We start from the raw sequence: 574,529 nt of genomic DNA on the forward strand, positions 1-574,529 counted from the left end.
AGTGTTATCTGCAGTTGAGAAAGCGAACAGACAGGCACCTCGAGGGAGGCGCAGGACTCGGGTTCTGGCTCCGGGCCCGTGGTCTGCGCTGAAGCTGCTGCCCCGTCCCTGTGTGACCCTCAGCAAATTCCCTCACTTTTCTGGACCTCACCTGTCCCTCCAGCATCCCTGAGGACAAGCAAGCTGATGAGCCCAGTTACGGATACTGTGTAATGATGATGCTCACACTCCTTGAGCACTTCCCACGGGCCACGCTGTTTGATCTTTACACTTACTAAAGTTTTAATCCCTAAAGTCACCCTTTAAGACAGGTGTCTGGCCCGGCCGGGCGTGGCTCAGGGTTTGAGCGTCGACCTAGGATCCAGGCGATCGGGGTTCGATCCCCAGTCAGGGCACATGCCTGGTTGTGGGCTCGATCCCCCGTCGGGGGCGAGCAGGAGGCAGCCGATCAGTGACTCTCATCATTGATGTTTCTCTCCCTCTCCTTTCCTCTCTCTGAAATCAATAAAGATATATTTAAAAAAAAAAAAGACAGGTGTCTGTTTACAGATGAGCAAGCAGTAAAAGACATAATACATGTAATGATAATTATGCTTATTTTAATTCTTCAGTTTGTAAGTGTATATTTTTATCAACTGAAAAACATAACTGATTATAAAACGAAAATTGTGTGCCAAGCCATAATTTTAACATGTGGGGCGATTGGTGTTTCTGGGGCAAGGGGCTGTCCCATGGCCATGCCTGGCTCTCAGCAGGAGAGGCTGTGGCTAGGACAGTGGGGAGGACATTCAGGTACAGCCGAGACATAAGGACTGACCTAGTGGCTCAGCCCTGCCGCAGCCCATGGGAGACGAGGCCCACTGTGTCCAGAAATGGATCCAGTCACCCGGTGGGCCTTTCCTGGGGCACTAGCTCTTCACACGCTGTGGGCTAAACAGCTCTGTCCTCGGACACTGTCACAGCGGGCAGAGGGTCACCTCAGTGTGCCGGGGCCCTCTCAGTGGAGCAGAATTATTTTAGTTTCTAGATTTATTTGACTTAATATGGATTTAGGAGGAAGCACAGGTGCAGGAAAGGGACGTGTCATTAGTGAACATACAGGAGCGGAGCCAGGGATGGCGTGTGCCAGGCCTGAGTGTGGGGCTGCATGTGCCCCGGGATCTGGGGGGGTTGGCTGCAGATTCAAAACTGGGTGAGTGTGGGGGCTTGGGGTGAGTGGGGGGGGCTTGAGGCCAGCCCCTGGCTCTCACCCTAACTCTGCCACTACCAGAGGGATCTTGAGCCATGAGCTGAAGACAAGAAAAGCAAATTGTGAGACACATAAGTAACTTTAAGATTTCTAGTAGCTGTTAAAGAAACCGTAAAATTAATTTTAATAAGGCATTTTACTTAAGCTGATATACACAACATGTTATTTCAACATGCAATCAATATAACCAGTGCTGACGACCCAGCTGACACCCTTCTAATCGACGCGGAGTCTGTGAGATGCTGTGGCTTCCCCACGCGTGTGTGTTGAACAATGGCGGCCTCCAGGGCTTCCTGTCGTCAGCTGCACGGGAACTGGCCTGTCTGGGCGACACGGGGGAGGGTCGAAGGCGTAGCTCCAGTGAAATCAGTAAGTCGCGGGCTGGCCTGTCAGCGCGGGCGCCGGCAGTGACACCGTCTTGCATGTTCGGAAGTTGCTACAAGAGTAGATCTTGAAAGTTCTCATCACAAGAAAAAAACATTGTAAGCATGTGAGGTGACAGATGTTAACTGGAGGCTGTGGCGCTCATTCAGCCACGTGCACAAATACTGAATTGTTACGCTGTGCACCTGATGCTGACATGATGCTCTCTGTCGATTACCCCTCGCTGAAAAGGCGGCGCGGGGGGACAGACCGGCGTCTCCTGTGATTAAATGCGGGGATGGGTACCAAGTGCTCAGCACAGATTCAGAATTTGGAAAAGGAAACGCCTCCGAGAACGGCCTGCGGTTGCCGCGGCTGCTCAGAGAAGACCATCCCTGCAGGTGGGGCGCGGGAGGCGAAGCGCTGGAGCACTGACGGCGAGCTTTCCCCTGAGTGCTGCGCCAAACCTTTGCCGAAGAGCAAAGAAAAGTGCGACCTCAGAGACGCTTGTGTCAGAAAGACAGTCCGGCAAGACAGCCTCAGGGACAGACCCGCACAATCCCTGCAGTGACACAGCCGCGCTGGGGGGACACGAGGGAGCGGGAGGTCCGCTGACCCTGGGCTCTGGTTCCCACAGCGCCCGGGCTCTGTCATTGCCCCCACCGCCCCTTCCACACTGTTGGAAAAGATGGACACACAGAAGTGGAGAAGCTATTTCCAGGATGCAAACTACAACTTCCCTTGCACGTCAGCGGGAAAAACAGAGACGCCAACCTTAAAAGCTAAGGCACGCGGAGCACGCTCTCAGTAGAAGCAAGAAACACAGATTGTTCCTTTTGGGGCCCAGAGCCACCTTCTCCGTGGCCGACATCAAGTGCTCTCCACTTCTCCCGTTCGCTCCGATCTGTCACATTTATGGGCATCTGCAAACCTCTGGGGTTTGCTGTTCAGATTTTCCGAGCTGTCCGTGAACATTCTGCTGCTGTTCACCGGTCCTCACGTCACGTCCTGCCTGATGGAACCGCTTCCCGCCGTGGCTGAGCCTAACGGAGGCCCTGCGCGTTCCTTCCTGCCGCTACACCGCCGAGAACAATGTGGTTTCCTCTTTTACAAACCCGGTTTTCGCAGATGCTGCTTCTCACTGTCCGGATCACCTTCTGTAGCCCTTTCAGCAGCTGTGAGGTTCCTGTCCTCAGTGTGCGTTTCTCCTCAGGCTCCTGTGCCTCGTGTCCTCACGGGCACGTCCCCTCGGTGCACGCGGGCTCCTGCCCTCCACGGGAGCTGTTTAAACCTGGGAGCACGTCCACAACGGGGCCTGACTGGGCTCCCGGTGCTCCTGGCGGCCGCCTGGACGAGCTGGAGAGCAAGCGGGTGGAGAAGGAGCTCCCTCCACCTGCAGTGATGGTTCTGTCCCTTCAGGTCAACATACATCGCATTGAACAAAGAACTACGTACATACTGGCGCCGTGGTGTTTCCAACTTTGTACATTTTCTGCAGGAAAGACCATCCTGGGCCTCACCCAGGACCATATTCATAAAGTTACGTTTACCTCCCTGAAACCAAGGCTGGGCCAACACCAGCTCCATAACCTTGGCCTTTAGAGCAGGTTGCGCTTGACCTCTTGACCTCTTCCAAGGTGCTGCGGTGTCTGAAGATACCGTGCTATTTATGGTTTTAAGATTCTCCGCAGGAAAAAGGAAAGGCCTCAGAGGCACCACAACTCGGTGGATCTCCAGGAATCTCTGAGCAGAAATTTCAGTTTCAAAAGCTGTCATGCGGTAGGAGCCCTTTAATAGAACTCTTTGCTTATTTTACTGTTCACAGGGCAGTTTACTGACCGACCTCCCAGGCAGGCCCCTCGGCCCCTTCAGTGCAGGGGGCGTGTCAGTCACACTGCAGGACACAGGGCTGCCCGGGGCCGCCAGGCTTGCGGGTGTTTGCAGGGGCAGGGCGGGCTCCTGTGGCGTTGGAGCTGCTCCCTGGCTTGCCTGTGGCAGTGGAATCAACTCGGGTGATAACGCGTGTAGAGTAACACACACGCACACCCTCACACGCACACCCAGGCGAGCACAGCTGACGCGCCCTGTGGGCCGGCTGTGCCGGTGTCCTGGGGCGACACTGCCCTGCAGCTCGTACCTGTCACCCGGGGGCCTCCTCAGTGCGGGGGCCTGGCCTTCTTACTCCCTGTAGCTGCAGCTGCCTCCAATTTTCTCCATTAAACTTCAGTTTAATGCAAAATCATGTGGAGAATCCATAGTTTCATTATATCAATATAGGTTCCTCATATTTTAATTAGTATGTGTTTGTTACATGAATTGCTTGTATGGGTGGACACGGAAACATGCTGTATTGTGGAGTGAGAAGCACCCTGTAAAGTAGCAGGTAAAACACATCCCCCAGGTGTGCCGAGGGGCCCGGCCCACGCAGCCACGGGCACGGCCACGCCGGGCGCTCCGATTTTCACTTTGTACACCTCCGTAAACATTGTGTTGTTTGTCATGAACACGCATCGCCTTTGTAATTAACATTTTACAATAAAGATTACAGCTTAACACCTATTTAGAATATTGATAAAATTTTGTGAAATACAGACACATAAACGTGAGGGCCAAAAGCATCTGGGGTAACTTCAAGTGATAAGGTATCAGCGAGTCATCACCTAACGACCGGTGTGTCCTCAAAACTGGCCTCTCTACCCCCTGTGACTCTGAAGAAGCCAAAGGAACAGGAAAATGAAAACGTAATTCTTTTAAAACTTCCTACGTAAAAAAAGCCCATTTCTAGTGATTTTTTTCATTTCTGGTGACTTCTTTAAATCCTCAACAGTCGTCATCTGTTCGATGCCTGCTCTTCGCGAACACGTGCTGGGCTCTGGGGACAAGAGCAAGCATGGGGACAGTCCCTGGCTCCAGGCAGTTAGTGACACGGCCAGTGGGAGACAGAGACTGTGCATGGAAGACAGATGACTACGCAGCAAGGTCACCAGAGGGGCCTGGGCTGCTGCCGACAGTAGGTGCTAATGAGTGACCAGAGGGTGAGAAATCCAATGACACTCTTGTTAGAAGCAGAAAGAAATGTGGGCATTCGGATTTATGTCAAGAAAAGTCTACATTTAATATAAATTGGATCAAGAGCTGTGTAAGCTAGAATATCAACATTTCAGGCTATTGATTTGTTTTGTGTAGCTGGAATTCCTGTCCTTTTATTTTATTATTTTTTTAAATTTTTAAATGGATTTTTTAGAGAGAGAGGAAGGGAGAGGGGGAGAGAGAAACACTGATCAGCTGCCTCCCGCCAGGGATCAAGCCTGACACCTGGCATGCGCCCTGATGGAAACTGACCTGGTGACCTCCTGGTGTGCAGGACAACACTCAACCACTGTGCCACACAGCCGGTCTGGAATTCCTGCCTGTCCTCTCAGCTGACTAGTTTTAAGATGGTCTTGAATTGCCCTGGCTTGGTTGTCTGGAACTTCGTCCCAATATGCTAAGGTTGGGGGTGTGATCCCTGGTCAGGGCACATAAAGAAGCAACCAACAGGTGCATAAATAAGTGGAACAACAAATTGATGTTTCTCCCCCCCGCCCCCAAAATCAAGTTTTTAAAAAAGAGATTGTTTTTGGCCTTAAGTATATTGTTTTACGATGTTTATTTGGGAATGGCCTGACTCTCTTTAGAGATCTGTCACCCTCTCTATTCCATCTGGAAGCCGTGGAGGCCCTTTTAACCTTAGTTTGGGTCTAGCGTGGAAAGCAGGCCTAGGGTCTTTAGAGGACAAATCCCACCTAAAACATTAATTATACGTGTAACACTCTTGTGAATGAGTCTTTGGCTTCTTTTCCAGTTACACGTGGAGGGTAGAGGGGAGAAAACAACTGTAGGCTAGTTACAAACACTGGCAGGTGGTGTGCTGAGGGTAATGATTCTGGACATTTGTGTACTGTGGGCTGTGGCCAGGTACCGTGGGCCGTGGCCACGTGGGCTGTGCGCTGTCCCACAGATTCGATCCCCTGGAATGAGCCCTTGACAGAGACCAGAGGGGTCAAGTGAAGGCACATTAGACCTGTAGCATCCATCGAGGAAGCTGACGCCATGGTCTAGTCTGGTTACAAATGGAAACATTCATTTCATGCCTGATTCGCGGTCTTCAGTTCATGTGACAAACAGAAAAGCAGGTAGAGGGGAAAGACAAGATGTTTAGTGAGAATCAGATAACACCTGCGATTCCTAATGAAGCCCCGTAGAGTAAATTCAGAGACGGTGCTCACCAAGGGCTCTGAGGACGGCGCTTGCTGGCCCTGGGACGGGTCGGGTCTCGTGGGCTCCGGGCCTCGCTGTCCTTGCCCGAAGCCAGCACAGCGCGGTGCTTCCGGGCACGGGACGCCGCGGCGAGGACCGTGCCTGCCGCCTGCACGCCACAGACGAGGGTGTGATTCTCACCTGGGCGCTTCAGTTTAAGGAAAAATGATCCCTGACATTGTTTTGAACTCACTGAGCCCTCAGACACACACACAACCTGTGAGGGTCAGAGAGGTAGCCTTTGAGAGGTTACAGATTACAGAGACAAAATCCAAAGTCCAAGTCATTTTGCGACACCCGAATATACACGTTAGTGTTTGGACCTGCACAGTATCGAGCACTGTGGCCACGGTGGCACCAGCCTCCCTACAAATGGGAGACAGGAACCAGCTGGAGACTCTGACAGGCGCAGGGCCATGGTTTTTGAAGCCTGACTGAAGTGCTTCCAATATGTTCATTAACAGAGGATGGTGGATATACTATTTGGGGTTTTATGTGCCTAAGACAATATGAAACATATACATTTATGTGAGAATTTCTATTACTGTATAAGAAGTTATAATATTTTTTAAGAAGGAAAGCATACACCTTTGAGAAGTGTTGACTGTTTTCTGAGAAGTGTAAGTTGCTTGGTGGCCCGTCTTCGCTTCACCTTTGGTACAAATGATACAAGCAGACGGGCCGTTGGTGGGACCTCCAGGCAGCCGGCTCCCTGTGCGACAGATAAAGACTCACTATTGCTTCCAGCTGCCTTCTTTAAACCACAGCTTTACGGAGCACGTGTTCAATGTGAGGAGCTATGCTAGGCCCTGGGGATGCAGAAAAATAAAACCCAGTGATAAACCCTGAGAGCTCATTGTCGGGTGGGGAGGTAGGTGTGAAGCAGACAAACTGCAGGCGGGCAGTTGCTCAACTAGAATCGCGGGCATTGTTTTTGGGGCACAGGGAACAAAATCTGGGCCTCTCTGAGGGAGTCAGGAAAGGCTTCCTCAGATGTTGGTCAGGTGAAAGGTGCGCGATCTGGGCCGGTGGAAGCCGCGTGTGAGGCCACAGGCCACAGGCCACAGTCACAGGCCACCTGGCGTCCAGGGACAAGGGAGCGGCAGGAACAAAGGGCAGGACACAGCTCCAGAGGCGGTTGTGGGGAAGGTTGGGGGGCACAAAGGACGCAACCCCGCTGACGAGTGACTTGAAACCGTTTTATCATGAAAACCACTGTACCTAAAATATTAGCCTAAAGTGTCATTTGAATGGGCAAATAGCACTCTATTACACAAGCCTGGTTGTCGTTGTTTACTTGTTGATGTTTTTATTATTATCAAAAGTGCTGCAATGAAAAATCTTTGCTCACGTTTGTGATTATTTTCCAAGTCAAAAATTATATACATTTTAAAGGCCTTTTGTCCAGGTGACAAAATACCCTTTGGAGAGTTTGTACCCATTTATATCTCCATCAACAATGCCTGCACTCTTTCTGAAGCTTTGGGGGATTCTCATTCTTAAAATCTCTTCTCTGCCAGTTTACAAGTGAAAATAGTACTTGTCATTTGAATTTGCATTTCTTTTATTTCTAAGGAGACCAACACTTTTCCTCTGCTCACTGGAAATCACTGGTCTTCTGTGAGTTGCCTGAAGCCTCTGCAGGTCAGGTCTGCCCCTGGAGCATTGACTCCCGCTGCCCGGAGACGCTGCAGGAATGCTTCCTGTGTGGGCCACTTAGCTTCTACATGTGTTCTCTTTACACACACAAATATAAACACACACACACAGGTCGATAATACATTTTCATACCCATATTATAATAGTGAGTTTTCATATAACGACGTTTTATAATTTTATGTAGAACAATCTATTGGCCTTTTTCTCTTTTATTCTTTTATAGCCATCAGTCCTAAGAACATCTTCCTCAACACAAAAAGTATATTAATACTAAGAAGGGCTTTCACTTCAGAGCAAAGGGGTGTAGACTTTATCCTGAGGGCCATGGGAAGCCGTCCTGGCCATTGCCAGGAGCCGGTGTTCTCCACGAAGGAGCCCTGGCTGTTGTGCAGGATGCTCCAGGACGGAAACAGCTCAGCAGGGTCACTAAGGAACTGCAGCTCTGCAAGCCTCTGAAAGCGAGGATGCGAGAAAGAAGCGGCATCGCTGCTGCCGCAGGAGCAGTGCCAGGGCCTGACCGCCAGTCCCGGGTGTGTGACTTCCCATCAGCAGTGAGGATGGACCAGGATGTGAGAGCTTGTGTAATGGGTGGGTAGATGGGACGGACGGGAGACAGGGATGTGTGGTGTTTGACCATCTCACAGTCCCGGGCCTGAGTAGCCTTCGCTCAGCCCAGTGTGGCCGACCCACTCGCCTCTCCACGGCCGTGACCAGTGATGCCAGGATTTGTGAAAGGGAAACGGGGTATCGTGAGACTTAGAAGATTAGTTATACGTCTATCTGCCCATATCAGTGTCAGTATCTACCTCTGTCTACCTGTTACTTACCTCTCTGCCTACTTAAACCCTGAGTGTTATTTATTCCTATGTTCATTTTTGTTAATTTGAATCAAGTACTCACAGGCCCTGGAGATGGATGGAGGGAGTCAGCGGTTCCAGTTTCTTATAGACACAGAGCAGCACGGATTGGCAGCCTCTCACTCAATTTGCCTCCCTAAGGGCACTGACTCTCAAATAAAGGGTTTTTTACACCCGCTTTTATCTCCGTTTTGAGGTAGATATTATTATGGAAATAAACTGTGATGCATGCATTATTGGTGTTTACAGGCTTACGTGCATGACCTCAGTTAATAGTCACAAAGACCCTGTAAAGTAGCTACTGTGATTATTTCCATTCCACAGATAAGGAAAGGAAAGTGTAGAAGGTTGTTTCCTGGGCTCTTAAGGTCGTCACTGACGTCACCACCCTGACCACCATGTGACACTGCCACAGTAAAAACTATCCCATTACACAGTTTCCAAGTAAGGTCACATGCATTGGGGTACAAGGCTCAACATATGAACTTTGGGGACACAATTCTCCCCATAACACAGAATGCTCAGGGGGGCCTCACTGATAAGGCAATGCACATGAGGCCTGAGGAAGTGAGGGAGTGACCCCGGCAGCGATGGGGGAGCGGTGGCCCAGGGGCAAAGGACCTGAGAGGAGAACCGAACTACTCAGGAAACAGAAACAAGGCCACGTGGCCCTGGGAGTGGACATGAGGTTAGACAGTGGTGGGCAGGGGTGGAGGGCGGATAACTGGACTTCATGTTCTGTGGGAAGGCCCCTCCTCTACCTGGGAGCAGAGGGCGGCAGACTGTTAGAGACTCTCCTGTGACGCAGGTGGGAGGTGGCAGTGGCCTGGACCAAAGGGCAGTAATCAAGACAGCCAAGTGGCTGGATTCTGTACAAAAGTAGAGCCAACAGGATTTCTCTTAGATCAAATGTGGGTCATGAGAACAAGCAATGATTCAGAATATCCCTGAGGATTTGACCAGAGCACCTAAAAGGTGGGCAACAGGATGTCCGCGCGGGTAACTTGGGGGGTGGGAGAGAGATAAAAAGAGCTCAGCGTTGCAGAGGTAAAGCGGGAACCTCCTCACCATCCACGCGGGTGTGCAGGCCGCTGGGAAAGACTGGGAAGGCTGTGCATTTGGGACTATATGTCAAATATAGATTCCATAGGGTGTCCCAAAAAATGAATACACACTTTGAATGATTATAAAGTCAGTGTTTATTAACATACAGCTCATTTTCAACATTTAAAAGAATCTGCAGAAGTGAATTATTTTTTTTCGTTTTTATTTTTTTAAATATATCTTTATTGATTTCAGAGAGAGGAAAAGAGAGGGAGAGAGAGAGATAGAAACATCAATGATGAGAGAGTCATTGACCGAGCCCGCAACCGGGGCCTGTGCCCTGACTGGGAATTGAACCCTGATCGCCTGGATCCCAGGTGGATGCTCAACCGCTGAGCCACGCCCGGGGCTGCAGGAGTGAATTCTCTCTGTCCACACCTGTTTGCACACTGATGACCGCTCAGGTCCAGGCCCTGCTGATACCGAAGGGATGGGATCGCAAACACCAAGAATCATTTCGTTGGGTATTTGTGCGCCCACAATTCCTCAATTGTTGCCCATTTTATATTGTAAACTTTATCTTTTATGTGTCCCCGTAAAAAAGTCTAGTGGATAGAGTTTCTTTGTTCAAAGATTAGTCTGGCTTCATTATTTTAAATCAGTTAATCCTGTAAAGGAGTGAAAATGAAGTGAGCTATCAGCTGTCACAGCGTGTCTACATGTTTGGGGTCGGTGGGGGAAACCAGGAGCGGGGCGCGCAGAGCACGGGGCTGAGGCCTGACGCCCGCGGAGGGGACCCGCGGCGAGCGAGCCCCTAGGACAGGGAGGTTGACCCAGAAGAGGGGACAGTCCTCCGGGGGCCACCGTCTTGCGGGTAAAAAACAAAAGTAACTCCCCCCTGAACGGGGCACGGGGCCAGCGCAGGGGGACCTGAGGGTCCACGGGGCCAGCGCAGGGGGACCTCGGCGTCCACGGGGCCAGCGCGGGGGGACCTCAGGGTCCACGGGGCCAGCGCAGGGGGACCTGAGGGTCCACGGGGCCAACGCAGGGGGACCTCGGCGTCCACGGGGCCAGCGCAGGGGGACCTCGGCGTCCACGGGGCCAGCGCAGGGGGACCTCGGCGTCCACGGGGCCAGCGCAGGGGGACCTGAGGGTCCACGGGGCCAGCGCAGGGGGACCTCGGCGTCCACGGGGCCAGCGCGGGGGGACCTGAGGGTCCACGGGGCCAGCGCGGGGGGACCTGAGGGTCCACGGGGCCAGCGCAGGGGGACCTCGGCGTCCACGGGGCCAGCGCGGGGGGACCTCAGGGTCCACGGGGCCAGCGCAGGGGGACCTCAGGGTCCACGGGGCCAGCGCAGGGGGACCTCGGCGTCCCGCGGCCCCGGCTCCCTGTGCCATCCGCGCGCGGGGTCCCAGGCCGCGCTCTGCCCTCGCCGCGCCCCGGGGGACAGAGGGCAGCGGACGGGCAGCCCCCGCCCCGAGTGGCGCAGGTGCCCGGGTCGCCCGCCCCGTGCCCCTGACGAGCGCGGTCAGGGCCCAGGGCCGCCCCCGGCGAGCGCGAGGCTGGTGCGCGGGCCCGGCCCCCCCGGCGGGCGCGTCCGGGCGGCACCGACAGCAGCGAGGTCCCGGCACTGTCGCGTCCCGGCCGCGCGCCCGCAGGGTCCCGCCGAGGCTCGGGCCGCAGGGAGGCGGCGGGCGGGGCCTGAGCCCGGACCCAGACCCGGACCCGGACCCGGACCCCGACCCCGGACCCGGACCCCGGACCCGGGACCCGGACCCGGACCCGGACCCGGACCCGGACCAGGCGCAGCGGCGCAGGCGGAGGAGCCCGCGCCCGGGAGCCCCGGGGCCGCAGGACGATGGCGTCGCCCCCCGGCCCGGCCCCCGGGGGCGCGGCCCGCAGCCCGCCGAGCCCCCCGCGGACGCGTCAGGTGGGTTCCGCCCGGAGCCCGCGGGGTGGGGGCGCGCGGGGCGGGCGGCAGGGCTCCGGGCGCGGGCTCCCAGCCGGGGTCGCGCAGGCTCGCGCTCGCAGCGCTGCACACGGACGCGCGGACACGCGGACACACGGACACACGCCCGCGCGGACACGCGGACACGCGCGCCCTCCGCCCCCGGCGCCCCCGGTGCGCGCCCGGCTCCGGGCCCGGGGCGGCTGTTCCGCGGGCAGGGGCCGGGGCCGGGGCCGGGGCGGGAGGCGCCCGCGGGCACAGGGGCCGGGCCGCGTCGCGCCCTTTGTTCTGCGCGGTGGGAGCGGGTCCGCCCGCCGCCCGCGCCCCGCTGCGGGACCAGCCCCGCGGCCCGGGTGCGAGGCCCGGCGGCGCCCGGCAGGTCCCGGTCCCGCGGCGGGTGGAGCGCGGGGCGCCGCGGCCGGCGGACACCTGCGGGGGCTTCGCCACATTCGGGGTTCAGTGCGTACCAGCGGCGGCGTCTTTTGCTTATGTGCATTTTTAATTCAGACCAAAAATTAACGTGCACTTTCTTTTAATGGCGCTCTGTGTCCCGAAGAGATTGCTTAGGGCGCTCAGCCGTCAGGACCCGGGCCTGCCTCAGGACGGCTGCGCTCGGAGCCGCTTCCCCCGCGCGTCCCCCAAAGCCGACGGGGCGGGCACCACTGGCTCTGTACTGGGGCGTCTATGTAGCTAAGAATGAAAGTGAAATTATTGCTATTTTCAATATAAGAGGAATCACATCCTATGCAAAAAATCATTTTTATATCTCATCTGCTAAGTATTTATGTACATATGTATGCATGTTTCTATACGTACAAACACTGAAGGAGTAAAGGTGGGATTTAAATAGAGTATGTGCACTAAAAATAGCTGTGACACCTCCCTCTATATTTGTATACTTCCATTGATCTAAAGTAGCATGTGCAGAAACAGTTACTAGAAAATATTTGCAAGGAAGGTCACCCCTGTTGTGCAGAGTGGATGCTATTTAAAGGCCCCCATAAATAGAAGCTGCCGTCCACTGTGGCCTGTCCTCTGGGGCCTCACCAGTGCGACCTCCCGGAGCCCCGTCAGCGGTGGAGCGCGGCTGGCCCAGGGTGCCTGGCATTATTGGTCAGGCCGGTCACCTGGTTTGTCCAGGTGGGTGGACCACGAGCACTGACGACCTCAGAGCAGAAGCACCGCTTGCCTGTGGGTGATTTTGAGCAACTTAGAAGTAAAAAGGGGGAGGGAATAAGAGCGTTTTCCTATAAAGTGTCAAATATTTAGGCCCCAGTCACAGCACGTATTTTAAAAATATCACTGTTTCCCAGACATATCTCTTGTTTTTTAATACTTTTTCAAATCAATTCTGAATTCAATCAGAATTGAATTAAAATCTGAATTGTTTTTCTCTTTGTAAACCACGGTCAAGAGAAAAAGTATAATTGAAAAAGCACAGGGGTCCAAAGGAGCGAAATATTTTAATTAAAGACATTACTTGGATTTTAACAACAGATATACTTATTGGTCATAATTTTAATTATATATGGAAATTTAGAAATAAAAATATTAAGAAAGGCTTTTGGTGACCATAAATATAATTAATCGGTAATTAGTATATTTGACTGCTGGCTGTCATGAAAATACGCCATGTGAAGGCTCATTTACTCAGCGTTTACTCAGCATAAAGCTCTGTCTCATGCTGTAAAGGAGCCAAGAGGACAAAAGTCCTACCTGTGACCGGTGTAGGGTCTTTTTAATGAAGACAGTATTAAAGCACTTAAAGTGTGAATTGTTTATAGGCTTCTTTCTGCATTGTTTTAAAAAATATTTATTTCTTAGCTTTTTGTTTTGATTTTTCCCATAGTAACCCTGAAAGTAATACCTAAGTTTGCACAGACCACTGCATGATTGAATTTGTGTTTGCAACTGTTTGATATATTTCTGATATAGTTGACATAGTTTAATTATTAGATTAAATATAGTCTAATATAGTATTAGAATACATATCTCAAACTATATATATTATTTTTACAACTAGATCTTTTGGACGGAGATTTTTATTTTTTAAATAATTGGTTGATCAAATTTGTCTGATTTTTATTTTTATTTATTTATTTTAAAATATTTTTATTGATTTCAGAGAGAGGAAGGGGGAGAGAGAGAGAAACATCGATGAGAGAGTTAATGGTGGGCTGCCTCCTGTACGCCCCCTTCTGGGGATCTGGGAGCATGGGGGTCTCCTGGATGCTCTACTGGTGAGCCTCTCCCGCTGGGTGTGGACAAAGATTTTTTTTAAGCTTTTGGAAGATGCTGATATGATAGAGTAGAATGCAAACATAATCCAGGGCCTTTACATGGTGTGGTTGAAATCTAGGTTTCCAAAGGTGAGAAGGTCAAGGAAAAACAAATTTCAACTCATTCTGTCATGTTCAAGGAGAGAAAATCTTATCAATATAATCTGTCTTCTCAGGCTCCTAAGATACTAGATACTTAATTCTCCCCCCCCTTTTTCAGAAAAGGCTTATTTCTTTGTTTTATAAAAAAGATGAGTAAGGTACAGAAGTTTTATTATATTTGTAAACATCTAAGTCAAACTAGTCATTAAGCTAGAAAGACAAAATTTCAGGGCTTCAGCCTGAGTTTATTCATCTTCTGACTTTGTGAAAAAAAAAAAAAAAGTCTAAGAAATGGTAGTTCTGCAACTAATTTTTTAAAAAAATATATCTTTATTGATTTCAGAGAGAGGAAAGGAGAGGGAGAGAGAGAGACAGAAACATCAATGATGAGAGAGTCATTGATTGAGCCCACAGCCCGGGCATGTTCCCTGACCAGGAATCGAACCCTGATCGCCTGGATCCTAGGTTGACACTCAACCACTGAGCCACGCCCAGCTGGGCTGCAACTAATTTTTAAATATTTTGTCTGCATATATTATGTATGATTCCTATGGCCATTGCCAGAGAATTTAAATCAATTAATTAAATGAGTATTTATTGAGATCTTGACACTGAGTTTGCTAACACAGGCCTTACAGTCTTTCTGACGAGCTCTGAGAGGAGCTTTCTGATTGTTTTGAGAACTGGAGAGGTACCAGACATCCTGTATAATTGGTGCCAGTAAAATTTAGTCTTTTTCTTGTTTCATGACCCATCCTTTCTCAAGATCTGTGGGTATTGGTGTCATTTCATTTATGGTAGCAAACCAGTGTTCCCTTTGTTTGTGGTAGAAATTGACAGACCTCCCACCTGGTGGTAATGACATAATTCACAATGAGCCAGCTGCTCTGAGCCAGACACAATCTCCACAGCACTCCTAGGAAGGAGGTACCGTCATTCCCATTTTCCAGGTGAGAAGCATGGGCTTAGAGAAAGGAAGTTACATACTCAAGGTCATAGCTAGTAAGTTACAACTCAGGGATTTAAAACTCAGTCCTAATGATGCCATTTATTGTCTTTCTCTTCTGATTTGAGACACTGTAACTATTGAGGGAGCCCCTCCTAGCACTCTTGGTACTTGGGGCTATCTTGGGACCATTCTTATGGTATTCTCTTTTGGGTTACCTTGAAGCTAACTGTAGGATTTAGAGCAGATTGAAGTAATTTTCATTACTTTAATTCATCAAATGAGAATAATTTGAATTCCATTTTCTTCCTTTTTTTATAATAAATATATATACTTATTTTTTAATTAAATTTATTGGGGTGACATTGGTTAACAAGATTATATAGGTTTCAAGTGTACATTTCTATGATACATCACCTGTATATTGTATTGTGTGCCCACCACCCAAAGTCTAGTCTTCCATCACCATATGTTTGACCCCCTTTACCCTTTACTGCCCGCCCCCCTCAAATTCCATTTTCAGTTGTGAATTCTCTAAGAGAACATCTCTCCTGCGTCGTGGTTGCTGAGAGGAGAGGCTCAAGCCCCCGCTGGCTTTGCTTCCTCTGAGAGCTCCTGGGTTAGTCCTGCTGCTCCCACATGGCCCTGAGAAAAGGAATTGTGAGAATGAGTTGGGTTCATGGAGAGTCCTCTTGAATAGGTTCACTTGTTCCAGTGTTTCAGTTTCTCCTAATATTAAGTCCATTTTTCGTTTATATCTGTCCAGTTATACTTTGAATTTTCATGTTATGTGAAGTATTTCAATTGCAAAAGAGGGTAATTCCCTTTGGACATGAAGGGATGGAGGAGAAGGCAATAGGTGGATGTAGTGATGCGCGCATAATTGGTTTTTAATTAACATTCAGTAAATTCACTTTATACAGTGTGGAGTTTGACAAATACTGTGTACCTGCCACCACAGTCTAGGGACAGAACCGCCCTCTCCCGAAACGTCCGGCGCTCAGGCTGCTGGAGCCGGGAGGCTCCTCTGGCCCCTGGCCCCTGAGCTGCTCGTCCCTACATTTTTGCTTGTTCCCTGCGGTCATGTAAATGGAATCACCCAGAATACAACCTTCTGAAGTTGACTTTTTTTCACTCGTGTAACGCCCTTGCTATCCTCCTAACTTCCTGCGAGCCAGCATTTCGTTCCTACTTACCGTGAGCCGTGTCCATTGTTGGGGACCATGCTTAGCCCGTCAGCCGAAGGCCACTTGGGTTGATCCCAGGTTGGGGCAACTGTGAGTAAAGTTGCTGTTGAACATTGTGTACAGGGCTTGTGTGAGTTTGGGTTTCCGTTTGTCCTGGGTGTGTACCTAGGACTTAGGATTGTGGGCACAGGGTGGGCGTGCGCCGCACTTTGTAAGAAGGGGTCCCCCTTTCACTCCTCAGCCTCCGTGCCTGCATTTGGTGCTCTCGGCGTCTTGTCTGCCTGCGTTAGCTGTCTCATAGGTGTGCAGTGGCTTCTCCTGTGGCTTTGATTTGTATTTCTCTAATAAATGACATTGACACACTTTTTGTGGGTTTATTTGCCATCCTTACACTTTCTTTGTTGAAGTGTCCGAGTATCTCGGCCATCTTTCAATTTGGATTGTTGGTTTTCTCATTGTTGAGTTTAGAGAGTTAGTTATATATTCTGGATACAAATTCTTTGTTAGAGAAGTGATTTGAAAACATTTTCTCTTAGTCCATTTCTTGTCTTTTCATTCTCTTTACAGTGTATTACTCAGAGCAAAGGTTTTCAATTTTGATGAGGTCTAGTTATCAGTTTTTTCTGCTACAGGATGTGCTTTTATTGTACTTAACTCTTTCCCTAGTCCAAAGTCAGAAAGAGTTCCCCATGTTTTCCTTTAAAAATTTTCTAGTTTTGACAATTTACATTGGGGCCTGTCCTCCGCTTTGAGTTGGTTTCTGGGGTGTGCACACCACTTGTTGAAAACACTGCACTTTACCTACTACATTGCGTTTGCATCTTTATATAAAAATCAGCTGCTATATTGGCATGAGTTCATTGCTGGACTCTTTCCTCTGGAGTTAGATATTTGGAGCTTTTCCGATTTTAGAAAAGTATGTGTCACGTAATTTTTAAGACAATCTTAATGATAACCCTGGACAGTGAGGCTCAGTTGGTTGGAGCATCATCTGGGGACCTAAACGTCTCTGGCCCGATTCCCTGTCCGGGCATGTCCACAGGTTGCAGGTTTGATCCCTGGCCAGGGTGGATACAGGACACAACTGATTGGTGCTTCTCTCTCACATCAATGCTTCTCTCTCTCCCTCTCCCTCTAAAAATCAATTAAAAAAAACATTAAAGTTTTTTTTTCTTTTCTTTATTGTTGAGAGTATTACAGGTGTCCCATTTTTCCCCCCCAATAGACCCCTCCACTTGCCTCCCACCCCCTCCCCAGGCGCCTTCACCCCGTTATTAACTGTGTCCATGGGTTATGCATATATGCATATAACTTCTTTGGTTAATCTCTTCCCACCCTCCACCCCCCTTCCCTCTTTCCTCTGAAATATGATCGTCTGTTGCATGCGTCAATGTCTCTGGATCTATTTAGTTTGTCAGATTCTTTTGTTCATTAGCTGCTTCTTAAAGAAGACCCTTCAGCATTTCCTGTAGTGCTGGTCTGGTGGTGATGAACTCCTTTAGCTTTTTCTTCTCTGTGAAGCTCTTTATCTGACCTTCAGTTCTAAATGATAGCTTTGCTGGGTAAAGCAATCTTGGTTGTAGTTCCATGTTTTTCATCACTTTGAATATTTCCTGCCACTCCCTTCTGGCCTGCAAGGTTTCTGTTGAGAAATCAGCTGAGAGTCGTAAGAGTGCTCCCTTGTAGGTAACTAATTGCTTTTCTCTTGCTGCTTTTAAGATTCTCTCTTTGTCTTTAACCTTTGGCATTTTAATTATGATATGTTTTGCTGTGGGCCTCTTTGGGTTCTTATTGTTTGGGACCCTCTGTGCTTCCTGGACTTGTAAGTCTATTTCTTTCCCCAGGTAGGGGAAGTTTTCTGTCATTACTTTTTCAAATGGATTTTCAACTTCTTGGTCTCCTTCTTCCCCTTCTGGCACCCCAATAATACGAATGTTGGGCCTCTTGAAGTTGACCCAGAGGCTCCTTACACTATCTTCATATTTCTGGATTCTTTTTTCTTTTTGCTCTTCTGGTTGGGTGCTTTTTGTTTCCTCATGTTCCAAATTGCTGATTGGATTCTCAGTGTCCTCTACTCTACTGTTGATTCCCTGTAAATTATTCTTCATTTCAGTTCGTGTAGCCTTGATTTCAAATTGGTACTTTATTATGTTATTGATTTTCTCAGTTAGTTCCCTAATAGTCTGCTTAAACATCCTTATAAACAAAATTCTGAACTCTGTATCTGTTAGCTTGCTTGGATCTATTTCATTGAGTTCCTCCTCTAGAGATTTCTTCTGTTCTTTCCTTTGTGACATGTTTCTTTGCCTCCACATTTTGGCTGCTTCCAGGTGTTTGTTTCTATGTATTAGGTAGGGCTGCTATGTCTCCTGGAATTTGTAGAGTGGCTTTGTGGAGTAGGTGTCCTGTAGGGCCCAGTGGCTCAGCCTCCTCAGTCCCCTGAGCTGGGCCTTCTAGGTGCTCCCGTGTGTGGGCTGTGTGGACTGTCCTGTTGTAGTTGAGCCTTGGTTGCTGTCAGTGTCACTGGGAGGAATTGACCCCCAGGCCAATCAGCTGTGAGGACCAGTTGCAACTACAGTCAAAGAGCTGCTGTGCTGGAGACACCCCTATGGAGCAGGATTTACTTCAGTGGAGCTTTGGTGTTCACCAAGTGCGCCCCTTGAGTGTGTCACTCGTGGATGTGGTAGGGTTGTAATCCAGCCTGGTCGAGCCTGACCACCAGGCGCACTGTCTCTGGGGCCTCCCGGGAGGTGCAAAGTCAGCCTGTGCCAGTGCCTTGCCCAGGGCCACCCATCAGGGCCAACTGTATTTGGCTGCTACTTGTGCTGGGCTTGGAGGTGCCCAGGAGAGGCCAAGCTATGAACCAGTGCAGGCTGCCGGTAGTTCCAGGCCTGGGGCCGCTTATCAGGCCGTATGGGGCAGCTGCTGCTTGTTTGAGAGATTTTAGGAAAGTCCTGAGCATGAGGCTCGAGAGGCCACTTGCACAGAAAAGCCCCTGGAAATGGCCTGGATGAGCTGCAGGTGGGGAGGGGCGGGGCCTCCGGGAATCACGGGGCGGGGCCAAAGGTGTGAGTCAGGTGCTGGCGATTCAAATATGCGCCTGCCTGCCGGCTCTATGAGGCGAAGACTCGCCTAAGGAACAGTGGCCTCCGCCAGCCCTTCTGCCTGGGAGGAAGCCACCCTCCGCCTCTCGCCCGGATCTCAGGCAGGTCAGTTCCTCCCCGAGTGTCCCGGGTCCTTTCAGGCTGCTCCCGGCGCTGGGCTCAGAGGGAGCGTCCGAGTGAGTCCGTGCCGGGCCCTTTAGAGGAGCTGCTGGGGCTCCCGCAGCCTCCGCGACCCTCAGGGACAGTCCCCGCTGGTTTCACAGCCCGGAGTTGTGGGGACGTCTCTTCTTGGCCCTGGAGCCCTGGGCTGGGGGCCTGATGTGGGGCTGGGACCCCTCACTCCTCCAGGAAACCTCCACCGCGGAGATTCCCTCCTGGGTTTAACCCGCGGCACCGGGTGTGGGCCCGCTGCCGTGTCTCCACGATTCAGCCCCGATCCGCCCGCGTCTCCGCCTCCTCCCGGTCTCGGTGCTGCTTCAGCTCCCTGGTTGTGGGGCTTCTGTTCAGCCAGGTTCAGGAGGCTCTGAGTGACGGTGGTTCTGTATTTTAGTTGTGATTTTGATGTGGTTGCGGGAGGCGGCGGGTGCAGCTGTTACCTACCCGCCAGCTTGTTTCTTTCCAACAAAGCTAAGTTTATTAGATCTACTGCAATGAGGGAGAACATCACCCTGATAGTCTTAGTGGCGTCTCAGAAAAGGAAATTAGGGCAGGGTATCCATGTGGTTTCAGGGCCTAGGCTGCGTCACCTAAAGACAGTCTTGATAGTAATGTGCCCATTCCCGAATTTCCAATTTAACATCACGTGGAGGTGCAGGCAAGCCCTCACGCCAGGGAGGGAATTCGTCTATGAAAGTGGAGTGCGCAGGATAAAACCAGGAAAACACACGGAGAAAAGACAGGCTTCTGCACCACATCGCGCCCTGCTCCGCGGACAAAGAGTGACGAGCGGCTCTAAGGAAAGTCCCTCGTCAGCTGTGCGGCGTCTGGGTGGTGAGGTTCCCGCCCCTCACCGCGGGCTCCTGAGGAGGCGCGTTTCCTGCTCCGTGCAGTTCCCGGGGAGCATGCAGACACCAGGGAGCTAGTTGTCGTTTCCGGTGACACAGACAGCCCTGGGTTCGACAGTCTGTGGATCTCGCTTCTATTGCAAGGACGTGTCATGTAGTTTCAGGAGCGATCGTGGACACAAACACCTCAAGCAGCAGCTTCCAGCCGTAGCATGTGCTTTGCCTGGCAGCCTGCGTTTGAGTGGGTGTGGACATTGGAGGTCAGCTGCGGCCACTGCGGGCTGGAGGTGACCCTGGGGCTGGGGCTGGAGTCGGCTGAGGTTTGCTCAGCTCCAGGGTGGGTGCCCAGGGCGGCTGGACCATTCTGCAGGTGGACACATCCTCCTCACAGCACAGTGACTCGTCTAAGAGTTCAGGCAGGGATCCAGGCATCTCTGTGACTCACCTTGGAAATCACATAGATCACCTTTGCAGACTCTGTGGTTAGGGCAGTCCCGGAGGTTCACCCCAATTTGAGTGGGCAGGGGACATGGACTCCATTGCCTGTGGAGGGGTGAGCATCAGCTTCACAGCGTGAAATCAGCACATACTGGTCGCCTTGGAAGCCTTTGAAAATACCCCCCTCCCCCCAAGAGTGAGGACTGAATGAGCACTGAGCAAACTGGGACAGTCAACATGTTTTGTCATTGGGTCAGGAGGTAACATGGATGTGACAGGAATTAGTTAAATAAGCGTTTCACAGGAAATATTTTTCCATTTAAATCTTCGTAAACCACTGCATGCAAACACTGATTTTTCTTTTTGCCCGACTTTCAGATGCTCGGGAGCCTGGACACGGGTTCTGCCCTTGCAGTTTGGAGGCTGTGACAGGGCAGGAGGCCGTGGGCCTCACTGGCCACCCCTATGCCCCCGAATGAGGGTGCACGGGGCCCGCGCTCTGTCCTCAGAACCGAGCTCTGAGCAGGCAGGACCCAGAGTTTCCTCTCCTGCCTGCCTGCCTGCCGGCCTGGCTGTCCTACAGGGGTCAGACTGAGGCCAGTGTGTCCCTGCCAGGGACGTGGGTTTGTGGAGGCTGCATGTCCACCTGTCTTGTGCAAAGCCTTCTTCAGTCACGTACCAGCAGTGTGACGGTGGGCGGGCTCCTTACCCTGCCTGTGCCTCGTTCCTTCAGTATGAAATGGGGATCGTGCAGTAGCCACCGCACATAGTTGTGTAAGTATTAAATAATGCAACGTGGGGGTTGGGGTGCTGAGCCCCACTCAGTTGGAAGCCCATGTATAACTTTTGACTCACCAAGACTTAGCTACAGCCATGCCGGTATCCGGGGATCAGTTCCAGGGTGCGCTCCCTGCCCCTGTGAACACCAGAGTCCGTGAAGCTCCTGTCCCTGTATAACAGGTGGGACAGGGCCTGCAGTTGGCCCTGCGCCCACGGACTCCACCCACAGAGGGAAAACAGTGCAGGTGTTGACTGAAAAACTTCGCAGACGGTGCGGTTCCTCCTGGTGGTCAAGGTCGGCCTATAACGACACAAGGCATCTGGCTCGTGCCTGCACTTGGTAAATGCCAAGTCACCTCAGCTGCTGCCACAGGGTGGGTGAGAACGGACACCAGCCTCGCCTCGGCCCCTAGCTCGTTGCTTAGAGCGTGGTCCCAACACGCCAGGCTTCAGGGCGTGCCGCTCGGGGCGGTCTGGCAGAATGTGGTTCTACAGGAGCGGGACCATGGCTGGAGGAAGTGAGAGTAGGTTTAGTGGAGCAGTTGAAATCTGAGGCAGCTACGGCAGAGTGGGTTTAATTCTGACAGGGAGAGATTGGACTAAAGGTCTCCTGACCCGAGGCAGCCGCAGGAAGAGACACGGAGACGGGAGGGTCCTGGTGAGGAGGCAGATGGTTGGAGGTCAGTCTTGACGGGCCAGGAGTGAGCAGTGGCAGATAACTGGTCTCATGCTGTGCTAGGAGACCCATGCTGGCTCTGGGTCTTCCTCCCGCCTGTCCCCAGGTAAACCTGCCTTCAGCACAAAATCATCATCACCCATCGCGGATAGGCCGTGTTTTCACAAGCTTAACGAAAGTCTGAATAAAAGTAACTTTAGGCAACATTGCTATTTTCATCAATTTTGTAACATAAAATATAAGAAAAATGGCACGTTCGCTCTGCACAAATAACTTTGTTCCATGCCCCTTAGGGTTTCTGTGTCTTCCCATCAGCTTGCTGCCCAGAAGTGCTCTCTGAATAGAAAGAAGTTCTGGGGCTGTCGCTGCATATAGGGATTTTAGTTGAAGGAATAATTTATTATGAAGGCTGAACAATTAAAGATTTAAGATCATAGCTCTTGCTAGGATCTTTTTGTGCAAATGCAACGCAGAACAAAATGAATACGGGGATGGAGATTGCTGCCCTGGCTCATCTGAGCACCAGAGTGCTGACTAACATCCAGGTGTTAGACCAGGTATCATTTTTTTGTTGTTAATACTCACCTGAGGATATTTTTTCCATTGATTTTTAGGGGGGGGGAGAAACACTGATTGGTTGCCACCCGCATGTGACTCCACCGGGGCCAGGGACCAAACCCGCAGCCCTTCGGCGTGCAGGCCGACGCTCTAACTACTGAGCCCCGCCGGGCAGGGCCAGCAGGTATCTTTCTATAACAAGCTTGGAAGAAGTTTTGTAATTCAGGACTCTACGAAGGTACTAAGGGGTTCATAGGGAGTAATGCAGCTCAGTGCAGGGTGAGAATTATGCATTTAGAGATACTGCCCCTGGGACCTATCTCTGCCCTGAATGACGCTGTCCTGCGGCCTGGGTGGGAGGTTCTGCCTTGCCTTCCTCCCGGCCGCACCCGCACCCTGTCCCGAATCGTCTCCCCGTCTTTCCCCAGGTCCGCGCCTCGGTCCAGGACTTCCGTGTTCTAAGACATTACCATTATCTGTGTGTGAGTCTTATGCTAATGTGATTTAATTCGAAAATCATTCATTTAAACTAATTTTAAAATTAATTTAAATGTTATTTACTGTAAGAAGTTTTTTCATTTCATTTCCAAGCTTCCACCATCACAGCCCCGCTGCCCTGGTGAGGCCTCTGCAGTTTGCGTCCCGTCTCGCGGGTGGGTTTAGCTACAGGCGACAGGAGGGAGACTTTACGGTTCAGCTTCCTGGGTCATTCTTGATTAGATTCAGGCTGAGGACAGACCCTTTGGGCAGAGTACAGACTGCTGACACTTCCTGCGTCACCAGTGACGGTGACTGTGACGGTGGGAGCTCTGGGGATGCCCAGGTTGGGGGAAGGGAGCCCAGGAGGAAGCCAGAGGAGCTGTCCTGCGGCTGGGGCTGGGGTCTCACTGCTGAACTAGGTTAGAGGAGCTGTGAGACTGGTATGCGGATGTCTTCGCTTTTTGTGAAATTAAATAGTCTTTGTTTTACCTGAGCAGCTCTGAAAACAGTTTTGTTCTTCTCACTGTTTTATTTCGCATGGACTGGAGTGGTACCAGCTCTCCTCAGATCTCCCTCCCCATCTATACTCAGACATTTGTCACAACGCATCTGTTACAATGGATGGGAGCTTGCCAGCCTCTGGCATTAAAAGCCGGGCTCCCGGAAACACAGTATTTCAAATCCATTAACCTCTGTTCAGCTCTGTGGTAATGCGTGTGGAAGGATTCCGTGAACTGATTTAAATTGGGTTTGGCCTTTTTTCTGACTGTCCTACAGGATGGGCTTAAAAAACTCTCAGAAATCCTCCCACAGGCTCTGTGAACACTGAGTTTCTCTTTCTTGTGGGTCTTTGCTGTAATATCCTGACGTCATTTTCCTCCAGCTCATTTATGATCAGGCAGGCTCAGTTAACCCTTTCTGGACCTGGGTGCAGCTGGCTCAACTAGTTCCCTGCCCACTTCATGGGGATCACAACCGCCGGGGGAGCTTGGCTGTGTGGTACTGGAATCGTGTGACCTGCAAGTGTAAGAGGAGCAGGTATGTTCAACATAAGCTAGATGGGCTATTTGCTTCCATAATGCTAGTTTATAAAGAAAAATATCTGTAAATTTGCACAATTGAGCTAAAACGAATATCCAACGAATCAGTATATTTAGTGCTATTACCTGCCCAAGACAGTTACCAAGTACTTGTACAGCATTGTTGGAAGTGCTCATACAGTTTATTTAAACACCCATGAATAAATATTTACTTTTAGAAAACATGCATTTATGAATAGAGGAGCTAACATGTAGCAGGGCTGTGACTAAATCAGACTTCGAATGGGTGAGGCCTGTGTGCGGACTCAGAAGAGCCCCGCCTCCTGTGAAGCTCAGACTGACGAGTGAGAGCCGGGCGTGAGCCTCAGTGCCCTGTGCAGCACCCCTTCAGTGGGAATGCACCTCCACTGAGAAACCTTTTCTCACCAATTCCTGCTTTTTTTCTTCCTGTTTTAGAGGAAGAATTGCTCTGACCCTGATCACATCTCCCTGTGGCTCCTCTAGGACTTAATTTTGTCCAATTGTTTTCCTTTTCACCATTTTTTTGGTCTTCATTGTTATGGAGACAGCAGGCGGAGCCTGCGCGTGAGCTAAAGCAGCCCAGCTGCTGGCGAGAGAAATGAGCAAACAGGCCCGAAGCCACTAGTTCTGGTGATCTTTCCCTCCCTGTGGGAGCCCTGCCCCGTGGATGGTTGGGCGACGTTCATGATCGGCCGTCACAGTGACGCCCACCCCTGAGCCAGGCTCTGTGTCCAGTCCTTTACCTTTAGCTCTCCAGCTGTTCCTTGTGGTAGGTACAGGAATGATCCCAAAGACACAGAGACAGAGGCTTAGCCGCTTCTCAAGGTCACACACAAGTGAACGGCAGAGTAAGGGATTCGTATCCATACGCGTGAGGCAGTGGAGCCCGAGTCCTGAAACAGAGCATGTGCCCCCGGTCCTCCCGCCGGGTGACGGCCTGGAGATACAGGTAGAAACACTCTGGAGCAGCACAATGGGAGGGCAAGCCGGGAGGGTGGGCATGGTGACTCTGACCATGGACTTCCATCCAGAGACACAGGAGCTGGTGCCCGGGGGATGAGTAGGCAGCCTGGTTAAGACGAGGGATGTCCAGGCGCGTGGGAGGTAGGCGGGGGCATGGGAGGGGGGGCAGGTGCGGTGAGGCGTTCCTAGCCCCTGTGAACCGGGAGCAGAGCCCTGGGGGGACATCGCAGGAGAGGAGCCGGGAGTGAGGCTGGAGTCAGGTCATAGAAAGCCTCATTTATTCCCGCAAGCCCTGGCGCTTCCTCCTGGTGCTTCCTGGCCGTGTTTTATCCTCATGACTCCCTCTTGCTGCTCCCGTCATTCAGACACAAGGGTCTCTGGGGTCTGCTCCCCACCTCCGAGCTTCTTCCTTTACCTCCCAGACCCTCGTCGCCCCTGCACCTCTTACACGCGCACTGGTCTTTCTGCCTCGCTGTCCAGACTCACTCAACACTTTGCCCTGACTCCTGTAGGCCCGGCCCTGTCCTGCAGGCCCTCACCCTTTACCATCTGAAAGCGTCTTACCACTGGCTCCGCAGCCCATAAACAGTCTCACGTGTGCGGACTATACAGAGGGGAAAATAGGCTCTGGTTTTATAAAGTACCTTTTTAAATATGTTTTTTTACTGATTTCAGAGAGAGGAAGGGAGAGGGAGAGGGAGATAGGAACACCAACGATGAGAGAGAGTCATTGACTGGCTGCTTCCTGCACACCGCCTACTGGGGATCAAGCCTGCAACCTGGGCATGTGCGCTGATCGGGAATCAAACCCATGACCTCCTGGTTCATAGGTCGATGGTGAACCACTGAGCCACGCTGGCCAGGCTATAATGTGCTTTTAATAGTTAAAGTTTCAAAGCTCTTTCTTGTGATGGATATCTCAGCCCTTGTTGTCTCAGGACTGTGCTGGCAAATGGGAAGGTTATAATCCAAAAGGAACGTAAGTGTGGCTGTGATCACTAGAGATGGATGAGGGATGTAACAGGTCCGTGAGTCAAAGTTTGCCTGCTTATTGTTTTTCTGAGAAGTGCTGTGAGATTATCTCAGTATTTAGGACCCTTACCCCACCCTCACCCTACCAGCACCCATGGGCTCGTTTCACTCTTTCTGCAGAAAAAGTAGAATCCTGAGTCCTTAAGTTCCAGAGGCCAGGTATCCCAGGCTCTGAAGGTAGGGACCTGTCGGGCGGTGGGGCGAGAGGCCTGGAGGGGGGTGAGGCGCCGGGAGGGCAGGACCAGGGGGGCCCTCTGTGCTCCTTAGACCCGGGTTTCCCTGTGACCAAGATAACACTCCTTTCTCATCCCGGCTTGGAGAGGCCCTGTGCTTCCAGTTTGGGTTGTGGGAGACATGAAAAGTAGGGGAAATGATGCTAAATATCTTTTCCAAGGGGAAAGTTAGGAAGAAATTGTGAATCCTGAAATGAAAGAGTCAGGATTGTTGTGGCCAACTGGCAGCTCACAGCAGGCGCTGGGACAAGGCATTGACACCCTGAGAAAAGACGGGAAAAGCGAGTTGTGCCTGGCTCAGTGGTTGGACATCGGCCCTTGCACCAGGAGGTCCGGGTTGGATTTGATTCCTGGTCAGGCACATGTCTGGGTTGCAGGCTTAGTCACCCATAGGCAGCCGATCGATGTTTCTCTCTCATCGTTGATGTTTCTATCTCTCTCTCTCTCTAAAATCAATAAAAACATATTTATGAAAATGTGATCTCATAAAGGTTTTGTTTCATTACAGATTTTGTCTTATTAAGTTGTAGGTCCAGAGCCCTGGCCCTACAGACATGTTGTCTGAGTGATTTCTAACCAGCTACCACCATGTGTGCCCAAGGAGAGGCAGCCCAGCAAACACGGCAGCACAGATGCCTTTATCTTGTGTTCACTCATCCTTGCTGTGGCCCTCAGAGCGTGTGCTTGGACCGCCTAACGGTCTCCTTTCTCTTTCTCTGTCTCTCTCCACATGATGAACTTGTGGTCCGGAACCACAGTCTTTAATGGAACTCTAGTAAAACGCACACACATGCACCCACCCCGCTGAGGCTGTTTCAAGTGACCGAGTCTTAAAGACACCTGTTGACCTAGCAAGGAGGCGGCAGGTGGTTAGTCCCAGGGCTGCTGGCCCCGCGGCTCAGTGACTGGAGCTTCTGTGGTCCTTCTGCTTTGCTCTCTTCAGGTGTTAGCTGTCATTCCTCTTGGTCACAAGGTGGCTGCCGTGGTCGTCACCATCACGTCTTCACGGGATGTTGTCCAAAGCAGAAGCAGGGGTAGGGGGAGGTGGCAGGGGGAGGCCAGGTCTTTCTTGGTCACACCTCTTCTTTATCAGGGAAGAAAACCTTTCCTATCTTGCAAAAGCCTCCTTTTGTTTCGTTGTTAGAACTGGATCATGTGCCCCAGAGAAACCCCTGGGGATGAAGACCCGCATTCCAGGTGCTGAGCTTGGTGGATGCAGGAAGTGGTGTGAGGACAGGGAAGGTGAGGGCAGCCAGCCGCGCCCGCCGCGCCTTCAAGCCGCGGCTCGCTTCCAGATCTCATGAACCGGGGATGCATTTACTGGACACTTGCCACTGTTGGGGTGAAAGACTGACTCTTACATTCACTGTACCCAGCTCAGCGCAAGGAGAGCAGTTTATTGTGTGGAGGCGTCTCTGCGCGGCTCCGTAGAGACTTGGCGGTTAGTGTTTCCAGGATCAAAGGCATTATCACCCGAGAGCATTTAGGACCCAGCAGCAAAGGCCACCGTTTAGATCACAGGAACAAACATGTGTCCTCGACAGTTGCTGAGAATGTGTTTGAAAGAATTTATTCCTCAGTTGATGTGACGTGTACGTTACGTTACTGAAATTACGTCTGCGTTTAAATGTTAGCATGTCATTGGTGGAGACAAGGGTCTGAATTTTACACTCAAACTTCTAAGGGAATCTGTTCTAGACTGTCTATGTAATAATTCCTACAATAACTGTCCTCTTTTCAAGTCGAATACATAATTATGCTAGGCTCAAAGAAATCTTTAAGATATAGTCTCATTAGCTCATCCAGCGGTATTTATGGGACGCCTTGTCCACGGCAGGCAGTGTGGCGGGACTTGGGAACGTAACCGACCCAAGGAGGTCCTTGCTGTCTCGGAGCCTGCATTCTGCAGGTGGGGAGGGAGGAGACGGGCGCAGAGATAAATGGTACAGTGCGCCTCAGCTCATGCCCCCAGGATCGCTGCCGCTAAAAGCAGAAATAACAGGTGTGGTGCACGTGGAGACACTGGAGCCTTGTGCACAGCTGGCGGGAATATCGAATGTGTCAGTGGCTGTGGAAGACAGTCTGGTGGTTCCTTCAAAATTGAAAACAGAGTTACCATAGGATCCAGCAATTCCACGCAAAAGAGCTGAGAGCAGGAACCTGACCAGGCCTCCGTACACCCGTGCTCAGAGGTGCATCCCAGCCCAGAGGCGGACGCGACCGCAGTGCCCATCCCAGGATGATGAACATCTGCACACACGATGGAATCTTGTTCAGCCTTAAAGTGGAAGGAAACCCTGACACCTGCTACACCGAGGACCCCGGAGGGCCCCAGACACCATGCACTGAGGGGACCGGGGGAGTGAGTGCCGAAGGGGTGGAGAGACTCAGTTTGGGAAGATGAGTCCTGGAGATGTTCACAGCCATGTGAATGTACTAAGCTACTGAACTATACACTTAAAATGGAGTATGTGTGTTTCACCACAATTTGGAAATATAAACGAGTGATCAGGGCTACGAAGAGGATAAGGCAGAGCAGCTGTGGGGGCCATGGCGGGTGTGGCTCGCAGACTCACACCCCTTCAGGCGGCCAGGGGGGCCTCCCTGGTGAGTGGCAGCCAAGCAGAGGCCCGGAGTCAGGGACGCAGGAGCCGGCCCAGGGAAGAGCACTGTCGGCAGGTACGGAGGCTGATGCCTGAGTCCCGGGACCGGGAGGTAGCCTGCAGAGCTCAGGGGCGTGGGTGGGCAGCTTGCATTTCTGGGGAAGCGCTGGGTGTGTAGAATCATCCCGGTGTGGATAAGCCGGGTAGTGCTTTCTCTGGGATGGCAGGCACAGTGAGTTGTTTGAAAGCAGGTGGTCGCACTCACCCAAGTCCTACATGGGTTCACTCTCTGACCTGCCGCAGGTGACAGGCGGGCATCTGTGTTGACGCAGGCAGCCCCTAAGCTGGGCTCAGTGTGACTCTTCCCCCCTCCCACCCTGTTTCGCCATTCTCCTAAAGGAATATTTTCCCCAAGATTTCAAGTCACAGAATTAATAGTGTTTGTAGCCTCAGAGTCAGAAATTAAGCTTATTTTAAGAACTCCATCACTGTAAAAGTAAACTAAAGGTACAGAAACCAAAGCATAGGCCTTCTTGATTTCAGAATCATGGGTGATTTACTGGGAAGTATATACTAAGAAGAGTTTTCTGAGTGTTTATAAATATCCAGCTGTAGCTCACTGGACGTGGTGTATGATGTTCAGTGACACGCACATGGGTCGGCATTCAGTCGCTGTAGTATGCAGTACAGAGAGTTGTCATGAAAATACTGTTCTATGAGTTGTCTAACCCAGGCTTTTTCATCGCCCTGGAACCCCCCCCTTCTAATCATGGCATAATGTGTGCGAGGAGGGAGAGCAGGTTCATGTTACATTAATCACTAGAAGGAGACCCTTTGAAGTTATAAATTCTCCCTGAGCCACAGTTTCTTCCCTTGAAAATAACATCTACCCGGGTGGCTGCTGTGGGGATTGAGATGCTCTAAGTAAAGCAGGTGGGATACTCTCAGCTAACTGCTGTGAAACTGAACACTATGCATCGTTAATAATGCTGCTCGAACCACAGGCCTTCCTGCATCCACAGTGGTCCGCTCTGCCTAGGAGGTGTGTTTGGGGGGGGCGGGGGGCGTTTGCTGACCAGCAGGGCAGAAATGTGGGAATCTGTCTTGAAGCTGCGTTTGCAGAGCCAACAGATGGGCTGTATGTTCATGGGGGTGGGGGGAGAAGGGCACCCGTAGGCACCACCATTAACTTGTTATCCTGAAAATATAGTGTATTTGAACATTCCAAAATCAGAGAAAATGCTGTTGTATTTATTATATTTGTATGTATAGTGTGGGGGCTGAAAATATGAATACTTTCCCTCCCACCTTCTCAGTTCTTCTGGCTGGGCCAATAACCAAATTAACAAGACAGATCGACAGGAGAAAGTCAGAGTAGGGGATTCACAGATGTGATGAATCCGTGAAAATTCCAGAGGCTTGAGGCACAGCCGACACCCTTCCACAAACGACAAAGGAGGGAAGCGGGGTGAGGTCCCAGGAGTGAGAACGGGCGATTCACAGGTGGTCGAGGAGCGGAAAGGGCCCCACCGCAGGGGTCCCCCGAGAATCCCGGGCGGCTCAGAAATCCTCCTGTTGACCAAGCTTAATTCAAATGAGGCGAAGGCTGCACCCTGAGGCCTCCTTCCTGAAGCAGGTTCCTCTGTCGGAGTCTCGGGCAGGAAAGGGGGGGGTCGAAGGTTCTGAGTCGTTTGTTTCTTAATAACCAGCTTGAAACCAATATTGTGAAAGAGCAGCTTCAGGGCTGCAGGATTTTGGTTTCTTCAATAGTAACCTCTACATATTTTATATTACCTGGTGCTCCCACCTGCCAGTGTTACCAGAAAGGGGACCTGGCCCTGAGCAGGTCTACCTAGGGTCGGCCAGTAGGGTGTGGGTTCTTGACTTCATGCAGGAAAAATTTCACAGCACAAGTCCAGGTGTCTATGAGGGAACATTTATTAAAGTTGAGGTCATAAAACATAAGGGCTTAGTGTCGAAGTAACAGGAGAGCCTAAGCTGGTGGCCCCAGCTCTCGGGAAGTCAGAGAAAAGGAGGCCTGGGAACAGGCTTAGGTGACTAGCCTGCAACCAGCTGCCTCTGCCCATTGCTGCCCTGGTTGCAAGACTAGTGGGGTCCCTTAGAGTTCAGGAGATGCCTGCCTGTGGGGGTAAACTGGAGGGGTGAAGAGGGGAAAGGGAATGATGAGGGCTGCTCCCCAGAGGGAGAGTGGGCACTGGGTCTTCTGTCTTGAGGCTTTTATATCACTCCTGGAGGCAGGAAGGCCCCAGGGGAGGGTTTCCACAGGATATTCATCAGTCTTCTCGGTGTGCCCCTCCAAGGCCATCGTCTTCACTGATTGGGGGTCCTTAGTCATCGAAGCTGGTCCTGGCCCCCATTTTCCCCCTTTTGTCCCCTCTCCCTGGCTCCCACCCCACCCCAAGCTGACTCAGGGCTGATGATCCCATTTAAAAAAACTTTTAAGTGTGTTTTTTTATTGACTTCAGAGAGGAAGGGAGAGGGGGAGAGAGAGAGAAACATCAGTGATGAGAGTCACTGATCGGCTGCCTCCTGCACGCCCCCGACTGGGGATGGAGCCCACAGCCCGGGCATGTGCCCTGACCGGGAATCGATCCCCGATCTCCTGGATCCTAGGTCGATGCTCAACGGCTGAGCCACACCAGTCGGTCACGATGATCCCATTTTGTTGGCAGCATCGAAGCGTCCTAGTGGGGCGGCGGTGGACACAGCCTCTTCTCAGAGCCGCCTCCTCCTAGGGGTGACCTTGCCCACGTCAGCCTCAGGGCTTGTCACAGCCTGTCTGACGGAGCCGCATTGTCCTCTTTCTCGCGGCTGCTCGGGCGTCGGGCAGTGACGATGGCAGAGTGGCCAGCCTGCTGCTCCGGGGCGCCCTCCCAGGAGACCGGGGCTGCACCGGGAGCCGTGGCAGGCGGTGGCCTGCGCATCTCGTTCCCGTGGCCAGGACGCCCTCCAGCCTTCTTTGCCTTCAAAGCCTTTGCTTTGGCTTCGGCTTTGGGAGGCACGGGGCTCCTTCTTTTCTTTTGGCACCGTCTTTGGAAAAAGGGTCAGCACAGAAAATGTTTTATTAAATGTGTTCACCGAGCTTGTGTTGAATGAGTACATCCTGATGTCCCGCTTGACCCACACGCACAGTTGCGAGCTCCGTGCTGGGCGTGCTGTGGAGACCAAGATGCACACGCAGGCAACACTTCTTATTCTTGTTTTTTTCCCTCCCAACAAGTTTTCACTTTCCTGGCTGGTTTAATGTAGATGATTGGGAGTCATTTGTACTAAATGTTTACATTTCAGAATAGAAATAAACTCCAGGTAGTACCAGAACTTTTCAGTTAAATTGTGACATTTTATAATCACCTACCTAATTCAATAACTTAAGCTGCTAAAATAACTTACTTAAGTTAATGTCATAGCTGCTACATTTATCTTAAAGAAATAAAAAATAGAACCATAAAATGTAAAAATAAAGTTCTGTAATTTCACAGCCAAGGATGCTGAGTCCAGAGAGTGGGGCCCATAAAGTGTGTGACCGTCACTTGTCACTCCCCCCGGTGAGGGCGGATTCCAGGCAGCCACCAGCCAGGAGTCGGTGAGGTTCCCTGTCCTTCTGCAGAGCCTTGGTAGAGTAGGATTGGTCCCACTCGTTGTCGCTACCTTGCAGTGACACTGATTGCAGATTGTCTCACTTGGCAGCAGCCCCAGAGGAACCCTCCAGAAGCCAGAGAGAGAGAGGAGGGAGGAGAGCCGAGAGAGGCAGATAGATGATAGATGATAGATAGATGATAGATAGATAGATAGATAGATAGATAGATAGATAGATAGATGATAGATAGATGATAGATGATAGATAGATAGATGATAGATAGATGATAGATGATAGATAGATAGATAGATAGATAGATGATAGATAGATAGATGATAGATAGATGATAGGTAGGTAGATAGATAGACAGATGATAGATAGATGATAGATAGATAGATAGATAGATAGATAGATAGATAGATAGATAGATAGATGATAGAGAGCTAGAGAGAGAGGTGGCCACTCTGGGCTCTGAAGATGCACCACCTGGGTTCACATCGGGCCATGAATCTTGCTCTCTGGGATGTGGACTGGTTACTTCGGGTCTGAAATTATGTACGTAGCAAACACTTTGAGACACCCAACTGCTTTGTATGGTCAAAGAAGACCTCTGCTAATGGAGGGGACAGGAATTCAGAGTTACCTTCTGCTGTCAAATGGCACCATTTTTACATCCAGACACCAGGAGACATGGACAGCTTCCCTGTGTCCAGATGTTCATTCCACATTTTTCACTGTTTATGTCCCCAAACACCTCATTGGGGCTTAATAAATATTGGTGAATGTATACATGAATATTTGTGTCTTCACACGTTTTAACTTCTTGTATCTAAAATATTTTGTTTGCAGTAAATAATTGTGGCAGATTTGTTGGATGGTAGATGCTTTTTAGGACAGTCTTCACCCTCCTAACTTCCTGGGGGCGCTCGTCTTCCAAACTGACTGGGTCCCTGCTAATCCTGGGGGATTCTTTCTAGCCCTAGAAAGCCCAGGTGTGTGTCAGGTTGGCTTTTGTCATTTGTGGTTTACTTCCTCCCATGACCTCCCAGTTTGCCTGAATTAGGAGCAGGTGCACACCTACCATTGATGCCCACGCAGGACTGGGGACACCAAGGTGCTTTGTCCTTGGCTTGTCAGGAGCGTGGTCAGAGTTAGGGCTGGGAGAGGAGCGTACAAAGCAACATTCTCATAGGAACAGAACACGTTAAAGTTTCGTCCTGGTCAGTGTTTCCCCCCAGGTGGGGTGATCAGAGGACACCTCTTAGCGTCCCCTCTGCTCCTACTGTCCTTGGAGTTGCCCTTGAGTCCATCCTTCACCCCCTGCCAAAGGGATCTCTGTGAAACTCAGATTTCATCCTGTTATTTCCTTGTCTGAAACTCTTCATTGCCTTTGGGATAAAGTCCAGATTCTGAACAAGGCTTCTAACCCCTGCCCTGCTGTCCCTCTGAATGGGCCACTGGGCCACACAGTTTTCCCTTCTCTTCCAAATCCCTTTGTTTGGATTCCAAGCCTTCCCGTCCTTGCAGCCAGGGGTCCGCTCCTCCGCAGAGTGGACCCTGTCCCTGCAGAGCCTTTGCTGAGTGTTGCAGGTTGGGGGGGCCAGGCCTTTGTCTAGCCTCTGGCTTTAAGGCTCTCCTTGCCACCACCGCTGACCTTCCAGCAGGGCTGTTTCATCATCTGTGACATCCTGAGGGCAGGGCCGGCTCATCCCTCCCAGGGCCTAGGCTGGTGCATGTCTCAGAGAAGGCTCAAGATAGGTTTTTCTCGGGAAAAATTCTTCTTAAGAAATAAAAATCTAGGTTGCACGCCATTTTTCCTAACTTGGCTGTTCTATTTTCCAAATTTTCACCCCCAACCTGCTCCTTTTAAATGTGGTTTGCTGCTAGCGTCCCTTACCCAGGCTCCGATGAGGGGAGGAAAGAGCAGGAAGAGCAGAAACAAATGGGCATCAGCGTCTGGCTGCTGGTTATCACACCTGACACCTCTGGTCCCTCTGCTCCCTCCTGTCCCCAGGGGCCCAGCTCTGCCTCCCTCTGGGGGAAGGGTGAGCTCCGTCCCCCCCTCTGTCCACCATCGGCTTTCTTCTCCCCAGAAGCACTGTTTCTAGAGCGTCTGGCCGCCCGCCCCGGGCCCTGCAGACAGACAGCTGCCGGGGCCTCCCAGGGGAGCTGGACGCCTTCTCGGGGCTGGGTCCACACAGCTGTGGAGGGACTTGTAGTTGGGTTTTGTTCTGCATATAAATTTATAGTTTAAACTTCTTTGTTTTTATTCTATTTGAATTTCATTATTCTTACTGTGAAACAGCTAGTTTAAAAATCTTTAAAATTAGCTGGGTTGAAAACACTTCTCAAAGCCTTGTTGTTACTTATTGATATAAATAGTGTGACACAGCAGCGTTCCAGGTACTGGGTGCGAAATACTCGGCCACTTCATTGAATAGGCAACTGTTTAGAGCACAGAATAAGCATTTAAATTAAATTGAGATAAATAGCACACGTGGGAGGGTCAGTCCTACGTCCTCATCGGACTTTGCACTGTGTGTGAATGTGAGTGTGTGAGAGTGAATGTGTGAGAGTGTGTGTGAGTGTGTACGTGTGTGTGTGTGTGTGACTGTGTGTGAGTGTGTGAGAGTGAATGTGTGAGAGTGTGTGTGAGAGTGTGTACGTGTGTGAGTGTGTGTGTGTGTGTGTGTGTACGTGTGTGTGTGAGTGTGTGTGTGTGTGTGTGTGAGTGTGAGTGTGTGTGAGTGTGTGTGAGTGTGTGTGAGAGTGTGTACGTGTGTGTGTGTGACTGTGTGTGAGTGTGTGTGTGTGTGAGTGTGTGAGTGTGTGTGAGAGTGTGTACGTGTGTGTGTGTGACTGTGTGTGAGTGTGTGTGTGAGTGTGTGAGTGTGTGTGAGAGTGTGTACGTGTGTGTGTGTGACTGTGTGTGTGAGAGTGTGTACGTGTGTGTGTGTGACTGTGTGTGAGTGTGTGTGTGTGAGTGTGTGAGTGTGTGTGAGAGTGTGTACGTGTGTGTGAGACTGTGTGTGAGAGTGTGTACGTGTGTGTGTGTGACTGTGTGTGTGTGTGTGTGTGTGAGAGTGTGTACGTGTGTGTGTGACTGTGTGTGAGTGTGTGTGAGTGTGAGAGTGTGTGTGTGAGTGTGAGTGGGCGTGGGTGGGCGTGCGTGTGGGTGCGGGTGCCGGCTGGTCAGAGACGTAGGTGAGGCTGCTGAGGGCCCTGTTTGCCGTGAGGCAGACTCGGGGCTCCGTCCTTTGCAGGGTGGTTGCTTGTGTGAATGGAGTGACACGACCAGATTTCCTGTTTTTTCTTCAAAGTAAAACTAAAGTTGTCAAAAAGTCCCCAAAACAAAATGCGAGATGATCCAAAGTTACAACAGTCCGTTACAGATCTGGGGGGTTTGGCCCTGATCCCACTTCCCCTGAGCAGGGAGACGCCGGATGCCAGGCAGCCCGTCAGCTCCGTGGCCGGCGCAGTGATGCTGGTGCGGGACCTGGTGCGGGCACGGGGGGGAGGGGGCAGTGGGCTCGAGTGTGGTTCACTTTGCTGCATTATCAGTTACACATTTATGTCAGTTCTACAGATTGAATTTTATTTAAAATTATGCATTTTCTGATTACAGCATAATATAGAGAGTCCCAAAAAAGGTACACACACTTTACAGCTAACTCACTTAATTTTGAAAATGAGCTGTATGTTAATAAACGCTGACTTTATAATCATTCAAAGTGTGTACATTTTTGGGGACACCCTGTACATACTCATGAAGCTTCACCATCGGAATGTATTAAAGGGAAATCGCGCCTCCGCAGGCTCTGCCCGTGGAGATGAGTCCTCCAGCTTTGCGCACGGCTGTCAGCCTCACACGCACGCTCTCTGCACCTTCCTTCTCTCACTGAGCATTTTGGATAAAAGCACAAACAGAGTTACTCACTGGCTCCAGAGAATTACATTTAATGGGCAGTTCTACTCTTTGGGGCATTTCCCTTGCCTCCGGTTTTTCGTGTTATCCACGGCATTTCCTCGGGGTGCAGCCCCAGGTGGGACGTCCGGTCAGACTGCACCTCGACCTGGAGTGTCGGCTGCGACTGTGCTCTGCCGCCGAGACGCGAAGCCAGCTCTGCGGGGCCGGCCAGTGCGGCTGCTGCAGACGCTTCGCGGCTCAAAGTGTTTCTCTCATTTTTTCTTTGCCGATCTGGTGGTCAGAATACATTTCAGTGGATTAACACGTGTTCCTTCACCTGTCGTCGGGTTAAGCATCCTTGGAGTTTACGAGCACGTCTCCCCTGCTCTGTGAGGCTGCTGGGCCCTGTCCTGCTGGGGCTCCTGCCCTCTGGTTGACGGGGGCGGGTACGTGTGTCACATGTGGTCGCCTCATTTCTCCCAGCTGGAGTGGGGTCTTTACCTTCCAGTTAGCGTATTTTTTTACTTTACTCATAAGTAAGTGGTCAAATTTATCAGTCTTTTCCTTCCTTCATTATTTTCCCGTAATTCTTAAAAAAATTACATATATTCACCTATCATACAGGTCAAAACACGCAGGCATCACCTATGAATTTATATATGAAAACTACAATACATTTTACTTTTTGCAATAGAGTGTAAATCCTGTCCACCTACCCACCATGACTCCTCACTTCAGCTGTTTAAAGGAGTCTGCAGATTTTTGTTAGTAACTGGCTGGGACATGGGGGGTTCTTAGGTAGGATTACATACATTTGGGGTGACAGTTAAGAGGCGAGCATGGCCAGCGTTTGCTGGTTAATAAAATGCATGAGGATTAAGAAAACTGAGAAATTATGTTACTCTTAAGAGTAGCCTTCTAAATGTATTTTAAAAACCTGTTGTGTTTGACTTTGGTTAAAACTGCTTTTTGGCTCTTACACGTGATACAAACAAAGGAGGGTCCCGGTGAATGTTACCTGAGTGGTGAAGGGCAGGGCAGCGGACGCCTGGCCCCCCACAGCTCCCCGACACGCACCTTTCGGATGAAGACCTGATTTTCTTTGTTGGAAAGAGGCCGTTGGCTCCTTACCTCACACGAGCTTCACTGATACATGAAATTGTTTCATCTGAAGATCAGTAAAATGGACAGGTGCCTAACATATTTACCCAAAGGAATTCATTCATTTGTATAACTGTAGGTAGGCTTGGATGACGGGTTTGAATTTCAGTCAGGCACGGCAGCGAAGGCCTGGTGCCCTTTACTGAAGCGATTCCCATGATCTGATGACAAAATTGGCATTTTATTTTTCTGCAAATACTTCGGATATCCAGTTGTAAGCAGTGACAGGTCTGTGACCGTGTTCACGTATTTATGGCCCCTAACGTGCATTTCAATGTGTGCATCATCACTGAGCACAGCAGATGCTCCCTGAAGAGAAGCAGACCTTGCAAAGTGGGATGGGGCTCCTGAGAGTGAGTGAGAATGGAGGTTACCAGCGTCCTGAGGTGACACATTCTGCACCCAGAACTGCGGGGGTTTTCAAAGTGAGAAATCCCTTTGTGTCTTTGAAACCAGGCAAATCAAAGGAATGTCATTTAATCCGGTTTACACCAGGCCCGTGAGTGGCACTAATTAGGAACAAACACATTAGCACCAAAAGGAAATGATAATTAGAAACGAAGTCTTAATCCAGGGACCCCAGGCTGGGGCCCCCAAAGACTGAGCCCTGGACTTTAAATGTAAAAATCACATTCTCGGGTGCAGAGCAGTAAACACGGCGCATTTGCATGTGAAACGGCGGCCGGGCGCGGGGAGGCCTTTTGTTGGGAAGGCGAAGGTGTGTGTTCTCTCCCCGGAACGCCGGGGGTGGGGTGCGGAGAAGCAGCGCCTTCTCGGAAGCTCTAAACTGGAGAGTGGATTTATTTCTCAAATGAGGAGCTATGTGTTAAGTGCTGGCAGTAAACAGATTGATTCTGCTCTGTGGTTTATGCCAGTGGTGGTTCGGAAATTTTTGGTTTTTACTCATTGGAATGCAGCTGGTAGAAGTGGGAGGTGGGGGGACAGGAGTAACAGCAGACCTGACAGAAGAGCCCGAGGAGAAATGCTAATTGTGAGGCAGGAGGGTTTCTGAGGACTGGTAAAGCTGATGCTATCAGGATAATCTGAGCACAGTGGGTTAAAAGCTCTGTTTCTGAGAGAGCCCCAAAATGCCACCCTATGTACATTCATGAATTTGTTTCCACTGATGAGAAGATTTGGCTGTGATCCCAGAACGTCCTGAGCGCTGCAGCAGCTTCGGGGTGTGGTAAAAGGCGTTCTCCGAGGATTCAGGACTCCCTGCCTCCGGAGAGCGTGGTGATTAATGTTGTCTGAGGTGGATGCTAAGAGTCCTTCTGGAGGCCGCCTTCTTCCTGGGCTCCTGCTCCAGCCTATAAGGGACCTGGGCCAAAATCCGGCTCTTAGTCAGCAGCGGAACACTACCATATTTGCCGGTTTCCAGAAACGTCCACCACGTAATAGCTGTTAGATAGAAGAACGGTCACTGTGGGTTTTATGGAGTGAATGCGCACAGTCAGAAATCAAATCTGAGGTCCCCAGTGCTGGGAGAGTGAACTCAGGCTCGGGAGACTGAGGCCGCTGGGGGACCTCAGCCTGGGAACGGGCCTGATGCAGGGCCCCCCTTAGGAGGGTGAGGGCCAGGCGTCCCAGTCCCTGAGCGCTAGGTCACCGTGCTAACTTCTTTCCTGAAATCTCCTTTTTCTCTAGTTGCTTTATCTTTCCTGAAGCCAACTGTAAGAGTGGGTTATCTTCAGGCACAGACAGTGGTTCCTGTTTGCTCTCCTCTGACTCTGTGGCCGTTGGGCCTGAAGCCTCCCAGGACGTGTGCAGGCTGAGCTCTGAGAACAATGAACGGGAGGTGGCCACATGCGTGTTGTAAGGTCTCTTGGAGCAGGGCAGCTGGGGTTACTGGGCTGGAGAATACTTTGAAACACACTCTGCTGCTTAAAGGCTTGGGCTGACTGGGAGCAAGTACTGCAGATAACCAACTTAGTAAATAGCAATTCAAAATAGAGACACTTCTTTGTAATAAAGGCATCACCCACATGATCTCATTTACATGTGGAATCTAAAAAGCAAAATAAATGAACAAGCAGAACAGGAACAGACACACAGATACAGAGAACAGAATGACAGTTGCCGGGGGGTGGGGGTTGGGGGTTGGGGGGGTGGGGGGAGGGGGTGGGGTGAAGGGATTGAGAAGTACAGACTGGGGGTTACAGAACAGGCGCGGGGATTACAGTGCAGCCCGGGGAATGCAGTCAGTAATATTGCAGTAACTATGTATGGTGCCAGGTGGGTACTGGAAATATTGGGGGATCACTTCGTAAGTTACATAAATGCCTAATCACTGGGTTGTGCACCTGCAACTAGTATAATACATGTCAACTGCAATTGAAAAATAAAAAACATTATTTAAAAAAATCCAGTACATAAATAAGGTGTGACCTTTAGTCGCTCTTGTGGGACCCTGCCTTCCCTGATGGGGTCACAAACACAGGAGCGGGGGAGGGTGGTCCTGAAGGCCACCATGTGCGGAGTCTGCTGTGATGTCATTGGTAACATGCAGGTGACGATGAAAGTTTCTGGTGGGAAAAGCTGTCTTGGGTGGCCTTGCAGTTAGGTATAGAAAAATCCATAAATATTAATGGGAAGCACTTGTTTATGAACCCAAATGACCTTTGGAACTTGGGAGAAAATGCTACATTCAGAAAATGTAGGGCAAAGCATGGGCTGTTTACTTTCAAGTTTTCCAGTCAGTTGTTCCCTGCCCTGCAGAGCTCCGGAGCTGGATGGTCTGCTGCTGGGCTGAAAACAGTGACCGCGGTATTTTCTGGGATTGCCCCATGGAGTTCCTGGGGCTGCTGGGCAACAAGGAAGCAAGTTTTTGACATTGAGATTTATCCCAGAATATGAAAGGGGTTCATTTCAGGATTATTCAACCATAGGCACCTCCTAGCCCTTTATTTTCTTCTATAATTTTTTAAAAAATATGTCTTTATTGATTTCAGGGAGAGGGAGGGAGAGTAGAAACATCAATGATGAGAGAGTCATTGATCGGCTGCCTCCTGCATGCCCCCGACTGGGGATGGAGCCCACAACCGGGGCATGTGCCCTGACCGGGAATCGAACTGCGATCTCCTGGATCCTAGGTCGATGCTCAACCACTGAGCCACGCCCGGCCGAGCTCTTCTATAATTTTTGACTTAGGAATTCAAAAAGATGCCCCAAACCGAACTTTTTCATTGCCTGGTGATCATGAGTGAGAACAACCCGAGCAGGTCAGTGGGAGTGAGCAGCTGCCGGGTCTGGGAGGAGAGCATGGGTGTGAGCAGGCTCTGCTTTCTCCGTGAGAACACTCCCCCTACCGGAGGTGGGTATTGAGGGTAAACCTCAGAGTAACGGGAGAGTAGTTAAGAAGGAGTGGGAGGAGCTGGTGATTGCGGAAACCTTCATGACCCCCCTCCCCCATTCCCATGTGTTTGTGACCCCATCAGGCAAGAGAGTGTGTGTGTGTGTGTGTGTGTGTGTGATGTTGCATTTATCCCTGGGCCTGGAGATTTCGCCAAAGCCCTTTTTGCTGCCTGCCTGCACCGCTCAGCAAACCTCGGCAGGTGAGCTCAACACCTGCTGGTGAGCACCCGAGGTGCTCTGAAGAGGGAAGGGCCTGGGGGAGGGTGGTGAGGGGTCAGGCTTGTTCAAGGTCACTGAAGACACGCTGGAGCCATGAAGGTGGTGGTGGAATACTGTTTCCACCAGGGCTGCTGCTGAGAAGGGTGGGGGAGAGACCGTGTGCGCACCCAGGGCCGTCTCCCTGTGCTGGTGCCACCTGGGGCCCCTGTGAGGGGAGAGCTCGCAGGGCACACAGCAGGCAGGTCTCCCAGGAGGGGGCGCGGGGGCCCAGAGGGTGAGGAGCAGGGTGACTCAGGGATCTAAGGAGGAGAGGGCCCAGGTAGAGCTCAGTGGATGGATGAATTAATGAGGGGTTCCTTTTCCCACTTGAATTTCTGTCACCTAAATAAATGTCAGTTCTTGGAAGTGGGGATCAGCACATGCCTAAGAAGTCTTGGCTTCAGGGGTCATGGACCCTCCGGCATAATTTAAGAATGGGAGCAGACCGGCAGAGCACACCCCAAACTGCCGTCCCCTGCCCGGTGTGCTGAGAGTGAGAGTGACTCAGTTTCTGCCTGGGCTGTGGCCCAGCCAAGCCCGGCCAGGACTGGCCCAGGACTCCCCCCCCCTTCGCCACCGGGTTCTGCGGTAGGGGCTGCGCCCTTGGGCCCCTGTCCCCGCACGTCCCACAGCTGTTCGGCTTCTCATTCTGCTGGGCCCCAGGCCTCCTGTCCTCCGACCTGATCCACAGTTTCCCTGACACTCGCGGCCCACAGCGGTAGCTTCCTTCTTTCAACTTCAGTAAAAAGTCTTGGAGTCACCGGGCTGGCAGCTCCTTCCCGTCGGACCTCAGCAGTTTCCTCTTCCCCTTGTCCTTTGGCCGCCGATGGTAAGGGCTGAGCCAGGACGGCCCTCCCGAGCCGCTCCAGCGCCGTCCGCTGAGCCATCGGATTCCAGGGAATTAAAGGCCGGTGTTCCTCCCCTTCCTCAGCGCCTGCTGGCATTTGGCACTCTAAGTGTGGCAGCTTGTCCCTGCACTGTATCTGTCATCTCGGGCACCTGGTCCGCGTGCTGCCCTTCCTGAGGGGGCAGGGGGGGCTGGTTTGGGAACCAGGAGCAGGTGTGTGGGCAGAGCTGAGGCCGACACTGGGGACCGGCGCTGGAGACGGGGGTTGGAGAGTGAGGCATCTTGTGCTCCCTGTCCATCCCTTGATCCGTCTATCACTGCAGCGCCTTCATCGGACCAATTCCAGGTGTTTACAAGTCTTTTCTTCCAGGACCAGCAGCTGCAGGATGGGCCTGAGGGTGCCCGGGGCCTCTGCCTGGCCTAGTAATCCATCTCCACTTAACACAGGGGCCTCGCCGAAGCCACAGCCCCTATGGGCCCGGTGCTCACACCTGACTTCCGAAGCCCTTTCCAGCCCTAACCGTCTGTGGTCAGAAGCAGAGGGAGCCTTCAGCTTGCAGCTGAGCGGGTCCATGTTATGTTTTGTTATTTGTGTGGGTTTTTGGCTGCATTATGTTAAACACTTTCAATTCGTTTCTGATGCTTAAAAGGCTTCATATAAAAGTATGAACTTCTAGTTTCTCTCAAAAAAACCTGGCACACTGACCCAGGTAGCCGTGGGCAGGAGCCAGTCTGGCTGCCACCTGCAGAGGTGACGGGGGAAAGCTCACCAGGTTCCGAGGATATTTCCGGTTAGTTTATGGCACGAATTAAAAGTCAGTTTAAAAATACTTAGTGGAAAAGAATAAAATTAAGCCATGAGTTAGATTTGCTACTTTTTTGACACTCTCACCTGTTCTTAGTAATTCAAAATTGACTTGTGGGGCAACTTGAAAATAGGCACTTCCTGTGCTGCTGCCCCTGGGCTTCGGCGCCCTCTGCTGGCAGGAATGACTGTGACGTCCTTTGAAGAGGCTCAGCGCTGCTCGGTGTAGCTGATTCTCAGCATAGGCAATGTTTCATAGGAGAAAATTTAGCTTGCAACTAATGAGAAGGAAGTACTAGTTAGAATTAGTATAAAGTAGCAACTCCTAGAAACATTTTGTTTGAATAGTCATTTGAGAACAATAATCAGTGGGTAAAATTCTCAAAAGGTATCAAGGGTGCAGTTTGGAGCCGAATGCCACGGGCTTTTTCTAGGAACCTGGGGGATCTCAGGAGCATACGAAGTGGAGTGATAATTTACATGGTTTCTCTTATCTGTAGATTTTAGATAATTTGGAAATACTGCCCCAGGAGGGGTCGTCTGCTGCTTTCAAGATATAAGGGCAGTGTAATTCTCTGTGATCCCAGAAATCAGATTATAGATGGACAAAGTATAAGATAACTGTGCCCATTTTTTTTCAGAAAACTCAAGGCAGAATCATCTGGTTGAAAACTTTAAAAGACCTTTGTCTAGTTCAGCGATTTTCTTTCTTTTTTAAAAAAATATGTCTTTATTGATTTCATAGAGAGGAAGGGAGAGAAGGAGAGAGAGAAATATCAATGATGAGAGTCATTGACCAGCTGCCTCCTGCATGGCCCCTACTGGGGATGCAGCCCGCAACCCTGGCATGTGCCCTGACCAGAAATTGGACCTCGATCTCCTGGTTCATAGGTCAATGCTCAACCTCTGAGCCACACCTGGCCAGGCTAGGTCAGCGATTTTCAGCCTTTTTCATCTTATGGCACACATAAACTAATTACTAAAATTCTGTGGTACACCCCCCAAAAATTGCAAAGTTGTTTCAATTAATTGCAGTTCAAACTACTAGAACATTTATTTATTTTTTAGTTTTTTAATTTTTATTTTTTGTGGGAGAGAGGAAGGGAGAGAGAGAGAGAGAAAGAGAGAGAGAAACATCAATTGGTTGCCTCCTGTCAGGGGACCAAACCTTCAACTTGGGCATGTGCCTTGACCAGAAATTGAACTGGCAGCCTTTCAGTGCATGAGACGGCGCTCAACCAACTGAGCCAGCAGGTTGAGGGCTGTATTATGTTTTTTGCAGATCTGACCCAAAACAGGTATAATTTTGATTCTACCGCACACAGATGTGGTTGGGTTGGCTGTTGTCATTTTAAAATTTGACCATCTAAGGGGAGAGGGGTCAGTGCCCTAAGTAGTCAGGCGTTGAATGTTCTTCTAAACATTCTTGCAGTGCAGCTGTTGAAAGTCGCTGCTCTAGTTGAACAACAGCCACCAGGGGAGGGAGGGCCTACAATGTTTAAAATGCCTGAATCATCCCCAGCCCTGCTGCCAGCGTGGGCCCTGTGCGAGGTTTGATATGATAGCACATAGGTTTCTTATTTTCTTCTCATTTACTCACATAATCATTTTAGTAAAAACACATGAACTACAGCTAAACTCTCATTCTCACTTTCACTTATTCCTTGGAATGTTTTTCCGCAGCAGGAATGAGAGACCTCCGACCTTCATACAAACTAGTGGCATGGGACCCACTTGGTGCAGGCGACAGCCAGCCACCCAGCTCCCCCACAGACGGTTGGGTGTTTCTGTCTTCGGCTGGGACAAGCTATGCGTCCTCAACTGTGTATGACACACTTGAATGAGTATGTTATAAGGATAGACTTCTACCAACATATAAACATATAAACAGCGGCAACATATAAACTTTTAAAATGGTGGATAAAAATGCCACATTAATCTTCTTTAGCTTCTAGAACTAGAACACATTGTCCTGGATTTTATTTGCTCTTCTCTGAAGACATTGCCGGTGGCTCCTGACCCTGAGACAGGCTGCATTTCATCTGCTCTTGCAGAAGACGATGGACGTGCACAGGTGCACAAAACAGATAATGCAGCCACGAGAAAAAGCATTTTAGCGTTTTGTTCCTTTAAACTTTCTTGCTGTTTATGCTTTGCTTTAAAAATCCTTACGAAGCAGACCCAGTAATCATGCATTTACATTTGGAACCATAAAGTCTTTAATATTTAAATTCAATTACAAGAAAAATCAATCTTATTTTGAGATATCCTGTAAAATTTTTATAATATTGACCAAAATACTGACTTGCCAGATTCATGCTTCACTGTGTGTAAAAAAATACAACATGAGGTGTGCAGGTAGATATACATCTTTTTTTTAAGCTTTATTTTTTTAGAACAGTTTTAGGTTCACAACAAAGTTGAGAGACAGGTACGGAGATTGCGAATGTCACCCACCAGAATAGTGCATTTGTTACAACTGACGAACCTATGTGGCCACGTCACAATCACGCAGAGCCCACAGTCTACCTTAGGGCTCACTCTTGGTGTTGCACATTCTGCGGGTTTGGACAAGTGTATGACACCTGTCCACCTCCACAGTGTCACACGCAGTAGCTTCACTGCTCTGAACGTCCCGTGCTCCTCCAGTTCATCCCCGCCCGCCTCATCCCTGCCAACCGCTGACCTTTTCTCACTGCCTCCGTAGCTTTCTCTTTTCCAGGGTGTCTTGTAATTGGAACCATGCAGTACGCAGCCTTTGTAGATCGGCTTCTATCATCTAGTGATGTGTATTTAACTTTTTTCCATGTCTTTTCATGGCTTGACAGCTCATTTCTTTTTAGCTCTGAATGATATTCCATTGTTTCAATCGACCGCAGTTTATTTATTCACTCACCTAGTGAAGGACATCTTGGTCGCCATCAATTTTGGCAATTATGAATACAGCTTATGCAAACATCTGTGTGCAGGTGTTTGTGGGGACGCAAGTTTTCAGCTCCTTTGGGTAAATCCCAAGGAGCACCAGCGCTGGATCGTATGAGGACATTTAGTTTTGTGGGAACCCACCGCGCTGTCTTCCCAGTGCGCCCCACTTTGCACCCCCCAGCAGTGAGGGGGATCCTGCTGCTCCATGTGCCCCGCACCGGGCGTCGCCGGTGTTCCAGCCTGTGGTCCTTCCGACAGGTGTGCGCTGGTAGCTCACTGTCTGCGTTTTCCTGATGGCCTGGGATGCGCAGCATCTCTCCATGGGCTTCTTTGCATCTGTGCATCTCCTTTGGTGAGGCATCTCTTCAGGTCTTTCGCCCATTTTTTAATCAGACTTTATCTTTTATTGCTGAGTGTTAAGAATTCTTTGTACGCTTTGGATGACAGTTCTTCGTCCGACTCTGCAAGTATTTTCTCTGAGCCCTGGGCTTTTCTCATTCCCTTGCCATTGCCTTGTAGAGCAGGAGTTTTCGGCGTCCGCCTTATTAATCTTTCTTTCCTGGATGTGCCTTTACGTTGTGTCTAAAAAGCCATCGCCAAACCCAAGGTCGTCTGTGTGTCCCTGTTACCTCCCAGCAGTCTCGCGGTGTTCGTTTCATGTTAGGTCCGATCTGTCCTGATAACCGGTGAGGGTGTGAGGTCTGGTCGGATTCGCTGTGTGTGTGGGTGCCCAGTGGTTCCAGCACCGCTGGTTGCAGAGACTCTTCGCTCCACTGTGTTGCCTTTGCTGCTTGGTCGGAGATCAGTCGCTGTGTGTGGGGGGGTCTGTTTCTGGGCTCTCTGTTCTGTACCACTGGTCTCTGTGCCAGTTTCTTTTTTTCTGATACACTTCACTGCAGCTTTCTAGTAAGTCTTGAGGTCTGGTGGCCTCAGGCTCCCAATTTTGTTTATCTCCTTCTATACTGTGGTGGCTGTTCTGGGCCTTTTGTCTCTCCATATAAACCTGAAATCAGTTTGTCGGTGTCCATAGAATAACTTGTTGGCCTTGGACTGCACTAAATCTCTGATCACATTAGGAAGAGCTGGCATCCTGACAGTATGCAGTCTTCTTGCCCGTGAACGTGGGATATTCCTCATTGGTTTAGTTCTCTGATTGTGTTCTTCAGAATTTTTCTGATATAGATCTTGTACGTATTTGGTTAGATTTATACCTAGTAATTTTTTGGGTGATAATGTAAATGGTACTGTGTTTTTAATTTCAAATTCCACTTGTTCACTGCTGGTATATAGGAAAGCAATTGACTTTTGTATGTTAGCCTTGCATCCTGCAACCTGGCCGTATTGCTTATCAGTTTCAGGATTGCTTTTGTTGATTCTTTTGGATTTTTTATATAGATGATCATGTCATCTGTGAACAAAGACGGTTTTATGTCTTTCTTCCCAATCTGTATACTTTGTATTTGTTTTTCTTGCCTTAGCGCCTTAGCAGGGACTTTCAGTAGGATGTTGAAAAGGAGTGGGGAGAGGAGACATCTTTTCTTGGTGGGAGATGTGTATCTTTTGTGTATGTGAAAAACAGAAAGGTTTAAGGAGCATCTCCTTATTATGGCGACTCCCTGCTAGAATTTTAAATGCCTTTGTCACCTGTGACGAAATAGGTATAAAATCAAACATTTGTATTTATGTCATTCAAGTCACATATATCTCTTGCAAATTAATTTATTTTGCTTTAGACTGATAGTTGCTCTTTTCAAGTTTTGCAAAATGTGCAATGGCAAAATTAAAGTAAGATTATACAAAAAGGAAATAAATATAGCCAGAATTCAGTTTTTCACACGAAAATCTTAATCTGTTCTAAAGTTAACTTCTGCTGCTCCCCAGGAGAAACCGTTTAGGGTAGGTGTGGGTATTGCTTATTCCCCAAATATATTGCATTAGGCTTCTCTTGGCTACAAGGAGGCCATCCACTCAGATACTCTTAAGAGAAAGGGCTTTTTGTAAATGCCTGTGACCGAGGCTTTGTGTTCTGCTGGTTTTCTGGTGGTGGCTCTGTTCTTTACTCCCTCCTGTACAATCCTCTCTGCACTGCAAATTCTGGAGGGAGAGAGTCCAACTGGACGAGTTTCCATTGCTCCAGCAGGCAGAAAGAATTCTTTGAATCCAGCCACTTTCTGGCTGAGGCTGTGGAGTTGCTGCCCTTGGGTCCATCTGATCAAGGTCCATTTCTGCATGAAGAATAGACCAGCACCCCTGTCATGGCGGGCAGCTGTGGATGAAGGGTGAGATTTTCTGTGTGACTCTGGGACTGTCATGTCCAGGATATGGCTAAGATATTTCCACCTCTCCACCTTTGCTGACACCCATTCTCTTATTCATAGGGCACTCCCTATGAATTTATGCTATTGATTCTGTCCAGCTGAAATACTGAGTTAAGCAAAGCCAGCCCCAAATATTGCAGCTTCTTGGCATAGTCCACCTAGGATCTCTCAGTGAAACGTTGCTGAGCACATACCCTGTGCTCACCAAGACATTTGTTATATATGAAATCATCCTGAGCAGAGTATAAATTCCCAGAGGGCAGAGGCCATGCTTAGTGTGTTTCTATTTTCCCCAACATGTTTCGGGTATGGACTCCATGTAGTAGATTACAATTTGCTGCATTTTGCGAATTAAAAAAAAAAAAATCACATTTATTTCTAAAGAAAGGGGAATATGTACCTACTTGCAATAAAATAGCCCCCTTAGTAAGAGGTCGTTGCACACAGAGGGTGCTCTGATGCAGTTATTGCACTTGGTGAGATGGTTCAGAGGGGCTCACAACAGAACCCCAAATCTTAGATGAGCTGAGGCCGGGGTCTCACAGATTATAGAAAATCCTTCAATGTTAGAAGACCAGGGAAGATACCAAAAGACAGAAGACAGGTGGGAGAAAGACACCCAGAATAGAGAGATCGAGTGGAGGTTTAGCTGAGGTGATGCCTGATGACCGAGGTGCCAGGGTCCCCCGGAGGACAGCAGTGGAGGCTGACGTCAGCAGGGAGACACCTGCCACGGAGACCACGGAGGTGGGGAGGGCCGAGAAAGGAAGGGCTCCTTTACAGGCTCATATTCATTGAATTTAGAGCTGTGTTTATTCTGAGCTAGGGAGGGGAGAAGGAATGAGGGCGAACCAGACAACAGTGGCCGGAGCCCTGCGAACCGCACGTCAGGTGCACCTGGTCTGGCGCCCAGGTCCTTCGGCCTCCAGCAGGCCTGCGCTCTGACCTGTGTGCTCGGCTCTGCAGCCCTCGGTACTGAAACACAGAGGTTGGGATGAGCTGGAGGAGTGAAGACGGGCGGGAAGGGCCGTGAACAGCGGAGCGGGCGTGGAGGTGAGTTCTCCCTGTGGTCCTGGAGGAGGCACCAGAGTCACCAGGCGACAGCAGCGGTTCCTGAGGAGCCCAGACACCCGAGGCCCAGGCTCTTTGTCCTCACGTGGTAGAGAGGCCCAGGGAGATGGGCCGTGGGCCTCAGGACACTTGGACGTAAGGAACTGATAAAATAGAAATACACTTTTACTTACAAGAGGGAATGAGTGGATTCCTGGTTCACAGTGACCTCGAGGTGAATAGAATAATGTCCTGGACGTGCGCTCACTTGCGTTCCTGACGCGTCAGGCGCTGGGCCAGGCGATCTTGGTTTCTGAGGCTGCTGACTGGGTTCCAGCAGGTTGAGGGCATATGGGGAGCTTTCCATTCAGCGTGGTGGGCTGGCACGGCTGCCTTCTTCTTGAGGGGCTCTAAGGGTGCACACAAGAAGCTTTTCCTCCAGAAGGTACTACAAATTAGGGCTAATTTAGCACAGGATAGTGTCCCTGTATTATTCGAATTTACAGAGTATTTGCAGAGACTTTCTAGCTGCCACGTTTTAAAGAGTCGAGAAGTTGTAGCATTTCTAAGAAAGACAGGGCCCAATGGATAGGGAAGAGTTGTTTAAAAATCTGGGACTCTTAATTTAATTATTTTTCAATTAAGAAAATGAGTTAAATTTATTCCATGTAGCTCTAAAAGGCAGACGTCGGCTTATTGGATGGAGGCTGCAGATAGCAGGTTTCTGCCTAAAATAAGAGCTTCCTAAGAGTTGTTTGAGAGGAACGGCCCCCCTTGTGAAGCAGGTGTGAGTCGCTCGGGCTGCCAGGGGGCTGCCAGGGGGCTGCCAGGGGGCTGCCACGCTGGGGCTTTAACAGCAGAAGTTTATTTCTCACGGGTCTGGAGGCTGGAAGTCCAGGATCAAGGTTCCAGCTGATTTAGTTTCTAGTGAGAGCTCCTCCTGGCCTGCGGATGGTGCCCGATCCGTCCTCAAGAGGTTTCTCTCAGTGCCCATGCGCCGGAGGGGAGGGGAGGGTGCAGCAGCGTTCTCTCTGTCTCTCTCTTTCTCTGTCTCTGTCTCTCTCTCTGTCTCTGTCTCTCTCCCTCTATCTCTCTGTCTCTCCCTCTCTGTCTCTGTCTGCCTCTGTCTCTGTCTCTCTCCCTCTCTGTCTCTCTGTCTCCGTGTCTCTGTCTCTCTCTGTCTCTGTCTCTCTCCCTCTATCTCTCTGTCTCCCCCTCTCTGTCTCTCTGTCTCGGTGTCTCTGTCTCTCCCTGTCTCTGTCTCTCTCTCTCTGTCTCTCTCTGTCTCTGTTTCTCTCTGTCTCTGTCTCTCTCTCCCCCTCTCTGTCTCTCTCTCCCCCTCTCTGTCTCTCTCTCTGTCTCTCTCTGTCTCTCCCGCTCTGTCTCTCTCTGTCTCTGTTTCTCTCTGTCTCTGTCTCTCTCTCCCCCTCTCTGTCTCTCTCTCCCCCTCTCTGTCTCTCTCTCCCCCTCTCTGTCTCTCTGTGTCTCTGTCTCTCTGTGTCTCTGTCTCTGTCCATGTCGTGCCCCCCCCCCATAGGGACACCAGTGATGTTGGATCGGGGCCCCACCCTTACGACCTCATTTAACTTTAGTGGCTTCCTTAGCAGCCCCCCGCAAATGCCGCTGTGCTGGGGTCAGGGCTCCGGCGCCTGCGTTTGGGGGCGAGACAGCCCCGAGAGCCGGGGGCGCCCCCGCGGGAAGGGGCGCTGCAGCCGGGGCTGTGCGGCGCCCGCGGGGAGGGGCGGCCCCGCCGCCTGGCCCCTGGCCCGAGGGAGCCGCGGGCGCGGGTGGAGCCCGCGGAAGGCGCCCGTCCGCGCAGGCCCGTGGGTGGCCCGTGGGCCCGCCCCGCCCCCGCCCCTCGGTGCGGCCGCGGGGCCGTGGTCGTGTCCCGCCCGCCGCCCGCCGCCCGCCGCCCCGACGCCCGTTTTCATGACATGAGCTCGCGATTCCTTTTCGTCCAGAAAGCGGTTATTTTAAAACAAAACCCCAACAACGGTTTCCTGTGAGAGCTGCCGTTTCATTGTTGCCCTAAAAGTACTGAAAACAGTAAGAACATCTTCAAGTTAATTTTTATATTTTTCGATGTAACACATTGAATTGTTTTGTCTGAGAAACTGAAACGAGCCCGGAGGCGCCGCGTGTCCTGGTGGCTCCTGTGGAAGGACCGTCGGGAGGCTCCGGGCTGAGGTCGCCCCGCGACCCGGCTCGACGGGAGCGCCGCGGTCCGACCCGACTCGGGCAGCCGCGGGCCTGGAGTCGCGGCCTCCGCCTGCCCGCGGGCCGCCCCAGCGCAGGGGCGGGGGGGGGGGGGCCGCGGGGGGGCAGCGGGAAGGGGGGCGGAGGGGGGGCAGCGGGGGGGCTGCGGGAGGGGGGGCCGCGGGAAGGGGGGCGGAGGGGGGGCAGCGGGGGGGGCAGCGGGGGGGCCGCGGGGGGGGCCGCGGGAGGGGGGCAGCGGGAAGGGGGGCGGAGGGGGGGGCCGCGGGAGGGGGGGCCGCGGGAGGGGGGGCGGAGGGGGGGCAGCGGGGGGGCTGCGGGAGGGGGGCAGCGGGAAGGGGGGCGGAGGGGGGGCAGCGGGGGGGGCAGCGGGGGGGCCGCGGGGGGGGCCGCGGGAGGGGGGCAGCGGGAAGGGGGGCGGAGGGGGGGGCCGCGGGAGGGGGGGCGGAGGGGGGGGCCGCGGGGGGGCAGCGGGAGAGGGGGCGGAGGGGGGGGCCGCGGGAGGGGGGGCCGCGGGAGGGGGGCGGAGGGGGGGCCGCGGGGGGGGCAGCGGGAGAGGGGGCGGAGGGGGGGGCCGCGGGGGGGCAGCGGGAGAGGGGGCGGAGGGGGGGGCCGCGGGAGGGGGGCGGAGGGGGGGGCCGCGGGAGGGGGGGCCGCGGGAGGGGGGCGGAGGGGGGGCCGCGGGGGGGGCGGCGGGCCCGGTGCCGAGAGGCGCACGCTGGCCCTCGAGGGGCCGGGTCCGGGTCCGACTCCGCCGGGCCGGTCCCCGGTGCGGGCTGGGTCCCCGGCGGGCACCCGCAGGCGTCTCTCGGCCGCCTCCCCGCTCCCTGAAATGACGGACGGAGCCGGCGCGGCCAGGGGAGGGCGCGGCCCCGCGGGGAGACCCGCAGGAAGAAACGCGTCGGAGGCGAGCCCAGGACCGGCGACTGGCGCGGCTGAGCGCGGGACGCGCAGGGCGGGCGGAGGCCCCGCGGCTCCTCCGGGGGCAGCAGGCGGGCCCGGGCGGCCCCGGCTCCTTAGGGGACCCACCCCTCCGGCCGCAGCGCCCGGCTCGGAGCTCACCCCAGAAACGCGGGGGAGCCGCGGCCGCGGGCTGTGCCCCACGGCCCCCGTGTGCATTTTGAAAGATAAACTTTATTAAATAAAGTAGCGATAAGACAGGAAGTTTTTAATCCTTATCGTTTACCCTGAACCCCCCGTTAAGAACTGTATCTTACACCACGCACGGAAGCTTCCGCAGGCCCGTTCAGGGTGTGGGCACGTGCGGCCGGACCACCGCGGGACCGCGCCGGGAACCCCCTGGAGGCGGTTTCGTTCGGTCCGGCTCCGCGGGCGAGGAAACGAGCTCGGGCCTAACTCAGACGTCGCGGACCGTCAGTCGCTGCGTAGTGAGCTCGTTGATAAGAACTTGATGCACTGAAAGTGTTTTGATAGATAAGTCTCCTGTCTGCAGGAGGGGCCAGGGCATTTGTTGGAAGATACTGAATTGATTAAATGATTAATAAAACAGACTAGTTATTTGTTTATTGCTTTGCCTATTTCTAGCTGACAAAGCAAAACCAACCCCATGACAGACTCCTGGAGATGCAATTTAAGTGTCATTAAGCCTACAAGGGGGTAGAGAATCCAAGCCTGAATTTTCACATAGTGATCTTCAGGCGTCAGGTTTAATTTCTTTCATCAACGTGAGTTGATGGCTCTGTTTGTCTGTTCTCGCCGAGGGAGGCGCTGAATGCAAAGGTGATGCTGTTGCCCGCAGTCCTTCCAGCCGGGAATCCATCTTAACTGCTTCCAGTAGAGGGTGGACTTGCTGCCAGGAGCCCTCTGCGCCTGCCACCGTCAGAGTGTGGGTATAGTTTTCCGATTTTGGGAGGAGACAGTGGCAGATGTGGGCTCTTCAGGCAACTGCGAGAGTGCTCACAGGAGCCGGGCTGCAGTCCGCATGGTGGCGTCTGACCCAGTCCTAGGACTGGCCAGCAGCACTACTTGGGAAATGCTAATTGTTCTGAGCTGAGGACAGCGTGTTTGTTCTGAGGATGAGATTAAAGGGGACATCAGTGCTGCGTCTGGTGCCTACTGTGTGGGCTTTGGTCCCCTTCCCGCCTCCCCACACATCCATCCTACCTCCTTGGGATTCCTTTGGAGACTAAGCTGCAGAATGCTCGCAGTGGGGATGGAAGTGCCCCCGTGGGGACATTACCTCCCAACAGAGTTGAGAGGAATGGAGGTCACCACTCTCCACTGCACCCCATTCCCAGCCCCACCTTGAACGGCAGACAGCTCAAATCCAATCCAGTCCGTTTCCCAGGAGCTGTGTCCTGGGAGGCTGCTCAGAGACTTGACATGATGACATCTAGTCCTGTTTCCAGAGGAGGAAACCGAGGCTGGCCCCAGCTGCTGATAGTGTCCGTGTGCTCAGGTTGGGACTAAAGTCAGGTAGAACATTCCAGTCGGAGTGTTTCGTGGGCGATGCTGGGACCATTCTGTTGTTTTGTGTCAGGAGCTGCACGGTTCCTGGTTCTTTTGCTTTTTATGAGACTGAGCCCCATCACTGGGTTAGTGGGTCTGTGAAAATTGCCACCTCATTCCCCATAAAGTTGCGATTTTCCCCCTTGAGACAAGTAAATATTCTGTGTTGGCAACGGCATAAATTACTGTCCAGTCTGCCAACCTGACTCCAGTGCACTTAGCAGCCCGTCTCTGCCTGCTGGGCGCAGACGGGTGTCCTCCAGCCCTGTCAGACCTTTGCCTTCGTTCATCATGAACTTCTGTCTGAGGAGCTGGAGCTAATTGTTGCTCTGAGATAGGGATCCATGTGGTAGAGAAAGAATACTTAAATCTCTCTTTACCAATTTTTTCTGTAAGGAATTGGTATAATAATGGGCATCTCAGTTAGTGGCAAATGTGCTTTTTGCTTCCTGTGTTGAGTGTCATTGGGGTTTTTAAGATCTGAGTGCGTCAGTCACTTTAGTGCTCTGCATGAAGCTGTGGCAGATGGCTTTTGCTGAGGAAGGTGACAGTGTGCTTGGGCCCACATGCCTCCTAATGTGATCTGTACGTGGCTCTGGCACTTCCCTTAGCACTCTCTCGGGACGTGTGCTTTTAGTGAAACCCAAGCCCCCTGAAGCAACCACGTTCCGGAAGTGTATTGGACCATGACACCGATGCAGAGAGATGACGAAGGAGCCCACTTGTCCGTCCCTTAGCCGTGCGAGTCCTGGCCACAGACTCCTGGGTGAGTGATAAGCCCCTGGGAGCTGTCAGCCTCCAGCTTTTGAGATGCCTGGTTGATGCCGAGGAGAGTGAACAGCGGCTGACCCCTGAGCCCTGCCCAGACTGACTTCTAGAGAATAAATGTGAGCAGGACAGATGCTTGGATGAAGCAGCCTTTGGGTCTCCCAGGTGCTTTGCCACAGCCACTGCTCTTCAGTACTTTCCTTGCTTTGGGCAGAAGGCCATGTCCTGGGCTCACTTCAGACCTGACTCAGCCTTTCCTCCCATGAGTCAGGTGCTTTCTAGTGGGGACAGTATTTACGGTTCAAAATGTGGGCGCTAGGAAAGCTTTCAGTGGAACAAATTACAATGGAAATATTACAAAAATTTGATGACAATAAAAACATTTCAATGTGTTTCTCCAAAGCAGAATTAAAGAGAAACTATGACAGTAAATAGAATAGACAATTAGACAAATACTAATAATCCAATAAAGATTAAACACCACACACGTGAACAAGCAGTTCTCAAAAGATGGAATACCAGTGAGCAGTCGATACTGAATCACGATCAGCTTCCCAATCGTGGAGAGAATGGGCTCCTTTCCTTTATCAGAGCTGACGTTTGTTAGAAGAAACAAGCTCCAGTGTGGCCCAGATGCAGGGGAACTGGGAGCCCGCACACAGCAGTGGACATGTCACTTGGTTTTTGGCTTTGTGCTAAACTATTGGACAATATGAATTAAGTTGTGGTATTAAGAAGTTTCAGCCAGTTCTACTAGTTAGGATGGGGCTTAAGATACTGTGACAAAGAAGTGTCTTAAAGAGCAAATTTATATTTCCCTCATGCACAGTCCAGAGCATATGGTTCGGGAGGGAAGAGCTGCTTGGTCTGTGGTTTTAGGGGCCCCTTCCTTCCACACTCCTGCGGTGTGGGTGTCACAGTGTGTGGGTCATGGGTGGGCCTGTGCTCAGCATGAGGGGAAAACAGTCAGAGTGAGCATCTTCTTTTAAGCAGAGAGGATCTGCTAACAGGGCCACACCCCGCTGCTCCATGGTGGGAGTGGCATCTGAGGACAGGCAGCCAGAAATCCAGCCCAAATACATCACCGAGGAAGCAGGCCCCTCGGTAGTTCCTTTCTGATCGGCTCACCAGTCCTATGGGATGTATCAGTTACAGAAAATGAGTGTTAATTGCTTGGAGAGCAGCAGCGCAGCGGGAGCGTACTGGTCAGCATGTCACTTCCGGGAGAGGAAGATGCTGGGGAAACAGCCACTTTGCAGATGGATGGTCTTGCAGGCTGCGCGCAGGAATGAAATGAGATGGGAAACCATGGAGGGTTTTAGGTCAAAGAGTGGCTCAGTGTTGTTGGGAGGACGGCGCACACAGGCCATGCACAGGAGACCCACGACGGCTCCATCTGCTCGAGGGCTTCAGCCGTCCCGGGAGCCTTCTGACTACACACCCTGTCCGGGCTGTGCAGGTTTCGGAAGCAGCGTGTCGTCTCTGAGGCCAAATTGCCCGCTGTCCTTCACCCGTGCAGGGGGACGGTGGCAGAAGGTTGGGGGGTTGGGACAGACACATTCCTGGGAAGTATTATTTTAAAATGTTCAAAGTTAATTATATTTATGAATTAAAGGTGAGCAAAATGCCAACAAACTCTAAACAAAGAGCCACTTTCAAGTAGAAATGGCATGTTCCCCTGTCCTTGTTTATCCATGCGCTCTCTCCGAGTAACCAGGCCTGTGAGCACTGCTGGTCTCTGTCCTTTTGCCTTTGTTTCTTACATTTAAAGTGGATGGTGCTATTTTCTTATGCATCTACTAAAGCTGTAATATCAGTATTTAAATAGTATGTGCATATCTTACTTGTCATGGAAACAGTGTAAAGTAGTAAGAATCTGTTAATCTATAGAATTGCTTACCTAATAGCCCATGTGTCATTTTACATGAAATTTCTGTCACCTGTTGTTTTGTAAGCCTGTGCTTACTGAGAAGGTGACCGGTTGCCTGTGACTGGCTTTCTGTACTCTGTTCCTTGGGAAAACTGATGTCCATTTGTCTTTGTTGGGAATGAGCCATATACAGGATCAAACTGAGCCAGTTCATTGATTCTCACTGCATATTGACACCCGGTATGTCTGAGTCACCATGCGTGACCCAACATGCTGGGTGGCCATGGGGTGGATAAGCTGGCCGGTGGGTCCTGGTCTGTACAAATATCTGACCTACAGTTGATGAAGAGTCACGGGAAGCAATGTGACAAGGGGGCGAAGTTGGAGAAGGGCTGTGTTTCTGGTCGCTGCTGCCGAGCTCGGCTATGGTTATGCTTCGTAAAAGCTTAGTAATTTTGATTGTTACCTTAAAGGTTACATCCAGTAACCACTCCTCATAATGAAGTTAGGATAGAACGTGGCTTTGTGATCAGTCTTCAGAGGCAGCATTAGACACAGAGCATATTGCGAGGAGCCTTGATAAAGCTTTTCCTTCCCCACTTGTCACGGAAATGGAATTAGAAGCCCTGTGCTAAATAAAAAAAAATCTTATTTGAAAATACGCAGACTATTCAAATGTTCACCCCTTTGTGCTCGGGGCCTCGTAGGTGATGAGTGAGTGGTTGCTGCCGAATGAAGGCAAGTGTGACATGCGCTGCCTTCCTGCCTTCTGTCTGTCTGCTGGGCTGTGTGGGTGTCACAGTGAGTCGCTGCGCATGGCCCTGAACTGTCCGTGAGCTGGAGCGCGGTGGCCAGCTCAAATGAAGTCCAGGCGAAACCCACGGTATTTGCTGACTTGAATGTGTGTGCACAGACCTGAGGATGGTCCAGGGGGCGGTGAGGGTGGTGCCTGCAGGTGACATCCCTCCCGCCGGGATGCAGGGCTCCCTCCTCACTGTCCCGAGCCCTGAGCCGCCGGGTCCTTCCCACAGCTGGCCAGTGCTGGCTGCAAACACCCAAGTGCTGTCCTTCCTTATTTTTTCTCTTCTTTTAGCAACACGAGGAATCAGACAAAAAAAAAATTTATGTGTGTGACAAAACAACTGTTCCTTCCTCTGCTACCTGCTTAAATCCAGGCAGAGGCTCCCCTGGAAGGAGGGCTCACTCTGTGAGCGGCAGGGCGGGCGGAGGGGCTGTCAGCCGGGTGCTGTGATGTCACCGTGGATCATGTGGTACGCTGTGGGCAGCGGGACTGGCCGCCGGGAGCACATGGATCGCAGTCTCAGGCTGTAATTGGAAAGTCGGCTGCTGGGCTGCTGTCTCAGGGACATCAGCCTGCGGGGAGCTAGGGGCTCTGTCCAGGCTCTGGGGCCCTCCTGCTGCGTGACTCAGGCTCGGGGTACACAGAGGCTGCTGCTCCCAGTAAGTGCTTCAGGGGGCCCTGTTCGGGGTTGAGGGGTGGGAGGGGGTGCAGCTGTGACCGGGGTCCTGGGAGCCCTTTGTAATCCCCGTCCCCGCATCTGGGTGGGGCAGCGCTGCTTCCCAGACGTCCCTGGGCTCCCAGGCAGTGCCCACGATGTCCCCCAGGCCTGATTTCAGATCCTTCTCACGTGATGTGTTTTTGTGGTTTGCGTTTCCTAGTTGTGTGATTTAGGGCAGATTTGCCAAATGTGGTTAAAGTGAATGATCTCAGACTCCAGACCCGGTGGAGTGTGTTTTCTGAATGGTCACAGGGAGGGGCAGGGAGGGGCAGGGTGGTGCCTCCCGCCAGACCCTGCTTCTGTTTCAGACACTGAGAAACAGTCCCTGCCGCCACCTCCCGCTGCCGTGGGTGCCTGGGTGGGAGAGGAGCAGGGCCACCCAGCCGTAAGGAGCACGCAGCTCGGGGTCGTTTCTGATAAACTGAGGCAGTCCAGCTGGCCAAACAGGCGCGGCCGTGGAAGGTGGCGGGATTCTCTCTAAGCCCGGCCCGTGCTCTTGTTGTGTTCTTGCTGCCGAGCATCAGGTCCCCGAGGCGTGTCGGGAGCGATTCTCTGCCATGTTTAGGTGTGGCCTCTGCAGAGCAGGAGCAAGTCCGGCCACACCCCGCTGCTCCCCCTGGGCTCCGCTGCTCATTCACTCTAAGCCCAACTTGGAGGTGGGGGGGCTGCGGAGGCAGGTGTGGGAGGTGACTTCTTCTGGGTGTTTCCTGTGAGCAGGGCAGAGCTCGGGGCCTCGAGGCAGATGGTCACACGCAATACAAAAAGCAAATATCAAACCGTTAAGCTGAGTCTTTGAGCCCCAGGAAAATAGTCTTTTGTTTGTAGGGATCACCCTGGTCTTTTCTGTGAGTCTCTGTAAGAACTGCAGGCTTTGGGGCCAGAGACTGATTCCGGACCTCTGGGCACGGAGGGGACTTTTGGGTGGGCAGGCGCCGGGCCTCTGCAGCACGACCTCGGGAACAGACACGGAGCCTTGGGCGGGCTCTGGCCTCACCCGCAGAGCGGGATCTGGGCTGTTGACTGGCCGAGTCGCCACTGAACAGCGTGAGCTTCAAGTGCACGCGTGGCTAGTGAGGCAGGGCCCCGGTGACCTGAACCACGGGCAGAGGCAGGTTCCACCTGCCCCTCCTCCCGGGACGCTGGGGGAAGCTGGCTCTGCGCTGCCAGGGCTGCCATCACCACTCGTCACTGTCAGCCGCCTCCCGGGAGCTGATGCCAGGACTGCAGGTGTCCTGGGCGACCAAAGCGGGCACAGGGGTGGTCAGGGTGCCCCCTCCCCCGCCTCCACCAGGGAGCCACACCCCTTTTTTGGGCATAAGCCAGACCTGTCTCCCTGAAGCCACGCCCATGCCTGGGTGCATTGATTCCTTGGCCATAAAAGCCAGGAGCCCTCATCTCCCTGCCAGCACCCAGTGCCTGCTTTTCGGGATACAGATGCCCATTGTGGGAGTTCAGAGTTCTTCAAAAATTAATGCACTGTGATGCAAAGAAATGGCAGAGTTGCTGTGCCGCCTCCCTCGCATAGCTCTCTCACCTGGGTCTGCTCCTGCCTGGCTACTTTCCAAGGCTGTGAGTGCCGCAGAGGCCGGCCACGCCCCAGCCACCTCTCCGGGAAGCCACTGCAGCCAGGGGTGCAGCTGGACAGACTGACAGCGCCTCCCTTCCTACAGATGGGAAAACGGGCGTGGCACAGGTGATGAGGCACAGAGTCAGGACCAGACCCCGACTCCCCTCAGCACACCTGCAATCACATACCCTACGGGAGAGCACGTTCCTACAAAATCGGTGTTTTCAATGCCAGGTTATTTTTATTTAGCTGTGGCATTAACAGGATAGTTAGATCGCCGCTGTGCCAGTTCCTAGGAACATCTTGGAATAGATTCTGAGTCCTTAATGAGGAAGTTAGGCCCCATCTACCTAGGGGAGCGCCTGGGTCGGTCCGATAGCCTCTCAAACGCCCTGTTAGTTTCCCATCCTGCCTGCAGGAGTGTGGACCTGGCCAGGGCAGGGATCAGACACACGGGAACATGTAGAGCTTCTCCCGCTTGGGTTTTTTCTGGGTCGCATTAATGTTCTTTCTTGAGGCAGGCCCTGTTCGTGGTGGCAAATTTAAAGCCATGTAAAAGATGTCTAATTTAAAATGAAGTTCCAGCTTAACTGACTCTTTGGATTACTGCTAGGCCCAAAAGAGGTTTTCCAAAGAATGTTTATAGATTGAATGATGGAATATACAGAGTGTGACATTGCCTACAGGAGGCCTGAGAGGTCACCAGCGCTGCGGCGAGATCCCACATGGAGCAGAGCCTCACCTGTGAATTAGTCACCTAACCTTGCTCAGGGCGGGATTCACGTTTTTGTCTGGGCTCGATGTAAACCGGAGTAAGTGTCGAGTGTGATTCATCTATGTCAGTGTTATTTATAAAGACAACAGACACATCCCTAGACTAGGTGTTCAGTCACATTTTTGGAAAACTCAGCAAGACAGAGGCCCTCTCATTCTACCCTGGATGTCAAGCAAGAGTAAGTAGCTGCTGGCCGGCTTTTCATTCTGGACCTTGCAGGACAGGGACACACTGGGACAAATCAGTTCTGGAAGCTGTGAGTGGTTTCAGCCGGAATAATGGAGCACTGTTCTCAGGAGCCTCTCTGTCCGGCTCAGACAGAAGTGGCTGCCTGTGTGACATTGCTAAATGGTGACATCTTCCAGGGACCCCGCAGCCAACTTCTTACTTTAAGCTCCAGGTTATGGAGGGGAAGGGAAATTAGGCCTGACTGCTAACAGTATGGAGACAGAGATCTGATAACCGCGTCACTGTTTTGAAAGAGATGTAACAAAGAGGAAAGGCAGAAATGCGTTCCCGGGGCCTCAGTGGTGGCGAGCTGCTGTCCTTGACCTGCACTCTTTAAATCTTGGGTCCCTTAAGGACTCCATTTAGACAGAAGCACAGCAAATATCTCCTGTTGTAAACGAATCAACAGATTTAAGTTAATGCCAATGTGTTCACAGCCAGAGCCAAAAGATTTTCAGGGTTATCACAGCGCAGTGGGCTCCTCGCCCTCCATCCTAATGTTTGCGGTAGCCCAGTCATGGGCCAGCCATTGCCCGCATTGCTGAGGTCGCTGAGGTCGCTGTTGACCTGCCGGTAAATCTGACATCACTCCCTGGGGTCAGTGGAAGTTGATTTTTCTGATCATGAAGGTGAACTTCTGCATTCTAGTCTGTTTTGATTCATGCTGATTTTTCAGAACAATCTTTTAGACCTAATTAACACCCAACTGCCTACACTGCTTAGACGGAGGGCGACCCTGTGAAGCTGTGTCTGTCTGTTGTCCTCCGGGCTCTGGGTTTGATGCAGGTATTCAGCGTAGTTTGTCCTTTGTCGTGACACTATCGTGCAGCACTACCGTGCAAATCCACTACACACAGCCTTTGAGCAGATTTGGTAGAAAAATAGTTCTCTGTATATCAGTTTAGAGAAAGACCATCCACTGTCCTTAGTTGGAAAGAAAATTCCATCATTCAAGACCCAGATTTTGTTGACGTTGTTAGTCTCTCATTCCTTAATCTTACCCATTTGATTTGCGCCTTTTGCAGCAGGTTAAACTGGTTTTTGAGGAAGTATCTCAAGTAATAATAGCAGCTGCTGCAAGCCTGGCTCTGCATTTAATCGCCGACATTTCAGGGTGGTCGGGTGAACTTGGCTGAAGCATGTGCCTGCCAGCTTGGGTTCCAGCCAGGTCTCTCTCAGTCCAAAGCTTGACCTCTTACAACTTATGCTGTGGAGTTGTGTACACACACAAAGGTTGTGACAAAGACCTTGTCCGTATACAACACACACCTTACCTGAGAGGCGGGGTGCAGGCTCACCGATGAGGAGAGAATGCCTTTATGGTGGATATTAAGTTGTGCTGTGGTTAGCAGACACGGGCAATGTTTGGGAGTAATACCTACCTGCTTCTTACTTCTGTGAGTATCTAGAAGATAGTCCGCATTGAAGTTCCTGATGAAAATGACACAGTTTAGTAACACTTTTTATCGTAGGGCCTTATTTATAAAAGCATACTTCTTTCAGCTTTACCCAGAACACGGTGGCTGTTTAGTCAAGTTAACTTGTGCATGGGGATGGAGGACTTCCTACAGGTGATCATGCTAGGGCCACTCACGCTCTAGTAAAAGTATTTCTCAGGACACTGGCGCTGAAAGCCTGTGTTTTCCTCCTGGCGTGCCCGTTCCGCCCCCTGACCTGTGTGGTCACTTGCTCACTTGCTCAGGCTTCTCCGGGCCTCTCGGGAGATGGCCGAGCCACCTTCGTCTCCCCAGGGGATGCTGCTTGTTCACAAAACTGCATCCACCCACCATGAGGCCCTGCTGTCTGAAGGTGCATGTGTTTGAAACTTCAAAGTAGGATTTCTTTGACATTGTGGAAAAACAACAAAAAAGTAGAAAACGAAATCTAAGTGACCCACACAGAGCTGCTTGCACCTTGGTTTTAGCAAAGCGATTTCTCAGATGCGTGGCTGAGCTGACGGAACATGTCGGGTCCTGCTGGTGACCCTGGACCAGCTCAAGTGCAAGAGGAAAGCGGGCTCCAGAAAGTCTCCGCGGTGAGAGCTCACGTGGTATTGTGGCATCAACCCTGCAACTTGCAACCTCCCCCTCGTTCCACATCCCCGGGTTGTATAGTAAAGGAGACACTGAGCCGTCCCTAGTGAAGGGCGAGGCTGAGTTAAAAAGCAGATTTTGCATCATTTTACAGTCACAGGACTATTGTGTTTTGCCCAGAAAGACTTGTTTTTCCATATTGTACATGCTATGCTTACCCAAACTTTACATATAGACATGTATTCTCTCTAGATATAAAGTTACTTGTAGAGTAACTGCAGCATTTAAACACCTCATCCTGATAGTGTGTGGTATTCAGTTTCAGATAAATTCTATAAGAACATTTGGCCCAGATGTTACTAAAAATAACTGTAGCTCTGAAAGTTCCCACAGGGAATGACATTCCGTGGATATCAGCCTTCATTTTCCACTGTGATTGTAAAGAAGAAATTTAGAAAAAATATTTAAAAAGGAGATGTTGAGGGGAGAGAGGAGACATCTGTAATAATGTCAACAATAAAAAGTAAACAAAAAAAATAATAAGATATGTTGGTGCTTTATAAACTCTCAATATGCTGCCTCAGTTAAGTCTAAATCGTTGCTGTAAACTAGAGACAACTATATACTTGTGCTTAGGCACCATTCTGTTTAAATTATTTAATATTTAATTTGGAAAAGAGGCAAGTCCCCCAAAGACAGCCCGGTGTGTGTTAGTTGGTCAGTGCTTGGTGGGCAGGCAGGTTGGAGGACAGGAAAGGGTGTGGGGTAGCTGACTGCGAGGCAGGCCTTCTGTGGACAGGGCCGTCCTGCTTGCAGTGGGAACCTCCAGAGACGTGCGCAGAGGCCTGGTGCTTCCGAAGAAGACAGAAACATGGAAGGCTTGACGGAGGGAGCCAAACACGAGATGGTAGGGAAGGGGAGATGGTGGTGGCCGAAGGGCAATCTTTTAGACCGCAGCACCCCTGGACCCCAGAACTGCAGAATACTGGACTGAGCAGATCACTGGAGGGTCCCAATTTTAGATCTATCAGGGCAGTTTTCCAGTATAAACCCCGTAGGGCACCAATGTTAGATTAACTTAAGCCTGAGTGACAATCACAGCTGGTTAGTTTTAGTGACACGCCCACCCAGGTGCTCTCCCCTTTCCTCTTTTAATTTCTGAATGATTTATGATTTTGAATATAGAATATACTGTCCCAAATTCAAAAGATAACTACACATAAATAAGTCTTCCTTCTTCCCTGGTGCCTGTAACTTGCTGAACATGAATCGTGGCATTTCGCACACACGGCTCTGTGCCCTTCACCTACTGCGTCTTGGGTATTTTCCACAGACTGAGCTGCCTCATTGTTTAAACAAATGCTTTACTCTCAAAAATCTCAAATATGCACAAAATTAGAATGTATAAGGAACCCCACGTATCTATTACCCAGCTTCATCCTACATACCCATGTTTTGATAATCTCACTGTACATTAGATAATATTAAGGAATTTCATTAACTTTGTTAGGTGTGATAGTGGCCCGCGGGCTACATGGAAAAATGTCCCCATCAGTGAGATGCTGATATATCTATGAGGGAAATGATATGCTGGCTCATGTTTGTGACTGACTTTAAAATGCACCAGAAGAGCCCTGGCCGGTGTGGCTCGGTTGGTTGGGTGTTGTCCCCGGTACCAAAAGGTTGATGGTTCGATTCTCAGTCAGGGCACATGCCCAGGTTGCCATCTCAGTCCTGGTGGGGGCTGTGCAGGAGGCAGTGGATCAATGATGTTTCTCTCTGTCTCTCCCTCTCCCTTCCTGTCTCTCTAAAAATCAATGAAAATATAAATAAATAAATAAATAAATAAATAAATAAATAAATAAAATACACCAGAAGAAAAAAGTGTGTGTGGGAGGAATAGTTTGGACCCAGGTTGGCAAAATGTTGAAGATGGACAAATGCAGATTGATTATCATATTTCTCTGCTATTGTGTATGTTGGAAAATTTCCATAACACACTTGTTAACCTGGTGTCATCTATAGCTCCCCCTTTTCTCTAGAGTATTTAAAATGAATTCTAGCTATCACGTGATTCCACCCATAAATATTTCAGGATGTATGCCTAAAACATAGCACTTTAAAGATCACTGCGGTGCCATGATCACATCTCAGAAAATTAACAATAATTCTCAGTATAATCCAAAGTCCAGTCTATTGTCCAGTTTCCCTGATTTTCTAAAAAATGTTTTTTTATAGTAATTGTGTTTGAATTAGGAGCCAAATAAGATCCACATATGGCATCAATTAAAATGCTTTTAAACTTTAATAATCCTCTTCCTTTAAAAAGAAGCCACTTATTTGTTGAAGGAACTAGGTTATTTGTCCTGTGAAGACCTGCTTTCTGGACGTGGCCGTCTCCTTCAGGGCCATCTCCCCGCTCCTCTGTCCCTTGGCTGAGGCTCCGTCAGATGCAGTGCTGCTCCTCTGCTGTGGGCCGCACCGCGGAAGCCCAGGGTGTCCTGTTTCTTTGAGTGGTTCTGAGATGAGCATCAGGCTTGGCTGGCGTCCGATCTGCTCATTGTAGTTTCCCATCAACATCTCGCCAATGCTTCCGGCGCAGGGAGCACTGGCCTCGGCCCACTGTTCCATTAAGGGCTGCACGGCGGTTTCCGGCTCTCCGTTCCTTTCGCACTTACCTGGACTCCATGAGAAGTGCTCTCCTTGGCTCTTAGATCGGCCTGAAGACAGTTGCTTTACTCTCTTTAAAGACCACATGCATTTCATCTACTGTAACATAACCAGTCCCATATTTATGGATGTTTAGAGTGTTTCTTTTGCTATTTTTTTGGTTTAAATATTTTTTTCTTACTGTATTTCCTCATATACTTATGTATTTGTAATGAATAGTAATGTGGAATTTTAAGAGAATTATATTTTAATAGAAATAGTTGGATTTAATAGTTGAATTTCTTTTACTCTCTGCATGTTGGTTTAGTGTAAACGTGAGTTAGTGAGAGGACGTGTGTTTTAACCCTGGACCACTGGCCAGCCCCACGACCTATGTCCTTCCTGAGCCTGCCTCCTCCATCGTGTGCTGGGGATGACAATGGTACCCGATTCCTCCACTGCCTGAGGATTAAGAAGAACGCCCGTGACAGCGCTTGCCGCATGCCTCTGCGGTGCGGGCTCAGCCAGGCCGTGGCTGGAGTTGGAGGGGTCAGTGAGCCGGCTCAAGCCCACGGGACGGGACGGGAGAGGTGCCCGGGAAATAGGCATCCTCTGCTCCCCTTTCCCCAGTCAGAGCAGTAATGGAGATCATTGCCTTTACTGGACCGTTTTCAGGAATGAAACAGAGAAAGGGGAGGCAGACCTGGCTGCCAGAGCCTCTCTGGGCGCGGACGCTCTGTCTGGGGTGAGCCGGTGCGGCCCCAGCTGCAGTGCTGGGCCCCAGCTCTGTCCCCCGCCTCAGTGCCACTGGGAAGTGCCTGCTCTTCACGTTCTCTGTCCAGAGAGGAATGGGTGGGACGCAAACGGTGCTGCGGCCCCAGCTGTGGAAACGGGCCCCGTCCCTGCCTGTCTCCTGCCGCGTCCTGCTTTCCAGTCCAGTTTCAGGATTAGAAAGTCATCCTGATGTAACTTAATCTGTTGCTTCCTGTGCTGTCCGAATTCAGTGTGGGAATTAAATAGAATCAGGACAAACCAGCGTTCCCATCCAACGCCAGTCCAGAATAAAGGCGTTGGCCTGAACATTGATGTGCAGAGTTATTTTTCTAGCGACTCCTGAGAAAGGCTGTTTTTCCTGCCTTTTGGTTTTTCTCTTTCCCACGTGTCTGGCGTCTCTGTGGCTCCTTAGCGCTACTTCTCCACCTTCCTCCTTCGCCCTGGATGTCAGGCTTCTAGCCCCTCCTCCCCTCTCTTCTGCCCCAATCCTGAACCTTTCAACTCCCAGAAGCACCGTCTACCTGCCCACAAAGTAAGGAGACGTTCTGCGCCTCTGCCCACGCGGCGAGGCGGAGCTGGTCTCAGCACGCCCGTCTCCTGCAGCGTGTTCGCTGGCCCCGGGTTTCCGTGCGGGGACGGCAGCGGCTACGTGCAGGGCCGGGAGGAGGGCACACACCTGGTCACCGTGGTGGCTCCGTGCGCAGCTCTCAGACAACAGCTGTCCTTAAAGAGGGCGGTGCTAAATATTTTGACATATGCAAATGACTTTTCTTTTTTCAAAAGAAGTATGTTTTTATTTTTAAAATATATCTTTATTGATTTCAGAGAGAGAAAGGGAGAGGGAGAGAGAGACAGAAACATCAACAATGAGAGTCATTGATCGGCTGCCTCCTGCACACCCCCCTGGGGATCAAGCCTGCACCCGGGCATGTGCCCTGACCGGGAATCAAACCCCGATCGCCTGGGTCCTAGGTCGATGCTCAACCCCTGAGCCACGCCCGGCCGGCTGAAGTGTGTTTTTATTGATCTCAGAGAGAGAGAGGGAGAGAGAGATAGAAACATCAGTGAGAGAGGAACATCAGTGGGCTGCCTCCTGCATGCCGCCTACTGGGGATTGAGCCTGCAACCCAGGCATGTGTCCTGACCGGGGATGGAACTGGCAGCCTTTCAACGCCCAGCCAACTGAGACAGCAGCTGGGGCTGAATGGCTTTTCTGAAGGGTTAAGGTGTGATTTGCTTCAGACGATGGTGTATCGATTGAGATTGGGGGCATCAGACACTCTCAGAATGGCAGTGCTGACCACATAGAAATATAAATAGAAGAAAAGACCGAGGATCGGGAAGCTGCCTACTTCTTCCATCTCCTTACGGGTAATCTCTGACAGGTTAGTTCCGAGTTCAGCGGCCCCTCTTCATCTGCGTACAGATTATTTTTTAATTGAAGGATGACTTTGAAAAGAATTATATGTAGCAGTAGAAATTTCATCTTGCACACTCTCTGTACCCAGGACTCCTTCTGAGGAAAACCTCTTGAAAATGCCTGTCTGAGGTCTTTTCCCGCTGGGTTTGTCGGCCTCTGTGCTGGAGCAGAGCTTGTTCCTTCCTGTGGAGAAGGCGTGCTTGTCTGCTGCCATCCCTCATTCATGCCAGTGACTCACTTGGCACTAGACTCTGGGTCTGGGCCGTGGTCCTGTCCTGAGAGCGGGGCCTGGCCGAGCAGGGGCAAGCAGGGTGTCCCAGCATGGGGCATGGCCTCTCCTGGGCCCTTCCTGGGTGCTGAGTCACAATCTTGGCCCAGGCCTAGGAGCCTGCGTTTTCAGGTGTGGCTCAGTTGGTTGAGCACTGTCCAGTGCACTGAGGGGTCAGCATTTCAATTTCTGGTCAGGGCACATGCCCAGTTTTTGGGCTTGATCCCCAGTGGGGGGCGTGCAGGAGAAAGCCAATCAATGTTTCTCTCTTATCAATGCTTCCCTTTCTCTCAAATCAATAAAAACATATTAAAATTATATATATGCCATTAAATCTTATGCATTTGTTGGGGGAGGACATTGATCTGGTGCTAAGCTCACTGGAAGCCTGTGAAGGAGGCAGTCGGTTACTGATTTTCAGTATTTGGAAAATTATGTCAGCTGCTCACGAGAAGTATAATTACTCCTTAAAGTAAGACAGGAGAGAACATCTCTTCACAGGATATCAGGTGTCACCGTGTGAAACGAAGACTAACTGTTCAGCTCGTCTTTACAACGCATCTCAGAGAGAGATTTCTTATGATGCCCAGCTGTATAGCGACCGCCCCCCACGGCACGACCTGAATAAGGGATGGGCCCGGCTGAGGCAGGTGCACAGTGGCCCATGAAACCCTGTTCTGCTAACAGATTGCAAAGGAGCCAGCAAACTTTTTTTGTGTGGAGTTTGTACTTAGCAATTAATGTGGGTATAACATTTCACTGGCAGGTAGAAGAGGGTGTGGGGTCTTGCAGAACCAATTGCCCAATTGTGAGGACCCAGAGATTGAGTCCATCCGTGCGGTCAGTCACCTGGAGATGGGCTCCATGCTGACAAGCGCCACTGACTTAGTGTTTTTGCCTTTCCTCTGTATATAACTGCAGAAGGCAGCAAATGGGACTAGGCATTAAATCAGAGAAGGTCAGTTGAACACAGACTGTCCTCCATCCCTAGGTTGCAATTCCAGTTTCCTTTCAGTAGAAAGAAATGGGCTCCTGTGAGAATTCACAAGTACCAACTACCCCAGAAAGTGATGACTTGTGAGGAAGGTGTGAGCACAGAAACCACTGGGCCAGGTGTGCAGCCGGGTGTCCAGGCTGGATGGCAGTGTTTCAGCTGTGGGGTGAGGTTGGCATGTCTTCTGGCAAATGAGCCCATGCTCACGGCCCCTCTTGTGCGCCTGTGTGGACTTGTGTTGCAGGAACTGGTACAGGCACCCCCAGTGCCAATCTGGAAATACCTATCAATGTGCCAAAATTTGCTGAACAGTTTACAAAAGTATGGATTCCGAAGAGTTTTTTTAAAAAAATGTTTTTATTGATTTTTAGAGAGGAAGGGAGAGGGAGAGAGAGGGAAACATGGATCAGTGAGAAACATCAATCGACTGCCTCCTGCACATCCCCTACTGGGGGTCGAGCCCACAAACTGGGCATGTACCCTGACCAGGAATCAAACTGGCAACATTTTGGTGCACGCAACGATGCTTAACCACTGAGCCACACCTGCCAGGGCCCCAAGCGTTATTTTTAAATCTTGGTGATTTTCTTGGGGTGTTGTCTTGACGTTGGAGGTGGTGAGTTTAGGACAGAATGAACCCTGACCTCCTCCGACCTCCCCTCCTGTGTTGCTGCTGACAGGTGCCCAGCCAGGCGAGGGGCCCATGAGCCCCAGGTGGCTTCCACTTCCTCTGAGTCACCGTGACTTGACTTCATGTCACACTTGGGGCTTCACATGAGAAGTTGTGGCCCTGACCCTGAAATCCGCCTCGTCTCCCTGCTCCCTACTCTGGAAGAGGCTCCACCACTGCTACCCCTCCTTCCTTCCTGTTAGCATCCAGCAGCCGCCCACCCCGGCTTCCTCGCTGACTTTGTTCTGGCAAAGTTACCGAAGTTGCTGCCTTTTCCCTTCAGCTCAGTGTCCCTCCGTCGGCTCTGTGTTTCTGGACCAGGTTTCCTGTCTGAAGTACCTGCCTTTCTTGCCCCCTCCACCCCCGTGTCCAGCTCAGAAAAGGGCTGGTCCTCAATTCTTGGAGGTTTTTGTCCATCACCGCCCTCTTCTTGGTTGCCTTCCCTTCCTTCCCTGCTCGTGCCCTTCTCCCGAGTTCCTCCTGTCTGCGGATGGCCCTGCACTCGCCTGAGGCGAAGCTGCTGTCGCATAGGGTCACGCGCTCGGTCCCCTTCTCTCTGCCTCCCCTCAGCTGTTGCCTTCACTGCACAACAGGGATGCCCCGGAGTCCGGGAACTTTCTGCCAGGGAGGGGAAGAAATTGTTCACGGTATTTCTGCTGAAGTTGCATGTGTGAGGGTGTTGTCACCTGGCCACATGCGGCATCAGGGCAGCTGGGGCATGAGAGGCCCTGTACTCCGTGAGCACCGAGTTCAGTGACCCTGCTGCTGGCTGGGATGAAGCGCTCATCTGAGCCTCCCGTTCCTCATCGGAAAAGTGGATTTAAGGAGAGAATTGACGTCAAGTACCCAGGGCATAGCAGAGCCTCAAGGAGTCAGCTCCTTCCCTCCCCTTGTCAGAAGTCACTTCTGTAGTTTTTTTGGCTCCCACAAGTAGTAGTAGTTTCCCCCAGTCTGCGTTTTTGTAGCCTGAGAGCTTTTATTATTATATTTACGTGTGTATGTGGTTGTCTCACTTGCTGGACTCGACCTGAGCTTCATGCAGGCAGCAGCCCTGACTCACCTGAGAGCCTCAGTGCCTGGCAAAGCAGATGCGAAATACATGCCTGTGAAGTCGAGTTGCACTGACATGAGTTGAAGTGAATTTTCAGCAGAAAACTACAGGTAAACCTGTTTCCTTTGGTCTGACCCACCCTCCCCTTGAGGAACGGAACACAGGTGATGCTGAGCGTGATGCTTGTAATAAAAGGAACTGTTCTCTTGTTCCAAATGTTAAGCAGCGGCTGGGGGCTGAGAGGAACCACAGCGCTGCATTTCCCCCGAGGGTCTGCACCGTCACGCTCAGTGAACCGCTCGAGGGATTTTCAGGGGCATCTGCACGGAGGCCGGAGTTAAAGTGGGGCGCATCCCAGAAAAGTGACGTGGGAGACAAATGGGTGTATTCAGGCGCTCACCCACTGTTTTTACAGAGGACGCATGGCACCAGGCGACGGGCAAGGGTGTCTGCCACAGGCTCAGGCTCAGCATCAATTCCCCTCGCGTCAAACAGCAAACACACTGCTCTTCCCATTTTTCTTTTTTAACACAGTAAGAACATACACCGTTAAGTTTCCCTCCGGAGCCCTTTATGCGCACGGTTTAGTAGTGTCAGCTGTGTTCCCAGCGTTGAGCGAAAAACCTCTAGGACTTTCTCATTTTGTGACAGGTTCTATTCCCACTGATGCTGATTCTCTTCCCCTTTCCCTCTGTCCTGGGCAACCACCTCCTTTCTTTCTCTGATTTTGACTAACTAGACACTTCCTGCGAGTGGAACCCCGTGTGTTTCACCCCAGCACCCGGCTTCTTTTGCTTAGCAGAATGTCCTGGAGGTTCATCCACGTTGCAGCGTGTGGCGGGGCCTGCGCACTATTCCATGGGGCACGGACACCTTCTTTGCCCGTCTGTGCACAGACGTGGTGCTATTTTCCATTCCTGGCTGTTGTGATGAGTGCCCCGGCGAACGTGGGCGCGCAGGTCTCTTTTTGAGATCCTGCTTTGAACTCTTTTTTGAAAATAACCGAAGTGGGGTTGCTGGATCCCATGATAACACTTTTCCACAGAGGCGGCCCAGTTTACATTCCCACCAACAGGGCCCAGAGTCCAGCTTCTCCTTCTCACCAACACCCAAGCTTCCTGTCCTTTGGAAGGTGGCCGCGCTGATGGGTGGTGTCTCCGTGGGTTTGATTTGCATTTTCTTAGTGACTAGTGATCTTGAGATCTTTTCATGTGCTTATTGGCCATTTGTATGTCTTCTTTGGAAAAATATCTATTCAGGTCCTTTCTTCATTTAACTTGGATTTTGTTGCTGTTGAGTTGTAGACGTTCCTTATGCATTTCGGGCGTTAGCCCCTTATCAGAAATAAGACTTTCACACGTGTCCTCCCATTCTGTTGGCACTTTTTCACCCTGTTGGTGGTTTCCTTTGATGTGCAGAAGTTTTAAAGTTTGACAAGTCCCCCTTGTCTATTTTTGGTTCTGTTGCTTCATATCCAACTTCTGCATTCATTTTAATATTACTAGTTTCTGTGCCACACAGGTTGGAAATCTTGAAATGATCTTCCTTTCTTCTCTTTGTCCCTAAGACCACTCAGTCCCATCTGTAGTTCTTGCATTCATTTATTCCTCCGTCGATCCACTCATTGGTTCATTGGTTCACTGGTTCATTGGTTCATTGGTTCATGTTCCCTCTCCAGGTGCACACCTGGCTCACCCCCTGGCCCCCCCCCCCCACTTGGACATCTTTACCCTCCCAGCTGGTCAGTGTGCTGCCTCTCATTGACCCATCTACAGATGCTCACGTCCAATGTAGATCTGTTCAGAGCACTTAGTTTCCCATTGCTATCCAGAAATGTCTAAATTTTTCTGGCTCTGGCTCTAACCTGCCTTTTAGCTTTATCTGTTGCTTATTCCCCCCCCCCCCCCCATGGACTTTGAGTTTACTCAAACAGGGCTAATTTCCTTTTCCTCACAGTGCCCCTGGCTTCCTGCCTGGCCTGTGTTGGCCTTTTTGCTCGGAGCACATTACGGTGCTTTCTGTAGTCCCCTTTGGTCATTCGTCTCTCTCTCTGTGTATTAACCGCTCTTTCTTCTCTGGCTCATTCTAGGGAGCTCAGCTTCAACTCTGACCTGTGTGCTGAAATTCCTCAAACCAGCTCCTGTGTGTGAGTTCTCACTGCCTGAAGGACATTAGGGAGGTTTTAGGGGACTGATAAATAGCACTCACCTCCACACCCAAGGCTGAACCAGCGACAGGACAGACCAGGAGTGAGATCAGACCACAGTACCATCTTCATTATGAATAAAGCTGAAACTGTGGCTTGTGTTTGTGAAAAATCGACTTCCTGATACTGAATCTAAAATAAGACAGCCCACATTGTGAACAGGTCAGGCAGAGCGGAATGTACTTCCTGCTGGAAGTCTCCACCCAAACCTGAAGAGAAAAGGCAGAAGAATTGTGACACCTGTCCAGCTGTGGCTCCCAGGTTCCCCGTCAGCCTCCTGCCAGGAGTGAGCGAGGGTGTGTGAGGCCATGGGGTTTTGCTGTGGACATCCGTCCCCACTGAGGGGACAACGTAGGCGGAGCAGCATTTCTCCATCCTTCTGATTTCTCCCACATTTCCTGTTAGCAGCTTCTGTAACTTCCTCCCACATTTCCTGTTAGCAGCTTCTGTAACTTCCTCCATGTTTCCTGTTAGGAGCTTCTGTAACTTCCTCCCTTGTTTCTTGTTAGGAATTTATGTAACTTCCTCCTTTGTTTCCTGTTAGGAATTTATGTAACTTCCTCCTTTGTTTCCTGTTAGGAATTTCTGTAACTTCCTCCCTTGTTTCCTGTTAGGAATTTACGTAACTTCCTCCCTTGTTTCCTGTTAAGAACTTCTGTAACTTCTCTCCTTTGTTTCCTTTTTTTTAAAAAAATATATCTTTATTGATTTCAGAGAGAAAGGGAGCGGGAGAGAGAGAGATAGAAACATCAATGATGAGAGAGTCATTGATCAGCTGCAGCCTGCAACCCGGGCATGTGCGCTGACCGGGAATCGAATCCTGATCGCCTGGATCCTAGGTTGACGCTCAATCTCTGAGCCACGCCTGGCTGGGCCCTCCTTTGTTTCCTATTAGATATTTATGTAACTTCCTCCCTTATTTCCTGTTAGGAATTTCTGTAACTTCCTCCCTTGTTTCCTGTTAGGAGCTTCTGTAACTTCCTCCCTTGTTTCCTATTAGGAATTTCTGTAACTTCCTCCTTTGTTTCCTATTAGGAATTTCTGTAACTTCCTCCCTTGTTTCCTGTTAGGAATTTCTGTAACTTCCTCCCTTGTTTCCTGTTAGGAATTTATGTAACTTCCTCCCTTGTTTCCTGTTAGGAGCTTCTGTAATTTCCTCCCGTTTCCTGTTAGGAACTTCTACACATAAATAGGGTTTTTACATGTATCCTTGTTAAAATCTGGTGTGTTAATTCTTCATTGGATCATGAGACCCTTGGGCAGATCTCAAGGGACAGGGTTGGAATGGATGCTGGCAGGGAGAAACAGCTCTCAGCGTCACACATGGCCTCAATCAAGGAGGCATCGGAAGAAATCAAGCAGGCATTTCGTGAAAAGATGTCATCATCTGGGCTCATTGATTTTAAAAGGAAACTCTTGGGTACATGTAATACTTAAAGTCATTGTGTGGACCCCTCTTCCGAAAGTAAGGGAACGATTTATTTATAATGACTTCGCCCTGTCCCTGCTGTGTTCATGGCAGGTTGAATGGATTTGGAACAACAGCTTGATGGAAAAGACAGCAAGCTCGCTGGTCAATTCTGCTAGACTTTTAGGTTCTGGAAACTCTCAAAAGAAGAAGCCTTTGTCCCACATCTTCACTTGAGTTTCAGTTATTAAAAATGTTTTCCTTTTAATATTAGAACAGCTATTACAAGTTAGCTCATCAGTTGCACCTTCCATCTTCGTGAGTGATTTGGACAGTTGGGAATGGGGAAATCGAGGAGAAATAGGGGGAGGTTTCTTAATTCACAGGACTTTGGGATTCAGGAGAAGGTGCCATTTCTAGGAATGGCCACAAGATAGTGTAGAAATAAATACCCTAAACCCTAGTTTCATTCATTCGTTCCTTCGTTCAGTAAACAAGCATTTAATAATCTGCACCTACCTGCTGGGAGTGGTGCTGGGGTCGGGAGATAAGAAGTGGTGGAGATCCACGTCTGTCCTCGAGTCCCGGAGGCCAGGGGAGGGCTGGGTGGGTAGGAACCTGGGGAGGACGGTGCTGTGGGGCTGTCAGAGCTCTATGGGTGGGCACCTCCACAGAGGAAATGACGCTTAAACAGGATCTTATCCGCTTGGATGGTGCTCACTGGAAGCCGATGGTGTAGACTTAGGACTGGAGGTGGGGGTTGGGAGGAGGGGAGAGACACGCGAGTGAGGGGCCCGACATATAAGAACCAGTCTGCGTGTTTGAGGCACTGTGGGCAGTTTTGCCGGATGGAGGTGTCTGCAGGAGGCGGCCGTGGGGAATTCCTTGGGCTCTGGGTGGCTGGCTGACGGGCATGTTAATTATTCTTTCCTCAGTTTCCTCACTTAAACGGGAACTGGATTAAGTAGGGTCAGACGTGTTCTCCCCACGAGTTACTGAGAATGATGGGATGCAGGGAAATGGACAGCAGAACATCCCCTTCTGTGCTAGGAATGGCTCCTGGAGGCTGTGGCCGAGTGTGGCATAGTCAGCTTCCTCATGGGACTCTTAGCAGGAGCCCCTCCTTCTGCATGCTGTGAAAACCAAACAAAGTGCCTGGCTCTGGGGCCACCTCCCCAGAAGGACCCCTGGTTTGTTACATTTCTAGTGGGAACCCAGCCTTCTGGGGCCACCTCAACAGCACCCCCCCAGCCCCCAGGTCACTGTAGCCATGCCAACATTTCCATTCCTGTTCTTTGTCATTCAGACCGCTGGGGACACTCAGCTGAGTCTGGCTGCTGGCCTGGGTAGCTCTGAGATGGTCTGCACAGGTGGACCTGTGCCTGGTCTTCTTTCCCCACAGGGGGCCTGTGCTTTAAGGACACAGATATTTTTGGAATGTAAATATCCAGGGACAGCAACCACACCTGTGCTGGCAGTGGCTGGTCGTTATCTAGTCCTTTGCTGCCCCAGGTGAATTAGCACATTCGCCTCACAGCCACCTGTGAGGTAAGTACAGGTGAGAAACCAGAGGGCTGAGTGCCTTATCCAGGGTCCCACATCTGGAGAGTGACAGAGCCAGAGTGCGGAGTCCATGACTGGAACCACCCTGTGGACTGCGTTCAGTGTGACGCAGATGATGAGTGATTTGCACCTGTGTGACTCTCCTTCCCTGCCTCCCCAGGCTCCTCCCCTTCCGCTGCCCTCCCTGAATACAGGGAATGAGCTCTGAGCTGCTGCAGCCCATCAGGAGCATGTGCGTGAGGAGCATGTGCGTGAGGAGCAGGTGTGTGAGTGCGGGTGTGTGAGTGCGGGTGTGTGTGCGGGTGTGTGTGCGGGTGTGTGAGTGCGGGTGTGAGTGCGGGTGTGTGTGTGCGGGTGTGTGTGTAGGTGTGTGAGTGTGGGTGTGTGAGTGCGGGTGTGTGAGTGCGGGTGTGTGAGGTGCGGGTGTGTGAGGTGCAGGTGTGAGTGCGGGTGTGTGAGTGCGGGTGTGTGTGCGGATGTGTGAGTGCGGGTGTGTGAGTGCGGGTGTGTGAGTGCGGGTGTGAGTGCGGGTGTGTGAGTGCAGGTGTGTGTGTAGGTGTGTGAGTGCGGGTGTGTGAGTGCGGGTGTGTGAGGTGCGGGTGTGTGAGGTGCAGGTGTGAGTGCGGGTGTGTGAGTGCGGGTGTGTGAGTGCGGGTGTGTGTGTGGGTGTGTGAGTGCGGGTGTGTGAGTGCGGGTGTGTGTGTGCGGGTGTGTGAGTGCGGGTGTGGGTGTGGGTGTGTGAGTGCGGGTGTGTGAGTGTGGGTGTGTGTGTGGGTGTGTGAGTGCGGGTGTGTGAGTGCGGGTGTGGGTGTGGGTGTGTGAGTGCGGGTGTGTGAGTGCGGGTGTGTGTGTGGGTGTGTGAGTGCGGGTGTGTGAGTGCGGGTGTGGGTGTGGGTGTGTGAGTGCGGGTGTGTGAGTGCGGGTGTGTGAGGTGCAGGTGTGAGTGCGGGTGTGTGAGTGCGGGTGTGTGAGTGCGGGTGTGTGTGTGGGTGTGTGAGTGCGGGTGTGTGAGTGCGGGTGTGGGTGTGTGAGTGCGGGTGTGTGAGTGCGGGTGTGTGTGTGGGTGTGTGAGTGCGGGTGTGTGAGTGCGGGTGTGTGAGTGCGGGTGTGTGTGTGGGTGTGTGAGTGCGGGTGTGTGAGTGCGGGTGTGTGTGCGGGTGTGTGAGTGCGGGTGTGTGAGTGCGGGTGTGAGTGCGGGTGTGTGAGTGCGGGTGTGTGTGTGGGTGTGTGAGTGCGGGTGTGTGAGTGCGGGTGTGTGTGTGCGGGTGTGTGAGTGCGGGTGTGTGTGTGGGTGTGTGAGTGCGGGTGTGTGAGTGCGGGTGTGAGTGCGGGTGTGTGAGTGCGGGTGTGTGAGTGCAGGTGTCCCACCCTGGCCCGTGGATGGCTGAAATGCCTGTCATCTGCACGTGCCCCAGCCTGGCCCGTCTGCCCTAACTCCGTCAGGGGCTGTCAGGGGCTATTCCGGCGGCTAGATCCCCTCTGTGCCCCATTGTCCTGCTGTCTCAGTGATGACAAGGTGCGGACGGTGCACGTGGCCTTTATAAGCTTCACTATAGAACAAGTCCTTCCTTCCCATCGACTCCTCTTTTCTTCCCCCAAGGAGATGAAGTCCTCACGGTAGGGTCAGCAACCTCCAGCAAGTAATTTTCAAAGAGGTTTAGAGAAGGGTCTGTGGCAGTTGCTTTGGGAAACCCCGGATTAATCGGTTACAGCAGGCCCTCCTTCAGCTTTCGCGCCTGCGCTAACCTAATTTGAGGGAGGCTCTTGGGTGGTAATGAACCAAGCCTGAGGCGGGAGGAGAGGGCCAGGGGTCCAGGCCCGGGTTTCCCTGGTGGAGGAACCGTTTCCTTAGAGGAGCTCAGCGCAGGCGCCGCGCAGGCTCTGGGACCAGCGTGCGTGAGGAAGCACAGGGCCTGAAACGCGTCTCATTCGCTAGTCACGTTTCCACGACGGCATCTACTTCGACCTATTTTGTTAATTTTTAGGTGTTTTTCAGACTTGGGAGTATTTATAGGTCTTTTGAAGAACAATCCCAGTGGGGGCGCAGCTCCCTGCCTGCCGCTGTGACCCTGTGTCTCTGCCGGCGTCCTGGAGCCATGACAGTGGAACCTGGACGTGGTGCCCGACCAGGTGTGTCACTGCCGATGCCCCTGTTCAGCTTCGAATTTCTGTTCCCGCTCCGAACAGAAGTCAGTCAGTAATACTTTGGAGCTTCACAGTTTTGGCTGTCGTTTGGACACATTTGATTTTCTTTCGACTGCCCCTCTCAAGCGTCCTGGGTGGAACCACAGCCTTGCATTACTTATTTTTGCTGAGTGGAATGTCCCCAAGTATACCTTTAATGGAATAATTTATCCCGACCCCATCCAGTGTGTACAGCTCTCAGGTGAGCTCTGCTCCTTACCAGGACTCTGTGCTCTGACTTCCTTCTAATTAATGTTTTGGACAAATGTATTATTAAAAAAAATTATTCTGACACTTGGTAAGGCAGACATAAAGAAGATTTATTCAGACTATCACAACAGAGCACAGTCAGGCTGAACTCCCGGTACAGAAAGGAGCTGGGAATTCACAGCCAGCGGCAGAGCAGGGGATCCTGGAGGGAGTTTGTCGAGGGTCAACAACCACCCCTGGAAAACGCAACGTAATCGCCCCCACCATGCAGATTGAAAACTGTGCACAGCTCTGCCTGTCCTGGGGTCTTTGGAAGTGACAGACGTGTGTCTGGCCAGGGACCAAGCAGGGACTTGGCTATGTTTTTCCTGGGCAGAGCGACAGAGAGAGCTCAGCGTGTCTCTTAGTTGCATTATGTCAAAGAATCGCAGTTTTACACGGGATAATTAAGGTCATTTGTTTAATATTTACACTAAAATACTGTGCCTTTGAACTCAGCACTCTCACTTTGTGCCTTGGGTCTGGGGAAGGGTCAGGAGCGGAGGGCCTGGGGACAGGCTGGTCTCGGGAATGAGTGGCTGCAGCTGGCCCCTCCTTGTCCAGGAAGGCTCCAGGCCTCAGGGGAGGGCAGCTGTCCGGCCTAAGCTGGCAGCCTCTCTGGTCTCTTATTTGCTGCCAGCTTCTAGGGCTGGAAGCCAGAGTTTTGTTCCGCCAACTGAGGCCTCTTCCGTAGGGTCTCCATGGAGGAGAGGGGTGCTTAGCTGTCAGCCCCCAGCGGCCATTCCCCTGGGCTCCTCTCACCTGGCCAGTTGCAGATCAGGTGGCTGAGAGGGCCCTGCTCCCACATACTGATTCATTTCCCCCAATTGATGACCTTTATTACTTGAAAATAATAACAAGGTGACATTTGAGTAGCTTACTGAAGTGTTGGCGTCCATGGTGTTTATTTGCTGCCTAAGGAACCCACGCACTGGCTGAGGGCCCTCACGGAACACGACGGCTCCATCAGGGCCCCAGCAGCTCTGACCCATCCTGTGGGGAGTCCCCTCGGGGGCTCACAGCAGTGTTTTGTCATGACGAGTCCTACCCTCAGAATGAAGCTCTGACCGCCTCCTTCCTATCTCTCAGCCACAGTCACTCGGTGTCATATTTGCCATTTAATGTGATCCAAGCTCTTAATAGAGGTTTTTTTTTTTCTTCCTTTATTTTGAACACTGAGAAATAATTGAGAGGGCTGGGGCTCTGGACCCACTTTACTGCTAACTGGAAGAGACACCGGAAGCCTGTGGCCTCAGACTAAGTATCTGGAAGAATGGAGAGGTAAAGAACGTGACTACTGCTGAGTTCTAACATTCTGTCCCCAAAGAGTTTAAAAATAGGCGACACTTGCTAAGTTAGGGCTTGCTTCAGGATGTGGGTCGGTGAGTGCCAGTGAGACTGAGAGTGGAAAGATGTCACAGTGACTGTTTTTGGCTGAAGTCTTGCTTCCTAGGGTTGAGTGATGGGCTATTGGCATGTAGGTCATGGGCCAAAGGGCATCAAAGGCTCTCTTCACTGTGAATCCCCTGGACTTCTCTGAGGGTGAACAAACTCCTCCGACTACACGTGTCTGAGCTGTACCTTCTTCGGGAAAAGCAGCGAGGAGTGGAGCTCTGAGATTTAACCAGGAGTGACTGTGGAAGCTCTTCTGGGAGGCCCAGGGCTGCCTCTGCCTCAGACCTGGGGACAGCAGGAGGAGCCCAGGAGGTCTCCCCAGATGTAAACCAATTAAGGAGAGGTCTTTGTGAATGGCTTTCCCCATCTGGATGGGAGCCACAGACTCAGAGAAAAAGACTCTTGTTTGATAAAGACCTGATTCGTGGGGCTACACCAGAACTCTTGGATTTATGTCTTCTTTTTTTTATTTAATTTTAATTTATCTTTATTGTTGAGAGTATTACAGGTATCCCATTTCCCCCCCCAATTGACCCCCTCCACTTCGCTCCCACCCCCTCCCCAGGCCTTCGCCCCGTTATTAACTGTCCATGGGTTATGCATATGTGCATATAACTTCTTTGGTTAATCTCTTCCCACCCTCCACCCCCCTTCCCTCTTTCCTCTGAAATATGATCGTCTGTTGCCTGCATCAATGTCTCTGGATCTATTTAGTTCATCAGATTCTTTTGTTCATTAGCTTCTTCTTAAAGAAGACCCTTCAACTTTTCCTGTAGTGCTGGTCTGGTGGTAATGAACTCCTTTAGCTTTTTCTTCTCTGTGAAGCTCTTTATCTGACCTTCAGTTCTAACTGATAGCTTTGCTGGGTAGAGCAATATTAGTTGTAGTTCCATGTTTTTCATCACTTTGAATATTTCTTGCCACTCCCTTGTGGCCTGCAAGGTTTCTGTTGAGAAATCAGCTGACAGTCTTATGGGTGCTCCCTTGTAGGTAACTAATTGCTTTTCTCTTGCTGCTTTTAAGATTCTCTCTTTGTCTTTAACCTTTGGCATTTTAATTATGATGTGTCTTGCTGTGGGCCTCTTTGGGTTCCTCTTGTTTGGGACCCTCTGTGCTTCCTGGACTTGTAAGTCTGTTTCTTTCCCCAGGTAGGGGAAGTTTTCTGTCATTACTTTTTCAAATGGATTTTCAACTTCTTGGTCTCCTTCTTCCCCTTCTGGCACCCCAATAATACGAATGTTGGGCCTCCTGAAGTTGTCCAGAGGCTCCTTATGCTATCTTCACATTTCTGGGTTCTTTTTTCTTTTTGCTCTTCTGGTTGGGTGTTTTTGTTTCCTCATGTTCCAAATTGCTGATTTGATTCTCAGTGTCCTCTACTGTTGATTCCCTGTAAATTATTCTTCATTTCAGTTCGTGTAGCCTTCATTTCAAATTGTACTTTATTATGTTATCGATTTTCTGAGTTAGTTTCCTAATAGTCTGCTTAAACATCCTTATAACCAAAATTCTGAATCTCTATCTGTTAGCTTGCTTGGATCTATTTCATTGAGTTCCTCCTCTAGAGATTTCTTCTGTTCTTTCCTTTGTGACATGTTTCTGTGCCTCCACGTTTTGGCTGCTTCCAGGTGTTTGTTTCTATGTATTAGGTAGAGCTTCTATGTCTCCTGGAATTTGTAGAGTGGCTTTGTGTAGTAGGTGTCCTGTAGGGTCCAGTGGCTCAGCCTCCCCAGTCACCTGAGCTGGGCCTTCTAGGTGCTCCCCTGTGTGGGCTGTGTGGACTGTCCTGTTGTAGTTGAGCCTTGGTTGCTGTCAGTGTCACTGGGAGGAATTGACCCCCAGGCCAATCAGCTGTGAGGACCAGCTGCAACTACAACCAGAGAGATGCTGTGCTGGAGACACCCCTATGGAGCAGGATTTACTTCAGTGGAGCTTTGGTGTTCACCAAGTGCGCCCCTTGAGTGTGTCACTCGTGGATGTGGTAGGGTTGTAATTCAGCATGGTCGAGCCTGACCACCAGATGCACTGTCTCTGGGGCCTCCCGGGAGGTGCAAAGTCAGCCTGTGCCAGTGCCTTGCCCAGGGCCACCCAGCATGAGCTATACAGCCAACCATAGCTGGCTGCTACTTGTGCTGGGCTTGGAGGTGCCCAGGAGAGGCCAAGCTATGAGCCAATGCAGGCTTCTGCTAGTGCCAGGCCTGGGGCCGCTTATCAAGCCATATGGGACAAGCTGCTGCTTGTTTGAGATATTTTAGGAAAGTCCTAAACATGAGGCTTGAGAGGCCACTTGCACAGAAAAGCCACTGGAAATGGCCTGGATGAGCTGCAGGTGGGGGGGGGGCAGGGCCTCTGGGAATCACAGGGCAGGGCCAAAGGTGTGAGTCAGGGGCTGGAGACTCAAATATGTCGCCTGCCTGCCGGCTGTGTTGGGGTAGGACTTGCCAAAGGAGCCATAGCCTCTGCCAGCCCTTCTGCCTGGGAGGAAGCCACCCCTCTACCTCTCGCCCCGATTCCAGGCAGGTTGGTTCCTCCCCGACTGTCCCAGGTCCTTTCCAGCTGCTGCCCGGCGCTGGGCTCAGAGGGAGTGTCCAAGTGAGTCTGTGCCGGGCCCTTTAAGAGGAGCTGCTGGGGTTCCTGCAGCCTCTGTGACCCTCAGGGACAGTCCCTGCTGGTTTCACAGCCCAGAGTTGTGGGGACGTCTCTTCCTGGCCCTGGAGCCCTGGCCTGGGGGCCTGCTGTGGGCCTGGGACCCCTGGCTCCTCCGGGAAACTTCCACCGCGGAGATTCCCTCCAGGTTTGCAGCCAAGGCACTGGGTGTGAGCCCGCGGCCTCAAGTCCCCGATTCAGCCCTGATCTGCCCATGTCTCCGCCCCTCCTACCGGTCTCGGTGCTGCTTCAGTTCCCTGGTTGTAGGGCTTCTGTTCAGCTGGATCTCAGGAGGTTCTGAGTGATGGTTGTTCTGTATTTTAGTTGTAATTTTGATGTGGTTGCAGGAGGCGGCGGGTACAGCTGTTGCCTACGCACCATCTTGTTTCTCTATTGGGTTTATGTCTTCTGTTGTTGTTGCTGTTAGCCTCACCCAAGGGTGTTCTTTCCATTGAGTTTTAGAGAAAGTGGAAGGGAAGGAGGGAGGAAAGGAGGAAGAGGGGGAGAGAGAGAAACATCCATGTGAGAGGCACATCAATTGTTTGCCTCCTGCATGTGCCCCAACCAGGGCCTGGGATCGAATCAGCAACCCAGGTCCATGCCCTGGACCAGGAATCTAACCCACAACCCTTTGGTGCTCGAGCCGATGCTCTAACCACTGAGCAACACCGGTCAGGGCTGGATTTATGTCTTATTAGGGAAAGGAAAGGTTGACACTGCAGATGGACTACTAGTTAGGTTGGAGTTTCTTGACACTGGGAACTTCTAACCCATTTCTGAGGGACAGGGCACTCCCTGAGGTTGTGTTTGATGGACTGGGACTTAGACTGAGACCCACCTGCACTTGGGTTGTTCTACTTTGAGGAGGTGTCAAAATCTCTTCTTTCCCACAGGTGTGGTTGTCACACACATCTCGCTTGCTTAACACATGGGCCCTGGAATAAATAATATGTGGGTTCTGAGTTCAGCTGGACGAAGTATCAGCTACATGTACATTAAACAGCTACTTGCTTTGGGGAGGTACTTGATTATGTACAAGGTTATTGAGGGCAGCAAGCAACATCGGATGATGACATTGTTAGTTACCCAAGGGACCCGATGGGGCCTCTCATCCTTACTTGGTGTGTGATGAGTTAAAACGTGGCTCTTTCAGGGTGGCAGCCTTTTATCATAAACATGATTTGAGAGAATGCTTCTTCATTAGGCATAGATAAGGAAACCAAAAGGTGGGAGAACGTGGGGGACTCGCAGCTGGGTGGGGACACATTAAGGAAGTGTCTTCTTATTTTTAGGGAGTATGGGGTACGGGGCACTGGGTTCGGGTCTTGGCCACTTACTGAGCAGTGGGGCAGCTCATTTGACCCTCAGCTCCAGTGTCTGCGTCTGAAATGGCGGAGATAATTGCACTCCGGGTAACAGAAATGTCTGCTGTGCTCAGCACAGCAACATTAGGGACACTGCCTCTGCCATCTGCATTAACTACCCAGCATGTGATTTAAAAATGGGAACAGAGAGCTGGAATATGGTGCTATTTGACATATTTAAGGAACAGCTTTCCACTGATGTAAATTATTTCATCGTTTTTTAGCATCCTAAAGAGAAATGGATAGTTTGTCCAGTTAGGACAGTGAGAGTGCTTTTTAAACACACCCTCTTCCCCTGGAGGCTGGCGCATCGCTGCTGGGGCGCCCAGCCAAAGCCATCAGGGCTCTGTCCTCGGGGTGCTACAGGGGAAATGTTTATACTCTTGGGTGAGTCTACACCCTTTGAGAAGGGTTATTTCTCTTCAAATTAGAGGGCAATAAAATTAATAATCAAGTACCCAATGTGAGGTCTTATAGCTCATGATTGTTTTTTTAGAGTTTATGTAAGATGTAATAAATTTAATAGCCTGGGATTTCTGCATTATCTCAAAGGTTATAAAATCTTGGTTTTTTTACTCATATAATTTTGGAGAAAACATCTAACTTTATAGTATGTTTATATTTTTTGATGTGGTGATAACTATAATTGTCAACTCAATTTTGCATATTATGAGGAAAATAATGAAATATTTATAAACAAAAGGTCAAAAATTAAATGATAAAATAACTAATAAAAGATAAAGACAGTACTGTGCTGGAGGGCAGAGCCTTCCATTTAGGGGAAGCTGTCTGCCTGTGGGGTCTGGGAAGAGCCTCTCGGGCAGTTTCCTTGTGATACCTTTGTCGGGTGTTGGTATCAAGGTGTCATGGGCCTCATAGAATGAGTTTGGAATTGTTCCCTCAGTCTTTTGTTTTATGGAAGAGTTTTTGAAGGATCGATGTGAATTCACCTTTAAACTTTTGGAAGAATTTACCAGCAAAGTCATCTGGTCCTGGGCTTTTCTTTGTTTGAAGTGTTTTGTTTTGTTTTAATCTTCACTGGAGGATATTTTTTCCATTGCTTTTCAGAGAGAGTGGAAGGGGGGGTGAGAGAGAGAGAGAGAGAGATCGATCGGTTGCCTCCTGCCCTCCCATGGATCAGCACTGGGGACAGAGCCTGCAACCGAGGTGCACGCCCTTGGCCAGAATTGAACCCGGGACCCTTCAGTCCTTGGGCCAACACTCTAACCACTGAGCCACACCAGGTGGGGCTGTGTGAAGTGTTTTGATCTCTAGTTCTGTCTCTTTAATTTTATACATTTATTTAGATTCTCCATTTCTCCTTGAGTCATTTTTGTAGTTTGTGACTTCCTAGGAATGTTTCCATTTCATCTAGGCTATAATACGTTGGCATACGATTGTTCTTAGTGTCCCCGTATATTCGTTTTCTGTTCCGTGTAATATTGGTGATGATGTTTCTTCTTTCATCCCTGAGTTTAGTAATTTGAGTCTTCTCTTTTTTTAAATCCATCTAATCAAAAGTTTATCAATTTGTTGATCTTTTCAAAGAACTTTTGGTTTTGCTGATTGTTTTCTATTCTCTCTTGTTTATTTATGCTGTATCTTTATTATTTCCTTCCTTCTATTTGCTTTGGGTTTAGTTTTTTCTAGTTTTTTTTTTTCTTTTCTAGTGTCTTAAGGTAAAAAGTCAGGGTATTGATTTGAAACCTTTTTGTTAACATAGGCATTCCCAGCTATAAGTTTCCCCTTCTGTCATTGCCTCCCATAAGTTTTGGTATGTTGTATTTTCATTTTAATTCATCTAAAAGTATTATCTAATTTCCCTTGTAATTTCTCCTTTGAGCCATTGATTATTAGAAGTGTTATTTAATTTCCACATATTTTTGAATTTCCAAACTTTTCTTCTCTTATTGTTTTTAATTTCATTCCGTCATGGTTGGAGAATATACTTTATATGACAATATTGAATATGGTAAATATTGACAGATATAACCTACATAAACAAAAGCTGTTTGGGGGCCTCAATAATTTCAGGAGTGTGAACAGGTCCTAAGACCCAAATGATCGATAACCACGGACCTGAAGGAATGGTGAGCTGTGACCCTGGACATAAACTCACTGGTGGCGAGTGATGAGCATGGCTGGGCGCTTTCCTGTCATCGGTGGGAAGCGGGGGGTTTCTAGCCTGGACGGGGAATTCCAATACCTGCTCCCCTGGCTGGATCAACGCCTTACACTTAGTAGGTCGACAACTATTTGTTGGATGCTAGTCTGCAGTGTAATTGAGAAACCGAGAGAGCAGAGTAGAAAAACTAGTTTGCTTTTAGAATTTTATCAATGAAGAAGGCCATTCTGAGAAATTATGTTTCAACTCTCTAATTACTTTGAATTTCTGCTTTTATTATTAAAGCAAATGTGAAATGTTCCCTGGATACTTGGGATTCTGTTTTTCTGTAGAACATTCAATGTCTTGCCAACAGTTAAGTGGTTTCCTGAGTGAGTATGTCAGTCTTTTGCCAATGCTGTTTTTCAGGTACTTTGAATAAAGAGAAAATCAATATGTAAACTGAGCACGAAGCGGCTTGAAGGCATTCACTGTGGTGCTCACACCGTGTCTCTTCTTTCTGACAGAGCAGCCTGCTTGGGGTATCTATGTGCTTTGAAATCTGCTCATTTCAATCATTATGATTTTGCATATATTGTGGTGGTATTTTGAGATTATGAAGCATATCAAGCAGAATTCCAACAGAAAACAGTTGGCATGCTCAAAACAGGATAAATTAGGGAGGTTTTATTTATGTTGAGACTATTTACAGAGGTACATGAAGAAAGGAAGGAAACCAGGGGACGGAAGAAATTTTAAAAGCGAGAAAAAGTCTTCGTGTGACGAAGGGCACAGGTGCAGGCCTTAGGGGAGGTGAGATGTCCCCCATCCTCCAACAAGCAGGGCAGGATTAGCAGAGATGTGGGGTGGACATGCTGAGCCAGATGGTAAGGGGAACCACAGGCCGGGTCTCAGAGCGGTCGCCACCGTCTCAGGACTGCCCAGGCCTGCTGTCTGGTTGAGGGGCGGCCCCTCATCCTCTAGCTGGGGCCCCTGTGAATCCCTCACAGGGGCTGGTGAAATGAAGGGGTCCTACTTGGTCCCTTTCACCTTCACTTGGACCCTAGACTGAGGGCAAGATGGGACAGTACAGTTTTTTCCTAGAAAATGGCTCCAACTGTTTGTTTCTTGTCACACAAGTTTATTATTAAAAGTTAGATGTACAGCCCTGGCTGGTGTGGTTCGGTGTTTAGAATGTCGGCCTGCACACTGAAGGGTCTCAGGTTCGATTCCCGATCAAGGGCATGTACCTGGGTTGTAGGTTTGATCCCCGGTCTAGTCGGGGTGAGTGCAGGAGGCAACCAATCGATGTGTTTCTCTCACATTGATGTTTCTCTCTCTCTCCCTCTCCCTCCCTCTAAAAAACAATCAATGGAAAAAATATCCTTGGGTGAGGGTTAATTAAAAATAAATTAGATGTACAGATGTACAGAAGTAAAAATTATAACTATGCTTAACATACTGAAATAACTACTTAATATTGTGGTATAAAGTGACTTCTCACCCTCCTTTATAAGATGAAATATACTAGACATTTCAAGTCTTACGTTACTTACAGGCTGTGCATGTATTAGGTTATCAAACACGTTCTATAGCAGTTTTAAATAATGGATTGTACTGCTGTCTAATAATGTTTGAATGTATCGGCTGCTGTGAACGAAGACTTTTTTCTCTCTAAGCTTTTGACCCTAGAATTGCTTTTATAGACCCATATTTAGGGGGAAATATATAGAAGTAATTTCCAGCAATGTTAGGGTCAAGATTGCCAGTTTACAAAGAAAGAAAATATTCAACTCTTTTTTAGTTGCTGAAATCTGCATTAGTAGTTTAAAATGTATTTTCCATCTCAAATTTCTGAACGATGTTTACTAATTCGGAATGGTTGGGAATCCGATCTGGGGACTGGAACGTGGCAGCTGGTTGGTGGTTCGGAAAAATAAGAATGTGGGTTTAAGACCAGAATCAAAGGATGCTACATCTACCTGAAACTTTGGGAAAACTCAGGTAGGGAAAATGAAATCATCCACGTTAGAGTTAAGCAAGAACCCCAGGCCTAATGCATCAATAATTGAAGAATACAAGACAGAACAGAGCACCCTGGGTACAGCTGAGTTCATCGCTTAATATAGGCAGACACTATTTTATACAGTTTTAGGAACCCCGAGAATATGAAAAATATTTCTAAATAAATTCGTGAAGATGACTGTTGTACGGAAGATGCAAACCTTTCTGAGCGTGTGACGGAGCCCAGTAGGAGCGTGGGGACGCCAGGCTGGGCTCGCCTGCACCGTCCTGCCCCGGGGAGCGTGTTCATGCGCAGACGGCTGCCTGGCCTGGAGTCATGTCTAGTCAGTCACGGTGTTCCTTCCTGCGTGTACTGTTATTATAATTATGCAATTTAATTAAACGCTACATGGGCAGATGAAACATTTGGAAAAGTTATTTCAGTGATGAATGGAAGGCTTTGGAAGGAGAGTCTGGGTGGGCCGGGAGACTGAAAGATTAGGGAGAAATCTTATGAAATCTTGAAGGATCTGCATTCAGATTGCCTTGCATTTGGCTTGACACTTGCCGCCTACTTAAAGTGCAGAATTGGAAACGCACCGTCCACTGGGGGGCACAAGGGTTATGCCAAGAAGAGGGCTTGGGACCCATGTGCCAGATGTGCTGTCGGACGAAGGGCCTGGGCCCCACTCAGTGAAACAGTGAACAGAGGTCCTTTCAGTTAAGTTAACATAAAATATTTACGTTCTTTACCCATCTTTTTAAACGATTGTCCCTTCTAATCGTTCAGTTTGCCAACCAGCACAGGCACCTGGTTGCTCTAGACAAGGAGTGATGGCGAGGGCGAGTGATGCTCTGAGAGTTTTTCAACAGAGGTGTGTTTTGGTTTTTTTGTGTATATATATGTATATATACATATATATACATATACATACACACACACACACACACACACACACACACACACACACACACATATATAATTGATTTCAGAGAGAGGAAGGGAGAGGGAGAGAGAGAGAGAAACATCAGTGATGGGAGAGTCACTGACCGGCTGCCTCCTGCGCGCCCCCCACTGGGGATCGGGCCTGCACCCCGGGCCTGTGCCCTGCCCGGGAATCGAATGGCGATCTCCTGGATCCCAGGTTGATGCTCAACCGCTGAGCCACACTGGCAGGGCTTCAACAGAGGCTTTAGAAAATGACTCAGCGAGGGTCCAACCACACTTGCTACCGTTTCATAAATCCCCTTGAGAAACTATGAAAATGTGACATACCCTTGTCAATGCTTTTGGTGAGTAATTATAGAAAAACTTGAAATTCTGATAAAAACCTTTGCAAAAAAGTGATAGACAACAATATAAATTTGTAACCTTTAAAATTGACTCCACAGTCTTATCACAAAAATGACACACGCTCGCCTGTTTTGATTTAAATTATTAAACGTGTTGGCCCTTGGGTGGTAGAATAACCCGACGTTTGGTTTTTTAGAGGAGGGTTGGTGACCTTTGAAGGGCCAGGTGGAAACTTTTCGCTTTATGGGTCCTGTGGTCACCACTGAGCTGCCTGGTGCTGCAAGCCCGAGACAGCACACGAGTGAGTGGTAGGGCTATGTTCCCACGCAACTCCACGGGCACTGGGCTTTGAATTTGATATAATTTTATAATAAAATTTTCAACCATTTGAAGCTATAAATACCACCTTTATGTCACTTTTGTAGCAACTCGTGGCAGGTAGGCTTGGTGCAGGTGTGTGTGCCGCCTTTCTCACGGCCTCCCTGCCAGTTCAAGGTTTCAGACTCACAGAACACACTGTGTGGGTTTGCTTACATATTTTTGGCTTATACTTTTTTCTTGCTTGGTCCATCTTCTGTTTTCTAACCCCCAGTCAGCTTAATCAGCTTGTCACCCCTCCTACCTTCCCCAGGCCCACGAGCCTCGGACTGCCCGCGCCTCCACCCCTCGCATGTGATTGGTGAGAATCAGCCCTTTGTTTCAGGTCCGTGAGCTCTGACTCTGGTTATAACTCCGTGGAGCAGGCACCGTGTGCAAACCCCTTTAGTTCCCGCGGCAGAGTACAGCACAGAGAAGGGCAGATACTTATTAGGTTGGCATGTTTGCTATCCAAATACAGTGTTTATTATTTCATTAAGTTTTATTTATTTTTTATTTTTATTTTTTAAAAATATATCTTTATTGATTTCAGAGAGAGGAAAGGAGAGGGAGAGAGAGAGATGGAAACATCAATGATGAGACAGTCATTGATTGAGCCCGCAACCCGGGCACGTGCCCTGACTGGGAATCGAACCCTGATCGCCTGGGTCCTAGGTTGACGCTCAACCGCTGAGCCACGCCCGGCCGGGCTCATTAAGTTTTGAAGCATTTTTATTTGGTCTGTAGTCTCGGCACCCTTTTCTCTTGTGTCTCCACTTGTTCCCACAGACCTCCTTCCCTGTCCACAGTCGGCCTGAAGTCTCCTCTCCACAAAACACAAGCAATGACCGCAGGAACTCCCGCTGACATTCTTATTCATCTACTCCTTTCTGAGCAAAGGGATTTGTTTTTTTCTTGAGATTATATTTTCTGGACATCTAAAGGGAAGGGTGGAGCCCAATGGAGCACATCTCGCTAGGCAGAGACCAGACGTGTGTCCTGGGCAGTGGGGTTCCCAAGACAGGGTCCTGGGGGAGAGCAGCCCCAGGAGTCTTCTCTGGGACTCACCGTGGGTCGTGGGCCAAAGGCGGACCTGCTCGCGTGTCGGGCGAGACTCCGGGAGGCCCGGAGGGGAGCGGATACAGAGCTACACGCTGGGAGATTCCACACTTCGGTCCAGCAGAAATACAGACCCATGTCAGACACCTCGAGTTCAGCTGAGATCCCAAAAGCCACCTTCCAGTAAGTGTGTGGACTGAGGGTGAGAGCTGAGTGAGAACAAATAGATTTTCCCCTAACAAGGAAGGCAGACCTGATCCCGCGCGGGCAAGGCGCCTGTGGGTAATCCCTCTGCCTTCCAGCAACGAGGCTCAACGCGCTTCTCGGAAGATGCCTGAGCCCGGCTTCTGCCGCCGCAGCCCCGCCCTCACCCGAAATCACTGGTCGTGCGAAGAGGCAGATGGGCCCACAGGAAAATGCAGTCAATAGAAAAAGTGCCCGAGACAACAGAGGTGCCGTCCTGGGAGGAGCCTGCCGCCTTCCCATTTTTGTTCATATGCCCAATCCTTCAAGGTGCTATTCCGACGGCAGGCGTCCTCTGGGGGCTTCCCGAGCTCTGCCAACTGGAAATGCTCTATTTCTCTTTTGTTTTCTCACTGGCTTGTGCCTCCACCATGATTCCTGGTTATGTTGTAGTTATCTCCATTCGTAGTTCACTTTCCTGGCTGAGGTCAGGGATTGTGTTTTCTTATCTACCTACCCAGCAAAGTCGCACAGTGAGCCCCCGTAATTATTTTGAGTATGTGAGTGAGGGGGTATGTGTCCTATATGTTTCCTGTGGTTTTAAAAACATTTACTTACCGAAAGCTTTGTATTTACTGAGTGCGTGTGTGTATGCGTGGGAGCCCTCCTCCGTGCCCAGTGGAGCAGAGTCTCCATGGAGGAGTCGCAGAGCAGCAGGGGTTGCCCCCCTCCCTTTGTATAAGTGGAAGAAGCGATTGCTTATTGCTTTTATTTCAGAATATTCAGCCTCAGTGTATTTGCTTATTTTTTCTGCTAGAATGTGAGCTCCTTGAGGATGGGCTTTGTTCTGTATCCCTAGTGTTTTCAGCAACTCAGTAAATACTTGTTAAATGTCTGGCGTTGACTGGTGCTTGGCCAGGCTTCGGTAAATGTGGTACACATTCACCATTTCATGATAATTTATTTTAAACCATTTGAGTGTGTCAAGAAAAGCCTTCGTTTTTGAATAATCTATCTCAGAAATTTTAGAGTTGTCATATAAGTCCTATTAACTAAAATCTATATTTTAACAAAAATTAAGGTTAGTCTTTTTCTTTCCTTGTTAATTTCTTTCAAGATGGTTTTAGCTGCAGATTTTATTGCTGTTTATACATATCATTGTGACAGCATTTCTACGTTCCCTTTGATAACAACATGTAAGTTAAGAAAATTAACAGGTGGAGAGCCGTGTAGCCTTACAGATGGTGGGCGTGGCTGCTGAATGTCGGACGTCACGTTCCCTCCTGACCGGCGCCCAGATCAGCTAGTCACGGGACATGATGGAAGTGGGCCCTGAGTGGCTCGCAGAGACAGAATACTTTTTTGTTGTTTTTTTTTTTTATATATCTTTATTGATTTCAGAGAGAGGAAAGGAGAGAGAGAGAGAGAGAGACAGAAACATCAATGATGAGAGAGTCATTGATCGGCTGCCGCCCGCAACCCCGGCATGTGCCCCGACCGGGAATCGAACCCTGATCGCCTGGATCCTAGGTCCACGCTCAACCACTGAGCCACGCCTGGCCAGGCAGAATATGTTATTTTGTTTAATTAATAAAACCTTTTTCAAACAAAAAGTATGAGGAAGATATTTTTTCATTCTGAAAAGAAGATTTTCATGTTGAAATATAACTAAGATAAATACTCAATATCAAAACATGTTTTTTGGAAGTTTTAGCAATGTAAACAGCTCTAAATTATTTTAATTTTGGTGTTTTCGTTCAACTCTACAGAAAGGGAGCCCTGTCTGTTTCTAAGCTCTCACCCTCGCTAACCAACACTCCCCCCCAAAGAAACACACTCCAGTGCTCCCAGAGCTCAGTCTAGCCTCTGTTGCCCCCGGGCACTGCCTCGGGCTTGGTCGGATTTGGGTCAGTCCATCTCCTACAACTGGATAACTGTTGAATGGTGAATCCTTTCAACATTTTGGTCCACGTTGAGTGGTGAATCCTTTCAAACAGGAAAAGCAGGTGTCAGCTGTTGTGGCACCAACACAGTGATGTCAGGACAGCAAACAAAGAAGAGGGCGAGTCAGCGAGCTGAGCACCGAGCAGGGTCACTGCTCAGGACGGGCCGGGGCGTAAACTCCGAGCTCCCTTTGGTCCTGTGACCGATGTAAATTCATCAACTGGCTGAGTTGAGGGTGTTATGAAACTATGAACTGCAGTTTCTAACTCCCCCATAAATGACGGGTTTCTCTTCTCCTTAAAAATCTCAATTTAGGAAGGGCTTATTAAGATGAAAAATGTCCCCAGTGCTTTTAGCTTGTTCAGTAGGAACTTTCACTCACTGTCCTTGCGTCTGTGAGGGCTGTTTCTCCTGAAGTTCGTCCCCAGGGATAAATATGAATTCACTCGACACTGTGCCTGCCGGGAGTCATCTCTTTTAGGGGCAGTGTTGGCCCCTTTGTCTCTGGGGTGCAGGACCAGGAGGCTGTTTGCACCATGGGGCGCGGCAGCCTGTCTCAGCTGGGTCTGTGCCCTCCACGGCCTAGGGGAGCCCCCGTTCTGCAGAGCTGAGCCCAGTACACAGCGGTGGACACTTCTCTCACCCTTATTTTAATATCCTACTTTAGATTTTTTGCTAACGTGTTATATTTCTTATATCTTTTTGTTCCCCATTTTTCGCTGGGTTCTTGATTTTTTTCTTCTTAAAAATAACAGATTATTTCTACTCTACAAAACACTATGAGAAACGAAAGCACAGCAGGGCCTTTATGCAGCCGCGGAGTGCGCCCCGTCCAGGGGGCCCTGTCCGACCCACCTGGGGAGGGGCTGGGCGCCGGCCCCGGGGCGGGGAACACTGCCTGAGGGGTTGGTTTAGGGAGGCCCGGTCGCCCCGACACTCGCGGGGCGCAGGCACCCTCGTCCTTCAGGCTCCGGGCGGCCGAGGCCTGTGGGGTGGTGATGTTTTCTTCGTGAAGCGCTGTTTTAAGTTTCTTCTTTTATCGCTTGTCAAGTGGCAGCGCCTCACCCTTAGCATCCGGCTCGCGGCTGTGAGGGTGCTGAGAGGACGGGAGCAGCGCCCAGATGGCCCAGGAGCCGCTGAGCCAGCTCGTGACGCAGTCCACGCGGACCCTCCATTCTTTCTCGCCTCCCACAGGACGCGCTCGGAGGGGGGCCGCGGGAGGAGGGGGGTCCGTCTGCCTGCCGCTCTGGGCTTTCTGTCCTCCGCCCTCGTGATGAGCCTTGTAAGGGGGCCCCTCGGCTTCTGAGGCCCCAGATTCTAGAATGAAGACTGGTATCCACCGCCCATGGTGGGACCACCTGCCATGACCGGGGCTCAGGTGTAGACAGCGTGGGGCCTGCTACAGTCCAGAGCATCACAGTGGCAGGAGCCAGCGGCGTGAGTCCTGGTTGGGTCTGTGATGCAGGTGCCTCCCAGAGGCCGGCTGGTCCCCCAAGAACTCGTCTTTGCTCACAGTGCAAAAGTCACGGACAGCACAAGAGAGGTGGTGTCCTGAAAAATAACAAAACATCTATTGTTCTGAGGCCTTCTCACCTTCCATGTGCACAGTTACTGTTCCAGGCTCTTTTCTAGGGATCGACGTGCTGCTGGCACAGCCCTGGGTGTTGACTGAGAGGGTGCCAGCCTGGTGGAGGCCACGTCGTAACCAGCAGCAGAGCCTGGTCTTGCATCGTGGCCTGTTGACTCCGAGCTCTTCATTTTCCTTCCCGTCCTCTCTCCCTGTGTCCCCACGAATATGCTAGGGAATTAGCTTATCTGGTTACAGTGAAGTTACTCAATTAATAGTCTGTGCTGGTCTAGTCCAGCCGTGTCCAGGTAATAATTTCTCTTTTATTGGAAACAGAAGCACACTTTTATTCTTCAAAGAAGCACACTTTTGAGAGTGAAAGGGACGCTATGAATTATTCTGGGGAAACAGGCCTCTACCAGAATTATCCCAAGCAAATTAGGATGTATCTGTCCCTAATTATGTAAAAGATAAAAAAAGAAAAGGGGACGCCCTTAGAGGTACATAGTGCACATAGCGGTCAGGGCTGAGTTCAAGCCCTGGTCTAGTATTGACCAGCCAAATGGCTTTTGTTAAAATGCCTGACCACCGTGCCTCAGTTTTCCCACATATTCAGCAGGAATAATAGTATTAGTACCTAGTTTATGGGGTCATTGTGTGTTTTAAATGCAGTCATATGTGGATAGCACTGAAACAGAGCAGTGCCTGGTCTGTGTTATCTGTTGTCACATCGAGAGAGGGGATGACTTCTGTAACAGGATGAGTGCCATCGGCTTGTCCAAAGGTAGTCCTGCCTTGTTGGTCCTTAGAGTGAAGGCCTGGGTGTTCGGGAAGCATTTACAGTGAGCTGTCGGTGCACATCTGTAGAATGAACGTGTGACTGCACCGTACAGAGGCCAAATGCATCAGGACCCACTGCTGCCACCAGGACGATTTGTGTCACGGAGACCTGCAGCCTGGGGACGGCTGGGTAGTGGTGACAGATGCGGGGGGTCAGAGTGGAGGCCCAGATGTGGACATGGGCTGGGGCAATTCTGGAAAGCTCCAGGCACTGAACCTTTTCTGGCACCCAGGTAGGAGGAAGGGGTGGAATGGAAGAGCACCCCCCACGAGTGTCATTTGCACAGAGGTTTTCTTGAGACTATAAGGAGAAGAGAAATAGTTGTGGCATGGCAGGGAAATCTGGCCCTTGAAATTAGACTGTCTTTATTAACCTAATTAAATCTGTTTCCTTAAGATAGTTTAACTGTGATCCTGTGAATGTGCCTAAGAACACGAACTTCAGTTTTGTAGATAAAAAATGAAGCAAGGCCTCTTTGTCTGGTCGTTGACTGGGATGTTGTTATGAACACGAAGGGAATGCACCTTGAATCATAACTGGCTGTAAAAAACCTCAGGAAACAATCATAATATTTACCTTTCAACAAATTCTGCGTTTTGCATGTATTCTCTGGCCCTTGGCCATTAGGCAGTTTTTTCTGTAAAAGATAAAATAACAATACATGAAGGAGGGACATTCAAAAGGGCTAAATGAAACATGAAAAGTTAATAACAGAATTTAAACCCGTTGTTACAAACGCATTGTCTGCAGAGCCGCTCGTTCGTAGTGTGGGGCTGCTTTTTCTCGTTCGCCACGAGGCCTTTTCTTTCCTGCTACAATTTCTTCCTGTCGCGTGGAGAAGACCAGTGTCCACCTGCGGAACCGGCCGTTACGCTCGGGAAGGCTGTGGCGAGTTGGTGGAGGTTGCGGGTGGTCTGGCTGCTCATGGAGTGCGGGCAGGGGTGGGTCACCTTCCAGTCCAGGGGCTGCTGGCGTCTCCCGCGCTGTGAGACCCGCCTCCTCGGACCAGCAGGGCGTCGTCGCTGTTCAGCGTGTGTGAGGCTGAGGGTTATACGCCGTGATACTAGGGGAGCTGCAAGGACTTTGTCAGCTGAGAAGGGAAACCATTGTCCACCTGTAGCAAAGCTGCCTGTGGTCAGTGAGCTGAGCAGCGACAGTGTTTGCGGCTAACATGTTGCAGTGAAGGTGGCGAGGGCGGTGTCCTCTGTTCTGTCAAGGTCGCACATCGGAGGGCATCTCCCCAGGGTGGGGTCACTCGGTGACATGGGCAAGACCCGTCTGACCCATGGCTGGGCAGGGCCCACAGTCCTGGCGATTCCTCATCTGAACGCTGTGATGGCCGATTCAGATCGTCCTCTTGACTACTAACCAGCATAGTCTTCTTTTTCAAAGTTTATTTTAGAGAGAGAGGGAGGGAGAAAGAGATAGAAACACTGATGAGAGAGAAATGTTGATCAGCTGCCTCCTGCATGCCCCTCACCAGGGACTGAGCCTGCAGCCCGGGCATGTGCCCTGGCCAGGAATCGGACTGTGACCTTGTGGTCCTTGGAGCCACACCCAACCAACTGAGCCACACCGGCTGGGCCAGCATATTCTACTTTACCTAAGGCTTTCGTTGAGCACCTACTATGTGCCAGGCACACTACAGGGCCAGTGGTTCAGACTTGCACACGGCACGAGCTCAGTCCCTGAGAAATTCAGTCCTGTGGGCAAAGAGGGCTCAGTCATGCATAAACGGAGGCACCTGCTGGGCTTTCCTCTCCCGAGACTGGAGTGACTCACTGGCATAGGCCTCTCCGCCCTTCCTTTCCTGGGCGTGCTCTAGGATGCCCCTAGGTTGCCTCAAAGTCAGATACATTTGAAGCACAGATGCTCAGAGGCCCCCAGCGCCCCTTAGCGTGGCATTCTCCCGTGTCCTCCGCTGTCCCTTGGCGGTTCCGGCGTGACGTCATGGGAGGGGGCTTAAGAGGGCAGCAGGTTATACCCCCGTCGTGGCTGTGGTTTCTCTGGGCCACATCAGTGAGACCTGCCATGGCTCGTGGGCAGGGTGAGGTTGCAGGACTGAGCTGCGGGGTCAGGGCCCGGCAGCTTTCTGAGGCTGCTCCCAAGGGCGGTGCTTGGACGCAAAGCGTTGGCACGCCAGCCGGGCCTCGGGGTGACTCAGGTACCGACTCCCCAAGCACGCTTCCTGATAAGACGTTACTGTGACCCGTGGAGCCCGAGGACTGCTGCCGTCACGCTCTGCTGGACTTGGCGAAAGCACAGAGCGTGCGACACAGGCTCTGCGGCCGGTGCCGCCGTGAGGACGTCAGTGCAGTGCTCACCAGGCGGTTCCCTTCCACAGCCCCGGGAGGACACGGGCCCCTACAGGGTGAGGCAAGGTCATCACTCAAAGCAGGGTTTGCAAGAGGGGTTTCTGCTCATGAGTGAAGATGGGTTATTTCCTACCAGTCTGAACGTTCTGGTGAAGATGGCCATCGACTTGCCCTGCGTGGCAGGAAGTCGTCACTGTCCACTGCTCGGGGAACTAAATATTTGTCAACTGCTGTGTGAGGTCACAGGACGCCAGAGCTGACAGGTCTGCGCAGGCCTGAGCTGCTCAGACAAGTGACACAATCCCCTCAAGAACCCAAAGCAGCACTTTTACTTCAAAAGTAGCCACGTTACATGGTTCAGCCACTTTGAAAACCTGCCTCACCCCCCCCCCCCCCAATGTGTCCTCAGACTTGAGAGCAACTTGCAAGGGTTCTGTGCTTAAAAAGCCAAGAACAGCCACGGCACAGGCCCCACACAGAGCCAGCTCTGTCCTCCAAGTGCCCGTGAATTCCAGTATCAAAGTGCGAAGAACAGTAACTTAAAGATAGTGCTCGGTTTGGCGGTAACTTTGGGGACAAGCTAGAACTGTCTGAATGGAGTATGTGTCGGAGTGAAAGCACTGGGCCTTCGTGTCACACTTTGGGGAGCTCAGCCTCTGCTTTGCTCCGATTGTATTGTCTGTGAGTCAAACTCTCGCGTCCCAGGGAGCCACCAGGTGCAGGCATCTGCCACTGCACTGCCTCTGTCCATCCGGGGACTGTGCCCAAACCAGCTGCAGGAGGAACTCAGCCCAGTCGCTTTGAAGGTCAGCCGGACGCTGGCCTCGGGGGAGAGCCCTGACTTAATCCTGCCTGGTGGCTGTGTCGGGAGCCTAGCAGTCTGTTCGCAGCCAGGGGCCACGAGCCATGACTGTGCAGTGCAGACTGGACACGTTCTGTCTCTTCCCCTGGCCCCTCTCAAGTGCGAATGCCATTCCCCCTCCCTCCCGCCTGTGAGCCCTTTGCTCGTCTGAGCAGCACAAGTTCTAAGGGGTCAGACCTGTGCACTGACAGGAAACTCGACCATTTCCACCAGAACAAAGTAGAGCCGGGAGGAGAGGGTTGAGAACAAGCGTAGAACTTCCCAGCTGCTGAGCCCCGTCTCTCCCACTAAGGAGATGGCCGTGAGGTCTGGGGCAGCACCCTGTGTCCCAGGCCAAGGAGGTGCGAGAGCTTTCGGCCAGCTCACGGCTGCACCTGTGAGTGCTGGGCTCACACCGCCTGTGTTGTGATGATTTTTGCTGTCACCAACCTGAGACCTATTAGGGCTTCTCTGTGCACTCAGCCTTGGAGCCACGGCCACGGCCACAGCCAAGGCCACGGCCCCAGCCCTGTGCTGCCCTCAGGGCAGCTCTTCTGAGTCAGCACCGACTTGGAGTCAGAGGAGAGCAGACCACTTACCTCCAGGTGAGGCCGTCCTGCGTCCTGAGCTCCTCCTGCACTGCGCACGCCCCCACGCTCTGACCTGCGTCTCCTTTCTCCCCTGGCCAAGGCTTCGCGCCCACCCACCCGGGCTGGGAAGTGCCTTCTCCTTCCTGAGCAAGGTGCTCCGACCCGGGCCGTGCTCCCGGGCGCGTGTTCTGTGCCCCCTTACACAGTTCCCTCCGATGGCCCACGCAGGAAAACCCTGATTCCTGAGTCCTTGGCATAGGTGATGGGATAAACCACAGGATGTTTTTTGCAGAATGGAGCAGAGGAGGCCCCTAGTGGAGGCAGCCAGTCATCATGGAGATAAGCTGGGAGCAGCCGGGCACTGCGCTGCCGGCCCGCGTCCCCGCCGCCTCCCTTTCCTTCTTGTCCTTGCTGCCAAGCGGGGATTCCAAATACTGAGCCTGGGCCTGCCCCCTGCAGCCTGCCCTTCTGCACATCTCGGGGGCTGAGGGCTGCCGTTCGCCTCCCATCCCGCCCCTGCCCCCTGCCCCTGCCCCTGCCCCCTGCCCCTGCCCCCTGCCCCCTGCCCCCTGCCTCTGCTCCCTGCCCCCTGCCCCCTGCCCCTGCCCCCTGCCCCCTGCCCCCTGCCCCTGCCCCCTGCCCCTGCCTCTGCTCCCTGCCCCCTGCCCCCTGCCCCTGCCTCTGCTCCCTGCCCCCTGCCCCTGCCCCCTGCCCCCTGCCCCCTGCCCCCTGCCCCTGCCCCCTGCCCCCTGCCCCCTGCCCCTGCCCCCTGCCCCTGCCCCCTGCCCCCTGCGGTCGACACCGGCGGCCGGCGCCCGGTTCACCCCGCCTGCCCCCCGCGTGTCGTGACGGGTGCCCAGGGTGGGGCAGCGGTGACGCAGCGGCACTCGGAGGGTGTCTGGAGGACATCCTGTGCGGGGCATAAAATAGTGTTTGTTTCACTGCCCACAGTTCATGAGGCCTTAAAAAATCTTCTATGAACCTTTTCAAATACGTAAAGTTTTGTACTTGCAGCAGCTTCAGGGACCGTTGCATTTTGCCAATTCCGTCTCGTCTGCCTCCTGCGCCCAGGTCAGGCCGCCGCACTGTAAACAAGTTTCCTTAGGCCTCTAACCCGTCAGCCTTCCCCCTCCCGGCCACCTCACGGCTGTGGAATAGGACTGGACACCCGGCGGCTGGCACAGGGCCCTGCGGGCGCCTCACCTGCCTCCTGCAGCGGACCTGCTCGGATGGGCCCCAGGGGCCTGCCTGTTGCCTGGGCTGCGGAGCCGGCTCATCTCCAGGTAGGGAGTGTGGTTTGTGAAAGAGGCGGTCAGTGCTGGTCTGCAGAAAGACGTATTTCTGCTTCCCTTTCTCCGCGTTCTACCCAAACATTTACTAGCACAGGCCTGGTAGTACGCGTCTGTGTGACGGGGCTTGGGGCTCCTCGTTTACTCGGCGGCTGTGGACTGGGCTCCTGCCCCTCGTTGGGACTGGTCCAGGCCCACAGGGCCGAAGGTTGAAACAGCAGCAGCTGCTGCCTCCTGGCTCCTCTGCAGGTGCTGGCCCTGGACTTGACCCAGACCTCAGACCGGAAAGGAAGTTGACCGTTAACTCCAGAGGCTTAGCGGATGTGGATTTGGCAGTTAGGAGCTCGGGTTCTAATTCTCAAGCCTCGAGGTGTTCCCATTTTTCTACCCTCTCCAACCACCCCGGCCAGCCTGCCCCCCTGCCAGCCCAGCCACCAGCCTGCCCCCCGCCAGCCCAGCCACCAGCCTGCCCCCCCGCCAGCCCAGCCACCAGCCTGCCCCCCGCCAGCCCAGCCACCAGCCTGCCCCCCCGCCAGCCCAGCCACCAGCCTGCCCCCCGCCAGCCCAGCCACCAGCCTGCCCCCCGCCAGCCCAGCCACCAGCCTGCCCCCCGCCAGCCCAGCCACCAGCCTGCCCCCCGCCAGCCCAGCCACCAGCCTGCCCCCCGCCAGCCCAGCCACCAGCCTGCCCCCCGCCAGCCCAGCCACCAGCCTGCCCCCCGCCAGCCCAGCCACCAGCCTGCCCCCCGCCAGCCAGCCTGCCTGGTGGAATCTCCCTAGAACTCCACTGTGATCCTGTCACTCCGACATTGGAGACCTACAGTGTGACTCATGTTTGGTCACTAACGGTCACACTCCGGAGCCTGACATTTAGCTACAGAGTCTGATCCCGACTGACACTTTCAGCCGTATCTTGTCAATGCTGCTCCAGGCAGACGGGCGCCTGGAGCTGCCCCGACGCCCTGCTCTGCGTCTTGGGCCTGTGTTAGCTCATCATAGTCTCCTTTGGGTGCTTCGCCCCCCCCCCCCCTTCCCTCCAGTTTCCTTTCCTTTCTGTCTTTGTCCTTAACTGCCTCAAAGCTAACCTCTTGCAGGTCACACTCGGCCGAGCCGGGCTGCGTGCTCCGCCCACCCTGCCTTCACTCATAAACCAGCTCTGTCTGAGACCCAGGCTCAGAGCAGCAAGCCCCGATCTGGTTTTCAGTCCAATCGCTTACTAGCAACATGGTTCTGAGCGAGTGCCTGTATTTCTTCGTCTCCCTCTCCTTGTCTCTAGAATGCAAATGCAGAATGATTTTCACGGGCTGTTTGGAAGAGTAATTGCGATGATGTATGAACTGGGTACTTGGAAGCACTCTAAGTGATAGTTGCTGTTATTACTAGTTATTTTGTGATAATTACGTCATCGGCGGGGGGAGGGCACGTGATGCTGGTGCACTGTTGGCCCCTGCGTGGTTCTGTGGAAGTCGTCTGCCCAGGCCTCAGCCCTGGGGCTCCCACGCAGCCATATGCGCACTCTCCCGTTGCCAGGTGCGGTTCTGGCGCTTGGCCGTGATGGCAGCCATGAGGCCTGAGTGGGAATGTACATCTGGGAAAGGGCTGGAACGGGAAAGCAGCGGTACCTGTTCCCCTTTGCAAGTAGTTGTAAAATTAGGCGAAAAACACGACTGACACGAGTGAGACCGTGTCTTCACATGGGGTCCCCCGCTGAGCTCAGGGAGGAGAGGGGCTGAGGGGCTGATGCTGACAGTGTTGTCTTTTCATATTGTATTTGTTGCAAATGATTTTCAGTGATTCTTTCGCCAACCTCGAAACAAAATACTCTGCCTGGATCCCAGGCCGGAGAGTCACACGGACTTGTGGGTCTGAAGGGGGATAGGACACTGTCACTAGGGGAGGGGTCACAGGCTCTGGGTTCAGGGGGCACGTGAAGAGTCTGGGTTTCCTGGAGATGAACACGCTTGCAGAGACCCAGGCGGCTGTCAGCTTCCAGAGGGAACGAGTCCGTGAGCTCGCAGCGCCCGAGCTAGGACTCGGCTGTGGGTGAGCTCACAGCGTGGAAGCTGGGACTGGACGACTGGCCCATGCCTCTGGCCGGCCCTTGAAATAGGCACTAAAATGAAAAGGAGCAGAGTGCAAACATTGTACGTATCATGCGGACACTTGGCTTCAGGCCAGGGGAGAGCAGCACTGATTTTCTGTCTCCTCCGCACCGTGGCGAGGGGCCACGTCGGGTCCCTGTCACCACGCCTCTGTGTGCAGCGGTGCCTGTCGTGTTAGCTGGACGAGGCTCTTGTGACCGTCTCATTCTTTTGACACCTGGAGCAATGTTCTTCTTTCAGTTTGATTGTCTTTCCCCTGGAAATGTCCTTGGGATGCTTGACACTGTACTTTCTGCAGGTCCAAGGCCCAGAGAAGGCTGTTGTCCACGGGCAAGAGCCTTACACTCACCTGCTGAGGGCTGTGGCTACATGCCCAGGCCTGGGGGAACCTGAAATAATCGCTGTGATCTAAGTGTCTGAATACCTGTTTATAAAGTGGGTGGCTCCTAGGAAGTTTATGTAAATGTGAACACTACATCTGCTGAAACTTTAATTGGTTAATCTAGACTCACAGTACATCAAATAAGGTAAGGGCGGTGAGGCCCTGGCCGGGTGGCTCCGTTGGTTAGCGTCGTCCCCATACGCCCAGGGTGTGTCAGGTTCGTTCCCGGCCGGGGCACATACAAGAAGCAAGACTTTGTCAAGAAAAAGTTGTCTAATCTCCTGAGATCAAATAAAATATAAATAACCCAGACCTTTTAAAGGAGGCAGGAAGATATAGAAAGGAAGGCTGACGTGGCAGGTCCTGGCTCTGGAGCTTACAAAGCTGGGGTCAGAGAAATTCCAGAAAATCCAGAGAACCTGTGAACTGTCCAAAGAGAGTAAACTGGGAGAGCAGGAGCCCACGGTGCTTCTGCACGTGAGACGTGGAAGCAGAACGAGGACCTGTCGACAGCTCGGGAGAAGCTGCTAAAGGGCCATGGCTGGCAAGCGGTGTGCTTGGGCCGCGTGAGAGACACGCTTTTCTGGGGCAAGAAAGGAGGCGTGAATAAGAGCTGAGCGATGTGACAGTTATTGGGATGTCAATTAAAAAAAATGTTTTTATTGATTTTAGAGAGAGGGGAGAGGAGAGGGAGAGAGAGGTAGAAACATTGATGAGAGAGAAGCATCGATCGGCTGCCTCCGGCACCCGCTGGGGATCCAGCCTGCAGCCCCGGCACTTGCCCTGACCGGGAATCGCACCGGCGACCCCAGTGCCCGGGATGACGCTCGACCCTGAGCCACGCCCGCCAGGCTGTCACTTTCTGTCTCGTCTGTCTGTAAACGGAATGAGGTCCTTGTGAGTCTGCTCAGACTTGAATGAACTGAACTCAACAAATGGATACTAGGCTTCAGTTGGGAAAGTTGTGGGCACGACTCTGAGGCTGCACACGGGCCGAAAAGGGCAGTGAAGAGGGACGCGTGCCACTGGCGGGGGCGCATGTAAGGCTGCAGAAGCTGGGGCGAGCCATGAGCAGAACCAGGAAGAGAGTGGAGGGGCACATGTATGTAACACATGCTTACATGATTGTTTATAAGCATTTGACAGTAATCTGAACAGCATTGAAAAGACAATGGCTAAGTAAGTTATGAAACAACAGCTCAGTGCACAGATTTGCAGACATTAAAATGCATGAACACTAGGGCAGTAAATAGAAATCTCTACTTATTTACAGTGATATTAAAATGCCCGGCCAGCATGGCTCAATGGTTGAGCACTGAGCTACTGAACAAAGAGGTCCCTGGCTCGATTCCTAGTCAGGGCACGTGCCTGGGTTCTGGGCTTGGTCCCCAGTACGGGGCGTGCAGGAGGCAGCCGATCAATGACTCACTCTCATCATTGATGTTTTTCTCTCTCTCCCTCTTCCTTCTTCTCTCTCTAAAATCAATAAAGACATTTTTTTTTAAAAAGAAGAGGTACAATATTTTGCATTTATAGTGTTATATTTGCTAACTTTAAAGGAGTCTCTATTCATATCCATGAAAGGTTTATATTTCCCTTTTTAAATGAGTACATATTTGTATTTATAGATTTAAAGGAGAAAGAACATGAATAAAAAATTCAGTGTTGAGTTCAGATAGTGGGATAGAGTGATTTTTGTTCTTCCTAAAATTCTTTTACTCTTTTTGTCAGGTTTTAACAATAAAAGTTTTAATATAGATTATAGATTATATAAACTTTCATTTAGAACATGACTGAAGCCTCAGCCCGTGTCTTGGCTAACGTTGTTAGACATAAACCAGAACCAATAAACACAGTGCTCAAGTGTGAACAGTGACCTTCGTCCTGTTTGCAATGACCTTGACCATCTCAACTCTGCTAAAGTTGCTTAAAGTTCCTCACGATTAGACATTTTTGTAATTTCTTCAATCTGTTCCTGTTATATATATATACTGCTTTCCTATCTTTTCAATTGCTCTATTTTGCCTACTTTTCTGAGCTCTTAAAATATTTAAATTCTTTTGTTTTACTCTTTTGTGTTTATAATAGTGACAATTTTCTTTTACGTAATTTATCAGTGCCTACTAATACCCCATTTTTAGTAGAAATGTGAAAACTGTTGCTAATGATAAGCTGAAATGATTTCAAACTTATATATCTTTTTTCTTCTTTCAGGTAAGTGGCTGGATGGGGACATGAAGAGCTGATATTTCAGATGACAACCATGTTGCAAAAGGTACTGTTGGCACTTTAATATCACTGTAAAGGAATCCTATGGAAAGACACCGAGGTGGGAATGTAACTAAGTACCGTTTTGGTAAAAACAGGTGTTGTGTGTGTGTATAAACAGACTTAAAGATATAACAGCTTTAAGAATAATTATGAGAAATATAATGTGTGATGGGGCTTTTCTGTCTGTAGTGTAGGAAACTACTTTCAGCATTATCTGGGAATGAAAGATAAATCAATTATCTTGTCAACATATTCACTGGTGGGCAGAGGGAGGTGGGAAGAAATTGGGGGCAGCAGACACAATGGACACGTTGTCATTGGGACACAGTCATCTTTTTCCCCTATGGTTTCTCTTATGGTTTATTTTCTGTGACCAAAACACCATCTCAGAACCATTCATAATACTGATTCCTGTAAACTTGTCAATAATGCAGTTGGATTCTGGATAATCAAATGGATTGTATCAGTGTGGAGAATTCTCCTGGCTCTACTTATATAAAAACTTATAAATAAGAGGAGGGAGGGAAGGAAATATCCTCCTTAGGGAAATAATAGACCATGGGACTCCCAGACCTAGATGTCAGTCACACACATGGTTTGTGGAAATCCAACTTTTTAAAAAACCATAAATCTTGTCTAGAAGGAATCTTTAAAATACCGTAGAAACCATCGTGTCTGGTGACAGGGAAACAATTGCGTTATGAACCGTTAGGTGAGCAGTGTGATGCCGTTAACCTCGGTGAGCTGGAGACCCGTGACCTTTGAGACGCCGCGAGTCACGCCCTGTGCTTGAACTGGAGGAGCGGTCACTCCAGTGAGCAGGAGACGTACCAGAGTATTGACAGAGGAGAAATCTGCTCGACTTGTTCATAAAATTACAATATTTAAAAAATGTCCTCGAGGATCTTCTGACCTCAGGGCAGGTGCCAGTGAAGAGGCTTAATTTGAAGAGAGGTTTGCAAAAGAGTTGGTGAAATCATTTGGCACCAAAAAGTTGATATTCCTCTTCTGATGATGGTCATTTATACTCTTCTGATGATGGTCAGTTAATTAGCATAAATGTTCACGCTGGCTATTCCTTTGAGTGTTAGGGAGACTTAGTTTTATTAATACTGATGCTGCACACACTGATCGATGCGGGCTGTTTCGGGCAGGGCAGATGCCATCGTGTCCTGTTGTGTTAACACATCACAACACAATGTGCTTCAGCGGAGGGACCCGCAAGGCGCCCAGCGCAGACCCACGGCCGCCGTCGGGAGAGGCGCCCTAGAACCTGAGCGGGAAGATCTGCGGCAGATGTGGGGACTGGCTGTCTCTCTGTCGTGCAGATGGCAGAGTAAAGGAGGCTGCTTCTGTCGGGACAGCCTTCGGACAAGAGCAGAGGGCAGGTCCAGGGCTGGGAAAGGAGAGTCAGGGACTGTCAGGGAGCAGGCTGAGGAAGAAAGAGGGGTGAGGAGATGACGTCAGCAAAGGGGTGTCCTAGGAAAATGCAGCCTGTGAATGAAAGTGGAGAGAACCAGGTAGGTGGATGTGGCTGTTGGGATTAGAGTCCTGGACACGTGTAGGGGCTGATGGACCAGTGCGGCAGGAGGAGAGACCGAGGGTCCGGGGCTGAGGAGGGAGGAGGCCATGGCTGGCCGAGGACACGCCTCAGGCCACTGAGGCAGACGGCAGGTGAGCGGGTGCAGGGCGGCTATGGACTTGGTGGGGACGTCGAGGTTCAGCACTGACTTCTAGTGTGTGGCCAAGTGGCTAGGACGGCGTGAGGCAAGGGTGGGATGGGGACAGAGTCGCCCCCGGACAGTGTCCGCAGTCCATTGGTATTGACGGCTGGGAATGGGCAGTGTCTTCAGCTTCCAATGTGCTGACAGCCTGGCCAACCACGGAGGTCACCGCCTGCCTGGCTGGGAGGATTACTGAAACCCAGTAAATAATCACCCTTCCCCTGGAGGGAACCAGACCCGCATTTGAGGACATTCATGGGCACGCCGTCTTTTCCCTTATTTTGCATGAACACATATTTCGTGTGTTTATAAGGGTACGATCTGTACGAATGTGACTTTTAGGTGAGAAATCAGAGATTCTGTGTTGATGGAAAGATATTGGCTACTTTCTCAGGTCCTCAGTGCTGGGGTGTCTCCTAATGACGGCATTATTTTTCTTTTAAATTTTTGTTAATTATTATTTTTAAAAAATTTATCTTTATTGTTGAGAGTATTACAGGTGTTCCATTACCTCCCCCCCAATTGACCCCCTCTGCTTCGTTCCCACCCCCTCCCCAAGCCTTCACCCCATCATTGCCTGTGTCCATGGGTTATGGATATATGCATATAACTTCTTTGGTTAATCTCTTCCCACCCTCCACCCCCCTTCCCTCTTCCCTCTGAAATATGACCGTCTGTTGCCTGCGTCAGTGTCTCTGGATCTATTTAGTTTGTCAGATTCTTTTGTTCATTAGCTTCTTCTTAAAGAAGACCCTTCAACATTTCCTGTAGTGCCGGTCTGGTTGTGATGAACTCCTTTAGCTTTTTCTTCTCTGTGAAGCTCTTTATCTGACCTTCAGTTCTAAATGATAGCTTTGCTGGGTAAAGCAATCTTGGTTGTAGTTCCATGTTTTTCATCACTTTGAATATTTCCTGCCACTCCCTTCTGGCCTGCAAGGTTTCTGTTGAGAAATCAGCTGAGAGTCGTAAGAGTGCTCCCTTGTAGGTAACTAATTGCTTTTCTCTTGCTGCTTTTAAGATTCTCTCTTTGTCTTTAACCTTTGGCATTTTAATTATGATATGTTTTGCTGTGGGCCTCTTTGGGTTCTTATTGTTTGGGACCCTCTGTGCTTCCTGGACTTGTAAGTCTATTTCTTTCCCCAGGTAGGGGAAGGTTTCTGTCATTACTTTTTCAAATGGATTTTCAACTTCTTGGTCTCCTTCTTCCCCTTCTGGCACCCCAATAATACGAATGTTGGGCCTCCTGAAGTTGTCCAGAGGCTCCTTATGCTATCTTCACATTTCTGGATTCTTTTTTCTTTTTGCTCTTCTGGTTGGGTGTTTTTGTTTCCTCATGTTCCAAATTGCTGATTGGATTCTCAGTGTCCTCTACTCTACTGTTGATTCCCTGTAAATTATTCTTCATTTCAGTTCGTGTAGCCTTGATTTCAAATAGGTACTTTATTATGTTATCGATTTTCTGAGTTAGTTTCCTAATAGTCTGCTTAAACATCCTTATAAGCAAAATTCTGAACTGTAGCTGTTAGCTTGCTTGGATCTATTTCATTGAGTTCCTCTTCTAGAGATTTCTTTTGTTCTTTCCTTTGTGACATGTTTCTGTGCCTCCACATTTTGGCTGCTTCCAGGTGTTTGTTTCTATGTATTAGGTAGAGCTGCTATGTGTCCTGGAATTTGTAGAGTGGCTTCGTGTAGTAGGTGTCCTGTAGGGCCCAGTGGCTCAGCCTCCCCAGTCACCTGAGCTGGGCCTTCTAGGTGCTCCCCTGTGTGGGCTGTGTGCTCTGACCTGTTGTAGTTGAGCCTTGGTTGCTGTTGGCGTCACTGGGAGGAACTGACCCCCCAGGCCAATCAGCTGTGAGGACCAGCTGCAACTACAGCCAGAGAGATGCTGTGCTGGAGACACCCCTATGGAGCAGGATTTACTTCAGTGGGGCTTTGGTGTTCACCACGTGTGCCCCTTGAGTGTCACTTGTGGATGTGGTAGGGTTGTAATCCAGCCTGGTCGAGCCTGACCACCAGATGCACTGTCTCTGGGGACTTCCGGGAGGTGCAAAGTCAGCCTGTGCCAGTGCCTTGCCCAGGGCCACCCAGCATGAGCTACACAGCAAACCGTCGTTGACTGCTACTTGTGCTGGGCTTTGCGTTGTCCAGGAGAGGCCAAGCTATGAGCCAATGCAGGCTGCCGGTAGTGCCAGGCCTGGGGCCACTTATCAAGCCATATGGGGCCTGCTGCTGCTTGTTTGAGAGACTTTAGGAAAATCCTAAACATGAGGCTCGAGAGGCCACTTGCACAGAAAAGCCCCTGGAAATGGCCTGGATGAGCTGCAGGTGGGGAGGGGCGGGGCCTCCAGGAATCATAGGGCGGGGGCCAAAGGTTCGAGTCAGGTGCTGGCGATTCAAATATGGGGCCTGCCTGCTGGCTGTGTGGGGAGGACTCACCAAAGGAGCCATGTCCTGCGCCAGCTCTTCTGCCTGGGACAAAGCGTCCCCTCCGCCTCCTGCCCTGATTCCAGGCAGGTTAGTTCCTCCCCGAGTGTCCCGGGTCCTTTCAGGCTGCTGCCCGGCTCTGGGCTCAGAGGGAGCGTCCGGGTGAGTCCCTGCCGGGCCTTTAAGAGGAGCTGCTGGGGCTCCCGCAGCCTCCGTGACCCTCAGGGACAGTCCCTGCTGGTTTCACAGCCCGGAGTTGTGGGGACGTCTCTTCCTGGCCCTGGAGCCCTGGGCTGGGGACCTGATGGGGGCTGGGACCCCTACTCCTCTGGGAAACCACCTCGGAGGTTTCCTCCCGGGTTTAACCCGCGGCACCGGGTGTGGGCCCCCAGTGAGTCTCTGCGGTTCAGCCCTGACCCTCCCGTGTCTGCGCCCCTCCTACCTCTGGGTGCTTCTTCACTTCCCTGGTTGTGGGGCTTCTGTGCAGCCGGATCTCAGGAGGCTCTGGGTGAGGGTGGTTCTATGTTTTAGTTGTGATTTTGATGTGGTTGCGGAGGCGGCGGGTGCAGGTGTTACCTACGCTCCATCTTGTTTCTCCATGACGGCATTTTAACGACAAAGCTTAGGAACAGTGTTTGACCTTGAAGAAGAAATTTTTTAATCCCGAAATCTGTCCCGTTTGCCACGACGGAGAGCGCGTGCTCGCCCCACTCGCGTGGGGGAGCGTGGCTGGCTCCTCCTCCCCGGGGAGCGTTGTTCGGCCGTCAGTTCGAATGAACATAGTGAACAGGCCCAGGACATGAAGCACTTCAGTTTGTTGGCTTTGAATTATGAGAACGATAGTATCCCATTTAACTAGAAACTCTAAATTTCTGATAGTATCCCATTTAACTAGAATCTCTAAATTTCTATTTCCCATTTTGATTTTTAAGAGTATTTACTTGAGGGCAGAGAGCTCTTTATAAGACTGAAGAGAACTTCGGTTCAGGAACTCACAAATGTTTTTTTAGCTGCAAAACCACTTTGAAAAATAAAATGTGGTGTAAACGAAGATGAAAAGACCTGTCTGGTGCCAGGGGCACTGGGGGTGGGGGTGGGGCTATTGCCCGCCTGCTCTGACACCTCTGCCCTCCTCACCCCACATCAGGTAGGTCCCCTGAGACGTCACCACTGAACCCCATGCGACATTGTCTGACAATTGCAATTCTAGTGATCACAACTGCACTGAATTTCATCAAAGCATAGAGTCATTAAGATGAAGTTTACTGGTTTTGAAGATAACATTTTCTCTGTAATAAAGCAGGCAGGTTGGTGTCTACTTTGTCCTGAAGGGTTGCTATCATGTTAGTGATAGTAGACACTAATCTGGCCAAAGCAGCTCCATACAGAGCGTTGCTCGGTGCGCTGCATGTCTGGGTTTGAGAAGCCAGGCTCTCCATGTCGTTAATGCTGCTGCTGGTCAGGAGGCCATGTGTGCCAGCAGGGCCCCTTGTCCTGTCCTCAGAAGGTGCAGATGTGGCCGCAGCAGAAAGATTTAGCTGCCTTGCCCTCCAGCAGCCACGGAAGTTATGGGCAGGTGAGCAAGGTGTGGCTCTTCCTTCAGGTATGACTGCTCAGGGCCGGAGGTATCCGCAGACATGGTATTGAATGTTTCCAAGAAAATAACAGACACTGTTAGAAACAAGAGTGTGCAGAAGGTGGATGCGGGTGGCTTACAGGAAAGCTGAGGGGGAGGGTGCAGAACTTGCTAAGAGGTTCACACCTGTAATCCGCAGGGAGCAGTGTTGAACACAGATGTGCCACACACAATATGGACTGTGTGCTCGAGTTATTTTTAATAGTCATAGCAACCCAGTGAGGCGGTATGATGACTTGATTTTATATCTGATGAAATGGAGGCTCAGAGAGGTTAAGTAGCTCATCCAACTTACACAGTAAATCCCAGCAAACGTGGTAGAGCCCAAGTCGAGGTCCAGATCATTTCATTTCATGACCATGGTGGCCCAGTGGGGCAGACCCAACAGCCAGCTGGCATTACAGGTAGTTGAAGTTACAAAATTCAAAACTTGTGGGTTCCAAGAAGCGGGCGGGTCTTTCAGGCGAGAGGGTGCCACCCGAGAAGTCACTGCCTCCAGTGCTCACTGAGAAAGAAGTGGCCGGAGGGTTCCCCAAGGGCCTGTGGCTTTTTCATGGCCTCACACAATCCTCCCCTAAATGCTATGCTGACTAGAGGACTATCTGCAGATGTTGGCCATGTGGGGCTTGTGCCACCAGGAACTTTTCAGGTGGAGGTTGGGTTGGGGAGTCTGGCGGGCTGAGGACTCCCCTTGAGGCCCACACATGGGGAGACCTCTGTCCTTTGATCCTGAGATTCATTTCCTGGGGGCGGGGAAGGAGCTGAGCTCTGGGTTCTGTCCCGACAGCGCCTGTTCTGGCCTCTGTCCCTGCGCATACACGGACCCGTATCGCTGGCACCTGGAATGTTGTTCTGATGACAGAGGGGTCTAGAGAATGATGAAACGGGTTGACTATGACATCATATGCCCCAGATAGAAAATTTAGTCTTGAGTTTTTTCAAGTTTTTTTTAAGGCTTGTCTAAATATCTGTGGCTACCAGGAGAAAATAGCTAAGACTAAACTTTTCAGATGTTAGGAAACAGAATATCCTTATTGACATGGTTATTGAGAATACGTATATTTTTGTTTGCCTGTGATGTCGATGTCAAAAATTTTTATACTTCTGAGAGCCAATTTCTTATCTTTTTGTATAAATCTAAAGTAATATTTGAGACATTTCCTACCGCAATGGAATTTTGACCCTTTATTCTGACCAATAATTATAACCTAATTTGCTTAAATTTAGATAACAAACTCCCAAGCTCTGTTTTCTGGAATATGTTTTCCTGGAAAACATACATAACTGGGAATAATGATATAAAATGCTAGATTAGATTTGTTCATCTTAATCCATTTAAGTGCTAAGAACCATCAAATAAAAACCAGAGCTTTCTAGTCTCTGCCGCAGCTAATTTAATGGGTGTATTGTCCTTATAAGACTATAATTGTGTCTTACATACAGTTCTTGTGACTGCAGAAAACAGTCTTCTTTAGTTTCATCTTATTTCCTGTTTTGTTTTGGGTTGAACCTCCTTACAATTGGCATAAAACCCCTTTTCTCCTCTCACTATAAAAAAAGAAAAATGAAAACAAACAAACAAAAAAGGACACACTCATGGACAGGGAAAACAGTGGCGACTGCTGGGGAGAGGGAGGGATGGAGGGCACTGGGCGATGCGGGGCGACGCACAGAGACCTGGGGTGCTGAGCACACAGTGCAGTGCACAGGCGATGTATGTGGAACTGTGCACCTGAAGCCTGTATAATTTTGTTAACCAGTGTCACCCTAATACATTTAATAAAAAACAAAAACAAAGTACCATTAGTTTTTCTGCAAGAAAAGAACAGAATTTTGGGAGAAAGTATTCGCCTGTGACGGGTATTCCTGCACCCTCAGCAGAGACCATGTGGAAGGACCCCAAGTCCAGTAAAGTGAACAGAACTCAATGAGCTGATTACTTACTTTTTTCAAAGAAAATACGCCTTCCTCTCCCACAACTCCACCATCTATTTTGCATGAGTTACTTGCAATTCTAACAATGATACTAATTCCTTATAGTTACTGAATTGGTCATGTAATGAGTCAGGGCACAACACTAGAGTTTGTGTTAATGATTGTCGTCAACCATATCCTGTAGTGTTTAAAATTTTGTGAACAAATAAACGATAGAGTGAGCATGTTCTTCTTGGGCAAGTTTTGCAAAATTGTAAGAATGACACCAATCCCATGTCCCAGTCCACATCATTGGAGGCAGAGCAATGAAGACTGCAGGGGGCCACCCCAGTCAGGAGCCTGACACTGGAAATACAGTCCTTCCAGCACCCATGGGCCCTCGGCCTCGTGCCTCGTCAGCTGGGGCTGCTCAGTGGTGCAGGGGAAACATGGTAAAACGCTTACAGCTTTAGAAGTACTCTGAGCTCCTCAGATAACAGAAGAATTGCAAGTCTTGCAGGAAGAGCCCATCGCAGAAACGCTTCCTCAGCGCCACAGGGACTGAGTGCTCCACGGTAAATAGGGTAGAAAGTTGGTTTCACTGCACATGCCAACCTAGTGTCTGCAGAGCATGTCGTGGCCGCCACCCCAGGGACAGAGAAACTTTGCAGAAGGGTAGAAAGGAACTTTCAACAGCCCAGCTTAGTTTTTTGACAAAAGCCCAATGCACTGGGAATTCTCCAGCAAACGGGTTGGACTTGGCAGAGCTGATGTGCACATCTCTACACAGTCAGGCAAACGGAGACTCCGGAGGAACTGATCACCTTCTGCCTTCTTTACCTTAGAAAGATGGTCATATTTGAAAGACAATTAACTGCTAAGAGATTTTAGAAGGAAGGCTTGAAAAATGTTGAAAGGAAAACCCGTATTTAGCATTTTTCAAAAAGTCTTTAATACCCTTTTATACTTCCAAAATAATTGATCATAATTAACAGCAGCCCAAGCCCCATGGCTTATCATTTGAAGACTTGTTTATAATTTACCATTTGCCTTTTAAGTAAAAAACAATCTATTTCACTATTTTTTGTTTTTCTTGCTACTTTTTGCTGTAGTTTCATCATTATGAAATCAATGCCATTGGCTTTCTAAGCATGTTCACATGAGACTAACCCTGTTTGACATCACAGGGAAACAAGCTACATGACGTCAGCACATATTAAATGCTCTGTATGTCAGTATTAACACATAGTCTATGTGTCATACTTGTTTGTAGGAAATGTATACAAATTGGTAATGACATGGTCTTTAAGAACAAATTATTATAGCAATTTCAAGTAATTTGACCAAGTGTTTTAAATTTAAAAATACATATTTTTAAGTATTCTATCAAAAAATTCAATCATACAGAACAGTAGAGAGAAATGACTTACTTGAAATGTAAATCCTTGACTTTCATATTTTGTAAAACTTTTCAGTTACGGTTGGGGCGTCACAAAGTGTCCGGTGGCTTAAAACAGACAAATTAAAAGAGAACATGCACTTTAAAAAAATCCTCACCCAAGGACATGCTTTGTTTTTTTCAATCAATTCTAGAGAGAGAGGAAGGGAGAGAGAAAGGGAGGGAGACAAACATCGATGTGAGAGAGAAACATCGATCGGTTGCCTCCTGGACTCACCCGCCTGGGGATCGAACCTGCACCTGGGCGTGTGCCCTGACCAGCAATCTAACCAGCGTGTCTGCGATGGTGCCCAACCTGAGCCACCCGGCCGGGGCTCCACTAATCTACTGATGGGCACTTGGGCTGCTCCCAGATCTTGGCTGTTGTAAATAACTTCAGTGAGCACAGGGGTGCATATATCTTTTTGAATTAGTGTTTTGGGTTTCTTTGGATAAATAGCCAGAGGTGGAATTGCTGGGTCATGAGGCAGCTCCGTTTTTAATTTTGGGGCCCCTCCACACTGTTTCCACAGCGGCTGCACCCGTCTGCTTTCCCGCCGGCAGGGCACCAGGCTCCTTCTCCCACGCCCTCGCCAGCACGCGCCACGTGTTGTTGCATTGATGGTGGACCTTCTGACAGGCGTGAGGCGACAGCTCACTGTGGTTTTCATTTGCATCTCTGATGATTAGCGACCTTGAGCATCTTTTCATATGCTCATTGGCCACCCGTGTGTCCTCTTTGGAGAAGTGTCTGTACGTGGCCTGGCCCTTCCGGAGGCCAGCCCCCGGCCAGGAGCCACTGCCGCTGCCCCGACGGAACGGAAAGCGCAGCTGCCACCCGGGAAATCCCAAGGACCGAGGAGCCGGAGCCAGAACAGGGGTCAAAGAGCAGTGTGTAGAGATGTGCTTCTCATGATCCCCAGCACTAAAGAGCACGCTGGACAGTGTCGCTGCGCTTGGGGGTACGGGAGATTGTAGCCGAGGTTGCTCGGCCTGGCGCGGCGGGATCGGGGCGGGAGCGAGGGGGCCGTGGAGAGCCCCTGGGAATCTCAGGAAGAGGGTCTTACGTTTTGTTCTCATTGACTTTCAGAGAGAGAAAGGGAGAGAGAGAGGGAGAGAAACACCCATGTGAGAGAGGGGCATCGCTCTGCCCTGCTGCCCCCTGCGGGGGGCAGGCCCGCAACCTGGGCATGAGGCCTGAGCGGTGTCCAGCGGCAGACCTTTGAGGTGCCTGGGAAGATGCCCAGCACTGAGCCACACTGGCCAGGGCAAAGGTTTTGGAGTTTGGTGCTGACCGAATGCTTTAATCAGTCGGGGCAGTTCAGTATCAGTGCTGTGTGTTAGTTGTGTTGGGTCCAAGCCTGTAGTTACGGACGACTCTCTCCAGCCGTGGTCACCGCCGCCACCCCCGGGTGCAGGAGCGGGCGGGCAGGGTTCACATGTTAGGTCACTGCCCCTTCTTCTGGTGTTTTAGGGGGTAAGTTGTTTTTAATGCTCCTTAAAAAAAGAAAAAAGTATTACATAATGCTACGGTTATCTTGCCAACTCCAACGAAAATAGTACTTGAATTTATTGTGAGACAGGCACAGATTTAAACACCGCAGATGCGTGCTTCCAAAATGGAGGTGTCGTTTCATCCATCCGCTTGCCCCAGGGCTGGACTTTGTCAGTTAACAGCACTAGAGCCGAAGTCAACCCCTCTTAGCACACAGGACTGGCTAGACATCAGAGAAATTAAATTAATTTAGACTCCAACATTTTAAATAAAGCTTAAGGGATGACACTGGGGAATTACCTAAAATTGCCTCTAATCTTGTTGCTTCTTTGCCTTTTCAAATAAAATGGGTAAAAGTGCTCCACCTGAAATGCTGACTTCAGCCTGTGGAGCTCCTTTGGGAACGAGGCTGATTGTTAAGCTAATTGCTGTTATGTTGTTTTAAATGACTAACTAGCCAACAGAATCCCAACAAATTGCAAGCTCAACTAACACATAAAGTTGGGGGGAAATAACATGAACTAGATATTTCTGAAAGAAAAAGGCTGCTTCTGCAAATGAGACTTAGACCTCAAGCAAATGAGCTCGCAATACTCTAACGTCAGAATATTTGTCAACACCCCAGAGGGCCAAGTGCTGAAATTTGAACAAAATGGGAACCAGAAATATGAACATTAAGCAACCTCATTGGTCAAGTTGTAAAAGCATCACCACTCTGGCTGTCGCTGAGCTCAGGTACTGGAGCGGAGAGGGAGGGAGAATTTGGAAAGCAATAGAATGAAATGCCCAAACTCTTGGAATTTGTCTCAAACCAAAAGGCAACGAGCTCCGGAATTCAGCACAGGTTTAAAAATAGGGACCTTCCAGTTGTGGAGTCCTCCAGTCACACCACGTCCTGGTGACCCCACGATGCTCCTGCACGTCCTGGTGTGAAAACAGGAGGGGGGATGGGAACGTGATTTTGAAATTAAAAGGCGAGTGTATGCTGACATTTTAAAGAAACGTCTCCAGGAAAGGTGAGTCGCTGTCCACGGGTGACCCTTGGTCTTGGAGGGCGCACATGTCTGACTGTGGAGGGCAGCCTCAGAGGCGACCCACTGGCAGCACAGTGGCCCCTGATGGGAAACAATAAAGATATTTAACAATAAGCAGATTGTTAAATAAACTTGGTACTTTCACGAAATGGAATGTTATGCAGCCATTTAAAAGTAGTTTTTATTTTTTTAAACTTTTATTTATTTTTTAAATTTTATTTTTGTTTAAAATATTACAGATGTCCCTTTTTCTCCCCAATGACCCGTTCCACCCCGTTCCTTCCCCCTCCCCGGTCCCCTTCCCCACCATTGCCGGTGTCCTTGGGTTGCACATATATGCATATAAATTCTTTGGTTACTCTCTCCCCCTCCACCCACCCGCCCGCCCTCCTCCCTCCCTCTGACATTCATCAGTCTCATCTATGCTTCCATGTCATTGGATCTATTCTGTTCATCAGTTTATTAAGTTCTTTAGATTCCACGTATAAGCGAGATCATGTGGTATTTGTCTTTCGCTGCCTGGCTTATTTCACTTAGCATAATACTCTCCAGGTCCCTCCCTGCTGTCCCAAAGGGTACGAGATCCTTCTTCTTCACAGCTGCGTAGTGTCCATGGTGTGAATGTCCCCCAGCTTTTTATCCGCTCACCTACTGATGGGCACTCGGGCTGTTTCCAGACCTTAGCTATTGTAAACTATGCTGCTATGAACATAGGGGCGCATATATTCTTTCTGATCAGTGTTTCAGGATTCTTAGGGTACATTCCTAGAAGTGGGATCACTGGCCCAAAAGACAATTACATTTTTAATTTTTTGAGGCCCCTCCACACTGTTTTCCACAGTGGCTGCCCCAGTCTGCATTCCCACCAGCAGTGCACCAGGGTCCCCTTCCCCACACCCTCGCCAGCACATGTCGTTTGTTGATTTGTTGATGGAGCCATTCTGACAGGTGTGAGGTGACACCTCATTGTGGGTTTAATTTGCATCTCTCTGATGATTAGTGACATGGAGCATTTTCTCATGAGTCTCTTGGCATCTGGATGGCCTCTTTGGAGAAGTGTCTATTCAGGTCCTTTGCCCATTTCTTAATTGGGTTGTTTGTCTTCCTCATGCTGAGGGCTATGAGTTCTTTGTACACTTTGGAAATTAGCCCCTTATCAGATGCATCCTCGGCAAATATGTTTTCCCAGACCGTGGGGTTCCTTTGTATTTTGAGGCTGTTTTCTTTTGCTGTGCAGAAGCTTTTTAGTTTGATGCAGTCCCATATGTTTATTTTTTCCTTTGTTTCTCTTGCCCTATGAGATGCATCAGTGAAAAGTCCACTATGTGGGATGTCTGTGACTTTACTGCCTATGTTTTCTTCCAGGATTTGTATGGTTTCGTGACTTACATTTAAGTCTTTTATCCATTTTGAGTTTATTTTTGTGCATGGAGAAAGTTGGTGGTCTAGTTTCATTCTTGTGCATGTATCTGTCCAATTTTCCCAGCACCACTTACTGAAGAGACTGTCCTTACTCCATTGGATGCTCTTGCCTCCTTTGTCAAATATTAACTGACCATAGTGGTGTGGGTCTATTTCTGGGGCCTCTGTTCTGTTCCATTGATCTATAAGCCTGTTGTTGTACCAATACCAGGCCGTTTTGATTACAGTGGCTTTGTAGTACAGTTTGAAGTCTGGTAATGTGATCCCTCCCACTCTGTTCTTTTTTCTCAAGGTGGCTGCTGCTATTCAGGGTCTTTTTTGGTTCCATAAAAATTTTCGAAATGTTTGTTCTAGGTCTGTGAAATATGCTGTTGGTATTTTAATAGGAATTACATTGATTTTATAAATTGCTTTGGGTAGTATGATATTACTACCCAAATATTAATTCTTCCAATCCATGAGCATGGTATATTCTTCCACTTGTTTAAATCTTCCTCTATTTCTTTTTTCAGTGTCCTATAGTTTTCTGAGTACAGGTCTTTTACATCCTTGGTTAAGTTTATTCCTAGGTATCTTATTTTGTTAGTTGCAATGGTAAATGGTATTGCTTTTTTCGTTTCTCTCTCTGAAAGTTCATTGTTGGTGTATAAGGATGCCATTGATTTCCGCATGTTGATTTTGTATCCAGCTACCTTGCCAAATTCGTTTATCAAATCTAGTAGTACTTTGGTGGAGTCTCTACGGTTTTCTATGTACAGTATCATGTCATCTGCAAATAATGACAGTTTTACTTCCTCCTTTCCAGTTTGGATGCCTTTTATGTTTTCTTCCTGTCTGATGGCTGTGTCGAGGACTTCCAGTACTATGTTGAATAAGAGGGTGAAAGTGGACATCCCTGTCTTGTTCCGGTTTTTAATGGAAATGGTTTTAGTTTTTGCCCATTGAGTATGATGTTGGCTGTAGGTCTATCCTATAGGGCCTTTATTATGTTGAGGTATGATCCCTCTATTCCCACTTTGCTGAGAGTTTTTATCAGAAATGGGTGCTGGATTTTGTCGAATGCTTTTTCTGCGTCTATTGATATGATCATATGATTTTTGTCCCTCATTTTGTTTATGTGATGAATCACATTTATTGATTTGCGGATGTTGTACCAGCCTTGCATCCCCGGAATAAATCCCACTTGGTTGTGGTGTATGATCTTTTTAATGTCTTGCTGGATCCGGTTTGCTAGTATTTTAGTGAGGATTTTAGCATCTATGTTCATCAGGGATATTGGCCTGTAATTCTCTTTCTTTGTAGCGTCTTTATCTGGTTTTGGGATTAGGGTGATGCTGGCCTCATAGAAAGAGTTTGGGAGTTTTCCGTCCTCTTGAATTTTCTGGAATAGTTTGAATAGAATAGGTGTTAATTCTTCTTTGAATGTTTGGTAAAACTTGCCTGTAAATCCATCTGGTCCAGGACTTTTGTTTGCTGGGAGTTTTTTGATTGCTGCTTCAATTTCATTAATTGTTATTGGCCTATTCAGGTTTTCTGCCTCTTTCTGATTCAGTTTTGGAAGGTTGTATGCTTCTAGGAATTTGTCCATTTCCCCCATGTTGTCCAGTTTGTTGGCATATAGTTGCTCATAATATTTTCTTACAATCCTTTGTATTTCTGTTGGGTCAGTTGTTATATCGCCTCTTTCATTTCTGATTTTATTTATTTGGGTCCTCTCTCTTTGTTTCTTAGTGAGTCTGGGTAAAGGTGCCTCAATCTTATTTACCTTTTCAAAGAACCAGTTCTTGGTTTTATTGATTTTTTCTATTTTTTTTTTTTAGTCTCTATGTCATTAATTTCTGCTCTGATTTTTATTATTTTCTTCCTTAAAAGTAGTTTTTAATAGCAATTTTAATGACATGAAAAATGCTTTCTTAATTTAAAAGTTTAGGATAAAGACATGTCCAATATGCTCTCAACTGTGTTATCCACATGCAGAGCAGCATGCAGTGGGGGCTTTATCCAGATACTTATCTTTTCTTCCTTCCTGTCGTTTCATTACAAATTCTTCTTACAGTGAACCTTTATTATCTTTATAATTAGAAACTACATTTTTTGAAGCTCACTGATTCCAAATGTTACTGCAAATTACAGTGGTGAAAACAGTCATTCTCTGGGATGTATATAGACATTTTCTGATTTTTTGATTCTCTTGATGGTCCATTTTGATTTAAAAAATCAAAAAAAGAAATTGCTATGTACACTTTTGGAAGTGCCAGAAAAAATTTGCCATAGCTTAGACTTATCCATGGTAACATGTTTATTAAATTTAAAAATAGCGATTACTAGCCCTGGCTGGTGTTGCGCAGTGGTTGCTCATGGTCCCCTGCACCCAGGTCACAGGTTCGTTTCCCAGTCAGAGCAGGTGCACACCTGGGGGAGTCAGGGGGGTGCAGGAGGTGGCCCATTGATGTCTCTTTCTCCCTTCCTCTCTTTCTAAAATCAATAAAAACATTAAAAAAAGATATCCCTTTTAAAAAGAATGATTATAATCTCATTTAAGAATAATAGAGAAAAGAATGATACATTGGACTTCAGACAAAAACAGTTGCTGTTTTTTAAAAAGAGCTTTTGAAGTAATTACAGTGGACAGGAAGGGCCTTTCACTTTCCTGAGCTGATGTGATTAGGAAATGTTTTAAATTGAAGGTAATATATTTCCATGCCATTAGAACTCATGAGAGAAAACAAACGCACTGTGATTCCTGAAATAAGGTGCAAATGATTAATGTAAACATAGTCCCCTAACTTTGGCCCATTCTGGTGCAAATAATTTTTTGAGAAGCAAGCTGAAAATGTAGTAGATCTGAGGGAGGCTGAGAGGCTGGAAATGGTGTCACTCGAGAGGGGCCCCAGACCAGGGGCCCCAGAGGAGGGAGGGTCTGTATGTGTTTGGGGGCGGGGGGACCTGGGCCTGTTCGCTGCTTTGAACATTTGCGGCATCGTGGAAACAGGATCCACGTGGCTCTGGAGTGCAAGGTCATGACCAGCTGACGGAGGACCTAGTGGAAGGTCTGGGTGCAGAATTTGGAAGAGGTTCTTAATGAGAATTTTCTTCAAATAGAGTTGAATTGTCTCTCACAGTAAGACGACTTCTGTGGTCGAAGTTTCGATTGAAGCCGGTGACCGACTCAGAGCCCAGCGGAGGTGACCCTGCCCATGGTGGGGTTAGACCCTCCTGAGCCCCGAGCACCGCCAGCTGCCCCGGGTCCACCGGTCCCTGTGGCTCCGTTTCTGCCAAGATTTCCTTTTACCCGGCACTTGGCGCTCGCCCGCCCTGCCCGCCCCTCATCTCCTTTCTCTCTACTTGGTCTGTAGCTGGCAACTCTGTTCTTTCAGCATTCAAGTCAGTTTGAGGTGTTAACTATTAGATTCCACTCCCCCGTTTCTCTCCGTGTCGATGAAGGTCACATGTGGCCCATCTCCTTCCCTCCATGTTTATAAATCATACTTATTTCTTCATGTCTGTCAAACACACAGCAACAGGTTAGGAGAACAGTGTCAACTGAATGTGCAGTAAATTGGGTGCTAGAGATACAGCCCCAGGCAAAGTTAGCAAAAGATCTTTGCTCGCATGTTTACAGTCCCGTGGAAGAAGAGATAAACTGCCCACGGGTCGGGTCCTTGTCGGACAGTAACGAGAGCGCTGGGGGAGACGCGGGACACCGCAGGGCACAGGGAGTGTGGGAGGGGCACTGCCTCATCAGAGGGCATTCGAATGGGATCTGAGGGGAGCAGGAACAAACCGTGTGGTTCTTGGAGCAAAGAACACTCACCGGCACGTAGGGACAGTGGGGGCTCTGTTCTGTTCCTGCTGGTTCCAGGGACTCCCCGGGGCCAAAAGCAAGGGAGCGAGGTAGACGCTGTGAGTGTGGGTGGGTGTGGGTGGGTGTGGGTGTGCGCCTGCGTGTCTGAGTGCGCGTGTCAGTGTGGTTTGCACTCGAGGGCATGCGTGTGTAGAGGGCACAGTTGTGCACTATAGCATCAGGCGCCGTGTCCGGTCTACAGCCTTGCTCCTGGTGACACACGGGATGGGACACCATTGAAGGTTTCTAGCTGGGAAGTGACATGATCCCAACTGCATTCTAACTGTTTTCTTTACTCAGGATTTACCGCTTTTGGAAGTGAAAACGTGGGGTCAGTAACTTCCCCAAAGTCTTTGACTTGATCAAGTTCACTCACACTTCAGAGTTTTGCATTTGTCTTGACGAGCTGAGGAGCGCGGAGCAGGGCTCCGAAGGCCTGGCCGGGGCAGGGTGCGTGGGACACCTCGCCTTCCAACACTCCCTTCAGGTGCAGGTGCCGGAGCACCAACCCCTGCGCAGACGGACTCCACGGCGTGGTCTCGGCTCTCCTCCGGCCCAGGTTTCTAGTGGCTTCAGGGAGGAGCTTGCCACTCCCTGCTGGGTGTGGGGTCGCTGTCTCTGTAAATGGGGGCACAGTAGCATCTACCTCACACTGCAGGTTTTAAAATCACAGATGAATTAGTACTTTATTTATTTATTTTTTTTAAAGGGAGGTGCATTTTTTAAAAAAATATATCTTTATTGATTTCAGAGAGAGGAAAGGAGAGGGAGAGAGAGAGAGAGAAACATCAGTGATGAGAGAGTCATTGATCCGCTGCAGCCCGCAACCCGGGCATGTGCCCTGACCGGGAATCGAACCCCGATCACCTGGATCCTAGGTCCACGCTCAACTGCTGAGCCACGCCCAGCCGGGCACAAATGAATTAGTACTTTAAAGCAGTTGGAACAATGCATGATACACAGTAAGCACTAATGAACAATTGTAAATACTATTTACTTACTAATTTCAAAGACTCATCTATTTTCCTTTAGCTAAAATATCTCGTTAGACCCACAGAGCTACGTGTGTCCAAAATAGCACCTTCCCAGACTCTCAATCATTAGATCCCCACAGGACCCCACTAGGTGAAGGGCCCCAAATCCTGCAGCCCTGAAGCTGCTCTTTCACGATATTGGTTTCAAGCTGGTTATTAAGAAACAAACGACTCAGAACCTTCGACCCCCCCCTTTCCTGCCCGAGACTCCGACAGAGGAACCTGCTTCAGGAAGGAGGCCTCAGGGTGCAGCCTTCGCCTCATTTGAATTAAGCTTGGTCAACAGGAGGATTTCTGAGCCGCCTGGGATTCTCGGGGGACCCCTGCGGTGGGGCCCTTTCCGCTCCTCGACCACCTGTGAATCGCCCGTTCTCACTCCTGGGACCTCACCCCGCTTCCCTCCTTTGTCCTTTGTGGAAGGGTGTCCGCTGTGCCTCAAGCCTCTGGAATTTTCACGGATTCATCACCTCTGTGAATCCCCTACTCTGACTTTCTCCTGTCGATCTGTCTTGTTAATTTGGTTATTGGCCCAGCCAGAAGAACTGAGAAGGTGGGAGGGAAAGTATTCATATTTTCAGCCCCCACAGAGGCTAAGTTACTCCTTACATTTTTCTATTGAGAAACCCAGGTTCGTGGCGATTGGGTGGGTGAGTGTCCCCGAGTGCCCGCCTGGGGGTGGGTGGACTGAGCGCGAAAGCCAGGCCGGGCGAGCACCCCCAGGCCCGTGCGGCGGCCCGGCCCGCGTCCCACTGCTCTCTGCGCTCCTCTCCCGCACCACTTCTGCTGTTCGTCTGTGGGGAGCCCCCATCTTCCCGCCTGTCGGGAGGACTGGGTAGCTCAGCCAGAGGGGGCGTCCCCGCAAACTCAGGCTCTTCTCTCGTCTCATTTGTTTGAATGTTTTTTTGTTTTCCTCAAAATGGCCTATTTTAAGCTTGTGTTTTGGTCACGGAAAAAACAAGTTAAAAACTTAAGCCGAAGGAAACCAAAAGAATACGTTCCCATGGAAACAGGGAGGTTACTTAATTTTGGTCAATGAGTCAGTGCCACCTAGTGGAGCTTTTCTAGATAGCTGAGCTACGAAAAATTAGAGGCAAGAAGGCACCGATGGAAATGCCGAAAAAACAGAACTGAACAGAAACAAAGAGAGGGGACACGTAAGACCAGGGGCTACTTACCGCCCCAGACACCAGGGTAACCCAGGGTTCCACCCCTCAGCGGAACATCTCACTGGATGGGGGCCCCACAGAGTTTCCGTTCTGTGCACTGCTCTGTATTAAACCCCTGCCCTTTATTAAGTGAACTAAGTGTTAAAATTGATTGTTTTTTAATTTATTTTTTATTATTTATTTATTTTAAAAAATTAAAAAAATATATCTTTATTGATTTCAGAGAGAGGAAGAGAGAGGGATAGAAACATCAATGATGAGAGTCATTGATGGGCAGCCTCCTGCACACCCCTGACTGGGGATCGAGCCCGCAACCCGGGCATGTGCCCTGACCGGGAATCGAACCCTGGTTGCCTGGATCCTAGGTCGATGCTCAACCGCTGAGCCACGCCCGGCCAGGCAAAGTTGATTGTTTTTTAAATGGAAAATATTATTTATGTATTTCCTTTGGCTGGAGGTCATATATGAAAACAGTGTTTTTTGCTCTATATAGTCCTGTGTCCTAGCTCCTATTGTAAAGTTACTTTGCTAATATTTGGTGGAAATTAAAACAAATGTTTTCTAAAACTAAAATAAACCTTTTGGAGCTATTTTCATGGCTAGTTTGTTAAATTTTCTTATAAATAGCAAGCTGGTGGGCATATTAGCCAAGTCAGATTCAGAAGAGACTGAATTTTAAAAATCACCAGGAAACAGTCCATTCTTTAAAATTTAAATTTTATTTTAAAATTGGATATTCATTAGAATGACTCATAATTCAAGAAGTACAAAAAGGCGCACTGCGAACATGGTCCCTCCCTCCGTCCGTCCTGCAGCCACCCAGCTCCCCGGCTGCCCTGTCCCGCTCCCCGCCCACACCCTTCCTGAGACTCCTTCACGCATGGAAGCGAGCGTGCCGGCCTGCAAGACTTCCCTGTTACTACAGGGAACAAAACATGATGCAGAACCTGGAGCGGCCTTAACCTTTATAATATGCTTTCAATAACTAACAGAAGCAGTGTTTTCCTGCGGAGAATTCCTTTTGGTATTTCCTGGGTGATGTTTAAATAGCACTTCTTAGCTTAGCTTTGTTAAGTTCTTGCTAGTTTTTGTAATAAATTTATGTTTGCATGTAAGTTATTCACACAGTCCTTAGCTTGCTGGTTGGCAAACAGTTCTCCAGGTTGCCAGGGTTCACAGAGCCATCTCATTTCCTTAGTCATCTGCTGGAATCATATTAGTGTCAAGAGAAATGCAATTATGGGTATTTCACCTCCTAAATGTCATTTGCCTGGCACCAGGCCAGCTTTTGCCTAACTTCTTTATTTTGCTATTAAGAAAATGATAGGGAGATGCCAGATGCATACTCACTGGACAAGTCATTCCCTAGTGGTCCCCTCAACCGAGCGCTGAGCTGGAGAAATCAGTTAATAATTATGCAGGAGGCGGTGTGGGATGAGTCCACCTGGGGAGACCTGAACAAAAGGAGGCAGTGACATTTAAAAATTTGGCTCCATCTGAACAGACACAGAGGATGCCTAATTGTTTTTAAAAATTACTGACACCAGATCACTTTGTGTTTGTTCATAAGGAGAAGTGCCGTCATTCGCATTCTCAGAGGCCCCGACGCCGGGCGCCCGCGGGTCAGAACCTCATTAACTCCTGCGCTGGGCTTCTCGGGAGGTGCGGGGCCGGGCAACTGCCCTCGGACTGCAGAACCTGCTACAGGCCGGCTCAGTGCCCACGTTTCACGTAAAGCAACCAGAGTGAAGGAATCTGTTGAATACTTTTTTTTTTTTTTTAAATATATCTTTATTGATTTCAGAGAGAGGAAAGGAGAGGGAGAGAGAGAGATAGAAACATCAATGATGAGAGAGTCATTGATTGAGCTCGCAACCTGGGCATGTGCCCTGACCGGGAATCGAACTCCAATCTCCTGGATCCCAGGTCGATGCTCAACCGCTGAGCCACACCTGGCCAGGCTCTGTTGAATACTTTTGAATATTTCTTTGGGATTTTTGTTTTTTAACCCTCACCTGAGGCTATATTTTCCATTGTTTTTCAGAGGGGGGGAGAAATGATTGCTGCCAAGCGTCCGCCCCAACCCAGGGACGTGCCTGGGCTGGAGTCACCCTCGGCCCCTGGCGTGCGGCCCACGCTCTAACCACTGGGACGCCTGCTCTTTGGCTTGTTTTTTAATGGAAAACAGCATTTTTAGCTCAGACAGCTGGAAGCGCACTGTTTTGTCCCGGAGGCTCTGCCTGTCTCATCCTCGCCGAGACCCTCGGGCTGTGGTAGAAACACCCCCCATGCTGCCCATAGATTTCAGCATTTTTAAGGTTTGGGCAAACGTCTAGTGAAAAATTGTCAGTGCAGTTTGGCTGCCTTGTCATGAAAGTTGCTAAGTGCACCCGTAAGACGTTTATAGTCCTCGTGTTGTGGAATGTCCTCGCGTCGCCTGGCGGAAGGGCGTCAGTGACGCGAGGGGCTGGGTGCGTTCCGTGCTGTGTGGAAAAGCTTCTTAAACAGGAACAGAGGAAACACACGGAAAAGAACACAGACTGCGTCCGCCTCGTTTGGTTAAAAAGAAAAAGTATATAATATATGTGCACAGGAAACAATGTGAAAAGACTGACAGAAGCTTCCCTGCACCTCACTTTCCTCATTTTAAAGGTGAGACGAGAGGGTCTGTGCCTTAGGGTGGTTAAGGAGATGAAATAAAATCATCCTATAAAATGCTGGACCGTGTCGGGCGAAACATTATTGCTGTTTCATTGCTGTTCCAGTGTTGTATAGATTATTGTTATATACATTTATTTTCTTTTGTTTCCTCGACTTTATTTTCCTAATTTCCTATAATCAACGTATTAACTTTATACTTGTTATTTAAAAAATATATTACCTACTTCTAGAATTTTTTAGTTTCCAAACTCTGCCGTCCAAACAGTAGAGTAGGTGGGACCCTGTCACGTCCCTCGGGGACACACAGCTGCGTGGTTCAGCGTCGGGGGCCCTCAGCTCCGGCGGGTGGGGCTGCGTTGGGCTCCGTGAGCCTGGCTCCCTTGTGTCTGCGCTTCTCCAGTGCCTGGCTGGTGCTCAAGAAATACTTGTTGGATGATGAATGGTCAGGAGGAGTCCATACAATTCGTAGTCACTTAGTACTTTGTGGTTTAGTTTTGTCTGTCGGGTCATATAATGATCTTACCCCCATTGTACAGATGAGAAAACTGACCCAGCTCACCTCAGGCGGGGACGTGGGAGGCCAGCATTGGAGCCAGGCGATCCCTTGAGTGTACCGCCTCCCATGAAAAAAACAAGGGAAAAGGGCCAGAGTAATACCCGCAGGGAGTTGCACCGACAATATGGCACATTTTTGAAGTATTTACTGGGATTTTAAGCACGGAGCGAGGGCAGACAGATGTCGCGTGTCTAGCACTCTGCGTCCATGGGCATGTGTGCAGGGCACATCTTTCCTTGTAACTTCCCACACAGACCATTTTTATCTATATCAACGTTCATTTTATATTTATTTGCTTACCTCTTATGTTCCCTTCTATTCACAAAATAAAAGTAAGAAGGTGATGTTCTCCATTAATTTCTCACATGCTATCAGTTTTGGGAGAGGGGAGTGTTTCAAAGTAACAGCAACCTAAAGAGACCAGGCTGGTGCCGGACGTGTCAGTGGCAGCCACTTGTGCGGCCTCAGTCCTTCTGTGGAGGGGTGGCCGAGGCTCCCCAGGGCGAGGGGGCTGGGGACGGGTGCAGGGAGGGGTGGGGCTTCGGCAGGCGCCTGACTGTTCTGGTCCCAGATGGTGGGTGCTGATCTCAGCTGGGAAACTCGGATGTGTCACGTCTGTGAGAATTCGCTTGTTGTAAATGGAAAGGCCCCTGCCCCCTACGTGCCAGGATGTGCAGCCTCAACTTACAATTTACTCTTAAACTGAGCAACTGCTGGAAAAAACCTGAGATGCTGGGGGACCAGGCTCCTGTCCCCCTTCCTGGGTGCCAAGGAGAAGAGCCCTTGGCAGGGCCTGATCGGATCTCGACCCCAGCCCTGGATTTGCCGTCCTGGCATCTGTCCCATCTTCACAATAAAGGCATTGGCCGTGGATGGTGGCTTTCAGCTCTGATCCTTCCGTTTTACTCTGTATCAAAGGGTGTGTGTCTGTGTGTCTGTGTGTGTCTGTGTGTCTGTGTCTGTGTGTGTCTGTGTGTCTGTGTCTGTGTGTACACCAGATGATAATGTCAGGATTGATGAGGTTTCACCAAAATAATAGTAAAACAGTCTATAATTTTTAATTTTCTACCTTGGTTTGCTGTAACAGTTGCGAGATGGAGTAGGGGTGGTGGAAAGAGGAGATTTACTGTGAGAGAACATAATTTAATTTATTTTCTGGCATCTTGGTAACAGTTTTTAGTTAGGGAGGCAGAGTTGGAGTCCAGTAACAAGCTTTATGGAGTCAAACCTGATTTGTGTGTCAGGTGTAATTCGGACAACTTTGGACCTTTTCTGTGAGATGCAGATGGGTTTTGGTCGCTCTGGGTGAGAGAAGCCTGAGGTGTAATTTGCAGAATTTTCAGTCCACTGAACTAAGATGTATATTTAGCAAGGACCAGAGAACACATGCCGGTGAGAGCCACCCACGTAGAAACCTCCCCTCTGGAGCGGCCTCTGGGCGTGGCGGCCTCATTGGCACGCCTCGCGCCAGCTGCCTCTCTGCTCGCCCACATCACCGCACACACAGGCAGTTTCATTTCAGGGTGATAAACTGAGGGAATGATTTTTGCAGTGGACAGACCTGCCAAACATAGTATTTTCTTTAACTAGGTAAGACATTCATTACTTGGAGTTTTTAAAAAATGCAAACATTTTACTTCTTTGTCGCAAGGACAGTGGGAAATTATTATTAATAATGAATGCATTTAATGAGTGTTCCATCCAGCACATAAAAGGTTCCCTTCTAAGAGTCCAGGGCCTGCCCCCACCCCCAAGTGCCGCAACGTCGGAACAGGGGTGTGCGTGGGGGGTGGGTAAGACCGCCTGCGATTTGATCCCGGCACAGACAGCTGATGGACCTTCGAGGGGAGCTTGTGATACAACAGGAAAAAATAAAGTTATAAGGAAGCGTCTGTAGTATAACCCTGTTTTGCAAAATGCCTGCAAGGATATTCACCAAGATATCAACATAATTAATTCCCGAGTCATTGTTTATATACCCTTGTTCATTTTCTAAACTTTTTACACTGAACATGGGCTATTTTTATAACTAGATTGTACAAGACACCTTTTTAAAGGTGATACTTTTCTAATATGATTTAATGAATTAAATAGGAAAACAAACGACGTAGTTTCTATGTAAGATGCTTTTCTTTGTGGCTTGTTTTTCTGTGATTCTCTCACTCCTGTTACTGCCACCTTGTGGGTGAGGATTAGTTTGCTCTTTTATTATTTCAGATTATAGCTTGTTTTCCCCCAAAGGTAGCTCTTTCCATTTAAGAGTTTAAAAAACCACCAGTGATATACTGGTAAATATTTAACAACTGGCTCTGCAAAAATTATACATTTATAAATTTCTGATAAATTTTACTTATATAAAGGGCGCATACAATTTAGGTAAAGGTAGCACAGTTTACAATAACAACAAAATGAGAAATACTCCTTATTCCGGTTATACACACCTAATTTATCACCTCAATCTGCTTTCATCGATTTCTGCTGAGCTCACGTGTCTGTAGCCAACCTGTGGGCGAGGCTGAGCCATGATTTGACACGTGGAAATTTATCCCATCTCACAGACTCTTTTCTCAGTTTTCATTCAGTCTTTCATATTTTTATTGAGTGTATTGGGGTGACATTAATAAAATTATATAGGTCTCAGTGTACAATTCTATAATACGTCATCTGTATATTGTATTGTGTGTTCACCACCCCAAATCAAGTGTCTTTTTAAAAATATATATTTTTCATGATTTTAGAGAGAGAGGAAGGGAGAGGGAGAGAGAGAAACGTCCATGTGAGAGGCTCCCTGGGGACGCTCACCCTAGTGTCCGGCACCTCGATTTCCCAGGAAGGGTCTTCATTTCCTGAGCACCGGGACTTGGGGATTGCCCTCTTTCCTCCGAACCTTCGGGTCCGCCCTCCAGCCTCCGACCCCTGGTGCTGCCGGCTCGGCCCCGGCTCTGTGCCGAACGCTCTGCTGCTTGTACAGGTTCAGGCTCTGCAGGTGAGGCTGACAGAGGCCAAGGGCGGGGGGGCGAACGGGCAGCAAGGCTGGAGCTGTCCACGAACTGGGGGGAAGGCCTGGGCTGGTGCGTGGCCCTGGAGGCCTTGGTGGCAGGATGTGCCCACAGTGAGTGTGGGGTGGGCGCCGCGGGTCGCCACAAACGTAACTCCCTCAATGAGACTTTTCCTAGGAGCAGGGCAGCCCAGAGTTGAGGCTATTTTATCTGAAATGTATATTTTTCATGTTTTTATTTTAACAATCCCATGGCCAGATGCAATTTTGAGTTTATAAAAGCCTAGGAAACAAGTGGAGGACACTTTATCCCCATTATAGGGGACACACTCTAGTGTAGAAAAGCAGCGTGACGCCCTCAAGGTGTAAGTGTAACGCAGAGTGCGGCGTGTTAATAAACAGACGCCACGTGTTTGCCTGGCAGGTTAGGTCCTGACCGCAGGGCTCCCGGTGGCTCCGGGGCCTGTGCCCCCGTCCCTGCGCTCACCTTGCTGCGTTTCTTTGTGTTGTTTTCGGTAAAGGGGCCAATTCGCGGGGCCCCTGCGCGGCCAGGGCTGCCCTCTTCCCAGCCTGGCTCCCGCGCGGCCGAATGAGCACGTCCCGGTTCCTGGTTTAGGAAATTCCTGGGCTGTTGCCAGAGCCGACGCGGTGCCGGTTCTGGCCACCACGAAACTGGCCGTAAACCGGGGGCGTGTCTTACGGGCCACTGTGTGCTGTTAGGGTTTCGGTCACTGTTGGCCTCTGGCTGGGTAGGTAGCAGAGAGGGAGAGCTGTTAGCCAGTCTGAGGAGGCCCACTGTGCGCCCCGCTGCCAGGGCAAGCGCCCCACTGACCTTGTCCCCGGATTCCGAGACGTAAGCATGACTCGCAACGTCGGTCAGCCTTCGACGGGTGGCGTCTGAAAGAACTCACATCACGACCTGGAAAGCGGCGGGAGACCCGCCTGCCGGGCTGGTCCTTCTGAGTCGGGTGCTTGTGAATGTTCGCAGACTCTCCGTCCGTCCGTCCGTGGGGAACCCCGGGGCGCCGCTCCCTGCTGTCATTTGTGGGAGCGCAAGGGCAGGCGCTAAATTGGAAAGGATACAGACCTAGGGAGAAAAAGTTTCCCTTGAAAGGGGACCCTGTCACTTCCCGAGTCCAACGCGAAGAGCTGAGGGACCGAACGCACGTCAAGGCCCGCGGCCCTCCTCCCTTCTGTTACTGTGCCTTGGAGACCATGGCCCAGGGGGACCGCGAGACGTGAGGGAGGGGAGAGGCGAGGCGAGAGCAGGGAGGGCCACAGCTGCCCACCCACGGGCCTCCTCCTGAGCCACCAGCGGCCACGTCACGTCAGGCAGGAGGGACAAGGGCCTCTACGGGGGCTGCCAACGCACTGGCCCGCTTCCCAAGCTCGTTTCCTCCTGGCAATGCGCATTTTCATAGAAACGTCCGTTTCCCCTCCGCCCTTAGCCCTGGCCTTCCCTCCACAGGAGTCAGGGAAGAAGGAGGGGCCCCCAGGGGTGGCCTTGGCCTGTTTGGGGGGGAAGCGCGGACAGGACAGAAAGGGGACCTGTCAGGGCAGCTCCACCACTTTCGTTCCCGGTGCCTTACCTGCGGTAAAAGTAATAAGGTGGGACGTGTAGTTGGAGGTGACACGGGCGAGGGCCTGGCGCGCCGTTCCCAGCCCTCGCGTCTCAGGCGTCACGTTGCCTTTCTTCACTTCGGACCCCTTCCTCACACGGAGAGGGTCAGCGTGGGTCCCTCGAGGTCCTGGAGGCCGACGCCGGTTCCTGGAGGGCTCCCTCTGGCTCGCGCACACGCTGGGCGTCCCGCTGCCGCGGCTCCCGGGCCGCGCCGGCCCGCGCCCGTCCTGCCTCACAGCTGCTTTTCCCCAGAGTGAATTCGAAGACATCGTTCCTTCAAATGAAATGATATTTTCACAGTTTTCAGATTGTCAAGTATAGTTGAGGTAAATATAAATAAAAGAAAAAACTTACTGGACCCTAAAAAACATTTCGAAAAACGTAACCCACAACTTTAACTGGTTTTCATTGTTTGGCGTATTTGATAACAGGAAAACAAGTTCCGTGGGAGTTTTTGTGCACCCCACGAGCTCCGGCGCCTTCCTTCATCGAGGACGCGGCCTGGGAATGGAAGTTTGGCACGAGCAGCCCTGGCGTCTACTGGCCGCTGTGAGCTGGCCGCGTCTGACACCCTCCCCTCCACGGGGGGCCGCGGTAGGGGCTTGTGGGCACTTACACCCGCTGTCGGGGTGAGAACTTGCGGAGCGTGAGGCGGGGTGACAGACGTACGGCCGGCCCTGCCCGGTGGCTCACAGGGTCGAGCGTCGCCCCAGGTACCAGAGCTTTGACCAGAGACCAAGTATAAGCTTTTCTTGGGCCACCCAAGTGGTGCGAACACTCTGCCGGAGAGGCAGAGCGGGGTGTCACAGCAGGGGCTTGCCGGAGGGGGGCCTGGTGGGCCGTCCCCCGGGAACGCTCTGCTCGGGCTGTGCGGACAAAGCTGCTCAAGTCTCCAGTTGTGTTTTCCTGAAAGCAGATGAGAACCAACAGATGAGAGGTGACCCTAGAGACCTGGTTCTTCTCATATTTTAAATGAGAAAACTGAGACACAAAGAGGTTATCAGTTAAAAATTCTCTCCTCAGAGTATAGCTAAAATTCACAGATAACTTTAATGGGACAATTTATGTCTTATTGATGAAAATGAAGTTTGTAGACACACACATGGGAAGCATGTGATCTTACTGATTCTTTGACTCAACATTCACCTGCCAAACTCCCTTCTCTTTGGGGTGGTTTACAGCCATTGATCCCGGGGAAAAGACAACGCCCGGTGCCCCGGGTGGGCAGCCGCCTGAGCAGCGTGTTCTCGTGGTGCTTTCATAAGGGTGTCTCTGGGTTATCAGGTGTTAAACCGTCTCTGGGTTATCAGAAAATACCCTGCAGCCTGGGGTGCAGTCTCATCAGCTCCCCTGTGCACGTTCTTTGGAGATCCTGGAAAAAGTATAGTTTTAAAGGAGGGGTAGGAGGTCAGGGAGCTTGATGGTCTAATGGTGGCAGATGGTGTATTAATAGTCTGCCTAGTTCTGCACTGCGGGAACAGTCAGTGCCTTTACAGCAGTGGATTATAAGGAAGCACACGTGCACATACATGAACACACACATGCACACACGTTCACACATGCACAGATGCAGTGAACACATGTGAACACACACGAGCACACATACACCATGAGCACACCCATGAGCACATAGGCTCCCATGAACACTTGCACACACACACATTCACACACATATGGACACACATATGAGCTCGCACACCCATGCACTTTTTTTTTACTTTGGTTAGTTCATGACAGTGTCGTTCCAAGTTGTAATTGAAAATGAACATTTAATTCCATGGCTCAGTAGTTAATGTTGAAATTGCAATATCTTAGCACATGGAATTAGTAGTTTTCTAGAATAACAGAGGTATTCAGGGAACTGTTGTTTGAGGCCCCGGGAAGGCTGACTTGGGCAGCACCCATTAGCTGAGACACATGTTTATACAGCGTCGGGCACGCTGTGAGTTTCTTTCTCCAAAGTCTTCCATAATCAGGGGTTAATAAATAATTGCCTCCTCAAGGTGAATTTGGTGTGCTGCCGGGGGCAGACTCACTCTTTGTCCTGCCCCCTGGTGGGTGCAGCGTCCCCCCACTTGCTGGGCCCACAGGGTACAATTCAGAGGAGCTTTTGCACCCAAGTGATTGATGGTCTTTAACATGTGACACTTTGTGCCATTTGCCCTTCAATCCATCTCAGCGACGTGAGGCATACATCACATTCATGTGCCGGCTCTTCCAAGATGACTGCTAGGGAGAACTGCCAGTGAGCGGGAAAGAAAGTGCCCAGCAGCCAGCCTGGAGGCAGCGCTGGGCGCCTGGTTGCACTGTGGCCGCTGCGTGTGTGAGACGGATTTCATGGCTCTGCCGTCCCCACGCTGTGTCAGGGCGGCGCATTCCTTCATCTCCACATTGCAGACTTTTGTCATTTCCCACCTTAATAATTGAAATGGCCTCCTGTTTTCCAGATTTCTCTATTTATAACCCGTCGATATCGGTAACGTCCAAACGTGTTGGCAGGTCACAGACTCTGGCGGCCCAGCCCTGTCCTCTCGGGCGCGTCCCCTGCAGGATGCGGCTCTGATGACTCTGGCGCTGCCCGGGGTCCTGGGCTCTCCCCCTGGCGCTGCCCGGGGTCCTCAGCTCTCCCCCTGGCGCTGCCCGGGGTCCTCAGCTCTCCCTCTGGCGCTGCCCCGGGTCCTCAGCTCTCCCCCTGGCGCTGCCCGGGGTCCTCAGCTCTCCCCCTGGCGCTGCCCTGGGTCCTCAGCTCTCCCCCTGGCGCTGCCCTGGGTCCTCAGCTCTCCCTCTGGCGCTGCCCCGGGTCCTCAGCTCTCCCCCTGGCGCTGCCCGGGGTCCTCAGCTCTCCCCCTGCTGCGCCTCTGCCCGGGGCCTTCGGCCTCGTTGTCTCATGGGAGGCGCCTCCTTACCCTTCAGGTGACACTCCTCCGCGTCGTCCCTGCGGCTCGTGCCCACGGCGAGCTTGTACAGGCTTTAATGGCAATCACCACATTACATTTTAGTGCTTTTAGTAGACTGAATGTTTTATTACTGGTGTTTGAACTATTTGAGTGGGAATCTTATCTTGTAATTTTTCGTACTTGGGAGTAAGTGAAATAAGAAATGTGTGAATTTTTATGAAAACATTTTATGTCCATCCCCAAGGTCTCAAAAGAAGACCTGAGCGAGTGGGAAGGCATGCCGTGCTTCCACATCGGAAAATTCAGTCCGTGCACATTTTCCTGAGTTAATCTAGGTGTTTAACATGACCCCAAAAATGACTGATTTTTCTTTCTTTTGAGCCAGACAAATTGAATCTAACATTCAAATGAAAATCGACCAAAACTGCTGGGTAGGCGAGTGGGGTGTGGGGACGAGCACAGCAGTTCCTTCCCCGGAGCCCCGCCGTGTGCGGCTTAATTCTCACCTCCCGGGGGTTTCGCCCTGGCAGGGTCACCCCGCCCCACGGCTTACTTGGCTTTCCCTCTTTATTCTGTGAGTGGAATTTTCTTTCGAATGAATTCTTTTAAATTTTATTTTTTAATTACAGTTTACATTTAATATTATTCTGGTTTCAGGTGAACAGCATAGTGGTCAGACAATCGTATACTTTACACAGTGGTCTCCCCAGTATTTCAACTACCCACCTGGCCCCAAACATGGCTATTACTATATTACCGACTGTCCTCCCGCCTCTGCGACTCCGGGACTGTCCTGCAGCCACCACGCTCGCTTCTCAGTCCCTTCGCCCAACACCCTCCCCCTCCCACCTGGCAACCATCCGCTTGTTCCTTGTGTCTGTGTGTCTATTTCAATTTTGTGTGTTCATTTATTTTGTACTTTAGATTTCACATATAAGTGACATCATATGATGTTATTTTAGCTTTAGTTAGGACTAGAGTTTTTAGGAAATTTGATTCTCACAACCAGAACGTCTGTGACCTCTGATTACAAGCCCCCTGCAGCCTACGTTCTGAAAATCACTTACAGAAACAAACTGGAATGGGTGTAAGGTTTCAGTGCGGTTCACACTTGTCATGAAGTTGGGATCCTGAAACGAGCCTTTGGTGTTTGGCGTTGTAATGTGAATGAAAAAGAAATGAGGTGTTTCTACTGCAGAGAAGTGCAGCGTAACACTATCCAAATAGTATTTGGAGAACATAGAGGGGAAATCATTGAACCAAATGGCCATTTTCCACTTTCTGTCACTAATGGGGTAGCTTTATTACCTTACATCCCTGGCCCTCCATTGCTGGAGTCAGCCCCGTCCTGCTGGCTGGGCCGAATGTGGCCTGTGGTGCTGGGTCCCAAATCCCGGCGGGGGAGCAGCCAGTGCAGCTGCCCCGGACCAGCCGCTCACGAGGGAAAGAGCGCAGGGCGCCCAGCGAACAAAGGCCCAACGCGCCGGAGCAGCTGCTGGTCCTCAGCTGCCTCCCGGGGCCAGGGGAAAGGGGGGAGTTCAGAGCAGCCTGTTTTCAATGACAATGCAGCACACCTGCCCGCAGGAGGGCAGGAGGGCAGGAGGGAGCCGGTCTCCCACGGCTGACACCCCAGCTTGCAGATGAAGGACAGCACTGTTCCGCTGGCTAGTGGGGCCTTGGTGGTGTGTTTGCTGTTTTGTTTTGTTTTGGAGCTGCTGCCGGAGGGAGTTAGCACCAGAAGGCAGCGAGATGGACGTGGAGTCGGGGTTTCTCGAAATCATGGCAAACCCGTGCTACTCTCGGTTTAAATGTTCTAGAAACCACAGGGCCCGAAAGTTTGAAACCATTTCAAATATCCATTAAGTATTTTTAAATTTTATGGGTTTCTTCATTCTCTGGATTCCTTCTTAGTAGAAGTGCCTCTAAATTTAAAGCCGTGGCCAAGTTGTTAGTCTGAAAGATACAGTAAGTATAAAACAGGATGCGCAAAAGTCTGCAAACACCACGAGGTCAGGGCAGCTCCCCTGAAACCTGCCTGGAGCATGAAGAGTGCTCTGTGTGCATGTGGCCCTGTGGCTCTAGGGAGGGCAGCTGGTTGGGGACACGGTGCACCTCACGCTTGGTGCTGGCACTCCAGTGGGTGCCGGTGTCTCGGAATGGTTTGGAGTCTTTAGCGTATGTCTGCTATGTGCCCTGTGCAGGTAACTCAGCACCTCAGGAACTCAGCACGATGCTTTAGCTCAGGGGAGGGGAACGTCTGGCCCACAGGCTGTATATGGCCTGAGAAATCATTTTGCCTGACCCTGCCGAGGCAACCGCACGCGGGACTAGAAATTCAATAAATTAGGAGCTTTTTTCATAGCTAATTTTCAAGTTGATAATTTTGTATGGCCTGCGAATGATGTTATAAATATCCAAATGGCCCCTGGCAGAAAAAGTTCCCCCACCTCTGCTTTAGCTTAATGAAGCGGGCATGTGCTTCTAATTACCATCCTGTCTTATGGACCCCAAGTATCGTTAGATTTAGTGTCTCCAAGGCCCATTCTTGGGAGAGATTACACACACACTCACACATATGCACGCACAGGCACATGCACACACACATGCACACACAGACGATGCTTGTGGTCCACTGTGGCAGCGCTTTGCTTTGGGAATTAGGGGAACAAATACCATAATCCACAGCGGTGAAGGGCAGCCATTGGCCGTGAGGGCCTCTGCCACTGCCGTTGACCTTTCCTTTGTATCTTGTCTGGTTTCTCACCTTGGCAGAGCCGCATGGATGGTCCTGACTTGAAGAGATTCTGGCAGCAGGAAGACTGTGTGCTTTTTGTAATAATGAGTGCTTTGAGAGAAGTGTTGGCATAATGTGAACAGTTTAATCACTGATACGTTAGACACTTAAAGTTGTTCTATTACAAAAGGCATATATTTTTCTCATAGAAAATTTCAAAAGTAAAGATGAGCCCCCAAAGGGCAAAACCATGCCTACTTACCCCAGACTGTTAATATTGGGTCTTTTTAAATCTTTACTGCACGTTTATTTACAAACACTCATTTGTTCGTTCGTTCATTCATTCATTCACTTTCATTCATTCAACAAGGATGCACCGAGCACAGGTGAGGTGCTGGGAGCAGTGTGGGCAGGAGATGGGGGCCACTAGTTGGGCAGGTGAAGGAGCGGAGGTCATGGTGGCCGAGGTCAGTGTGTGCAGGGAGTGACAGCGGGGGTGACAGGGTGTCCATGGGTGTCCTCTGCAGACGTGGGAGCTGGGGACCTGCGGGATGAGACGGGACCAGCATGTAAACGTCTGGGAGGAAGAACTCTAGAGGGAAGCCCAGGCTTTAACCTGCCCTTTCTCAATAAGTGTAATGTCCACAATTCTTTATATACAGGCCTCGTGGTGATCTTTTAGAATTCCAAATATTTTGACCTTTTGAAACACAACGCGTTAGACATGTATGAGGTCTGAGAGTAACCACGCTGCCTGAGGAAACAGGCTCACTTCCAATTAGTCTGAGTATCGAATGGGTTCCGGTCACTTCAGGTTTTTCTGCCAAATAAGCTACATACAAACTCTTGAGCTTTAGCACTTTTTAGGTTTCAACAGCACAGGTGCAGGGACGGTGGCGTGTGGTTGAGGGCACACTGCGTCATGACTGCTTGGTAAGTGCCACATCTCTGTACGTCTAGACTCTGTCCACTTGAGCTGCCCATTGTTTAGACTGACCACTGGGGTGGACGATCTGGTAGCCGTGTGTTTGTGCACATGGACGGTCACTTTCTTAGGGTGCATTGAATTGTTTTATAAGGGATGTGCAAACAATTCAATGGTTCAATGGAGGTTTTTAAAAAATGTAGATTTAAAAAATATATAGATTTGATATTTTAAAGTAATTTGACACACTTGGAGGCCTCTCAAAAGGGCAACCTAATTCTGTAGCTTAGCTGAGCATAAGTATTTGCATAATCTCATATCCATGGCTCAAATTTAATAACTTTTAAAGGCAATGATAACAGAAAGCTTTAGCTTGCTTCTGGTTGCTTTTCACTTTAATCCCATTTGCACTGGAAGTGCCTGAGGGGGGCGGCCGGATGGGGTGCTGCTGAGGCCGGGGAGGCGGGTGTGATTGGTGTCTTCCTCTTGCACATCGGACCAGAATGACTCAGGATCAGGGCTGATGCAAACAGGCCCTTTATTTAATTACAGAACCACGGTCATGTTGTAGCCGTGTGGTCTTCTGAGCCTTCACAGGTCTGGCCAGCATCTGACCTGCCCATTAGGGTCATCTGGGGTAGCAGTGGACCTTTGTCCCCAGACCTCCCCTGCTCAGCACTGGGCAGACCCCGCCCTTCCAAGCAGAGCCTCAGCGAACCCTGCAGTCAGCCCCGCCGGCCACGTGTGACCCCACAGCCATGCCGCTGGGCACCCTCGTAACTGCCCGGCCCTCCCAGCAGTGCCTGGGCGATGCCTGTTCAGATGGCAGCTTTAGAATCAAAGGCCAAGTTGTCGCAAACATGTAACTTCATCGTTATCTCCATCACTCAGCGTAAGCAATATATAACTTGTCCGAGAAATATGTAAGCTTTAGCCAGGACAGTACGACATTCTGCCATTGTTGACGTGTTCTCCAGGAGCCAAATGAAATCATCTTTAATTTCCAGCCGGGCAGAATCTGCTTCACATGTGCCTGCTGTATATGTGCAGGGCGCCCTCCAGACCCGGAGTGCATCATAACTCGCAGGCGCCTGCCACAGATGCCTATCGGTGAGATCTGTATATTTTAGAAATTGGAAGTCAACATTATTTTTCTTGGAATAAATGAAGGGACCCTGTGGGTGTGAGTTGTGGCTGGTTGCTAAGAATATCTAATCAGGTTGCTATAGCAACAGCATTGCTAGGACTTTAAAGTTTTCCAGCAATCAGCCAAATTCCTAAGTGAAGGCCGCTGTTTAATCCAGTGGCGTTCAGGGTGGTCCCAGCGAGCATAAGGTGGGTCCCCATCCTGTGGAAGGGGGAAGGGAACGGACTCCAAGAGCTACGCTCCAGTTATGATTAGTTCAGAGCGTGTGATCCGGCCCGTAACTCGGGCACCACCTAATTCAAGGCCAAGCCCTTCTGACTGGGTCACGGGCCCCAAAGTGGCCAGACGTCGGTCAGCACACTGATTATCCAAAAGGAAAGTATCATTTCATGTTTCTGTCGCATGAAGCAGGATGCCTGAGGATGCTAGAAAATTATATCAGTGTTTGCAGTTCTGTCTCCAAAATGAAAACTTTGTTTTTCCTAGTGATACCTATTAATTATACTTAATATGTAGTTCCTATCTGAAATGCAGACAGTTTAGGAAGCATAAAGCTGCTAATCTCCTAGAGCTGACTACTGCCAGCACCTGGTAAAAATCCTGAGTATCCACAGTTGCTAAATGAAGGGATAAGACCCGTGCGCATTTTTAAGGCAACTTACGTTGGGGTTTTAAACTTTAAAACTGCCTTCGTGTTTGCTCTGTTGTGGGTTTGTGCCCTTTCTTTGGAAGTGCACGGGAACAGAAACGGCCAGGCTTGTGGAAGTTGGGAGCCTCTGCTTACCAAGCCTCCGCTCCCTCTGTGCCGCGAGGCGCAGCGCGCCTGGGGTGAGGATTTTCCTGCCGCCGCCTTAAGGAACACAAAGCCGATGCTGTTCTTATTTTGGTCACTGAACCTTTGAGAGATTGTGTGGCTGTTTCATTTCAACTTTGTGATGTAGAATTTGGTTCAATTTAGGGGTTAAATAACTACACATTTTTGACAGGTTGAGCAGGGAGCCTGGAGAGCCTGGTTTCGGTGGCTGAGTGTGGGGTTGAACGAGGCCAGAGCTGTAACTTTCAGAAATGAAAATAAACAACATATCGTCAAGGGTTTCATAGAATGGCTAGTAGTCAATAAAGCCCGAGCTTCTTGTGGACCTAAGAGGTGATAATAATTGCCAACATTTTAAAAAAATGTCTTTATTGATTTCAGAGAGAGGAAGGGAGAGGGAGAGAGAGAGAAACATCAATGATGAGTCATTGATCGGCTGCCTCCTGCACGCCCCCTGCTGGGGATCGAGCCCACAGCCCTGCATGTGCCCTGACTGGGAATCGAACCACGATCTCCTAGATCATAGGTTGTCGCTTAACCACTGAGTCACGCCAGCCGGGCTGAGGATATGTTTTTATTGGTATTTATTTATTTACTTACTTTTCCGTTGCTTTTCAGAGAGAGTGGGAGGTGGGGGGAGAGAGAGAGAAACATCGATGTGAGAGGGACACATCAATTGGTTGCCTTCAGCACTGGAGATCCAGCTTGCCATCAAGGTGCACGCCCTTGGCTGGGATCGAACCCGGGACCCTTCAGTCTGTGGGCCGACGCTCTAACTCCTGAGCCAAATCAGCTAGGCCATGATTTTTAGAAAGAGAAGCAGCAGCAGCAGCAGGAGAAGCAGAGAGAGAGACATCGATCAGTTGCCCCCGTACATGCCCCCAGCTGAAGTGTGACCCTCAACCTTTCAGTGTGTGGACCATGCTCCCACCAACTGAGCCACCTGGCCAGGGCACCAACATTTTCTGAGAACAAGTATGTGCCGTTCATTGTTATAGGAGTTTCATTATTAGCTGACTTGAGGCTCCATTACGGATGGTAATGCCGTGAGAGTTTGATAGTTGTACCCATTCTGCAGATCAGGACACTGAGGCAGACAGATCTGAGCACCTTCCTAAGGCTGCATGGCTACTAAGCGTCAGAGCCCGAATTCACACCTGGGAGCCAACTCTGTGCCCGCTGCTCCTTCACAGGGGCAAGGGGGTGGCCTTCAGCATCCCCACTGTCCCATCGCTTCATCCCTAAGCAGCGGCATGCTTCTTCTGAACATTCTGTGGGCAGCCCCTTGTTTCTAATTTAAACCTGTCTCACAAGGCTTTGCAGCTAATTTTTCTCTTCAGAGAGAAAGCTCTCCAGGACTGACGCGCTCCTTTGAGGCTCGAGGAGGAGCCGAGCTGAGCTGTCGCTGCAGAAGTGAGAGCCACAGTCACGTTCTGGGCTTAGGAGGTGGGCTCTCCTCTCCAAGAAGTTCGCTGCAGCTGCACCTCTTCTAGAAACCCGTGTGACTGGGGTTCCAGTCAAGCCTTGGACTTGCGTCTCTCATTGGCAGGCAGATATTCGGGGGGCCCTTTAACGTGCTGGTTGGCTCAGGTCCTGAGAGTGGGTCAGAACTGTGGCTGGTGAAGGTGCCATCTGAGTGGTGTCTTCGACACACCTGCCCACTGGACACCCTGAGCCAGTGGCTCGTGCAGCAGGGGGTCCATCCCAACTGCTCAAAAGCTTTTCCTTCCCCATTATTCCAGTGTCAGGTGACCGTCAGACCTGATCCTCCGACACTGAAAAAAAAATCACTGTTCTGAGTACCTGGGGCCTTGCCTGTTGGAGCTCAGGGCTGCCTAGGGCTCCTCCCGTGACTCAGTGAGACACACAGGGGAATGGTGGAAACTGGGGGTGCTCATCCCAATCCTGCAGGTATTTCCCTTGAAAATAGCGAGATGAAATGGTTAGTGTGTTCAGTTCTCAGATGCCTGAGCTGTCAGTCTCAGAGTCTGCGTCCAGAAGCCCTGCATTCTGTGGCTCGAGGCAAGGGGCTGAAATTAATGATATAAAACACAGGCAACTTGACAGGAAATCACTTGACAAAGCCAGTCGTATTGACTTGGAGAGAATTTGAAATGCAGTCTGTCTTGGGGTAACACCACCCTTTTAGGGATATTAGTCATTGACCATCCATCAAAACACCAGCTTGCAATTAAAATGCATGGTGCTATAATAATTAAAATGCATGGTGCTATAATAATTAAAATGCATGGTGCTATAATTAAAATGCATGGTGCGATTTGGTAGCAAAATCTCAAAGGAACCACTGTGTGAAGAGTCAGTGTTACAGGAGTGGACATTCTCTCAGCAGAAGAGCCTATGTGAATGGAGATAAGTCAGAAACGTGGAGTATGGACATCGGGTCCGAAGGGCGCTTCCTCTGGGCCGACCGTGCTACGATGGTTTGGGGCCATAGCCAGGGCAGACCTGCAAGGAACGGGCCTGTCTTGCATCAGGATGGTGTCCCCTGCTGTCACCCGCAGAAGCGCGGGAGCCTGAGGTCTGGGGCTGTCTCTCCAGGTCGTCCCAGACACCTTGTTTTAGCCATCTACGGGCCACTGCGTTCTCTCAGACCTTCCTGAGAGGCTACTTTGTGGGTGCCACCACCCTTGGTACAGTGCTCATTTCCTTGGGATGTTAATGAACAGAGTCAATTGTTCATTCTTGCAAGGATATCAGTTTCCTGTGTTAATTCTACAGTTCCCTGTGATTACTTTTCTTTTCATCTAAGTTGACACATAAATCCAAGGTGAACATGAATCTCCTAAAACATTGGACTTCTCCCCAAATGAACCAAGTGAGGGAACTGTGCACCGTCCTTGTGCCTTGGGCACTTAGGATAGGATTTCAAGCTTTTTATTTGAGGCAGCAATTAAAGGTGTGTTCACACTTGCATTTAAAGCTATATGTGTCTGCAGATTCTGTATCTAAAAGAGCTAGATAGTAACCTACTGCCAGGAGGCTTAAAAACGTTTAAATATCTCAGTTAAAAACATTTTGTATTTCTCAACGATATTTAAAGTTCTTATCGCCGTTTGGCACTACACACAATGTGTGCAGTAGGTGCACAGAGCATGTTACTCCAACCACACCTGTACATTAAATTGTGGGCGTATATTTTGTGTCTAAAATTGGCCCTAGGAATATAACAGTTCTTCCAAGCAAAATGCTTTCAGTTAAATGTTGTTATTTGATTTTGTATAGCCTTTGATTTTTTGGACAGACTATAAATCAGGTAAAACAAAACAAAATATTCTAGTAAAAAAATTGTACTTGTGTTTGGTAGTTGAGTAAATACAACTATTTTTGCTCATGTTAGTATTTACCTTTTTTGGAAAGAATAAATTTAATATTAAAAATTAGAAGTTATGTTATTTATGAGCATGGATTAACAATCCTTTTAAGCATAAAAGTACCTTTTATGTACATGAAAAAACTGTAATGATATTCAACAAAATTTTGGTACTTCTGGGAATCTGGCTCTGGTCCTTTACTATGTTTTGGGGAGAAAGCTTCCATTTTTCTGTTTTCTAGAAGAGTTGGCGCACTAATTTAAAATCTGAAGTAGCCAAAATATTTTTTATGATCACAAAAATCCAGAGAAATTGTGACTGTGTCCGAAATACAACGAATGGAGCGTGTTTACGTTGTGGACTGTGTTTCTAAGCTCAGTGCCAACGAGGAGGTGCTCCCTGCCCTCTGACCACTGCAGGGCAGGAGCAGAGACAGGAGCCAGTTGCAGACGGGCTGTATTTACCGCTCTGAGGACACGGGTCCTGAGGGTCTGGGAGACCTGGCAACAGCTCAGGCTTTCAGTGGCTAGAGAGGCACCAGTTGTGCAGAACTTGTCTGTTTTAAATATTTGTCATTTTAAATATCTACATGCAAGCTATTTCCCATTTTCACTGTCCTGGATATTTCTTGTTTATAATTTTGTGATCCCCTGAGCCAGAGAAACCTTTCATGGTTGCTTATGAAGCAGTTTTAGTGATAAAATGTTCCTGGTCAATAGTCTCCTGAAAGACAAGAGAGGATTCTAACAAAACGTGGGGAGTCCTGCTGCAGTTCCTCGGGAGTCTGCGTCCAGCGCCAGGGAGCTGCTCTGGGGGAATGGAGAACATGGTTTCTTTCTCACTCCTTCTGCAGAGATTTCTCGTAAGGCAGGAGCTCTGGCCTTAGTTAATGAATGATCCTGGCGTGGAGCAGTCTTGGAGGGCAGCTGGCCTCCTGCCCAGGCGGGGCTGCTGCTGGATGGTTGGAGTGTGAGAGCACAGAGAGCAGGGCACTTTTCCCTCCTAAATCCAATGAAGAGCAGCTTTCCGCTCACAGGGAGCGCTCAGCGGCGCGGCCCCCGACGTGCGACGCTTTCCCCTGCACATTCCTGTCGCTCTGCTGGACCTCAGAGGGAGACAGCTCATCGCCCAGGACCAGGCCCCTTTGGTCATCCTCGGGGAGCCCCTTGGGACCTGGGGCAGCACCAGCGGGGAGCTTGGGCAGGCTGCAGGGAGCGCTGTGTGACTGCAGCGGAGGGGCCGTGAGCAGGCCCGGAGCTGCCGCCTTCCCGGCTGGGGCATCGGTCACTGCGCCTAACGTCTCACAGCCTCAGCTTGTATCAAGAGCATGAGCAACAACAGAGCCAATCTGAGGAGTAGTAACAGAGAAGACCCAAGTAAAGCCAATGTCTGACTCTTGGTAAACTGAATAAATTTTATTCCGAAGCATTTTTCCATAGGTTTGTTGTGCAGAAGTAACATTTATGGCATCAAATGATCTCCCTTTAAAAATGTACTGGGATAGCCCAGCCAGCGTGGCTCAGCGGCTGAGCCTCGACCTAGGATCCAGGCGATCGGGGTTCGATTCCCGGTCAGGGCACATGCCCGGGTTGCGGGCTCGATCCCCAGTCGGGGGCGTGCAGGAGGCAGCCGACCAATGACTCTCATCATTGATGTTTCTCTCTCTCTCTCTCTGAAATCAATAAAATATATTTAAAAACAAAACAAAATGTACTGGCATAGAAGTCAAAGCTGATCCTGGTCAGACGCCACCAAGTGCTTGCTGTATGGTTTAGAAGAGTCATTCAACTTCTCTAAATCCCATTTCCTTGTCTGGAAAGCGGAGGGAACGAGGCCTCCGCTGATCCCACACTGTCCACGCAGCTGCTGTGACGTTTCACAGGGGAGACGCCCTACAGACAGGAGCCTCACCCACAGAGAGACTCACTATGTGCAGGCGCTGCTCCCAGGCTGGAGATGCGCTGTGAACGAGGGGGCAGGACCCCGAGGCGGTGCCGGATGGGGGAGGGGAGCGCGTCTCTAACAGGCCCGTCCGTCCTGTGCCGAGCGACAAGCGCAGAGAGGAAAAGTGGGGAGAGAGCAGCGCAGCGCAGGGCGACTTGTCACCAGGGATGGTCTCAGAAAGTGGTGACATTTTGGGGCTAAAACCTAAAAGATTTGGGCAGTGACCCCGGGAGGAGAGGTCCCCGTGCTGCCGCTCTCGGGGAAATGAAGTAACGGCGTGGACTCGGTGAACGTGAGGACCAGGCCAAGTGGAAACTGCTGCCGCAGTTCAGAGGGAGGGGCCGCTGCGAGTCAGTATCAGCCTCGGGTTTTCCCTGCTGCTCCGCCTTTTGATTCTTCAAAGTGCATGTTGCAGCAATGCCCAGGTACGGGGCAGCCAGCGCCCGAGGCGGTGCCGTGGAGCCTGTCGCTCTCTGCCTGCGGCGGGACCCGCCCGGAGTCTCCGTGGCTCTGGAGGAAGCCTCAGAATAGCTCTGGGCGCATAATGGACTGTGCATGTTTCTAAAAACCACTTGGGAAACCAGAAACTAACCTCTTGCTGACAGTAATTCAAATGGTCACCTCTCTCAAAGTCAGAGACTTTTCTAGTCCAGTAACCATTGGGTCCCCCCAGTGATTCACCCCAACCGGACTCAACGCCTGCACTGAGAGCAGGTTCCCAGCAGCCTCCTGGGCCCTGGGACGCCCGGTGGCTGAGCCACACCCAGCGCTGGACCCAACAACCTCCCCTTTCCGTCCTCGTTTCTCTTCAGGCCACGTGGCCCTAAGCACGACTTCTTCCGTCACTTACCAAGGTCGGGAGTCTGCAGAACAAAGGAACATTAGGGAGAAATCAGATGCCTGCGGAGGTTTCCTTCCACTCAGGTGCGCCGGCTGTCGGCCGTGTTGGGACTCTGGCCCAGCGGGCGCTGCTGTCAGCGGGGGAACGCAACCCCCTCCCGATGCTCCCGCTTTGTTTCTTTGATTTCCTTAAATAACTTGAAGCACACAATATTCACGCCAGCTTTGTGGAGAAATAACACCCCAAATGCGTGGGGGACAGGGCGGGAGGCGTGTGGTGGGTGTTGGACTCCAGGGGTGGAGGCGGCACCCTCCCCACATGCCCCCCCATCTGCTCGGTCTAGTCTGTGTGACTTAAAAATGTCAGGAAGCATTATCTTGTGAAATGACTCTGCCTCTTTCTAAGGAGTTGACTTTCTGAACTGTGCCTGTCTTTCTAACTCAGGGACAGAGACGTTTACTGTCTACGCAGCCGCTCTGCTTCCCCCGGACGGCCGGGTCCCTCTCCCTGTAAATGCGTAGCAGGCAGTGGGAGCCCTGGCTTTTGAGCAGCGTGGGCTCTAAAGGGAAAGAAAGCCCCTCAGATCAGTCTGTTTTAAGAATTAACAGTCTTAAAATAGTAACAGCAGTGACTGAAGTGGTTCTTCGGCCACAACCACCGAGTCAGAGGCGCTGAGGCCAGTGCCCTTGGGCGCTTCCTCCACTGCCACCGCCCTCTTTCTACACCCGAGGCACTTCTAAAGGCCTCCCTGTCGGGGGCATGTTATATAGCCTCCGGAGTTCCGTGCTTGGGGCCCGGCACCGTGGCTTCGGCAAGGGCGTGCGTCTGTGTGACCTTTCCCCCCGGGGGGCGCGTGGGGCAGGTGGCCGTTTGTTCGGGTGGCGGTGGTGGCCGTGTGTGCCTGATGACACGTTGATCACAGACCAGCCTTTCAGCAAGTTCGGCACATTGCCCCCGGCCTTTAGGGAGCAAATGCATGCTTTACCAGGCTGCACACCAAGGCCGAAGAGAAAAGCACTGTTTCTATGAAAACCAGATCCTCTGCCCTACGTTGGGGTTTCCCACCCGTCCTGTGTCCACTTTCGGTTCCAGGACGGCAGCATTTCTCCCCTGAAGGGCTCCCGTCCCCCTTGCCTGCAGTGACTTGCCCGGGGCTTGTCCACCTGGCTGGGCACCCGTCCGTCCTGCAGGCCGACCAGGCTGCCAGGCCCTGACTGTGGGGCTTTGGAGCTAGCCATGAGAGAACTGAAAAACTAAAACTACCTGCGCCGCCTCCCATCTGTGCGGCTGGCGTGACCCACTTACCCTTGAGGGAGTTCGGGCGGCTCTGTGGGCGGGCGCGGGCCTATTTTTAGCAGAGACTTCGTATCACTTTTCCCTGATTGGGTGATGCCGCGGAGTCTGAAAAATGAGCCGAGTCCCCTCATCCTGCGTTTTGCATCCTGCCGGGTGCCGCGAGGCTGGGTTTGAAGAGGTTCTAGTCATCAGTAGGTGCAGCTGCAGGAAAGGGAAAGTCCTCCATCCAGAACTGGCATTCCTGTGAAAGGATTCAATTCAGGACTGAGGTTGAAGAGATCTGTACGTAGCTCGGGGGGTGTCTCATCTTCACACACCCTGGAAATGGGTGAGACAGAAACGGGTGAGTCAGGAAACGTGAGAGAACAGCCTGTTCAGGCTGCAGCCTTCACTTCTCATGGGTCCGTGCTTCAGCCATAGGCCCCTCTCACTCACCGCCCCCCCTAATCTCACCAGCAGGAGCCCCACCCTCAGTTCCCGAGCGAGCTGCTCCTTGGCCCTGGCCACGTCCTCTGCGGGCCGCTCTGCGCCGGGACCTCCCGCCCCAGCGTGCCGCTGGCCGAGCCCCTCGCCTTTCAGGCCCCTGAACAAAGGCCAGTCTCAGAGCTGCTGCGGGGCTGCATCCCAGGCAGCTCCTCCATCACTCGGCCACCCTGCCTCGCACCTCTGGCCACGTCCTGCCCTCGTGGGCTTAGCTGTCCTGTCGCTCCCACGACCACGCAGGCTCCGTGAGAGTAGGGTCCTGGCACCCAGTGGATGCTGACCAGGTAACTGGGGGAAGTCAATGACTTTCCTTCAGGAGAAGATGGTCTGAAAGCCAGCAGGGAAGGAGACAGGTGAAGGCTCTCTCTTCCTTCCTGGAGCTTAAAATGTTTGTTTTGTGTAAAGAGTGTCTCCTTAACAAAGAACAGATGTTCACGTTAGACTTAAAGAGACCAGGAAATGAGAACAGAAACAATAACAACAAAAGAGGTACATGTGAAGGAATTCTTTAATTCGTCAACACACGAAATCACATGTGCACACCCAGAGCGTCTCCTCTGCTGTGAGGCGGGTTAACATGGGCAAGTATGTTGATTATGTGCTTTAGTTTAAAATGACCAACCTGCTCCTAGCCATTCTCTCATATACGGGGTACAGCTTGCTGGCCAACTGCAGGATCTTAGATTCCTTTTCCCCACTAAAATATGTTAGTCAGTTTGCCACATAAAGAAAATGGTTTTAAAGAATGGAGAAATTTCCCTTGATCTACAAAAATTAGCAAATGAAACAGTAAAAAGAGGGGGAAAATCCATGACACTCAAGGACTCTCCCTCCTGATGTCCCTCCTGGCAAGTGGCTGTGGCCACATGTGGCCGAGACCCCGGGACAGACCCTGAGGGACCAGCTGTCTGTGTCTTGAGGGCTCCAATGACATCATCACATTTGAATACCCCCCCCCCAGCCTTGCAGAGAGCACAGTGCCCAGCAGTCCCACAGGCTGGGAGGCAGTTTAGGCACCTCAGCAGCAGGTCAGGTAGACATCTCCCGACACCCTCTGCATTTACAGTGAATCCAATCATGCTAATTTTTAGAAATTATAGTCCATGTTAGTGTTGTAGCTCTTGTTTTTGTCACACACAGCTAATTTATTACTCTCAAACTCTTTCATTTTATTCAAAGGCCAAATTCCTGAAAGTTGTCCTCTCCCCCTAATTCTTACCATTGTAATCCTTGTATAAAGTGCCCTGAGTATTTCTGTATTGTCTAATCTTTTTCTTTGCTCTTTTCTGCCCCTTCCCCAGTTTATCCTAAATTAATAGCCAGGATCAACCCTGAGATGCCACTCCAAGTACATTGCATTTTTAAAACAAGGCAGCGAGTGTAAAGCTACCTCCCTGACCCCCCATCACTCCTGACAGCAGGGACCCGGAGCCCCCTGGGGTTCTGTCCCGGTGGCACTCCCACTGTCCACACAGCTGTATCCTGACCGGCCCATCTCCAGGATTCTCCACTTGGTCCAAAAAAATGTAAATTTCTCTTTCCTCTGTGCCTTTATGGACAGTCTCCAAGCTCCTGCTGCATGATGTCTCTTCTATTAAAAACCTCGCTAAACATTGGTCTCCTTGACACTTTCTGAGGCTTCTCCTCAGTCCCGTGGACACTCCTGATCCATGGGCAGAGCCGCCTCGTGCACAGGCAAACAGAGTTGCGCCTTGCTCCTTGGGCTCTTGGGAATGGGGAGGGGGCTCCTGTTTCTTTTTCCCTGTGAAATCTGTAAATATAAATTGCAAAGGGGATCTAAGGGCTGGGGGAACAGGCCTCAGGGTGGAGGCATCAGGAATTACTATGTGGAAAAGCATCTGGGTGGTGTGACAATGGCCACGAGACTGTAAATACTGAGACGTGATGTGTAGGTAAACCTAAGTAGATTGTCTCACCTTTATAAAATTTATAAAACCTCCTAGTGTATAAAATCCAGGGTATAGACTAAAACAGGCACAGGCAGGTTGCGTGAAAGCCGACGCTGAGAGGGCTCGAGGAGACCTGCTTGGATTCTTGGTCGTTTTGCACTGGGACACTTGATGGGTGCAGAGTGAAAATGAATTTCTTAAGGAAACAACCTCAGGAGCACAAGTGCTGTGATAATGGCAGCTGCCCCTTGGCACCAGGTGTGAGGCGAGCCGACACCCTGCCCCACGGGGCCCCCTCCGGCTCAGCTCTGCTCCTGTGGCGGGTAGGAGTGGGAGCTGGGTAGTTTTCTAAAGAAACAAGAAGTCAGATTGTTAATACACATCTCCTTACTTTTCAAAGTGAGTCCCAGCAGAAACCAAATCAAACCGTGGGGCCCATCTGAAGACAGTGAGGCCCGTGGGCGGCTGGGGTGTGGCCTGAGGCAAAGGTGAGAAGCCTCTGGAGACGGGGCTTGGGGTGGACTTGCAGGATGTGGGAGCCACGGGAGAGGCCTGTCCATAAGGTGGGAAGAAGTGAAAGGAGCAGCCCAGGAGGCAGCAACCTGGTTTGGCTGAGCGGGGCTGTTGGAGACCTTGGAGGGTGGCCGCTGCGGAGGTTGGGATGCAGGCCAGACGGGGAGGGTAAGGGAGTCCGAGGAGAAAAGCTGGGAGCTCCAGGCAGCCACTTCCCACGCGCTCGCTGGGATACAAAGAGATCAGGGACCAGGGTGGCAGTGGGGGTCCGCTGGTTTCAGGGACCACGTGGTGGAGATGGGGAGCACCTGCACTTCCTTGTCACTGGTGCCTTGGAAAGTAAGTGATGCTTTTTTTGACCTGCATGTCTGGTGGCAGATGGGAACCCATCTGGCGTGTCGCTGAGACAAACTTTCTCCGTAGCCCTGGGTGGGATGGTCAGAAAGTCCCGAATCCTTTCAGAGGGCGTTCAGAGTGTAGTCGAGGCTGGGCGTCTGCGCGGACTCCTGAGTTGCAGAGGATACAGTCTGTCCTGTGTCTGAAAGTCCCTCCTGCGTGTGCTGCTGTCTCCAGACCCCTGGCCTTGGTTCCTTGGAGCTGGGTGCACTTCAGTACTACACGGGGCCAAGCTGAGCCCACAGTGTCCTGGGCTTATCTTTGATGACGGTGCCAAACCCGATTGACACGCGTTGACAGCAGCCTTTCTGCAGGTGGTGCCCATCTGGGTTGCAGGACCTGACGGAAGCAGTTCACGTCCCCACGTCCCCAGGTGTCTTACAGCCACTTTCCTTCATTGCTGCTGAGTGGAGGGCACACTTCCATTTCCACAAATTTTAAAATTCCTGTTAGCCTGTTGTTTGCTGAGAATTAAGTGTCAGTCCTCTGTTGGGAGGTATGTAGGAGATGTATAGAAATAGAAATCTTTGTCTTTTTGTTGAAATTCTCTAAAAAATAGAGCTCCTCTGGAGGAGGGGAGACTTTAGGTGAAATGCTTGATTTCTTCGGGTGCTGGCATAATTTTGTTTTTGTTAAAAAGAAAAAACGTGATGTTGAAAAAGTGCATTGCTGCAGCTAGCCCATTTATGACCGTCAAATTTCAGATTTACTTACGATGAAGGTACTTCTACTTGGGTAGAGCTGTTAGAATAGGTGACGCACAGTCCACACAGCGAGCACCCCCTGAGCACCCTCTGGGGCTAGTGTGGGGTGGGGGACGGGTCACAGTTTGCAAGTCCCCTTGTATCCAGCAGGATGGGGCCCATCAAGCAACTGCAGGCGTGTGGCCTGTGCCAGGTCGGGGAGAGCATGGTGCAGTCAGAGGGCGGGCAGCTGGCCCAACAGGACGGGCTGGCAGAGGGGCTCTGCACAGAGAAGTGTGGTGCCCTTTGTAATATAAATACAGGTTGGACTCAGCACAAGAAAGGAGGGAAAGACCAGGAGGAGAATCGGGTAGGAGCAGAATGTGAGCCAGCAACCTCCGTGCGGACCGAGGATTTTGTGAGTCCAGCCGGTGAAGGACTGAAAATGAAACTGGGGGTGTTAAAAGTAACCCAAGTGAGGGAGAGACAGAAAAGGGGACCATACAGGGCTGCGGGTTAGGAACTATGGTGCAAGGTGAGAATAAAGAAACAGAAGCCGAAGCGTGTCTCACAGACGCTTCTAAGCACAGGAAGGGGTTTCCTGCTAACGAGGGAGCCTGATCACCGGCGACGGCGGCCGGGGGCTGAGGGGGAGCTCAGAGACGTTACGGTGACGACGGGAGAAATGTCAGAGGACCTGGAGGACAGCGGGGTTGGCATCCAGAAAGCATGGCTGAGATGGCGCATTGCTCTTCCTTACGACTTGAGAGATCTACTTGCTTGAAAAATACTTAGCAGGTGACTTCCATTGTCTTGTCTGCCAGCTCTGTGACTATAATTTGAAGTTTGCCAAAAACTCTTTGAAATAAATTGTAAATTCTAGTATTTTTTAATATGTTTTTATTGATTTCAGAGAGAGGAAGGGAGCGGGAGAGAGAAACATCAATGATGAGAGAGAGTCATCGATGGGCTGCCGCCTGCACCCCCCTCCTGGGCACCGAGCCCGCAACCCAGGCATGTGCCCTGACAGGGAATCGAACTGTGACTGAGCCACACTGGCCAGGCAATTGTAAATTTTAATTAAAATAAATGAAAAGAAGAGCTATGTAACATTACTTTTCAGAGTCCTGTAGATGCGCTAGAAAAATTAATTTTATGGTTTACTAATTGGCTACAAATTTCTCTTTATTTCATCTTTTTGGGAGCTGTTTCTGTTTCTCTGAGCCATCCATTCATTTCGCATTGGGTTTATTTATGGGGAGAGAAGAAGCCTTGGGGACTGGGGGGCAGATGGGCCGGTTCTGCTTGTTAGTGGCAGATGCTCTGGCTTCAGAGTTCTTCCTGAGGGACGGGGCCACTAAGAGTGAGGCTCCCTCGACCATGGAAGTGGAATTGAAGAGACAGGTGTTACTTTGCCCCCCCAGTGTGCAGTCTGACCGGATGTCAGTGCCCCTCCATGACACCTCAACCGGCCAGTGGTCTGTTGTCCTCCATGTGGGGCAGCTGCAAGTGGGGTTCAGCAGGCGCTCGCTGGGAGGAGCCCCTCGCTAAGGGCTGGGAAATCCCATCTGACCCCCACCGTTCTTTGGTAAATGGAGAACACAGTTGAACAGCCGTGAAATTCCTCATATCAAGTGCAAGGCCGGGGAAACCGTGTAAGCCTCACGTGTGCGTTGTATTTTCTTTCCGAAGTGAGTACCGTGTGCTCGGCAGCTGTGTGCGGAGCCACAGGAGCAGCAGCCCTGTGGCAGAGCCGTGTCCATGCCTGCGCCCAGGGGAGAGGCCAGAAACCCCGAGCTTGGGAAGGACGCCCGGCCTCCCTCGGGAACGCGCCTCGCTTCCCTGGGAGTAGCAGTTGTGCTGCTTTCTGGCCACATCACTTGGAGGGAGAAAAGTGCAGACTTTCTTGAATTCACCCTTTTCTCTCTGGTTTTTCAGTGGTTTTCTGCACGTAGGAAACCTGTTGTTCCAGGGCTTTGTGTCTCCCAGACTTGTGGACACATACTTTGTGGAGAGTCAAGGGCAGGGGTTAGACGTGAGGGGTGTGCACCTGTGAGGAGGGAGCTTGAGGACCAGCGCCCATGTCCCCCACAGGGCGCCTTGGTCCTGCTCCCCTCTTGGAGCCTCAAGTCCCGCCCACAGGAGCTGGGAGGATGGGAAGGACAATTGCACCCGGCTTAGGTGCAGACTGAGGACAGCGACCTAGGCCAAGTCACCTGTGAGGTGACTCACTGGGGAACTGGACACCACTTTCCCAGTGGGCTGTGGAGGATTCCAGAACCTCATGTCATCCTTACTGTGTCGGGGACCTTTTCCTACTGCCAGCTTTTCTTCACTCCCACCTTCATTCACCCTGTTAGCCATTTTCCCAAAGATTCTGAGACCAGACAACAGTGGGTTCGGGCTGCCTGTCACCACTTGAGCCAGTTAAGCAGAGACGGGGCTGACTCGTATGTGAGCGTTTATTCCAATGTTGCCGCAATATGGGAGAGCAGGGGTCCATCCACATAAAACCTGCTCTGTCAGCTGCTTACATCCGCTGCTTATGTTGGGTAGAAGGACAAAGATTACATGGGGAAGTTGGAATGACAGGCCTGGGGAAGCAAAGGGCAGGTGCCTCCGGGACTCCATGGTTTCGGGAACGAGGCCGTTAATCTTTCCATGATGATGGGCAGTTCTCGGAAAAAGAGAATCGAACGCATTCCGGGGTAATTCCCATGTCCCGGGTGTACAACTTCCAGCCAGGTTAGAAAGTGCTTTTTCCAATTTTAACAGAACTATCACAATTAACCAAACATCATTAATATTTCTTATAACTCTAGCTAACAATCATAGTCAACAGAGCATGACCAACATCTCTGCCCCTAATGATTCCATGCTGAGAGTACAGATTCTTAAATTGCCCGATCTGGTGCTGTTAGTGTTGAGGCTGTGGAAATAGAGTCTAGGGACATTTGCGTGGCCCCAAACCTCCTACTTGCAGCGAGGAGGGCTGTGACATGGCTGTAGGCATTGCCCAAAGGTAGCTTCTTCTGTTTTCCAAAGTCAGGAACCAGTGAGAGACCTAAGAACTGGTTTGAGAGAAGGAAGGTGCTCTTTGACGATTAAGTGCACCTTCCTCGAGCTACACTATCCACAGAGCCACCTGCAGGGCAGTGGTCCTGGGCTGTGCTAGAATATTCATCCAAACACCTGTAGACACTCCTTTTCTGGAAACATCTCCTCTCGGCCAGGGAAACCTCTTCTACCCAGGAGAGCAGTGAGCTCCCGCAGAAGTGACTTAGGAGTGACTTTGGATGACAGTCATGTGGATGTTCGCTGCACCACAGAGTGGAGAGGCCTATACCCTCTGTGGAATCTCAGACACGTGCTCGTTAAATTAGGTGGCACTTGAAAAAATGAAATGGCCTTTTTCCTGTGTCTGGACTTAAGAAACATGCTAAGTTGGGACCCAAGGACCACCCTGTGGCCACCACTATGATAGATAATACCTCATCTTGTACGACCCGAGGTCACAATGGCTGAGAGTACCTGGTCACAGGCGATGGGACAGCCCTGGACATCATATCTGTAGTTAACTCTTTCATTTTAGAGATAAAGGCTCCAAGATCTGGGTGAAGAGACTTGCCCATTGTTATAATCCAGTTGGTGGCTGATCCAGCAGTGGATCCCTGTGTCCTGACTACTCACCCTATAGAGCGGATGGTGTGATGGGGAAAAGTGCTCTCTGGGGAATAGAATCTAAGAAACAAAACAAAACTCACGCCAAACGCTAACTTGGTGTTACTGTCACATGCCTTAGTTACATTTTTGGAGAAGACAGATTTCTTTCTCTGAGAATAGGCACTAACGACCTGAGGAAGAAGTCTGTGGATTTGATTCCAGCTTTGGTCCCATGGCAGTTGTCATCTTTACGACTGTCTTCTTGCAACTTTATTAGGAAGTGCAGCCGGCATGTGACTCTTAGGATAAAAAGCAGGTTAAATGGGCATTTTCCATGTGTTCTTGGGGTGTAGGTTCTGAGGCAGACAGCAGGGTAGGGATAGGGGAACTTCCCATTTTCCCCTACGTGAAAGACCTCCGGCAGCCACCTACACGGACTCTCCTGTGTTGCACACTGCTGCCCCTGGGACACCCGGCCAGCTGGCTTACAGGAAGAGCTTCCCTCAGGATCCTGAGGGGGAGTCTCAGCTTCTGGCTGGGCCTGCCTGGCAGCCAGGGCTTCAGACCTGGTAGGTAGACCGGGGCAGGGCCACCCCTTTCCTGCTCGCGCCAGTTCTCTGCAAGATGCTGCTGCGCCCAGCTAGCCAGATACCGGGCCAAGCCACCCGCTGGGACTCCCCTAAAGAGCTCAGGAGGAAGAGCCTCTGCCTCCGGCGGGAGACCAGTCTGAATGGTGGAACAGCAGTCCTTAAACACGGCGTAAATTTGAGGATGAATGTTCCCCAAGAGGGGAAGTCAGGTTCATTTTAACTGTCACAAATGCTCCTTAGGTGGGTCAGGAGGAGGGACTGGCTGTCCATCTGTGTTTTTATTTAGCTTATAACCTGATGGAGTTTTTCCAGTTAAACTGATAATTATTGAGCAGCTTGATTTACTTGTGATCTGTTGGATTGATCTGGGTGTAGGCACTGCCTGCTGTGTGCCCAGCACGACCGGGAAGAGAACCGTGATGAGAAAGAATGCGGAGGCCCTCGGGGCTGGCTTCACCATCCTAGGTCACAGCAAAGGCGGAGCCGAGAGCTTAGGAGAGGAGGACACCGTTCCTCGCCCTGGAGGGCAAGGTCCCGTCTCCGTCTCCGTATCTTTGAGTCTCTGGGTGGAGAACAGAACTGGCCTGTGCAGGTGCGCAGCAATGTTTTGATGAAAGCGGACTGACCATCCTTCTGGGCAACTGCAGAGCAAGGGAATTACCTGATCTTTCCCACCTAATGACTCCCTGTCTCCATTTCCCTGCTTAGGCTGCATTTTGGCATCTCCACTGGAGCATGAAATTCATTTTTTTCAGTGGAAGACATGCTTAAAATGGCAGTTTAGATACACCTGAAAACTGTGTGGGGGTCCACAGGTTTGTGGGATACCCGGGAGCTGATCGAGTCTGACTATGACATAGTTTCTAGGACCAAATATGCTAAAACTTGGGGACCAAACCCTTTTTCTAAGTTAGGGTCACATCTGCTTCTTTGTTTTTTTAAATGGGCTTTTCTACTCTTGTCACTTCTATGAGTCTGTGCAGGAAACAGCACCCAGTGCCTTTCACCTGGCTGAGCGACACTTATCACAGTGGTGGTGCTGAGGTCCTGCATTTACCCAGGGTTATTTTATTTTATTTTTTTTAAATATATTTTTATTGATTTCAGAGAGAGGAAGGGAGAGGGAGAGAGAGAAACATCAATGTTGAGAAAGTCATTGATCGGCTGACTCCTGCACTCCCCCCTCCCCCCCCAGGGATGGAGCCTGCAACCCGGGCATGTGCCCTGACTGGGAATCGAACCCCGGTCGCCTGGATCCTAGGCCGACGCTCAACCCCTGAGCCATGCTGGCCGGGCCCAAGAGTAATATTTCTTATCTGAAGACTTTTCACTGACTAGCCAAGATAGGACTTAATGTTCCTCCTCGGAGCTCTGGTAACTTTTCCTGAGCAAAAATGTGATCAGGTTGTATTTTGACTTTCTCTCTCCTTTATAGACTACCTCAAGTGGAAACACTTGGAGTCAGGAGCATGTAGATGAAGGACTGGAAAGAGAGAAGGGAAAGTGACTCCATTTTCAAGCCGAGTCGATTTTTTATTTCTGTTCAGACTGGAAGATAAACTTCTATAGCATTTGTACAAGTGCCAAATGGTTTTCAAGGCCTCAATAATAACTGTTAGCATCTCCATTTCCCCCCATTATTTCCTGGCTTCATTTGTTGACCTTGAGAAATGTTAGGTTCTGTAGGTTCATATGTTTTCCAATATCTTTGTTTTCTAGTGGAAAAAAAGGAAAGGAAATTGAAAATGGAGCCAGCTAATCACACTCTGCTTGCTCCTGAAGGACTTGGCCATTTAATCTGCTCGTTCGATTCTCTTTCACTCATTTTTCCCTTAAAATGTAGGTTCATTGATTCAGGGACTTGTAGCAGCATAAAAAAGGAAGTAGAACATTATCCGGGAGGGAAATAAGAGAGTGATCTCACACTCGGAGAGAAACAGAAAGGGAGGCCAGGTAGATGATTTGATTGGCCAGGAGCCGCGTTGTCAGTCAAGGCAGCTGGGAACCGAGACCCACATGCACTGATGTTCATCCATGGCTACTTATTGTGTGCCATATAGTTCTGGCAAAACCACAGGTGATGTGTGAAACCTTCCACATGTCCATAACTAAACTACTGTTAAAACTTATCGCAAGGCATGTATGCATGACAGCAGAGAATTTTTAGGAAATCCTGTTGAGTGTCCCCTTAAATTTAGACTATCACTAAGGGCAGGTTAGTATTTATCTCGGTGGAAGCATAACTTGTGCTTTTTGAAACTTTCTGTTGAAGAGATAATTTTCTGTGTGTTTCTTACATTTCTGTATATCTTGTAAGCAGAGCACTGACTATCTTTGTTCCAGACTGTTTTTCAAGGATGTTGGTGTAGTGAGCAGCCTTGGAAGGTAGAGGAGCAGAGATCAGGCATGCTTGCTATCCAGTGTAACAGAGATGATGGCTCTGTCTGGAGCAAAGTAGAGATATGCTTACTGACTGCTATAAAAGAGTCAGGCTCCCTAAGCTCAGGGTGCCTCTCTATATACAACCCTCAGAGTGTGCAGCATCCACCTGGACCATACATGTTAGGTCTGTGAGAACTGGGAGTAAGGGAAACTGACTCAAGCATGGGCCCCTGGGCCTCTTCCTGTGCTATCTTCTTCTCTGACCCAGTAGTCTTGTGTCTTCTGCTAGCATCCATGAAACTAGCAGGCTAACTAGTTAGTGTGCATGTTGTATCTCAGACCCATCACAGTTCTTGACACTTTGTAGATGGATAAGTTAATGTGCCGAAGAAAAAACTGATAATTGACTAAGCATAAAGGAAATTTGAAAGGCTGTGTATCAGTGTTAGTTAGATTCCTGTAGTTTTAGGTAGAGCAGCCTAAGATCAAGTGTGGCATTAATATCCTGGGGCTGCTGGCAGGATTGTGAACTAGCTCTTGCCCTCACCCACCACAACCTGCAGAGCATGGAATAGATTATTGTTGCTATAGAGTAAATGCTTTTATAAGTTGACAGGATGGAAAGTTATTGTTTGGATACTTATGCTGGATGAAAGGTCAAGCAGATAGTATGTAGTGATGTGTATGGACAGCCAATGGGGACCACAATGAATGGATTGACCACACTGGGTTCCTGAATTCTGCGTGGGACTTGATGCACTTCTGTGAGGAGCATGCTTCTCCCTACTTGAATTTGGAAATCTTCTTTCCAGGTCTGATTATCACCATATTATCAAGGCCAAGGCTCAGTTTCTTCTTCGTGGTTAAGCAGACTAAATAATTAGCAAAGACATTGTCTGTCTCACTTTTACTTCTAAGCTAGAAACACGAATGAGGCCTAAGTAGGAGGAACCATGAAAAATGCATGACAAGGGGAACCCGTCTGATACATAGGTTTTGTTAAGTGTCAGAACAGAGCACATCCAACATTTACTCAAATCGGCATGAAGACTGAGCAGCAGCAGTGTAGTTAATAAATTAATAATCTTGCTTCCGATTCCGGTATGTTTGGCCGTTTTCCTGGAACAGGGTTTGACGGTAACCATGAGTGTCTGCACACTGCACATCTCGTTTTAGACAGTAGCTCAAGTCAGTTCTAAGCTATAAAGTGCTTTGTTTCCTTGTTAAGCTTTTATCATTATTATTTCTTGTGAAGTAGAATTTAAGGTTGTTCTGAGGTCATATAGGTGTTATGTAGGATAGGATGGGTGGGGAAGGGAGACAGTGCAGAGGAAGCTGTGCTTCCAGCAGGAAAGACTGCCTGCAGGTGCAGCAGACTTACACCCTTGCTCAGGAAGCATGTCCATGAACTCACTCTCCGGAGTGGTGGAGAGGGCCTGCTAGTTAAGCATTCCGGATGTTAGCATTGCACCTTTTTGCATTAAACAATGGCACGCAGAAGCCTCCCTTCTAGCTAACAGAGCACGTGCACTGGGAAGTACCTGTTGGTAGCCCTCACAGTTCGCCTTCACACAGCACCACCCTCACCAGCGGTTCACCTGCTGGCTGTCTGGCCCATGACATTTTCCAGATGACTCTGCCCTGTGTGTTCTTCTGCATGTGCGTGACCTTTCCATCTGTCCTGTCAAAATCTGGAGTCTCTTTCTTTACACCTCGAATCTGGATGGGCCCTGTCACTGCTTTGCGCAATAAAATGCGGCAGCACCCTCAACAGCCTGGCACTTCCACTTCCTGCTTCCTGGACGCCACCTGTCATGGGAGAATGTAAGGACCTGCGACCAGCATCCAGTGAGAAGCCAGAACGCAGATGACGAGAAGCCACATGGATAGAGAGCGACCCTGAGCACCAGATGCATGAGGGGGTGCCAGGTGGACCCCAACCTTGGCCGCCTCCCCTGACACCCCATGAGTCCCCGTGAGCGATCAACTGAGCCCTTCTCAAATCCCTCACCCACAAGTCTGTGAGCAAAATAAAATTATTGTTTGAGGCCACGTAGTTTCTGAGGTGGTTTGTCGCAGCGTCAGTGTTTGGAATACCACCGTCTGCAGAGAAAGCACTGGCTGCGTGACCCTCTTCCTGATGTTTTTCTAAGTGGAACGGCTGGTGCTCAGTATTAACACTCCAGTCACAGGACAGGGGACCACAGACTGACCTCACTTGTCATCTGTTGTCTTTCTGATCACACCCATTTGTTTTAAGGTTCTTGTTTATCACTCTTGAGATGCTTTGGCAAAGAGTAACATGTGGAAAAACAAGCTTGTCTCCAAATGAATCCTCCTTTGGCCAGTCCTACTGTGATTCTCTGGCACAGCAAACCATGACCTACACCTGGGCCTTTGGGCAGCATTTAAAGAAATGGTTGTTTTGTCTCCCTCAGCATTTCCCTCCTGATGCCTGAGGCACTTCTGCCTGGTGGATAATGGATCCTGCTTTCTTTTCCTTTCGAGGGCCACTGAGCCATCTCGGACTTGTGTGTGCTGCGGGGGGTGGGCATCCTGACCCTATTGGAAGGTCCTGTCCTAATCGTCACTGGATTGGGGGTGAGAAAAGTTGGAATTTAATTCAAAGTGCTACTTTGTAGGTTCAGCTGTGGGTGAAGGGCACAGTCCAGTGGGCTCCAGTTTTCTTCCATGAGGAGCTGGAGGTGATGGTCTCCAAGTTACCTTCCAACGTCACGGTTCCCTGTGTTGACCATTGGTCAGTGGACAGATACTTTCTCTTCAGAGTTTAAAGAAAAGAAAAAGTCACCACTTATTTTCAAGTTGCTTTAACATTTAAATGTTTATTGCAGTATAGTCACATTTCACTGGGAAAGTATGTCTGTCAGGGACCCAGCTGCCTTGCTGTTCATTTGCATCTGCAGGATACCCAGTTATCACAACTGTTTCCAAGTCCTAATATCACCGGAGACCAAGCAAGCAGGTGACAGGTCCTGAAAAACAGACCTAGATGGGAGCACGCATGCGGCGAGCTCGCCTTGCTCTGGCATCTCTGTGGAGCTCCCTTTCGCCCTGAGACATTGCTGGCATGTGTGTGAGGTGAGCCTGCAGGTCATCGCCAAGCTGGTGTTCATGGTTAGGTGAGCGAGGTGTGGCCATGCATCCAGAGCTCCCTTTTCAGGCAGACCTGGCAACCCTGTCGTCTTTGTAAGCACCTCAGTAGACTGGCCACTGTCTGAGGTCCATGTTGGGGGACAGGTCCTGAGCACCCAGCGCAGGGCTGCACACCTCGTATTTCCAAGACAAGTGGGGTCCTTCTCCCAGCCACTCCAGAGGGTGTGGTGTTAGGAGACCCACAGCTGAAGGCTCTTGTTTCCAGTGGAAGTAGGTGAGGCTTGACATAGGATTTTTAAGGCCCCATGGGAAGGTCATCCCGGGGTCACTGCTGCCCAGAGAGGGGCATGAGCCCTGGGCCTGTCTTTCCTCTGCTCCCAAGTAGCCATGGGACTTTGGGAACAGTCTTGTCCTCTGGCCTTATTCTCTCGCTGGTGAAATGAAATGGGTTTCCAACGTTGCCCTTTGAGGCCTCTTCCAACACTGGCTTCTGTGGAGATGAGCCCCAGGCCTCCCTGTGGCCCTCTGCTTGCGTCCGCCTCCCGGGGCTGGTGAATGTGACAGTTGGTGGTGACAGCCCCATGAGCACTCATGAGCCCGCTCTCTGCTCCACCTGAGGTAGAGACAAGACTACGTTTCCCAGGAACGCGTGTCGGTGTGTTGTTTTCCCTCTGCGTCCACGTGCCCAAGTTTCCCTCTTCCTTTGAGGACACCGATGTCAGGACTGAGGCCATCCTAATCCAGGATGACCACCTCCTAGCACGAATTCACCTGCAAAGCCCTATTCCCGGGGAAGGCCACATGGACACACAGGTTCTGGGGGTTCGGGCTCAAACACAGCTCCACCCACAACAGTGGCCTCCTGGGCGGGGAAGAGAGAAACGGCGGCGGGCGGCTGCCGGTTGGCCTCGCTGCTCAACCTCCCCACAGGCGGCAGGGAGCACAGCCTCTGTGGGACCCCGACCTTGAGCTGTAGCCCTGTTCCCCTGAGAAACGTGCTTCAGCACCGGACAGCGCCGGCCAGCACTCACCTGGGGAGATGACCTCTCCCAAGACAGCTGCCTGCGCTTCAGGGGACTGTACCTACTCAAATAATGTCACAATTTAGCATGATGGACCCGGGAACATTATGCTGAGGGAAATAAACCAGTGAGAGAAAGACAAGGACCACATGCTCTCACTCATGTGGACTCTAATGAACAAAATAAGCTGATGAACCAAATGGATCCAGAGACATAGAAGCAGGGAGCAGACTGAGGGACCTCAGAGGGAAGGGGGGGAGATTATTCAAAGAACTAATACGCTTATAAGCTTAACCCATGGACACAGACACTGGTATGGGGAAGGCCTGGGGGGGGGGGGTGGATGCTGGGGGGAGGGGACCAGTGAGGGAGGAAAAGGGGACATCTGTAATACTTTCAACAATAAAGATATGTTTCTTAAAAAGTCGCCATTTAAAAAGGAGTGTCAGATTTAGTGATATTGCTCTAACGTATAATAAAACAGACTAGGTATCTATAAATCAGTATAATCACCTCTGAGACTCCATGCTGATAAAATATGCTTAACATGAGACCAGCAGGGATACCTTGGCTCCTGGCCACTGTCCTCTGCGGTGGCATCGCTCTGGGCACTGGCCACCCTTGCCGCGCTCATACGCCACCGTGTAGGAGGCGGCTGCTGTTCACGGATCCGACCATGACCAGAGAAGAGAACAGCGGCCTTGGAGTCAGACCCTACTAGCTGGTATCTCCTGGGCTGTGTCCTCTCGGGCGAGTCGCCCGCCTGCTTTTCACCTCAGTTCCTTCACCTGAACTGGAGCGGGTGCCACTTTCCTGCTGCATGGTTGTGAAAATCCCATAAAGCTGGGGGATAGTGGAGTGTCTGCCGTTTGCCGGCATTGTCTTAAGTGCCGGGAACCCCAGTGAGAACAGCTGGGACCTGTCCACCGGAGCCTCTGCGCTGCGAGGTGCTGTGCAGATGCGAGTCCTCCTGCCGTCCCGTCCACGCAGCTCCAGCTCCTCAGGTCGCTCTGAAAACCTTCTTGGAATCAGCACAGCTCTGAGATGTCAGGAAGTACACAAAATAAAGGGAAATCTAGGACATGGGAAATCTACCCAGTAGAAGTTTAACCACAAATACGAGTTCATGGTAAATATTGAAAATGTTTCTTGATTGCATTTACGCTAATCCTTGGGTCCCTGTCACATGCCCTGTGATGTGTTGGGCTCCCTGTGATGCGGACAAACCTGAGTCCTGTACCCTGGGCCTGGCGAGGGCGGACCATGCCCACCACAGCCACACCCCGAGGGGACCAAGCGCACCAGCTCCGGGCACAGCGGGCGCGCCTGCAGAGAGAGCCCATGTGCTCTGCGGTCAGGCGGACACTGCCGTCCAGCGCTGTAGTGGACATGGCGCTGCCAGCACTGTACAACAGGCCACCTCTGAGACTTCTGTTTCACAGGCACACACGCACACGTGCGCACACGCACACACGGCCGCTGGTCCGTCCAGGCCAGGCGGTGCCATCGGCGCTCTGTCAGGAGCGTGGTGGGAGGCGGCGCGGGGAGGCGGTCGTCTGCGCTACCTGGCTGTGGGGAACCTGTTCTGGAGCTGAGCCCTGAAAGATGGTCATTTGAAGTCAAGCGACTAATATCCAAAAACTGTCACTTTTTACATTAACTTTTCCTTAAGTGTCCTCTTCACCGACTGAAAGGTGTCCCTTCAGGTCAAGGGCACATTCAGGAATGTTAGTTTTCTCCCTAGACTTGTGTCTGTTCTTGTTGATGTACCTGTAGGAAGAACATTAAGTGCAGGTCTGAGGGTGGGTCTGAGGGTGGGTCTGTGTGCAGGTTCTGGGTGCAGTTTCTGTGTGCAGGTCTTTGTGCAGGTCTGTGTGCAGGTCTTTGTGCAGGTCTGTGTGCAGGTCTTTGTGCAGGTCTGTGTGCAGGACTGTGTGCTGGTCTGTGTGCAGGTTCTCTGTGCAGGTTCTGTGTGTAGGTCTTTGTGCTGGTCTGTGTGCAGGTCTGTGTGCTGGTCTGTGTGCAGGTCTGTGTGCAGGTTTCTGTGCAGGTTCTGTGTGTAGGTCTTTGTGCTGGTCTGTGTGCAGGTCTGTGTGCTGGTCTGTGTGCAGGTCTGTGTGCAGGTTTCTGTGCAGGTTCTGTGTGTAGGTCTTTGTGCTGGTCTGTGTGCAGGTCTGTGTGCTGGTCTGTGTGCAGGTCTGTGTGCAGGTCTCTGTGCAGGTTCTGTGTGAAGATCTGTGTGCAGGTTCTATGTGCAGGTTCTGTGTGCAGGTCTGTGTGCTGGTCTGTGTGCAGGTCTGTGTGCAGGTCTGTGTGCAGGACTGTGTGCAGGACTGCGTGCTGGTCTATGTGTTGGTCTGTGTGTGGGTTGAGAGCTGATCGAATGGAGAGTGTGTCAAGAAGCAACCAGCCGAATCCCCAAATCATTCGTGTCCGGCATTCTTTTTTCAAGGCTTCCTTCATTGTAGTGGGTCGGATGGTAATTGGTTGGATTGGATTTAACAATGCAGTCAGATAAACAGTTGTGGCAGCTGCTGCCATGGCAACGTCACAGTGCTCGCCTCCAAGCCCCTTCCCCACCCCCTTGCTCCCTCCCGTGAGTGCACACTCGCTGGCGGCTGAGCAGGCAGCAGGGCTTCATGGCAGAGCCCTTTGCTTTACCGACTGTTCACAATGATCAGCGAAGATGCAGCTCAGAAAAGCGACAGTGGCGAGAAGTTCAACGGCAGCACTCAGAGGAGAAAAAGACCCAAAAAGGTAAATTGACAGAGTGTGGGATGCCTGCGTGCAGAGATGTGTGTGAGTGTGAGTGGGAGAGCAGATGCTGTGGAACCGAGAAGGCTCTGAGCAGCTGTGCTGATGGCGGGCGGCAGTGCTCTCAGGAGGCAGGTGCAGGAGGCTGTTTTCCGAGCCGGGAGAGGAGCCTGGATTCCCAGGGGACGCTGGGGGAGCCGAGAGGTGAACGGACGAGGTGTGTCCGGCACGGGCGTTATGGAGGCTGTGGCCATGCTGGAGTCATTTTGTTTTTAGAACAGGTGACTTTAAAGGAAGTGGTAAGCAAGGTGGATTGTGAAGCAAAAGGAAGATTTGGGGAAGGTATTGGCTCGGTGGTGATCTTGAGGTGGCCCGACAGCAAACGCGCTCTTCCCACCGGGAGCCTGACCGGAGAACAGGATCGGGCGCCCTGGGCTTTGCCTTGCTCGGCTCCCCGAAGCTTTCCCAGACAGGGGTGTGGCGATCGCTGTCTCCGGATTAAGATAAACAGCTCAGATCTAACCGGGTGGGGGGACGAGGGGCACACGCTGCCTGTAGGCTTTCATGCCCTAGGTAAGCTCCCACACCCTGAGCTTCATGGAAATGGTGCCAGGGAGAAGGGGGGGGCGACTTGGCCCCGCCTGGTGCCAGCTCTTTAAGGCCTGATCCTGCTGAGCTGCCTCCTGCAGCTCGGGGAGCCCCACCTCTGAAAGCTGCCTCTTGAATAAATTCTCCTGAAACCCGGTTCCTTCCCGAGGCCCGAAGGGTGGGATATAAGAGATGATTCTAATGCAAATGGTGCCAGGAGTGGATGGCTTGGATTTTTAATGAGCAGATTAAAAAAATAATGTGAACAAATGAATCTTTTTCATTTTTATAATGTTGAAATTGCATTGTGCTTCACAATTGTCGACCTCTGTTGTACTACATGTCTCATAATCTGAAAATTCAAAATAATTAGAGATCTTTGATATTTAAAAGATCCCCGTGTTAGTAAACAAGGGATCAGTGTGTTTGCATGGTGTCCTGTGATTTGACAGAAACAAGCATGGCTACGTATGAACATGTAGTAGCAGCATAAAGACAGGATGATCCGAGAAAGCCCAGGGTGACAGGCGGGCGGGGCCAGGGTGTCCTTTTGTACAGAGGGTTCTGGGCCCCCACTCTCGGGGCAGTTGTACAGTGTCAGCTAATTGATCCACATTTTATTTTATTTTTAAAAATATGTTTTTATTGATTTTTAAAGAGAGAGGGAGGGAGAGAGAGAGATAGTAACATCAATGAGAGAGAGACACTGATGGGCTGCCTCCTGCACGGCCCCTACTGGGGATCGAGCCCACGGCCTGGGCATGTGCCCTGACTGGGAATTGGACCAGCGACCTCTTGGTGCACAGCATGACTCTCAGCCCAGCGAGCCATACCAGCCAGGCTTGTTCAACATTAAAAAAGAAAAAACAACAAATAGAAAAGAGAAAGAGCAATAGGGAAAAAGAAAGAAGGAGGGAACTGTCGGCTGCATTCACTATCATTTCAAACTGCCCTTAATTTCCCCCTGAACTCCTTGTGCTGCAGGGTGGGGCGGGGGCTGGGAGCCGGCCCTGAGTGGTGTCAGGAGTCACAGGACCAGGGCACACAGGAGAGGGAGCTTCGTGTGTCCTGCCTGGGATGCCTTCTAAGCTCCGTCTTCTCAAACATACTTATTTTAGGAATAAAATCTTTTCCAAGCTACAGTCAAAATGAAAACAATAGCAGGTTGTGAATGTGTGTGTTTGTGCAGTCAGAGACGGTACTAAAACACATGCATTTTGAGTGTTAAAAGTAATTCCACCCAAAAGGAGTACACACACACGCACACACGCACGGCTACGTTCCCAGCTTGTCAGGTCAGACACAGCGGGTCTGCATTTTAGCTTGTCCTGTAGTGTTGTGTGTGGAGCACATCAGTTCACTTCTCTGGCCCATGTCCTCCCCTGTAAAGTGTAAATACTTGTGCGTACCTTTTGGTAGCTTGTGAGTATGAGAAGTAACGTGTGTAAAATTCTTCGAGCAGCATTAACGTGGAAACTGTGTATTGGAAAACACTGTAAAGGGAAGTCTTCATGTTGCTGAGGGGCAGAGCCCCATGCTGGGCTTTGCAAAGGCTGGCAGTCGTTTTCAGAGTGTCCGAGGCTGCACGTGTACCTGGCAGCTTTTGTCTCACGAATTGTGGGAGTGACACAGATGGACTCTGGGCCTTTGGATGACTGCTTCACAGCGTTTTGCATAGCAGGCGACCAGATTTTTATATGTAGAAGCTAGACCATTAAATGTGCTTAGATGAGGAAATAATAATCCAGAGATGAGCTTTCCTAAAAAGGATGACATCTGAGACGGGCAAGAACTGGGCAGAATTGATGCCGTATCACTTTCATACAGCTTCTGTTTTCTGTCCGAGGGTCACGTTGATCCCAGCGAGGACTCTGCAGCAGCACCCAGGACTGCGGGGGGGCTCGGGGCGGGGAGGGGTCAGGTGCTGAATCTCATTTCTTGAAAACAAGCCCCTTCTCCTAGTAAATTCGGCACAGATGGGCCATCCCCCACTTGTTCACTCTCCACCTCCCAACAGTGCTTCCCCTACAGGCTCCTTTGTAACACAAAACCCACAGTGCGAGATCATAAGCAGAAGAAGTTTATTTTATACTAGAATCTTAGTGACTGCCTTGCAGAGAGAGAATTTCTTAGCTCTTCTTTAAGAACATCTATTTTGGCCTTGCACTCCCTGCCGGGACCGGGCCACCCTGTGGTTGGTGTGCTGAGGTTGCCTCGTCCTGGTGAGGGACCGAGGAAGGGAGGACTCATGGGATGTGGGCTTTTGAGGTGATTTGGGGAGGGTCTAAGAAGGTGGTGCCAAGCCTGGGTTGGGTGCCCTCAGAGAGCAGGGATGGTTCTGTAACTGCACCCCAGTGAGTCCCCGCTGCAGGAGGGCGGCCCCTGGAAGCAGTCATCTGCCATTTAGTCTGATGGTCTGGGGCTAGGATGGTGTTTGTCTTGTCTGTGTTCAGCTCTGATAAGGGGGTGGTGCCAGCGGGTCCTGCTCCCTCCGGGTCACAGGGTGGCCTGGGCTGAGGACAATTTTCCCATTGTTTATGTTCAATAGGAGAACCCCAAGGCCAGGCTGACATACCAGCCCAGCTTCTGGGGGGTCAATGGAACACAAAGGCACTTCTGGAGGGAGGGAGGGAGAGAGGGAGGGAGAAAGAAAGAGAGAGAGACAGAGGGGCTCAGTACTAGACACTGTTTAGCAACCAAGGACAACAAGCCGGAGCCTGGTGGTGTTAAAGCAGCCGTGGAAACCGTTTCCATCTGACACATCAACAAAACAGGTTCCTTGAGGCCCAGTTATTTCACAGGGATGGGTATTCAGTGCAGATTTGGGGTTGATGTCTGTGGGGGTTCAGTGGAGATGAGGAGCGGGACAGCTGTAACTCGCAGCTGGAACCTGCACAGAAAGCAGGATTGGGGCCTGTGGGAAATGTGTCCGTCTAAATCCCAGGTACCTCTCAACAGTTCTCATTCCAGACAATATTCATGGGGATTAGATTAAAATAACCCAAGGCCATGTTAGCGTGTGGCCCCCACACTTTCCGACTGTCCATTACGGGGCAATGGTCTGTGCATAAATGACAGTGAAGCGCCCAGCAGCGGTCGGCGTGTCAGGGCACCTGGAACTGCGGGCGCGTGAGCTCCTCAAAGGCAGGAGCAAGGAACTGCCCTGTTTCCCTCAGTTGGTGGGTAACTAAGTACAGATTAAATGAGAAATGCTGTTGTTTTCAACTACTGGTGAGACGAGCCAGCTTCCTGCTACCTTATGTTCAGTGAAGGTGTTTTGATCTAGAGCAGCGATTTTCAGCTGCAACAATTTTTAAAACATGCGATACCTGACTGTTTAGTCAGGGGCACTGACCTCTCTTCCCTTAGATTGACAAATAAAAGGAGGTCAACAGTCAACACAACAATAGCCATCCGGTGTGAATGAACCAAAATTATACCTACTTACTTTGTCAGATGGTCAAAAAATATATTTTTTGTTGTGCCACAGAATTTTAGTAATTAGTTTATGTGCCATGAGATGAAAAAGGTTGAAAATAGCTGCTCTAGGCCCTTACATTGAAATCGTCATGGCCTTGCAGAACCTTTGGTTACATATTTTTTACTGTGGTGACTTGCGCTGCTTGAATAGGGACATGAAGCTGGCTGCGTGTGTGACTGAGACCGGGCTCCCGGGAGGCACAGGGCCAGGTCTGCTCCCACAGCAGCGGGGAGGAGGACTTTCCTGTGGACTCGGATCTTGGATCCCAGTCGTCTTGTAGTCTGTGGTTCCTAAATTTTCTAGTTCAATCAGGTCTAAAATGCTTTCACACATAATTTATCCTGAAAAATATCCTAATTTCTTCAATTTTTTATTTAAAATTTTTTATTTTTATTTTTAAAATATATCTTTATTGATTTCAGAGAGAGGAAGAGAGAGAGATGGAAACATCAATGATGAGAGTCGTTGAACGGCTGCCTCCTGCATGCCCCTTACTGGGGATGGAGCCCACAGCCCGGGCATGTGCCCTGACCGGGAATCGAACCACGATCTCCTGGATCCTAGGTTGACGCTCAACCGCTGAACCACACCCAGCCGGGCCCTTCAATTTTTTAAACAACTTATGAACTACCCTTTTTCCCATCAATTATAACCCAAAATAGCCCTTGGAGCTTGGAGACAGCAATTCCCTGTCACTGAAAATATTAAGGGGACCATCTCTTGGAGATGATGGAATTTTTTATTGGATGGAAGACTCCCTTACCCTCTGGTGTTCTGTGATTTTCTTTCTGTTTGTCTCTGTTTCCATCTCTTTCTATTTACCTTTATGATACTGGTTTTGTTTTGTTTTTTAAAGTATGTTTTTATTGATTTCAGAGAGAGGAAGGGAGAGGGAGAGAGAGAGAAACATCAGTGGTGTGAGAGTCGCTGATCGGCTGCCTCCTGCTGGGGACCCAGCCCACAACCCGGGCATGTGCCCTGACCGGGAATCTAACTGTGAGCTCCCGGTTCATGGGTCGACGCTCAATCACTGAGCCACGCCAGCTGGGCACTTTTGTGGATTCTTAATAGCTCCGACTCTTTTTTGCGGACCCTGGAGTTTCTCGAGGACCATTCCCTTGGAATGGGGTCAGCCGGCGTGCAGTCCAGTACTTCACCAAGAAGAATCCTCATTTCAGATGATAGTTCCTTGGCTTTCACAGTCACGCTTGCCTAAGTCTGGGTGGCGACAGAGACAACACAGAATAAGAAGCAGTTCTCCCGTCTTCCTCTCCTTCTATGGCTATTGTTTCCTACTCACCGTCTCACCTAATCTTCAGAGTAACTCTCGCTGAGGGTCATCACCCCAGGCTGGCAGATGAGCAGCGGGGAACGTGGGGACTTTACGCAGGGACGGTGTGGGAGGGATGATGCAGGTTTTGCCCACTCGTCAACAACGTCATATTTGGGACCCTCTCTCCCATGGAAACCAGGTACTAAGCCTCCGCGTGTCTCTGGAAGCTTCTGAGGTCTCTGCAGCCCTGCCCCGCGTGGCGCCCTCCGTCTGTCACAGTGTGCACGGTCTCGGGAACACTCGCCGTGGTCTGCGGGAATCCACGCAGAGGTGTGCCCGGCTGGGTGTCTGCAACAGTCCCCCTCCACTGGCTCCCATCCCGCTCCGTCGCCCCTTGGTGTGGCTGTTTCTTTCGCCCCATGCAGACATGGAGCTGGGCTTGAGAATCGCAGGAGTGAGCGGTCAGGCAGCTGGGTGGACAGGCCTCTTCACGGGCTCAGGCGTATGAGTGAAGCTGGCGTGAGAAGCGCTCTAGCCCTGGCCGGGAGGCTCAGTGGGCAGAGCGTCCGCCCGCCCACCGAAGGTTTCGGGTTCAGGTGTGGCCAAGGGCATGTGCCTGGGTTGCGGGTGTGATCCCTGCCCGTCAGGGCGCGTGCGGGAGGCAACCAGTCGATGCGTCTCTCACACCCATGTTTCTCTCCCCCTCCCTCCCTCCTCTTTCCTGCTCCCTCTAAAAATCAACAGGAAAAATATCCCCAGGGAGGATTAACAACAGCAAACAAAGCAAAGCAGCTGGTCTGCTTGGGCCCGGGTCCTGAGGCCTCTCTGGGGGAGCGTCAGGCTGCAGCCTGGGCGCCGTCTCTGGAAGGCCTTTTTCATACTCTTTCTGAGGCGTCTCGGGTTTCTTTCTCCTTGATAAAGTTTCTGAAGAGATGAGTGATTGCACTTTGAAGGAGAATTAAGATTTTTAATTTGTTTGGGCTGCTGCTGTGCCCTGACTCAGAGCAGAGGAGTTACAGCTGTGCCCACAGCTGGCTTGCTTTCCTGCTCAGGTTCTGTTCTGTGTTCATCCCCGTGGGCGCTGGCGGCTCAGCGCAGCCGGGCACTGACCATCCCCAATCCCTTTTCCCGAAAGGGCGGAGCTGTGATTGCTATCAAGTGGGACAATCTTTTGATAGAAAACACTTATGACTTGAGACCAAGTAAATAAGATAGGTTTTTCTGTCCTCTGAAGTTCATTAATACCTGCCAACCCTGTAGGGAGGGCCCACTCTTAAAAGGTGGAGGGAGTCTGTAAAATAGGCTCTAGTAAATGATACAGCTAAATCCAGAGGGTGAGCTTCTACCGAGTTATCAGACCTGGTTTTATTCACGTCTTTCTGTTAACTCCCAGACAACCCTCTCCTTCAACCCCCTAACTAGTGTAGGTTCCCATTAAGACAAAGACCTTGATGTTTAGCATTCGCTTAGTGAGCTTCAGTGTCTAAGAATTAGTTTATTTAATAAGTTATATGTAGGTGTTTTCTCCCAGCACAAAGCTCCATTAATTCAGAGTCTGTGCTGTGTAGTGGCTGTGGCATTGCTGGGCTGGGCGCCGATGACTGAGACCTCCGTGGAGTTTGTCGTCTGACCGAGCAGACATCTCTATACAAAAACAGCAACGAGCCATCCTGAGAATATTACGAGTCTTAGGTAATACTTGTAAGTATTGACAGGAATAGAGTTGCGTTGTGCATTGCCAAAAATTAAAGGAGAGATCAGTGTGATTTTGTTAGAACACTTGGCCCTACCGGTGGGCTCGCAGCAGCCTGGGCCTTGGGTCCTGAAGGAAGGAGACAGGTGTCCGGGGCCATGTTCACACAAGTCACAGGAGAGTTCAGTGGGACTGACTGTGGTTCTCAGTCATCAGCCACGTAGGTGAGCTCTCCCGACGTGTCCCTGTGCTCTGAGCTGTCAGGTCCAGGCTGAGGCTTGGAGTCGTCCTGTCTGGGGGACTCAGAACACCTATTTTTCGGGTCACTCATCTTATCTGTGAAATCTTGCCCCATCTGTATTCATGTCTATAAGCTATTTCTCTAGTCAATAGTAATTCCAACCCGTAGGCCTGCAAATTTACGAGGCGTCTCAACCAAGTCAGACACTTTTTTAATAAACCAAATAATGAACCTCTGCCTTTGCCTTAGGAGATGCTGGTGTGGACAAGCCAGGGCTGTGAGTAGGACATTTACACGGGAGCTGCAGAGACGTACACACCAGGAGCGTGGCTTTCTCATCACTGCCTAACGTGTGTGTTGCGTGTTAGCCTGCTCTGTGCTGGCTGACTTTTCAGGTTGCTCTGCGCAGAGTCTTGTGACCTCATGACTTTCCCCTCCTTCCACCTACTGGTCTGTCCCCAGGTTTCTGCACAAGGACTGACCCACATCAATGGCAGGCAGGGGCACTCATGTCAAGCATTTTACCTCCGGTTGCCTCGGACTTCTGTCCCACAGCCCTTCAGAGGGCACTCGAGGTTAGAGAGAAGCAGTGAGGGGTATGTTGAAAGTAAAACTATGGGAACAAATCAGCAGTAGGATCTGTGCTGATTTTGGAAGTCTGAAGGAGTCACAATGAAAGGCGGACCACTGTAGAATGTTTCACCGGGTGCTAGTAAGTGATGCCTCTTCACGCACGTTTTAGTGTAATGTTGTAGCTCACCACAGTGGCGATCTTTAACAGCATTTTTAACCATAAATATTTCTGTGTGGCAATTTGAGCCAGTTTAGGTGATGATATTCTAACTTAAAAACAATACTGAAATTTTTTAAAAACTTGAAACATTGTGCAGTTATATATGAGAAACTTGGTATTTTCTGTGCCAAGATTTCAGTTCTCCTCTGGTACAATGCTTATCCCCAGAGGCCCGTTTTCTCAGGTGCTCTAAATGTGTGACCTGAATTCAGAGGGCTGCTGCTGTCTCACTGTCATCACTGCACGGGGGAGGGGGTGATGCCAATGGAGATAAAGCCCAATATTTTAAAATAAAAATCTGGAGCCCTGGCCGGTGTGGCGCAGTTGGCTGGCCGCCATCCCGTGCACAAAAACGTTGCCAGTTCAGTTGCGGTCGGGGTGATGCCGGGTTGTGGGCTCGATCCCCCCCGGTGGGCGCCATGCCGGAGGCAGCTGACTGGTGTCACGCGCTCACGTTGCTGTTTCTCTCTCTCTTCCCTCTCTCTAAAATCCAATAAAAAAACTTAAAAATCTTAAATGAATAAAATAAAAATCAGGAAGGAAAATAAAAAACCAGGACACATACAGAGACTTTGCAGCAGTAGTTCAGAGATGCCATTCAAACTGTTGGAGGTAATCACCGTATTGCTTGTTAAAATCAGTACAAATACCTGCCGTGATTTTCTCGTGGTCGATCAGCCCTGCACGAGGTGTGCACAGCCTGGCGTGGTTGGACAGTATTTTCCACGGAGGTGACACAGTAAATCACTTCAGTGTCCTCCTAAGTCTGTCAAATTCAAAAGACTAGGTCTGTGTATGAGTTTGGAATGTGTGTGCTGTTGGTGTGAATTGTATTAAATATATTAAAAACGGTGTATGCAGCTTAGCATGACCTACCACACTGTCGCCATTTGTGTAGAAACGTTGGTCAAATGCGTATTCCAATGGCCCGAGATCATTCTGCTCTGCCTCAGCGAGAGGACAGGGCCGCCCCTGAGGCGTATTCTCGTAGCGTCGTCCTCCGGCCGCACTGTGATGTGGCCACAGCCTGCAGCAGGTGTGTGCCTGTGACAGGTCAGGGCTGCCACGGTTCTTCTAAATCTGCTGGAGGCAAGCTGGTCTGCCGGTCGGCCAGGTGGCCCCGCCGCAGGTAGTCCGGAGCCGCCCGACCTGCTGGGAGCGCTGTGTGCGGCGAGGCCGAGGGAGCGGCGCGGCTCCCCCGGCCCTGCAGGAGGCGTGTGCGAACCTCGCGGGCGCCTCCCAGGGTGACCTGCAGAGTAGGCTGTCTGTGGTGGTTTGATAATTTTGAACAAATCTGATACTGGAATAGAATTTACATGCAGACTTGACCCCAAATCTGTCAATGGGATTTGGCTCACCCAAGGCAACCCACGGGCTGAATGAAACCAGTGGCAGGAGTAAAATATGGGTACGTGTAAAACTCTTTCTGAGAATTTTGTATTTGTACTTGGAGGATTCAGAATTTGGTGTCACTTTCCTTGGAGCCTATGACTTATAGGAGGGGCCGTGAAAGCCGGACTTACCCATTTGTTTTCATAATTTTAGGTGGTCCTGAAAACCACGTTTGAGCAGTATTGATGACACGTTCACTAGTAACACTTACTGTCCTCAGCTCTGAGAGGGGCCGGCCGGTGGACTGAGGCGTCGGGGGGAGTGGCGCCTGGTTTGGGTGGGGGCGAGCAGGCCGATCCTCCTGTCCAGCCTCAGAGCACGGCTTCGTTCTTAACCTCAGAGAGCAGCTGAGCAAACACGCGTGTCAGAAAAGAGAGAACTTTCCGGTGACACACAGGCACCCAGACTGTCCCCAGTTACTTGTCCCCAACATGAGCAGGGATCCTGTTCTGTGTGGAAGACCCATGAGGCAGCAACAATAGTCACACAAAGAAAGGAAAGGTGTTTAGGGCTTGATGATGAGTTTGCCTGAATCAAACTTGTTTGAATAAATTATGTTTATTCCAATAAGCTGAATAGTTGAACTATAGAGACACTTCATGAGGGGACGAGGTCGCCTCGTTGGAACAGTAGTGACCATGACGAGCAGCGGTTACCGGCCCTGAGCTGACCGAGCCCTGGGCCTGGCCGCGGAGCTGAGGGCTCTGCACGGCGAGTCATCTCGGCTTCCTGGCGACCACCCAGCCGGTGCTGGCTGTCCTCGCAGTGAGGACGGGGAGGGGCTGCCCGGCCACCTGGCTCAGCGGTTGGCATCGACCTAGGATCCAGGAGATCGCGATTCGATTCCCAGTCAGGGCACAGGCCCGGATTGCGGGCTCGACCCCCAATGGGAAGCAGCCGATCAATGACTCTCTCAATATTGATGTTTCTCTCTCTCTCCTCTCTCTGAAATCAATGAAGATTTATTTAAAAAAAAAAAAAAAAGGCCAGGAGTTTGATGCCAAGGGGGTTGAAAGCTTCCCTGATTGGATCACACAGTTGCTAAGTGATGTGCTGAGGTGTTACCAGGTCAAAGGGACCATTCTGCCTGTTTCCGCCCCTGTGCTGTGCTGATAGAACAACCTTTAAACGATTAAAACTGGATCAAGAGTGAAAGAAATAGAGGTTTCTTTATGTCCAACCCTGTTGCACCAGCATGCCTTCGCTGTTTGGTCAATGAATCTAAGAAGCCATTTTGATGGATTTTGTTCAAATATAGTTCAAATCAGAAGTATACAGCCCAATAGGAAAACATTTCTATGTTGTTGGCTGACATTACTAGGTGCCCCCGACTATGCCTGCCCACGTAAGCTCCCAGCAAGGGATGTGGGGGCCGCGCCTTTGTCGCTGGCACGTCCTCCTGCACTTCAGCTGTTTGTGCTGCGGCCTCCCCAGTATAAGGGGGCTCGTTTAGTGAGTTCCTTGCGCTAATTCAAAAGTTCCTTCTTCCATCCTGTGCTCCCTGATCGCAGTTGTTGCAGAGTCAGTAGGAGTGAATGGGCGGCTACGTAGGGCAGACAGGCCCTCCTCTGCTGGCCCTGGGCCACCCTGTGCTTAAAGCACTTCTGAGCAGGTGGGTCTGTGTCATCTGAAAGCTCCTCCCAGTGGCCCGAGCAGGCGGCGTCCAGGCCTGACTTGCGAAGGTGGCTCTTGGGCAGCAGCAGGCCCTGTGTGGTTCTTATTGATCATATGAAGAATATAAAGAACTACTTACTGTCGGAGCAATGTCCGGAGTCGCCGGCTGGAGTGCAACGGGAAAGTGAACGCCCTCTCCTCTCCCTATCGCTTCTTTCTGATAATAACTTTAAGATGATTATTTTTAAAAATCTTACTATAATTTGTCCACATGTGAAGATAGTTGGCTGAATGGAAGTATTTTTTCTTTGCAAAGTAATTAAAATTTTTTTTCCAAACAAGATGTTGGAAGGCTCTTTTGTAGGCGGCCCCCAAAGTCCGGAGTTGGGGAGGGACTGTATGCACGCACACGCACACTTAGGTCCTCCTGAGTTTCAGATGCGACACTATCAGAAATGGCCTGGAAGCTTTAGGAGTTTAAAAAGTAGTTGTAACCATGCCCAGTTCACAGTTTCCGGGGTGTTTGTGGTGTCTGCAGCACTCCTGCTGTCACAGAAAGTTTCTGCAGTGAGCGCTCCTCATTCTGAATGCCGGTGCTGTGCCAGCCCAGATTTTAAGTTCTCATCTAAAACTGGACCATTAATTTGGAAGTCAACAGTTGAATTTCCAAATATCCAAAGGGGTTTCCTTCCGCCAGGCAGGCTTGGCCTTCGTCACCTGTGTGGGGTCACTGATGGCAGCCTCACATCCCAACCCCGGAGTCGAGGGCCATGTGGAGACCGTCAGGGGATGGCCTAATCGATAATTCTAATCTAACTTGCATTTCGATTTTGTCCTTTAAAATAAAGGAATATTAGTGTGCATTTTGGAATTTTTTCTATTTGGAATCGTTCCTCAAGGGCATTTCAAGGTGATCAACACTCAGTGAATTTGGATCTTACGTGCGTTCCGTTTGCGTCTGTTTTCCTGGTGAATTTCTGTATGATACATATGACTTGTGATAGTGTTTTTCACCATCCGGATGGGCCTTATGTGAGAGGTCATCTGAGGAGCAACCAGAGCCTGGCAGTGAGAAGCAGCACGCAAGCGCTGGTCCGAGGTGTCCCACTCGGGTGATCTGGTGGCTGGCGCTACGAGCCAGCAGTGAAGCGGAGCAGGCCGGAGGGCAAGGGGCTGGGTCCCGATTTCACAGGGAGGCTCGAGGTTGCTGTGAGACACGCCGACAGGGAAGGCCAGCGAGCATGGGAGGCGTGGCACAAGGAGCAGCCATGGTCATGGCGAGGTTGTGATCTTGGAAGTAATGAGATCACTCCTAGGTGGAGGGCAGGGCCTTGGAGTGACATCCGTGGTTACCGGGAAGGCTAAGGGAGAGGCGTCAGGATGGAGACGGTGGAAGGAGGTGAGGAGCTCTTAGAGCTGGGGCGGAGAACGTGCTCACATGTCTGCCTCTGGCCTGACTCCCCCCACGCCAACACCGGGCTTAGATTCCAGCAGGTGCTCCTAGGAGGCTGCCCTTTGTACGTGGTACCCCGGGCACAAGTCTACGGCTGCCTCGTTTTCCCAGGGCTCTGCCCGGGCCTCATGGCCACAGTGCACACAGCATAGCTGGTCACACGTTCTCTGGTCAGCTGGGCCAAGCTTGCTCTCTGTCTGCCCTGGCCCCAGGGTCGGTGTGTGTCCAGACACTCAGCAGTGACAGTGGACTTTCTAAGCTTGCTCCCAAGAGTCTGTCTAGTTGCTGGGGCAAATACGAATTAAAGAGATAATTTGGACAACGATTCCCAAAGAAGACCAAACAGAGCACCTCTCGCTGTCCCCTTTTTATTAGTTTTTCTTCAGTTTTCCCCTTAGTGTTGGAAAGATATGAACTTTATAGCCACATCTTTGCAACAAACAACAACTCTGCTAATGATTGCCCGTGAATAGCCAATAGAAGTCCGTGAGCTTTTGATTTGCCCTCACAGTGAGAGTCGTAAAGATGTCCAAACCGAGACAGTCAGCTGTGTCTGCTGGGCGTGCGGCAAGTGAGTATTCCTGGAAATTACTAGGAGAATACTGACTTGTTACTTTCAATAGTTTGCATCCTGGATGTCCCCGGAAGTCCCTTATACTTGTGTTACTCTTGTTTGCTTCTACCATTTGATGTATTGTGAATGTCCTATCAAGAGGTGTCTCATAGAAACTTTGGAGAACTTCAACTTTACAACATAAGCAACTGAAATATGCAGCCCGACATTGGCCGTGGAGTAGATAAGGGCCTCACGGAGTCCGGTGTGTTTTCCAGGTTCCAGGTGCAGAGTTTAGTATCACGGGAGGGTGAAGAGACAGAAGTGGCTCACAGGATTGTGTGTCTGTATCACAGAGACAACGACAACATGGAGAAAAGTAAAAAAAATACGGACAATTTTACAATAAATAAATAAATAAATAACAAATGGCCACTTAGGGTTAGGGAAACACTAAGAAGGCATCAAGTCAAATAAGGGATGTCAGACTCAACAGATTAATGAAACTGGAAGTGAAGCTCAGAGCCCTGGGGCCTGACGGCCGGCCCAGGAGAGACAGAGACCAGGGGGGCAGGGCGAGTACTTGCCAGGGCAGGGAAGGAGCAGGGTCGGGAGACATGAGGCAGAGACCAGTTGTGCCCTAATTAGCCAGCAACTTGTTGAAAAGCAGCCCTGCCGCCTGGAGAGCAGAACTGAAAGTGCATCGTGCCCAGCCGGGCGTGGCTCAGCAGTTGAGCATCAACCTAGGATCCAGGAGATTGGGGTTCGATTCCCGGTCAGGGCACATGCCTGGGTTGTGGGCTGCAGCCGATCAATGACTCTCTCATCATTGATGTTTCTATCTCTCTCTCTCTTCCTCTCCCTTCCTCTCTCTGAAATCAATAAAGATATTAAAGAAAAAAAAAAAAAAAGAAAGTGCATCGGACACACCGCCCGGGAGCCGCCTTCCAGGGCAGCAGGGCTCCAGCGCTTGGTTGGCGCCAGCAGCTAAGCCTTCTCTCCTGCAGTCAGCTTTCAACCCCCCTTCCACGGCAAGGAGCTCCGGGGCCTTGCCTGGAGGCTCTCCCCAAAGAACTGAAAAGAGAGAAAAGGAGAGAAAGAAGCAACCAATTGCTGTTTTCTGTAACTAGCTTGGGCCTCCTGTGGACCGTGGGCTGCTGGCACGCCACAGAGGCCTCATCGCGGGCCTGGCCGCTCCACTCAGCGTGCGGGAAGCTCTGATCGATTTCCTGTGACAGCAGCAGAGGCCCGGCCTGGATGCCCGGCCTGGATGCCCGGCCTGGATGCCAGGCCTGGATGCCCGGCCCGGATGCCCGGCCTGGATGCCGGCCCACGGTTCCAGGGTGGCTGCCACGGGTGGTTTCACTCCGCTCCACGAGGGCAGGGAAGCGCTTTCCTGAGGAAAAGGGGAGTAAATCAGACCTGGGCTCCCGGAAAACCCTCGTGTGCAGAGCGGGCGCGTGGGGTGGAGGAGCTGAGGAAACCGCGGCAGGCTTACCTAAGGGATTCGGCCCATTATCGACGGCGCACCAGCGGAGATTGTGGTGTGAGGGATGAAAACGTGTTGTCTGATGTGCTTTCCTTCCAGTGTGGCAAGCTCTAATGCTGAGTCTGACGTGTGCTTGTTAAGGGCCTGCTGTGCTCAAGGCCCTCGGGGGTGTTTTCCATCGAGCTGAGTGCCCTGTAGGGAACGTTTATAGCAAGGGTGCAGGCCCCTGGAGAGCCTCCCTCCAAGAGCATCCGCACTGAGGCTGCCCAGGGCCCCACCCAGCACCTGAGCAGCCCAGGATGCTGCGTTCCCCTCCCAGAGACTTTATTTAGTTGCTCTGGGTGAGACTTGTGGCCTTATATTTTTTCCAGCACCTCCTCATGTTCACAATGTGCAGCATCTTTATCAACAGCAGAGCAAGCCTGGCCGTCAGCACACGCTGCTCTGTCCACAGGAGAGGAAATACAGCCATTTAAATTAATATTAAAAAGCACTTAACGTTGGAAGATTCTCATAACGTTAAGAGAAAAAAAGCAGTATATAAGAAGGTTAATTTTGAAAATGATAAAAACATATGTATAAAAATTTGGATGGAAACATCAAAATGTTACAGCAGTCATATCTAGAATATTAAATCATAGGTGATTTTTATTTTTCTTCATAGCTTTCTGTATATTCTAAAATCTTTTCAATGAGTTTATGTTACTTTTTAATTAGGAAAACATTTTAAAGAAATATAAAATTGAAAAACCTGGTTGTTTTAAGGGTAGTTCTGTTTAAGAAACAGGTAAATGGGTCAAATAAACCTTTACTGTCCACAGACCATCCGGCCAGTCTCCTGATCAGTAACCAGGAGAGAAGTGAGAGCCAGCTGAAGGCAGGAAGACACAGAGCCGCGTGGGCTCTCCCTGGGTCCCTGTGCCCGTCTCCACCTGAGGGTGACGGGAACATTTATCGAGGTCAAGCTGTCCCCGAGGAGGGCTGCTCTCACTTTGCTTCTGTGCAGTGAAATGGTTCCCTTGTACGGCCGGCTGGGAATTCAAGCCAGCGCGGCGGTCCCGGGCCCGGCTTTTCAGCAGCGGCCTGCCCAGCGTCTCGACGTGGCTGACTGAAGGCAGGCCGCTGAGGACGGCCCGGCTGCTTCAGCTCACTGGTAAAGTGTGAAGACAAAGGCGTCCAGGGCCACACCTCGCCGGCGCCCTCCAGGAACTCGGCAGCACTGTTTGCTTGTCCTTCAGATGGGAACCGCGTGGCAGGTAGGAACGGGGTTTGTGACAGGTTGGCACAGTGGCTGTCAGAGGGTTGCGCTCCCCTCTCACGGTTCCCTGTCAAGTGCACAGTGACGCTCAAGACACACGGGAGCTGTCGGCCTCGCAGCCGGGCTGCCCCGCCGCCGACGGCCGCCATTCAAGCGGCCCACGCTGGCGGCTCAGCGAGCCGACAGGCTGTGATGCCACTGGCAGGAGTGGCCCCTGCGAGGCAGGAGGTGCCAGGGTGGTTCGTGACCCGATTCTGCCAGCGTCCTGGCTGCTGCGGGTGGTGACCGCAGTGCAATCTGGGAAACAGGTGGGGCCAAGCTGGGTCCCCAGTGACTTAGGGGAGGCGGCCTGACGGAGACACAGGCTGGACACAGACCGATGAGGATTCATTTTTCTAAAATTAAGCTTAAACCTCATAGAATTATCAGCACTTGTCTCTTTTGTGTTCAAAAGTTTGCTGATTTTGTGGTAGACACGTCTCCCTTTTTCTGTCGGGATTGAAAATGCCCGGGTGTGAGCGGGCCATGCTGTTCCTCTTAGCTGTTTGATTAGTGACTCTGTGAGCAGGGCACCTACCTTTCTGAGAAAGGAGAGACATTACTGACCCATCTGTGGAGGGCAGGGCACTGTTCTCTTTCTACTGGACTGACCACCCTACATGAGCTCATTCTATGACTTTTTTTAAATTAAATTTTTTAATATATCTTTATTGATTTCAGAGAGAGGAAGGGAGAGGGAGAGAGAGATAGAAACATCAATGATAAGAGTCATTGATCGGCTGCCTCCTGCACGTCCCCTACTGGGGATCGAGCCTGCAACTCTGGCATGTGCCCTACAGGGAATCGAACTGTGACCTCCAGGTTCATAGGTCAATGCTCAACCACTGAGCCATGTTGGCCAGCTCATAGAGTAAAAAAATTTGGAGCCCTGTGAGCAAAGAGAGGTGAGTTGGCACCATATTTTTTGAGAGCCTTTAAAGCCAGGGCTCACTGTCCTATAGGCAGTGGAGATCAAGAGAGCAGATTGTGGGACACTTGTATAGAAAAGCCACTTTGGCAGCTCTGTGGTCTGCAGGCAGGGAGGTGGGTGAGGGCACTGTTCTCATCCAGGTGTAACTTTATTCATTCACACTGGACGGCTGTTGTGTTGGCTGCTATCACTTTTTATTTGACAATCTAAGGGGAAAGAGGTCAGTGCCCCTGACTAAATAGTCAGGTATCGCATGTTTTAAAAATTCTTGGGGCACAGTGGCTGAAAATTGCTACCCTAGAGGATGGTTTCAAAGATGGAAAGGCACGGAATATTTCATACAACCCGTTTATTTTTTAAAAACAGAAATTGAAACCTAGAGAAGCTCAGTTGCTCCCAAAATTCTCATAGTAGACAGGTGGGACCTATACAAGGACCCCAGGCCCTATCCTCACCTTGTCCAGTGGCCTCAACAGTTCCTGGGCCGACAGGCGAGCACAGGCGGAGACTGAATTAGGGTAGTATTGCGTCAGCACCGCGGCGGCTCTCGTTGGGTCTGTTAGATCAGTGCTTTGGTTGTAAATGCTGTCCCTTGGCCCCAGTGTTCCTGCCACAGCCATGACGCAGGATCTAAACCTGCGAGGACCCCTTGCTGCGCTGTCGGGGGGGGGGGCCTCACTCTGCGCCCGCGCTGTGCCCAGGAGGCTGCCCCTTGCGCCGCTACTCAGCCTGCTTCCCCATGCTCTTTCAACATTTAACTTCAGCATCTTAAGTTGCACTTGTTTTTATGTTTGGTTTTCTTTTCCAGAGGGAAATTACTTGAGCACAGGGACCATGCTTGATTTGTCTTAGTTTCCTGACTGCTCAGCATAATACTTGGCACATTTAAAAACATGCTTTTTGAGTGACCTTAAAGATAATTATAACTGTATCTCTTTTTTGAACACCTTTAGTTTATATTGGTTTTCTTTCTGATTTATCCGAACCACTGTGTCGTTATTGAAAATGGTCCGGTCAGATGAAACAAACAGCTCAATGGCATGTGGTCCCTCAGCATGTCACAAACACCCACATTCAATAGAGCGGACAATATCCAAACATAATCTGAGATGGAAACAGAAATCCACCTTGAGTAGTGATTTAAGAGGGGAGCCGCTGCCACCCTGACATTCTTAGCATCCTCCTGGGGACACAGGTCTCACCTGGCTGTGGTCCCCGCGACCGGGCCATGCGGTTGGAGGCTTTGCGGTGAGTCTGGAGCAGAGCCGCGGAGACTGGCTCCCAGGAAGAGCCCAGGGTGTGCTTTATCCGAGTGGGAGAGGCCTTGTGTCATTTCGCAGCCTCTAGTGGTGGTGCTTTCCATGGTGACTCTGTCACTGGAAGACTTTAAAGATCGGGAATAAAAGCCTATAAGAGCTCTGGGAAGCCCTTTTGATGGTTTGATGGGAAACACGCCTCTTCCTGACACGCACGGTGAGGCGGGCCCTCCCTTTCAAGAACCTTCCCTCATGGCATGAACACAGGCTCTGCTACAGACAAGACTTGGGTGCTGATCACAGTGGAAGGTCACTTTCTCCGTGGAGCCAAGACCCATCTCCACGGGATTAGGGCTGTGAGTGACTGAGCTTGTGCGAGAGTCACCGTGAGCATTTTCGGGGCCACTGGAATCCCTTCAGATGGAAGGCAGGAGATTCTGCTACTTGGAAAATATGTGTCACGCCTGTAACTGGCTCAGCCTGCTGATGGTTTCCTAAGTCTGTGCCCTGTCACCACCTGTCAGTCAGTGAGCCAGCGACCTGCCGATTCTGTTTTCTTTTTACACTGTTTTCCCTATAGGAGTGTCCTTAGGACAAGGCTCCCTGGGACAGAAGGGCAGAGGGAGATGTGAATGGAGGTGAAACCAGGGTGCCCTGGAGAGGAAAGAGCAGAGACGGGAGGCGGGGAGTGGCCGAGGGGAAGACACAGGTGAGCCCGTCAGGTGCTGCGTGGTAGCTGCCACCCCCCCACTGTCAGGGCATCGACAGTGCAGACACGTTGTACGTGAACATTTCAGTCTGTAACATTCACAAACAAACTACTTACAAAATATCTATCATTCTTATCAGACTCCAGAAATCTATTTCGTATAGAAGTTGGTTTAAAAAAACCACTATAATGTAGAGTTTTCAGTAACTCAGACTCTTTTCTTTTAATTAGTCTTGTTAATATGGTTTTACTGCATATATCCAGTGCCACTTGCCAGTTTACGTTTTTAACTCAGTGTCAACTGAGGCCAGCGGGAAGCTCCTGTGCACACTGCTGCTTTTAGTTGGAGAGGCGTGTACTTCTCTATAGCTCCCTCCGCCCCAGGGTAAGTCTCTGATGCCCAGGGGGTGGCTGGGCGCTTTCTCCCAATTACTAAAGCCGGCTCACCTAAGCGGAGGGATCACTGACCGACTTACCTGGTCCCAGCGGCACAACATTGGGGCCATTTAGCAGTGAAGCAGTAAGAAGCTGAATATTTAACAGAAAGAAATATCTATTTTTTAATGTCAGAAATTCATTACTGTTGACAATTCTGGGGACATTTTGCTGTTGCTCTCTGGCTTTGCAATCTGGGTGTTTCGATGATGTGACCCAAATAGGAACCACCTTCCCTTGAAGAAATGATCTAAGTCCTTGGTGGAGGGTACATGATAGTTTCCATTTGGACTTCAAATTGTTTTACATGGTATGTGATGTGTTTTTAATGATTATGAAAAATTATTTTTTATTACCAAGCAAAACTGCCCACTCAGCTCTCAAGTCTCAGCTTAGATATAATTTCTGTAAGGAAACCTTTTCTACCTACAATTAGGTGAACTCCGTCGTTTGTTCCCCGTAAAATAACTTGGTCCTACTTACATTCCCCGCAGTTAGTACAGTGGCTGCACATTCTAAGGGCAGAGTGAATATTTGCCGGAAAAGTAACAGATGAAACCTGCGATATGTAGAAACTTTACCTTTATACTAAGCTGGGCTCAGATCTGCACGATGTCTGTCTTGCATCTCCACCTGCAGGAAACGTATACAACATTCGGCTTCTTTGGTACAAGAATGCATGACCGCTTATTCCTTGAGGATCCCATTTATTTTCAGGTTTTGTAGGAGCTACACATTTTATTAACTCATTTAATAATTAACTTTATGCCCCTATTAATGACGAAATGCCATAATATTAAAACTTAGTGCAACATGTTTAGTCTTACGGCAGTTTCCCCTCCACTTTGTCTATTGGATAAAACCAATTCAGTTGTAGTGTTTGAAACATGCTCACGAGGGTTCCCCTCTGTGCTTCAGTAGAGAATGTTATATATACAGGGCGGGCAAAAGCAGGTTTACTGTTGTTTGTATGGAAAATAATACAATAATTAACAAATAATAACACAAGAATAAACTCTGTTTTGCATACTCCCAACTGTGAACCCGCCTTTGCCCCACCCTGTACAAGTGAGGAGAGAAAAAAACACGGTGCAAACATTCTGACTTGAACACTCTGCCCCTTATCAATGTTACAAGGCCAACGCCTTAGTAATTTATTCCTAGTTCTCTCTTTAAATTTTATATATTTAGTGTTCATTGCTATGTTTCTTGAAATACAGTATCATGTGAATTCTGCTATAAATGCTGGGCCATCCTTGTGGAAGTGGCCATTTTTACTACAGGATCTGGGGTCACTTGCAAGGACGAGAACCTGTGAGGCAGCTTGGCCCCGGGGCCGAGCTACTCCGGGGGCCTGTGCTCCACCACCTGGAGAGCAGCTGGTCGCCACACCCGCTTAGTTCCCCCAGCAGTTGAAACACAGGTGACTTGCCTCTGGTGTTCAGCTCCGCCTCAGCCCAGGTCCCCGCAGGAGGAGTGGGAAGAAGGGTCCTTGTTCATTCCTTCCACCGTGTCATCTGCAAAGCCACTGGTCCAAGCCGAGTCGCATGGCACTGGAGGTCAGAATGACAGCACAGATGTGTTGATCTATAGTGACAAGGTTGCGGGGCAACAAGAAATCTCAATCTCATTAAAGAAACTAACCAATAACCAGTCTTTACACTATTTTGTTTTATATATCTAGTATTTTGAATCAATTCATTCAGATTATTTTTTTTCTGAGAATGTATCTCTAATGGATATTGAGATTTTATGCTAAATTTAGGTGATATCGGAGTCGTGGCTGATAGTTGCTCTAATATATTTGCCTGAAATTTCATGGTTGTAGCACAAAGACGCTTAGCTTTTGTCCATGCAATGTCCAGTAGGTCCACGGGGGGAGGGGAGGCCCTTGTGTCTTCTACATGCAGTTGTCAGGTCCTGGGGGTTTTGCAGGTTGGTGGAGGGCTCAGGTGGGCAGAGGCTCGGCTTCTTCTAACACGTGGCTTCTGAGGTCTCCCTGGGGTTGACGTGCACTGGCCAGCCGAGAGAGTGGGAACCTGGGGGATGTGCAGAGACCTTTATGGGCCAGGGTTGAAAGGGTGCGTGTCCCTTCTGTCCAGAACCCACAAACGCACAGGAACAGGGAAAGGTCTTCCGTGGGGTGGCCATTTCCCCAAAAGAGCACTTGTCGGGCAGGGCGGCAGGGGTTTGGTGAGCGGGCGACTGACCCCTTATTCAGGCAGCCGCTGAACTCGCCCTGGAGTGCTGGGCCTGAAGGCCAGGCCGGCCGTTAGAGGCGGGAAGGACGCCCTATGGGTCTGAGGCCCAGGAAGTCCAGGGCGATTGCTCTGGAACGAGGGGCGCTGTTCTGTCATCAGGCAGAACCCCATTTGAGCGGTTAAGGAGATGTCTTAGATTTTGGAGTTCAGAGCAGTCCTCCCCCTTCCCTCTGGTGATTATCTTTACATGCCGAGATAAAACTCCCTCTTTCTGTAGTTGCTTAAAACGCTGTTCCGGGGATCATTTACCGAGAGGGCACACACCACATCATTTTGTCCCATGATGATAGGACGTGTGAACAGCCCATGATGCTGGACCGGACTCCTGCGATCAAGAATAAACTGTCCTCATGGTAACTTACGAAGTGTTTCTAAGTCCTTATGCCACTAAGTCTGCCACGGGCCCTTCGAGAAAGAGGAGGTGCTATTAGGCCGTCTTCAGACAAGGACTCTGAACGACCGGAGTTTAATGAGCAGCTCGAAGCCCTTCGGATTGTGCGGGTTAGAGGAGGGAGAACGGCAGCCTGCGCTGCGGTGTCATTACCACAGGCACTGGATGCACCTGGGCGCTGGAAAGGGCCATTAGTTTAAATTTTTCAGTTTTTACAACCCTCAGGAATGACCACTGCTGCAGGTGGTGGGCGGGAACCCCACGGCGGCTGGACCAGCAGGTCCCATTGCTGGTCCACTTCTGCTGGGCAGGCGAGCCTTGTGTGCCGGCTTTTTAATATATAAAGAGCAGGACTGCACTGCAGGAGTGGGCAGCTATTAAGGCTGCTTCTTCTGGTCTAAAAGGCGCACTCCGTCAGCACCGCAGCTCCAGTGCATTTTTAAGAGAACCCAGAGCTGTCTTCCGAAAATGCTTCTATTTAGTATAATTGACTTTTCAGCTTCTCATTCGTTGCCTCTGTATTGAGTTTCTGTTGTTCAGAGCTGTTTGGAATGGAGACAAAAGACAAAGTCCCTCTCCTCAAGAAGGTCAGTCCCAGGAGGCAGAGACGGTCACTGTCTGATAAAGGTGGCGGAGGAAGGGTGTTGGGGCGCCGCTGAGCCCAGGGCAGGGGCGCCCCAGCCCGGCGGGGTGGACGGTGGCCCCCGAGGGCGGGAGGAGGGGCGTTTGAGTTGGTTCTGAAGGGTGGGTAGGAGTTCCCTGGCCATGCCGCGCTTTCTAAAACATAAACTACGAAGTTCAGTTATGTTACACCTATTGACTTAAAATTCTGGAATAATGCTAAGATATAATATCCACATCTGGGCTTCAAAAAGGTAATTTCAAGGACAGCTCAGCAGCCATAAGCGCTGGGAAGTCGCGGTGACCCGGCCGTCTGCCTCCCCTCTCGCGGGCCTGCCCGTGGGAGGCCCCCCCCCCGCTCCGCCTGGCGGGGCCCCTCCGGCTTTTGCGCCCACGCGTGTATCATCTCACGCGCTCCTCGTCCTGCCGCCCGGTCCCAGGCCCCGCACGCTTCCCGGTGCGGATATTCCGCAGGGTTTCTCCCTCACTTCCAGCCGCAGTGCTTATGTCCGACCCAGAAGTCAGCCGGGTTTGCAAGGTCTCACCTTGCGGCTTAAAGCCGTTCGATCAACACGCGCCTCGCGGAGAAAACCGGCCTACAGACGGGCGCGCAGGCCTGTGGGGTGCGGGAGCCGCGCGGCCTGGCCCGCGGGGTTCGCGGGGTTCGCGGAGGGCGGCTCCCCCTGCCCACCGCGCGGGGCCCGGCCTCTCCCCCTCTTCTGGAAGCGCCGCGGGCTTCCCTTTAAGCGGCCTGCCGGCCGCGCCCAGAGGTGCCCGGGCGCGAGGGTGCCACGTTTACCCGGAGCGCGCCCAGCCCGAGCGCTCGCTCAGGGCCCGCTCGGCGCCACCGCCCGCGCTCCGGGCGGGCCGAAGGCCTCTCTGCAGCTGTTTTGCTTTTTAAAAACAACTTTACATTGAAAAAGTCAACGCAAAATTAAAGAAACGGGAACCGGTTTGATGGCGTATTGCTGTAGCAAAGTCACGTCCGTTGAACTCGCGGGTGTTTTCCTGCAGCGTTCACCGTGCCCCGCGCCCCAGCCCCACGCGGCCCCCCACCCCACGCGCCCGAGGCCCCCCCGCCCACGAGGCCCCCCGCTCCACGCGCCCGAGGCCCCCCGCCCCACGCGGCCCCCCGCCCACGCAGCCCCCCGCCCCACGCGGCCCCACGCCCCACGCGCCCGAGGCCCCCCCGCCCACGAGGCCCCCCGCTCCACGCGCCCGAGGCCCCCCCGCCCCACGCGGCCCCCCGCCCACGCGGCCCCCCGCCCCACGCGGCCCCCGCCCACGCAGCCCCCCGCCCCACGCGCCCTCGGCCCCCCCGCCCACGAGGCCCCCCGCCCACGCAGCCCCCCGCCCCACGCGCCCTCGGCCCCCCCGCCCACGAGGCCCCCCGCCCACGCAGTCCCCCGCCCCACGCGCCCGAGGCCCCCCCGCCCACGAGGCCCCCCGCTCCACGCGCCCGAGGCCCCCCCGCCCACGAGGCCCCCCGCCCCACGCGGCCCCCCGCCCCACGCGGCCCCCCGCCCCACGCGGCCCCCCGCCCCACGCGCCCGAGGCCCCCCCGCCCACGAGGCCCCCCGCTCCACGCGCCCGAGGCCCCCCCGCCCACGAGGCCCCCCGCCCCACGCGGCCCCCCGCCCCACGCGGCCCCCCGCTCCACGCGCCCGAGGCCCCCCCGCCCACGAGGCCCCCCGCCCCACGCGGCCTCCCGCCCCACGCACCCTCGGCCCCCCCGCCCAAGAGGCCCCCCGGCCCAGGCCCGCGGCGGGCAGCGGCCTTCCCTGGACGCCCCGCTGCCCCCGCGCCCCCGCCTCCCCGCGCTTCTGTCTCGCGCCCTGGGCGCCTCGTGCTCGGTGCCGAAGCGCCCGCGACGTGGGCAGAGGCGCGCTCGGGCGGCGGAAGGGGCCGCTGGACCGGCGAGAGCGAGCAGAGCGCCGCCTTGAACCCGTGCCGGCGGCGGGGCGGGCTGGCTGCCATTTACCAGATGCCGGGGTTTGCAGGAAGCAGCTTTAATGGATTTTGAAATAGATGAAAAGATACGAAACACAGTCTAGCTCGGGGCGCACCGGAGTTTCCTTCTAGACTTTCGGGAGCGCTCCTGGTTTTCTGAAACGCAGCAGGTGCGTGTTTTTGGCTGAGTGTCTTGCGGTCGTTTGTGTGCGTGGAATGGAGCGAGGGCAGCAGCTGAGCGAGGCCAGTCTTGCCGTCTGGGGGCCGGGCTAGCGCAGGGACCCTCCCAGCTGCGTCCTGTCGGCGGCCTGATACCTCAGTTTCCCCAAAATGAGAGCCCTCAGTTAAGGCCTCTCTTTCTCAGAATTATTCTAATCTTGCCCGACTGGCCGGCTCAGGTGGAGCTTGACCTCTACAGCCTCCCCCATGGGGGGCAGGAGGCAGCCAATCGATGCCTCTCTCATCGCTGATCAGTGCCTCTCTCATCGCCGATCAATGCCTCTCTCATCGCCGATCAGTGCCTCTCTCATCGCCGATCAATGCCTCTCTCATCGCCGATCAGTGCCTCTCTCATCGCCGATCAATGCCTCTCTCATCGCCGATCAGTGCCTCTCTCATCGCTGATCAATGCCTCTCTCATCGCTGACGGTTCTCTCTCCCTCTCCCATCCTCTCTCTGAAATCAGTAAAGACATAGTAAAACAAAGTATTCTAATCTTGAATACGACTTTCATAAAAACCCCCAATCACACATAAGCCACCATTTCATGTAATAAACCATTTCTCCTGACTCTTCCTCCTAAAATCTATTTCCTTTGGCATCTCAGAATATTGGGGTGTGCTGAAGTGAGCTCCGAAATGGGCAGCCTCAGTGCTGCCACAAAAAGACGTGCCCCTGGCCCTGGCCCGTGCCTCAGTGGTTAGAGCCTCGGCCCTCGGACTGAAGGGTCTCAGGTGCGGTTCCCTCCAAGGACACACACCTCAGGTGCGGGTTCAGTTCCCAGCCCTGGTCAGGACGCTTGCGGGAGGCAACCAGTGGATGTCTCTCGCATCGGTGTTTCTGTCCCTCTGAAAAGCAATGGAGAAAATATCCTCAGGTGAGAATTAAAAAAAAAAAAAGGTATCCTCCTGGGATTTCATTTCTAAGGGAAGACTGCTGAGGATTTTAGGACTTTGTTTAGGAAGAGAGTCTTAAAAACGAACCCTGAGTGACCTGTTCTTAAAAGGTGACATTGAAAGGGTTTGTTGCTGTTTGTTTTATATGTTTATCTGCTCAGATCACACCCTCTACCATAAAATCTGGGGATTATTTTTTCATAATATAACCCAAGCCACAGGCATATTCTATTTAGCTCAGATAACATTCTAAAAATTGAATTAGTTGCCAATATTTTAGTATCAGAAAACTTTATATAAATAAAGTCTGAAGTTCCAGCTTTTCTATAAAAATCAGAATATCTGGTAATATTGGGCCAGCGACTGCACTTCAACATATGCTTTGAAGCTGAACAGATGGTCCGTGGGCCCTGGGCCCATCACCCCACTCGCCAGCTTGCCTGTGCAAGGCATTCATGGGTGACAGGGCCCAGTCCCCCTTCTGATGTTTGATCAGATAATTTTGGAGCTACCACTGGGCATATCAATAGAACCTCAGTGGCGAAGGGCAGAGACTCCCAGGGGTATGGGTCTGAAGAGAGATGGTGCCCTTAGGGTTCTGTCTGCTCCCCACCCAGCTCTGAGCTCAGAGGCCGGGTCCTGCCTGACAGCAGCCATGTCGCGGAACCTGATGCTGGCAGCTGTGCTCAGCACACACTGTACCCGCTGAAGTAAAAGTGCTGCGTGTCAGTCATCCCACATCCTGTCTGATACCCAAGCCAACGCACACTGCAGTTCTACACTCCTGTGGAGCTATAAAGAATGGGGAGAGATAATTATAATTCCAGGTTACCTTGAAATCTGAATTCAGGAATTTAGGCAAACTGAATAACAGTCAAATCCTTTGATCAAAATCGGGGCTGGCACAGCCTTTATAAGCTGTGGTGGTATGGCCTCTGCTATTGTCATTGTTGAATTTTCCAGAATAGAGTTATGAGTTTCATACCATTTGTCAATTTTAAGGTCAATTAAAAAGCAAAATTACCAAATGACTGTAGTTCAACTTTCTGAAACAAAGAAATGAAATGGATCTACATAGAAAACTTTTAAAATGATCAAAATCAGTTGTTACTAGTAGCTGACATAATTGAGTACTTATGTGCTAATATTGTAAGTATTCCATGTTAATTAACTCACTTGTCCTTATTGGATGAGAACCGAGGCACAGAGAGCTAATAACGTTTGTCTGAAATCACGGAGAACAGGACCTTCCTGGCAGTCCTGTCTCCAAGGCTGCCTTCATCCCTCTTCCCGCTGCCTCTCGCCCTCCCCCAGGCGCAGCCTCCAGTGCCACCAAGGCTCTGCCCAGACACTGTCACACTGTGCAGCAGCCTGGAGTGTGCGCATTTGGGACACTGCATGAAACCTAAGGACTTACACTCAGTCATAGGTACAGTCATGACAGGTACAAACAGAATTCATCAGCATGAAGATTGGGGGAAGGGGGAGGTTGCTTTTAAAATAAAATCATGTGTTTTCACTCCAAACACTGCTTTTCTTTTCTGAGATGATTTGAATGGAGCCACTGTACATTCTCAAAGTCCTAAAAAATGGGGTAATGTGCGCAGATTAAGGTTAGAACATCTAGATTTGTGTGGCATCTGGCTCCAGGATTACAACCCACGTGGTCAGAGCAGACGCAGTCACAGCAGCACGTCCCACATGGGGAACCCTCGCATCCTGACTGAGGATGGAGCCGATAAGCATGGGGAAGAATGGTGAGCACTCAGTGGGTGTGCGGGGAAACTGTAGCCATCCCCACTGGCTAGAGTGTGTCCTGACCAGCAGCGCAGGCGGCGCCTGGGCAGGGGTGAGGCCTGCAGAGCCCCGGCGCCAGGGACGTCGCTCCCCACTCAGCATGGGCTCCTGAGGTCGGGCGCTGCCCGTGGTCAGCTGTGTGTCTTGGATAAATCAGTGATTACATCCTGCATTTGTTTCCTCCATTCCTTGCCTCTTACTGATTCTGGGCAAATGAATTCCGGAACCTTCATTTAGTTGCCTCTAAAATAGGGGTAACAGTACCACCCACCGATACTTTGTAAGGTTAAGCGAGGTCGCGTGAAGCATACGGGATGTTGTCTGCACAGAGTGTGGGCAGCACTTGCTGGCAGCAGTTACCTCACTTGCTGCCTCCCGGACGGACTGGGTCATCTTACTGATACGTGGCACGTAGGGTAAGACATTTCTTCCCAAAGCTTTAATACAGATACATAAATATCATTTTTTTGCACATCATTTTTTCAATTTTATTGGGTCATACAAAACTGTTTTCCAAAGCGGTTGTACCAATACAAATATGCTTTTAAAAAGTGAAACGCTAAAAGGAGCAGTATTTCCCAAGGCAGGCATTAAAGAGCCCAGAGAAAAGCCCTGGAGTGGGAATTAGACAGCTCTGTCCTGATTCTCCGACCTCCAGCCTGCCTCCAGCTTCCCTGGATGACCTGGGTGTTGTGTGAGAGCGTAAATGCTCTAAAATGCATCCACTGCTGCTTTATAGATTTTTAGAAGCAGTGACATCCAGCAATCACACACGTTATCTTCTGCGTGAGGACTTGTGAGGCTTGGAGGGCTGCTCGCTGTAGCACTCTGTGGCTGCTTTTCAGACGTTCAGATGATCACTGTTTCAGCCACAAAAAATATACCCTAATTGGCTATATTTAACCCCAAACCCATTATTTCTACAAGAAATAATTTACTATTAGAAAATCTGCTCGGTGTGTAATACTGTGGACACATTTATGAAGCTCCACAGAAAAGTGGCCGTCCTCTCGGCCTGTGGCCTTCAGCCCAGGCACCCTGTGGACCCTGGCTGAGCACCGCAGGCCACGGCCATCTGCTGAGTGAAGTCCAGCTTCACCTGACTGCTCTTCATCTGGAAGTTCACGGACGTGCGCCGCTTCCTTTTGGGCAGTAGTTTGCAGCAAAACACCAACTGTGTGATAACTGAGCACTTCAGTGTTCGGCGTTCACTGTGGTTCTTCGTCCTGAGAACACAGCTGATGGGCCGGTGTTTGTGTTGGGCAGAGTGTGTTTAAAGCTTACAAATGAACAGAACCTCTTGAACTTTCCTTAGTTGCTGCTCTGTTTCTTTCTCAGTCAGTGATGATGCATTTTCCTGGTGAACATATGGCCAAACACTGAATAAGTATTTACACTGAATTATATGTTGAAGTGAATGCAAATTCAATTAGGCCACTTTTTCTGCTTATTTTAATACATGTGCAAGTGGTGTTCAGGGATTTAAAAAAGAAAAGCTGTTTCTTAAAGACCAGGGGGATGCTATTGTGCGTAATCAGATTCATAAATAAATACTTGTCAACAGCCCTCCGAGACAAAAGCTTGAGACCATTGGGAAAGCCTTCCGGGGACCACGCTGACACTGGGTTTAGGAATGTGGGGCTCGGTCCGAGGGGGCTCTCTGGGCGCGGCCCGAGCGCGGGGTGCGAGGAGCGGGCGCAGCGGGGTCGTCCTGGGGCCCGAGGGCGCGGCACAGGCCGGGGTGCGAACCCGAACCCGAACCCGCACGCATCTGCTCCCACAGGAATTGCACCATTATGTTCGATTTAAAAAATAAAGCTGCACCTGTGCACGTTTATTTGCGTTTGGCCACAACGCACGCACTGTGTGTGCAACCGTCGTCGAGGTTTTGTAGAAATTGGGGCGGCCCCCCCCCCCCCGTCCTGGGAGCGGCCCTGCGGTGCCGCGGAGCCGGGGCGGCCGGCAGGGGGCGCTGGGGGCGCGCTTCCCGGGCTCGTGGGCTGCGGACGCTCCGCGGCTGCCAGGCACCCCCCCCCCCCCCCCCGGAGGAGGGCTCCGGCCTCTCAGTGTCCCGGATGCGCCCGTCCAGCGGTTGCCTGTGGAGCCCTCGGCCCGTGGGGGCGGGTCGCGGTCCGGAGACGCGAACACGATCCTTCCTGCGCCCCGAGTAGCTGCCCCTGCAACCCCCGGGCTGCAGCCGCCGCCGGCCCGCCGAGCCCGCCCTGCGCCGGCGTCAGCGCCCCCAGGCCCCGGCGGAGCCCCCCCCCCCCGCGCCCCAGGCTGCGGCGTCAGCGCCCCCAGGCCCCGGCGGAGCCCCCCCCCCCCGCGCCCCAGGCTGCGGCGTCAGCGCCCCCAGGCCCCGGCGGAGCCCCCCCCCCCCGCGCCCCAGGCTGCGGCGTCAGCGCCCCCAGGCCCCGGCGGAGCCCCCCCCCCGCGCCCCAGGCTGCGGCGTCAGCGCCCCCAGGCCCCGGCGGAGGCCCCCCCGCGCGCCCCCTCCCCCCGCGCCCCAGGCTGCGGCGTCAGCGCCCCCAGGCCCCGGCGGAGCCCCCCCCCCCGCGCCCCAGGCTGCGGCGTCAGCGCCCCCAGGCCCCGGCGGAGGCCCCCCCGCGCGCCCCCTCCCCCCGCGCGCCCCCCCCCCCCCCCCCCCGCGCTGGACTCTCTCCGGCCCTGACCCCCGTCCTGAGACCTCTACAGCCAGTTGCGTCAGGTGGGGCTTTGGTGGCAGCGCCCCCTCCCCGAGCCCCCAGGAAGGGGCGCCCGGGCTCCCCGCCGGCCCCGCTCTCCCTCCCTCAGGGACCCCAGGGCGCCCCCGGCGGCCCGGGCCCAGCTCTGCGCCCCCGCGTTTCCCGCCAGGCCCCCCCCCCTTTCCCGGCCCTGGCTCCGCCCCGCCGCGGCCCCGAGCCCTCCGCTCCGGGGGGGCCCCCCCCACCCCCCCCCCGGGAGGCGCTGCCGGGCTCAGTTTTCAGTTACGACCAAGAGAAGCTGAGCCACAGGCTCGGAGTCGCCGCTCACCCGACGGCTGCCCCTCCTGCTCCGGCTGCCCGACGGCCGCCCGCTGGGGAAAGCAGGGGCGCAGACACGCCCCGGAGCGCGCGCGGGCGGGCGGCGTCCGCGGGAAGCCCGGCTGCCCCAGTGACCGGCAAACCGCCGCGCGGCTTTGGGCACACCATGCTTCAGAGTTTCATTTCCTTCTATATTTGCTGATAATGCGTTGAATCTATTTCAAAAAGTTAGAAAATACAAATGAGATAAAACTGATAAAACTCTAGCCAAGCCAACCAAGAAGAGAAATAGAAGAAACGCAAATTGCCAATATCAAAAAGGAAAGAGGAATACTCCCCCGGGTACACTGAAAGACAAAGACATATTTTGAACAACAAATTAGAGTAAATGAGCCACTTTCTTGAAAAACATAATCTACCTAAAGTCATACAGGGGAAATAGATAATTCCAATAGGCCTGTTTATTTTAGAGAAATAATTAAATCAAAACTTAATAAGCTTCCAATAAAGCAAACATCAGGCCCAAATGGTTTCATGACGAATTTTGCCAAATATTTAAGGAAGAAATAATATCAATTCCCTACCATTTCTTCTAGAAAACAGAAAGCGAGAGAACAGCCGCTAATGATTTGTCAGGCCCTAATGGCAAACCAGACAAAGACATGATAAGGAAACTATGGGCCAATATCTGTCATGAAAATAGATGTAAAAATCCTTAATAAAATATTAGCAAAAAGAATGCAGCAATGTATAAAAGAAGATGGATATACCATGACCAAGTGGGATTCATCCTAGGTGTGCAAGATTGGTTCAACATTCAAAAAAGCAATTAAAATAATCCATTATATCAATAGGCCAGAACAAATAATTGTATGATTACCTCAATAGATGTAGGAAAACAGCTGACAAAATCCAACATCAAATTTTGATTTTTAAAAAACTCAGCAAACGAAGAAAAAGGGGAACTTATTCAACTTGATAAAGAACGTCTACAAAAAACCTAAAGCTAATATCACACTTAATGGTGAGAAGCTAGATGCTTCCCCCCTAAGACTGGGACGAGGCAAGGATGCCTCCTCTCACCACCCCTGTTCTACAGCGTATGGGAAGCTTAGCTGATGCAATAAGACAAGGAAAGAAAATACACATGCTGGGAAGAAAGAAAGAAACTTGCTCACAGGCAACATGATAGTCTATGTAAAAGATACCAAATAATCAACAACAAAACTTTGTTTGACTAATGAGTGATGAGAGTAGACTAGCAGGATCAAAAGCTAATGTAGAGACATCAGTTGCTTTCCTATATAACATCGATGAACAATTGCGATTTTAAGTTAAAAATACAAACAGGTTCAAGAACTATATGAGAACTGAAACTCTAATGAAAGGAATCAAAGATCTAAATAAATTGCAAAGTCCATGTTTGTGGAGAGGATGACTGAATATTGTTAAGATATCACCCTTTTCCAGTTTGAACCATGGCTTCAGCGCAACCCCGATCAAATCCCAGCAAGTTATTTTGTGGCTATCAACAAACTGGCCCTGCAGTTCCCACGGAGGCAGAAGCCCACCGGCGCGGTGCTGAGGAAAAGCAGGGAGGAGGGCCGACTCCACGGGCCTGAGGGCGCGGGCGAGAGCTGCGGGAGCGGGGCCCTGCTGCTGGTGCAGCATAAACGCAGGCCCGCGGCCTGCGCAGAGGCCGGGGTTCACTGCGGGCAGAAGCCACCCCATGGGGAAAAGAGTCTGTTCAACAAGCGGTGCTGGAGTAACTGGACGTCCACATGCAAAATAATAAACCTAGATGCAGGTGTTATACTTTTCACATAAAATTAACTCAAAATGCGTCAAGACCTAAGTGCAAAACAAAACTATAAACCTTCGAGAGGATGACATGGGAGGAAACCGAGGTGGCCTTGGGTTTGATGGTGACGTTGTAGATATGACACCAAAAGCCCGGTCTATGAGAGCAAAATCGAGCCTGGCCGGGGTGGCTCGGCGGTTGAGCCTCGCCATGGGATCCAGGCAATCGGGGTTCGACTCCCGGTCAGGGCACATGCCCGGGCTGCGGGCTGCAGCCGATCAATGACTCTCTCATCATTGATGTTTCTATCTCTCTCTCTCCCTCTCCTTTCCTCTCTCTGAAATCAATAAAGATGTATTTAAAAAAAAAAAAGTATTGCCTAAGCAACATTATAAAAAAAGCAGCAAAATGGATAAGTTGGACTTGATTAAAATTAAAACTTCCTGCTCAGCAAAGCCACTATTACGAGAAAGAAAAGGCACCGACTAGGAGAGGAATCTTTGTAAAAAACATATTTGATAAAAGGACTGGTATCCAAAATATATAGAGAACTATTGAAACTCAAACATAAGAAAACAAACAACTTAAAAATGGGCAAATGATCTTAACAGACAGCTCACCAAAGGAGATACGCAAATGGAAGTAAGCCCATGAAACTGTGCTGGACATTGCGTGTCCCTAGGGGACTGCAAATTAAAATGGCAGTGCAACACCACTACACACCTCTTAGAGCTAATAAAATCCCACCAGCTGGCAATACCAAAGGCTGGCAAGGGTGGAGGGTAACAGGGACGCTCGATCATTGCTGCTGGGGGTGCAAGATGGCAGAGCCGCTCAGTGGTCAGGTGAGCAGTTTCTTAGCAAAGCTAAGTATAGTTTTGCCAAATAGCCCAGGACTCGTGCTCCTGGGTATTTACCCAAATAAGATGAAAACTTATGTCCATGCAGGAAACTGCACTCAAATGTGTATAGCAGCTTTATTCAAATTACGCAAAACCAGAAGCAATCAAGGTGCCCCTTAAGATGTGGACGGGCAAACTGCACTACACCCATGAAAAGGCACGGAGGAACCTTAAGTGCATGCTGCTAAGTGAGAGAAGCAGGTTGAAAAACCTGCATCCTGTGTGATTCCAACTATGTCATTCCGGAAAGGGCAAAGCTGTCGAGACAGTAAGAAGATCAGTGTTTGCCAGGGTTTCGGTGCAGAGGGGGAGTAGCAAATTCATGAAGCCCAGGGTCTTTTTATTTTTTTATTTTTAGTATATATACACATATATATATTTTAAATTTTATTTTTATTTAAAGTATTACAGATGTTCCTTTTTCTCCCCAATGACCCGTTCCACCCTGTCCCTTCCCCCTCCCCAGTCCCCCTCCCCACCATTGCCCGTGTCCTTGGGTTGTGCATATAAATTCTTTCGTTACTCTCTCCCCCTCCCCCCACCCACCCCCCTCCCTCCCTCTGACATCTGTCAGTCTCCTCTATGCTTCCATGTCATTGAATCTATTCTGTTCATCAGTTTATTAAGTTCTTTAGATTCCACGTATAAGCGAGACCATGTGGTCCTTGTCTTTCGCTGCCTGGCTTATTTCACTCAGCACAATATTCTCCAGGTCCCTCCCTGCTGTCCCAAAGGGTACGAGATCCTTCTTCTTTACAGCTGCGTAGTGTCCATGGTGTGAATGTCCCACAGCTTTTTATCCGCTCATCTACTGATGGGCACTTGGGCTGTGTCCAGATCTTAGCTATTGTAAATTGTGCTGCTATGAACATAGGGGTGCATAACTTCTTTCTGATGAGTGTTTCAGGATTCTTAGGATATATTCCTAGGAGTGGAATCACTGGGTCAAAAGGCAGCTCCATTTTTAATTTTTTGAGGCCCCTCCACACTGTTTTCCACAGTGGCTGCCCCAGTCTGCATCCCACCAGCAGTGTACTAGGGTCCCCTGTCCCCACACCCTCGCCAGCATGTGTCGTTAGTTGATTTGTTGATGGAGCCATTCTGACAGGTGTGAGGCGACACCTCATTGTGGGGTTTTTGTTTGTTTGTTTGTTTGTTTTCGATTTTCCACACTTTATTTCTGTACAGTTCGCAAGTGTCCGGAGGCCTCAACAGCAGGTTCTGGGCATGGGCAGTCTGTGGCGGGGTCTGACGGTCGGGGCTGTGGGTGCCTTTGGGGCCTGGTACGCGGCCGCCCCCTGGCCGGACTGGTGAGGTAGGGTCAGACGCAGGCGCACTCGCGCGTGGACAGCTCGTGCACCCTGTGGTAGCGACTGTGCGCGACCAGGAAAGACACTTCGCCCTCCTAGGCTGTTGGACTGCAGCAGGGCTGCTCGAGGACCCTCTCCCGCCCCGCCTCATTGTGGGTTTAATTTGCATCTCTCTGATGATTAGTGACATGGAGCATTTTCTCATGTGTCTCTTGGCATCTGTGTGTCCTCTTTGGAGAAGTGTCTATTCAGGTCCTTTGCCCATTTCTTAATTGGGTTGTTTGTCTTCCTCTTGCTGAGTGCTATGAGTTCTTTGTACACTTTGGAGATTAGCCCCTTATCAGATGCATCCTCAGCAAATATGTTTCCCCAGACCGTCGGGTTCCTTTGTATTTTGAGGCTGTTTTCTTTTGCTGTGCAGAAGCTTTTTAGTTTGATGTAGTCCCATGTGTTTATTTTTTCCTTTGTTTCTCTTGCCCTAGGAGATGTATCAGTGAAAAGTCCACTACGTGGGGTGTCTGTGACTTTACTGCCTATGTTTTCTTCCAGGATTTGTATGGTTTCCTGACTTACATTTAAGTCTTTTATCCATTTTGAGTTTATTTCTGTGTATGGTGAAGTTGGTGGTCTAGTTTCATTCTTTTGCATGTATCTGTCCAATTTTCCCAGCACCACTTATTGAAGAGACTGTCCTTACTCCATTGTATGCTCTTGCCTCCTTTGTCAAATATTAACTGACCATAAGGGCGTGGGTCTATTTCTGGGGTCTCTGTTCTGTTCCATTGATCTATAAGCCTGTTGTTGTACCAATACCAGGCCGTTTTGATTACAGTGGCTTTGTAATATAGTTTGAAGTCTGGTAATGTGATCCCTCCCACTCTGTTCTTTTTTCTCAAGGTGGCTGCAGCTATTCAGGGTCTTTTTTGGTTCCATATAAATTTTCGAAATGTTTGTTCTAGGTCTGTGAAATATGCTGTTGCTATTTTAATAGGAATTGCATTAAATTTATAAATTGCTTTGGGTAGTATGGACATTTTAATGATATTAATCCTTCCAGTCCATGAGCATGGTATCTTCTTCCACTTGTTTAAATCTTCCTCTATTTCTTTTTTCAGTGTCACATAGTTTTCTGAGTACAGGTCTTTTACATTCTTGGTTAAGTTTATTCCTAGGTATCTTATTTTGTTAGTTGCAATGGTAAATGGTATTGTTTTCTTAGTTTCTCTCTCTGAAAGTTCATTGTTGGTGTATAAGGATGCCATTGATTTCCGGATGTTGATTTTGTATCCAGCTACCTTGCCAAATTCGTTTATCAAATCTAGTAGTACTTTGGTGGAGTCTCTACGGTTTTCTATGTACAGTATCATGTCATCTGCAAATAATGACAGTTTTACTTCCTCCTTTCCAATTTCGATACCTTTTATGTTTTCTTCCTGTCTGATGGCTGTGGCGAGGACTTCCAGTACTATGTTGAATAAGAGTGGTGAAAGCAGACATCCCTGTCTTGTTCCGGTTTTTAATGGAAATGGTTTTAGTTTTTGCCCATTGAGTATGATGTTGGCTGTAGGTTTGTCAGATATGGCCTTTATTATGTTGAGGTATGATACGTCTATTCCCACTGTGCTGAGAGTTTTTATCAGAAATGGGTGCTGGATTTTGTCAAATGCTTTTTCTGTGTCTATTGATATGATCATATGATTTTTGTCCCTCATTTTGTTTATGTGATGTCTCACATTTATTGATTTGCGGATGTTGTACCAGCCTTGCATCCCTGGAATAAATCCCACTTGGTCATGCTGTATGATCTTTTTAATGTCTTGCTGGATCCGGTTTGCTAGTATTTTAGTGAGGATTTTAGCATCTATGTTCATCAGGGATATTGGCCTGTAATTCTCTTTCTTTGTAGTGTCTTTATCTGGCTTTGGGATTAGGATGATGCTGGCCTCATAAAAAGTTTGGGAGTTTTCCCTCCTCTTGAATTTTCTGGAATAGTTTGAATAGAATAGGTGTTAATTCTTCTTTGAATGTTTGGTAGAACTCGCCTGTAAATCCATCTGGTCCAGGACTTTTGTTTGCTGGGATTTTTTTGATTACTGCTTTGATTTCATTAGTTGTTATTGGCCTATTCAGGTTTTCTGCCTCTTCTTGATTCAGCTTTGGAAGGTTGTATGCTTCTAGGAATTTGTCCATTTCCCCCATGTTGTCCAGTTTGTTGGCATATAGTTGCTCATAATATTTTCTTACAATCCTTTGTATTTCTGTTGGGTCAGTTGTTATATCGCCTCTTTCATTTATGATTTTATTTGGGTCCTCTGTCTTTGTTTCTTGGTGAGTTTGGCTAAACGTGCCTCAATCTTATTTACCTTTTCAAAGAACCAGCTCTTGGTTTCATTGATTTTTTTGTATTGTTTTTTTAGTTTCTATGTCATTAAGTTCTGCTCTGATCTCTATTATTTCCTTCCTTCTATTTCCTCAGGGCTTTTCTTGCTGTTCTCATTCTAGTTGTTTTAGTTGTTGTGTTAGATGGTTCAGTAGATCTTTTTCTTGTTTCTTGAGATAGGCCTGTAATGCTATGAATTTTCCTCTCAGGACTGCTTTCACCGTGTCCCGTAGGTTTTGGGTTGTTGTCTGTTCATTTTCGTTACTTTCCATGAAGTGTTTGATTTCTTCCTTGATCTCCTTGGTAACCCATTCATTGTTTAATAACATGCTATTTAGCCTCCATGTGCTTGAATATTTTTGAGTTTTTTTATAGTGGTTGATTTCTAGTTTCATGGCATTGTGATCCAAGAAGATGCTTGATATGATTTCAATCTTCTTATATTTGTGGAGACTTGCCTTGTGCCCTAACATGGGGTCTATTTTTGAGAATGTTCCATGTGCACTTGAGAAGAATGTGAATGTGTATTCTGCTGCTTTGGGGTGAAACATTCTATAAATGTCAATTAAATTCATTAGGTCTAGTGATTCATTTAAGGTCTGTGTTTCCCTGTTGATTTTTTGTCTTGATGATCTGTCCAGTGCTGACAGTGGGGTGTTAAAGTCCCCCACTGTGATTGTGTTGCTGTCAATCTCCCCTTTGAAGTCTCCCAAGAGGTTTTTTATATATTTAGGTGCTCCTGTATTGGGTGCATAAATGTTTATAAGGGTTATTTCCTCCTGTTGGATTGATCCCTTTAGTAATATGTAGTGACCATCTTTGTCTCTTGTTATGGTCTTTATTTTGAAGTCTGTTTTGTCTGAAATAAGAATTGCTACTCCAGCTTTCTTTTCCTTTCCATTTGTGTGGAATATTTTACTCCATCCCTTCACTTTTAGCCTGTGTGAGTCTTTTGCTCTCAGGTGGGTCTCTTGTAGACAGCATATATTTGGGTCCTGTTTTCTTATCCATTCAGCTACCCTTTGTCTTTTGATTGGACCATTTATTCTGTTTACATTTAAGGCTACTATTGATATCAACTTATTTAATGCCATTTTCCCCCCTTATGCTGATGTACCTTTTTCTCACTATTCCTTCTTTTTCTTAAAGCAGCCCTTTTATCATTTCTTGCAATGCTGATTTAGTGGTACTGAACTCCTTTAGCCTTTTTTTTTGTCTGGGAAGCTTTTTATTTCACCTTCAAATTTAAATGATAGCCTTGCTGGATAAAGCAATCTTGGTTGCATGTTCTTGCTTTTCATTACTTGCAGAACTTCATGCCACTCCCTTCTGGCCTGAAGAGTCCCTGTTAAGAAATCAGCTGTTAGCCTTATGGGGGTTCCCTTGTAGGTCACTGCTTGTCTCTCTTGCAGCCCTTAATATTTTCTCTTTGTCCTTGACATTTGCCATTTTAATAATGATGTGTCTTGGAATGGGTTTTTTTGGGTCCCTCTTGTTTGGAACCCTCTGTGTGCTTCCTGAACTTGTGTGGCTTTCTCCTTCGCCAGCCTAGGGAAGTTTGCTATAATTATTTCCTCCACCAAGTTCTCTATCCCTTGCTCTCTTTCCTCCCCCTCTGGCACTCCTATAATGCGAATGTTGTTTTGCTTCATGTTGTCCCAAAGCTCCCTTAGACTGTCTTCATGCTTTTTAAGTGTTTTTTCTTTTTGCTGCTCTGACTGTGTGATTTTTTTCTACCTTGTCTTCTAAGTCACTTATTCTAGCCTCTGCTTCATTGAGCCTGCTTTTAATTCCTTCCAGTGCATTCTTGATATCAGATACAGCATTCTTTATCTCTGTCTGAATTTTATTTATGGTATGTATCTCTTTTTTCATGTTTTCACTAAGGTCCTCAATCTTATCATGTAGAGCCTTCTTAAGTTCCTTGAACATCTTCATCATCCATGCACTGAACTCTGTTTCTGAAAACTTGCTTAACTCCATCTCTTCAAAGTCTTTTTCTGGCAATGTTTCCTTTTCTTTAATTTGGGGGTTTCTTTGTCTCCCCATTTTGGTAGGTCTTAGTGTTTGTATCTATATATTAGATATATTTGCTGTCTCCCAGTCTTGTGGGATGGGGTTTTGTCTTGTGGGTCCAGTGGAGCCCAGAGGTGTGTTTTCCTTATACTTCTGAGCTCTTTGCTCTAGGCATGTCCCTCTTGTGGGTGCCCCTTTTGTGGTTTCTTTATGTTCTCCTGTTGTGGTTGGGTCTAGATCGTTGCTGATCAGTCCTTGGGAGGACCCTCCTCTCAGGTTGGCTAACTGTGTCTCAGCCCCAATCTCGACGTGTAGGCTGTTGTACGGGTGCTGGCAAGGCAGGACAATACACAACTGTGCTTCCAGGAAAGAAGAGGTAGCTTACAAAATATTTTGACAGTCACAATGAAAACAACCCATGTGAAAATAGAACTGGGAGAGTGAAGGGAGAACACACACACAGGAAAAAAAAATGCTTAAAAAAAAAAAAAGAGAGAAAGAAAAGTAATGCTTAGAGAGAGAGAGATGTATATTGTTGTTAATACTGGTGAAAATTTAGAAAATAATAATAAACTAAAATGTAAAAAATAGAGAAGCTACTGGGAGATAACAGAAGCAGAGAAAAGATTCTGAAAGAAGGGCCAGCAAAAAATTAAGGGAGAGAGTAGGAATAGGATAATAGTTGAAAATGAGAAAACAAAAATACAATAAAGAGAATAAGAGAAACTAACAATCGGACAGGAAGGCAGAAGGGAGCATAATGAAAGAATGAAAGAAAAGTAGAAAAAGAAAAAAGAAAAAGAAGAAAAAAGTTATGCCAATGGATTGAGAGGAGAGAGAGAGACAAAGCCCAGGCAGGGAGGGAGTCCGGTAAGAGATTTGGGGGAAACTGTAGAGGAAACCTGTAAACTTGGTTATAATGATAAAGTCCCAGCCGTTAAGCAGGGATATCAAGAAAGTCTTGATAGTAGAAGCAAGTATAAAACAAAACAAAGCAAAGAACCAAAACAAAACTAAAAACAAGCTAAGCAAGACAAAATTCTTTTATAAAAATTAAAAAAATATATATTATAAAATTTACAAAAGAAGAAAATACAAATTTTCTCCCCTTTCTCTTCTTCCTAAGGAAAAAAGGGAAAAAAGAAATAAACCCACAAACAAAAAACAAACAAAAAACCCCAAAAACCAAACCAAACCAAAGAAAAAGATAGCAGAAAAAAAAAGGGTAGTCAACCAGCTGAGTTTCCTCTGGGCAACTTATGTTGTCTGAGGCTCACTGTTTTGTGGGCTGATTTCCATTCTCCTGGGAGGTGCTTGTGTATCACCCAATGTGAGGAGCCGTCTGGGTTTGGCTCTGGTGTCCTTAGATAGATGGTTGACCTGAGGCCCTCCGTGGGCCACCTCCTCTTGTCAACTATTTTGCAACCTTATTGTTGCCTGGTCTTGCTCCAGAGTCTCCTATAGAGTCTTTAGGGTGCAGGGTGGCTAGTGTAGTCCAGGGTATCACTCCCCTTAGAGGTGTCGCTGTCAGGCGCTCACTCTGCAGGAGTTAGTCTCTGCTCCACTGCCAGCTCCTCAGTCCCTATCCTGTCCTCTGGTTCTAGTTCCCCAGGCTCTGTCCTGCTGCAGCTTCAGATTGATTTCAGCCTGTTGCCTTTTCTGTATGGGCCGTTTCAGCAGCCTGGGCTCAGTGGGTTCGATTAAGAACACATTCTGGTGGGCCCTTTGCCTGCCCAGCCCCCAGCAGGGGTTTTCAGCGTTTCCTCCAGGTCCCAAACCACAGTCCCTGAGAGTCTTATTCTTGTAAAGTCCTCGTGTGAGCTGCTCTCCTTCCCCCTCAGGACCGTGCCCTGCGGGGTGTCTGGGCCTCAGTGAGTGGGACCCCCCCCTTTCCTGTTGGGGGTGGTGCTCCCGGCTGCAGGAGAGGCTGGCGGGCTCCACCCCTTCCTGCTCAGCTCTGGTTGGCTGGTCGCACCAGGCCCGCCCCTCAGACCATCCACTGTGCAGACCCCAATCCCAGCCTCCGCTGGACTGTCCATGCAGTGCATGCTGGGAATGTGGGAACCAGTTCCGGGATCAAACTCGCAAAAGCACAAAGCAACACACAGGCAGAGAGTCCGCCCTGCAAGGTTCCAGTGGGAGGGGACCCAAAGTCAGCTCCACGCAGCTCCCCGCGCACTGCTGGTCTCAGCAAAGCTGAAGCAGCTTCACAGGCCACCATGGCACCCCTCAGGGCGGGTCACAGATCCCAGCCTCCCGGCACCGGGAGCTCAGGCTGGAGGGCTCCTCCCCTCCCCCGCGCCCCACAGATTCAGCGCTTTCTGGAGCTCAACACAGTGCCCCACAGGGAGGCAGAGGGTCCCCGTGTGCAGCTGCTCAGCGCAGTCCTCTGGTCCCTCACCACTTGGGTGCCACAGACCTTGGGACAGCCTTCCCTATGGTCAGCACCCGGAGCACCAGATGCTGGTCGCAGCTGCCACTAGCAGCTTTGTTTCCTAGGAAGGCGCCGTCCCCTCCTCGGGGGACTCACCGCTCCCCTGTGTCCCTCCGCACTGTCCACGGGGCACTCCTTCCTCTCTCGTCGCTCCCGGTGGGGATCCCCGCTTTTGGATGCCATCCACACTCCCGAGGGGAGGGAGCTTTGCAGCCTCCAAGCCTCCGGGCTTGGGGCCCAGCACAGGCTTCAGGGGGGCTCCCCCTTCCTACGCCCCCCTCTCTTACTGGACTCTGTGATGTGTCTTCAGTGCTCCCCACTCGCACTCCATCCACTCAGGTGTGTTTCTCTGTTTTTTTCAAGCTGGTTACATAGGATTTTAGGAGCAAATCGAGTCCGTGGCTGGGAGCGGGGCCTCTGCTGCTTCTCACAGGGCCATCATCTTCCAAACCCAGCCCAGGGTCGTTTTAAAGTGCTGGAACTACTCTGTACGGTCCTGTAACGTTGGAGACATGACATTATGTACAAGACACAGTAGACCCTAATATATACTATGGAAGTTAGCTAATTCAAAACAAAACAAAATCAACAGCAACAAAACATTTCCCAAATTCCAGAGAAAACCACTGATAACATGTTACTGTATCTCTTTCCCAATATGTGTATGTAGATGAATCATAATTATAGGTTTTTACATTTATGACTGAATTTGATATTTCTATGGTGCCAAAGAATTAGGCTTCGGTTAAATGCAGAGTAACTTTTTTGAAGAGATACCGTTACTTCTATCTGAGGAAAGGAAATATCCTTGATTTCTCTAGGAAATTAAATATGGACTCAAAGAAAGTGCCAGACTCTAGTTATTAGTAGTCTGTACTGGGCTCCAAAGATATACAACTTTTTACATATTTTTGATCAGCAGCATTATTTTCAGTGTTCTCAGTCATCTGTAAGTCACCCATGCATTCATGCATGTTCCCAACAAAATGTCACTGAGTCCATATTGCATGTCAGTCAATATTTTTGGCACCGGAAACTTGCCTTAGTGGAGTTTAATTCCAGCGGGGAAAAAGACATTAGCCAAGCAAGGACCCAGCTAAGTAAATCATGAGCAGCTGTGATAGAAGCCACAGAACAGAACACAGGGTGTTCTGAGAGACAAAGTTTACAGGAGACCTAACTTGGCTTTGGCTGGGAAAGTATCCTCCTGATACTTTGCTAAGATCAAGTGCTACTGAGTGTGAGGCTTGAGGGAAAAGTGAGGCGAGGCAAGAGGAGGGCATTCTGGCTGGGCAGGTGGGTTGCTGGGGCCCAGGTGGGAAGGGCTTGGTGTACAAGGGAGAGAGACAGCCAGGGAGCAGAAGGGCGGGTCTCAAAGGCTCTGCAGTTGTCACCATGTTCTGTGGGATTCCCGGAACTGTTCAGGCACTTGTTAGCAAGATCCAGTTTACAATTTGGCGCTTTCCCACAGAGGCAGGGGGCGGGAACGGGGAGATGCTTGGGAGCTGAGGCTTTGTGCGTGGTAGAGAGGTCTACACATAGTGCTGCAGGACAGAGGAGAGTAGGGGTGGGGAGAGTTTTGATAGAAGAATTTACAGGACTCAGATAGACTGAATGTGGACCCAGGATCTTGGCTGGGTCCTATTCATGGAGATAAGGAAGCCAGGGGGAGAAGCACGTTTAGGGGAAAGATCCACACACGCCTGGGACACATCCAAGTGGGTGGGTTGGGCGGGCAGCTCATAGGAGAGGCAGAGCCAGAGCCAGACACTGGATTCGGCACAGATATGAGATGGAAAACCAGGGGAGTGTGTGCAGGTGAGAGTGGAGAAGGCCCCCGGACAGCTGTGACATCAGACTTCAGATGGTGAAAAAGGACCCCAAAGAAGCCTGAAGCATAGCTTAGGACGGGGAAGGCAGGAGATTCTGAGGCCAGAACTAAGAAAAGGAAGTGTTCAGTGGTGAAAAGGTCAAACCATACGAGGACTGACAAGTGCGTCGGACCTGGCAACATAGAGGTCACCAGGGACTTCGTAAGGTGTCTCCACATTCTTGGAAGCACATAACCAGACTGGACTCAATTCCCAGGACGTCCCCTTGATGCTCCAGCTTTTGTGTGCTCCCGGGACTGGCCTCATGTTCTGTTCCTTTCCATTCTCCCAAGTCATTTTCCCTGTTCCTCTAATATTTCTCCTTTATTTGGGTCAAAAGGGGATATGACCTGAGGAGAGGGGAGGCAGGGAGAATGAAACATGAGGAAGGAGGCAGTTAATATGACATAAAATTATTTTGTACTAGGCTTTCCAGAATTATTTAGAAAAATCAGTAACAACATGTTACATGTCTCATGAAGCCCAGGTAAATACAGCCACGTTTTCTCTGCTCCTGATGTGATGAGATCACAGGAAGGGCTTTTGGGCAGCTCGCTGTGATCTGAGCATAAGGTGCAGTCACCTGACTGTGGGGCACAGATGCTGTGATTTGACTGATGTCAGGGTGACTGTGCACTTCTCACCTTCTCTCACTTCTTTCTTTTATTGTAACATTCACATAACAAAAGACTTGACATTAAATGCTAAGAAATAAATGCTTGATTAAAGTAGGCATTCTGGATTAAAGATGGTGGCAGATTGAGTGGATGCTACACAGACACTCTCCTGGGACCAAACTGGAATTACAACTAAAATAAAGAAAAACATCCTGAATAATCAACCACAACTGAAGATGAGCTGGAGAGCACCCTCATAACCAAGGAGGAAAAGGGGAGACCACATAGAGACTGGTAGGAAGAGGAGAGGCCCAATAGGGCTGACTGGGCTCCCACAGGCAGCAGCTGAAAGTCTGGAGGGAGTACTCAGCTGTGAGGGGTTCCCACTGGGGTCTCTGGGGCCTAAACTCCTGGCGGGGCTCCCCAGCCCAGAGCACCAGAACTGAAACAGGTGCCCACACAATATCTGGCTGTGAAAAGCATCTGGGTTTCTGTCTGCCAGGGAGAGACGGCTGGAAATGCAGGCACTCCCTTAAATGGCCAACACACAAAGTTTCCTGTGCAACCACTCACCTTGGGCTCCAGCTGAGGGAGGGCAGAGTGGTCTGGAGCTGTGTGAGGAGAGTCTAGGGTTGTGGTCTCTGGAGATAGAGCTCAGAGGTCATCCCTCTAGATTCCTGTGCCATCATTCCCCCATACTACAGAAGATATTTTTCTAAGGCAGACAATTTGCTGCTTTTGCATGAGGGAGGTGCAATGGCCCCACCCTGCTGGAAAACCTCTTGCCCTACCCAGAGGAGTTTCTACAGCCTGAGCCTCATTAAAAGAATCAGATTAATCAGCCTGCAGGCAGAGGTGGGTGTCAGAGTGCCTTGAGTCTTTGCCTGATCTGCTTCTGGACCTGGGCCTTGGAAAAGCAGACTTTGGTGTGCATCTTGGTCCTGTCCAAATGCACCCAGCCGCAGCAGAGGAGAACTCAAGTTGAGGGTTGTTAATAGCTCCAAACAGGGTACTCACGGTCAGTCACAAACTGCATGTGACATCGGCCTGCACCAGAGACCTTCTAAAGAGACTGAGAGTCCTTGCAGATCTACCTATTACATAGAAACAGACCCAAACAGGCAGCCAAAATGGAGAGACAAAAAACAAAACAAAACAAAACAAAACAAAAAAACAAGCCCCAAATTAAACAACAAGCAAAGTCTCCAGGAAAAGAGCTAAATGAAATGGAGATAAGCAATCTATCAGATACAGAGTTCAGAATATTGATTGTAAGGGTGCTCAACAGCATGAAAAAGATATGGAAACTCTGAAGGAAATGAAGAATGACATAGCAGAAATAAAGAGAACATTGGAAGGAATAAACAGCAAATTAGAGGAAGTTGAGGATCCAATCAGCGAATTAGAAGACAGGGTAGAAAAAAATCACTCAATCAGAGATCCAAAAAGAAAAAACAATTAAAAAACAGGAGGGAAATTTAAGGGAGCTGTGGGACAACATGAAACATAATAATATTCACATAATGGGAGTGCCAGAAGCTATAGAAAGTAAGCAAGGGTTAGAGAACCTGTTTGAAGAAATAATGGCAGAAAACTTCCCTAACCTGGAGAAGGAAAAAGTCACACAAGTTCAGGAGACACAGAGAGTCCCAAGCAAGAAGAACCCAAAGAGGCCCAGGCTCAGACACATCATAATTAAAATGCCAAGAGTTAAACACAAAGAGAGAATCTTAAAGGCAACAAGAAAAAAGCAATCTGTTACCTACAAAGGAGCTCCCATAAGACTGTCAGCTGACTTTTCATCAGAAACTCTACAGGCCAGAAGGGAATGGAATGAAGTAGTCAAGGTAATGAAAAGCAAGGATCTGAAACCAAGACTACTCTATCCAGCAAGGCTATCATTCAAAATAGATGGTGAAATAAAGAGCTTCCCAGACAAAAAAAAAAGGCTAAAGGAGTTTGTCACCACCAAGCCAGCATTGCAGGAAATGCTAAAGGGAGTGCTGTAAGTAGAAGTAGAAACAGAGAAAGAAACATAGGCATAAAGAATTAAAATGGCAATAGATAAATAGCTATCAATAATAACCTTAAATGTAAATGGATTAAATGCTCCAATAAAATGACATAGGGTGGCTGAATGAATAAGAAAACATGACCCAAATATATGCTGTGTACAAGATACACACTTTAAAACAAAAGACTCACACAGGATGAGAGTGAAGGATGGAAAAAAATTTCCATGAAAATGGAAAAAAAATAAAAAGCTGGAGTAGTAATATTCATATCGGGCAAAATAGACTTCAAAATGAAGACCATAACGAGGGACAAGAAAGGTCACTACATAATTCTAAAGGGATCAATACAACAAGAGAATATAACCTTGATAAACATAAATGTACCCCATATAGGAACACCTAAAATTATAAAAAAACTTATAGAGGACTTTAAGGAAGAGATTGACAGCAATACATTCATAGTAGGGGACTCTAACACTCCACTAACTAATGGGTAGATCTTTCAGACAAAAAAACCAGTAAGGAAATGGTGAACGTAAATGACACACTAGATCAGATGGAATTCATTGACATTTACAGAACATTCCACCCCAAAGCTGCAGAATATGCATTCTTCTCAAGTGCACATGGGACATTCTCAAAGATAGACCACATGTTAGGACACAAAACAAATCTCTACAAGTTCAAGAAGATTGAAATCATATCAGACATCTTCTCAGATCACAATGGCATGAAATTAGAAATCAACTACAATAAAAACATTAAAACATTCAAACACATGGAGGCTAAATAGCATGCTATTAAACAATGAATGGGTTACCGAAGAGATCAAGGAAAAATAAAAAACTTCCTGGAAACAAATGAAAATGAACATGGAACAGCCCAAAATCTATGGGACACAATGAAAGCAGTCCCAAGAAGGAAGTTCTTAGCACTACAGGCCTACCTCAAAAAAGCAAGGAAAACTTCTAATAGACTCTCTAACCCTACAACTTAAAAACTTAGAAAGAGAACAACAAGAAAAGCCCAGAGTAAGCAGAAGGAAGGAAATAATAAAGATCAGAGCAGAAATAAATGACATAGAAACTAAAAAACAGATTGACCAGTGAAATCAAGAGCTGGTTCTTTGAAAAGATAAACAAGATTGATGAACCTTTAGTCAGACTCACCAAGAAACAAAGAGAAAGAAACCCAATAAACAAAATCAGAAATGAAAGAGGTGAAGTAACAACTGACTCAACAGAAATACGAAGGATTGTAAGAAAATACTGTGAACAACTATATGCCAACAAACTGGACAAGCTGGGTGAAATGGACAAATTCCTAGAAAAATACAACCTTCCAAAACTCAATCAGGAAGAGTCAGAAAACCAGAATAGGCCAATAACTGCTGATGAAGTTGAAGCAGTAATAAAAAAACCTCCCAGCACACAAAAGCCCTGGTCCAGATGGCTTCACAGGGGAGTTTTACCAAACATTCAAAGAAGTACTAACTCCTATACTCCTCAAACTATTCCAAAAAATCTAAGAGGAAGGAAAACTTCCAAATTCTTTTTATGAAGCCAGTATTAGTCTAATTCAAAAACCAGATAAAGACACTACAAAGAAAGAGAATTACAGGCTAATAACCCTGATGAACATAGATGTTAAAATCCTCAACAAAATATTCACAAATTGGATCCAGCAAAACATTAAAAAGATCATACATCATGATCAAGTGGGATTTATTCCGGGGATGCAAGGCTGGTACAATATTCACAGATCAATTTACATGATACATCACATAAACAAATTGAAAGACAAAAATCACATGATCATATCAATAGACGCAAAAAAAGCATTTGAAAAAATCCAATGCCCATTTCTGATAAAAACTCTCAGCAAAGTAGGAATAGAGGGGTCAAACCTCAACATAATAAAGGCCACATATGACAAACCTACAGCCAACATTATACTCAATGGTTAAAAACTAAAGCCATTTCCTCTAAGAACAGGAACAAGACAGGGGTGTCTACTTTCACCACTCTTATTCAACATAGTATTGGAAGTCCTAGCCACAGCAATCATACAGGAAGAAAACATAAAAGGGATCCAAATTGGAAAAGAGGAAGTAGAACTGTCATTATTTGCAGATGACACGATATTGTCATATCATGAAAATTTAATATATGTCATGTCATATTATAGAAAATCCTAAAGACTCCACCAAAAAACTACTAGATTCAATAAATGAATTCAGCAAGGTAGCAGGATACAAAATTAACATCCAGAAATCAATGGCATTTTTATATATCAATAATGAACTCTCAGAAAGAGAAACTAAAAAAACAATCCCATTTACCATTGCAATAAAAAAAAATTTAGATACTTAGGAATAAACTTAACCAAGGAGATAAAAGGCCTATACTCGGAAAACTACAGAACACTGAAAAAAGAAATACAGGAAGATATAAACAAGCGGAAGAATATACCATGTTCATGGATTGGAGGAATTAACATCATTAAAATGGACCTGGAGAGTATTATGCTGAGTGAAATAAGCCAGTCAAAGAAAGACAAGAACCACATGATCTCACTCATATGTGGAATCTAATGAACAAAATAAACTGATAAACAAAGTGGATCCAGAGACATAGAAGCATGGAACAGACTGAGGGATCTCAGAGGGAAGGTGAGGAAGGGGTAGTCGGTGGAGAGAGATTATTCAAAGAACTTACATGTTTATAAGCATAACCCAAGGACACAGACATTGGTCTGGGGAAGGCCTTGGGGTGAAGGGGATCATTGGGGGAAAAGGGGACGTCTGTAATACTTTCAACAATAAAGATTAAAAAAAAGAAATAAATGCTTAAATGGCCAGGAATGAACTGAATTTGCTAGTCTTCATGGTACACAAACATCTACTGTTTTAAAAATAGTATTTTCTAAGACTAGAGATTACTTGTAAGTGGAAAACATTCTTTGAAATAAAGGAATAGGGTATTAGTGATGTTGGAATGTCAGTCCTTGAAAGCAGCCAAAACTCTCTCCAGCAGACAGCATCAGAAACTTACTGTAACTGACTGATGTCGTTTGGAACCCCGTGAGCACTGAGGAAAACTGGAATTAATAGCGTCCTGACCTCCGGAAACCAGCAGGACCTCTCGAAGCCATTACTCAGTATTATCCCTGCCCTCACTGACTCACCAGCATTGGGACTCAAGCTTCACCGTCCGTGTTTTAGGCCCGTGTAAGGCTGGTAGAGCCCGCACATGGGCTACCACTCGTCACTTGTCGCAGCTGGGAAGTGTGTGCAGCCCAAGTGCTTATTTAATCAGAGAACAGGAGGAAGGTCTTTATGCCTCCTTTCGTAATGAAAGACTATTGTTCGGATTTTAGCAAGTGACAATATATTAGCTGTCATTTGGTCCCCCTCCCCCACGACTCCTCCTTCCCCTCAGAAGAGAGACAGCCTGCTGGCTGCGCAGTACTTTGAAAGTGTCGAGGGTCTCAGAAACCCAGGGCTGGACAAGGGCCTGACGGCCTCAGAGACAGGTGGAAATCCACCTCCTTTGCCGACCTCATCATTCCCCACCTAGTCCCTCTTTTCAGTCCCCACTTAGAGTCCCTGTCCCCTGGGTGAAATGCTACAGTCCCTTTTTCAGAAGTTAAATGCTGTTTTTTAGTGATTTTGATGGAGACTTGGAAATTTGGGGCTGGGATGTGAGGGAAAAAGAAAAGCAGGTTTTTGCCTTTACAAAAATTTTTTGCAAATCTCATTATTACAAAAAGCTTTACACATCTAGACAGTTGTCTTTGAAGAATAGAATTGTGAAAAACTTGTGGGATTGGGCAGAAGCTGCAAGAGAAGGCGAGGCCATAGAAAAATGAGGGAGACGAGTCTGTGACTTACATCAGTGAGGTAAACAGTCATGGGGGGGTGGAGAACAGGATTTGGGTCCCCTCCTGGTACTGTGTAGCTAAGGACAATGACCCCAAGAAGTAGGTGACCTCCAGTCACATCAAAAGGGTCCAGTGTGCAGGACAGGGCTGTCCCAGCAGCCAGGCAAAGCTGGGAGACGGAAATTCAGGACGCGAGGTGCATATTTAGTAAAATGATGGGAAGTGGGTAACAGGCGAGGCTTGTCAGTAGGTAGCGCTCTCAAGTCCTAGGCAGTTACCCTCCTAGACTGGGATTAAATTTAGACATCAAAGCACAAACCCAGCTATCTAAACTGGGATGCAAAGTGAGTTGGTCCTGCATTGGGGGAATTAGAAAAGAATTCTTGATCCCTTCCTGCCTCGGGCAGGGTTAGCAGATTTGGAAGTGAGTTGGGGAAGCTGAGGAGCTGATGGCAAACCTTTCTAGCTGGTTTAGGAGACAGAGTGATGGAAGCCAGGCACCCGAGGACAGGAGACAAACTGGGAAGTAAGGAGCAATTTTACGTGATGCAGGACAATGGGATTTTTAAAGATTAGCTGTGTGAAATAAAGTGAACCAAACACCACTCCAAGATCACAGAGACTATTTCAGAACTCATGCATTTTAAACTTTACTATTGAGGCTTTCAAATAACCTTCTAATTGGGTTTAACATAAGCATGAAAGTTCATCTGTGAAGCGGTTTTCATAAGGATTGGATTGTTCTAGAGCCCGATGAGCCTTAGAACTGCACATCCAGAATCAGGAGTGATTCTGCCATCATGTTTTGAAATTTTCTTACTCTAAGAAAAAGCCCAATCATATTGTATTACTCAAATGTGTGTAAGGCAGATCTGACTTCATGTCTATTAGTGTCCAGTGTGAGACTGCGTTGACAAATAATTTTTAATTAGTTATAAATATAGTGAGCTGACCTAGACGTAGGTTAAGACAAATCCTAGGTAGGGATTTGACAACCAAGAACCTGCAAATATCTTGCTGTGCTCAAATTTTACTTGCTTTGTTTGCTTCAATTTCTATTTTTATTTTAAGAAAACATGCACAGTACTTTAATTTATAATCTGCATTAGGTTCTTCCGGTATGTTGTATACCTTGGCAGAAATGATATTTGCTGTTATTCTTCTGCCAAACAGAAAAATATCCACTTAACAAAAAAAATATAGGTAGCAGGTGTTAGAGCGGTGGGTCCCCTCAACCTTGTGAAAACAGCCCCTCCCACAGGCTGTAATCTCTACTCTCCGGCAGAGGGCGCCCAAACCCCACTAATTTATACAAACAGGACAACACATCGATCTAGCTTATTTCAGTTTTCTGTTCTATTTTTTGCTATTTTTAAGCTGCAGGTCTTGTCTTAAAATGGTTTCTATGTGTAGAGAAGCCCCTGGGACCACACTGGTTGGACAAGACTGAGCTGTCATTGCAAAAACCCCAGCGAGGCTGGAAGACAGGCGAACACTCGCTCTGGTTTGTCCAAAAATACTCTCCAACATCCAGAGGCAGCTCCTTTGGGTGGAGCTGTAAATGTTCCCTCTGAGAAGCCCTGGTGCTGGCACCACAGGAAAACGCGTCTGCAGAGCGGTGCCTGAGTGTGGGGGCTCTGTCAGTGTGGCTGGGAGCACCTCTGTGTGTGTGTGTGTGTGTGTGTGTGCACGCACACATGTATGTGCGTATGCACACGTGAGGTATGTGTGCATGCGTGAGGTATGTGTGCGTGTGCATGTGTGTGTGCATGTGTATGTATGTGCATGTGTATGTGTGTGTGCACGCACACACATTTTGTTTGTTTCTGTTTTGTCTCAGGAATGACAGCATTTTGTCTCCACTCTTATGAGTGGCAGAGGCATTTATTTCGACAGATTTCTTTGCTGTTTCACAGGTGTGCCAGCCTGCTGCACTGGCTGGCTGTGTACATCTACATTTATTCCTGGAACGGGGCCAGCCTTGCCTTTACTAAAATGGAGTTTTGGAGATTAACTTTGAGAGTGAGAAAGCATCCCATCTCCTGCGCAAATGTTACTTGCTTTGGTAATAAATCTATTTGCAGCACAGCCTGTTACAGAGCCTTCCGTTTGGAACGGTGCCCACGTGGCAGTTAAATGGCGATTGTTCTTTGTTTTGTTTTGTTTTTCATTGAAAATGAAGCTTTTGTGGGGACCCTTTGTTCCGACTCGGCCTGGTCTAAATCTTTGGTTCTGATGTAGTTAAGTAATACGACTAAGGCGCTGGCTTCCGCGAGGGCTAATAAAGACCTTCTCTGCACAGGTGTTTCTGAGTCTGTGTGGGCTGCTGTAACAATGTGCCACCCGGGTGGCTTGTGAACAGCAGGCACTTATTTCTCACGGTTCTGGGGGCTGGAAGCCCAGGGTCAGGTCCCAGTTCAGTCGGCTGGCGGGAGGGTAGACGTCTGTCATCATGTGGTGGGAAGAGGCAGGGAGCTCTGGGGTCTTTACAAGGCCTCAGTGTCGCTGATGACCTGCTCACCTGCAAAGGCCCAGCCTGGTGACGCCATCCTGTTGGACATACGATTTCAACACGTGGCTGGGAGGCATACAGTCTGACCGCCGCTCATGTTCCCCGACTCAGAACCCACTTCAAGGTGCCAGGGTCTCGGTTGGTTTCATCATTACCAAGTGGTCGCATGAACTTTGTGATGACATCACCCAGCAGGGGTGCCCTCTCTTCTCCACACACTACTTTTGGGGCGATCCTGCCCTAGTTCCTGTCTGTCCCCTGTGCTTCTGTCTTAAAAGTCTATTTTCTTCTCTTGCACACTTTTACGTTCATGCTTTGGTTTCTGTTCTCAGGAGATAACAGTTAGTAACTGCTCACCGAGCCCCTGCCCGATGCTATTTCCTTGGGTCCTGTTAGGGGCAGGAGCTTGAAGGCTGCACTGGCTGCTAATGGGCCCAAAGTTATGGAGCCCAATTGGAATTCAAAACCCAAACTCAGGACCTCTCACAAAAGAAGCTCAATTTTATAACATTGTCAAACCGTGTTATTTAATCAGATAATTTTAAAAAGATGGTTAAAGTGGAGAATCATGAGCAGTGACACATAGGTACCCGAAATATTTTATTTAACTGGAAACATATCCATTGGAATTCTTTCACCAGTGATTTGATGTAGGGTCATGATCTTTTGTTTAGGAATGTTTTCTGTTCAGGAATTTTCCACTGCTCAGGCTCTGGCCTTGGCTTTTTTGAATAAACAATACCTGCTTGTTGGTATTTTTCATCTGTGTGTTCCAGTTTGGTGTCTTTTAATTGGAGTCAGAGCTTAAAGATGCTTGAGACACAGTCTGGTTGTAGAATTTCTAGATGTTTCCAAAGCCACCTCCCATCTTTATGTTTGTTTCAGCCATGCCTATAACTCAAAGCAGTATCTGTTAGGATTCGTGCTATCAAGTCCTTACAAAGCATCGTATTAATTTTCATGAGACAGCCCTGGCCCATGTGATTCAGTGGTTGGAGGGGTGGCCCACATACCAAAGGGTCATGGGTTCAATTCTTGGTCAAGGGCACCCACGTACCTGGGGTGCAGGTTTGATCCCTGGCCCATGTGGGAGGCAACCAATCGATGTCTCTCTCACGTCGATGTTTCTCTTTCCCCCTCCCTCCCTTCCTCTCTCTAAAAATCAGTGGAAAGAATATCCCTGGGTGCAGATTAACAAAGAACATTTCCATGAGCAGCTGTTTGCACCCATACCCATGGGATTTATCTCAGAGAGATGCAAGGACAACAAGCGGGGTCAAAGGTCACACGGACACGCCTGCTCTGGTGCCACAGGGGCTCTGGTGGCAGGATGCCCAGCGTGGGAGTGGGCCGCGCGGCAGGCAGGCTGGTGGGGGGTGGAGGGCGACCCTCTGCTTGGTCACCGTGGGGGAAAAGAGCCTCTGCGGTTCCTGGGAGTGAGAAGAGCGCCGGCTCACTTTCCCTGCAGACCTGGGGCTCAGAGCTGCGCACCACCGAGTCTGAACCAGGAAAATCTCTGGAGAAGGTTTTTGTTTTTTTTGCAAAGTTAGTTGGGTTGAATGTTGCCTAAAGTTTCTACCTAAACCATCAACTTGTTTTTGTGAAAAATGGTCTATTGTATTTTTTCAGTTACATCTTATTTCTCTACTAGATGTTGCTGACATTTCTGAATTCTCAAATGTTTAAGGGTGCAATTCCGTGTTACGATTTATTACATCGTTATTTTATTAAGGAAACGTAGGGCCTCGTGAAGCCCAACGGTACAAACTGTTCTGTGATCCGTCTGACAGCAGGTCACTCACTTACCTGCCACCGGCCGCACAGCTGAAGCAGTTAGAGCAGAAACATGACGTGGGTCCGAGCTCGAAGAGTTCAGATTGGGCAGCTTCCCAACTAACTGATACTACTTTGGGGAACCAGAAATACGCGTATATTTTCAAATTCATCGTTTCTGCTCAGTGTCTTGTTCGCAGCTCCGATATCTGATCTTCACACGTGTTTCTCTGCTCACGCCATTTGGCTGTCACTGGGTTTTGTTTGACTGTGTGCTGGTCACTGTTCTTGGAAGGTTATTTATGCAGATAATTTGGGGCCGAGGCTGAAGGGAACCCTGCCAGAGAAGATACGCATTCACTTCTGCCGGGTCTGCACTTGCAAACGCTTTCGTCAAGACTCGGGCAGTAAAAGCCAGGCTGTACCCTGCTTGGGGCTGGCCGTGCATTACGCCCCCGGCCCGGGAGGAGGGCTCTCTGAGGTCGGGGTGACGGTGGGGCCCCTTTGCCTTGAACCTGTGCGGACGCAGGCCTTTCATTTCTGCCCCTCACTCTGGAAGTTTTCAGGGAACGTCCACAGTTGGTAGCAAAATGCCCTCAGGAAGCAAACTCAGTTTCTCTGCTCCTCCGTCTCCAGAGGCTCCCTTCGCGCCATTTGCCTGTGAACCCGTCAGCTCCTTGCTGCTCGAGGACAGGCCACTTAGACGTCCCGCCGCCCCCCGCCTGGCTCCGCGGGAGGGGCTGCAGCGCCTGCTCCCCACCTCGGGGCTTCGCGCCTCGCGCCTCACTTGCTTTGGGAGCGACAGCAACCCCACGCGTGGAAGAGGCCTGGCTGCTCCCCTCTGGAAAGGTGGTTTCCAAAGCCAGTGGCTTTAACTTCGCACGGTGGCTCCCGGGCCTGTGGGATACGACCGCAGGCGGAGTGTGCAGCGGGTGCTGCTCATGCCTAAAGCAAGACACACCGACGCCTGGCGACGGGCTCCCGGCGTAGGCCAGTCAGACACGGCTGCAGGGACAAGGCTATCCTCCATCCTCGGTCTGCCGGTGAAGAAATGCGAATGGATCCTGCAAGCTCTCCCACATCGGTGTGTGTGGGGGGCAGTCACCCGAACGCTGTGACCTCTGTCGAGAGGCCATGAGAATCCACGTTTACACCGACGTGGAAATGACTGACCACGCGGATGCCACAGCAGCACGTTGTAGCTGTCACCGGCCCCTCGGCCACGGGATGGCTTGTGGACGGCACTATTGAAACAACACGTCCCCTAGGTCCCCCTGCACAGGGACTCACAGGCCTGTGGTCCTTGTTGGAATTGTCCATGTTTTATAAGGGCTTTGGGAAGGAAAACTGGAACATCTACCACAGATTTGACGTTTGATCTTCAGCAGACTTGGATATAGTCTAAGATTACATTTTGCTATCTTTCTATTGTCAATTTTGAAAAATACTAAGATATTTTTGCTAATAATTTATTGGCCAGGAATACTGAGTTACGGGGCTGTAATTCATGGTCCACAGGAAGTACAGACAAGCAACCCAGCACTGAAACTCACACTTACTGATTTTTAAGCCTTATTGATTTACATGCAGCATATAATTTAAATATAAATTATTTCAAGAAAATTAAGATACACATGGCTTAAATTTGGAGTCATGTAAAGAATTGCAATTAATAATAGTTTTGTCTCAATCAAGAAAAAGTAATCCTTTCCTTTTGAAAATAGTCTAATTAAAACATACTCTATCAGACTATTCATCCCACCAGCAATTAACTGATTTATGCAGATGTAACACATTCAAATATTGACCCAACTTCTCCCCTTCTTATCAGTAAAGTTGCTTCCTTTGAGATGCTAAAGGTGCTAACAGGTCATCCCTGAGCAATAATAGAGTCCCTGAAGTAAAAACATAAATTCCCTTGCTGATAAAGGGCTCAGTGATCCTGGGGACTCAGCTTTGCGATCACATTTCAGTGCTTTCGGCCAACATAGAAGGGCTGAGAGAGCGATTTCTGGAAAAGTTGCTACAAACCGAAGGGGAAACATTTGTGTTTTAGGAGCCACAGTAAATGTCAGCAGGAGTCAGAGCATAACCCGGCGTCTCAGTCCCTGACACGGGGCCTCACTCTCCATGATCAGAGTGTTTTTCATGTAGGAGACGAGAGCGGCCCTGAGGAGACGTCGGGAGATATTTGGACATAGCCTGAGACGTGAGAGCAGGCATCTGGAGACTGGGCAGCAGCGGTGACAGTCACTGTGACCGTACACGCGGCCAAGGGGCTGCAGGAGGCCTGGGAATGACTCACTCGGCCAGGTTTTCAGCCAGTGAGGCAGGACCCTCTCTCCTCTGGCTCGTGGTGGACGCGATGGCCCCAGGCAGAGCTGGAAGGAGGCCATCCTGGTGGCAGTCACACTGTGAATGGTCAGCCTTCGGCCATTCGCACAGGCGCCCCAGGTGCACCTCTGTCTGTCCGTCTAGGTCCACACTCTGGGGCGAGCGAGGGGCTGCAGGGGACAGGGAGACAGGCTCTGTCCCCTTTCCTTCTCTCGTCTGTGGCTTCCTTCCCGCTGCCCGCTGCAGACTGGCTGGGGCCGGGAGTCCCCGTGGTGCTCACAGCCACGGAGCGAGGTGACGGCGGGCCGGTGCGTATGGCCTTCCGTGTGTGTGGCTGTCTCCACAGGGCAGTTCCCACTCGCGTCTGGTTGCCACCAGTGGGAGCTGAGTTAGGAGCGCGTTTCAGAGGCTGGGCGGTGGGGCTTGAGCAGCGACCGCTTCTCACCCTGAGCCGCGGGACCCTCAGTTCTGAGTGGGCCCTGGGTGTCCTCAGTGTAGCCAGATCACCTCTGACAGAAACTTGTCCAGGAACGTCGGCCCTACTGTGTGATTAGTAAGCTCTCTGCTCCATTAAGCCTCCGTTATCAAGTGGGCTTTTGGGCTTGGTCTCAGGTAAAACCAGCTGGGGCCACATAGGAATGTCATTGCTTGTTCAGCTCACTTTAACCTCACCGTTCGAAGCCTCCAATATGGGTCAACACCCTTGAACTCGAGGAGAAGGAACTGGGCTCACTGTTCACCTGAGCCCAGGCTTTCCCCTGATCAGCTGGTCTCAGCGGTTTTTGTTGTGCTCCTGGTTTCCCCCACCTGTCCCCGCACTGGGTTTGCGCCAGTGACAGTGTGTGCTGTGTGCCAGGCTCGGGGTAACTGCATGGGGCGGCTCTGTTATTGAACGACGCCCTGACGGACGATCGGTGGCATGCTGGACACTGACCAAAGCAAATGGCCACCTCCCCTCTGTCTTTGAATGAGCTATGTCCTCTCTGAAGGGCGCTCTGTCCCGCCTGCTCTCAGGTTCAAGTGTGAGGGCCAGTGTGCTCCTTCCTGGGAAGGCAGACACCAGCCTGTCGCCTTGATGGCAGGGTGCTTCTGTGACAAGTGCGGAGTCCAGCCAGCCCAGGCCTCGTGGGAGGCCCGATGGGAAGCGGCCGCTGTGGTTAGGATCTCATAGTGAATGGCGGGGAGCTCCTGGGACTGGCGCCTGGTGCCCTGTCTGTGCGGAGCTCAGCTGGTGAGTGCCCACTGCTCTTTCCTCCGAAAACTGACACTGATTTTTCCTTCCACACAGAAATCTAGGGAGGTCTGAGCAGCACGGATATGCAAGAGGGACTCAGGTTAGATCTTGCATCAGTGGGCTGTAGAGAGATGTGCCGTCCCTGCGGAGGACGGCCCGGCCGCTCGGCGCTCCGGCAGCCACCTCGTGGGGGCAGCATGTTCTCCAGTCGGGGGCAAGGTGGGTGAGAAACCAAGGGGCCAACGAGGGCCCTGGCTGCCTCAGTTTATGTGAAAAGACTCCTGTGGTCCGAGGTTTCCTGCTGGAGATCTGAGCAGCAGAGCTGGTGGGGCCGGGAGTGGGCTCCTCCCGAGGGGGCCGACTGGAGGTCCTGCCCTGGCGCTCCTGCCCATGCGCACGGCCCGGGGACACATCGGGAGCAGGTCCTGTCCCTCCCAGTGTCCTCAGCTGCGAAAACGCAGTGACTCGGCTTCTCTGTGCTGCATCCAGAGACACAGTGAGAACACGGACGTAAAGTGCTGTACTGCTTTATAGAGACTGGCGGGCGCCTTGCTCTGTAGGATATTTATGTCAAACTAACATCGAACAAATTAACTCCTGACTCATTACCTTTTCTTCATGAGTCGACAGTGACAAAAAGAGCTCTCCTACCCTTTGTAGAAAAATGGAGAGAATCTTAAGGACTAAGGTTCTGTTAACCTTGCCTAAGCACTTTTTTTTAAAGTTATTAGATTGAAGGTTTAAAAATATGTAGTTTTCTGGCATTAGGAAACACCATTAAATTGATGCTGTGCAATTTTACAAGCAGGCCCATGGAGCTCACCGAAGGCTGGTGAAACCGGACCGGCCCCCCTCTCCGGCTGTGCTGTGGTTTCCCCGCCCGGGAGATGCACAGCGCAGAGCGGAGGCCCTGCAGCAGGAACAGGTTCTGAGGGGCCGTGGGCAGGGGTCACCCTCACTCACAGGGAAACCAGGGTAGGAGGCTCAGCTGGTTTGTTTCGAAATCTACAAATCCAGCAAGATGTGCTTGGCTGTAAACATTTTTAAAAGAGTATTTAGAAGAAAGAGAGTGTCCAGTGGTTGTCTTCAGCTTTCCTGGAACCACCGTGTTCCCGACGGCGCTCTGACCCCATCACAGCTGTGTCCTGAAGAACCTCAGAGAACAGGTCAGAATCGTGTCCTGGCAAGTGGCAGGCGCTGCCTGGCCTGGGTAGGGCGACGCAGGAGCCCTCACCACGCCACGTACGGCCTCCCCTGGAAGCCTGTGTTTCTTTGTAAATATGCGTAAGATTTCCAGAGAAGGGGGCTGATAAGCAGCTGATTTTTCTTAGAAGGGACCTTCTCAGCTGTCCACGTCCACGGGGAAGCCAGTCCAGCTTTGACTGACTTTCAACTCGGGCTGAGTGCTGGGTCTCCACTACCGCGGGGCGTTTGCGTGCTTGTGGGAAATCTGGTCAGTCTCCCCGCTTTCACCGTGGTTCAGGTAAAGAAGGAGAGTCGTAGGTTCCATTGCGATAAGCAGAAGCGCGCAGGGGCCGCGCACGGTGCAGAGCCAGGGCTCCCTCCTGGCACCGCTGCCCCCCTCCACGTCGCGCAGGAAACAAAACCCGACGCCCTGCGTTCGTCCGGGCAGGTGTGTCCTAAGGGTTGGGATCCAAACACGTTCCCCACGGGGACACTTTTATGCTACTCTGACACATGCAGAAGGAGGCTGTAGTTTCAAGGTCAGGGACTGAAGGGTGTGCGCTGCGGGCTCTCGCAGCCGCCCGCACCCACGTCAGGGCCCAGGGCTGCGGTCCCGCAGGAGCCACGCCGCCGGGGCCCAAACCACCGGGGCCGGGGCGGGGCGGGGCGGGGCGGGCGCTCGGCCCGCGGCTCCCGGGGCCTCTCCCGCCGCTGCGTCCCGCTGCGGGACCTGCGGGAGCCGCGGAGCCGCGACCCGCTCGCTCGGCCCCACCCCGCCCGTGCGCGGCGTTGGACAAAAGCCGGGACCGAGTCCCGCGCCTCCTGCAGGGCGGGCGGTTTCGGGCTCCCCCCAGGCCCGCCCCTGCAGGATGGGCCCCCGCCGCCCCACGTGGGTCCGGAGCCCGCCGCCCACGCGCACAGGGCCCGCGGCAGGCTCCCCGCGCGCCGTGCTCCCGGGACGCCGCGTGATCCCGGCGCGAGCCTGCGCGGGCGGGCGCGGGAGGCCCGCACACTGCGGCACCCGCGGGGGCGCCCACGCGCGGCGGGAGGCGGGGCGGGGCTGCGCCCGCAGCGGGCACCTGGGCGGCAGGTGGCCGGGCGCGGCGGTGCCGCAGAGGCCGGAGCGCGGCGGACGCGCGGGGCGTGTGCGCTGCGGCCCCGCCCGGCGCCGCCTGCGCGCGGGGACCGGCCGGGAAGATGGCTCACGCGGCCGCGTCCATCAAGAAAGTTCGGGAGGCCGACCTGGACGAGAAGGAGCGCGCCCTGGAGAGGGAGAGGAAGAAGCAGCGCAGGGCCCCGCGGGAGCGTGCGGAGCGCAGGAGGAAGGTAGGCGGCGCCCGCCGCGCGCCCCCGCCCCGCGCCCCAGGGTCTGCGGCACCGGCCTCGCCCCCGCCCCGCCCGGCGGCTCAGCCCGGCCCCCGCCCGGTGCTGCGGGAGGGGGCGGGGAGGGGGAGGGGACGGGGAGGGGGACGGGGAGGAGGCGCCCCCCCCCCCGGGCGCCCCGCTGCGCTCCGGCCGCCCCGCCCTGAGCCCCCCAGGCCCCCGCTTGGGAATTTACCCCCCGCCCCCCACTCGGCCCGGGAGGGGCTGTGCTGAGGATACTGGCGCCCTGAGCTTTGGGTCGGAATTTTTTAAATTTCAATTTTAATTATTTTTTGGTTCCCGTCATTGATCTTATGATTCTTCTCTGACGGTAGCATTCAAGGAAAAGACCAAGGTTAAGCGAGGGGATGAAGTGCTGGTTCCCTTTACCTTAAGCTGCAGAATTGTTGTCTGTTCTGAAATATTTTTTTCTTTAAAATAGAGATAATCTTACGACTCGATGGAACTGAAATTTCCATTTAGCCGGTGGCTCCGTAAGGACGCGCCCTGCAAATGATTTAATTAACAAGTGGGTCAGGGCAGGATTTCTGAAGACGGTAAATGGTACATTCCGTTAGCAGGACGCAGCACAGTGTTTGCGCTCAAGCAGCCGGCAGAGGCACCCCTGGGACGGGGGGGGGGCGCCCCTGTGCCCCCCCTGTGCCCCATCATCCACATGCTCTGCCTTTTCTTTCTGTACTAGGTATGTTTACTTTCCATTTTGGGGATGTTTCTTTGCCCCCTTTTTGGAAGGACACCTGAGGACCCCCATGAGTTGAGGTCTCACTGCACAGGGACTCACTGCACTTCTGTGTCACCACCAATCCTTAGATCAAATGACAGTTACTAGGCAACGCAAATAGATAAAATTAGCAGTACATTATAATTTCCCTTCTGGGGGAAACTTCATACTGCCTGTCTGAACTTCAAAAGGTCTCGTTTCCAGGGTGCATTTGCCCATGACCTCAGAAGTGCCCGCGCCCGCCCTGGGGGCAGCTGGCTGCCTTCTGTGCGGTGCTGCAGTTCTGGCCCCGTCTGCACGCACACTGCTGCGAGGAGCCACTTCCCGCGACCGGGTCGTCTTCATCCCCAGTTCTCCACACACGGGCTGTCACTTCTTGGCCAGGATGCTTGTCCAGTTGTGACCCTAGTCACTTGCTTCCACACACCTGGACCATCTCTTGCTCTCACCCTGGCTTGTTTCTCCAGATTTTTACCTTTTTCATGAAAACTGAAAACCTACATTGTTAAAATGGGAAAGTGCCCCTGTTGAAGTGCTCAGTTGCTTGGATGCTGCATCCCCTTGAACAGGGTCCAGCAGGGTGGGCGAGCTCATTGGTTAGTAGTGTGGTCATGTGACAGGACCCTCCCATCTTCAGGTTTGGATAATGTCACTTGGCCGGAACCACAGGAAACTGGGGGGTCACGGCTCAGCCACTGTCTGTTCTGGTCTTGTTCTTAAACGCACCTGTGGGTGGGCCGCCCTCTCCCACCGCAGGCACAGGCACAGGGCATGGCGGGTGCTCACCGCTCCAGCTGCTGGGAGAGGGGCTGGGCTTCAGCTGTTTCAGGTTTGTTTCTGGATATACCCCCACCCCACAGCCACTGGGCCAGTTCTGAAATTTGGTTTGAGAGGAGAAAGATTTGTCTCCCTCTGTTCCTTGAGGTAGTTCGTGAAGAAATGGAGAACAGTGGCTGCCTGTTAGTGGCCCTCAGGAGCACCCTCTCCAAAAGTAATCTGAAAATTGTTATACATATTTTCTGATGCCCTTTTATAACCACAAGGGACACCCCACTTGTGGAGAAGGTTGGGTGTCACTTAAGAACTCATCTGCAAAGTGTCCAGCAAATGAGCCTATCTATTCACAAAATTTGGGTAAGACCTGCCCCACTCAAGATAAAAGCCAACTATAAAGCTTAACAAATATGCTGATTTTGAAAAGATTTTTTACTAAAGTAAAAATTACTGAGTATTTAAAAACAGCAATTCAGTTAAGTAGCCTCCTATTTGGATTTATTTTTAATTTTCTTTTGTAAACTTCCTGTTAATTAGAATTATCTGCATTATTTTTTTGTACCTATAACACATTTTATCTTGAAACACGTCTCGTGCTTGGCTGTAACCCCTCCTCCAAGTTGTCAGCAGTATGTCCTTTAAATGGCCCTGTTTGTGTACTGGGGCACCTGGTTTCAACCTCATTAGAAGTAGGATTGATCTTAGAAGAACATGTCCAGGCTCCTCTGGGCCACGGTAGGGACATCTAACATTAACTACAGTAAGGACCAAATGTGTGTTGTATCTGTGTCATACTCATTGGAGGCAGAATAAAATGAAGCTTTAAGCAAACGACCAAGGTTATGATTAGTTGAAACAAATTAATTTAGCATTTATTTGCTAGAAAGAGTACATTGATATTTTAGCATTTTATAGGGATAAGAGGATATTATTAACTTATGTTAATTTAAGTTGTTCCTTTGTATGTCTAATGTCTAGTGTCCACAGTAGAATCTGAGAATTTTAGACTTGAGAAGGATGCTGAAAGGAATGATTAAGTGACTTAATCAGATTTCTCACGAACTTGTAAGGCTCAGTTCTAAAAAGTGATTTTGAGTAAAATATTCTTTCCACAACCACATACTATTTCTCAACTGTGCTTTTTAAATTTTTATTTTATTTTAAATTTATCTTTATTGTTGAGAGCATTACAGGTGTCCCATATTTTTCCCCCAATTGACACCCTCCACTTCGCTCCCACCCCCTCCCCAGGCCTTCACCCCGTTATTGATTGTGTCCATGGGTTATGCATATAACTTTTTTGGTTAATCTCTTCCCACCCTCCACCCCCCTTCCCTCTGAAATATAATCGTCTGTTACGTGCGTCAGTGTCTCTGAACCTATTTAGTTCATCAGATTCTTTTGTTCATTAGCTTTTTCTTAAAGAAGACCCTTCAGCATTTCCTGTAGTGCTGGTCTGGTGGTGATGAACTTCTTTAGCTTTTCCTTGTCTGAGAAGCTCTTAATCTGACCTTCAATTCTAAATGATAGCTTTGCTAGGTGGAGCAATCTTGGTTGTAGTTCCATGTTTTTCATCACTTTGAATATTTCTTGCCACTCCCTTCTGGCCTGCAAGGTTTCTGCTGAGAAATCATCTGAGAGTCATATGGGTGCTCCCTTGTAGGTAACTAATTGCTTTTCTCTTGCTGCTTTTAAGATTCTCTCTTTGTCTTTAACCTTTGGCATTTTAATTATGATGTGTCTTGCTGTGGGCCTCTTTGGGTTCCTCTTGTTTGGGACCCTCTGTGCTTCCTGGACTTGTAAGTCGATTTCTTTCCCCAGGTAGGGGAAGTTCTCTGTCATTATTTTTTCAAATAGGTTTTCAACTTTTTGGTCTCTTTCTTCCCCTTCTGGCACCCCAATAATACAAATGTTGGGCCTCTTGAAGTTGTCCCAGAGGCTCCTTATACTCTCTTAATATTTCTGGATTCTTTTTTCTTTTTGCTCTTCTGGTTGGGTCTGTTTTGTTTCCTCATGTTCCAAATTGCTGATTTGATTCTCAGTGTCCTCTACTCTACTGTTGATTCCCTGTAAATTGTTCTTCATTTCAGTTCGTGTCGCCTTGATTTCAGATTGGTCCTTTATTATGTCAGCGATTTTCTCAATTATTTTTGTCATACTCTTACTAATATCCTTGAGCATCCTTATAACCATTATTTTGAACTCTGTATCTGTTAGTTTGCTCAGAACTATTTCATTGAATTCCTCTTCTAGAGATTTCTTTTGTCCTTTCCTTTGTGACATGTTTCTTTGCCTCCACATTTTGGCTGCTTCCAGGTGTTTGTTTCTGTGTATTAGGTAGAGCTGCTATGTGTCCTGGAATTTGTAGAGTGGCTTTGTGTAGTAGGTGTCCTGTTGGGCCCAGTGGGTCAGCCTTCCCAGTCACCTGAGCCGGGCCTTTTAGGTGCTCCCCTGTGTGGGCTGTGTGCACTGTCCTGTTGTAGTTGAGCCTTGGTTGCTGTTGGCGTCACTGGGAGGAATTGACCCCCAGGCCAATTGGCTGTGAGGACCAGCTGCAGCTACAGCCAAAGAGCTGCTATGCTGGAGACACCCCTATGGAGCAGGATTTACTTCAGTGGAGCCTTGGTGTTCACCAAGTGCGCCCCTTGAGTGTGTCACTCATGGATGTGGTAGAGTTGTAATCCAGCCTGGTCGAGTCTGACCACCAGGTGCACTGTCTCTGGGGCCTCCCAGGAGGTGCAAAGTCAGCCTGTGCCAGTGCCTTGCCCAGGGCCACCCAGCATGAGCTACTCAGCAAACCGTCGTTGGTTGCTACTTGTGCTGGGCTTGGCATTGTCCAGGAGAGTCCAAGCTATGAGCCAGTGCAGGCTGCCACTAGTGCCAGGCCTGGGCCACTTATCAAGCCGTATGGGGCCCGCTGCTGCTTGTTTGAGAGATTTTAGCAAAGTCCTAACTAAGCATGAGGCTCGAGAGGCCACTTGCACAGAAAAGCCCCTGGAAATGGCCTGGATGAGCTGCAGGTGGGGAGGGGCGGGGCCTCCGGGAATCACGGGGCGGGGCCAAAGGTGTGAGTCAGGGGCTGGAGACTCAAATCTGGCGCCTGCCTGCGAGCTGTGTGCGGGGAGGACTCACCAAAGGAGCCATGGCCTCTGCAGCTCTTATGCCTGGGAGGAAGCCGCCCTCTGCCTCTCACCCTGATTCCAGGCAGGTTGGTTTCTCCCTGAGTGTCCGGGTCCTTTCAGGCTGCTGCCCGGCGCTGGGCTCAGTGGGAGCGTCCGAGTGAGTCCCTGCGGGGCCCTTTAGGAGGAGCTGCTGGGGCTCCCGCAGCCTCCGCAACCCTCAGCCACAGTCCCCGCTGGTTTCACAGCCCGGAGTTGTGGGGATGTCTCTTCCCTGCCTGGAGCCCTGGGCTGGGGGCCTGCTGTGGGGCTGGGACCCCTCCCTCCTCTGGAAAACCTCCGCCGCCGAGATTCCCTCCCAGGTTTGACCCGCGGCACCGGGTGTGGGCCGCGGTCGCGTCTCCCTGATTCAGCCCCGATCCGCTCGCGTCTCCGCCCCTCGTCCCGGTCTCCGTGCTTCTTCACTTCCCTGGTTGTAGGGCTTCTGTTCAGCTGGACTTCAGAAGGTTCTGAGTGATGGTGGTTCTGTACTTTAGTTGTGCTTTGATGTGGTTGTGGGAGGCGGCGGGGAGTTACTGACACCATCTTGTTTCTTTTCAACTGTGCTTTTTAAACAAATGGAAAATAAATATTTTCAGAGGATTGGTTAAAAAACACACAAACCAATTCCATCCTCAAAAGCAAAGCATATATATAAATAACCTTCCTCATTTAAACAGAATTATCAGTTATTTTCAAATCAATAGATACATTCTCATTTTCTCAGCAGGGACAAAGCACCTTCCGATCCATCGGAAGGTCTGCAACACTCAGTGGGACAACCTCACGTAAAAGGCAGCTTGTACGGGTTGTCCTTAGTATCCTTACGCTTAAGAAACTCTTCCTGTTGTTTTAATTTGTACTATTGCAATGCCAGTGCTCATCTTCCCTGTGAAAAGTCGGTATGTTTGTCGAGTACCAGTGTGGACAGTCCTGTTCAGCAGGGGCCGTTCTCCGCACTTCACACACAGGGACACTGAGACTCAGAGCTATGGAACCTCCTGAATCAGACGCAACTAGCACGTGGCCGAGTTGGGATTGGAACCCGGGCTCCAAAACCCACTTGGGGAAAGTAGGTAATTAATTTTTTGGTATTGTACCTACACTGAATATAGAGCATAGTAACTAAACACTTACCCAGCCAGTGCCTTGCTTTCTTCACCTGCAAGATACCTCCCTACAAATGAAAGAATTTAATAACTGTGAGAATAAGTTAAATGGCATATTGAGGGGAAATGACATAAATTTAAGGTTGTGATTCTATTGTAATTGCACCAAAATATTTCATGAGAATTCTTAAAAAATCAGCTATTAGGAGTCAACATTTGCTTCTTAAATACAGCAGTTGCTGTGAGTGATAGACTGTGATTTTATCATCATTTGCTCTTATAGTTTTATTAGGACTTCAAATGTGTCTGCATATCTACATTTATTCAGCTGACACAGAAAGGGTTTTGCATGGGATAAAGTAGAAAGTAAAAGAAAACTTTCAAGTTCTTTTCGTTGATTTTCATAGAAAAAGGTTCTGATCAGTTCTCGCTTTTTTGGGGTGTATTGTTATTGTCTTGGGGGGGGTTAAGGCTTACTGTCTCTAGGACATCTTTGGGCCTCCCCACCATATTTTCCTGTCTCCACTGTTTATGAAATTAATGACACTGAGAATACTTACCGAGTATGTACAATGGATTTATCACCGAGCTGCAAGGAGACGTGGAGAGATGAAGACTTCTTTTAATCCTCTCCCAAGGATGTGTTTTTATTGATTTGGGGGCGAGAGGGAAGGAGGGAGGGAGATGCTTCCCAGATGCGCCCCAACCAGGGATCGAACCCCCAACCCGGACATGTGCTTTGATCAGGAATCGAACACATTACCTTTTGGTGTGCGGGGCAGGGCTCCAACCCACTGAGCCACACCGGCCAGGGCAGAAATGAAGACTTTTAAAAGTTATTATATTAGCATACCTTTTGAAAGTGGAAGAATGTTTTATTTGCAAGTGTGGAGAGGGGCTTACTGCATAAGTTTTGAATTATGTTTTAAGAATGAGTTGTAAATAAACAGGGAATACTGTGCTGGCTGTGCCCACAGGGCCTGGTGGCATATGGGTGTCCTGCGGGGTGGGAGGAGTGTGCACAGGCCGGTCATCCCTCCTGCCCTGGAGTTTCTGCAGGGTCGCTCGGCTGCCTGATTCCAAAAGGAGGCTCACCTCTGAGGGCAGCAACACTCGGCTGAAATGTGCACACACGGATTCCGGGCAGCAAACCAAAGACAGTGTGATTAAAATACCAGTCGGAACAGAGTAGTGCGGCCCCATGTAATGCACCACACTCTGGAACTCGTCGAACATGGAAAATTCCAGTCACATTTCCAGGGCATCAGGTTGTCCTTCTGGAACTTCCTGTGGCCCCTGGTCAGCAGGAGGGGTCCAGACGCCCGGACCTGAGGAGATTGCATGGCACGCTCTGTCTGAGCACCCACTCAGCTTGTGCCCAGATGGCCAGTTGGGCATGAAGGTTTCTCTCTTGTTGATTTGCTCTCCCGTTTGAGCTTAAATAAAAGAAAGGCTCAGGCATGTTTGTTCACATGTGGAGGCTGCCACAGAATCATAATTTTTTAAAAATCCATTTTCTCCTTCGTAACACTCCTTTTATCTCCTTTTCTTAACTCAATTCACAAACCCTGTCTTGGTTCAAATAATTACCTTTGTATAAGTGATTTGTACTATTAATGGCACTCTTCGCCGGCACAGTAAGTCTGAGCTTTTATTAGATTTTGATGATAACCTCTTTCAACCACTGAGTGGGGGGACTAACTACTAGCTGAGGGTAGTCTGTCAAACTAGTGGGATTGTGGCAAAAATAGTCCCAATTAAATGGCTTGAGGTACATTTTTAAAAAGACTGTTAAAAGACAAATACAATCTTAATTTTAAAAAGCTACTATGAGTGAGTATGTTTATTTTTGGAATCTAAAACTTTAAACACAACTCGATGTAAGTTTCCCCTTTTTTGTTATATTAATTTTAGTTTATATAAATGCTTTAATCTTTAAAAATAAAAATTTTTTCATTAGTGTCCTTTGTTACCAAATTTTAACTTTATTAGTCACCTTATTCATCACTTGGGTGAAAATAATGCTGTTTACAGCACATTTTGGCATCGTAAAGAACACTGAAAATATTTGTGGAGGTATCGTAAGAATCGGTGAGAACATAGGAAGTTCAGAATTCTGCTCACACCATATTTAATGACTTTTTTCTGCTTATATTCTTCCATTATGTCACCCTTTTTCGTTTGTATTTCTTAAAATGATTTCTCTTTTTTTATATATTTCAGAGAGAGGAAGGGAGAAGGAGAGAGAGAGAAACGTCAGTGATGAGAGTCACTGACCGGCTGCGCCCTACGCGCCCCCTGCTGCGTGTGGAGCCTGCAGCCCGGCCTGGGCCCCGACCGGGAATCAAACTGATCTCCAGGGTCCCAGGTCGATGCTCAGCCGCTGAGCCATGCTGGCCAGGCACTCAAAATGATTTCTTCTCGACAAAGAATACTTACTTTCATTCAGTGATAGACACTATATATTCAAATAAAGACAGTACAGCAAAGGCACTGCCTAAATTTTGGGACCATCAGCTGTTTGAGTGTGATCCTTTTGCTCCAGATTTGACTTGTGATTTTAAATGTATATCGTGGAAAGTATCGTCAGAGTCAACTGGGTTCAACCCATTCGTAACATCAGAATCCTGGGGTACATGGGAGAATGGGAGATTGTAATCGATCATCCATCTATCATCTATCTATCTATCTATCTATCTATCTATCTATCTATCTATCTATCTATCATCTATCTATCTATCTATCTATCTATCTATCTATCTATCATCTATCTATCTATCTATCTATCTATCATCTATCTATCATCTATCTATCTATCATCCATCTATCATCTAATCTATCTATATTTATTTTACCTGATTTTATTTTAAAAATTTTACATTATAGCCGACATGCAATCTTATATTAGTTTCAGGTGTACAACATAGTGATTCAGCATTTATAAATCTTATGATGTGATCACTACAGTAAGTAGTAACCATCTGTCACTATACATAGTTATTACGATATTATTGACTTTCTTTCCTGTGCTGTACTTTACATCCCCATGACTTATTTTATAACCAAAGTTGTACTTTCCAATCCCTTCCCCTTTTCTGCCCATTCCCCACCCCTCCCATCAGTCTGTTCTCTGTATCTATGCATTTGTTTCTATTTTGTTTATTTATTTTGTTCATTACAGTTCACATGTGAGATTTTACAGTATTTGTCTTCCTCTGTGTGACTAATTTCACTTAGCACAATACTCTCTAGGTCCATCCATGTTGTTGCAAATGGTAAGACTGATTTCATTCGTTTATGCGGCTAATGCTCCACCGCGCACATGTACATGGTTTCTTTATGTGCTCGCCTACTGGCGGGCACTTGGTTGCTTCCGTATCTTGACTATTGTAAACAGTGCTGCAGTGAACATAGAGGTACATCCATCTTTTTGAATCGGTGTTTTTGGGTTTTTTATAAATATCAGAAGTGAAATTGCTGGGTCATGTGATAGTTCTATTTTTAATTTTTTGAGGACCCTCTACACTGTTTTCCACAGTGGCTGCCCCCGTCTGCATCCCCACCAGCCGTGCACCAGGTTCCCCTTTCTCCACACCCTCGCCAGCCCATCGTTTGTTGACTTGTTGATGGAGCCATTCTGACAGGTGTGAGGTGACACCTCACTGTGGTTCCCTGATTATCGATGTCGAGCTTCTTTTCATGTGTGTTTTGGCGTCTGTGTGTCCTCTTTGGAGATGTGTCTATTCAGGCTCTCTGCCCACTTTTAAATTGGATTGTTTTGTTGTTTATTTTTTGGATACTGACTTACATGAATTCTTTATATATTTTAGGTATTAATCTCTTATTGGATATATTGTTGGCTAATATCTTCTGTAAGTTGCCTTTTTGCTTTGTTAATGGTTTCCTTCGCTGTGCAGAAGCTTTTTAGTTTGCTGCAGTCCTGCTTATTTTTGCTTTTATTGCCTTTGTCCGAGGAGACATATCCCCAAAAATATTCTTAAGACTGATATCTAAGGGTTCACTGCCTCTGTTTTCTTCTAGGAGTTTTATGGTTCCAGGTCTTACATTTAAGTCTTTAATCCATTTTGAGTTTATTTTTGCATGTGGTGTAAACAAAGAGTCTAGTTTCTTTCTTCCCCCCCTTGTATCTGTCTAGTTTTCCCAGCACCATTTATTAAAGAGACTGTCTTTTCCCCATTGTACGCTCTTGCCTCCTTTGTCACACAGTAACTGACCATATAGGCATGGGTTTATTGGGCTCTCTATTCTGTGCCACTGATTTATGTGTTTGTAACTATATATTTTTAAAGCTCCCTGGTGATTGGAAAACTGGAGTAGATGCTCTCACTCCCCACCAGCCGCCTCCTCGCCATCTTTGCTCCTGGAGCGATAACAGATCTACTTGAAATAACCAGTAGGACTCTAACGTGCCATTGAGAAAAATTTTCCATGTGTAGATAAGAGACACTCCAGCAAATTTTTGAAAGTTAATGAAACGAATTAGTCCCCATAGTAACAATGAGCTCTGCGCATGGAGAGGAGGAAATGAGCATTTAAGAGCGAAGCTCTAAGGCCTTGTGGCCTGTTTCTGACCAGGTGGAACGATCTTCGGGAATGAGGCTTGTGTGCATCTGAGTTCCACATAACTACCTTCAGACAGTCCTGAGGAGTTATCTAAGCTAAGTATTTGAAGGAAAGCCACTAAATTGTGATTTAAAACCTATTATGTCTTTTACAGATTGTACTGTTTCGAATAAATTCAAGTGCATGTCCTAGGGGTTTAATTGGTAACTGAGCAGCCGTGGGGACCTCAGACCTTTGGAGGTGAGGTGTAGGCACTCGGGGATCCTGACAGGTCAGCAGCTACTTGTTGTTTCTTGTACCTGACTTTGGTAGATTTTCTATATTTTTTCAAAGTTTTATAAAATGGTATGAATGTAGGCAAGAAAGAAGCAACGAGCAGCTCATCGATGGAGTATCTCCCCAAATTCTCCAGATATCCCCGTTCAGTGTTTCTAACTCACCACTTCCTACGGAGCCGGGGGTTTTGTTGGTTTGTCCCGTCTTTCGTGTGAATATTTTACTGACTGCTCTCTCACTCCCTCCCCGGCTCAGCGAAGCCGTCGGGGCGGCTGAAAGGCGTCCCCACCTGTCTGCACGGGATTCGGGAGTCCTCAGGGCATGTGCTGCACCCATCCCCTCACTTCCTAGTCGCCTGTCCCACTAGAGCCTCACTGTGTCCCACGGAGCCTCCCCGGAGACGCCCCTTCGTCCGGCCACCTAGTGCTGGAGGAAGGGATCAGGGCTGTATGATTGCTGTGCACGCATCTAGTCGTTACCTGGTTAGGAGTAATAGTGCTATTTCACATCAGTACACATTTCTTGGCTTTATATAGGCATTTTGCATGGAAACCAGTTAATTACCATTTTTAACTCATTTATAGTTGGTTAAAAAAGGCCGAAATTAAGACTGACAGTGGCCTTTTTGTGTCTATATGTGAATGATGAAAGTTTTTCCAAACATATGTTTTTCTGGGGAGCTATTTAACCTGTAGGTTAAATTAAAAAAAAATTATATTGCCCAGCCGGGCATGGCTCAGCGGTTGAGCATTGACCTAGGATCCAGGCGATCAGGGTTCGATTCCCGGTCAGGGCACATGCCCGGGTTGCGGGCTCGAGGCACCTGATCAATGACTCTCATCATTGATGTTTCTGTCTCTCTCTCCTCTCCTTTCCTCTTTCTGAAATCAATAAAGAATATATTTAAAAAAAAAAATTATATTGACATCACAAACATGAACATAAGGAGTTTACTTCACGAATTGAATAGATCACATGTTACTTTTGCCTTTGAAACCCAGCTTAGCTGCCAGCCTTTTAGACCGTTCAGCTCGATGTGGATGGATGTGGGGTTTGGTTGCAAAGAAGCGGCTGTGTTGACTTGTTTGTAAGTGATTTTTATATAAAGTTACTAGATACTTCTAATGCTCCAAAAAACAGGTCCAGGTATCCTATTTAGTGTATCTGCTGACTGTAACCAGGCCTCAGCTTTCTCGTCTCTGAAACGAGAGGACCCGAGAGCTGCAGAATTCTTTGTCTGTGATTTGACACTGTTTTAAATTGTCTTTGCTTCCCTTCATTTTTATAAGTGATCGAGGTTGTTCAGCAGAATTTCCCCGTTTTTCTTCATTTACTATGAGTATCTCGGATGGACATGGGGTCCCAGGCATGGTGCCTTCATGCAGGGAGCTCCAGACCACCTGGGGTGATGGGTCCTTTCACAAATAACAACAGTGAATGGTCTTTCGGCCATTAGGTTGGATGCGAGATGGTCTGTTTTTATACATATGATGCCAGTTTTCTTTACTAGGTCTTGTGTCTGTAAGATCTTATCTGGTATTGAAATGCTCTGGGAGATGCCGGGGCAGGGCACACAGAGTGAGGTGGCCTCGGAGCTGTGCGGGCGCTCTGCCCCTCTGCAGGTCCTAGTCTGAGTCGTTTTGCAGGAAGGAGTTGACTGTGGTTCCCTTATACCGATAATCCCAGGGCTCGCAAATCCACGGAAATATCCCTGTGGCGTGTCGGTCCCGTTGCCGATTGGTGGCTCCCGAACGTGCAGGGCCCTGTGGTGAACATGAGCCTGCAGTTTACTCCTGGTGTTTACATGTAAGAAACCTCAGCAGCTCCCACGCCGGTCACCTGCACGCCCGGCGAAAAGCCGTCTCCTGAGTTTTTCGGGCGGGCGGGCAGGGAACAAACTTTCTCAGTTATGGCTCCTGCCTCTAACTGGGCCAGATACCTAATTAAACTATGTCACATCCTCAAACCATTGAAACCCACAGAGTGTAAGTGGGGCAGTTACCTGGACACAGAAACTCCTTTGAGGGCGGAGGTCCCTGAGGATCGGAGGAGCTTCTGTCTGTCCGGGGTGGTCTCCAGCGTGGGTGCGGGGCGGGCGTGGAAGCCGGGCGTGCGCGCGTGAGCTCGAGCTGCTGTGAACGGAGAGCGGCCGGCGACAGCCCTGCCGGCAGAGGCCAGCTTCGGCCCAACTCTGACCGGGCACACGCGGGCCGTGTGCAGCGTGGAGTGGTGCCCGGCGCCTCACACGGCGGCAGCATCTCAGAGCTCCCGGCTTCTGTGCTAGAAACAGCCCTGGGCGGGGAGGGCTCGCAGTGAGAGGGTGAGAGAGCTCCTGCCACCAAAGGACGCTCGGGGGACGCCCGGGGGACGCCCGGGGGACGCCCGGGGGACGCGGGCCCCTCCCGCTGCTCGGCCGCCTGCGCGCAGGAGCCTGTGTTCTGGGCGAGCTCGTGCGACAGGGAGCTCACGCTGCTGCTCCTTAGCACCCTGGGAAGCGGTTCATCACGGGCGCGGGTAACTGTGCGTTCTGGCTCGGACGGCTCGCCCCGCACGGCCGGCAGGAGCCCTGCAGGGTCTACCGGGTGAAAAGTGACCGGCGCGGTTTCCCATCGGCCGCCCTTCCTGCTTCCCGCTTGAGTCCAGGGGCACAGAGCACGCCACGTAATTCAGGTGAAGAGTTTTGACTGAGTAAAACTAAGTGTTTCTCTCTCAAGCATCTTCTCTCCTAGATGGGTAGTTGAGGTGAAGTCACCTGGGGAAACCCAGAGGGGAGAGCACTGGCCCCGCTGCGATGGGCTTTTATCTCGGGCTGTGGACCTCTCACTGGCGGGGTGAGGGTCACGGGGTGAGGCCGAGCCGACACCCAGGGGCGACCTAGCAGCTGAGTAGCGGGCGTAGGAGGGGCGGATGGTCGGAAATAAAAGCGGGCACACAGGTGTCCCTTCAGAGCAGGGAGGGGTCACTGAACTCGGTGGAGCCAAAACCAAGACACTGGAAGCTCCTGTGACGCTGTGGGACTGTGGGAGGAGGTGGAGGTGCTGAGGGTAGGGAGGCGGCTGCAGTCACCCCGAGAGAACAGGGCTGGGGCGCAGGGGCCGCGCGGGGGGGTGGGGGGAGCCTCACCTGGGACCAGGAGGAAGTGGGCGAGTGGGCGGGACTCGGTGCATTTCAGGGACATTAAGCAGTGGTGGTGCCACCGGCAGAAACGAGCGTTTCAGGTGCGAGCAGCGCGCCTGCCCTTCCGTCTCAGCCGCGGCGGGGTGACGGTCGCGTCGGAGTCGGCCGCGGCGGGGTGACGGTCGCGTCGGAGTCGGCCGCGGCGGGGTGACAGTCACATCGGAATCGGCCGCGGCGGGGTGACGGTCGCGTCGGAGTCGGCCGCGGCGGGGTGACAGTCACATCGGAATCGGCCGCGGCGGGGTGACGGTCGCGTCGGAGTCGGCCGCGGCGGGGTGACGGTCGCGTCGGAGTCGGCCGCGGCGGGGTGACGGTCGCGTCGGAGTCGGCCGCGGCGGGGTGACGGTCGCGTCGGAGTCGGCCGCGGCGGGGTGACAGTCACATCGGAATCGGCCGCGGCGGGGTGACGGTCACGTCGGAGTCGGCCGCGGCGGGGTGACGGTCGCGTCGGAGTCGGCCGCGGCGGGGTGACGGTCGCGTCGGAGTCGGCCGCGGCGGGGTGACAGTCACATCGGAATCGGCCGCGGCGGGGTGACGGTCGCGTCGGAATCGGCCGCGGCGGGGTGACGGTCGCGTCGGAGTCGGCCGCGGCGGGGTGACGGTCACGTCGGAGTCGGCCGCGGCGGGGTGACAGTCACATCGGAATCGGCCGCGGCGGGGTGACGGTCGCGTCGGAGTCGGCCCAGCCCCGCCGCTTCCCGGTGCTCTGCTCCGCAGCTTTGGTTTTGTTTTTCCCCTGTGAATAAATCTGGGCTAATGACGATTAGCTCTGATGGTGAACGGCTACGTAGCAGAGTAGCTGTGAGGACTGAAATGAGACAATGTGCTGAAAGCACCGGGCACAGGTGCTGTTGCTGCGTCGCCACCTCGCCCCTTTGAGGCGGGGGAAGGGAAGGGATACACTCCCTCCTGGGGGACACAGTGTCCGGGAAGGCGTCAGCGCGAGTGGATTGCTGTGGTTTTTAAGTTTATCTCTATTGTGGAAAGCGTTACAGATGCCCTCCTCCCCCTGGACCCACACTGCTTCAGGCGGGAGGGAGGGAGCCAGCAAGGCGCTGGGCGCGCACCTGCGCCTGCCGCTCTGGCCTCCGCGGGCCGGCAGAGCGATGCCTCTGGAGCAACAAGCACACGTAGCCCAGACCTTCTCTGCGTATCGTCCGCCGATAGAAGGAACCAGAACTCCTGGGGGAAAAGACTGATTCAAGCAAGAAAGTTCTGAAAAAGATGGGGTGTCGACCTGGAAGAATGGCCTCCTGTTGAGAAATGGGAACAAAGTAAAAGGGAAAGGAATGGATTATAACTCACAGGATAAAATAAAACTCAGGAGTCCATAGTAACAGAAATAAATAACGGACTAAATGAATAAATGGGTGGGGAAGGGGAAAGATTTTTCTTACAGAATCCCAGTGAACGGCTGTGGGAGAAATCATGTGAATTATGACCGATGCGGAGGTACAGGGTCAGCGGCACTCCAGCCTGGTTTTAGCTCAAACTATCAGAAGTTCTGTCAGTGACCTGTTTCTAACTGCAGAATTCAGTGAAAGCTAGCCGATTGTGTCTTCATGGAGAGGGAAACGTGGCGACACAATTGCCGTGTGCAGTTTGGAGGAACTGTTGCTCTCTCTCGAACTCCCAGACGCATCGAGGGGTTGCGTCAAGATGTTTTTAATGATTTATTTGAAAGATACGATGGAACTATAAATGCAGAACAGGTGATTTCTTCTTTTGCTTTAAATGTATTTCTGTAGGTTTTTACATAAATTAGTATTCGCAGAAGCGGCCCGTGGGGAGGATTCCGTGGCGGGTGGGTGGTGTGGCCGGCGCTCCTGTGCTTCGTGTCTGGCCGGTATTGGCACGGATGCAGCGCTTTTCTTATTTTTTCATTTTATTCCTGAATGCCTTTGGAGTAAAACAGTAATCTGAAAGGCCTCGTTTTTGGTAATGGGTGGACGTGTGTTTATTAACTTGGCGACATTAAACACGGGACATAAAGTGGCATCGCAGCAAAGTTCGTCGAGGGCTCTCCGCCCTCCTGGTGCGCAGTTACGGTTTCACAGCCTTCGCGCTGCTGGGTGGCTGTGGCCTCAGCTTCTCTTCTGTAGCTAAGACACACCCTGAATTAGGCAGGACCGAGCGCCGGCGGCCGGGTGCGTCCCGCCTCCCCGCGAGGTGACCGTCCTTATTTGCCACACTGGTTCTCTAAGGGTTTCACCAGTGGCGGCTGCTCCACGTGTGCAGACTGGTCTCAGCGAACGAGCCCCGCCTGGTCCTCCCCGCAGTCCGCTCCGCTCATTTTAATTAGCTTTGCCAGCTGGTGGCAAGCTCAGCCGGCCCTCCCGTCCCGAAGCCCTCGCTCGCCCACCAGCCTGTAGCATCGGCTCACTCTCAACACGGAATTCTCAGTTGTGACCGAATGCGGCACTGTTGTGAGTTGAGTGAGGATTCCAAACAGCCTCCTCTAGTGCACTCCACCCTGAGGGGCCACCACACAAGCCCTTGCGTTCACATTGCGGGCAGGTCGTCCACGTAAACGACCACATGGCCCAGTGCTGACAGACCGCGCTTCCCAGGGGACCTCAGTTCCTCCCCTGATGAGCCCAGTGCAACAGGAGGACGCGTCCTGCCCGGAGCAGCCCTGGGGCCAGGGTCCTAGGTGTGACCAGCGCGCTGTGCCCACAGTGACCACTGGTTTCCTCCGTGTCATGTCACCACTGCCCAGGCGCAGAAGATGCCAGCCAACTCTAAACGCCGGATTTCTGTTCTTGCGTCCTAAGCTCAGATGGTCTCGGGTTCTCTTCTGAGCCAAACATGGAAAGAGAAGGTCATTTCAGCAACCTGCACACAGTACTGAGCAAGAAACGGGACGGAGCTTTTAACCATGGGGCAGCTCTTCTCAGCGGCTCCTAGGAGGAAATTAAAGGTGCTGTGAGGGGTGGGACAAAAAAAGCTTTCTGGAGAAATATTTTTACCTTCCTTTGCACCGGCCCTATTTAAATATTAGCGTGCAGCGTCGGCATCTTAGAGCCGCGCCAATAACAAGAACTGTGAAGCCTTTTAATTAGGAGTCCTGTGAGCTAGTCTCCTGTTCTCAGTACAGATCCTCGTCTTTGCAGGACTTGGAGCTTCCCCTGGGCCCAGGAAGGCTCGCAGGAGGCTGGCCGTGCCCTCTGGTGCCTGCTGCCTCTCCCCTGACCTGATCCTGCCCCACTCAGGGCCTGTCCAGGCGAGCCTAGCTGCCCAGGCCTGGTCTCCTCCTGCTCTGTGTCCGTGAGTGTTGCTCAGGCTCCGTGACTCAGTGGCTCCGTGCCAGTGCCCCTGGCATGTAAGGGAGGCGTGTCTGCCCCAGGGATGCATGTGGGGTTGAAGGGCCCTTCCGACGTGCGTGGTTTTCCCCACTTGAAAGCACATGTGTGTTCATGGAATAGGAGAGCCGAGTGCAGTGTGGAGCTCGCTAGATGCAGACTGTGCCCCAAAATATTTCTCACAGTTCAGGGGCCAGAGCACACGGGGTAGGGGAGCCCCTTAAGAGACACAACCTGGTTCACCCCACAGGAAGGCCCCCAAAATCAGGTCATAGGAAGACGTCAGGATGGTTAGAACTAGCTGGACCCCTGCACGTCCAGCAGCCATCGGAGCAGGTGATGAAGTCCTCTGGGTCTCCCACAGGCGCCCCTGGAAGAGGGGGGGCAGGTGAGGGGGCTCCACAGGCCTCGAGCGGGTGGTGAATTCAAAGTCAGTTTATCAGAGAGCAGGTGGGGGTGGCTCTCGAAATTCCTGAAAGTTTGTTTTTTTGCTGCAACCACCGAGAGAACCCAGGACATCAATACAAAGCAACTGAAATACGAGGATGAGCCAACAGAGGCCTGCAGACCGAGACGTGGGCACCCGCGGCGGCCTCGAGGGGCACTGCTTCCCGCTGAAGGAGTGCGCGGGGCCCGTGACCCGTCGGCGCAGACGCCGGCCTTCCCTCGTCTAACGTGGGGTGTGATAGGCTGAGCTATGCTGGCTTCCAGACGGGGAGAAGGAGACTCCTTATTGGGGGCTTTAGGACTTGACCCCAGAGCAGCTGAAACCGAGTGTTATTAAAATTGAAAGAACCTATGTCAGTAAAATTGACATTTTTAAATGTCAGTGATTCAAAGAGGCTGGATTCACTCTTATCAATGATTCTTTTTTAGGAAGAATTTAGGGTACAATTAAATTGTGATGTGATGTGCTCCATAGTCAACTGCGTGGAACATGGCCTGTGTTTTTAGTAAAACCTGACAAAGTCCAACTGGAACGTCGCCACACGGTCTAGTGAGTCACCTCAGCATGAAGTCAGGAGTAAGTGGTGCAGCCGAGGCCCTGGGGGTTGGAAATTCTCGCTCTAAACATCAGAAGCCATTTAAGAAGAAGGCAAGACCTTGGATTTTTATGGCGCCCTGTGACTCGTCTCCGAGTCCCCGGGCCTCCTGTGGGAAGGCGGCGGGTCGCCTGAGCGCCGGGAGCGAGGGGCCGTGCAGTGCTTTCCGTGAGAACTCACTGTGGCCGACAGCTGGAGGTGCTTGTGTCTGTGCGTTTGCGGAATCGTTGTTGAGAGGTGAGCGTTTGCACTGAAGGCCGTAGCTGTTCCAAGTGGAGATCCCTGTGAACGAACGAAGGAAACGCTGGAGAGGAGAAGGGAGCGAGTGTTGTTCGGGGCAGGATCTGTTGCTTATGAAAGTCCAGGAGAAACTGTAAGAGAGACAGGCGAGGACCGGCCTGTGGAGAGGGCACCGGCTCGCACAGGACTCCGCCTCAGAGAAGGTCCTGCGTGTGCCGGGAAGACCCCGGCCGTGCCCTGGCCGCCTGAGCTCCGGGACCGCCACTCTGGCCGCCGGCCTCCGCATGGGGCCGGGCGGGTGCGCGCGAGGACGGGCTCCGCAGCAGCCTGGGGAGAACGCGGGCCTAGGGGACAGATTCTTGGTTGCCCTAAGAAGGCCCTGAGCATGTTTAAATACTGGCTCTAAAGAATTAGTAGAAAGGAAAAGCATTTTTATTAGAAACTTCTTTATAGACTCCAGAGAGAGGAAGGGAGAGGGAGGTGGAAACATCGATGACGGACGAGAGTCCTCGGCCGGCCACCCTGCCGCCCCGCTGGGGTGGAGCCCGCGACCCGGGCTGCGCCCTGACCGGGAACCGAACCGCGATCTCCTGCGTCCCAGGTCGAGGCTCAGCCGCTGAGCCACGCTGACTGGGCTGAAAGCATTTTAATAACTGCTCTTCAAAGAAAAAACTCCAGTTTTAGAGGCAGGTCCGTATTTTCTCATCATGTTTATGTTTCCGCTTCCTTCCTTCCGTCCTCTTCCTGGAGAGGAGACAGATCATATGCTGACCTCAGAGTGTGATTTATAAACTTACGACTGAGGATTCCACGTGCAAGCGGCACAGGGCCTGCGGAGGTGCGTCGCTGCCGGAGGTGCGCTGTGGGCTCCGCCTGGGCCACAGGCGGCCGATGGCGTTGCAGCAGCGACCGTGCCAACGTGACTGTAGACGCATGGAGTTAATGATACTGATTTTCTAATGTTTTTATTCTTATACCCCAGTGGCTTTGATCCCCTGTGACTTCTAAGAAAGAAGTAGGACACGACTGAAAACTTGAGGAAACCCTCCCGTTTTCTGGGAGGACGAGTGATATGTAACCGGGTGTTTATTGCAGCGTGAAGAATATGCGAATGACTGTAAACATTTATTTACTTTAAGCCACAAAGAATACATTTGTTCTGCAGAGATCTTGAAGTAGAACCTAAATTATCAGTTGGACAATGAAATTCAGATTCTTTCTGGAAGACTCAGTTTCATCGCTTTTGAAAAAGAGTGAATTTGGTCTACCATTGCATGATCGTAGTTTAATTTTTCATTAAATGCACAGTCAACATGGGGTTTTATAAAAACAAACAATATTTTCTGGCCCCACTGAGGTGACGCGGCAGACCCTGTTCCGAAAGCGAGGTGCTGTCCTCACGTGAGCAGGTGGGTGGTCCTCTTGGTGAGGGTTCCTACCGGCTTCCGTCCGAACGCATCTTGGATGTTTAGTTTGAACTTGACTATGTTTTTGGTTGATCAGTGCCTGGCCACGGCCTGGCTTTTATTTCAAATGCCTGTCTCCTGCTTTTCAGTGGGGTGAGTGTGCGTGTGTATGTTCGTGAGCATTTATTTTGTTGGGAAGTTATTTTAAAATACTTTGAGTACATATATGGTGACCTTGAACTGCGCTCTGTTTCACGAGTGAAGAAATTCTTTCGGTAATGACAAGTGTGGGGAAACATTGAGCCCCCACGTTGCATGTCACGACCCAGAGGTGCTGCTCTGTAGTGCCTCCGGGGTGAGTGTGCAGACAGAATGTGAAGGTGGGTGGCTGAGCGTCTGTGAACCGTCACAGGGAAACACTGTGCAGATGCTGAGTGGAATGTGGATTGAGAAAGGTGGGCTGAATCCATGGATTTTTACTCGCTGGTCTCGGTCATGGATAATGCATTTGAGCTTAGTGGTAGGGTTTCCTATTGCCTAATAATAGACTCTGTTTGGAGAGGTGGATTGTAAATTTTGGTCAGCTCAGCGTCCCCTTGGTCTTGTCGAGTGCTAAGCGCTGTGTCTTACTGTGGCGTGGGGAGACTGCGCGGCGGGGCCCGACCGCGGAGCGGGCACTGTGCGGACAGAGCCAGCGCGCCCTCCAGCCTCCCGAGAGCACTCCTCTGAGACGCTTGCCGCTCCGGGCACTGGACTTTCCATAGCTGATCGACAGGTGTGCTCCCCACATTCACTCAAATACTTTCCAGATGGCCTTGGTCAGCTGTCTCCCCAGCTTGCAGTGGAAACTTATGAGAATATTAGTAAACTGAAAACTGACCTAAGTTCAAAAAGGAACCACTAAGGCCAGATTGTAATGGAGCCCCTCTCTGCTTTTTTATTTCATCACTTACCCCGTCTGCAAAGGAAGGTGGCGGGGAGCCCTGCCTTACTGGCCGCCCGTTTTCTGAGTATTATGTATACACAGTTTCCTTCAGAAACAGCAGGCGTGCACGTGGCTAAGCTGTGTGTTCCTGTTGAGTCTGAGAGTCCAGTAAATATGACAGGGTCTGGCGTCGATGGTCCGGCTGCCCCGCACGCAGTCCACATCTTTAATGTCGGTTGGCCGCATTCCTCGAGCGCCCACTTGGTGCGGGCGGGTGGGGGCGCGGAGGCCGTTAGGAAACGCCTGAGGCTGTTAGCCCCGTGCTTACAGAACGTCGGGAGGGCGCCGCCTGCAGGGGAGGGGGAGCTGGGAGGGACGTCAGGTCAGATTGGTTAATTGACGTTTGTTGGCATGTGGGTAGCTTGCTGTTCATTTTGATTGACTTGTGCACAGCATAAATAGTACAACTCACCTGTACTGACCTCAGTTAGAGTAGTTATGCTGCGCGTTAGCATCGGGAGGCTATACAGCCGGAGGAATCACCGTGAACGTACAAACACGGGAGGACGCGTTGCCCGGGTGCCCCCGTCTCGCTCCCGCAGGTCAGTAACTCCCAGATTCAGAAGGACGCGTCCTGGTTTCATGTGACTGGGCCCGGAGAATTCCACAGGCAGCAGGAGTAATGAAATATTAGTTTAATCAGATAAGTACATTGTATCAAAATCATCAGTATTGAATTTTGGCGGCCATGGGGGGAGGGGCCTGTAATCCAAGCAGATTTCTACCTTCAGCCAAAGTCACGTGCGTCTCACACCTAATGATGACCTGCCTCGTGCCCTCAGAGGGTGACTGCGGGTCACGTTTGCACTGTCATTGTCCACGAGACCGACTGAGAGACGCCTCCCTCGTGTCTTCCATCTGTGATAGATATTCCTGAATAACCCTGTGGTTCAGAGAGAGAAAGACACGAATCCCATGATTCTGAGTGAAACTTTCCAGTTTTACAGACTTCTGGCAAAATATTGTTTCCAGTATTTTTAAGGTGGCACCACTTGCCTTTAAGAACAAATTAATTGAGGTAGTTGAGGGAGGAGAAAACCCCAACTGGCGTCTGCGTTTGATTTGCAAACACTTGTCCCGCGCAGTCCTGCCAGGACGAGGCTGTCTCCTGCGCCCTTCTGCCCGGAGCGAGCGCTGGCGCCCCCGTGAGATGCAGACACTGTGGCCGGGTGGGCACAGGCGTGGGCGCGTGGGCAGACGCTTACGTAACAGCAGAGTGGTCCTACGTCCCCATGGTTCCCCCCCCCCCCCCAGGTCCCAGACACTACTGGCAGCCCACAGACCAGGACCCGGATCCGGACACGAGCACCTCTTACCGTCTTTTTCCTTTGTGATAACAAACTGAATAGATGGTCAGCTTCAACGACCGCCTCAGGTCGGGTGTACACTCGAATGTTAACAAGTCCCATTTCACAAAGCACTCAGAACTGGAAGGGGCCTGGCAGTCATCAGTCTAACCCCCTTACTTTGAAAAAGAAAACTGAAGCCCAGATTTGCTAAAGGTCCCGGGAATCCGCACGGGGGAAGAGCTCGTAGCTGGGAGGTGTGTCCCTGCTGCAGGTTACACTGTGGGCCGAGCCGGTCGCTTCCTCTCCGAGGCGCTGGCCTTCTGATGACGCCGTGGCCACTGCTGCTCTGTAGTCGTTGAAAGTGAGAACTGCTGCGGCCCGTTTCCAGAGCTCGTTCCTGGGACTCGAGCACCCACTTTCGGGAGATACGGGTGAGAGGCTGGCCTTTGTTCTGGGTTTTGACTTTTGTGGGATGTGAAAGGCAGTGATGCAGATGAGAGAATCGCCGTAAAGTGCAGGGAAATTAGGAAGATACTGTGAATATGTCCTGCTGGGTCCTTGAATTTCACTTTCTACGTCACACACTGAGTCTGGTACCCTGCTGTGCGTGGGGCCAGTCCTGCAGATACTTGCTTTCTGAGCAACTCGCCCTAATGCCTTGAAGCATTTCTGAGAACAGTGTGGCATTGTTCCACCCTGGCAGAGAGCGGCCTCCCCAGATGTCCACGGAGATGCTGGCGGCTGCGGGCACAGGGTGAGGCAGGGGTGGGCCCGGCCCCGCTCACCTGGCCCCCTGGTTGACAGAAGGCCAGGTTGACAGGCGGTCACGTCACCCAGGCGGTCGTGACAAGCCTGCCTGGCGGCTACCCTTATTAACCACTAGGGCACGGAGCTGGGAGTGTTTAGACCCCTGTCCCTTGGGCCTGATCAGGCAAAAGGCATAGGGCCGTGGAGCTGTTCTGCTGGCTGCAGTTTCATGGCGACGCTGTCCGCCAGGTTAATAATTGAAGTCTGTCAGCAGGAAGTAGGACATTCCAGCTGTCCCAGGGGCAGTGCCTGTGCACCTGTTCAGGCATAAACTGCGGCTGTGGGTGTCAGCACCCCTGGAGGACTCCGGGGGCTGCCCCAGGCACAGCGGCAGGGATGTCTTACTCCCCTCGCAGAAGGTCTCTCCACTCGGGAAAGGCCAAGTTTCCTACGTGGAGAAGGGAGGGCAGGAGGAGGCCAGTCGTGGTCGTCTAGAGTCGGAGTTTCTAGGAGCCCTCACTGTGGCTTTTCTGGGTCACACTCTGTCGTCTTGATAAAGCAGCACAGGCGCTTTTCCAGGGAAATTCACCCCAAATGGTGTTAATATGTTTCAAAGGCTAAAAGGGATGTTTCTTACAAATCTGGAAATAAGGTTGAGATGTGTCATACTTAGGGAAGTTTAAGGGTTTTGAATCTGTTACTGTTAGTGTATAAAAGGAGCCGTTTGGCTCCGAGTGTCAGTTAAACGCTGACATTAGGAACTGTGCGCCTGTCTGTGGCTGCTTTGTATCCCTTGCTCAACAGACGTTTAATACCTGTTTGTGCTTCACATCTGAGAAAGGCAGCGGGAGAGACAGGCACGTTAGGGGCCAAGAGTGAGAGCTGGACCCAGGGACTAGCATAGGCCCAGCTAAGACCTTCCCAGCCAAGAGCATGTTGGGATGCACTTGACAGAGACTGTGAGCAGGGGCCCAGGAAGGAAGGGGGGCTGCTCAGCTGGAGGAGAGCCAGGTGGAAGGCCGGGTTGGGGGGCCATGCGCTCACCCAGCACGAGGGACACCGTGCCCCGTCGGAGGGTAAATGTTCTCTCGGCGTGTGTTAAGTATGGAGTTTCGGATCTCAGCTATAAGAATAAAGGGAGGAGTCTGCAGGGAAGTTTTAGGATTTGCTTTTTGCTTTGGAGCAGTCTGATTCTGTATTAAAGACTGTGGCATATTAAATGTTCCTGTTTTAAAAATAGTTAACTGATTCCAAAAGTAGGGGAGGGAGAGTGTGCCTCTTCCAACAACTGCGGAATCTTGGTGCACATTCTGAACGAGATAATTCTCCAGGCTCAAGAAGCAGCGCTCGCCCGGCTTCCTGCGTCGGGGTGGGAAGGTTAGACACACTCGCTCGATTCCTGCCGCGTGGCTGGAGGTGGCCGTGGGATGAGGAGCTCCGTGGGCACCGTTACCTAGTTTATAGAAAGGAGATCCCGGCGATGGGAGGGTCTCAGCCACCATTTCGTCTTGTTCCCGACACTGAAGCTTTGCTGTTTAAACGGTTAGATCATGTTTCTCTTTATCACAAGTGGAGAATTATGGCCCCTCATCACAGTCACACATTTTTAAATGGTTTTAGGAGGTGCCTTCACCTGTGGCTGAGAGGTAAAAACATTTCCTGGGTCTGGGCATGCGTCTCATGAACCCCGGGAGAGGGCTGCCCAGAAACCGCATGTGAAAACCAGCTGGCGCCCTATGGAAACCTCCAAATCCGAGCACCAGCCTCCGATTTCAGTCCCTGGGCTCTGGGCAGCGATATGCAGGGACAGACCACTTCAGGAATGCTGATTTTAATTTAAAAAAATAATTACAAGACATTTTTATTTTTAAAGAATGACAAATTGGAGAGATGAGTTCTATCAGCTATAACATGGTTCATTTCTAAGTTTCTTCGACATTGTGTTCCTCAAATGATTGCTTTTAGCTCAGTACCTTTCTTAAACATTTACTGTTTAACATACAGCATGTGCGTGGATGACACAGAGCCTAAGCCTGGGTCCCGCTGCTCATTGTAAAGTCCATTTGGAAAGAAGAGACACACACGCAGAGCAAATATCACGAGGGAGGGTTGAAGGAATGTTAAAGTAATTACATGTGTGAAGTTTCACAGGAAACCCTAATGGGGAGTGCGGTTCAGTCCATCATCGTCCATGACGCAGTCCCGATGCATCACAACTGTCCTCATACAGCTGCTGTTTGCTGCACTCATCTCAGTGGAAACAGTTCCTTCCAAAAACTCGCAAGACCGCGTCGGGGACAGCGTGTGTGGTGTTGAAAGCCATTCTTGATTTTTTTAATGTAAAGCTGGGGAAAACATTTTCAACATGTTAAAAATTAAAAGGAATTAGATGTGAATCAAGATGTTTGCTCTTATGTGGCACAGTAATGATAAATGGAAACTGGATAATTTATAAAATTCAAACATTCGCGTTGCTGTAAAATGAAGCATTTCCTTGGTGAGTTTCCAGAAGGTTTTCAGTGCTGAGAGGTGGCTGTGGATGCCTCTTGGTGCGAGTGCTTATAGAGCTAATGTCCCTGCCCTGCTGGAAGCGGGGTGTCAGCGACCGGGAGTCCCTGTGAGTGGACAGAGGGGAATGGAAGGACTGAGGCCCCACTGAGTGACCCAGGCCGTCCCCTAGAGGCAGCCTCGCCAGCAGGGACTGAAGTCCCTGTGTGGGGCCGGCTGCTCACATGGTGAAAAACAGAACGGCTCCGCCCCTCCCCCCACATTGCCATGCATAGCTGGCCGGGTAGGTGTAAAAATAGCCAGGCCGCCTGGATGCAAGTGGTCACTGAGCTGGCCTGCAGTTGCTGGGGTTCCGAGGCCAGATGGGGAGAACTGGTGAGGGGCGTGCAGGGGCAGCAAGCAGGGGAGCCAGGGGCCGTCTGCAAGAGCTGTCCCCCTTAGTGTGCCCCCGGGAGCCCTGGACAGAGCACAGGTGGCAAGGACGGGCCCACTGACTCGGAGCTGTGGAGCTGAGATGGGCAATGCTGCCCTCTGCCCCTCTTGCCACTCGGGTAAGAGCATGAGAGCACAGGGACACTTACAGGAGACGGATAAAGCCCCCGACTACTACGGCTGCCACAGCGAGGACACCATAGAGCTGTGGGCGCGGGTAAGTCCTGGCCACGGAGCAGAGGAAGGATGAGGCGGAGGCCCCAGTGGACCTCACTGGTCGGATCCCTGCGCTTCCTGGGAGGCAGGCGACCTAGTGAGACGAAGCAGCCAGGCCACCCGACCGCCGCTGCGCCAGTGGCCTGCTCTTCCGTCACTCTGGGTGGTGTCACAGGTCTGTCCCTTTTGATCTGGCTTGAGCGGTAGGTGACAGTTGGGAATAAGCAGTGATGTGGTCTCTTTAGTTTGAAATTTCCTCCAAAGCTGGGCCCGTGGTTTACCCTGGACTGACTGACGCTGCAGACGCACATTCAGCTGTCAGGTGCTTTGCCCATTTACGTGCCATGCTTGGTTCACGCTCTGCTTTTCGAGCATGTGCTAACTGGACATCCAGCCCATAAATACTCCTAATATTTGACCCGCTTCAGTGAAAAGGCCTTTAAATACTGTCTGATCATGACAATATTGTTTTATGCAGAGGCTTAAAAGTTGGGCAATCAAATATTTACGTTGGCTTTCAGACGTTAATAATTCAGAGTCCTGGCATGTTCCTCAAAATGGTTACAAAGGCTTATGGTGGTTTTCTGGGGGGAGGGCCAAAAACCTTCCTGAAATATTTTCATTTTCGTATTTGCCGGAGAGTAAAGTTTATCTGTGATCCGTCAGGGACTTTGGCCTTACTGCAAGTTACTTCTCTCAGAGTGAAACCATGCAGCCCGGATATCCCTGAGCTGTACCAGCTGCTAAGTGTTTTGAGCATCCCTTCTGCTAAGAGAGAAGCTGCAGCCTGTAGCAGGCCTTGGAAACAGGGTGCAGCCTTGGGTCCCGCTGGGACAAAAGTGCACCCAAAGTGCTTATGAGCACCTGCCAGGTGCCAAGCCACTAGTGACATTAGGGTGAAGACTGTAGAAACAGAGAAGCAGTGTTGATAGCACCAGCTCTGTTGGACATGCGTGGCCCCCGTGAAGTTTGCATAGTAAGCGTGGAATCAGATTATCAGGAGTGTCATATGCCCAGCTTTAGAACCTGGACTGTGTTGTAGGGAAAGACCACTGATCAGAGCTAGTTCAGGAGACTCCATCAGGCTTGGTGTGTGTATCAGAAGCTCCAGTCTTCTCAGGGCTTCACAGGTGCCTCGTACCCAGTAGAGGCTCAGTGCACGATTGTGGAGGACACGAATGACTTTATGCTAGGAAGTCACCAGGTAGCAAATTTAGTTGTGCACATTTTCCAGCTGCAGGCGACAGACCAGAGCTCTGAAAATTTAAATGGTGGGAGAGGAACAAAAGACATTTCTAAAATCATTTCAAGAACTTGGCGACTAAGAAGTTTTCATTATAACCTTCTGCCCAGAAAAGGAATGGACCCAACTCCGAGTGCACACACATTACTGCTGTGAAATAGTAATTGCAGGAAACACATTACAATATAAAATGACATATCTTCTTGGGCTACTATTCTCTGTATGGGGTTGCACATAAAATGCAATATAGAAATCCAGTGAAAGACTATGTTGTGATAACAGGAACCGTTATAAGCAACCAATATCTGACATGCTATTCCAATTACATTTTTCTTACAGTGAGGTTCATCCAAACCAAACATAATTATTTATTTGAACTGTGCGATCATGTTCATAGCCTTTCTTCTGCTACATTTAATGAGCTTAGTCCCACTCTGTCCAGGGGCTTCTTCAAGGTCACGTGTGGCAGAGCCAGGACCCTCCCGGAGCGAGCTGGCTCTGCAGCCGCATTGCTTCCTTCCCACACAGACATCTGCCGCAGTTCTCTCCCACTTTCAGTTGCTGTTTGGGATTTAATGCCCTTTTAGGGGGTGAAACTGAAAATTCATTATGCCACAAGAAGTATCTGCTGCTTTTCTTAGGCCTTCATTTCTCCTTGAACTTTGGGGGCATATTATATCACGTTGGATTGTCAAAATTTCAACTGTTTGACTTTTCAAAGCTTGCATTCACATCCTATTTGTGTGGGCTGTGGTGACTGTGATAAAACATTTTCATAGCTTTCTTTAGAATTTGTTCATAAGAAGTAAAAGCATTGTGACGACCACCCGAAGTACAGTCATTTCAGGGCCTTAGAGCAAATGAATTGTGTCCAGAGCTGCGTGAAGGGAGGTGCTGGATAGGAGAGGCTGTTAGCCTGAAGAGTGTTTTTGATGAAATACACATGTTGCTGACATAGTGGTTTTTTTGAATTTGAGGTGTTTTTACTCTTTACGTGCCTCAGTTATGAGTGAGGTACAGAAGGGAGCTCTGAGGTCTAATTTGTGGCAATGCCTGGGTTCTCTCTAAGGCTGATTGTGTGTCTGATGCAGAATTCTCACTTTATCAGGGAAAAATAGAAAATCGGTCTCTCCAGGCAGAAGTCACGCATTAAAACTAGAGTTGAAGACGGTTTAGATCTGCCCTTCTGTTTCCAGATTGTTGGGCTTCTGGGGGAGATGTTGTAGAGCAGCTACGGCGACATCCAGCAAAACAGATGCGCGCAGGAACGCTTTTTACTTTTTCCTGTTTGAAAACCCCTGGTTGTCATGTCTGGTTCCCCCAGATTTATAAAAGGGGAAGGGTATTTTTTCTGAAATAAAAGACATTCAACAGTTTTCTATTAGTAAGGTGTATGTCTCATGAACTTGTCCGTGTATCTATAATACATCACTATTTCTTTTAAAAATGGCCCATCAGCCTGGCCAGTGTGGCTCAGTGGTTGATCATCAACCCAGGAGCCAGGAGGTCACGGGTCAATTCCAGGTCGGGGCACATGCCCGGGTTATGGGCTTGACCCCAGTTGGGGGCGTGCAGGACGCAGCCGGTTGATGTTGATGTTTCTCTCTCTCGCTTTCTCTCTCTCTGAAATCAATAAAAACATGAAAAAATGCTCATGCTTTTAAAAATGGCTCATCATATTTGGCTGCTTATGTACCCTCTTGCCGCGTGCTCTGGCCGACCCTACGAGGATCACGGGGTGGAGCAGGCCGGGTCCTGTGTAAGGGGAGGGGCCTGTAGACCCCGTACCAGCCCCTCCCAGGGCGTGTTCTGTGAGCCCCACACAGGAGAACCACCTGGGGCGTTGCAAAGTGATGCCAAGCCCCTCTGCAGACCTCCAGATGAGACTCTTCCTGGAGGGAACCAGGAATATTTATTTAACGAGATTGAGCACAATCTCTAAGTGCACTGAGGTGTGAGGACCACTGCTCCGTGTCATCAGAGGGCTGAGTATGTAACATCGGCACACAGGGCATGTAGGTGTAAAAACCCGTCCCATTTCATTAGGCTCCTTTTAACCCAGGTTAATTCAGCTGATTGTCAAAATTCTATTTGGTGGCCATTAAGGAGACGTGACCACATGGGCATGTGGGGAGGGTGGAGGCTGGTCTGCCAGCAGGCAGGGGCCCTGCCACACGTCTCACACATCGTCTTGAAGTTAGAAAGTGTCAGCATGGTATTGCAATGGAATTCAAGTCATAGCATTAGAGTAAATTTAGGCTCCACTTCCAAAAACTGATGATTACTAGGCTCCTGTTCTGTTCAGAGCCCTTCTATTTGTCGTTGAGCCTGCGAGCACCGTCAGGGGGTGCTGCTGAGCACTGGGGTGCTGCTATGAGACGTCGTTGTGAACGTGTGTCCGCAAATCGGAATTTCATTCTCCTGTTGAGCAGCCAGTTTGAACTGCACGGTGGTTCTGAATGATCCTGTCTTCCCCTGGAACTGAAGTCCAGGACAGATCCAGGCAGAATCCACACTTGTGCCTGAGAAGCCACGCGGCACAGGAGGTGGTGACCAGCACTCTCCTGGCTGCTCAAACCTCTTCGTTCATCAGCCAGAGGTGTCCAATATTCATTCCATGTATTTTCAATTTCTAAAATTTTACATGAATTTCCAAGAGATCTTTAAAAATTAAGTATTAAATCAGTTTTTCCAGGAAAGTAAATAATGAATTCCATTAAGCCTACATTTCCTCCCTCCCTCCTTTGTCCCCCCCCCCATCATAGAATATAAAAATTCTGATTAAAGAGTCAGTCTTTTCTTTGGTGTTCATGTGCATACACTCACCATTCTTAGAAGCCTAAGCAGTGATCCAGAAGAACATACAGCGTCCACTCCTATTTAAATGAACCTCAGTCTCCTCATTCGAGTGGCTCTGAGGACCCAATGGTAATGTCAGTGTGTCTGCCTTCAGAGGATTAGCTGTAAAGCTGCAGCAGAAAGTGTGAAGAGGGAGCCCAAGGGGGACAAAATAGGATTAATTCCTCAGGACTTTACAGTCCAGTGCAGTAGCCAGAGGCACCCACACGGAGCACCTGTGCCGTGGAGCCTCGAGCTTGGATGGGCGAGGCAGAAGGTGGCACGTAGACTCTGCCACTGAGGCTGCCAGATGTATTCTGTAGAAAAAATTTAAAAGTTTTAATAAGGAATCACTAAAACTACATAAATATGCATGAATTGAGTAAAAATGATGAAGAATTGACTTCCTTGCTCAATGTGCCTTTGGACAGTTGTTTATCTTCAGACAAAATACAGTGAAAAAAGTGTAGTAAACACAATCAGAACACAATTCTTACTCAGAATTGTAACCAGAAGAGAAAGGTTATGCTAAGTCTTTGTAATGATTATATAATTAGTGCTAATTAACAGTTAGATCTATAAAAAGATGTTATCAGTGGTGGGAACTCAGTTACCGAAATGCCTCACAGTCTCACACGTGGGGAAGAATCTGGGGGTGCGGCCTCTCCAGCCGTAGATGGATGGCGTCCTGTAGACTCGCAGGGGCTCAGCGGCCCCCAAGTTCTGTGCGGGGTTGGAAGGGGCGGCATTTCCAACGCTGCTCATCAGAAAGGTTCCAGAATACAGACCTCTCAGTGAAACTCTCAACACCTCTTAGTTTCACAAGTTTTGTTATCTAATTACTGAGACAAAGGAAGCCTGACACCTGGCTCTTAGTCAAAGACCAATAACAAGGCAATTTATGGTGTTAATATTTAAGAAAAATTTTGACATTTCAACTGTTAATTCTGGTGGACCAACAAGGTCTTTTTGGCTAAAGTTAACTACTGCTTTGCAAAAAAAGGCCCAATGCTATCTTCTAATATGACCTAAAAGTAACAACTCTAGTAGTTTTCTAAGTTTAACTTTTGAGCAGTTGAAGCTAGAATAACTTGTATTTATATTACCCATTGTCAGATTTGCATAAAACTGAAATAAATGACAGCATCCTTCCCAAGGGCTTGTTATCAGTACATTCACCCTGAGCGGCCACTGACCTTGGCTTTGGAAATCCTAGGAATTATAAGACATGGTTCCTGCCTTCAGGTGAACTTATAACTTGGTTCTCTCTCCACACAGCACACACACTGCTGTGTGACAGTTAAATTTATATGTCACACTCCAGGCAGAAACTTGCCTAAGGATGGAGAGGCGAGGTGAAGCCTGCAGGTTCCCTCTGACTGAAGCCAGGCGCATTTCATCTGCGCAGTGGTTCCAGCACAAAACAGCCTCCCTCCTCTGGATCTTGGTCAGAATAATGATGGCAAGGTCAATAGTCGTCAAAAGCTCTTTATTTGCTTGGAGATAAAATCAGTATTGCTGTAGAGATGTGACCCTAATTGAATAAAAGCTAAAATTGAGAGCTGGGAAACGTTTCCTTGCTGACGGTCAGTGGGGGCGGGTTCACGTGGAGCAGCGCCTGGCGCGGGCTTGTTTGTGACTCTGCTGGGCTGCTGACAGCGGGGCGCGGGGTCCCCTGGCTGTGAGGCCCGCCCTGCCCCGCCCTGTGGGGTGCCCAGGTTCTGATCACTGTCCGAACCGCGGCGGAACTATGTATGCCATGCGTCTGTGTCAGCTCTGCTTGTTGTGCCCTGAATTGCGTGTTGGAATTACGTGGTTGTGCTCAGAGGAGCCAGCTAGGTGGCAGGAACACGCTCCGTTTCCTGATTTGGTTATCACTGACCTGGAAGCATGGAATAAACATTATTTTGTAGCCAGGACTTTTGGCCACCTGTGGCTCTGCCCCCGGGCCCTCTGCGGATTCCGTCCCTGGGGTGAAGCGCGTCCCTCCTGACCCGGCGGCCCTGCTGGGTGTTGAGAACGGTTCTGTTTTTCTACCATCCATGTACAAAAGTCTCACAGAAGCATGTGAAGAGGAGTTGAAGAGGAAATTTTTCTTTCTTGGCCTGAGATGCCACACTGGGGCTGGAGGGGTGAGTGTCACCACGTCCACCTGTGGCCGGCTGGAATTGTGGGGCTCAGCTTGAATTCCTTGTCGCAGTCAGACTTCATGGTGTCGGGACGGCTGGTTTGGGGCCACGAAGCAGCAGAGCAGGGAGAGGCTGGTCTGTGTGTCCCAGGCTGTCCCCAGGGGCCCGGCTGTGGCCTTGTGTTCTCCCTGTTTTCCGTGGGCAGCCCTGGGGGGAGCCAGGGGACGCCGTGTGCTGTGAGCGCACGTCCCCTCCCTGCTCTCTGCAGGGACCGTCTTACCATGTCTCAGGGAGGCGGCGTGAAGCCTTCGTGTCTGTCCCCAGGGTCCCCAGATCCTCTCTCGTCTCTGTGTTGGTCGAGGGCAAGCCGCCTGCTGGCGGTTTATCCTAAGCTGTACGCGGAGATGATCACAGATCGACCTCATTGTTGGAGGCGGTGCGTGTCCTGTGTAAGTCGGAACAGCTGCTTCCTTCAAACTGCATACACTGTGAGGCCTAACTTTAATTTTGTTCTTGAAATCTATGTTCTGGGACCATTTTATAATAATAATACATTCATTTATAATGTACCTTCTCACTGAGAAAACGAAGTCTCCCAACGGGTTCTAGAGGAGTCCAGCTTAAAGGGAAGCCTGCTGTGGCTTCACTGTGGCCTGGCCCCCGGCAGGGTCCACCCCTCTGGGACACGGGGACATTCTTGCTGGAATTCCAGGGCTACTTCAGAGAAAAGCAGTTATGAGAATTTGCAATTCTGTAACAGCAAGAGCGGCCGTCCGTGTCACACCCAGGCCCTGGAGAAGTTCTGGGAGGGTCCATAGGGTGCTCCTGGGACTCCTGCAGTCCCTCGGACACACCTGCCCTCTTAGCTCCCACAGTGGGGTCTCTGGGTGATTCTCGGCCCCGGGGTCAGGTGCTCCCCTGGCCCTGTCTATTCGTGGGGTGTTTGTAAAGGAGGGACAGAGCAGCTTGGTCTCAGTTCCTGAGTGAATCTGACCTGAGTGAGCAGGTAGAGGGCGACACTGGCCTGTAATGTAGTGGGTGCTGCGTGCCCTCTCCCCACGCCCCACGAACACACCTGTAAGGAGTTTGGCGCAGGCAGCTCTTGCCTTTCCCAAGTGCCTAGGTGGCCGGTAGAGGTGGGGACAGGGGTCAGCCGAGAACTGTCCCTCCAGCTGAGTCACGCTGTTTAGTGAATGCTGTGATTTAGAGTGAATATGTGGACCAAGGGCATGACCGTGGTCACACAAACCCACTAACCCACTATTCACAGGCTGGTGTCTATGGTAACACAGCTCTGATGCTTTGAGACCAGGAAACAGGAGTTAAATTGTGGGTCTTCCACTGAGTAGCTGTGACCTGGACACTCTCTAAACCTCCTTCTTGCTTATGAAGTGATGATATTATAATAACTTTCCTTCCTCGCAGTGTCCTTGTGAGTGTGGGGCTCCCTACACGCCCTGCCTGGCCCCCAGCAAACACGCAGGAATGTTTCCTATAATCATTAAGCCTCATGCACAAGATGAAATTCTTTCTAGGCACAACCTCCTTTTAACATTTTTTTAAAATTAGTTTTTAAATTATAGCTGACAAACTAGATATTATATTAGTGTCAGGTGCACACCATAGTGATTAGACATTTATATATAGTACATAGATTTCTTTTTTAAATATGTTTTACTGATTTTAGAGAGAGGAGGGGAGAGGGAGAGAGGGAGATAGAAACATCAATGATGAGAGAGAGTCATCGATCGACTGCCCCCTGCACGCCCTCTACTGGGGATCAAGCCCGAAACCCGGGCATGTGCCCTGGGATTGGAACCTGTGGCCTCTCGGTGCCTGGGACAACGCTCAGCCACTGAGCCACACCACATATGGGGAAAAATATTGTCCTGCTTTCTTCTGTGACCTCGTGTTATTTCATTTTTGTTGTTTAATAGTAAATAATGTTTCTTCTGAGATGCTGACATAATGCACAGTTTTGTTTCACTTTGAAGTGCTGTGGCCAGAAACCTGAAGGTGGAAAATCTTCCCGAAATTTAGGATTTGCCAAAAACTGTGAAACAATGTCACAGGGTAGGCATTTGCCGATGAGTCACAGCTCAGTCACTGCTGCCCCGCAGGTGTGCCTGGCCCCGCCCTGGGCCCTGCCCCAGAGGGTGAGCAGGACAGAGGCACTGGCCACACCCGGGCTCCTTCCCAAGAGCTGGCCGGACCCCACCTGCACAGCCTCGGTCAGCCTCTGTCAGCCTCTCACCCCTGAGCACCTCTGGGACTGAATATAGAGGCAGGGTGGCATTTGGGGGAAGTGTGTGGTGACTTAGTCCTGGGGGTTCAGTCTTCCCTGGCTCCTGATTGGAGACTCCTGGAGAAAACACTCTCAGTTCTCTCTCTGCGTCACCAAGAGCCCCCACCTAGTCCGTCATCCAGGGAGGGAGAGCGCTGGGTGAAGGGCCATCACACCTGGTGTCACCTCTGCGGCTGTCGCCTCTGTAGGCTGGTGACGTCCCTTCACACGTGACCAGCTCCTCTGTAGCTGGGTAGTGTGCATGGGAATTACAGTTATGCAAGGGCCTCAGATCCCCGCAGAGGCCTGTCCCCACCGTGGGGTCCCCTGAGGGCGAGCCAGGGAGGCAGGGGTTGCCGCCAGGCCTCGGACCTGCTCCCTGTGGGACAGTTTGTGGGGAAAATCGGCGAGTTCTCCCCAGATCAGACGTGGAGAGAGCCGTGGGGAAGCTAAGGACTGAAACCAGCCTCCATCCAGATGAGCCGCCTTCCCCAGAGCTTAGTCGGGTGGCATGTCAGGGTTTAAATGGAACCCTGTTTTCCCGCAGTCACTGGGATCCCAGTATTTGCGTGGCCCAGGCCGCACCCTGAGTGCTGCCCTGTCCCCTGAGTCCTCGGAGCCTTCTGCCCCGAGACGGGCTGCCTGGTGACCATGCCCAGGCTCATCTGGAAGCCACGGCTCTGGTTTCCTTTGTTTCCGGTTCTACTTGGCTTGACGTTAGGCTCAGTATAAAGCCTCTGGCAGCCTGATGCTAAGATGAGCAGTAAGTGTATTTGGGGGTAAATTCATCTCCCAATGTGACAGTTATTTTCATTTCCGTGGCTCTTGTACACTCTGATACAGCAGAGCGTGGGGCCCGCGGACGCTGAGGTCCTCCAGCAACTCCCCAGAAACCCTGAGAAGAGTCTGCCCATAGAGTCCCTGCTCCGCAGTGTAACTCAGCACCGAGACACGTCGCAGCAGAGGCCTCTCGGACATGCAGTGTGTCTGGCGTGTTTTTACCTTGTCAGCGACTCACAGCAGGTCTCTCTCTTTCTCACAGTCTGACAGCAATGCCAGCTTCCTGCGCGCAGCCAGAGCCGGCAACCTGGACAAAGTCGTGGAGTACCTGAAGGGGGGCATAGACATCAACACCTGCAACCAGGTAGGAGGGGCGGGGTCTGCAGGCTGCCGACGCCGAGGCTGCTTTGGGTCTTCGCCGAGTTCACTGTCAGTGACCCGGGCTATGGAAGTCCGTGTTCTCCCCGTGCCGACTTCTGAAGCCCCCAACATTTGTGTCCAGGGCTGGTGTTGCTGGGAAAGTCGATCAGACTAGCGAGCGGATGTCAGCCCGTCTGTGACGCGACCGGGCCGCTGGGGCTGGAGTGCCAGCCCGGAGCCACTCTGCGCCTCATTTAACGTCACGCCCCTCTGCTGTGGGGCGTTTGCTCGTGGCAACTGATTGCTGCAGCTGGAGATAGAGAAATAAGAGTATAAAATAAAAAAATGTCCCTTTCGCCCAGAATTTGTTTTAGGGTGAGAAGAGTTGACAACCTGGGCTGAAATGAGGTGTTTGAAAGTTTTACCCATCACCCATTCGATGAGGGCTTTAGGCAGAAATGTCCACTTTGGACATTACTTGGCTGCAGGGATGGTGAGAGTTTTGCGCTATTTTAGACTGAGATTTTTATGCCATAAACTTAGTGTCAGCTGCGCTCCAGTTCTCCAGAGAGCGCGCTAAGTGTTGGTGGAACACGCGCACTCGTGTGCATGTCTCTCGTGTCATGTGGCTCGTGTGTGTGCGTGCATGTGCGTGTGTCTGTGCACGTGGGCACGCTTGACAGAGCAGACTGGGAAGTGACGGTCCCGGCTAATTCTCAGTGAACAGGAGGGGCTCTTCCTTGACATGAGCCACGGCACGCACAGGCCCCGTCACTGGTCCCGTGTTTTGCTCTGATGGGGTCGGCGGGGGGCCCTAGGGAGCTGGCAGAGGCAACGTGTCGACACAGCCTCAGTTGCTGCTTTTGTTGGGAATTGTCCCTTGTCTCTGACCCAGGAGACTTGTGTCTCTACCACTCCTGTGAAACCAGCCGCTTTGCTCTTTACCTCGTAGGAGAGACAGAACCCGCGATCTTACGTAGTTCTTGACACTGACCTGGAAAAGGCCAAATTCCTTTGTCCCAAAATGTAAGATCTTCATATTCTGTGTCTGCATTTCTTATCCATCTGACTTTCCACTGTGATTCTTACACATTTTCACTGTTCTTTTGAACAAATAATTTGAGCTTTAGGTACTAATTAGTTACTTTAATAGGCAGAGAATATCCAAATTCCCACATGGATGTATGAACTACTTCCAGAAATGCCCATGAGACTGAATGTGAAGTACTTTATAATTTTAACAGGTTACCTTAGGTTTTTTTTTAAAGTATATTAAATACATTCCCTAAATTTGAATATTAATTCATTAACTTTCTAAATTTGCTAGAGAATAGGCAATGAAACTATTAGTTCCTTTAGGTAAAAATTATCATAAATATGCCAAAAAGAACCCAGGGAAAAGAAAGTTAACCTCAGTCAAACCAAGTCCACATCACCCTAAAGTATAACAAATATATTTAATTGTGTGAAAGATCTTAGGGTGCTTTTAGAAAAATGATTTCTCAGCAGTAAATACTCAATTTGCTTTGTGGCAACAACTTCTTGAGTCCTCAGAAAGCTTTCTGCAGCCTAACGTATTTTCCTTGTAGAGGCCACTGCCCGCGGCCTGTTGCAGGAAGGGACGCTTGTTCTCGTGAGAAGGCAGTGTGACATCACCAAACCACACGCAGCGCAGCGCCGGGGGCTTGGGTTCCAGCCCGTGCTCGCCGCCCTCGGGTTACCTCAGCTCGGAACGCGGCGTGCGAGCCCCCACACCGGGCAGTACAGCACATACAATTGTACATCACCGGGTTGCAGTGTAAATTAAATCACGAAACATGAAGGGCTTTCTGTGGATACACGTGTTCTCATTGAGTTACTATATGTAATTCACCAAGAACCAAAAGAATTAAAATTGACCTCCACACAAAATACGAGCTTGCTCTCCTCAGCTGCCTGACTTCAGTGGGTGTGAAGTGAAAGTTGCTGCCTGGCGCTGGTTCTCTGTTGCTGCTGTGCAGGAGTGTGTGCTAAGGAAGGGTCAGGGAAATGGTGACTAGGCTTTGGCTGAGGGCTTTGCCTGTGACGTTTTAGCAGAGACCAATGCGGGGCAGTCGTCATTCCCCCGGGTTAGAGGCAGACACAGCCCATGAGCGGCTAAGTGATCTCCCCAGGGTCACTGCTTCCGTCTGTCTCCCACGTACAAGTCTTCCCTCCTGCAGGACATCTCCCTGAGATGCTTGGACCTGCCCTTCAGTGTGCAGAGGTGGCCTCCTTTATCTTCAAGCTCAAATCTCATTTTTAATCTCCCATTGCTAATATAAAATGAATTTATTCATCCTTAGATTAGCGTGCTAGGTAGTTAAAGGAACTTTTAAGTCCAAGAGCACCACCACCAGGACTGCTTCTAGAACTCAAATAAATTACAGAACAGAAAATGATTTCCCAAAGCCCTGGAGGGCAGGAGAGGCCACTCTTCAGCGAAAGGGCGGCTATTTTTAACTGCGTGCAAGCTCAGAGCTAACTTGGCAGGTGGGGAAGCAGAATCGGCCTCTGTTTTGCTTGTAAGCCTCAATTTCTGGGGAGCGCGGTGACACGGAATGTGGGGCCAGCCTTTCCTGCGCCCTGCGGTATTTCTCAGTGGCAGGCGGCCTGGCCTGCACCAGCTCTCCCAGAACACCGGCGCTGGCACCCAAGATTCCTCAAACTGAAATTTGGATGAAAAACTTTTTCTTTATAAAATTGTCTCATAACTAGGAGAATTTTGAAATTCAATCCAAAAATACCATTTTGTTTCTAATCAAAGGATATGGGGAAACTCATAAATTTGGCACAAGAAGATATTGTTTAATAAAGAAACCCCTTCAAGTTCTCATTTTTCTTTTCAAATGATTACAAATCTGTTAAATTTTCTTTTCTCTAAAAGATTAAAGTATTAAATTATTTATCATATTGTCTCATATGTTCAGAAAAGAGAATCAATTTTAGCACTTGCACTTATTTAATAATTGTTTGTAATTTAATAATGTCCTAAGCGAGGTTAACATCCAGCCATTAAAAATAGGCTCTATAACCTTTTCATTAAAAATTTGTCACAAGTCAAGGAAAGCCTCACAAGGCTCGGACGCTTTCAGCCTCATGCGCACGGGGGGAGCTGGCCTTTGCTGGAGCTGGCCGATCCGGAAGGGAAGGGCTCAGGGACGCCGCGCGGGAAGTGGGTGGGTGCCGTGCTGGGAACTGGCGTGGGGAGGCCCCTCAGCTGCTTGTTTTTCTCCGTGGAGTATGAGTCAAGGTCATCAGCTGAGAGCAAGGATGGCGAGGGTGCTGGAGGCGGGAGGGGAAGTGAGAGTCGTGTGCAGGGGGAAAGTGGTGCAGCTGGTGGAGCCGGCCGCGGGCGACGTTGGCCCCGAGCACGGCCAGCTGGCAGCGTGTTCTGCTGGGGCCCCACGTGGGCATGGGTCTGCTGGAGTTAGCAGCGTGTCATCAGGGCTCTGGTTTAGCTAAGCCAGAGAAAGGCTAGCACCCCAGGGTGCCTGCAAGTTCATGCGGGGAACGTCTGCCGAGGGAGGGGAGAAATGGGCCCTGGGAGAGGCGAGCAGGTGCCACGAGTGGGCTGAAGGACTGCTGAGTTGGACCAGTAGGTTGGCAAGAGACTAGATAGTGGTCCAAGGGTTGCATGCTGGAAACTAAGGTCCTGGAGGGAGGTTATGTTACTGGAAATGACTGGGTCTCGAGTCCAACCATTGAAGTGAGTGGATGAGGCAGGAAAAGAGATGGATCATGTGCAGGGAAGCAGGAACCTGACCGTCTGGAGATTTGAGAAAATCACCTTCTGTATGTCGGAGGAAGGGACAGCAGACCAGAACCTAGTATCTTCATGGGACAGGGTTTCCTCCGGCTGCTGGCCCCTGGAGGTTATGAAATGTCGAAATGAAGACTCTCCTTTTCCCATCCTCACTCCTCTTATTTGCATCACAACAGTGAATATATGATTGTCGGTTGTTTAATAATAAATATTCTGGGGCTCTTTGGGGACAGAAACTATGTCCTGTGTGCTTTGCCTCCGCCTTAGGACCCAGCACCTGGCGCTGAATACCTGGGGGTACCAGCAAGTCCTTGAGCTGATAAGCTTGTATGGGTTATGGATTTGTGCTAAGATGCAGAAGAGTTTAATGGGTTTTGATGCATTTAACCTTCATGAATGTTCTGCTGTATCTTCCTAAATCTGTCCCTCAACTTGTCCAGATGGACCACCCCACTTCTTTTCTGTACGTGCCAGGAATATAACTAACGCTTGAATGGCTCTATAAAAAGTTTTATTTGCTATCTGTTCTACCTGGGGCTTTATGCGCTAGTTCTATATGATCATAGAAAAGCAGTTGATGGGCAAAAGATCTCATAAAATCAGCAAGAGAAATGATGAATGAGCTTATTGTCAAGTCTGATTATAAACAAAATGTTACAATATCGCTTAATAAAAATTTAATAGAAGCTCTAAAAAGATAACTCTGCCCTTTAAGGATGATTCATGTGCACATAGTTGTTTCAGAGTAGCACTGAGACCTTATTTTTTAACTACTTGCTATATTTTAATTCCAAAAGGTGTGGAATCAAAGGGTGCCTGGCCTAGGACCCACAGTCCACCAACCTAGTCCTTACCTTGCTCATATTAGAGCTCATGAATCCTTGCTGATTATTTCAAAGACTCAAGTTCATATTATTTTATTATATTAGCTTCCGCAGGCCAAATATCAAGGACCCGTCCCTGGCGGCCGGCTTTGGTTGACTCCCAGGTTGGTGAGGAACCAGGAGCATGTTTGGCAAAGAAGAAAAACAAATAGTACTTTATTTTTGAGTCAAATGTAAAAGCCTAATCTTTTCCATAAGAAAATCATTCAGTATAAGCTGTGCAATGACTGCAAACAGGAAATTTGCCGCATAGCAATTTGTGCCTGTGCCCGGCACTCCTTGTCTGTGACAAGATGCGGAGATGCCACCTCTAGTGATGTCTTCCATGAGTTTTTCAATGCTGTGGTGAGTAACTGAGTTTTTAGGAATTAGATAGATGGGAACCAGATATTAAAGTACTGTCAGAGGTTATAAAATAAATTTAAATTAAAAAAAAGAATAGAGGACAAGTTAATGACAGGGCTCGGTCTTTTAGGTGCAATATCATCCCTGCAAGGGTGTGTCGCCTTAGAAATTGTCTATAGCTTTTAAATCACTTTTTATGAAAAGGACATTTCTCTCCCATTTGTTAAAAAGAATTATTTAAAGCTGTATTCTAGAAATTGGACCAGATTGTATTTCTGGTTGGCATAATAATTGATACGGAGTTGCTCTTTTTTTTTCTCAGCATGGAAGTATTTAGATATTTCTTAGTTAAAAAAGAAGTTTGTTTACATGATGTTGCCCAATCCACATTCCTAATGAATATTTACCCTTTTGCCTCTCTGAATCAAGAACACTGGGAATTGTTCTATGTGAACCTAACAGCTTCAAGCTGATGCACAAAGAGAGAGAGCCGTGGGAGACCAGAGTCTGTCGTCTCCGGCCGTGTGCGTGCTCAGGGTCGGGCTCTCCCCTCCCCATGTCCCCTCTAAGGCCTTGTCTCTTCCTCTGCAGAATGGACTCAACGCCCTCCACCTGGCTGCCAAGGAGGGCCACGTGGGGCTGGTGCAGGAGCTGCTGGGCCGAGGGTCGGCCGTGGACTCCGCCACCAAGGTAGGCGCCGCTGCTCGGGGACACGGCGCCATCGAAGGCTCCTTTCCCGGCTGCACGTTCGGGGGTTTGCTGGGGCACCGGGATTCTTAATGCGGAGAACTAACGGTGCAGAGCGGGGATGAGTTCTTTAGAGAAGTGCTGGACTGGACGCTGAATTCCGTGCCCCTAGCTTCCAATATTCCCGCTTCTTCCTTTGACTCATAGAGACTAGGTTAATATAATTCTCTGCAGACAGTAGCACCTATTTTCTTAAGGTTAATTTTTAAAAAAATAAATTGATGTAGTAAATGTCTCGATGAAAATGAACAATTTTCATGCTTTAATTAAATTGTTATATTTCTAATGTATGCATTTAACTTGGTAAGAGAATATACAGAATCCTTTATACTCTGATGGAGAAGAGATTTGGGATCATGGATTGAATTATTATGATAGAATTAGATTTTGCCACCATAATGTGCTTGTGAAGAAATTGGACTCATTTTTAGAGAAAAGTACCAGGGGCTGGGGTACCAGAACCTGCTGCCTGGGACTCTGCTTTTGCTCCAATCTATTTGAACGTTGCCATTGGGAGTCATTTCAGAAACAACAGATATTTTCAAAAACAGCATCAGGGGTGACCAGTCTTTGTCTTTAGAAGGTGAAATTTTAATTTGGAAGAAAATAGTAGCCAATGAGCATCAAGCCTGCCGCCCCCAGCTGGAGTGTGATCATCACGGCTGTGGGAGGTGCAGAAAGAGGTTAGGGGTAGGGTACAGTAGGGATAGGGGTGGGGTTCGGGGTAGGGTGGGGCAGGGGAAGGGTGGGGACGGGCACTCAGGTCCCCCCTGGTGTGCTGCTCTAATCAGAGACGTTCAGGGCGGCTGCTGGAGTCATCAGGGGCAGGGCCAGTGAGCTTGGACTTCAGGCCTCACGCGTGAGTGCGGAGTGCAGCCTGCCCTTCTCCCAGCACCGTATGCAGCAATTCGAGTGGAAAGGTGAAAAGCAAGCAAAGGATTCTCCGGCAATTCCAAAGAAGTTAAAATATAAGTTCACTGTAAGCAGTCAATTTCTGACTCTGGACATAAAGATAATAAGCGCTTTTATTAACATTTCTCTTGACCACATCAAATAAATGTTAAACATTTAAAGAATATCCTTTTGAATGTCTATAAAATTATTTACTTCCCCTGAGATCCCCGTGTTAATGGAATATATTCATTAAACCCACCAGTCTTTGGTTGCTTAAGTGTTTACTAGTTTTCTTTTTTTTCTTTCCTTAATTGATATTTTAAGACATAGGTTCCTTCTTAATCCTAGATTTAAATGTAGAATTGAATTTTAGACCCAGAAAAAATCTCACAGGAAGCCCTTCATTTAAAGAGGAGGCAGCTGAGCCCTCACAAAAGAGTGTGAGGACCAGTCGGAGGTCGGTGAGCAGGTTCTCCGCAGGCCCCCGAGCCGCAGACAGGGAGAGGGCTCCGGAGGCTCCAAGCCTTGCGGGTGGAAACTGGCTTCTTCCCAAGCTCGGCTACTGTCTTGATAGAATGACAGGTTCTAACGACTTGAAATCATCGGCAACATTGAAAATGTCTGTAGTATTTTGATTTCTACAAAATTTGGAAACTGGTAACATTTTCTATTTTGTTTCTTCAAAACAGAAGGGAAACACGGCTCTTCACATCGCCTCTCTGGCTGGACAAGCAGAGGTGGTCAAAGTCCTGGTCAAGGAAGGAGCCAACATCAACGCACAGTCCCAGGTGCCGTATCCGTCCTGCTCTCTGATGTCACGGGCCTGGTGGGGCTGACTGAAGGCTGTCGGGCAGGAAAACTTACTGTAAATACGTCAGCTCTCTGTTTCGGCCAAATTATTCTATTAACCCATGCTATGCCATTTCTTTCTTTTTATATTTTTTATGTATCATGATCTCCCTTTTAACATAACTGAAAATTTGACAGGTGCACAGCCTGTCCTCATTGTCTTTAAGTGCATTAAAAAGAAGATTAAGCATTTTTTCCCCAGAATGACAGCGACATCTGTGAAATGTGAATTATTCACGTAAGTTCTGTGTTGCTCTGTAATAGTATTTTCTCTGCTTCATTGTTTAAAATCTCCAAAGATTAACACTCCATTGGTGAATCTGTGGAAGGCAGGGAATCACACTACTTTGGTTTCATCACCAAAATGTGGGCTTCGGGAATCTCCCAAGGGAAACAGGAACGTGGGAGAACCACAGCCTGGTGAGGCACATGGTGAACACAGGACAGGAAGTGCGTGTTCTCAAAAGGAAATTAAGAAAAGTTTTAAAGGACTAACCAAATACATCATATGATAAACCTTAATCTTATATATATGTATTTTCTGGTGGAAAGGGGGAGAAAATGTTGGCTCTGCCCACAGCTTTCCTCGTGGAACCTATTGTGGGTTGATGTAGAAATTGAGGTGCACAGTTTCATAATCAAATCCATCCTCTGTGTTTTTAAAGGGTCTTCGCCCTCTGATAACACAGGCATATCATGGGGCTGTTGGCAAAGCCAACCAGTTCCCCTCATCCATTGGGGTTAGCTCCCCGGCTCGCTGGCGAAGGCCTTGCACAGGGGTGGTCACCTGTGTTGTTCAGCTGTCCTGTGGCTGTGGCTGTCAGGTGTAACCGGCACAAGTTCTGGACCACAAATAGTAAAGGGCAAAGATTAGAATCAGCCGTTTCCTTTGACGTTGGCTGTAGGGAGGAATCTGTTGAAATTACGAGGCCAGACATTGCCTGTTTTTACCTTTGTAATATCAAAGTACTTTAAATAACCCCGTTCCCCCTACCACCCAATTTTTAGTTCAATACATGTCAGTGGTTTAACATTTATTACTGTCACATTCTAAAGTCTTTATTAAATGAAAATTTTTAAATTGCTGCCACCTGTAAAGAACTCCTGTGTATTTTGTAAAGTATGACAGCACTTTGGGCTTAGAGACACAGGACTCTAAAAGTCTGCTCCAAAGTAAGGACCACTAGTGTTTTTTTATAGCAAGAAAGCATCTTGCCTTTGAGCAGAGGTTCTCAAACTTGAGCACCGGGACACCCGCCGGGCTGGTGACACATGTTCCTGGGCCCCGCCTGAGTTTCTGCCTCAGCGCTGGCTGGCTGGGACCTGAGCGTTTTCCTTTCTCCTGGGCTCTCAGGTGATGCTGATGCTGCTGGTCCAGGGGCCACTCTGAGGGCCACTGCTTTGGAGTATGTGAGGGAAAACTGGGCGCAAGAACGCTGCGTAAGACTCACTAGATGTGGACTCAGCTGCGTGCGGGCCCGGAGTTTGTGTGCTTAAGAAGAGTGGGAAAGAGTGAGAGCGACAGCCTGGGTCGGTCCCATGGCCCACAGGCTCGTTTTGACGGGAAGCCCCTGTGATGTTAGTGTTGTTAATATCCACACAAAAAGCTTGGTTATTCTTCTCAAAATGAGTAGCTGAACATAGTGATTCCATATATTGTCATTAAGAGATAAAAATAATCTTTATTTATACTGTTAGCTCAATTGAAGATTTATATTACAGGGAATCCTGACAAATTGTTTGAAGGGAATCCTTCAAATAGTTTTATATTGTGATAAAGTTTTAGAGTGAGAAAAATTAATAATTAAAATTTAGGATGTTTTTCTGAGTGCCTGAGTCACTTGATGTGGCCCGACATTATTTGCTGTATGGAAAGTACACTCTGTTGTCCTGGATTCCTTGCCCCTGTTTTATGCTCACACTCTGTTATTTTAATCTTGAAAATTTTATTCTAAAAAAAGTCTTTTCTATTTCTAATACAAACATGAGTAGGCATATTTTATTAATTTTCAGGTTTTCAGACCATGACCATGAATGCTTATTACAAGATTACATGACATTTGATTATATTCTCAGAATTTTAGGGGTGCATACACCCACTATATGCAGTGATAAACGCCTGTGCAGGTGAGGCTTCCTGTAGGCTCTTCTTCATTTGAACTGGGCTGTGAAGAGGAGGAAGGCAGTTGCCCAGAGGCCCCCCGCACGGCCTGCTTCCATATGGTCTCAGAGCTGTCCTTGGCTCTCGACACAAAACTCACAGTGGAACATTCCGTTCTGTCTGTCTCTCTCTCGCTCTCTCTCACACACACACACTCGTGCACAGTGCATAAAATGGGATTCATGTTCACAGATTCCAAAGAAAGGTTTTGTTTTCAGATTTCCCCCTCTAAATGTATACACGTGGCATTTTCTCAATAGGGGTCTTGGTTTTTTCAATTGGGAAAATTACTGCTGAAATTCAGATTCTCTGAAGTTAAGGTGAAGACATGTACTGGCATTTGACCAGCGGTGAGAAAGGATCAGGACACTTGTGTTGTCTTTTGACTCTGAAAATCAGTTTGTTGGGTGAGCACAATTTTGCGGGAGCACCGGTGTACCTCAGCATTCCTGCTCAAGTAAAGGACGTCTTCGTCTGCCGTTCTCCCTTCTCTGATTAGCTTGGAGAACTGATGAGAACTGACATCTTTAAAATATGAGACAGCATGGAATTATTACCTGCTGTACCAGTAGAATTCCAACAGTAAAATCACTAGTCTGCTAAATGCACACATACATCTGGGAAGCAGGACAATGTTTTCATTTGCAATAAAATAAAGCAGTTTTTCAATTTTGAATTATAATTAATACCCCAACTTTGTCTTTGTGCTTGTATCTGGGGACAGGTGATAGGGAAAAGCTGAGCACTAGTTGCCATTTTGTCCTAAAAATTGAAGGAATTAAGGCTGAACGTCATAAAATCTAGATCTTTGGTTTATCACTTTTTTAAATCACTTCACAAGCCCAATCAAGTCTAAAATGACTGCATTTTATTTAATTTTATTTAAAAGATATATATTTTTATTTATTCGAGAGAGAGGAAGGGAGTGGGAGAGAGAGAGAAACATTAATGATGAGAGAGTCATTGATCAGCTGTCTCCTGCACGCCCCATGCTGGGCATCGAGCCCACAACCCAGGCATGTGCCCTGACCCAGAATCGAACCTCGATCTCCTGGATCCTAGGTCAGTGCTCAGCTGCTGAGCCATGCCAGGCAAATTACTGCATTTTAAAGGAATGGAGTTTTCAGTAAGGCCAGCCTGTGGAGAAGAGTTCAGATAGCTTGAAACTCCTACAGAGGCCCTTCCTTCCGCCCCTCTGAGCCGGGTCAAGGCCAGGTTGCTCGGCTGGGAACAGAGCAGCACCTGGTGGTCTACCTCCGACCTCACGCCTCACAGCCAGGGTCACCTTCCACAGCCAGACTTAGGGGACACCCTCCAGGAGACCTCACAACAGTGGTTCTTCCAGGCAAAGGTCACAAACAAAACACAGGGTGGAAACAGGACATTATGTCCAACTTGATAGAAAACTATTGGAAGTAACCCCTGCCCCATCCCAGTAGATGCTTGGGTGCCAGGGTTCGCTCTGATATTTGCCACAGGTACAGTGATGGGAGCAGGGGCATCTGAGAAGTGATGGTTCAGCTGCTCTTTCTTTTTTATTGTTTTTACATTTTTAAAATTTTCAGCCACAGTCTACATCCACTACTGTCCACACCAGCTTCAGCTGGGCAGCGAAGCCGCCGGAAAACCATGCACCCCACAGAGTGGTCTCTTTTTTAACTCATAGACAATTTTTAAAATTTATTTTTTTCCAGCTTTTTTGAGACAAAAAATTATAAGATAGTTAACATAATGATTGGATGCACATGTACATTCTGCAAGGACCTCCCAGTCGGGTTAACTAGCACCCATCCCCTCACGCCCTCTCCTCTGGCGAGAGCATTTAGTCCTGCTCTCCTAGACAGCGCCCACGGCACGCCCGCTGTTAGCCCTGCAGCCCGTGTGAGACGCCAGATCCCAGGCCTTCTGCGTCTTACAGCTGAGAGTTGCGCCTTTTTACCAGCCTCTGCCCACCCACCCCCAGGACCAGAACCTAGCCTGCTCCTCGTTTCTGGGAGTTCAGGTCGTTTATTTTAGGTTCCTCCTACGCGCAGGGTCAGGCAGTACTTGTCCGCCTTGTCTAGTTTGTGCTGTTAGCATCCCGCCCTCCAGAGGCCTGCTGTCTAGACCTGTCTGCGCCTGGATTTACTTACCTGCGCAACAGGAATCATTCTCGTCCATGAAACTTAGTGGTTGTGAGACTGAAGGAGAGTGTTAACTGCCTGAGGCCAAGCGGCCGGGTGTGGCCAGCCGCTCGGAGGGCGAGACCAGACGTCTCCAACCGTGCAGGTCACAGCACAGGGCGGAGCAAGGCCGACTTCACACCCTGAGGTATTTACATCTAAAGAGTCTGCCCCTGCACTTCCATGATTCTGTAAATACTCACTTGCCACAACCAAAAAAGCAAGCTAAGGTTCTGTTAAATGGCCTGGACAGCGCCTTAAGAACACAAACTAGGATTGATGCCTCAGTGGCCAGAACCGTTAATATCTCAGCATTTGAAGGCATAACCGTCCATTTCAGCACCATGACCGTGGTTGTTGGGGGCAGGTGTCCTCCAGGAGACTCACCTGACAGGTCAGCCTCGTTGTTTGTTTCTGGGTATATTTTCAAGCCAACACATCCAGGCAGGGCAATCAGAATATATTTTTATTTAAAATCTGATTTTTTTTGTTAATCCTCAATCGAGGATATTTTTTCCATCCATTTTTTAGAGGGGGGGGGAGAGAGCGAAACATTGATGTGAGAGAAGACACATTAATTGGTTGCCTCCCACATGCGCCCCAACAAGGGCCAGGGATTGAGCCTGCAACCCTTTGGTGTGGTGCTCGGGCTGACGTTCCAGCCACTGAGCCACACTGGCCGGGGCTAACATCTGATTTTTAATGGGAGGGTAAGGAGAGGGTAGGCCATTCTTATGTCCTGTTATGGGTGAGCTTTGAGGAATAACATCTCCCCTCAAAATTATTCAGGTCAAATGGTAGCTTTTCTATTTTGAGGTCAGGAACTCTACTCACCGAGATTTTTTAAAGCAGATGAAAACCTTTTGAAGGAGAGCGTTGCTGTGAGTGCCTCTAGGTTGGAGTGAGGCAGCCTCTGTCTCAGTAGGGTTGTCCCACAGTTTTCGGGAGGAAGTGGCTCCACCTGGCCACTTAGATGCTAATCAGAGTTTATTTCCCTGGATGACACTTCTTCCAGCTCCTCCAAGGAAGAGCCTCCGGCACATTCACAGTCTTGTCTTCTCTGTCCCTTGTGTGAACTCAAGATTTACATGGCAGTCAGCAAGTTTTCTTTTTTCAAAAATATGACAACTCTCATTGTCTATCACACTTTCTTTGTTTCTGTGGCTGCCAGAAGCCAGTGTCCTCTTTCGGCACCGAGCTCCTCTGGGTTCTGCTTGTCCCCACTAGCTGTCTGCACTGTGCCTGTCGGCCCTGTGGCCCCACCCTGACTGTAGGTGCATGTTTTAGCTGCCTGTATATACAGATCCCTTGCGAATGGGAATATATTTCAAGGGATAGAGTACAAATACATACTCCGAAGCACACGAGCCTGGGTGTGTGACTTACGGTCTCTCCAGGAGCTACACGGACAGTGCCCGTTCTTTGGGGCTATACCTTTGGCGTGCGAACTGGACAGTGTTAAGTAGCTGTTCCACACTGAGTATCTCATGTGGGGCTCATTTCAAGGCCCTGCTCCCTCCCTTGTCCCAGCACCACCCGCGCTGACTCCCCGGCAGCTTCTGACAGAGCTCAGCTGAGGCTCGGCAGTGCAGGGTCACACTTGGTGGGGGGACTTCCACGCTGAAGCTTTCATTGCCCTGGAACTTCGCCGTTGCTCAGACGTTGCTGAGCCTTTACATTCCCGGCCTTGTTCTAGTTCCCGTTGGGTAATATGGACTCTGATATGAAACGGGACCTTGCTTAGATCCCAGGCTGTTACTGTCAGACAGGAGGTGAGAGCAGCACTGGCCAGCTGACTGTGCCCACTGGGACGCCTGGCAGCAGATGTCTGGGAATAAAAGAAAAGGAAACTTTTACTTGGGAAAATTAAAAATGTTTGAAACCAGTGGGGTGTGTTTTGTTTTTAGGCTCTCGACTGTGCTTCATGCAAAGTGCCCCCCATTCACTAAATGGCAGAAGTGGCTGGCACTGCGGAGGAAGCGAGTGCTTCTTACATTGAATATTCAGGCTCTCGGCGCGCATGTCTCGGCTTTAAAGGGTGCCACGTGGTACCTCTGTGTTCACCACACAGCCCCGGCCGTGCGGCGTGGCTGTCAGTCGGGCCTTAGGGAATGTGGCTCTAGATGAGGTGGTCCAGGTGAGCCATTCGAGTTGGGTGTGTTTTGAAAGGCTTGGACCAGCATTTTATTTTCTCAGAGACAGTTGGATAGCAATAAGAAACCAATCTGGTAGTCATTGACTAAAAATATGTTTTGGTATAATGTGGGAGAAGTAAAAGTTACAGCTTATTTTGACTATTTTAACCTGGAGAGTCAAAATTCTTTGATCCTTACTGTAGTTACTCAACCTCAAAATAAAACAGTGAAGAATTAAATTATTACTATGGCTTAATTCAAAACAGATATTTCAGGTTTATGAGTTTTACTGCACTGCACCCACAGTGATTGTTGTTGACTTAATTTTCTTAATATCATGGACCTGTCCGCAGCAGCCAACATTTGCTCTGGGAGGTAACACATTTCCCCTCACTTCTAAGCTACTGGGTCATTTATGAAGTTGCCCCAAATCCACATTTTTAAAGCACTTGCTATATATGCCTAACAAACAGTATTATATGCTAAAGATCTGAACCTAGTAATATATGTTGTTCAGCAATTTGAAAATCTAGAAAAATTTATTTAAAGAAAACGTATCAGGGAATTAATTTCCATTCAATTTCAATATTAAAATATTCTTAACCTTATGTTAAAGTTTTATCTCTGACATTGAGACATTTCCACTGCTTCTGTGGAGAGTAATCAGGGCATGGCATCTGCAAACTTAATTTTAGTTTTATTTTAAAAATTTTTATTACTTATATACTATAAAGGCATTTATATAGATTATGATGAAATTTTATGTGATAACTTTTATCAGGGATAGGTGAACTTGCCATTTCTATTAACTTAAATAAAAGTTAGCATTATATGTGCAAAATAACAGTGGAAGGAACCCTTCCACTTCATACCTTATTTGTATTTGCCTTTCACACAGAAAAAACTATTTTAAATCCTCACCACTTAGGAGAACAAATATATTCTCTGAAAATGATCCACCTGCTTTATTGTGGTTTAATCTCATTTTATTTTAAAATATATTTTTATTGACTTCAGAGAGGAAAGGAGAGGGGGAGAGGGAGAGAGAGAGAGAAACATCAATGATGAGAGAGTCATTGGTCAGCTGCCTCCTGCACGCCCCTGCTGGGGATGGAGCCCGCAGCCCGGGCATGTGCCCTGACCGGGAATCGAACCTCGATCTCCTGGGTCATATAGGTGGATGCTCAACCGCTGAGCCACGCCTGCCGGGCTTAACCTCATTCTTAAAAATCTATTTCATGTTTTTTCTGCAGATTACTGTCTCAGGATTACTGAATAATATATTTCTAAAACAATAATAATACATTCTGCTTTTAATACTTTTGTTTCTGTGAGTCACTGGGTGATATATCATGTTTCCTGGAAAATGCTTTATTTCAAACTGATTGTGATAGTGTACGGTGTATTTCAGCGGGACGGCTATTCAGTTAGGACGCCTCCATTGCAAACAAGAGAAACCTGCCTCCTACTTGGATAAATAAAAAGGGACTTCTTGGTGTCCCTGGATGCAACTTTCGAACAAGTGAGGCCAGCTCCGGTTGTTCAGGAAGATCAGTGCAGGCTGATGAACAGGCCGCACTGGAGTAACGTGGAATATGGAAAATAGGCCACGTGTTTTCTCGTGATTTGTCCACGAGGAGCTGACAGCAGGGATTATGGTAGACGAGGTGGGACTATAGTATTTTCAGTGGCGTTTCCGATGGCCGGCACCAGCAGACATGACAAAATACTGTCACATTTGCTGCTAAAGCTCATGGCAGACTAGCGTAGCAGGAAGGGGGTGCAGATCCCCGCTCCACGTTTTAAGTGGCCTCTTAATCCTTGAGTCGTATAGACACATCACTGGTTCACTGGGCTGTTAGGGTTAAATCACAAATAGCGAGGGTGTAGCCTTCTCTCTCCTCGCCACTGCCACCCTCAGTGTCTTACCCACTGGGAATAAAAACTGGAGGAATTCTCATGTCCAAGACAACCGGGGACGTTGGCCATCCAGCCGGCCATGCGGCCCCATTGCTGTCACTGGTCAGAGCCCCTGCTCACCTCTGGTGGAAACCGAGGCTCGTGGTCTGACTCCTGGATCAGAGCCTGGTGTCCTTGAGGCAGTGAAAGGAGCACTGAGCTTGGAGTCCTTCGGGGTTCAGGCCTCGATCGCACCTCATGTGCATGTGCCGGAGGGTGAATGCCGACAGTCTTACCTGTTCAGGGTCCCAGATGGCGGAGTTGTGAATGAAACAAGAGGACCTGGTAAACACTCCGTAAAGTTCCGCCTCCTAGAAACATTTAGAACATTAATTGTTTTAATGCCAAGCGATGGCATAGCTGTAATTCTTTGAAGGGGACCTTTGGAGAGGAGAAGGCGGTTAAAATAATTTGTAAAGTCATAACTGAGTATGGAATTGTCAAATTCACATCCTCTGAGAGAGCCTGTGTGGCATTTTAATTAATAAAATGCCTTCTTAACTGCCAAGCCAAGTGCACAATTGTACCTTGTGTTCCTTTGCCCTAAGACACCCGCAGCCCCCAGAATAGTCTTTATTTTTGTGACTATAATTAGCACCCGTTGGGCTTTTACATCCTTTGCAGCTGTGCATTTATGATGTATTTAGGGAAGTAATTTGAATCATCCTGACTTTAAAGCTGGGTGGTAATTTGGGGAGCTTCTCAGAGGCCAGTTCGGCGAGGACCATGGCACCTGGGACGGGGGAAGCGACCCTTCCCCGCCATGCCGACCGCTGTGCCAGGCCTGCGAGGGATTCTGCTCGGGAAAACCCGACTCTCGGCACTGACCTTCCTGGAACACCAGCCTTTCTCAGAAGGGAAACTCTCCTTTGGCGAAGCTCAAACCCAGAGCTATCAGCATGCATTCCCGTTTTTTCCTGTCGGAACTGGTTGTGTAATTTGTAGGTGAATTTTGCAGGAGGTGCTGAGAGTATATGCAATACTCTTAGTACACTGGCAAATGGCAGGTGGAAACGGTGTTGTAGAGATTCACAGCTGTGATTTCAAACTCTCGTAGACTTGGGTTGCTTCACCTAAGCAAACACTTCATTCATTCCTCCTCAGTCTGTTTCCATTGCAAAGGCCACCAAGAAGGGTAACTGGTGACATAAGACCCTCCACTCTCCCAGAGGGCCCCACCTGGCCCCTGGTGGGTCGGGGCCAGGGAGGACTGTGCGGAACAGTTACAACTCAGCATCCAACAGCCCCTGTGTCTAATACTTCATCTGTAGAGTTTCTAGGTTACATGGTGTTTGAAGAGAGTTATAGGACTAGGAGGAAATCTGAAAGGATCAGCCTAGGACATGAGTTCCTTTCCTGAAGAGAAAGGCATAGGCAAGTGCCGAGGAGTTTGCCTGGCCAGGGAGGCCACGGCCAGGCCAGGGGTGACCTTGCTGGACGTTGCATCAGCCAGCCGTTGCTGCAGAACAAGTGATCTCAAAACGCGTGGTTTAAAGCAGCAGTGAGCGTTATTATTGTCACAGGTCCTGTGCAGCAGGCCTCACTCAGCAGGGCTCGCAGAGCAAGGGTGGCTTCGAGTCACTCCTGTGGGTAGTGAAGGTGCTGCCCGGGCTGAGCGCCACCGGGCTTTCCTGGGCTGAAGGGTCCACGCCCAGGTGTTCCTCACACAGGTGGCACGCTGGTGCTGGTGGGTGGTGGAAGTCCTGTCGACCTGGCTCTGTTCTGAGCTGAGAGCGCCAGGCGGGGGGGCCTAAGCCTGGCCCCCGCCCCCTCAGTGCAGGGACCGGAGGGCCAGGCTGGCCCGCGGTTGAGGCGAGGGAATTGGGCTCCTCCCTTTGAAGGGAAGAGTGTCAAAGAATTTGAAGACGTGTTTAAAAATCACTACAGGCGTACAAGGAACTGGATCCTAGTCTGCTCTTTACTCACACAACCACCTCACAGGAGCAGGTACTTACTGAACGCCTACTATGTGGAGGGTGCTGCGCGAGGCCTCTCGGAGAGGGTCGCCCTGTCGTGGCCGGGGGAAGAGGACAGACGGGCAGCCTGCCCGGCGTCTGCACCTGCGGCGCCCGCTCGCCGGCTCTGCCTCAGGCTCCACTGGCTGCTGCGCGTGTGTCCCCTCAGTCTCCGGTGAAAATTCCTCAGCCGTGGAGGGATGTTGCCTTTTAGCTGCGGCGTTTTCATCTAGGAAATGAGGCAGCTTCGTCTCATCACTGAAACACACTTACAAGTAAGAGCAGGCAAAGTGACCGTGCGTGTGCACGGAGAACTGAATTTGCGCCCCACTGAACGTCTCCGTGGCGTTTCCACTCCCAGCCCAGCTTGACCTGTGGCTGGGGGTCACCCAGGGCACGTGTTCCGCGGGGCTCGCGCCCTGCGCACAAAGCGCCGTTTCCTATGTTGTCTGTCTGGCCAAGAGATCTCTGAATTATTTTTAAAACATTTTTAGATCTGAAAGAAATTTTTCAAGATGCTTTCTCACATTGGCTCCGACGCGTGTTCAGTAATAACCAAACCGTGCACATTCAAGATAACGGTGGTCTGTTTAAATAGCTTACGGATTGATGAATACAGAAATGAGTATGTAAAGACTATTTTATATGTTTACCACGTGGAGAATTCTGTGTATCACAGGATATGTCGGTAGTAAGATACTTAGTATCTTTGGTTTAACAAGTGTTGGGAGGTGAGGAAGGTGCGTCTCAGGCACTGAGAGGAAGACGGGAGGCGGGGAGGCGTCTCCCAGGTGCCTGCTCCCGGCGCTGCAGCAATCGCGGTGGCCGTTGGTGCCCCTGCGCTCGTCCGGCTCTGTAGCAGCACGTTTACTGCCCACCGTGAGGGTGCGGTGCGCGCTCACCATCCCGTTCACCCACAGGCCTCTCTCCCCTCGCCTGGAATTCTTCCCTGGTGTAGGCGTCACGAATGACAGACGTCTTTTTTATCGTTTGTCCCCAGAATGGCTTCACTCCTTTGTACATGGCTGCCCAAGAGAACCACATCGATGTTGTAAAATACCTGCTGGAAAATGGTGCTAATCAGAGCACTGCGACCGAGGTGAGCTGGTCAGCCCTTCCCGTCCAGTTCTTTGATCGCAGGGTCCGCAGTCTTTCTGTCGCCGCACAGGCCGTCTTTGCCTGTCCGAGCTGTGCGGGCGGGTGGGCGGCCGCCGCGACCGGGAGCGGTGACCTTGACGGCGGGACCTGCGCCCGCGGTGCGGGGAGCTTGTGGCCGGATTTGGGATTCGTGACGCTCCATTCTCGTGAAATCACGCCTCCGCCCGTCAGCTGCGCTTTCCTCCTCGTGCCCCCTTTGGGCCGCACGGTTCTGCACTCAGGCCACGGCGTTTCATCCTACAGCGCTGTGTGCTTCCTCTTCCATCCTGTTCAGAGCTGTGCTTATCCAAGGTCCCCTGCTTTTTTTTTTTTTTTTTTTTTAAATTTTTTTGGATATATCTTTATTGATTTCAGAGAGAGGAAAGGAGAGGGAGAGAGAGAGATGGAAACATCAATGATGAGAGTCCTTGATCGAGCCCGCAGCCCGGGCATGTGCCCTGACCGGGAATCGAACCCGGATCGCCTGGATCCCAGGCCGACGCTCAGCCGCTGAGCCACGCCGGCCGGGCTGAGGTCCCCTCCTTCCTGTGGTAGTGCACACATGGTAGGATGCGCTCGAGGAAGATGGTTTCCACAGGTGTCTACAGCAGCGGTTTTCCACCGTGTGCCCGAGGGGTTTTAACACATGTGATGCCTGACCTCCTTTCTCTTAGACGGTCAAATAAAAAAAAACGACAGCAGCCAGCACGATAGCCGCCCAGTGTGAGTGAATCAAAATCATGTGGGTTTTTTTGGTCAGATCGGCAAAAAAGTATATTTTTTGGTGTGCCGCAGAATTTCAGTCATTGGTTTACATGCCATGAGACGGAAGAGGTTGAAAATCACTGCCTTCAGTTAGGATGGGAAAAGGTCGTTCATGCACGTGGACACCAAAGGAAAGCTGGGGTAGCTGTACTTGTATCAGACAAAATAGACTTGAACACAAAGACTGCGATGAAGGCAGAGGCAGGCGTTACATAGCGAGGTACGTCCGTTGGCAAGTGTTCGGCACCCCGCGTAGGAGCACCGGGCTCTGGGGAGCAGGCATTAGCGCCCGACAGAGGGAGGCCTTGGCAGCGTTCGCCGCCGGCTGGGAATGCTCGCACCCCTGATGGCGGTGAGGCGACCGGTCCCCCTGCAGCGCAGGCCTGGTTCTAATCTAGTCTCATCTTCTGAGAAGATTCAGGCCTTTTGCTCTGCTTGTCAATCTAATAAGTATTTATTTTTTGTTTTATTTTTTTCAATATATCTTTGTTGCTCACAGCATTGTAGCTGCCCACTTCCCCCCCATGGGCCCCTCTCCCCGCTCCCCCCAGGCCTTCGCCGCACTGTTCTTGTCCATGGGTTATGCTCGCATGCATAGTAATCACTGCTTTACTCCCACGGTTCCAAAGCTCAAGGAGATCTTTCCACCTCCCCAGGATGGCTTCACACCCCTGGCGGTGGCGCTGCAGCAAGGACACGACCAGGCCGTGGCGATCCTCCTAGAAAATGACACCAAGGGCAGGGTGAGGCTGCCTGCCCTGCACATCGCGGCCAGGAAGGACGACACCAAGTCGGCCGCCCTCCTGCTGCAGAGCGACCACAATGCGGACGTGCAGTCCAAGGTAGAGGCCCACGCGCGCGTGGACGGGGCTCCGGCTAGTCCCGGGAAGGAGGGAAGCAGGCCCGCGGTGACGCAGAGCCACTCAGCACGTGGGGAGGGATAAATACTTTCAGGGGTATTTCAGACGCAAGGGGACTGTCCATCTGGTACAGTAACAGAAAAAGATAATGTTTTTTAAAAGATGAGGTTTAGCTTTTTGGAAATGTGCTATTTATTCCATTTCTGGTAAGAAGGAAGGAAGGGAAGGAAGGGAGGGAGGGAGGAAGGAAGGAAGGAAGGGAAGGAAGGGAAGAAAGGAGAAAGAAAGAGAGAAAGAGAGAAAAGAAAGAAAGAAAGAGAAAGCGTTAGACGAGCCCGCGCCGTAGCGTTGTGGCGCTTCGCTGTCGGCACCCGGCGTGGGGACCGCGAGGCCGGCGCCGCGGGGACTGTGCTGACCTGCGGCGTGCTAACATCTGCCCTCTCTCCCCCACCCCCACCGCTTCAGATGATGGTGAACAGGACGACTGAGGTACAGTATGCTTTGCGCCGGCACTTGCCTTGCTTTCGTTTATTTCCTTTTTGCTGACTAATTTATACCAATGGCTGGGACTTCAGTTATTAGGAAATTAATTTGGGAACTTTTCCCATACTTAAGGGAAGTGGACGACTCAGGAACTGGAAGGTCACGTTGGTCAGTGAAACGGTCTCCACAGCTTATTCAAGCGGAGCGTGGACAGAAGGCTTCCTCAGGACGCATCCTAGCGAGTGCGCCCCACCTGCGTCTTGCGATGAGAGACGTGCCCCCTCTTCATGAGGGTCCTCGGTAGAGTTTAGAAAGCGAAAGCTAAGGCGGTTCCTCGGCCCCGGCTTCATTCTCTCGTCTAATTGCGGGTCCCCTTGTAATGGGTTTTTACCAGGCGTGGAATTTACGGTTGTGTAGAAGCAGTGATGGCGTTGACCGTATCCTGAGCAGAGCGTGCATCTTACAGTACTTGTCATGAGAGCATCTGTTTTCCACAGTCCACATTAAGTCACATCAATCGATACGAACGTTAGGTCAGAAGCCTGTCAGTTCAGTGCGCGTGTAGTGGCCTCTCCTTGACTGTGACCCCTTGTCAGAGAGGCCCTGACAAGCACTGTGGAAAGTATGTGACAAACATTAACCTGCACTCAACGGCCGGTGACTGTTTCTATAGGTTGCTTGTCACTGAGACTGACCTCTCACGAGCACTGGGTGGTGGGCCCAGCATTCACACTTAGCATTTACTGAGAGTAGTACATTTCTAAGTCTAATACCTTGCTTTTTAACAAATTTACCCACTGAGATGTAAATATGCTTGGATTATTCATATCATTTCCCCTGTTCCACCTCTGTGCGTGAAACTTAGGTCAGAGATTTAAAAAACAAAACCAGAAGCAGGCCACCTGCTCGGTGAAGGTGCTCAAGGCTGGAGCCATCCAGATCGATATCTCAATTACTGGTTTTAATACCTTTAACTTCTTAGGTGAATTTTGGTGATTGTTTAAGATACTTTTTTAAAAACAATATTGGCTCTAAACATTGTGCTAAATGCAGCAGTTTGGGTAGATTCATACTGAGGTAGAAATATTTTTTGAGGACCACTGAGTAACAAAGCGGGAACCCTTCCATGGAGGATCGTCGGAGGGGCGCGAGTCCCCAGCTCCCGCTGCTCAGGGACGCTTCCCCCAGGCAGTCACAGGCCAGGCACCACCCCAGCAGGCAGTGAGGCTGCCTGGCACAATACGTTGGCTTAATTTTGCAAATAAGAAAAATAATATTATTTTATTTGAGTAATTTGAGATAGGTTTACCAGCAATCACTACGTTTTTCTGTGATTACGATGTAACTTGAATAATAGATGCACTTTCAGGATATGTCTGGGTGACAGGAAATATGAATATAAAAATGGAAAACATACGGTCAATTATTTCTTAAATTATAAAAATTTGGCATTTTATACAATCACAGGCAGGTTGTAGACTGATTTTTCCCCCTCTAGTTTGACATGAACGCTTGGTGTCAAGTAGACACAAAATAAAAGTACCCTGCCCCAAAGGCCTGGATAGTTATTCTTGCTATTTTGTGTCTTGCTTCTTTCCAGTCAGAAATTGTGTGCAGCTCATTTGCTGCCAGCACAGGAGTTTCTGCCTCCTGAGGGATCTGAGTGCCTATTTAGGCCGTTTAAAAAGCAGAGCCGCCAAAGCCTGTATGTCAAGTGAACAGAGAAGTAATGGGTGTGACTCAGCTAGTATTTCCTAAAAAACAATGCCCTACACATCAGAGTTCATTTCAGATAAAGGAGAGCAACGCTAAAGAGCCAGCCCCCCGGGGCCCAGGGGCACTTGTTTCTGTGCCTTTCATCAAGTCACGGATCATGGGAGCCACAGGGCGCGGGTGTCAGGCTCCCTGCGCTTCAGTGGCAGAGTCACTGCCCCTGCTGTGAAAACGCCAAACCCTCTGTCTGCTTTTCATCAGAAAGCAAAGTGCAAGTAAATACACTTTTTTTCCATTTAAGAGCTTAAGGCTCATTTTCCAAACATTCTGAGTAACAGTTTATAATGCCCATATAATTGATTTAACTTGCTTATTTTATTTTATATCAACCTTATTTTATTGATAAAATTTGGTTTAAGTAACACTCAGAATCAGGTTCAACTGAATTTTTTACTTTATATTCACGTGGATGCCCAGTGGGGGTTTCACGGCGGGGTCCTCGCCGTATCTCAGCACGTCCGAGACACAGCGCCTCCCTCTGCTGCTCCTTGTTTTTAAAAACTGTTAATTTTTAGTTTTTCTCTGGAGAAACCAATTTTAATTCATGATTATGTTATTCTCATGGCTGAAAACTTAGGTTGTTTAATCATATTATTTTTCTCTAAAGCTAAAAAGGAACTCAAGACACCTAGTTTTGTATAAATAGCAAATCTCCTAAGTAGGTAAATTGTTAAGGTAATTAGAAACAACACCGAGAGATGTAGGAGACTGAGTGACCTGTCCATGGACTGAGTCATCTGCCACCGCCTGGCACTGAAGCCTCAGTCTTGCGGAAGCGTTTGCTGTCTGGGCTGTGCTGCGGGCACGTCGGGCGGGCAGTTGCCACGTGATTTTCCTCGCAGCCCTGTGGCCGCAGCACGTGGAGGGGACGCTGTTCTGACTGTGCTTCTCTTTGCTCCCCAGAGCGGCTTCACCCCGCTGCACATCGCCGCCCACTACGGGAACGTCAACGTGGCCACCCTGCTGCTCAACCGGGGCGCCGCTGTGGACTTCACGGCCAGGGTACGCGCGCGACTCGCTTCCCCCTGGGTAGCCCCAAGTACGAGACGACAGCTGTTTCCCTTGTCTTTCGTGGGTCTGTGCCAGGGATACTAGATTTTTCATTCCTTTCCTTAAATCCCAGGAAGTCATCACAACCCAGCACGTGAAAATAAGAATGTGTAAATTCACACACGCACGGTCGCTTGCGACGGTCCAGGGGGATGTTAATCCTGGCATCAGCGCGAGCAATCAGATTTAAATCGTGAACAAGCAGCCTTAAGTCAACAAATAATTAAACTGTTAAACCGTCAGGTGTAAAATGCGCGAGTGCATTTATCAGTGTCTGCATCATGATCTCAGGGCACACAGCTTGGCGGAATTATTTTTAATGAATTGAGAATTTGCTCATGAAAAGAGCCTCACTGACACGCATAAAAAGGCACAAGTTGCGCTGTGATTTTAATGTATGCTCTCATGGGAAAGATTCCCTTACTCAGCATAACAGGGAAGGGCGTCGGGTGGCTCACAGGCGCGGAGGTGGGAGAGCTCGATGCCGCGCACACCTACCGTCGGCGCGAGAAGCATGGCCGAGGGGACCGGAGCCGTAAGACAAGAGGCGGGCCGTCCCCGCATCGCGGTGCTGGGGTGAGCCAGCCGCAGCGGCTGGCTGGGACGTTCCCCGTCAGGCACCTGAGAGTGTGCCGCCCTGGAAACGACAAGCTCAGAGGAACTTGCCCTTTAATGCTGGGCAAGACTTAGCACGCGCAGGTGGGGGCTACGGTGCGAGGTCTGACCGCAGCACCGGTCAGACGTGACCGTCCTCCCGTCCGTGCCCCAACTGCAGAGGCTAAGGACGGGGAGATGGAAAGCTTTACACAAGTATCCAAGAAGAAATTGATCACACCAACAACACAAGACGTGCCGAAAATTACAGGAGACGGGGGCACAAACGTAGGGTAGAAAGCAGAATCCAGAAAGTTTGCCAGGTCGCCAGAAAGTTTGGACCAGGGTCAGAAATGTAGCAGGAGATGGGCCTGTGCGTTTCTGCAAAGCCAGGAACGTATCACAAACGCCAAACAGACGAGTGCGCAGCGGACATCGCGGGGTGGCCGACACGGAAGTCAGAGTGGAGCGGAGGCGGGAGCTGTGTTCTCCCCGCCGCACGGGACCGGGAGCCGACCGCGAACTGGGGCGCCGACTGGAACCCCAACGTCGAGCGTTAGGGTTAGGCTGAAGGAAGGCGTGAAGGAATCGTGGTGCCCGGCGTAGCCTGCACAGCCTTCCTGTTGGCCGTGCGTCCGCGTGGAAGCACATCGCCGTGGGTAAACGTAGCTGACCGAGGACCCGCGCAGCCCTGCGCCGAAGCGAGAACTAGTGCCGGGGAAGAGTACCGAGGACGGTGCCGAGGCGACAGGGAAAGCAGACCTGCGGTGGAGGACAGGAGAGACCCGACGACTGGAGACGGACAGGAGACGCGACGAGCAGGGTTGGAATCCCGAGGGCAGTTTTCAGCGACTGTCGTTGCAAAAGGTAAAGAGAACCGTGGCAGTGGTCAGTGTGAGGAAATAGAGAACAGGGGGAAAACCCTGAGATCTCTACCAGAAGACTCAGGGAGCAGAGGGAGACCAAACCCCGACTAGCGATGCCGAGTGACGGGCAGAGCGCGACCCGAGCAGGAGACAGGAAGGAGGCGGAAACTGGAGACTGGCGCTCTGCGCAGACGGGGTACTGATGCTCTGAGGAAGGGCCTGTTCGTCCAGAAACGAGGCGAGTGCTGCCCTGAAAGTATTCGGGAGAAATAAATCGGCAGTGGTAGAGCAGATAGCGATAGAATTATTTCAAGTCACAGAGACTAAATCTGTCAAAATCCTAATGGGGACATGTCAACAAATAGGAAAAAAAAGAGCCCGCAGATTGGAAACATTCAGTATGATTCCAGTCTGCAGGAAAGGAGACCGGGGTGCAGTAGCCACAGGACTCTCTCGTTTCCCACGCGGGTGACGTGATGTTCAAGGGGATACAGCAGCGGCTTCTGCCTCACACGGCGCGGGGAGTGCTGGGTGTTCAGGGGACTCAGGAAAGCAAGAGGCGCTCAGGCCTAGTGCCAACACTCACTGGGCGCTGGCGGGCTTCGGAGAAGTTCAGAAGGGGCTCAGTCTGTGTTTATAGATGAAGTGAGGCCTTTGCACGCCCATGGAAAGCTGTGGGCTGCTCCGAGGGACGCGGGCGACTCCGCACCTGGCTGTCCTCATGCACAGCCTGCACTGTGGGCAGGAGGCCGCGCTCGGCACAAACCACGGGACAGGATGGTTTCCTGTTAGCAAAGGCGTCAGGCTGCTTGTTCAGTCGGCACAAAGAGCAAGTCATAGAAAAGCTGGGTAGACTCAGAGGGAGGAGGGGTAAGTATTGGGGGAAGAAATATCAATGACTAAGCTCTGCAGGTGACGCCACCTGACGGGCAGAAAGTAGCAATGATTTGAAGTGACTTCTGATGACAGTGAAGGAGGAAAGAGGCAAAGCGGGACTGCATCTGACCAACAGGAAGATAGATCCTGCTGCAGAAGAAACGCACAACTTCAGCATCCATAATGAAGACACTGAAATGGGTAACGCTCTCGCTGACCTCGGTCCAGCCCTCGGTTCCAGCGCAGGCAGCAGCCGAGAGGCCAGGAGATCGGAAGGGCTGCAGTGGAGAATTAGGAAAGGCCACCAGGAGCACAGACGTGCCATGGAGACCGAGGCTGAGACCATCCAGCCCTCGTCGTCTCAGTCGCCACGTGCAGATGCGAGAGCCAGACAGGGAAGAGGCTGATGGGAAACTGGTTCATCAACGTGGTGGAGCAGAGCTCTGCAGAGACCTGGGACTGCGAAAGGGGCAAACAGATGGGTCTCAGAGCAAATGAAGCCAGAAACTTCCTGGGCAGAATGACAGACTGAAGCTGTCAGACACGTGAGGAGGCAGGTTCGTCGGGAAAGACAATAATGCCGGGAACATAGAGGCAGCGGGAAAAGAAGAGACCAGACGTGAGCCGGATGGACTCCATGGAAGACGCCACAGGCTGAGCCTCCAGGGCTGAGCAGGGCTGTGAGGACAGGACACTGTGGGCGTCATTCACTCGGGTCCCCAGGAGTCGGAGCCGACTCAGTGGTACGTGACACACGTATGTAATATGAGCAAGTAAATGCAGTATTTGAACATTTGCAAAATCATGACATACGAAAAGCCAAGTGCGTATCTTTGCCATAATGATGACGTGATGGGCAATAAAGTAAACGTCACTCGTATGTGGCGTGTTTACCCTCAGACATCGTCTGCACTGAAACGATGTTGAGTTGTTTTCACACTGAATCGTTAGGAAGGTGTCCTTGAGAATCACTTTCCACTGGCTGTTGATAAGTATATTTTGTTCTGTTTTGAGCATAGGAAGCCCTGAGACCCCAGATTCTTTAAGTGCTGGGTGTTGGGGAGAGAAGGGTGAGTGTTGGAGTCAGGCTGTGTCCTGGGTAGAAGCTGAGACTGTCTCTGTTCCGCAAGGGGTTCCCTGGTCCCTCGGCTGCAAGGCGCATGCTCAGTGCCCACGCACAATGTGACCGAGGTGCAGCTTTCCTCCAGTTTTCACCCTCTGGCTGTAGTGCATTCGGGTTTCTGTGCTTCTCGTTCCTTAAAATCAAAACCGTTGAACTGCATCACCCTGGGGTCAGGTTACCACCGAGGCCCTGCCTCCCGGAGCCCTGGACGCGGGACACAGCGCTCCCCAGCTCACGCCAGCGTGCTCCTGTTTCTCTCCCTGTAGAATGGGATCACCCCTCTGCACGTGGCCTCCAAACGGGGAAATACGAACATGGTGAAGCTGCTGCTGGACCGCGGCGGCCAGATCGATGCCAAAACCAGGGTGAGTGTCTGGCTTCCGGCTTCCTGCACTGTGACTTTTGTGTCATTTCATCACCTCCCTGACGTGCCAGGCCCTGAGCCATGGAAACCCAGGGTTTTGGGAAAATGGCCTTCTCGGATTTTATTTAAACCTCAGACAATATTTAAAGGTTTCACTTTGCAAAGCAGAATTTAATATTTTCTCATAAGTACCCAGAAAAGCAGAGCACCAGCCCCCTAAGGAGACAGTTTCCAAGTCCTCACTGACTTAATTTTCTCAGAACAAAGATCGAGGGTCCAACCCACACATCTCTGGTTGGATGGTTTAAGGAGGAAGCGAGGAGAGTGTGGCTTTTACATGAATCATGTCAAAAGGCTTTTGCTTCCACTCTTCAGTTCTAAGTTATTTTCCTCAAGGGTTGTGCTGACCCGACTTACCCAGGGCTCTGCTGTTGCTTGTGGAAAAGGCAGCCATTATCTGCTGCACCTGACTCAGGGCATCCCCTGCACCTGGCTCAGGACACCCCTTCACCTGACTCAGGGATCCCCTGCACCTGGCTCAGGGCATCCCCTGCACCTGGCTCAGGGCATCCACTGCACCTGGCTCAGGGCATCCACTACACCTGGCTCAGGGCATCCCCTTCACCTGGCTTAGGGATCCCCTGCACCTGGCTCAGGGCATCCACTACACCTGGCTCAGGGCATCCTCTGCACCTGGCTCAGGGATCCCCTGCACCTGGCTCAGGGCATCCACTACACCTGGCTCAGGGCATCCCCTGCACCTGGCTCAGGGCATCCCCTGCACCTGGCTCAGGGCATCCTCTGCACCTGGCTCAGGGCATCCCCTGCACCTGGCTCAGGGCATCCTCTGCACCTGGCTCAGGACACCCCCCTTCACCTGGCTCAGGGCATCCACTGCATCTGGCTCAGGGCATCCACTGCACCTGGCTCAGGGCATCCTCTGCACCTGGCTCAGGGCATCCTCTGCACCTGGCTCAGGGCATCCACTGCACCTGGCTCAGGGCATCCTCTGCACCTGGCTCAGGGCATCCACTGCACCTGGCTCAGGGCATCCTCTGCACCTGGCTCAGGACACCCCCCTTCACCTGGCTCAGGGCATCCACTGCATCTGGCTCAGGGCATCCACTGCACCTGGCTCAGGGCATCCCCTGCACCTGGCTCAGGGCATCACTCAGGGCATCCCCTGCACCTGACCCCGGCTGTCTGGGTGAGTGCAGTACCCTTCTCTGTCATTTCAGCCTTAAGGAAAATAAATGTCTGAGTTTCTATGCACTTCCAACAGTAGGTAGTGAGACGGGCAGGAGAGTAAGAATGTGCGCAGTGTGGCCTTTGCTTGGGTCCTCGCCTCACTGGAAACAGAAAGGGACATTTCTGTGTAGAGGGAGACACAGCGTCTCTCTCCTTGACCTAAGCGTGGTTCTCTCACCCACCCGTCGAGCTGCCCGACTGAGTCCAGGAGACGCCCTCTCCAAGGTGCACTCGCTTTAGAAGGACGGGGACTGAGGCCTAACCCTGGCTCTTCGCAGGACGGGCTGACGCCGCTGCACTGCGCGGCCCGAAGTGGACACGACCAGGCGGTGGAGCTGCTGCTGGAGCGGGGGGCACCCTTGCTGGCCAGGACCAAGGTGGGTCGCTGTGGGAGGGCGGCCCGCGGCCCCTCTGTCCTTGAAATAGCATCAGCAGGCATTTGCTAGGCGGTTGGTGTCTGTGTGCGCGGAGTGAGGAACGTATGCCAGACTTTTAAAGTGATTTGAAAGGAACCAGTACCTGTAGCGAGATGTAGTAAGTGCGTGCCCTCAAGTTCTTTCTGTGTTTTACCTGCTATTACTGCCGATGGAAAAGTGCATATCGCTGTATTATAAGTAAACAAGAATCTTGTGTATAGATGAGACAATCTTACATTCTAGGAGTCCACATTTTTATGATACCCTAAGATGGCTATAAATTACGTGAAGTTACCTTTTGAAGAAGCATAGTTAGCTTTCCAAGGCGAGCCTTCAGCTGCAGTCTTTGTCTCTCAGGAGATGCGGTGTGGCCGTGGCAGGGTTTCCCCACGGAGAGCGCACTCGCCCCGCGCCTGCACCGGCGGGCAGACAGGCGCAGGGTTCTCCGAGGCGGAGGCAGCAGACCTGCCTCGTGCCTCAGTGCAGTCGCCCGGGGAGCCCGTTCTGACACGTGGCACCAAGTGATGAGGTTTTCATTGCAGAATGTGTTTTAAGAGGTTTGTTGCAGTAAGTTCCTCACCTCCAGCCTTACTTGGGGCAGCAGAAGCTGCCAGTAGACAAGTGAACAGGATGACACAGCTGTTCAGTGGGTGTGCAGCGACACCCGCACCCGTGGCACAATCGAAACTCGGGCCTGGACATGCCCTGTTCTGCTCCCGAGCCCCGGTCCGGGTTGGTGTCAGCGGTGCTGCCACCGAGCAAGCCCTGAAAAGGCAGCCAACACAAGCACATCGTTTCAACTTATACTGCATTGTAATTGAATATTTACTTGAAATTATTTGGAGCACAAGCCAGCCCACACGTTGAAATAGGTGTGGGATGAGCGCAGTCTTTAAAGGCCTGCCCCAGGCACAAAAGGTGGTCTTCAGATCAGAAACGCAGACTAGAAATGATCGTCTGCTATGCCCACTCCCGCACCCGCACCGGGGAGGCCGCACGCAGGGACCTGTCTGAAATGCAGCTCCCTGGGCTTGGGCAGTCATTTTCCAAGTTTTGTGGAGAACAGGTTGAAATTTAAATGAACATAATGTTTCAGACCAGCCATGTTACAACCAGTGAGAAGCCTGTATCCAATTGAGAAAGAACAGCTGACGCTGTTCACGAGCTCCGCTGTGATCGTGTCTACAGAGTTGGCCCCCAACTGTGTACCAGTCATGAAGACCAGGGGTTACCTGGGTGGCCTCTGGTAAAATCGGACGTCACCCCTGTTGAGGGCGCAGCGTGCAGGGTCTGTGCCTGCACGATTACATTCACTGACCTCTTTCGCTCATTCCCTCATCACGCATCACCTAGCGTCACCATGAGTAGCCTCAGTGTGCGACTGGTCACTAAGGGACTGTCGAGACAAGTAATGTGCAGTCTGTATCTTTAAGAAGGTTAGAATTTAAGTAAAAAGATAGAAAAGAAGATCATTACAAAAAGCAGAGGGCTGTGCGGGGTGAGAAACAGGAAGAAAATGAATAGCCTGGAGACACCCAGCTTGGGCATGGAAGGCGCCTCCCACCAGTTTTTAGTCTTTTCAAACTGTCCTCGTAGCACCCAGAAGCCACCTCTGTGAGGACAAGGCCCCTGCTGTGGCCTCAGGCCTGGGACAGGGCTTGAGCGGGTGCTCAGTGCATATTTCCAAAAACGAACAAAGGATTAAATGGTGAAGATTTTGTTTCCACGTTGTCGTTATCGGATAAACCGGCATTGAGACCGACAGGCGTGCGACGTGCCTCCAGGCGCTGCCCGCCGAGCTTCGGGATGCAGAGCGCTGTATCCACACGTCGCACGGCGCAGAAGTCCCTTCCCATCAGCTCACCTCCTGTCCTGCGTTCATTTTATGAATTTATAAATACAGAAACAATATTATGAATAAAGAGTATTTCAGAGACAAAGAAGAAATATTAGTAATTTAAAATCTCATACACTCTGCAGCCCACAAACGGCTGCAGTGGAGATGCGGGTGCATTTGGGGGCCGTGGGCCCGGGGCCTGCTCCGGCCTTACATGCAGGCACGGCCTCGGCCTCCTTGCGTCTCATCGCTGCCACGCTGGACGTATGGTCAGCTGTTAGTTTCTAGTGACCACATTTGCATCTGTTATTAAGAAAAGACAGTATTCCACTGTCTTTAATGAGACTATGTTTTCTAATTTAGTTTCTTTCCTAATTTTGCATTTTTGTCCTATAACCCTATTTATTTAACCTTAAAAAACAAGTGTCTTCTCTAGCCTGATAACTGTCAGTGAATCACCTGCTACTTTGTGTTCCCGACGTTGACCTCTGAGGAGTAAGGCTAAAGCATCTGGGCAGCATCAGTGATGATAAATTTAGATTTTCCTTAAAATTTAGAAGTTGAGAGGTCATTGGGCCCTGGTCCACATTCCTCACTGTCTCCTCTGTCCCCCTGACTGCTTTCTCCAGGCCCAGCTGGGTCTCTGATGGAGACAGGGCGTCGTGGGAGTTAAGAGCAGCAAGTCTGTGAGATGGTCCCGGTCTTGCTCCGCCTCCCCCGCCCCCTATTAGAGTGGGGAGTCCATGCAGAGAGATGAAGTGAATGCAGATTCTACGCGTAGAGCTGGATTTGGATAATTTAGCATAGCTGTCACTTGTCTCTGTGTATCTAGTGTTGCCCTGATAGTTGTGAGATCCAGCTGAATTGCCACATGTACCACATATTCATTCATGAAACATTACTTGTGTTTTGGCCTCAGAATAGCATAATTATGAAATTAAATGTTATCTTCGCTTTCCTCTTTGTCAGACATAATCTGCTACATACTTAGATGTCAGATGGGTGTTAGGCCCCCCTCATTCTGGGGGAGATCAGGAATTGACTTGTGTCTCAGAGCCTGAGCGTGGAGACTAAAGTGGGGACGTGGTCTGGCTTTGTTTCGATGCGCAGAACGGGCTGTCTCCGCTTCACATGGCCGCCCAGGGGGACCACGTGGACTGTGTCAAGCACCTGCTGCAGCACAAGGCACCCGTGGACGACGTCACGCTGGACTACCTGACGGCCTTGCACGTGGCCGCGCACTGTGGCCACTACCGTGTCACCAAGCTCCTTCTGGACAAGAGAGCCAACCCCAACGCCCGAGCCCTGGTAACGCCAGCGCCGCCTGCCAGCAAGCACGGGGGGGGATGGGCAGGCCCACGAGGCTGAGCGGGGTCGGTCACGCTCAGGGTGTGCACACGGGCGCCTGCCTCCGTCCTGCCTTCGCGGTCCCCGTCGCAGGCACGTGGTCGCGGGCGCAGGGAGATCGACGGGAACCCAAGGCAGCGCCCCGGGGTGGCGAGCGGGTAGACAGGAGGGCTCTGGAGGGGAACAGTGTGAGAGGGAAGAGGGGTCGGGAGAGAGGGAAACTGCCCTGAGTGCAGACTCCGCCCTGGGCTCGGGCTCGGGCGAGGGTGGTGAAGGTCACTCAGCTCTTTCTGGAAAGTGAGGTTCTGAAGCGGGTGTTGATCTGACCCGTCACAGTGTAAAACACCCGCCCGGGAGCGGTTTGCTGGGCAGTGTCCTCGCAGGGCTGATGACCCGGCCAGAGGCGAGAGCCGGGGCATTCATGCCACCCGCCCGGGACCGTCCCTCAGCCTGCGCTCGGCCCGGTGCGGAAAACCCTCCTTCCCCACGTTCCTCTCCCCGCAGCCGCGGCAGGAGGGCCTGCGCTGATCTGTCCTTGCTCCTGGTTCTCACACGAACAACAAACCTTTTCCCTGTACATTTGCATGGTTTATGTCGGTTAAATTAGTCTTAATACTTAAGATGATAGAATGCCGTTGGAATGATCAAAGGTTAAACCTTACTTTTATTTAGAAAATTTTCTTTAGAGTTAATTTATGCTCATTGCCTGGGAAGCAAATATACCTCTAGGGTTTGTGCAATTATGTGAGGATATTTATTTTCTCACAAGGAGGAAAACACTCATTTTCCATCAGAGTGGTCAGTAAGCTTATATAATATTGGGATTTAATAATAAGAAGCCTTTTAAGCGCTGCATCTACATGTGGCTGCTTATATCTGGCTCATTACACAGCTCAGAATCGGGAAACCACTAACCACGGTGAGGGATGAGCCGCCGGGTTGGTGAGACCACGCGTTTTCCTGAGGGACACTGGCTGACGGGGGTCCCCACTGGTACCATCCGCAGGGGCCACTGTCCACATAAAAATACAACTCTAAGGACAACACGCAGGGTGAAGCATGGGGCCTGAGAGCAAATCTTTATATAACATCCCCGGTTCCTCCACGTTAGCTGTTTGAAAAGTTCAGAAGTGCCTTAGATGCCTCCACAGTCCTTTGCCTCTCAGAGAGCTCTCCTTCCAGTTATTCCAGAAACTTCCATACTTTTCTTAAAAATATTTGACAAATTTCATAATCATTTCTTCATAAAATATATTTCATGAACTCTTATAAAAACTTTAAAATAAGAAATATAATTTCAAGATATGAACCTTCTACATAATAGTTTCTGCTAATATACAACAACTTATAAAAATGTTAATATAACATCAGGATATAAAAACTTATCCACATAAACAATGATTTCTGCTCATGGCAGCACCTCCTCCCTGGAGGCAGAAGTAGCAAAGCTGAAGCATTTATTTTGGAGGCAGTTTTGGGGGCAGTGATGGCCTCACGCCTCTGAAGCAGGCAGGTGAGCGGCGTCTACGCCCTTAAGAAACGACTTTCGTCCCAGAGCACGCTCACCCCGCTGCCCCCAGGTTTCCTCACCTGCCCTCTCCAGGCTCCTCGCCCCGTTTTCTTTCTGGGCGAGCGGCCCGTGTCCCGTGTGCGTTGTTCCCGTCGCCACGCGAGCAGGGCTCCGCGCAGACGCCCCGCCCACGCCAGTGCTGCTGCGGGACACGGTGCCGTGACGCTGTGACGGGCCCGCGTGTGCCGCATGCCGCGGTGAGGGCCGCTGTGCATGTCTCCGACTAACCCGGTTGTCTTTTGCACAGAATGGCTTTACTCCACTGCACATTGCCTGCAAGAAAAACCGCATCAAAGTCATGGAGCTGCTGGTGAAATACGGGGCTTCCATCCAGGCTGTCACAGAGGTAGACTGTCCCCGCTTGTCACCAACACCCTCCACTCCCCCACCCCGCCCCCGCTCGGGCGGGGCAGCCGCCGTGCAGGGAGTAAAGCCTGTCGCTCTGTCCGCAGTCGGGCCTCACGCCTGTGCACGTGGCCGCCTTCATGGGCCACCTGAACATTGTGCTGCTGCTGCTGCAGAACGGCGCCTGTCCCGACGCCACTAACATTGTGAGTACGGCTGGGCGCAGCCTGCGCGTCCGGGGAGCTGTGGGAGAGCCCGGACGCCTGTGCCGCGGGGACCGCGGACTGCCGAGAGCCCGTAGGGAGGGAGGGTCTCAGTCCCGGAGGCTTCCCGGAGGCGGTGGACGGTGCCGCTCGTGTTGTCTGAGCTCCGCCCGCCTCCCAGTGGCGGCTGCGGTGAGCGCTTCAGGGCCCACCGTGCGGGCCGAGCGGCTGTATCCCAGGTGATCGCGGTGAAAGTACCAAGTCGGGCCGCAGTCGGGCCCCTGGCTTGCGGAGACAGGCCGGGCGGAGGGCGCCCCGGCTTCACTGGCCCGGGCTTCCGTTTCCTGCCTCCGCTTGGCCTTCCGTCTTGGTCTGGTGTTGCTGGGAGAGGGGGTTCTCTCTCACTGAGGCAGTCAGCGTCCCACCTTCTCCACCCACCTAGAGGAACGCTGTCCCCCGGGCAGCTTTCTTTCTGCCAGTGGGCACGATGCCCCCAAGTCCCCCGCCTCCTCTCACCCCGTGTCCTTGTGCGGCTGCCCCGTCTAGAGCCCCCCCTTGGACCGCGGTCTGGTCATCGAATGCACATTCTCGCCTCTGTGCAGGGCACCGGCGCTCGGGGGCTCGCGGGACCCCGGGCGGCTGAGGACTTAAGTATGCCAAGGAAGCCTGCCCCCAAAGGAGCATCAGCGCCCCCCTTAGAACGAGCCCCATTCCCAAGGACAGCCGGCCGATCGTGTTGCTGATCTTTGGTATTTCATTCCCTTGTTGTGAAGCAACGTCCAGTTCCTCTTCTTTCTGTTTTTCCTCTCACGTCCCATTTCTTTGTATTTGACACAGTTTCTGTGCTGAAGTGTCAGATGCAGAGACAAAGTCCATGTGAAATAAGTTTATTTGATTTTAAATATCATTTAATACTCCCTGTTCATATTACTGACAGTTGGAGCACAAAACCATCCCAAAACTGGCACGTAAAGGCTGTTCATAAATTTCCCTAATTACAGCTTATTGGTCCTAAGGTCCCACATTCTTTACTAATCTTCACTTTATTAAGGGTAAGAGTAATTCCACAACATGCCAATGTGAGCTTAGTTTCTAGTCACTTCTTAGGACTTTGAAAGGAAGGGACAGCATCCCGCCTGTGCTCAGAGGCGACCACCTCTCGTTACCCGAGTCCTGCGCAGGCCGCACCCGAGCAAAGCGCTCGTGGGGCCCCACCGGGCTGCAGGGTCGCAGCCGAGATGGCGAAACCGCCTTAGTTACCACGCTGGGGTGATACCAGCGTGAGTGCATTCCATGCGATGCTTGATTGGCATCTCCAGAGGTGATCTTTTATTGCGAGGAGACTTTTGCAAAATCATTAAAGAAAGTCTGTATGAAGTGGTTGTGTGATTCTGTGGAGACTCTACATGTGCCTCTTAACCGACCAACTTCAGATCACCGGGCAGTTCCGATTTCTCCATATGGATCCCTCTCCTCTGCAAAAAAGTGCTATGTAGGCGACGTAGATTTTCACATACAAATAAATAAAATATTAATTAAAGCAATAACAATGAGGACGTGGCTTAGGTTCTTAAAAACTTCCAAATTTGGCAATTGCTGTATGAAACTTTAACTTCCATCTGTGGTCACTATGAAGTTCTTCATGGTTTTATCTTCAAGTTTGTCCATCACTTACTGTTTCTCTTCAGCTCCCTCCAAACAAACACGTGCAAGGCCCCTGCGCCCCAACCCTCCCCCGACGCGTCCCCGCGTGTCCTGCTTGTTTTTATCCTGGTGCGAAGAGCTCGGCAGGGAGGAGATGCCGCACAGGTAGGGCTGCCAGGCAAAGCACAGGACTGCCAGTTAAACTTGAATTTCTGGTAAACAGCAAATTGTGCTTTTTGCAGTTTCGGTTTTTTAAAATATATTTTTATTGATTTATTTAAAGAGCGAGGGAGAGGGAGAGAGAGAGAAACATCCATGTTGAAAGAGAAACATCGATCAGTTGCCTCCTGTGTGCACCCCGACCGGGATCAAACCCGAAACCTGGGCTGTGCCCTGACCGGGAACGGAACCCGTGACCTTTCTGTGCCTGGGGTGGTGCTCCACCCACTGAGCACACTGGCCAGGACAACAAATTATTGTTTTTAATATAAGTATGTCCCACCATTTCTTCAGATATGCTAAAATAATTATCTGCCATTTGGCGTTACAATCGGACTGGCGTTCTGTTTTCACTGGCTAAGCCTGCAGCCCTACGAGCGGAGGGACTCGGCTTCCCTAGCATGGCTGCCTGTGCCCGTCATTCTCGGGACGGAGGGTGTAGCTACGGATCCCAGCTCTTCGGGCAGTTAAGTCACGGCGTGAGACTGTCTGCTTGCTGTGTCCGTGCGGGTCCTCCCCGCCCGCACCCGAGCCTCCGTGTGCTGCCTGAGACCGTGTTGCATTTTTGGATGCAATGCTGTCTGTCCTGCTTTGAGGCTTCTGGCTGATGCTGTCGAGTGGTGGCCGCAGCTGTTGGCAGAGTCCGTTTTAACTCTGAGAAGAGGGGCATGACGTTTAGTAGCTGCTTCCAGCAGCAGCTCACCACCTCTTGCTAAGTCTTGTTTTTGTCTGGAAACTCACTGCACGTTTGAGGGTACCAGTCACTCAGTCACTCAGCCATGCCCCCTTTCCAGATTGCTCATGAATGCACCACGTGTCCACCTGGCCATGGCCGCTGGCATGGCGGGAGCCCCAGCCCACGCCCGCCCTGCAGGGCTGCCCAGAGCACAGTGCCCTGTTAGCAAGTTTTCCTTCTCACAGCAGTCAGTGGGCTCCCGGCTAAGTTCACTCTGCTTATTATGTTGGAGGGTTTCCCCCAATCCTTACAGTTAATTCACTTAAGATAAAGAAAGCACCAGCGTTGAATGCGATGAGGTGCCCAACAGCCAAGAAATGGAAGTTATTGATTAAAACTCTATACACCCTCTTTCATTTTCTTATTTACACTTATGAATAAACAAAGGTAATATACAGTGGTGAGGGAGATCTACAGTAAAAGTCAGCTGCCCCAAGGTCATCAAATAAAACCAAACGGACCACTGTTGGAAGGGGAGGGACCACGTGTGTCTATAGGACTTTTCTTTGAACGTAACACTTAATACTTTTGGGGTGATATATAGCTGCCAGTTTCAAATGTGCAAACACCATGAAGTAACTCACGTAAGTACACAGGGTATTGGAAAGAGCAAGACGAACACTGGAAACATTTACACTTTGAAAGCTCCTTCCCGACACTCGGGCTTGCGTTCGAGTCGGTGCTCCTGAGTCTGCGTTGACTTAACGTTCATTCAGGAAATTCATTTCTGTCTTTATTTCTACCAAAGTTAGTATAACGGCTATCCTTTGTAAGGCCTGAAAACAGAGGAAAGGTTTGAGGTGTGTGTTTTTTGAACGTTGAGAAGACCTGGCGTCATCGACTAGAGACAGCCTTTAGTGACAGAGCACAGCGAGAGGCCGAGCTGCGCGGGGGAAGCGTCCTGCCACACCCCGCGAGCCCGAGGACAAGTGTTGTTCCAGGAACACGCCACTTTATAGATCAAGAGGCTCCGGGTGCATTTTCTTCACGAAAGTCAGAATATATCATCGGAAAATGAGAACATTGGAGGATAGGTGACCACTGGTAAAGGAAAAATTACAGCAGCCGTCAGCTTCGTTCTTTTCAAACCAACTCACTTGAATGAATTTGTCGTAACGTCCTAAGGAACGGGGTCTGTGAACACCGGGGATTATGCCCAAAGGCCGCCTGGCATCCTCTAGAGTTTAAGGGTTTCCTGGGCAAGGAATGAGAAGGAATTACCCCCTGGGATTTGTCAGGCGTGTCCTGTCCCCATGACCAACTTGAAGACTGACTTAGTGACGTGAGAGCTTACTTAACGTGGTCTAATCAGCCATATTTTCCAGGACAGTGGTCACTAAAAGTAGTAACTTCTAGTTCAGTATCGTGGTCTTTTACAACTGAATGAAAGAAACTCTGCCTTGTTCAGAACTACATGTGGTTTTAAAATATGCTGTTTAAAAAAAGACAAAACCCTGTTTCCTAGAGTTAGTAATTAACAGGCTTCCCAATGAGAGAATTCTCTACGGTCTAAGCTGCCATTTCCCGATCAGTGTGACAGTCGGTGGGCACGGGATGCAAGAGGCCCTGATGCCCAGCTGAGCCCGCGGCGGCCCTGCTGACAGCTGCTTCTCCAGCCGTTTTCTCAGATAACTTCTGTAGTTAAATATACTCATTAATAAAAAGTAGGGGACCTCCAGGGCTGGGCATGCTTCATGCCAACAGTCACTGTCTAGTTTCCTAACACAAAGACAAGTCAGCAGAAAACTAGCACTTTATTTCAGAAATAAATGTTAAATTCTGGAGAGGACGATGGGACTGTGGTACAGAGGACGTGGTTTCGGGATGTGCGGACTTGACCTCCAGCATCTAGACTTTCTCATTAAAATCGACGGTGCTGTTATCACATAGTTGAGTGTGACAATGACAGATTTAAGTTCTGCCAGGTGATTACAGCCTCGGCCTCAGGCACCCTGGACATTGGGGCCAGTCCCTCGGTTCCATGGGCTGAAAAGAGTAGAGGGAGCTCGTCTTATCCTCACGAAGGCAGAGGGTTCAGAGTGGTGCTGCTCAGACTGAATGTCGGGGGACTCATCATGTCTTTCCACAGGTTTCCTAAGCCTTTGGGTTATTGTTGAATTTCACAAAAATGTCACGTTTTACTCTTTACCACTGAAACTGAGGGCTCACTGACGATCAACGCTCTTGTTTCCGGCAGCGCGGGGAGACAGCGCTGCACATGGCCGCCCGGGCGGGCCAGGTGGAGGTGGTGCGGTGCCTGCTGCGGAACGGTGCCCTGGTCGACGCCAGAGCCAGGGTAGGTGCCCGGCCAGGCCCCTCTTGTGCCTGGTCTCTCCCTCCAGGGGTGCAGGTGGGCCAGCCCTCAGGAACTGGCTTTCAGGCAAAGGGAAGGGAGCAATGAGCACACGGGGTGGGTGGGAGGCACTGGTTTCAGAAAGATGCGCGTTGGGACAAACGTGCCATCTGCACCTAAGAACACGGCATGGGCTGACGCTGACTGACGTCACCTGTGGAAGCACTTGCGCAAATGTCTGTTTATTTCATGGACTTAAAACCCACGTGCTCCAGAGATGCTGTGCACGGTGCACTCACTTCTTCCCACCCGCACAGTCTGCAGGCCGCCTTCCCGGTTGCCTGGGAACGAACCGCGGGCAGAGCGCCGTGGTCCCCGCCTCTGCTCTCCTCTCCGGCCGCCCAGCCTTCCCTTCCCTCCACCTCCAAACGCAGGAACCTGCCGGCGGTTGTTCCTGTTCCTTCAGATTTCCCGTTTCCAATTGCCCCTGACTCCCCCGGGCTGGTTTCCCTTTCGATTTCCTCGAGATTGCGGCCTTCTCGCTGCTTCCTTCGCACTCCGGCGCCGGCACTCCCCCCACCCGCGCCTCTGCCTCCTTCCCTGCCCGCCCCCACGGACACGCACAGCCCTTCGGGGCCCTTGGGCGCAGAATCGCTCTCCTCCCGCCTGACAAGCCTGGGCTGGAACTCGCCCACCTTGACTGGGCGCCTGGCGCGCCTTAGGGACCGTCCTGTTGGAATGAAGCGGCCCTAGGAGGTCGCCCAAGTTCTCCCTCCCGCCCGGTTTTACCTAGTGTGAGGGTTGGTGCCCTTTCCCGACTTTCTTACCACCCTCTGACCCAGGGATCTCACAGCGCTTCCCCAGCGCCCGGGGACACGTGGGTGCCTTTGTCATTTTAGGTTTTATCACCTTTCTACCCATCATACAAGTTAACGCTAACTTGTAACACTAATTTATATCTTTGGTGCCCATTGTTGGTACCATATGCTCTTCAGTATTTAGAGCTTTTGCTATTCAAACTGTGTTCTTCCTGGCATTTTTTTTTTCGAGAGAGACGTGGATGTGAGAGACGTGGATGTGTGAGAGAGAGACGTGGATGTGAGAGATAAACATGGATGTGAGAGAGACGTGGATGTGAGAGAGAGACATGGATGTGAGAGAGACGTGGATGTGAGAGATAAACATGGATGTGAGAGAGACGTGGATGTGAGAGAGAGACATGGATGTGAGAGAGACGTGGATGTGAGAGATAAACATGGATGTGAGAGAGACGTGGATGTGAGAGATAAACATGGATGTGAGAGAGACGTGGATGTGAGAGAGAGACATGGATGTGAGAGAGACGTGGATGTGAGAGAGAGACATGGTTGTGAGAGATGTGGATGTGAGAGAGATGTGGATGTGAGAGAGACATGGTTGTGAGAGAGACGTGGATGTGAGAGAGAACCGTGGATGTGAGAGAGAAACGTGGATATGAGAGACGTGGTTGTGAAAGAGACATGGATGTGAGAGAGACGTGGATGTGAGAGAGAGAGAGAAACATGAATGTGGGAGAGGCACGTCGATTGGTTGTCCCCCCTCTGTGCCCTGACTGGGGCTGGGGATCAAGCCTGCAACCGAGGTACGTGCCCTTGGCTGAAGTCGATCCCAGGACCCTTCAGTCCACGGCCTTCTCTCTAACCATGAGCCACACCAGCCAGGGCAGGGCATTTTTTCCTTAAGTACTCTTTTTAGAGCTATTCCATGTTTGCACCAAAATTGAGAGGAAGATACAGAGATTTCCCATCTGCCCTCTGACCTCCCGTGTCGGCAGCCCCACCAGCGGGGAATTTGTCAAAGCTGATGAGCCACAGGGACACATCCTCATTGCCCAAGTCCACAGTTTGCATTAGGGTCACTCCTGGTGCTGGACTTTCTTGGGTTTGACAACATGTCCCTCCCACGGTGTCGCACACAGGAGCTGACGCCCGAGTGCCTGTGGCTCTGCCGGTCCTCCCTCCTTGCACAGTTACCTGCCCTCGGCTGTTTTTAAGGACAGTCTCATGGTCAGTCAGTCACTCTGAGTATCACGAACGGCACTGTCCTTACCAGAAATTGTGATTATGTTTCTGATAAATATTTTGTGATCCGTATTTAATAATAAAAGGGTTTCCCATTATCTCTCAAAATCAAAACACTTCAATGCTCTTCTATATTCAACTTTTAATATATATTTTAATGGAAATTTGCTCATTTTCATGATCTCTGCCAATTTTTTTATGTTGTCCATTTAACCTATTATTAATTATTGCCCTATGCCGTTTTGGACCATCGAAAATCCCTTCCTCAACACCACTGGCCACGGACTCTTTCCTTTGAAATGTTATAGAATTTCCTGTCTGTATATATGTCTGTCATCTGTATACACGTATATATTTGTGTGTATGCCTATATAATTTAATCTGTCTGTATACATGTATGTATATGTGCATATGTGTGCCTGCATGTGTATATATGTGTGCATATGTGTGTCTGTATGTGTGTATGTGTATGTGTATACATGTATGTATGTGTGCATATGTGTGTATGTGTGTCGGTATATATGTGTGTGTATGTGTGCCTGTATATGTGTGTGTGTCTGTATACATGTATGTATGTGTGTATATATACATGTGTTTATTTCTATACATAAATTCCATTGATTCTATTGTTTTACTTCCCCTTTGCAGTTACATGGTCTCCATAGAAACATCTTTTTATCTCTCATTTAAATATCAAATTTCATGCCATTTTTGGTTGGTTCCTCACTTCTACCACCACCCTAGGATGTCACTGAACGCCTCCCTGTGAGTCCCCTGGACAGTGAGACGGCCACAGCTCATCACGTATACAAGCCACCTGTCAGAACCAGCCTGTACCTGGGCGGCCTGTACATGGACGGCCAGGCTGGGGCCTGAACCTGCTTTCCTAGCTGCCTCTCAGGTGTGGCCATGCTCCTGTCAGGACAGACTGAAGCTTTATAATTCACAAAGCATTTTTTTTAAACACACGTTATCTTATTTCACACACACAGCAGCCCTGTGTTGTAGGGCAGCTTAAGGTCCTAAAATTCAAGATTGTGCTGACGTGCCTGGGGTCGCAGAGTTGAAAGGATAGCAGAGAGTTCTGTCCTGTGACCTGGCTCTTTGCTGACACCTTTATCTCCCATTTCAGACATAGATAGAACCCTCCTCTCTCCATCCAGGCAACTGGATCCTTCAGTCCCATTACCCACCTGAGCTGATGTCTGTGGCTAGGACATAGTACCCAGCTGGGGCTCCATGCCACGTGTGGGCCACTCATGAGGTGGGGTGACATGGGGGCGGCACCTTAGAGCCAGGTGCAGTGGGAGGTGTCCACTTCCTCCAGGAGGAGGCCTGTTCCCAGAAGAAGGGGGCAGAAGAACCAACACTTGTCTGCTTGGTCTTGCCCTTGGCTTCCCAGCACACTTACCCCCCTCATGTTCTTCTGAAAACACCCTCTGACCTCATAGCCCTGCTCTGCAGCTCAGTGTCTCCCAAAGGGAGACAGCTAGTCAGAAATTAGAGCAGCATTTTGCTGGACACACTGGAGAGCAGGGCCCAGGGGCCCATGTTCCTTGGTCCGCAGGCATGCCTGCCCCGGGCCCTGCCCAGGAAGGTTCCTTCTCGTCCAGGTTCCTCCATGGGTGCACTCGGAGGTCCCCGGGCCTGCCCTCCTGGGAGACTCTGGCTCAGGGTGCCCATGTTCTGTAGGCACAACAGAGTGCCTGGCATTTGCTCTAGAGACTGAGTTATCCCAGTGCCCATGGGCATAAACTCACTTGAAACTTAATTCACTGGCAGCTTGAATAGCTGCCAGTCCATGTGGTTCCTGGGAGTCCTGTTGGGTAGAAACTATTGGCTGAAAAATGTATCACATCTGTGAACCTTGTCACAGCCTCTTGCTTCAGTCCTGTGGTAAAGAGTTGGGGCTCAGCAAGTCTCCCTAATTTTGGGAGACGGGCCCGTGGCGGTGAGGCAGAGCTTCCGCCTCCGGGCAGAGCTGTGCCGTGGTTCGCGCGCCTCACCGCGGAAGCATCGCCCCTTCCATTTGGAGGACATCTCGGAAATGAACCCCCCATTTCTCAAGCTCTTCCGTGAATGTTATTCCTGTGCCCCCATTCTCTGCCTCGGCTTGAGTGAGCGTTAGCCTGAGGCAGCAGCTTCGACAGGGAAACAATTACCTGAACCCCCGAAGGGCTTGTATGTCTGGTTACTGGAGGAAACAGTGTTACCAGTTTGTGATTCGCCCCTTTCCCACTTTCAGGTACCACTGTACCAGAACTTGAAGACAGTGGGCAAGACGCTGATTTCATAGATTTTTTTGAGACAAGTGCCGCATGCTCTGTGATCTGAGACCCAAGGGGGGTAGCCGATAGTTTAACCACGCCCTTGGCTGCCCGTCACGCGGGGCCGCTTCTCAGCGTTGGGTCGGGGTCGCCGTGGCCCCAGCCCCCACTCGTCAGGCGGTCACTCCCAGTGCCGCCCGGTCAGTCTGAGGAAGGAAACTGGAAACAACGGGTGTCCCCAGTGGCTCTTCTCAAGGTCCTCGCTTCCGAGGGCCGTTTGCTTTGGTTTCCATCTGTCCGTGCAGTGCTGAACTCTCCCGGTTCCTCTGTGTCCCATCGGAGGTGCTCCAGGCTCCTCTCCTGTGGAGGCACCCTGTCCTCGCTTTCTCGGTGCCACCTTGTCTCTCTCTGTAGCAGGTGTAGGCAGCTATGTGTCTTCAGAACCCAAGGCCTAAATTCAAGCCCTGGTTAGTAGCTGAGTGACTGTGGACAATCCTGGACTTATTTAACTCTTCTTAGTCTTGTCCCTGGAAAATGGTCTAATAGTACATGCTATGCCTTCCTTTCGGGTCTGTTTTAAGGACAGGATCAAGTGCACCATACAGGAAGGCGTTTATGGGGATACATTTCCATAAAATTCCAGTTCTGCTCACTTCTCACCACCCTGAATCACACAGTGCTGCTCCGTGTCTCCTGCAGCTCCTCTTAATAGTCTTTCCTCACAGCTTGAAGATCTGCGTCACGTGAACATTCTTCCTGCTGGTATCACATCTTCTCAGCGGGATCTTGGCCCTTGGAGCCCAGCCTTTCTTTCCTCACTTTAACTGTCACATGCCCTTGGGCCAATTGTGAAGACAGACCTGAGGTTACAGCAGTTTTCTTTTTACAAGACAACATTTTGGTCTGGTTTTCTTAGCACTCAAACCAGTCTCCTGACTACAGCTGAGCCAGGCGGTTTCTGGAGCCCCCTGAACCGTTCCTGCTGCCTCACGGCTCTGTGCCTTCCCGTGGGAGCTCTTGGCTCGCAGTCAGCCCCATTTCCTCCCTGCCAGAGCTCCCACTTTCACTGGGTGCCAGTCCTGGACCCATGGGCACCTCACCCTGGGACATTTATAAGGATCAGTTACAACGTCTCCTCTGTCCGCAGCCTCTCCGTGAAGACGCGCCCAGCCCTTGGCTCTCCACGTGGAGTGAGACCCAGGCCTTCCCAGCATCCCTCGTTCTTTCCCTCCTGGCTCTGTTCCCAGAATCCGCACTGGTTTTTAGTGAAAGCTTCTGGGTGGGAATCTAGGTCTTAGGGCTTCCGAACAAGATTTCTTTCTTATTCAGAACCAAGAGTGGGTTTATGAATGTAAATGAGGGCCGAGGCCTGGCCTTCTGGTGTGCTTAGAAACAAAGGCCAAGTTGATGGAAGGACAGACTTTCTTTACGTAATTGAATTTATTGGGATGACACTGGTTAATAAAATGATGAGTCTCAGGTGTACAATTGCACAGTGTATCACCTGTATATTGTGTGCTCACCACCCCAAGTCAAGCCTCCTTCCATCACCGTTTCCCCCCTTTACCTTCTCCTCCTGCCCCCACCTCCCTCCCCTCTGGCAATAAAACCAGGAAGATTCTGGGACCAAACAGGTCACCTCTGCAGCCAAATGTGAAATGAGCTGTGGTCAGAGTAGCAGTGGTCTCCTTCTGCACAGGGTTCCTCGAGACCCCGAAACGTAGGCAGTGGCATGAAGGACACCGGTGGCGTTTGAGCTGCCCTGGCTCACGTCCAACTTGACTTGCGTTGCAGGAGGAACAGACGCCTCTGCACATCGCCTCCCGCCTGGGCAAGACGGAGATCGCCCAGCTGCTCCTGCAGCACATGGCCCACCCGGACGCGGCCACCACCAACGGCTACACGCCCCTGCACATCTCCGCCAGGGAAGGCCAGGTGGACGTGGCCTCTGTGCTCCTGGAAGCCGGAGCCGCCCACTCCTTAGCCACCAAGGTAAGGGGTGGCCCGGACGGCAGAGCAGTCCTGCTCTGCCACGAACACGGCCCCAGGGCAGATTTCCATCAGGCCTGTGAGTTCTTTTTAGATCCGTTTCCCGAATGATCTCAGGGCCTTGGGAGATCATGTCATTTCTGCAGCAGGGATGCCGGCGTCCCTCCTTCTAGTGAATGCTGGGTGGTTTCTAGCACAGCCACTGGCTCCTTTAAGGAGGCTTCCACCAAGCAAGCCCTTGCCTTCCCTTCCCGCCGTGAAACCTGGACTGTGTTCCAAGAGGGAAAAATAAGATCCCCAGATACCCTCACTAATGAGGAAGAGACAGTGGCGTTAGGTTGTCAGTTCTGTGTTGGTTAAGGTTTTAGTGCCACCGAGACGCTCACATTACTTCGTCTTGACTTTCCCGATGCTCGTATCTGCTTGCACCCCACTTTTGCTCTCCAGCCTCTTCCAGCAACACCCCTGTGCGGTACCTGGTGTCTAAACAGACCTAGCTGGAGAGTCACTTTATTGGGTGTCACCTTATCTAACAAAAGACATACATCGGCCTAAATTTTACTTATGTTCAAACTTTGTGCTGGGCAGTGATTTTCTCTCCACCTGACACGTTTGACTTGGATTCCCTGTTTGGATGTGACTTAGAAGAAAACAGGAAACACTCGGCTAATGGGAGCAAAAGAAACTGGACTAGTGGAGAGGGTAGGAAGCAGACAAGGTAAAACCCACAACAGGTGAATTGTTTGCAGGCAAAACACTGCCCACAGGTACCGCAGTGACTCAGATTATTAGAGTTTTTCTACCTGCTCAAAGCCACCGGGCGCAGTGCTGCGCCTCCGCAGAGGCGTTTCCAGGTGAGAACGGACCTGTCAGCCGGAGGAGCAGCCCTCATGCGCGCAGGGAAGGAATCACTAATTATTCACATCTGAAGAGTTGAAAGTGTTTTAAAATCCTTTTTTAAAAATCAGAAACTAAGCAACAAACATATAATAATAATAGTAATCATCATAATAACTTACAAGAGACTGGGTGATTGCCGCATGAGATGAAGGTGATGGAAACTCAGACGTGTAAAACACAGAGTAGAGCATTAAACACAGCCCCCGGCCCTCCAGCAAGTTTTGGGATTTAACACTATATCTAAGGCAATAGGACAGGAGGGCTGTTTAGTGGGAGGACGTGTGAGACAGACGGTGGGGTGGACGGGGCCCTGCCTAGGGGCGGACACGAAGCCTCTATAGATCCTGGGGGTCGGTGAGGTCCGGGGGAGATCACACAGGGACGAGACAGGCGGTGACTCAGGAGATGGCGGGGCCGCCCCGCTGTGGCTCTGCGGCGAAGATCCTGTGCAGTTTTGTCTGATAGGAGTTCCACGTCTGTAGCGGCTGGGTCGCCATTCCAGCAGGACTGCAGCGGGAGGACTTTTCTCTTCCTCGCCACGCAGTTTGTCTCAAGGAGTTTCCTTCCGAGCGCCACCCGGTCTCTGGGTGGCAGGGGGAGCAGATGTCGCTTTAAATGGGTGCGTGCAGGAACGAGGAGACTTCCCATGTTTGTCCCACACGCGGGGAAAGCAGGATTCACTTTCCTCCCAGGAGTTATTAGTACCACATGTTCAAAAAGAAGCAAAAAGAAAGACAACCTCCTACTTGAAACCAGAGCGTGGTGACCTGTGCAGGGGCTGCACTGCTTCCCGGGGCGCGTGCTGGGTTGGGAAGGAGCCGGGGATAGGCCACACCCCTGCCGCCCACCTGGCGTGTTCCCGGCGTGTTCGCTGTGGGCCGTGCCAGGGCTGCGTGGGCGACACGGTCTGTCCAAGATGATGGAGTTGAGGTCGCGGTGTGGGTCTGGCCGTCCTTGAGATCTGAGTCCAGGGACACAGTGTGAATTACAGGACAGGCGGGAGGCACACAAGACATTGAATCCAGACAGAGACGTGTGGGAGAAGGGTCTTTAAGAAGACGTGGTGTGTATAAAAGTCTGGTGTCCATCCGCTGGGGCAGAGTGTTTTACAAGAGGAATTTTATGCAGTGGGGGTCTCCCTCCTGGGAAAGGGGTGACAGGCTGGCAGGGGCTTCTCAACCATGAGCATTTTTTGGTTCTATCAACCATTTATCTTGCTACTTCTGCAGAAAATACAAATTGATGGAACCACCAAAAATTATTTTTTTTTACCATGGCCATTGAAATATCCTGAAACTTAAATGAAGAATTAGGAATTCAGGTCTTACGAGAAGGAGAGAGAGCTTATTGTCTCAATCCCACTAATTTTAGAGGCAAGAAAAAACAGGCATTTTTTCCAGGCACAAATCGGAGCCGTCTCAGTGACCTGGGGCTTCTACACACCCTCCTACGGAGCCACAGTCAGTTTCCAGCTCTTAAATTCTTTTTGTTTAGTCTGAGGCAAACTCTGGATGGTGAAGTTCACTCTTTGGCCTCACCCTGTTGATGGTGAATGGGGGTTAATGCTGCCCGCGTTTTCCCCAAATGGCGAGTCAACATCGTTTGCTTCATATGTTAATAAGTGAAAGCAACTTGCTGGTGGTCAGGCAGACAAGCACCTCTCTCTTGTTCACGTTTCAGAAAGGGTTCACGCCCCTGCACGTGGCAGCCAAGTACGGGAGCCTGGATGTGGCGAAGCTGCTGCTGCACCGCCGGGTGGCGGCCGACTCCGCGGGGAAGGTACAGCCCAGCGTGGGGCGGGCGGGATTGCTTCCACCCGAGGCCCGTGCACTCGGGCCAGGACTTGTCCTCGATAAGGGGAGTCCCTGCCGGGCTCGTGTCCTAATTGTCACAGAGTGTCTCAGACCTCACTGCAAACTCAGCAGCTTCCCCAGGTCTGGTTGTTTCCAGGGTAAAATCATTAGGTAGTTGCTGACTTCGATTCCTTTGCTCCTATTGACCATATTAACTAATTAACTTGGACTTGAACGATACTGGTCCCCACCCCTTCTGGTAGCTTCAGGGCAGCTAATACCACGTACTAACCAGGAGCCTACACCACCCTCTGCAGAATGGCCTGACCCCGCTGCACGTGGCCGCCCACTATGACCACCAGGAGGTGGCCCTGCTGCTGCTGGAGAGGGGCGCGTCCCCGCACGCCACCGCCAAGGTGAGGGCCGCAGGTCTGCGGTCACTGGGACCCTGCCATGGGGCTGGGTTGATTGGCTGGCGTGGAACAACCCAGCCAGCGCTATGGCAGCTTCTGAATGAGGGAAACACACCAGCGGCCAGCGTGCTACAGCAAGGCCACGGCACTGTTTTATTCTGTGCTGCTAACGCCACACCTGGGGTGGGTAGCACTCGGTTCCTGTGCAGCTCGGGAGCGATCCGGACCAGCTGGTCCAGCACAGTCCCCTCAGTGGAGAGGGCTCTGGAAACGGGGTCCTATCCAGGTAGCTGAAGGAATGGGGAAGGTTGGCCTGGAAAAGAGAAGAGCAAAGGGGGGTGTGAAACCCCCTCCCGGCAGGAAGGGTCGTGTGCAGAGGAACAGGCTGATTCCACGTTGCTCCTCAGGAGGGAACCACTCTTCTAGGGCCAATGTGAAGGTCTGGGCCTCGCGTCCGTCTGTCTCACAGTGCCCTGCAGGCCCTGTGGTGCCCAGTGGTAAAGATTGGGGTGCGTTGCGTGGAAACTTGCCATTTACCATAAACTCGCTTTTAGCTTTTCTGTTGACTTCCTCCCGAGATACACATCAGGGCAGTTGCTGAGCTTGCTATGTACTCGATTTTGTTTGTGGTTTAGAATGGCTACACTCCCTTACACATCGCTGCCAAGAAGAACCAGACGCAGATCGCTTCCACGCTCCTCAGCTATGGAGCCGAGACGAATGTCGGGACCAAGCAGGGCGTGACCCCGCTGCACCTGGCCTCCCAGGAGGGGCACGCGGACATGGTCACCTCGCTCCTGGACAAGGGCGCCCATGTCCACACGTCGACCAAGGTACCCAGCTTCGCCTTAGCTTCAGTCAGGAGCCTTGCAGATGAGTGCACACAGAGGCCATTCTCGGGGGACGGAGCAGAGCGGAGGGTGTTGTATGGGAGACAGGGCATCTTACAGAATCCAGGGCCTCTGGGTCAGCCTGGGGCAGGAAACCGCAGGAGCCAGGACAGGCTCATGGTGTAGGGCTCCTTCTCACGCCTCGACTTTTCCCTATAAGTCGGTTCCAGTGATGTCCCTCTGGGGTCTGCTTTCTCTGCTCCCCTAAGTACCTGCCCTGTAACTCCCAGGAACTAATGTCACTGTCAGTCCTCACGGCCATCCTGCCTGCTGGTCCTTGATTCCAAAGTCCAGAGAGGTGACAGTTCCATCTGGGGCTGGGGCCCTAAGAGCTGCTTCTGCCTGCTGGTCCCTGCCCACCACTCAATCCTTCAGGCCACTGACCTTCAGGGGCCCCTGTGCGTGGGGGCAGGGAACCAGTGAAACAGATTCCTGAGCCCACTGCAGCCTGGCTTGGGTGGCGGCGGTGGTCAGAGAATCGGTCATTTCAACCTTCTCCAGAGAATGGCCCTCGTGGACACGCATATTAACTGCAGTAGAATAAGAATCTGGACACGGGGAGAGGATTCCCTTCAAATATAAAAATATGTTGATTTTTACAAGTACATGTCTATCTCTGCACCTGTGTATCAGCTCTCCATGTGCTAGCTACTATCATCTGCTATCTGTCACCTGTCGTCTGTCATCTGCCTACCTACCTCTCTATCTAATCTGTTTCTGTCGTCACGTGTGTACACCCACTGAAGCCAGCTGCAACTGTAAAAGTACCTTGGGTATTAAGCAAAACCGACAACAAATTTCCCCATTGCTTTAGAAAAGCACGAATCTTCTTTCTCTATTTAAGACCAGCTGAAGTCAGTAAGTTCATGCTCTCCCGCGATTGCTTCTTGAGTAACCATGACACACACTGAATAATCAGATGAGATGAGACGCCCCGGCCCTGAAGTACAAAGCCGTTTCCCTGCGCCGCAGGAGACTGTCCTCTCTGCAGGCATAGGTTCCCGACCGGCGCATGGCTACAGAGCGTGAGCTTTGGAGGACACGGCTTAGCTTCCTCGGCCTCACGTGACTGCAGAGACAGGCCTGCCGGTGTGAACTGGATGTGAGCCGGGGCGAGGTGGTGCCGGCTCCAAAATGCATCCGCCGCCCAGTCGGCAGCGGGGGAGTAGCGGCCGAGGCGGGAGGAACAGGCCGAGCTGCAGAGCAGCTCCACGGGGCAGACTCTGGAGGGCTGGGAAAACTTCCTGGCACGCGAGTGGCACCCAGAGAACACCTGTGAAGTAGGCACGTGATTTAGGTTTTAAAGCTGCTCTTTAAACTTCCTCTGCCTGCTGCCACGTGCCCATTGCCGAGGCCGCGCGACGCCGTGGCTGGGTCGGCCCCGCGCCTCCTTCCTCGGCCCTCATCCTGATTCTGAACTGTGCTCAGCTGCGCATTCCACTAAATAAATAATCACTTGATGTATATATGTCAAGCTATGTAAAACTGGCCAATTGATGATGCCGTACAGAAAGGATGGGGTGGCTTTTAGCATTTAGAGGATCCCGGAAAACAGTGCCTTTGTGGTGGGGAGGAAACCATTCCGAACTCATTTCCTGTAACTGCATTTTTGGCACCGATGTGATGTTTTGTGGCTGTAAAGTGGACTCAGTGGTCATTAGGTTGGTTATTTTGGTAAGTAAGTAGACTCAGCAGGAGCCGGATGGGCTGAAGAGACTGTTGCCGGGAAGCATCTTCCCTGAGCTATTTTAACATCTCAGGTCAGATGTCGGTGCCCAACGTAGGAAGCTGGTTTGCTGTCAGTCAGCAGGACCTGTCCTGGGTGGAAAGTCATCGTAACTTGGGGGCTTTGTCTTCGATTTCAAAGTGCAGTTTCTGGGGAGAAGCTGTAATTGCAGGACCTTTTCAAGACGGGATATTAGGGACAATGCAGCATATCTGCTCCGTCCAGTGTGCCTCTGCCTCCGTTCTCTCTGCAGAGTGGACTCACGGCCTTACACCTGGCCGCCCAGGAGGACAGGGTGAATGTGGCTGACTTGCTCGTCAAGCACGGGGCTGACCAGGACGCCCACACGAAGGTACGGGGCCCCTGCCAAGTGTGGCCGGTCCTGACCCGGGTGACTCCCAGCTGCCACATCGGGTCACCCAAGTTCATGTCCCCTCCTCACGAGTCTGTTCTGGATTCCCTACAACTGTCCTGCTCACAGACGGTAATGGGTCCCCACGGAGCTGGAATCCATCAAGAGGGACAGAGCAGAGATCCCAGCCCTGCAGCCTACACTGCCTGCTCGCTATGGACATGGCTCTGCCCTCACTTTGTCAGGAACCCCTCAGACCCACCTCAGCTGCATTTCCCCCATCTCTGCTGGGCCCTTTCTGGCCTCCTCTCCTCCCTGTTTTCAGATCCCACCATTTGTGACCCTGTCTCAGCTCTTTGTCAGTTTAGTGACCCACATGCCTGGTCTCCTTTGCTGGCATGGGGTCCTTATATTCCCCATCTGCTGCCCCACATTTGTGTCCACGGATGCACACCCACTAGGCAATATCTGTACAGTAGGTAGAGTGTCTCTCACCCGCAAGGCCTCACCAGTGACTGGCCGCTTGCTTGTCTGTTGTTGTTTGTAGCTTGGTTACACTCCCTTGATTGTGGCCTGTCACTATGGAAATGTGAAAATGGTCAACTTCCTTCTGAAGCACGGAGCCAATGTCAACGCCAAAACCAAGGTAAGTGCGGTTCTCACACATTTCTTCTGGCAAAGGTTCAGCCCGCGGACGCTCGTCCTCTCGCCGTAGCACACGCCTGCTCTTCTTTCAGTGTCCAGAGTGACTGTAACGTGGTATGTGCTGTGGTTTGAGACTTCTCCTTCTGACACCTCTGACAGCCACGTGGTTGGCTTCAGAGCTTCTGTGTAAAGTCAGGGAGCTGACACGGGCTGGCATCACCGCAGCACATGTAGGTTCCTGCTGGGACATCTGCCCCTCTGGCCGTGGCCCCTCCCCTGTGGAAGGAAGTACAGACCAGGACCTAGATCCCGTGCCATCTGCTTTTTAAACTGATACTCATGAGATGCATGCTCTGGGCCACATATATGTTACTTACGTGTGACTGTGTATGTGAAGTCACCTAATCCCTGATAACCTGGAGGTCACATGTCATTGTCATGACTGTTTCACTGAGCTCATGTAACCTGTTTAAGGTCACAAAGTAGGAGTCAGCAGAATTGGACTCAGACCCGGGCACCATGGCTCGGGCCGGGGCTAGGGCTCCCACCTGCCGTGGACGTGCCGTGAGCACCGCTGCTGCAGGTCACACCTTCCACACGTGCACCTGAATTGCAGCAGCCTCGTGCACACGCCTCACGCCCCGCCCCCCGGACATTACTCCTCGCTGTCCAGCCTGCTGCCTCCTCCTTAGTGTCCCCCCAAGTCACCCTTTCCCACTTTCCAGCCTCCATAGTGTGACCTGACCTAATGTAACTTCCAGGTGACACCCACCGCGTCTCTACAACTCCTCACTGCCTCCCAGCTCCTATGTCCCCGTCTTGCTCATGGCCTTCCCTCTGCTAAGCTTCTCTGCCCCTTAACTGTTTAAATCTTATCTTATCTGAACCACACCCTCCGCAGTGTTTCCTCCGACTACTCGAATGTTTTACAATTACCGTGTCCTATGAACAACAACAGTGCTTTTTAAAGAAATTCACCCTACGACATTTTTATTAGTTGTACCTATTTCAGTCTGTGTTTTGTGGTGACGTGTTCTAAGAGGTGGTGTACGTTCTAATCACCTCCTACTCGCCCCTCGGGGGTGGGTCCCTCGCTCTACATAGTAGGAGGTAGAAGCAAACAGGACACACAATGAACCTTTAAATTCATTTCCTTTTCATTAAAACGTTTTTTCTTTCTACCTTTTGACCCCTGTTACCTCTTTCTCCCACTGCCAACCCCTTGCCTTTGGCAGCTACCAGCCTCTTCTCTTATCTGTGTGTGTGGTGTGTGTGGCGTGGGGGGGCACCGTCTCTATCTGTTCACCCCTTCATGGACCCTTGTGCTGTTTCCATGTCTTGACCGTTGTGAATGCTGCTGCTGTGAACCTGGTGCAGGCATCTTTTTGTTGGTGTTTTCATTTTCTTTGGATAAATACCCAAAAAGTGGGATTGCTGGGTCCTGTGGTAGTCCCACCTGTGATACTTTGAGGGCCCCCACCCTGTGGCCGCACCAGTTACAGTGCCAGCATTCCTGCCGGCTGTGTCCCGTTTGGAGTGCCCGTGGCCATGCTCAGGAAGGGGCACGTGGGAGGCCTGGGTGGCAGTTCTCATGGACCGAGTGGAGCTGACTTGGCGCCACCTGCTCCTCCCGGGGCAGCTGAAGGGCCCTGGGCAGCAAGGCGAGGCCGAGCGTCATGGCCCCAGGGAACCACCTGGCTGCAAGGGGAGAGAACCCCACGGCAGAGGCACTGCTGCCCCGGGCAGTGCCCCCCGCAGCTCCAGGGAAATGCACGGGGTGGGTGGGGCGTGGGTCAGACGTCCCGCCCTTGGGCTCCTCGTGAGAGCCTTTCGGGGACACCGACATCTCCAGGTGCTGCTCTTTAGAAACAGCAGGTTCCGGAAGTCAGTCTCTTTATCTCCTCTTAGAAGCAGAAACAGTCAGGCCTGTACAGAGGCATAAGCAAATGAAAATCACTTTTTAAATTATAAACACTATTAACGTTGGAGATTCAGAACTTCTTTCCTTTTTCCTTGAATCTTCACCCGGGGACGTGACTGCGTTGATTCTAGAGAGGAAGGCAGAGGGGGGAGAGGGAGAGAGTCATCGGTCTGCCTCCAGGATGTGCCCCAGGCAAGGACGGACCCCAGGTATGTGCGCTGACAGGGACTGAGCCTGTGACCCCTCAGTGCAAGGACAGCAGCCAGCCACCGAGCCGCCCGGGCACATGCAGGGCCTGGCACCTGCCTGCAGCAAGAGCGGTGCTGCCAGGAGTCTCGAGCTCTCCTGACACCGGCGTTGCGACGGAGGTGAAAGGTCCCCTGAAGGCTCGGGCGCGGGCTGTGGCGCTGTGTTGCCGAGTCGTCACACGAGCCTCAGGCTCAGACGTGGGTGCGGGGGCCCAGGGAAGCTCCTGAAAGGCAGCAAGGCCCTGAGCTGTGGCAGAACCTGATGTGATGTCACCACGCATTTTTAAGTGACAGTTGTTGAGTGGTTACAACATCGGGAAGCCATACATCCCACTAGATCAGTCACTTGCTTCCCTGGGGTTTGATCTGCACTCAAATGGACATTCCATTGAGAGAAAAATCTCATTTTAACTTTTCAGGCTTTAAAAAAATGAACGGTGTCTATTTTATTTGCTTTTGGAAGTAAATGTATCTTTCATGATAGATACACACCTCAAAGGATGTCCTTTTAAGACACACTGAAGATTTTTTGCGTAGAGTGACATTTTAGAAGAGTGTTTCCTTCCGTGTATCTCGTGTGTAACCATAGTTACTACAATTGCTTGGTTGCTTTGAAAATGTAACCCTAAGTATTGCGTTTACTACTCAAGCCTTCATGACTTGGTATAAAAATTTGGAAAAACGAACTTGCTTTATGGAACTGTTAGCCCCTTAAAATTAGAATGAACCCCTGTAGCATCAGTTTGAGGCAAACATTTGAGTAGTTTTATGATAATTTGCAAAGAGAGTTTAGCACTTGAGCATGTAAGGGGTTGTTTTCTTGTAAAATGGACTGTAAAGATCAAGGGCTCTCAGCGAGAAAGAAAAGCCATGTTTGCTAGCATTTGCCTATAGCCTCAGATAAACTCATGAAAGATGCCACGGTTGGGATACTCCGCTCTTCGCAGAACTGGGTCTTGGCTGTTTCCATTTGTAAATGGGATGGTGGCGGGTCAGGGGTTAGAGGTGCTGGCTGTGGGTGGGTTGCCGGGTCTGGGCTCCCAACAGGACGGGCCAGGGTGGCGGGTGGAGCTTCAGCCAACGTTCTGCAGAAGCCTGGGGGCTGGCTAAGGCTTCCCTGGAAAACACGGTGTCCACACAGTGTAATGTGAGCTACTGAGGACAGGAGTGTTTCCTCTGCGTCATGGACTTGGGGCCTCCCATCAGCACCCAGGGGTGATCAGTGGGTGCTACCGATGCTGACGAGGTGACAAGACTCGGCTCGTGCAATATTTGTAAACACAGTGGAAAGGAGCAACATTTAGGAGAAAACACTGACCTCCTTCATGCTCCTCGAGTGCCCACGGATAACCTGGTTGGGGGCAGCGTCTTTGTGACCATTTAGTTTCCTGGGTTCCTGGGTCATACGCTGCTCCAGACTGACAGCCTGTGTGCCACACGCGTGGTACAGCCCTGGACAGAAAGCCACAGTGGCAGCAGGGAGGGGCGTGTGGCGTTCTGTGTGCACACAGACTCATGCAGATGGGGGCGCAAGCTGGTGCTGGTCACGAGGCGACAGTCACACCGGGTCACAGGGACAGGTGCTCTTACAGGTTTAAAGGACAGTTACTCAGAGCTCCGACCCCAGACGAGTGGGTCTGACACAGATGCGTCAGCTTTCGTCCGGCGAGGTGGGTGGACGACAGAGTAGCCTGGCCGTTTGGCCAGCGGCTGTCATGACCTTCTACACGGGATCTGACTCCAGAGTGGCTGTGAAGAAAGGACAGTTTTGTTACCTGTGAAATGGGGAAAAGTCCCTTTATTCTGCCACGTGTCTGCCCATCCAGAGTGTCCGGAGCGAGGCTGGGCCCTGCTCACCTCTCAGCTGGTCCTCCCTCTGTCCGGAAGCAAACTCAGGCCAGGTGGTGAAAGAACCTAAATGTAAAGACTGCTTTTCAAAGTGGGCCTCCTGTCCTCCCGGGGAGAGGGGCTCTCAGATCGACTTCCGTAAAGCCAGCCCCCGGCCAGCGGTTAGGAGGCCACGGTGGCCGGGGACAGCAAGGCTGTGTGACACTCTGCAGGCTTTGGGGACAACATTTCCCCTTTTTCCTGGGGCAGAACTAGGGTGGTGCTCCTCACACGTGGCCTCCGGCTCAGGTTTCCATGGAACTGCCCGGACACAGTAAGAGACGCCCGGTGGCGAGTCTCCCTTTAGTTTATGGGGCAGAAGGTGTGCAGGCGTGTTTGCTGCCGAGAACGGGGCTCCTGGGGCGGCCGCCCCCGTAAACAGCGCCGTCGTAAGTAAGCCCGAGCCCAGAGCGCAGAGCGCAGGCTAACCGCCTTCTCCCCTCCTCCTCTGCCCGCCCTCGCCTCCAGAACGGCTACACGCCCCTGCACCAGGCCGCGCAGCAGGGCCACACCCACGTCATCAACGTGCTGCTGCAGCATGGAGCGCGCCCCGACGCCACCACCACGGTAAGGCCCCTCGCTCCCGGCCCCTGCCCCCGCCCGCGGGGCTCCCTCTGCAGGTAGTGCCCTGCGTCGGCGCCGACTCCTGGGGACCTGAGTGAATGATGCCCACAGTGTCCCGTCCTCACAGCCCTGCTCAGCCCTGGAGGCTCAGCCTGTGGCGTCTTCCATGGAGTCCATCCGGCTCGCGTCTGGTCTCCTCTTTTCCCGCTGCCTCTATGTTCCCGGCATTATTGTCTTTCCCAATGAGCCTGCCTCCTCACGTGTCTGACAGCTTCAGTCTGTCATTCTGCCCAGGAAGTTTCAGACTGAGCAGAACAGGGTGTCACAGTTCCCACCCCTCCTGAAATGAGCCCCGACCTCAGGACCCAGGGCTGGCTGGGCCACGGCTGGCGGGAGGCCCAGCTGGACTCGGCCTGGGGAGAGCCTGGCTGAGGTGGCTGGAGCTGGGCCCAGCCCCCTCCTCTGGCCTAAACCTGGCTCCAGGGACTTGGATCCATTGAAATGTAAACTACGTGGTGAGATTCCGGGGTCCCCAGGGCCTGCGCGGAGCCCAGCTGCTCGCTGGTGCCTTAGCTGCACAGGGCTCCTGCACGCTGTCCGCAGGCTGACTGCCGCAGGGGCCGCCGCCCTGGGGGCCGCGAGCGCCTGGCTGTGCTGGCGGTTGGAGGCCTCCCTTTCCGGGCGCAGGGCAGCCCTGCGACGGGGTTGACCACCCAGGGGTTAAAGCCGCAAGTGCTTCTCATTAGGGAAAGGAGCAGATGCAGCTTGTTGTGTTACCATGGTGACCTTGCTGGGCTGGAGAAGTTACCAAGACACATGCAGATGTGATGGTGGAAACGAGTGACTCCCCGGCTGTGCCTGGCGTGGTGGAGGCGCTGGCTCACGCAGGCGGTGAGCTCACCGGCTCTCTCTCTCTCCCCCCTCGCCTCAGAATGGCAACACGGCCCTGGCCATCGCTAAGCGCCTGGGCTACATCTCGGTGGTGGACACCCTGAGGGTCGTCACGGAGGAGGTCACCACCACCACCACGGTGAGTAAGAGGCGCCGGGGCTTCTGCTCAGCTCGGCTGTCACGATGCAGCCGCCTTCCCGAACGCGGGGTCTGAGCGTGTCGGGGCCGCGTGGGTGAACTGTGGCGCGGCGCACGCTGAGGGCCCGGCCGCGCTGCTCCGCAGTGCGGGCTCGAGCGCCTGCAGTCCAGCACGCCCGTGTGAACTGTGTGGCTGGTTTTAGTTCCTTTTCTGTGACTGGCTCCTTCTTTCTGCCGCTCTGCCCTCCTGCTGTGGTTGGGTGGGACCCCAGCTGCTGGCCGAGTGGCAGGACAGGCCCCACAAACTTCTGGTCCGAGCGGGGGTGACACAGCCTCAGAAGGACCCTGGTCCCTGCTGTGCTCACGGCTGGTCTGAGGGTGTCCCATGAGAGCAACTCCTCCTCACTTCCTTTCCATTTTTTATTACTTTTTATTCAAAAAGAATATTGAATGTGCTTCGTAGGGAAATGGTCTGCGTCTTGACGAGTATGTATTTGAAACAGCCACCGTTTTGCACGGACTTGTTAGTGACCGCTGGGTCTGGAGGACAGCGGCCAGCGGAGTGCAGAGGGGTGACCAGGGTCCTGGTGGCCCTGAGCTGTGCTGAGCAAAGCTTGGGGTCCCTCGGGCTGTTCTGTTTGCATCAACTTGTTGGTGACTTTTCTGAAGCTGCGACCTGCAGCTCGGTGACTTGTGTGTATCCTAGTGGACAGGTGGGCGGTAGGGCGCCAGGTGCTGTAGGGACAGTGGGATCAGAACTCCGCAGATACCAAGTCTGCAGGAGGTTCTGGCACTGGCCCGGCCAGGAGGGTGCGCGGCCTTGGATCTGGCGGGAGGCGCGAGGAAAGACGGGTGTGACGCGCAGCGGTGGGTGGAGCGTGTCCTGCGTGGAGGGAGGGAGACCTGCTCCTGGGCGAGAGGGTGTGTCCAGACGCAGGAGCATCGCATCGCTTGTTTTCTCCAGCAGAGCTTAGGGCTGGGGGCACATGTGCCAGTGTTTTTAAGGATTGTTTTTAACCCTCACCGGAGAATGTGTTTTTACTGATTTTAGAGAAAGGGGAAGAGAGAGAGACATTGATTAGTTGCCTCCCATATAGAAGGAACCCGCAGCCTAGGTATGTGCCCTGAGCAGGAATCAAACCCACGACCTTTTGGTGCACGGGACGACACCCCACCCAACTGAGCCACCCCGCCAGGGCTATTTTTAAAGATTTAAAGTGAAGTTTCTGTAAGAAATTGTGTAGGAAAAAAACAGGTCTAGCTTCCACCTCGCACCAGCCCTGAGCCAGCCTGTGCTGCTGACTCCTCCTGGCTTTTCCTTTATGGTTTCTCGTACCGAGGAAGTGCCCAGCCCTGGCCAGTTTGGCTCAGTGGTTAGAGTGTCGGCCTGCAGACTGAAGGGTCCCGGGTTCGATTCCAGGCAAGGGCATGTTGCAGGCTCGATCTCCAGCCCCAGCCAGGGTCGGGACGCATACGGGAGGCAACCAGTCGATGCATCTCTCACATCGATGTTTCTCTCTCCCCCCTTCCCCTCTCTCTGAAAAGCAACGGGAAACATATCCTCAGGTGAGGGTTAAAAAAATGTCCCTGCTAGGGGCCTGTGCTGTCCTACTTGGCGTCCTTGTGTCCGTCACGGGTGGGAGAAGCCGTGGCGAGGCCCGAGCGCCTCTGTTCTCACAAGACCAGCTTCCCGTGCCCGGGGCTGCGGGGGCATTTCCACCGGGTTCCCACTAGAGGGCGAGCCCCCCCCCCCCCCCCCCCCCCCCCCCCCCCGTCGGCTTTTTTCCTGACGCTGCCATCGGTTCCCCTCAGGGTTTTCTGGGCGTAAACCGGGGCTGGGCTCTGTGCTGCGGGAAGACCGGCCGTGAGGACTCCGGCCCTGCCCACCAGCGGCTCCAGTGTGGTGTGGAGGGCGGCAGTCGGCTCTGTACAGAAATATTCTTTAACTCAGCGGAACTGTAGGCGACGCGTCCACATGTAGGTGGCGGGCTCTCGGTGTTACCCAGGGTGAGGGGCCCGAGCCATACAGGCCCTCATTTAACAAGAGGGGCAGTCAGCTTTCTAAACAGCGTTGCTACACAGGCTCTCAGACACCAGAGAGGGACGGCCAGCCAGCCAGCCAGGCGCCCGCCACCCGGCCCTAGGGGCACAGAGGCCTTGCAGAACTTTCCGTGGGCTGTTGTCCACCTGCCGAGCTGAGCGTCGGTCCAGCAAAGCCTCCTGGCTCATACATGCGAGGCCTGCGACGTCTGCTCCGTGGGGAGCCACGTCCACGTCAGCGGGGTCCCCCCGGCTGGGGTCTTGGTCCGAGGGACCCTCCCTTCGCTTCCTGCCTGACAGTCGGCTCTGCTCTCATGGCTGTGAGTTTTATTGTTTTGCGAAATGGAATTTGGGGTTAAGGGTGGAAGAAAGAACTTACTCCTTTCTGTTAGGCGAGTCTTCCTACTCACATGTCCTCTCTTTGGGAAGAGATTTTCCACTCTTTCCACACAGCAGTGCTACCAATGACGTGAGCCCGATAGCTGATAGTAGCTACAGCTGGGCCGGGCACGCAGTGCGCATCTAGGATTCAGATTTAGTTTGTCAGCTTCCAAAGTCCATGTTCGTAATCCTCCGACATAACAGAGTTTGGCTTTGCTAAAAGTAGCTTCCCAGGAATTTGGGGAAAGAAAAGTTTTCATCAAATTTTCAATTAGAAAACACACCTCTGAAGTGATCCCCTTTGCTGATTTTCACAGAAGCACCATGTTCGATGTTATTTCCTAAAGTCCACAGACTCACTGAAATAGCTTGGAGGTACTCTGGTGACAGGCAGATAGCTGGAGAGAATTTAATAATTATGTAAAATTAACAGAATTAAATTTAATGTTGTACCCATTTAAGGGGATTAGTAGAGCTACAGCTACAGCGCCAACGTGCAAACCTCACGCCGCTGGATTCATAGGACAAGCAGGTGGGTTCTCCCCTGTCAGAGACTTGCTCGATGCTCACCCCCAGGTCTTTTGCCAAAGCAGAATAAGCTGTAATGCGGGGAGAGGACTCAGCAGCCGTTTGCAAAGGAAAAAGCCACCGCTGAGGAAGTTTCAGGCGTGCTGGAATCAGGGCTGTTTCTCTGACCTATGCTCCGTCACCCAGGGGGACAGGGACAGCTCACCCCCCAGGATGGTGGTCACTGTTTGCAGGAACGGACGTCAGAACCAGGGGCTCACTTTTCCTGAAGCAGAAGCAGGAGCCTCGTCTCCTGAGGCAGCTGGGAGAACTGTGGGATGTGACTCACGACACCACTTACTGATCAGCTATCATCAATTACTTGTATTATTTGCATAATTTCAAAGTGATCATATTTTATGCTACTTATAATCATTGATAGAGCATAAATTACTGAATAAGGTACTAAAATAAAATGACATTATATTATCAAATAATGGGGAATTCTTTGACAAGCAGTTAAGAAAGTGGAAATATTCAGAGTTCTCAGTCTTCCCCGATGTACCCGCTGATGGCGCAGTAATTCACGTCCAGTCACACGGCAGCTTTCGAGGTGGAGTCCAGATGTTGTCTGTGAATCTGGGCCCTGTGCCGACCTTGCCCAGAGAGCATCGCAGATGCCTCCTGTGCTGGGTGTGCCCGTGAGACCCACGTCTCTGTGGTGGTTGCTTATCTGGTGTGCTGTTATGTTAAAGAGACAGTTGACTGAGAACAGAACCTTTTAAACTTTTGACATAATTTTTTCACATCTGTAACACCTATGGAGCGAAGCTTAAAGATCTAGACAACCTGTTTGTTTATGTCGGTGGCTTTCGGTGAAGATTTTACTCTTATTTCGAGTGATTTTTTAAAGTTTCCGTGACAGTGCCAATCGATGTGTCTGAAACCGCTCCTGGCCTACATGGCCACTCAGAATGTTCCCTCAGTGCCTGAATTATTAAAAATTTCAGAGGCTCTTCATTGTAAGATTAGCTCAGTACTGAATTACATTAATGACAATTTGTGATAGATGATATTTATTGAGTACCAGCATACGCCACACACTGTTCTTCAAGCTCTTGTGTAATTTCAGTTACTGTTCATAACAGTTTATGAGCAATATTATTATCCCCATTTCACAGAGGACAGTGAGGCACAGAGAAGTAAGGGGACGAGCTGAGGCCTCATCGCTAACAAATGGGGAGGTTTGAATTGGAGCCCAGGCAGCGACTCTGGAGGCTGGTCCCAGCACCCAGCAGTGTCTGTGTGGGCTGTGGGCGTGGCGTGGCGTGGCGTGGCGTGGCGTGGCGTGGCGGCCGACCAGCAGCAGTGCTGGATGGGGACATGCTGGGAGGACCAGGGTCCCCTCCTCGGGGTCCTCGCGTCCCAGAGGACAGGTTTTCTGCCGACAGTTTACGCCGTTCACGTTGTTTACGTCTTTTCCACTGGCTTTTAAAAACTAACTTGCACATGCCCATTGCTTCTTTCTGAAGCTTTTCTGGAGGCAGCTCATTTGGGGAGGCCCTGGACTCAGTAGGCTGCCTCTTCAGCAGGACTGACCATTGGTGCCATTGCTACGAAATTCATTTTTCAAGTGGGGACTCCCAGCAGTGCCCTTCCTCCCGTAACCCTCACTGGTTTCACGATCCTCTGTCTTCAGGAGGAAGACAGGGTGTTGTGAGAGGAAACCAGAGAAAGGCCTTCCAGGAGCATGGGGCCTCAGGGCCGATGCCGAGTCTGGCTCCTTAGGTTTTGTTTTTGAACATCAATGATGTTTCTCTTTGCAGACGATCACTGAAAAGCACAAGCTGAATGTTCCTGAGACGATGACAGAGGTGCTGGACGTTTCTGACGAAGAGGGTGAGCTGCTTTCCCGTGGCCTGCGGCATGGTCCTGGTCCCACAGGGGGCGCCGTCCCGCCCCGTCCTCGGGCTGAGCTGGGCGGCGGGTGCAGATGGCAGTGTCTGAACCTTAAAGTCACCTTTTCACCTTTGTTTCAACGCATTGACTTTTGGCACCTGGGGAAGGAGGATCCTGATTAGTATATTTTCAACTCGTATTACGTTTATCGTCTCACTAACAGGCCTGGGGAGGGGGAAGGACTGGGACTTGGCCATCTGTTAAAACATCTACCTGACAATACAATTATTAGCATATGTTCCAAGTATGTTAAATACTTTTTTTTTTATTGCAATGCCTTCAATGAAAAGATCTTAGAGTTTACACTAGCAGTGGTGTATTGGGGAACCCCTGCTTTCTGACTGGCTCAGACCTGCAGAAGCTATTTCAGAGCCAGAGGAGAAGAGCCTTAGAGAAGGTTAAACATAGCCTAGCAGGAAGTCAGACAAATTCAATGTAAGGATTTGATTCTTTAAGTCAGAAAACGTGCCCCCTCTGGTGTTGGAGTTGATGAAATTGTCCAAGGCAGCGGGGGTCAAGGCTCTGAGCAGCCTGCTGCTCCGCAGGAGCACTGGGGGCTTCTGGGGGCAGCTTCTCAGGCTCCCCACCCCCACTTCAGCTAGATGGCTGACTTCTCTTGAACAAAAAAATCTGCTGCCGAACAGTCGTGAACAAGCACATAGAGTAGGTGGCCGAGCTCCAGAGTGCGCTGTGCTCGCGGGTGCTCCTCTGGAAAACGACCGCGTAGAGGAAGGGGCTGGGCCCAGTTCTAACGGCTTTTTCAGAGAAATAGTGAAGGTATTTCTTTAGGTTCTTTAAGGTCTAATCATAAGGTACAACTTTACATCAAAACGTCTCTTCGGAACCAAATTTAACTCCCCTGCTGGCAAGAGCTTTGAGAATTGGCTCTTATAAGAACTAATGACAGAAACAAACAAAATCTGGGTCCTGCACTCTTGTGTGCTCCAGGCATTTATTATGATAACCTGTACTCCGTCCTAGCGCTTGCTGGCTGCTTTCTCACACTCACATGCGCCCCACACTGCTCCGTGGGACCCCTTTTCTTATCTTTACCTGTATGTTGAACAGCTTCTAAGCGGCCCGGTGACCGTGCTACTGACGGGGAAGCACTGAGTGACTCAGGTACCTCTAGAGGAAACTCTTGGCGTGAAAGCTTCTCTTTGCTCTGAGTTTTTCTTCGCTGCCCAGATGCACTTTGCGTGATGTTTCGATCTGGGTGCTAACATTAGCTGCTCCTTGTGAAACAGCCTGCGTAGCACAGGGAGGCTGTGTGTGTGGGTTTGGGTGTGGATAACATTCGCCTGGAGGCTTAGAGCCGGGACTTGCTTATGCTATTAATGATTTTGCAACTATTATTGAGACATATTAATGTAATTATATTATCTAGTGAACATTATATAAGTATTTTCCCCACACTAGTATTTCTCCTTAGAATACAAATTTAGAGAAAAAATAATTCCCTGATAAGTTGACATGGAACTAGCAACAACTAGGTTAGTTTGCGTGGACGGAATGCGGTTTAAATCATTCTTGGATGAAGATATGCTTTTGATGTGGTTTAAATGTATTAAATTAATAGTTATGTGGTAATTTTTAGGTAGCTAGGCTTTTGGGTTTAGATAAACTTTCAGGCCAGTTGCGAAAGGACCATAAAGCGCAGCTTCTTTCACACAACAGCCCCTGTGCCCAGGCCCTCCCTTCATCAGTCAAAGTAGATTGAGTCTTCCCAGACATTCACGAAACTCATACATTTCCTTCTGAAAATAATTTAGGCTTCTTCCCAAACCAGACAATTTTTAGAATGGATCTTAGGTTTTTTTCCTAAAAGAATTAAATGAAAGGGACCCCAATTTATGTGACTCACCAAAGCACACGTAGTGCTTTACAAACCGCCCGAGAAGGGCAGTGGTGGGAGCAGTAAGTCCACGGGCCTGTCGAGTCCCTGAGCTGCCCGGCCTTGTCGCTGTGCCCAGACACTGGCTGTCGCCATTGCTCACCAGTACGGACGCTGACTCGTGCCCACGCACTCCACGTAGCATTCTCTAACGAGTAGCCCCTAGTGCTCTTTCATTCACTCTGTTTTTATGATGCCTGTGACCCCTTACATGCTGGCCTCTCACCCGAAACCCCACCGTGCCTGCCATCCAAGCTGGGCCCAGACCAACCAGGACTGCCAGCCCCTCTGCCACTTGGCTGGACTCTCTTAGGGCAACCACAGCAGATTAGCACCAACTGGGTGGCCCACATTTATCCTGTCCCAGTTCTGGGGCCCAGAGTCTGTGGTGGGTCTCAGCTCTGAGGCTCTGGAAAGACTCCTTCCCGGTGTCTCCGGTCTGGTGGCCGCCAGCGATCCTGAGATCCTTGGCCTCACACAGCCTTTCGCTCTGTGTCCCTGTGTCCTTCTGTCTCCGTAAGGACATGCTCATTGGGTTTAGCAGGTCTGATGTTCACCTAAATTGCATCCATAAAGCCCCTGTCTCCACATAGACCACCTCCTAGGTTCCCGGTGGGCACCGTCCTGATGTGACCCCTGCCCCCTTGGGCGCCGTGGTCCTTCAGGTTGGCCAGCGTCAGCGCATGCCGCGTTTGCCGTGTTGTTACGTATGTGTGGGTGGCGTTGCTCGCATCTTGTTGACTTAAACAGTATCAGTGGTGACTCAGCTGTCAGGATGAGCAAATGAGTAGAAAAACCGAGTAAACGTTACAGTCCAGGGAATGGTTTCTTGGTAAGTAACGGGCACGTGGGTGGGACACCGTGTCTCTGCGTTTTCACGCTTTCCGTGCACGCGTCTGCGTTCCTTCCGTGTGCGGTGTTTCCAGGACACGATGCCGCGTCGCAGCGGCACACTCGCCGAGCCCTTCTCGCCCTCCGCTTGCTTCCAGGGGATGACACGGTGACGGGGGACGGCGGGGAATACCTGAGGCCCGAGGACCTGAAGGAGCTGGGCGACGACTCCCTGCCCAGCAGCCAGTTCCTGGACGGCATGAGCTACCTGCGCTACAGCCTGGAGGGAGGGCGCTCCGACAGGTACTCGCCCAGCTGCCGCCTGGGGCGGCCCGGGGGGGGCGGTGGGCGGGCGGGCGGCCCCCGGGAGCCCCCGCGTGAGCGTGCCCCTGACAAGTCAGGGAAGCAGGCCGGGGAGACAGACCACTTAGTGAAGCCAAACGACGAGTGAGAAGCAGAGACACCCGCCTTTAAATAGGTGTTTCACCATCTGCCATGTTTTCTCGGCCCGGTGGAAAGGACAGTTCCCCTGAAGGGCACTCTAAGCCCCTTGGCTTTGTTGTTGTCCCGCAATTTCTGTGAACAGAAGTGAGTCGGGAAGAAGGATCGGAAAGAAACGGGTTCAGAAGAAGAGGCCGGACAATCCTGCGGGAGCTGAGCCGAGCCGAACCCGAGGGGCTGGGCTCACAGGCAGGTGGGAGGCGACTGGCGCCCCGGACGTGGGGTCAGGGTGTTTGTGCGCACTGCTCACCAGCACAGCTGGCAGCTGTTACCTCTGTGGCCAGCTGAGCGAGGGCGCAGCGCTGCCAGGTTAGGCTGCGAGTGGCCGTCCGCAGCGTAACGTCCTTCGCGGATCGGTCATCTCAGGCTCGTAGTTTCCAACTTGGCACTTCTAAGCTGTGTCCAGCGTATTTGGAGTCTAAGAAATAAATGCTTCAAAAGGTAGTCATTCCTAAATGGGTAATTAGCAAAAACAAAGCTTTCTCGGGCATTTTCCTTAAGCGCCAACGCCTCCTCCCCCTCGTTTTCTAAAAGAGCTCCGTGTGCCTGTGATCGTGTCCTCCCGGGCTGGCCTCGTGGTGGGCGCTGCAGGCACAGACCTGACTGAGAGGCGACTGAATTCCTAGCCTAGCGGGTGGGAGGGGCGCGGCCAGTGGTGCCAGGGTGCCCCAGGCTCAGGTGGGACAACAGGTGGTGACGGTAACGACCGTGGTGGCAGTGATGAAGGGTGGGAGGGCTCTGAGGTCCTATCAGATTTCAAGCTGGGGCTCCTGGTGGGTGAGGAACGGCGCTGTCCTGGGGCTGCAGTGAGTGTGGAGGGTGGAGGTGACCTCTGCATGCCGGGGTCCCCTCTGGCAATGGGGTAGAGGACCAGCTTTACAGGAGAGGCATCAGAGGGCTCAGGCGGGCAGCTCTGCCCTCTGGGAGACCAGTGCCGTGGTCCAAGCTCATCTGAAGACTTGAGCTCCACCCTTGGTGGCCCACAGTCAGGGGGATGTGAAAACTGGCCAGACCTGGCGGTGGGTTTCAGGGGTGGTGAAGAGAGGAAGGTTAGGTTGAATCCTAGGCTTTGGTGACACAGAGGAAGGGTGCTCTTGGGTTCAGGATGACAAAGGAAGAGCCACTCAGGGGGACTGTGATGGGGTCCATGCTCCATGTATTGAATTTCGATCTCATTCTTTGAGATTCTTAAGACTTCAGGTCTCAATAAAGTGAGTCGTTTGTGGCTTTGCACGTATTCCCAATAGTCTGTGAGTAATCATGTCACTGTCAGCCAAAACGCCTTTGTTTCATTAAGAATTGGTGCTCGACCTGATCCCTGGTCCTTTGAAAGGACTGAGTTTGAGAAGGAATTTAGAAGGACGCTTTCTGTAAAGCAGGGCTCGATGCTTTGACGATTCTGCTTGAAATGAAGCCGATCAGCTCGTCAGGACAGCATAGGAGATGAGACAGGATCTGGTCTTGCTGCCATGCGGGCATGAGTGGGAACCCTCGTTGTGTGGGGGGTTCTTGGGGTGCAGCAGGAATAAGCATTTTCAGAGGCCCCCATGGGAGGGTGAGAGGCAGTAGAAGATTTCACTGGTATGGTTACATTCCTCAGGCTCCAGAGCCCCTGCCCCGTAAGCCAGCCCTGGAAGAGGGGCGGCTGGGAGCTCAGCAGAGCCAGAAATGAGGCCAGAGTCCAGAGCTTCCGTTCCGCGTGCAGTCGGTGGAGCTCAGCGCTCGGCAGACTAAAGCCCCTGTGTGGAGTCCCAGGTGGCCGTGGGCCACGCGGCTCGGGAGCCGCTGCAGCAGGAATCCCAAGAAGGCTCGGCTCCCTGGAGCCAAGAGAGCGGCTCCTTTGTCCAGAAGTTTACATGTTTAGATTTCACAGGTTTGCAGTGGCCACAGCCAGCCTGGCCACTGGCTCGCTCGCAGGCGTGACTGAGGGACAGTAGGGAGGCATTTTCCCACTGCACTCAGACCGTGCTGGGCCTGTGCCTAAGCTGCCGTTGTCCGGCCCCTCCCCCCACCAGCCGGGGAGCCGCCTCCGAGTGCCAAGTGCAGCTTTCTGGCAGAGCTGTGTAGATGGCATGCCTATATTACTTGGTGTCCCCTTTCACTTCTTTCCTGTTAAATAACCAGGTCAGCACAACGCCACCTGTCTCAGCCCCCACTTGCTTTATGAGAGCACCGAGGTAGTCGCTGTCTCCGAATGGAATTAGGGGCAGCAGCTCATTTTCATAGTTGTTTGTTTATTTTGCTTAGACAATTCAATATGTTACCTTTCTTTGGTAACCATTTTACCTTCTCATTACTTCTTTACCTGATGTGCTTTCAATAGTACCGTGCTCAGGTAGGTACCCCGTAGCCTGGAGGCATGACCTTCCCGGCCCATCCACATTGCCCCGCTCGCTGCTCAATGTGCGTGCGTGTGCGTGTGCGTGTGCGTGCTGTGTCGCAGGGGTGCTTCCATTCTGGAATTACGGATTCTCAAATGAGGGTTATTATATATTAAACTGAACTGTTATTGGGCTAAAGGGTACATATGTTGCTGGAACGAAAGCTAGAACCAGGCATGACGTCTCTGTCACGGCGCCCCCTGTGGTTGGGGAAGCGGTGGCTTCTGGAAGGGAACCTAATTAGCCCCTGGGCAGCTGGACATGATAGAAATATGATTGCGATGCCTAAAGTGTACATGTGCACAGAAGAATAAAAATAGGTATAATTTAATGTACAAAACACAGCCATTGGTCGGGTTTGTTTCCATTTTATTCTTTTACTGCTTACTAAGTTAAAATGCTGTTCACTGTCAAATACAAAGCAGCAGGGAGCCTGGAAACGTCTCCCTGTGTGAGAGCAGACGCACCCACACTTCACTAGGGTTTGAGGACTCCACGGACTGAACGTCTAATAAGTGTTAGTAATTACTCCACTTTTCAGGGAAGTTATGGACTCTGATACAACCTGTATGTGTACCACAGTGAAAAGGGCACGTTTTAGATCACAGCAGGCTTCCAGCCCATCTTAGCTGATCTGCAAGTAAGAATGTGCCTGCTGTGGCTCTGTGGTCCTGTAGCACGGACTGAACGGGGGCCTCTGACTTAATGAAAAAAACGGCCACTGTACGGCAAAACGTTTTAAACTTGCTTATAATGTTTCAAATCAAGTGGAGAGTTTCTGGGCCAAAGACGTGAATTATCCCAGACCTTTGTGCTGGTCACTTTTCCTTCAGAGAGAGTAATTCTTTGTTGTTTCATCTAAGTTGGTTCTGTAACGAAGCAGGGAAAAGAGCCATGAGAAACTAATTGGTGGTTCAACAGCTAGTCAGCATTGCTGGATGCAGGCCGAGCTAGGACAGTCACGCGGGTAGAGGCGTAGGGACACGTATCCGTTCTTCCAGCTTTCCTCCCTGTCTGCATAGCCAGTGTCTTCCTCTCTCCACCCTAATCTTTTTTCGTCTCTTCTTTCCTTTCTTCTCTCCCTATTTTCCCTTCTTGGGGCTTCAGAAAAGAAAAAATAACCCCACCTCCCCTCTGCCCCCCTGGTTCAAAACCAGTTGGGAGGTTGACCCAGGAGTCAGGCCAGGGGTATGTTGGCTGCACCGTGGGTCTACTTCTCAGCCAGATGAGCCCTTCACTTCTCATTCCTGAACTACACGGACACCCACCCAGCTATGGTGTGGCTCTGGGTGTGGCAATCAAGACCTGGTTGCCTCTTTCAAAGTGTGACCATGGTGCAGCCACGTCACCAGGTCTCGTTGAGGCACCTTTGTGTACGTCTGCTTGCTCTCACCCCCTTTGACCTGTGTTTCCAGGGCTTCATTTCCTGGCCAGTTTAACCTGGTGACGGTGTGCCCACCTGATGACAGGAGCAGGCATTCTGTCCTGTACGAATGCCTCCTGCTCCCTTTGTACTGTTCACTTATATAAATCCAGAGCCTTTAAATGTGTGAAGTCATGATCTGGGTCTTTGAATTCCAAAGCCACAGAGAGAGATTATGAATTAACAAACCAGAGGCCTAGAGAACTCAGTGGGACTGGCTGAGTGCACGGCAGCCCTGCCGTTTCAGGAGGCTGGCCCGACACTGTGTCGCTCCCTTGGCCCACTTTTAACCAAAGTAAGGAGAGTAGAATTTCAGAGAGGAAGCTTGTGTAGCCTGGTACAAAACACATTCAAGCAAATCTTAGGTGTCTTTGTGGTTTAAAGCAGGGGAAAAAAAGTTGTTCAGTCCCTTAAGGGAGACGAGATTGGCTGAGAGTAAAGACCCTTCTCCCTATCATTTACGCCCATCCTCAAATTCAGGGTCAGGCCAAGGTTACTCCCAGTGCTGCACCTGTTTATGAGGTGCACCTTTGAGATCCAACGCACAGCTGTAAACCAGCCACTCCGGGGCCTGCCTCTGCCTGCAGGGGCCGAGACCCCAGGGGGCACCGTGGCATCCCAGCCACTCTCCAGGGCTGTGCCCCGACCTTCTTCAACAGGGGCCTGGGAAACAAAAAAGAGCGGACCCCACACTATGTTTAGGCTTCATTTTATTGTAAACACACGGACAGGTGTAGGCGTAAGCACGAGGTTCAGGCAACCCACTCCTCTGACTCACGTCGCCTCTGTAATACTCAGGGTCTGGGTCATAAAGCCTGGGGGGGGAGGCTGCCACATTACCACAAATTATCTCCCCAGCAACGAGTTCTCAGAGTTAACTGGAGGTGGCTACGTGGACGCCTCATAAAGATGACAGTGTCTGCTTTACAGAATTAGGCACATTTGCAAAATGAAAGCAGTTGCTCGGATAAATATGCTAAGTCGACATTTAGCCTCCGTCCCGCAGCTGGGAGAGCGGGGACCCTGCTCCTGTGAATACCATGAGCCCGTGTGCTCTTCGTTCCCGTCGGCTTTGGGCTAATGTTTGAATATAGATCTTTAAAAGTTGGACTAATATGCATAAAGTGTAGCTTATTTAAGCTACCTGTCTACTTGTCATTTGAGTATACAACTGATTCGGAAGGAGTGGAACTGCATCTGTGCACATGTCGAGTTTTACCCATCACACTGAGTGTATAATTCAGAACTTTGAAGCTGGGGTCTCACAGGATGTGGAGCATTGATTGTCAAGGCCTGAATCCCATGCGGCAGACGTCCCCGCGGCAGTTCCCCTTGTGCTGGCTGACGCGTCTGGGTCTGGCCGGGGCTTAGAAATGCTTTCTGTGTGCTTGTGTCGTTGCCACGGCGACCAGCCGACCGCTTCGCTCAGCACAGGGCATGCGAGAGAGCAGTGCTGTCCTCTGACGTGGCCATGGCCGCGCTGGACCCAGGCAGACCCAGACCTGCTTCCTCAGGAAGCCTGCATGTGGCCGTGGTCATGTTTCTGTGGCTCCCAGGGGTCCCAGCGGCCGTGCAGGACGGACGTGGGCAGATGCAGACCCGCCTTGCATTCTGTCCTCGCCACGGGCTGGCTGTTCCCTAATATTTCTAGTTGCAGGGAGATTGGCGTTTGGCACAGATATCAGCAGTCTGTCTTGGAGTCACCTCCTGCATGAATTTCCAGTCCTGGCGGCTAGTGAACAACAGTTGCCAGTTTCAAACCTTCTGGGAAGAGCAGGAATCAGATTAGGAGTATCAGATTCTGACTCCTGGGGCCCCTGGGGCCCCTGCCATTGGGTGGCAGAGCTGGTCCGAGGGTGTGCTCGCGGGGGTGACGCGCGGCCGGGCGGCGCAGAGGCCCGCGTCCTCCGCCGGCGCCGTAGCCTGGCCGCGGCAGGTCCCAGCAGCTAACCGCACGCTCTCTCCGCTCCCCCGGCTCGTCACGCCCTCCTCCCCACCCTGCTCGCCGGGGCACGTGGCCATGGCCTCCCGCTCACCTGCCAGCCTCCGGTCCTTCAGTTCCGACAGGTCGCACACCCTGAGCCACGCCTCCTACCTGAGGGACAGCACCATGATCGACGACGCCGTCGTGATCCCCAGCCACCAGGTACGTGACTGCTGCCCTCACTTTGCTATCTGCTGCGGAGCTTTCAGTCATCACCTGATGCTGGAAATGTCCCGAGAGGCCTTTGATCTAAAAGGAAATCAGCTTAGCTCAGTCGACAGGCCAGGACAGAGATTTGAGGGTTTTTCTAAAACATGAAAAACGTTGCCTAGATTTCCCAGTGAGCAGAGTTTTCCTAAAATAGTCCCCGGCTCGTTTCTGCAGCTGTCCTGTGTTCTCCTGCAGACTCCTCTCCAGAGCCTCTGTTGGAAAGGCGTGAGCTAGGGTGCCTCAGGCTGAGACGAAGGCACGGGCGTTACCTGTGGGAAAGGGGTGGCATTCACTGGGGAGACTTTGCATTAGGTATGATTTGGCCGGTGCTGGCTGGATGTGCTGAACGACACGCACGCCTCAGACGACACAGGGTGGCCCAGTGTCTGAGGTCACCTCAGCTGGAATGTGAGAAAGCGATGTACTCTGAGCGCCTCGGTCTTACGTTTTTAAATGCTTTTCCAGGCGATACCACCTATCTGTGGTGCCATTTTTAGAGATGGTTACATTTTGATCCAAGGGAAGGGAAGGGAAGACGTTCGTTGAGCCCAGTGTCCTTTGTGTGCAGGTGTCGGCACTCGCCAAGGAGGCGGAGAGGAGCTCACACCGCCTCAGCTGGGGGCCCGAGAACCTGGACAATGTGGCCCTTTCTTCCAGCCCCATCCACTCAGGGTGAGTTGGGGTGTCGAGTGTCCCGGTCACGGGACAGGCAAGTGTGAAAGCAACAGCTTTGTCGGTGGCTGTCGCTGGTGACTAGCTTACAGGGGATGAACCTTTGTCTAAACTTGTAAATTACGTGGCTTTTCCAACACGGACCTGTCTGTACAGACAGACCAGCCAAAAGGGTTGAGTTCCACATAGAGACACCGACTGTTGTTTTAAGATAACTAGTAGGATTGCGCCCAGCAGCTTGCTTACTAACTAGCAGCTACTGGTGGCCTCCTGACGGCTGAAATCTTGTCTTTAAGAAGTCTTGAAAGGAGGGGCAGGATTATTTGCATTCTAGAAAGTTCTGTTTACTAAGGTTAACTGACTAGGTAATAAATGCCTTTCCTGACACATGAATGCATTTAAAATGATGTTTCCAGAAGTTCGAGGCACACAGCACACAGAGCAGTTCTCGTGCTGCTGGAAGGAGGGAGACCCGAGGGCCGCCTGTGGGTGCTCTGTCCCCTCTTCAGAGCCAGCAGCTCACTCAACAGCAGGGCTTTGGGTTAATAATTTTAAACACCCCTAAAGATGTTCTGAAGGTGTAAGAATCCGTTACAGGTCCATGAATTCCATAGAGTTTTACGGTCTCCATGGTTGAATCCCCCTACATCCCAGTAATTTCAGTCGTATAGTAATTTTATAATTATATCTAAACTGTTAAAATATTTGCTCACTTAATCACTTTTTAAAGCCCTACCCATATGGTATCTAACTAAATACAGTACTTTGGTATAAATTATCACCACGGACGCCTTACCCAGCAGCCCCAGAGCCACTTTGAACGGTGGGAACTTTCTCGGGTTTGTGCTTCTCGGGTGCTCTCCTCTCAGAGGAGAATTCGCAGACACTCTCACTAAAGATTTTGGACCTCTTAGTCCAACCTTGTACTAAAGATTCATAGAATATAAAATTAGTTCCATAGATATAGAAAATAATCCCAATACTCTTATCCTCGTGAAAAAATGGAAGAATTATTCACGGGAACAAAAACCAAATTAAACCTCACCTAAGTTTATTTACATATTTAAAGTATAAAATTCAATCATTAAACTCTGACCTATAGATTATTCAAGAGGCATAACATTGCATCTGTGCCACACTTCCGAGCAGTGATGAGAAGGAAGAGAGGCCAGACCTGGAGGGGCGAAGGAAGTGGGTCAGAGCCCAGAGCCAGCCGGTGAACCCGCTCAGCCTGCGGAGTGAAGGGCTGCTTCGGGCACAGTGGGATTCACTGTTAATGGCCAAGTGTACAGAACAGTCAAAGCCTAGAGCATCGGTGGTTAAAGATTAATCACTTATTCAGATAAGGATCTTTAACGTTGTCTCTAATAAACCAAATCTCCTGAGAACTTGAAACCTGATTGCTGATTGAATATGCTCAGCTCTGGCCGGGCATCAGAACCACCCGGGAGCCTTATAATGCGGATGCCCAGGCCCAGACCAGCTACAGCAGCGTCTCTGTTGTTGTGGCCATGGCATCAGCAATTTCTACGGGTGCCAGCAGTCCAGATACACATGTTTTATACAAACTGTTACAGACTGGTCATCATGGAGACCTAAGTAAGTAACCTGTACTGAGTCCCTGACATGTTGCTGAATTCTGCAAAGCACCACACCTGATGCCAGGCATGAAGGGAAGTAGATAAGCAGGGCCAGCCCCCCCTCACAGACATGCACCTGTCTGTCACTGGAAGTGGGGAGACTGTCTGTGGAAGAGAGAGGATGTGATGCTGCCTTTAAAGGCAGACACATCAGACCAGGCCCGGGCCCTGGCTCTCAGAGTTTCTGCTCACTTACCTGAAGTGAATGTTGTATTATGGATCCCATAGGGGAACGTTAAGGATTACGTGCTTCTTAAATAATTAGCATTTTGTCTAGAAAGAATAAGTGCTCAGTAGATTCTAGTCAGTATTTACACAGTCCACACACATCTTCCAGATCCTCCCCAAATTCCACCAGTTAAGCAAAATGTATTCCGAATCATCTCAGTGACACCGCTGAGTGGTTCCAGTTCACAGTGTACTGCTGGTTCACTGTTATTGTTGCCAGGTAACCTAGCATCTAGTAAGGTCTCTGCTATAGTATTTGAACAAGCACACGCCTCACAGGGCCCAGACCTTCGGGGATCCCCACTGAACACTAGATTCTGCCAGTCTGGTGTTTGAGAGCAACCACCACGTTAATGTGCACAAATAGCATTCATAATATCATATCATGATAATATCATATCACTTACAGCTTCATTCATTACACACTAGGTTCCTGGGTTGTTTATATATATATTTTTTCAAAGGACTGAAGTTCTTGGGTGAATTCTTAAGCCACTTCAAAGTCTGCCCAAAATGTTAGAAAAAAATGTGTTTGGACAGAGGGGGTAATAAAGTTAGCTTTTTTTGCACGTGCCACTGTTTTGATGTGTAATATTCCAATAGACTCCACAAAGGAATTCAGGTTAATAGAAGACACAGCCATACCAGTGGGCAGCGCTAGTGATCTCCTCCTGCCTCTGCTCTGTGTCCAGTGGCTAATATCCACGGCCACTGGAGAACGGGAATCAGCGGTTGAAGCAATCAGACTACTATAGCCAGGACCTGGCAAAGAAAGGCTGACAGTAACATTTCTGGTCTTGTTCTTTAACGAGCTGTGTTACTGATCCATAATCAAGCCAGCAGGCATTTCTCGCATCCCAGCCATGGTCAAACGACATAATCTTGGGCAAGAACCTGAATTCACAGTTCTTCTCAATTTCAAAAGCCTAGTGAATGAGCAGACGAAAGGCATCGTTCCTGGTAATGGCTAGTTTGCATTCATTTTAAATACTCCAAAGGTTTTTATAGTTTTTAATGGTAGCCATGTGTCAACAATTAGATGTCAATTCATCACATTATCGAGATATTATAGCAACTAGAATTCCATTAAAAATCAGTATTTTTCATAAAAACATGTCAAAGACAATTTTGCTGTGAATCTAAGACTACGCGAAAAAATAAAGTCTGTTGAAAAACAGCCAAAGGTATTAGCTCCAATCGGAGAAGCTGTTTGAAATTCCAGGAAGCCGAGGTTGCTTCTCATTTGACAACATTAATATTTGAGTATGTAGAGCAGTTAATTTGGCTGTTCATATGTTTCAAACACCCTAATTTTTTTAAAGGTACCTGAAGGTAAATTCTTGTGGATGAAGAAGATGATTTTATAAGTAGCTAAACAACTGTTTTGTTGAAGTTGTCTTTCTGGCCCCTTAAACGTGTCCTTTGTACATCAGACATGAGTGAACCAGAGGCAGAGGAAGGGCCTGGGGCGCGGGTCAGACCTGGCCCGAGCAGGCCAGCGGCCCCGCGGGGCTGTCTTGCAGGAGCGCTCAGGCTTTGTGCGGAGCTTGTTACCTGCCCATAGGTAATCCTGTTACCGACTCTGCCGTCCAGTGTGTGCCACTCTTGGCGTTAAAGCTGGTCTTTAAATTGTGCCTTTTCTGTTCCCATTTCTTTGGCAGTGGACTGAAAGGGCATCACCATTATTTAGAAAGTATTAAAAGTCTGAATGGAAGGCTATGGCAACTACGTCCACCAGTCACGGACTTTGCGACTTTCACTGTAATGCCCTTGACGTCCCGTGGCCTCCCGGACACTCAGACTTGTGCCGCACCCCAGGCCAGCGCTGAGCGGGGAGCAGGGCTGCGGGGTGCCCAGCGGTCCTCGCACTCCAGGGCCCGAACGGGGAGCCACAGAGCCCACGGGCCCCGCCCAGCACTTGCACAGAGCAGTGCCTGAGGCTGCAGGGGTGTTTGAGGGCAGCCACTCTGATTCCCTCTTGACGGTTCACCGCCACGCCTTCTCTGAGCTAAAGTATGTGTTCTGTTGCAGCCGCGCCTCTCCATGTCTCGATCGTGACAACAGCAGGTGACTGTGCATCACCCCTCCCTCCGGCCTCCCCCCCAGGGTGCTTCAGTGCAGACTCCTCGAGGGACTCAGGGCCGGCTGCCATCTCCAGTGGAGAGAGGCTGTGGTGGAGAGAAAGTGGGCATTTTTCATTTTGTAGGGAATTAGCTGGGATTGTGCCAAAATTAATGCAGACCTCTGGGAAAGCCTGTCTTGGCCGTGGCTCTCCACATCGTAGCTTCTTATGTTAGGAAAGTGCTACATGGAGCTGAAAAACTATTCCCAGCAGTCATGCAAATTGGTCGACCTGCCTTAAAGTTAGAGTGAAGGTTGTGGTCCCAAGCGTCATGTAGCAGGGTTTTGTAAAAACTGCTTTATAGGTGAACCAAAGGCTGGAAGTATATCCAGAGGGCGTTTCCTGGCTGGTTCTGCGTTAAATGCAGGCTTTGGACGGTTTGGAAATCATGCTGCAGGACGAGTCCAGTCAGTGTTCTAAACTGTCCGTTACCCTGTGTTACTCCGATGAAGTGACTTTTGACGGTATCATAGCATTTTTGTTATATAGTCGTCCATGACGAGACTACGGATTGTCCACAAATGAGACAATTTCATGTTTCCAATTTTGAAAATTTTATAGCCACCCTTTTAGTTTTTCTGAAACACTGAATATGATGTTTCTGCACATGAGCATTGTGAGTGATAAGTGATTGGTGATTTTACCAAATTTGAGCTACTTTTTTCAAAGACACTTTCCATGGGCTGGGACGCGGGGAATAGGAGGAATTAAGGGGTCTGTAGAGGAGAAAGCCCACGACGCGTGGTGTTCCCGCCCGCAGTCGGAGCTCCCGGCCGTCCTCTCGCTGTGGGTACGTGGATCACTGAGGCACCCTGACTCTTCTCCCTATTTTCACCCAACGACTAACTGAATGCTGCCATCTCCCCCCGCCCCCCCCCCCCACGGCCAGATGGACTGAAAGTAAACCTAAGCGCTGGTCCCTTTGGGGAGGAGGGTCGGTCCTCAGCAGGCCAGACCCCGGCCCTCTGCCCTCCTCCCTCCTCGGAAGCATGCATCTGTTTAGCTAACCAAGTCCCCTATTTGTGGGCAAGTTGCCTGCAATATAATGGTGGGTTGCTTTTGCTTTTATTCTTTTTAAATTGTGATAACACTGTATCTCACAATTTAGAAAACCTCAATGAGAATTTCTAATTTGCATGATTGCTGAATTTCATCTAAAGTAAGATATGCAATTTAAGCCGAGTGTGTCATGTGGTATTTTTGTCTATAGAGTCTTAAGTCAATGTTTAGTGCAGTGCGCACACATTTTCTGCAAAACTGCTCATTTACTGGGTTAACCACTGAGCAAAAATAATACCTGTTTCCTGGAGTAACAGGAAAGCTGTTTATCTTCCAAGTGGGAACTCTTCCAGGGCGTCTAGAGAGGATGTTTCAAAAGGCTCTTAACCCAGCTAACAGCAAACGGCACACGGAGTTAACACAGGAGCCACCGGCTTTGTTTAGTGGACGGGTTTGTTCATTTAACGTGTGAGGAGCTGAAACCTAAAGACGGGAAGTGACCTGCCCTAGGTCATGGCAATACCTCAAGGCAGGGGCCGTGTGACAGGGACAGGTCAGTGGTGGATCAGAGAGGGACCTGGAGGGCAGGTGCCTGCTGCATGGCCCTGTGCTCTGTGACAGGAGCATTTTATATTTTATTTAAATAGTGAAGTTCAGAAACTAATACAAAACCCATTGTATTAAGCTGCTTTAGCAAAGTTCTGGGTTCACCAGGCATTCAGAAAATATTAGTTTCTCCACTTATTTTTTGGGTGTTGTACTATATTTAAAGACACTCAGGCTGTATACAACCATGCAGCCCCGGGGAGGGTCAGTGCACCAGCGCTCACTGCGTTCCTGCCTCTGGCCATGCGTGGCTCGTCCCACTCGGACCCTGGCTTGCAGACGAGGCTGCCCTAGCTGCAGGGCGGAGCGTCGGCTGCGCACCAGCCCCTCGGCGCACGCGCAGCTGTGTGTTTTCACTTCACTGCCTTCCACCTCCAGTTGTGTGCAGACAGTATCTTGTCCCAGGTTTAACCTCTTGAAAATACGGGAAAGTCCTACTTATTTAATCAGTTCACCTCACAACTCATACCTTACAACCGCTCCCCTTTTCCTGTCACAAAAAAGTAAACAGTCTCTTCAGTTCTGCATGTTGTTGTTGTTTTAAGTTGGTTTTTTTATACTCACCCAAGCATATTTTTTCCATTGCTTTTCAGAGAGAGTGGAAGGGGGGAGAGAGAGAGAAACATCGATGTGAGAGAAGCACATTGATTGGTTGCCTCCCATATGCACCCCTGCGGGGCCAGGAATAGAGCCTGCAACCCAGGTACATGCCTTTGCCTGGAATCGAGCCTGAGACCCTCTGTCTGCGGGCCGGCCCTCTAACCACTGAGCCACACCAGCTAGGGCTCTGCGTTTTGGTTTTTGAAATTGTTCTACACAAAACAACTATCCCCTCATTCCACTCCCATCCAGGTAGTGACACCTTTTGATAATGGGACTTTTAAAGCTATATGTCTTTATTGATTTCAGAGAGAGGAAGGGAAAGGGAGAGGGAGAGAGAAACATCTGTGATGACAGAGTCATTGATCGGCCGCCTCCTGCGCGCCCCCCACTGGGGATCGAGCCCACAGCCCGGGCATGTGCCCTGACCGGGAATCGAGCCTCGGTCTCCTGGATCCTAGGCCGACGCTCAACCGCTGAGCCACTCTGGCCAGGCGATAATGGGGCCTTTTTAATGAAATGCTCGAACGCTTACCCAACCTTCTTTTTAAACTTTTGGGATAAGTGATTAGTGTCGGCTTTTACGTAAACGCTTTCCCATCAGCCCCCAGGTGGAACCTGAGCCTCTGCTTCTCTCATTCCCTCTCCTTTGAAGAAAAGACTGCTTTTAGTTTACAGTTCTACACTCAGCTTTCTTATTAATTGTTCATTCTGCAACCGCATTATTTGAGTCTGATTTTTGCTCGTCTGTGAGCTGAAGCACCTGCGTGTAGTCATTTGCATGAGTTCTGCCTGGATTGGTTGTCCAGGGACGAAAGAATTAAGTTCCCCTCCACATTAGCCGTCTCTCCCGTTATTAGACATAACACGGACAGCTTCTCATATCTCGCCCTTTCACTGCTGCACTCTTTCACTTATTCAAGTTATCACCTCCACCCAGGGCCAGGATTGGGGAACACAGGGTCCCTGCCACTGTGGCCCTCAGACGGCTCCTTCCCCGTCACCAGGGAAGTGGTTCTGGGCCCGTGAAACCCTCGTGGGGCATCGGGGCAGTTGCCATGGCTTTGCTGCCTGTTTCCTCTGCTCCTAGCAGGGCAGCAGCCTTCAGTAGGAGGGGGACACACGTGGCAGGAAAGGAGCACGGATGGGAGACTGGAGTAGACGAGGGAAGGGTTTCACTAGGAGCAGCCGGTGACAGAGACAGAAAGTGATCAGACGCACTGAGACACTGTTCCAGCCAAGAAGGTAGCCCTTCATGCACTGGTCAGAGCACCCCAGTGGGGCGCTCCGGGTGACCCCGAGGCACGCATGCAGAGGTGGGAGCCGTCCAAGTGAACAGGTGCAAACGCGCAGCCGGGCGCGAGCGGCACCGCCGAGGGCCATCGGCAGGTGCAGACAGTGCTGAGGCCTGACGGGGTTAGGCAGCCGGGTCAGGGCGACCCCTCAGGGCCTGGTCCCTGTCTGTCTGCCGGCGGTGAGAGTGACCAAAGGATGAGCAAAATTTAGAGACGGTCAGAAGGGTCGCAGTGAGCTCTGCAGCAGCGCTGGTTGAAACTTAAGCAGCTTTCTCCAGTATTCGTAAAGTCAGCGTAACTATGGTCAAATCGAATAAAACGGAAAGGAAGCCTTTATGTTCGTAAGTGTTAACTAGTTCTCCCATGCTTTTCGGCAACAGTAAAAAAAAAATTGTTTTTGAGAATTTATACCTAAATTTATGCTTAGTGGTGAGAAAAGCAGCTGACATTTTCTCGCCGTGTTTTGATAAAGACCAGAAACGCCCACATTCGGCCCGAGCTGGGTCCTTCCCCGGCTGGCCTGCATGCGGGTGGGGCCGTGGGCTCCTCCGCCCCTGTGCTCCAGCAGCCGGGCTCCTGTCGAATCGCATGCTGGACGAGCTGTGTTCCGCTGTGGAGAGGGTGCTCACCCCTCTTCCTCACTTACCTAAAGATAACATGAATGTGCAGTGTTCGTGTCCCATAGTTACTTGGACTGAATGCTTTCCTGCGCCCTGGATACAGTGGGCACAGCGCCCGGGGGACCCGCAGGGTCGGCGAGCCCTGACGCCCGTAGGCTGCTCTGCTCTCCCTGTTCTGTACGGAAACCTGGCAGGTGCAGGGACAGCTGCGAGCGGCAGCGACGCGGGCGCGGGCGCTGTGCACGGCTCTGCTGCCTGGCTTCTCCCGGGCGAAGCTGGCCGGGCGTGTGACTGACAGAGCCACCGCCTGCACCTCCCCTCCCCGGTCACAGACCCTTCTCCGGACAGACCGAGTCAGCTTGCGCTCTGCTCTGCCGCGCACCACGAGCCTGCTAGAAAAGGAGCGAAAGTAACAGATGCCTTTACCTCTCTAAGCTGTTAGCTGTGATTTTCCACATTCGCGTTACTGTTGTGTGTGGACAGTCACGACGCCCGGACGCCGCCTTCAGCTGGAGCACAGGGCTTCCCGTGTCGTAACCGACAGGGACTGTCACCTGCTTCCCCGCCACCTGCCTCCGCTCCGGTGTGGGTGTGGTCTTGGTAGGGACCTGGGCATCTTTTTTAGTCATAGATTATATTAAAATGAGCTGGAAAAGATGTAGCTTTGAAAAGTCGAGTGGAATTAACTTACAGCCACTGCTCCATCCTGACTTGACTTCACTGTGTGGATTTTTCAAGACACACAGAAGGAAGATCAGTAACAAAAGGAGACGACTCAGTGTCTTTATATAATTTCAGTCCATTTTCTGTGTCATGTGGATATACTTTTTAATTCACTGTTTATATCTAATGACCATTGTCAACAAAAACGAGCAGAAATCATCTTAGGTTACAGATAAAAATAATACAAAAATTAAAACAACAGCACAAGAGAACTCAAGGCATTGCTTTAAAGAAAAATAACTTTCAAGGACAATTTTCCCCACCATGCATATAAATAACAGACGTTTTGAGAACAAAGCATTATGGACAGAGATGAACGTGGCAGGACTTGTGTACCTGCCCCGGTCTTGCAGACACGTCTAATCTCCACTCTGCCTTCCAGCTTCCTGGTCAGTTTCATGGTGGACGCCCGCGGGGGCGCCATGCGGGGCTGCAGACACCATGGGCTCAGGATCATCATCCCACCCCGGAAGTGCACGGCCCCCACGCGGGTCACCTGCCGCCTGGTGAAACGCCACCGCCTGGCGACCATGCCCCCGATGGTGGAAGGAGAAGGCCTGGCCAGCCGCCTGATCGAAGTCGGACCCTCTGGCGCTCAATTCCTTGGGTAAGGGTCTCTGATAAGCCTCCACTCAGTCACCGGCGAGCTCGCGTCGCCTGACGCCACTAGGAGGGAATGCGGAAAGGTAAGTCCAACGGCTGGACGACTCTGCCCTAAACATTGGAAGTAGCGCCGGCTGCTGGACTCCCCTTCCACGCCTCTGCTTTGAAGGCATAAGGAGCTGGGCAGCGGGCTGAGCTTCGTCTTTCTGGGTGGGCAGCAGCTGCTGGGCTCCAGGGTGAATAACTGCTTCAGCCCAGTGTGGGCATGACTTTCCTCTGAGACTTACGTGGCAGAGTCATGAGAAAGCTACTCCTCTGTTCCAAACACGAACGTAGCCTCCAGCGTTAGCGACGGGCCCACGTCGCCTGGGAAGGAGAGTTGCCTTAGGCAGCCAAACATTCAGTCTGTGCCGTTTGTCTTCTCTGTTATCAAAACTGCTATCTTGAGTCTTAAAATGACACTGGCAGCCTATTTGATCATGGTTTTCATTAAGACGACAAAATCCAGACTCACGGCCACCTGGGCAATTTTGGGCAGAAATGAGCATTTCTTCTTTCTTCCGTTTGCTTGAATGGCTGCTGCTGCATCAGTAGTATTTCAACATGTAAAGAAATACGTAGCCCCCGCTGAAAACTGACAAAAGGATGAAGTTTTGCAGGGGGACGGGTTTCAAAATAATTTGAAATCAATCGTATTTAAGTCTTGCCAGAGCAAGTCTTTGTGCTCAGAAACGGGGACAGCACCCTGGTACTCGTGAGTCTTGTCCTGCTGGCATCACACTGGGAGCGATTCCTGCTCTAGAACTAGGACTCGTTCTAAAGCCTTAGAACTTGGAGGAAACTGTCCACAGGTTGCTCCAAATGCGTCCACCCTGGAAGGGGCATGTCTGTGTTCCCAGTTCTCGACGCCACCTCCCATGTCCCTCAGACAGACCAGAGATGGAGGAGGAGCCCGTGGAGGTCCGGGTGGAGGCCCCCGTGACCCCTTCCCCTCCCCCTCCCTCACGCTCAGGTCGCCTCCACATCTGTGCGGAATGTGCATGGAAACGTCTGGGCTCTGCAGAGCCCGAGTTTTCATCCCATTCCCGACATCTCTGCCTTCCCTGCGGAGCACACTTTTCCGCTCTGGGCCGTGCCCTAGCGGAACTCCCTAGGGACAGACCCGCCCCCACGCGCTCTGGCCCCGACCCTCCATTGAGCACTCTGGGTGTCCCGGCCTTGCTCTCTGTGACCAATGGAGGGGGCGGAGCCAAAGCCAACCTCGCCCGTCGATGGGCGGGCGGCGCTGGGGTCGGTGGAACCACGCCTGAAGCTCACTTGTGTTCTTTCTTTCACTGCTGCTTTGGATGTACTCAGTAAACTCCACCTGCCAACGGCTCCCCCCCCACTTAATGAGGGAGAAAGTTTGGTCAGCCGCATCCTTCAGCTGGGGCCTCCTGGAACCAAGTTCCTTGGGTAGGAGTGACTTACAACAGGCCGATGGCTGCTGGGCCATTCTCCTTCTGCGCTATGATTTCTCCTTTTGTCATTGTGCCCATGACACGTCCCTCTCTATGATTTGTATTCTGTATAAACTATCCTTAGTGGACCATTTCTGACCCTCGTGGTATGTGATTTTTGTTTTCAAGTGATGTTTTTATACCTTTTCCCTTAAAGTGCTGTGACCTTCATTTTCGTTTAAAGCATGAGATCTGCCTAGTTGTACCATGTGCTAGTTACGATGTTGTTATGGTAACTTTGGAGTCTGTATCAAAGCAACCTGGACTGAAACCCAAGGCCTCCATGAGCTCTGAGAGTGACGGCGACCTGAGAAGCGCAGGCCGCACGTGCTCCGGACCTGAGTCTAGTGGGCATTGCACACGGCTGCCTGCGGGGCTCAGCGGGAGCGCCCTGTGCAATGCCGATCGTGTCCTCGGTGCAGGGAGCCTCCGCAGATCCCTGAGCGCATGTCTCTGTAGTCCCCGCAGTCACCTTCCCTAACATCTCATTCACAACACGTAAGATCCCGCGCACCCGAGCCATCTCCCTCTCACCCTTGTGTCACATCGCACCTCGTAGAGGACGTCTTAGGAGACCGGTGCACATCACAGACATGCATGCCCGTTTCTTTATGTTCATCAGAGGAGAAGTTCCAGATGCCACATGCACTCACAGGGAACACCACGGGGCTCCAGGTGGCAGCGTGTCCCGGGGACAGGTGCCCCTGAGGTGGAGTGCTACAGTGCAGCCATCTGCTGGCTGGCGTCCCTGTCCCCAGAAAGAGAAGAATCCAGGTCACTTTGCAACAGACAGTTATGGTGCGTGTCATGCTGGGGTTGGCTGCTGTCCACACTGAGTGTTCTGCTTGCTGTCAGGCCTGTGATCGTGGAGATCCCCCACTTCGCCGCCCTGCGAGGGAAGGAGAGGGAGCTGGTGGTGCTGCGCAGTGAGAATGGGGACAGCTGGAAGGAGCACTGCTGTGAGCACACCGAGGACGAGCTCAATGAGATCCTCAATGGCATGGACGAAGGTACTCTGTGGGGCTTTGGAAGAGCTCTGAGGGGGGGCGTGAAGACGAAGCACTTCTTTCTTAGAACCTAGGGCATGTGTGTGACACGTGTGCATGCCCGCAGCTGTGTGCACGCATGTACACACGTACATATATGATTGTGTGCGCACGCACACACATGCCTATGTGTGCCTGCATGCCTGCAGCATGTGTGTATGCATGTGCTTGCATGCGCATGTGTGCTCACACGTGTCTCTGTTGCTCTGGCACAGCGGTGCCTGGTGTGTTCCAGTGGTGGTGAGTCAGATGCACAGCATACTTGCCTGGCCTTACTCCTGTTGTTATTCAGGAAAATACAACCCAGATCCCAGCGACCCAGGTAGTCCAAATGCTCTGCACTTTCAGCCAGTCTGATTTTCTGTATTGCCCTATGTATTTGCACAAATGCAGTTTGTAAAAAGCCTGTGATCCCATTGTGCTGATGGTGGATGACATGTTGGGTGAGTTAATGGTTTCAGGGGAATTGAAACGCTGGCTCATGATCATCCATGCTCTTAGGCCCTTTTTTATATGCAGTGACTGCCTCAGAGGTTTCAGTCACCTCTGGAGTGAACTGGAAACACAGTCCTGGCAGGAGAGAGTCCATTCCTGCACAGTCCCCTGGGAACTAAGAGGCCAGCTTCTTCTTACAACCGCAGTAACTGGTTCTTGAGCTAACTTTGCAACTGGCAAAGAACCAGCCTCCAGGACCCCTTTCCTCTGAACAAACCAGGGATAGAGCAGACGGGGCATTGCAGCTCTGCCCCCCTCCTCGGGCAGCCCTGCTGAGGGACCGGGTGCTGGGGGTAAGCTGCTCTGGTGCTGGGTGCCCTTGCCTTTGAGGAGCCGCTGACCTGGGCGGTGCCTTGCTGTCATCACAGTGCTGGACAGCGCTGAGGACCTGGACCGCAAGCGCATCTGCCGCATCGTCACGCGTGACTTCCCGCAGTACTTCGCAGTGGTGTCGCGAGTCAAGCAGGACAGTCACTTGATCGGGCCCGAGGGCGGTGTGCTGAGCAGCACGGTGGTGCCACAGGTGCAGGCGGTGTTCCCTGAGGGCGCGCTGACCAAGCGGATCCGCGTGGGCCTGCAGGTGCGTGGCGTGGGCGTGGCCCCTGGGGGCGGGGCAGCCGTGGGACTGAGACATGCAGACAGGAGGGCAGGGCTGCCGTGCACACGGTAGATCTCTTACACGAGGGCAGAGCAGCTGCCACCGCGGTTCCGTGCTGGGAACCACCACGCGGATGGATGAGACGGAAAGCAGCGCGTTGAGAGCTGTTTGCTGTGAAACGTGACGATCATGCTTGCTGTGTGTTTTTCTTGGAAAAGGCTCAGCCTATGCATGGTGAGCTGGTTAAGAAGGTCCTCGGGAACAAAGCCACCTTCAGCCCAATCGTCACTTTGGAACCCAGAAGAAGAAAATTCCACAAGCCCATTACCATGACCATCCCTGTCCCCAAAGCTGCCAGCGACGTCATGTTGAACGGTTTCGGGGGAGATGCTCCAAGCTTGAGGCTACTCTGCAGCATAACAGGTGAGGCTCCCGTGCGGATGTGAGTAGAAAGCTCTGGGAGATGAAACTTAGACGCCTGCAGGCTCCGTGCGTTAGGCAGGAAAACATCCTAAGTGGGAACTGAAGGTGGCAGGAGGTGAGTTGACACTTGCTGATACGGCCGCGTGCCCCTGGGAGCTCGGCGTCCTCACTTCTGTCTGCGCAGCAGCCCTGTGACGACACGTAGCCCCGTTCTACTGGAGAGGAGACAAGGCTCAGACGTGTTGTGACTGGCCCGAGATCATACCACCGATATTTGCAGAGTCGGGGGCCAAACCCAAGCCGTGTGCCTGTCAGCCTTCGCCGAAGAGGTCACCTTATACCTGTTCAAAAATAATTACCATCCTGAATAATTATACCCAGTAGTCACACATGACCTCTGTCTAGGAATTGGTCATATCTTTATCACTGATCTTTGAAACTAACTTTGGAAAAACAAAGTAAAGGTTTGTCAAGAGTTAACTGAATTTGGTCTTTTCTGTTGGAAGTATTTAGACAACCAGCAAACTCCAGAAAGACACTCCCAGAGTGTTAGTGTCCCACCCCCCGCGGCTGACCCTTCCGTTTCACAGTGACCGCGAGCTGCTGGCGCTCGCACCTGCTGCCGTCAGCGGGGTGACCCCGGCCTGCTGTCCAGGCGTCGCCAGACATTTTCACTTCTTCCTGTTGGCACCCAGGGTCCCCCTGACTTTGTTCTCTCTCGAATCCTCCCTTCTTATTAAGGTTTCTTCTGTATTTATGATAGCAAGCCATTGAGACCACCCCATGAGTTTAACACAATACAAAATCGACCACGTGAGCTGACGGGAGTGGGGCGTCTCGCTTCAGGCACTGCCTCGTCTGCTCCGCTCCTGGTCGTTCCCGAGCTCCGGGGTCTTCCCCGCACTGTGGTCCATGTGTGTATGATTAGCTTTTCTCTCACGTGAGACGTGGGGCATGGAGGTGAAGCAGGTAAGATTTAACGTGCAGGCGTGCCCTGCCCCTGCCAGTGCTCGGGCCAGGGCCCCACCTGGCTGAGAGGCCGTCTCCCCGAGAGGCCGCCTCAGCCTTCATCCCTCTGTCCAACCGCCTACATGTTCATTGAGCTCTTAATGTTTTCCAACTACTTTTTGCCAACCTTCAATTGCAAATTGAGAGAAAATTTTATTTTACAAAAATGATCGTATAAAGTATAATGCTCGGGAACAAAAACAAAAAAAATATGAATTTTTCTTATTTTCACAAATCCTTCAGCTCCTTGGTCAGTTAAAGGATCTTTTAAAATCATCAGTGTATACAATTCAAATTTGTCTTCAGGGCGTAGCAATTACAATAAAAGCCTCAATGTCAGGCTTTTATTACTAGAACACCTAGTACTTTGAAGCAGATATTCAAGCACCTCCCTTAAAGCCGTTCCTGGGGAGGGGTGTCAGTTGCTGGTCCCGTGTCGCCTTCTGTGGTGTAGCGTGTCATTGGGGAGCGCTGGGACTTCGCTGTGAGCACAGCCAGACCACGGAGACTAACTTTACAATTCAGAGTCTGAAGCTTTGCCTGATTTTTTCAACAATCATATCATTTCAGGCGGGACGACTCCTGCTCAGTGGGAAGACATCACAGGAACTACACCACTGACGTTTGTCAACGAGTGTGTGTCATTCACCACCAACGTGTCTGCCAGGTACCGCCCTGCAGCCTGAGGCCACACCGCCCCTCCTGGCGTTTGCTTTGTTCTGTTCCTTATGTTCTTTAGAAGTGATTTTTGGGGGGTTTGGTTTTGAATACGGGCTGCATTAACCTTCATATTCTAAACAAATGGAATAGTGATGATACAGGAACAAAGTTCAGCATCAGATTGAAATCTACGAAAATGAGCGAATGCCAGCTCTGGCTGTGGGACCCTGCCTCTCACTTTAGGGCCACGGCCGATTTCCCAGGCCCAGAGGTCCAGGGATGATGAATCCCTGCTGCCGGCAGCATAGCATGGACTGCCTTCCCGCAGAATAGCAGTGGGGCTGCCGTGTCCGCGGGACAGTCCCGAGGTTTTAGTGACTCCCACGTGCCCCGGCACATCTCCGTGTCTCATCTTCACAGCGCTGGCTCTGTCTGGTCTTACTTCGTGGCGCTCACTAACTCGATTTATTATTAGTTCCCCTGTGTGCGATCTGTGAGGGAATGCTGGGCACTTTCATATGCATTTGAGTTATCACTACAGTGACTTGGTGGTGTGTCCATTTTACAGGTGGGAAAACTGATGCTGAGAGGGTTAAAACTTAAATTCCTGTTCAGGGGATAGAGGAGAAGGGCACCCACGGACAGGTCAGGGACACAGCAGCTGCAGCTGGGGTGGTTCCAGCCACCAGCGTCTGTGCCCCCCGTCTCCACCCCACATCTTTACTCTAATGCCAGAGATGACCAGTGCTGAGGGAGAGGGTCACCACCTCAGGTGGTCAGAGAGGGAGCCAGAGGGGAGGTGCCTCCTGAGATAAGTAGGAGCCTGACAGGCAGGAGACGGGACCACGGATGAGACACCACAGGGTCCTGGGAGAGCAGCCGCCACCCGAGGGTCTTAGGTCAGAGCCAGGGCCGCGGCGCAGCTGATGGCAGTGTTCACGGAGGCCTGCTTGGGAGACACGTGTCCCCGGTGACAGAGTTCCCGTGTTCACCACTTAACTCCCAGACAACTGAGGAAACTGAGTAAAGTGCGAAGGAGTCAGAACAAAGAGGAAGGCGGTACCGGGCGCCTGCCGGGGGCCGGGGGCTGGGGGCCAGGGGCCAGGGCTGTGCTGAGCCTCAGGACATTATGCTGAAGGAAGGAGCCGGACAGATTGCACACACGAGGTCCCGAGGATAGGCGACTTCACGGAGACAGAGAGTACCAGGCAGGTTGCCGGGGCCGGGGTGAGGGGAAAACTGACGGAGTTTAGTGGGTGCCGTGTTCTGTTTGGGATGGTGGGAGGTTCTGGAATGGTCAGTGGCGATGGCTGCACCGTGTTGTAAACGTACATGATGCCAGTGACATACATTTTATGTTACATACATATTTCTCCTAAAGCAAATGAGAAAGAGAGAGGGATGAGCCGCTGGAGGAAGCAGGCTGCGGGAAGGGGCGCTCGGGGCCTCGGAGGGACCGCGGGAGGGAGTCCGGGGAAGGAGGCGGCCGTGGCGGCGAGGTCCCGGAGCGACAGGGCGTGGTGATGCCCTGCAGGACTGTGCACGGCATTTTGAGGAGATGCCCACCCGGTGGCCTCGGCTTTCTCAGTGCGGTTGTCCCTCTTAGGGCCCGGGGCGGGGGGACGGTTGGGGAGGGACGTGAAGCTTCAGCAGTGTCCCTGCACTGAACCCAGCGATGCTGAGGGGAAGTGGCTGACCATAGGCTCCGTGAGGCCACCAGACATGAGCCAGTCCCAAAGTCGTGGTTTCCTCGCGGAGCCACGCCCAGCAGGACCCACGAGTTCTGACGAGAAAGCAGACGTCCAGGTGGCTGGACTGATCAAGCCTCGGTGATGAGAGGTTTGGGGGGAGGAGAGAGGAGCTAGGGAAACGCTGGGTAGATTTTATTGAGAAGCGTTTCGGGAAATGAGAGGAAGGTTGGGGGGATCGAGGGGCGTAGAAGCTCCCTGGTGAGGTCCCATGGTGATGGCTCCAGGCTCATCTCACTGACGGTGCTGGGACCCGGGGGTCAGATTTCAGAAGACTGGGCCCTCAGAAGCGTTTCCAAGGAAGAAAAGCACAAATGTGGGTCTAGTAGTTGGCGGCGACCACTGCGCTGCCCTCTGGCCCCTCCTGCCCTCGCCTGCCCCGTACCGGTCTCTCCCCGTCCCGTCTCCCTCCCTCCTTTCCCAAGAGGCGTTTGACGACTACTTTGATCATATTGAAGGAACTGTGGTTTTTCCCCAAGTGTACACTGATTTCAGATAACCAACTTAAAATTGTTGTACAGGTTCTGGCTGATAGACTGTCGACAAATCCAGGAATCCGTGACCTTTGCCTCACAAGTGTACAGAGAAATCATCTGTGTGCCCTACATGGCCAAGTTCGTGGTGTTTGCCAAGTCCCACGACCCCATTGAAGCCAGGTTGAGGTGCTTCTGCATGACTGACGACAGGGTGGACAAGACCCTTGAGCAGCAGGAGAACTTTGCGGAGGTGGCCAGGAGCCGGGATGTGGAGGTGCGTTTTCAAAACCAACGTGTGGATACGTAGTTTATACCTTTGTTAATACATCATATGCAAAATTGTATTTAATAAGTAGAGCCCTAAATAAAAAAGACCAATCCACATCCTGACCAGTTTGAAGGTCAAAGCCCCAGATCAGCTCTTTCTGGCGGCTTGGACCTGTCCCGTGGGACGATCTCAGCATCCACGAGCAGGAAACGGGCCTCTCTGAAAGATCACAGGGGAAGTTCAGACTTACTGATGAAGTGCGAAAGCGATGGTAACAGCTTAGGTGGTTTTATCTCTCCTCTTACTAACTTTTAGTAGTAAAGCCAAAAGTCGGGAAGTACGTCCTTAGCGTAAGCGTGGACGTGTGCTGTCTGGGCTTTTCTGCATTAATTCTTTGTATTTCAGAGCTTCTCATCAGTGTGGATTTGGATAGCGAGGTCGAGTAACCTGACTCATTGGGATGCAAAAATTGCCCAATCGAAACTTAAGTTTGGGGGTGATGTGATACAGTGTTAGAAACAAGGACATCGCCATTAGATGCCACCATGCACCTGAAGGCCCCATAGGAGTAGAAGGGGGTGGTTCAAGGAGGAGACGTGCCTTCCTACAGGGGAGACAAATTACAGATTGCCGTTTGCAGGTTTTAACCTTCCGAGTAGCACCACCGCTCCCCTGTGTCAATAACAAGAAATAATTGCAGCTACTGGAGTCCTGTTACTTTTCTCTGCTCCACCAGGTGCTGGAGGGAAAGCCCATCTACGTCGACTGTTTCGGCAACCTCGTGCCGCTAACCAAGAGCGGCCAACATCATATATTCAGTTTTTTTGCCTTTAAAGAAAACAGACTTCCTCTCTTTGTCAAGGTAACATCTACATGGAGTTTTAAACACATTTTATTCAAGATCAAGTAAGGATTTGGCTTCCTTTGGGAGAGAATGTTTCCTTTTCAGTCATTTCCAGTGATTATTTAAACCATGTCTATAAAATTGTAAAGTTCTGGAAAACCAACTACTTTCATTTTTGAAGCTCAAATTCAGCTTTAAGACTGTGTTTAAGGACAAATAGCCAATTCATTAATTAGAAAAGCTGGCTTTTCTTTTTCAAATTTTAAAGGAAGTCTCTCTCTTTCTAAAGTAATATTTCTTTTAAATATTTGTGCTTACATTCTTTAAAATGTGTGAACTTCACAAATGAGACCAAAAGAGTTCTAAGTGACAATTTGGGGTAACAAAAGCTCACAAAAGGCCTAGGATCCCACTCAATTTAATTAGAGCTTATCCCAGACAGAGCTGCAGACTGGACATACTTTCACAGATTCATTCAACATTTATGGATCCCCTTCTGTGCACTGTGAGTTTGTCGTCTCTGACTCAGAGCATTCATCCAGGATTGGAGTTTGGCTGTGATAAATACAGGTCTCCTTCTGGATTCCAAGCCTAAGGGGGGACAAAAATGTGTAAATGAGAAGTTCATGAAATAGAAAGGACGTTACAATTCCTCCTGTCCTGTTCTGTTTCTCCGTCCATTCATTGACTGTCTCACAAGGCCTTTCACTTCTCTGGAGGTCCCGATGCCCCTCCTCACAGGGCAGGGACTGGGTTCCCTCAGCTTTTCACTAGTCCAACCTCAGACTACTGATTCCCAAGCAATTGGTCATTGGTGATCCTTTTACTACCTGAAAACCTCATGGTTTCTCCAAGCATGAGTCCGTCAACCTGTTTAGTTTTCGAGGCCTATTCAGTTTTCCCAAGCTCTCTGCCGAGTCTCTCGTTGTGCCATTCCTGTTGGGTTGTTGCCTGATTAAAGCTAGGTTCTAACAGATCATCGCATGAAGCCTGCTGCTGAGGGGTGTTGGCGCCATTCAACGTGAACAGCTGTCCAATTAAACTAACGTTTGATATTGTTGATGTGCAAAAGTCATTTATAAACAACCCAACACAAAAATGGGCAAAGGACTTGAATAGACATTTCTCCAAAAAAGGTGTACAGATGGCCAGTAAGCCCATGAAAAGATGCTCAACAGCTTAGGAAAAGTCAAATTCAAACCACAGTGAGGCAGTGCTCTCTACCCATTAGAGTGGCTATTATAGAAAAAACAAGTCAGAATCTAGCCAGTGTTGGTGAGATGTGGAGACGCCGGGACCCTGATGCATTGCTGGTGGGAAGATCGCAAGGCGCAGCCCCTGTGGAAACAGTGCAGTGAGTCCTCAAAAAGTGAGACATAGAACGACCACAGGACAGTCATTGTACTTCTAGGCAGATGCCCAAAAGAACTGAAAGCAGGGCCTCAGCCACGTTCACGCCAGTGTTCGTAAAGGCATCACTCACCAAAGTGTGGAAACATCTCAGGTATCCATTTACAGATGAATGAACAAACCAGATGTGGCCTGTCCATGCAGTGGAGTGTTATTCAGCCTTAAAAAGCAGTGAAATTCTGACACACGCTACCACATGGGTGGACCTTGAAGACATAGGCTAAGTGAAAATAACCAGTCACAAAGGGACAGTCCTGTCCGTCTAGCCAAGGCCCCAGGAAGAGGCAAATGTAGAGATGAGGTAGAATCGAGCCTGGGGGCAGGCGGAGGAGATGGGCGGTTCCAGGTGGTGGGTGCGGAGCTTCTGTTGGGATAATGACAAGTCCTGCATAGCAGTGATGATCACACAGCCCACTGAGTGTGCTCAGTGCCACGGAATTGCACACTTAAAAGGGGTACGTGTGAAAATGGAGAGGGTGAATTTTGTTATGCATATTTTACCACAATTTTTTTAAAAAGCTGAATGATAAAAAAAAAAAAAGTCATTTTAAATGATACTAGAACCAGAAGAAAGGAACAGCCTGGCACCCTTACTCAGCGCGCTCAGAGGGGTTGTGCTTTCCCCGATTTTCTGGGGCATCGCCTGCTTAAAGAAGCCGTGCGCCCCGTGTGGGTGACTCACGTGCCTTTCTCATTCAAGGTCCGAGACACGACTCAGGAACCGTGCGGACGACTATCATTTATGAAGGAGCCGAAATCCACACGAGGCCTGGTGCACCAAGCTATTTGCAACTTAAACATCACCCTGCCCGTCTACATAAAGGTATTGCCAAGCCTGCTGCCGTGCATTCAGGAAGTGTGGGGCTTGGCTTCAGGCTCTTGGTCACATAAAAGATAGTCATTTTGGATTTCCTGTCAAATTTGTGATTTTCCATTGAAGTGAGGAAAAAAGTGGCTCTACCTCATTTCACATCAAATTCATTTTGATGGAAGAATTTCTATAAATACATATTGGATATGGAAGACAGAAAACTTGAATTTAAGATTTAACATTTTGGACTAATTTTTAAAAGCAAATAACTGACTTTGTCTTCATTATTGCTTTTATGCGGCCTTCTGGGACCATGCTGGGGCCTCTGGTACCCAAACATTTTGGGCCATTAGGTTCTGTTCTCCACCAGCTCATAGGTGGGATCTAAATATTACATTCAGAGCAAACCTCACTGTTTCCTCTTGTTGCTAAAGTAATTACCTGTTCATTTTATAACCTGTCATATTTTAGAAGTAGGAAATTAATTTTTTCAACTATTTTAATATGATTAGTACAAAATAATCCCATATTTCAAGGAGCAGATTTGAAACATTGTTGAAATGTCCAACTACAGGTCCAACCACAGGTATTACTTTCTATGCAGACCCCTCCCCACTGCAGAATTACTCTGTAATTACTCTTGATTATATAGCAGTATTTTTCGTTACTCCATCAAACCAAAGAAGACAACTGAATGAATCATATGTTGGGGGTAACTTTGTTTATTTAAAAATATTTTTAACCAGTATCCCTTCCTAGTGGGAAGCGCCCACCCAGCGCTGCGCAGGAGGTGTGGCCACCTGTCTGTGTGCCTGGGTTGGGGACAGGGCGCATAGTGGCAGGTGAGACCTGGCGGAGGGGAAATACGTTTAAAGTCCTAAACCTGGCTCCGCGAAACACAGCACTTCCTGTACTGCTTTTTACCCACCAGTCTGCTTTTCTGAGTGAGTTATTCTTGTACATAGAGATCGGTCACATAGAGAAAAGCTCACGTCATATTTAACATCGTAAATTCTTATTTGATAAAAATAAATTTTATCTCTCCATAAAAGTAATGAGCTCTGATTTCAGTGAGCTTTCAATGTGCTGTAAAGAAAGCGTTTATTTATTCTGATACTTCCATTGATTTTTAGAGAGAGAAAGGAGAGGGGGAGAGAGAAACATCACTGTGACCGGCCGCCTCCTGCACACCCCCTCCTGGGGATCCAGCCCACAGCCTGGGCATGGGCCCCGGTGGGGAATGGCACCCACCCCCTTTCGGTGCCTGTGCCTGGACGATGCCCACCCGCTGAGCCACACCTGCCAGGGCGAGTTTATTTTTACGTTTTACAGATCAGACACAGTGACTGATGCGGTCATGGTCCAGGAAGGCTTTCCATTTAGTAATAACTGACTCAAAACAAAAAGAAAGAAGTGCCAACCTTGTGTGCTTCAGCTGTGCCCGGGGGTAGTGGCTCTCCGTGACAGTGGAGCTCTGTATGGTGCCGTGCACCCCACGACGTGGCCACACGCGTATTTGTGGCTCTCCCTCTTTCCAGCCAGTATCACCACTCCCGCAGACGCCTGCCATCTAATCCACCAAGTGTCCGACCGTGAGGCTGCTATATTTGTAGTTTTGGTTCTCTTGTCTCTTGAGTCTCCAGGCTTTTGCGTTTAAATCGGTCCTTTTTGATTTTTGTGCCTGTCTGGGGAACTGAGTGGGAACAAGAGCCCCGACTGAGCGCTGCCCGTGGGTGTTGGTGGGGGTCTTGACCTGTCTCCTAAACTCTGCTCTCCCTGCTCTCTCCCCTCCCATGCGGCGTCGGGGCGGCAAGGATTCAGAGTCAGATCAGGAGCAGGAGGAAGAGGTAATTGTGTGACCTTGTCGCTTGTAACTGGTTAGAGCACCCGCACCCGTGTTCTCAGAGGCTGTGCGTGTGGGAACAGTCGCTCCTGCCTGTGACTTGTTACCCTGTCTCTGCAGTAATGCTCATTTCTCTACCAACTGCTGGAGGCCCAACCGTTACCTCTGTGGTTCTCAAAGGCTGGTCGGCAGATGCCTGGCGGTGAAAACTCTTCCGTGACAGAGCTGAGCCCTTATTTGCCTTTTCACCGGCATGTCCTCAGCCGAGGTTTCCGAGGCTGCGTCACCTGGGAGGCCACGCACTCGGCACCCTGGAATGTGTGCCTGTGTGTACTTGGGTTCCACTTTTTCTCAGCTTGATTTTTTAATAAATATTCATTTACGTGTATCAAACATAAACAAAAGTTCCTCAGGCTCCTCAGTAATTTTTAGGAGTTAAAGGGGTCTTAAGACCAGAAAGTTTGAGAACCACTGAGACCGAAACTAGGGAGCATGTAGTTAATGTAGTTCATCCATCGGACGATAACGTCAGATGCAGAGCGAGTGTGAGCCCTGTGTGGGGCTGTGTCCCGGTCACGGGTGAAGGAAGCTGTCTAGGGAGGGTACCTGGAATAAGTAGCCATTTCATTGCCCCTGCTTCTGTAGTTCAAGTTGGTATAAGTTTGTTTCCCTTGGCGAAATCTGAAAATGCCCAAACATTGTCATAGGAATGAAAGAAATCATTGGGAAATCTTTATGTTTACCAATTAACACATTGGTCCTGTTTCTAAGATAGACAAATGCAGTTATTGGTTGCATATAAATGTTTTCAAATATACTAGTTTTATTTTTAATGTTATTCTGATGGATTTGAAATGCAAAAATATAAAGAAAAGTGTAACAAATGCCCGTGTACCCGCCCGCTTAACATGCAAGGCCTGCGGTCCAGAGCAGCCCCGGACTCGCCCTTTTCACTGAGCAGGACAAGAGGGGGGTACAGACTCGTCCTGCCGTGTCACCAGTCTCTGTCCCCCACTCCACGTCCTTCCTGCACCTGGTGACTCGCTCACCAAGGCTGGACGGAAGGAGACCCCCGCACCTCCCAGCGCAGGAGCGCCGCTGTGGTGCCAGCTTAGCTTCGTTCAGACGATCCTTCCCTGAGCGTCACGGTTTTCGATTGACTAGTTTCAGGAGCTGTTCAGGATGACCGGCGAAGTTTGCCTTCTCTTCAGGAAGGCGCTTCTGGCTTCTCAGAATGACAGTGGCGTCGTGTCTGTGGGCCGCACGCCCTGCGTGCTGTTTGCTCTCAGCTAAGCTGCCACCACTGCCTGCCCCCCTCGCTGGCTTTCCGCTAACGAGCATGCACCTCTGACATGAGCGCCCGGGGCCACCCCTGCCCCGGAATAACATGTTAGAAAGGGCTTCTCACCCGTGTGTCTGGATGGAGAATAGTTTTTCCAAGTTTGGGTAAGAATGAAGGAAACTGTGAGGAAGAGGTGTCGCCACGGCCGTGGCCACCAGCACGTGGTGTCCCCATGCGTGTGGTTATGACCCAGCTCGGGGGGGCCGGGAGGCAGGACGCTGTTGTAACCATTCAATTTGTGTATGTTTTCTTTCAGATCGATATGACATCAGAAAAAAGTAAGATTTTAAGTAGAACGAACCGTGTGAAAGCTGGCTGCAGTAAGGACAAGCATGGGTTAAGCTGCGAGCGGTTGCCATCACTAACCCTGTGACAGTTACATTTTATATTCAGAGTGATCGTATTTAGAAAAGCAGCTTTGCCAGTTAAATTACGACGCATCTAACTTCTGACTAGCTGGTGGCAAAGCGCAATGAGGCTTGTCTCATTCTTTCCCCCCGCATCCCTCTCTCCCCGCGTCCCTCTCTCCCCGCATCCCTCTCTCCCCGCATCCCTGGGAACCCGCTGCTCCGCTTCTCGGAAGCCCACTGACCGTTTCTGTCCGTCCGTTGGCGTAGCCTCGTCATCTCGTGTTCACGCCCTGACACGGCAGCATCTCGCTCGCATCGGCCGCACCGCCTTCGGCTCGGAGCCCGCTGTCCCCGTGGCGGCCCCTGCGGGAGCGATGCCGTCGTCAGTCCCCGGCGTGAGCCGGCCCCCGCGCCCTGCTGTGGTGAGGTCACCGGTGTCTGTGGGCCCCGGGCTGCCAGACTCTCGTGAAAACTTTCCGGGGAAAAAAAGAGCCATGAATTAAAAAATTAAAGCCTCCCGGATGAAATCACTAACCGCAGCAGCCTGTTGTTATGGAGCTAACCCTAAATAATGACGCAGATCCCCAGAGTAATCTAGCACCGAGGGAGGTGGGTGTCGGACCTTAGCAAGCTCTCGGAACTCCCCGGAGGCTGTCGTGCCCCATCCACACCGTACGTCCCTGGGTTTCTGGTGATTCTGGCTTCTTGTACGGAAGGAAGAACTTGAATTTTTTAGGGTTTACTTATTTATTTATTGCTCTTGCCCCAAATATTCAGGAAAAGAATTTAATTTTTAATGTTTATTCATTTTAAGATTTATTTTTATTAACTGTATTTATTTTTAATATGTTACTGACTTTAGAGACAGAGGAAGGGAGAGGGGGAGAGAGAGATAAATGACAAGAGTCATTGACCGGCTGCCTCCTGCACACCCGCTACTGGGGACTGAGCCTGAACCCAGGAATTGAACCGGACCAGGAATGGAACCAGTGACTTCTTGGTGCACGGACGGGTGCTCAACCACTGAGCCACACCAGCTGGGCGACTGTATTTATTTTGATTAACTGTTAATATGGTCATCCAGCCCCGTACAATGATCTGAGAGCTTTTAAAAAATTATTTTAGCACAGTATAATTTACTGCTATGTTACAGAAATGCTTTTAATTGAGTCTCCTTACCCTCCTTATAAATCATTACTCAGAACTAGAACATTTGAAATTCTGGATGTTTTCATTTTATTTTTATATTTGAACAAATCTGTGTCGATATAAATTATTTTAATACCTTTTTATAAATGCATATTCACAGAGGATATCTCCTCAGCAAATACCCATTCTTTCAAGAGAAGGCATTTTTGTTTATTAGAAAGATGACATGCCGTCCTTTTTGAAAGAGATTTTTTTTGTTCTCCCACTTTCTCGCTCAGAACCACTGTGTGTTTGTTTAAATGATTGGTTTCTTTGTTCTTTGGATACAAACTCGGGTTAAGTCAATCCAAGGATCTGGCTCAATAGTGGTCGAGGAAACCTACCGTGTTGCTATCAGGCCTGGACCCTCCTGGGCCCTCCTAGGTGTTGTAAATGTTTTAGATTTTTAGATATAGACTCATGTTTGGTTTTCTTTTTGTCTAAAGACAATTATTAAATAATGTCCATCTGGATATAAAATCATGTCCAGGCAATGCTTTGTGGGGGGACCGTCCTGCTCCTTCCCGAGCCGGTCCCAAGCCGCAGCTGCGTCCTGGGTTGGCGGAGCGGGCCCCGGCCATGCCCTGAGCACCCGCGCTCCACGGCCGCCGCGGGCCGTGCCCGGCCTCACCACAGCAGCGTCTGTGCCAGCGCCTGTCCGTGTCTGACACCCTCCTGCCCGCCCCGCCCGTTGACCCCACCTCCCTTTGCTTTGCATGGAAATAACTTGGCTTACCTAACCGTGCGTGTGCCGTGTGCCCGTCTCTCACGGGGGCTGCCCTGCGTCCCATTCTGACTTCGGACTCACACAGAAGTTTCCTCATCCTGGTTTGTCTGTTGTTTTCCTTTCTTTCCTTCCTCTCCCTCCCCGGCCCGCCCCGTAGTGTCTAACAAGGAGTTGCTCCGAGGAAGGGCCAGCTTCTCCGCACAGGGCGTGTGTCCCTGCTGGGTGTGCGTCTCCTTGGCTGAGCTGCCGGTTGGCAGCGGGTTCAGATGCCCTGTATTCGGTGCCGTGCGGCGGAGCGGACTGCTGGGCTCCGGACGGCTCCACCAGATCGCGCACGCACGGCGAGACCTTGTCCTGAGCCTGCTGCTGACCGGCCCTCTCCCCGAGGAAATGAGCCCTCTGCAGTTTCTAATGCCTTCTCCTTTCTCCCGCGTTTATTTTTCTTTCCACATCGACCTGTAACCTCTGAACAATCTTGAGATGCCGCGGTGCCCTCCAGCCGTGCTCGCCCCTGCTCCGGTCTGTGACGCCGTCCGTGTGCCCGCTGTCCGTTTGCTCTGTTGTGTGTGGATGTGCTGCAAGAGAGAAAATTAAGCAAGTTATTTCCTGCTCGTGTCCCTTTTCAGTTTTTTCTGTTGGCCTTGCTTTGCTTTTGTGTCCCGAGGCCTTGTGGATCCGCCATCCCAGCCCGTTTGTTGTCCCTCCCACCACGACAGGAAGAGACAGTGTCATTGGGTCCTGATTACGTTTGCCAACCTCTCTTTTGATTTCCGTTTTACTTTCAATGTTTCTCATCCGCGTCAAAGATGACACAGAGTCTACAGAAACACCTGTCCTGAAAAGCCAGCTGGCCACTGACGTCCCTGTCCTGGCGAGCCCAGACCTGCTCTCGGAGGTCTCGGAGATGAAGCAGGACCTGATGAAGATGACCGCCCTCCTGACCGCGGACGCGCCTGGCAGGGCAGGGCCTCTCAGGGGGAGGGCGCCGGCCGGGGCTGCCGAGGAGGAGCCCGGGGAGCCCTTTGAGATCGTGGAGAGAGTTAAGGAGGACCTGGAGAAAGTGAATGAGATCCTGAGGGGGGGCCCCTGCTCGGAGGGCGAGGGCCATGGGCCAGGCGCCCGGCCCGGCGGGGAGCTGGGGGACGAGGAGTGGGTGCTGCTTAGTGACGAGGACATAGCGGAAGCCAGGCAGAGGGCACCCCTGGAGGCCCCCGAGGTCCCCTGTGTAGAAGTTAGACTAGAGAGGGAGACCCCGGCACAGGGACAGAAGGACGCCACTGGGCTGGTGAACTACCTCACTGAGGATCTGAACTCCTACACGGCTGCTCCTGAAGACCCGCGACCGGTGCCCCGTGGGGCCGGGGACAGGCGCTCTGGAAGCCCAGGGAAGGACGCTCCCCGAGACGAGACGCAGAGCGCTCAGAAGCAGCACGCGCCGGGCCTGGGGGTGAGGAAGCCGGTGCGAAGGAAACTGAAGGAAAAGCTGAAGCAGAAGGAGGAAGGCTCTCAGGCTGCCGCGGGCAAGACGGAACTTAAGAAGGGTAGCTCGGAAGAGTCCCTAGAAGAAGGCCCGGGCTCGGCCCCCGAGCCCCTGCCCATGGGACAGGCCACGTCCCCGTTGGTAGAAGAGACGCCCATCGGGCCCATCAGGGACAAAGTGCAGGCCCTTCAGCAGCGGGTGGAGGAGGAGCGGAAAGGGCAGAGCAAGCTGCCCGTCCGAGTCAAGGGCAAAGAGGAGGCGCCCAGGAGGGTCAGCTCCCGGCCCCCGGCGGCGGCCCCCCCGCTGAGGTCGGACAGGCGGGCACCGGCGCCCCCCTCCTCCAAAGCAGACAGACACGCCTCCCTGGCCTCGGCAAAGTCCGACAGGCATCCTCCAGCGTCACCACCGAGTAAGACCGAGAGGCACTCGCCCGTGTCTCCCTCGACGAAACCCGACAGACACTCGCCCGTGTCTCCCTCGACGAAACCCGACAGACACTCGCCCGTGTCTCCCTCGACGAAACCCGACAGACACTCGCCCGTGTCTCCCTCGACGAAAACTGAGAGACAGTCCCCTGTGTCGTCATCTGGTAAAACTGAGAAACATTCACCTGTGTCACCTTCAAGTAAAACAGACAGACGCCCACCTGTGTCACCGTCGGGAAGGACGGAGAAGCATCCCCCTGTATCACCTGGGAAGACAGACAAACGCCTGCCTGCGTCACCGGCTGCCAGAATGGAAAAGCACCCACCCGGCCTGGCCTCTGGGAAGACCGAGAGGCGCCTCTCCGTGTCCCCTTCTGGGAAAACAGAAAAGGCAGCCCCCGTGTCCCCCACCTCAAAAACAGAGCGGATCTCGGAGACCATGTCCGTGCGGGAGCTGATGAAGGCCTTTCAGTCAGGTCAGGACCCGTCCAAACACAAGGCGGGGCTCTTTGAGCACAAGGCTGCCAAACCAAAGCAGCTGCAGGAAAGGGGCAAAGTCCGGGCAGAAGCCGAAAAGGGGCAGATACCAGCCCAGAAGGAGACACAGAAAACCCAGAGTCAGGGCATCAAACGAGGCCAGAGATTCCTGGGGGCCGCGGCTGCGGAGCCCAGAGGAGGGCCCCTCGGTGCCTCGGGGCGGAGAGGAGATGCCGTGGGAGGGAAGGAGCCGGACCCCAACCACAGGGCGCTGCCACCTGTGGGACCGGCCCCTGGGGAGGAGCCGGACCCCAGCCACAGGGCGCTGCCACCTGTGGGACCGGCCCCTGGGGAGGAGCCGGACGGGCGGGGAGATGGGAGCCTCCAGATCAGCCCCGACCGCAGGGCCTCCACCGACTTCTCGGAGGCCATCAGGCAGGAGCTGGAGGACAACGACCAGTACCAGCGGTTCCGCCACAGGGAGGCGCCGCAGCCCGAGGAGGCGCGGCTGGTCCTGGAGCAGGTGCTCACCAGCCCCTTCCGCAGGGCCTTCCCGCCGGAGCCCGGCGAGCTGCTCCCCAGCCCCCCCGCCCGCCTGGACGGCAGCTGCGAAAGCCTGCGGCAGGACGGGCTGGCAGCGTCTCCCTGCGGCAGCCTGATGGAGGGCACCCCCCAGGTCAGTTCAGAGGAGAGCTACAAGCACGAGGGCCTGGCGGAGACGCCCGAGACGAGCCCCGAGAGCCTTTCTTCCTCACCAAAGAGGAGCCAGGATCACACAGGGGACACCAGTGACATGACCACCTCAGGAACAGACGTCCATTCAGGTAAAGAGTGTCCCCCCGCCGAAGACACTCCCGACGGTGCCCAAGGGCCTGGCGCAGCTGTGGCCGAGGGCTCAGAGCCTGGGGCAGGGTGCGTGAAGGCCACCCCGGACCCTTCTGGAGAGACGGGCCCCAAACTGGAGCGCGATGGCCTGGGGCACGGCGCTGTGTCCTCAGCAGAAGCAGCACCCGCCGGGCTGACCACGGACGTGCCCTGTGATGCCGGACCACCTGCCCCTAAGACACAGGCCCTACCTGGACCTCAGGGACCCACAAGCCCCCGGCCCTCACCTCCTGACCTCCCTGTGAGGACTGGCCAGTCCCAGGCTGCCCCCCGCAGCCCCCCGGCGCTGGCGCTGGCGCTCCCTCGCCCCGACACCGAGGTCCTCAGCCCCGGGGCTGACGAGTCCCTGGCGGTGAGCCACAGAGACTCCCTGGAGGCCAGCCCCGTGCTGGAGGACAACTCCTCGCACAAAACCCCGGACTCCCTGGAGCCCAGTCCCCTGAGAGAGTCCCCGTGCCGCGACTCCCTGGAAAGCAGCCCCGTGGAACCAAAGACGCAGGCCGGCATCCTCCCGGGGCGCTTTCCTCTCCCCACAGCTGTCGCCAAAGCAGAGCTCCTGGCGGAAGCGGCCTCCGTGCGGTCCCGGCTGCTCCGAGACCCCGACGGCAGCACCGAGGACGACAGCCTGGAGCAGACCTCGCTCGTGGAGAGCTCGGGGAAGAGCCCCCTCTCTCCTGACACCCCCAGCTCGGAAGAGATCAGCTACGAGGTCACGCCCAAGGCCTCAGAGGCTGGCGCCCCCAAGCCAGCTGTGATCCAGGAATGCGCAGAGGAGGACGACTCGGAAAGCGGGGAGAAGAGGCGGTTCACCCCCGAGGAGGAGATGTTTAAGATGGTCGCCAAAATCAAAACCTTCGAGGAGCTCGAGCAGGAAGCCAGGCAGAAGAGAGACGGCAGGAGAGAGCCCAGGCCCGAGGAGTGCGCCTCGTCCCCCGAGCCGGGCACCGAGGGGCCAGCGGACGCGGCGGGCGCTCCGCGCGGGCGGCCCGCTGAGGACGAGGGGGACGTCCCTGTGGTGCCCGCCGACGGCAGGACGGCCTCGTCCTCGGAGAGCGAGCCTGAGCTGAGGCAGCTGGCCGCGGGCGCCGACCCCGACCTCCTCCCGGAGCCAGTCATTCGCGTGCAGCCGCCGTCCCCTCGCCTGTCCAGCCTGGACTCGAACTCCAGTCCCGAGGAAGTGCAGCTCCAGCCAGCCGCTTCCAAGCGATACACCTTCAGGATGAACGGAGATGCTCAGGAAGAGCCCGGGAAATCAGGAGAGAGAGGGGCTGGGCCTCACGTGCCTGAGGACAGTTGCGGGGGTCCCGCCGGAGGCCCGGGTGCGGCTCCCGATGATGTAAGCAGGGGTGCCGGTCAGACACAGTTCTGTGCGGGCCATGGGTGTGCGGCGGGCAGCCCCCAAAGCTTGGACCCTTGTGGCCCCCCCAGCGCTGACGCCAGTGAGGGGCTGGTCACCTCCGAGGGCCCGGCAGCCCTGTGGGCCCCTGGCGAGAGGGACTCGGGGGAAGAGCTCCACGTTTCTCCAGTGGCATCTCCACACACTGATGGCCCCAGTGGAGGCTCTTCATATTTGTCCCCTGCGCCTGAGTGTCCAGCCTCTGAAGGAAAAGGGTCAGATGGAGCCGTCATTTCTACCTCTTCCCCGACAGACGGGGCCACAGAAACGGACCACGCCTCTGAGAGCTCCCCGAAGGGCAGCCCCGCCCTCGGCTCATCCATCACGACACAGATGCGCAGACCATCCGTGGATGTCCCTGGGCCTGACCCCCCCGAGACCGAGGGAGTCCATGATCTCCAGGTCATAAGCCCGTATGAAAACGTTCCTCCCCAGTCTTTCTTCTCCAGCAAAGAAAGCAAAGCCCAGACGGATGCGGGACACGGAAGTTCTCACTCTTCTGACGCGTGTGCCGTGACAGGCACGTCCTCTGTCGGTGGCGGGGAGGGGGCCTGCTCCTCTAGGGGAACCGTTTCAAGCAAAGAATTGAGTTTTGAGAGCCAGGAAGTAGAACCCACACAGGACAGTGCCCTGTGGGGGGTGCGGACGGATGGCGCCCCTGCTTCCCCGCGGCCCGCTCCGCCCAGTTGCTCGGCAGGCGCGGGCGAGCGCGTGAGCCAGGTCGTCATCACCACCGCCGAGGCGGGTCCCGGCTCCTGGAGCGAGATCCGCGAGGACGACGCGGCCTTTGAGGCCCGTGTGAAGGAGGAGGAGCAGAAGGTGTTTGGTTTGATGGCGGACAGACGGTCGCAGGGCACCACCCCGGACACCACTCCTGCTCGAACCCCCACCGAAGAGGGGACCCCGACCAGTGAGCAGAACCCGTTTCTCTTCCAGGAGGGCAAGTTGTTCGAGATGACCCGAAGCGGTGCCATCGATATGACCAAAAGGTCCTATGCAGATGAGAGTTTTCACTTTTTCCAAATTGGGCAAGAATCCGGGGAAGAGACCATCTCTGAGGCCGTGACTGGAGGGGGTGCTGCTGCTGAGGCCTCAGGGCCGGAGACACCGGCTCAGACACTGGCACACTCAGAACCAAAAGACGCAGGCGAGGCCAACGTGCTCCCCGATGACCTGAGTGAGGAAGGAGGGGGAACCCCAGCTTCAGAAGGTCACCTTTGCTCCCAGGCAGGGCTCCCGGCCTCTGTGGACATGGCTGGAGCAGAGGCTGCTTCCGTGGGCACCGAGGACCTGCCCCCGACGCACAGGGGCACCGTGCCTCCTGCATCCAGCGTGAGGCAGACGGCCAGCCCCCCCAGCCCTGAACCTGCCGTCCAGGTTCAGCTGGACTTCTGCTCCGTCACTAGGTCCGTATATTCAGATCAGGATGACAATTCTCCTGGCTCTACCCCAGAGGAACAGAAATCAGTCATTGAGATCCCCACCGCACTCTCGGAGAGCGCACCTCCTTCCGAGAGCAAGTCTGAGGCCCAGGTCAGGACCAGGACCCCCGCCACCCCGGCCCCGGCCCCGGAGGAGGAGAGGCTGCTGCCCAGCCCAGATGAGGACAGGAGGGAGCAGGAGATGAAGCCGAAGTCTAAGATCCCCGTGAAAACGCCCCTCCAAGGAGCCGGGCAGCAGCCTTTGCATATGGACTCATCCCTGCAGAAGACAGGGGCTCCCCGGGGACAGGATGTGCCAGGCAGAGCGGCAGGTGACCGAAGCAAGTCTGAGTCCGATGCCAGTCCTTTGGACTCAAAGACCAGATGTGCAGCGAAACCTCGAAGCTGCGCTGAGCCAGAAGCAGAAAATGGGGAGGGGGCAGAGGAGCTCCCGCTTGAATCCGAGCAAGCGGCCGCGAGACCCAAGCCATTTGCCTCCCGCCTGCCAGTGAAGAGCAGGGGGGGCCCGTCTTCCTGCAGGGGGCCCCCGAGCCCCACCCGGGAAAGCAGGGAGCACTTCTTTGACCTTTACAGGGACTCCATAGAATTCTTCGAGGAGATTAGCGATGAGGCGTCCAAGTTAGTGGACAGGCTCACCCAGTCAGAGAGGGAGCAGGAGGCAGCCTCAGACGACGAGAGCAGTAGTGCCCTGGAAGTCTCGGTGATTGAGAACCTGCCGCCTGTTGAGACCGAGCACTCAGTGCCCGAGGACATCTTTGACACGAGGCCCATCTGGGATGAGTCCATTGAGACTCTGATTGAGCGCATCCCCGATGAGAACGGCCTCGGCCGTGCTGAAGGTACTGCCGCCGGGACTCCCGGGCCCGCATGTCATGACCCCGTGTAGCTCTGTCGTCTGTTCCGTTGGGTGGCCCGTGCCTCCTTTCGCTAAGCTTTCTGTAGTGCTCCTGTGTTTGTGTAAGTCCTCCTGTTGTGTGCTTTCTCTGTGCACTCTTGTCTGTGAAAACAATCTCAAGATTGAGCAATGAGAACGCGGTGGAAACACGAGCACGCCGGCCGCGGCCCCCGGCTGCGCCGGCCGCTGCGCGTGGGGCCAGCCGCTGGGAGTTCTGTTGTCCTGCAGGCGGCCCGGCCTCCAGCAAGCACGCCTGCCTTTGCACTGCAGCGTTTGGGGTCTCATTTTATATTATGAGGATTCTTTGCTTTTTCTTACCTTTCTGTACTTGAAAATAATTTACACTTAATTTTGTGATCATTAGGAAGCCCATTCGCTCAAGAAGATTTCATATATCATGAAATTCCAATTCTGTGGATCTGTTTTTGATTCAGAAAGGTTGGATTTCAGATGCTGCTGGTAACACTTTAACAAACGAGCCTAAGGTAAAATGTGCTGCTTCTGACGTGGCCGGTGAGCGGGGAAGGCCCCCGATCGATGCAGCAGACAACAAAACTCGCCCTTTGCATGGTGTAAGTTGACTGCGAGGGGACAATGGCTGTGAGCGGTAGACATGGAAACCATAGATGGCTCCAGGAGGCATCGTCTGAGCTTCCGGTATCTCTCCAATAAAGACTGTTATTCTTAAATTTGAGTTATAGAAGATGTCACAATACCATGATGTAAAAAGCTGCCCATCAATTAATGGGGGTTAAACATGAACGAAAATCATAGTTTGTGGAGGTAATAATATAAGAGCTTACATCCTGGTGAGCGGACAAAAACTTTTCCCCAAGACGCATACTAATACAGCATACACCTGCAAACATGTTCCTCCCCTCCACTCTTCTAGGGTGACCAGGCCAAGGCGAGTGTTGTTTTTGACCCCACTGAAAAAATCCAATATGGTCCGCTCAGCCCGCCGTCTCGGTCTCGTGGGAACCTTGGATGGGAAGGGACCCGGGCTGCCCCTGCCGTGCGGGGAGGCCCTAACGCATCGCTCACGCCTGCAGCCCGGTTACGAGTTTCCTGGTGTTTGACCAGGGAGATTGTTGTTTTCTGGTGGGCAGTGTTCTCGCAGATAATTTGGAAGGGAAGTCTGAATATTGCTAGAATCACAGCTCACAGAATTCTGTGCAGGGCTGGTCTTGATTGAAGAGACGTGGAAGTGCATGGTTTTCATGGTTTCTATTAGGTTAATTCCTCATTCCATTCCCCGAACCAGGCAAATACAATTTCACATGATTTAACGTGTAATAGCTCAGTTGGCTGTCATTGGATATCTGGACAAGGGACTTCCCTTCTGTGGATGGTCAGTCCTGGGGTCGTCCCTGTTGTAGACAGTGTGGCCGTTCTGTTCTTGAACTTCTGTAGGTCAGCAGGATGCGCAGGCGCGGATGGAGGAGCGGCTGGCCTACATCGCCGATCACCTCGGCTTCAGCTGGACAGGTAAAACGAGTGGCCCACTTTCAACAGAGCCTTCTTGGTCTGAATGACATAGTTGTATCAGCAAAGTGTCGTCGACAATTAGAAAGGTCTTTTTTTCCTTCCCTTGATCACGAGGAACAGTGAAAATATAATAAACCACAGGTTAGAAAACCCGGGCTCTTGTGAACTCGCCCTGTGAACCAGGGCGGCCCTTTTACCGTGCCTGGGATTTAGGGCAATAGAAGGTTAGATTGGGAGATTCTAAGAATATACCAGCCCCCACCTCCCTCCTTTGGGAGCTGTGGGTACCTAAACTTTGGGGAGATTGCTGATTTTCAAAACCATTGTTAGATGTTGTCATAACAGTTAATTTGAGATTTACCCAGGGCTCTTCTTTTAGACACTTTCAGTTTCTTCATCATCAGTGGTGCTGACATTTGCTTTAGATGAGTGTCGAAATCGATACAAGTAAGAGGCACTAATTCTCTGAGAAGCGGGATGCTTGAGCATAGAAATTATAATACATGTTAAATAGCTTATTAAGGAAACGTGAACTCTAAGGTCAGTATTATTTACTTACAAATCCTGATTTACCTCTTGCCGTGCCTGGACTTTAACATAGGAAAGCCAGATGGTCTGTCTCTGGCTTCCTTCAGTTTCTTTTATTTTTTTGTCTGACTTCCTTTTATATCACCTGTGACTACTTTATTGAAACAGATGGTATAAAATTAATATTTGTCTCCTTTAAGTCTCTTAAAGATTTGGTGGTGAGTAGGAGTCCAAAACACCCTTAGCAAAGGTCGTCGGTAAAGTGGAAGAAGTGGCCAGAGGCAGGAGGGATGGCCACTGTCTTTAAAAGCTGATTTATTTAATTGAGGAATTAAGGGGAAAGAGGACGGCATATACCCCTGGCTGACATACTGAATGGGTAACGTTCAGGATCACTTCATTTCGTTTCTTAACCGCGTATTTATGTACGTGTGTTAAATGGAATATCTTTAGACTTATTGAAACCTAAGACCCTGCATCCATGCACAGCTGTGTACACTGGTCTCTCACCTACATCGGGTCCCCTGGCCTCATGCCTGAAAGGCAGCTGCCGACTTCCTCACATTTTCTGAAAAAACTGGGCAGTGCTCACATCTACGCCTATTACTTAAAAATAAAATGTTACTTAATATTTCTCATAAATATTCTATCATCATAGATGTATCTGGCTCATTCTTTTAAATGGCTGTTTAGTTCGGCTTGTGGAGGTGCCGTGGTTTTGTCCATGGTCCTTGCTGATGGATGCGCAGTCGTGTCCTGGTACTGACAATAAATACTTGTGTGTTGGTGGATTTTTGTGAGTATATCTATAGGCACCTGCCTAGAAGGGGAGTTGCTGGGTAAAGGGTGTGTATATTTTTAATTTTGAAAGACATTGGCCAAGTGCCCTCCAAAGAGGACCCTCACCTGCACACTCCCCACGGCGTATGGCGCCCGCGCAGAACCTGACGTGGAGCTTAAAGGAAACTTCTGTGGCGTCTTCCCTGGGCCAAGTGTTCTTAGACCCTTGTTCATATGACATCAAGTCAGAGGAAGGAACTTATCCGGCCTCCGTAATATAGCCACACTTGTATGTACCCAAGTAAGATACTGGAGATAGGAATTACAGGGCTTACGATGTTGCCTGATGATGATTACGAGCAAGAAATGGCCTCTTCCTGCCGTTTCAGTGGTTTATTTTCCATTGCATTGGCTGAGAGTGTAAGTCAGTACTGATGGTCTCTTCTGCATTTTGGAATTAAATGGGACTGAATTATACTTATTTCTCACCATAGCATCAAACCTATTGGCACTATGATGGTGACCAATCCTATGTATACTCAGTTTAAAGAAAAAGTCCAGAGCTAGTCTTAGAAGAACAAAGGTACATGAGAGTCACTGGTGGTGGGTCAAAACTAGTGACCCTGTCACTCCGCACGAGGACACCTCCTTCCAGAACCACGCAGGTGTGAGGCCCCCACTCTGAGGCTTCTGTGTTCACAGACTCGTATCTTCTCTTCCAGAATTAGCAAGAGAGCTGGATTTCACCGAGGAGCAGATCCATCAGATTCGGGTGGAGAATCCCAACTCCCTGCAGGACCAGAGCCATGCGCTGCTGAAGTACTGGCTGGAGCGGGACGGGAAACTCGCCACCGGTAGGCAGGGCTCCAGGAGGATGGGCTGCAGGTGCAGCCAGGTTGTGTCCGACACACGCTTTCCCATCCTCAGTCAAGCACACGACAGGTGCCTTCAGGCCGAGAGCGGCCGTCAGCCCCCGAGAACACGCGATGGCGTTTCTAAAGAATGCGTCTGCCTAAGATACCTGTGCCGCATTCCTGCGACCAGCGGGCGGGAGCCCTGCTGCTAGCGGGAACGATGTTAAAGTCATAGGTTTTCTAAATATTGACAGTGGATACAACTGCTTTAATTGCCCTGTTTATCGGTAGTGACTCCCTCCCATCCTTCCTGCTAAATAGCCCACGTGGGGAGGGTGAAGCAGATCTCTCCCAGTGCTCTGTGAGCGAGCGCCCAGCAGCAGCAACCCAAGCGCACGTCTCACCCTCGGCTGGCCTCGGGGTGCACTTCCCGGGCCATCTGAAGCTCCAGCCAGAAGCTTTTTCACGTCAGTCTGTGTCCACCTGCCACCTCTTGCCGTCTAGGTGCAATTGCAGGCTCTCGCCAAGAAAAATAGAGGGCACCAGTTAGACTTAAATTTCAGGTAGTCAGTGAATACTTTCTTTGTGTAAGTATATCCCATGCAATGTGTGGGATAGGCTTATACTGAAAGGTCTGTTTCGCCCGACATTCAGAACTGAAGGGCCCGCCTGTGATCTAGGTCTGCTGTGGGGCTGTGCCGTGCTGGGCCATGCTTTCCTGCTTCTCTCTTATTTAAGTCTTTTTTGCTTATTTTTACAAATACCCTTATTTGCACTTTAGTTGTTTTCCTGTACAAATATCAGAATTTTAGTGAGGCAGCTAAGTGGAAGGTTTTTGAAAGAATACCCCACATAAACCCTTTTTCTCTCATGTCCTAGACACCAGTCTCATTGAGTGTCTCACCAAGGTCAACCGAATGGATATTGTTCATCTCATGGAGACTAGCACAGAGCCTCTTCTGGAGCGTGCCAGTCACAGCTACACCGAGATAGAGCAGACCATCACACTGGACCACAGCGAAGGTCAGAGTGTGTGTGTGTGTGTGTGTGTGTGTGTGTCACAACTACACCAAGATGGAGCACACCATCACACTGGACTGGAGCGTGTGTGTGTGTGTATGTTGGTTGGTCACAGCTACGCCGAGATGGAGCAGACCATCACACTGGACTGCAGCGTGTGTGTGCGTGTGCGTGTGTGTGTGTGTGTGTGTGTCGGTCGGTCACAACTACACCGAGATGGAGCAGACCATCACACTGGACCACAGCGTGTGTGTGTGTGTGTGTGTGTGTGTGTGTGTGTCACAGCTCCGCCGAGATGGAGCAGACCATCACACTGGACCACAGCGTGTGTGTGTGTGTGTGTGTGTGTGTCACAACTACACCGAGATGGAGCAGACCATCACACTGGACCACAGCGTGTGTGTGTGTGTGTGTGTGTGTGTGTGTGTGTCACAGCTCCGCCGAGATGGAGCAGACCATCACACTGGACCACAGCGTGTGTGTGTGTGTGTGTGTGTGTGTCACAACTACACCGAGATGGAGCAGACCATCACACTGGACCACAGCGTGTGTGTGTGTGTGTGTGTGTGTGTGTGTGTCACAGCTCCGCCGAGATGGAGCAGACCATCACATTGGACCACAGCGTGTGTGTGTGTGTGTGTGTGTGTGTGTGTGTGTGTCACAACTACACCGAGATGGAGCAGACCATCACACTGGACCACAGCGTGTGTGTGTGTGTGTGTGTGTGTGTGTGTCACAGCTCCGCCGAGATGGAGCAGACCATCACATTGGACCACAGCGTGTGTGTGTGTGTGTGTCACAACTACACCGAGATGGAGCAGACCATCACACTGGACCACAGCGTGTGTGTGTGTGTGTGTGTGTGTGTGTGTGTCACAGCTCCGCCGAGATGGAGCAGACCATCACATTGGACCACAGCGTGTGTGTGTGTGTGTCACAACTACACCGAGATGGAGCAGACCATCACACTGGACCACAGCGTGTGTGTGTGTGTGTGTGTGTGTGTGTGTGTGTGTGTCACAGCTCCGCCGAGATGGAGCAGACCATCACATTGGACCACAGCGTGTGTGTGTGTGTGTGTGTGTGTGTGTGTGTGTGTGTCACAACTACACCGAGATGGAGCAGACCATCACACTGGACTGCAGCGTCTGTGTGCGCACGCATGTGTGGGGTGCCTGGGTATGTGTGCGCCTTTGTGTGCTTCATGTGTGTGATTAATCCAGGCCACTGGGCCTCCTGCCTTTCTTCTCTTTAGAAGGAGACTGTCCATCCCCTTTGGTGATCACACATTCTCTCCTTGCTGCCCTGAGACTTCCCTGCCCGTTGAAAGGTGCCCGTCCTGGTCCTTCTTTGCTCTTCTGTCACCATCTCAGCTCGGTGTCCTATAGCAAATACTATAAGCTTAGGAACAGCTTTATTTCTCAGTCATGGAGACTGGGAGTGTGCGGTGAGAGCCATCTTCTCTCACCCCCGTGGGGGAAGCAGCAGCAGCTCTCGCCCGTCTCATCAGGGCAGGCGTCCCACCACAAGGGCCCACCCTCCGCGCCCACTCACCTCCCAAAGGCCCACCTGCTGGGCCATCACCTTGGGCTTCAGGGTGGCTTTAAGGGGACGTAGACATTCTGTCCATATGACCGTTGACATGCACGATCCACCCAGCGCCTTCCCGTCAGTTCTGACTCCTTCACACCAGCTCAGCCTCCCACGTCTGTGCCCCGACACTGTGTCAGGATCCGTGGCCCAACGACTCCCAGCTCCCACGGGGGAGCCGTCACTCTCCCTGTCCTCTGCTCCTGCACCAGCAATGGTTCAGACCCCTGGGGCCTGTGGCATCAAGGTCTTCGGGTCCTCCGTTCCACTGCGCTCGCTGTCCTCCCTCATCTCTTCTGCCTCAGGCCTCCAGTGCTTCTCTGTATTTGTTCTGGGCTGAGGACCAGGCTTCCTGTTTCAAATGCTGGTCTTCAGGCACCGCCTCGCGGCCACCGGCAGTGACCTCGGCCTGCAGGCCGCCTGCCTTGGCTTTGCTAAGACTGCAGTCCCTTTTGTCCAATTAAGAATGTCGCTCCTGCGGCAGCCCCTGGCTCCTGGGCTGGCCCGAGCTTGCCGCTGGGCTCGTGAGTGCTCTTTCTCCATCTGTGTTATAGGAAATCTCTTCAAAGAGCTGGCTTCCCCGGCCCTGCTTCCCCGGCCCTGTCCAGCCAGTCAGGCTGTTGTCGCCTCCAGACAGACCGGTCGGGTGCCGGTCGGCTCATTGCCGAATCAGGGAGCTGCGCCTATAGCCCCGGGTGCTCGGCGAGCTCCGCCCTTAGGCACAGCTGACGCACAAAACCGGTCCCTTCTTCTTAAAACATTTCTTTGCCCCCTTTCCACGGCACCCTCTCCTCTTGGGTTCCATCCTTTCACGGGCGTTCCTTGTCGTGTCCTGCTCGCCTCAGGCCTCGTGGGTCTTAGGGACAGCGTGAGCGACTCTTGGCTAGGGCCTCCCAGCTGTCCTGCCGTCATCCCCTGCGGTGTATCCTTGGGGACATGCCCGGTGCTTTCTGTCCCCTCACGGTGGGGTGTCCTTCCCTCTCAGCTCACTTGGGTGTCTGCTCAGATATGTCCTTGGGACACCTTCCTGGCCAGTTTGGCTGCCCGCGCCCCACCTGGCTTCCTTCCCTCTGGAGCTCACCGAAGGAAGAGATTCCGGCTCTGTGCCCAGATCTAACAGCGCCTGCCCCACCGCAGACGCTCTGTGAACAAATGGTCAAGGCCCATCCCTTCTCGGCCTCTGACCTTTGCAGGGACCTTCACTGTGACCCCCGGGTGTCATGAAAGTCTGTAGCCCAGCCCAGGCCCCTCCAACAAGAGCTGGACCTTGAGTTATGTGACCCAGTGAGCAAAGCCACGACCTGCGGCCTGTGGCGAATGTCTCACTGTTGCTGTCCTTACTGTAACTCCCGCCTCTCCCACTTACGCTCTGTGCCTCCACGTCGCAGCCAAGGCCTGCTCACCGTTAGTCCCCTGTGAGATGCACCCTCCTAGTTTCCTCTCCCAGATCGGTAACCCTGGGTGGGGAGTCCCCGTGTTCACGGACCAGTGCCTGTGGCCCGGCCACTCTACATACCCGTAGACTCCTCCTTGTCGAGGTCCCCACGTGGCTGGCGCGTGGAAGGCAGACGTCGTAACTGTGGGCCCGTCCCAGGATGCAGCACACGGCAGGCACCTCATGAGTGCCGTGTAAGGCGGGTGGCTGTCAGGGAGGCTCCTGATCCCCGCTGCTCCCTGCCCCCCAGGATTCTCGGTGCTTCAGGATGAGCTGCCCACACGGCACCAGCCTGCTCACGAGCCCGTGGCGTCCAGAGAAGGGGAATCCTGCAGCCACCCTCCCATTGTCTCTGACGAAGACCTCTCCGTCGGCTACTACACGTTCCAGGATTACACCTCCAGGACGGACAGGGACATCCGGGGCCTGGCGGGGACAGCAGCCACACCCAAGGAGCCAGCTCCTGAACCCCAGCAGCAGTGCTCGTGAGTTTCTATGGAGCCACCAAGGGGGCGAGAGGACAAGCCCGCAGGCGTCTGTCCTTCCTAGTGCTTTTCTAATGACCTGAAAATGCCAGGGGTGTAGGAAAAAGCCAAGTGTGAGGACACAGTGGGGCCAGGGTGTCTGCTCCCGCGCCCAGGCTTGTGACCTGGGGCACGTCCCCGGCCCCCGAGTCTGTTACCACCCGTCAGTTATGATAGCTACACGCACTTCATCCATGTCCGGGTCGGGTCGAGGATGTACCTCTGGAAGCATCATTTGAACAAGGTTCTGCGTGACCGGTGCCGCGTGACCGGTGCCACGCCTCTCTCCTTGGTGCTCTGGTGCTCGGGGTGGCGGGTTCGCAGGATGAGCAGAGGTGCAGGGGTTAGGGAGGGGGCACAGGGAGGAGGCACCTGGGTTTCTGCATAGCTGGGGGACCCGCCACAGGCACTAAAGCAGCACAGACGCTCCCAGGGAGGGGAGACTGGCCCCTGAGGGCCTGCAGAGCACGGCACTCAGAGGCTGGTCCCCGTCAGGGCTACAAAGGCAGGGAGAACCGTTCAAAGGGCACTTGTTGTCTAGAAAGAGAAAACATATCCAAGAAGGGCAAGCTGGTCCCGCCCTGAAATCCGAGAGGTGTCAGGAGCCTGTCCCCAGAGTCCTTTGTCTTTGTGCCAGCTTTGTGCCAGGGGCACTGGAACAGGAGACAGGTGGGGAAAGCAGGTAATGAATGGCCTGCTCCCCGTGGGGCCACCCCGTTCACCACGGATGTCGGGAGGGGCACCAAGAAGAGGTGAGGAGAAGACAGGAGCCAGGGAAGCCGGGAACCGGGGATGGGCCCTCAGAGGGCCGCCCGTGGAGGGGCGCCGACCTGCTTTTAAAAAGCAGAGGAAAAGCAGAGAACACTCCCATCAGAGACGGAGGTGGTAACGGTTGCCCCGGAGCCCCTCCACGCCGTCAGCACAGAAAGTTCCAGTGGCAGCAGGTCTTTCCATCAAGTCATACAGTTTCCCAGAAGTAAGACTTTCACACTTACAGTCAATAACTAGATCAACATGGGGTTTATTTATTGCTTTTTACAGCTTTTGCCGTTTTGATTCTGGCTTCAGGAGCCTTATACCTGCAGGTCCCTGTGAGGGAAAGCTCCTCGATTCTTCAGCATCCCTTCGAGTTAGCAAAGATACGATAGCATTGTATTGTCTGCACTTGGTAGAGATTAGGAGATGGAGGTCCGTTTCAGGGTGCTTTTTACCTTGGGAATGCATCTTCCCCAGCCACGTACGCCGATGAGCTGTAACTTGACGCGTCCCTGATGCAGGATTTTTATTCAAATTTCATTTATTGGCCAAAGTTGCAAAACCTATTTGACTTTTGTGACTGAAGGCAGGGCCCCTGTTCCCCTCAAGGCCCTGGCGTCAGTGGGAGCGGGGCGTGCCTGCCCACTTTAACCTGGCCTCTCCTTTTCAGTGTGACGACCCCACGGACAGAAGGGCCAGACACTGAGGAGGCCGCGGCAGCCCCGGGCTCTCCCAGCAGAGCCCCTGAGGAGGGCAGGTCCCACCTGCAGGCCCCGTCCCCCGAGGAGCGGGCAGACATGCCCCTGGTGCAGGAGCCCAAGGAGCCCCCGGAGCTCAGGGAGGCTGGCTCTCCAAGGAAAAACAGCCTCGTGATAGTGGAGTCCTCTGACGAGCAGCCACTGGCCTTCGAAAACCTGGGCGAAGACTCAGCCTTTCAAAAGGTAAGAGCCCCTCTGTGTGTCCCGCGCATGTGGAGCAGCCACAGCCTTCTCCCGGCTGTCATTTCTCTGAGGACTTAGGTCTTCACTGCAAAACCACAGGTTTGCCCACTTAGTGATCCTGGGCCATCTGAGCTCCTCCATCCTTATGAAAATCTGGGAGCGGTGAGTCTGGAAAGATGAGGCACCATGCCAGCGCAGCCCCTTGACCACGAGCCCGAATGTTATCACTGAAAACCCTTTAACTAAGGAAAAAGCTCTGGGCAAAGCAGCATCCCGGTCAGTGACCTTCAACCCACTGTGACAGTCATGGGGACAAGCTCAGCCCCGGAGGGCGTGTTCCAAGGACTTTCTGCCTAAACATGTTGCTGCCCCCAGATGCCAGTGGCATCAGATGCAGCCCCTTCTCACGCAGGGAGCCAGGACATGTGGACAGTGGAGACCATCACAGGAAATTTGTTTAAACCTTTTATTCTCAAAATGAGGTGTGAAGGGTCCCTGCCTCTCACGCTAACTGGCCATGGCCCCCTCAGAATCCTGAACTGGAGGGCCGAGGAGGCTCCTGCCTTTCCAGGAGCTCCCTAGGTGGTTCTCACACACACAGTGTGAATCTGCTCCCGTTCAACTTAACTTAGGACAAATTGAATTAGGTGTAATTTTTCCTGTTAGAATTCAAAAACATCCTGTGTGTCTAAGTGTCCGCCTTAGTAGGAAAGAGTGAGTTAGACAGAAGAATTAAAACCTTTTGGGGAAAGGGTAATGCGGCCTGTCTTTGGGCTGTAGACTTGCATTTGCTGGTTCACTGTGAGGGTGGCATCTGCCAGCAGGAGGCATCCGCACTGCGACTGAAATCAGAAGTCCCCGGGCTCAGCACCTACCTGAAACATGAATTCATCCCACGAATGGATTTTTATTTCATGTCAGCCTTTGCACAGAATTACTCACCTCGCTATAACTGGCTTAGATCAATTCAAGTAAAAATCTTTCATAGGTGCTGTCTGAGCTTAAAAGTTAGCAAATTTAGCCCAAGAATTCATAATCTCATTGAACTGTAGACTTGAAACGGTTGCCTGGGAAATTTCAGCATAAAGATGAGTCCTGGGAAGTCCCTCCGTGTCCACCTGCTTCAGGCCATCCCCTGTTCTTGGTGAACACCTGTCGCCCGTCTCCTGTCCGATTCTGACCCTGACTTCTCACAGCCCTGACCCGAGGCTCAGGTGTCAGTCAGGTTCCTCGCTGACCCTGCTGCTAGGCAGCAGGGTCCTGAGCATATTTAATGTATAACTTGACCTAGATTTTATGTGCTTTTTTTTTTAGCAGAAAAGAACATAGAAATACAAGCGGTATTTTAAAATCCATTGAGAAAAATGATTTTCTTTCTTTTGAATAACATTCCATGAGGAAAGAGTGATTTGATATGTGGCTTCTGAGACACATGCTGTAATCTTGCTCCATCCCTGGCTGGGGTCCTGCAGAGTGAGTGTGACACCCCAGGGCACCCCCCGGGTGCACCGCTGGCTGGATGAGGCTGCAGGGAACCCGGTCCTACGGGAGCATCTCTCCCGGCAGCAGTGGTCATTACAGGCCAAAGCCTGAGAGCTGGGAGGCCTGTGTCCCCACTTGGTACTTACCAGGAGCGTGAGGCCCAGGCAGGGTGGGTGAGCCGCTTGCTTCTCTGGCAGATCTTGGCACACTCAGACAGACTCCAGTGCCACCAAACAGGAAGCCACATTCTCTGTGAAGTTTGAGCCTCGTGCATGGTTGTTCGCACCTCTGCTGGCTCATCCCCAGAGTGGAGTGGACAAACCTCCAGAAATGCACATGAGCTCAAGCAGAGCCCGTGGCAGAGGCGGCCCCTAGCGTGATGACCACCCTGCTTCCCTGCTTACAGGAGCTCACAGCTGAGTTGGGTGGGCTGGAGGCCAGCTCAGACGACGAGGCGATGGTCACCACCAGGGTTGTCCGCCGGAGGGTGATCATTCAGGTACCACCTGCTCAGAGACGCCGGACCAGGGACAGTGTCCTGCAGCCCGTGGCTGGCGCTGAGCGGCGGGGCCTGCATGCTGCTGCGTGGCCGGGAAGCAGCCATGCGACCCTTCTGAGTGTTGATGCTAAGGACACAGCTCGGTTGCGGCTCCGCAGGCTCCGACCGCGGGGACGCTGTGACTGTGCTGTCCTGCCGCATGTGCCGCCTGCCTGTGTGTGTGATTGTGCTGACTTTTGGTTGGAGCCTCCTGAGCATGGGGTCACCTGCCTTCCTCTCTGTGAACCTGCTGTGACGGGGTCTGGCCCCCGGTAACGCTCTGTCCCCGTTAACCATCTCACACGCACACTCTGGCCCGGGAGCAGGTGGTCCCTCAGTCAAGGCCACCGCTGACACGACCCGTCTCTGCGCAGGGAGACGATGTGCCTGACATGCCCCCGGAGACTGTCACGGAGGAGCAGTACGTGGACGAGCAAGGGCACACCGTGGTGAAGAAGGTAGAGTCCCCGTGTCCTTGCAGGGCGACCTCTGACCTGAGGGTCCTTGAGGCCAGTCCTGCCGCTCACAGACAAGATGTGTGGATGCCGTCTCTTCCAGGTCACCAGGAAGGTCATCAGGCGGTATGTATCCCCTGATGGCGTGGAGAGGGAGGAGGTCACCTTGCAGGGACAGCCCCAGGAACCCGTCAGCATTGAGGATGGGGACGGCTACTCCAAAGTCATAAAACGCGTGGTGCTGAAGAGTGACACCGAGCAGTCAGAGGTGAGGCCGCTGGTGCTGCGAGGCTGGCGTCGTGGAGTATGTTACGGAGTGTGACGTAGACTTGTGACGTGGCCTGCGTGGTGGAGTACGTGAACATGTGACATGGGGTGTGACATGGGCTGCAACGTGGGCACCTGATGGTGTTACATGGAGTGTGACGTAGAGTGTGACATGGGGAGTGATGTGGACACATGATGTGGACGTGCGACGTGGACGTGCGACCTGGATGTGTGACAGAACGTGTGACATGGACGTGCGATGTGAATGTGCGACGTGGACGTGCGACGTGGAGTGCACCATGGGACCGGACAAGGTAGATGGCCCTGTGGCCTCTGTCTCCCTCACACGGCTCTTAGCAGCACACTCACTCTTCCCCATGGTGCCCTGGGATTTTAAAATAGCCACCAGGGACTGTTGTAGCCTCACACTCAATGTCCTTGTGCTTCTGTTTCTGTTTTCTGTTCAGTTCATAGTGGACCACAGCAGAAGCCCCCTAGTCAAGCCCAGTAGACTGGACTCTTGTCTGCCGGCAGGCAGTGACAGGAAAGGCCCCTGTGCGCATGCGGTGCCCCCGGGCACATGCTGCGTTTCAGAGCCCCAGTCAGGACCCTCGACAGTTCGTCTTGCTCTCTGACACCTTCACTCTGACACAGAACCTGTGCCGTCCCCACACTTTCATGATGATGCGTGTGAGGGTCCCCGGAAAGAGGCCTTGTAGCCCCTCACCTCTCTCAGAGTTCCATCCTAGGGGCAATTTTATCTTCAAAATGCAAAGCTGACCGTTTCCACGTGGGGCAGAGAGCCACACACAGGGTGTCCTGTCCACACTGTATGGCTTACAAAACTCCCGACAGGTTGCTAAGTGGCTCATTAGGTGTTTGATTTGCTGTGTACACAGAGCTGTTACAGCAACATTGCCAAGTGATTACGGGGGGTTTTCCTATCAGCTTCTCTTTTCCAAAATTCTGTTTTCCGGAAAGTTGGTGCGCAACATCGTGGCCTCCATAAGCTTGTTTCATCCTAGAAGAGCGCACCGCTGTTCCTGGGCGGTCAGAGCCGCGCTTGTGTCCTTCGCCCATTAGGTGACTCTGTCTGAGTCCGGCGCTCCGTGCGAGGCCTCCCGGTTCCAGGCTGAGCCCGTGGAAGGCCGACGAGTCAGCAGAGTCATCAAAACCACAGTGGTGCATGGAGAGAGGAAGGAGAAGCGCCTGGGGGACCCCCGCTTTGCTGCTGATCTTCCCTCAGCCAAAGAGGACTTTGAACAGGTAGAGAGCAGCTCCTCGTGTCCCTGCCGTGTGTCTGAAAAGAAAGGGTCTGTCATCGCGTCCTTGCTCCTAGGTGCTCACAGTGGTGTGGGACAGCCCCAGAGAGGACGTTCCGGACTTAATAGCCCTACGGTGACGTGGTGTCCCTCAGCCTTGGGCACCCTCAGAGCTTTTAAAACTCCAGATGCCGGGGTCGCTGCAGCTGAGTCAGCACCTCGTGCTTGGCCCGGGTGGCGGCCCTGCACCCCGTCAGGGAGGGAGGGAGCCGGGCAGGCTGCAGGCCCTCCTCTCACTGGCGTCATCTGCCCAGTGATGGGCACTGAGAAAATCCGCAGACGTTACGCCCATGAACAAACCCGTGTTCAGAATGAAGTTCTGATCTCCAGTACCTGGGAGGTGGGGCTGTGAGGCAGACACACCCCCTTACTCCGACTCCGAGACCCGGGCATCCAGAGGCCAGAACGTCGTAAGTCGGGAGCAGCGGACGTGCGAAGAACTCCCTGTGCCCTGCGCGAGCCTCCCCCAGGGGCTCGCCCTTGCTGCCACGGCCGTGATGGGCTGGATAGCAGCTGGGGCCTTGGATTAGACAGAATGTCCCTTTTCCAGCATCCGGGAGGAAAAGCACCTGAATTCGGGGGCACAGGTTTGATGGGAACCGTGGATGCGTGCAGATGTCGCCAGACTAATGCCACTGAGTGGGCGCTGCAGGTGTGGCTCTTCCGCACGTCGGTTTGGGGGAGTATCAGCGAGTCTCAGACGCGTCGCGTTCTTTAGAGCTGACCAGCAGCCTCAGGGACCCGAAGCGGATTACCTGAGCTGCTTTGGCCCATTTTGCGTCTGGCCATTGCCGTGTCTCAGCTGCGGGGAGGAGGCGTGAGGAGGGAGGAGGCTGAGCCGCACACGAGGCTGGTCAGCAGCCTTTGTCAAGTAGGAGGACAGGTCTCCGCACGGCCGGGGGTGTAAGTGAAACTTGGTCCTGTCTGCTCCGGAGTGGGCTTCACTACCTGAGGCTCCCCGTGCACCTGTTGGCGCGGACGCCGGGACGCAGAGCAGCGGGCTGCTGGGTGCGCCGCGGGTGACGGTCTCCCCCTTTCCTTTTCTCCACTTCAGGCTCTGAGGTACACAGGTAGCCACGCGAAAGTCCACGCTCCCAGTTTAGTAGCGAGTGAGATCCTGAACAAGGACGGATCGGTGACTCAAAGGTTTGGGTTAGCATGCGGTGCTGCTTTGCCCACTAACACCTCCAAACGCTTCCCACCTAAGAGAGCAGAGATGGGGCCTCCACGCGCCCGCAGCCCCCCAGGAGTCAGGGATTCAGACTGCAGGGGTCCTCTCGGTGCTTTAGAAGTGACACTCAGGCGTGCGGACAGTGGACGCCTATTCCCACAGCCACCCTGGGCGACTCAGGCCAGCCCGCGGGACGTCCACCGTGCCGATAGGTCGAGGGGGGTGAGAAGACACCCCGGCCAGTGGCTCTCGAGCTGCTGCGTGGCTGCCACCTGCAGCTCAGCACGTGTGCTTTAATGGGCTGGTCCGTGGTTCTGCATGTGGTGCCGTGGACCTGAGTGTGCCTGGCGACGCAGGCGCTTAGTCAGCTCAGAAAGCGCCTGGGCAGCCTGTGTGCCCGTGGCCGGGCCTCACCGGGCAGCGCCCAGTGCCGTCCTCAGGATGGGCCGTGTGGACGCTGGCATCTGCCTTGGTCTCTCCCCACGTCTCCCCGCAGAGTGGTGACCACTCCTCACATGTTCTTAGCTTTGCAGCAGAAAGTCTCGTGGACACATGTCCCAGCCTGCGTCTCCCGTCTCTGGGAAGAAGAGGAACGTTGTCATTAGGGAGCTTGCACGGCTGCTATGAGCCTGCAAACCTGATAGTCAGTGAGGTGAAGGGTCCTGTCCGGTGTCCCCTCCAACCCTGGAAAGTGCCGCAGTGGGAGCTGACGTGTGTGGCGGCTCACACGGCTCACAGGCGCCTCTGAGATGAGGAAGCTTCCTGTACTCGAGCCTCAGGGCTTCATTCCGAGGGACACAGCACCCACAGCCCAGCTCCCCCCGTCATTCCGAGGGACACAGCACCCACAGCCCAGCTCCCCCCGTCATTCCGAGGGACACAGCACCCACAGCCCAGCTCCCCCCGTCATTCCGAGGGACACAGCACCCACAGCCCAGCTCCCCCCGTCATTCCGAGGGACACAGCACCCACAGCCCAGCTCCCCCCGTCATTCCGAGGGACACAGCACCCACAGCCCAGCTCCCCCCGTCATTCCGAGGGACACAGCACCCACAGCCCAGCTCCCCCCGTCATTCCGAGGGACACAGCACCCACAGCCCAGCTCCCCCCGTCATTCCGAGGGGTCCACAGCACCCACAGCCCAGCACGAGGTCGCACATTGGCTAAGGGCGAGACAAGTTCCTCCTGAATCCTCAGCTGAAGCCCTGAGTCCAGCGGGGTGCAGACAGCTTGCCAGGCCCTGTGTTACGGACTCAGCGGTGTGTATGTCACTGTCGTGGACGCCATCCTCAGCTGCCGGGACACAGAGGAGTGACTTGGTTCCGCTGTCGGGACTGGCAGGAGTTCACAGCACTGTCATCACACAGGCAGTGCAGGCCTCCGGGGCAGGGCCTGGGCGACGCTCGTCCCCAACCCCGAAGTGGCAGAGGCTTCTAGAGTTCCTGGCAGGAAGAGCCACGTATCTGCCTTTTTGGAGAAAACAAATATGGATGCTGAATAGTTACAAAATCATAATCTGATTCCACCTTTGGAACCAAATGTGACTTTTCTATCAAGAGGAACAAATTTCAGGTGTTTTTAGATAGGAAATAGCTCGTGTCGTGGGGAAGGAAAGGTGGGCGGGAGAGGTGAGGCGTGAGGGCAGCGAGGACGGCCGGCGGAAGCGAGAGCCCCAGGAGACCCGAAAGCGCACCAGGTTCATCTCCAGGCGACCTTGGTGGACGCACTGAGCCGTCGGGAGGCAGGGTGCTGAGAACGTGGCTGAGGGCAGATGTCCAGCTCTGGGCCCTGGGGATCCGTGGGGCAGTGCGGGGTGAAGCTGGCCAGGCAGCCCCCCTGCACGGTCCCACAGGAGGCGTGTGAACACCGGTGCTGGACTCACCCCCTGCACCTTCCCCGTGCTAGTTCCCTGGGCGTTGCTTAAATTCTCTGAGATTCAAGTTCCTGATTTGTTGCTATAATAATAGTGCCTGGTGTGTGAACCATGTCCATGCTGAGGGATGTAGACTTTTATTTACAAGTGGACAGACGGAGAGTGGACTAGCCACAGCGTCATTGTCCCATAAGGAGACAGGACAATAATAGTAGCCACCGCAGCAGCTAAAGAGCTTTAAATAAACTAAAAATGGTTTTCCTTAGCCTTTCTGCATGGAGTCACATTCTTGGGATGAGTCTCGCCCCTGAGCCCGTGCCTGAGCGATGGTGGCGTGTGGGCGGCGAAGGGAGCCTAACCCCGCCTTGTCTGCCCGCAGGACGACACTCAGTAAGGCCAGCAGGCAGACGAGGGCTGCGGTGAAGGACGGGCATGGGAAGCGTGTGCACCTGGAGCACCTGGAGGATGTGCCCGAGGCCCTGGAGCAGGACGACCTCCAGCGCGACCTCCAGCGGCTTCTGCGGCATTTCTGCAGGGAGGACCCGGAGCAAGAGGCCCAGTGAGGGCGCCCAGTGCTCACGCCAGAGCCTGCTCGCCACTCCATACGCGGCTCCCCTTCTGTCAGCAGGGCGACCTGCCTGCCCCACACCCCACATACACGGCAATTGGTTAGTTTGTCCCCACCCCCTTCAACTGAAGCTAATTTGTGACCAAAGATAGCATCCTTCATCCTGGGTGCTGTGTCCCCCAAGTCCTGGCGCCTGGGCTGCCCTGGGAACTGGCCGCCCCTCGTCCTTCGCTTCTGCACAGCTCCATGGGAAGCCATCGATCGATTCCGGGGCTCCCTGCAGACCTCTCCCCGTGATGACAGCGTCCCTCGAAGGGAGTCCGGTACAGTGTACATAGAAAATGCTCAGATGAACACACATTAGCTGAGAGCCACTGCCTGGCCTAACCACACTGGGCATCGGGGAGCCAAGGCTCCTCGAAGTGGCTGCGCATGGTGGGTTAGGATGCTGCTGACACAGGCGAGCGATAGCAGGTTCTGTGCAGGAGGGGCACTGCCACCTACAGGCCTAGGAATCCAGTATAGCCATTGCCCTAGCTGAGGGGGACCTGCCCAGGGAACTGCCCCCTTGGAGGCTTGTTAAGCTGGACACCCCCTGGACTCCGGCAACCCCACTAGGGCAGAGAGGGAGCAGGGGGGTAGCCAGGTGCTAGCAGCTGCATCCTGTGGCCTTCTAGCATCTTCCGGTCTTTCAGATCTCGGACACGTTGGCAGGGTATCTACAAAGCTATAACTACTGTAGTTTTCCAGATCTCATTGCTGCTTTGGCAAACCACGCTGTCTTATCGGTGGCCCTTCCTCTGGCCGCTGCACTGTACATAAGTCATTGGAAACAGGATCTGCCCGCGACACAGATTAAGCTCCTGGCCGCGCCGGGGCGGGGCGGTTTCCCCTCCTCCTCCGGGTTTATATCTTCGCTGATACCTGCATGTAGCATTTAAACCCACACCACGTCAGAACCCCCTTCCAGTCACGTTGATGGTTTTCATTCATACCCAGAGCAAGCCTTCTGCACTCTCCAGCTGGTTTTCAGCTTGAGGGCGATGGAGAAACCCTTAAAAAATTGGTTTTGGTTAAAACTTCTGGTTTATTTATTTGAAACCCAAACTCCCTTGAAAACTGTGAAGTGCAGCTGTGCATTTCCTGCGCGTTATTTCAGAGAAGGGACCTCAGTCCTCTGAGCAATGCCACACCCCCGTCCTATTCCTAGTGTTGAAGCTGTGGGGCATCTTAATCTCATATATTCACACGTATATTCATATACACAGTATACATCTTTGGATCAGTTATTTGTTAAAGAAAAGTATATCCAATGGAGATGAGATTTAAAAACAAACGCCAGAGTCTGACCTCCCAGAGGGGACATTTCCCAACTCTAGCTGGTCTTGCCTGCTGTGCAAAAATGAGTCACTGCTCCCATGCCACAAACACGGACACACTGCCCTGCGTCATTTCAGGTCGCGTCGCCCGGGGATTTCCCGGGAGGGAGTCCACGAGCCACGTCTCCTAACCCCCAGTGCCAGCACTTCTGGCCATTGGGCAGGAAATAAAGCATCGTTCTTTGGCAGCCAAAATGTGAGGGGCCTGTGGCAAGACTTTTGGGGACACGCTGGCCTCTCCTCAGACCTTGGCTGGAGCTCAAGGAAGCGTTCCTGTTGTGTAGTTTGCAGTGCAGATGACGTCTGTGTGACAACGTAATGGTTATTCACCTTTCTTTGATTTTGAATTTTGCTGTGTAATCAAAAAACTTGAATACTGTGAGAAGAAGTGAATTTTCAGTTGACGAATCAGCATCTTGTTCCCATGGTGATAACACTAATTGAGTATATCTATGAGGGCATGTATCAGTTAATGGAAAAATGCAACACTAACCACACATAGCTGCAACGTGTACACGGCTGATTTAATTAAATAAAATGTACAAGTGTTACGTGTGGCCACAGGGACTTGTTCTTTACCTCTAACCTCCGGTTTCAGGGCAAACACTAACCTGGAGGAGACAGAGACTGGAGCCGCAGGAAGGACACAGATTGCTTTCTGTGCTGCTGTTTTTACTTCGTAACTGCATGTGTTGTCCTGGGACTTGGGTCCCTGCCATTAGAGAACTTCTGTTGTCATGCAAAGGGAGGAAAACAGGCTTCCTTTGGGGTTGGTGGTGAGTGAGAAGTAGGAATTGGGGGCTGGGGGCTGTGGGTGCAGCACAGGCCGGTCCAGCTCTGTGCTGGGGCCAGGCTCTCAGGAGACACCTACGGGTGCTTCCCAGTTTCTCTCTCAATCTTTCAAGTCTGGCTTCAAAAAAAAAAATCTAGAACTGAACGTATTAGAAACTGTGGCATATGGCGGAGCAGAGGCCACAGGAAACCCCAACCTTAAACCAGGGTCATAATTCTCCGGCCCAGGTGGCCAGACAGGAAGTGTGCAGGTGATGTGGTAGGAGGAACACAAACCTGCAAGAACCGACTTATTAATTAGAGCAGAAAAACAGCAAAAATGCAAAACACATCCACGAGCTGCCTTTGAAGTAATAACATGGGTCGTAGCACCCACAGGAACCAGGGCGGAGGAAGCAGGGCGGGTGGTGCTGGGAACGGGGGGCAGGCTTGGTGAGCACCTGTCTGTCCAGCTATGACACAGGCCAGGACCTGGAGTCGGCATCGGGGCGGCGGGAGCACCGACCGTCCTCGGTGCCCGGCAAGGCTTCCAGACCAAGAGAGTGAAACGGCCTCCAGCCCCTCCCCACCACACCTGCGGCCAGGTGACTGTGGGAAGCACCTGAGGATGGGGGCTGGTGGCCAGGAGGACATGGGTTCCCACCCCTGATCTCCGGGCTGGAGGGAGGTCAGTCCCCAAGGGTCAGTGGGTTCATCCATTCTGCCTGTGCAATGAAGCCACCACAGAACCCACAGGAGGGCCAGGGAGGGAGACGCTGGAGGGCGCAGGAGCCCCGCCCTCCCCCGGCGGCCTCGGGTCTTCCCCGGCTGTCCCCCTGCTCACGCCGTCACAGTCAGTGTGACCTAGTACGGGAGGAATTCCTCTGTTCCAGGGAGTCGATGGAACTCGAGGGGGGCCTGGGAGCCTCGGGTTCATAGCAGGTGGTCAGCTTATGCGACAGCCTGGGCTTGGGACCGGTGTCTGAAGGGTGGTCTGTCCTGTGGGACGGAGCCCTTCACCTGTGACTCTGACGCTGCCCTGGGTAGATGGTGCGAGAGGTGAGGTGAATTGTAGGAATCCCAGCAGCTGTTGAGAATTGCTTGTTGGATGGGACCCCCCCCCCTCCACACACACACAGTGGAATTGGGGGCAAAACCCCTTTAGGGAGAGATAATCAGGGAGGCAATAGTTATAAGAAAACATTACCTAATTTTATGTAAGTAAATGAATAAAAGAGATGATTTTGTGTAAATGGAAGTTACTAAAAATTACCACAGGGCAGAGAGTAAAGGTGGCCCCTGTGTGACAGTTAATTTGTGTGTCAAATTGACTGGGCTCAGGGATGCCTGCCAGCTGGCACAACCTTATTTCTAGTGGAAATTTGCATTTGAACAGGGACTCGAAACCCATCCACTCCAGTGAGGCCTGAATAGGACAAAAGCCAGGGAGGCAATGGCTGTCAGGACTGAGCAGGGATGTCCCTCTTCTCCTGCCCTTGGACACTGGTGTGCCTGGCCCGGACCTTCGGGTGTAACGACCCACAAACGGGCCCTCCCGGTGGCCATGACCTTACGAACCCCTCCCTTACAGTGAATCTCCCCCAATCGACCTATGTTATCCTCTGGTTCTGTTTCTCTGGGGAACAGTGATTAACACACTAGTAACCCAGTAATGAAGACCCAGGACAGTAGCACAGATTTACCACAAGGAAGATCTGGGTGCTGGCACAGACGACTCTATGGCACTTTCAATAAACAGGTAACCCAATCCCTCTGGACTGCCCCAGCCCGGGAGAACACAGAAGTTCCAAACGTGTTTTTTTAAGGAAGCAACTATATCATTGGTCCCAAAACTGGACAAAATGCACTCAAAAATATTTAAAATGACAACAAACACGCAGCCCAGTATCACTAAGGAATAGCTACATAAACATCACAAAATAGCAGTATGATTTGGTATACTTTAAAAAATATTTTTATTGATTTTAGAAAGAGGAAAGGAGAAGGAGAGAGAGAAACACTGATGTGAGAGCAGAACATCAATCGACTGCCTCCTGCATACTTTCTACTGAGGGCCAAGCTCGAAACCCAGGCATGTGCCCTGACCAGGAATCGAACCAGCAACCTCTTGGTGCGCAATGGCACCCAACCCACTGAGCCTGACTGGCCAGGGCATGGAACGCATTTTAAGAAATAAAACTACGACCGTCACTCCAAGATGGAAAAATGGTCTGTTGCTAAGAGCTGCAGGAACCCACACTGAGCTGCCAGGGGAGGGTGGGGGCGTGGTGTCCCCAAGGTGGCCAGGAGGCATTGGGTAAAATGTAGCATCCGTGTTTCAGAAACTCATAAGTGGTACATTCTTCCTTAGAGGATGGGATGAGAGATGTGTACATACAAACAGCACACCCATAACAAATGCTCACACACACTGATGTTCCGACCATATGAGTCACACCCCTGCTAGCACAGCTTTGGCAATACTTTGCAATAATAGGGAAAACCTCCAACTCCACACCTGTGCACACTGCACTCTGCCCTCACCTGCCCTGGGCTGGTCCCCAGCACCTCAGTGACATCAGTCCTCACTGGGATGGAGTTTAGAACTGAGGGCTGCCGGGGCTCCCACAGGTAGCAGCTGAAGGTCTGAAGGGATAGATCAGCTGTGGGGATTTCCTAATGAGAACTCTAGGCCTAAACCCCAAGCTGGGCTCCCTAGCCCAGAACTGAGAAAGGTGCCCACATAACATCTGGCTGTGAAAAGCAGCAGGGTTTCTGTCTGCCAGGGAGAGAGGGCTGGAAATGCAGGCCCCCTCTTAAAGGGCCAATATACAAAGTTTTGTGTGTAGTCACTCCTCTTGGGCTGTGGCAGAGGGAGGGCAGAGTGGACTAGAGCTGTGTGAGGAGAAGCCAGGGTTGTGGACTCAGAGAGTACCCATCTGGATTCCTGTGCTGAGTCATTACCCCATACTGCAGAGGACATCTTTCTCAGGCAGACATATACCACCCAAGCAGCTTTTGTCTGAGGGGGAAGCAATTGCCTCACCCACTGACAACCTCTCACCCCACTCTGTAGAGTTTCTACAGCCTGAGGCTCATTAAGAGACTGAATAACAATCAGTATCTGGGTGCTTGGCATCTTTGCCTGATGTGCTTCTGGACCCAGGGCTTGGAAAAGCAAATCTTGGTGCACGTCTTGGTCTTGTCCAAACACACCCAGCCTCAGCAGAGGGAACTACAAGCTGTGGATTGTGGAAAGCTTCAAACAGGGTACTCAAGGCCAGTCACAAACAGTGCCTGACATTGGCCTGCACCAGAGACCATCCAAAATACTGGGAGTCCTGGCAGATCTACCTAATACATAGAAACAAACCCAAACAGGCAGAGAAAATGGGGAGACAAGAAAACAAGTCCCAAATGAAAGAACAAGAGAAGTCTCCAGAAGAATAGCTAAAGAAAATGGAGATAAACAATGTATCAGATATAGAGTTCAGAATACTGATCATAAGAATGCTCAGCAGCATGAAAAATGGTATGGAAACTCTGAAGGAAATTAAGAATGACATAGCAGAAATAACACATTGGAAGGAATAAACAGCAGATTAGAGGAATCTGAGCATCCAATCAGCAAATTAGAAGACAGGGTAGAAAAAAATTCAATCAGAGATCCAAAAAGAAAAAACAATTAAAAAACAGGAGGACAGTCGAAGGCAGCTGTGGAATGACGTGAAATGTAACTATTCTCATCATAGGAGTGCCAGAAGCTATAGAAAGTAAGCAAAGGTTAGAGAACCTGTTTGAAGAAATAAACTTCCCAAACCTGGTGAAGGAAAAAGTCACACAGGTTCAGGAGGCACAGAGAGTCCCAAGCAAGAACCCAAAGAGGACCATGCCCAGACACATTATAATTAAAATGCCAAAAATTCAAGACAAAGAGAGAATCTTAAAGGCAGCAAGAGAAAAGCAATCTTACCTACAAAGAAGCTCCCATAAGGCTGTCAGCTGAGTTCTCATCAGAAACTCTAGGGACCAGAAGGGAATGGCATGAAGTATTCAAGGTAATGCAAAACAAGGATCTGAAACCAAGACTACTCTATCCAGCAAGGCTATCATTCAAAATAGATGGTGAAATACAGAGCTTCCCAGACAAAAAAGGCTAAAGGAGTTTATCACCACCAAACCAGCATTGCAGGAAATGTTAAAGGGACTGCTGTAATAAGAAGTAGAAATAGGGAGAGAAACATAGGCATAAAGAATTAAAATGGCAATAGATAAGTACCTGTCAATAATAACCTTAAATATAAATGGATTATATGCTCCAATCAAAACATAGTGTAGATGGCCTGGCTGGCATGGCTCAGTGGCTCAGTGTTGACCTATGAACCAGGTGGTCAAGGTTTGATTCCCAGTGAGGACACATGCCTGGGTTGCAGACTCCATCTCCAGTAGGGGGCGTGCAGGAGGCAGCTGATCAATGACTCTCTCATCATTGATGTTTCTCTTTTCCTCCCCCTTCCTCTCTCTGAAATCAATAAAAACACATTAAAAAACACACAAATAAAACTTAGGGTAGCTGAATGAGTAAGAAAACATGACCCAAATATATCCTGTCTACAAGAGACCCACCTCAGAACAAAAGACTCACATAGGCTGGAAAACAAAAACAACTTCTGGAGGACTTTAAAGGAGAAATCAACAGCAATACCATCATAGCAGGGGACTTTGACACCCCATTGACTTACTGGATAGATCTTCTAGACAAAAAATCAATAAGGACACAGTGACTCTAAATGACATATAACATCAGATGGATTTAATTGACATTTACAGAGCATTTCACCCCAAAGCTGCAGAATATACATTCTCCTCAAGTGCACATGGGACATTCTCAAAGAGAGACCACATTTAGGACACAAAACAAGTCTCTACAAGTTCGAGAAGATTGAAATCATATCAAGCATTTTCTAGGACATTTATACCATGAAATATTATACAGCTGTAAAAAAGAAGGCTCCCTTACCCTTTGAGACAGCATGGTGGGACCTGGAGTGTATTTTGCTGAGTGAAACAAGCCAGTCAGAGAAAGACAAGTATGACATGATCTTACTCATATGCAGAGTCTAATGAACAAACTAAACCAATGAACAAAATAGATCCAGAGACATAGAAGCATGGAACAGACTGAGGGGTCTCAGAGGGAAGGTAGGGGTGGGTGGGGGTGGGAGATTTTAACCTAAGAACTTATTTGCATAATTCACAGACACAGACAAGAGTGTGGTAAAGGCCTTGGGGGGGGGGGTGAGTGTGTAGGGGATCAATCGGGGAAAGGGGGACATTTGTAATACTTTCAACAATAAAGATAAATTAAAACAAAAACAAAAAAAGAAGACTTATCTCCAGAATTAATCTGTGCAAATCTGTTCTATCTTAGGGGATTTATTGATAGTTTCCATGTGAAAGGAAATCAGTATGAAAACAGTATGAAAAAAAAGTAAAAAAAAAATAGTGAAAAAATAGTAATAAAAATAATTTTTAAAAATAGTAAAAAAAAACCCAAAGAAACTGGAGCCAAATTTTGTGTCTCTGACAGATGCTAATTGAAACGGTCTGTCGCTGTTCTCATCAGGTGTGTCTTATGTGAGTACGATCAGTGAGGTCCAGAGGTTGAAGTGTGCCCACATCTGTGCCAGGGTGGGCGTGTGACTGTGGGTGTGGCCCCCCGGGTCTCGGTGTGGGGACACAGGCTGGCACATGTGCCTGGCTGTGTTTTGTTTCTCTCTTCCTTTCTACAGTCCCATGCGGTGTAGAGAGAACTGATCTAGTTGTTAGAGAATTAAACCTGAGTACAAATAGGTTTGGTACTGAGCTACTGTTGATACATAAAGCATGCTTTATTAGTTTCAAACAAATGGAATATATCTGAAAAGGGAAACTCTGTAACTACTTAAAAAATATTACATATGATTTATATGAAAATACTTTTAGGAGTTTGTAGAAATAATAAAAACATCTAATAGTTTTAACTTTTACTGTGTGGAGGAAAAGGAGCCACATGCTAACCTGACAAGCTCAGGCGAGGCCTGTGCAGCAGCCTCGCAAACTCAGGGACCTACAGTAACTACAAGGATGGTCTGAAACTAACATTTTCTTAACTAAAGCAGTTTGTGGTGGGTATTCATGTCCTAGGTTGGTAGCTTCCCTGATAAAGGTCAATTTTTACCCCAGCTGAGCCTGTCGATTGTTTTTTTGCATCTATGATAACGTATCATTGGAATGTAAAGTAATTTTCCTTTTTCCAGACCCCTCAAAGCGGAGACCACAAATCTCCTCATTGTCATTAATTGTTGACTGTTAACAATCCCACACCCACCTAAGAGGAGCGTGTCTGTCATTTTATTTGTCATCCTACCCCAGAGGTTCCCCCCTTGCTTTCTCCGCCTCCCTAATCTATCACCAATGGATTTCATGTCTCCTCTTTTGACTGTGATCTATAAAGCCAGGTGCAAATCTGCCGCTCTCCGGAGCAGCCTCTCAGTCTGTTGAGATTCTGCTTCCCGGCAACTGTCCATAGTTTGGCTCAAATAAACTCACAAAAATTCTTCACAGGTTTGAACGCTTCTTACGTTGACAACTGAGTCATAGACACACTGCAGACACTTGACCGGCTGGGGAGCCCCTACAAGAATCATGTCATGTCCCCAGGCCGCCAATAGGGCGCAGCAGAGGACAGGGCGCCCCACCCGCCTGGGCCCGCAATCCCGTGGGATCCTTGAGGCTCAGAGGCCCGGCTTTCCCGAGGTCCTAATTTTACCTGTAAGAAGGGGCTGGGGTTGCGGAGTGGGTGACTCTCGGACCTTTTGAGCTCTCACGGCTGTGCTGTCAGCACAGATCAGCGGTGAGCAAGGTGACTGTTCAGTTAAAGTTTAGCCATTTGAAGTTCCACCATCAAATAAAACCAATTTAAGCCCAAGTCTGCTAATACTATTTATTCTATTCTTTCAAACATCGCCTGGTGCTTGAGAGGCGCTTCTGAGCCAGGGCCGTTCTAACCGCACTGTGGGCCTGCCGTCCGCAGGATACCCGCTCAGGCCAGAGCATCGTCTTCCCGTTCCGCAGGCCAGGGAGGTGCGCGGAGAGGCCAGCGACCGCCAGGGCGGCGGGTGGCAGGGACAGCCCCCCGCAGAGGCCGAGCTGCCGCTGCTTGGGCGCGAGGAGGGCCCCGAGGCCTGCAGTGGGACGGGCGTCGGCTGGGAGGTCAGCTTTGTCCGCACAGGAAGCCCCTCGAGGGGGGTGTCGGGCATACAGGACACACGCACACAGTCACACAGTCACACACACACGCTCATACATTCTCACACACGCATATACACGCACACATACACACTCATACATTCTCACACATATACATACACAGTCACACTCACATACACACCCACACTCACATACACTTACACACATACACACTCATACACTCCCACACACACTCACACACTCTCACACACACTGCATCCTTGCATCTCGTGTCCCCGTGGTTTTCCTGACGACATAATTCCAACTTGGTTTAGCTCAGTCCTGGAAGTTTGCAAAGACAGTGCCTCTGTTTTGCTTCCTCTTAGGTGGGGCTGGCAGGTGCCTGGGTGCTGAGAGGAGAGCAGCCTGTGGGTGGAGGTGATGTCCCCAGGAGCCCTGAGAATCAGAACTGGGTCTCAACTGCAGGGGCCGGGCTGCAAAACCGGAGTGTGGGGTCCCAACAGCTGGGGGTGAAACACTACGTCCCAATTCTCGAATAAACAAGGTGGGAGCACCCAACCTCGTCTGCAAACACCTTGTCGACTTGGGGGTGGCTCCACGGAAGACCTTGCTGATCCTGACACTGGGCAGTTTCCCCTTATGGTGCCAGGACTCAGGCTGGGGTGGTGCTGGGGGTGGGGCTGACCGTTTCCACCTCTTGGCTCAGCTCTGCTAAAAGCTCTTGTTTGGTTTTAAACTTATCTTTTGATTTGTTTCCATCCAAATTTTGCTGCTTTTTTGGCAAAATGTCTTTCTAAAATGGATGCCTATTTTTTAGATTTTTTTGTTGATTTTTTGAGAGAGAGGGAGGGAAAGGGGGAGAGAGATGGAAACATCAATGTGAGAAAAATCGGTCAGCTGCCTCCCGCACGGGCCTCAAGCCCGCAGCCGGTGTATGCGCCCTGACAAGGAATCAAACCAGCGACTTTTTGGTGCAAGGGAGGTTGTTCAACAGAGCCACACCGGCCAGGGTATGCCTTTTTATTTACAATGATGTATGGAATCAATGTCCCCAAAATACTTGAACCTCCTACAATCTTCTACATAGGGACACCTCCCTGGGTGACCCTGGGTGACAGCATCCTGTCCCATCTCCTCTGAGAGGTAACATTCATGCCTCTGGACTACAAATATGCTTAAACATTTTCTAGCCTAACTTGAAACAAATTTCACGAGAATCCGCTGCTCCCGTGACATACAGTCCGTCCCTCCACCCTCTCAGACATGAATTTTCAGCCCCCTCCCTGCAAAGGTGGAAGGACCCTGGAGCAAGGTGTCAGGCACATGGGATATGAACAGACCAGTCTCCCTGAAGGAGGAAGCTGGTCTCGGGGAAGGTGGGAATAAATCTGGAAAGATATTTTAAGTTAAATTACGGAAGTCTTGGATGCCGGGCTGTGGAGTGTGGGTGTCACGTGGTTGGCCATGTAAAGCAGAGCAGGTAGGTGTCTGGTCAGGGAGGTGCTGGGTCGAGTGAGTCGAGGGCTCGGACAGGAGACAGACAGCTGTGCCGTGGTGTCACAGACGCTGAAAAGAAAATAGAAGCCTGGCAATGTTATCAAGATCAAACTTTTCTTAAAGGAGGTTACCTGAGAGGTAACCAGCTGGTGGCCTTCCCCTCGAGTCCCCGAGGAGAGGGGGGCTTGCTGGGCCTTCCCTTTGCTCACGGCTTCCTGGCCCCAGGCCCTCTGCCTTTGAAATGCTCCCTTCCTGCTGGACCCGAAGCTGCGCCATCCAGGAGTAGCTGCCTGAAGCCAATTCTAGCCTCAAATTTACTCCCTTGAATTCCTGACACTAGTTACGGAGGAAATGGATTTTTGTGGAGAAGCCTGTGCACAAGTATATGCACAGCTAATGCCTTCAGGGCCCTGAGGGAAATAGGGCAGGGAGTGGGTGCGAGTGTGCGCGGCTTGGCAGGGCCCTGCACCGCTCTCCTCTCCCTCCACCCCCACCCCGCCATCTCTGGACCCTCAACCTGGCTGCCTCCCTTGGCCCAGCCACCCAGGGTCTGTGCGAGGCCCTCACTCTGCCGTGTCCTCACAGGCAGACACCTCTTCTTGTCCCTCGGCTCTTGTGCCTCTTGCCCTGTTTCTGTCTGGAGGTCGGGCCACACCAAGCACGTCTGTTTTTTGTCTTTGCTGCCGCAGACCACTGTGGCCTCCTCGGGCCTGAGTCAGGCTTCTGCTCTCTCCCGCACTCCAGAGGTCACCTGCCAACCTTTGCAAGTGGCCTCCCTGAAGCTGGGCTGGTGAACTGGGGGAGGAACAGGTTCACGGGGCATCGGCTGTCTCCAGGTTCCCCAGACCTGGCTCTGCCACCTTCTGTGAGATGCTCGAAAAGGCAGTGATGAGTAAGGGTCACCAGCCTGGCTTCACAAACGCAGCCGCCTCGTGGCCGGCGGGGGGGGAGGGGGCTTCAGCCCACGGGGCTCCTGACCCTCAGGAGCTCAAGGCTCCGAGTCAGCAGGGAGAGCAGTGTGTAGCGTCTGAGACACACAAGCTCACAGTCACACTCAGACACACACTCACACACAGACTCACACACACACTACACACACAAACACACTCATACACACACATGCAGAACACACATGCACACTCACATAGACACACACAGAACACAGAACACTCATACATCCAGACACACAAACAGTCACACACACAGAACACACTCATATTCACATACACACTAACACACACATAGAACACACATATACACACACTCACAGGTACACAGTCACACACGCACACTCATACGCATGCTCACACAGACACAAAGGCTCTCACACACACACTAACAAACTCACAAGACACACATACTCACATTCACACATGGTCACGTGTACACACGGAGGAAGGGCTGAGAGAAAACAGTCATCTTTAAGTACAAGAATTAGCTCTTAATCTTTTTCTTTGTGTTTTTCTGTGCTTTGCAAAACTGTAAAATAAAATTAATTATAAGCAAAATAAATTCTATTTATCACCTACTCCAACTTAGTGCAAGTCCTCAGAGACAGGCTTTTCCTCTCTCTGGCCCATTAGACTCGTTTCTATTGTGAAACTATAGTTTGCTCTTTACCTTGCAGAATCCTTACCAGTCCATGTAATAAAACCAGTGGAATTGCACCTGAAATGGAGACTCTACAGTTGTGCTGGTTTCACGCCAGGCTAAGCATTCAGTTGGGGGCTTCCTATCACATTAGAAGTCGTTGTGGCTCACACATATTTACTTAGAAAATTAGACTGGTGCCTGGACAGTGTTCCTCGCCTCCAGACAACCACAGCACAAGCCCTGACTCACACGACGTCCTGTCCCTCTGACCCAGCACACGGCCCGCGCGTCCGAGCGGCTCAGCCCGGCTCGACCGTGGGATTCACGCCGCACAGCTCACCTCTGCCGCGAGCTCCCAGCCGGGGCGACAAGCGCGAGGAGTAAGGAGCAGTTTTACTTTAGGAGCAAGGATGAACAGGGTTGGGCATGGGTGTGGAGCCAAACTCTTTTTAATCTTGATCCAAGGACATGTTTTATTGAATTTTAGAGGGGGAGAGAGGTCACTGTGAGAAACATCGGTGGGTTGCCCCGTACATGCCCCGACCGGGGATCGAACCCTCCGCCTGGAGGGGCACGGATGATGCTCTAACCAGCTGCCACCAGCCTGTGCTGCGGCTCCCACCCAGGTCGGGGCGACCTGCGCTGACCGTCAGGCTTCGCCCTGACGCCTGCCCTCCAAGCGGGGGCCGGGCGTCCTGCACCTGCCCAAGCGGTGTCTCCCAACGCGGCTCCTCTCAAAGACCACAGCTCCCTCCCCGGCCCCAGGAGCACGAGCTGGCTGAGTCTCCCCCTCAACAGGAGGGGCTCTGCATGAAGGGAGGAGGTTGGTGGACAGCCTCTCGCTAAGTCCTCGGTGGTTATTTTAGGGGCTTTATTTAGGATTTAGTGCATTTCCTTCCTTTGGATTAGTGAGTAGACTTGGTCACCAAATGAAGAGAGTAACTCGTGAGGATTTCAAGAGTCTAGTTTCAAGAGGAGCGCGACCCGCCCCGTCCTCCCGGGGGCTTCGGTGAACAGAGGCAGCGGGTCCTGGGCTCGTCCGGGCCTGTGGGGCGAGTGGGCACCGAGCGCCCCGGAAGCAGCCCGAGCCCTGCACAGACGGGAGCGCTGGGGGGGCTGCTGCTGGCCTGGTCCACGATTCTGATGAGAACAAGGTCTGGTGTTGACAGGGTTCGTGTTAGGAGCCAATGTGAATAAAGAGCAAAGAGCTGAGGCGAGGCCTGTCCTGGGTGGGTGGGGGAGACGGGAGGGTGGGAGACTGGAGGCCTCTGTGGGAACCACTGTCCACCCTGGGCCTCGGTCCACCTTGCTCCCTGAACATGGTCTCCAGAGACACGGGGCATTTGCACATGGGGTAAATGTCTTCGTGTGGAAGGAAAAATATGCCCCACAACTACCGAACGCCAGCACATAGCAGGCTCTCAGGCACACAATAGGCTCTCAGGCACATAGCAGGCCCTCAGGCACACAGCAGGGGCTCAGGCACATAGCAGGCCCTCAGGCACATAGCAGGGGCTCAGGACATAGCAGGCTCTCAGGCACATAGCAGGCTCTCAGGCACACAGCAGGGGCTCAGGCACATAGCAGGGGCTCAGGCACATAGCAGGGGCTCAGGCACATAGCAGGTTCTCAGGCACGTAGCAGGGGCTCAGGCACATAGCAGGCCCTCAGGCACATAGCAGGGGCTCAGGCACATAGCAGGTTCTCAGGCACGTAGCAGGGGCTCAGGACATAGCAGGGGCTCAGGCACATAGCAGGGGCTCAGGCACATAGCAGGGGCTCAGGCACATAGCAGGGGCTCAGGCACATAGCAGGGGCTCAGGACATAGCAGGGGCTCAGGCACATAGCAGGTTCTCAGGCACGTAGCAGGGGCTCAGGACATAGCAGGGGCTCAGGCACATAGCAGGGGCTCAGGCACATAGCAGGGGCTCAGGCACATAGCAGGGGCTCAGGACATAGCAGGGGCTCAGGCACATAGCAGGCCCTCAGGCACATAGCAGGGGCTCAGGCACATAGCAGGGGCTCAGGCACATAGCAGGGGCTCAGGCACATAGCAGGGGCTCAGGCACATAGCAGGGGCTCAGGACATAGCAGGGGCTCAGGCACATAGCAGGTTCTCAGGCACGTAGCAGGGGCTCAGGACATAGCAGGGGCTCAGGCACATAGCAGGCCCTCAGGCACGTAGCAGGGGCTCAGGACATAGCAGGGGCTCAGGCACATAGCAGGCCCTCAGGCACGTAGCAGGGGCTCAGGACATAGCAGGGGCTCAGGCACATAGCAGGGGCTCAGGCACATAGCAGGGGCTCAGGACATAGCAGGGGCTCAGGCACATAGCAGGCCCTCAGGCACATAGCAGGGGCTCAGGCACATAGCAGGGGCTCAGGCACATAGCAGGCCCTCAGGCACATAGCAGGCCCTCAGGCACGTAGCAGGTTCTCAGGCACGTAGCAGGTTCTCAGGCACGTAGCAGGTTCTCAGGCACGTAGCAGGTTCTCAGGCACGTAGCAGGTTCTCAGGAACGTAGCAGGTTCTCAGGCACATAGCAGGGGCTCAGGCACGTAGCAGGCGCTCAAATGCAGTTCTGATCATTGAAGTCTGCAGTTTGAAAGTGGCTGTTGGGGAAGGAAGACCCTGCACTGCCCAGTGCTGGTTAGACCTGAACCAGACAGCGAAGCAAACATGCCTGTGAATTGCTTCTTAAAACTGGTGAGAATCAGGCTGACGGGCCGCAGCGGTGACATGGTTACAGCTGTGGGTCATAGTCCCCCTCAGAGTGCAGACACCGGAGAGGCTCTCGCTGTATTATTTAACACTCGGTTCTCCACATATCGTGGTAAGAAGAATCTTTTCTGTGTAACAGTGATATTGTGACTTTTAATAACAAATACATATGTTGGCCTTGTCCTGTTTCTGGCACCGAGCTCCAAAACCCCTCAGACTTTCCTAAGTGATCAAGGTCCTTGTTGTGTGAATGAGGTGACTTTTGGACTCCACCTGAGGACGGGGCTGATGCCAACAGAGCCAACCAAGTGATCAGAGGATTTGAACTTTCAGTCCCAACCTCCACCTCCCACCTCCAGGGGGGCGAGGGGCTGGAAGTTGAATCGATCACCCGTGGTCAGTGAGCTAATCAATCACGTGCATGTAACGAAGCCTCCCTAAAAACCCAAAAGGATTCAGAGCTCCGGGCTGGTGACCACGTGGAGCTGTCGGGAGAATGGTGGCTGGAGAGGGCTTGGCAGCTCTGTGCACCTTTGTACACACCTTGTCCTGGGCACCAACCCCACCTGGCCGTTCCTGAGTGACGTCTTCACAACGAGCCAGCGATCTAATAAGTAACGTGTTTCTCTGAGTTCTGCGAGCCTGAAGAGGATCGTCAGCAGCACAGGTGACAACCCAGCCTGCGGCTAGCGTCTGAAGTGTGTGTGGGGACTAAGCGTGGGAGCGACGCTGAGCCAGGCAGAGGGTGTCAGAACTGTTAACCCGTGGGACCCACGTCTGGTGAGCAGCAGGTTCAGAGCGGAGGAAGGCGACACAGGGCAGTCTGGTTTTCTTTCCAACCACATGACCAGAGGTCAGGGGTTGGAAGGGGCGGGGCTGGGTGACCGGCTGCTCCCCAGCCCTCCCCGAGGTCCTGGGCCACGAAGGAACTAACTTACATCGCCAGGAGAAATGTCTCCTAAAAGGTCTCCGCCGAGCAAATGAAACCCTACAGCACACAGTGACGGTGAACGTGACACGCTTTCAGATGTTAGGAGACGTGCGAACCCATGAAGAGTCTGTGGGAGCTGAGACTCATTCTGCCCCGGGCTCCCAAAGCCCCCCCCCCCCCACTGTCCTGGTTTATTCATCTCGACAGGATGGTCGCCATCTGTGTTGTGGTATCATTTATTCTAGTTCACTTGTCTGCAGCAGGGATGGGGGCCTGGGGTGGCACCAGATGACTCCTGTAGAGAGAGGAGAGGAGGTGGTGCCCAGCTGGGGTCACTTACAGGCAGCCTGAGTCCTGCAGGTGCTTGTATGGCGAGGGGAGGCTGTGTTACTACTAAAACCTATCGCAATGGACTACACGCTGCTCCCCCGAAGTCCTGTGTGGACACTCAGTCCCAGGGTGATGGTCCAGCAGGTGGGGCCTCAGGAGGTGCTGGGGGGGTTCCTGCCCATCATGGGGCCCTGAGTGCAGACCTGTGGCCCCAGGACCCTGAGAATGCACCCCTGCTGTTTACAAGTCACCCAGACGAAGGGCACTGTTACAGCCGCCCAAGGGGTGGAGGCACCAGTAAAATCAAGTAGCTGGTTTGGAAGAAGAAAACACTGTGAGGAAATCTCAAAGTATTTGAGCTAAAATGGCCGTGTTTATACAAACAGATTTGAGTGTTTTGTTTTCAAGCATTGTTGAATTCAGGAAAAAGAAAAAACTTTATTCTATCAAATAATGAATTTACTTGATATTTTGAAAGTTATTTTTATGGCAAGTAACAGAGAAGGTTGTCTGTGCAGAGGAAAAGTGGTTTGGAGGCGATGTCAACAGATTCAGGTGAGGCCCGCCTTCCAGGGCTAGATTCTCCAGCTCTGTTAAAAGGACCCCCGTGAATCCTTTTACTGACGGAGACTGGCCCTCACCTGTTTTTGAGCGAAAGCGAGAATTCTGGCCGTCCTGTTCGTCGCTGCAGCACCAGGAACCCACGGGGCCTGGGCGAGCAGGCGAGGAAGCCGGGCTGCTGCAGCCCTCTGGCGGGTGTTGCTCCGGGGTGGGGGCCCGTTGTGATAATCTGGTTATCATTTAACAGGAAAGGAGGAAAGGGGAGACCAGACAGACGCATGCCCAGTGAGCTCTGCGTGATGTGGGGAGGCGTCTGTCCGTCACTCACGCCTGGAAGCCAGTCTGCTGCCAGGAGGGGCGTGGCCACTGCAAGTGCGCAAAACCTAAATATTTAAACTTCCAAACAAAGGAAGTTCCCTCTTCTCTCCCTGGCGCACGGAGTTCCTGTGGCTGGGAGTCCCCCTGAGCCAACATGACTCATGGCCATGGGGGGTCCACACATGGATTAATGGACTTTAATTAACTTGGATGCTGAGCCACGGGGCTGCACAAGGGACAGACGCTCTGACACTGGCCCTGCTTCTGGCTCTGCTGAGCTCCCAGCCGCCCCTTCCAGGACTGGCTTAAGGGAGACGGGCTCTGGAACCCGAAACATGTAACTTCACACAAACAAATCCGTTTTCCACATCCCATCCTTCCCTTGGGGGCGTCTGAAACGCTGTGTCAGTGGTACCCCAAGAACCTCCACCTCACTCCCATGAGCGACGGGAAGCCCCTTCTCGGGGAACAGTGATGCGCATCCCGGGCCCGTGCCGTTAGAGGGGCCCTCTGCCCTGGGCGACACCCCCTCACTCCCTGAAGGTCAGAGGTTTCAGGAGACCGTCTGCGCAGATGCCATTAAGTTAGACTCGAGCCCAAAGGCTGGTTCTGCTATGTGAGTGACAGGGCAAGGAGTGCGGACGGAGGGGCCAGGGCTCTGGCAGTGCCCAGTCAGCAGGGCAGGAGCCACCAGGCAGCTTAGACTGAACCTTGCCAGCTCCCAGCTACGACTTCCTCCTGCATTTCCCAGCTCCTTGGAAACACACCCGTGTTTGTTATTGGTTTGCGACCACAGCACTGAAATGGCCTTTCTCTGTAGGCACCTTGGGAACCTGCGAGAATTCTCAGGGGCTTCGTGCTCTGCAGAGGTGGATTTGAGTTTTGTTTTTGCGTTTGTGTGCTTGCCAGATGACAGCTGTCTCTGTCTGGGAGCTGCTGTGTCTCTGTGGCATCCTTCCCACCTCTCAGTCCGGGTCCCTAACTCCAAACAGATGAGTCACTGTTTCCAAGGGGTTATTTCTGTGCTTCGGGAGGTTGTTGCCTGGGAGCCTTGTATTTTCCATAACCATGGGTTTTGCTGTTTTTGATCTCATGGATGCTAGAAGAGAAAGCAGTTTTGGATTATATGCAGCAAAATCGTCTTTGAAACCCCCAGTACCGCATGGCCTCCTATGAGTCTTACTGTGAAACACAAAGCGCCTTTAGTGGGCGGCCACAGCTGCCTCAATGTAGACCCAGTGGCAGACATTTCACAGCTAAATCCCACACCCTGGCCGCGTGCTGGTGCCAGCCTGTGGAGAACACTTTCCCCAAACTCGAAAATGCCTCTTACAATGGACAGTGACTGTGACCGATGGACGTGTGGGGTTGAACCCTATGAAGTAGCCTTTTTTTCCAGTCAAAAATGGTGGGTATCAGCCACTCGTAGGGCCCGGCTTAGTCAAGGACGTGAAACAATGGAAGTCAGACAAAGGCGGGTGGTGTGCCTGTGAGTTATCACGCTTCAAAAGCTTCTTGGTTCTAATTCTGAATATGCTCCATGTCAGTAAATGTAACAGCCGTAAATAATGCCTTTAAGAGGCTGCTATTTTAGAGTTAACGTGTCCTGAGACTAAACTGTTTGAGTAACCGCGCTCTCTGTCTTATGAATTTACCCTTTTTTCATTCCTGTTTTAAAATTGGCAATAGGTATTCTATTTCTTGGGATTTTTACTCATAAGATTCGTTTTTAGATTGGATGCCATCAACAAGCTGTTCGCTTATCTGGTCGTCTTGAAAATGAGACAGATTCTTCCCCTTTCTTGCTTTTTTCTCTCGTTACTGCAAGTACTAGTGTGACGGTTAACTGTATGTGCTGAATGGACTGGGCCACGGATGTCCACATATTTGGTCCAGCATCATTCCAGGTGTTTCTGCAGGAGAGTAACCTCTGAATCTGTGGACTAAGTAAAGCAGAATGCCTTCCCAAATGCTGGTGGGCCTCGTCCAATCAGTTGAAGACTTGGATAGAACATAAAGCCTCCCTTTCCCCGGAAAGACTGCTTTGACTTAGACTTGAACTGAAACATGGGCTCTCCTGGGTCTCCAGTTTGCCAATTGCAGGTCTTGGGACTTCTCAGCCTCCATAACCATATGAACCAAATCTTTATAATAAATCTCTCTATGCATATATCCCATTGGTTCTATTTCTCTAGAAAATCCTGTCTAATGCAACCAATAGAACTTAAATAACAAGAGGGAGCTACAAAGGGTCTTGGATCCTTTTGAGTTCAGCCATTTTGGCCAATCAGTAGTCCCCACACTGGTCATCCTGGCTGAGTAATTCCATCAGGACTGCCAGGCTGGTCCAGGGCATTTGCCAGCCCCAGTCTCATTCAGAGCAGCCCACGTGATGTCTAGGAGAATGGGTGAGTTTGAAAGGGCACAATGAGCTGAAAAGGCACTGAAACCCCAGCAGGAGCCTACTCAGCACGGCCGTGCACAGGAACGTCTGGAGGACAATGTGGCCAGGTGACAGCTCTTCACCGCTAAAGCCACCAGCAGCAGATGTCCTCGGGCTTCCCTCCTGGGGGGCGCCGTTTCCTTCCACTGAGGGAACCGAGGCAGACGATGGGCGTGCAATGGGCGTGGAGAGGAGATACCACCCCCGCTGAGGGAGCTTGGGTGTGCACTTGAATCTCACGGAAATTTCCTGCCCTGGGAATCATAACTGAAACTATTTCCTCCTCTAGCAACTTTGCAGGAAACAATCAAGGGTCCGTGCAAACAATTTGCGACAAGGATGTTGGGTGCTACGGCCGACAGCGTAAACTCCACCACATTCATCACATGAGGATGAGGCCTCCGGTGGTGTCACAGGGGCATGTTTTTGAAATGAAATTTGTGATGTGCTAATAAGCGGAAAGGCAAGTGATGCAAGAGGTGGGAGGGCAAGGTCTCGGGGCCGCTGTGTGTATGGAATCGGGCCAAGTGCCCGTTTCCTGCCTGTGGGTTATGAGTGATGAGAACGAATGTCCTCGGCAGGTCTACTCGCTCGTGAAATAAGCACTAAGGGCAATAGGCTCGGTAATCTTCCTAGAAAGCTTGAGGGGAAGCAGGAGGAAACCAAATATGCAAGGACATTGATCATGAGGCGGCTGGCAAAGCACTGGGAGGGAACCCAGGGGAGCACCAAGACGAGATGACCCAACGCAGCAACCAGACGCTTCACGCTGGGCAGGGCACCTGGAAGGCCAGGATGTCATTCTGGCTTCATGGGCCCTTTGGGGACTGGAGTGACATGACTAAGCTGTCCCAGCCCTGCACTGGGGGACGGGACAATGCTCCAGCACTGGCCGCACGGGTCGCCTGTGGGTGAACAGTGTCTTCAGCTCCCCCCGACATGCGGAGAAGAGCAGCTGTCAGCGGGCGATGAGAACAAAGACTCTGCCTCTCCAGAGAGCCGGGCGGTTCTGAGCTCTTTGTTGAAAGAGCAGCCACCCGGCCGTGTGAGGCACCCGCCCACCTGGACACCGTGGCCTGCCGGAGAGGGCCCCTCAGTCCGGGCTGACCAGGGTGTGGCGGGGACCCCGTCCTGGGCCTCTGGGCTCCAGCTGTTTCTCCGCTGGGGCTGGGAGTGCAGAAGAGAACCCGGAGCTCCTCACTGGCGGGGTGCCATCCCGTCTGGATGTGACATCGAGCAGGTCATGCATCTCGGGGCCACGAGGCCTTGTGACCTAGGGTCAGAAGTGTCCACTCTTGGGTGGGCAAGTGGAAAATGCGAGGAACATGGGTCCCTTTGTGTGCTGAGTCACTGAAATAAATGACCTGGAGCTAACGCGTCCATCCTGCTCTGGAACCTAACTGCAGCGGGTCCTCAAGGGCCCTGTTGTTCTGTGCAGCGTTGCTTCACTGTAACACGGACGAGAGGCCCAGAGGCCCGATCTTGTTTATACCAGTCAGCTTGGGGCAGAAGCAGGCCCGTGACACGTCGGCTCACTGTAGGTCCAGGAACGTACCGACAATGTCCTGCATTTTTCTAATTATTTAAGACATTGGGAACTCAGCTTTCTATTCCTTTTGGCCAAATTTCCATATTTGACGCTGAAAGCTTGTCCTTAACTACAGCCGAGTCAGTTTCCTTTCTCTTTTCTGTTAGTCGTTCAACCACGGGCCTGTCAGTGAACAAGAGACAAACCCCGGCCTGCGGCTGGAGGGGCTGGCAGGGAGAAGTGGCCGCGCTGGGTGGCCTGGGGCGTCCACACCGAGGACACCGGGTCTAGCATGTTGACACTCATCAACATCTTTCCACACGTCCTCAGTCCTCACTTTATCTGCCGAAGCCGACTGTCTACACGGGAGACAGGCCTAGAAGCTGCAGAATTTTATCTACGAAACCTCTCAAAGGTTGAGCTCCTTCCTATTTTGCCCTGTGTTATAGTCATTCTTCTGTTACTACAGAGTCAAGGCTTCGGTCACTTACCACTAAGGCCCCTGAGAATGTCCCAAGAACCTATGGGTTTACCCACTTCACAGCCCCAGCTGGCGGGAGGGCCTCGCTCAGTGTCTTCTTCCCGCTGACGGTGGGGGTCTGTCCTCAGCGGCTCCCAGAGAGCAGTGGCCACAGCTCCACAGGCCCTGGTCTCAGTGCCAAGCAGTACTGGTGGCGCCCCTTCAATACTGCACCAACCAGGAGCACCGGTGCCCTGCACCCACATCTGCGATCCTCCCAGGGCCTCACCCTCCTGCTTGACTTTGTCTCACACATGGAAACGAAGGCTGTCAGCTGCAGGGACGATCCTGGCTTCAGGTGCAGCCCTGGTTCCACCCTGAGGCCCATTTACGGTGTGGCTGCCCTCTCCCCACGCGCACGTGGGTCGGGTACAAACACAAATAGAGTTCCAGCCTTAGACACCTGTGCTCCAGCAGAGGGGACACCGTGAGGACACGGTTGGTGGTAGAGGGCAACGGGAAGACTCCATGAGGACTGAGCCAGCTCCTGGTGTGGCCGGAAAGCCTGGATTCTACAGAACAGGTAGGAACTGGGTTGAAGGAAAGAATGTTCTTGAACAAACACACAGATGTGTTGCTTCAGTGACCTGAAGGGAGCTGAGGGCCGTGGACACTTGAGATTAAGCTCAGTGCGGCTAACGACGCTGAAGTGTCCAGGCCAGATCCCAGTTAAAGCAGAGCCCACAGCCCTGAGCAGCACTCGCCTTTTGTCAGTTTTGTTCCCACAGTAAATGAACCTGCTGTCGCCACAAGAACACGTGCAGAAGGCAGCACAGCTCAGCACCGGTTGTTACGCCCCAGGTGAGCGGCTGTGACCTAAGACCAGGCAGGGACGAGGGCCGCAGGGACCTGAGCCACAAGTACCTGCTCCTAAGAAAGGGAGTCAGACACACTGTCAGCAGAAATCACAAATTTATTAACTCTTAAATATATCAGTCAGTCATTTACCACATGGCAGAAGTATGTACAGTGTCCACGGAAACCTGCAGTGTTTCAAAACGACAAGGTAAGGTGATGGGCGGGAGTCCGGCTGTGGGGAGTCGGCCGCGGCCCCCTCGCAGCACGGGGTGGACACACCGCATGCTAAGTCAAAAGTGTAAAAAACCACTTTACAGCTATGTTTAAAATACACGTGTGCCACTTATAGCCGTTTCACAGAAAGGTGAAGGAAGGAAAGGAAAGGGGGCCACTGCTTCACAGATCGCTGGCATCCACTGTGGGTGTCAGTTTAAATACACACATTGTTTAAACCACGCGAGAATCACCGGACAAGCTTCATCCATCTACCACACATCCACTAGCGACGACGCGAGGCAGGGCAGGGTGCTGAGGACAGGCCGCGTGTCTGCGTCCGCTGTGTCTGGATCCCCGGGGCCACGCGGAAGGACATGCGCTGCGGGCGCTGGGGCCACGTGGACACGCAGCAGCAGGGGAGCAGGACTCAGGACGCGGGCGGCGCCCTCCTTGCAGGACGACAGTGTTGCTCTGACAGAGAAGCTGGAAACGCAGCCACGAGGACAGCGCAGAGCACGCGAGTGACACCTCGCAGCTGCCCCGCTTCAGAGGGGGCCGTGACCTGCCTGCCCTGGGGCTGCAGCAAAACCTTGTCAGGACGGCCTGGCCCCCACCCAGTCTCCACAGCGAGGCCCCGGGGCCCCAGCTCAAGCAGATGAAAACCCTTTAAGATCCCGACAATACTGTGGGCCCTGAAGGTGATCGGAGCTGTGGGCCAGCAGCCCCGAAGGCCGGGGTTTATTTACCTTCATTATGCAGTTTCTCCCCCCACACACTCCCAGACAGGAAGGAAAAGCAGAGAAGGGAAAGGGAAACAGTGAAGGAAACAGAGCAGACTGGAGAAACAGAAAATTCAGTCCAGCGAGTTCCCCAGAGCACTGCCAGCAAACCCTCAGTGGCCAGGCCCCGAAACCACGTAAAACTTCTGGCCCCAGCTCGATCAGAACGTGGTGGCTTCCGGGCCGCTCTGCCCTCACGCCGGCCTGCCCCCTGGTCCTCAGCAGCCACGCTTCCAGGGAAAACCACCATCTCAACCAGGGCCACACCAGGAAACCGAACGTGTTTTGCCCTTTTTGTTAAACAAGCCAAAACAGATTAACAGCAAAGAGTTTTTAAAATATACATTTCTCTTACAAACTGTCCTTGAGAGAGGAGCAGTGGGGGTCTGCTAAATCTTGGCATGAACAGGAAAGAGGAGCAGGCTGTCCAGGGAGCACTGTGATCGTGTGGCCGCCCGACTGTGCGCATGAACGTCCCACGGCGAAGTGTGAACACGGACAGGAGGGCGATGACGGGACGTGGCGTCACACAGGCACACAGCACGACCCTCGTGCCAGCGCACTCGCAGGGCAGCCAGTTCCCGCCGGGTGCCTGGAGACACTGATGCAGACGTGGCACTGTGGACGCTTAGCTGCGGGAGGAAAGGAGCAGACGCTAATCAGGCACCACCCGCCGACCGCACGCCCGGGGTAAGCCTGCGTCACCCAGCTAAACGCTGTGTGGCAGCTCAGCCTGCGGCCACAAAGGCCGGTGCTCGGTGCTGAGCAGTCAACACAAGGCAGGAAGTCCGTGCGTCCGCACAGCGCTAAGCTGAAAACAGACACATTATTAACTCTAAACACACTCGAGCATCACGGGTACCAGCAAATAAACACATGGACGTGGTCACGTGGTAGAAACAGACCAGCAAGTTAAGTTCAGCTCTGTCATTATTCTGGGATCCTCGAGGCCAATTTAACAAGGACAGGGCCTCAGCCGCGGGCAGGTGCGGCCGCTCCCAGCGGCGGGCCCTCCCTCGGGCTCTGCCGGAACAGGACCCGGCGGCACCACGCGTACTGAGCTCTTCTATCCAAGTTACGCGTCTCCAACAACAGGCGAGTTTTACACCGCAGGCAGGCAGGGAGGCTGAGGGACACGCCGGCCTCAGCCAGTGCGTGTCAGGAACTGCAACCTGCTGAAAACCAGCGGGACAGGAAGGGGTCCAGAGCTGGGCCCGTGCGGGGTCGGGCACCGGAGAGCCGTCGGCACGGCCGAGTGACCGACTCCTGCCGGCCTCCGGGTGGGCTGGAGCCCGAGGCAGCTCAGCGCCTTCAGAACGAGGGCTGCTGCATCAGGCTCGAGAGCGCCTCCAAAATGCCACACACGCCCAGACGCCTGTTACAGTTTTCACAGGATATAATGCGGAGAAAACCTCTCTGTGGGGGAGAACAGCCATGCGGCTTCTAATCCCAGGCCACGAGCAGGTGCGAGGACAAGACCACGGGACTGGTTTCGTGCCTGAGGTGCTTCGCCACAAACAGGTGCTTCCTGGGGAGCTGCCTTTGCCACCTGGGGACAGGGTGGTCTAGTGAGTCGCCCTGCTTGGCCTCCTGGCAGCACAAGGAGCAATGGGCTCCACCCCGGGGCACTTGGAACTTGGCCCTGCAGGGGCGCCACCCCACGCACATTAACGAGCCATTTGTCCTGCACCTCTGCGGTAAAGGACACACACATGGGGGTTTCGTGACTGTTATACTCCTTTTGCCTTTCTCTTGAGCGCACAGCTACTGCCTGTGGACCGAAGTTCAGCCTCTTGTTTTCCTGTGGGCACACTTTTCACAGGCCAGCTCTCAGTCGGCCTGCCAGGGGAGCTCTGGAGAAGCCTGACCATCACCGTGGTTGCCGAGCCAAGAATTCTGGGCAACTCTGGAGTTGAATGGCCGCTGTGTGACCTCTACTCACTGTCCCACCCCATATATTTTTGTTTGTTGTTGTTTTTTAAATATATCTTTATTGATTTCAGAGAGAGGAAAGGAGGGAGAGAGAGAGAGAAAAATATCAATGATATGAGAGTCATTGATCGGCTGCCTCCTGCATGCCCCCAACTGGGGATGGAGCCCGCAACCCGGGCATGTGCCCTGACTGGGAATCGAACCCTGATCGCCTGGATCCTAGGTCAACGCTCAGCCGCTGAGCCACACCCGGCCGGGCCCACCCCATATATTAAGGGGTGAACCTGGCGAGAGAACTGAGTGAGACAGGCAGGGGCCACACCTGCATGGAGAGAATCACCCTCTCATGTCTCATCAACCACAGTCCCATGGTCTTCCACTGCAGTGGACCTCAGCCTGTGCACACGCAGCAAGGGTCTTGGCCGCCTGCTCCAACGTTCCTGACCTGGCCAAGCATTAGGAGCTTCTCCGGCGTCTTTGGGGAACACACAGCCCCCTCCACACCTTCAGACGTGGCTTCCACTCCCAAGTGCGCCATGATCCCCACTGTCCAGCTTCTCCTTGGCTTTGGAGATAAGCTGCTTTTTGACTAGAACACAGGGTGCCCTGTGCTTTATCTGGCCAGGCCAAGCACCCCACTGTGCAAGAAATGTCTAAGGACTGACTGAAAAGCAACACACTGAGGCGGGGCATGGAGTAGCCTGACATTGGCCATTTTAGAGGCCGAGTTTTTAAAAACTCCCCTAAGGTCTGAGACTGAGCTAGTGGACAACCTGTGGACGGAGCTTCTAACCTCACACTGGCCATTTTAGAAACTCCCCCTTCCACTGCTGACTGTGGCAATGAAGTCACCCAGTTTGCCCTCTTACAGGAACCCCTGATGGACCTGAGCGAGCTCGGCCAAGAGGCTCCCGCTAGTTCCCACCTGGAACTGGGAGCTGCTCCAGGCAGGTCTCAGCTCTGGAGGAGCTGGCCTGGCCGATCTCTCCAGGGGACTACAGCCTGTTTACGTGACGTGTCTATGCCCCCGCGTGAGTGACCACACGTGCCACACTATCGGAAGGGCTCAGTGCCGTGCTGTCGGCCAGGACACCTACTTGGTGGGCACTGTGGGTGACCCCGAGCGATGGAAGTGCACGTTCTGCCACTTCCCGTCCCGGCGGTGCCACACGCGCGTCTCCTCTGACTGCATGGTCTTGGGCATCCCGCCGCCGTCCATGTACTGGGTGAGCCGGATGTAGGCGATGCAGGCGGCGTCGTCACCCACCAGGTGCACGTGGGGGTTCAGGATGATGGTGTGGATTGGTTTATTGGTCTTGGACAAACCTGAAGAGAACAGGAAAAACAGAACTTAGTTCCTACGTAAAGAAAACCAAAACCTATCACTTCAGTTGGGATCAGTGAACAAAACGCCACTCACTCATTCACTCACTCACTCATTCAGCTGGCACCTGCATCACCCAGTGCTTGGCACTGCACAGCAGAGAGAAAGAGAGAAGTGGCGCCCTAGCCAGTCTTGCTCAGTGGTTAGAGTGTCGGCCATGGACTGAAGGGTCCTGGGTTTGATTCCGGTCAAGGGCATGTGCCTTGGTTGCAGGCTCCATCCTCGAGGGGGCATGTGCAGGAGGCAACCGATGGGTGTGGCTCTGTCACATCTAGTTCTCTCCCCCTCCCTTCCATTCTGAAAAGCAATGGGGGAAACACCCTAGGGTGAGGATTGAAAAAGGGAAGGAGATTCAGGCATTGTCTTCCTCGGCTCCCGGTGCAGAGGCTGCCTGGAAAGGATGGGCCGAGGGGAAGTCTGCAGGGAAGTGGTTCCCGACAGGCAGGCCCATCTTTCTGGAGACGGGGCAGCTGGGGCAGCCCGCGGTCATCTGCCCTGCCCTGGAGGTGCTGTCCTGGGACGAGGGACACATACGAGGAGCCGGGCGTGGGGTCTGCTGTCTCGGGAGGGAGGGAGGGAGGGAGGGGTCTGTAGGGGCTGGGGGGCTGCCCCTCCCTCCTGCGCTCTTTACTGAGTCCCCTCCTTGACAGTCCCCTCGCTCCTCCAGTGAGAGCCCCATCCCTGTGACCCTCAGCCTGGCGCCGCCAGCCTCCGGAGCTTGGACGGGAGCTGCCAGGCCCAGCTACCCCGGGACTGGGATGTGGAGATGGGGCAGCAGCCCCAGGGCGCCCGCTTAGGTCCCCAAACAGGCTGCCCGCTTGACCTCGGAGCAAACGCACTTTGCGTCCTCAGAGACTGGGGCGAGGGGCGCCAGGTCAGAGGCCGGCCTGCGCGGAGAGCGGGAGAGCCGACTCCCGGGAGCCTCGCTCCTCGCTGGAGGGCTGGGGCGCCTCCTGGGGCCCGGGCCACGGCCTCCCGTTTGCTGGGAAACGCCCAGTGCGTGTGGAGAAGGCAGTTCCCGCCCAGCACCTGAAAACCCAGGCGCAGGCAGTGAGCCCGAGGCCCGGGAAGGCGTCCTGTTCCCAGCGAGTGGAGGGCACGCGGGGCTGGAGCTCTGCGGAGGGAGTCCCTCTCCTCTCTCTGCAATGGGGCCGTTTCCTGAGGCCCTCACACCCGCCACCTGCACGTGGAAGCGCAGCTGCCGCCTCTGGGCCGGCCCTGCCCGTCGCAGCGGCTCCGGGCGCCGGGCGAGTCCCCGGGGTCAGCCCGCGGGCTGCGGCTTATTTCATTTTCATAATGAACAATGTTTCAGGAAAACGTGACATAATGCATTTTGTGGGAACACATTTTGCAGCTTATATCTCACCTTGACTGGGAGTTATATGGGGTGTAGTCCGTTACTTTTTATACAAAATCGGATATTTTTGAAAAAAGACCAACACTTTTAACCCTGTCAATTTTTTTCAATTTCAAATATTAAAAATTCTCATTGCCTAAAAATGCCAATGAATCTGCACATTTGGGAGAAATCAAAGGGAAGTTGGGAAAGGCATGTTATTGCATTCAGAATAAATGTACCATTTTCAAAGTAGAATCGATGGAAGTCCATTCCTTCCACTAAGTTGCCTAGTGCTTCAGGTTCAAAAGCAGTGAGGCCCGGGTCACAGATTTTTCTGCAGGAAAATAATGAAAATAGTCAATGAAAAAGTTCATGTACTTTGTTGTTTCACACATATCCACTCTGGTTTACCCAGTAGTCAGTGAAGGAAAATCTAAAAACACCAAACTATAAAGCTTCTGTCCAGGACCTTGGCGGGCTGGTGAGGCGCAAACCCCACCCACGCAGGCAGGGTGGCCCCCACGGGTCCCAGCAGGTGGCAGGGGGAACACTCCAGGAGCCTCCTTTTAAAACTTTCTATTGTTTTATTGCCAAGGTGAGTTCCCCAGGCCTTCCCCAGTTTCTCTCTCAACTCAAATTCATTATTTTTAAATGCTATCCAAGTCCAACTTCCTCTTTAAACCTCTATAAGCAACTCCTGCTCTAAAATGAAATACTTCTGGAATAATTTTTGCATCTTCTACATTATGAAAAAAATCTATGTTATGAGTGATTTGAAAGCAGGCACCACATCCCACACTTCCTGGCAATGTGCACAAGCTAAATTATCTTGTTTCTAAAGTTTGTTTAACTTTTAAAGTGAAATTAATGAGCTGTTCAAATGCACTTATAAGTTTTATTTTTAATCCTAGAAAAAGGATTCAACAGAGAGATACATGATTTTAAATACATTTTCAGAGAAAGAAGGTTTGAGCTGGGCTTTTACAATTGTGTAGGAGTTTTCCTGGGGAGAGGGGGTGGCAGGCAGCCGAGGGCAGCGAGAATCGTGGCACAGGGCTGAATTGTGGAGTGTGTTTGGGGATGACTGTGGTTTGATATGAGCAGCAGTGGGTATGTACAAGGTCCCATAGAAACATAGGCAAGGACGGTTCCTTGAGCCGTAGGACATAAAATCTGGATTTGAAGTATTTGTGGAAGTTCACAGAGTAGATAGAAGAGTACAAATGGAAGGATTTTGGACTATTTAATATTCTGCTGGGTCAACATCTAAATTTCATATGATAATTCCCCATGTGGGAAGGAAAACTTTTTAACTATTCAACAGACATACAAGTTTCAAAAGGGAAACTCACTATGGTTCTTGAAAGTACTATTCATAGAATGCTGAACTGGGTTTAAGGACACTTTAAGTAGAACTTACGATTAAAATAGAGTCACAGTGGTGACTCTGTGGTAAGGAAAACCTCAGGGGGGGGTGTGGAGGGACTCTGAACTTGGCCTGACTTTCTGGGGGTCTGGGATTGCCAGCCTCTCCCTAAGGAGCATGCTGGGAAGACCAGTGTTCCTGCCGTGACAGGAGTTACTGAGCCCAGCGAGGACAACACTGGGGAATAGAGCTCTACTCCCCACCAGCATGGAGTCCCGAGGATCACTGGCTATGACCATCTTTTCAACCTGTTCATCTGTCCTTCCTCACGCAGGTGGTACGCACATGCATGTACATATCCCTCTCTGTAACAGCAGCATGTGGCCTGTGGGTGCCATGCTCTGGACAGGGGCTCAGGCTGGCAGCCCCCTCGAGGGAGGGCCTGTGGGGCTGGCCCTGGGTAACTGTGGAGTCAGGCCGGTCATAGGCAGGGATCAGTGAGCTGAGGTGATTCGAGGAACTGCATTATTAAAACACCTCCCTCTCACTGTCCGAGCAACAGGAAGTCCTGTCTTTGCCACTTTTGCCTGCCCACCACCACTGTTCCACAGGGGAATGCTACTGCAAAAAGAGACTTAAAAGAAAGTACTATTCTCATGTTTGCAGAATCATCTGGGCATGACAAAGTCACATTAGCAGGCGGATAAAGGGCAGGCTCTACACATGGGGCGACAGGATGGAGTCTGGGACCAGAGTGCTGTCCGAGCCCCGCTCCTCACAGTACCTCCTTCTGAGCACACTGAGGCCACCTTACAGAGCCAATAACACAAACATGCATGTGTCTGTGTGCGCGCACATGTAACGGGAGGAGCCGCCGGGGACTGACTTAGTCTCGCACGGCTCTGCTCTTCCACGTTTCACACGTGGCTGTCTCCTTGTAGCTGATGATGAAAGTAATGCCTTCTCATTACATACAACTTGGAAAGAAGCAGAAAAGACCCAGTTTCTTCTCCCAAAGCAACATCTTATTTTCCTTTTCGAAAAGAACTTGGCAATTTCACTCCATCATTATGCCTTTCCTTAGGGAGCTGGAATCATCCCGGACACACTTTCAATCCTGCTTGGCCTCAGGTGAGCACAGCACAAGCTTCACAGCATCACGCTGGGTCCCCAGCATCCCAAACACACCACAGACCCTCACAGCGACTATGAGGCTGGACACAGAGGTGGTTTTCAATTTCTCAGGGTTGTGAATATTGCTTCATAAGCATTCTTCTGTGTAATCTTTGTCTTTTTTTTAGATTCAAAGCCCATGGCCATGTTTCACTTTCATAAGAATCACAGGGTGAAAGTAACATGAACTTCATGCACCCGCCCTCACTCCAGCCTGACACGGCCACGTGGACTTCATGCACCCGCCCTCACTCCAGCCTGACACGGCCACGTGGACTTATACACCCGCCCTCACTCCAGCCTGACACGGCCACGAGGACTTCATGCACCCACCCTCACTCCAGCCTGACACGGCCACGTGGACTTCATGCACCCACCCTCACTCCAGCCTGACACGGCCACGTGGACTTCATGCACCCGCCCTCACTCCAGCCTGACACGGCCACGAGGACTTATACACCCGCCCTCACTCCAGCCTGACACGGTCACGTGGACTTATACACCCGGCCTCACTCCAGCCTGACACGGCCACGTGGACTTCATGCACCTGCCCTCACTCCAGCCTGACACGGCCACGAGGACTTCATGCACCTGCCCTCACTCCAGCCTGACACGGCCACGTGGACTTCATGCACCCGCCCTCACTCCAGCCTGAAGCAGTCTCGGCGAATGGGACGCTTCTTTCAATCTCACCCACTCCCTAGAAGTGAACTTCTGACATGTGCTACTGTGTTTCCTGTGTTTTGCTGTCCCTCAGTTTCCTTACTCTCACAGCCTCGGCCTTTCAGCTCCTCGCTGTGACTGCTCCCTCTGCTTTAAACTCAGACATCTTCCAACCAGAGACCAGACTCCACCTCTCTTGCCTTTCAGTCCTTTATTCCTGAGGACCGGCTGGTAGCACAGGGAGGCTAAGACTGATTTTCATCTTCAGCGAATAGGAAACTCGTGAAGAGATGAAGACACGGTGGAGCTGAGCTGAAGGGGAAACAGCCTGACGTCACCTGCACCCCTCTTTCCAGCACCCCTCTTTCCAGTGGGCGTGGCCTGTGCTCCCTGTCTTGGTCTCTGCCTGCGGAGGGCGGGGCTCCCGCTCCGACACAGAAGCCGCCCTGTGGAAGCCCTGTCCTCTCACCAAAGTCCTGGACAGGCTCACCTTCCCCTGGCGGGTAAGCTCCTCCCACCCTGGACAAAGCTACCGACAGGTCAGGCCCGGGGTCAAGCACAGGTGGACTCAGTGTGCTGCGGCCCTCGCACAGGGCACGCTGCCTCCCGGGAAGGCAGCCGAGCCGCACTCACGTGTACGCCTCAAAGTCTCCGTTGTTGATGGCTTCGATCAGCTGCTCGGTGACTTTGATGATCTCCTGCTTCCGCGCTAAAGGAAAAGGGACAGACCTGGTGAGAACAGGGAGGGGACAGAGCCGCATACAGCATTTCTAAGGACCTATTCCGCAACACCGCCATTTCCCCACACGAGCGCCGGCCCAGACGCTCCCTCGGGAGCCCCCTGCTGTCCCCCACCCGTGGCTGGCTCCTCCAGAGCCTGTGGGACCTTCTCAGCCTCTCCGGACCACAGGCTCAGGGCCCTCCCGTGACCCCAGGGCATGGCCGTGCTTGTTGGAGAACAGCGGCCAAAGGTCCAGGCTGTTCTTAATTTGTGCTCGTTACCTTCAGCACTGATCTTTACCTAAGACTCTGCACTTTTCCTCTGCAGCTCAACCACCTCCACAGAGGACGCCAACCCTGCAGCTGCCACTGTGTAGAAAAGTGGCCTTCAGGGAACTGTCCACACAGTTCAGTGCTGTGGCCATAGCCGCTGCTCAGATGGACGTCCCTGCAGCTGTCAGCGCTGACCCCACGCAGGATTGCCCTGTCCCCAGCCCACAACTGCATAGTTATTAACAGTTGACTTGGCTGGAATCCCACTACTGGGTAAATTCTTTCCTGATGACGCCTGCCCCACGTGCCTGTCCCGTTTCTACAGGCCGACAGTGTGTCACTCACTTGCTATGACAACATGCTAGATCCCATGACTTTAATACATCACATGATCACTGTTCAAACTGGTCAAACTCTGCTCACCATTGCTCCTCTGGCTCTGACCGTATTCTGGAGGCCGCCACATGCCCTGACGTTCAGACCCGGGAGGCCGAAACTGAGCTCAAGCACCTTCCCCACAAGCCTGCTCCAGGAACAGCCAGCTACACCCTCCCCGCAGCCCAGAGGCCAGGTTCGTCTTCCACCACCGGCGTGGCTCCATCTCCCGACGCCTCGCTGGGCTCCCAGTCCCAGGGCTCTTCCTGCTCTTCAACGCCAGGCAGGCGCCTTCCTCTCGCCCCCCTCTCCTGAGGAGAGTCCTGCAGGCTCTGCTCCCACGTTACCACCCTGCCCTCGCCGTAGTCCTCCGGTCATGGAGACAAGCCCTGAACTGCTTCACGTCAGACTCCTGACCGTGGACTGAAACTGCGGCAAACTCCAGGCGCTATTTTGTGATTGTCCAGATAGAGGACTGACCACCAGGCACTGGCGCATCCTGTTTACGCAGGAATTTTCCAGACTGTTGCCCACAACCCACCCAGAATCGGCAAGCACTCCTTACCTCTGGAGTCTACACGTCCCAGAACCTTCTCGGCTCCACTTCCTCCCACCACCCCTCACCTACGGACGTGAACTCTTTCACCACAGCTCCCCGAACCTGCTGAATGAGGGCAGGACGCCCAGCAGCCCAGGGCTGGACCAGCCTTCGCCTCGGCCCTGCTGCTGATGGTTCAGGCTGGTGCCCCAGGACAGTCCTCCTCTGCCAGCACATGGCTATGAACCTTTCGTTCAGGATGCCTTTGGCCTCAAAGGTTCTTGTTTAACAACAGGACGTTCACGTATCTGACCGGGAATGGACCATTTTCTACCTTCAGCACCCAGGGCTGAGTGAATGTTTGTTAACATGTGCACACAGGAACAAATAAAACCGGGAGACACCCCACGTAAACTGTACATTTGAGAACACCGGATAAATGCCAAATGCATCGTGATGCGATCAGGTCTGTGGTCTGGGTGTGACTGCGCCTGAAACACCCCCCCGGCCTCGCACACCTCAGATCAGTAGAATGACCGCCCCATGCGAGGTCACAGGCTCTCAGGTGCTGGAGGAGGTCGACCAAGATAAGTCAGGGGTATTGAGTCGAGTCGGTTTAAAGCTAGTTCAGGACAGCTGAGTGCAGAGCAAGCCTCGGGGCCCGAGTTGAGCCTTCGGTTCAGACTCCGGATCTGTCGGTTTGCTGGGGGATCTACCTGCTGGCACACCTCCCGCAGGAGGGTGTCACACTGACCTCTTCATGGGCCCTGCCTGAAGCCCTGCTTACTCAGTGAGGAGAGTGACAGTGGGACGGGTGGCTCGGCCTTTGGGTGTGCACGCCTTAGCAATTCTGCTCGTCATCATGGGAGTTTAACTTGCTTCTACGTCTGAGTTGCCAGGTGCTGGGCTGCGAGACTTAAAGGACGGACACGGGCTTCTCATCACACAAGCGCAGAGCTGCACCAGGACGGAGCTCTACTTGGCCCAGGGCTGCCTGCTGCTCAGTCAGTGCTCTGCATCCTGCCCAACCATGTACCTAACTCAATATTTTGAAATCGTAAACTTAAATGAAGCACCTAATAAAATGCCTTTGAACTTACCAAGCGGGGTGACTGACGACTTAATTACTGTAATTAAGGACTGTCGGTAGTTTTACACCATGGTCCCCGGCGTGGGTGTCTGTGGGTTTATGGTCTTTCCACGCTGCTCTTAGCCAAATCAACTCGTGGGTGGTCATCATCTCAGGGAAACACAGATTTGGGGGGAAAAGGGGCCCAACAGCCCAGCTACGTGTGGAGTTTCCTGGGCAATTAGCGGCTTGTTTCTTAGTGGCTTTTATTTCGTAAGTTTGACATACTAGTTAACATTTGGGACAGTAATTTCCATTATTTTGATTTTCAACTAAACCAGCTGACTGGTTTAGTAATCTATAATATTTTATTTAAATATAAGGCCTGGAAATCACCAGCTGTTGTCCATAGTTTAAAAACACAGAAAAGAATACAGCGTGGAAAACCAGATAAAACCTGTATATGTAATCAAAATACTAAGAGAAAGAAAATTATGTTTGTGTCTTCAGACAGGCCTAGTTCCTATTGTTAGTTATCTGAAACGAGCGTGTTTTTCGATGCACAGGGCGCCGGCCGCGCTGGGGCTCCTGCGCGGTCTAGTCGTACCTTTGATGTCTTCATCCTCGATCGTAGTGTTGGAACTCTCCGTGGATTCCTGTTGAGAAGAAAACACACTTCAAGTCGCAAATGTGAACGGCCTGGCTTTTCTTCTGAGAAATCTGGCGAGAGATGCTCATATCATGCAAACTCCTCAGCAGGCCGTGTGCACATCTGACATGCAAATGACAGGCACATTCTGTGGCTTTAACAGAAACAAAATGCCAAACGCTACAAACACTGGAAAAGGGAGCACTCTGGCCGCCTGAGCTCGGGGGCAGGATGCGCCTGCGACCGGCAGACACAGCCTAAGTGTGCACCTTACATTAGGAACTGTCCTGGGACGTGTCTGGGTTACGGTGCCCCATGAGGTGTGCTTTTTCTACGTATTTACGAGAAACTGACTGTATTAGCCTAATGAATCTGAACCTGTAACAGAGCAATTTTTATTCTCAACCTATTAATCAGTAAATTGCCCCTTCTATGGTTAAGGGGCCCACCTAGCACTGGACTCAGTCTGTCCATCCGCCCCACTCCTACGGACAGAAAGCCTGTCCCAGCTCCACCGGATGCAGGCTCAGACGTGCTCTCAGAAACATCCACGCTGTGATCAGCACAGTGGGATTATAAGGAGTCATTTACTTTCCAGGACAAGCAGAGTTTTCACTCATTTCTCAATTAGAGCAGCTATTGTTGGTAAGAGCCCGCTCCTCGAGTAGAGACAGAGCTGTCTCTCCGTGAAACTCCACACGCAGGTAGAGCTCAGGAAGCACACCTGAGAGGACACCGTGACGACCAGCACTGAGACTGGTCCTTAAAATGGCCTGATACATGTCCCCATTAATAGTGTATTTTCCAGCAAGTAAATGTATTAATATTCATGACACAATTTTCGACTTCAATGATTAAAGACTACAGACAAAAAAATTGGAAACAAACTTCCAATCAATAGCTATGTGCACAGTGACGAAGAACAGATTTTGCAAAACGATGCAAATACCAGCCAGTGTCTTCAAAAAAGGGATCAATGCATATAACGATCACAGAGAATAGTTAAACCAAAGGGACAGACAAATCAGAGGTGTGTCCAGAGTCTCCGTCACAGAAACCCAGTCTTCATGCACTGACTGTGGCTGGCGCTCACTTCAGCGCTAGACGAGGGGAGCAGGCACCTACGCACGGACGGCCTTATTCATAGCCAGGGATCATGCAACCACTCTTACTGGGCAGACCACACCCAGGCATCCCCAGCTCTGCGCCTGGTCTCCCCTGGCTAATGACCCTACGAACTTCCTGCTCTCATGGGGCGCTCTCGCTAGCTCAGCCTCTAGGGACTAGAGCAGCGATTTTCAACCGGGGAGCCACAAGGATTTTTAAAACATGTGATACCTGACTATTTAGTCAGGGCACTGACCTCTTTCCCTTCAATTGTCAAATTAAAAAATGAAACCAGCCGAGACAACAATAGCCATGTGGTATGAATGAATCAAAATTATACCTATTTTTTGGGTCAGATTGGTAAAAAATAGATTTTCTGGTGTGCCGCAGAATTTTAGTCAATAGTTTAGGTGTGACCTTAGATGGAAAAGGTTGAAAATCGCTGAGACCATTTTAAATGCTTTGACTATAAATACATCTCATAATAAAGAATATAACACTTTATGGTTTTTACTTTAATGATTTTAATATTGATAAACTAAATGTTAAGCCAGAGAAAACATGTTTTCTGACTCGAACGGTGCTGGTAACAGTAAGGAGCAGACAGAGCCCAGACTTGCTTGTGAAAGTCGGAAGTGTTCCTCCCTCCGCAGACGTGTGATGATGTCTGAGAACACTGCACTGGACACGGCCCATGTCGGACAGTGTCTCCTTTCCTCGCGACGTGCCCACAGCACCGTCGCTCAGGGAAATGCCGTGTGGAGCAGACCATTCACCACAGACAGGAACGCACAGGCTCTTTTCAGCAAAACTAGCTACATGTCTGTTACTGAAATGCACATAGTCCAACAAAAACATATTCCACAAGAAGTGAAACTTCTTATTCTCTTCAAATTCATGCCAAACAATGAAAACGCCACGAGAGAATTAAAAGAAAAAGCCACTATAACAACAGAATAAACCCAAAAGCAACATTAAACTTAAACAAATACCTATGAACTCAAGTTGGTTTTTTGAAGACAGTGGGATGGCATAGCAAGAAATTCTAAAATCTCATGCAGAACACATCTGAAGTGCAACGAGAGACAGGCATGGGGGGACAAAGGCCAGACGGGCTCGCTGAAGGTACACGGTCATCGTGACACGGATGTGCTGAGCAGCTGACTGACTAATGGCACCGTTCATCTCTTTCAAGATGTCATTCTTTTTTGTTTTGAGAGAATGTGGGTACAGTGCTAGATAATTAGGCCCAAAAGAAAGTGTGGTAGGAAGAGGGTAAGGACTCTCTTTCCTATGTCGGGCAACTGAGTGTACTCTGGATATTGGGTGAGACGTGTCATCATCAGAGCGGGGCGCTGTCATCTTTCCGCGTACCTTGTTTCCGTCAGGGTTGTGGATGACGGTAGTTTGGGGCTCCTGAGTGAGAACAAATAGAGAGAAGAGTTCGCATGGTGAGTACTCTGAGTGGTGCTGGCAGAGCAGCGTGGCAGCCCCGGGACAGCGGGACAGCGGGAGCGATGTTAACCACGTCGGGCTGGGGGGCTGCGGGGCTGCAGGGCAAGGCCGTGGACGGAAGGTCGCGGGGGCCCGGGGCCCGCACCCGGCAGCATGCAAAGGCCTCATTCTATAGCACACAGACCGGCTCTGAAGCTGGAGGCCTGCAGAGGCAGCTGCTGTCCATCTGCACAGAGCCGTCCCCCTGCAGCGGGCCTGCCCCCGCTCGTCTACCCACCAACTGGCCAAGGACGCTGGAGGCGAGAGCTCCGAGAGGCATTCAAATTCTGCTTGAAGAGATCTTTCAGCTGTAGTGTCTTCAGAATTGATTACGGTATCGGCACTGTAATTAATGCACAAATACCCTCGGGAAATTTAGAGCCATTGGGCCACACTTAAAAAAGAGTACTATCCTAAAGACTATATGTCAAAGGCCCATTCTAAGGGGCATTTAAAAGGCTCATTTAAAGGGTTCTAGAATTAAGCATAAAATCACAATAATCTGGCTTTCACTAGGCGATGCCTGGCCAGCTGGAGGCCACTGCAGCGCTGAGGTTCCTGCAGCGCTGAGGTCCCTGCCGTGCAAGTGCCCTCCCTGGCCAGGCTGCAGGAACCTCAGAGCACCTGTGGAGTCCCTGCCCCTCCCTGCTGGACCTGGGTCAGCACTGGGGTCAGGGAGATGACCTCCCGTCTCCATGTGCCCGTCCTTCAATGTTTAGAACGGAGCCTGCTGGTCAACCTGCGTGGGACAATCCCCAACCATTTTGGAGTCATTTATAGTAACAGCAGAGGACAGCAAAAAATCATCAATCCAAACATGGAGCAGTTTGGGGAAAATAGTGTGGAACTCAGAGCACTGAATTCGTTTTCAAATCTCACACTTTTCCTACACTGTGCCAAAGGGCTAAGCTGGCCTGACGGTGGCCTGAGTGACAGGCACAGACGGCACTTGCCGGTGAAAGCTCGCAGTCTGTGCTGCGGAGTTTCCCTCTGCATTAAACTGGAACAGTGGCCATTTAATTTAAAGATGACAAAGAGCAGACTTTAAATGGCCCAGTGCCCCTTGACCTCACAGGTCAGGCCTCGCAAAGCTGGGTGTCGGCACGCGGCTCGGGCTCTGAGCGTGCCTCTGCAGCCTCCACCCGGAGAGCCACGCGCAACCCAAGCGCATTCGCCGCACCGCGGGGCACATGCAACGGCACAGCGACACTCAGCAATGGCGCGAAGGCATCTCGTGTTAGCGACACACTGCCTGACAACCACCTCAACAGAAGGAAAAGGGAACAGTGAACGTGTCCACATCTCAGAAAGCAAACCAAAACCAAAACCCGACAGAACGTGTTCACGTCCGCCTGCACACAGGCAACCGCGGATGGCAGAGCGAGAGCACGGGGTTACAGAGTCAGCTGTACCAGCGCCGGGGCGGGGGCGTTCTCTTTGGGGCTAGTTACCACGTTGGCTCTGTTGTTTATCTGTGGGTCGCAGAAAACAGAGAGACGCCTTAAAGCCCTGGCAGCAAAGGCGCTACCTGTAGCGTGTCCACGTGGAGACACCGACACGAGAATAAATAATACTGCACCCAACGTGAGACCCTGACGACCACGGAGTGGAGCTCGGCCTCGGCCCCGAAGGCCACCGCGGCTGGGCCTGGGCCTGGGCCCGGAGGTGGACGCCCAGGACCCGGCTGCTCTGGCTGTGCTGCAGCAGCAGGTGAGCCGCTCAGGGCGCCCGCTGAGGCTCAGGGCACTGCCCGCTCTCGCCCGGCTTCCGCTGGGCACACTAGGAACGTGGGGTCCTGTTCCATTTTGTTCTGGCGCTTGGACTCACCACAGACCACCTTTCTCCGGGAACGGTCACCACTCTGTTTTGCAGACATCAACTGAAAACTTAGATGTCCTGATGAAACACAGGCGTTATAGTTTTAAAACGATGCGCCTGGGTCTCCTTTGAAAACTACACCTTCTATTACAAACGGGCAAGCGGAGCTCTGGTACTGATAGCAAACTGACCGCTTGTCAGCGTCTGACAGGAAAGCACCAGGTTTCCTGGCCAAGCCCTGCTCCTGTCACTGAAGGCTGTCCGGGACCACGATGCCCTGGCTCCCACAGCTGGCTGACCTCACAGGTCACCGAGAGGCCTGCAGGGGGCAGGGAAGGCCGTGGACAGCGCAGCGGGAGACTGCGGCCGAGCTCAGGCCTCAGGAGTCACAGGCTACAGTGACCAGCACTCGTCCCGGCTCACGCACGGCAACTCACAGCGAGGCTGCAGGCCAGCAGGACTAAAACGCACTTTCCATACTATGTTCTCTAGGTATTTTCTTTACACATTAGTATCTAAACTTCAGATTCTAAAGGAACACATCCCACAATTTTAGTATAAATGTACCTAAGGACATAAAGAAAAAAACTGCATAAAAAATGCACACCAAAGAGTATTTACAAGCAATAACACCAAGTAACTGGACTTTCTGGGAATCCTTTTCTCTACTGTGCACCAGAGAGCAGCCTGAAGCAGCGCCCGCAGGAAGACGGAGCGAAAGCGGAGCTGCGTGCGCAGCAGCGCTTCTCTACCACCCCCACCTGGGGTGAGCTGGCAAGCTGTGACACTGTGCCCCAGGGCACACAGGAGGAGAGAAGACCGTGGGTGCCCTTCACTGGAAAGCCCTTGAAATATCAATCTGTCTTTGGCAGTTTGCCTGAAACTTTTATTTAAATAAAAGTGCACAGTATTTAACTGTGCAACAGTCAGAAAGAAACCAGAGAAAATGGAGCCCAGTAAGGAGGGATGAAACCCAGCATACACGGGGTACAGAATGTGAGAAAAGGGGAGGTGCACACAGATGACCGCGTACCCAGCAGCAGTGCCCGGCCAAACAGCCTCCTTGCCCAGGACAGGGGCTCTGTGCACACACGTAGTTAATACACTAGATTCAGATTATGTCAGTGGAGGCAAAGAACAAAAGAGGAAATCTTCTTTTTTATGTTTTGAGACAGGAGAGTTAATTTTTTTCTAAGACGTGGATGCCAAGAACCCTTTATTTTAGTGAGAATGTCCCACGCATTCGTCTGCACACAAGCATGTCCGCACAAATGCGCACACACCACCGCCTCCTGCACACCAGGGCGTCTGGACGCGCGTCGTCCATCAGGCACGGCCAACGTGTGTCAATGTACCGTCAGAAATGTCTCTGTTAGTGTAACGACCAGCTTGGTGATTCTTTTTACTACAGGAGATCTTCTGAAGGTTCTGTAATATTGACTAATTGAAAAGAAACAGGAGAATTTCTGAGTCCTGGCCGGGAGGCCTGCCTTTCAGACGGGTGCACACCAGGACGGTTCAGCCATAGCCATCGGTAAACAGACGAAAACCTGGCACTTTGGGAAATGCAGTTATTTTATGTTATGGAAGCCGAGTATTTTTCTTTTAAAAAAATGACATCAAATTGGATATTTAGAGGAGGCACTGAATTATTCTTAGGAGGCAGGGCCAAGACACCCCTATTTCTCTGGTGTTAGTTTATTCAGCATCCATGCGAATGAACATCTCCTAGCCAGGTGCTTGCAAGGACGGCCCACCGCGAGGTCCCACCGCTCCGTTATAAACTCCACGGTGGGCACACCACAGCACGTCTGAACCAGCAATCACTCCTAGTTTAGTCATCACCGTTGTCATTTAAAAATAATCCCAGTCTTTCCTACTTATCAATAAACAGACATTAACTGCGTCACAGTCTCCAGTTTCAAGAGGAAACTGCACTTTTCCTTGTAAAAGACCCTTTGACAGCACACAGATGAGGGCAGAGACTTTCAACATATTTAAAACAATCAACTTCAAAGAAAAACAACAGCATATGAATGTGGATACTGTGTTCCGATGGTTAATCAACGTTGGCCTGCATGGTCCTACACTTCCCCATGGGACTAACTCAGGTGGACAGGCTATTTGCTCCTACGTGTGAACTTCCACAGGAGAGAACCTGGCAGGTAGAGATCTCACCATCATCTGAACACTCGAACTGGACTTCCTTTTCTGAATTGACCAGTTAGAGAGAAAGGAAAGAAAAAAATATGACCAGTTGAGTTTTCAAGTATCAAAGCATAGAGCATAGAATGATTCTGTCTTCAGGAATTATAAGTTGACTGAAAGAAAAAAGTTCTGGAAATATCTCTATAAGGAGACCAGTGACAACACATATCTCAGTGGGAACTGTAAGCTCTGCACCTCTGAGTTGTACAGAAAAACGCAGGCGAGTAAACATTCGGAAGATGCATGATGTCACATCTGCATCCACGTTAACTGGGAAAAGGCAGACTCCACTGTGACACTGCGCGGGGCGAGACGGGTGACAGGCAGCACCTTCCTCATGGGAACAGCAGGGCGTGGCCACGCTGCTCAGAAATCCCCATGTCACAGATGGGGGGGCATGGACACTGACCGTTTTCTGTTATGTTCTCAAATGAGGTTGGGTCAAGTTGAAATGTTAGAACAGTAACTAGTTTCCGGGACTGCGGAGCGTTCACGAGGATGTTTGCATCTGCCGTTGGAGGGGGAAGGACAATTAAAGAAACCATTCGGGGCGCGCTCTGGGAAGACAAACACGGTGCAAACTCAGGGCCACAACTCAAAGGTAAATTCCCAGGAAACAAAATGGAACCAATAAAAATTCAATTGTATGATTCTGTTTAGGAATTCAAGAAAGTGAAAACGTCTTCTCCTTATCAGAGAGCTTTCTAGCATTGCTGAGTGTTTGCCACGAGCCCGTCTCAGCACCTGGAGGCAGAAGTGCAGCAACGGCTGCGGCCTCCACAGGAAGAGCCCAGACATTGACACTCGACTTCCAGACCCAAAGGTCTGACCTTTCCAGGCCACACAGTTCAGCAGCCTCCAGGAACACGGTGTGACTGCTGGGAAAAGGTTTGGTTTTCACAGATCTTCAGGTCACCACGAGGTGGAAATGTGGGAACCCAGAGAGGAGTCAGACATTCGTTTCTATAGCAACTCCCTATAAAAGTATATAATAAAATAGAAAAAAAATACAGCTTTTCTTGGCATAAATATTAGTCATCTCTGTCTATTAAATTATTTTATACTTCAACCTGCATTCTTTACAGGAACTATAAAAAAAAAGCTGCAAAGACCTGGGTGTTGCAATCAACATTGTAAAATTATGAGAAATAACTTCAGGAGCACAAGCTTGACTTACCTTCACACCATCTGGTTTCTTCAGCAAGCTCTTGGCCGCTGTGAAAACGAGAGTAAGATCACGTTAGCAAGTCCTACACAGGAGCCCGGGCCAGGTACCAAGGCAGGTCGCTGTGTCTTCCCACCATCCCTGCTGAACCACGGCCAACAGGCCCCAGCCACAGTTGTGCTCAGCTGAGCCCACAGGACACAGAAATACAGTATACTGCTCCATGTGGAATTAGGAGCTCAGTTCTTATTTAGCTCACTGCACAGCATCGAGCCCTTGGCCAGTCCTGCCACTGGACTCAGTGCTGCTGTGGGCTGTGATGACACTGGGCTGGGACTGGCTGTGCCTCTGTGATCCAGATGGCTGCTTTCACAGTGTGATGTGTTCACTCACGTGGGATGGTGTCACTGAGCCCTCCTTCTACAGGTTCAAAACTCATCTGTGAAAATTTGCTCTGGCTAAATAACATCTTTTTAGAAAAGAAGGACCTCTTACTCTTTGGGACAGCATGGAGGGAACTGGAGAGAGTATTATGCTAAGTGAAATAATCTAGTCAGAGAAAGACAAGTACCACATGATCTTACTCATATGTGGAATCTAATGAACAAAATAAATTGACAAACAAAACAGATCCAGAGACACAGAAGTATGGATTAACCAAAGAACTTATATGCATAGATGCATAACCCATGGACACAGACAATAGTGTGGTGAAGGTCTGGGGGGTAGGGTGGAGGGAGTCAATAGGGAAAAAAGGCAACATCTATAATACTTACAATAGGAAAAATTGAATATATATATTAGAAATAGGACCATTTCATTTTTACAAAAATACTAACTTTTTAAAATAAAATGGAATATTACTGACCTGGAACAAATACCCTACCCCCCCTTGGCAGGAGACCTGAAGAAAGCAATTACCTACTCCTGCTCTTCAACATCAGAGTACCAAGGCCTCAAACAAAAGGCAGCCCGGCGGGCTCGGGGGCTGAGCACAGCCCTAGGACCCAGGAGGTCGCGGTTCAATTCCCTGTCAGAGCACATCCCTGGGTTGTGGGCTCAACCTCCAGCGGGGGTGTGATCAATGACCCTCATCACTGATGTTTCTCTCTCTCTCTCTCCCACTCCCTTCCTCTCTCTGAAATCAATAAAGACATAAAACAAAACAAAACCCAAAAAACGAAAGTCTTCTACACTGAAGAACTAAAGATCACAAAATCTGAGGTGAGATATGAAACAAAATAAAATCTTCAACTAAATCAGAAACCTCCTGAGAGACAGGGTTTTATGTGAGACTTCACCTCATCGCTGGGAGCTTTTCGGCATTCCTCCCGCTGCTGAGGCTCAGTGCATTAGAAGGCTTATGAACGGGGCACACAGAGACGTCACTCAGTGAGAGCTGTGCACCAGGTGCAGAACCCTTAGGGACACGTGGGACCAAGTGCACACTGACGTGTGAAATATTTAAGCACCTGGACTGGAATGTGGTGTCTGGAATAAAAATCCTGGCTGTAACAGAAATGCATGAATGCATAATTTCCTGACATCATTTTCATTTGGGACATTACTTTGGTATAATTTTAAATTTGTTTAAAAGACACAAAACCTAATGTTATGCAACACTGCTACTAATTTATTGTTAACTGAGGTTGTGGGAAATCGTCGTCTCAGCAATCGTACTATTTGCCTGGAGCTAAAGAACAGTGCTGAGTGAATCTTGGGCCTCCCGGGTCGGAGAGCAGCCCAGTGGGTGGATATGTGACTGCAGGCAGACTGGACCCTGTGGGCGGAGAGGACCCTGTGGGCGGAGAGGACCCTGTAGGCAGAGAGGACCCTGCAGGCGAAGAGGATCCTGCAGGCGGAGAGGACCATACACGTGGCGAGGGCCCTGCAGGCGGAGAGGACCCTGCAGGTGGAGAGGACCCTGCAGGCACACTGGACCCTGCAAGCGGAGAGGACCCTGCAGGCGGAGAGGACTCTGCAGGCGGAGAGGACCCTGCAGGCAGACTGGACCCTGCAGGCGGAGAGAACCCTGCAGGCGGAGAGGACCCTTCAGGCACACTGGACCCTGCAGGCACACTGGACCCTGCAGGCGGAGAGGACCATGCAGGCGGACTGGACCCTGCAGGTGGACTGGACCCTGCAGGCGGAGAGGACCGTGCAGGCGGAGAGGACCCTGCAGGCGGAGAGGACCCTGCAGGCACACTGGACCCTGCAGGCACACTGGACCCTGCAGGCGGCGAGGGCCCTACAGGTGGCGAGGGCCCTGCAGGCGGAGAGGACCCTGCAGGCGGACTGGACCCTACAGGCGGACTGGACCCTGCAGGCGGACTGGACCCTGCAGGCGGACTGGACCCTGCAGGCGGAGAGGACCGTGCAGGCAGAGAGGACCCTGCAGGCGGACTGGACCTTGCAGGCGGACTGGACCCTGCAGGCGGACTGGACCCTGCAGGCGGAGAGGACCGTGCAGGCGGAGAGGACCCTGCAGGCGGAGAGGACCCTGCAGGCGGACTGGACCCTGCAGGCACACTGGACCCTGCAGGCGGAGAGGACCCTACAGGTGGCGAGGGCCCTGCAGGAGGAGAGGAACCCTGCAGGCGGACTGGACCCTACAGGCGGACTGGACCCTGCAGGCGGACTGGACCCTGCAGGCGGAGAGGACCCTGTAGGTGGACAGGACCCGGGGACAGAGGCTGGGCTGGGAAACGTGGAAACGAGCCCAGTTCCCATGCACCTCACTTCACAAGAATACATTCCCCATAAAGGGGGAGAAGGGAAAGCGAAAGCAAGTCCATAACCGGATGCGTGCAGACAAGCTGCTTTAAAGGGCATGTTTGGCAATAAAACAGATGAATGAAGTGCAATGCTCAGTGTCCACAAGGGCCAAGACGACCACGCGAGGTGGCAGAAGCTCACATGGTGGATGCACAGTGACAAGGCTCAGAATACATTCAGGACTTGAACAAAACACACCATCTTTACTCTGAGTATTTTCTCAAGGTAGTGTGCCATTCACAATATATACACCACACAACTTTCCTAACTGGGAGTGACGCGCTCATTTTTGGGCCACAGTGAAACACGGTACTACTTCATTTGAATGTAGTATATATTAGGTAATACTTATTAATGAGGTGTGTTGAACTCCCCCTGTAAATGTCAATTACATGAATCAACCGTTCATAAAGGCAGCTGGGAGGTTCTGCTACACCACCCGGGTTAGGCGGAACTCGTCCACCCGACGGACCCAGGCCTGCCCTTCAGTGCCCTCCTGTCATCACCGCTGCTATGGCCCATCAGGAGAAGCCTCTGGAAAGCCCGCTGTGGTTTCACACTATTGACACCACAGTGGGGACAGCACTGTCCCTGGTGTCCCTGAGAACGAGACTCTTGCATAGTCTGACTGACCCACAGACCCCTGGTGGAAATGCTCAGCAAAGGAAAATGGTCATGTTTCTGGCACAATTGTTGGATAGCTGTTCCACGCAGAAAATTTACCAAGAGCAGCAGCTCTCGTGGCTTCAGGCCTCCCCATACTTAAGACTGACCAGCAGTTTTGGAAATCTGACTTGGAAACAGGGTCCTCTGAGATGACCTGTTGAAGGGGCCCCCAAACTCAAATAATTTCTGCAGACAACAGATACTTTTGGAGAGACTCTCAGGAGGTATAAAGTTCCAAGGTCCCGCAGCTGAAGGACTGGCTCAGCTTCACGCCGCCCGTTACACACACAGCCCGCCAGCCCCTGCTCACCAAGGGCCGGTTCCCACCCTGCGGCGCTGCTGTGGGGCAGCTCTCAGGGCCAAGCCCAGAACCCTCCGAAAGTTGAGCTCACTCCTGGAGCCAGGAGACTACCGTGCTTTCCTAAGGACTCAGGCCTAAGAGAACCCGTTCCTCGGTGACGGTCTTCTTGTAAAACTCTTGCTTATTGGGATTCCCGATGGAATGAGACAAACTTACTCACTGTAATGCTTTATGGAAACATCAATTGATGAACCTGAGGTGCAGGTGCCAAGCCCCAGGATGACAGGGACACACACAGGGTGGGCACAGGGGCACCCTGTGGGGAGGGCTCGCCTGCCTGACGCACCGCACACAGCACCGGGTGGGAGGCCCGAGGGCACCGGGTGAACGAATCCACACACACTGCTATCCCCGAACAACAGTTTCTTTCTAATTATTTTTTTTTTTCAATTCCAAAAATATGACTAAAGAGGAAAACAGAATACAAGAATCAGGGTCCTTAATACACGTACCTGAAAAATTCCTCGTGGCCAGCATGGTGGTCAGGATGGCACCCTGTCAGAGAAAGGAGGCCAGGTAAGTGTCACTCTGCGACCTCCAACCTGACGCACAGTCTCAGAGGACAACCTCTGGCCTCACTCTGGTCGGGGGCCATTGCCGGTTTGTGCTTGTTTGGTTTCAGGGCAGCAGGTCTCTGGGATGGAGGCCATGTGTGCAGCAGACGCAAGCTCACCTGACACAGCTGTGCCCTCTGCCGGAGGGAGCGGGCACACACGGTCACAGCCCCCTAGCGCTCCCTCGGGGGTTCCCTTCTAGAGCACCCCCAGCTCCCCAAGACCCAGGAGACGAGCACCGAGTCTGGACAGGCAGAACTGTGCAGACAGTCAGAACTAACTCCACCCAGGTGGCACCCCAGGGAAGCTCCTGTCTCACCTTCAGCTTTCTCCGGGCGTTGAACTTCTTCAGGCAGTCCACCGTCTCCTGTCTGTGCATCATGGAGGCCACCGTGGAGCGTTGCTGCAGGAGGAGAGAGACTTTTCAGGGCTCCCCACACTCAGGCCACGCCCCACCTGGCCAGACCTTCAGTGACGGTGCCGCAGCACAGGCCACCTTACGCACGGTGTCGGCCTCGCCCCAAAGACCCGCACGCCCACACGGAGCTGGTTGTTCTAAGGGCTGCCTTTCGTTTACTTAGCAACAAATTCGTCACCCTGGCATTTCACACACCCCTAGAAATTACTACAATCTCTACGTTCCCGAGTGTTCACGCTATTTTCTTAGCGGGTCTAGACCTATACTGAGCCTCTTCTGCTAGGAAAACCTCCTCCCAGCTTCCAAACCTGGCATTTTTTCTAAAGCTGCCTAATGATAAGTAATGAACTTCGTGTGTTTTTATCTCCTAGGATGTACTTAATCTTGGTGCCATTTTCCTAACTTCTGCTCATGGGCATTATCGATGATTGGAAGGCAAGTGCTCCCTGCTTGCGGGACTGCAGGCAACACTGACTGAGCCCTCCATGTAAACCGGCCCTGCTACCCAAAATGCATTTTTAACCATTTTAAAATAACTTTGCTAAATATCTTGAGTCAAAATTCATTCACTCATTTCATCTTTTTCTGCAAAAATTATCCTAAGTCCATGAGAAGAATGTGAAGGGCAAGACTATTTTCTGCGCTGGCCCCAGGCCGTGGCCACCGCTTACGCAGATCCACGGGTGCTTCAGCGCCTCGGAGGCCGTGATGCGCTTGGCGGGGTTGATGGTCAGCATTTTGTTGATGAGGTCTTTGGCTTCAGGAGTCACTGTGTCCCACTCTGGTGATGGAAACTTCAAAAACGTAAATTTAGAAAGAGTTTAAATAACATTCACTCATCCAGTGGGGAACAGCCAAATATTCTAATCATCTCCTTAAGTAGTGAATTTCTTCATACATTTACTCTGTGTCTGAGCTAAACTGTACCTAGATAAGCTGACACAGATAAAAACATCCCCACGTTTATATTAACTTTCTGTGTGTTAGAAAAGAGTAACTGAGAGGGACAAACATATATACTACATTGCACGTCCCACCTAGGACATACTTTTAAAGTTTAGAAAAATAACTTTAAGAGTCAGTCCTCTCGAAGTACCCTTGCTTTGATCCGAAAATAAAATTTTATGCAATCCTCATCATTATTTACAAAAATAAAGCAGAGAGCTGCCACGGATACGGATGCCCCCACGCCGCCCCGCCAGGGCTCCGAGGGGCGGCCCCGGCCCGAGCAGTGGAGCCGAGGCAGTGAAACAGCTCATTCCTGTGCGGGGCCGGCCCGGCATCGGGCTGCGTGGGGCGGCGCTGAGAAGGGTCTGGACTGCGAGAGCCCTTCCAGGGGCCGATCCAATATTACACATCCACCTCCCGCGACCATTCAAATCCCCTTCCCATTAGTGACTTTACAATACAGCTATTTATCTGGTTCCTTTAAGTGAAATTTTTGTTGATAATTATGCAACCTCACTCTCACACAATTAGCATATTCAGTGGAAATGCTCTTAGTTAAGGGTCAAGAAGAATTTACGTCATGAGTTTCTAGACAGCAGACAGAAACCGGGCTCCCCACGCAGTTCTGCGGGAGTCTTGGGACGAGCCACAGTCCCTGAGTCGTGGACTTGTTCCATTTCAGAGTTACAGATGGGGAAAGTGCAACTTGAGAAAACGGTGCCGACTCTTCAGTACCTGCACATTTTGCCGGCTTAACAACTGTCGCCTTGGTTCTATGTTAATTTTGGGTGGCCTGCCAGGGACGCAGGACCACAGGAACTTCCCCTCAGGCTGCTTCCTAAGGACAGTAGTCCTCAGTCCTCGGCTGCAGGTAGGCGGGGAGCCAGCAGCAGGTGGCCCCTCCCCTGCCTGTCTAACCCGACCAGGGCCCCCTCCACTTTCCCAAACTGTGTGGGCAGCTCGTCCCAAAGAGGGGCCTGGTTCTCGCCCACAATGACCAGGCAGGGGTGGGCTGTGGCCACCAAAATAAGTCTGTCCAATGATGAGTTTGCCTGGATGGAAGGCTCCAAAATGAAAATAATACACTTTAAATTCTCATAATACAGACATCCACCTAAAGAGAACATTTTAACAGAAGGTACTGGGAGTTCATGAGCCCTGACCGGATATAATCCGTACTTTTTATACTAGTCCTCTCCCTTCTGCGCTGAGCTTCCGGCCTGTGCAGGTCTTGTCTGTGTGAGGTGCTACTTTATAATACCTGGGAAGCACCTCCAGGCCCTGCACACTGACCTCTGCAGGCCGTGGAGGTGAAGCCAGGGGGGTGGCACCTCATTACAGACGAAATTACAGACACAGTTATCAAAGGACAGAATCTGCCTCGATGAGCAGAGTTAAGCCAAGAAGGGAAAACAGGTACGGCCCTACTCTTCAGATTCAGAACGTAATTCATGCTCGTGTGTGTATATACGTATATGCCTACTTTCAAACTGTAAATAAAACGTGCCGGGACTGTGATTTTAGACACCCCGCAACTGTAAAGACCCATCTTCACAGGGCAGCTGGCCCAGAGCCCACGAGGGACACAAGGCAGAGTCAAAGTGGCACACAGATAATGTTCTATTTGATCCCAATCCCTGCAAAGTTCTGCTGTTACGTGACTTAAAACTGTGACAGGCACTGGGGAATGCATTAAAATAAAGAGGTGGGGATCATTTCTAAAGCAAAAATGGCTTAATTTCTAGGTGTTAAAATGCACTAAGATCCAAACACTTTGACAAGAAGGTCCTTCCTTAGAGACTTGGAGCTGTTTTCCTTTCAATCTTAGCAGCTATGGCTAAGAGGACACACTCAGGACATATATGCCACATTTTCCTGAGAGGAAGACAGCAGGGAGCCCTCTGAGGTGGCTTCACGCAGCAAGGGGGGTGCAGCGCTGGTCCCCCGGACAACGCCCCACGTAAAGCTCCCGCTACCACGTACGTCGTAAGCTCCAGCCTTGATCTGCTGGTAGAGTCTGTGCTGGTCTTCGTCCCAGAACGGGGGGTACCCCACCAGCAGGATGTACAGAATGACACCTGAGGGACAGACGGCAACACGCGTTAGGTGGCGGGAGCTCCCTGTGGCAGACCCGCAGCCGTCAGCCCCGCTCGCGTGCAGAGGGAACGGGTTGTCGGGCCCCCGGCAGACAGGTGGGGTGCACGGAGGCGCCGGGGCGGGCGGATGCCGCGAGCCTGAGCTAGGGTCCCGCCCGAGACAACGCCCGCCTGTTGTGGGGCCTCCGCGCCGCCCTGCACACGCCTTCCCCGCAGCCATCTATGTGGACACTGTGCGATCTCAGTCACTTGGTGGGTGGACATTTGAAACAACACATTATTTATTTCTCCTCCTCCTGCCTCTGATTAGGGCATTTGTTGAGCAATGGTGCCCGGTTATAAGCCAATGCCCTGAACAGGCGGGGTCTCGGGGAGTGTGGCCGACGTGCGGAGGGGATCTCCTCTCCTCGGAGTTTCCAGTGAACCCCCAGGTGCTACAGCAGAGTGTGACTTATGGGAGGGAAGTAAGGGGGGGCTTCCCGTGAAGTCTGCGGCGCCCCCCCAGGTCCCGAGGCACTGCCGTGTCTGCACCCACCGCCCCTCCCTCCAGCACTCAGGGTTCGAGGGCAGCCCTCCAGCCACACCCCAATTCCCCTCCACAACACCCATCCCTCAGTGCCCGCCCGTAAAATTCAGCAGCAGAAACAGAGCTGGTGGGGCTGACTTGTTGCAAAGATAGTATCGTGGGATCGCCATGAGCATATGGATGAGAGCAAGGGCGTCGGACAGTGCGCTGACCCCAGGGCACTGCGCAGTCCACGCCGAGAGGGGCTCTCAGGGAGGGGAAGGAAGGCCCCTGGGAGCAGGACTAGGTTCTCACCCTCTAATCACGTGGAAATCCCAACCTTTTAGAGTAACAGCTGCTCGCACTTCAACTGCTTTGCAAACTATACAATATGGTCACCTGAAGTGCACCTCACTCGCCCAAACAAAATTACAGGAGAGAACATCCTCCCATTCACAGGTGGAGACACCAGCTCAGGGACAGGAGGCGGTGGGGACGGGAGGTGCCGAGCAAAGACCTGAACCAGCGTGGGACCCTCCCAGCTGCTCCCTGGGCCTGGAGGAGCCCGGAGCCCGGGGCCACCTCCCTGACCTCAAAGTGCCTGGGCATCTCCTGGGGACCCGGGGAAGAGGCCCCCTGACAAGTCAGAGACAGCACCCAGGGCCCTGCCTGCCAGCCAGGTGACCTTGGTGTGTGGAGGACCCCAAGTTACATCCGCTTCACACAGGAAAGACTCTGCTTCACATCATAACAACACTGCTGCAAAACCCGCAGAGAGAGAGGCTCTTACCGCAGGCCCACATGTCCACCGGCTTTCCATATGGGTCTTTGCGCAAAACCTCTGGAGAAAGGTACCCAGGTGTGCCAGCGAAACCTGCGGAGACAGAGGCCAGTGAGTCGGCCGATGTGACAGAACCAGCGGGAGACGGGGAGGTGGCAAGAAAACTTTCCTGGCTTCTTTATCTGCTGTTTGCCCAGAGAGGCCGGTGTCAGGTGCTGCAGGAGCGCAGGCAGCTTCTCTCAGGCCTGTGGACACTGACCTGCCCGCGCTGTGGCTCAGGAGACAACCCAGCTCTTCCCAATCCCAGGCCAACCCGCAGGCACCAGCGTGCACCCTGCGGCCGCTGGCAAACAGGTCTCCCTCTTCCATGTGGGACTGAAACTACCTGTGACACGTGAGGACGAGGGCCCACCTGGAACTTCAGCTGCAGGCGGGGTCTCTTACCTCCCCCTTTCTACCGGAAAGCAGGGCGTCAGCTTCCTGTGAGGAAGGTGCCCTCCTGCACCCAGAGGAGGCACGTCCCTGTCACTGGGAACGGGGAGCTGGTGCTATGAGGAGTTTGTACAAACCAACCCACTAAAATACTGTTCCTGCAGCTCCCCCACGCACCCCACTCACCTCCCGCGAATCATCCCCTTTCTCTTTTAAAGCAAAATCATGTAAAAGCCTGAAACTCTGGCATTACACACGATGAAGAAAGAGTCCTGTCCTTATTGAAGTAAAAAGCCCGTCCCCACCGACACTGACGTTACATTTTAAAAGGGAAAACTGGTCAAACACGGGAGGCTCTGATGGCTGAGTAAATTCGGAACGAGCTGTTCGCACTACAACACACCTTTCCCGAGACCCGACGCGTGTCTGGACCCCCCAGGAAGTGCGGCCACCACATGCCTCCTCCCTCAGCCAGGCCGCCACGAGGACCCACGTATCTTAAGCTTAGAAACGGTGGGAATTACACTTTACAAATGGGGGCTTTTCTTAAAAGCCATTCTCTAATGGGCACCTTAGAAAGAGCTTCACTGTGGACAGTCCATGCTTGGGGGAGACGGGCATTTACCCCGCCTGTCGCTGATTCTCTAGAACCAGCTGCTGTCAGAGATGAGCAAGCACAGCTGGACACTGACCACGGCTCCTGCTCACAGACTCACGGCCGTCTGTGGGTGCACCCAAGCCTGTGCCACGTGTCCATACCACGAGGGTTTGAGGCTTCACTGGACCGCTTCTGCGGCACAGGCGTGCCCTGTGGACAAAGGACACTCCTCGGAGTGACTGCCCATGTCACACGGCCCTCAGGAGTCCAGCGAGGACACAGGCTCGGGACTCTCACTCAGAAGAGAATGTCCCCTCCACACACAGCCTTGCCCGCCTCACACAGCCCACGGCCCCGGAGCTGAAACGGGGTCAGGATCACACAGGCCAGGATGCTGAGGCACACTGAGCCTCACCACTTGCTCCTGGCACCCAGCCATCCTCTGGGCATCCTGCCACCCGAGTCCGTGCAGAGTCCCGCCCTGTTCCTGAAGGAACCCACCCCGTGCTCCAACATCCTGACCAGGTTCCCCAGAGCCCGAGCCCCGTGCGCTCTGCGTGGTGAGGGGACCTGCTGGTGCCCCCCTCACGCTGTCCTCACACAGTGCGCACAACCACCTGGCCTGACGTCGCCACCTTCACGCTGCCAGCACATCGGCATGTTGCCCACTGTATGTCCCTCTACTGAAAACGCCTCCTCTGACCCCAGAACTTCCAGGCTGAGGGCCTAACTCTCGCAAGGACAGGATGGCGTCTGCCTCAGGGTCGGCCCCTCCCGGGCACGCTGTGCACACCAAGCTCCTCAGTCCTAAGACCCCCCTGGGCCGAGCCCGCAGCCTGGAACGCGTCAGCTCCACACCCCCATCCTCCCAGGACGGCCGTGGCCACCACTGTGCGTTACGTGGCCAACGTCTTCACTCTAACTTGGCTACGAGACTGAAACCATTCCTCACTGCTCTGACATGCTGAAGAGCTCATCTGAGGGGAGGGGGAGGGGTGCCCAGGTGTCGCACTATTCTAGCTGTTTAAGCCTTCCACTGTTAGAGACCTGCGGTTACATGATGTACTTTATGCTCATAACTGGTATGGCTGGAGAATTAGTGTTGAATTTACAGCACCAGCAGAACAGGAAACGTGACGTACTTTATGCACGTCAATAAAGGAACGGTTCGTGTTCTGAGAGAATGGAAGTTGGAAGTCAAACACCCTTGTATTCCAAAATAGGCTCTCAAACATTTTGTAATTTTCATTTAAACTGTTAGGAGGCTCGAAGCTATTAGTTAACCTACCTTCCAGTACACTGTTTAATGCAGCACTGAGTAAATGACGCAAGTTGTCAGTGGGACACAGGCAGCTCCTCTGCTCACTGTGCACGGTCACGGCCGGTGCGCACCTGCTGGCACCTCCAGGGACAGGGCCTCCTGATATGTGCCCTGCCCATCTGCTTCCTGCTGGACCCCAGTCAGTCTGTTCTTTATCACTGTCAGCCATGCTCTTACCCAGGACACAAGGGTGGCTGAATCTCAAATGCACAGAACTAATTCTAGGCTCCACCTTCAGTTTGGTTTGCAGCTAATGGAACAAACTTACTCGTATGTCAGACCATGACAGACTGCACGCCAGGTTTGCGGGTGACAGTCACCTGGTGGGTGAGGAGGGGCTTGGTGGAAAAGGCAGTACAGAACTTGGGTGGGGTCACAGACAAGGATAACAGCCTGGTTCCACAGACTCAGGACACGGGACAGGCAGGAGAAAGTGAGGTCCCCAACTGGGCTGCCCCGGAGCTGGGGGGCTTCCACGCCAGCCACCGTCACCTGCAGGGCAGAAGGGGGCACGGGGAGCAGGGAGCTCTGGACGCACCTGGGAGATGTGCGTCTTTAAGTCACAGGAGCCTCTGCATAGAAAACCAAACAGTGAGCACCTTCTGAGTTTTCTATCTGTTTACAGTTGTTCAGAGGAAAAGCAATTCGAAGGGAAGGGCATTTAAAAGTGTCCTCTAATCTCAAAACACTGCATGTGGGAAAGGAAACAAGACTGAGGCCTGGAGAGAGGTTACACTCTAGAACATCATACAAAACACAGGTTACTAGGGGAGGCCTAAGAAAGTCAGTGGTAAAGTAACTTACTTAGGCCAATCCCCGAGATAACCCATAGCCTGGTTAGAAATACTGCAATTTAAATTGGTTCAGTGTTAACCTCTCCCTTAATTATAAGGAAACAGAAATTTCATCATCTATAAATGTCAAAATCATCAAAATTTTAGAGAAGAAACTGGTATTTTGGAAAAAGAAGGTATTTAAGATGAAACACATAATATGTATCTATGGACATAAATACTTTTTAACATTTTTAAAAACTTTACCTTACTAATGACTAAGGTCTGTGGAGAGTTCTACGAGTATTTCCTGAGAACCTACATTTGCACAGTCGTTTTCAATCAACTTTCTCAGGAGGAAGCCAGGCACGCACCCTCCGAGCACAGCATCGTCTCAGCCGGTCTCCGTACAGTGTCCGTTTCCTCCCCCACCCTTTAGGACAAAGTCCCTGTGCTCCTCCTCTCCGAGTAACAATGTCCCTTATTTCTCGGGAAATAAGAGAATTAAGTGCTTATCGGCGCCCATCTTCAAGCCGGTGGAGCTATGGTTCATCCCGACGTCCCGGGGAGGGGCCTACTCACCGAACCACGCCTGCTGGTCTCCTTGAACTTCTATGGCTAAGCCGAAGTCCGCCAGTTTCACAGCCGCTCCTTTGGACTTGCTGGCTAACAGCAAGTTCTCGGGCTTTGTTTAGAAAGGAGAGAGGAGACTGAAGTGAGAACCTATTTTACGTGACTCTTTAAAGACAACAGTTTGGGCTCAGGGGAGGAGGCATTCCCTGTCCTGCCCGGAGAAGCCACTCCTGGCCCCAGGGGAGGCGTGGTGAGAAGTGACGAGCCGCTGCGACGTGCAGGTTCAGACGGGCGCGGAGGCCAAGGAAGAGCAAACCGACGGCACCTGTCGGGAGCCGCTCTCACGCTTCCCTGGGCCACCTGAGGCCCAGACGTGGCCACAGACTATGGCTTAGAAGCCTAGCAGAGCACAGACACTTGCAGCAGAAGGAAATCTGGCAAAATGATAAGAGCTGGACCAATTTACAGACATTTGGCAAACGAAACTGTGGAACTTCAAGAGATTGGACCCAAATTTAGTGATTTTGATTCCTCAATGTTTCCAAACAATCTCTGTACGAATTTTAGAGCCTTATTCTGAATTATGTATTAAAATCGCTGTCTTTAAGAATCCATTTATTCTTACAGGCAGGAAGAGTGTGCTATTTGCCAAATGTTAGTCAGCTTGTTTTCTTCATAAGCCAGCTCTTTGAAACGTAATTTGCATGTCTTCGGAGTGTGACTCAAAGCATTACTTATACATTTACTTTCACATCTTGAAATCCCATGAGAAAGATGAATCTTTATTTCTTGGGTATTTAGCACCACTCAAGGGCTAGTAACTCAGTGCTGGAATAAGGCTGTTTCTATCCCACTGCTTCCAATCACAGCATCGAGACACAGGGGCACTTAGACAAGGAGCAGCAGGCCCCAGCCCTGGACTTCCCTAGACGTCCCTGTGGGTTTTGAGAAGCGGTCAGGAAAGGCGGCTGATCCATGCGCTCAGTGAAGCCTATCATTCCCAGGAGCTGGAAAGGCATGGCTGGGCTGCGCACTGCACATCTGTCCGTTTACCTTGGCATAAGACCCAGGAAATTTAGAGGTGTGTCTCAAGAGTGAAAAAAGTTGGGAAACAGTGGACTATACAAGAGCCAAAAACAGTTTTCTGAAAATCAGTGAGTCAAATTGGTTTTTTTTATATACTGACAGATAATTTCATATTTTTTCATAAAATTGGCAACTTTCTTACTGAATTAGTCAATTCTGCTGGTTGTTTTGACCTTGTATAAACACAGCCCAAACCAATTATTTAATTGATTAATTAAGGGAGCCACGCAAATTAGCAAAAGACTCATAACCAGAACTTGCAAAAATGAGGTTCAGTCTAGAGTGAACTCTGACCGGGTGCCCAATGTCTTCAGACTGCCACTGTCCCTGCCACCCAACCAGCACTGTGGGGACAAGCGGTCACTTCGAGGAAACCCCTGTGGTGCGTCAGGGCTGAAATGGTTTGGAATGACCTCAACACTAAACACACAACCACTTAATCTGGATGCTGCGATGAAGATGCCCCCGGACTGAAAGGTCCCCACGCTGGAATAACTGCTGGTGAAACCTAACGCTCAGAATTACCTGAATTCTGGTTATCTATCAGTACAGTATAGTATCTAACCCTGTGATGTTGTTATTTGATATGTTATTTTCACAAGTAAAACCTATGGCCCACAGTACTCATGAATGTTCTAATGTCATCAAGAAGTTATTTCCAGTGATTAGCTTACGGGATAAACGCCTTGGAGAAACCACATTAAACAGTGACAATAGTTTATTTCTTTGTAACCTTCCGATAAAAAGCACGAGGTGTAGAGATTTGTGTTGACACACGTCGTGCTGACTTGTCGCCGCAGACTCACCTCAGGAAAAATGTGCGGTCCCTGGAAATGGTGATCGTTTTTGGTCTGTTAAGTGGCAGTGAAATTAAGCCAAGCAAATGCAGTGTCATTGTGAATAAACTTTAAAAAATCAATGTGCTTTTATTCTCATCACTTAATCATAATGCTAGGGAAGGACTGTGAGCTTTATGCCCTAAAGCAGCAGGTCTCCTCCAACCGAGACATGGACCCCCCGAGGCTTCATCACGGAGGCCTCTGAGTGAGGTGAACGTTCCCACCAGGGCAGGACCTGGGACTCCCTGCATGGCCGTGAGCCACTGGACATCACAGATCCGTGAGCATCGGGCTCCACCTTCACCCAGGACGACCGCTCAGCTGCAGTCAGACAGGGAAAGGTGGGGCAACTTCAAGGTTGGGTGTAGATTTAAGAGTTAACAGCACTGAAATGGCTTCATGTCCATGTATGTCTCTTAGGCAAAGCTAAAATGCAGAATTAGAAAATGCAACCTGAAAAATTACAATGATTACTGACTTTATTAAACGATCATTTGCTTTATAAAGTGTTTCATCGCAAGACTGCTTCAATGAAACACTGGAAGTATCACACACATTTGATTTACACATATTGCTTTGGGTGCATCAGTTTGAATAACCCTGCTACCATGTCCTACCATTCACATAGCCTCCACCTTAAGAATATATTGTGCTACCAAAGTTCCCTGGCAAGGAGGTGATTCAAATTCTGAATGACTATAGAAAAGGTAATTTGTGGTTATAATGCCCCCCCCCAAAAAAGCTGAGATAGTAAAATCTCTCAGCTTACTGGTGTCTACTCCCTTAGAAAGGGTCCCCACTGCACTCTTATTTGTATTATTCCAGCCTTTTGATTTTCTAAAGCAAACGAGAAAGGTGAGCTCAGAAACACAGGTATTCCGGGGAGCTGTGGCTGAACGTGGGCACCGCACCATGAGAGAGACGGGTAATGTGATGACCCAGAAAGAGAGGCGACCTAGAGGTATGGCCTAGGCTCGACGTTATTAACACACAGACTCTTGGAGCTAAGTAATTAGTTCCTTCATCTCTCAAGTAAGTAGTGATTATGTCTCCTAACAGTGCATATATAACTGTAAGATCCCACAGGGTTTGTCACGGGACTCTGTCCTCTGCAATCACTAGGGCGACAGAGCACTAGTGATCAGTATGGCCCACCATGCAGTGGGCAATAGTGAGTGATCAGCTATGGCCCGCCATGCAGCAGGTGACAGTGCACTAGTGATCAGCTATGAGTGATCAGCCTACCATGCAGCGGGCTGTCTGTTTGCAGAGCACTGAGCGTCTGTGATGAAACTCCTTAACTCGGAGAGCGTCTGCATTCCTACACTAAGTGCACTCTATCATGTTAACCTGTATATACTGAGATCATCTCCCACTTCTTCAATGCGATCACTTTTTGGGTTGAATTTTAAACAGATTCTATAGAGCGGATCACACCCTGGCTACTCCCCACCCCACTGCTTCCTCAGGATGCAGGGTTTCCATGGTGCCCGGTCTCAGTGTTGACATCATGAAGAGCACGTCAGCAGGATAGAGCAGCACCTGCTGGCAAGTTTGATGGTCACAGCAGTCACTTCTCTCACTACAGTCCCAGACTTTCTTGAAACTGGTGTGTCAAAGCACCAAGGCAAGCTGCTGGAATCACTGGAAGAGACTGGGAGATTAAACAGCTAAAGCCCTCAGTTTTCACGTGAGGGAGAAAGTCCAAAAAAGATGAAGCCCAGGATGATCCTGCGTTCCTGGCTCTTCTTTCAAAGGTGCGATGCTGAGCAGACTCCTCTGACAGCCTAAACACAGTTCATTTTCAACAGGCAGCCCAGGAAAAATATTCACCATCCATATTCAAATAAAATAAGGGGAAGCTAATGAAAGACCTAGTTTTGCTCTTGCTTCTCACAAACCTCATACAACAGGATTTCATTCAGGACTCTGGGGAACAGCGGGCTCACCTTTCGCGTTGGTCACATCCTAGACCTGACAGCACGTGTACGGTAACTGTCACGCAACAGCGCACACGCTGTGGATACATATGTGCAGAATTGTTAGTTTACTGGTTTATGTTTTTTTCTCTATGAATAATATAAAAACAAGTTATTAGCTCCATTATTCCACATTATTAATTCTCACACACCATCAGATGTTAGTTTTTAGGAAGTGAGCCTGTCTTTTCAGATGCCTTTCCTCTATTGAGAGCCTCGACATTTCAACATGGCGTGAGCCACACTCAGTATTGTCAGTCACCGTCCATTTGCCAAGAAGGTGTGAACACAGCACCTAGAATTCACCAAGTGAAGTTTTGCAGGAATGGAAAGCTTGAGCAGAACTTCACCCAGGCACACAGTACAGAATCTTCTGTGCGTGTGGCACACATGATTCTTGGCTTCCTCCATGCACGTGGCACGTGGCACACACAGTTCTTGGGTTCTTCTGTGGCACAGGTGATTCTTGGGTTCTTCCGTGCACGTGGCACGTGGCGGATGGTTCTTGCATGAACGTGGCACACATGGTTCTTGGGTTCTTCTGTGGCACAGGTGATTCTTGGGTTCTTCCGTGCACGTGGCACACAATTTTTGTTTTCATCTTTCCAGGGAATGGGTGCCTGCATTTGTGTACTTGGCACAGGGAGTTTCCAGCTGATGCACGTGCCATCAGCATGAGGTCAGGAGGGTCTGTTTCCATCACCAGGCACACATGGACTCACTTGCCAACTGCTCACAAAAACTGTGTCCTTCAGGCACTCAAACAAGAACATGTCTGAGTCGACATTCCTTTATTTCTTGTGACATCAAAGTTGTCACTTTCCACCACAGCCTCTCTCTGACCAGTGCTGGTTGCAGTGCTTGTCTGAGGTATGGCCTTCTTTCTGGGCAGGAGGGAAGTGCCCACTTTCCACGCAGTTTTAAGCGACTTCAATCCCGTGGCCACAGGCCCTACGCACAGAGGTTTGTTCTTGATCTGCACTATAATTCACGCCCACAGCTCAGACGGGGCCTTTGAAGGTGTAGAAATGTTTCACGTTTGTTTGTTCTTTCCTGTTTGTATCTGAATGTCCAATCATCAGCTCACAGATTTCCAACATGAGTCACAGAAAACATGAGCCCCCTTAAGTCACAGAAAACATTCAGGAGACAGCTGAAATTGGTGGGGAGTTCAGTACTTTTTTCAGTTAAATCATTTAAAAATGTTCTTCATTGATGGAAAGCAGCTGTTTCTAATGACATTTCTGTGGTTTTTAACTTTTTAATGAAATTCACATAGGACACATGATAATTTGTATATAAAGAACTTGGTAAAAGAACTTGCTTAATGTAAATATAAACAGCACAATTAGTATAGACCCATCAATATATTTTTGATAATTTTTCATGTATGGCAAAAGTTAAAGTGGCAAACTGGTATTCTGGTATTAAAAAAAAAAAAATCAAAGTTTTGAGTTAATGTGGGAATATAGGAGGTTTTTAGACTTTCTTAAAAGACTTTGTTAAAATTTTCTTGACATTGTTGTTTGCTCTAACTTTGCACTCTTTGATAAAAATGTTTTAGGAAATGTGTGTAATCAAATTTGGTAGTTACAGCCTCTGTTAACACAGACAGTATATACTTTAAAGCTTCATGTACACCTGTTTGACTAAACTTGTGGAAGTATCATGTGCTAAGTTCTCTTTGCCTTTCTGTGTTCATTTACAGCTAAAGTGACCTTTGTTATTAAAGCATATGCATATATGGGGGGGGGCAGGAGCTGGGGCAGGCAGTGTGGCTCTCGTATTCTCTTTACCAAACATCACTCCACTGTCCTGGGAGTGCAGAGGCTGACTTGGTGGAAGATCATTCGCATGGGTGGCAGGCAGAGCCTCCCGGAGAGGGGGCCGCAAAGGGCAGGTGCCTCCAGGATTATTCTGGGAACAAGGCTGTTAATCTTTCCATGACGATGGGCAGTTCTTGGTAAAGGAGAACTGACCGCATTCCAAGGGTAATTCCCGTGTCCTGGGCGTACAACTCCCTGGCCAGGTTAGAAAGTGCATTTTGTTTCAATTCACTTCATTTCCTGCTCCTCAGTGCTGGAGGACCTGTGCCCCACTCCTCATAAACACTCTATTTGTTGTTTAACGCTCACCCGAGGATATTTTTCCAGGGCTTTTCAGAGAGAGTGGAAGTGGGGGGAAGAGAGAGACACTGATGAGAGAGACACATTGACTGGTTGCCTCCGGCTCCATGCCCACCAGGGCCGGGGACTGAGCCTGCAACTGAGGTATGTGCCCTTGGCTGGAACCAAACCCGGGATGACACTCTACCACTGAGCCAAACCGGCCAGGGCAACAGTCTATTCTTTAAAAAAAAAAGTTTTTAATGATTTCAGAGAGAGGAAGGGAGAGGGAAAGAGAGATAGAAACATCAACGAGAGAGAGTCATCGACTGGCTGCCTCCTGCACGCCCCACACTGGGGATGGAGCCCGCAGCCCGGGCACACGCCCTGGCTGAGAGTGGACTGTGACCTCTGGTTCATGGGCTGATGCTCAATCACTGAACCACGCTGGCAGGGCAAACAGTCTATTTTTAAGCGCTCCAAACCGACTGTCTTCTTAAACAGGGCAAGTGCATTTCCTTCTCTGAGCATCATTTTCCAAAGGCTGTGGCCAGCACCACCGTACTGATCCCTACACAGGGAACTTTCCCTTCACACAGCAGCCTGTTCCCAAACCACGTTTCTCCCCTACTCTACGTTAAATCTCAGATATGCCCCATTCTCTTGTTCCCAGTGACGCTGACTGGGCACAGTCCTGGAAGATCCATTGATGAGACTTAAAACAATCCTGAGTCACTAAACTGAGAACCATCTCCCCTGTAACCCTTACCGTTGCCGGCAGATTATTTCCCATTATCGTTTGACCTCGTCTTTGGTCTCTATGGAGGTTTTCAGTTCACTGAACTGAAGTGAGAAGTAGCAGTGGCCCCGCAACCAGACGGAGTGGGCCCAAACTTACGGCACTAGCTGTGTGGCCCTGAAGAGGCCGTCACTCGGTCACTGCGTCCCCGAGTGCCTTGCGCACAAGGTGCAGGTGGCTACTGGATAAGGGCAGACATCACCACTTTTGTTATTAAGGTCCTGCTCTGCTTAATCCACCCCCCCAAAGGCCAGTGTCTCCTGAACGCCAGTGCGCTGAAGACGTCACCACGGCTAACCCAGCAGCACGTGGGCCTCCATCGCTGGCGTGTCTGCTCGTGCTTGGGACGCTGCCTGGTGCGCTGCGACAGGCACCCTTTGCTCTAATTCCCACCACGGGCACCTGTTCCTCCTGCTTGCTGCTGGGATGTCCTCCAACTGCCCCGCTGTGCTCAGCCTTGACCCTGGCCCTGATGGCTCTGCACCAAGTGGTGCCACTGTCCAGCAGCCCCTGTGCGTGCCCTTCAGGCTGTTGGTGTCCAACGCACACATTCACCTTCTTTATTCGATCTTCAGGAGCGTACGTGACAGCCTACTCAGGGTCGCATTTGCTAGCACTGCTTTCTTGCCCAAGGAGGAGTCTCGCGCGTCCCCAAGGTGGGTCAGCTGCGGCTTCAGGTGCTGCGGGCACACACCCGCTCTGCAGCCGTGCTCTCAGAGGGGCTCACAGGTAAAGCACACAGCACTCATGCCATCAGTGCCTTTGATGATGAAAACAACACTCCCAGCTTTTCTCTAACTGACATGGACATGAAACTGGGCTCACCACCTGCATTGTCCCTGAACTAACACAGGAATCAGGGCATGGAAACAAAAATATATAGCCTGAGAACAGCAAGGGCAGTATTCTGTTTACAGCCAGGTAAAAAGAAATCTCAGCTGTCGGTCTTGCGCACTGCCAGGTATTGGTAAAATGCTATTACAAACGGCACGTGCACCAGGCAGGGGTGAGAGATGTGGAGCAGGCCACGCGTCCACAGCCCCAGTGCTCCCGGCAAGCTCCCGAAACAAGCACGTAGAATGAACTGAGCTGGTCCGCCCAGTCGGGGCCTGACAGAACCCAGAACGAGCTCCCCCAGAAGTTCACCTCCATCCCTCCTTATGTCAGAGAAGAGTGGAGCAGAATCCTTCCCCTGAAAAACAGGCGCTGGGTGATGCTGCAGCTTAGGCCTCTTGGCAGTAAGCCTCCCTGACGTCCCCTGCCTGTTTTTTAATTAGTGACTTTAGCTCATCTGTCGGAAAATATCCTTTGCCTCACAGCTCACATGCTAGGCCCACTGCCAACTCCGATTCCAGTTCCCGGCTGTGATGGGCTCAGCTGAGCTTGGACCCTGACAAACGTGCAAATCATGACCCCAGAAAATACAGAACGAGAGTCATGGAGAGAATTTACTTTCCATCCTTGGCTCTCAGACTACACTCACAATTACATAACACGGAGTAAAATATTTCAAATGGTAATCCGATGCAGCAGCACAAAACCGTGCACGCCCGTGTTCGCTTGAAAAGTAGGCCTGCGACGTAACAAAAACGCTGTCTCTACGTGGCATGGAAGGGATTTTTCAGGCAATCACCAAAGCAATGAATTTTCAAGGGAACGCACTGTTCTCCTTTATCAGGATGGGTACATCTGGCAAGTGCTAGCAGGTGCACAGTCCCATTGTGGGCCCAAAGGAAAACCCCACTAACCACACCTCTGCTTTTGACATCTGATGCTCTCAGACCGAAACTGAAGTTAAAGGAAGATTCCGGAACTAAGGCAATGCTTTGCTTACAAATCACATCTTCAAGTAACTCGCTGTGGATCTTTAGAGACATATTCTTCCAGGACACACTAAATGAAGGGCAACTACCGATCTACAGCCAATCATGACCAGAGAGGTCTGCAGTGACACCACCCAGGTCCCCACTGAACACACGGAGATGCCTGAGCCTCAGCCACGACGTCCAACGGCTGGGAAAGGCCAAGGTTTCATACAAAGCATCACAGCTGCATGCGCAGGGCTCACAGGGCTCAAGCTCTTCTGCCCACCGTGGTTTTCTCTCACGTGAAGGCCCAGGCCTTCCTCCCCTGCTTCCCAGGAACCCGCAGTGAACCTGGAGTGCTGAGAAGCCTCCTTCTGTTCACTTTCCGAATGATCTGACTTCTCGTCGTCAGTGGTGTGAGGAGCTGAGGGAAGTCCTAAAAGTATCAGTATGTGCGTATGTTCCATAAATATTACTTGATAATGACGTTTGTTTTACTTTTATTCACCTGATTTACAAAAGGCATTGTGTCACGGTCGTTAGGAGTGTAAATAGCCAGGAAGCCTCAGTGTCCTTGGAATTCCTGTAGCTGATGTTTAGGGAGGAAGACTTCAAAGTCCAAAACAGGGCTCTTTAGCGCCCAGTCACATGGCCCAAAACCCACCTAGTAACCTCACCTCCATTCCCTTTGTAACACGGATAACCATTTCCGTAACACTAGGCGCACAGAGCACGGGAGTGCGTCCGCACTCCTCCAAGTCCCAGAGAGGCTCCTCTGTCCTGAGCCAGGGAATCACTTCTCTGAAGGAAACTGGACAGAAACCGCAGCCGGTGAGGGAACCTGTTTTGTCAGGAGTCGGAATGAGTGCCCACAGCTCTCCAGCCGAATCTGCCTTCAGGAAATAACTGGGGTGAACAGTGTCCTGGGCATCACTCACCTTCAGGGCCCAGAGGACCATGCCCATGTGGTGGCAACACAGGGCGGCCTCCCGGAGCCGCCGCACGCGAGGATGGCATGCAGACGCCAGGGGCAATGCTACTCCCGAGCCACGCCCTGGAGCCCAGGGGCCTTCCCGGACGGATGGGCGGACACACTGCTCCAGCAGAGTGACCACTGCCTTAGAACAAGCAGGATCCTGTCACATATAAGCCCAACTGTGGGCCCGCTCGTTCTAGAAAAATCCACCTTCAACATACATTATTTCATTCAGGAGCTCTCTTCCTATTCAAACACTTATAGGAAGTAAATTACAACACAAATAAAATGTTACAGCTGCTGTGCTCCAACCCACCAAAAATCTCTCCATTTCTCAGTATCGCCTGGGAGCTATCACATCAACAGTTGGGCACCACTAGGGTTCCATTAGGACACCTGATGGATTTGGGGGAATCTCTAGCTCTGCTGCTCTGTCCACTGCCCTGATCACCTCCGCTGAGAGCTGTGGGCTCCAGGGGAGCAATGTGCCGCAAGCTTTTCTGCCACGGCCACTGAGGCCACAGGACAGAAGTGGTGTTTAGTCCACAGGCGACATACATCACAGGCCAGTTTCAGGCTGCGATCTCTAGGCAAATGCTGGACGTTAGGGAAAGCCTGCCCGCAAACCGCCTCCCGGCTCACACAGGGGTGTCCAGCCCTCCCTGTGCTGTGTGTACAGCCGGCAGACTGGCAGCTGGCGACGGCATGGGAACCGCTTCCAGGGCCGCCCTCTGCCCTTGCCCAGAAACAACCCACACTCCACACACTGACCTTCAGGTCCCTGTGAACTATGCCGTTCAGGTGACAGTGGTTCACACTCTCTAGGATCTGCTGTATGCAGTGGCTGCAGAGACACAAGGGCAGAAGCAGGTATTTAGTCCACAGGCGGCATACGTCGCAGGCTGCTGTGAGCGGCGATCGCTCCGAGCGCAGGTCCCGAGAGTTCCAACAGAACACACACACGACAGTCTTCACCGCTTGTTTTTTTTTAGCTTTACACCAAAATTAAATAATGCTGAATAAAGCTAATTCTGGTTCTAACAAAATGACATCCTACACAGAATTTGTGACATGTTCAGAAAAAACAATTTGAGCTCTTCTGTTCATCGCAAGTCTACAAATTAAATCACTGGTTCGCAGAAGCCGAGGTCTCCACGTCCAGGGAGGAAATGTGTGCCTTTCTCCACTACGTCCCGGGAAAACTCTTCAGAGACAGAACTGTCTATAACCTGGGGTCACGATTAAGCACAGAAACGGAAGAGATGGCAGGTGAGACAGGGTCAGACACGGGGACACTACCCTCTGACTCAGAAATGCTGCCCCGTGTGCAACATGTTGGAAAACAAATGAGGGTTCCCAGTAACGGGAGGACTGAAAGTCCACCCATGATGTGAATCAAGCCCTACAGTCAGGCGACTCTGGGGAAGGGCTAAGAGCTGACGGGAGTAAATAAAACACAAACCCCTGGGCACAGGTGACTGCTGAACACGGTTCCACGCAGGTTTGCTCATTACCTGTCAGGACGCGCGGTTTGGCCCACTGAAGGCAAACAGACTGCTAATTCCAGTAGAGGTTGGAAGCTATGGGGTTCCTGTCACCCAGCAGACAGTGACGTGGGCCACCCGCCGGAGCAGTGTGTCTGAGCTCCTGTGTGGCTCAAAGGCAGGCCCCCCCGCAGCCACTCACTCAGACAAGCGGACGGCTCAGCGCGGACACGCTCCACCAGCAACGCGGAGTGGCAGCAGGCCGCCGGGTCGGAGGCGTCCCCGCCGGAGCTCCCGGGGACCCACCGCAAGCCCTCGCCCGTTTCACTGCAGCATCTGAGCGTTGGTAACTGCTCTTCTAAGTCATGTGACTTTTTCCTTCCATAAAAATGTTCGCTTTTACTGCTTTTTAGGAAATTCACTTTGTCTTCTCAAACCATGGGTATGGGCTACCAGGCCTAACGAGTAACAGAAAGTAGCCGAGTAAACGGTTCATACTAGACAAGCCGCCCGCTGTCACTGCCGAGAACGGGCCGGATCCCGAACTCGAGGAGCTGGAGACAGACTCGGGCAAATTCTTTGCAGAATATGCTCTTTATGCTTGCAGTTGGGAAAAGAATGTTTTTCTCCTTGATTTTGTGTGGGACTACCCCAAAAATAGTCTGCTGTGAACCCAGAACTTCCGACAAGCACGCGCTGGAATAACCAACCCGCAGGGTCCACCCTGCTGTCTGTGGGCCTTCAGTAGTCCAGACCAGCTCGTCTCTAACTGCAGCCCAGATTTCCCAACTGTAGTAACAGCCTGTTTACATAACTTTGGAAAGCATGATAAATAAAATTGCCTAACTTGTTCACGACCTCGATTAAAACTATTACTCTCTTAGCGAGGGTGCAGAGGTCCCAGTGAAGGCTGCTCTGGAGCCCCTCAGGGGCCTCGGGTGAGGGTCTGGATAACTGGGCTGGTGGGTTCGCTCATCAGGGAAGGACAGACAGAACTCTCTCTGGCTCTGGCAGAGTGCAGCCGTGCACAGATAAGACCTGCAGAACACCATGCACAGTGGTGTATTGAGGACACTACCTAGGAAATCACAGGGAGCTGTGCAGGCCCAGCTGCTCTGGGAGACAGGGGCCACTGCAGGCTGGGGCCCGGCACGGGGCTGGACCAGCCTGAGGGAGCCTGACAGCATCCCGGACAATGGGCAACTGAGCAACCGGTAGCCGACTCTCAGAGTCTCATTTACGTTGCTCGCAGTGCGCCCTGGCTTCTGGCCAGGCTGCTGGGAGGAGCTGCCAGCTGGGGACGTGCCCAGGATGCCGAGGGGCATTAGCACCCCTGGCCTGAGCAAGCAGATCGGCTGATTGCTCCCTACGTCACCTTTGTGCAGCCTGGGAACTTTCAAGGGAGAGGAAATGGTAGACACTTTTAACTTTGGTACAGATTTTTACCAGTTGACAAGGCTGGAAAATCCTCTTGAATATTCTGAAATACCTGAATAAATATTTTTCAAGCGAGGGTTCCAAGGGCTGCAGAGACATTTCTAGCTAATCATGCTTCAGAGCGACACGGGCTTCTGGCCTCTCTCTGTGTGGGCTGCTTAGAGGGCCTGCCGGGTGCTCAGGACCTGCTCCCCAATTGTGGCCACTGGCCACTTGACATGTGGCTGGTGGGACCAAAGAACTGAACTTTTAATTTTATTTTGATTTACTTAAAAGACACAAAAATTGAAGAGCCCTATGTGACCAGTGGAGTACTGGGCAGCCTGGGATCCAGAGACTAGAGGATGTCACCTTTGATCCCTCACATTTGCTAAAAAAGTATATTTATTTCTTTAGCAGAAGTCATGCCAGTTAGGCTTTAAAAAATGATAAATATTTACTCTAACTATGAACACCAAATAGAGTAAAGTTTAGACCACATTCACAGATATTTTTTCCCCCCAAAGAATCCTCTTGGAAATACCACAAGGAAAACTATCAATGACAAAGGTGTCACCAGGGGAAGTCTGGGCGGAGCCGTGAGTCCCAGATGGCTGGCGTTGACGTGGCTGCAGAGTGGGGGCAGGTGTCGTGGGGCTGGTCACTCACCTGGCGTCGGCCTCGCTGTAGTACTCTCTTGCCACAATGTCTTCAAACAGTTCACCTCCAGTAACCCTGAGGAAGGAGGAAAATTAGGGGTATACAGTGTTCACGTACAATTTTGTTTTCAGATTATTTTAAAAATTATTATAAAAAATAAAGTGCTGCCCTAGCCAGCCTGGCTCAGTAGTTGGCGTGTCGGCCCGAGGACTGAAGGGTCTCAGGTTTGATCCCGGTCAGGGGCACATACCTCAGTTGCAGGCTCAATCCCTGGCCCCAGTGGGGCGCATGTGGGAGGCAGCCAATCGAGGTCTCTCGCACATCGATGTGTCTTTCTCTCTCCCCCTTCCACTCTCTCTGAAAAGCTATGGGAAAAACATCCTCGGGTGAGGATTTAAAAAAAAATAGAAAATAAACTGTTTTAAAACACTGTACAAATTATAAGTTTCATAGTGTTCAGTCTATATAATCTAAACATTTCCTTTGTGCCACCAGATCCTGAAGACACAAACTTCTTTACACCATAAATATGTTCAGAGATTTATTCGCAGAAAATGGTTTCTATGAAACTCTCCCTTTCAGTTCTCCAAGTATTTAGTGAGGTCCAACGAGGTGTGTGGAGTTTAGGGCCCTTTCTCAGCACGTGTAGGAGACATGGGCCTGTCAAGGCTGCAGACGGGTTTGCAGTGGCCTCTCTCTGGAGGGCTCCCGTTGTCTGTGACGGACACGCCCTGTGGGCAGAGGAGGCCTCACAGAGCTGAGAGCCTGGCTGTCCTGACAGCACCCGGTTTCCTTATGCCCACGTATTTGCCAGGGAACGCAGACAGGGCTTTCAGCATTGTCCTGGGAGGTGGTGGTGGCCGTGGCCAGCCAGCGTGGACCTGCGGCCTCTGAGTGAGGCCTCCCACCCCATCTAGATTCAGTGACTGCAGGAAGTTCACTCGCACTGTGGGTTTTGGGGGCCTCTCAATAGGCCAAGTGACTCTCTTTGGGAGTTGTTTCTTCTCCAGGTCCCACAGGTTACTGGGTCAGGGGCTAGAATTCCCCAAATTCTCTGGCTTAGGTTTTTTCTTTCCCCCTAAAATAATGTGTTTTTAAATTTCAAAGTTATAGTTTTGTAGTAAAATTGTAGAAATATGGACGTGCACCAAGTCCCCCCTCTCGGCCTCAGTTTCACTCCCTGGAAGGAACTAACTGTGTACATGTCCCTTCCGCTTCCTGTTCCTCTTGAAACGTTTCCAGTCTCCTCCTCACAGACACAAGGAGAAACCGGACTCTCACAGCGGTGGGCGTGCGGTGCAGTGGCCGTCAGCACCCTGAGGTTTTCATTCGCCATGAAGTCACGGGCACGGCTCCTGCCACAAACCTTCTTCCCTGTCCAAGTAACAGAGATACCCGTGTGCTTGCATATTTCAGAGTATTTCTAGAAGACACGTTCTTAGAAGTAGGACTGCTAGGTTGAAGAGTGTCCACATTTAAAGCCTGGAGGCACATAATCTCCCCCTTTGCCAAGGGGCCACATCATTACTGATAATGGTTACTGTCAACAAACAAAATGCCAGCCCTAGCTGGTTAGAGTGCCGGCCCGAAGACTGAAGGGTCCCGGGTTTGATTCCTGCCAAGGGCACATACCTCCATCCCCTGGGTCAGGGCGGGTGCAGAAGGCAACCAATAGATGTGTCTCTCTTGCATGGATATTTCTCTCTCCCTCTCTCTCTCTCTCTCCCCTTTCCACTCTCTCTGAAAAAGCAATGAAAAAGTGTCCTCGGGTGAAGATTAAAAATACATACATATTAATCCCCCCCCCCAAAAAAAATGGCAATCTATTTGAAAGGAGTTACCTCATGTTACTATGGCCTCTTGGTATGAGTGAATGAACCCTTTCTTGTGTATTTACCAGCCACTGCTTCCTCGACCGTGGTCTGGTTGAAGTTCTGTGCACCATTCCCTGTCCCTGGGGTTTTAGCTCAGCAAATACCCAGACTGCATTCAGAACTCAACAGTGACATCAATTCTTGTTATTCCCATAGGAAAGCTTGGGCTGCTGCTCTCGACCAGCACACCTCCCTCCCACCCCTCCCGGCAGCGCAGCAAGAACAGAGGTGTGCAATAAAAAGTCTATGTGGAAACTGAAGAGAACAAATTTGCATTAAGAAAAGATTTGAAAAGAATATCATACTTTGTTCTAAATAAAAATACCAAGAACCATACATTTTTAGAGCTTTTACCCAAAATGTAATTTATTCCAATTGCCTTATTTAGCTGGGGACACTAAGGCGCGGAGAAGACAGGGCACTTGAGGTCACAGAAATAGGCTGCACATCTGTAACAAGCAAATTTAAACCCTCGCTCACAGATCCTCACTGCACGCGTGCCGGAGCTGACTCCCAAGTTGAGACACTTTCAACACCATGCAGTCACTAAGGCTCCTTCAATCCTGCACCTGCACTGTAAGGAATTTATGAAGCGAAATATGCTCCAGATCTAGACAGGTTTTTTACAAAGGGCTTCATTGGACAAACTCACTGAGAACAACGTTTCTCTCTGCTGACGTCAAAGGAAACCACGAGGCCTATTTGCCAACCCTCTGACTCTGTTAGCTGTTAAATATGCGCTCACAAATGAACACTGTAAATGAAAACACGGATCCGGCCACCCACTCGCTCTCCACCAGTGGAAGCGAGAATTCTAGAAGGTTCTCATTAGCCCTTTCCACCAGGGAGTCATCCGTGACCCAGGGTAGGACAAGTTGAAGACAACATAAACGTGGCATCTTAGACTCACGTCTCCGAGCTTCAGCAGCCAAGCGGTCTTTGTACAGTAACACTCACAGCTCCACAGACTCGGGCAGTGAGTGCCAGCATCTCCCCGCATGCTCTCCTGGTTGGGCAGGCGCGCCCCCTGGGCTCTCTGGCATAGGCCACGCTGACTTCTCAGAGCTCTGGGGTCTGTGCCAGCGCTCACATGGCTCTGAGCCCAAGCACTGCCCTTTCCTTTCTCCACACATCTGGGTGACTCGGTCGACACCTTGCATCCAAGCTGAAGGAGGGTCTCTCCCTGTGCTCCCCTGCCCGCTACTGACTGGGGCTGGCGGGGGCTCTCCGCCCCACGCCTGCCTGCCGGTGGAGAGTTCGGCTGTGTGGTGTGGATTTTTCTTAGCATACCTGGCTCTCCTCCAAAGTTGAGGCAGGTGCCTTCGACCAGCGTTCAACCCGCCTCAACCGGGTCAGACATCATGGTCCATGAAAACACATCCGAGCTTTGCATCCTCCCAACAACGTGCCCATTCAAACCGACACTCAGCCCCCGAGTCCTGTCTCCTGTCACCCTTCCTCCCAGGCCCTGCTGCTACTGCTTCTGGGCCAGAGGGGACAAAGAAAGGGCCCCTCAGCGGGTTTCTCCACAGCCTGGTGCTGGTGAGAGTGGTCCGGATGGGTCAGCTCAGTGGTGCAAGGACAGAGAGGGCTTGAGAGCCGAGCCTCTGCTCCGATTCAGAGCTGTGTGTTTTCCAGCCGCATGCAGGCCCTCGAATGTACTTCTTTAAGCTACACCCCAGTCCTTACTGGTCCATGTTAATTTAAAAATAAAACCTCAGCTAGTTTTGCTTAGTTGGTAGCTACTGAGGGGTGGGGGCGGTTAGATTTGATGACGCGGTTTCAATGGGATACCATACACCAGAAGCTCCTCTTCAGCCTTTAAAGAAAGAGTTTTTCACAGAACGAGACAGAGGCCGGAGAGCTGCTTAAATACAGTTCCGCTCCCTCCTCGCCCAGTGCAGACCCACAGCGGAAGGTGCCGTCTTACTTTCCAAAGCAAGGCAGGGTCGCCTCTCCACTGTGCTCTTTCAGACCAGATACATGACCTTGTAATTAAACTGTGTTCATTCAGGTTTCTTTCCCGTGTTTGCCAGTTTGGAAGGCGGCGGCGAATGGCATCTTTGACCCTCAGGGAAGAGCCTTGTGCCCTGGGTTTGGTCCTTTAACATTCGGGCTATTCTGTGACGCCAAAGTCAATGAGGACTGAGAACATGCACATAACTGAATATAAACAAACGTGGTCGTTCACAGCATGCTCATTAAATTGCTATAACACGGCAACACTTTAACCACACATGACGACAATAGGAGGGATTTAGGCCGGGTTCTGTATGACGTACACATTTTCTTAAACTGGCTATAACTCTCTCTCGTTAGACAAGAGTAAAAACTGATTAAAATGTAAAAATGATAAAGATTCCTTCCTCAGCTCTAACAGATCGATATGTTCTTTGTTGTGGTTAAGAGACAGGACTCAGAAGTAGGTCTATTGGGGCTCAAATTCAGGTGCTAAAACTTACTACTGGGAAGCTGTAAGCAACGTAACTTCGAGAAGGCTCCTCCCTGAAAAGTGACGTCCTCGGGCTGTTACGAGGATTCAAGGAAACGATGCAGTCGAGGCACCAAGCCAGCCGCCGGCACGTGAGGCACCCGACGCAGGTGGACACCCCATCTGCAGGCGGGAGGCTGCTTCCCACCCTTTCTAAAAGGGGACCAGACGTAAAAACTCAGAGAAAGCAGAGGAAACGTGCTTTCCTCAAGAGGAGGACAATTTCACTAACAGGAGCTAGAATCACCCACTGTGACTCTATTTTCCTTTCTGTACTAAATGGCTGGTTTTCTAAGATGGAAGAGAAGAGAGGCCAGTGCAGGGCCAGACTCTCACTTAGAAGGGACCTGATGAACAACAAGCCCCAAGTGTCCAGAAGAAAACAGAGCTGACAGAAACAGCTCAGACTTCTGCAAACTCCATGTCTCTCTCCCACCACGAGAGCCCTGCATTCTAGGAATAAAGGAGGTGATGCTATAAAAAATCTGGGGTTTGCCTAAATCTGGGTAAAGAACATCAAACGTCACTGGGTAATTTTCTAGTTCTCTGTATGAAAATTGAACTCATACTGGCTGTATTAAGTAAATGTACGGGGAACAAAGTCTGAGAAACCATTGGCAAGCTCAGCCAGGCCTCTGGGAAACTGGGAAGTCATCAGCATACAGAGCTCCCTCCTCCATAAGGACACAGGCTCCACGCAGGGCCCACACTCCATCCTCAGTGCTGGCATCTTGGCCGGTGTTGCTGCTGCAGCTCCTGAGGCTCGCACATGCCCAGGGCTTTCAGAGGGCCTATCTTCACACAAACCCTGAGCCCACAGCACTCACAGCTCCGTCTGACCTTGGTTCCAAAGCCCGGCACCTGGCTACAGGTAAGTGACAACACCTAAAGCACTAGGCTGTGCCCAGGAGGGCGGAATCACGTGACACGCGGGGCAGCTCGTTCTGGGTGGGGTTGTCCCCTGGGGAGCAGATGAGGTGGAGGAAATGTGGGTGCCGCCCTGCACGCAGCAGCGTAGCTTCACAGTGCAAAGCGCTGGGTCCTCAGTGTGCAGTCACGTGGCCACCACGTGTGACGAGACACAAAGCGTTTCTGTCACTAACCGGGGCTGTATCCCTCCTACGTGGCCTAGGAGCTTTCATTCAAAATCCTGGCCTCTAAGGAAAAACATGAAATCATATACACTGCTACCGACACTTGAGTGGCTGAGTTATACAAAAACCAGAAAATGAGCTACTTTTACTCACAGCCTCGTTCAGGCTGCTACTTAAATGCTGGAAGGACCACCTCTGCTCGGATTCCTGAGCGGACAGGGCTGGTGAGGGGCTGCCATAGCAGATACAGCATTTACAGCTGAGTGTGGGGCGACGTCCGGATGGAGAGCAGGCTGGCTGATAAATATACACCGGCCACAGCCCTGGGGCAGAGGACAGGCAGGAGAGCTCAGGGGCCGTCCAAGGTGGCAGCTTTATTTAACCCGGCACTCACATTGGCACATACATCAGACGGCGGGCTTTCCCGGGGCAGAGGCAGCCTGTCCTCTGCACCTGCTCGGCCCCGCAGCCCAGTCCAATCCTGCCTTTAAAAGGTGGGGCTCACCAAGTGGCCTAGAGCAGGTCTCAGCTTTCATCAGGACTTCTAATTTTAAGCTGCCACATGCTAAGTTTTCTCAAGGCCCTCGAGTCTCACCTGGTCTGTTCAGAGGTCCCACTGGCGTTAGAGTTGCCCAGGCCCTGAATGTGGTCTGTACTGTCTAACACAGTCTGCTAGGCCCAGGGCAATGGGAGCTCATCAAGAATTTGAAGGAAAGGGTCTCACAAGCTTACTTATCTCACCTGGGCACTAGGCTAACTTGCAAAAACACTAATCTCTAGTGATACACTCTCCGTGGTCACAGAGGTCACCAGAGAGACAAGGCAGAGGTCCTACCTGAATGCTATGTCGCAGCTTTGTGGGTTCTACCTGACTCAGTCGTTCAGAAACGCCACTCTATCGGGGCCAATGCTGCCAGCAGGACCTACTTCCTGGGTCTTCACAACCAGAAAACCTACACTGTGCTTCCATACAACCTAACAACCACCGGCCGGACACCGAGACACGCGTCCTGCCCAGCCCAACGCAATGCAGGCACCTCCCATGGTCAGCGCCAGGAGCCTGCGGCCATGGGCCTGGGCCAGGAGCAGCTGTGGCCTTTCAGAGAGCCCATCGCAATGTGTCTTCCAGGGCTCTGGCTCTGGGTGTCCAGGAGAGGAAGGTGGAGAAACCTCCTGGGAATCACAGGTGGGGTCTTGGGGTCACTGCCAAAGCACCAGGGCCATGTGAGTCGTGGGGTGTGGGGTTCCCAGGCTCCCCCTTTACCCCAATAACGGAACAGAACACACAGGAGAGGAAGGCCGCCTCCTGACTCAGATGAAGGGGCAGAAAGCTCTTTGGCACAGCAGGCTCCTCACTGTTCTCCGACTAGACGCGGCTCAGCGCTCGCACTGCACGCTCACTCTGCGTGGACCGAGCCACCAGGACAGCTCCTCCTCCAGAACATCACTCACCATCACCTGTAACGTCTCCCGAGCTCCAGGCACAAATCTTCAGGGTCTAAACAGTGCAGGTCCTACGGTTCAAGGCTTCCGTTCACAGACCTGCGCTGCGGGTTTCACGCCTGCTGCCACGCTGCCCTCAGAAAGGCCCGTATCGCAGATGCTGGGCCAGGAAGCAAGAGCTGGTGGTGCTGCCCACCCATACCAGCGCTCCCTTTGTCCACGGAGAGAAGGCAGGACTTCTCACTGCCCATGAGAGTGCCCCACTTGGTCAACATTTCTGGAAAGGGCTGAATAGTTTTCAGATTCCAAAATAAAAGATTAAAACAGAAACAGACGAGGCTTTCTTTCCTCGGGCTCCAGGGAGGAATGTGACCCCTAGGACATCTCCCAGTCCACATATGCACTGCAGGCCTCAGGCCTGCCCCTTGAGGTTGAGGGAAGGGTGACCCCGCCCCAGTCTACAGCAGTAGGCCCCTAGGGAGATCAAAACCCCCGTTTGCTCGCTGGGTGAAAATAAATAACCCAATGTCCCTAAGACGTCAAGGTTGGTGGTGCATATAATTAATTACGCATCACAGCCATGAAGAAAAGCCGGAGCTTGAACTTAGTGCCTCAGAGCAACCACGTGTGAGAACCTCACATCCACCTTGATTCACAGGCCTGCCCACTTCACATTTCTTCAAAGGTGTGCTCATGACACCACAGTTTGCTCCAAGTAGATACGTGGCTAAACTGACCCTTAATTTTGGCTACAAATCAATTTCTATGGCTCTGAGCAGCTAATTAACTAGCACTTGACAGCTGGACCCACAAAGAGCCACCACTAGCTGTACCCAGAGAAGCAAGCAGACAAAAGGCCTACGACAGTCACGTCAGACTCTCCAAACTCCTTACAGGACAGTGCTGTTCTCTCCAGAGCTTCCTCGGTGCTCTCCCACAGCCGTACTGAATGCCTACGAAGTGCAGGCACGCTCCAGGCATGGGGTAACGTGAAAGAGGAGGGACGAGTCCTGCGTTATGGAGCTTCGTGCCAGCGGTGACACATAATTACCCAGATAAGTGCAGCTAACTCATGGTAGGCTAGGTGGTGACAGGTGTTGAGAAGGAAAGGAAAGGGGCAAGGGAGGCGTGGGGAGAGGTGGCATGTGGTTCACTTTCGAGTTGGGTGCAAAGGGAGGGCCACCTTCAGAAGGTGACCTGTGGGCCAAGACAGAGGAGAGGCGGCAGGACTAGAGCACCGGGGCCAGGGAACAGTCTGCGAGGACACAGCGAGCTGGACGGGTGGAAGTGGGCCGCTCAGTGAGCTCAGGGCGTGTCTCCTCTCCACCGCCTGCTGGTCCCAGAAAGGGCGCCGCGCGCCTGCCCTGCAGCTGGGAGGACGCTCCACACACACCTCATGCAGCTTCCCCCGAACTCCTCTTTCAGGATCAGCTTTAGCTCAGGGATAAGGAAGGAAAGTGCTTCTGACTGGCCCTGCCTCCTCCTTCAGGCTCGTGGCCTCCGGTGCTCCCTTCTGCCTCCAACCTAACGGCTTTCCCCATAGAGGTGCCGTGTCTGGCACAGTCCTCTCCTCCGGGCACTGCAGGCAGGAGCAGGGACCTCTCCCCAGGAATCTCAGCACCAGCACCGGCTGCTCCCTGCCCGACGCTGGCTCACCGATGTCCCTCCCACCAGAGCTTGCTATGTCCGCACGACCCAGGCTGGGAGCTCCCTGTGGGCAGGGGCTGTAGCTCACTCCAGTATTTTATCTCCAGTATTTAGCAAAGTGTCTGGCATATAATTAGCACCCAGTCAGTATTCTAGTCATCGGATGAATGTATCATAGCAACTCTATTTACAGAGAACGTCTAAAGTACCAAAGCTTGGGGGAAACTGACGTGCAGGCCAAGGGCAGCACCTGCCGAGCTCGGCGATGCCAGCAGAAGTGGAAAGCCAGCCGGGACCTGGTCCAGGCAGGAGACGGATGGGTGAGAGCTCGGCAGAAACCATCACTCTGAGCAGGCTGCTGCTAAACGGAGCCCAGCGTCTTCGAAACTGTAGGGCTTCCACCGCGAGTGTCGCTGACAGTCCACAGACTGCTGTCTCTGAAATGACACACGATGCCCAGGACAGCAGCTCCAGCCTGTCCCAAGGAGAACCGCCGACCGGGAGCTGCATGGCGCTGCTTGGGAAGCAGCACTTCAGTAAACATCATGATTTCATATTTGACCTCCTGAGAAAACAAGGCTTTTAAAGCCTGTTGAACAAAAGAGGCAGTAAATCTCTGCAATGGCTCTGGGCGGACAGCTCCAGGGCAGCAAGACCACAAACACTCCCGCGGCTGGTTCGTGTCCTCAGAGCCACAGTGCCAGGCTCTGCTCATCTTAAAACAGGTCTTAAAAATGCACATTTCCAGCCGTTAGTCCTGGCCTCCATCTGGTCAATGCCTATGGCTTGTCTTTTTTTTTTTGGTCCTCACCTGAGAATATATTTTCATTGCTTTTCAGAGAGTGGGAGGAGGGGGGAGAGGGAACACCCATCGGTTGTCTGCTGCACACGCCCCTCCCACTGGGGGCGGGGGGGGGGGGGCCTGCAACCGAGGTGTGTCCCCTTGGATGGAATTGAACCCGGGAACCTTCAGGACACAGGGAGGCGCTCTAACTACTGAGCCTAACCGACCGGGGCTTCTTGTTTTCTTAATTCCAAACTATTTAGGAGTTTTGAATTGAATTTCATAAAATTCAAGATTAAAAAAAACAACATTGTGAAGACTTCTGGTTTCTGGTTTGCTATGCAAGGAGTTTAAAAGTTGCCACTCTGTCCTAACAAGTGAAGAGCTGAACAAACTGAAAAATTAACAATTCTTCACAGATGAGGTCACAAGAAGACTGCTGCCCCCACACCAGAGCAGACAGGCTGAGACGCAGAGCCCCAGCTCGCCGGCGACAGGGTCCGGCAGGAACACCCGAGCTGTGACTGGAGGCTCCGTGAGGACAAGGCTGGGAGAGAAACTCCTGGGGCGCATGGCGGGGACCCCAGGCTGTGGTACATTTTACACCAGGAGCTCTACCGGATCCCTGCAGCGGCCACCTGAGGAAGATCTCCCTGCGCTCGCAGAAGGAAGAGGGGAGAAGCGGCCCCTTCTTAAAACAGCAGTGTGTTCTGTTCTCCTTAAGGAGGCCGCCTAAGGAGAAAGGGCCTCACCAGGGCCCGCTCGCCTGGGCAGTGGAAATGCCCACCTTCAGCCCCCTCTAGCCATCCTGCTCACGCACAGGAGGGAGGGAGAGCCAGAACAAAACCGAGGGGCAGCGACGGTCCCCGTGCACAGGCGGAGGTCACCCAAAGATGAGCCCCGCTGACTCCTAGGGTCAACATGTTAAGCAAATTAACGGAAAAAGCAGACAACATGCAAGAACAGACGGGTAACATAAGCACAGAGACAGCAATTCTAAGAAAGAATAAAGAAACACCAGAATAAAAGAGAAACACTGTGCCCGGCCGGGCGTGGCTCAGAGGTTGAGCGTCGGCCTAGGATCCAGGAGATCGAGGTCTGATTCCCGGTCAGGGCACATGCCCGGGTTGTGGCTCGATCCCGGGTCGGGGGCGTGCAGGAGGCAGCCGATCAATGACTCTCATCATCCGTGTTTCTATCTCTCTCTCTCTCTCACACCCTTCCTCTCTCTGAAATCAATAAAGATATATTTAAAAATAAGTAAGTGAAGAAAGAAAGAAAAGAAAGAGAATGTATGAAAACAGTGAGGCACTATGAACAAGACGGATTTAATTTAGGTGTGCAAGGCTGGTTCAACATTTGACTATCAATAAATGTTATCCCTCATCTCAACAGGCAAAAATAAAAAATCACACACTCATATCAGTTGAGGCAGAAGAAACATCTGACAAAATTCAATACCCATTCATGATAACTCTCAGCAAACTAGGAACAGAAGTGCCTTCCTCAACTTCATAAAAAAGTCTACGAAATACAACAAGCTAATATCATACTTAATAGTATGAAACTGGACGCTTCCTCACGAAGACCAGGAACAGGGCAAGGGTGCCCCCTCCCAGCACTGGAAGTCCTAGTTTACGCACTACGACAACAAAGGAAATAAAGTATGTAAATTGGCAAGAAAGAATAAAATGGTCTTTGTTCACAGATGACATGATTGTCTATGTAGAAAATCCTAAAAGATCAACAATAAAACTTCTGGAGCTAAGCAATCATAAAAAATTGCAGGATACAAGGGTAATATATAAAAGTCTATTAATTTCCTATATACTATAAATAACCAAGTGAAATGAAAATTAAAAACACTTGACCACTTACATTACATTCCCCCAAAATGAGATTCTTAGGTATAAGTCTAACAAGATATGTAAAATATCCGTATGACAAAAATTACACAACTCTGATGAAAGACCTCATAGAAGAACTAAATAAACGGAAACATTTCCATGTCAATAATTAGGAAGACTTGTTATTGTCAAGATGCCAGTTTTTAATAACTCAATCTACAGATTCAACACAATTCCAATCAAGATCTCAGCAAGTTATTTTGTGGATACTGACAAACTGATTCTAAAGTTTACATGGAGACAAAGCCCCAGATCAGCGAACACAGGCTAGGAGAAGAGAGTGGAAGATCGACTGTAAAGCTACAGTAATGAAGACGGTGTGGTACTGGTGAAAGGACAGACACAGAGACCAGTGGTACAGAACAGAGAGGCCAGAAACAGGCCCCCCCACACACAGCGACTGATCTCCGACCAAGCAGCAAAGGCAACACAGTGGAGCGAAGAGTCTCTGCAACCAGCGGTGCTGGAACCACTGGGCACCCACACACACAGCGAATCCGACCAGACCTCACACCCTCACCGGTTATCAGGACAGATCGGACCTAACGTGAAACGAACACCGCGAGACTGCTGGGAGGTAACAGGGACACACAGGCGACCTTGGGTTTGGCGATGGCTTTTTAGACACAACATAAAGGCACATCCAGGAAAGAAAGATTAATAAGGCGGACGCCGAAAACTCCTGCTCTACAAGGCAATGGCAAGGGAATGAGAAAAGCCCAGGGCTCAGAGAAAATACTTGCAGAGTCGGACGAAGAACTGTCATCCAAAGCGTACAAAGAATTCTTAACACTCAGCAATAAAAGATAAAGTCTGATTAAAAAATGGGCGAAAGACCTGAAGAGATGCCTCACCAAAAGAGATGCACAGATGCAAAGAAGCCCATGGAGAGATGCTGCGCATCCCAGGCCATCAGCAAAACGCAGACAGTGAGCTACCAGCGCACACCTGTCGGAAGGACCACAGGCTGGAACACCGGCGACGCCCGGTGCGGGGCACATGGGGCAGCAGGATCCCCCTCACTGCTGGGGGGTGCAAAGTGGGGCGCACTGGGAAGACAGCGCGGTGGGTTCCCACAAAACTAAACGTCCTCATACGATCCAGCGCTGGTGCTCCTTGGGATTTACCCAAAGGAGCTGAAAACTTGCGTCCCCACAAACACCTGCACACAGATGTTTGCATAAGTTGTATTCATAATTGCCAAAATTGATGGCGACCAAGGTTATACTAGGTAGGTCTTATAAGGAATGAAATCTGCTATGAATAGTAGGCAAAAAGAGGATATTCAGAAAAACCAGACTAGCCCTCAATCACCCCAAAAGACTTAATCATCATTGGAGTCTACATGAAATACATACACCCCGTGAGACATAGGAGAGTGTCATCAGCACAACAGGAGAATTGTACTAAATAGCCACGGCGATAGCCAAGGGACTGGGGCAGGCGTCAGATGTTTTCACAGACACAGGGAAACTTGCTACACCATGCCTGTGTGTGTTTTGTAAACTTGCTGACCTGCTGGTTATGTAACCAAATATCCCGGTAGATGGAAGAATGCCGAAACTTAACTCGTATGAAATCGCTCTCCTTGTCTGGGAGACGGATGCTGTCACCGACCTCTCAGGGAGCTCACCTGCAGGCCCGGATGCGGTGAGTGCACCGGACAAAGGGAAAGCCCGCGACACGATTCTGCCTGCAGCACCTTGGTCTTCTCGTGGCCCCGACATCCCTGACCAGGGCTGGCTCTCCAGGAGGCCCAGGAACTCTGCGTACAGCTTGTCCACAGTAGGTCTACACCATGGAGGTTTCCAGGCTGTCTACCCCTTTCTAAACGTGAAATCTTTGAAAAAGGGATGGTGTCTGACTTTACCAATAAAAACTACCTGATATTACCAATAAAAACTATCAACTCCCCAGGTCAAGCAGTGTAGTTTGCAAAGTATTTTTAATATTATGACTTCAAAATCTGAAATGAAAAACATACATAATAACTACAAAATATGCAAAGTGGCCCAGCCTCCTGCTGGGTAGCACCTGGGCTCTCCTCGAATTCTTTCCTGAATTCATCGCAATGTGACATTTATTTTAAAATGTTCAGAAACACTGCTCTTCCCCCTGAACATCAGGCAGTGTCTTCCATTCTGTAGGCATCCAATGTGTATCTAATGAGTAGAATTTCTTACCTGGGGAAAAACACAAACACTTCAGAAGACAGGAAAAAAAAAAGTAGTACTTCATGTACCAAGATGCTCTTGCTAGGGGGAAAAAACATTCTTTCTGAAGATGTAATAAGCATTTTTCTCTAATAGTTTAGACTCCTAAGACATTTTCTAATATTTAAAAATGACATCAGCGTCTCCCTGGTATCATGTATTTGTCGCCACGACTTGGATTGTTCTTACTGAGACTGGATTGTTTCATCACTGGTTACAAGACCTGCTTGTACTCATCAGGAAACACCACCTCTAGACACCACGCCACCTCCTCCTGTGCCCAGGCCTCACCGTGCCTCTGACAGACAGCAAGGACCTTCTATCTCCGAAGGAAAACGTCACCCCCTTTCAGCAGGAAGAAGCTACAGAAGAGACCATGCGCCCCTTTTCTCTGAAAGAATTCAGAGCCAAGATCCTTGAGGGGGAAAATGTTACAGGTAGTTAAACAGACATGAGCAGAGCAAGGACGGTGGGCCAGCTTCAGGCCCAGAAAAGCTGCAGAACCAGACAAGTGGCCCTTTGGCTGCCTGAGGACCAGCTGCATTGACTAATGACCCACTGCCCTGGTGCTGACCAATCAGTGGAGGCCATGACCCTGAAAGAGCATCCCGGAAAGCTGAGGAATATTCTATTGAGACCCTGCCCTGAGACCTCCCCTAAGATTCCGCCTGCAAGAGAGAAATACACTCAGGACAAAGGACCAAGTGCACTCCCCCCTCCACCACAAGGGAGCGAGCCAGCGCCATCTCCTTCTCCTCTCGGAGGGGACCCCAGGAGACTTCCAAGCAGGGGAGCAATGGGCAGCAGCCGCTCGTCCCAGGCTTACCCCTGAACCTGTCTCCAAGGCCCCTCTTCTCTGACTCCCCAGTGAGCCAGAGCAGCCGAGCCTGGGCTCTCCTGTTACTTCCTCTTTGCTCTTCCTTGTTTCACTGTCCTAAGTATATTTTTGCTGCAGTCAATAAATTCTTGCTTTTTCTTAAAAGAAAAAAAAGACATCAGGAATCCAGCTAATTCTACCCGCTATTCTCAAATCTATGAGAACAGTGTCGTTGGGACAGGAAAGGACTTGAGAGCGAGCTAACAGTTTTCAGCTGGTCCACACGCTCACTCTGTACGAGAAGGGCGAGGCTCAGAGACAAGATCACGTCACAGGTCCAGACTTCACGACGGCCTCGAAGGGGTGCATTCAGTACAACCACCCTCCCAATTCTGAACTGACCGTTTCCCCCGGGGCTTGTGACACGCGGTGTGAGACCCGCTGGAGATGCTGTGCAGTGAGGACAGTTCCCAGCCAGCTGCGCGGTAAGGGCCGGAGCTTGCTGGGTACCGTGTTTTGTGTTTCACATCCCATCATGTCTACGAAAAGCCCACCCATGTCTCCTGCTTCTGGTGAGGAGAGGAGGGAGGCAATTACTCCAGATGAAACTCTGAGCTAATGTAAGTGTTCCGAGCACCTTTAAGGTCAGCTAGTAAGGCTCTGAGCCTGTTAAGGATTAGTGACCATGAAAAGAGAATATAAATTACCAAATCTCAACAACAGAAATAGGGTAAAATGGACAGACCCCTGGGGTTTTATGAGACTGTAACGAAGGGTCTAAAACTGCTGTCATGAGATCCCCAGAGGAGAGGAGAAAGGAGAATAGGCTGAAAAATACTGGAAGAAACGATGTCTAAAAACTTCCCAGTGTGGCAGAAGACACAAACCTGTACATTCAAGAGGTTAAGTAAACATCAAGTGAGATGAACAAATCCAAGCCAACATTCATTACAGTCAAAATTCTAAAACCGACCAACAAAGGACAAGCCTTTAGAGCTGCCAGAGAGGAATCACACCTTACCTTTAGGGGAAAAGCAACTGGAATGAAAGGATTTCTTATAAACAACCAGAGTCCAGAAAGAATTGCCACAACATGAAAGAAAACTGTCAACCTAGGATCTTTATCTGGCACAAGTGTCCTTCAGGAGGGAGGGGAAATGAGACATTCTCAGAGAGAGGAAAACTTGGACTTCGTTGCTCACATACCTGCTCTAAAAGAATGGCTGGAGCAGGTTCTCTAAGAAAGGGTATCCTGGGAGCAGGGCTCCTGGAGCACCAGGGGGGAGAAAGAACAGCGGGAAAAGCAGAAACATGAGCTCTCAGACAGGACTGCACAGGAGTGTGCATGGAGTGACGCTGGACCACAGCCACGTGGAAGGCCGTGGGTGCCGGTGACTGTGCTTCAGTCTGTCTCGTGCACACACAAGTCACCAACGTGGCAGACATGCTGGCCGCCCACCCAATAGGCGAAGCTCCCCCTCCTTCTCGGTAACAAAGCCATGCTTTTGTTCTGAACTGAGCATCCATGTGAGGACAGGAGTTGAGTTCCCACCCCAGACCTACAGACCGACTTTACAATGGGTCAGAGCCGGCTGTAATTCTATTCCCTTTACCAATACTCGGCTCAGACATGGGCATGACAAGCAGTTCTAAACAAGGGTTAGCATACATCTTCCGAGGACTCATGAGAAAGATTTTACCTATAGATAAAAACACATGCAACGGAACTGATATTGCCATTTTTTCCATAAGGGGAGCCTGAGCCTGAGGATGAGCCCACCTACTACAGAAAACAGGAAGACAGACTTGGTTTCTCAGTGACATCGCTGAAGCACTGAATTCACCAAATCTAGCACCAAATGACCTTTAGACTCCTATTACATGAAATGGTTTTTCTTTTCTGCTCCCCAAACATCACAGTAAAATGCCAGAGACTAGCCCATGATATGCATTTACTGTAACTGTACAACTGTTTCTCTACTATTGGATCCCTGGGTTGGTTTCCTGCCTTTTCTTTGTTTCTCAGCTAAAGGGACATGCAATAGGCATCTTTCAACATAAAGCTTTATCTGAATTTAGGGCATACTTTCCACGGACAATGTTCCTAGAAGCAAAATTGTTATGTAAAAAATATGAACATTTCTGATATGAAACATCAAACTGATTTTCAGAAAGCATGTTCTTCTTAAAGCCCTACCTGCCATGGGCCTGGCCTGTCTCACTATATCCCATGCACGGGAGCTGAGGGCTGCTCCCCAGGGTCACTTTTTCCCTTTGTTGGTGACGAAAGAACCTCAGCTTACAAATCCTGATCAGTCTAAGTCAATCTTGGTAATTCCATTCCTCTTGCCAGTGACTGGTCAGAGGTGGGCACGTGACCCAGTGCTGGCCCATGAGAAGTGGAGGTTCTCTGGGTCAAGCTTTGATTCTTAAGAAAAGCGCGAGGCCGTGCCCCACACTGGACCGCACCGAGTCCCTGCGTGGGGAGGGAACCTGCCAGTCTGCAAACACAGCCCGTGAGCAGGGCTAGTTGCTCAAAGTCTAGGATACTGTGGGGCCCCTGAATTAACCAGCCTCAGGACCCTTCCTTGACTCTCTTTTTATACAAGGCAACAACTGTACATGCTCAAAACCTCCACGGCAACTTAGCGGTGCTGGCCATTTTCTAAAAAAAATATATCTTTACTGACTTCAGGAAGGGAATATTGAGAGGAAGGGAGAGGGAGAGAGAGAAACATCAATGATGAGAGAGTCATGGGGATGGAGCCCACAAACCGGGCATGAGCCTGACTGGGAATCGAACCTCGATCTCCTGGATCCTAGGTTGACGCTCAACTGCTGAGCCACGCCCGGCTGGACGCCGGCCATGTTTACTCCCAAGGGGAAGCCGCACTACTCTGATGTCACGATGGACAACCCCAAAGGAAACACGTGTCGCTGAAGATTAACTTCAGTTTTAAGTAAGTGCTGCTGAGCAGTCAGCTGAATGTTAAAGAACATTTAAAAAATTATAGGACCATTCATTTGTTCTGTATCTTGGAAAAAAGCATGTTTAACTCAAAACGGTCTTCAAATAGGCAGCAAAGGAAATGAACACGAGGGTGCTGTACTCACAAGTCAAACACCAAGTAGTGGAAGCCCTCCTCCGATATGCTGTCGTGCAGCCGCACTGGGAAGGGAGAGAGAGAGGTCTGGTTAGACGTGCGCGGCCAGCAGGTCTCCCGCGGAGCGTCAGCCGCACTCCTCACTCCCACGGGCCCGCGCCCTTCACAGCAGGATGGGCTCAGGCGGGTCCACGGAGGAGGGTGTGGCTCTGACAGTCACTACCTGTCTGATCATAATCAAACTAATTCGTACTGATAACAGTGCCTGCAGTTTATGAAATGGTTAAACGAGACAAAGTAAAATGATCCCCGTGCCGCCTGGTGAATACTTCATAATGCTGATGCTGCTGGAATACGTGCCCATACATGCAAAGTTCCAGGGCTCTAGCAGTTCCCACTGAGCGTCGCTTCCAGCCACTCTGTTATCACCCCAGTCCAGGTCTTCACCCACGCAGGCCTCCGTCACCACCACAGGCCAACAGGGACCTCTGTAGGAGAGAGTGTGTGTGTGTGTGTGTGTGTACATTTTAATCTTCACACGAAAATATGTCTTTTTCATTGATTCTATAGAGAGAGGAAGGGGGGGAGAGAGAGAGACATCGATCAGCCGCCTCCAGTGTGCACCCGACCAGGGATCACACCCACAACGTGGACATATGCCCTGACCAAGGATCACACTCGAACCCTTTGGTGCACAGGATGACACTCAACCAACGGAGCCACACTGGCCAGGGCTGTAAGTCCAGTAAATGGTCTCCTTGCCTCCGCTCTTCCTCTTGCTGGGAAATTTCTACATAGCACCCCCTGGCCAATCTGCCAAAACAGTTTTTATTATTATGCTACTTCTAAACTCAAGTCACCAAAATCCACTTACCAAATCACAGCCGAAAGCGTACAGCTACAACTTCTAATAAAGCAACCTACAGCTCCTCACACTAACACCACGACAACTTTCCTGTGAGCTAGGTCCTACTGGTAACTAGCGGAAGCAAACGTGTCTTCCGAACTGAAAACACTGGGCGCCCACCCCACACTCTGAAGTTACCCATACGTGTGGGGCTTCCATACTGCTTTTTCTGCTATTTATTTTTGCATCAGCCTCCCCCTACTCGCCCCCACAGACAGTAAGCTCTTCCTAATGACCCAAATCGCCTGGGTGGCTTGGCTTTCACTGGGCAGGGAATCGACAAACTTGTGGGATAGCACTGCTTCTGAAAAGTCACCCCAGAAGGACAGCGATGTCTCCGTGCAGCGCTGACAACTGTAACTGTCACACAAACTACGATCACCCGCGGAGGGGCTGCACAGAACCCAGGAAACCCCCAGGCTCAGACCGAATGTGATGCCCACCCCTGAAATCCAGTCACAGCCCCTCCAGCCCCCTGGGTCCGCTGAGGAAATATTTTTTTAATCCCTCCCCAGAAACTTCTCCAAGGCAGAGAGAGCCTTCTGCTTCCCTCGTAACCACAAATTATCATTTGTCCGATGTGGGGTTTCCGTCTCCCTCGCACGGGCAGGGCCCGGGAGGTAGGGACTGGGAGTGTGGCTGTGTGGCCGTCTCCCTCTCCTTATCCAGTCTCAGTGCCACGGGGACCTCCTGGAGCAGCATCTCTGGCTTTCGTTAACTAGCTCTAATGGCTGAGCTTCCTTCAGTACGCGGAATTCCTCATCAACAGACCAAACAGGCCCCACATTCTGAGTCTGCGTCGTCACAGGCCTTGGCACCTGGTTTCTGAGCATTTCCTGTCCCGGGCGCTAGGCGTTCTTCCAGCGGTCGGGGACTCTCACATCTCAGTCCACTTATACATGTCTCCCATCAGACGATGGGTGCAGACACCTCCTGGAACTGATCGTGGGGACAGTGTTCTCCAATCTGCACATGTGAGATGCCTGCTGCCTCCTGACGGATGCTTCACAGAACCAGAAGTCTGTGCTGTTCACAGCTCAGCCCAGCGAGGAAAGCAGGGCATGCCGGCAACCCTGGGTTTCCTGAAAGACAGCCTCACGGGTTCCTCACCCAGCACTGGAACACAGTCTGTGTTTAATAAGCTCAAAGGGTGCGTCTACTTAGAGAACTCAGCTAGTCTGTGAAAATAAGACAGGCTTCCTGCTTATCAAAGTCATGAAAAGCAAAACTTGCATGTGAGCCTGCAGGTGAAAGCTCCCACTGGGTGGGCTCTTGGCTGTTCAGACCCAGGGGCGCAGAGCGAAGCAGAGGCGGCGCTTCAGGCGCCACTGGGGACTCCGGGCTGATGTCTGGCTGTCTCTGGGGTAAAATGTCCTTAGTCTAACCACTCCCTCCTTAATAGTTGGAAAGAGTTGTCATTTGGGAGTGAATTATTTTGAACAAGTCAGAACTGCTCAGTGCAGCCTGATGACCCAACGTAAGAAATACTATTTTTGGTTAAAACCAGTGTCACAGAAGCATGTAGCCAGCAGGCACGTGACGATGATTAGAAACAATCCATTCGTCCAAGTTCACTGCTCTGCATCTCACAATTCCAAACAGCCTCCATGGGTCTAGCAAGCCTTCGGCCAGGTAAGTGAACAACGTCAGGAACACAGCATCTTTTCGGATAAAATGCACGCATTTCCTTCCCTTATTCCTCAGGACCACCCGCTTCCTTCCACTCTCCTTTAAAATAAAAAACCAGAAAAACAGAACTCAGTGAAATGTCGGTTTCATGTGTCAACCAAACGATGAAATCCAGTCTTCGCACGCTGCTCCGGCTGACCCGCGACAGCCGGCTCCTCCGTCCTGGCCAAGCACCCAACAGGTCCGCTCAGCTCCTCCTGAGCACACAGGGCTAGGTCAGGGGCCTCGGGGTCTCGGCGACAGGGTCGGCCTCGGCCTTTGGCTGGAACTGACCACCAGCACAAACTTCAAGCAATACTCAGCTTAAAAAGCTTGAGGTGTTAAGCTTTTTCATAAGACTCTGTAAAAATGTTTAAGGACAGGCTTTAGACCCACCGTGAATCAGCAGCCCACTGTCACCTGGGAATGCGCCCTCACTTCTGTTCGATCACCGACTGCCACGGGCCGCTCTCCCCCAGGCTAAAGCAAGTAGAGAAAACCACCCCCAATGACGCCGCCAGCCCTTCTGCGACATGCACGCCCTCAACGCGCGGCTTTGCATGCTTCCAGTTCAAGCCGCCGTTTCCTGCGCCGCCGCGACAAGCTCCCGACTGCTTCACCCAGTCAGCTCTCACTGTGGGCAGGCACGCGACACTGACCAGCGCATGTGCAGCCAGTGTCCCCGGGAACCGGGCGCGCTTCCTGTGGCCTCCACTCGCGTCCTTGCCAGCTGCAACACCCACCCTGGCTCCATGCGCTTCTCTAAAGGATCCCTCGCTTAACGTGCCCCTGACTCACTGATGTTGATGCCACAGCCACGGCAACACGACTCACGCTTGAAAAAAGTCTCTACTAACACGTGTGTTTCCGTTTCCTCCACGAGGCACATCCCAGCCTCCGTGAGTTTGGAAACACTAAATGGCACGTCCACATCCTGCTGTGGGCCATTTAAACAGCAAACTCACCAAAAAGGCACACAAACGTGGCACTAGAAAGGTGGTGAGTCTGAGAGCTGACACGAGGAGTGTCCCCGTCGTGGCCCTCAGCTGGGATGCCCAGGCCAGGCTGCCAGGTGCCGCCCTCAGGAGTCTGTGATCACCAGTCAGGATCAAAAGTGGCCCAAGGATGATGGGCTCCCAGATGGACGTGAGAGGCAGGTGAGCTCCAGGTACGGAACCCACGGACCACGAGGGCTGACGGTATTCACACAGGTGGACACGAGCAGGGGGCCGACTCCCAGGTACGAGAATATTAACCTCTGTGGTTGACCATTTATAACATGAAACTTTTTGATATACAAGTTTCATCTGCTTGCTCTACCGTATGAGGCTGCACTTTCCAGACACAACCCTCCTCAGGATTCCTGCGTAGCCAGAATCACAGGCACTATTACAGGACTGGCCGCACAGGGCGGCAGGACACGTGCTGGGTGTCCCCAGCTGCCCTCCAGAGCCGTGTGCAGAGCCTCTGCCTTCCCTCCTGCCAGCCAGCCAGTCACGATCAGGATGCACCCACTGCCGGTCCTGACACTGTCACCAGGCTGGCCTGACAGACTGGAGAAGGGACCTGAGGATCCTCCAGGAGGAGGCAGAGAGGGGCCCCCAGCAGAGACCAGGAGTTCGAGGGACACGGGGTTTTCTATGTCTCTCTGGTGGGGGCAAGAGTGGGAAAGTCAACCCATCATTTCAACAAGGAGAGGAACAAATAGCAACTCTAGCACAAGGGGACATCCAGCCCAACACCTGTAGTGACATGCCCAGTACTGTCCAGCCCTTGTCCACGGGGCAAAGCGGCCTGACAGCAGCTGCTGCAGCAGGAGGAAGCATCCACGCTGGGTCATCCCAGCCCGCACGGGAGGAAGACCCATCCAGCCAGCGGCGCCCTGACGAGCACTCGCAGCGCCTCCTGGTCATCACGGCCAAGCGCGTCGGAGTGCAGGCCAGCCGAGCCCAGGTCTGTGCACGAACGTCCTCTAACCGCAGGCCAGCCGAGCCCGGGTCTGTGCACGAACGTCCTCTAACTGCAGACCAGCCGAGCCCAGGTCTGTGCAAGAAAGTCGTCTAACGACCTGACGCTTTCTACAAGACCCCAAGAGGAGGCTGGGTCCCCTGGGCGCCAGGGTGATCCGTGCGTGGGCAGTGGTGCCCTACAGAGCGCACGTGGGAGGGGTCCTCTCCAAGGAAGGCCGCCGGGGCTCCACGGCTGGAGCGCCGTCCCATCACCGGCAGGCTGCGGGGTCGATCCCGGTCAGGGCCTGTGCAGGAGGCAACCAGTCGATGTTTCTCTCTCTAAAAATCAATTTTACAAAAACCATGTCCTTGGGTGAGGATTAAACACATTTTCTGAAAGAAAAGTTAAGAAAAGGAGCCTTTCCTACAAGCGCAGGCGGGCGGGCGGGACCAGGCCTCCAGCAGGGGTAGTGCCGGGCCGTGGGCCGACTGCCCAGAAGCAGGCTGCTCGGTGTCTGCAGCAGCCCGACGGGGCACGGGGCCGAGGGGCCGGGGCACGGGGCCGAGGGGCCGGGGCACGGGGCCGAGGGGATGGAGCACGGGGCCGAGGGGCCGGGGCACGGGGCCGAGGGGCCGGGGCACGGGGCCGAGGGGCCGGGGCACGGGGCCGAGGGGACGGGGCATGGGGCCGAGGGGACGGGGCCAAGGGGACGCACAGCGAGGGGGCGCCCACAGCGCCCAGTTCCTCACAGGCAACGGCGCCCGGCCTGGGAAACGCTGGGCAAACCTTCGCTAACAGGCGAGGGGAGGAACGAGGCCGAGTCTGCAGGCCGGGGGTGAGGTTAGATCTGCAGCGATCCCCTGCAATCCTGAAACGGCTCCACATCCAAAACGGAGCATGTCCTCAGCATTGTGTTTTGTTTCTCAAAATAACATAAAACATATCAAGCGGAAAAGAAAGCTGAGTGAGAGTGAGGTATAAAGGGAGTTATTTAAAGTCTGCTGGCAAGTCACAGCCCGGGAGCCTTATCTGCCTCCCCTGGGTTTCGCTCGGGTTTGGTTTCAGGATCCTCATGGAAGGAGCTCAATGCATCCTTTTGTTTCGGTCTGGGCGCCACAGGAAGACGCGGAGCAGCTCGGGGGCAGGCAAAGTGCCTGCGGGGGAGTGGGGTCAGGGCAGGGCTCCCACGTGAAGCAAAAGGTCACATTCTAACCTGATGCCTCCCCTTCCAGGGCCAATGGCCCAGGCCCACTGCGAACAAGAAGTAACATAGGGCCTCTCAGAATACGGGGGGTGACGCACATGCACACGCACACGCACACCTACTGTGCCACAGTCTGTGCTTGATCCAGTGACCACCTGTGTACTAGTTCTGAAGGTAAACGGTGAACGAGGTCCCCAAGGCTGAGGAGCTGGGTGTGGGGGAGTCTGGGGACGTAAATGGGTCACGTGGCAGCCTGCAGGGCACCCTGTGCCCTGCATGCTGACAGCAGACCATCCCCAGGTGCCACGGAAGCTGAGGGCTGTGGGAGGAAGGACAGAGAAGGACCACTCCCCACCGAGTGCGGGGACAGGGCACTAAGCCAGGATCAAGGCGCGGAGCCTGGGGCTGAGGAGGGTGCTCTGCCAGGCAGCGGGTGGACAACGGGGCCCTGAAGCATGAGGGGTCTGCCCGCCAGGGATTCAGAATTTAGCCTGTGGAGCTCAGGAGTCAGGGCAGGGCTTCAGGAGGGCTGACAGGTCCCACGGGCACCTAGAAAAGCTCCTGTCTCAGAAGCAGAGCGAGGAGGTGAGGAGAGGAAAGGCTGCTAGAGTCTGGCCAGTGGCTCCTGGGCAGAGGAGGGACCTTAAAAGCTAGTAAGGCCGCTGAAGTGAGAGGAACTGCTGGTTGTCATGGGAACGATGCGGACAGGGACACCAGGTTCTGGCTTAGGCCAGGCTGTGAGGTGAGGCAGGGAGCACAGCAGAGCAGCAGGTCTGGGTGGGGCTGGGGGCAGGTGGAAACAAGGTCATCTTATGCAAAGAATTGCTGCTTCGGCTCAGTGGCTGTTGCAGTGAGAGTGGGAAACGTGACACGGAGCAACAGGTTGGGGATAAGGCACACTGCTGAGATGCCTGGGGAGATTAGGAGAGGGGCAGAGCAGGGGAACCAGGAGGGTCAGAGAGAGATAAAGGAGAAATCCAGAGGCTCCGGTGCGATGGCAGCCCTGGCAGGTGACTCACTCTCCTGTAGACACTCAAGACCAGAGGAGCAAGGTTCCCTGAACTTAGAAGGAGGGACTGGTCAAGGACAAGGCAATGCCACTGGGAGGGGAGCAGGAGCTGAAGGCAGAGTCAGGGGCTGGGAACAGTGCCCCTCCTTAGAGCTCAGTGCCAACTGGGGGAGTGGCAACTGCAGATGCCACTCACCTCAAAGCTCACGACCTTACGATGTGGAGACGACCACCCTGCTCTGTCCCCAAACCGACTTATTTCAGCTCCCATGATTAGGGGGCAGCATGTCCCCCCTAAACGTGGACCCTCAAGACAGGCAGCTCTGCCCAGTGTCCCGCACGGAACACCCCAGGCAGCACAAGCCTCTTCCGTGACACACAGGCTCCTTGGCACTGCGAGTGCTCCCACACGTGGGCGTCCTAACCCCGCACTGCTGGGTGGATGTCCTAACGTCCTAACTCCCGCACTGGTGGGGCTGGGGCAGGCTGGTCTCATTCAGAGCTTTGTTAAACACAGGTGCAGCTGCATGGTGAGCTCCAGGCCACATGGGCAAACCTGGACTTTGGAATCCAACAAAGGTCTCTGAATCCTGGTCCCACCCTTTGTAAACTGTCACCTCAGGCAAATAAGTTCCTCTGTGAGGCTCAGCTTCCTCTGTGCAGGACACAGGGTGGGGCGCAGTATCTATCATGTTGACTCAAAAACAGAGATAACATTCATGCCCAGAGTTCTCAGGAAAGTGAAATGAGATGACTAGGACCAGTACATAGATTCACTAGGCTTACTAGGTCAACACTACTTAAGGCTCACTCCGCTGCTCTCAGTGAGCCCCTGCTCCGGACCTCCTAAGGAAAAGAGAAAGAAGACAGGAGGCGTGATCTGCTGGAGCTGAACCAAAGGCTCCAGCCCAGAGCTTCATAACATTGCTTCGAAAACAACGCCCTCTGCAAACTGTGTCCTTGTACACCTGTATCAGAATCACCTGGGGTGCCTGACTTAATAAATAGACCAAAGCAAGTAACACACAGCAAGTAACACAAAGCAAGTAACAGCAGACTCCTGGAGCCCCCCAGGCAGCTCTGTGATGTGGAGCTCGGAGCGTGCGCTTGGTTGGGGGAGCCGCACACAGGAACGTGGCAGAGCCGCCCTGGGCGTCAACTCTCCCACGTGTGCTCCAGAGCACTGGGAAACAGGCTGGCTGTGAGCACTGGACTCCTTGTGAGGGTCTCATCCAGGCTCCACAGTCCCTTTTTCTGCAAGGTGCAGGGATGGTGGGAAGATCCCAGAAGGACAAAAAATCAAGGCGTGTGGCCACTCCCAGAGCCTGCATTCCCTCCACTCCCTGCCCCCCACCTACCTCCCACCTGCAAATGCCACCAGGAGGGGACACATCCACACTGCTAACAAGTGTCCACGGAGAAGGGCCGAGAGGACCTCTCCGGGTCAGGGGTGGCCAGGGGCTGCCTATCCCTCTGTGATGCTCAGCACGCAGCCCACAGGCTCGTTTCTTCTCCACAAGGAGGCTGTGAAACCAGCTGCCTCTGGTGAACGCAGGAAAGACTGTGCCCTCCTTCTACACAGGTACCCACCCTCCCCTGGGCCGATGAAAGGGGTGGCACACGTGGAGAGGCTAACCACAGCAGCAGGAAGGACCCTTCTGGCTGACAAGGATAGAAGGCTGGTTTATTAAAATATTACTTATTGGGATGTAATCTTCCATTGCCTGTGTCCTCAGTTCCTCGTTCAGAAAACCACGGACCCTTCAGTCCTGGCGTTACCAGGTTACTCATTAACAACCGTCTGAATATCGCACGGTGTTAAAGCACTGTATGAACTATTTCCACACCTTCTCAAGGTATTTAAAAAGAATGTTCTTTTTGAGAATAAAACATTGTCCAGAGTCTCTAACATTGGTAGAAAAACACTAAGGTGGTAAATCTGCTATTGGCAACTCAGAGTCACGGCGCCGTCTGTGCTGGGCTAAGCCACGACTCGCTCGTGGTTGGCAAGTCCTCGGAGTGAAATCAGCACAGGGCAAGGTTAATGCACTGTGAAATAAGGGACACGCCGCAATTTAAAGTACAAACGAGAAGGAGAACACCTGGGCAGTCTTACACAATCCCTTAAAAGTAGACCTAGAATCAAATTACCCCACTTTATATGTATCAGGAATTAACTGTTATAAAACTCAAGGATCAGAAATTAACCAAAGCACCAAGTGAGCCAGCCCAGGAGTGTGACAGCCCTCCGCGGCAGAGCGGTTACGCTCCCGTCTGTGACACACAGCCACCTGCCCCGGGGCTCTGAGGCAGGGAGGCAGTGGGGGTGGGGTCAAGGCCAGCGCAGCCACCCCAGGTTCGGTCACAATGTCGCTGTGGGGCTGAGCGAAGACTTCGAGTGCGGAACACAGGGTCGGGCCCAGGAAGAGCAAGTGGAAAACAAGAGCCCTGCCAGCAACATAGGGGCAGCAGCAGGGTCGGGAGCTGCGTCGCGCTGTGCCAAGGCCAGGGACTCTGACGCGCTGTGGGTGCGTCCACGCCAGCCCGTCTCCCATGCCCACCCCGCTGGCTGGCTGGGACACCCGGTCCCTCCACAGGGACTTTCCTCTTACACCCGCTGGGCTGCGTGTGCAGAGGGCCCTCAGACTCCTCCGTGGTGGTCCAGGGACCAGGGACCGACAGGTGCAGACGTTCAGGGAGCACACTTCCTCGAGAGACCTGCACAGGAAGACGACACATGCTCTCCTGTGCTCACGGAAACATCAGTTAGTTCATCTCACCGCACCCACCACTGGCAGGATGGTTCTATTAAGACAAGGAGGCCCTGAGCTGAGGCCACGCTTCCTGCAGCGTCCTCAGATGTGCAGACCCCGGTCGGCTCAGGGTGTTTGGGAAGGATGGGCAATGAGTTAAAAAAAAAAAAAAAAGGCCTCAGCAGCACCAGAACAAACAAGAAACTCATCCTGTCCGATCCCGGCTTGGAGGCGGCACGTGCTGCTGGCCCAGAAGTTCACGAGTATGAGAAACAGCCAGGGTCAGACTACTTCAAAAACAGCTCCTGCGCGTAAATTCAAGGTAATCTGAAGATTAGCAATCTCCAAGTAAAAAGAGCAAGGGTAAGCTGTGAGGGCATCAGCTCAGGTTCTAACCCAGTCCTGAGGTGCACGGTCACCCCGGTGTGGCAGCTGTCCCAGGAGGACCCACCGGGACCTCATCACAGGGCAGCAGGTCCGGGCAATGGACAGCGGGTGCGCATGTTCCCGCAAGACAAGCCTCGAGATGGGAACACAAGTGAGCAACGGGGCTGGCGCTCTTCTCTTATCAGACCCAGAAGCTGGGACGAACCAGCACCACTTCCCAGGATCAGAGGGACTCAGCAGGAAGCCACACAGGTCTTCACCATTCTGATGTCTTAGCTTCTCTGAGACTCAGAAACACAGGTGGCCAGAGACAAGGGTGCAGCAGCCACAGGGAGTCCAGCAGGTGTCCCGGGTCAGTACCCGAGTCTCCTGACTCTGGCCAGGGGTGGCAAGCTGCGCCACAGGTCAAGTCCAGCACAGCACCTATCTTTGTTCGGCTATAAGCTCAGAATAGTTTTCATATTTTAAAAAAGTTGGAAAAAACCCAAAACAAGCCTATTTTATGACATGGGAAAGCCAAGGAGCCTCGGGTTCCAGAGTGACAGCTGTATGAAGTGTGCATGCTGCCTGGGTTAGAGGCCAGGCCAGGCTGCGGGACCCGTGGCCGCGCTGGTGGGTCTGTCGGGGGCTGTGGGGAGAAGTGAGCCACCTGTCCCAGCGCAGGGCTCCCGGGCCCGACAGGAGTGGCGGAGGGACAGGACCAGCTCCTCAGAGGAGTGGAGTGACAGGCAAGCCGGCCTTACTCAACAGTGTGGTAATCTCACCTGAAAAACAGGCCTTGGCTCTGAAAGGGTTAAGTAGTCAAATTAAGGGCCATCCCATAAATGTCTAAGAGTGAGACCCACCAACCACAGCAGGCCACCTTTACCGAGCCCTCAGGGAGGTGGGCACAGAGCTGCAGGGTCGGTGTCCGCAGGTGGACAGACGCCTAATTCTCCATACGCAGGGACAGTCACAGGGAAGGGCCCAGGGCAGCACCCAGCCAGGGGCACGGGGTTTTCGCAGCCTCCCTCCAGAGCAGGCAGTCAGGAGCTGCTGACTCACAGGCTGGCCGACCTGCCCCACGGGCAGGAGCCCTGTGCCTGGGGGGTTCACAGTCCCTGTCAGCTGCGGGCTTGCCCGGGGCCACCACTCATTCCAGCCAGGGGAAGCCCAGCTTCTAGGACGAGCCCTATGCCTGAATAAAACAGCCCTGTCAGGTTAGAACTTACCTTTTCCTCCCGTTCTGTTAACAGAAGGGAGTCCCCTTCAGATTATCTACACTTAGTAAAACACATGCACCGTGTGCTGTTGGGCCCCTGGCACGTGTGTGCTGAGCAGACCTGGCATAGGGCGCGAGCTGACGGGCCAGGCCCTGCCTCCACGGGCATGGGCGCTGGGGGCAGAAAACAGAACAGGCGAGGACAGCACTGCAGGAAGACAGTGCCCGCTGAGGGCGGGCGGGCATGGGGTGCAGGGGAGTCCAGAGCCCCTGCCCTCCGGAGGGATACCTCAGCTGCCCTGCTGGAGGGGCTGGAGCAGGGAAGCTCGGGCAGCGCGGAGGGGCTCGGGTCAGGAAGGTCCTCTGGGGGAAGTGGACCGCTGGGCAGTTTCTGGGCACAGGCGTGGTTAGACCAGTGCCGGAGGGACCCCCTTAAAATGGGGCTGGACACCAGTGCTTCACTATTAAATATGGAAATGTTCCCAAGTTAAAGACCAGCAGCTGCAACACAAACACTGTGCTCACTCGTCGTCTCCAAGTATTTCCTAGTTTATGGAAAAACCTCAGGACAAAGTCACATCTTTTTTTATTTTATTGGGAGATGCCTCACAACTGTCACATCACAGTAACTGACTCAGATTAACTGGGGAGAAGACCTGTCAAAATTACCTGACAGACTGAACCACTGTACTTTATTTAAATAAATCTCAGCCTCCTTCGGTAGGTGAAGTGATGGGGCAGGCCTGCCACCGCTGCCTCATGCAGCTCGTTTTAATGAGGGTTTTAAAGGATGGAAATTAGCCGGCGTCAGCACCCACCGGTGGATTTCTAGGCAGTTTCTTCTCTTCACTAGAAACACACCTACGTCCTGACACTACTCATTTTCTTCACAAAGTCCATGGAAAGGATACACAGGCACAAACCCACGTGGGGCCGGCTCCCCAGTGAGCTGGGAGCACCTCCTCTCCGTGGGCGCCCCGACTGCCACACCTGCATGGTGAGACGGGGGCACGTGCAGAGAACGTGCACATCTTTTCACATGCATTAGGAGGCCATCAACTCCCCACGAGAGTCACATGTGAGCGGGCATTTCACTGTTTCTTCCAAATAAGTTTTGTTTTACTATGAATCTATGGTCCAAAGGTCCATATCTGAACTCGACTGGTCTCTGAAAACACTCCAAACTGCATGAAAAACTTTGTGCGAAAATGCAGCTCCATGGAGGGGGCCTGTAGCCTACGGACGTGCAGCCAACGGGGTGAAGACCCAAAGGGGTGCGGCTAGCTCGCGACGCACAGGCGAGAGGGGTCCCTCGCTAGGGACCCGCCGGGCTCCTGGGAGGTACTTCCCTCACTCTGCGTCAACATCGACTTACAGTTTTCATTTAGTTTCAAATTAAAAAGTTTCATTATATAAATACCCATTTTGAATGACTTAGAGAAAATACAAAATTCGAATCTGTGACTTCCCCTTGTTCCTTTCTGGGTGATACTCAAACCAGTTCTTTATTTTCCTTCTTTCCTTACAGGGAATGTTTTAGAGGCTCTTGCTCCAGGATTCCATGGACGTGTCGTCGTCAGCTTACTGTTCACTTAGGGCAGGCACATGACTCATTTTCTTTTTTTTCCTCACCTGAGGATATTTTTTCCATGGCTTTTCAGGGAGAAGGGAAGGGGGTCCACAGCTACACCAGGGAAGGGTGTCTGTCTTCCTGTCCTCCTGTCGCTCCTCCGTCAGCAGGCAGCACTCGCTGCTGGGAGGGGCTGCACCCCACAGGCAGCCCCTGTCGTGACCCCGACACACACCCTGCGATGTCCCCGGAAAGGAGGGCGAGGGGACAAAACCGCCCAGTTGAAAGCCACCCTTCAGGCACTGCTGCCCTGGCTTTGCTCTTCTTGCCACAGTACAGCCGTGTTCTTAGAAAGTGGGAAAGGCGACTGCTATGAGGAGCATCAGAAAGAAAGGTCGCACGTGGGGCGACACTGAGCCCTCTGCGTGTGCTTTGTCAGGTCCTCCTGGGCAGTCCCGGCAAATAAGCTTAAGCAGGTACTTGGTATGACCAGCTTTTAAAGGAGAATTGTGCGGGGATGGCACTTGTCAGAAGAAAAAATATGATCTTCAATATAGTAACTTCATTGTAGCTCCAAAAAAATAAGCCTATTAATAAGATGTATAGTCTTGGTAATTTTCTTACAGTTGTGAGCATAAAAACTTACATAAGTCTACATAAAAGCAACACATTTTAACTTATTGCTAAAAACAAAAATCCAGTATTGCATGAAGCAATATTGCTTTTTGTATACTTCCAAATATTCTGTCCCAAATATAATTTCCTTTTATTCATATAGAATAAAATGTTAGCTATTTCAGATATAAATTTATTTTAAAGCACATTTCATTTACAATAAAAATAACCTAAGAAAATTATTGTCACTGCTCTTAAGAACACTACAGGTCTTTCATCTTCACGGTGGGCGTCGGTCAGCAAGCTTCTCTGGCCCTTCATCCCCGAGCTGCTGGTGTGGCCTTACCCACCCTCACTCCCATGCAAAGTGCCACCAAAACACACAGTCCACTCTCAGAGGTCCCCGTGGTGCCCACGTGGAAGTCAGACAGGACTTATCAAATGCAAGTCCTGGTTCCTCAGCCCAAACGGCCTGTGGGCCCATGAGAGGAGAGCCTGGCTCCAGGGGACAAACAAGGGAGAAAGCCCCCAGGCCAAGCTGCGCAATGGAGTTGCTGCAGTGACTGCCCTGTTTGTTTCCAAAGGCACTTTAGGAACCCACCTCCACTGCTCTGCCTCCAGAAACACGAGGGCCCGACACCCACCATCAGCTGGGGTCGTCTTGGTCTGGGAGAGAGCCCCCCGGTCCCTGCTCCCCCTCCCCAGGAGGAGAGCCCCGTAGGCTGCAGCAGAACGGGGCGTGGGCTTAGGCAGTGTCACTCGCTGTTTCTACTGTTCCTTTTGTTCATGGTTTCCCAAAACAGGCATTTTCTAATCTTTAAAAAAATAATTTCATCATGCTCTCAGATCAACTAAATTTCATATTTCTCCCAACTTCTTTGTCTCGTTTATTCCCTGTTCTGAACGGGACCAACGTCTCTCTCATCACCCAAACTAGAAACTCAGAGCCCCCTTTACCCCACTTCCCCGTGGGGCCGCTGCCCACGGCCTCCCGAGCAGCCCCAACACCGCCCCTGCCACCCAGCCCCACCACGGGGCTCAGGAGCTCCCGGGCCTTACCCACAAATCAATCCAGACAGCTTTCCAGTGTTCTCTCAACACCGCTCTCTCCTTAATCCAAACAATTATGCTCCTTACCACCAAACCTGTCCTTCTAAAAAACTGATTAGTCATGTGAGTCAACTGATGAAGCTTTAATCATTCCCCACTCTCTACACTTCGGAGGTCACATTCCTGTCACACGGTCGAGCCTCCGCACTGTCGTCCCCAGTCAACCTCTATGGCCAGTGAGCACCTCACCCGCCGTCACTGCAGCGGGGCCAGGCCTGCCACCGCCGCCCTTTCCCTTCCTCCGCCTTTCTAGAGTCCGGCCCCCACTCCCACCGGCCAAGTTCTGTGCATGGTCCAGTGCATCCCGGTGGGCAGTCGCTGAACGCTCCGCGCGGCACCGGGCAGCAGCCTCCCAGGACGGCCCCGCTGCCCGGTGGCCGCACACCTGCTCTGCCTTCCGGCCTGACGGGGGCCACCGCCGGGCTGGTCGTCGCCTCGCGGCGCTTTAGCTGCGGCGGAGTTAGCACTCCTCTGCCCAGCCCTGCTCAGCACCAGCCGCTGGCAAGGAAGGCGCCCTGGAGTCGGCGGCCACACGCTTTCCCTCTGCTCTCCCTCTTCCCGTCTCCTTTCCCCAGGCTGCTGCAATTCTTTAATTCTGCAATCAACTGCACAGATAAAAAACTCACTGTTTAAGAAATTAGAAGATATCGTATCAGCATATTTTCAAAAGCTTTTAAGAAATATTTTCAGAGCTAACCAAAATAGCGCCCTATGCCTCCCCACTTCAATTTCAGAGAGCTCCGTCCCTAACGAAAACGAGGTCAGCAACAACAGCAGTGTTTTAGTGGTACAAGGCTTTCAAGAAACTACTGTAAATTTCCAGTACTCTGTTGGGGATTCTACCCTGAATGTACCACAGACAGGACAAGATGAAAATAAATAGTTTAGTAAAGAAATCAAGAGATACATTTGAATAAATACTCTGTATTGGTAGGTCAAAGTGTACTAGCCAGTAAGTCTAATCAGAAATTGTCCTTCATTTGTAACAAAAAGAACATTTTTCTCTGTAGTTTCATATAAAATCCAACTACTTCTTACAACTCTGGAGCTGGCTTTTTCAACTGATATATGGAAAAATAATTTATTTACAAAGGAATCAGTAATAGATGGATGCAGATCCAAATTTACCAAGTAAATTAAAAGAAAACTTAAAATATCTTGAATCTGCAATTTTTATATCCATATTTTACCTTCCTGCTACATATGCTATTTACTTAAAAATGATGGATTTAACTTTCAACCCAAAATTATAAAGACTACACACTGGCACTATATTAAATGAACAAAAGAAGAGAAAGTTAGAGTAGATCATGAGAATTTTTGGAAACATTTGCTTGCTGGGGAAAACTCTGCTGCTTCTCAGGTTGGTTAGAGGAAGATGCTCTGCTCCAGAGACAGGGAGGCGTTCTGATACTGAAACCTCCACACCAAACAATCAAGACACGAGGTGAGATTGAATCAAATAAAGGGTGAACTTAAATAAGCATACTTTGCTTTTTACTACTGAATAGTGTTAAATTACCTAGTACCTGTTGGGAGTCACCAGGGGAGGCTGTGTGGTAATATACCTTGCCTATTCTAGTGTAATTACAGACCGTGTGATGTCAGGCATCACCCGATGGCCGGGGGAGGTTGCGGAGAACACTGTGAGGACCGCTCTTGGGATGCCGTTGGAGTTCTCACACCGTGGGAAAGACTGGACCGCCCTTCATAAAGCCCAACGGTCTTCCGAGTGCCCACTGAACACTGACTCCACCAGCTGTCCTTTCCCACCTGACTGTGCACAGGGTTCCAAACTGGGCTCTTAGCAACAGACACTCAAGGCAATTTAATCATGTGATCACTAACTACTGGGAATAGTTAAGATGAATACTTATTGGATTATACAAGGAGTTGGATGGTTCCTTACAAATTCTAGGAACTTAGAGGAAAACTGCATGCAGAGTAGAACTAAAAGGTAAAATTTTGTTAGAAACGAATCGACAAACAAAAATGTTCCTTTTGTCTCATAAAAATTAGAAAGATGATATTTGGCCCACGGATTTTTGCAAAACCCAGGGAGACTGGGGTTAAATCATGGCGACACCTGCCTCCAAGGTCAGGGCAAGGAGACAGGCAGTGCTCACAAGGGCCTACACAGGCTGTGCGTTCTCCAGCAGGCTGTGCGTTCCCACCCCTTGGAGATCTGTGTGTGACCTTGGGCACTTACTTTCATACTGAAACCTCCCAGCAGGGAAGTAATGTGCTAGATCATTCCCAGGGCTCCTCCAGGTTCACATTTTAGGAAACGAAAGTTACATAACCCCAGATGGCGTGACTTATCACTCACAGGCATGGGACGCCTGCTGTACAGAAAGTGAGGGCTTTCTCTGGCCTCTAGCCCCTGCCCGTCAGCTCCTGCAGACGACAAAGCTGTCAGCTCAGCACCCTTCTGAGGCACAGTGGCTCCTCCCGGGGCAACAGATGAGGTCGCAGGTATTATTGATGCTCTCTCCAAAACTAAGTTTTGGTTTTTGTATTAGCATTAGAAGTTCTTAACATTTATCCTATAGGAAGGGAGATGAATGTGAACCAAAACAACTTCAAAATTCTCCTTGAAAGGGAGCATCAGCCACATCTCTGCAACCTTGCCACTGCCAGGCAGGCACCCGCCTGTCCCACCTTCCTGCATAGACCGTCTCATGACTCAGGCTGGCATGTCACTGTCCAGCCGTGACCGTGGGTGAGTAACATAGATTCAGAAGACTTTAGTTTCCTCAGTTATTAATGCAAAAAAAATTAAGAGTTTGTACAGATAAACTGTAAGACCTCTGTTACTGCAGTATTATGACTGATGAAATATATTGTACATCATATATTACATTACATGCAATATACACAGTACATGAAAGTTTCTGCAATAGGTTTTCCCACTGTTACATGTCTGTCCTCAGGAAGAAACCTACTAAACATTATGATTAATTAGGCAGTACTTGGTAAGTAATGCCCCATCATAATCAATGCCAGCCATCTATTTACATTATATATCTTCCCTGGTAATTATCCAATTCCCTGTGATAATTCTCTGAGGAAATAAGCGGTAAATATTTTGTCTCCAATACAAAGAGAGCAAGTAGAAGCCACTGGGCAAGTGGGAGGCGCTCCAGAGCTCAGACAGCCCTGGTCAGGCAGGGGCAGTGAGGTCCACTGAGGCTGTGACGATCACTTTCCCTAATTTCCTACCGCCCGATGATACGCAGTGCATCTGGGGTTGTGGTGGGCGAGCCGGGTGACCTCACTGCACAGGCCGTAGGCACTAACCCGGACAGGATGAAAAAGGCCTCCTGGACCTGTCAGGAAAGGCCTACCTTACTGGGCTGGTGTGGATTTCTGCAGGTATGTTTCTTCAAACTTTCAAAAAAATGTATTGCTTTTCTCAAGTCAACAGTGTACATTAAGGTCTTTAGAGAATGGGACAGCCCAGCAACAAAATGTACCCTTCCTCCAACCGCAGAGCTGGCCCGCACCTGATGTCCTCACACGCCGGGGCCACAGTTCTCGCCGCGCTTGTTCTCACACGCACACGGGTGCGCTGGATGAGAGTTCTGCCTTCCTTCCAAGTTTCTCCGACTGTTTTGGTTATTTGGGCTTCACCACAGATTTCAATAAATTTCTCAATAGTGATGCTTATCAAAGATCAAGCACAAAATCAATGGAAATACAGAGTAACTTTGAAAACAATGTGGCTATTACCTCAAATATTTTAATTCGCTACCTTAAATGTATTTTTTCCCTTACTTAGTACATATGTTGACATAGCTCAAACAATTTGGTTTACCAAATTTCAAGAGGAAATAAGTCTATTTTGTGAAAATAAAAGATACAAAATGATCAAAAAATGAGCTAAGAGAACATCTTGCTGAGTGCGGCAGGATGTCCTCTCCAAACTGTGCAACGCCTTAGCGCCGAGCTAGAGTCCACGCCACGCTTCCCCGCGGGGCCACACGGCCCCCTGGCCCGAGGCTCTGAGGCCGGGCAGAGAGGGGGCTGCGGAGGGCACTGCCCGCTCTCTCCCATCCACGGGGCCTGGAGGAGCCTGGTGCTCTTCACGGACGGCAAGGGCTCCCTGAAGACAGCGGCTGCAGCCATCTGCCTTCTCACCCAGGAACAAGGAGCTTGGGGCTGGGGGGTGCACCCTGGGTTCTGAGGAACTGACGGAGCCCTCGTGTGACTACGACATTTCAAGCACAGCGGACGGCGGGTCAGACGGTGACACGCTCCCCTTGCTTAATTAAGACCCTGCCCTGGCTTCCCACAGCACTTAGAATGAAAGGCAAACACTAGCTGGTTACACAGCCCTATCCAACCTCAGTCATCACCCCTTTCACCCAGGGAAGGTCACACGCTGGTCCCCCAACTCTTCCCCTAACAAGGGAAGGCCCAGGCCCTCTGTCTGAACCCCTTCTCCTTGTGCTTTTTCTTGATGAACTTCCTGTCGGTTTGGATGCGACGTCCTCAGACACCTGCGCTACAAGCTTCTACAGCAGGACTAAGGCCCTCTCTGCACACAGGCCCTCTGCGTACCTGGGCCATGTCCTCTGGGGCCCTCAGCCTGCCTAAGGAATCTGAGCAAAGGCTCCTGCTGGGCTATCCTCCCTCCCCCACACGTGACCAAGTTCTTCATCGCCCACCCTTGGCGTCTTGGTCCTGGGTATGCCTCTAACAAGAACCTTTTTCGGCCAGCTGAGCAAGACCCCGCCCGATGTCTCCTCCTAGTCATTTTCCACCAGCACCTGGCTCTGCTCCCTGGCTCTCCAGGGCTCTCGGTCCCCAGGGGGCTCTGCTGCACTGAGCCCTGAGCTCAGCTCTCCACCCCACGCCCCGCAGGAATAATGGATAATATCTATCGCTTTAACGTGGTATGACTGTGTCTCTGATGGTAGCCACGAAGTCTCCTGGAATCTAATTGTCCCGATTCAGTTCTCTGCAGGGAAGCAATCCCTGGGATGTCACTGTGGCGGTTGGGCTGTCTGTGGGATCACTGCTGCTTCATCACCACAGCGACGAGGCTAGAACGTGGCCTGGCAATGGCCACACTCAGTCCATTTTGAGGAGTGAGACAATTAAAAATTACATCTTCATGGTTTATTTAAAGGGGTATGGAAATGCCCACAAGAGAATGCTGGAAGTTAACATATACATGAGATTTATTATAAAGTGGGAGAAATAATCACAAGTATTAAAAGCTGTTCCCTCTGGTTTCTTCTTCACACATGACTGTTCCAAGGACTTTCCACTAAGCGTGTGCGTCACTGTGAAAATCAGAGGAACACTGAGAAAGCACTGAGGAGCCGCCGTTGTTTCAAAGATGTTTCTCTGGGAGAAACCTTCTCCTGGCTGCAAGTTCTCAGATTATCGCTTCTGTGCCAAGAGAAGAGCACACACAAAAATAAAAATGTAGCAAGTTTTCCCAGGAGAAAAATTGTCCAATATAGTAATTCCACCCTGGAAGTTCTAACACCTGAGAGTTAAGAAAACTGAGCACATGATAAAGTGGAGGAAGGGGAGGGCAGAGTCCCTGCCTCTTAGCTATCACTCCGTCGGTTCTAAGAAGGAGAGCAAAGGCTGTTCCCTGTGCAATGGAGCACAGCACATGCTCACATGCCCAACCACGTCCCTGTTAGACAGCGGCCAGCTGGTCAATGCTTCAGGTTTACTGCCTCAGAAAGCCCATGAGACGCAGGACAGAAAACTCCCAGGCAGGAACGGACGCTGAGTGGGCCTGCACACAGCAAGGGCAGAGCTGTAAGCCTCCTCTGAGTGGTCTGCAAACTCTCCTGCACCGCCTCCTCCCTCGCTTCCACATGGGAAGGACTCTGACAGAGCTGGGCCAGCAGCACTTCCCCAAAATGACCAGAACCACTGCTGCAGCATCTAGCATAGTAAGTTGTTCTTGCTTTTTCTTTCTTCTGTTTCTTTCTTCTATGTTTCTCATATCCATCGATTTTCTATTTTGAACATTACCATGCTATTTTAAAATTCAAGAGAATGTTCTAAAATAATTTTACTAGTTTCTGGAATAGAATCAGAGATTACAAGGTAAACCTTCTACAGGACAGAGGAAGAGTAATTTAGGCAACTAAAATAATGGCGCAAATTGTCTCTCCAACTTCACCGGCTGCAGCTGAATAATCCTTGAAGACATACAGAGGCATCAGCAACTAAAAATACTTTATATGAGCTTTTAAATGTCAGTATATATAGAACGGCTATTTCTGGAAAAACTTAAAAAACTTTAAAGAATCAAATGTAATCAAGACTAAAAGTTAGGAACCTATTTGATAACAGTTGCAAATACTAGGTTATTAAATAAACATTTTATTGTGGTGAAAACTTTAATTGGCATCTAAATACAGAGGACCCATTCCATCACCAATATTGGGGTGCTTACCAATATTGGGGTGCTTCAGAAGACGGCAGATTCTAGCTTCCCGTTCCAGTTTCTGATGATCTGTTAAAAACAAAAACAAAAAAATAAAAATTAAAAATGAATCACAACTTTGGCAGAAAAGATTAAAGGGCAATAAACATTGCACCCTGATGACAGAAAGCCTGCACAGTTACTTTGTCCTTTGATTTCTTCTTAAAAACTGATCATTGGGCCTGGCCAGCGTGGCTCAGCGGTTGAGCATCGACCTAGGATCCAGGAGATCGCAGTTCGATTCCCAGTCAGGGCACATGCCCGGGTTGCGGGCTCCATTCCCAGTCGGGGCGTGCAGGAGGCAGCCGATCAATGACTCTCTCATCATTGATGTTTCTCTCTCTCTCTCCCTCTCCCTTCCTCTCTGAAATCAATAAAGATATATTTTAAAAAATAAAAATTAAAAATAAAAACTAATCATTTGAATATGGAGTTACATAAACATAACATAATTTTTAGCAACCTAATTTTCTTCCCTTTTCATTGATTTCATGCTGGAAAACAGTGAAAATGGCACAAAACAGTGCTATTCTGTCCGGCCAACTTGGCTCAGAGGTTGAGTGTCGACCTAGGATCCAGGATATCAGGGTTCGATTCCCGGTCAGGGCACATGCCTGGGTTTTGGCTGGATCCCCAGTAGGGGGCCTGCAGGAGGCAGCCGATCAACAACAACTCTCTCATCACTGATGTTTCTCTCTCTCCCTCCTCTCCCTTCCTCTCTGAAATCAATGTCATATTTTTTTAAATGGTGTTCTTTTCTTCTCTCCCCTAAGTGTATATCGCTGCAACAATTCAAATAAGCAGCAGACACACAGGGAAACAGGGTGCATTTCTGGAAGCCGGGACACCCATGGAATCAGGCGAGTAGGGCTCGCTGCAGCCTGGCCGAGGGAGACGTGCTCCCTCTCCGGACACATTTCCTGTCAGCCATGCTCCCACAGCTGTCGTCGCCACCGTCCTCGGTCGCCATGCTCTTCCTCACACCACGGACACCCCAAGCTCCACACTGCTTGGTCCTCACCTTCCCTGTCCCCTAGCAATTCTAGGAAGGGCAGGAACGCTACAAACATGCACTTTACGAATGACTTGATGCTTCTCCTGGGTGTCTCTGTCATGGTTCATGTGAACGTAATTACACCAAAGTCACTAGCCAAAGCACAAATGGGAGGGGCAGAGAGAGGCAAGAACAAGCACGTGCATCGGCAGCCCTGTGGAGGCCAGGACCTGGGCGCCCTTGTACAGAGAGAGAGCCTCTGAGGTAGGGAATATTACTGCCCCTCGTTTACAAATACAAAACAAATCCAAAACACAGAGAGTTTGCTTCTCTACATTATAAAATTAGTAAGGGGCATCTACCAATCAGCTCTCATTAACTAATGTCATAAACCAGCCTGAAGAGAACGTGGGGGCACCAACCTGACCCCCCAGGGAGAGTCCCTACCACTGGCCCTCAGCTCTGTGCTCTCGGACCCTTCATGCTCCTAAAATGATCTAGAACCCCAAAGAGCTTCTGCTTATGTGAATTAGATCTATTAATATTTACTCTATTACAAATACAACTGAGGAAATCTGATATATTTGATTCATTTAAAAACAATAATGAACCCATTACATATTAACGTGACAGCATTTAAATTTTATACTTTTATTTGAAAATAAATGAAACACAAAAAAATTGAGTAAGAATCATATAAAAACACCTGTACACAATTTATCAAGATACACCTCTTCCTAACACTTCACCCACTGTCATCATTTGCGCTCTCGCCCCCACGTACACACACATTCATCTAACTGACCCACACGTATACATATACAAATGTACAAATGTATATTTATGCCTAAAATAATTTTCTCTACCATTTGCAGGTAAGTAATTTGGGAAACTATTTGTTAAGAGCCCAAAGAAAAGTGTTGGAATGAACCAGCGCAGCACTGGGTGGGGTCTGACAGGGTGCTCACTATCTCCAAATGGCCAAATGCAAAGACAGGCACTCTCTGGCCGTACCACTATCTGAAACTGCTCATACTTCAAATATATGCAAATTCTTCAAGGCCCCATCGCCTCATTCTTAAGAAAAGCTACTTCTAGAGTATTCTTATTTAAATAGACAACTAAACATAAAACACACGTTCTGGAAGTGTACCTAACACACCTGTAACACTGTAGAGTGTCACACAGGAGCACGTGAAAAGCTGTGCTCCCAGGATCTACAATTTTGTTATGGAGATACACAAATATATATGCAAAACCATGAGACATAGAATATAATCATTAACAGAGATTAATACACATAGCAGCAATCTCATTCATGTGTAATTATGTTAAAACAAAGATAAACAAGGTAGTAAAAGACCTTTACTGACAAAAATGGTGCAGAGTCTCAGCTGTGGAAAAGGGATCCCAGAACCCACGGGGCCTGCCCTGATGGCCTCACTGTCCTCTGTGAAATCACGCGTTCTGGTCCTAACCACCTCACAATAGGACTGCATTTGGAGGGAGGGCTTGTAAAGGGGCAGTTAAGTTAAAATAAGGCCATTAGGGTGGGCCCCACTCCAATATGACTGGTGGCCTTATCAGAAAGGTCAGACAAAGGACTTGCAGAGAGAGCCCGTGCGTGCGGGGAGATGGCCATCTGCCCGCAGGGAGAGAGGCCTGAGGAGGAACCAGCCTGCCTACACCGGGTCTCAGCCTTCCGTTCTCCAGACTCCACAGCGGGGATATAAATCTCTGCTGTGAAGTCTCCCCATCTGTGGTACATGGTTATAGCAGCCCAGGCTAACCCATCTAGCTGTGTATTAGCTTCCTACTATTACAGAACAAACTGCCACGCACTCACAGATGCCTAAAAAAAGTTTCTGCGGCTCAGCCTGGGCCCAGTTTAACCGCGCCCTTTGCTGGGTTGTCTCGGGCTGCAGGGAAGCACTGGCCAGGGTTCAGGGTTCGAGTGTCACCCCCTGTCTGCACTGGGAAGAGTGTGCTTCCACACCCACAGTGGCGGTGGCCCCACCGGCCCTCAGGAATTGCTGAGATGAGGGTCTCAGCTCCCACCTGGCTGGGGCTGGAAGCTGCCCTTGGTTCCACGTGCTTCACTGTCGCCAAGGAAACGAGTCTGCCTTTCTCACCTGGCTAATCACAGAAGTGACCCGTCATCACATCAGCTACAGAACACTGGTTGGAAGCAGGCTGGCCCCTCTGAAGGGAGATGAATGCACAGGGACAGGAGCCCCAGGAGGCCAGAGCCCCGGGGCCGTCCCAGAGGCTGCCACACAGGCAACCATGGGCTGCGTCTTCACGAGTCTCCTCTCCGACGGCCGGCCTCTTCCTTCAGACACCCCATGTGCTCTGCACCATCCTGCCGGGGAGTGTTGTCACATCCCAATCGTGAGGACAGAACTGACGCTTTCACTCCAGCCAGGGTTCAGCAAGCGTGGAAATGCTTCACACTGAAAACACACCCGATCCAGTTCCAGCTCTGCTGCCGAGGGCGTGGGCAGGTGAGAGGCGTCACTGCCTGCCTGTCACCACAAGGCTGTTTCTGCAGCTATCCTGATGGAGACGGGTGTCTCACTTAACACTTCCTTCCCCTTGGCTTCCATGGGCAACAACAGCCACAGAAACCACCTCCCCAGCCCCGGCTCTGCAGCTGCACGGGAGGCGGGGCAGGTGAGCACCCTGCGGCACGTCACCACCGCCCCGCAGTGCATGCACAGCACTTCCCCACCACTTCAGTTACTAACGCCCCCAACTGCCCCCGTGCATCTCTGTGCTTCCTCCGAAGCCCAAGCCCACAGTCGGCTGAGGAAGACACCCCTTCAGGCTGCACACGGTCAGGCCGGCAACACCAGGCTGCCAGCTGCCCTGGAAACGTGTCTGAAGAACAGTCGGTTCAGTCCAGACAGGCAGGGAGCCAGCAGGGAAGGGCACTACCCAGCACGGAGAACTCGCAACTTTAAAGGTTTCTGGGAATTCTGAGAAATGTACTTATTTCTTCCCAGCTTTAAGATACTTTTTTTAACTTAAAAAGATTTTATTTGAAATGAGGTGAAAAATGTGAACTCATTTTTCCTACTGAAGTAAACCCTTCACTCCGCTTCCAAATCAAAGTGGAGTCGTTCAGCGGTGACTCTGCTCACAGACGCGAGAGCAGCAGGGCCTCGCCGAAGCTCCATGAAGGCGCCACCACAGCCTACTGACCAGGGAACCGCAGCAGTGCGTCCCCTCCGAGGCCTGAGCCTCACGTGGTGGCTTCACGTGGTTGCCCCCAGGAACCGTGGTCAGTGCCTGCTTACCAAGATGGCGCCATGGAACCTGCACCCGAGGCCACCACCCTTAGCATCGATCACTACCCTGCTCTAATTCAGGGAGGCCTCGGAGGCCTCAGAGGTATGTCCCCATCTGCTCCCTACCTGCCACACGGAGGTGCCTTGTGAGCACAGCCAGTGCCAGGATGGTGTGGGCAAGGGAGGGGTTTGGCCTCCTGCCACGACTGGTCAGCCGGCCCCACCCCCACGCACAGGCACACATGCCAAGTGCACAAGCACATCCTGGGGAAGACCTGGATGCCACCCGCACAGGCAGACCCCCACCCTGGGAATCACAGCAGCGGGAGGAGCTGCAGCCACAGCAGGCAGTCCCTGTCCCCCTCCGGCCCTGCCTCCCCGCCCAGGGCCGGGGTACTGCGCTGGGTTGAGATCTCAGCCTTGGTTCCGCCCGGTTTTGAGGGAGGCTCATCCTGCTTCTCTGGTTTCTACAGGACAACCAGCCCAACTCGATCCTCAACTTGTCCACATTTGTTCAGTTTCAAAGAAACTAAAGTCCAAGTGAGAGAGACTCCCCATCCCAGGACCCAGCCTGGCTGGCCACCACCCTCCAAAGAGAACGCAGCGCCCCTGAGGTGTGAGGAGCTGCAGGGCCGCCTCGCCTCTGCACGGCTCCTTCTCCACGCGCACGAGTGTCTGCGTGCACCTCCAGGAGGGGCCGTGCACACTGACACACGTGCATTAAGTGGTACGTGGACAGGTGACTGCCTTCCTTGTATCACACTGCTGTGAACAGGCACGAGAAACACATGGAAGCACCCACAACCCCACACCTGGCGCGCAGGAGCTGCCAGGCGTCCGCCCTGTGGCTCCTCGGAGGCCTTTACAGAGCGGTTGGAGCCCCACTCTAAATACACTGTCTTGGGGAAACTGCTTCCAGCCCAGTGAGGCACTCCTGGGGCTGGAGCAGGCTCCTCCGCTAAGCAGGCCAAGTCTAAAACGCAGTCAGGCAGAAGGAGCTGCTGAAAGGTCCCCGTATTACAAACCCTGAGCACAATGTGGACGGATTTAAACCGCCATCCTCAGTCAGGAGAAGGTTTCTAAGTTCATAATTAAATACTATACTTTCATTTTGAACTTGCAACTCTGCACAGCTCTGTCTAGAGGGCCCCAACAGCCCCAGTGAGGGGGGACAAGAGGACCCACACCCCTGGTGCACCTAACACAGGCCTGACCTGAGGAGGGAGAGTGTCACATGGTACAGCACTGGTCAGGGCATGTCAGCTCTGAAATGAGGCTGCTTCTGCAACAAAAAGGGGCAGCAAGGCTGAGATGTGGCTGGACTCCTCTGGGCGCAGCATGGACATGAGCAGAGGGTCTGCAGTTGCTGGGGACAGCAGTTCGGCAGGTGCCAGTGATCGGAGGACAGGACATTAGCCCACCAGTTGGATCACATGCCTCTGTTAGCATGTCTGTCCTGTCTGGAATCTGGACTTACTGCTCACTGTCACCTCCTTCCCATCACGGCCTCTGCTTTTGCCTCCACAGTCAGTGCCTCTGGAAGCAGAGCCAGGGCCGGCCCAGGCAGACTGCACTGGCACCTGGGAAACGCCGTGTGCTCTGCCACCTCAGGAGGGCACCCACTATTCTCCACTCCTGGAACTGCGGAGCCTCTGAGCCGCAGGCGGGATCCCCAGACAGGCTGTGGGGCTCGCTCCATGGGGTGAGTGTCCGCATCAGGCGTGTGTGGTCTCACCACCTCCTGCGTGTCCTCACAGCAACGGCTCCCACCACAGCCTGGCCCCGTGCCATGTGCACAGGAGCGTGTCAGGTGCCACCTACACTGACTCTGGTTCCTTTCAGACTCTGAGGGAGGAAGACATTCACCTCTATGAGGCATAACTGTCCCAGGCAGGTACGAGATTACCTTCCACTCCCCTACGAAATGAAATGAACAGGACCTACCCACTGCCAGTGTGTCTGCACTGTGACACTGAAAGCAATTTCTGGTTTGTGTTAATCCACAGGTATTACCAGAATCAAAACTGGGCTCCTGAACAGCTGGAAGGGGGGCAGGGGAAGCCCCAGGAGCTTCCTGTGTTTTGTACCCCAGTTAAATCAATGGCTACCGCTCTACAGGAAACAGACCACCCCAGGCACTAGGGAGAAACACATACTGTTTGCTCCTGAAAACCTGAGACTCTAGGATTCTGCCAGGTGACCTGGAAATGGGGACTGTGACAGACGCCTTTGAAGAGCATCCTACCGTCAAATCAAATATGCGCCCAGTGCACCTGTGTCCACCAGGACACTCCCGACAGCTGCAAAAGTCCCCTCCCCTCACACAGCCCATTCCTGACCATGTGTCGCGACCTTGCTCTACCTTTCACCCAAATACTACTTTTATTTTTGAAAAAATTTATTGCAAAATGATAGATTCCAACTGGAAAACATACACGGCATTTTCCAGGTGACAAGTGACTGAAATGATAAAAGCTTACACACCTGAACGGGGCTAGGGGAAGAGCCTCTCCAAACATGATCAATCACACCAGAGGTCCCGCGCAGCTTCTGCCGAAAGCAAGGGACTAACTGGCTCCTCAAAACCCTCCGTAAATGGAATTAGAGGAGACATCAATTACTGATTAAAAGTTCACTTTTGGAAGAGAAAACATGAGCCTACTGTGTAAATAATGTACAGAAAAGTAACTGGTCACAGGAGAAACGCCATGTGACGTTTATAAACGCAGGCTCCTGAAAACACAACAGCCCTCCATCTCCAGGACGGTGCTGTTCACCTGGCCGCAGGCACCATGTGCTTTGTCACCAGCGTGACCCTGCCCTGGGAAGGCCAGGAAGGCGGACACAGGCTCCACCTGCGATGAAGACCCTTTCTGTCATCTTGGAACTTGAAGCCCGGATGCAGAGACTCCTTGAGTTCAGGTTTCACTCTACGTGAGGATGCAGGAATAGAATGAAATAGGGAAGAAACGCCATCCAAAATCCAGGCTGTCGCCGTCCTACAAACCACTCCAATCTCAAGAAAAGTTTACTGGGCTGGCGTGGTTTCCCTCCTCCGTGTCCACGCCCCACCCCCACCCTTTGAGCCCTTCATTAGCCTCGCTTCCCCCTAGCCTGCCAACTCCGGGTCCCTGCAAAACACGGGGGTGCCTGACCACAGTCCCCCAGTCCCTGGCCTCTTCGATTCCATGACCGTCCCTCCACCCCCACAGTCACCACCCTTGTAGCCATTCCCTGAAATGTGTCACCCTGGAGGCTGAAATCCCCATCTTCAACCACCAGGGCCTCACTTTCCACGGTTTGTTCAAGGTCTGCTAGGTAACTAACTTCCTCCAAACCATCAGGACCAGCACCCACTGACTCCTCTGCTGGTCCAACCCACAATCCCCTTCACCATCTACGTTCCTCTGCATCCGACAGACACCCTCTCCTCCAGCCCCACGGCCTCCCTTGATTCTGCAAAGGTGCCGAGTCCTCCAGCCGAGAGCCCTGTGCGTGCTACCTCCCTGCTGGTATACCCTCCCTCTGACGGATCTCTTTGGTTCCATACCTGCTTCCAGGAGTCTCAAAGGTCCAGGTGGAAGCAAAGTACACCCAACCCCAGGGCATCTCCCTAGCCTGACATTTTGAAAATACTGACACATAAACACAAACAGAAAACTGCACATGCCACAGTACACTGTGCAATGATCCTCCCCAGATGAACCTGCCCATGACCAGGACCCAGAGGCCCATGCTCGCAGGCCCTGGCTCCCACACCACAGTCACCACTTTCCTGACTTCTAATAGCATGGATGTAGCTTCTTTCTCTGCTTTGTACACAGAATATCGTTCTCCTTTTGGAACAATTCAGATGTACTGTGCCTTGGTTCAGTTCTGTTCCTGATCACACTCCATCCACATGGCACTGCTCTAGGGGTCTGGTTGTAGCAACAGTATTGAGATGAAAATGAGCTAAGATGCATGAAGATTTGTTAATGCTCAAGAGCTCATTAAACGTACAGTCTTCCTGCAGCTGACGAGGCGTACGCCACACACGCCACGCTGATCCTCGCCTCAGCTAGTATGTGCTCTTGTTTGAGACGCTCGCTTCCCCCGAGCCCTTTCCTTTTCTCTAACATTGCTTAGCTGTCTGCCATGTGCACTAGTCACAGATTCCCCGCCTCCGCTCCTCGGATCTTGGCTCAGAAATGAATAATATCATAAAAAGGAAACACTAAGTCATGTCCCTTAACCATGGATAGGGAGACAGCAAATTTTTAGAGTTACCTAATTGACTTCTGACAACTCTTATTTCAAAATATTAAAAATATTTAAGCCACAACTCTAAATGCAAATTGGAAATTAAAGCACAGAAAAGAAACAGCCCCATTATAACATAAACTCTACTTTCACAGAGATGCTCGCATACATTCCTTATAATGAGTCAGACTTCTAGTTTCTGAAGAGACAGATAAGCACATCCAACCATTCGGGAAGAACAGAGAGCAGAGGGGAAGGAGGACGGGGCTTCTGGGGCGCTCAGCTCGAGGCGCCTGAAGACCAGCGCCAAGCCCTCAGGGCCGAAGGCGGGTGCAGGCTGGAGAGCTGTCACGGCCAAGGCCTCCTTCCAAAGACTAAACAAAAAGTTACAGAAGATTCACTCAGGAATAAAGATGGTGATTTAAAAACACACATACACAAACTTACTACAAAGGACACTAAGAGAACTAAGAACTTAAGAGGCTTCGTGTCCAGTGGAAAGTCCACACACCATCCCATACAAAAATTCATCCCAAGGCTGACAAGGTGTGTGGTTTTAATATGAAAATATTTCCAAATGAGTAAGCTGCAGACACAAGACAGCCTGTTATAAAGAGTGCTTATTTGAGGAATTCCCTCTGCAGGTCTTGTCAGATCAGGTCTGTGGACGCGGACAGGGTAGTTAGAGATCAATACTTGTAAAAGAAAGGGAGGAGGGGCCCTCTGGCCAAGTGAGAGGCGGCCTGTGATGGGAGCCGAAGCCAAGCCCGGCAGCAGGGCCCTCCCGGGAGCGGGTCCCGGTGGCACACTCCCTGTCTGCCACAGCTCTCCAACGCACCAGGCCCCAGAAGTCCGGTGGCCCAGGAGAAGCAGGGGTCAGGTCCCGCTGGAATTACCTGCTGCTCCTTTCACAGAAGGGGACACCTGCCTGGTCACACACAACTAGAAGAAAAATGCTGTTTGTGCCACGGGAAAACCTGTCCTTGGCCTGAATGTAGGGACATGGAATGATGGCACCACGCAGTGGGGACTCGATGACAGGTCTGACTGATGGACACCTTTCTTAGGGCAGCGCTGGGCACCTGGCCGGCGGGGTATAATTAATCTTCACCATCTCCCTGAGAGACAGGTAGCTCACAAAGAGCCCGAGACAAAGAGTCCGAGAACGAAGGACAAAAGGAACGTTTGTAACTTCCCTACAATCCCTCAGTAGGTCGGCAGGGAGGGCAGACCAGCCACCACTGCCCCGGGGGCTGCATCTGCTGAAACACAGATTCGGTTTGCTGCCAGCTGGACTTAATGTCAGGAATATTTCTCTTCCCCTCCTTCCTCTGTCTGTCCTGTGTGCCCCTTCCTTGTCAGTGAGAAGCGAGATGCACTGGGTGCCCTTTATCTTCAGTGCAGACAGTGAGCGCACGGCCGATTCAGTGGATCCCTCCTGAGTCACGGAAAACGCCAAGACTGTTCTGAGAAATGTGATTTCAGATTTTATCCTGAGCTCACACCAAGCTACAAGGTACAGGTGAGCATATATTGAGGGGCAAAAATCACAGATAAATACCCAGTCAGCCCACCCTCTAATCAGACCCGCTATTGAGATTTAACCGGCAAATGAAATATGGAAAAACCTTTTATTTAGGTACCTTCTGCTTAAAATACGCCAAATAATATACCCAACATAAGGACCAGCCTTTCCAGCTTTAACTGGTGGTCTGATTAGTTTTGCAATTCCACCATGGCTGCGTCCCAGCTCAGGGAGCTGCACACAAATGAGCTGCTCGACCCAGCGACAGAGCCGGGACGGAGCAGGCCCGGGCCCGAGTCCTGCTCGGCCTCCAGTCTGTGCTCACAGAGTAACTGTACGAAGTAAATCAGATCACAGACATCACAGCATCTCTCCCCAACCAGGAGCTAATGTTTTAGCTGCTTTGACATAGGAGGAAGAACAAGGTATTGCTTTTAATGCATTAGTTTTTTAAAAAATAATTTCTAGATAGAAACTGCTTTAAAACCAGAATAAGGTATATAAGAAAAACTACTCAGATTTTTACAAATTTAAAAATTTAGTTCCAGTAAATTTTCTAAAATGCAGATTATCATTCACTATTTTAACTCATTTTTAAATTTTGTGCGCTTTAATTCAAGTCCCTAGTTTATTTCAGCGCCACTCAGACGTGAACGTCCCGGTTCGGCACTGAATGAAATCCGAGCGCAGTGAAGTCGGCCGCGCCTGACGCGCACTGCTGCCTTCTGACTACAACCCCGGTGCCTGGAGTCCTCAGACAGTGCCCACCTGTCTCACACTCCATGCTTGAGCTCATGCAAAGACCTTTAATTTGGCATTTATCTTATTTAAAACTAGAAGTTACATCATCTTAGCGTTTAGTACAGTAAACACAAGAAAAGCATCCCTCTACTAATATTACTACAGTAAGTGTCTAATTTAATTCAAACGTTCCTCATTAAGGTCCGAGCGAGTCACTGAGTCTGCTGGACCAGGCGGGTCAGCACAGGTGCTCCCCGTCAGGGCACCACCAAACCCACAAAGCCTCGGCTTCTCCATGTCCAGTCCTCTACCAGTTTCCCTTCACACACCTGAGCCAGATGACACACAATCAAGAAAACAGAATACAGGGGGTGCTCGGGCCCCCCTCACTGCTCATCGACACTGGGGCTGACTTTCTAAATTAAGCTGAGCACAAGAGCAAGGAGCAAAAATCTTCAGCGCAGTACACGTGCCACCCTACCCCATTCACGACATTTAAGCAATCTTGCTCCAGGACAGGCGGCCCACCCGCCTCTTACACACGCAGGAGAGAAACTACTGTAAGTGGGTGCAACGGGCTGGCCTCAGGATGTCACCACCCTCTACACCTGCACAGGAAGCACTGACTAAACACCCACAGGCCTCTCGCAGCAGCACCCAAGACAGGACGGCCTGCACCCAGGCTGAGTCTGGGTGCCGAAGGTCACGAGAAGTCGCAGCAGGACACAGTGCTCCCAGTGGACAGCACAGGAGACCTTCTCTTGTCATACAGGGCCGCAGCCAGGTTCAGGATACCTGTCTCCTCACAAACCGAGGGTGCCAGTTGACTCGATGTTGACTTCCTTAAACACTGACATATTTCGGGATGCCGCCTCTGCAGCAGGGCTCTGCTCGGTGTGCTGAGGGCACAGCGCTGGGAAAACAGGTCCCTGCCCTCAGGAAGCCCCGCAGGTCCAGAAGGAAAGCCATACAGGTAAACACCACCACCGATGAGGGAAGTACCGGCACAGACCCACATGCTAAGAGCTGCGGGGACAGGGAACACCGCAAGAAGAAAGGCCACTTTGCCACGAGGGAGGCATGAAAGGTGACGTTCAGCTTGGCTTTGAAGAGGGCAGGGGCTTTCCCGTCACAAGGCAGTGAGCTCAATTCTGGACAAAAAGGAAAGTGTGGCTAACACTACAGACTCAGAAAAGATACTGAGTGCTGGGGGAAGAGCCAAGAGTCCAAATGCCTGCCTGTGGACAAAGACATCAACCGTGAGCCGGTAGGACCCTTGAAAAGCCCACAGATCACTCCTGTGCTGGGAGGACAGGGCCTCCTGCTGCGGAGAACTTGGGGTCTGAGAATGGGAGGCGACAAGTCTGGGTTTGTTCGGGGTACAGCCCAGCGGGTGAGGGTGCGGACCCCAGAGTTAGGTTGCCTGGTACAGATGTCAGCTTCGCCACTCATGAGCCTGTGCCCGAGGCCCAGACCTCTCTATGCCTCCCCTTGTTCTTCTATGAAATGAGAGTGTTAAAGCACCTACTTCGTGCAGTTGTTGAGATATTTACATATAAACACAGATTGGTCCCTGGCATATCGCAAGCAATACTAAAGTGCTGGCTATTATTGTAATTTTAGAAAAATAAAGTTGATGATAGTATGAAGGAGGGAACTAGAGAAGGAAAGATTATAGGCACGGATTTCAATTACGAGTCTAATGAAAACTGTACCTGTAAGAATTAAGTGGATCTGTGAAGACATCTCTCTTACAGCTGTCCAAACAGGATAACCACACACCATGCAAGTGAACACATAATTCCAAGCCAGGGGTGCGTGTGTATCCAAATCTCCAGGCAAACTGATAGATATGCAAAGTCACAAGTGGTCAACATAAATGCACTCCCTATAGACAACCTAGGAGGTATGCAGGGATCAATGTAACTAGGACTGAGGAACTTGGACAGCAATGACTGACAAGGGTGAGTGCATCTTTCGTCTCTGTATGCAAGGGACGCGCAGCAGGAGGGACAAGGGAGAGGGCACACCCCTGGTGACCCTGCCAGCCGAGGGTCAGCGACAGGGCAGCAGGAAACACTGCTTCCCTCCCACCCTTCTTTCTGCCCAGGGTCCCATTTACTGGAAAAGTTGCAAAAATCTTTACCAAAAATCCATTTGAAATTCAAAATTCTATTTCTCAGAAAAATAACATTATTCTTCAGTCCAGAAACAACATCCAGGCTCAGAGAGCTAAACTGTTATTACTTCTAAAAATAAACAAGCAGATCGAAGTCTTGAGGTCAGTTTCAAACCCCGTGCTGAGCGGCGATACAGGCAGCGGCTCTTCCCGGATAGGGGCATGGGGTCCCGGAGACGACAGGCCTGCTTTTCCCCGGAGCCCCTGCGGAATGGATCCAACTCCACCGGACAGGCCTGAGAGAGGCGCCAGGAGAGAGCAAGCCCAGGACGGGCGAATCTCATGTCCTCCACGCCCATGTCCCGGCTCAGCAGCCTTTCCCGGGGCAGGGCAGTCGTCTGTCTCCCAGACCCTGTGCATCTCCTGGGCTGAGACACCTGACGTCATCTGAACAGGCCTCCGTCATCGCAGTGCAGACATGAGAGGAAGCCCATGGAAGTGCACAAAGTAAACTGTCTAACAACGGCGAAAGAAGCAAAAATCAGTAACACTGTAGAAAGTGCTGAGTAGAACATTTTAATTTCATGCCAGTATAGTCATGAAAACTGTCCATATTTTAAAATAAATAATATCTTTGGGAACCAAGAGAGAGACATTTAACTAATACTCTCATCATTTTCTTTGAAAATATCAATTTGAAAAGATAAATAATAAATGATGAAGAAAAGCCAAGGCCCTAAAACACACTTGATGCTGAACAATGTCTTTGACACTAAAATCTAAATTAACTTTCACCTTGAAGGTAACAGAAAAAATTTATCAAACTCTCTTCAAGGGATAAAATCCAAATAAGAACATTTCTCTGCCTAAGAAGTCGCCCAGCACCCCTCTGCAAGGTCAGGCTCGGCACCTGTCCCAGTTCTCTAGAAAAATGCCCACAAGCAATGGATATTCTAAAAAGAACATGTTACTTCTCCCTTTTCCGCTAATAACAGAGCGGCCAGACCTGAGGCTGTTTTCCTAAATGCCATTATGACTTCAACATTCCTTTGGGATCTCTGATCTCAGAAGAGGGTGTTTATTATGCCTGCGGTGCATCTGCCTTTAAATTTAAGAAGGGTAAAGCTCACTTCTGGAATCTCCTCCTCGAGTAGGTAAGAATTTTGGAAATTAAACCTGCAAAAATTGTGAGCCACACCCCAAGGATCTAGGGTCTTGTCAGCTCTGGACATATTCAAAATGATCACTGAGAACAAAGCCTTTGGCCCTGAGTTCTTAATAAGAGACCCTTTCTCACCCACGCTGACTAGTGTTGAATTTTATGCCACAAGGCTGAATGCAAACATTTAAGCCCCTTTCTTGTTTCGGTATATCCATATGTGTACCCACACCCTAAATAGCTCAAATAGTGACTCTCCCATAAAATAAAGGGATCTTAGAAATCTCAAGTGGAACAACAAAAAAAGAACAGTTTCACAACACGGAACTCCAAGATTAAGGGGTCTGTTCCCTAAAGGGAAACATACCAAATGTGTGCGTGATAAAAGGTGTGAGGGAGGTTCCTGGGAGTGCGCCAGGAACAGCGGGGTCCTCCTCTTCCTATCGACTGGGGCTTTTCCTCACGGCACACAGGAAACTGAACCACCCTGCCCCTTCCCTCACGGAGAAAGTAAGTGCATCGGAGCTCATGCTGGAGCCCAGCCATGTGACACTACGTGCTCCCAGGTGACCTGTCACAAAGCACTGCTGACAGCTGGGTGTTTACTGACTGAATCAGCATCGAATGTCATTTCATGTGGCCTGTGGTCACAAACCATCTTCTTAGGGGCAAGCCAGGTCATCCATCCAATCCAGTTCAAACAGCTCCCACACCCAGGGTGAAAGGATGGCAGCACCAGTGACTGAGTGGCCGGTGGACACTGCATCCAACTCAGAATGCACAATCGAGTCAGACTGGGGGCTGAGCAGCCCCGCTCCAAGTCAGCACCACCTCTGTCTGGTGGCTACACGGGGACATGTGCAGTCTCTAGGCTTTCTATCTGGCACGTGCTTTAGAAGAAATAAGGAACTCAACAATTCCTTGCACACCCACCTACCAGCTGAAAATGGGTAGCTTTTGGCTGTTCTTGTCAATAACACAAAAGCAGCCAAATACAGGTGGGACATCTGAATGCAGCCTTGACCCTTAACACCAACTATTGCACCCTCGAGCACTCTCCCTGCTTCCTCCACCCTGCTGGGTTCAATCGGCCCAGAGACGCTCACACATGCTTCGTTTCTGTTTCAAATGATTTCAGGTAAAGCACGTGCTCAGATGATTCTGTTACGAAATAACATACAAACTAAAACTCCTAAGGCACTATGACAGAATAATGCCAACACTGACAAACGTGAAAACACACCTACACAGAGAGAAACATTTCCCTTAAAGACATTCACACCTTGTCAAATAAGACGGCCTTTAGGTAGATCAGGCTCAGCAGAGGAAAACAACTGTCTTAATTGCCGAGTGAGGATTGATTTCTGTAGCTGCTAATCTGAACAAGTCCTCTGGGAAAGTCCACACTCCCATGTCAGCCATCAAAACTACACCAAACGCAACACCACGCAGAACTGCCGTCCAAACACAGAAAGGAGGTTTGTGCTTTACATGACGTCTTCATAGGCTGCCCCACGAGGGGCTTTAGAAACACCGCCCATGGAACAGGGCACACCCTCACTGGGTCCTGGCGCCACGAACACCGCGGCAGGAGGGGCAACGTGGGGAACCACCACATCAGAATGATTAAGTGAGCCAGATAAAGGATACAATGAGCCAAAGGCAGACAACGGCAGGAACACAGCCGTGCAAAGTTCAAATGTGACGGCGAGGGAAGGCAACAGGAGTCCCCCAACCCACCCACCCCGTGTGTGGGTTTATACTGGTGAGCGTGCTGACAGAACCCTGAGAGGACAAAGGTCACAGGCCTGCAAGCCCGCCCCCCGGCCGAACCAGCATCTCCCCGGAGTGCCCGCGGCACGGCAAGGTCCAGGAGGTCGACGGAAGTGATTTGTGAAATCAAGGAAAACAGGCTCCCAGTGGGGAGATGAAGGCCCTGATCCCTAATCGAGTGCTTCCAAAAGGTGTTACTTGGGAGAAACTGAGAGGTGTTACTGTTATCACTTAACCAAAGCTGTATTTGTCAAACTGCTGAATGATTCCCACATTATTGGGCATTTCCCAGCTGCCTTGTCCTGCCTCGTCTGATGATGACAAAGCTCTCCCCAATTTACAACAGTCCTGGGCTTGCCTCAATTTATTCAAGACATACTCACGGACTCCGCCACGCACTGGGTACTGTGCCAGACGCCCAAACTACTGAGAGCCTGAGAGTCAAGCACTGGGTCTGTGCGTGACGAGTTTCCCCAGTCTTGGGCAGACTCCCGTCTTCCGAATACTTCTCTATCAAAGCTGGTAACAGGTCACACAGGAACTGTGCCAGGGACTGCTGTGAATGACCCAAGACCCAAAAACCCTCAGACATAAACCAAGGTCATTACTGCACTCCCAAAGATCTTACCACAAGCACAGTGTTCACTGAGATTCACTAAGGTCCTGGGACTTACAACACAGAGTATGAATTAATGAAGAGCTGCTCTGCATCCACAACAGCCCAACATCACTCACACAAAAAGATACTCCTGAAGACTGGAATCCTGCCCATGAAAATGGAAAGCACATGGATTACCCATCACACTTTCAAGAACCGGAAGACTGAAAGCCCTGCTTGCTCTGTCCAGACTCCCAGACCCTGTCTGCGCTCCTGATAGTCAGGATGTGAAGATACGCGCTTCATTAAGGAGTAAAGGTGACTACGCATGCTCACTGGGAAGCTGCATGCACACAGGGCACGGTGTCGCGGTGGGAACAAAGGCAATGCTGTCAGGCGGGGTCGACTTTTCCCGGCCCCAGTATTCCAAGGCTGCAGCTGCATCTAAGCAGATTAGTAAATGCTCCCAAGAGGCTGGGGAGTCCCAAGTACACTGGCCGCACTGCTGAGATGGGAGGTGAGGGAAGTGCGGCCAATGAACAGAATCTGTTTTGTGCTTTAATGAGATATTCTCCCTACTCCTGAGACAAGGACAGAGGACAATAGAACACGTGGGACGAATAAAGTCAACCATGAGACATTTACACCAGCAAGGCTTCAAGTGCTGCCGAGAAAATTCACAATAATTTAAGGGTCCTTGCTGAGTGTCTCAATCTTCAACCTCCCGTTCTCTAAGAAAAAACTGAGTTCTTCATGAGCTCCAGGTGCCTTGTCTGCCTGTCACCTGTTGACCAATCTCTTCCATTCCTATGCCAACATGGCGACTCAACCCCATCTCAACAGGACGGGACAGCATCCTTGGTCCTTCTGATAAAATATATTTAAAATAGGTAAAATCAATTTGATATTCTCACTCACTAAATAGAAACATGTCCATAATCTTCAGGTTGTGGACTTTTGGAGAAATAGTAAATTTAGATGGTTTACATTGACAGTGTTAATTCCTATTGTGCTAAATATTTACAAAAACATGCATGTTCAAAACATCTGTGTATATGCTAATACACTCTCAGAATACAAGTATGGATGTGAAATTTACATGTTCTTAGGAATATTACCTACATTGGCCATCTTTTAAAACGACCCTGTGTTCACGCTGTAGGAGCACAATTTGCAGAAGTGCTCAGAACGGTTTTCGTGAGGTCACAGGGTCATGAACACTTTCACTTCCTGTTTCGGGCAGGAACCCGCAGGAATCCATTCCCACGCCCTCTGACAGCAGGTCCGCAGTGGCTGTGACCTGGCTAGGAGCTAACAGTCCTGACAATGCCAGCTGTCAAGCAGAATGGGGCAAGGAGAAATTCTAAGGGGTCAGATGAGAAAGCCCACCCCAAATAATGTCCTGGGACGGCAGGCCTTCCGTGGCGTTTCATTATGTTGACAGAAGCAACATGTGTGACGTTATGGGCCCACAGCTCCCATACAGAATTCCTAGGAGACTAGCCTGGATGTCAAGAAGGCCAAAGAAAGACTTAGCTAATCTGGTGAAATTCTAGAATGCTAACGGGTTTTTGAGACTTTACTGCAGTAAAATCCTGCCTCTTCTGGGTACAGAAGCCCTTGTAAAGACCAGCTACTCAGTTGCTAAGACTCCAGTGCTCCTTTGGCTCTGACCCGGTCAGAGAAAATGGAAGCGCCAGGCAAAGGAAGCCAGTGGCAGAGAGGAAGGATTAATGCCTGACATCTCCCTTCTCTTTGGGTCTCATTGTTACTCATGCTCTTTGCACTCCACCTGGATGAAATGTTGGGTTTCCGAAAGGTTAATGGGACTCAACTGGAAATTTCAGCTCAGGACCTAAGAATTTGAAAGTATGTTCTGTGAACTGTGAAAGTATAGCACATATGGCTATAATCAAATATAAGTATAGAAATAAAACAGTATCTTATTAACAATAAAAATGTTTTCACTTGTCTAGATTAAAGCTGTTTGAGGATTATCCAAAGGAAATGTTTTAGACTTTCTTACACTACCTATATAATATTTTCTAATTTTAAGATCTACTACAGCGATTTTCAACCGGCATGATGCAATAATTTTTAAAACATGCGATACCTGACCTACTTAGGGGCACTGACCTCTTTCCCTTAGGTGGTCAAATAAAAAAAATGACAACAGCCAACACAACAATAGCCGTTCAGTGTGAATGAATCCAAATTATACTTTTTTTGTTAGATCAGCAAAAAACATTTTTTGGTGTGCCACAGAATTTTAGTAATTAGTTTATGTGCCAGAAGATGAAAAAGGTTGAAAATTGCTGATCTACTAATGAACCCAGTTTGGAAGGCATTATCGCTACAAAACCATTCCATTAAGCACACCAAAGATCAACAAAGATGAGTTTTCCTGACCCACTGTCCCTCACGAATTCATGGTAGAATAGCATTACCAAGCCAAAGCCAAAGCTCCCCCTTCTACATACAAACTTCTCCTACTAGTTGGTCTTAAAAACCCTATGTGAAAGTGGAAGGTGCATCCACGACCCCGTCAGCTAGCTCGCCCACCGGGCACAGTGGGTTTGTCCAGGGAGAATGGAAACACTACCTGATACTGTCTGACCTCAAACTTTAGTAGTTTCCTGAACCCCCAGGAGCATGGAGGTGCATTAAAGTCTTCAGGAAAAGGAAGATCTAGTTTCTGAGCCACTGCTCATTTATTAATGAAGCGTTCACACAAGTTTCCTTAATGCTTTCAGCTCCAGCAATGACGTGCCCCTGACGAGTCTACATTTGAGAAGTTAACAGTCAAGAATAAGAGGCAGCCTGCAGTCCACTAAAAAATGTTTATTCTTCAACGAGCAGGTGTGTCACCCTGGCTCAGCTGGCCAGAGTCATCCATGCACCAAAAGGCTTTGGGTTCAATTCCTGGTCAGGGCACATACCCGCGTTTTGGGTTTGATCCCCAGTTGGGGACGTATGGGAGGCAGCCGATCAGTTTCTCTCTCACATCTATGTTTCTCCTCCCCCCTCCCCCTTCCTCTGTCTCTAAAAAAAATATCAGTAAAACACGTCCTTGACTGAGGATTAAAAAAAGAGGTGTTTCTGTGAGGATGTGGGTCCCACGCTCACCATCCTGAGGAGAAGCAGCTCTGACTTGAATACTTGTCACCAAGACCTGTGGGCACTGAAGAGACAGGAGAATATAGCCCCAAATAACCAAAGGTTAATTTCCATCAGCTTCTCCTGGGGCTGTAGTGATACACAATGCAAGGCACCCCGAGGAGCGCCTGACTCAGGTCTCACCCGTCAGGCAGCCGCCTGAGTCCTCGCTCTCAACACCCAGTAAGTCTGAGGCCACTCTCAGCAGCTTCTCTCTGTCACTCACGTGCGTACTGCCTGACTCCAGGATGGGCAGACCTGGGTTCGGACACGGCTGACACAAAAATAAGTAGCACCAACAAAGGGCAAGGAAAATAAGTTTCCCACTTTCTGTCTGGAGCTGGTGTGACCACAGCTGCAGAGGCACCAAGAAGGAAGCTTCCTCTCACTGAGCACTCGTCCGGTTCCATCTCAAAACGACGGAAGAGCAGAAAGCTCCACCACCTCCCCCAGCGACCACGCTGGGCTTTGTAGCACAGAAAGGCTGGGGAGTGAAATATAGGTAAGGGAAAAGATGCGGAAAGGTCAGGAGGAACATCCGGCCTGCTCAGGATCCAATCTCACGGTTGCGACATCTCGTTCTCACCAGAAAGGTAGGAGGACCACCTCAGGAGGGTGAGGCCACGGCCAAAACCTGCTGAGTGGCGGTGTCGAGGTATACACGCTCCTCTCTGGCTTCTGAGTGGGTCTACTGCCTCATTAAACACATGACCACTGCCTGCCAGGTGCCAGGCACTATTTCAGGTCCTTGGTGGCACAGCAGGGGTCCAAGTTGAAGAAAATGTCTGTCTTCCTTACATTTTAGACGTAAGTAAAATATAGTAATTATGTGAGATGGTAATAAGGGCTGTGGGAATAGCCAGAGAAGGGGCCAAAGAGTTTGTGTGTCTGTGGGGAAGAGGCGTGGGCTGCAATCTGAAAGGTGGTGGTTAGGAAAGACCTCAATTCAGGGCACACGTGGAGGAAGTGCTGAAGGAGGGAGGGTAACAGCCACTGGCACACCTCTGGGAGGAGCTTCCCAGCAGCGGTTCAGGAGGTGCACAGGTCCTGGTGGGGAGCGCACCTGGCTTGTGCAGGGGATAGCAAGGAGGACATGGACTGGAGCAGAGAGAGTCAGAGAGGACAAGGAGGTGGGCTGGGTCCCATAGGACACGAATCACAGTGAGACCGGGAATCTCTGAAGGGTGTGAGCAGGGTGGTGATGCCTGACTCAGGACACAAAGGGGATCACTCTGGCTGCTGGGCTGAATGCAGACGAAAGGCAGCAGGGCAGGGAGGTGCATGGAGGCTGCTGAATGATCCAGGTGAGGCCTGATGTCAGCTTCGACTGGTGACTGTGTAGAGGTGGTGACAAGCCTTGGACTCCACTTCTGTATTGAAAATGGAGCTGTTAAAAAACTGCTGACAGTGGAGATGGAGTATGAGGGAAAGAGAGCAGTGGAGGGTAAGGGATGGAGTTATCATGACTGCAAAGGGGGAAGCAGAAAGGACAGTGGGTGTGGAGGGAGGGACAGGGGATAAGCTGGGCATGGAAAGCTGGGCCTCACAGGCACAGAGACAGAGGACTGAGCCTCGGCACAGTCTGCCATTCAGAGAGAGGTCAGGGTTGGACAGATACACCTGAGCCTGTAAATACACAGACTGTTAACGCCAGCGGCCCAGGACCAACCTTGCCTTCCCATCTTCCTCACAGGTGAGATGCACACAGAGAAGCAGCCAGTTGCACAGCCCTGGCTTCCGGGTGTTTACAGGGTACCAGGCCTGTGCCAGGCCCCAGAACAGATTCCTCAGCACGCACAACATTCTAGGAGGCAAATCTGTATCATTTTCTCCAGTTTAAAAAGAAGGGTGCTGAGGCCCAGAGACTTAAGAAATTTTAACACAGGCAGGAAGTAGGAGAATTGGGATGTGAATTCAGGTCAGCTGTCCAGGGCCACGTTTTTAACTTTGGCATCCAACAGAAAGATGGTCCCTCACGGGTAAGAGCAGGGGTATGAGGTGTGTCGGGATGTCTGAGGTGATCTGAAAACAGCCTAATGCGTAACAATGGCATGTACGAAGAGGTAGAGTGTCTGCACCTGGCCCAGGGGGCGGGAAGGCGGGTACACTGATGAGGGGTCTCTGTAAGTCCATGGACTCTGGTCCAAAGGTTTTGAAAACGTCAAGGACAAAAGGAAAGCAAAAACCCACATATGAAAACACATATGTGCAAGTGCACGTGGACACCACCTCAGTGCATCCATTCCCTTACCTATTCAACAGCCCGCAATCTGTGCTACAGGCCTGCCCCACGCGTCCAGGACCCTGGGAACACAGACCCTCCCTGTGCTGGGGGCACTCATCTGCCCAGAGAGGCAGTTATGGGGACGATGCAGAGCCCGAGCAGACCAGGAGGTGCAGCCCAGTCCCTGAAGAACAGCCAGAGAAGAGCCAACAGAGAAAAGGGAGCCGGCTAAGGGTTCCACAGATCAGAGGAGCTGAATTTGGCTGTAAAGACACAGCAGGTGTGGGTTCCTGGGGAACATAAGGAATACCTGTGGAATGAGAATCTCTGTTCTAAATACATTCAAAGTCCTGCCGAGAAACTCCTTTCTTCTTTTCTGGGCCTGGACAACTATTGCAGGAGAGAAATCGTCTGTTAGCATCACTTGGCCCAGCGATAATCCTGGAAAATGTGAGAAGGATCTTCCACTGTCCTGGGCCAGTTCTTACGAGAATGACTCATGTAATGCCTCTCTGTTGTGAAATTCCTATAAAAAGTTCCAAAGCATTGCTGATTCTCCCCCCCCCCCCCCGGAAATGATTCCCTCAAGAGTGAGTCCTTGGCATTTATCAAACAGCCATTTGCTCCGTGAATTAAGCTCCTAAGAACCACTGGGGAGTCACAGGCTAAAAGGGCCCGCCTTCCCTTTGCTTCGTGTTCACAGAACAGCGAGCCACAGTGCTGAGTCCTCCTGGGCACACAGAGACCACTCACAAATGGCAGCACTGCTTAGCACCTGCTCCCCACGCTTTTGGGGGTCCCACACGACTGCGACACGCATCTCTCTGGGCCTCTGCATCACCACCCACAAAATAGGGATCACAAGAGACCTACCTGGCAGGGTTTGTGATAACTGAGTAAACATGTGCCACAGGTATACGGGGGTGCCTGGCCCACTTAAGCATTCAATAAACATCAGCTCTCATCACTGTTATTGCTGTATGCATTTTTAGTTTTTATCAGTGCTTTATATGTAAATCTAAAATATTTTACAAATATACTTACTGCAAAACCAAACCAAATAGTCCAGAGAAGAGAAAGGAAACCTGCGAGTGCTCTCAGCCCCTCCTGAAGTGTCCCAGTCGGTGTGCCCTCCAGACATGCTCTGAGACAGGAAACGTGGTGACAAAGCGATGCCCCTGACAGTTTCCTATTTCCAGAAACTAGGCCACACAAACATCCTGCGCTCTGCTCTCTTCCACCTAAGACACTGTCCGGCTTCCATGGATGTTCACGTCACCCAACTGGCGGCTGACAACGTGGATGCTCGTGGGCCATGATTCAGTCTCAACTAATGGGCATGGAGGGTGCGTCCAGCTTTTCGTATACAGACACGGCTTCAGTGAGCACCTGATGGGGTGCCCATGCCACATGGGGATTATCGCTCCAGATGGTGTCTGCTGGATCCACGGCTATGTCTACCCTCAGAGAGACCGGTGTGACCAAGCTGCCTCTAGGAAATGATACACCTCAGTGGTACAGTTTCAGTCTTCAAGGCCACACTAATCTAGTGAGAGCAGAACGCACGGATTCCACACTACGAATGAGCAGGACCTGGTCCCGGTGCTCACCTCCCGGACAGGCGGTTACAGGAGGCTGACCGAGGAGCCAGCCTGAACAGACCAGGGTGAAGAGGGCGTTTTCCAAAAAACGCAGAGGCAGAGCTACCTCTCTTACACGTCTCGAAGTGAAAGTAAAGCTCGCCTGTAAAATGCTGCTTCCCTTCTGCTCAGCCAGTGTCCTTTCCTTATGTGTTATCTACACCACCACTCACATACCTACACTGCTAAGATTTACTTTCCAGACAACATATTCTCAAAAAAACACTGACATTCAAGTACTACAGATTCCTGTTGATAATATGTTGTGGACACTCAGGCACGTGAGCTAAGGCTTCTCAGGAGGTGAACTCTGCCTGCCATCAGTCTGCAAGCGCCAGAAGACAGGTGACGTTGCCACACGCCTCCTCCCTCCCACTGGGCCCCTCTCCAAGCCCTTCAAGCCGGTTCTAATCCCAACAAAGACAAGAAGACTGATGGAAAATAAGAAAGCCCTATTTAAAAGGAAACGCACTTCAGGAACTCCAATATACTCATACAGAGAGTATACACAAAATATTTTGAATGTAGAGACCAAACTGTGATGAGAAGTTAAATTAAGAAACTCACTCCTGCCCACCTGGGCGTGGCTCAGCGGCTGAGCATCGACCTAGGATCCAGGCGATCGGGGTTCGATTCCCGGTCAGGGCACATGCCTGGGTTGCGGGTTGCAGCCGATCAATGACTCTCCCCCATCATTGATGTTTCTATCTCTCTCTCTCCCTCTCCCTCTCCTTTCCTCTCTCTGAAATCAATAAAGATATATTAAAAAAAAAAAAAAAAAGAAACTCACTCGTATGCAGCTGTACTCATTGAAATATATACATGACTTAACTTGTGTTTTGATAAACCAAAGGCACCAACCTTTAGGAACAGTCATTCTTTTAAGAAAACTACCAGGCACTTTATAATGCAAATATTGCTTGGGAATTATGAGTCATGGCAAGAAGGTCATTCTATGTGTTTATTTCATTCCAAACAACTACACACTGAGCACCCCACGTTCCTGCCTGTCCATACCATCTCCACCCACCTGGCTCTTTCTGCACATGGAACTTGCCGAACCGTTGCCGTGGAAGCACAAGCACATGATACTCTGGCAGCTGAGGTTGGATTTACTCCAGACTGACCAAGGCAGCCAGATTGAGGCTCATTTTCATAAAGCACCCAACAAAACCTGCCAACTTTAAAAAGGCAACCACCTCACTGCCTGTCAAAGGGTTATTTTTAATAAGCTCATAATTACAGGTTGCCCATCTTTGCTTTTGCCAATGAAATTTAAGTAAAGGGAGTTCCACAGATTCATAACAAGGCCCAGGGAGGATCAGTCCTGCCAGGCTGTTTCCAGCGGAAGAGCAAGTCTCTGTCCTGTGGGTTCAGGGTAGGAGAGCAGGCTCCAGCAGAGCTGCTGACACAGGCTATCTGCAAAACTCCAAAGCCCAGTCCTGCACCACACTCCCTCCAGGCCCTGGGAACAAAGGCTTCTCCGCCTTAGCTGGAAAGAGCAATATCAAATAACCAACTCCTTCTGATCCAGAAACAACAACAAACATAAAAACACGTCCCTCCAGACCAGTCACACCTGTGTAAAACTTAGAAGGAAACACAAGGGGCCCCAGGTACACTCTGACATCTATCTAAGCAGAAAGACCACCCAATTCAGTTTTCCCTCCCGATTCTTTCCAGAAGTGAGCAACTCCGTTTTCCCTGCAGAAGAGAAGAAAGTGATCCCAGCAGTCTACCGGCAAGAGGCTCGGCCACGCTAGCTGGTATTTGGAGAAATGGGAGTGAGGAAGGTGCCAGCAGCCCTTTGCTGAGCCCAGGGACAGACCAAAGCAGGGAACCTAATCCAGCCTTCAGCGAAGACCCAGACAGCACATGATAATTTCAACTCCTCAAATATCAACCAAATCATCACTTACTGATCACCCACAAAAGCGGGCACTGATGAAAAACTGATAGGAGCGGATTACTCATTTTTAAGTTTTGCCCTGTAATCCATACTTTGCCTTCCTAGGTGGATTCCCCTGAAGTACTGTGTTCTTCAGGTCACATCCCTGCTCAAAAGCTTCCGTTCTCTCCAGGGAATCGATAGCCGGTAATTTCAAACCAGCACTCTGCATTATACAGGTAATTCATGCCACTGCCACCCAACAGAGCTTTTATTTACTTCTACCTCTGCCCCTTTGTGTCCGCAGCTCCCAACCAGAAGACCACGCACCTTTCTGTGTGCTGGTGCGGGCTGGATTCTCTGGTGGCAGACTGAGGGGTCTTGCACACCCAGCACTTACTCAGGAAGGGCCCTGGGATCTCCCCTGAGGAAAGGAGGGAGAAGCTGAACTATGAAGAGGTCTGAGCACAGCCCCAGCCTGTCCTCAGTCAGCTCCTAGGGGCTGATGGGTGTGGGCCCTCCACTCTACCCTGCTCACTCACTGAATGTGGGCCACCCTGGGAGGGGCACGACCTGGGCCAGGTGGCTCCCTGCAGAGGCTGACAACAGTGCCAGCAGGTCAGATGGCAAGACCTTTTTGGAAGGGGGATGTGAGCAGCATGTCACATGCCCAACACTCTTCCTGCCCAAATCGCCCTTCTTCAGTCTCTGCCCTGGTCCACCTCCATCAAGTACTGCACACCTGTAATTCTGCCACGTGACGGAACTACACTGCGCAGCATCACAGGAGTGCGATCCGCACTAAGTGACATGCTGTGGGAGGGTAGCAGACAGGACTTGGAATCCTCATAACCTCTTTAGAGCAGGGGTAAGGTAACTTTTTATATTAAAGGCCAGATAGTAAATGTTATAGGCCTTGCTTATCACAAGTGGTCTCCACTGCATATATATTTTTTGTTAACCTTTAAAAATGTAAAAACCATTCTTATCTCATTGGTAATATAAAAACAGCAGACAGGGCCCTCGGCCTTCATGTGCCAACTTTTGGTTCAGAACAGCACTGTCAGATGGAAATTTGACACAAGCCACAAATGCAAGCCACATATGTAAGTTTAAATTGTCTCATAGACACATTAAAAAGCAAAAAGAACTACATGGCTCAGTCTTAATGCTTTATTCAATAAAAAGTATAGAAAATACTCCCTCATTTCAACATGAATCAATATAAAGACAATAAGCTATTTTATATTCTACTTTTTTGAAATCTAGTGTGTATTTTATATTTATAATTCAATTTCAACAGACTGGGCACATTTCAAGTGCTGATTAGCCACACAGAGCCAGCAGCTACCGCCCTGGACCTCACAGCTAAAGCATACAGGAGGAGAGGAGTGCCGTTTCCATAAATGTGCATCCACTGGTTAAACAGCATTTACTGACTTCCAGCTGTTGAGGATACAGTTCAACATGACAAGGTGGTTTAACAGGATCCAGTTTTCTCAAGACTGTAGTGGGGTACCCATAGGCGACAATGAGATGCCTCAGTGGTCTGGAGAAAGGGCTATAGGATAGTAACAGAGGAGTGGGTCTCACAGATCACCAAACCTGTGAGAACCTCAATGTACTAGAGGCTTGTTCCATGGAACATCCTCAGCATGAGGGGGTGTGGGGGGTGTCAGGGGTGTGGGGGATGACGCCACAAGTGGATAAGCAGTGCAGGACCTCCTGGTGAACCGTCCAACCTATTTATAGAAGGCACGTGACCTATTAGAGAAAGGACGCATATGTCCTCCAAGTATATGGCCAACTCCTGCCACAGGTGCAGCTTCCTGTTTCTTATAACATCCGCTTTCTAAAGAACCAGATGCTCCATGTGGCAAATGATGCTTTCTGAAATCTCAAATGGTTGAGAAGTTTTTTCTTCCTTTTGTGCAAATTGTATGATTCCCCAGAAAATGTAATTGACATAAAATAGCCTCAGAAACAGTATTATTCTGAAAGAGATGAGACGGGGCATGCTTTCTCTATGGGAGTCAGCAGCATATTAAAATAAAATAAAGTATCCTCTATAAGTACAAGATTAGCATGTCCATCGCTTTCCCAATCATCTAACAAGCTTCCCAAACTTTTATGTCCTTAACAGTTCTGGCATAAAAGTAACATAATCTTGCCCAGCCAGCATGGCTCAGTGGTTGAGCATCGACCTAGGATCCAGATCGTGGTTCGATTCCCAGTCAGGGCACATGCCCAAGTTGCAGGCTCGATCCCTAGTCGGGGGCGTGCAGGAGGCAGCCAATCAGTGACTCTCATCATTAATGTTTCTATCTCTCTCTCCCTCTCCCTTTCTCTCTCTGAAATCAATAAACAACATATTTAAAAACACAAAACAAAAAAAGGAATAAATAAAACTAAATAAATAAAATAAAAGTAACACAACCTGAAATGGCTTTTTCCTTTGTGCCTTCTGAAGTTTTCTGGTACTGAGATATTCTGGTATATTGCAGTAATTATAAAAAAGAAACTTTACTGTTATAATAAAAGGGAAAAATTAATTTTCCTGAATAATTTAAATTTTACTGAAGTATTTTATTCAAAGCAAGCCCATACTAAATTTTATTCTTAATAGAAATGTGTATATTCTAACATATACTGACAGAGAATCAACATACATTAGCAACATGGAAATCTCATCAGCAATGTGGAAAGCCAGCCTCATTCCCATGGCAATCTCTGTGCTGCCTTCCCCTTCCTGGAGCAGGGGAAGGAGGGCCAGGGCAGGTGGTGATGACACACATCCCTGAAAACTCTCATAAATCTACACACCCTCTTCTCAGCAAAATTCAAGTTCTCATATGCACTAGAAAGCCAATAATAAATTCATACAACTTCATCCACTCCAGGTTAAGAACCTTTTCACAAAACAGTCGGTCAAATTCACCCACTTTTACCTTAGTGTGGGGAATGGATATCGCAGAGTAAGTTGCCTCCATAGAATAAGGGTGTCTACCAGCAGATGGTCACATTCGGTATCTAAGGTGACCAGCATGCTCTAGCATTCAGCTGCTGCTGCCCAGCTCCATCTGCTCAGAGATCAGAGACCAGAAAAACTGCTTCCTTCTTAAAAGGGGCGCGATGGAGCCTCATAGCCCCTCCCTAGGCATGTTCAGATGCTCCGACTCCTCCCCTCCTGCTGTGCGGGTGCCCCACACGGGCACCTGCAGACTCTCCCCCATCCAGGCCAGGTCTGGTCTGCAAGCAGGGGCCACTGCAAGCTGCCTTTAGAAGTTTTAGCTCTGAACTAAGTGATGGGCATATGAGAACAATCTGTACTATCTTTGCAACTCTCATAAATGCAGAATTATTTCAAAATTAAAAGGCCCAACAAAGGTGTGTTTTGAGACTATCTGGTGATAGTTTGTTTGCTCTATAAACCTGCCTAGACTGGAGACTGAATTTTTTTTAAAAATTGATGATGAAGAGAATTTAAAGGGAAGAAATGCTGCATTTGTCTTGCCTGAGGCAGGGAATTCTGGTTAGCATTCAAAGAGGAACCCATTGGTCTCAGAGCAGGGCACCATGCAGGTGTGGAAGGCTCTGCCCGCCTGCAGACGTCGGTGGGGAGGGGGGTGGCAGAGTGACCATACACTTCACAGCATGTCTCATGTAAAGGAAAGGCTAACAAGGAACACGGCTACTTTTGAAAACTGTCCAAGTCAATGGGTCATTCATAAGTAAGGGAGATGCTCAGACTGGTAAGAGATTTTGAAATGCTTTTCCAGTCTCTGCACTGAGTCACAAATTTTTGTATACAAAACTGCTGACTTAGGGATCCATTCTAGAGAGAGAAGTGACCTTGTATCAGGGGTTGATTCGGTAACTAAACAGTGATGGACACCCTCTCAGGTGCTCCTGGGGGCACTGACTGCGTGAGCAGGGTTCTAACTAAACTGAAAAGCATGTGAGAAGAACTCCAATCCAACTCTCCTGCAAATGTTAAGGCTTGACAGAATGAAAGTGCAGGCTCAGTAGCAAACTGCCCCACTGAGGTTGGATGGGAACACAGTATTCCCTGCCTTAAAATAAATAACTCTGACCCCTTACCATAACAGAAAAAGTAATGTTTTGGCATAAAATCAAGTAACAAAATTAGCAAATATGAAATAGAAAAAAATACAGTAATAACACCTTGCAAGAAACAGTGATTTTGTGAACTCCAATCATTCTGAACTGGGAAGGAAAAGGGACACTATCTTACAAAGAATGTGCAATCTGGAGTGATTCTAAAGGAAGGTATGGGTAAAACCTAGTCTGGTACCTAGCACTTTCAGTGAAATAGGTGATGTAATAGACAGAGAGCTACTTAGGTCAAGCTAACAGCACTTTGGAGATTCAAACAGAACTGAACATGGGGCTGGCATGTTAGAAAACCCCCATGAAATGAATTAACGGATGGAGGCAAAGCTGCATTGCCAACTGTTTAGGTAGGTACATGAAGTAATTCCAGGCCCCACTGTATATAAAGAACAAAGCATTTTCAATGATCACTTTGAGTACATTAAAATCTTTTAAAAGCTTTTTTTCCATCAAGATATTCTTCACACCTAATGCAGGTCTTTTCGGTCATTTTGCAAAATATGTTTGGGAGTATCGGGGGAACACGCACAGGTGCGGCTGGCCACAGGGAGCACACAGGAGAAAGCTCCTGCGCCCAGCAGGCCAGCGAGTGAAACGTGACACAAGCCACCGCCCCTGTCTTTCAGCAAGCATCACTAGGTTCATAAATAGAAAATTAGTTGAGGAGCTGAGGTCAGCTTCTTCTTTTGCTCTCCCTGCTCACTGCCCTGGACCTCCACCCCAGCTGTGCTCGCCACATCTAAGGGGGTGCAGAGCGATGGAAAGGAAGGAAACCCACAGATGATGAAAGGGCTGGAAAAGGAGACAGATAAAAGGATGGGCGTGTTCCGGCTGTGTCCCTGGAATATATCTGGCTGCTGAGCTGAGAACGATTGCCAGCTGTCCTCCACCCTATTTAGGACAAGCCAGAAGAAAACAGCTCAAATCAAAGCAGTGACACATTCAGGTGGCAAAAGGAAACCGTGGGGTCTTTTCCAGAGTTATTTAAAACCAGGTACTTAATTTTTACATTCTTTATCAAGACATATATTAAAATGCAGAAAAAACATTACACATTTTAAAAACAATTTTTAAAGGTTTATTTATCTATTGACTTTGAGAGGGAGAGAGAGGGAAAAAACCACTTATTCATGCATTCAATGGCTGCGTCTTGTGTGTGCCCTGACCAGAGATCGAACCCGCAACCCTAGCATATGGGGACGATGCTCTTACCAACTGAGCGACCCAGCCAAGGCCCCATTAGACATTCCTGAACACAGGCAATTACTTGGAGGCAGACTGTTCTGGGTGAGACCATCATGTGACGCCCGGGCAACATGGCTAACCTCAGAATGCTTCAGCCCGAGGGCGCCTCATCGCTACGGGCTGGGGCCAACTGCGCTCACCCGGTCAGCGTGCTGCGAAGATGAAACTGAGACAAGTCATCTCTGTGAAGGAGCTGACGCACCTTCTCTGACATAGCTGCGGGTTAACTCAAGCTCCCTGCCACTTCCCGTCTACATTTCTCAGCAGGGACAGGTACGATACCATGAAACTCCCTGGACTTTTGCTCCTATTATTCACAGAACTGAAAGGTGGAAAAGCAGGAGTGCTGGTCCCCAAGAAGGGCCTGTCCAGTCCAGATTCCCAGCCTCGCCCTCTGTCGCATCTCTGGTCTTTCCCTGGAGTGTGCAGGTCTGAGCCTGACTTTGAATATCCCCACGTTCCTCCACCATAGGCAAATTATGGGGGAAAGGGCTCCACTTTCTGGTCCTCTGGTCACCACAAAGAGGCCCACAAGGTCAACGCTGCATCTGAAGGCTTCCAAGGGGTTTCCGCACTCTGAACACAAAATTAGGGACAGGTTTTCCAGCAGGAAGGGGGTGCAGGACTGCAGAACTCTACCTACAAAGGCAAGAGCACCCAGCAATGTGGCCAGGCTCACACCCCTCAGTGCTGCATGTTGCCTGGCAACGGGCTCCCTGCACCCAGGGACCACCCCTCAGGCACGACAGTAAAATCACCCTAAAATCACCCTAGCCGAAATCAATCGCCCACTCACCTTCACCTGCAGATGGGGGAAGTTCCTATCACTGCTCTAGAGATAATCTTTTTAAAAAGTTAAACCTTTGCCCTCGCCAGTTTGGCTCAGTGGTAGAGCTTCGGCGTGTGGACTAACGGGTGCCGGGTCTGACTCTGGCCAAGGGCAAGTACCTCGGCTGCAGGCTCCATCCCGGCTCCAGTGGGGGTGGGTGCGGGGGGCAACCAATGGATGTGTCTCTCACGTCGATGTTTCCCTCTCCCTCTCCCCGCACCTCCACTCTTTCTGAAAAGTAATGAAAAAATATCCTCCCGTGAGGATTAAAAAAAAAAAAGTTAAACCTTTCTGACCATCTATAACCTACCCGTGAAATGTGCCATCAACTGAGCATGTCTTATTCCCTTCAAAATAAAAGGTTTCTGTGTTGTTTCTAATGCAACCAAACTATGTAAAATTTTAATTACAGAAAAATACTGATACAGCAAGCTGACCTGGCGGTGAAAATGGAAGTTATTTTCCTGTTTATTTCTAATAAATCACCCATCATCTCTGAAACGAAGTACATCCTCTTAAAATCACCTTGTGTCTCCAGGCAGCTGTATTATAACCTAATTTGTCTTTCAGAGAAATTTTACATGTAATCAAAATGCTCTTTTTTAATCCAGAGAAATAAAGGTCAGTGATCCTTTTCTGCAATTTAAGATTACATATATTTAATTTAAATAAATGGTCACTGAATTATACCAGGTTCAGAACTGAAAGAAGCCCTGGACTTTCCAAATCAATTAGGACACAGGACAAGCAGGAAAACACGTAGAGAGGACTGTTTGTAAATACGGGTGAACCTGAAAGGTGAAAGATACAAAGTGGAACAACTTAAACATCTGGGGAACAGACTATCTGCATCCAGCCAGAGTGTGCTAGAGAGTCCCTGTAGTCTGACAGTCTTCCAGGGGCCACGTGGCCCCGACCCAAGTGTCCCAGAGACCCCAACATCACAGCTCACAGGCATGGGATGCCCAGAGCAGTCTGCTCTGCTTCCCAGGAGCCCCTCCCCCAGGAGGAGGGAAACGCTGAGGCCTCAGGAGACACAGGCAACCTGGGAGCGCCTACAGAACTGAAAACCAAGGCCCCAGAAAACAGACAGGAACTACCCAGGCAGAGAGGGCTGCCGGCTCATCTGTGAGCAGACGCAGTCTTGGGTTCGGGGGTCTCTCATATTGCTTTAATGCCACGTAGGGGGGAGGAGCAATCTGCACTTTTATATGTGACTATTTCCACAGTCTGGTGCTGATCTGAGAAGTAAAATACAGAAAGAAATTGGGATATTTGGAAGGCAACAGGTTAAAACTCCAACCATTCTGACCACACCAAATTTCCTAACTATAGATTTTCAGAGACACTTAGATTTCAGGATATTTACAAACTAGGACGGTGACAAGACTTATTCACATATTTGTGAGTGCATTCCTATCATTTCTAAAAAGTCAAAGGTAGTAATGGCATCTGTAGACGCCAGCAGGAGAAGCAATTTATTGATGAGGCTACAGGACATAAGCTGAGACCAGTGCTAAGCAGCCTGATGGAGGAGGGCAGTCCCAGAATAAGACTGAGATTCCCATCAGATCTCTGGCACAAATCCAGCACATGTGGATGGTCTTTTAAGGCTGCAGGAGCTAAAGCTATCAACAGAGACTCCTGAGCTCCCAGGACCATCTGAGGCCATGTGTTTCTGACTGTTCAGCACACACACTCTCTCTCACACTCAGTCCCAAGTGTCATCTATTCGGAGAAGATGGAAATAGAGGGGTTCTAATGAAGGGGTACACATCTCCACTGGTCCAGCAAAGTGAACCTGATGGATTGTGCCTGCGTTCTCCAACCTCACACAGCTACACACCTTGCATGTGGCCACAGATCCATCCCGGTGTACTATTTCCACCAACATAAAGCTGCTGCCACTATGACTGGAGCAGCAAGGGGAAGCCATGCCAGAACCAGAAAATAAGGGTTAAAGATTGCTGACTGAGGAATATTGCATTCACGCTGAGAAATGGGAAACTGCCTTAATAAGCTCTCGGGGACCGACCGCGGGCACCACTCCACACCCCGTGCCGATGTCTCCCTGACAAGCGTCTCCTCCGGGACAGGTCTGCAAGGTGTCCACGGAATCAGCACTGTCGAGAGAGCTCACACCCTCTGAAATCTGAGTCCTGTGGAATCGTCAGAAAGTTTTGTTTATAGTAGTTTTAACTTCTAATACCTCTTTGGAATTTTAGACTTTAATTGAGTTTACCCAAAAATATAATTTCTATTTTACTTAATATAAACATATAATATATACATATTTCTATATCTAAACATATTTATAAATAAAAATGTTACATATAGATCTATTATGTTTCATTATCAATTTTATTATATATATTTAAAGTTGAATATATATGTATAATATATGTACATATTAGAATTTCACAACTTACCCTTTGCAAAAAATATTAAAATTACTAACATAGCCATGGATGATGCCATTAAATCTCCCATTTTTTACACAAACTGTCTCAATGGAAAATTAACAAGCTTAAAAGAGAAAATATTTAATACTGAGAAATTCAAAATCTATACTAAAGCTAAAATATCTACTTGCACAGCTGTGAACATATCTCTGCTTATGGGTTTGTGCCTATCTGAACTACAAGAACATTTTAAATGAGCTCATGAAGTCTGATCCCTAGGCAACTGCAAAACTAAATTGAAATAATATTGATTTACAATGAAATGCTAATTCCCTAAAGATTCCTATTAGCATGGAACTAGCTTTCACTTTGACCTAGGAAAATGAGTGACCTAGAAATTTAATTACAACGGCCATGGCCGTGAGATGGACCCTACAGGCAGCTCACGGAAGCCGATCCTGGTGCCTTCACCGTCTACCAGCAGCATCTTCTACTTCACCCTATGTATATAAAGAACACCCGAATACGAAATATTTTCAGGGTGAAGAGGTTGTGTGATTCCTGATATGTCTCTAATCTGCAATTTTAAAAAATAACTATCATTTCCACTGAATATTCTTCTTCCTCATTTTACTTTCCCAGTTCAAGTGTGCACTTGCCTCCTTAGTACAGTATGTGCCCTCCAGGTGATGAGTTTCAGAGTCGCATGAAGGTCACTGTCAAAACAGCTCCTCCAAGTCCACTGAAGGAGCCCTTAACTTCCACTTTCAGAAAGTCCTTATCTTCTTGTAAGTCTTTGAACTTCTTTAAAATGCAAGTATCATTTGGAAATGAAACTCGTTATTTATCCTCAAACACTTATACTTTGTGTGAATTTACCAGCTCACACAGGTTTTCGTGGGAGAGCACCGTCTCCGCCTCCAGGGCATCGCGGGAAGCAGGAGGGAGGCTGGGCAGTCAACAATGCCCTCTGGCCCAGAGTGCCAGGGACCCCCGGGGGGTCGACGGCTGGTTGTAGTCACTTTAAACCACTCCTCATCCTGAGAGAGAGGTTCAGGCTCATACAGAGTTATAACGTGAAGCCGCTGGGAAAGAGGGCTGCCACGCCGGATGCTAACCTGAAGCTGCGCACACGCCTCCAGCGCGCCACTCCCCTCGGCCTGGCCGGTGCGACTCCGGGGCCGGGGCGTCAGCCGCGCACCAAAGGGCCGCGGATTCGAATCCTGGTCAAGGGCATGCACCTGGGTTTCGGGTTTGATCCCCAGCCCTAGCTGGGGCGCATGCAGGAGGCGACCACTCAATGTGTCGCTCTCACACAGGTGTTTTCTCTCTCTCTCCCCCCCTCCCTTCCACTGTCTAAAAATCAGTGGAAAAAATATCCTCCGGTGGGGATTAAAAAAAACACAAAACATGCACAAGAGCCTGTAGAAATGCTGCGCCTTACTGCCTTCACCTCACGAGACGGTCCGAAAGTTTCTGAGCACACTGAACATGACAAAGGCACCAGCTGTCTTTACAGAAATTGCAAAGGCTGCTCTCCTCTGCATTTCTCTAATTCTAAAAGTGCAAAAACGCAAATCACTGAATACTTTTTAATTTGTAATTCTGTGATAGCTTAATTATATAGAATACAATATAACAAAAAACATTTATCCATCACCTCATTTAAACCAAAACTAACGCTTTGCCCTATTTATCCCCGATCTCCTTCCTCACAAGGAAAGAAATCATGTTTTAGGCACCATCTCCATTAATTTCTTTCTCTTTTTTTTAAATATATCTTTATTGATTTCAGAGAGAGGAAAGGAGAGGGAGAGAGAGGTAGAAACATCAATGATGAGAGAGTCATTGACCGAGCCCGCAGCCCGGGCATGTGCCCTGACCGGGAATCACACCCCAATCGCCTGGATCCTAGGTCGACGCTCAACCGCTGAGCCATGCCCAGACGGGCTCCATTAACTTCTAGGGAGCTCACTCATCCTCCTGGAGCCCCGGTGGTCTCCATGGTCAGCAGAAACCACCAGTATTCCCTATTATATTGTAGTGATTTATGTTGACAATCCAAATTACTATGATTGCCCTTGAACTTCCATTAACCTTTCCCAAAACCGTCTTCAATAAAATTAAAGTTGTTAAGGGGCATGGCTTGGAGAGGACTTACATCTTTAAAGCAAGTGGTGGGAATGATTTCTCAAGCAGAATGGAAATAAAGGAGAGATACAATACAATTTTAGACAAAAGCACATGATAATAAATTATTCCTTTTCAGAAAGAAAACCAAGTAACACTGAATATTAAGAAAAGCCAGTGAAGACTTAAAATAAAGATATAAAGTAAAGCAACTGATAACAATTTAAGAAAATGATATGCTAACCTTTATCCTCAAGTAAAAATGGAGCTATCAAGTCACACAGGACAAACACGCTGAGGAGCAATCACAAGGGCTGCGCGCCTTGTGGCCTGTCCTCCTGGAAACCCCCAGCACCTCCCCATAAGTCCCCAGCACTGCTGAGCAACAGAGGGGAGCAGCCCGGACACCACCCCAGCTGACTAAGCAGCACAGTCCATCATGGACCCCTGGGGGGGCGAGGGGAAAGGAGGCACTAATGTCCCTGTTCTCTTTTTAGCATCCAGTTCAACTCCTAAATTTAGTCAGCACCATGACAGCTCTTCTTTCTATACCAGCTTTGGTCAATATAAATATCCTACAATTCCACTGGTTTTAAAATTTACTTTTCTTTTACCAATGCTGTGTCAAAACTGTTTGCCTTTCAGACTTTGACATGCTAAACCTGTTTTCCACTCATTTTATTCTTATTCTGCATTTAAAGACTAGGTTTTCCTCCTCAGGGTTTCTAATCTCCTAAAGATGAATTTCTGAGAAAATTTAACAGTGGGAATGAATTCAAATCCTCTTTAATAAGCTTATGTGGTTTAAGAGACATTAAATGAAAATAAATCAGGTAAGAATTTTGAAGACAGAAAATGGGAGCAGAATGAGTAGCATCGAAACCTTGTGCAAATGTGAACTACTCGTTCTGTCAAAAGGTAATGGCTGCAAAAGACAACCCCAGAAGGACCAGACGCTGCTAACACACAGACAGTGACTACCGTGCAAAGTGGGAACGAGGCTTGACGAAGAGTTTATGTTTTCACTTTGTAACTCTAGCCTATTGCATTTTATTCATAAAGATAAATTACTCTTAAGAATATAAAGTATATTTTAAGGTATGTGTATACCAGCTTTTTGCTCTGCATCAGATTTACTTTGCTGTAAAGGAACAAGCCCTGTCCTTTCTAAGCCACTAAAGGGAAGTAAAGCTCTCTGCCCTCAATAGCTCACAAGTAGCTTCCAGCAGCTTACTAATAGGGTTAACCTGCTTATAAAAAAATCACTTTAAAATGTATTGTCAACAAACATTTCTGGAGTGGCTATAAAGCACTGGAAATAGTTTGGGCCCTTGCATTGCTGATAACTTACTTCTTTTGTAATGGCCCTGAGCACTCGAGCAAGTGAAGGATGGTCTCCTTATGTCCCACTACAGTTATTCACACTGCTGGTTTCCTAACTCTAGAGAAGACAATTTATAATAATAATATATATGATAATAAGGGTACAGTAATTCCCCCATCCGTGCCTTTGCTTTCCAGGGTTTCAGTTCATTGTGGTCAACCGTGGCCTTAAAATATTAAATGGAAAATTCCAGAAATAAACAATTCATAAGTTTTAAACTACATGCTGTTCCAAGCAGCATGAAGAAATCCTGAGCTTTGTCTAGAGTGCCTACCTGTACACTACCCCTCCCACCTCACTGTCACAATATTACAATGCTTGTGTTCAGGTAACCCTTAATTCACTTAATTGTGTTTTCACAGCCACTCACATAACTTTAACTACAGTATATTGTTACAACTGTTCCATTTCATCATCAGTTATTGGTACTATGCCCACTTTATAAATTAATCTTTATCACAGGTATACCTGTACAGGAAAACATAGTATATGTGTTGCTCGGTACTATCCATGGTTTCAGGCATCCACTAAACATGTCCCCTGCAGGTAAGGGGGGCCACTGTACAGTTAAAAATTTATTTGGTTGGAGAAGCATGAACTCCTCTCTTTCCCTAAGGATTCCCATGGCTTTTGTCTTCAAAATATATCAAAATCCAATTGCTGCCCTGGCAGGGTAGCTCAGTTGGTTAGAGCGTCGTCCCCATTCGCCAAGGTTTCAAGTTCGATCCCTGGTCAGGACACATACAAGAATCAATCAATGATGCATAAATAATTGGAACAAAAAATTGGTATCTCCCTCCCTCTCTCCTTTCCTCTCAAAAAATTAATTAATTAATTTAAAAAACCCAGCAACAACCGTATCTCTCTACTGAATGACTACCCTACGCAAAACCATTCTCTCTTGTTTGGATTATTTAATAGCCTCCCAACTGTGCTTCTTGGTTATGTTCTTGCTAGGCAGGATAGCCAGAAGGCTCTTTTAAAGGTATGTCAGATCAAAGAAAATGCCATGGAATCTACAAAAAAAAAGCAAGGTCACAGGATACACAATCAGCACACAGAAATAAATCATATCCCTATATGTTAGCAATGAAGACGTGGAAAGAGAAATTAAAACACAATACCGTTCACAATTGCTAAAAAAAATGGATTACCTAATATAAATATAACAAAACAGGCACAGGATCTGTGTGCTGAAATTACCAGCCCTAATAAAGAAATCACAAATCTGAGCAACGGGAAAACTCAATAAAGTTGTCAATTCTCCCCAAACCCATCTACAAATTTAACACAATTTCTATCAAAATTCTAGTAAGTTTTTTGTAGATATAGATATGATTACTCTAAAACTTACATGCAAATGCAAAGTAACTAGAATAGCAACAAAGAATTCTGATGGAGGGGAAAACTCACTGTATGTGATGTTACCGAGACCTATGGTGTCCAGCAGTCCAGACGCCGTGGTCCTGGGGAAAGGGGAACACAGACCAGTGGGACAGGACAGAGAACAAGTGGGCGCACACAGCGTGCTCTTGGTGGAAGGACAGAGGCCATCGGCACGCGGTGCTGGGCAGTGAGGTGCACACGGGCGCCCAGTGAGCCGCCACCCAAACCCAACTTTATACAGTTAATTTAATTCAAAGGGCAAACTTCTTTAAAAACAAGAGAAAACTTTCACGAAGAGTTTTAGATTTGACATCAAAAGCACAACCCATTAAAGGAAAACTGACCAACTGAACCTCATCAGAATTAAAAACCTTTGCTCTGTAAAATCCCTGCTGAGGATGCACAACAACCTGCAGAGATGGGAGAATGTATTGCAAACCATATACCCAAAGGAAGACTAGGAACTGAATCTACAAAAAACTCAAAACTCAAGAGGAAAACCCAATGATGCAATCAGATGAGGGGCAAAGGCCCTGAGCAGACATTTCACTGAAGAGGAAACACACATGGCAACTAGACCATGAAACATGTTTAACATCACTAGCCATTAAGGAAGTGAAATTAAAATCACAATGAGCTATCACTATACGCTTATCAGAATGTCTACATAAAATCGAAAAATGCTGGTAAATGCAGGGAAACTACATCACTCATTTCTGGCTGGGGGATTTAAAATTCCTTAGCCACTCTGGAAAATAGTCTGGCAGTTTCTTAAAAACTAAACATGCAATTACCATACACCCAGCAATTGTACTCCTGGGCATTTATCCCAGCGAAATGAAAATTTATGCCCACGCACAAACCTATAGACAAATGTTCACAGCCCTGTATAATTAATAGCCAAAACCTGGGAGCAGTGATCCTTCAACAGGGGAGTGACTACAGAACCTGGCTGCTCTAGACCAAGGAATAAAAAAGGAACAAAACACTGATATGCACTAAGCTGGGTGAGTCTTAAGGGAATTATGCTGAGTTTTTAAAACCCCAATCTCAGAAGGTTACATACTGTATGATTCCATTTACTAACAATCTTCAAATGACAAAATTACAGAGATGAAAAAAATCTGGTGGTTGCCAGGGGTAGGCACGGGATGCGGGAACTCTGCAAGGGGGCCCGTTATAAAGAGCCAAGAGGAAAGGTCTGTGTTAATCAGCATGCTGCTGTGGTGCTGGATCTGGAAACTACACAAGTGAGCACTGCAGAGAACTAGGCGCACACACTAGTAAGTGTGACACTGCCAAAATACGACTGGAGATTGTGTTAGTGCAATGTCCTGGCTGTGATACTATCATTCTAACGTTTTGCTAGATGCTGCCCTTGGAAGAAACTGGTTAAAGGTATGCAGGATCTTTCTATTTCAATTCTTACCACTACATATGAATCTATAATTTTCTCACAATAAAGAATAATTTTTAAAAATATATGAGTTTAAATAAAGGAATGTTCGGAGAGAAATTGTATCTTTAAATACTAATAGTGGAAAAGAAGTTTTAAAATCAACAATCTGCCCGGCTGGTTTGGCTCAGTGGTGAGAGTGTCAGCCCACAGACTGAAGGGTCCCGGGTTTGACTCTGGCCAAGGGCATGTACCTCAGTTGCAGGCCTGACCCGGTTTCTCCCTTCCTCCCTCTCTCCTTCTCTCCCTCTCTCCCTCCCTTCCACTCTCTCTAAAAAGCAATGGAAAAAAATACCCTTGGATGAGGATTAAAAAATAAATAAAAATAAATAAAATCAACAGTTTAAGCTCTTGCCTAAAAAAGCTAGAAAGATATGAGCTTATCAATCCAAAAGTAAGTAGAAAAAGGGATAGTGATGAGCAAAATCAATGGAATGGAAAAATGAAAAGAACAAAGAAAAACCCATGAAACTGCCCAGCCGGAGTGGCTCAGCGGTTGAGCACTGATTCAGGAGCCAGGAGGTCGAGGTTCGATTCCCGGTCGGGGCACACGCCTGAGCTGCAGGCTCGATCCCCAGCAGGGGGCGCGCAGGAGGCAGCCCACAGATGAGTCTCATCATTAATGTTTCTATCTCTCCCTCCCTCTCCCTTCCTCTCACTGAAATCAATAAAAAATATATTTTAAAAATCAATGAAACTAAAAAGTGATTCTTTGATAAGATTAATAAAATTGACAAATCTGCTTGCTAGACTAAGAAAAAACACACAAAATACCAATATCAGAAATTTTTAATGACATGATTATATATCATAAAGGTACTTAAAATATAAGAAAATATTAACTTTATTCCAACAAATTCAATAATACAAATAAAACGGATACATTTCTTGAAAGAAGACTCACAAAAAGTGACACAAAAAGAGCAGAAAATATAAATAGCCCCTCATCTATTAAGAAATTTAACTCACAATCAAAACCTTCATGTATAAAAGACTCCAGGCCAGATGGTTTCACTAGTGAATTACAGCAAATATTGACAGGAAAAAAATAACACAATCTCACATGGAGGGGGAGGGGGAGCAGGAGAACTCCATCCAACTAGGAATACAGGGAGTTCTCAGTCTGATGAAGGACATTTGAGAAACACTGCAGTGGACATCATACTAACTGGTGAAAAGCTGAATGCCTCTCCTTTAACATAAGAAACAAGCCAGCCTGGCCAGGCATCGCTCAGCGGTTGAGCATTGACCTAGGATCCAGGAGATCAGGGTTCAATTCCCCGGCACATGCCCGGGTTGCGGGCTCCGTCCCCAGTGGGGGGCGTGCAGGAGGCAGCTGATCAGTGATTCTTTCTCATCATTGATGTTTCTATCTCTCTCTCTCCCTCTCCCTTCCTCTCTCTGAAATCAATAAAGATATATTTTTAAAAAAAGAAAAAAAGAAAGAAACAAGCCAAAGATGTCCACTCTCCATTCCTATCACTTTTATTCAGTATTGAACTGGAGGTCCTAGCCAGTGCAATACAGCAAGAAAAAGAAATAAAAGGCATCATGTTGGGAAAGGAAGATGTAAAAAAGATTTTTATTCATAGACAACTTTACTGTAGACATAGAAAATACTATGATATCTACAAAAATGCTAGAAGTGAACTTAGCAAGTTTGCAAGATAAAATAGCATACAAAACTCAAATAAGTTTCTATTTTATATACTAAAAATTAACATTTAGAAAATAAAATTCAAAACACAGTATCATTCACATGAAAATAAAATACCTTAAAATATACCAATGAAAATTAGTAAAACCTCTATACTGAAAACTATAAAACCCTGCTGAGAGAAATTAAAGAAGACCTAAAAAAAGTTATGTCATATTCATGGATTAGAAAACCTAATATTGTCAAGAGGTCAATTTCCCCATATTTATATAGATTAATTGCTATGCCACATAAAATCCTAGCAAATACTGTTGTCGATATTTACTAGCAAATTCTGAAATGTACAATGAAATACAAACAATATAGACAAGCTTAAGTAATCTTGAAAAGGAAGGACAGACAGGGAAGGCTGCATGACTTCGAGACTTACCAGGTAGCTACAGTTATAGACAGTAAGGAATTGCACAGACAGATTCACAAAATACATGTCAGAGACCAGTGACCATCCTACATGTGTGATCAATTAATTTCAACAAAGACGACAAATTCAATGAAGAGAAAAGCATTTCCAAAAATCAGTGGCAGAGTAATTGAACATGCTCATAGTATCAAAAGCACCTTGAACTTTACCTCATACCATATACAAAAATAGTCTAAATACATCAAAGACTGAAATCTAAAACTAAAATAAATCTTCTAGAAGAAAACACAAGAGAAAATCTTTGTGACGGTGAAGTAGGCAGAGGTTTCGTAGGACACAGAGAGCAGTGACAGTGAAGACAAAGCTGATAAATTGGACTTCCATCAATATTAAACATTTGTGCTCATCTAAAGACAATGTAGGGAATGAAGAGGCAAAGTACAGTTTGGGAGAAAATTTTCACAAGGGAGATATACATACATATCTATATATCTATCCAATCTACCTATATATATCTATATATATATATATAGATATATATATCTGACAAAGATATGTACACCTGGATTATATCAAGAAACCTTAGAAATCTGCAGTAAAAACACAAATAATCCAGAATTTCTGTAAAGGGCAGAGGACTTAAACAGTTGCAAAAGAAGATATACAAATGGCCAACACACACATGAGAAGGTGCTCAAGGTGCTCAACATCATTAGTCATTAGGGAAATGCAAATTAAACTACAATGAGATACCAGTTCACACCCACCTCAGTGGCTAAAGTGAAAATATCTACAATACCAAATGCTGGCATGGATGGCACACCGCTCGAGAGCACTGTGTGGCAGCTTTTTAGAGGTAAGCGGGCATCTTACCTTAAGGTCCAGCAACCGTAAGCCTACACAAAAGCCCACAGAAGTTTTATTCATAAAGTAGCAAAGAACTGCAAACCACCTGAATGTCCCTAAACAGGTAAATGGACTGATATATCACAATACATGTGTGTGTGAGAATGAGGATGAGTGAGCAATAAGCAACACCACAGGTGAGTCTCCAAAATAGTGTTGGGTGAAGGAAGCCAGACACAAAGAACATAGTGTTTGTTTTCACTCACACGGAGTCAGGGGGTTCGGGGGAGAGCTGACCGGCCATGACAAAGGAACACTGCAGTGACAGAGATGCTCCGTGTTTTGTCTGGGGAGGTGGCTACGTAGGTAGATGCAACTGCCAAATTCATCAAATGACACACTTTAGATCTGTGCATTTTATTACATGTAAATTGCCCCAATAAAAGATATGTTGTGTTTTTGTTTTGTTTTTTAAAAGAAAGCATTTTAGCTGTGGTATCAGAAAGAACCAGGTCAAAATCTGACCGTACCATTTCTGCCCTGTGTGTGCGACCTTGGGAAATTTCCTTCACTTCTCAGCCCCTAGGTTTCCTTATTTTCAAAAAGGGATACTAAAAGCGCCTACCTCACAGGATTATTGTGGAGACTGAGATAACGGTGAGAAAGCACTGCAGGGCATGAGGTAAGAGCCGCCTCAAAACCTCCACTATTGCTAATCATTCTAATCAAAGCTTCCCAAAGAACATTCCCGACACAACCACAACAAGTGTACGCACAACTCTCCACTGAAAACTAACTTCTTGCCATAGCAGGTTACAACAAAAGACTTATGGTGTTGAAGTTATGATCAAAAACCATGATTATTGTAAATCTGCAGCATAAAAACTGTAGATTATGGGGGAAAAACAAAACAAAACCCTCCACCCTGCCACAAGCCCACCATCCATCCCTTCCCTGCACTAGTCAGCAGTCTCCTGACTCCACTCTCAGCTTCTGTTCCCGCACCTTCCTCAATCTAAATGCCAGACTGACGTTCATACACACAATTCAGATCCACCAGGCCCCTGCTGAAGTCAGGCCCAGGCTAAACTCCCCACCTGGGCCCAGGAGACCCTCCAGGATGCAACTGTTCCTCATCTGTGCCTGTGGCTGGGCCCTGCCCTCACTCTGCCCTGAACTAGGCCACCTCCTGCCTCTGCACTGACCTTCCCTGCACCTTGCGTGCTCTGGCCTGTGGTCTCCTCCCTCAAGCCTCAGTTAATGTCTGTCCTCAGGGAAACCTCTCCTGGCCGCCCTTCTTGCAGCTGCCTTCCAGCTCACTTTCTATTACGTCGCCTTGGGCACCTGTTAACCCTGCACCCACCTGTCCATCCCCAGCCATGAGACTGAGCCTCATGAGGACAGAATATGTCTCTGGGAGCTCAGCACCTTCACTTCCAGACAGCTAGTCAGAACTCAATACGGAGTTGCTATATTAATCACTGAGCCCGGCCGGTATTAACAGCATGCTCATTCCACCATATACCCATTGTCAGCTTCCTGCTCTAAGCTCGCCATGTCACTTACTCTCACGTCTTTTGTTTGGGCAGTAGTTTCTTCTCAGTGACATGATGCATTACAGGGATGAGTGGCAATGACATACAGTCTCCGAGGAGGAAAGAATGTCGTATAAATGGCAGAAAGATCTTCCAGTTCCTTGGAGATAGTTCTCTGAGGTGCTCATGAGAACATTGGCCACATACAGTTATTCTGTTTGCTACAAAGACTCTTCTACTGAACACAAGCTGCAGAGGAGCAAGGACCTGAATGGCTTCATCAAGGACCCAACTACCGACAGCCAGGATGACAGCCATGGCCCTTTCCATCACACAGTTCCTTACTCCAGCCCATGGGCTTCTGTCATTCCTTAGCTATTTCAATCATTTTTCTCACAGCACCTCTCTTCTGCTTGCTCCCTGACGGGGCCCCTTCTGCAGATGGATGCAGGACTGAGCCTCTTCCTCCTGGCTTATTATTACTCCATTGCGCACACAACGGGCAAGGGGACAGTGACGCCTTCCCTTGCCAACCAACATGACAGCTGTCAGACTTGCCACTGAACTGGTAAAGTCCAACACTGCAATCAGAAAGTCACTTGTTTAGCAGTTACTGTGGTATCAAATATTTCAAGTCACTAACTCAAAAGATGCAACGCATACAACTGTTTGATATCAAGTCATCCATTTCAATATATTCACCAGCTAACTCTTCAAGAAGCACTAGCAAAAAGCCAAACGGACTTCCCAGCATCTCTGCCTCTCCCAGGAATCTGCCTCTCACTATAGAACAAGGAAACGCAAAGCCACAATCAGGTGATGGGCACGAAGTAGGGTGAGGGCTTGGACCTGGGTCCCACAACCACTGGTCACTCACTTACTAGGCCTCCCTGTCATCAATGCTCCCCAGTGAAAACCTGGCTCACCAAACCTTCCCTACTTATTTCTCAGACTTTATAAAGACATACAATTATATCAGTAAAAATGGCTTCAAAAACTTTGAGTATAATCAAAATAATGCTTCTGCTATTACCAAGTTTCCAAGGAGTCAGAGATTGTGACAGTGCAACAGCTGGAACAATTTTTGTATGCACCGTAAAGCATGACCTTCAACAGGTCACTCCCTGCCTCATACTCCACAGTGGTGAAAACACACTTTGAACTACTGAAAGAATCTAAGGAAGGGTTCTTGCTCTCTTTAGACCACCACTATCCCAAAGCGCATTCCGCTTTGTTAAGTCCACAGCTCTGTAGAGAAGTGATGTGGTCACCAGGTCAGAGCCACAGGACACAGGAGCCGTGCTCAGGTCTTCACTCTCTGGGTGGTGTCAACTGGGCCACTTTGCTGCCTTGAGCCCAGGTTCCCCATCTTTAAAATCAGGCAACCAGACTCCAGCAGGGGTGCCTAGAATCTTGGGGCATCGGCACCCCTTTCAATGTCAAGACACTCAGTAGTGGTATTTCTAGTATTATTGGTTGAGCTTTTATTAATTCAGTAAAACTTTTAAATAACTTGCTCTTAATCAAAATTACATTAATTCACAATGGTATCCCACGTGTCCCACACATTAATCATTGTGCGTGGCCACGGCCCCGAGGCCCTAGAGGAGCTGTGAGAACTTCCCCATCCTGCCCTGGCTGCCTGTGACCACTTATGACAGACGTGATCCTGTGCCAGGGGAACATAAGCTGAAAGATGAACATCAGCATGCACACCACACTCAGCAGGCCCCACAGGCAGGCTGGGGGCCAGAGCTAAGCCAGCTCAAGGAGCTCCTACTCAACACACCCCTTCTGAAAGACTTACATTTCTCTTTCTATATCCACCCTTCTCTGGCCATCTTTGAAATGTGACTTTTCACACGTTAGTCAGACAAAAGGAGCATCAGTGGTGTGAGTTTTCCCCAGCTGCTCTGACCTCCTGGAGGAGCTGTCTCTGGGGCACCACAGAGTGCATGCCGGGAGTCACGCTGTGCGTGGCGATGCACGAGGCCACCTCACAGCCCACTAACTCCCGATGAACAAAGGGGAGACTAACTTAAAGACGCAGTGAACACAAAGGAAGAGAGCCCGCGTGCGGCAGGCTCAGGCAGGCTGCCCCCCAAGACTCTGGGTCAAGGTTTGCGGGGAGAGGGAGGTGGAGCTTCAGGCGCCACAGCCCACGTGCAGAGACAGACTGAAAAGTGTGAGCGACCACCATGGTTGCTGTCACTCAGCAAACCACACCCAGAACATGCCACTTCGCACGGCTCCTCAGCCCCCCAGAAGACACTGTCCAGTGGTGTTTATGGAAGGAGTTTACCTCGGTCAGCTCAGGCACCTAGGTGTGAGCACTGCACGTGAACAGGTCACCAAGGGCTGCTCTGCTCTAAACTGGTGTCACAGCGCAAGCCCCTTCCCCCTGCTCAACTAAAGTCTGCGCTAGGCCCACCTGTTTTCCAGCAACATTTGTTTTCAATGAGTTAAAAAATAAAAAACCTGAAAAAAGAAAACACAAGTGATCAGGCTCAGGAATAAATTCAAATAAAATGCCAATAATGCCATTTTCTCAAAGATTAATTTGCCACTCTATGGAAAGCTTGGCAGTCGTTCTAAAAGCAGAGCTATGAAAAAGTTGCTACACACGTTTTCACATAAAGGAAAAAGGCCACTTCCTTTTTTGAATTTAGAAAGACAGGCTGTGTTCAAGCTATGTAGCTTTAAGGTAGAAAATCATACACACGCATTTTCTTCAGAAGTGAACTGGGGGTACACAGTCATCACAGTGGGTTCAAGAGTGAACTGGGGGAGCACACAGTCATCACAGTGGGTTCAGGAGTGAACTCAGGGGCACACAGTCATCACAGTGGGTTCAGGAGTGAACTGGGGGGCACACAGTCATCACAGTGGGTCTTCAGGAGTGAACTGGGGGGCACACAGTCATCACAGTGGGTTCAGGAGTGAACTGGGGGGCACACAGTCATCACAGTGGGTCTTCAGGAGTGAACTGGGGGGCACACAGTCATCACAGTGGGTTCTTCAGGAGTGAACTGGGGGGCACACAACTAACCATAATGGGTCTCTTCATAAGGGGATTGCTTGACATCTGCCATTTAAAATAAACACACAAAGTAACTCTGTTTATGACTCACCCACTGGTGAGCCAAACGTAGGCCAAATATGTGCAAATAAGAACAAGTTTCCATTCCGCCCTTAAATAGAATGGACAGGAAAAATGGTTTTTAAAGGAAAAAATAACTTCAACGCTATCATAAAGACGCTCACCTGATTTCTGTGAGAGAGTGAAGGGACAGGAACTTTGCTTTAATACGGGTACTTTGTGTTTTAGGTTTCAGCTGTGGGATAAAATAAAATCTTTACACACAAAATCCCCAAGAAAGACAGAAGGTCGAGGGTAATACAAACACCTTATTCTAGATGTTGGTTACAAGAGATCAGTTCAGTTGTTTGAACTTCCTCTTTTGTTTCTTAGCTCTTTCTAAAATACGATGTGATGTGGGCACTGAGAGCGCTGGGTGGTTTCCAGGTGATGAAACTCAGCGCTGGCTGGAAACTGGGAGGAAAGGTCATGGAGCCACTTACTGAATCATGACTAACAAACTCACAGGACCATATTCTACTCTAACACACAATGGCTAATGTTCTTTTTCATTGCTATAGTAATCTCTTGGATTTAACCATTTCAAAAATAATTTCCAAACAGACGGCACCTCTCCAGATCACTGAGCGTGCAAACCAAGCAGTCTGACTTGCTCAGCAGGGCGCCCTGACGGCAAGAGGCGGCGGCCCGAGCAGCAATACCGAGCAGCCTCACCATGCAAGGGCCAGCGGACAGCCCAGAAAAACTGGTTATTAAAATGACAATGCTTTCACAACCAAGATACAACCAATTTGAAAAGCCAGTGGGAAAACACACTTCACTGTGAACACGCTTATCTCTCTAAATGCCACATATGCATGATGTTAGTACCAAGGGTGCACTGAGGGAAAATAAGAATAAAATGTGAACCTCCCTTAAATCTTTTTAAATGCCTCAAAAAATTTAAACAATTTTACTCCTAACAGCTTTAGGAAAATGAAAAAAGAGTCAGAAAAAAAATCAACTAAAGCCCTAACCAGTGTGCTCAGTGGGCAGAGCATGCACCCGCTGACTGAAGTGTCGCAGGTTCAGGTCCAGCCAAGGGCACGTACTTTACTTGCAGGCTCGATCCCTGGCCCTGGTCAGGGGGCGAGCGGGAGGCAATCAATCTACGTATCTCTCTCACATCATGTTTCTCTGTGCCTCCCCCTCCCTTACACTCTCTCTAAAAAAAAAAAAAAAAAAAAAATCAATAGAAAAAATATCCTCGGGTGAGGGTTAACAAAAAACAAAACAAAACAAACTACAAAAATGAACTAAAATGAGCCAGGATTTTAAAATTATTTTATATGGCAAACTTCTTAGGCTTTAATGTATAATCACCAAATTAATAATGCAGATTCCAAAAATGATCCAAGACACATAAGAACTAAGTCACAAAACAAAACACAAAGAAACTGCCCATCAGAGAAAGGGCAGAGCAACAGCATACAGGAGCCTGGGCAGAGTGCCCGGGAAAAGGTGTATGTGAGACTCTGCCTGGAGGTGCAGGACGAGGGCCGTCCCTCCACCCAGCGATGAGAAGTGAGGCTCAGACAGACTGAAGCAGACGCCTAGTGACTGAACAAACACTGATTTCCTAAGATGCAAAAAGGGGGCTGAGGAAATTTTATATTTAACAGACAACAATTAGAAAGAAAGGGAAAACAAAAAGGAGAGTCAAGTAGAGAGATAAAAGCGAAATAATTGTAGAGAAAGTACATATATAAATATATTAGCACCATCGCCTCTGCAAATGGCAACAGAAAATATGAGTTCCCATAACTTTCCAAGAAAGAAAGTAGCTAATACTTTGAACATCAGAAAAAATAAAAATGAAAAATATCCTTTTATCATCTCTGTTAGAGCATCAGAAAGACGTAAAAAGGCCCCACCACCTTTATGTGACTACGCAGCAGGACACACAGCCCCGGGGTTATAGAGGAAGTAGTGTCCCCTTGTTCCCAGGCCTACAGTTAGAAGCCTACCTGAGTCATCACGGGAATAAAAAGAACTCCGCCCACGACATCCTGGCCGTCCCCAGTTGGTCCTTGTATAAGAGCTTATTTCGGGCTACCACCATCTTTGGATAATGAGCCCATCACTTAGAGGCAGTGGGAGCTACAATCTGATTAGTTGATCAAATAAATACTTTAAAAATACAAGACAAAAATTAATAAACAAAACACAGACCTCAAGAAGCGGGCTTTTCAAAAGGGCTTTCTTTCCCACTCGTAACTGTAACTTTACTCTGAAACGTTCACCTACAGTCTATACAGTCAGGTCTGCCAAGTCACCCAACTTACTCCAAAGGCCTTTTACATGCCATTCTTTGGGGCTGATATCTTTTATAGTTTTGTTGTACCTAGTGTTAGATAAATACACATTAACCATAACGAAACACATTAAACCCTAAACCCTTCACCTAGATTAATCCTGGAAACCAAGCGTCCATACTACCCTTCCATACATTCTAACATTTAAAAGATACTGAGTTCTAAAGGCAATTCACTGCCAATATTTGTCAACTGGATTTAACTGAAGTTTATTTCAGTTTTTCACTGCTCTAAAGCAGATAGCACAGGAAGGAAAAGGTGTACCTTCCCTCCTAGTGTCTTGCTGAGTCAGCACCTGCAGAGGCTGAGGATCTCTGCGTCTAGGGCATGGGCCACGCTCACGCCCCTGCAAGGAAGTTCTCAACAAGCCGACACTCCTTCAGCCTCGTACAAGGCCCTTCACTTGTGTTAAAATTGATATGCTCAAACTAGTCAAATGAAAACTATGAAAGCCAGACCAAGGACAAAAGAAAAAACATCCTGCTAAGCTAAGGATTTAATAAAGGCCAAAATATCCCTCTGGCTCCTCTTGACTTATTAAATCACATTAAAATACACTAAAAAGTCAAAATGCAAATGAGAGTTTAGGGGGCAAACCCCATGCAAATGCCAATACGCACCTGAAGAACTCCGCTTCCCTTCAGCAGGGAACCTGAACACGACCAACACCTGTGCCGCAGCACAATGCGCGACGGAAGCAGCTGACAAAGGAAGGAAAGCGTCCTGGGGTAAATGCCCCACACCCCTACACACAGCACAGAAATCAAGATTATAAAATATATAATATGTATTTTCCTTCCTCCTTCATTTTCATCCATTGATGCATTCAAGTTAATGATCATATACAGCTTTTAGATAAAACACTTAAATCCCTACTATTCACAACAGTCCAAAGGTGAAAGCAGCCCAAGTATGCGCCAATGGAGGGGTGACAGACAAACAAAATGAGGCCCAGACACACACTGGGATATTGTTCAGCCTTAAAAAGGAAGGAACACAATGCAAATGCAGACGATGGAGCATAGAATGTACGCTTGAAACCTATGTAATTTTATTAACCAATGTCACCCCAATACATTTAATTTTTTTAAAAAGGAAGGACATTCTGACCCATGCTACAAGATGGATGAGCTCTGAGGATGTTACTGCTCAGTGCAGTAAGCCAGTCTCAAAGGACAGGCACTGTGACTGCTCTCACATGAAGTTACCAAGAGCAGTCCCAGTTAGAGAGACAGAAAGCAGAACGGTGGGTGCCGGGGGCTGAGGAAAGGGGGGCGTAGAGGGTTAGAGTGTAATGGGTATGCGTTCCAGTTTGGGAAGGTGACAAAGTTCTAGCGATGGATGGCGGTGACGGCCCTGCAACAGTGTGAATGTACTTAATGCCACAGAACCACACTCTTAAAAATGGCTAAGATGGTAGATTTTAAGATGCTGTGCCCTGCAGGTTCCCTCAGTATTTCTCACAACTCTAAATTAGGCTTTCAAATAGCAAAATGGTCATCCCCGATGTTAGAAATCAAAGTTACCAACTCTGTATGAGAGAACTGATGAATCACAGCTTTTATTTTGTGCAGACCAACAAGAATGAGTGGAGAACCAAAGTAGCTCTTTGAAAAACGAATTAAACCCCTACTTACGAAAGCATCTACTTTTTCTGACCCTTCTCCCTCACCCGGCCCCAAACACTACACAGGATGGTCTGTGCATGTCCCTTCCAAGCCACGCTCCACGGACAGTGGTTTCGTGAGGCTGTGAAAACAGACCACATAAAACCTCGGGCAGAAGGAATGTGTGGACAGTGAGCCAGTTTCATAGTTCCAGCTTACCAACTGATTTTTAAAAATGAAAATAGGAGACTGCACAATCAGTGAGCACAAAAATACTTTTAATGTGTTGTCATCTTATTAGGACTTTGGAAAATGTAAGTGGTACTTTTCATAACTCCTGTGCCCCCTTCTTAGGAATCCTGTCTGTGCATGTGTGCATGTGCGCGTGTGTTCCCAGAAGACTACATAATGTACAATTTTATTATATTTTCGTTTTGTTGTATTTCATTTATTATATTTGGAATAAATATATAATGAAATAGCACAATCACTATTTCAAATACTAAGGCAAACTTTTCCAATGTGGATGTCACCACAGTCAGTAAACTCTAAAAGCCTTAAAGGCTATTAACCACCCTGGTTTTTAAAGTTAAGTGCAGCACTTTATGAGAGCTGTAAGGGGGCACAACATTTAGTTCCCTTGGAAATATACATCAAATTGTAAATACAGGTGACAACACAGAACCCGCCCCAAAATGTCTGCCCTAGTGAAAATTAGGGTTTTTAATGTTGTAAAAATAAATATTAACTGTGGGTGAGATGGTCCCTTAAAAAAAAAAGCAGTTTTCTTGCATCTCTTCCATCGTAAGGGTTCAGGGCAGTGAGCGCACAGGCTGGGGCACCTCCGCACAGCTGGGCGCATCCTGCTGCCAGGCAGGTCTGGAAACACCACGCAGTAAGAGAAGCGAGTCCACCCACTGAGCTTCACGGGGAAGGAACGCGGGTGTCACACTCAAGCCTCAGGGAACCGTAATTCACTTTTCTTTTGTAAGAGGAAGATGGAAGCTTCTCACTGATTTTCACACTAATCCAGGGTTTTAGCAAAAGACACTCCCACCTGCTCCCCCTCCTCAGTCCCCCTCCCCATCGTTCCCCAGAACAGCTCCACACCCAAAAGCAGGGAGCCTAGCAAGCCCTACACCAGTGTGGACAGACTCCAGCCTCTGCCACAGCCCAGCACTGACATGCAGAACAGGCCCTGCTCCGACAGGGGGAACGGGAGGGGATGGGTCTCACGCAAAAATATGACCAGACCTGCCATCAATCAACAGAAAAATCCCCACGTGCACCAATATTCTAACAAAAACCATGATAAAAATGAAGATCCCCCACGCCAAGTTCTCTCTAGAACAGTCCACATAAGTGGGGAGGTCGCAGAGAAATAGGCGTGGATTCATGGCTCTTTGACTTGCAACAGGTGTTCAATTGTTGGACAGAACAGACTGAAACCATGACTAAGTCAAGACCTTCCTACTGGGTGCCATGCCTCTATTCCCTAAACACAAGGGAAACGGTCATAGTTCACCGTCTTGTGCTGAAACTCTACTTCCATTTCTTTTACACACATCAGAATCTCTAAATCACAATACTTTACCTGTCTGTTGCATGCAGATGGGCTACAATGCACTTTAACCAGGTTAGTAATTAATAATCTCTGCACTCCACCATAAACTCTTTACTTTGTAACTTCAATGTGTGTATGTGTGTGTTTGTGTGTGCATAGTATTGCCTCTCCCCCTAGGTATACATGCAAGAGAAATAAAAACAAAGGTCTATACAAAAAAACTTGGGCACAAATGTTCATAGCAGCATTATTTATACCAAAAAGTGGAAACACCCAAATGCCCATCAGCCGACGAAAGGACAAACAGAATGAGGCCTCGCCACACAGTGGAGCATCACTCAGCAACAGCACGTGCCACAGCAGGCCAGGCCTGGAAAACATGCAAACCAAAGGAGCCGCACAGAGACCACGTGAGATGAAATGTCCAGAATAAACCAGTCCATCAGAAAGAAAGCACACTAGTGGTTTCCTGGGGGCTGGGGGGGGGGGGGGAATACCTGATAATAAGTAGCTGGGAGGTTCCTTTACCAACGATGAATTCACAGTTAACAGGTTACACCCTGAACTCCTCGATCCCATCAATCTAACTCCACCCCGCCAATTCCCACCCCAAGTCCCAGTTAATGGCACCACCGCGAGAGAGTTCCTTTGGCCATAAACTGGCAGCTGCGCCTCCCAGCACCCGTCAAGCCCAGCCTTCGGGTCTACGAGTCCTTCCTCAGAGGGCCCCGCCTCTCCTGCTGCTACCTTCACAGCTCCCACAGACCGTGGTCCGCACGTTCTCACAGATGGCAGGTCCTGATCACGTCGCTTCCCCAGTGCACACCCTCATTACGGTCGCTGCTGCTTTGAAAACTGGGTCCAAATCCTAACACTGCCGGAGAGGCTCTAGGGTCCTCTGCCCCTGCCAAGATCAGTGCACTTGTCTTCTCCTTGACAGTCACACCCCAGCCATGAGGACTTTCTTTCTACCCCTGGCAAGTTCACTGTCCTCCTGGGCCCCCGCCTGGAACCTTCCTCATGTTTTCTCATGGTTCACTTCTTCTCCCTGGGAGGGTCACTAGCTTATAGCCCTGTTTTATTTACTTCACTGCGTAGCACTTACCCATCTAAGGATCCTTCCTGCAGCCTCCCCCAGACCAACTGACTCCCCACTGCATCCCCAGAATCAAGAACTGTGCCTGCACATGGTAGCTGCTCAATAAATATCTGCTGAATGATGACTGATGGTAAAATAAAAGGGTAAGATAAGACATGAGATCATTTGGCAAGTGGAGAAACAAAGTCACAGCCACAAAACTTCAGCATAAAACATATCAAATTTCTACTTACTAAGGACAAAAGCTCCTAACTGGGAAAGGTATAAAGATGTCTTCTTTTCCAGAACTTAGAGGTCTGAACTCAACACATAATCTTGTTTGTGGGAACTTGGCTGGTGGAGGGAAAGCAGGAGTAATTTGATGTTGAACATCAATAGTAATAAACAGCAAAGAGAGTGAATGGGAGTTGAACAGGGAGCAGAAAACAATTTCTGTGAAAGGAAACAATGAAGCACATTCGCTCACACCAACCTCAGTAACAATCTTCAGGTTCACTGTTTTTCTCCAGGGAGCAAAGTAACCCTTTGTAGCAAACTTAGAAAAACAAACTGAAAAACGGCACAGAGGTTCAAGAGAACTATTAAGAATACCAATGCTTTTAGGAAAACTAACCAACCAAAAGTCCTTATCATCACAGTCAACGATCCAGAAGTATGGAGATAGGGAAGTAAGTAAGGCACATGAAATAGAGTATTCATGATGATAAACCACTAACTGAAATAAAACACCCAGGACCAATGAGCTTATGTCTTTACAGTCGTTATTTCATATTCCTGATCTGCAATAATTTTCCCATATCAGTGCTTTTCTCCTGATGAGATTATGTACAGCTCTGAACCAATAAAGCTGCCGGCAGAGCCTTTTGTTTATGCAGAGAAATGGAATGAACTTCAACAGAAATAAGGGAAATAGCCAATTGAGATTGTGAACTGAAGATTCCCCAGGCTTCCCTGTCAGACAGGAAAAGACTCCGCTACCAAACATTCCAAAATGATGTCATTCTGGCTGTCACTCTGCAGAATGAAATTTTCTTCCCAATCTTCTGCTTTCTAACCGCCTCCCCACCTGTCACTCCTGCTGGAGGCTTGTGTGCGTCCTAGAAAGAACACAAGGATAGCAGGGCTTCGCTTCTGCTGTTGCCTAGGGCTGCATTTTAAAGTCTAGCTGCTCTCTTCTTACTGGCTGTACAAACTAAGGAAAATCAATGTAAAAAAAAACAAACACAGAAAGCCGTTCTCCTTAAATGTTTAAAAAGTGGCAGAATCCCTGCGGTGTCTCCTTGTCAAGGCCAGGTTCTCCAGGCCCTGCCCGCAGGCACTCTGGGGCTAGAGTCGCGGTCCCATCACTATACCCACTAAGGGCCCAGGGCACAGTGCTCAGCCTCTCCATGACCCCGAGACCCGAGCACATGTGCTCTCTCCAGCTCTCACCCCGCTGCTGTTCTCCCATTCTCCGTGGGATCGGAACTGTCTTCTCCACCCTAGGTGGCCTGGGCACTTGTGCTGTCTTCTCATGGCATGCAGCCCCTTGGGGGAGGAAAAATGTCTTTTTCCCCAAAGTGATCTCTGGTTCCCACTCATACCAACCGTCTCCAGGACTCCGTCCAATCACCGTGCCTGCTTACCTTGCTCTGGCCTTTCTACTCCTTACCAGTTTCTCCTCTCTTTCTCCAAGTAAGCTATGGTTTTACATATCACCAGAGTTAATTCCTTCAACCTGGCAAACCCCTGAAACTAGGCCTGAGTATGTATCTCTTTCTTTTTTCCTGTTAAATAAGCAAGGTTTTACATATATATTTATTCTTTAAGTCCAAGAAACAGTTGTTTTTCGTTACGCATTCAGCAAACACATACTGTCAGATTTCATGCCATCTTCTGCCAGCCCTCAAGCCCCCGCCTCCTGACATCTGCTGTGGGGAGACCGAGGCCTCTCCTCCGTGCCCCCATCTCTCTTCTGTCACACTGAGCACAGCAGCCTCCTCTGCAAGCGCACAGGTCAAGGCACTGCACTACCAAGCCCCATGTTCTGCCACTTCTCTGAAGAGTCCCACCTCCTCCCCCCACCAAACCGCAGCTGCCCCAGCCACACACCTGGGCTCTCTTCCTCCCTTTGTACATTCTCTGCTCTGGGGTCTCTTCCATCACCTCCGTGACGACGAAGCCCCAGTAACAGCAGCTAGGTCATCATCGGGTTTCATAAGCGAGGAAGCCCAGGCTTGCAAAATCAGGTCTGCCCAAGGCCACGAGGGCTGGCAGCAGGGAGGACAGGTCTTGAACCCTGGCCACCTGGTTTCAGAGCCCACACTGCACTGTCTCCTGGGTCCCTTCCCAAGGACCACACCCAGTTTTCAATGGTCTTTTAGATACTTCAACCTGAATATCCCGCTAGTACCTCAAAACGTCCCTTAGTCATCTTCCCCCCTCAAAGCCAGTTCCTGGCTCTGACTTCTCAGTGTTAGGTGAGAACTACAATTTCCCTGGAGGCTCACTCACCCTCTGCACCTCGAGGCTGCAGAATCTCCGTCCTGCTCAGCGCCGACTCCTGCTTTCTCGGTGCTGCCGAGACATCCCAGGCGCCCTCCCTAAAGTGCCCCCACCACGCGTGAGACAATGTCCCTAACTTGGAATCAGAGACCTTTACCTGGCTGTAAGCTTTCATTCCTGATTTCCCACAGCTTCTCTACCTTTTACCCAAACCTACTGGTTCTTCCCCGACCCCGTGTCCTGTCTTCCTTCCTTCCATCCACCACGTTACCTTCTGCCTCACGCGACTTCACCTGCTCCCACAACCAAACGTCACTGCCACATACATGGACTCACACTGCGTCCTGCTCCGGTCACCTTCACCACCTCCGTGATCCTGCCTGTCTCTGACCCTCCAATCCAGGCTCTAACTTTTCTGCTGGAACTGTGTTTTTCTATTTATTTTTTAATCCTCACCTAGGATATGTCCTTATTGGTTTTCAGAGGGGGGTGGAGAGACATCGATGTGAGAGAGAAACATCAATCAGTTGCCTCCCACACGCACCCCAACCAGGGATCGAACCCACAACCTAGGTATGTGCCCCGACCAGGAACTGAACCAGCAACCTTTGGCGTGTGGGACGCTTCAACCCACTGGCCGGCGGGCTGCCCGGCACTGGCTGAAGACAGGAGCGGTGCGCACGGCACCTTCTGATTTCCTTTAGAGCGAAGGAATGCTGGCCTGCTGTCTTCCCTCCCCCATACCTGAGACAGGCTGCCATTCACATCCCCCACTACTAGCTGTTAAGCTGAAAAGGCACATCTTCACGGGTGAAAAGTGAGGCAGCGTTTATGTCCTTGGAGATAAAGCAGCATATAAAATGGTTGAAAGACAGACCACTTTGGAATAGGGCTACTGACCAGAGACCTAGCCAAATCCCAGCCCAGGTAATTCGCTCTACGCTCCCTAAATCCCTGCTATTCCAGCTGGGGATGCTGCCTCGTCCACTCCCTGGCCCTGGAGGGAATGTGATGGCAAGGCGAAGGAGCGGTAATGCGGCATTTGGGGGTGACAGCCTCACAGCACCCACACAAGCACCCCTGAATGTCCCTCACCCACACGACAGAAGTGTTGTGGGACTCAAATAGGAACTGTCTCAGATCCTGAATGAAATGATAAATAAGCACCAGTGTGGGCTACACAACTTTCACAACCCTCATTTCTCACTCCCCCGTTTCCCCCAGCTGGCTGCAGAAAGACTCTTGCCTGGGGAGACGAGCTGGGAGAGAAGCTATCCTCCCAAAGCCAAGTGCTATTTTTAAACTGCCCTGCCAGTGCTCACTGCATATTTCCAGCACTGGTTCTCTCAATTTGGATTTTTTTGTTTGGTTCAGATTACTCCAAAACCTATTTCTACCTTTAAGTCTCCTACCTGAAATAATTTCTTAAAGTTTACAAACGATTAACAAATATTTGCTGAAATAAAGTATTATTATTTTAAAGGTCAAACATCTCAGCCATCCTTCACCATCCTGTTCATGTCTTAGGGACTTCTCTTTGCTAAGGCACTGGCAGATGACCAACATCAGCAGAAATGAAGATACAGGGCTACAGGGAACCCAGTGATCAGTTCTCTTGTCAATATAAAACATGCCAGGTATATACTTTTCTCTCAAACAGACTTAAGGTCAACAATTAAATTCTGTTTTCCCTTATTCCTGATCATAAAGGTGCATAGGACACAGGGGAAAAAGTCAATCAAAAGAATGTTTTTTTCCAAAAGTAATTCCAGAGCATGTAAATTTTGGGGAGAAGTAGGCCTCAGTCCCACTGACAGGAGACAGTTCTCTTGGACAGTTTCCCTCCCTCTCCAGTTCTGCCGGAGTGGAAACTGGCCTGAAATCAGGAGGTGCACACTCAGAACAGGAGTGGACTTGGACTCTGAAATGCTGCTCCGTATCTAGAATCAGGGTTTCTCTCAGCCTGCTTTCCAAAGATGATACCAACCCTGAGTCACTGCTTCTAAAGTCAACAGAAGGCTTTCAGCTCCACAAACAAAGCTCCGACCTCAACTCGAGAATATTCCACTGTAAATATATGCACACACTGAGTAAAGCAGTGTTTCCCCTTTAAATTACAGGCATACTGTCCCTAATATCAATAAAACTGGGAAGGAGCTTACTAATTAAATTTTTTATTGCTGCTAAGATCCTTTTAAAAACTGGGGGAAATAGCACTGGTGCCTGTGGCACATTGGTTAGAGTGTTGGCCCAAGCACCGGTGGGTCTCGGGTTCGATTTCCCAAGACACATACCTGGGTTGTGGGTTCACTCCCTGCCCCCAGGGGCATGTGTGGGAGGCAACCAGTTAATTTATTTCTGTTACATCGATGTTTCTCTCTCTTTCCCCCTCCCTCCTTCACTTCCACTCTCTCTGAAAAGCAATGGAAAAAATACCCTCAAGTGAGGATGAAAAATAGGGGGAAATATTGCATGGCCCAGCCTACTGAGGAGGTAAAACACTGCTTAAATGGAAGTGTCTTCTAAGTGAATGAGAGACCTTCCTTCCTCCCCCCCTTCCCCCTTCCCCCCTTCCCCCCTCCTTCCTTCCTTCCTTCCTTCCTTCCTTCCTTCCTTCCTTCCTTCCTTCCTTCCTTCCTTCCTTCCCCTCCCTTCCTTCCTTCCTTCCTTCCTTCCTTCCTTCACCTCCCCCTTCCTTCCTTCCTTCCTTCCTTCCTTCCTTCCTTCCTTCCTTCCTTCCTTCCTCCCTCCCTCCCTCCCTCCCTCTCCCTTCCTTCCCCCTCCCTCCCTCCCTCCCTCCCTCCCTCCTTCCTTCCTTCCTTCCCCCTTCCTTCCTTCCCCCTTCCCCCTTCCTTCCTTCCTTCCTTCCTTCCTTCCTTCCTTCCTTCACCTCCCCCTTCCTTCCTTCCTTCCTTCCTTCCTTCCTTCCTTCCTCCCTCCCTCCCTCCCTCTCCCTTCCTTCCCCCTCCCTCCCTCCCTCCCTCCCTCCTTCCTTCCTTCCTTCCCCCTTCCTTCCTTCCCCCTTCCCCCTTCCTTCCTTCCTTCCTTCCTTCCTTCCTTCCTTCCTTCCTTCCTTCCTTCCCCTCCCTTCCTTCCTTCTGTCCTTCCTTCCCTTCCCTCTTCCTTCCTTCCTTCCTTCCTTCCTTCCTTCCTTCCTTCCTTCCTTCCTCCCTTCCTCCCTCTCCCTTCCTTCCCCCTCCCTCCTTCCCTCCTTCCCTCCTTCCCTCCCTCCCTTCCTTCCTTCCGTCCTTCCTTCCTTCCCCCCTTCCTTTCATCCTTCCTTCCTTCCTTCCCTCACCCTTCCTTTCTTCCCCCTCCCTCCCTCCTTCCCTTCCTTCCCTTCCCTTCCCTCCTCCTTCCTTCCTTCCTTCCTTCCTTCCTTCCTTCCTTCCTTCCTTCCTTTCCTTCCCCCTTCCTGCCTTCCTTCCCCCTTTCTTCCTTCCCCCTTCCTTTCCCTCCCTTCCCCCTCCCTTCCTTCCTTCCCTCCCCCTTCCTCCCTTCCTCCCTCCCTCCCTGCTTTTTATTTATTAATTTTTAATCCTCAACCAAGGATTTTTTCCATTGCTTTTTGGAGACAGTAAAAGGGAGGGAGGGAGGAGGAGGGAGAGAAACACAGATGCGAGAGAGACACATTGACTGGCTGCCTCCCGCACGCGCCCCAACTGGGGCTGGGGATCTAGCCTGCAAATGAGGTCATGCCCTTGGCCACCATCGAACTCGGGACTGCGGGCTGATGCTCTAACCACTGAGCCAAACCAGCTAGGGCCATATTTAATAAATGACTATTTTCCACCCACCAGCTTGTGCTACACTGTAAATTATGTCACACGATTCATCTATTAAATTTTGAGCTTCTCATCCAAAATACTTTTAAAGACAAAAACTGAGAACAGTACACAAATCTTACTGCTGAAAGTCCTAGGTCTTCCATGTGTTCACTTATCATAATAAAATGCAGTTTTGGAGTAATTTATTCATTCATTTATTCAATAAAAATCTGCGACGGGTGCCAGGCAGTATTCCAGATACTGGGCATTCAAGAATTCCGTGAATGTCAAAACCACTTTTAGACGGCTTACTTTTTGCTTTGACCAGAACCCCACATCCTTTTCAACAGTCATTAATCCAACACTGTGTCTGAGGGGCTGCCCAGCTCCTCTTGTTTATAAACACACTCCCTTGGGCGGGTGCTTTAACGTTGGTTGATTTGAAAAAATCTCTAATTACCCCCCTCCTTTATCTTCCAGTTAGTCACTCATTTTTTTTAGATTGCCCCAGAGCCAAATAAAACAAAATGTGAGGTTGATAAGAAGTTGCTATTCCTCTCCTATCAGCTGTTTATCCCTAATGACTCAGGGCTGTAGAATCCCACTGCCACCTATTTCCTGCCTTCCAACAGATCTGGCTGCAAGAATGAGCTGCTGGAGGGAAGTTTGCCGGCTTTCTCCAACTTTATATATAGAGAGTAGATCACGCAGGGTGAGTATTTATCTACATCAAGCTTGCTCAGTGTTGGTACTTTATTTTTTAATCCTCACCTGAGGATATTTTTTCCATTGCTTTTCAGAGAGAGAGGAAGGGAGAGGGTGAGGGTGAGGGTAGAGGGGGGGAGGGAGAGAGGGAGGGGGAGGGTGGGGGAGGGAGGAAGGGTGAGAGGGAGAGAGAGAGAGAGAGAGAGAGAGAGAGAGAGAGAGACACGGAGGACGGGAGAGAGACCCATCGACTGGCTGCCTCCCACACGTGCCTGGACCAGGGCTGGTCAGGGATCAAGCCTCCAACTGAGGCACGTGCCCTTGGCCGAAAGTGAACCCGGGACCCTGCAGTCGGCAGGCCAATGCTCTAACCAACAAGCAGAACTGGCTGGGGCTGCATTGGTACTTTTTGACTTCCTTGCTTCTCACAAATTTTTTTTATAATATCCTATTAATTTGTATCTTTTCTACCCATCTGTAAATTCAAACCTGGTTCTTTTCTTTTTTTAAAGGAGCTTATTGTGAATTTCACAAACTTGTGGAGTGAAAGCCAGATACTGAAGTATATGATCTCCTTTACATAGAGTTGAAAATAGCAGAACAAATGTACAGTGTTGGAACTTGGAATTCTACTTTTGTGGGGTGGTAGAGACGGGGAAGGGGCACAAGAGCGGCTCTTGGGCTGATAATGTTCTGCTCATCTAGATGGAGGCTTTGGGAAAACGCCATGGCTGCCTCATTTGTGTACTCGTCCGTCTATATGTGGACTTGAATAAAGTTTAACTTAGAATATATTTATAGTAATACCATTTTCTAAAGCATACACTTAGGAAGAAGAGGAATTTTAAGGCATAGTAACAAGTAGAAAAAAATGCTTTGTTCTCATGTTTAAGTATTTAGTTACAGTGGATATTAATTTTTATAACAATTACTTCTTTTTGTGTATTTGAGGTCATATTAGTAAAAAATGGTATTTTCAAAATCCAATTCGGACATCAACTCCTCTAGGAAAAGACTTCCCCTCCCTTTCCGCAGCCCCACAGGCCTCTGCTCACACCTCAGCTGGCAGCGCTTCCACCTGACCCACCCGCCTGGCCGCTCCACCTTGGGAAGGACCTCATCACCCCACCCGTCTCTCCAGCACCCAGAAGAGGGTCTGCAGCAAGGTGAGGATGTATTTTGTTGTTTGGTTGGTTGGTTGTTTTTAAATTGAAACTGAAACTTCGAATCGCTGCCCCTAAGTTCAGTTTCATTAGGTTACGCAAATGTCACTGGTGGAAAGCAACAAAACTTGCAGGACTGAAACCAGGCAACATTTACAAGAATTCTGGAAACTCAACCCTCTAACCTATACACTCTCCTTCATGAGTATTTCCTAAGAAAAGAATCAGAAACCTGAGAACAAACTTCACTATCATGTCATTTATCATAGCAAAGAACAATTTTTTAAAAACCTAGTAATACTAAACTAATGTTTTACTCACTGAAGTATAATTCATAAAGAATTCAAAAAAGTTTCAGTAAGAGAAGTTTTACAGTATTAAGCAGTACACTAAATCGTATATTTTTCCAGTATTCTGACAAATGTTAAAAAAGATAAAATGTTAACAGTGATTGGGGAAATTAAACTATAAATGTCTTCTATTTTTCTGTATTTCCCCAGATTCTATATTTTTATGATATATTTTTAAATGGATTTATACAAAGTAGTAACAAATAATTAAGAACATATTTCAGCCCAGCCAGCATGGCTCAGCAGTTAGCATCCACCTAGGATCCAGGAGATTGTGATTTGATTCCCGGTCAGGGCACATGCCTGGGTTTCAGGCTCCATTCCTAGCACGGGGTGTGCAGGAGGCAGCCGATCAATGACTCTCATCATTGACGTTTCTCTCTCTCTCTCTCCTTCTCCCTTCCTCTCTCTGAAAAAAAAAGGAAAAAAAGAACATATTTCAAAGGTATGTCCAGATTGTGTAATTCTGTACCTAACCAATATTTATGTAAAATCTTTAATATAAAAGCATATACAATTTGCTTAATTAAAATAATAAGACATTCATCATGGCTAAAGTTCCTACTAAATGCCCAAAATGTTCAGCTGAACTAATTTCCACATATCACTTTTGCCGCCATGCCACTTAAAAATATGAATGGCATATTTGGAATATGAAAATAATAGCATATTTTCTAAAAATGTATGTGTGTGTGTGCGCGTGCGCCCAATGAAAGTTATAGAATTGAAAAACCCCCAATTTCCTGCAACGTATCACACAAGAAAAGTCCCCTTGAAGAAGGGACACAAATCAGTGCTCTGAAAAGTCATTTTTCATGGACCTTCCAAACGAAACAAGGACACCTCCCAGTCCTCTTACCAGGTTTCCAAACTGACAGACACAGCTGTGAAAGCTGGCCTCTCTCTACCTGCCTTTAAATCAAATAATCTCGATAAGCAAATAATATCCATCATTTGTGTTTCCAAAACTCTACAAAGTATCACCAAAATACTTCTTAAAAAGAGCTTCTTTAAAACAGATGTGTAAAAGAAAACACCTCTGGAGAACAGGTCAAAAAGAGTGAAAGTGAGCTGAGGCTTCATGTCAAATGTGGACACCAAGTCCACTAATTTCTAATTCCCAAATTGTTTCATTCTTCCCTGATGATCAATGATTCTTTGTTGCAACTCAGAGCCTCAGTTTCCTCTATTTAAAAATGGAGAGAGCATTGTCTACCTGGAGGCTTCGGTGCGGATTAAATAAGACAAAATGTCTTTAAGTATAAGCCTGTCTCTTAGAAGGTTCCCTTTAAATAATGACTAATAACATTTCTATTATTTTATTACTATTATTGATGTTGGTAGCAATAAAGTCCCAAGAAGTTAAACGGAGAATGAATGAGGTCTCAGAAAAGGGCTAAGAAACTGAAAGAACCAGTAATGATGTTGCCCTGTGTATAACCGTAATGGTACTTAAGATATTTAGAATCAAAAGCAAACAAACAACAAACAAAGCTGTCCTCTCTTCCCTGCAAACCTCCCAGTCGCCCTATCCTAGAGAGAGAGACAGGTTCTGGCAGATGAAAGGTCTATGAATTTACCTTAAGAAGTATTGTTATATCTACCTTAAGTGGAATCATAGGAATTCTGTCACCTAAAAAAAAAATGTTCTACTTCATTTAAAATTATTTTATTCTAAAAATAATTTTATACTAATAGTCACAACAAATTTACCATATGAAAAAAATAACATTATCATTATAATCAGATGTTAAAACTATTTTGAACAATCTCTCCAAATTGTTTATTTACATTTTGAGCACCATCAGCCTATGGTTTTAAATTTTTATTTAAGTCCATATTATATAAAAGCCTTCTTTCCCTTCACCTCCCTAGGCAGAAATAATCTTTCCCTCCTTTGAAGATCCACAGCCCTTTATTCATGCTAGACCTCACCACCATCTGTCTTCCACAATGTCTGTTTGTGTAGGTAATCCTTATTTTTCCAAACACTGCCTATTGTAATCATTCAATATTTACTAAATAAAAACACATAAAATAAGGTCACATATGTGAATGTGCTTATTTAATCTATAAAATAGTATGAAATAAAAGTTACTATTATAAAGGTATTATGATTTAGGCTAAAGTATTGCTAGATGTTCCACTTAATGTATCATAGTGAAATGACACTATAACTTTAAAGCTTTAATACACCTCTTCTGTAAACATTCATTCATTGCCCATAATTTATTTTAAAAAACCCTGTACACAAAATATGCTAATAAATGGAGAGGGACAGATGTTAAAAAAGAAAAAAAAAACCCAACCCAGTCCTAGAGACACTAGCAGTCTGCCTGCCTCACTATCAGCCCAAGGAAAAGACTTTCAAACATTAATTAAAATTCTAGTTAACAAAATAAGAGCCCAAGAAAATACTAGTATGTGCTTCATAATCATTCACAATTAACATGAAAAGAACCCATTAAGAGTAATTAACTACTAAATTTAATTTTTGCATTGAGTTGATTCAGTATGTGAATGGAACTGACAGGTACTGTTCTAATTGTATAAACAATCAAGGTTCTCAGGGTGTTCAACTCCTACCACATACCTGGTCAGGCAGAAGCTGACACTAGTTACTAATAGCACAGCCTTCATTAAGTTTGCCTTCTTTAAATGATGCTGGAACACAGAAAGGATTTTTATTCTTTCCTGGAAATGTAGATATACACTTTCATTTTTATCTAACTAGTTTTGAATATCAATAATATTCTCATCACCAAAAGAGGGAAACAAATGTCTAATGTCAAGGCCTATGTAAGAATGTAAACACAGCCCGGCCGGGCGTGGCTCAGCGGTTGAGCGTGGACCTAGGGTCCAGGCGATCGGGGTTCGATTCCCAGTCAGGGGACATGCCCGGGTTGCGGGCTCGAGGCAGCCAATCAATGACTCTCTCATCATTGATGTTTCTATCTCTCTCTCTCTCTCTCCCTCTCCTTTCCTCTCTCTGAAATCAATAAAGACATATTTTTTTAAAAATAAAATAAAAAGAATGTAAACACAATGAAACAACTAAAAACCATGAAATGATAAGGATGATACATGCCACTTTGGGGCCAAATAATCGAAGAGTTGTAGAGATTCTATATACAAAAATGAAAATGATTTACTGATTTTTCTTAAAACATTGTTGGAGCCAAGAAATTTTTAAAAATATTAATTTGTGCAGTGAGTCCTAAATTGTCTAATCAATAACATATTCAGAACAATTAGAATCATCTATACGGTCTCAGATCCATGTCTACTTCAAGACAAGGAACCACAAGGCTGAGAGATTACAGTCATTTCTGGACTGTCTGAATGCCAAAACAGAGAAAAAGGAGCAAGAGTTAGTTACTGACATCCCTATTACAGCATTAAAAAGAAACTCAGGGGCATATACTCAACCTTCCGATCTCAGAGCTGAGACATGATTTTATGTACATGGTCAAGTGGTTTTATAAGGTCATCAATTTAGGAATTAACAAAAGTCGTAAAATCAGACTACCAAAACGATTTCACTGCATTATATCTGAAGCTTTAGAGAAATATAAAATTTGAAACCCTCTTCTAACTTCCGCAATGGAGTAAAGGTAAAATATACTTATCATAACATATATTATCTTGAGCTTCTATTGTAATTCATTATATTTTACAAAAACAGTGACTGCTGGCATGTCAGACTCTCTGTAATTAGAAGTGGTTTCTAATGATCAAAAAATGCACTGGGAGGTGAACACCAAGTCACCAGGACCATAAAAATCTTTTACTGCAGAGAGGCTTTAAAGTACGAAATCATCACCAAGTCCTGTCTCTAAAGACCTCTGCTTTCAGGACGGTCAGCCACCGGTTCTGAACTCAACCACAGCCCTGCACGGACCATCTAGAACCTGACCGTACCTTATAGTAACAATCATGCCAAAATAAACAAAATATCAAGACAGCAGGCCAAGTCAGCACTTACTAAGTACTAATCTAATTGTCTGGGGTCAAAATGATATAATTTCTAATTCTCATGGTAAAAATATGAGATAAAATTCAAGTGTCACTACTCAGCATTTACCAAGCATGCCTTCTATTCCTATGTAACACAAAGCTTCTTAGAAGACAGAAACTGCATATGAAATATCAGATGTTTGAGATGTTTCTACATTATCTATGTTTTAAACAAGCCAAATTATGTGAGTGCTCTTATCTATCTGATCAGTATTGCATAAGGAATGCCCTGAGCACACATGTGTCAAGGCAAAAGGAAAGAAATTCTTCAAGACTCTGAGTCTCCCAAATATGGTGTGTGTGACTAACAGCTGAGAGGAAATACAACTGAGAAGGCCTGCGGGAAACCCATTAAGATCCAGCCCAGAAGAATGCGGGTGAGTGTGGCTGGATGTGCACATTTGTGCAGGAATGCAGCCATATTTTTGGCAATTCCGTTATGGTCTTGGATGACAATTACTGACAATGGTCTTTCTTTTTCAGTTGTAATGTTATATTTAAAGAACATTATTTCAGTGGAAGGACCTACTGGGTCTTTAAAACAAATAGGCTTAAAGCTTGGATTTACAAAGGCATGTGGTATTTCGAATAAAACACAAATGTGTACAAAAAATTATATGTTCCACAAAAACCACCACCTGCAGCCAAAAACAAAAAACAAAAAAACCACAAAACAAAAGCCAGTACCTTAGGAAAAAATTAGCATGCTACTTTGCATTTCACTCTACATTTCCCTTTAAATATATTATTTAAATATTTTTGTAAAAGCAGTGCCTTAGGATTATTATATTCTGAGAACAGGGTGTTTTTAAAGGAGAATTCATCTTTTAAAGCATATGCTCTGATACACTATTTATAGATAAGTTCACACCCAGCATGTGCTTGTTCTTTGGAATAAACTAGGTACCGCTGCTTTCCAAACGACTGAAGAGCCACATCTGATCCTGGTCACTGTACCGAGCCATCCTATGGTCTCAGTGCTGTGGAATGTTATACTATAAAATGAAAGCATGGTATTTTTCCTCTAAGAGTTTATAATTTAATATGGGTATAGATTAAACAAATGTATACATTCAAAGGTAAAAGTAATCTATAACCAGCTCTAATTGTTTTGACAATATAAAACACTCAGAAAGAAAAGTACTGTAATATTTTACAGGTGAACAGTAATAATAGGTAAAAGTGACACAGCACTTTGCAATTTAAGAAGTGATTCTCATAAAATTCAATGAATCCTCACAACCCATGATACCTTCCGGCCATCCCCCCCCCCCCATTTATTGATGAAGAACCTGTAATCAAAATAAGGTAAGTGACCTGCGCAGTCTTATATACTAAGAAGTAGAGCCAAGATGCAAATTTGGTTCCCACAGCTAATCAATCAGAGCTGCCACTGCGTTTATGATTAATCTTCCTTCATAGAAATCACCTCACTGGCTGCTTACCACAACCAATGAGATAACAGCAGCTAACAACCACTCACATCATGGAGCAGTCACTGTTCTACATGGTGTTAACTCGGTCACTCCTCACATACCCCACAAAAGGAAGTGTTACAGTATTACCCCATTTTAAAGGCGAGAGAATTGAGGCTCGCTGGAACTACATAAAGTGCCTAAGAGCATGCAGCTAACAGGCAGGGAAATGAGAATTTACACTTGCAGCAGGTTAACACAAAGCAGGTGAGGAAACCTGCCCACAGTCCAAGGTGAGGACAGAGGAGAGCAGGGGGCTGGTCTTCTTGTCGCGCACCCTACCCAGTTCTCCTGAACTAATCGGAATGGTGAGGAGCGTGCTGTCCAGAAGGGGCGAGAGGGCTTTGGGTGCAGACTGCTCTCTAAGGGGAGAACCGCAGGTGAGGAGCAGTAGAGAAGCTGGGAGGAGCTCCCGCAGATCAGAGGCAGAGGGCAGGAGAGTGCAGCCAGTGCATGTGAGTAGACTGGAGGGTCTCCTCTCAGCATCCATCAGGTGATGACAAGGGACGACTCCAATTCAAGAAATAGCAAGTGAAGCACAACTCATCTGCTTTGAGGGAAAAGCTAAAGCCACTGAAAAATCTGGGAGGTGTTGTGATGCCTGAAAGAAGTGCGTCCCACTCAAGCCCGAAGTGTACATGCTCACACGAAGAGATAGAACCAGCACTGAAAGAGTTGGACCCTTTACTTTTTTTTCTTTAATTAAAATGTTATTAACAGTTTAGCAACTCCTCTCTACGTAGAAAAGCTTCCTTTGGGTGGAGAAGCACAAAGTGAACATAACTGAGCCCACATGCTTCCCCTGGCCCTCCTGCCATGCTCTGCTCTGGGGCCTGCGTGAGCACAGACACTCCTCAGAAGCACAATAAAATCCCACCCAAACGAATACACTGAAATGCCAGCCTAAACCTAAATTCCACATAAGAGTGGGATTTGCAACAAAAAAAGCAGAAAATCTTGGCAGAGACGAAACAGTGATATCAGAGACCTAGGCAGCAACACTTTTTAGAAGACAAATTAAACCCTAATGGAATTTCTTTTCTCATTACTTAAAATAAAATAAACCAGGTCACTAAAATGGGCTTACACTATGGCATTTTGTTCATTTTAATTTCATTTTTCTTTCATTAAACCATAAATTCCCATGGAAATACCTTAGACACATGTTCACAATAATTGGGATGCCTAACATTTCAGTAGAAGTACTTTTGCATGAGTTCAAAGTAACACGAGTGCAGTGAGAGCCCTCCAAGTTTTTTGCTTATGTCAACAGCTATTTCACGAGCATGAATTATCTTGTGGCTATTAAGCATGTGCAAAATACATTCCCGGTCTGTGAGCAATCTCAAGGCAGAAGGCCAAGCAAAGGTCTGAACTACACATAGAAACATCAAAATCAGCTGAACGTCCTGGAATATAGCAGTCAAATTTTCCTCCCAAAGCCATTAGTGTTAAGTATACCTTGATGAATTAAGGTCACGTGTAACTACAATTGAAATTATGAACCACCTGAGCTCTGACCGATTTTTCCTCTCAAAAGCAGAAGGGGTGGTAGTTGTGAGGATATGTTTTTCCATTCCAGCAATTTCCTCAGCTATTTCACAGTAGAACTGAAGTCAAAATGCACTCAGTGACATTTAATTGCTTTAAATATATAGTTATTTATGTTATTGCTCATAGGGCAGATAGAATTTTTATAAAAATTTGTTAAGTTATATTTGTTCATTTATTTTTGAACTGTACAGACCAAGAGGTATTCAGGAAAGAACTAATCTCAATATGTAACATACTACCTAAATCTAAATTCAGTTATAACTATGTGACGTACTTACTTATAAGCTTACAAGAGAACCAACAGTGGGCATGAGAAATACAAAATCAACATACACACACAGTTGCAAACACCTACCCCTGGCAGAAAGCTTCTTGGTGTTGATGATCTTGGCAGCATATTCTTGACCAGTAGGGATTTTCATACATCTTCTCACCACTGAGAAAGCCCCCCTGAAAGTAAAAAGTTACCAGGCCATCAATATAATCAGCCCTGATAGTCCATTAAAAATTTACAACAATTGGAGCATTTTTATTGAATTTACTGAATTTTCAAATATCAGTGCACTACAGTAATATCCAGAAAATGACCCACTCTTCCTGGAAACCCAGACCTTCCTTAATGCTGAGAAACAAACGTAAATTTTATTTCATTGGAAGCACACATTATTAATCAACAAAATGAAAGGGGCTGCCAATTATGAGGCTCTTGTTTGCACATGAAATCTGAAAACCTTTTACAATTCACACTCACACAGCACCAAATGCTCCAGGGAAAAAACCCTGCAAAGAGCAGAGCTGAGGAAGAGCAACAAAAATCTGCTGCCTATTTATCCTGGTAAGAAAAATTAATGTGGCTCCAAGTAAGTAAATATGGCGATTGTTTTCATTAAAATATAAATCTTGGGAACATCTGTGTGGTTTAACAAATCCTGATATGGTGACTTTTCTGTGCCCTGTTTTGAGCCGGGGGAGGGGAGAGATTTGAATTAAGCTGCTCTTCCGACATATTCTCCATGTTTTAACAAACAATGCATAAACACATAAACATAGAATGTTCATTCCATTTAAAAGATATCTCCATTTCCTTTAATTCAGCTGCGTAAAACACCACCATACGCCGCACCCTTTCACCAGTAATAATGGAAACAGAGACAGGACTGGGTTTGGGTCAGATGCTGCATAAACCATAAATCAGCATCCCGGTCGCCCCTGGGTCCCTGCGCACAGCCCGACCCTCGGCAAACGCCCCGTCCTTCCCTGCACACCTCCAGCCCGGGTCCCCACGCAGGAGCCTCGGCAGGTCTCCTGCACCTCCGTGCACCTCCACCCCGGGGTCCCCCGCACGGGCCTCGGCAGGTCCCTGCTCTCTCCCTCACGTCCCCGCGGTCCTGCAGGGTCCACGCACCGCTGGGCCACCCTGGGGGCGCCTCGAGGTCCAAAGGGCTCTCCCGCCGCGAGGGAGTCCTCCGGGGAAGGCGGGACGCGCGAGCCCTGGGAGGGGATGGGACCGGGCCACCGCGACGACGGCGGCAGCGGCGCGGGGGGGCGGGCTCCCCGAGCGCCCCCCGACCTGAACTCGGCGTCACGGCGCGGCACTGCGGGGACAGCGCGTCCCCGTCCGCGCGTGGTCGCCCCGCGGCTCGGAGGCGTCTCCGCTTACAGAGACCGGTCCGCGCGGCGTCCAGACGGGCTCTCGGGGTGACAGCTACGGCCGCGGGCCCGCGGTCCTCGGGCCTCGGGCGGGGGCAGGGCCCCGGGTGCGCCCCCGGCACGGCCCGCCCGCCCGCCCCCCGCGCCGCGCTTACTTTCCGAGCTCCTCGAAGAGCTGGTACTCGTCGGTGAACCGGGTGCAGGTGGTGGTGGAGGCCATCCTGGGGCCGGCTGTCCCCGGACCCGCTCGCGTCCGCGTCCGAGTGGCCGGCCGCCGGGGTCGCGCGGGGCGGGGGCGACCGCAGAGAGCGCCTTCCCCGCGCTCGGCCCTGCTGCCCCGCGGACGCCGCGCCGCTGTCCTCCCGCCCCCGGACGCGGGGCCGAGCGCTCAGGAGCGGGGGCCGGGAAACGGAAGGCGGCCGGCGCGGGGCGAGGCGCGAGCAGCCAGCACCCAGCAGCTGCGAAGGCTCCGCGGGGCCGGCGGAGGGAGCGAGCCCGGGGCGGGGCCGAGGGCGGGGCTCCAGGCCTCGGGGGCGGGGCCACCGCGGAGGGGCTGCCCGGGGCGGGGCGGGGCCGGGGAAGGGGCGGGGCCGGGGAAGGGGGCGGGGCGTGGGCGGCGCGGCCGGGCGAGGCCGGAGCTGCTGGGCCGACCACCTCCTGCCTCGCGGCCCCAAAGGCCCTCGGGGGCGCCAGCCGGTCCCTTCGCGGGTCCCGGGCGCACCCGCCCGGGGAGAGGCCGGGGCGGGCCGACGGGGCGCAGGACTGGGCGGCACGGGACGGCCGGGACTGCGGCCCGCGCGAGGGAGACGCCGCCGGGTCGCGCCTCCCTCCTGCGGGACTGCCCCTGGTCTCCACCGTCCCGCCCCTCCCAGGCCGGGGCGCTCACACCCGGGCGGCCCCCAAAGGGGTCTGGCTCGGCCATCACGGCAACGGCGCGCGGCGAGAACGCCGCCTCCCGGCCACACCTCAGCTGCTGAGGGACTGTCGGCTCAGCCAGTTCCGGGAGGAAGGCGGTTCTCGCGAGATTTCCGCACTTGGTGGGCGGGCCTCCCGGAGTCGGGGTTCGGTCGCACGACCCGGTGGGCTGACGTCACCGCACCGCGTGAGGACGCCCCGCCCGACCCTCTGGCCCAGGTGGAGGGAGCGGCGGGCGCGGCCGGCGCGGGGCCTGCGGGTGCGGCCGGGGGGCCCGGCGGTCCGCTCGCGGGTGCGCGTCGTGTCCAGTGGAAAGCGAGCGAGACCCGCGCCCTGCGTGGGAGCGGATACTTAGGGTGTCTGCCCCCGGGAGGCCGCCGCGCGAGCGGGCTGGTGGGGCGTCTCCGCGCGGGGCGCCCTGTGGCACAGCAGCGACCGCGCGGCGCCCACTCGGCCTGAGCGCTGGGCCCGGAGCCTCAGGCCCGGAGGGCGGCGCGGAGGCGGAGGCGGAGGGGCGGAGGGCGCGGGGGCCCAGGGCCCCGCCGGTCCCGACTCCCGGGGCGGGATGCTGGTAACTGCGGGGACGGGGGTCCCGGCGTCCACAGTTAACCTTCTGTGACAAAAGTGACACCAGCCTTAAAGAGCAAAGAACAGATACGAGGGAGGAGGATACTGAAGGCCTCGGAGAGGGGAAAACGGCGGCTACACGTTAACAATTGGACTACACAACTGAAAAAAAATTGGTCTAGGTCAAAGATTTTTAATGTCAACGTAAGAAACATTCAAACCTGTGAAGAACGTTTGTGAGTTTATTTGACCCAAACTCGGCAAATTTTGGGACGCAGAATGTCAGTGGGTTGAGATAATGCTCCGGAGAAGGGCGGTTTTGCACCTTGTTTTATGCAGCACAGTCCAAAGAGGAGACAGCGGGGGTCACCCGAAATCCATGGGTAACAGGATGGGGGGGGCTGGGAGTGGATAAAAAGTAAAAACGTTAGACACTTCTTTCACTTAGGTGGGTGCCGGTGAGTTAATAGTCAACCATTAACCTGGTAACAGTAATAATGAGGGGATAATGGTCTCAGCTCTGTGCTTTGAGGGGTCCAGAAAAAGGGAAATTACTTTGTTTTTGCAAAGGCCTGCTCATCAGATGCGTAATTCTAGATGCAAAAAGGAGGGTTTAGTTGAGGTGAAGATTAACCTTTGTCAGGGAAAAATACTGCCTTAGGACATGACTACCCACCCTAAACTGCTTTAGTTTAAGAAAAAGTTTTAATTTCAGACCATCTTTTGTGGTTACTTTAGGTCCCTGAGTTTGCAAGGCCAAAAAGTTGGCCTCCCCTGAGCTTGTCAGGTTAGCATGTGGCCCCTTTTTGTCCACAGTATATATTTTAAATATTTTGCAATATGGTTCCAAGTTATAATGCAGTAATTTGATATTCTCTGAACCTAAAAATGAAATAGAAAAAGTAAAATTAAAATAATAAATCAAGTTAATATAAAATTTTAGAACTCTGGGGAAGAAAACTTTTAAACATTCATATAATGAGGCCTACATAATTACAGTATTTATCTTAGTTACTTAAATTACTGGTAATTGTAAATGGTTATGACAATAAAGGAAACATAACTGAGTTTTAATACTGATGTATTATTAGACAACAAATGTGTACTTTTTATTTTATTTTTTATTATTTTTTTAAATGTTTTCATTGATTTCAGAGAGAGGAAGGGAAAGGGAGCAAGAGCTAGTGTGATAGGCAGTTAGACAGACATGAGCAGAGCAAGGACACTGGGCCAGGTACAGAAGGTCATCAGGTGGAAAGTCCTGGATGCCTAGCAAAGGACAATTGTAGGGTGGGACCTCGCCCCCAGGGTGGCCTTTCCACCCCTAGCATATTGCTGGTCATGTGGTTTGGACCCCCCCCCCCCATGTTTCCTCCCTAGAGATAACATTTAGGCCTCAGTTGTGTTTCAGCTCCAGGCCCAGAAAAGCAACAACCAGCCACAGCTGAACTCAGGACCAGCTGCATTGAATGATGCCCCATTCCGCCACCCCCAACCCCCTCTCCCACCCTGGTGCCAACCAATCAATCAGTGGAGACCACAACCCTGAAAAGACACACCTGGAAAGCTGCTGAATCTTTTAAGATCTTCCCCTGGGACCGCCCCTAAAATTTCCTCCCTTAAAACCCTTAGGATGGAGGCCCTGGGGAGTTACCTCCAGGGGGCATGCCCATTCCTCTCCCTTTTGGTCCTCCCCCACCCCCAGGCACTAAATTAGCTTCCTCAGTCCCAAGCTCCTAGGGTCCTTCCATTGCCTCTGTAACTTGTCTCCTAAATCCATTTCTTCTAGGAATTACTTCTTCCACCTCTGTGCTTAATGGAATACATGTTCTCTTGTAGTTTGGGTCTTGGCTCTGAATTCTTTCCTAGCCAGAACCCAAGTACTGAGGTTGCTGAACGCAGGTCCCGTCTGACCCCACTGGACTAACACCCAGTGCCATTCCCGCCTCCTACAACACTAGAAACATCAATGATGGGAGAGTCATTGATCAGCTGCCTCCTGCATGCCCCCCCACTGGGGACTGAGCAGGAATGCCCCAGCATGTGCCCTGACCAGGAATCAAACTGTGACCTCCAGGTTCATAGGTCAACTCTCAACCACTGAGCAACACCAGCTGGGTACAAATGTGTACTTTTTTAAAGCAAACACTGTTTAGTCTATATTTGTACTCTTCATCTATTGTATAGAGCAAGAGCAGAGCAGACTTTTTGGACACCTTTGACAATCTAATATGGAGTCACTATCAACCATGACATTATGTCAAGTGCTATGTCAAGACTGAGGCAATGGGGTGTAAAGTAAATGCCCTTAGGAGGGGCTGGGAATGCCCAAAACTATGGCATCTGGACACTCAAATAAGGACTCCATGTGGATACTGATATGAGTGGGACCTCAGCCCCTGATGGGCTTTGAGAACTCAGAGCTCCAAGACTCCACACCAGGCGCCAGCTCAGCTCGTTCTATGGCATATGCTCCCCCTCTCTGTGTGGAACCTGCGTGACTCTATTGGCTTATTGGGAGGTTTCCCTTAATAATCCTGGCATTGTGGAAAGACATAAATGTGTGTGCATGACTCTCTTTGGGACTCTCCCTTGCTCATGACATCTACATCTTGGACTAGTTAAAATATTTCTCTTATTTAAACAAGGAAGAGAATAAGTTATTTCTGAAGTTGAACCTCCTTAAGACAGTAGTCCTAAATGAAAGCTTAAAGTCAGTGGTGCGCAGGTAGGCTAAACAGCCATCTCAGAGGGTAAATGAAGGAAATTTGAATTAATTTAAAGAAAAGGGGGTGGGAGATGGGGGATATCCAAAGGGAAGTGTTAGGCTTGCTGAGGGGGAACACACAAGGGCAGGTGAGAAGGTAAAGGCAATGTTATTAGGGCATCTGAATCCAGATGGGCTGAGCTCCGAGTGGCATCAGCCCTGTGTGGTAGGGAGGAAGTCTCTTTATAGGGTGTAGGGAGGGAACTTTGGCAGGAATAGAAAGTTATTGAATGTAAGGAACAGGTTGTTGCTTGAGATCATCTAAAAGTTACTTTCTCATGCAGGGAGTGAAAGTTATCAAGTGTAAGGAACAGAATGTGGCTTGCAAAATGAATTTATCTAAAAGTTACATTCGTATGCTGGGGAGGGGTGAGCCCTCAAGAACATTAAGTTTTTGTCCAAACCTAACAGGAAGGACTACACATCACTGAGCCAAAGGGTATTGGGTCCGTGATGGCAGCAAAAATACACTTAGGACAGTGAAACAAGGAGGGGCATAGAAGCAACAGGAGAGCCCAGGCTGGGCTGCTCTGTCTCACTGAGAAGTCGGAGAGAGAAGGGGGCCTTGGAGACGGGTACTTTTTCAGGGTCCTGGCCTCCATGGATTGCTCGGTGCCAGGACAAGGGGGTCATTAGTCAGTGTGGCTGGTCCTAAGGCAGCCACTGCGCCACTTGTCTGGTTTTGCTGCTTTTCTGGGCCTGGAGCTGAAATACAACTGAGACCTGGATGTTATCTTTAGGGAGGAAATGCTCAGGGGTCTAAACCACACGACCAGGAATGTGCTGGGGGAGGAAAGGTCCCCTGGGGACAAGGGTCTTGTTTTCCCAGGTTTGCTCCTTACTAGGCATGTGGGGCTTCCTGCCCTGGGGAGTTTCTGTACCTGGCCCTTCATCCTTGCTTTGCTTGTGTCTGTCTAACACTAAAGTTACTAGAAATTATTTCATTTGGATCATAGCCCTGGCCTCCTCTCTGTTCTCCTGCTCTGCTCTTCATTCCAGTCACAGCACAACAGCCAGAGTTATCCCCTTAAAAACTCAGAACAGTTATCCCTTTGCTCAAAACCTCCTGAAGGCTTTCCATCTCAGACTAAAACCCCAAATCCTCAAAATATGCTCCCAAGGACCCAGGCATCTGCCTGCCACCCAGGCTCCATTAGCCTTCCCCCTCAGTTTGTGCCTGGCTCCTCCTGCGCCAGCCACATTGGCCCCTGCTGTTTCTGGGCATGACCGCACACTCCAAGTCAGGGGCCTTGTATGTGCTGTTCCCTCCTTCCAGGAACGTTTGCCTGCTAGTTACCCTCCCATCTCACTTCTTCACCCCTTCGGGTATTTCCTCGTGTAATCGGTGGCTGCGGCCTCCCCTGGCTGCTCGTCAGTTACTGCATCTCTCTCTGTCCCCGCTTCCCGCCTCATTTCCCCTGAACACCCATTGCCATCTAGTATAGATACACTTTATTTTTTCCTCCTGAATTATTTACACTTCATAGCGGGAAAATAAGCTCCCCAAGGGCATGAGTTATTGTCTGTTTTGCTTGCTGCTCTATTTCCAGCAACTAGAATAGCACTTGGCACATAATAGCTGTTCAGTGAATTTTGTTGAATAGGCAAGTTAATTATTTGGAGGCTTAGATTATCTAACCACAATTTTCATGCTAAAGTTGGCAGTTGATATACCAGTAAGACTCCTTACTATAAGTGTGATCTCTTTTAATCAGGATGGGCATTACTAAAAGTACTTATACAGAAAAATCGATTTTAAAAATACACTAATAATTGACATCAAGGAAGAAGGATCTAGTACTAATTTCCATTGAATCCATAAAGAAAGAAGAAATTTCTGTTTTTTAGATGTATTTTTCACTGTAATAAAAGATACCAAAGGTTTCAACTGGATCTCATTGTGAAAACACAAGTCAGTGTACGGAAATAAAACATGTGGCTTTTTTGTTTGTTTCCTGTCATGGGACCTGAAGCCATTTTTTTCATTTTAAAAATTAAATTTATTGGGGTAACATTGGTTAATAGCATATAAAGTTCAGGTGTACGACTTTACATATGACACCTGTGTGCTCCTGGGTTCAGGCATGAGGCCCCCTATAGTAAATCCACACCAGAAAAATCTGGTGTGTCTCTCCCAGTGCCAACACCCTTAGGGGAAAGTCCAAAACCTTCAGTCTGCCCACCCAGGCACGTCCTGGTCTGGCCCCACTCAGTCCCAGAGACTCACCTGCTTGTCCCCACCCCATACCGGGCTCCTAAACACTTCTAGGATTGTCTATCTGTCCATTCTGTCCATTTGTCATCACTGGCATTCAGACCCAACTGTTAGCTCCCCTCAGCCAGTTTGTGGACATAAACTTCGGTACCCTGCATCCTCGTAAGTCTCACACAGGACCTGGTCCCCCTGCGTGCTCCGCGTCTGCTCCGTGTGTCGGGTTTGAGAAGCCTTTCCTGTCCCCCAGGTTATTATCTCCTAGTAATGCTATACTTAGAGGATTAAAATTTTAACCCCCTAAAATGTATCGTGAACAGCATGAGGCAGGGATCGACTTTCATTTTCCCCTAAAACAGCTAGTTTTGCCAATAAATTAACCAAATAGTTCATATTTCCCCATTTATTTAGAAGGCCTTTTAAAAAAATATATCATATATCCACTTAAATTTATATGTGGGTTTGCCTGTTCCGGTGACATTCTTTCCTCTTAATTCATGTAGTTTTAGTGCTTTTCTCTTTCATTTATCGTATCTGGGGGGAACGCTGCACTTAGTAGCTTATTTATGAGCAACACTTCTTTTTCACAACTACAAGAATGTGTGCCCTCAAATTAAGAGTGAAAAGGTGTTTCTGAAGGTGAAAGCAATTAAACTGGGTGGATTATCAACATAGATAGAAAACAAAACAGAGAACCCCTGCGGCTTAATGTGAAGAGTTGGGCAGTTAAGTTTGCAACATTCATTTTATAAGCTGCGTCTGTGTATGAGGCCAGGCACGCTCAGGGCATGAAGTAGAACAAAACAGGTCACGTCCCCACTTTCACACGGCCCGCTGCCGAGTGGGGGAGAGAGGCATTAAATCAGTTATTCATAAACATTTAAATACTGTCCAGGAGGCATGTGGGGAGCTGTGAGAACGTGCTGCACTTGTCTTGGTGGAGTCAGCAAAGGCTTTTCCTGAGGAAAGGTGAGCGAGATGAGATCTGAGGGTAGGCGGGAATTAACCGGACAAGAGAGTCCAGAGAGCAGCATCCTGGTGGAGGGGACGTGGCAGTTCAAGGAGCCAAGAGCCCACTGTGGCTGGGTGCAGCGAGTGAAACGAGGCTCTCCCAGGACAGCGTGGTAACACGAAAGACTTCAGTGTGGGTGTGACATCTGGACCCCAAAGTTCCTCTGGCGGCCTCGTGGAGCAGGAACATTAGCCGTCTAGACAGATCAGCTTACAGGCAAGGCAAGAGAAAGTGATGGTGGTAAAGACAGACACATATTTAAAATATACCTGGGGAAATTAAACATTGACAATTGAGACCATCTGTGTTAATATGAATTCGATAAAACTGCAGACCATCTATGTTAGCATCACTTAGATCCGCTTCCTGTTTTTATGAAAACATTAGTATCCACAGCGTTTTGCGTGCAGTAAATTTTTCAGCTTCAACTGTGGTGCACTGTTTAGGGACACGGATCATGAGCTGTCATCTCTCCTTAGAAATACTTTGGTAGGCTGTAGTAATGTGTTATCTTTGAAGAGGACTGTCAGCCTTAGAGACTGGGCAGTGTGGTGCTGACCTCTAGAGGGCCAGAAGTTTGCGATCCCCCCAGTCCCAGCAGTCATTTCCTTAAGGCCTCTGGTAAATTATGAAGATGGAAATGGACACACTGACTCTACGGATCTCATATGATTAGCATGTTATAATTAAAACCCATTTTAATGTTTGTTGGAATCTTGACTTCTAAACAGTTATACTATGGGAGTAACTATATATAGTATTTATAAATGTGACTCTTAAACCCCTAAATATCTTTCTGTAGAATAAAATACAAAAAATGGTTTAAAATGGTTTCAATTATTAGTTGATAAATCTTCTAGAGAATCTTAATGAACTCGAAATAGAACTTAATTGAAACTGAAATTAACAATAGGAAGAGGCTCTTAGAATACCTACTGGGAGAAGAAACCAACAGAAGTCTGAATGAGACCCCCGGGCAAGAAGAGAGGATGACAAAGGACAGCGACCAGCCAAAAAAATGGAGCTTCCTGCCCTGGAGGGATTGGCCCGCACTTGGCAATGTGAAGCCAGGCCAGAGGTGAGAGACTGGCTGGAAGTCCGGGACCAGGGGCCAGTTGGGCTGGGCTCTGGCGAGGCCTCTCCAAGGACATGGAGAGGAGCGGAGCAGAGAGGGACAGCCCTCCCCGCGGTCTCCTTGCGGGGCTCTACCCGCTGTGAGGGCTCCACCCTCAGGACCCATCGCCTCCCAGAGGCCCTGCCTCTAGATGATCGCAGCGGGAATCAGGACTTCGTATAGTAACACAGACTTTGGGGAGAAACAGACGTGCTCACAGCAGACGATATTGTTGCCATTGCGCAGACAGGAAAGCTGGGGCTCGGCCTTGAAGGCTGTGCCGTCAGGAGGAAGCAGGGCCGGCACCAGTCCGAGTCCACGGGAAACTGAGCCGCCAGTTCCAGCGCGGTGCCTGCGGATCTGCGTGTGTGCTCATCCTCAGATAGAGGAACTTACTTATTGCCAATGCAGATTTAATACTGCAGTGGCTAAAACGGAGCACACGAAAGTTGTTAATTTTATTGTGATATTTAGTATTTATAAATGTGACTCTTAAACCCCTAAATGTCTTTCTGGAGAGTAAAATGATACAAAAATGGTTTAAAATGGCTAAAATGAAAAAGGAAAAAATGGCTTATATAACTTACATTTGACCAAAACTTGCTTTGGTTTACAGGACAAACTTTGAAAATTATACTGCTTGAGAGTCTGCTCAGCTAGGAATGTACGAAGAACCCCAGACAGAAGGGAATATGGAAAAGCCCTCGAGTATCGCGACGTTTCCCAGGAATTTGACACAGGTAATAAAATAGGAAGCTGCATTCTGCATTTAAATGATTTAAATTACAGCCCACTTTTTAAACCTGAGAGGCCCAATTGCCTCACATGCCTTCACCTTCTGACCACTATCCTGCCCTAAGCTGAGTGCTGTCCAGTGTCTCCCCTGTGCTGGGCTGTCCAGGCCAGAGTCCCAGGAGTGATCCTAGGTTCGTTCTTAAGTTGCACAGAGAATCACAGACACCTACTTCGGTGGTCAAAGCCTAGGTGTGCGAGGCCAGAGCGGGGCTGTCACTCTGACAGAGGGACATGAGAGCCCTTCCGCCTTGGTGGAATTCTGTTCCTTCATTCTTATCTTCTGGCCATTTGTGGGAGCATCGTGGTCAGTCTGGACAAATGCAAGAGTTCCAAGGGCTCAGTGCTGTGCATGAGGCAGGGGCTGTGCTGTCCCTGGGAGACCAGGAGAAGTAGCATCAGCCTGTTAAGAACCATATACTCTGTGAATTATACTCTGTATTGGTTATCTATTGCTGAGTAAAAAACAATCCCAAAGTTTCATGGCTTAAGCCAGCAAACATTGACCATCTCCCAGTTTCTGTGGGTCAGGTGTCTCTGGGTGGCTTAGCTGGGCGCTTCTGCCATAGTTTCTAACAAGACTGTCACCAAAATGAAGGCCATGGCTGTGATCGCATCTGAAGGCCTGGCCAGGGAGGGTCAATTTCAAGCTCACTTACGTGGGGTTGGCAGGATTCTGTCCTTGTAGACGTTTGCACTGAGGTCTCAGCTCCTCCCTGGCTGTTGGCAGCAGCCTCCCCCAGCTCGTTGCCATGTGAGCCTGTCCGTAGGGCAGCTCATAGCCTGGCGGGTGCTTCGGTCAGAATGTGTGAGTAGGTGAGCGAGACAGGCATCCAGGCGGAAGCCAGTCTCCTGCTAATATGACCTTGAAAGTACCACACCATTATTTTATTTTAGCTATATTCTATTCGTTAGAAGTGAGTCACCAGGTCCCACCCACACTGAAAAGGTAGAACTATTACAGGAGAGCAGGATACCAGGAGGCGGGAGCTGTAGGGGCCATCTCGGAGGTTCCCCATCACATGTCCCTGCACGGATGAAACGCTCAGAGCTCCCGCAGCATTTTCAAGCAAAGCAGAGACTAAAGTTAGGAGCTGAAATCAAAATTGAGATCTGATGTGGGGCAGCACTGGGACAAGTCAAAGCATCAATATTAATAAGAATTTTTGAAGGAGCTAAGGCTATAACTCAAGAGGTCAGCCAAGGGAAAGTATGCTATTTTTATCTGCAGAAGATAAAGAAACCAAATGGACCATGATGACAAGATTGTGTATATAAGTATTTCAAGTGAACCCTAGAGAAAAGTATTAAAGTTTGTTCAGAAGTTTAAAAAACCAATTGAATTTTAATTCCCAGCAATTAAATGTTAAGAAAATAAAATTAAAGTGCAATACTACTTACAGCGGCAAAGAAATCAAACACCTGGGAATAAATGTAATGAAACATGTAAGACCTACACTCAGGAAACCACCAAACCATTGTTGATAGAAATTCCAAGGACCAATATAATTGGAGTGATAGGACATGCTCATGGTCTGGAAGAAGCTAATACTGATGTTGTAAAGAAGCTGATTCTTCCCAAATTGTTTATAGATTAAACACATTCCAAGTCATAATTCCAATGCTTTGTAAGAGTGGGGGGGCAGTGTGTGTGTGTGCATGGGCGCATGCATGCAAACTAGCCATCTGTTGTAAAATTTATATGGAAACACAGGGCCAAGGATGACCATGACAACCTGATGGAAGGAGAACATGCTGGAGGGTCTACTCTTGAAATGGAGCTCATAAAACTGCATGTGGCATTGGTCCAAGGTCAGATGGGAATCAGTGTCTGTAATCTACAGATTGCAAACGCAGCGCTGCCTGTGTGGCTTCAGAGCTCGGACACAGGTTGTTCTCCGCTGCGATTTCTGTGCTTGCCACATGCCTGCCTTCAGTGATCATGTTTTCTCATTTAGTTCAGTCCTCGTGGAAGAAGTTGAACACATATCACATTCTTCTAAGGTAAAGTTTATTTCAGTCTTTAAAATCGTCTATGTTTTTTCTCTAGGACTTATAA

At 50.5% G+C, this 574,529-nt stretch overlaps 2 protein-coding genes across 30 annotated transcripts; one reads left to right on the forward strand and one right to left on the reverse strand.

The window, feature by feature from the left end:
- Positions 1–57,697: 57,697 nt before the first annotated feature.
- ANK2 (ankyrin 2) lies at positions 57,698–386,290 on the forward strand. Of its 26 annotated transcripts, XM_081134240.1 has the most exons (51): positions 57,698–57,871; positions 104,457–104,517; positions 260,408–260,509; positions 266,110–266,208; positions 267,849–267,947; positions 279,381–279,479; positions 280,939–281,124; positions 281,608–281,631; positions 284,302–284,400; positions 288,174–288,272; positions 289,798–289,896; positions 292,883–293,080; positions 294,937–295,035; positions 295,142–295,240; positions 300,034–300,132; positions 306,251–306,448; positions 309,026–309,124; positions 309,456–309,554; positions 310,187–310,384; positions 312,421–312,519; positions 313,067–313,165; positions 317,689–317,787; positions 318,716–318,814; positions 323,568–323,640; positions 324,769–324,822; positions 326,584–326,728; positions 332,774–332,876; positions 333,493–333,596; positions 337,496–337,531; positions 342,812–343,036; positions 345,387–345,541; positions 346,441–346,652; positions 346,889–347,093; positions 348,672–348,768; positions 351,031–351,259; positions 351,990–352,115; positions 354,208–354,330; positions 356,133–356,165; positions 357,760–357,781; positions 360,575–366,712; positions 368,182–368,256; positions 370,287–370,418; positions 371,298–371,441; positions 374,714–374,948; positions 376,414–376,684; positions 378,573–378,665; positions 379,079–379,162; positions 379,263–379,427; positions 380,510–380,692; positions 381,803–381,894; positions 384,172–386,290. In XM_081134240.1, the coding sequence occupies exons 2-51, from the start codon at positions 104,497–104,499 to the stop codon at positions 384,353–384,355; spliced, it is 12,150 nt and encodes a 4,049-aa protein (XP_080990366.1). In that variant the 5' UTR covers positions 57,698–57,871; positions 104,457–104,496; the 3' UTR covers positions 384,356–386,290. The 26 variants fall into 26 exon arrangements, with proteins under 26 accessions (XP_080990366.1, XP_080990372.1, XP_080990371.1 ...); XM_081134250.1 differs by lacking the exons at positions 57,698–57,871; positions 104,457–104,517 and adding an exon at positions 224,633–224,847; XM_081134239.1 differs by lacking the exons at positions 57,698–57,871; positions 104,457–104,517 and adding an exon at positions 250,644–250,872.
- Positions 386,291–407,099: 20,809 nt separating this feature from the next.
- CAMK2D (calcium/calmodulin dependent protein kinase II delta) lies at positions 407,100–563,553 on the reverse strand. Of its 4 annotated transcripts, none has more exons than XM_081134326.1 (20): positions 563,247–563,461; positions 561,797–561,891; positions 491,399–491,458; positions 470,605–470,659; positions 453,230–453,295; positions 450,432–450,504; positions 440,081–440,183; positions 436,384–436,467; positions 434,976–435,070; positions 432,716–432,838; positions 431,946–432,029; positions 431,525–431,567; positions 427,283–427,320; positions 423,531–423,551; positions 421,960–422,001; positions 419,437–419,485; positions 416,488–416,563; positions 412,892–412,986; positions 411,027–411,255; positions 407,100–408,629 (listed from the first exon to the last, which is right to left on the reverse strand). In XM_081134326.1, the coding sequence occupies exons 1-20, from the start codon at positions 563,309–563,311 to the stop codon at positions 408,626–408,628; spliced, it is 1,500 nt and encodes a 499-aa protein (XP_080990452.1). In that variant the 5' UTR covers positions 563,312–563,461; the 3' UTR covers positions 407,100–408,625. The 4 variants fall into 4 exon arrangements, with proteins under 4 accessions (XP_080990452.1, XP_080990451.1, XP_080990453.1 ...); XM_081134325.1 differs by having other exon boundaries at positions 423,492–423,551; XM_081134327.1 differs by lacking the exon at positions 423,531–423,551.
- Positions 563,554–574,529: the final 10,976 nt, after the last annotated feature.

The sequence above is a fragment of the Miniopterus schreibersii genome (genome assembly GCF_964146895.1).
Source record: "Miniopterus schreibersii genome assembly, chromosome: 4".
Taxonomy (NCBI): domain Eukaryota; kingdom Metazoa; phylum Chordata; class Mammalia; order Chiroptera; family Miniopteridae; genus Miniopterus; species Miniopterus schreibersii.

Coding starts and splice junctions, on each gene's coding strand:
- ANK2 (XM_081134239.1), top strand. CDS start 250,738: ATGGGCAATGCTGCCCTCTGCCCCTCTTGCCACTCGGGTAAGAGCATG. Junction 306,449..309,025: donor CCCACTCCTTAGCCACCAAG/GTAAGGGGTGGC, acceptor TTCACGTTTCAG/AAAGGGTTCACGCCCCTGCA. Junction 333,597..337,495: donor TCCAGCCCCATCCACTCAGG/GTGAGTTGGGGT, acceptor GTTCTGTTGCAG/CCGCGCCTCTCCATGTCTCG.
- CAMK2D (XM_081134325.1), bottom strand. CDS start 563,311: ATGGCCTCCACCACCACCTGCACCCGGTTCACCGACGAGTACCAGCTC. Junction 561,892..563,246: donor CTCTTCGAGGAGCTCGGAAA/GTAAGCGCGGCG, acceptor TTTTACTTTCAG/GGGGGCTTTCTCAGTGGTGA. Junction 411,256..412,891: donor TCGATTCTACTTTGAAAATG/GTACATTTATTC, acceptor TGTTCTCTTCAG/GTTTGTCCAAGACCAATAAA.